At 44.7% G+C, this 554,665-nt stretch overlaps 12 protein-coding genes and 1 pseudogene across 21 annotated transcripts in view; 4 read left to right on the top strand and 9 right to left on the bottom strand.

Annotated features, from left to right (window-relative positions):
- The first annotated feature begins 14,655 nt into the window (after positions 1–14,655).
- SERINC3 (serine incorporator 3) lies at positions 14,656–31,623 on the top strand. The gene is made up of 10 exons (XM_066623577.1): positions 14,656–14,796; positions 18,823–18,984; positions 20,299–20,459; positions 21,720–21,799; positions 23,663–23,800; positions 25,539–25,708; positions 26,415–26,505; positions 26,920–27,103; positions 28,187–28,414; positions 30,800–31,623. The coding sequence occupies exons 1-10, from the start codon at positions 14,758–14,760 to the stop codon at positions 30,936–30,938; spliced, it is 1,392 nt and encodes a 463-aa protein (XP_066479674.1). The 5' UTR covers positions 14,656–14,757; the 3' UTR covers positions 30,939–31,623.
- Positions 31,624–32,351: 728 nt separating this feature from the next.
- Positions 32,352–42,206, bottom strand: TTPAL (alpha tocopherol transfer protein like). Of its 2 annotated transcripts, XM_066624268.1 has the most exons (6): positions 42,162–42,206; positions 39,531–39,989; positions 38,427–38,620; positions 38,033–38,143; positions 36,270–36,412; positions 32,352–32,989 (listed from the first exon to the last, which is right to left on the bottom strand). In XM_066624268.1, the coding sequence occupies exons 2-6, from the start codon at positions 39,967–39,969 to the stop codon at positions 32,932–32,934; spliced, it is 945 nt and encodes a 314-aa protein (XP_066480365.1). In that variant the 5' UTR covers positions 39,970–39,989; positions 42,162–42,206; the 3' UTR covers positions 32,352–32,931. The 2 variants fall into 2 exon arrangements, with proteins under 2 accessions (XP_066480365.1, XP_066480364.1); XM_066624267.1 differs by having other exon boundaries at positions 32,906–36,412.
- A 24,601-nt stretch (positions 42,207–66,807) lies between these two features.
- On the bottom strand, positions 66,808–99,346 carry HNF4A (hepatocyte nuclear factor 4 alpha). 3 transcript variants are annotated; one of them, XM_066623656.1, is made up of 11 exons: positions 99,226–99,340; positions 96,393–96,395; positions 90,425–90,599; positions 83,126–83,220; positions 78,396–78,502; positions 77,668–77,823; positions 74,762–74,849; positions 72,338–72,493; positions 70,372–70,608; positions 68,775–68,900; positions 66,808–66,950 (listed from the first exon to the last, which is right to left on the bottom strand). In XM_066623656.1, exons 1-11 carry the CDS (start codon positions 99,338–99,340, stop codon positions 66,808–66,810), a joined length of 1,401 nt encoding a protein of 466 aa, XP_066479753.1. The 3 variants fall into 3 exon arrangements, with proteins under 3 accessions (XP_066479753.1, XP_066479752.1, XP_066479751.1); XM_066623655.1 differs by lacking the exon at positions 96,393–96,395 and having other exon boundaries at positions 99,226–99,346; XM_066623654.1 differs by lacking the exon at positions 96,393–96,395 and having other exon boundaries at positions 66,808–66,953; positions 68,748–68,900.
- A 23,176-nt stretch (positions 99,347–122,522) lies between these two features.
- On the bottom strand, positions 122,523–122,642 carry LOC136650472 (5S ribosomal RNA; annotated as a pseudogene).
- Positions 122,643–144,582: 21,940 nt separating this feature from the next.
- R3HDML (R3H domain containing like) lies at positions 144,583–156,280 on the bottom strand. The gene is made up of 5 exons (XM_066626356.1): positions 156,020–156,280; positions 151,262–151,380; positions 150,233–150,365; positions 145,723–145,838; positions 144,583–144,715 (listed from the first exon to the last, which is right to left on the bottom strand). The coding sequence occupies exons 1-5, from the start codon at positions 156,278–156,280 to the stop codon at positions 144,583–144,585; spliced, it is 762 nt and encodes a 253-aa protein (XP_066482453.1).
- A 36,932-nt stretch (positions 156,281–193,212) lies between these two features.
- Positions 193,213–199,547, top strand: FITM2 (fat storage inducing transmembrane protein 2). Its single transcript, XM_066626389.1, has 2 exons — positions 193,213–193,469; positions 196,663–199,547. The coding sequence occupies exons 1-2, from the start codon at positions 193,297–193,299 to the stop codon at positions 197,276–197,278; spliced, it is 789 nt and encodes a 262-aa protein (XP_066482486.1). The 5' UTR covers positions 193,213–193,296; the 3' UTR covers positions 197,279–199,547.
- An 11,917-nt stretch (positions 199,548–211,464) lies between these two features.
- Positions 211,465–264,947, bottom strand: GDAP1L1 (ganglioside induced differentiation associated protein 1 like 1). 4 transcript variants are annotated; one of them, XM_066625533.1, is made up of 7 exons: positions 264,768–264,947; positions 248,754–248,762; positions 235,319–235,511; positions 226,199–226,372; positions 216,307–216,404; positions 214,256–214,370; positions 211,465–211,808 (listed from the first exon to the last, which is right to left on the bottom strand). In XM_066625533.1, exons 1-7 carry the CDS (start codon positions 264,945–264,947, stop codon positions 211,465–211,467), a joined length of 1,113 nt encoding a protein of 370 aa, XP_066481630.1. The 4 variants fall into 4 exon arrangements, with proteins under 4 accessions (XP_066481630.1, XP_066481631.1, XP_066481632.1 ...); XM_066625534.1 differs by lacking the exon at positions 248,754–248,762; XM_066625535.1 differs by lacking the exons at positions 226,199–226,372; positions 248,754–248,762.
- A 6,036-nt stretch (positions 264,948–270,983) lies between these two features.
- LOC136648197 (oxidative stress-responsive serine-rich protein 1-like) lies at positions 270,984–281,720 on the bottom strand. 2 transcript variants are annotated; one of them, XM_066624256.1, is made up of 4 exons: positions 281,676–281,720; positions 276,107–276,227; positions 273,362–273,466; positions 270,984–272,917 (listed from the first exon to the last, which is right to left on the bottom strand). In XM_066624256.1, the coding sequence occupies exons 2-4, from the start codon at positions 276,181–276,183 to the stop codon at positions 272,215–272,217; spliced, it is 885 nt and encodes a 294-aa protein (XP_066480353.1). In that variant the 5' UTR covers positions 276,184–276,227; positions 281,676–281,720; the 3' UTR covers positions 270,984–272,214. The 2 variants fall into 2 exon arrangements, with proteins under 2 accessions (XP_066480353.1, XP_066480354.1); XM_066624257.1 differs by lacking the exon at positions 281,676–281,720 and adding an exon at positions 281,603–281,666.
- A 145-nt stretch (positions 281,721–281,865) lies between these two features.
- Positions 281,866–297,385, top strand: LOC136648965 (oxidative stress-responsive serine-rich protein 1-like). Its single transcript, XM_066625311.1, has 4 exons — positions 281,866–281,975; positions 288,194–288,292; positions 292,894–293,004; positions 296,178–297,385. Exons 2-4 carry the CDS (start codon positions 288,231–288,233, stop codon positions 296,863–296,865), a joined length of 861 nt encoding a protein of 286 aa, XP_066481408.1. The 5' UTR covers positions 281,866–281,975; positions 288,194–288,230; the 3' UTR covers positions 296,866–297,385.
- An 8,539-nt stretch (positions 297,386–305,924) lies between these two features.
- Positions 305,925–418,978, top strand: JPH2 (junctophilin 2). 3 transcript variants are annotated; one of them, XM_066623741.1, is made up of 6 exons: positions 305,925–306,928; positions 319,450–320,233; positions 346,371–346,489; positions 363,353–364,215; positions 366,433–366,530; positions 418,640–418,978. In XM_066623741.1, the coding sequence occupies exons 1-5, from the start codon at positions 306,550–306,552 to the stop codon at positions 366,511–366,513; spliced, it is 2,226 nt and encodes a 741-aa protein (XP_066479838.1). In that variant the 5' UTR covers positions 305,925–306,549; the 3' UTR covers positions 366,514–366,530; positions 418,640–418,978. The 3 variants fall into 3 exon arrangements, with proteins under 3 accessions (XP_066479838.1, XP_066479839.1, XP_066479836.1); XM_066623742.1 differs by lacking the exon at positions 418,640–418,978 and adding an exon at positions 398,038–398,206; XM_066623739.1 differs by lacking the exon at positions 418,640–418,978 and adding an exon at positions 368,128–369,923.
- A 2,668-nt stretch (positions 418,979–421,646) lies between these two features.
- On the bottom strand, positions 421,647–458,341 carry LOC136649172 (thyrotropin-releasing hormone receptor-like). Its single transcript, XM_066625619.1, is given in 3 exon segments — positions 421,647–421,937; positions 421,939–422,028; positions 457,532–458,341. Coding segments are annotated over 3 exon segments (1,191 nt in total).
- A 61,419-nt stretch (positions 458,342–519,760) lies between these two features.
- OCSTAMP (osteoclast stimulatory transmembrane protein) lies at positions 519,761–524,764 on the bottom strand. Its single transcript, XM_066624702.1, has 3 exons — positions 524,703–524,764; positions 522,746–523,796; positions 519,761–520,126 (listed from the first exon to the last, which is right to left on the bottom strand). Exons 1-3 carry the CDS (start codon positions 524,762–524,764, stop codon positions 519,761–519,763), a joined length of 1,479 nt encoding a protein of 492 aa, XP_066480799.1.
- Positions 524,765–541,325: 16,561 nt separating this feature from the next.
- SLC13A3 (solute carrier family 13 member 3) overlaps positions 541,326–554,665 on the bottom strand; it is a 64,768-nt gene continuing 51,428 nt past the window's right edge. The window contains exons 8-13 of the mRNA XM_066624703.1: positions 551,515–551,619; positions 549,928–550,025; positions 547,437–547,549; positions 546,498–546,659; positions 543,808–543,945; positions 541,326–541,511 (exon numbers count right to left, since the gene is read on the bottom strand). Of these exons, the coding sequence (XP_066480800.1) occupies positions 541,326–541,511; positions 543,808–543,945; positions 546,498–546,659; positions 547,437–547,549; positions 549,928–550,025; positions 551,515–551,619 (802 nt within the window). The remainder of the gene's footprint in view (positions 541,512–543,807; positions 543,946–546,497; positions 546,660–547,436; positions 547,550–549,927; positions 550,026–551,514; positions 551,620–554,665) is intronic.

The following is a 554,665-nucleotide window of genomic DNA, read 5'->3' on the forward strand; positions in this document are numbered from 1 at the left end:
CTGTGTGATGCAGTGTAGCTTGTGCCTATGCATTGCCATGCGCAGGGCCTATGAGAGGAATTTTGTCAGAGGGTACAAAGTTTCTTCTGGGCCCCTTCCCAAAGGGGGAGGGGCAATGGGGGCAGGTAGAATGGGGGGGTAAAAATAAGGCAGGGGGAAGGCACTGACAGCCACAGTAATCTTTGGAGCCTAGGTCTACTAAGCTTCTTGATGCAGAGCCCAGGTCTACCTGATCATGCAGCATTCGCAGCTAGATAAAGTAGTATGGAAAACCAAACACACTCCTAAGTCTCTCTAAAATCTTTGAAATGTAGAAAGTTGATTGCAGAAAATTAGCATCATTGTGTTTAGGCTCACACTAGAATGGATCAAAATGCTGCAGCAGCTGTAGCCTTGCACCTGGGTTCCTGAGCTTTTATACACTCCTTCATGGTTATGGAATCCACAAGCCAAAGAGCTACTATAGCAAGCCAGTTTCCTCCCAGATTTGACACTGTGTTCAGGAGGGTCGTGGATGCATTCCTAAGCCCAGTGTGTATGGCTTGTAGCAGTTGTTAACACTGCATGCACATAGTTGTGTCCGAGCATCATGTGCAGGCAGTGAGTTCAGATAAGCAGGAAAATTTCAAATCCCAGGAACTTTCTGGGCCCTCGCCTTTGGCTCCTGGGCCCCCTTTCTGACCCTGGGCCCCTGGTACCCCTTTACCCCCCTCTCCTAAGCCCTCGCCATGCGGGGATTTGCATAGGATTAGGCTGCAAGTTGCACAGCTTCCAAACGTCTTTACTGAGGCCATATCACAACATCTGCAGCCATGTGGTTACCAGGACAACCTTAATTTGCAGCAGCTTAAAAAAAAAAAAAAAAAGCCATAGCCTCTCAATGATATCCTGGCCCTCTTGTAAAGCTCAGCTCATCAGAATTGGATCAAGTGTGTCTATCAACCCCAAGATGCTGAACTGATCAGTACATTATAATGGGCAGGGCTTGTGAACAACCCCTTACAGCAGGCCAAAGTCTGAATGATATTAGGCATTCCACGTGGGCAAAATGCTTCACAGTTTGGGAATTTCAGGAGAGCAGGGCCTTGGTTGCCTTGATGACAAATGCAATGTCCACTCTACTGATGACTGTCTCCTAAATGGATCTAGGCCTTTTAAAAATGAAAGCCACTCATATCACACCGGCAACCCTTACCCATCATGGCAAATATAGGTCTAATTCATCATTCAGAGCACTGGCATAACCCTGAAATGCATTTTTTCCCAGTGTAGGTAATATTTGGAGCAAGTACCTCAGGCATGTAAGATATAGAGTCTATCAGCCCAATCCTATGCATGTCTACTCAGAAGTAAGTTCCATTAGAGTCAATGGGGCTTACTCCCAGGAAAGTGTGCATAGGATTGTGCTGTAAATCCTTGCATAAATTTCTGTAGTTCAAGAAGACCCTGCATTAGTGCTGCTGTTCACAGAGGTTCACTGCCTATTTATAGGCAGTGACTCATTACAATCAATTATTCATCCATTTTCTAATTAGATGAATATTTTATTTCATCTTAACGTGTTATACAAATGAAAGTTATGGGTGTATAGAGTTATGGATGTGCCATGGACCATGAGATTGTGCCCATTTTTGGTGGCTGGGTGAGTTGAGAGGGTCACTGAGAATTCGCTAGGCAGGACAGTGAGATCAAGAGACCAGGTCAGCCCAACAGGTTTGAGGTTCATTAGCAACCTGCTTGTAAGGTGTACTAAGACTGTGAAGCTACCAAGGAGTCCAGTAGGGGTCTGACAGATAGGTGCTGCAGAAGGATGACCAGTGGCCATTTTGGAAAATGGCACCTTCAGACACAAGCCAACCTTCTCATGATGTCTGCTCAAGTCTTTCCTATTAGAAACCATGGTCTTCCTTCTACAGGAGAAAATTGCCATCAAGGTTGAATTTGCTCTGCAACTCTATTACAAGGGCACTAATAAAAATCATGTAGAATAATTTTGCATAAACTGCCATGAATGTCATACAATAATCCCTCAAAGGAATCCATCCAGGTGTGGAATCCTTCTTTGGCTGCCACAGAGGAGCCCTGCAGTGTTTCCAGATGCACGGCGACGACGTCATATACCATTGCTAGTCTTCTGGGAATGCCAAGCTCTGAGCTGCTTGGCTTCCCAGGGCTTTGAGCTGTGTGGCTATGCAGCTGACAGCTTCATGCTGTCATAACATTTGCCTACCAAACACTGATTTAAGGTGATTTTTTCATACCGAAAAACCTCTGTTTTTCCCTATCATAAAGCCTCAGGAATTGTACTCTGTGAATGAAACAAACTGCGACAAACATTTTAAAGCCTGCCTGTTTAAGCAGCAAGGGACAAGATTTTTTAGGGAAGTAGCTGGATGCATTTGTAGAAAGAAATCCCCTGGAGACATGGACAAAAGAACAGCCTCTTCCCTCAGCCCCCAAGACCTTTATCATTGCAGTACAGATATTAGGGCTATAAATAGCTCTTCCAGAGTAAACATTTGGGGAAAGCTCTTTGCCTTGTTCTTCAGAAGCTTCCAAAGTGACCCACTTTCTCTTTGCACGTCAACAGCTCCCCAGTGACAAGGAGTTTCAGTACCAATGACAGACGTCCTGGGCCTCCCAAAGCACTTTGATCTTATGCAGGACTCTTGTGAGGCATCTGGGAATTCCAAGGACATATATGAACTAACCAACCAACCAATCCAGAAAGGCTCTCTCTGTGTGAAGCAATAACAGAAAATAATAAACACAATAAAGCAAAAAGCAAGTCATTCAAATGTCCAGAATAAAACAGCAGATAGTTTTAGCAGGTCAGATGCTCAGGGGTCCTGAAGGACAGGAATGACTAACTAGGACCCTAAGGTGCCCAGCAACCATATCTAGGGAGGGAACTCCATAATTTGGGCACCACCACAAGAAAAAGCCCTTTCTGATAGCTACCTGCCAAACTTCTGGACAAAGCGCTTCTAGTGAAGATTTTTGGGACTAATTGCCAGAGAAGCAAGGGATAAGGCCATTGTTTCCTCCACTATAGTATTATGGACTTATTTTGCAAATGTTTATATTCTTTCCATTTTTACAAATGCCCAAGATGGCTTACAGTTGTGAACCTTTGCAGCCCTTCTTTGAGAAAGCAGATTTGGTCATGGTCACCTATGCTCTTGGTTGGTTTATTGCAATACCCTCTACATAGGTCTGCCCTGGAGAAACATTAGGCAACTCTATGAACAAAACCAACTGTGACAATCATTTTAAATCCTGCCTGTTTAAGCAGCAAGTGGAGGGAGACAAGATTTTCTTGGGAAGTAACTGGATGCACTTGTGGAAAGAAATCCCTTGAAGACATAGACAAAAGAACAGCCTCTTCCCTCAGCCCCCAAGACCTTGATCATTGCAGTACAGATGATTAGGGCTATAAATAAACTGGTTCAGAGTGTTGCAGCCATATTGCTGATGAGGACCACATGGGGATGGGGTGGAGCACATATTACTCTCATCCTGCAAGATTGGCTTCCCATCTGTTTCTGGGTCTAGTTAGTGGTACTGGTCGCTACCTTTACAACTGAGTATGGTTAGGCCCTCAGTACCATATGAACCACTTTCTGCCATAGGAATCTACCTGTCCATTAAGAGCTTTAGGGGAGGCTCTATCCTCATCCATCTGTGCAGCGCTGCTATTGAAATAGAAAAATGCTGGCTAAACTACGGAAGCTTCTCAACTAGCACTCCTGAGTGCTTTCTATGTGAAAGGAAGGAGTGTTCCACTTGCCTGATTTTCCACTTGCCTAGTTGAATAATGCAACTAGTCTTGGAAAGTTTCACAGTGATCTCAGGTGTTTCCTATCACTGTATTCCTACAAGTGCAATGAACTGGTGACAATAATTTAATGATGCTCCCATAAGGGTCATGGGCCACCCAGCAGACAGCTTTACATGATAAAGAGAAGCGAATGCCCAATGATACATGAGCTGTTCCACAGCTGTGTTCCTTCCCTGCTTAGCTTAAAATTTGGAAGCAGCAAGCTAGGAAGGATGCTGCTAAACACAAACAAATACTGGACGAAGAAGTGCTCTGCTATGATGCTGTTGCACTAAGGAAAACATGTGACACTCCTAGGCCAGGCATAGTAAGTGAAAGCTTTGTGTGGGCTTTTGTGCAGTAATCTGTGTAGGGTGAGAGTATAGGGTCAACGTCCTTGTGAGAAGGGCATAGTGGAAGTCTATGGCATTTTCACAATATCTCTTTACAAATATTGCATCTAAGCCTGGGGGAAAAGGCAGGCACCCAGGTAGACAGTGTGCAATCTGTGTAAACAACGGCCTTGGTTCTCTCAAAGGTGTTGAGAGCCTCACAAAGTTTCTTCTTGCTGGCTTTTACATTTCTGCTTCCTTCACTGACTACCTTCCAAAGTGTTTTCCTCCAGCTCCTACTCAGGGCCCAGTCCTATCCAAATTTCCAGTGCCAGTGCAGCTGTGCCCATGGGGCATGCGCTGCATCCTATGATGGGGAGGCAGTCACAGAGGCCTCCTCAATGTATGGGAACTCTTGTTCCCTTACCTCATGGCTGTATTGTGATTGTACCAGAGCTGGAAAGTTGATTAGGATTGGGCCCTCAAGCAGGTAGGATGAGATCTGTAGTTAACAGGCATCAGCCATCAACCTTTATTTAAGCAAGCAACTCCTACCAACCAATGGTCTGTAAAGGTACTGCTTTAGATGTTTAGCTATACAAAATCCTAGAGACTATTCTCTCTTCACTTGATTAATGCATTCTGCCACTTACAGTCTGGGGAAAATCTGTGCTGTAGAATCCCCTTTCCCTTGTGCGTAAGGATGGGCAGTTTTGCTTAACATTGCACATGGTATGGATATTGAATTCAACACATTTGAATGTTATGCTAAGGCTTTCTGATGGCGTTTGGCTATGTTATCCAAGATAGCGTCCATGCATCAAGAATCGTTTAAGTGGTTCTCTGAGAAATCTAGAGCATTTCAGTTCTCATATATGATCACTGTGATCTAACAGTGAAACCATCGACATTAAAATATACTGATCCAAAGTAGCAAAGTAATAAAATAGCCATACATATAAAGCCTCTCATCTGCTAGCTTCATTGCTGTCATATTTAGGTTCCTTCCTCTGTCAAACAAGAGGTTCATGGGCTCTAGGGACAAGGAAAGCTATTTCAAGACCTGGATATGGGTTTGTTTGTTTGTGTCCCTCCAGCGTATGAGCAGGTCTATTGCACAGTTACATGCTCAGATAATACTTATAAGCTCTGATAAGGGATATTTGTGACATGACTGGAAACTTTTAAAGCAAAATGTTGAAGCAACCGCTGGGTGTTACTTTTATGATTTATTGATTTAAACAAGTGTATGTTGCTTTGCAACACAAGTTTTCAAAGCAGCATACAGTTTTTTCAATAAAGATGCTTTAAAACCATAATATCAACAAAGGTAGCAGCCAGGGATAGAAGCTTGAGTCAGTTGACTTGAGTTTGAGCCACATGAACACGTGGTTTTTGGCCAACTCATTTACAAAGTCACCTGTTTTCAATGACTGGCACTAACTAAAGTCTGAGGTCACTGACTTGGTTCCCATGTATGCACTCAAGTCTGTCTGTGTCTGGATGTGCTGGCTTCCATTTTTTGTGGTGTGACTGCACAGTACTATGCACACTTACCTGAGAGTAAGTTTCATGGAACAAAACTGGACTTACTTCTGAGTAAACTTGCATAGGCTTGCACTCTGAAAGATCTTGTGGGGCCGTCATTCAGACCGGGTGAGCAGTAGGGAAGTTCCAGTCAGGAGGCAGGGAAGGGTTAATGTTTTGCTTTTGCATTGAGCAGGGAGAGAGATGGGAGTGGACGCTCTTGTCCATCTCTGAAGGAACCAATGATCATTGGATGAAGGATGGGCAGTCTGATCTTTTTCTTTGAATGAGGTAGGGCGGAAGGAGGAGCCCAAGGGAGTTCTTGCCTTAGAATTGGATGGAGAGGTCTATCTCCATGGCGGGGGAAAAAGGAGGTGATCACACTTTCCAACCTCATGGCTGTTGTTACGTGGGAGGAGGAAGCCTCACTGAATGACCAGCACAAATGGGACTACTAAGTAGAGCTGCAAAGGACTGGGTCAAACTGATAATCCTCCCAGCTGTTACACATGACCCTCCTCCCTCTTGCTGCTACTGTCTCTGCTCTCATGCAGTCTGTTCCACCTCCTCCCACCTTGTTTACAGATGGGATGGGGACAGCAGGGGAGTGTTTAAAGAGAACACCAACACACACAGAAGCTCTGTTATTTCATGGAGCTGTAGCTGGCTTTTCAAAGAGAAAGACTCGAGTCATCAAAATGCTTTGGACGACTTGGAAAGTCGGCTTGTTAGGATTCATTTGTGAGTCGAGTTGTGGGGAGCGGAGACTCGTGACTTGACTCAAGTCAAGTTGCGCTGGACATGCCCATCCCTGGAAGCAGCACAAAAATAACAGTTGCTGATACCACAGCTTTGACACCACCCCTTTCTGCCCAGTCTCTGCTCAGTTGTGCATACATACAACCATGTATGATTCATTTACTATGGATTAGTGCCAGATATCCAATTTGCAAAAATGTACCTTTCCTTATATTATGAAAAACTAGGAGCTTTGGATGATACCAAACCTTTGCAAAGACAAAATGGCACCCACAATGAGCTAAAGATCCAACTGAGCCACTTCTCTGAAACTTTCTGCTGTGTCTTGGGACCAAGCCAACTTTGGATAAATATACAAGCCCCAGGGGGAATAGCTCATGTTGATATTGTTGTCAGGAATGTTTGGCTGTTCAATTTGGTAAAGATTTTTAACAGTTTAAATTTGAATGTACTGTTTAATCTACTGTTGCTAAACAAAAGAAAGGAGCGATTAGGAAAAGCCAAGCAGTACAGTTGATTTAATTGAGCTGTTCTGTGACAAATACCATCTGATCTAGTAAATGGAAAGAGGGGAAGGAAATTGGTCACATAGAGGAGATCATGTGAAGGATTACTTAACTAGGGGGAAAAAATCCTTTCTTACAGCTGAAGACAGGCACTCCTTTGCAAAACTTCAGAAACTACATAAAGAACTTTGTGTGCATCATTTCCTGGCATTCCTACCAAAATCTAAAATGTCAGCTGCAATGACAAGGAGAACGTTCATGAGTAAATGGTTTAGGGAAAAACCAAGATTAGCTCTTTAACTGGGCAGATTAATGAGCTGAAAACTGCAGTGCACCTCTATTAAAGAGAGACTGTAGTGGTAGGGAAACAGCAAGAGTTTAGGGGCATTTTAAAGACTGACTATGTAGGGTTAGATTTCATGGATTACAAACAACATCCTCAGTGTGGATTACAATCCACATGTATTGTGTATAGAAGTGCATCTTGTACCTGAAGGACACCTTCAGGTCAGGGGTTGGACTAGGAAACAAGAATGAAGGCCCTCTGGAGATGCTGGAGTCCATAGCATACCTTCCACTGGCATGAGCAACTTCCAAGCAAACAATTCAATGGCTGCTCATCTTTTCAGTCATTCCCCAGAAGAATGTTTCAAGCAGCCATGCACAATATAGCAGATGCTTTTGTGTTACTCACACATTGCTTATAATACTTGGCTTCTGCCAACACTGAGATATGCCTTCCCTTGAACAACATCACCCAGTGCTCATGGACTGGAAGAGCTGGTCTTAGCAGGAGGAGCACTTTGTTAAAGTGGGAAGAGATGCATCAAACAGTTTGTGAACTGGTCACATCATTCGCTGTCAGCAAGGTGTACCCAACCTGTTGTATGGCCTGGTGAGATGAGATGGGAGAGGCTCATTATGAACAGTGGACTTCTCTCCCCATCCCCAGTTACAGAACTTCCCAGCCAGGCAAGGTCCACCAGGCAATCCTATCCTTTCCCCCTCCATAACATGCAGCTATACTAAAACAGGCAGGTTGGGGGGGGGGGCAGATGAAGAGGATTGGGGGGGGAAAGGGAAAATATTTTTATAAGCTTCCTACTCACCAATTACTCCTCAGACCTGTGTCAAGTCCAAGGAGAAAAAGGAGGTGTGCTGGCTGCTATTGGAGGGTTGAGCATTAGACACAAGTCTCTCATGCTGAGTGCCACCCCCCCTCCCACCTCCCTCATACCCCCAGCCCTCTCCCCACCCACTATGCCCCCTTCCCCATGGCCTTCATGAATCAGTGGGTGTTCCTGTCCCCACTGTCATCCAGTGGGCTTATATGGCCCCTTTGGTGGTGCGACAAGAGTGTTACTCTGTGTGCTGCTGGCAGGCTATTTACAACAGCTGTAAAGGAATCTCACAGCCAGAAGACTAGTTCTGGTGGTGGCCACAGAGGATAGAACTTAGCCATGGATGGCATGCAACAAGCTTTGTGACAGCTGATGAAATTTGATGTGAGTGTATAGACACGTGCAGAGAGAGGGAGAGGGAGAGAGAATTTGGACTTTCATGACAATGCTTTTGAATCTATTTTTTTGCAAAAATGGAAAACAGGTATATATATATTCATTTTTAGGACTGACACCCAATAGGATGAATCTTATGTGATAAATTATATGAGTTTTGATCATACCACCTGGTATGCATGTTAGTAAAAATGATCACTCTGAATCAAAAACCCTTCTCATGACTCAAAAGCGAATCTCCTATTCAAATGATCCCTTACCTCAAGGAGGCCAATCCTTTGGGTCTGCTGCATGGTCAGTGATGCTGCATGCGTTACAGCCTGGCCACTGCTGCAAACTGTGAGTGGCCAGGCGACAGTGGCCTATGTGGAAGCCGCAGTGTTGGTACACTGGCGTGGGGCCTGGATGTGAGTGGAACAGGAGGGGGAAGAATGGAGTGGGATGTGTCAAGGCCAGGAAGGGGGTGCTATTGGCGGAAAGAGCACTGCCCATATTCTATCCCTCTTCCTGGACTCGATCCACCTATCCAGGTCCACTCAGACTTGCGCCACCAAAATAACTGGTGTAAGTCTAAGTAGATTCACTGGGGCAATGGAGGCTTGCCTTGGGGCAAGGGAACAAATGTTCTCTTCTCTCAAGGTCTCTGGGGCTTAAAACTCCTTCAGAGGAGGCAACATACACTCCATTGGTGCAGCTGCATCAGTGCTGGTGAAGATATATTGAATTAGGCTGCTAGTCAATTTGTATAACTGTTAAATTGGTTATGAACATTACAGCCCTATTCAATTTTCTTTTCTGTGCAGAGATATATTAGCTTTAATATAGCATAGATTAAGAGTATTAATATAATAGATACAGACATTTTTAAGGGTTTATTTTATGCATCTTCCCTTAATGAGTCTACAGATAACTCTGGACTGCATATTTTGTTCATTCTGTCAAAGGGGAATTCACATCTGACAGGCTATTTTTTGCAAGCTCAGCTGATTAGGATAACCTTCTGTTTCTTTTCCCACAACAGTCTGAAAACTGATTTCATTCTTATCTCTTCCTAAACACATGTGGTTTGAGATGATGTTGAACAGATGTGCTGGGAAAGAGCCACTAGCAGTCTTCTGTAACGGTATCACATGCAGATAAAAGGAATAGAAAAAGAAACGCTAGAAAAGAGACACTTGAGGGGGGATATGATTGAGACATACAAAATTATTCAGGGAATGGACAGAGTGGATAGGGAGATGCTCTTTACACTCTCACATAATACCAGAACCAGGGGACATCCACTAAAATTGAGTGTTGGGCGAGTTAGGACAGACAAAAGAAAATATTTCTTTACTTAGCGTGTGGTCGGTCTGTGGAACTCCTTGCCACAGGATGTGGTGCTGGAGTCTAGATGCCTTTAAAAGGGGATTGGACGAGTTTCTGGAGGAAAAATCCATTATGGGGTACAAGCCATGATGTGTATGCGCAACCTCCTGATTTTAGAAATGGGCTATGTCAGAATGCCAGATACAAGGGAGGGCACCAGGATGAGGTCTCTTGTTATCTGGTGTGCTCCCTGGGGCATTTGGTGGGCCGCTGTGAGATACAGGAAGCTGGACTAGATGGGCCTATGGCCTGATCCAGTGGGGCTGTTCTTATGTTCTTATGAATATGCAGTCTGTGCAAGCAATTTTTTCTAAGTCATTCTATTTAAGCAGATATAGAATATAGCTTATAGAATAGTGCAACAATGCCTATCAATTGTCCAAGCACACTGGGAGTCTGTGAGTGACTAACATCCCAATCCTATCCAACCTTCCCCCCTCCCACACTGACACAGCAGGGACAGCAATGGATCTACTTGGACCTGCGTGAGCTAAATAGCTGGCACTAGTCCAAGTGGAACTGTGTTGGTGGATCAGGCCCAGGAAGGGGGATAGGATAGTGTGCATAGTTGCTGCTGATCCTACTTCCAGGCTTGATCTGCGCACCTCCTCACTCCTATCATCACCCTCTCCCCACCTTAAGCAGCCAGCAGATGTGATGGTACCTTTTAAAGGCAGCAACTTATCAATTATTTAAATTTTTAACAGCATGGGGGTGGAACACCAGATGTTTTGTCTCAGGCAAGTAGATATGAATCAGATGAAAATCTCTTTGGTCTTCTCTGAAAAGAAGTGTTTTTATCCTATTCTAAATCACAGCCTATTTTACTGAATATTTGAATAATGAATATTTCATGAAAAAATTTGGCCTGCAAGTACTGTGTTCAGAACCCCCAGCCATGCTGCTGAGTGTGCACAGGGGCTTGGGGAGGGTAGCAGGAGGGCCGAACCGGGGTGGAGGCATTTCTGGGCAGTAGAGGGTGGAACAGGGGCTGGATTGGGCCCTGAAGGAGGGTGCAATCAGCAAAGGCATCCTCTGCTGTATCCTAATCCCCATCTTGGCCCAGCCTGCATTACATCAGGTTGCTTGGACTTGCTTAGCTGGTGGAGTAGCCCCATAAAGCTGGCTGGGGCATTACTTGGGATAAGGGGAAAAATATCCCTTATCCCAAGGAGACCTCCATTTGGCCTGGTTGCGCCAGCACCGGTGAGGATTGGGCTGCCCCACATTCTATTTCGAGTATAGCATTTCATCTGCAAAAAGCAGTAACTACTTACCAAGATGTACCATGCCAGAGTTACATGTGGAACAAGAAAACACAGCACATAAAACACACTATAACCATCCACAATAAACTTAACTGGAGAACTTTGGACTTAGAATTTTGCCCCAGTGAATAGCTGCAATCTAGCACACTAAAGCAGACAGTCTTCCATTTAAGCCACTTTAGTACACGTAACTATGTTTTGTGCCACATGGTACTTCTAGTTTAACTGGTCAGTGAATCAGGTCAAGCGGTCAGAGTGCTTTTTGACACCACTGCTACCCAATCAAGTTGACATAATACAATAAACATGACATTGGAACATATTACAATTTTTCCAACATTTATATTGTGATATGAACACGGGGGCGGGGGGCGGGGAGATAGCTGCTGCTCTGTGCTCTGTTTTCTTCTACCAGTGTTGATATAAGATACATGTTATATCTCAAATAGTTTCTTGTATGGCTCAAATCTGCCTGTACATGTATATGTCATATTCTCACCATGTTCCACAATTCTCCCCTAGTTCAGAAGTTTATACTGGTAAACATGAAAAAGCACAAATTAAAAAAAATTTTTTTATAAATAAAACAAATATTTTATAATTAAAGCATTATAATTAAAGCATTTCAAGCTCATTTATCTAGACAAGACAAAATCCTATTATAGGACCCCTCAGGTGCTGATCTATTCCAATTGTTTATAGAGCCACTCATATGGCATCATCTCAGACCCTGGGAGTAAGCCTTACATGGAACACAGAAGGACTTACTTTGGAGTAAATAAATTTAGGGTGCAATCCTAACCCCTTATGTCAGTGCTTTCCAGCACTGCAAAAAGCGCAATGCAGCACTGAGGTAAGGGAACAAACATTCCCTTAATTTGAGGAGGCCTCTGTGAGTGACACCCAACTGCAGGATGCAGCACACGTCCCATTGGCACAGCTATGCCAGTGCTAGAAAGCGCTGACATAAGGCGTTAGGATTGCGCCCTTAGTATTGCAATACATGGACCATAATAGGAGGTTACACTACAATGTGTCACTAGGCTGAGGCACCTTTTAAGTCATAGCCCTTCTATTTAGTAAGTAGAGAGATAGTAACAGCCACTCTTATTCATTCCAGCAAAGCCTCCCTCCCAGGGATGTCTCCTTTGTGTTTCTTTTTAGATGTGAGTCTCTTTGGGACAGGGAACCATCCTTCTATTCCTTCTTGCTATGTACATCTCTTGAAAAGTGTTTTTTTTTTAATTTTATTTTTATTCCACTTAGGGTGCAATCCTAACCCACTTTCCAGCATCAACATAAGGGCAGTGCAGCTCCTAGGGAAGGAAACAAACATTTCCTTACTTTGAGAAGGCCTCTGTGAGTGCCCCCCAACTGCTGGATGCAGTACATGTCCCATTGGCACAGCTATGCTGGTGCTGGAAAGTGGGTTAGGATTTGGGCCTCAAGATCTCAAGGTGGCTTACAAATATCAAACCACATGACATAAATTCACTGTCTAATTTTTCCTTCTGCTGCAGGCAAGTAGAATGGTTCCAGATGCCATTCTAGAAAGAGGAGAACCAGATGGCAGTTGGTTTCACTAGTTCAGTGTTTCTCAAACTGTGGGGCGGGACCCACTAGGTGGGTTGCAAGCCCATTTCAGGTGGGTTAGTGTGTATTTTATTTTTATTGTATTAGACTTTATGCTACCATGATATGTGACTGCATTTGGGGAAATGCTACAGATATGTACTTTTAACAGTCTTCTATGTATGTCACCTGTTCAAACTTTTTCAACTCATGGCACACTGACAAGGCGCTAAAATGGTCAAGGCACACCATCAGTTCATCGTCAATTGACAAGGCATACCATGCTGCTGGGGGGAGGGCTCACATCCCTCAATGGGCCTAATAATAAATGACATCCCCCAAACTCCCACTGCACACCTGCAGACCATTTGGGGCACACCAATGTGCTATGGCATAATGGTTGAAAATCACTGATGTATGTACTTTGTAACAATGATAGTCAATGGGGATTACTCCTGGGTAAGTATGGATAGAATTGCAGCCTTTGGAATGCTGGGGGAATTTTTTAAAATGGATCAGCAACTGCTTGGGAGGGTTAGAAGGGTTCTTCTTTATTTTAAATACATTTTAAAGCTTATACTTACAATAAGTAAGCTTACAATAAATTTACAATAAGGAAAACTTAAAAACTTTTTGACTTAATTTAATTAAATTTATTTATTTTTTCACATTCTTATACCGCCCTTCCTCCACAAAGCTCATGGCGATGTACACAGCGCTCCCCTCCTCTTGTCCTCACAACAACCCTGTGAGGTAGGTGAGGCTGAGAGAAAGTGACTGGCAGAGCCCAATCCTATGCACATCTACTCACATTTTTCGATGGCTACAAAGCATGCAGCATTGCTGACCATACTGCAATCCTATCCACACTTTCCTGGGAGTAAGCCCCACTGAACACAATAGGAGTTACTTCTGAGTAGACATGCAGAGGCTTGTGCCCTAAATTAATTTGATTTTGTCACACAGGGGAGGTGTTAAAAAAATGTTTCTACTTGGTGATGTCACAACTGGCCATGACATCACTTCCAGTGGCCAGACAGGCTGTCATTCTAAAAAGTGGGTCCCGGTGCAAGAACATTTGAGAGAACCATTGCACTAGGTTGATGGAGAGGCCTTGATGGCTCTCTGTCCTCTCCCTTTGTCCTGGGACTGTGGTATATACTCTAAATGAAATACAAACAATGACTAACAAGGGTTCAGTGAAATTAGTTGTATGAAGGACCAGCAGTCTGGAGGCATTTTACAGTGTTTCTCCTTTTTTAGATTGTAAGCTCCTTGGGGCAGGCAACTCTCTCTCACACACACACACCCTCTTTCTCCAGCTGTGTTGATTGTAAGCTCCTTGGGGCAGGCACCTCTCAATTTTTCATAGGCACGCATAGAGGCAGAGAGAGGTGCCTGCTCCAAGGAGCTTCCAATCAACACAGCTGGAGAAAGTGTGTGCGTGTGTGTGAGAGAGAGAGAGGGGGGCCTGCCCCAAGGAGCTTACAATCAAGAAAGCTGGCGAGAACACTGAGGGGCAAAGGAGCGGCCGGCGCAGTGATGCTCTGAGGATGACGCAGCAGCCTGAGGCAGGGATGCGGTCAACTGTCTCGCTCGTGCCAGGCAACGACACGCGCCAGGGTAGCCGCAGCAGCCGCTGACAAGGCTGTTACTATGGCAACGGCGAGGCTGCTCCTGGCAGTTGGATGGGCAGAAAAGCCCACCCAGGCCTGGCCTCTTTGTTCCCGCCCTCCTGCCCGCTGAGCGCCTCCTACTGGGCATCTCCGACAATAAAGGCGAATCTGTCCAATCAACGCCTCGCAGCGTCGTTTCGTCACTACACTCCAGGCCCCCGCAGCGTTCCCTTCTTTTCCGGTCTTTCTCTCCCGGGCTGGCGACGGACATGGAGGCGGGCGCTGATTGGTCGTCTGTGTGCAGGCCCCGCCCCTCGCCGTGAGCGGACCGAAGCGGGGGGCCAATCGGCGCGGCGCGGAAGGGTGGCGACACCAGGCGAGCAGACGACCACAGCAGTCGCTGTTGACAGGCGCGAGCCGGAGGGGAGGGGCGGCGAGTGAGGCAGGCGGAAGAAGCGGCGGTGCTCCCACCATGGGGGCCGTGCTGGGCATCTGCTCGCTGGCCAGCTGGGTGAGTACGGGGGGCTCTGGACGATGGCCTGAGGGGCGCCGCCCTCCTCCTAGGAGGCCCCGCAGCTGCTCCGCTGGGCGGGTGCAGAGCGAGGGGCAGCTTCTGGGCGCCCCGAAGTGTGGCTTTCTGTCAGCTCCCCAGGGGAGCATCATCTCCTCCGGGCCGGTCCCTGGGCGCCTGCCTAGTGGCTTCTGGGTTACAAGCCATGATGGGTGAGTCACCTGTGGAACTCCCTACCGCAGGATGTGGCGATAAACACAGGGAGAGCCCTGCTGGGTCAGGCCAAAGGCCCATGTGGCCCAGCCTCCTGCATCTTTCAGTGGCACACCAGATGCCTCAGGGAGCACACCGGTTGGCATCTCCACATCCTGTGGCAAGGAGTTCCACAGGCTAATTAACGTATAGTATGAGCCCTGCTGGATCAGGGCAAAGGGGGCCCATCTGGCCCAGCCTCCTGTATCTCACAGTGGCCCACCAGATGCCCCAGGGAGCACACAAGAGACCTGCATCGTAGTGCCCTCCCCTATACCTGACATTCTGAGGTAGCCTACCTCTAAAACCAGGAGGTTGCACACACCCATCCCGGCTTGTCACCTGTGATGGACTTTTCCTCCAGAAATGTATCCTATCCCCTCCTAAAGGCATCTAAGAGAGATGTCATCACCACTTCCTGTGGCAAAAAATGATGGCGTACACACCTTGGGATGGGGAGAGTGGGTGGAGGGGTGTTCTCCTCCCTCTCGCACTACACCAGAACCAGGGGACATCCTCTAAAATTGTTGAGAGTGAGAGCGGAGAAAAGAAAATAATTCTCTGTAACCAGTGTGTAACTTGTCTGTGGAGCTCCCTACAGGATGTGGTGATGGTGCCTGGCCTGGGTGCCTTTAAAAGGGGACTGAACAGGTTTCTGGAGGAAAAGTCCATCCCAGGTTACAAGCTGTGATGGGTATGTGCAACCTCCTGATTCTAGGCTGCCTCAAAAGGCCAGATGCAAGGGAGGGCACCAGGATGCAGGGCCCTTGTTGTCTTGTGTGCTCCCTGGTGGTGGGCCACTGTGCGATACAGGAAGCTGGACTAGATGGGCCTTCAGCCTGATCTTGCGCCACTCTTCTATACAGATCCAGCAGGACAGTGAGGAGAGATTCCAATGCAGTTTCAGTGCATTAGTCATTTTTATAGTAAAGACACTCACAATATGACATGTTGTTTGTGCATGTGTCTGTTGGTCTACAGAAGTGATTTCCAGCCACTGTGCAGTGGCACATTGGTGTGCCACGAATGGTCCACAGGTGTGCTGTGGGAGTTTGGGGGAAGGTCATTTATTAGTAGGTAGACTTGTTTCCCCCACCTGCAGCATAGTGTGCCTTGTCAATTGTCAAAAAACCGATGGTGTGCCATCAGTTTTTTACCTCCTTGTCAGTATGCTGTGAGATGGAAAACGGTTGAAAATCACTGGTCCACAGTATAGACCAGAGGTCTTCAAATGTGCCACACCCTAATAAATGAATAAAAAAATTAATAAGAGGCTGGGGATCCACCATTGAACCCCTCCAAGGACCCTGTGTTCTCACTCCCTGACCCTGTTACACCCTTCTAGCATTGTTCACTGTAACCAAATATTCTTTTTTATATAAGAGAGAGCAGAAAAAAGTTACCATGAATCCTGGCACTAGTGAAAGCTATTTTAGCACATTTGCTAAGAACCTGAGCAGGTCTGGGATACAATCTCCTGGTACCTGAAGGGGTATACCAGATGCCTCCCCCTTTACCTCTTGGCACTCTAGTCCAGAAGTCTTCAATCTATTTCATTCGCAAACCCATTGGACATAGGGTATAGTGTCCCATTGACACTGGTATATATTGCATTCAGTAAGATCAGGTCAGTGTCAGATTCGGGACAGATGGACAAACAGGACTTCACTTCAGGGGCATTGCCTAATTTTCATTCCTGCCATCTACAACATTCCTGTCCACAAAGAGCATTCTCTACATAGCTTTAACCTTGCTTGTCTGTTGCTCTTTGGATTTTTGTTGCTGTCTGATTTCTTTGTCCTTCTCTCCCCCCCCCCTGTTCTTTTTTGCCCAGTTTTGTTTATGGTAAGGGAGGAGGGTTCTTTTAGACTGTGAGATTCTCTTTCCTCCTCCCTCCCCTTTTCTAAGGATTGTGATTTTATCTTTAGGAATGATGATCATCCATTGTCCAGGAAGTGGCAGCTGAGTCATAACCTTCTTAGCACATGAGCTGTTTGGGTTTTCTCAGGATCTCTTCCTATATAAACAGTCCTTTTATCTTGCCCCTTTTGATCTATCTTCATTGGTTTATTTGAATGCCTTTCAAATAAAATGCTTTTCACTGCCTTTAAAAATGACTTTTGAGATCTCTGGTGTGTATAAACACTGCAGAGCAGTGGCATATTCTGAAATAAGGTACTTGTAAAAACTGATTCTGAGACTAGCTTAATTTGGTTAAGAGTGAGGGAGAGGCAGTGTCTCTTCAGATAAGAGAGAACTGCCATTTTGAGCGGGTAACAAAGAATGCTTTCATATTTCTGCTTCAGAATGAGTTTGCCATGTCATACAGTATATTGAGTGCACCAGGAGAAAAGTAGAATAAAATTGCATTAAATAAATAACACTTGAAACCTAATAAGTGTCAGGGGCTTGTCAACATCTGTCAAAAGCCTGCAACTTGCTTTTAGGCAAAACTTAGAATCCCTTCCAAATAATGCTTTTGAGGATTATTTATTTGAATATTTATGTACCACCTGTTTCTGTTTTTACACAGGCTCAAGGCGGTTTCCATAGGCAGGCTCATCATAAACTACCATTTATTTTTTTCAAATTGACTTTTTAACAATAAATTAAGAGTTTTTATTGTCAGTTGCAAAAGTTTAATAAACAGAAACTGTGGTATAGATAAAGTATTCTGTGCTTTAAACAGCAAGCATAAGAAGACCCTCAAGAATTTCAGGACACAGTATTGTATTGATAGTGAATCATGTTTTAAATGCATTTTCTCTTATATCTTTTTAAAATTGTGTGACCCTTTTTCTTTAAACAGATGCTACATCTTTTTTTGATGGTAGTTTGTAGTTAGTTGCTATCTAGGGCAGGAGTGTCAAACTTGTTACATACAGGGGTCAAACAGCATTAATGGCCCCTGCTGAGGGCTGGAAGTGGCATCATTAAGCAGGAAGTTTCATCTTTAAGCAGATAATGGCCAGAAATAAGCACTTTGTTCTCATGTAGGAACTCATTAGCTGCAAAAATATGCAGGTCTTGATCATATTTTCAAGATATGGGACAGTCTAGCTGCTTCTCTAACCTTGTTTTCATGCCCTGCGTGAAACTTGTTCAAAATGGGCCTGGGAATTTCTTTGATCATGTTGTTTGTAATGGGTTCCATGCAAAAGGGGCCTGTATCTGGCTACAGGAAATCAGTGGTGGTTGAAATTTATTCTATACATTCTATGCATTTCTGTCTTGTAACTTCAAGCACTGTTCAGATATATTGTATTGGCAACCTTCAGTCTCGAAAGACTATGGTATCGCGCTCTGAAAGGTGGTTCTGGCACAGCGTCTAGTGTGGCTGAAAACACTGTTCAGATAACGTGCAAAAATTCTATAAGAAAGGCAAACTGTCATCAGGGAACAGAAAATAATTCCTCTTTGCACCTGGTTATGTGGTGGTTTCAGTTTTATAGACCTGTGGTCCATATAATCTTGCCGCAGTTCTTAATCTCAGATGGTAGGTCTTCAGTTTAGAGAAATGTTATAAAAGTAGAGAATGATTGACACAGATTATACTATTTGTTTGCCAATCAGTAAAGGATTACGTGTTCACATAACTTGTATGCATAAGTTGGAGCTATTGCACAACTGTAAGTCTGATTCCTTTGTTTTTAAAATAAACGTACCTTTTTTTGAGAAAGTGACTGTGGGTAGGCTGAGTTCCATATGCAAGTTCTGTTTAAATGTAAGAGCTAAAACAAGTAAAATATGTTCATTTGCATGTCTGTTTTGCAGATTCCATGTTTATGCAGCGGTGCATCATGTCTGCTGTGTCGCTGTTGTCCCAACAGCAAGAACTCAACAGTGACTCGCCTTATTTATGCCTTCCTGCTTCTCCTCAGTACTTTTGTTGCATGTATCATGCTGGCTCCAGGAATGGAAAAGCAGTTGAAAAAGGTACTGAGTTTTGTGACTTGCTTGTAATATAAGTCTGTTGTGCTCATTCACCTATTTCATGTGTGGCATTCAAGAGAGACCAAGTGACAAGAGATTGTAATTCTGTTTGACTCTAAACTGCTGAGAGGAAAGGGGTGAACTATCTCTTTACTGGGTTCATACTCCAGTACTTTTAAGTCTAGTCTAAATAGCCAAGGGCAACATTCCAAGAATAAGCTAGAACAGGGGTGTCCAAACTTTTTGGCAGGAGGGTCACTTCATCTTTCTGATAATGTGTCAGGGGTCTGGAAAAAAAAGAATTAATTTACATTTCAAATTTGAATAAATTTACATTAATGAATATATTAGAGATGGAACTTATATGAATGAAGGCCTTGCAATAGCTTAAGACCTATAAAAGACCTTTCCTTTGCTGCCGTTGCTGCATCACAGACATGAAACAGCAAGCAGTGGAGGGAGCCCTCGTCCCACAGCTCACACAAGAGGTCGAACAGTTGGCTGTCATGCTGAGAGCAGTTGCATCAGGCCAGCTTGGACTCCAGCAAGTCTCCAGAGGACCAGAGGCTCATTGGAGACTGGGGGCTCCCTGAGGGCCGGATTGGGAGTCCTTGAGGGCCACAAGTGGCCGGGGTTTGGGTACCTCTCAGCTAGAACAGTGTTTATCAAGGTCTGTCCTCCACCATACCACTTCACATGGTTCACCTATTTGAAGTACCACTGGAAGTAACTGGCGATGACATTATTGCCAGTTACTTCTGGGTTGGGAGGCCAGATGCAATGTGGCAAACACCAGTAAGAGGTGAATGAGAGGGCTTTTTTGAGCACAAAAAAGCATGCCTTGGGGCTTTGCCTGCCAAGCCTCCTACCACTGTCCTACCAGGTCTCACTGCTGGGTGGCAGGTGCCCAGGAGTCCTGCAACTACCACCAGACACCACCTCAAGTACCACTGGTGGTACCTGTACTGAAATTGAGAACTACTTGAACTGGAACTCTTGCTGGTTTTAAGAGAGAACAGTGCAGAGTCTGTGAGTTGTAGCCTCATTGAACTTCTTTTAGTTTGCTGCAAGGGTAATACTTAGTAATACCTGCTTGGGTGACACGACTACAGTTCTAAATCTTTTCTTTTCCTTTGTAGTCTATACTGGCATTTTTAGTGTTCTGTCACCCATAACTGCTATGAAGAGAAAAGGGATTGTAGTTTGTGTGTTGTCACCCTTGTTTGCAACAACAGAAGTGGAAGAACTACTAATCCTATAAGACATCTACATCTGACGAGATCCTCTGTACAGTATTTCTTAAACTTGTCTTCTCAGGTGCCTGGATTTTGCGATGAGTTTGTTGACTGTGAAGCTTTGGTTGGATACAGAGCCGTTTACCGAATCAGTTTTGCTATGGCTGTGTTTTTTGCCCTCTTCTCCCTGCTTATGATAAAAGTGAAATCTAGTAACGATCCAAGAGCTCCTGTGCACAATGGGTATGTTGGAATTGGGGCTGGCTTTCTGGTATCTTCTTTGCACACTGTGCTCCCAGGATAAAATACTTGGGTGTAGAAAATGAATGGCACTGACACTGAATAGCATTGAACTACTAGTGAACTTACACATTCATTTTGCCACTGAAATGTCTTATTGAAGAGATTAGAAATACTTTTATTGTTTCAGGGTTAATGGCTGTATAAATGTGCCCTTGTGAGGTGAAATGGGGATATAACTACAAATTTCAGCCACACCAGAAAACAAATGCCCATCTCTTACCATGTTGGTTTGCTTTTAATCTTTAATCATGGAAGATGTCATTTTTAAGCTCTTGGGTAGAGACATTTGTGAAAAATGAAAGACTATTTATGACTCTAATTCTTAATGGTGCAAATTATGATGTTCGCTGCAGACTATAAATGGAGTGACTTAACTAATATTGTATTTTTTCAGTAAAGGATTAAATATTCTTGCTTCCAGGAAAGTCCTTAAAATGGGCATTTCCCCATGCCTTTCACTGGGATGATGCCTGAAATATAAGGAATCCAGTCAAAATCCTTCCTTAAAAATAACTAATTCAAATAGAAATGCTGTTTTGCCCATATTTGAGTGTCTGTTTTCTAAGAGCTAGGGTATTAGGAATTGCCTTTTACATACTACTGCACCCCTTCTCCCATTACAGTATGAATTATTTTAGACTTGCTGTAGTAGGTACTAACCTCCTCAAGCATTTTTTTCTAATTTTCCTTCTTGATGATGCACTCTTAAGAAATCTTAAGTTCATGTTTCTGGGAAGGGCTCATGAAGAGTGTCTGCTAACAGACATGAGCTAGAGAACTGGGTCTCATTTAGGGATTATTTATACCAGGGGTGACAACCTTTCTGGGCAAAGGGGACAGGTGTTTGGCACTGGTGTCATTGCCAAACTTCTAATTAGTCAAGCTGTCCAAAGCAGCTGCACTCAGAGATGAAGCCTCTTGCCACGAGCCTGGACAGGTAGCTCTACCATTCCCTGTCTGGTGTATGGCAGATTGGGTGGGAGGCTTTGCTTCCTGAGCCAAGCTCCTCACAGGCTGGATGGCTTTGGGTGACAGGCTAGACCCAGCCCGCAGGCCATAGTTTGCTGACCCCTTATCTATACCTACAATCTATTGTTGTTGGACATCTTAAACACTTAAATTGGTTAGCTTAGGTAGGAGGATTCTAGCTAAAGGCAAAAATATACCTTCAGTGTTCTTTCTTATTAAATTAAAAAACAGGTTTTGGTTCTTCAAAATAGCTGCAATTGTTGGCATCATGGTTGGAGCATTCTACATTCCAGAAGGGCCTTTCACAACAGGTAAGGTGCACGTGGTGAAGGAAATCCAAACGTTTCTTGAATTGTAGCAGAGCTGAGGGGTTTTTGTCTGTTATTTGAAGGCATTTAGCTGATCTTCAGGTTTGTTTGTGAGGAAGATGTTAGTGATGTTGAGTATTTGCTGATGGTGAAGTCAGATGACCATTTGCCATGTGGCTGTGGCAGTAGCTTGTAAGCTCTCCATAGAGTAGTCACAAATGTGGTGAGAGCCAGTCAGCTGTAGCATCCAACTGTCTGATGAGGCCAATTTTGCAAGACCGCCATTTTGTACTTTTAATAAGTTTGTGGAGATATTTGGAAAGAGACCTATAAACTTATGAATATGTTTGTGGGCTGAGGGGTGATGGAAATTGGCATTATTGTGTGTCTGGACATTAACGCAGCTGGTCTGTCCTGCTAGGTTTATAAGCTGCTTAGAAGCAGCTGCCTACCCTATCGCTTAAGTCATAATCACGTAAACAATGCAGGGAGTAATTTCCTAGAGTATGTGTGACAAGGGGTAGGAGCAGAGAGGTGTTCTGACCCCTTATTACCAAATGATTAGTTTTAAGCTGTTGCATATGAATCTTGTGCTAAAAGAAACATGTTCCTGTTGTGTAGCCTGTATGACTTAGTTAAATCAGTTCCTTGAGTGTTTCTCCATGAAAAGACAGCATATTTTGTAGTCACTTGCACTGAGCAGTTGCATTGCAAGGCTACCTGTAAACTCTAACGTTCTGTGATACATTTAACACTGGCCTAAGTAAAAATTGCGCTTTACTGATCCTGAATAGGGGTCTAATGTACCCCAATGTCAAACAGCAACCTGGGTAGATTACCTAGAGCTAGACACCAACTGCAAAGAAAAAAATATCCACACTTCAGCACATATTTCTGTTTGGCAGTGTAGAAATCAAAAGCAGTAATAGTAATGGGGTGAAGTGATATTTTTTGTACATACAAAACGAAACCAGCATGTTAATTCAAGTTTCGTATTCAGTGCAATTGGGGTATTCTGCAATTCCAGAGTATTCTGCAATTCCAGTTCACACAAAAAATTACAAGATGGTGCAGACAAGAAACACTACAGGACAGTTGGCCTCATCAAGGTTAAGGACAAAATCTGAAGTGAAAGGAGCATTTATTTTTTCCACTTCTCTGGTCAGTTTGACCCTACCATTTGGGTGATGATTAAACAAATAAAATAGAGAAAGCCCTTTATGCTCACTCATGACCTTTTGTGAGTTAGAGCTGAAGATGGCTGCTGCTCTAAAAATGATTCCCTATAGATTTGTGTCCTGCAAGATACCTTTTTTATTAGTGTGATAACTGGAGGTATTTACAGGCTAAAGCGGAAGTGGAGCACGATCGCTCCGCATTTACTTTCACTGCTGCGGGGAGTCCTGCTGCAGGTCGCGTCGGCTGCAGGAGGCTTGGGTAAGTGCACCCAAGCTCCTGCAGCCCACCCTGGGCGGCATGATCCTGGGGATCGTGCCGCTGCCGCCTCCCTTCCTCCAGGCTGCCCCTTAAGGGGACAGAGGTCAGGGCTCACAGGCTGGGGTGTCACAGTGCCCCAATTTGAAAAGCCCTGATTTAAGCACTTAACCTGGGAACTTGAAATAGGTATCTCTAGTGTTCATAGTTTGCAAACTAAGGTTGTGATTCAAAGCAGACATACTCAGTGTGTAGGAGTGCTCTTATGCTAAATCCCTGGACAGTTTCTCTAAGTCTTCAAAAATATTGTAAAAATCTTAGGTATTCACATCGTGCTGCCTCCCCCCATGTTCTGCAGATCAAGGCAGGAAATGGGTGGCTATCTGATGTCTGCCAAAGACTGATCAATAACTCACTGTGCTTTTTCCCCAGCATTGTTTGCAATTGGCACTGCTGGTGCTTTCTGCTTCATTCTCATCCAGCTGGTACTGCTTGTAGATTTTGCTCATTCCTGGAACGAATCCTGGGTTGATCGAATGGAAGAGGGAAATGCCAGATGCTGGTATGCTGGTAAGTAGCATTTAGCTGATGAATAGCCAAAATTGAACAAAGGGCTGTTTATATGCTGCTCAATATGAAACCTTTTTTCTTTTTAATTGGACATCTGTAGCAGTAGAATTGACAGTATACAGAACCAGTTCATACCTAATAAAGTAAACTTTGATCATGATCAAATGAATTCTGAGAAACACTGTTGCTGACATGCCACAACCAAAACACAAAGTGTTTTTAAGTATGGCATAGGAAGTTGGGACAATCTTTATGAAGGACTTCTCTCATTTGAATCCTGGCTTTGTTAAAGTTTTTTCTGTGTTTGAACAGGTCAAACAGTTGCTCTTCTTCAGACTCCCTGTCTCATATTTTACACAATGGGAATAGTACTTAAGATGTTGATGTGATTATAAAGCACTCCAAAGATTATACAGGCTTCATAGTGAGAAGCAGAGGCAGCCATCTGAATTAAGAATTTGCATCTATGACATAACCCGCAACTCACCCACAGCACATACTCGCCTATAGGTCGAAAAATGTATGCCTAAAAATGGAGCCTGAGATTCTGGGTCGACTTATACCCAGGTCAATGCAGTAAATGAAGCAGGATCCTCTGGGAGCTTCTGGGAAGCTTATGGAAGCTCAGCAGCTGTCTGGTGAAGTTGGGGAGGGGGCCTGGAAATGGGCTGAGAAGCAGGAAGCAGGTGGAGAAAAAAGAGAATTTTTACCAGTAATTACGGTATTCAGAGGCAGCCATTTTAGCCTCTTCTCCAGACAGGAAGGGAAGTGAAGGCGCTTCTGGGAACTGTAGTCTGTATGGGCTGCTGCTATGGAATGCAGCACATACTCCCACAAAGCCTCCCCACAATTCCCAGAAGCCCCTTTGTCTCCCTTCCAGTTTGGAGAAGAGAAATGCCTCCTTTTGCTGCTGCCTCTGAACATTCCTGGCAAGTCATTTGCAAAGAATTTCACCCCCAAGTTTAGGGGTCTGGTTTTTAAAACCCCAGGATGTGATCCTCATTTCCATCTGAAACAAGGTCCCAGGCTGCAATGCACCATTGCTTAAGAATAACACCCATGGAAAGCAGTGGGTCTACTTCTGAGTAAAGAGGATTGCAACTGTGTGCAGCTCAGTCCTTGTTGTTTGTCTTCCTGCTGTGAACTGAACTGCACACTCCCAATTGCATGTTTTATGTTGCATGTTATATGTAGAGCCTCTGGCTTAACACACCAGGCACCTTAAAGAAGGATTGACTAATGGTTCTACTGGTATGTTGTTTACAGGCACAACACTTACTCTGACAGTGTTTACACAAATGTTGTGAAGACCACGATTTTAAAAGTTAATGAACAAAAATGCATCTTATGATCTTTTATTGTATTTTTAATAAATTAGAAACTGTACAGTTTTTAGGTAACAATTACTGGAAGGTTATTTTTCAGGATCTGGCCTCGGGTAAAATCAGACAAAATTATAGTCAGACCCCCCTTAAGTTTAACCCTCAACTTATCCACGGGTCATAGAAAATTCCATGGTTTGGGGCTCAAAACCTGCCCTTGATTATCTGTGAGATCGACTTATAGGTGAGTATCTGTGGTAATTGTGAACTTTGCAGAGGGAAATGACAAAGGAGTCCTCATGTCTTCCAGCTTTGAACAACTAGAGCCCTAGTAAATGTATTGAAAATTTTACCATATGCTGTGTTTTGTATAACTTAGCATTGCATGTCATAATTGGTGTATGTGTTCTCTTCAGCTCTGCTGACGTGTACTAGCTTGCACTACATCCTGTCCATCATTGCTGTGGTGCTCTTTTATGTCTTCTACACAAAACCTGATGGCTGTCCTGAGAACAAGTTTTTCATCAGCTTTAATATGATCCTGTGCATTGCTGTCTCAATCATATCAATCCTTCCCAAAGTCCAGGTATGATGCATTCTCTGAAGGGCTCTTGTCTGAAGCATGCTGATTTATGTGTTAGTCTGTTTAATCTCTCTAGAGAGAGTTGTAGCTTTAAAACAACCTACAAACACTTGTAAGATTATATTGGAGTGTGTGTGTTTGGGGGGGGGGGATGGAAACCAAAAAACATTTTGTTAGGTAGTCTTATATAAATTGCAAAACACTTGCTGATAGTACTGTAGGATTTAATGTTCATTTTTCTATGCTTTTGAATTAAAATAGCTGAGATATAGTATACTTCTTTAAGGGCTTGATCTTGAACAGTGTGTGCCGGCTTACTGCTGGTATACACTGTTGCACATGTGCCATAAAGCACATAAAGGGTTTGCGAACCCTTACTGCAGGCCCAGAGCGAGTCAAAGTTTGAAGTCAAAGTTGTATGGAGGCTGTACAAAAAAGTACTGTATATTCACACAATGTACAAATGAGTCAGGAAGCATGGATGGAACAACTATTTGTGGAGTCTGAAATGTGGTTCCTAAATGCTCCAAGTACTGTGATTCTGACCATGCTTGCAATTATATTGTATGCACGTTCCAAAACTGGTAGCAGAATCTGAAATATATTCGTCAAGGCTTTTTAACTTAAAACTAACAAGCAATCCACCATTGTTGTGTTTCTCAAATTTGCTTGTGCCTTATCAGTATTCTTGTTTTGGATTTTTTAACAGGAACACCAGCCTCAGTCTGGACTTCTTCAATCATCTGTCATTACTCTGTACACCATGTATCTCACTTGGTCAGCCATGTCTAATGAGCCTGGTAAGCTTTCATGAGTGCAAGTGGTCATTTCTTCAAAGTGATGATGGGAGTCGTGGAAGCTGCTTCAGGAAAAAAACATTCTACTGAATCTTTGGGGGGGGGAGTTCAGAGTACACTGGGGACTGGAGCAATGCAGGCTTCCTAAATTACTTAAACTGCCAGTACACAATTACTGGCAAGGCAAGATACTGGGAAAACATAATCCATTGCATTGTTAAAGCTACAAATTCCCTGGGAGTTTAGATTTAGCGAGTTTTGAATTAGTATAATGGCAGGACTTCTTTGTGAAGACTCTCCAAAATTACTTGACAAATACAGATATCTCAATATGTTACCAGACAGTAAATGCTTCCTAAACATTATCTTAAAAATGGCTATTAAGCTGCTGTGTATGTTGTGAAACATTTCTTCCAGATCGCACCTGTAATCCAAGTCTTCTGAACATCATCAGCCAGATAGCTGCACCAACTTCTGTCCCAGCAAATGCTACCACTGTTCCTGTTGTTCCTACTCCTTCACCACAAAAATCCCCACAGTGGTGGGATGCACAGAGCATTGTTGGGCTTGTTATATTTGTAGTTTGTCTCTTGTACTCTAGGTAAGATCTGAACTTTAAGCTTTACTAAGCTGCAGGCAAGCAAGACGTGTGTGTATAGTGCCTGTGTGAAAGTTGTCTGAACCCACAGGACTCAGTCTAGCTTCACGTGGCTTGAAAAATGGCATCATGGGTATACCTGTAGGGGTAGAGAGATGCATTATCTCTACCTCACTAAACGTAAAGGAAATTTTGAGTAAGTGACCATAAGACTACTTATATTCAAATGGGAGAATTGCTAGTTACAAGGTGCTTCTGCCACCAATGAAATGGTATATGAACTAGTCTTCAGATTTCTGGCAGTTCTCTTATGGTAAATACTGGTTTTTGCAGACACAACTGACTTTTGGGTGGCGAGATCTTGGGTTTGTATTTGCTTTTCAGTTTCAGTGTAAAAAAAAAAAGAAAAAGAAATCCTCTTTTTGGATGTTTGTTACACTTAACCTTGCCTGGTTTAAGCCTCTGTAGCACCTAAGCCCAACTTGTGGGACCACCCCAATTTTGGGGGGCTCAGTTTGTAATCTATGTTTACCCTGTGATCTCCACTGACTTGGGGAAGTAGGCAGCATGCTTGCTTGCCTCCCTGCCACCTTTGTAGTGGCAGTGGGCTTATCTCTGTCACCTCCTGCCCCAGTCAACTGTTTGTACCCTTTGAAGAAGGTGACAGGGTCAGGAACCTTCCCCTGCCTTGCTCTGCTGTCCTCTTCAAAGGACCGAAGTAGCCAGTTGTGGTAGCATTAATGCTGTTTCTCACACATGTTGCTGCTATCCGTTGGTGTATTGCCCACTTCCCAAAATGACTCTTAACTCTTGGGTCCAGTTGGAGGGCTGGCTCTGTACACATTAGTCCTGGAGTGACTTGTGCCTGATTCCCAACCCAGGTGATCTCCCTTCCAGGCAGCTTACATGACCAGACCTGTTTAGTTTCAGCAGTAGGCTAACATCATGTACGTCAGTCCATCACTCTGAAATGATGAGGATCCAAAGAATTCTTAAACATTTGTTGCCAATCTGTTCTATAATTTAGCAGCAGCTTTCCTATTCATGAATCAAAATGTCCCCCCACCCCCCGGGTCTGTTTTACAGCATCCGATCTTCTAACAACAGCCAAGTGAACAAGCTGACCATGTCTGCAAGTGATGCTGTCATACTGGATGATGCTACAGGTAGTCCTGGTGGTGATGTAGAAGATGGAGAACCCCGGCGGGTCTTCGACAATGAAAAGGATGCTGTCCAGTACAGCTATGCCTTCTTTCACTTCATGCTGTTTCTGGCTTCCCTGTATATCATGATGACTCTTACCAATTGGTACAGGTAAGAATTGCACCATAGGATTTTAAGTCTTGTATTTACATTTTTTTTAGCTAAAGTGGTGGAAGAGTCTGTACCAGGAATGTGTGGTCAGGAAAGGCAGTGCCTGCCCTGCCCTGTTCCAGTGCAAACAGCATCGCATACAGGGAGAGACTAGAGCTTGTAGGGGCAGCTCAGTTTCTCCTGTGATTGTTCACACACTCCACCTGGTTTCTAAGTGACTGCATGATCACAGAGGAGGCCGGGGATTACAGAAGAGACCCCTGGTGTAGATGATGGAGCGGCCCCCCAAATACCTTGTGGGGTGATCACATGACAGCACCATTATACTTCTGGGTCTGCCCCCCCCCCAGCCTTGGACCTCACCACGTGTCACTGGTCTGTACACAGGAAGTACAACTATTATCAGTTGACTAGTCAGAATACCCAAAGCACTTCCTATGCAGAAGCTACTGAAACAGCCTAGTTATTTATTTTTTTTTAAAAACAGTATTATCCCCCTATTCTTGGTGAGTGTGGCTTCTGTGGCAGAATGGCTTGTCCAAGATCACCCAGTGACTTCATGACTGAATTGATAACTTGAGTTGGAAGCTTGTAGTTCATACCTCTCTTCTACTTCTGCTTGAGTTGTAATTCTTACTTCTGTAGAGCAGGAAATAGTATATACTTTGAGACTTTTTAACAGTGGAGTACCTAGATCAGCCTAACCTTTGCTCAAATTTGAGGCTTGTGTTATCATAGTATCATTAGTTCATATCTGATTCATGATGCATGTGGATGATCCAAGTTCTCCCAGGCTTGCTGGGTTTTTATGGGTAAGACTTGTAAAGCACTCTGATGAATATTGTAGGAAGCAGTCAGGGGGGAGTTATGTTTGCTGTTTGATTATGGAATAGACCATGAATAGACCAACAACAGTCAAACTTGTTTCATACAGAAGGCTGAAGTTAGCATTCAAGGTACCTGCTGAGGGCCAGAAGTGACATCATTAAGCTGGAAGTGCTGTTTTTTGAGCAGATCATGGCCAGAAATAAACCCAACATCATTCTCACATAGAAACTCATTAGCTGCAAATGACAGAAGAGAAAATGTGCAAATATTGTTCATGTTTTCAGGATACGAGAGAGCCCAATTATGAAAGGAAGCTGTGTTTGGCTTGTGGGCCTTATGCTTGAAACCTATGGGAAAGACTAACACATGGGCAAAGCACCTCTGAAAACCAATGACATAGTAGCTATTTGAATAGTAATGGCCACTTTTCGCTGGTAAAGATGCTAAGCTTTAGCCCAGCACCTGACACAACCCAATGCAGTGCATTCTGCTATTTACTGGCCATCAGCTTATATAGTCAGCCTCATGTTCCTTCAGTTCATTTTAATAAACTAAAGGCGCAATCCTAACAATGACTTGGGCTGGCCTGGGAGGGTTGCAAAGGTGCTGTAAAGCACGTTTGCGCATCCGTGGGAGGAAGCCAGGCTGTCACTCTGAGAAGTGCTGGCCTGTGGAGGCTGACAGAGGCCTCTGCATCGGCCTGCTTCGAGCTGGTTGCATCTGCTCTTGAGCTGATGCAATGGAAAAGGTTGTGGGGGGGGGAGTAGGGAGGAGGGACAGAGGCGTTCCTGGGAGGGTGGGCTTGTGGGGAGCCGGGGGCAGGGCTGGGACCTGGCAGTTATCCAGATCCCAACCCCTGTCCCCGGGGTGAATGGAGCGCCTTCAAGCCTCTCCACTCTCCTCGGACTTGCGCTACCTCCAGAAGTGGTGCAGGTCTGAGGAGACCCATTGGGGCCAGCAGCCCTTACCCAGGGGTAAGGGGAAGAGTTTCCCCTTGGATCTGGCTGAGCTGCTGCTGGCCACAAACCTGCCTTGGATGCAGCGCAAGCCTCCTGGCTTGCCTGTTCCAGCGCAGGTTTAGATTGCTCTCTAAATCATAACTGCCCTTTTAAACCAATTTGTGCTATATCACAGCTTTCATGCATATTTTTTTCTCCAAAGCACTGAGGGGAGGAAATTTGTTACTTTAGCCTTTGTTCAGAACTTTCCTAAGACACAGTAGTGATTTCACTAGGACTACTGTCCCCATTTTGGGTGCATCAGCTCCACTGAATACAGGAGACTCCACAAGTATCTTGCCAGTTCTCAATGCCTCTGTTTGAGCTTCTTTATCTGTTGGGACTGGATCTGTGTATGCATACCTCTTTGGCTTGCATGCATTCTGCTAAGCATAGCAACCTGTGGATGAAAGTTTTATTGGGAAAGGATATCTAGCAACACTGGTAACTGCATCTTTTAATTTCTCACCTACTGCTTTTCTGATTGAGTTGTGCACTAGGAATAAGAACTATGTTCTGTAGTCTTGAGACTTTCCATCTATGGCTTTATTTTGCACAGCCCTGATGCAGAATCGAAAACTCTGACAAGCAAATGGCCAGCAGTCTGGGTGAAGATAGCCTCAAGTTGGGTGTGTCTCCTTCTTTACATCTGGACCTTAGTGGCACCTCTTATCCTTACCAATCGTGACTTCAATTAAATGACGACTTCCCTGAAAGGATGGAAATATAAAGTTCTTCTCTGCTAACAGCCAAATATTCTGTATTGGTTCTAGCCTAAAGCTCCAGCCATCTTTCCTGCAACATACAGGTGGCGAGAAAGCTGCTGTTTTTCATAATGCTTGATGTAAAAATCTAACTATACATTTTGATTAATTCAAGCTAGCTTTATTAGGCTACAGCTGTGCTGTTTTGGAAAAATGCCTATAGTGTTGCACCACATACCATGTTGGAGGAAAGTCTGAACTGAAAGTAATATATTTTAAAAGATGTCCTAATGCTTCAGTGTATGGAAGTGAAAGCCATACTGCAAGTCTGTACATTCCAGTTCTTGAAAATCTATCAAGTGCATCCTCTTTTTAATAGGTAGTCACTCCTGTTCTTAACAGAGAACAGTGGGCTTGTGCTGTGTAGCAAGTTTAAAATTAGCGACTTTTAAAATCAGTGTAGAAATCTTAATTTTATAGAAAACACATTCAATTTCTGCTAGAGTTCAGTGTTTGCTGGTGTTTTTCAATTAATATGGTATCCAGTGAGCTTTAACCATTATATTAAAATGGAAAAAATTGCCTAAAGCACTGTTTTTCTACTATTGGCAATGCTTGCAAAAGCCAGTGTATTAATCTTGGCATTTAATATTTGCACTATAAAGAAATTTGATTAAAATGAAGTATTCAGTGTCTTGTTTTCTAGTGACTTCAGCTTGTTTGGGCTGTTTGTGGCTTCATTCTAAATAGTAGGTTCACACATAGAAACAAGTTTTTGCACTCTGTCAGACTTCAGAAGGAAGGAGCATTACTTAAGAGATCTTTGCTTTAAGGCAGTGGTTCTCACACTTTTAGCACTGGGACCTACTTTTTAGAACGAGAATCTGTTGGGACTCACCAGAATTGATGTCATCTAGCAGGAAAACTTTAACAATTCTATGCTCACCCAGGAGTAAATCTCATTTACTATCATTGTTAAAAGCATATACATAGCTTGTTATAAGTACAGATCTGTAACATTTCCCCAAATGCAGTCACACAGTGGTAGCATCAAGTCTAATAAAATAAAAAATTGAAATGAAGGGGGACCCACCTAGTGGGTCCTGACGTTAAGGCTTTAGCCAGTTTTTCTCTAACTGTGCATAGGACTGCACAGTTATTCCCTACTCTATAGTAAGTACAGTATTACAGCCTAAATCTGTAGTCGTGTGTATGCAATTAAGAGCTTGTTTCATTTGGTAATGGTGGTAGTATAAAGTAGTCACACAACTACAATCCAAGACAAAGGGTAGGTTGAACAGCTCTCCATCACATTTGGGCTGTATACTTTTTTTTAAAGAGGAAGGCACATCAAATATTCAAACAGGGATGATTTCAAGGTAGGATTGTTTAATATTCACTCATGCAAATAGTTACACTTTAACTATTTTAGAAAATGCAATATAAAAATAAATTCTCACGGTGTATACTATATCCAAACACCTGAATTCCATACAGCAAAAGAAATAATTCTGAAACAATTATGAGCAAAACGTCAAGTGACTGAACTGTAGGAACCAAGCATTTCAACCACCTTATGGGAAAACTGTAAGCTGCTTTGATGCCTGTTCAGCCACTGTATAAATTCAAGTAATGTTTTCCTATGTTAGTAGACTTAAAGGCAATTTGACATCTATGGTAAGTACCACTGTCTCTTGCATAAGGCCTTTTCACACCGATACAATTTGCTCCACTTGGAAATTGATATTTTAAAAAGAGCTTCAATACTGCAATAGCACTTTTCTTAAAGCAAGACAATTGCTTTCTTCCCCCCTTTTTAAAACAAGCCTGTGTCTCAATGTGTACATCTGCATTCCAATGATTTGTAACACTATTCCAAGTGATAATTCAGGTATTCCAATTCCTGTAGGCTACTGACTGTTCCTTGCAAAAACCTCCAAGGTAGACATTACAGGTGTAGAGCCAAGTCAAGACTACACAGAGAATATTACCATAATGTAAGAGGCATGAATGGAGGCCAGCTCAGATTAGACTCCTGCAGACACCTAAAAAAAAAATAGCCAGATACAGGTAAATACCATTTCTAAGAGTTCTACTGTTCAGGTATTGGGAGGAGGGACAAAAGGTGATACAGTATCTGAAGCAAAAAATGCAACAAGACAAGCCTCAAAAATAAGTAGTGTTCCAGAAAGCTTATTCTTGTGAAACAGAAATAAATGATGGGAACCAAGAATGTGAAGAAAGCATTAAAGCTTTGGAAGGGGACTAGATAATTCCTTGAGTATCAAAACTGTCAGAGGAAGATTTTAAAATTAGACTCAGCCTATATTCCTGCAGAAGAATAAACTTCAGTATCAATTTGAGGTTTGCTTCACATGCTAAGGTAGCATAACCTGAGGTGAAAAATCTGTTTACAATACCTCACACATTCCTCAAACCTCAGGCCATTCTCATTTCTACAGCATTTAAGTCATGAAGCTACTTAGCAGAATCAGAAGTAAGATTCAATTCTGAATGTGAGAGAGCCCTCAGTGTTGCTAGCGCCAATTCAGGGGGTTAATTGAGCTACCACAACAACAGCTAGGGTTCGCATCAACTACAGGGGAGCACTGCTTTGTGATCAGCAACGGGCCACATATGACATCACCACTTGTTACTGCACACATACACTCGGAAGCCTCAGAAACCAAGGGGACCTCTGCTTCCCCTGTCTCCAGAGGCTCAGACTTCTGGTTTCCTCAGGAAACCTTAGGGGCTCAGAAAAGCCTCCAGAGGTGAGGGGAGCGCAGACTGCCCTAGTCTTCAGAAACTTTGTTTAGTGTCAAATCTTGTTTGGCCACAGGGGTGCCAGTCTGCATCCCTGTTGCTAAGCACCGCATGATGGTATTTTTCACATGGATATATTCCATGGAAGGATGTTGTACACCAGTGGTTCTCAAACTGGTGGGTCACGACCCACCCATTCGTATAATGCTTCCCCTGTCCCTTTAAGGGGAAAGGGAGGAAGGCAGCGATCCCCAGGATCATGTTGCTAAGGGGGCGAGGGGGCATGCTTTGCACTTACTTCAAGAAGGCAGGGTTGTAGCAGGCTGCAGGAGGTGCGGGAAGTCCTGCACAGGGCTCCCTGCAGCCCTGCCTACATAACATGAGTGCAAAGCACCCCCCCTTACCGATGTGATCCTGGGGATTGCATCACTGCCCTAGCCCCTCCCCTGCAAGAACTTACTGAGGGAGTAAAGCTCCCTCAAAGTTTGAGAACATCTGTTGTACACTATTACATATACATGACAACAGCTTCTTGTGAGGACATGGGTCAAGAAACCAATTGCTACATGACTAATGTAGGAAAAAGGAAAATACATACTAAGCAATATGTGTACATATACATATTGTGTGTATACACACACACACACACACACACACACACACACACACACACAAAATGTATCCCTCATAAAACAGATAAAATCTGTGCCCACTTAGAAAAAGTAAGGGAGACTTACAAGAGGCATTAGAAATGGATTGGTCCTGTTTCAATGGCTAACACATCTATTGTAGTCTCAGGGGAACACCAACCCAAACAGCAGCAGGAGACAAATTAATTGCTTAATGTTTTGGCAATTCAGAGGCAGGTGGTCTTACAATTTAGACAAAATAAAACACATGCAAGTTTTGGCACTCAAGTGGTCTGGGTTCTGAAGACCTTATTTCATATTTACAGTCAGCACCAGTTTCTGGTCTCTAGTTGGCACCAAGGAAAAGCTCCACAAACAGTTCCATTATTCCAAAAAGTGCTACTCTAAGAAGTGTGTGTAATATTGACCAGCTGCTCTGTAAGTAGAAACAGCAGGTAGTGCGTTCAAAGTTCTATCCTGCAGCTTTTAAACATATGTGAAGAATGTGCTCAACGTTTATAATTCTAGTTTATGACAGAAGAGATTAGTTGTATACTATGTAACTCAAAAGGCCAGACACATTTCATGTAAGTTAGCTTCAGCACTATCACAGGTCTAAACCAATGATGTACATTAAACCAGGGTGGCCCAAGAGACAAGACTCAAAACAGCCTTCACAAAAGGCCAATACAGCACGGAGGGCCAAGGGACAAACACTACAAATAGAATGGAAAAAGATTCATGTACAAATCAGATATTGTGCTTGTAAAATACCCTGTCTACATTTGGTTCACAGAGACTATTTCAAAAAGTCTATCTCCCAAAAATAAAGACGTCTAAACAAGCATCTATTTCCCTTTCTAGACAACTACAACTATCAGTGACTTGTGTTTTGACCTACCTTAGCTAAGGCAGGACAGCAAAGTGGCAGCTGAACAAGTGTGCAAAGTTAACTCTGTCTCAAGTAGTCCTGGCTATTGCACAAGTTATGGGCACTAAATAAATTCACAGGATAGCTTTAAACAATTTGCAAGCCTCTCTGTGTAACAGAATAACATGTGCTTTCAGATAATCTTAACCATGGCATTTGCTACCCTTTTCTGCAAGATTCAAGTGAAAGGCTCCCATCAGTGGTAATAATTCTCTGAGAGAGAGAAAAAATTCTATTATGTTTCATGTGGACAGAACTGTATCATAAAGATAAGAATAAGCAGAGTAACAAAGTATAAAGATGACAGCCAGAAAGTCTTTCTGCCAGAGAAATAGTAAGTTATTGTGACTTACATCCACCTGAACAAATTTGTTAACACCAATTAGGAGAGGCTAGAACACTATACCATTTGTTCCCTTATCCACAGAAAACGTCTGTGACCCAGTATGATATTTCAGACTTGTAGGTCATTTCTGCCTGAGAGAGTCTAGCACTTTGATCCTAAACTCACTTAATTTGGAAACAAGTCCCATTCATTTCAATGCAACGTACTTCCAAGTAATTGTGCTTAGCTCTCAAGTAAGTTTCCTAACTTCCTTTCATATGTCATATTTAATCTCAGAAGAATTTTGTTTAGCAAAGAGCAGTAAACCACCTCCAGTCAAGCTGGTTCAAACCACACCCTACTTGTCAATTGCCACAGAACTTCACCTTGCTCCAAGGTCTCTACTTTTTAAATTTGCTTTGGTTCCAATGTAAAGTGCCTCAGCTGTCTCTACATATAGCTTATGGCCTCAGGAACAAGGTAGAGTTCAGAATCCCTTTGAGAACTAGAAAGGGACATTTCGGAAGCTTTAAGTGCTACGTTAATAGCAGTAATAGAGTTGGGTTTTCAAGCTTCGCAAAGAGTCATCACACTGCTTCTCATCAACCTCTCCGCTCATCAGTGGGTCACAAGGTGATGAATCACTGGAAGGAGCCAAGTGAGAGACATCATACAGGAAGTCATCCTCTGAGGCCAGCAGCAGCTCATTCCAGGCAGAGATGTCCAGCTTTCCTGCAGTGCCCCCATATTCTTCTGAGAGAATCCTCGGTGGAAGATTGTGATGAAGAGAGCTCAAGTCTGAACCATGGAGAAAAAACTGAAGGAGAAGAAGTAGATAGTTCAGCAACTCTCAACTCAAAAATGTACAATTGTGGTGGATGTTTTAGAGCAGCGGTCTCCAAACCACAGCCTGTGGTGTGCCTGACAATTGTGTCCAGGTGCGGCTGTGCCAAAGCCTTACCATTCCGGTGAGAAGCGCCCTGTTTACACACTGAATTTGCAGAGTCTCATGCTGAGTTGTTGATTCAGCTTCTGATTGACCCTGATTTCCCGGCAGAATTGTCTCCCCAGCACAAGGCTCTGCAAATTTACTGTGTGAAAATGGGTCACATTGTGCCGGAACAGTAAGTCTTTGGCACCGCCACATTGTGCCCACATATGGTCGTCACTGTCGGGCCAGAGTTTGGAGGCCCTGCTTTAGAGTGTTGGACCAGCAAAACCCAGACTCAAATCCCAGATCTCATTGGGTGACAACTGATTCTCAGCTAAGCCTGTCTCACAGTGTTGTTCTGAGGAATGCCACATAAACCAATCTGAACTACTCGGAAGTAAGGGCAGTATATAAATGTAGTGGCACCACAATTATGGAATTTCCTACCAGGGGAACTAAGAACTACCCCCTTCCTCGTGGTGTTTAGGCAAGGGCTCAAAACAATTTTGTTCTGTCTTGCATTTGGATGATGTCTCGTTGTCTGCCCTTGTGCCTCTGTAGCAGTGCTTTGGTTATAAATAGTTGCCCTCCTCCAATGGTTGTGTTCCTTTATTATGATTTTACTTATTGTATATTTCAGTCTCGAATTATGTCACCTTGACCATTTGCTCTGGCATAAGAAAGGTGGGATAAATAAATAAAACGTGAAAAATTAAATATCACCATATGAGATTTCAGTTTCAAAGTCAGGCTGTTATTCACACTATTTGTTCATGTGTCCAGATGGTAGTGGAAATATTTGAGGCCAGGCTGGTATTCCTTCCCTTGGGACTTAAGGGACTGATCTTAATCAGTCATGACAATTTCCAGATGTGCAGTCCTTCTATGCATACAAGCCTACTTTAAATATGCAAAGATTAAAAGAGTTCTTTCCTTCAAATCGGCTTAAAGAGCCCTGTACTATCTATATATCCTACTTCTGAACATGCCAGTGAACTGTGTAGAGAAGCAGATAGATTACTTCTAATGGAGGAACGTGGCCTGTTCAGGACTTGAGGAAACCAGGAACATCCCCACTCCATGCAGGGTTGAACCAACTTCCCAACCCCTCCCCCCCCGATGTGTCATCACTATATCAGTAGCATTAGGCTTCAGACACAGGAGCAAAATAAAAGTGTGAGGGAAACAAGACTGAAAGGTATATGGCTTCCTTCCCCAGGCTATGGCACAACAGACTGAGGAAGAACGAAGGGAGCTATATGGTGCAGGTGTGAACAGGTGCAAAGAAACAAGAAATTCATGTGTACCAGCTGCTTCCTCATTCTCAAGCAACGGCTAAGAACCCCTCAGTAAGATTCCTGGGCTAGACCTTAGTCACTTCTGGGCTAGTCACAGTAAATTTAGCAAGACCAATCATCCCCTGCTGTTGCCACCTAGCAACCAGTACTCAGTGGCACACTGCCTCTAAACTGGGGCACACTGTATACAACCAAAACCTTCACTTACCCGCTTTGCAATTTTCTCTTTGAGAAAAGGTTTGATGATCGCAAAAATGCCTTTGAATATGCGAGGTTCATTGATGATATTTACAGCTTTTATTCTAATAGGAAAGCCATCCTAGAGAGGAAAAAAAATGCCAGTTATCAAAACTGGACAGTTTATGAGTAATTAATATGAGTTTCAGAACAAACTCATTTAGTGTTAAGTAAATGCTACACCATCTCTCTACAAACTTGTGCCAAGTCCCATTCATCTAAGTATCAGCTTCCTAGCCCAACAGCTCCTTCAAATCTGTTCCAGAAAATCTGGAATTACTGGACCACTGGGATTTGACAGACAGGGAAAAGGAATAAGTACAATGCACACATTTCCCCACTTTTCCCAACAATTCAGTTCTTACCTGAAGAATTCCAATCACTTTTTTGGCTATAAAGGGACCAAAATGAGATGCTTTAGATAAGCTGACTCCTTTGTAGTCTGCAAGTATTACTATTCCATTCACCTGGGTCTCTTCGGACTGAATGAGCTTTTCTAATGTTAAATAAATGGCACGAATGTTCTCAGTAATTGGGTAGTTACTTGGTGTCCATCTATCTACGGTTATAAGAAAAAGATGGTAAGTGGCTAAGCTGAATTAGAAAATCAATAGTTAATACATTCCAAAACTGAATATTCTATTTGCCTTAAAGTTTTAAGTCAGCCTTTCACAGTTTCAGTCCTAACTCATATCTGTCCTTACTTAAAATTAAGAAAAATGCTCCTTCTTCAGGGAAAGGAATATCAGTTCCACAGATACTTTCAACCCTCATGTGAAGGGACCTCTGAAGCCAAAACAAAGGGTGTTTCTTTGAGGAGCAAAGACAGAGGTCTATAACCAGCTCTGCCCCTCAGGTAAAAAACAAGTCCCTTGGTAGCAACAGAGCTGCAACCATTGCAGCGCCATCTCTTCCCCCTCCCCGCCCTCCTTCCTGCCCACGCGAACACTTACCTGTTCCCAACTCCCCTGAAGGGGTTTAGGAACCACCATTCAATAATTCAAATTAGCAATACTGTTTTCAAGTCACTGACAACATTTTGCTGGGGTCATTTAACAGGACTCCAGAACTTCCCTCCCTCAAGGCCCAGAGAGTGGCTTCTGCTGCCACAACCTCCTGTGACTGATTGTTTTATTGTTGCTTCTTTCCCTAATGTTTGCTTTCCCAGTGTTCATCTGTTTATCTCTTGGAACAACAGATTTTGTTCCTGTTTTTTATTTTAATTTTTGTTTGTTACAATGTGTTTTTACATTTTTCAGCGATGAGTCTATTTGGAGACACGGATATAGGTTTTTTTTTTTTCCTTAAATCAATCCACTTCTATTACCATACAGAGAAAGAAAAGCAAAAAGCATTAGCACCAAAATAAGCAACACAACTGCAAGAAAAACAGACTTTTGCACAAGCTGACACACTCATATTGACAACCAATTCTATTCTAAATCATTAGGCAATGCCACAAAAGATACCTGGGCGAATGCAGACAACATGACGTCCCTCAGGATCTAAGTGAGGAAGCACAGTGACAAAACCAGATTCTAGAACAGGCTTTATAGCAGAGGGTCTCAGGTTAGTAAAGACCTCAGGCCAGCTCCTCCTACAGCAGTGGTAGTTCACAAGAAGCTGAAGTGCCCGGTCATAATCAAATTTCCTAGCCCTAAGGAACCTGAGCAAAAAAGCATCGTCTAGACATGTTCCCAGGTTAGGAAAGTCTTTGCACACCATGTCTCTGAGGGCTTGAACATCTCGAAGCCGCCATTCAGGCTTCTCCTGCAACTCTTCACGTGCCTTGGCAACAAGTTCGGCAGACAGCATGCACACATAGCTTGGCTGGTCTGCCAAGACCTCAATTGCTGACAGAGATCCCTCGGAGGGACTTGTGACGATGCTGTCATCATTTCCTGACATTGATTGGTTAGTGGGAAAATCTGTAAAGACACACAAAACAGAATGCCATGTAGAAATATTGCATCAAGAACTGCAACACTATCCGAAGCATCTGCTCAGTATTACAGCAACATCTCAAAAAAAAAAGCTCACTGATAAATTCAGTTGCATATTATTATTATTTATTAATTTATATCCCACCTTTATGCCCAAAGGGCACACAAGGCAGCTTACAGCAATTAAAAATACAACATTAAAAACAATAATTAAAACAATCTACAAATAATTAAAAATCTAAAGAACAAACCCCGTGAATCCTCATATAAAAAAGCAAGAAAGCCAGCCAGCCTGTCAACAATTAAAAGCTTTTTGAAATAAAAAGGTCTTCAGTCCACGCTGAAATGTTAGCAGAGGGAGCAGTTCTCAGTTCTAAGGGGAGGATATTTCAAAGTTCGGGGGCCACCAGTGAGAAGGCCTGGCTGCCGCCCCTCTCACATCTCTTGGTGGCGGCACAGTCAGAAGGGCCCCCCCCAGATGATCTAAGAGCCGAGGCAGGATTGTAAGGAAGGAGGCGGTTCCTCAAATACCCCGGACCTGAGCCATAAAGGGTTTTAAAAGTCAAAACTAGTACCTTGAATTGGGCCCGGAACAGAACCGGCAGCCAGTGTAGCCGCCGAAGCAACGGTTTGACAGAGTCAAACCGACATGCCCCAGCAACCACACGAGCAGCCGCGTTCTGTACTAGTTGTAATTTCCGGACCGTCTTCAAAGGCAGCCCCACGTAGAGCGCATTGCAATAATCTACAATGACCTCTTCATCTGGAGTCAGCTATGAATCAGAACAATGACTTGTGTTTTGCTCTTGAATGGTTCCACTTTATCCAAATCTATGACTGCGCCGCTTGTAGCATTTTACTATTGACCTAAAATCATTTACAATTTAAGCTGTGTATACCAAGGAGTGCCGTCTTAGACCCCCTCCAGGGGAGAAAGCCGAGAGTCTATATAAATTCCAACTTTGGGGGCTGCATCTCTTTTCTTATGGAACTGTGATTACTCTGAAATTCATGCCCTCTGTGTAAACTTTGCAGAAGTTTTTTTTTTTTTTTTTAAAGGAGTTTTCTACTACTGAGGTTTTAGCTCATCTTTTGGAATACTTAAAAAAGGTAATTTAAAATCTCCAAACTGTAAAAACAGTTCTGGGCAGGAAAGAGATAGGAAATGCAAGTTTGCAGCCAATAGCTGCCTACAAAAATCATCCCCAGGCATATGCTAGTGCTGCTGTACTGGGTGTTGGTTTGGGCTATTCCCAGGTACTGCAAAGTATACGACCCAAAAACTTACGACAGGACAGAAAAGTATGTATGCTACTGTGAGCAGTGACAGCCCTGCAACACTGCCCCATTAGAACACCAGAGGCTGGTGCAGCTCAGCACTGTTCCTACATATACCTCCATTTTGCTCCCCCTCCCCAACTGGCATGACTCCAGAGGGAAGGGGCCTCTTGCCTGCTGTAGCGAGACTCCCTGTAAAACGGAGTGCTTTGCCCTCCTAGCTACGCCACTTGAGGGCTCTAGCCCCACAGACAGCCACAAGCTTCATCCTCCCCAGCACATCCAAGCAGGGCAGCAGCCAAATGCCCCTCCTCCTGAAACCCTGAAGAGCTGCTGCCAGCCTGTCCTGAGTTGGACAGATGGAGGGTGGACCCTACAGGAGGCAGCAGCTGCCCGGGTCCCACTATGGGGAGGGAAGGGTGCCTCTCTCCCGTTCAAGGACTGGCAAGCCTCCATCACCCTGGAGCACCTCCGTGTGTACAGAACACACAACGCCTGGCCAGGGAAGGCTAAAGTCCACAGCAGCAGCAGCCATGAACCTGGACCTGACCCATGGGTGCATGCCCCCCAAACTGTGGGATCAAAGTGGGGAGCCAGGGAAACATCCACTGGATGGAGTGTTGGTGGTTGATGGAGATGAATTGGAATGGGAGCCCAGGTCTACCCAGCAGGTGCACCTGGGCTCCATGTCCAGCTGGGAGCCCAGGTCTACCCGCCCAGCAAACAGCCACAGAGGCCGTAAACCGGGAGCCGAGCCCAGGTCTACCCGGCAGGTAGACCTGGACTCCAAGTGCAGCTGGAGCCCAGGACTACCCAACAGGTAGACCTGGGCTCTGGAGTGAAGGGAGCGCTCGTGGCCCCCGCACCCCTCACACTCACCTCAGCCCCGGCGAAGCAGACGGCGCCAGGAAGGAAACCCACCGTGACCCGGAAACGCGCAGGTGCGCGGAAGCTTCCCGCAGCCCTATGGAGAGCGCGAGGAGGGGGTCGGCGCTGAGCCGGAGAGAGGGAAGAGGCGGCACTGCGCATGCGTGGCACTCCCGAGTGAGGGTGCCGGCGCTCCCCCAAAGAGGCACGTGCTGCACCGCACAGAGCTGGCGCCGCCACTGAGGCGACGCGCGCTGCGGGTGCAGAAGGACGCGCGGGAGAGTCCGCGCAAGGGGGGCAGAGGCTCCTTCTTTGGAGCGGGGGGGATCAGGCCTTAGCTTGGCCCCCCGAAGCAGAAGGAGAAGCTGACCACGTTCAGGCTGCAGTGCACTTACCTGGGACACACTTTTCTGGGAGTAAGTCCATTGAGTATAATGGGACTTACTTCTGAGTAGACAGGCATAGGCTTGGGCTCTCAGGCTGCCATCCTCCCCACACTTACCTGGGAGGAAGCCCCATTGACTGTAATGGGACTTCTGAGTAGACAGGCATAGGTAGTACATTTCTCTCTCTTATTTACACTTTATTATTTATAGAGGTTGCCCATGTCTATCATCATATTTAAAAACTGTGTTTTCACCTCCCCCCAATGTTCACTCAGTGATTTACACAGCAAAATATAGGATCCCAAAGGGGCTCAGTTCTAACTCTCTGCTCCTGATGGCAGTGTTTATTGTGTTGCCTGATTAGGGGCTTAAGCCTTGCTCTGAATTCTGTCTGTCGGGTCACCTCATTTTGGATTATTGGTCTCTGTAATAATTCTTTGTAAACCAACCCAAGCAACTCACCTGCTACAACTGCCTTTTGTTCTCCTGGCTGCCTTCCAGTCCTCACCAACTGTTCAACTACCTTTTCATTTAAAAAAAAAAACAACTTCAGAGTTCTATTACCAATGATCTCGGAAGCTAAGCAGGGTCAGGCCTGGCTAGTACTTGGATGGGAGACTGCCGGGGAATACCGGGTGCTGTAGGCTTATACCATAGTCTTTCAAGACCGAAGGTTGCCAACCAACCATGAGTGAGCAGGTTCTTCCCTTGAGCAGCAGAAGTTCTTGAATGTAAAGAGTGTGTGATGATGATTGAGCCATCTTGGGGACCTTTTCTTGGGGGTTATAAATTGCCAGATAGATAGATAAATAATTACTTCAAAACACTGAAACACCCACCCTTGTTTCAACAGGTATTTTGCAAAGTCTCTTCACATTCCTCATCTCTTTCATCCCTATTTACATTCTCAAGGGATGGAATAAAACTTTAAAAATAGTTACACAACATTTTCTGCCTTGGAAAATAGTAAGAAAGAAAAATGGTTTGGGAAAGTGCTGGTTTAGGCATGGCAATAAGGGTGCATCAGGGCTGAAAGAGGCCAATTCCATGCTAGGGTCATTAGGACATGGATCAAGAATAAGACTGCTAAGATTGTAGTGCCCCTATGCAAATCTATTGTGTGGCTACAGTTGGAATACTCTGTACAGTTTTGGTTGCCCCACTTCAAGAAGGATATTGCCGTGTTGGAAAAGTTGCAAAGGACGGCAACCAGAATGATCAGGAGGCTGGAATACTTGTTTGTTGGCAACCTTCAGTCTCGAAAGACTCTGGTATCTGAATGGTGCTTGAATGGTGCTCTGAATGGTGGTTCTGGCACAGCGTCTAGTGTGGCTGAAAAGGCCGATTCGGGAGTAACAATCCCTTCCACACTGGGAGCAAGTGTAGTGTGTGTCCCTGGTCTGTCTCCCTGGCTATGGGCCTTCCTTCTTTGCCTCTTTGCCTCAGTCTGTTGGCCAAGTGTCTCTTCAAACTGGGAAAGGCCATGCTGCACAGCCTGCCTCCAAGCGGGCCGCTCAGAGGCCAAGTTTTCCCATCTGCTGAGGTTAATTCCTAAGGCTTTCAGATCTCTCTTGCAGATATCCTTGTAGCGCAGCTGTGGTCTACCCGTAGGGCACTTTCCCTGCACAAGTTCTCCATATATGAGATCCTTTGGGATCTGACCATCGCCCATTCTCACAACATGACCAAGCCAACGCAGGCACCTCTGTTTCAGCAGTGTATACGCGCTGGGGATTCCAGCTCGTTCCAGGACTGTGTTGTTTGGAACTTTGTCCTGCCAGGTGATACCGAGGATGCATCAGAGGCAGCACATGTGGAATGCATTCAGCTTCTTCTCCTGTTGTGAGCGAAGAGTCCATGACTTGCTGCAGTACAGAAGTGTACTCAAGATGCAAGCTCTATAGACCTGGATCTTGGTATGTTCCATCAGCTTCTTGTTGGACGTCACACTGTACAAGAACAAAGGTGACAGGGGTGACTGCAATAACTACCGCGGCATCTCTCTCCTTAGTGTTGTAGGAAAGCTGTTTGTCCAAGTTGTACTGAAGAGGCTCCAGGTACTTGCAGAGAGCGTCTATCCAGAGTCGCAGTGCGGATTCCGAGCCAACAGGTCCACCACCGATATGGTATTCTCCCTTAGACAGCTGCAGGAGAAATGCAGAGAATGACAGCCACTCTTTATAGCCTTCATAGATCTCACGAAGGCTTTCGACCTGGTCAGCAGGGACGACCTCTTCAAGATCCTCCCCAAGATCGGATGTCCACCCAGGCTCCTCACTATCATCAGGTCTTTCCACGAGGACATGAAAGGCACTGTTGTCTTTGATGGCTCCACATCAGACCCCTTTGACATCCGAAGCGGTGTGAAGCAGGGCTGTGTTTTCGTGCCGACCTTGTTTGGGATTTTCTTCGCTGTCCTGCTGAAGCAGGCCTTTGGAATTGCAACAGAAGGCATCTAACTATCTTTATGAAAAACACTGGTTGGGGTTTCTTAGATTGGACAAAAGGTGATTAATAAGGATATGACAGACTGATAAAATTAAGCATGACGTGGAGAGGGAGAAAGTCTCTCTGTCTCACTGTACAGTACTAGGACCAGGGTCAGCCAATGAAACTGCTTGGTGAGATATTTATTTAACTAAAATGGAGTGATCAAGGTGGCTGGGGGTAGTTCTTCACACATTGTGGTGATGGCCCTGTGCGTGGCTTTAAAAGGGGATTGGATAAGGTCATTGAAGACAGATCTAACCATGGCTACTAGTCACAATGGTCAGTCTCCAGATCCAGTGACAGTGTGCCTGAATACCATTTGTACGGGGAATAAATGCAGGAGAGGATTGTCTCTCCTGCTTTTGGGTTTCCCAGAGGCAGACACTGAGCTACTGTGGGAAATAACATGCTGGACTAGATGGGCATTTGGCCTGATCCTGCAGAGCTTATGTTGTTGAATTTTGCAAAATAGTAATGAAAGCTATATTGCAAACATCAAGCATATATTTGCCACTAGGTCATTAATATACCTGTTGAGCTGCTTTGTAAAGCATTCACTACCTGAATGATTACAATGTTTTCAGCATATTTGTAGCCCTGAGGCTGACCTTTACTGGGTGATAGAAAGCTAAAATAGTTCGATTCGAATTAGTGTGGTGATTCCAGAAGAGATATGTGGGAACATCCTTAAATTAACAATTTATCAAAGGTGTTCAGCCAAATTCACACCATCAAGAGAACTTTAGAGACTGCTTGCATTGTATATAATGCAATCAGTGTGCAATTACTGATAGCAGCTTTGAATTCCTCAAATATGGAATAATTGAGTTGCAGTCCTGCAATATCCTTTCTGAAAGGTACTGTGTACAAGAATGAAGTTTCCCTTTGCTGATAAGTTTTGACTGCTTTTATAACTGAGATGATCAAATAAATGCTGCTTTAAAATCATTTTTTTTAAACAAATAACTAATACTACTGGGGATGAATCTGGACTTGGTTAACTGGTTGAGGTGTGGACTTGTTTGCATTCCAAAAAGCAATTTATTCTTTCTGTGCACTTGGAGGACTTTGTCAGCAGAGGGAGCCAAATGTATTTGGATAAACTGAAGCAAGGTCCAAAATGCCCCAATGCAGTGTTTCCCAAACTTTGGGTCGGGACCCACCAATGGGTTGCGAGTCAGTTTTTGGTGGGTTGCAAAAAGTTGAAACATTTTTTTTAAACTTATGCAAGTACCCTTGACCAGTTTTCAGATGAAAATTGTTAGCTGGCATGAGATAATCTTCAAACGCCTAAATTAAAATGTCATATTTTCCAATTTTCTCCAGTAATTAGAATGCGATAGATCATGTGTGAGCCCAGTTTCAGACTTTGGTCTGGAAGTTCCTAGCTGAACATTGTGCACTCCAGCTTAGCCTTCTGAGTATCCTGGAATGACTGGAAAGGTTTGGGGGAACAGTCCTTGTACTCCATTTCTAGGGAGGGTCTAGCAAATGTCTGCATACACATACTATAAGGTCTCTAACAGCCTCAGGTGCACAGGACCCTGATTATTATTGATGCTTAATTATTATTATTAGCAAATAAAAATATTTATTTTTAGGCCTCTTTTATTTGACTAGCGGGTTGCAACAGATTGTTGTTTTAAAGAGTGCGTCCCAGTACTCAAACATTTGGGAAGCACTACCCTCATGAAAACTACTCCCTCCTAGTCTTCATTTTCCTATTGGATAGATGTAAATTCAGTCTTAGGTTTAAGAATTTGTTCACCCAAGTTAGTGGGTGTATCAAATCATAAGGTCAGATCTGGAAGGAACCAAAGGCCATATATAAGAAGAGCATGACTGGATCTAGGGCATGAAGCAGTGCACAACTCCACTGCCCCCTTTACCTGGCTCCTTCTTCCACATGGGCTCTTGAGTCAAATCAAGAATTGTGATGCACTCAGGTATAGCTCCCAGAGTTCTCTACATTTCCTTTTTTACGTAGCCCATGCCAAGGAAAAAGCGGTCTTACTCCTTCCCTCTCCAGGCTCTTTTACAGCACCCAGTGGAGAAACATGTGGGAGCCACATCAATGCATTCTGAGGATCAGAATGCAGCAATCTCACTCCTTTCTCTGTGCAGGGTCTTTACGCAAAGCAAGAACTTCAGGACATGCTGGAAACTGCCTTGCATTCCTTGCTTTGAGTAAAGAACTTGCGCACAGGAAGGAGCAGCAGGAAGGCAATTCCATCCACAGCGGCGGAGTAGAGGGAAGGTGGTGGGCATCTGGTCAATCCCCAATCCTCCACCTGCTGCAAATGGTTTTATTCACATCATGGATGAGCTGGCTGCAGATCCAAGCAAGGCAGTGGCGTCACTTGGGGGTTGCGGGCCGCACCGGGTGATGCGCACAGGGGGTGACATGCTAAAATTGCGGGGGCTAGGAGTAACCCTAGCATATTATATACTGTTGGATGCAGAATTTCGAGCGGAATGCAGTGCAAAAACCCAGAGTGAAATATCTCCTTTCTATCAAACGTTATGGCCAAAAAACAGGACAACAAAAAATGCATGGATCCCTATGGAAAGTGAAAGTGAGCTGTATCACGCATTTACTAGTGAGTAGGCAAACTTGCCTTAGTCCATCGGAAAGCGCAGGCTGGGAGGAATCCAATGATACCAGAATGGTCCTGATCCAATGAATGCAGGAAGTCCCTCCCTCCAAGCACATGAATGTATTGAGCCCTATGGAAAGTCAAACGCACAGTCATGTTTACTCGCGAGTAAGCAAACGAGCTTTGGCTGGTGTGGAAGATCAGGTGAAGGAGAGTGCAAAGCTACCAAAATGGTCCTGATCCTATGCACCTAGAGCTAAAAACGTGCTCCAGAAGGCAGCCTCCCCCCCCCCACTAAGAAAGATCAAAACAGAGGCTTTAACTGATAAAGTGAACCTTTTTGAGACTTGCAAAGCCAGGTGGATCCTGACAGTGATCTGGTTTAAACAGAAGTTCTTAAATTGAACTGGGCACTGGGTAGGGCTGAAATCCTTACTGGTTTTGGAGGGGGTGTAACTGCAGGCAGCCTACAGAGGAAATTCACTTGGTGGAACAGGGCTGGCTTCTGCTTATTTAATTATTTGTTTTACTCTAATTATTTATACTTATTTATTTTAATTTGCCTGATGTCACTTCCACCATGACATCACTTCTGGTGAGTCTTGGACAGATTGTTATTCTAAAAAGTGAGTCCCAGTGCTAAAAGTTTGAGAACTGCTGCATGGTGTTAGTAAGTTGACACCCTGAGGGGTGTGTGACACCACTGGTGACCAAAATCACTAAAATAACAGTTTGGAGGAATAATACCAGCATGTTATATATCAATCAATGTGTAATTTCATCTAGAATGTGTTCTATCTTTGTTCCATCAAAAGGTACAGCCAAAAAACCAGTGGGGGCAGAGTGATGGTACATCACCACACCCACCACCTGGGATGTTGCCCCACCCACTGCATGGGAGGTGACGCACTGGCATCCCGTACCGGGTGACGTGAACCCTAGTGACGCCACTGAAGCAAGGTCAGCCTAATCCATTATCTGCAGCCAACCAGATGCCTCTGAGCTCTTACAAGCAGATCACAGTGGAGATGGTCTTTCCCTTTTGTTTGTTCCCAACATTTCGTCTGTAGAAATATTTTCCTTTCTGCATGCAGAGGTTCCTTTCACCTACTATAACTTATAGCTCTTGGTAGACCTGTTCTCCTTTATGTTGTTTCATTCCCCCTCTGCTTTGTCTCTGTAGCTTGGGATGGTGGCAGCAATTAAAAATTACCAAGGTTCTCCCTGTTTAGTTGTTGATCCAGTAAGGGGAAGACAGGGAGCAGGAAGGGTTATGTGCATGCTCACCACTAGGCACAACTCCCTTCAGTCAGTCTGCTTCTCCCAGTACCTTTCCTGACAGTCCCTGTTTTCATCTTTGGCCATAGCTCAGTGGTAGAGCCCATGCTTGCATGCTGAAGGGCCCTGGTTCAAGCCCCAACATCTCCAAATAGAACTGGGAAAGGTTCCTATCTGGAAACCTGGAGTATTGCCAGTCTATGACTGGAATCAGAAGAAGGCAGTTTTCTATGAGTTTCTAGTAGGGTGAGAGGTGAGGAAGAAAAATGCTGCTGCCTTCCATGATGGAGAAACGATGCAAAGAGGAGCTGCCTACACCCCAAAAGACCAGACAGTGACCAACTGATTGGGATCACAAGGGTGGCTCCCTTTCCATGGCTGAGTAAGGAATGTGGAGGACAGAATGGGATTTTGGTGGGTCCAAACTTTGTAATTCACTGTGACGGGAGGATAGCAGCACTGACGGTGAAGGAGAAATGATAGTTTTTGGAAGTTGGCCCCATGCCCCCCAAGGGAGCAATGGAAATGATGGCCTTTTGCTAGTCGCATATTGATTTGTTAACCTTCTGAGTCAGCAGTGCGGCTTCATTTGGTGTGGGACGCAGTGTCCTTCTGCTCGGGTGACGTTGCCCTGGAAACCAGACAGGACTCCAAACTTTTCCAAAACCTGACCGCAGCGGCCAGCAGTTTGAGTCTCATTTACCGACCACAAAAACTAAGAAGCAGCTCCAGGGTACAACCAAGGCCTGACTCTGAAACAGCCGTGCCTCCTCCTTTTAAATAAACAGGCGGTTTAATGGGCTTTGGCTGAGCTGCCTTGAACAGATGCTTTGGACTTTCTCACATGGTGAAATGTTGAAAGCCAAGCACAGCTTTAAATCATTTTCCCACATATCTTTATAAATATATTCAAATGCTCTTCTGCTGCTCATGCAGCCATCACATTTCTATCTCACCAATAAAGGCATTCTTTCAAAACTTGTACCATGAAGAGGATTTTAAAACTTGGTTTTCTGTTCTTTCTCTCACAAAGATAAATTCAAGCTCCAGGATCCAACCCCCCTAGTTTGTCAGATTTCACAGAAATGAGTGGGTCTGTGTGCTGATGTTTGTAGGGTGAATGCCTAGCATAGCAATTTGCAAAGCTGATATCTACCCAGCTACATAGGGCAGAGGTTCCACAAACTGTGAGCTGTGGTTCTCTGGGGAGCTGTGGAAAGCAGCCAGGGGAGCCATGAAATCTTCATGAAAAAACCACTGCTCTATACAATATATAGGATTGCAGCCCTAATGGGGAGCCATGGCTAATGGCCTAGTAGGTACAAGAAGCTGGCAATCAAAAAAGTATGGGAAATGTAGGGAAAGTGCTGATTCTTCTTTCTAAATTATTATTATACCATCTGTGTGCATTACATTTTACAAGTAATGAAAGAACTGTCCGTGCTGCAATGGAGTCAGAATTTTAAAACAGACACAAGGGAGGAAGTGAAGGGAATGCAGAGACAGGGTTAGGAAGAATATACATTTTCATATGGCTTTGTTTCAGTGTAGTACAGGGACTAACAGCACAATCCTAGGCACGTGTACTCAGAAGTAAGTTCCAGTGACTACAGTGGCCCTTACTCCCATGTAAGTGTGCATAGGATGGCAGCCTAAGGGATTGGATCAACTCTTGTTTTCCCAGCATCAGCTCTCTTAAGGGCAATTCACTTGCCCTTGATGGTGTTTGCCCTCCTCACTTGCTGGTGTCAATGGTGACTGAGGCTGTTCCAGCCACACAATTCTTCCTAGCCACTGTTGGTTCAGTGGCAGAACCTTTCCAGGTGATGGCTTGATGGAGTTGCCCTCTTCCCTCACCAATGTCAGTTTCCCCTGCCAATCACTACTAATCCAATCAAAGTTGGCTGCACAGTCCAAATCAGAGACTGTCATGCTAAACTCCCAAGTGACTATTTGCCTCTTCTTAAATCTAAAGAGAATCTTGTTGGATTAGGGTAAAGGATTATTGGTCTTCTGCCGAGGCTGCTTGCAAACCAACCCACAAAAAATCTCAGGCCAAAGATTAAGATTGAAAAAGAGTTTACTTACAATCTGATGTGAGTTCACACAGACACTTTATTCACATCAGGATTCTTAACACTGAAAGACCAGGAGCCCAAATAGTCTTTTTTAATGGCAAAGCCAGCCATTAAAGCTGATGACCTTCTAAAACCCTGTGGAAGTAGAGCTCCACAGCTCTACCTATAGAGCTTCCAATGAGACAATTTCCTTGCAGGAAATTGAGTGCTGTTACATAAATTTCTCTCATCTAATAGAAGTTTTGATCATCATCAGCTGTGGTCTTCTTGATGTATTTCAATGTCATCTGAAAAGACTTGCTGATCTACTCAGTTGAGGTGCTGGATCTGGTACATGATTTCAAGATGGACAGGTTTTGGTGTCTTCAGCCATGCTTTAGATGTGAAAGTATTTGGAGCCAGCAGTTGAAATTCATTGTCTAGATTTTGGCAAATTGCTGCTGGAAAATGTCATCTTGAAATAGCAACTGTTGTTAATGCTTAAAATATGCCCCAAATACACATTCATTTGGTTCAGCTTCTTCAAATCTAAAAATTTTAAGCAAGCTATAGCCATTCTAGGAAACTGTAATCATGTATACTCTCATTCTGCAAACAACTGTAGGAACACTCATCAATTCAGTAGTAAATTCCCTCACCAGACGTGTTTCATAGTTCTAGCAGAGGGCAAAAGAATGTGCTGCATTTTTTGAGAAGCCAGACAGTACTGTGATTGCAAGACAACCCTGTAAAAACAGAGGTTGGCAGCAACATCTGCAGAAGTTTAGGTTCATGTTTAAAGGCTAGGGCTCCACAATTGTCAGAGCTGTCTATAACTTTACTAGGTGGTTTCTTCACCTTCTGCCTTTTGGTCTCTGATGCTACAGAAGTATGCCATAAAATGTCAGATAAATAAAACAGATCTTTCCTGCCAAGTAGCTTATGGACAGGATTTGTTTAAGGTTACCAGCCAAAACCATCAGGTCTGCAAGGGATGAGCTATCACTGGATCTGTAAATCGGCTTCAATGCTACAACATTAATGTTGTAGTGCCTTGGTCAGCGCATGCAGCAGACCAAGGGGGCAGAATCTTGAAGTGATAGAGCAGACTGTACTGTTTCAGACTGCTGTTGAGAGGTGCTGTTTCTGAATGCTCCACCACATTAAAAAAAAAACTGTCCCTGCAAGAATAAAACTAGGAAACCAGGAAGAAAGATCTAGCAGTGCTTTTTTTCTACTTGCAAAGAGTTTTTTAGTGCAATCCTAAGCATGTCTACTCAGAAGTAAGCTTATTTATGTGCAATGGGGCTTACTTCCAGGAAAGTGTGAATAAAATTGCAACCTCAGTCTACTTGTTCAAAATTCAATTACCCCCAGTTCAGTCTGAAGCGATAGTCCATTATACCATGGCTAGACTCTTCCATTTCAACCTCAGTTTCTGTGGGCAACTACTATACATGGCAAGACTCCAGAAGGATCTCTCCAGACTGGCAGAATGAGCAACAAAATGGCAGATGCGCTTCAATGTCAGTAAGTGTAAAGTCATGCACGTTGGGGCAAAAAATCAAAACTTCACATATAGGCTAATGGGTTCTGAGCTGTCTGTGACAGATCAGGAGAGAGATCTTGGGGTGGTGGTGGACAGGTCGATGAAAGTGTCGACCCAATGTGCGGCGGCAGTGAAGAAGGCCAATTCTATGCTTGGGATCATTAGGAAGGGTATTGAGAACAAAACAGCTAGTATTATAATGCCGTTGTACAAATCTATGGTAAGGCCACACCTGGAGTATTGTGTCCAGTTCTGGTCGCCGCATCTCAAAAAAGACATAGTGGAAATGGAAAAGGTGCAAAAGAGAGCGACTAAGATGATTACTGGGCTGGGGCACCTTCCTTATGAGGAAAGGCTACGGCGTTTGGGCCTCTTCAGCCTAGAAAAGAGACGCTTGAGGGGGGAGATGATTGAGACATACAAAATTATGCAGGGGATGGACAGAGTGGATAGGGAGATGCTCTTTACACTCTCACATAATACCAGAACCAGGGGACATCCACTAAAATTGAGTGTTGGGCGGGTTAGGACAGACAAAAGAAAATATTTCTTTACTCAGTGTGTGGTCGGTCTGTGGAACTCCTTGCCACAGGATGTGGTGATGGCGTCTAGCCTAGACGCCTTTAAAAGGGGATTGGACAAGTTTCTGGAGGAAAAATCCATTATGGGGTACAAGCCATGATGTGTATGCGCAACCTCCTGATTTCAGAAATGGGACATGCCAGATGCAAGGGAGGGCACCAGGATGCAGGTCTCTTGCTGTTTTGTGTGCTTCCTGCGGCATTTGGTGGGCCACTGTGAGATACAGGAAGCTGGACTAGATGGGCCTATGGCCTGATTCAGTGGGGTTCTTATGTTCTTATGTTATATTAACCATTTGCCATGTAAGGCAATAACTAAAGACTGCAGCTAACAGATTGCTGCTAACACTTCTTATACGTTCAACAGGGCAAAATTCATTTGCTAGGTGTGAAGAAATTATTTGTGCTTGGTGATGGATGTAATGCTGGACAATGGACATTCTAAATCTTCTCTCCCTGTTCAGTTGTCTGACCTATTTAAAGCACAGCTCACCATCCAGGGCTATGCATCAGCCCTGGGACATATGGACAAAATTATGTTGTAAATGAATGGCAGTTGGAGCTGGTTTATATTTAATGGGTTTCATTTAATAATCCTCTTTACTTGTGTCAGATTCTCAGGCTGGGAAAATTATCTTTTTTTTTTTTTTTAAAGCTTCTACATCATTAGCAATAAACCTTTTACAGTCCTAGGGAGGTGGTTGATTTGATTAGTGCTGAAAATGGGGCACAACTTCAAACAGTTCTGGGGTGGAGAAAGAGAGCAGCAGGTACTTAATCACTAAGCTGAACAAACATAACAGTCATAACAATAAAGATAATGGACATGTGATGCACAGGCCCAGCTAAGGCTGCAGTCCTGTACACACTTACCTAGGAGTAAATCCCACTAAATTCAGTGGGACCTACTTCTGTGCAGACATGCAAAAGATTATGCTGTAAGATGCTGATTTCCCTAGATGAGACTCATAATTGTCCTAGCAATGCTTCAGGTTGAGTAGAAGCTCATCCACCTGGCGTTGAAGAACATAAGAAGAGCCCTGCTGGATCAGGCCAAGGGCCCATCTCATCCAGCTTTTTCTATCTCACACAGCCCAATCCTACTTAAATCCCCACATGGCAATGCAGGGGCACTAGTGCAGCTTTTGCCAGATGCAGGGGAGGGCACCAGGACACAGGTTGTGTCTGTTGTCTTGTGTGTTCCCTGAAGCACTTGGTGGGCCACTGTGAGATACAGGAAACTGGACTAGATGGGCCTTTGGCCTGATCCAGCGGGGCTCTTCTTATGTTCCACTGCAGCCCACGAAGGATTTTTGTCTACTGGAGGTCTCAGGATAAAGGGACATTTGTCCCCTTACCTGTGGAGTAAACCCTAGCAACTGCTATGGAGCAACTTGGATCTGCGCTAGCTCAATCACTGGTGCAATTCTGCATTGCTTTGTACAGGCAGATCAACCCCCCATCAATTCAACCCCCCTCCTGGGCCTTTCACCCTCCTCCTCACCTGTCACCACCCTATTCTCCTCCCCCTCCCCTGCATCTCCAACTGTCAGATAATTCAGTTTGGATGCTTCATTGCTGTCTCAATACATCCAAAACTGAGCTTCTTATCTTTTTCCCCAAACCCTTCCCCCCTCACATCCTCTCCTTATCATTGACAATGGGGATTCACCCTGTAGATCAGAGATATAATGTTGGCTTTAACTTTGATGCCTCTCTGTCCTTTGCTCCCCATATGCAGTCTGCCAACAAATCACACCACTCCACAATACTGCAAGAATTCAGCCCTTCATCTCTGCCCCCTGATGAAAACTGTAGTTCCTTCCCTAGTAGTCTCTTGCTTTGAGTACCGCAATAGCATTTTTGCTGGTTTCCCAGTAGCTCATTTTACAGTGCAATCCCATGCAGATGCATGTGCATTCACAAGTAAGCTCCAATGGGTTGAGTGAGACTTACTCTTAGGTAAGTGTATGTAGGATTGCAGCCTGCACCTCCATCCAATACTCTGCTGCAAAGACTATTCATCTTGCTGCACTGATCACATCACACCCCTCCTTAAACCCTTTCACTGGCTTCCTGTCTACTACTGAATCCAGCAAAAGGCCTTACCTTCAAAGCCCTCATAGTCACACCCCCTTGTAGCCTCTCCGCTCTCCTATAGGACTGCACTTGTGCCCGTGTCCTTTACTTTTCCAGACCACAACCCTCAGCCACCTGCAGGTCTTCCTCATATAGCTCTGCCTTGCTGCTCCTTACATCTGGAAATGCCTCTTGGAATATCTGCCTGATGCTCCCTCAATCACACCTTGAAATCCTTTCAGAAAATCCAACTTTTCTGTGGAGCCCTTGACAGCACACCTTGGTTCTTATTATAACCAAAGTACATATAATTGAAACAATTATATGTGTGTCCCTTGTTGCACAGAACCATAGAGTTGGGAGGTGCCCACAAGGTCATTTAGTCCAACCCCTTGCCTGTAGCAGGAAATCCTCCTAGAGTATTTCCAGCAGGTACCTGTCAAGCATCTGCTTGAAGATCTCCAGTGAGGAAAAATCCACCACTTCACTCGACAATCTGTTCCAGTGCTGAACTACATTTACTGTCAAAAATTTCTTCTCATTTAGTCTTTGCTCCTATCTCATTTAGGGCGCAATCCTAACCCCTAATCCTAACCCCTTCCCAGCACTGACATAAGGGCAATGCAGCTCCAAGGTAAGGGAATAAACATTCCCTTACTTTGAGGAGGCCTCCATGAGTGACACCCAACTGCAGGATGCAGCACACGTCCCATTGGCACAGCTATGCCAGTGCTGGAAAGCACTGACATAAGAGGTTAGGATTGTGCCCTTAGTCTGTCTTATCTGCCATGGGTCAGTTTCTAGCTTGAAAGCCCCTTGGGACAGGGGCCTTCTCCCTCTGTAAAGTGCCAGCTACACTATCGGTGTTACATCAGTAATGATGAAGTTGCCTTACAATGAATCAGATTCTTAGTCTGACTAGTCCAATGGCCCCAATTCTGGCTGGTACCAGTTCTCTGGGGTCTTCCCTGTTGCCTCATCCTTCTAGCTAGGGAAGGGAAGGTTTGAACCTGGAACATTTTGCATGCAAGGCAGATGCTCTACTGCAGCCCCTGCCTCCATCGATATTATCTGAATAGGACTCCAATTCAACCCTTTATGAAAAGGAAGTTAAACTGAGCAGGGCTCTTTTTTCTTTTGGGAAAGATGTGGGCATGTTGGTTTCAGTCTTGATGGCCTTCTTTACAAACAACACAAAACTCTTAGAATCCACTATGTGTTTTAAGTTTATGAAGTCATTTTGCTTATTGTATGTATAATATTTACATCCTGATTTTCTAAGTCTCGGAGCAATTTATATTAAAATGCAATAAAATAATTCAGGACCATAGTTATACATGAAACATAAGAATCAAATTCAACTAGGTGATAAGAAATGTAGCTATCAGCAAAACGATGCAGAGAGTCCCCAGTTCAATCCTTGGTGTCTCCAAGTGGGGCTGGAAAATTCCTCCCACTGAAACCCTGGAGAGCTGCTGTCTATCAGTGTTGATAGTATAAACGTGATCTAAGGCTCTGACTCAGTATGGTAGCTTCAGTGAATGTATCCCCAAGACAGGAAAAGTCACGCTTTAACCACTGGGGGGCGCTGGGCCAAAAGAGGAACAGGTTATGTTTGCAGTGCTAGAGGAATGGTAGATTTTTATTTGTTTTGTTCTTATACACCCTGAGATGCAGTCGATGGGTGGAAAAAGAAATGGCTTTGTTATCTGTTTGGAGTGATTCATAAGATAAGAGGGGGGGGGGGGAGAAACAGAGAAAAACCATTTCATGTTTAGTTGCTTTGTTTTTGGTCTACATCTTTGTAGCGAAACTTACTTATTTTAGTCCATTTCTGTAATTGATTTCAGTTATTTATTGCTTTCCATGCAGCCCAATAAAGAGTTCTGGGAAACTTGAATCCTTCGTTGTTTACAGTTGTATATCTATTAGGTTCTAATACAGCCTTTACTAGATTGTGACTTCTTATTGTCTTTCAAAGGGACCAGTGAAATGATCTATACTTTTGATACATCCTTTGAAATGATCTATGTATGATTTTGGGTGAGTTTCTGAATTTGTGCTTAACTACTGGTTACTTTTGCAGGGGTTCTCAGTTTTTCTTGTTTTTGATTGGTATTTGATTGGTTTATTTTTTCATGATATGCCTTTATTTTTTTGTTAGCTGCTTCAGAGTGGGACAATAATATCTTAAATAACCAGCATGTACATGTGAGATGAACCTGACCATTCTGAGAGCCTGTTTGTACCTGCCTAGAAGAGCAAACACTGTTCCTCTTCGTCTGGCAAGCAAGAAGCTCTTAAATGAATGTAATATCTGAAAATTTTTTGCAAAGGAATCTGGAAAAAGGCTTGTTAATAAACAGAACTCTCTTCCCCTATCCTTTTCCACGCAACCTGATGTTCATATTGGCATCCTGTCACTGCGGTGTTTAGTTCATGTCACAAACTGAAAAATTGCAATAGGATAGCGTATTCTGACAGCTCATGTAATATAGTGGCTAACAGCACAATCCTAGCCATGCCTAATCAGAAGTAAGTCCCATTGTGTCCAATGGAGCTTACTCCCAGAAAGGGTCTGCTATAGGATTGTTGTACCCCAAGTGTGTGAACTCCAAATCAGAACTTTCCTGGTTTGAATCGCACCTCTGCCATGAACTCACTACTTTCCTCATGCATTATCTTGTCCACTAAGCCCTATTGTCCTCCCATTGTAGCTGGGGTTGAGAGGGAGCAGTTTGTGTAGGTGGCCTTATGCTAACTGCTCCCTCAGCCCCAGCTGCAATAGGAGGATAAGGCTTAGTGGACAGGGTTGTTGTAAGAATCATATCAAGATAATGCATGTGGAAAGCACTTGGAAAATATTTGGTGCTATTACTAGGACAGCTGAGACTCCTTGGGAAGAGCATGCCACAAATAGGACACCAGTCCCAAGACGACTTGTGTGAACCAACCCTTAGGCTGTATCTACCTTGCAAATCTACTGCACAATTATATAAAGGAGAAATTCCACCCCCAAGAATGGTGGGAATTGTAGTTTGGTGAGGCACTGTAAATTCTCTTCCTGAGATCTCTAGTCCCTTCCCAAACCGAACTACATTCTCAGGGTACCTTGTGAAGAGGGAATGACAGTAGAACCAGTTTGAACGTGGACATGCCCTTAGAGTACCTTTTTGTGAGTTAACACAGGCAGGCTTGGATGTGACAGAATTGTGCAGTGTATAGTACACACACAGCCCTCAGAACTGAGAATCCTGCACTGTTGCAAATCACAACTCAGGCCAGTAAATCACAGTGGAGGATTCTGAGGGCTGTGTGTGTACTATACGCTGTTGGAAGATTCCATAAAGCTGAATTAGCAGGAATCGGACATGTGATGCACACGACTCCTCCTAACCAGTGTTCCTTGAGAGGGGAAGTCGCCTTTCTTTTACATAAGGAAGCAGCCCGATGTCACAAAGTGAATGGAGCAATGATGAACTGCACTCAGCCTTGAAGGACCTGGAACAAGCTGGCCCGCAAAAGTGCCTGCCTCAGCATTGCCACGTCTCCAGGCTGTCCCTAAAGCCTCTCGGTTTTTATGGCTATCAGGCCTTGGAATAGGTGTGGGTTTTTATAGCAGTAATAGCTGCTTTTGTCAAGCATAATATATGGGGCTATAAAACTTGCTCACCAGTGCTGTTTTCCATTGAGATATGAACACTCTTGAGGGAGAAAGTCTTTTTGGCTAACTCAGATGAATGTTACATAAGAAAAAAACCTAGAGTATTCATTTTATAGTGGTGTGTCATGTGTCTTGCTTGCTGCTCCAGTCCCATGGATGCAATCCAGTCAAATTTAAGCACGTTTGAAGCATGTTGATTTCAGGGGGAATGAGCTAAGCATGGGTTTAACTCTCCCACTGAAATTGACGGTGTTTTAAAGTGATTATCTCTGACTGCCTCCCTACATGGAGATCTGTTAAGAGCGCTATATTTCATGAGTTGGTCTAACACTTTTCAAAGACCAAGCTCATGGCCATTGCCACCACATTTTGCAAGAGTAAATTCTGTAAGGCTGCAATCCTATACACACTTACCTGGGAATAGGTGCCATTGAAATCAATGGGCCTTACTTCTGAGTAGACATGCCTAGGGTTTTGTTGTAAGTCAATTTCATCTTGTGTATCATAGGGCATTCTCTTTACCAGTTCAGAACCTACTGCTAACGAGGCTAATGTGTTGACCTTGACTGTTAGTATTCTGACATATAGGGCTTGGTTGCAAAGCCTATAACATAATGGGACTTATGTGTGAACAGACAGGCATAGGGTTGTGCTGTGAGAGGGAGAATTCTCTGTTGTTCATAATTTTGTAAATCAAAATCATCTGATGTGCCACTTTTAAAATGCTACTTCATTGAAGGTTTCCTCATTCTTTAAAGCAGGGGTCTCCAAACCCTGGCCCAGGGGGCCAGATGTGGCCCCTATTCTCCCTGTGGAGAGCCTCTATCAGCCCTGTGGCAAGCCTCTGGTGCCCTGTGGGTCTTTGGCCCGCTCGACTGAATGCAGCTGGGGGGGGGGTGTTCTGACAGCCAGGGAGGGTGAGCACAGCCTCCTCGGCCCTTGGAATGCCTAAAAACATCACTTCCTGGTTTTTCTGAAAAACTAGAAGTGACTTTTTGGGCCCTCTGAAGGCCTTAGAAGGCTTTCTGAGGGTCGGGCAGGCGGCCCTCAGAACATGCTCCAGGTGTTTCCTGTGATATGCTGTTCTGAGGTATTTATTCCCGTTAGCTGCTTGTGGGGTGGGGGAATGGGAGTCTATTTGAGTGTGTGGCTTGTTTCTATAGTGTGGGTTGGTGCTTGGAGAAATCCTGTAACTTTAAACCCATTTATTTATTCATCTAAGTTCTGTCTCAAATATATTTCTTTAAATTTTATATTTAAAATTTATTTTTCTGCCCCTTGACACTGTGCCAGATATTTGATGTGGCCCTCTGCTGAAAGGTTTGGAGACCCCTGCTTTAAAGCTTTTCCTCCATACTGAGAATAAAAGAGTAGGTTATCCCACTACTTTAAAAGTTGCTCTGCCCAACAGTTCATGCCCCGCAATGCATCTAACTCCAGAAGTGTGATCACACTATTTTTCTCCAGCACACAGGGCAGCAAAGTATTGTTGGGTCTTTCAGAAGTAATCTAGTACCAATGATTGCTAGTCAAGCATGTGTGAACTCTACTCTTGCAGGATCAGGACCAGTAAGGCAGTGATAATGAAACATTGCAAGACCACTCCTCACCCTGTCACACACCTCCATCCCTCTTCTCTAGTCATTGAACATGTTTTGACATGTCCATGCAAGAGGCTCGGGATCAGAGAGGAAAAGCTGTTTACAGTTCTTCCTAATCTTCAGTACATTTCTTCACTTTTACAGCTGGTAACAAATTAACTTTCACTTTATCTTTCTTTTGTGCTTCAGTGGCTCTGTCCCACCTCGTGTCCCTCAGCTAACTCAGCAACTATTCGTAAGTTTAGGGTAGGCAAAAAACCTATTTGGTTTATTCTCTTGTTATTTTGTCTGCTGCAATAAGCATAAATGCCTTTGTAAAGGAATGTTTTCAATTATATTTACATATATTTCACCTTTCCCCTTGGGAGCTTAAAATGGCCATCTCCCGCCTAGCCCCTGAAGAGATCCAAACCAAGCAATGCCTGCTGAAGACCATTCTCTGAGACAAAGCGTGTGGGATACAGTAGAACCTGACAGTGCTTTTCAGGACGCTGGCTGGCTTTCATTTGAGAAACAGTACTGTATATAAAACTATATTTTGTAAATAAATCCGTGTACGGCACACAATTCATGTCAGAACTGTTTGAGTGGCGTGGCTACCAGACTGAGCTATGGATCAGGAAGACCTCAGTTCAAATGTCATGCCCTTCCTGGATGGCCTAGTCATGCCACTCCTTCCCAGCCTTTCTCCATCATAAGGCAGCCATTTTCAACCACTCTACCATGGCACACTGGTGTACCGCGAATGGTCCCCAGGTATGCTGCGGGAGTTTGGTGGAGGGTTATTTATTAATAGGACCATTGGGGATATGAGCTCCCCACAAACAGCAAGGTGTGCCTTGTCAATTGTCCAAAAACTGATGGTGTGCCTTGACAATTTTATTAGCTTGTCAGTTTGCCATGAGATGAAAAAGGTTGAAAATCAGTGCCATAAGGAAATAATATTGCCCTAGCTTACAGGGATGTTGTAATGACAACAAGATACACGAAACATTTTGCACACTTATTAAAGAAACTTTAGTTGATGCATATGTGTGTTTTAATTGAGGTTACAATCCTGCACACACTTACCTGGGAGTAAGCCTACTCTGGACACATCATTTGGAGAGAACAAAGGACATCATGGTTGGAAGAACAGAAGGAACCAGACCAAGAGGAAGATTTTCTCCAGCACCTCCAAAAGGGCAGCAAAGTATTGTTGGGTCTTTCAGAAGTAATATAGTAGCAATGATTGCTGGTCATGCATGTGTGAACTCTACTCTTGCATGATCAGGACCAGTAGTAAGGCAGTGATAATGAAACATTGCAAGACTACCCCACACTCTGTCATACACCTCCATCCTTCTTCTCCATTATATATATATAATCCAGGAATTACCTTATTGCTGCTATGACATTTCATGGCCTTTTGACCCAAAGCGCCCACAGGTGCACGCACAGAGAGAGAGAGAGAGAGAGAGAGAGAGAGAGAGATCTGACTTCACGGCTTTTACTCTAGAAATGACACCCATCCAGGAAAGGATAGAAAATATTTTTGTCTTTATTTTTGTTTAAAACAACTAATAAAGAAATTCAGCTGTTTCCATTGGAAGGCACTAGTCAACAAAAATGAGTGTACCATTTAGTCAATGCCTTCCTCCAACTATCCCTATATACAGAAAATGCTGTGTAGTTGGAGAAGCACTCTTGTAATTTACATTATTCACATTAAATTTTGTGATCATAAACAATCAATATGATTTACATAATAATTTAGGAGGAAATGATTTGGCCCTTCATTGCAATAAATTACATCGCGTAACAAAGTCATGCTTGGCAAACATCACAATACTTTTGACACTTACCATCTGCAGGCAGTGCATATTTTTACATTTGACATACAGGGACTAGACCCTAAGCAGGTATAAAGGAGACAAGCTTCATTCATTTCAATAGGTTGATTTTACCCCAATTGAGAGTCTGGCTTGACATCTTTGGGGCTATTATTTCAGTTCTCCTTTGCCTTCTTACAAGGAGTCAATCCACAGAATTTATGTTTGTGGTCAACATGAGCTAACATTTCCCCAAAACTTAATTATAGTTCTTAAATACAAAGAGACGTCACAAGGTTATTTTCTATAGCAGTGGCTTTCCTACAGGTCCAGGGGTCCCTGAAGTTTTTCAATGAAGAGATCAGAAATGGGAGACAAATTTCCCTGCCGCTGGGAGAAAAAGGTTGTACATAAGAACATAAGAACAGCCCCACTGGATCAGGCCATAGGCCCATCTAGTCCAGCTTCCTGTATCTCACAGCGGCCCACCAAATGCCCCAGGGAGCACACCAGATAACAAGAGACCTCATCCTGGTGCCCTCCCTTGCATCTGGCTTCTGACATAGCCCATTTCTCAAATCAGGAGGTTGCGCATACACATCATGGCTTGTAACCCATAATGGATTTTTCCTCCAGAAACTTGTCCAATCCCCTTTTAAAGGCGTCCAAGCCAGATGCCGTCACCACATCCTGTGGCAAGGAGTTCCACAGACCAACCACGCACTGAGTAACTCTGAGTTGTAGCTGAGTTGTAGCTCTGTGTGAAGGCATTTGTCTTGCATACAGAAGACCCAGGTTCAAACCCTAGGCAGGAAGGTGCCCCAGACATAGGAGAGCTCCTACTGGTCAGAGTAGGCAATACTGGGTTAGATGAATCATTGGGCTACACTTGGCTTAAGGGAACTGTATATGTTCCCTGAAAACTGCTTGCCCACTTAATCATCTTCCCCCAATAGACTCTGTTCACCCAGGCTGACAGTAAGGCACAATGAGGCCTGCACAGCATCCAGTACATTCTTCCCTCCTGCAATTCTCTGCAATGGACAGGCAGGTTGATGTGGAAACTCAGAACAAAGTGTTTGAAAACCATCATTCTAGTGGTTCCTGGGCAGAGATGCAGTGTACATAACAGGTCCAACCATTTATTTTTCCTAGTCATAGCACTTTCAGCACAGTCACTGTTGCTTACTCTCCCCCTCCTACAGCTATTCTCATCTTGTGACCAAAAACAGGGCAGAAGGAGCTATGCATCTCCAATTTGAGGGCAAAATCAGCCCAAGAACTGGGCAATCCTTGCTAACTCTGCTCTGCTTAGGAGAAGGTAGGGGTCCTGTCTTGGTGGAAGAGCACATGCTGGCATGGATGGACCCTGGCAACAGCTCCAGGTAAAGCATCCTGCCTGAAACCCTGGACAGCCAGTACCAGGCAGTATAGACAACACTGAGGTAGATGGACTAATGCAGTGCTTTTAAACCAGTGATACTAGTATCGCTGGGGACACTTCACAGTAGGGCAGTGGTACTTGGCTGTGGTGATGATCACATGGCAGTGTCCTGCCTAAACCAACCCTAGATGGTGGATGGCTGGCAGAGGGCCAGTTGTGGCTATGCAGCAGGATGACCCTTCAAAACAGGCACATTTTGCAGAAGGCAAAGCCCCGACTATGAGAAAAAGAGTCCATCTCTCTTTTGGCAGTGGTGGTGCTTGGAAAAGGATAACAGCAAAACAAAAACAACCCAGAGTCTTAGACAGATGTATGAGGTACTGTTGCATATTCTCTCCAAAGGTAAGAACATAAGAACATAAGAACAGCCCCACTGGATCAGGCCATAGGCCCATCTAGTCCAGCTTCCTGTATCTCACAGCGGCCCACCAAATGCTCCAGGGAGCACACCAGATAACAAGAGACCTCATCTTGGTGCCCTCCCTTGCATCTGGCCTTCTGACATAACCCATCTCTAAAATCAGGAGGTTGCGCAGTTTTGCAATCTAGACAAAGCAAATTGCTCTTATTTTTTCCCATGTAATCACATGCAATGCCCCCCCCAACCAAACTGAGACCCTGCTCAGTAGCTACAGATAAGTATGAGTCTGTAACTACCCCTTGACACATCACATGTCATTTGGCCCCAGATTTCCATGAGAAAAAGCAAAATGGAACAGGGCAGCATGTATGTTGAATGTAGCCCTGTGTTTTTCAGAAGGTTCCACGAGTCTAAATGACTGCTGTCATTTCCTCAACATATTTCTATACATTCAAAATTCTATACATTCAGAATTCACAGGTTCCTATCCCAAGACGACATCCTCTATCTACACGAACAAGAAGTTCCAGGGTGTTCCAGCCAGGCACCGTTATTGGTTGCCCTGGGACATTTACAGGCCACTGTGGGCTGATTCACACAATCATTTCTGTGATGGGAGAGTCACCACAAAGCAAATTTTCGCCTCAGCAGTTACAAAATAAAGCTGCCTGGTAAATGACTGCATACTGAAAAGTGACAGGAAATTAGCTTCTTTCAGGTTTTGGAAGCTTGCAATCTCACTCTACGTGTTCTCACAATACAACGTTGTCATATCAAGACTGAAAGAAATAACTCTGGTGTCTCATCTGACAACAATTATATTATTGCTATGCAGTTGCTTCTCCTGTAATACTAGAAAACCCCAGACTGAGAACTCGTCTTGCAAATGTCTTGATTCTCCTTCAACTTTAATTGATTTATCTCTTGAATGTATTAAATCAGAAAGAAGTTTGAAGTGAGATCATCTTGCCAACATGTCCAATTGTGACATCTCTCAGCCATGTTATACATCTCAATTTAATCCCACAACAATCAGCATATATCCCTGGCATCCTTTGTGGTACCCAGGCCACTTCTGTCCTTAGGATTTGTGAACCTCTTTTTTTCTCCAAGTTTCTAGCCCTCATGGTGACCCCTAATTTAACAGGCTTTTCAAAACTCATGGTTTCTAGGGCGTTTTAACGCTGCCAGCTTCTACTTTCAAGGGCAGAATATACGTTTTGCGTGCAGGGGGTCCTAAATTCAATCCCTGGCATCTCTAGTTGAAAAGATCTCAGGTAGCAGGGAAAAATCTCTGCCTAATGTCTTAGAGAACTGTTGCCATAGTACACAGTTCTGGGCTAGATAGGCCAATGGTCTTAGTATCTTGTTAAGTGAGCTTTGATAACTGCCTCTCATGGTACTTGGAATGATGCCTGAGTGGCAGGGCAGGACTGCAATAGCTCAATATCAAGTAGCAACTTACAGGAGTCTGCTTGCATTAATCCTGGCAAATGGTGCAGTTGTTCCATACAGCAAGAAGCTTATGAACCTTTCTGGAAATGGTGTTGGGGCCTGGGGTATGTGGTTGTGCCAGCCTTGTACCTATACCCTCCTATCACATTATTTTCCTCTCATTTGTCCTCCATAATCCCCCAATTAGTAGCACCTGGGATTGTTACAAACAGTGAAAAAACTGGCTGGAGCTGGCACAGGTTCACCTGATAAGCACATTCCCTGAAGCACAAACAACCCTGAAGCACAATTAAATTCCAGAGAACTAGGCAATTCCACTTCAGATGAAGGAAGAGCGCAAGAGCCCAGCAACTCAGCACAGAGGCATCCCCTTCCCCTGGTTCTATCAATGGCTATTTCTGACATTGTCCTGTAATTGAATGTGGTAGGGACAAATAAGAGAGGAAGCCATCACCCGTGTACCCCATCACCATCGTGTCCTATTTGTAAGCCACCAGAGGCACCTGGAGGGCCACTGTTGGGGAGAAAGCCAAACAAGATGGACTGCAGACTAATCCAGCAGTTCTTTGTTCAAGCAACCTACCACTTCCTCACAGAAGTCACCAACCATCAGATGGTCAAAGTGTCATCACATGATAACTCTGCTTTTCTTAAACACAATCACACTTTTGCCACTGCATTCTGTTTATTGCTGATTATCGCCGAAAGCATCTAGGCTGGGTGCTCACTGATGGTTCTGCCCATGGCAGTGTTGCTGTGGAGGAGGCAGTAAGGAGACTGTGGGGCAGCAGCTGCCAGTGCAACCTTTGGGGGAACTATACCCCATTTGGAATTGTGTAGCTCCACAATATCGCTGGAGGGTTTGGGGCTATTCAGAGATGTTCCAATAAAGACATTCCCCCTTTTTAAATTCAGATTCCAAGTTTTGAAAAATCAGGTTTGTTGAGAAATGAAGATTAAAAAAAAATACAAAAACAAAAGCTGAACTCGGTGGCAGTGAAGAAACAGGCAGGTCAGTGCAATTTTTGGAATAGCCACCAGCAGGGATGACATTTGGGATCCGGCTCTACAGGAGGACAAAGCTTCCATCAAGGCTGATCCGTCAGTTTAGGGCTCAGTAGCAGGTGCTCTCTAGAACAGAATAGGGAGATGGCTTCTGTCATGCCATTTCCAAATGATAAATTGATGCATTTGGGCCCTGGGAGTTCTCCATTAAAATTCCAGCTGCAGAGCCATCAAGATGAGGTTCTCCCACCCTCTCTTGCATGGTCTTTGTGACATCAGGTATGTTCGTTCACCTGAACACTAGATGACCTCTTGCTTTGTGATGGTGGGTTGAGGGATCGAGCTGGGCTGTTTGGCTACAGTTGCAATGGCCCCAGGAAGCAGTTTGTATTGTTCAGCTCCTGAGCCAGCAGGTGGAGAAGGCTGCGGAGTTTCAGGAGTAGCTGTGGGGAGAAAGGCCAGGTTACAAAATGAATGGTTGGGCAGACTCGGTCAAATCAAGGGCAATTCCACACAGCAGACTTCAGTTGGTCTGGGTTTTCATATTGGTCAGCTAAGCTTTGCCAGCCAGAATGCACACAGGACAGGACTCAATGGTTGTTGCTGGCAAAACCCAATCTTTATCTCTTGAGCACTTTTGTAAAAGAGGTAAATAATTTGATGTAGCACTTGTCAGCGGTATAGTGCCTCTGACTCACTACCAACACCAGACATGTCACGTGTCTCATACTGGTACAGTACTTGTAATTTGGGAAAAAAGTTCTCTTCTTTTTTTTTTTGGGGGGGGGGGGTTATTCAAAGGGAATTACATATTGCAACACATAAGCATTCATCTCTAGCCCTTTTGAAAGGGAAGAAAGGCCACACTTTTTCCTCTGTGGTACTTTCCCACCGATCTTTGAGCCCTTCTCTTGCGCAGTGTGTGTTCACCTTCCCTAGTAAAATACCCAGAGTACATTACAACAACAGTAATGCATGATCAGGCTTCCCCTTGCCTCCACTCTATTTCTACAGGTAAATGCCATTGCTCCTAAGAAAAGCAGAGCAATATTGACTGGGAGATGTATCTACACCTCCAGCAAAAGGATCATCTGTACACTGCCTTATTCACTCTGGGTCAGACTAGATGCAACATTAAATATCTTTTCATCTTTGTTTTCTTTAACAGAAGGCTCCAACTGGGACTACAGCACACAATGTTTCCCTGGTAAAAATCAGCCCCACCTCACTCCAAAACTGTTATTGACACCTACAGCTCTTTCCTTCCTGGGGCAGACAGGAAAGTTTCAGGGAAAGGGGTAGTTTTCATCAGGACCATGGGTCAAATTAAGAGTTAAGACCTGTAATGGAAGATCAGAAGATCATCAGGTGGATGATGTGGTGTTGACAGCGATTCCATGTTTTGACAGCTGTTTGACAGCTCTGGGAAGAACAGTGCTGGCTCCACAGCTGTAATCAATCAAGGCCAATGGAGACTCTGGTGAACACCTGAGCTTCATTTGACCTTGATGGGACTTTGAATGGACATGGACTGAAGAGATGGCTCACCTGATCTTAATTTGAACTTAATAGGACATACAAGGATAAAAGGCAGCTTCAGAAGGAGCAAAGCTACCTGACCCAGAGAGAACCTGACCAGACCAAAGGCTACCCTGACCCAGAGGGAGACACGACCTGACCCAGAGGGAACCAGACCAAGAGGGCTACCTGATCCAGACCTATGGGAGATGAGGACTGCCAGGACTCTGCTGGAGGACACAGAAGAGAGGACTGCCAGGACCCTGCTGGAGGAGGGATTCTGCTGCAGAAGATTGAATTGGGAAGACTGGACTGTGCTTTGGAGATTAGACTGTGGACTTGGACTGGAGGCTTTGGACCTTTACCCACTGAGTTAAGTGGAGTTTTGGGGAGGGAAAGCCTCTGGACAAGAGGACTTGCAGGGAGTGTCTGTGTTGGTAGCAATAAATTCTTGTTAATTGCTCAACTGATAAGGAGTTCTGCATTTCTTTGCACACCACAGCTGTTGTTTCTAGAGAAAAGGAGGGTGTTAATTAGCCAAAAAGTGGGCATTAGAAGGGAGTTGGAATATTTGGAAGGGGCAAGACTCCTTTTCCGTCTAGCCAGCTAAGACACCCACTCCAGCTGTTTTAAAAAAATGGTCTGGAAAGATGGTGACATGCTGGTGACATGTTGACATCATGTCTAGTTTGCCATCAGTTAGCTGTGATTCACAACAAAGACAGCATTTCTTGAGAAGGGATACTCACACAGCTGCCCATTGTGGATCGGAGCAGGCATTGTGTTAGCAACTATGACGTTTGTCCCCAGATTCTCCTGGATAAGGTGAGGATGTAGAGCATGGTGGTGAGCGTGAGGTGCATCGTTTGATGATCCTAAAAGTATTAGATATTAGGTAAAAGTCTAAGTACTGCACAGTACTCAGTGCACAAAAGTGGGGCACAGCTGAACCTTGAAGGCTGAGGAGAAAACACACATGTATATAGATTCTAATGGGCCATAGTCTCATCACCTAGGCGCCACATCCACACACGGCATTGCACAACACATTCAAAACAAACCTGACATTAGTTTAAATGCAATACCATGCTGGAGAGTCCTCCTGTTTGGTTTTTTTTTCTTTTACCTAAAGCAGTTGCTTGAGACCCTGATCCATCTTGGGTTTAACCTACTTCCTTTACACCATTTCCCTACTGAAAATTACCCACTCATCACTTGCTATTCACAACTAGCACTTTGAAAAGCAAACAGCAGCTGGGATGGGGGTGATTTCCAGCAGAAAACATGTAGGAAGAACAGTTTAACCCCTTAACACCTTCTTTCTCATGCATCCAGGGCCATAGCCTGCGGGTAAAGTGGGGTGGGGGAAGGACTACAGGGGACAGGATTAAAGGAAACAAGGGGCAGGAAGTGGATAACTTAAGTGCATGTGTGCACAGACTCAAGTCTGCTGCTACTACTTCCCTGCTTAAAACTGCAGCATTTCCCAACTGCTTTGCAGTTGTTTGGCAAAGGTTAGGATTACCAGACCCAGTTTTCCAGTAAGCATTTAGTTTTCACCCCAACTGCATTAAGCTATTTCTGCCCAACGTTGCATATATGCAACAGGGATCAAACGTGTACACCTGTGGGTTGGGCAGAAATCGGTTAAATGTACATTCCATCCTGAATGGAATTAGAAAATCTAACTTCACTTTCTCAAAGAGAAAGTGATTTTTAAGCTTCTTAAGTAGATCAATCAGGTTTTCTCAGTCTCCTGTGATGTATCACCTCTCTCTGCAGGCCAGTGATAAAATAATGTAAATAGTGGTTGGCAACCTTCAGTCTCAAAAGACTATGGTATAAGCCTACAGTATTCCCAGGCAGTCTCCCATCCAAGTACTAACCAGGCCCAACCCTGCTTAGCTTTTAAGATCAGACAAGATTGGGCAAGAGCAGGATAACAGTTGCTGCCTCATATTAGATAAGAACCTATCTACTGTATAATGATCAGAAACCTTAGCCTACGTCAGAGGACTGGCTCAAATATAGTATCACTCTGAATCCAAAGCCAGGGTCTTCTCAATCTCTCCAGCTGTTTTGTCCATAGTAAAACTCAAGCCAGTGCACATGGATTCCCAGGTGGTCTCTCATCTAGTCACAGAACCCAAACCTACTTAGCTACAGCAAGGAGGCTGCATGATGCACCTTCAGCCAATAGCTGCACATAGCCCTAGGAACAGTTATTTCCTCCTCCTCTGTCTGAAACAAAGTTGCTGTATCCTGCATTTGCCTCTCAAGCCACCATCTAGTCTTACAGTCCAATAGCAGTCAAGCCTTTTGAAGAGCTGCAGCGTCAATGCTTACCTCCCAACAGCATCTCCTGCAGAAGGTTGTCAATCTTGGCCATCCCAAAGAGCTTGACGAACTGGATCTGCTCAATCATCTGCCAGGTTATACTCTGGAGGGTGGGCAGGAGGAGGAGCAGCTCCCCAAAACGTCCCCGTGAATCATACTGCCGGTCATTGATGTAGTCCTCCAGGCTGACCTGTACTTGGTACCGCATCCTTTTGATCTTGGTGGGATCACTCAGGCCTTTAGCATCTGAAGTAAACAGCAAGAATATGGACATTTCTCAAGGGGGGGATGGGTGAGAGAGAGAGAGAGAGACTGGTTCTAGAGACCATCCAAATTAGTCTGTTCCATCCAGTAATCAAGCTCCCCTTGGCACAATGCAATGAGCCCTGGACTCATTCTCCTCTTTCTACATTAGCACAGGCTTGATATGAGCTTTGGGCTATGTTGGAACTAGTAGAGGACCCCTGCACCAAACTGAATGGAGGGGTCTTAGCTTGGTGGCAAAGTACATTCTTTGCCTGCGGAAAGTCCTGGGTTCAGGCATTGACATAGGCGGGTAGATCTGGGAAAGACCCCTGTCTCACTCTGGGGAGTCAGTATCAACAGTTTTATGGCCCAAGGGTCTAAACAGCTTTATATGAAACCGGATGACAGAATACAACAAAAAAGGGACAAGCTACACATTACAATACAATGGCAGCTGACCCTTTAAGAGCTTTGTTTCCAGGGGAAAAAAAAATAGCACAGGAAGGCAATCTGAAACAGAACTATGGCAGGTGGGTCAGGAGTCTTTAGTTGAAGCCCCCTGCCATGATTCTGTGTTGCACACACCCCTGGACACTATTTATTGCAATAAAAAACTGAAGCCTTTTTACTACTATTAATAGTGCATGGAAGGAATGCATGATCCAGGTTGGAACCACAGTAGAGGGTTAGTATTAAATCCCTAGTCTCCTGCCATGGTTTCTTTCCACATTGCTATTCCCAATGTGTTTATTTTTTTTTAAAAAAACAAAAAGACCAGTTCACATATTTATCATTATTTATCATTAGCTTGCCATAGTAGATGTGCTGAAGAAAAAATGTTGTCAACTGTAGCCTTACCACAAGTTGTGGTGCAGTAAAAGAGCATCTAGCCTCCTCAGTCATCTTTCTCTTTCATCTTGTTTGTTAGAATGGAGCTAAGGCGCTATAATGGCTAGAAGACTGAGCTATGAACCAAGATATTCTTGGTCCAAATTCTTCCTCTGCCATGAAGTCACATAGACAAGTAATAAGTTTCAGCATCCCAACAGGCAGAAAATATTGCCATATAATAAGGAAAATAAGGTAAAGATTACTGAAAGAAAGGCTACAATCCTATACACACTTACATGGGAGTACATTCCATTGAACTCAATGGGGCTTACTTCTGAGCAGATATGCATAGGAGCGTTCTCTAAGTAATGCACCCCATAGTGCATACAAATGCTAAGAATGTTATCATCATCATTACTAGGGAAATTTGGATGACAAGGAATGAAAAGTGCCCCATAACTGCCTAACCAGGAGACCTTGCTTCACTGCTGCTGCCAGTTTCACAGCAGCAAACCACTGTTAGCCAACTGGTGGCAATCACCACGCCCCCCTCCCCAAACCCCTAGGAACATCACTATTGGATGACACAGGGAACTTCTGGGAAATTAAAATGTTAGCTATCAGCTGCCCAGAGGGGGTACCACAGGTATATACTACCCCCAGAAAATCTCCAAAATCCTCCACACATGTTGTACATTCACTGCCTTCATAAAGGGCAGTGAAAGGGGGCGGGAATTTGGATTCAGTGTTAAATTGTCTTGAGGTGCAATGGGCCTTTTGAGCTTTGTCTTTGCTTGCTCACAGCAGTACCAATGAATCAGTGAGGAGATTTAATCTTCCATAAAAGCTGGTTTTAGTTTTGGACTCCCTTTTCCAGTTACTGAAAACCTGTGTCTACCTGGATCAAAGAAGACGATGGCTTTCAAGCAAGCGTACTCATTATCGTCAATCTGTAGCTCCTGGAAAGTCAACACCAGCTCATCCAAGATTCGTACAGCCACCCGGCTGATCTCCAGCAACTCTGGGCAGTTACGGGGAATTATGTGGTCATTTCCTACAGGAAAATGGTTTTATTGAAAACAAAATTGGACACCATCACTATCTGCTTGAAGTATTGCAAGATGTTACCCATCACTATAATTCAACATAAAAATAAGTGGCAATGGAAACTCACTGAGTTACAGTTGAAGGATTTTCTTTTTCTTATTGTATAATTATTTTATTGTTCTTTAAAGAACAATCAGAAATAGCGTATGATTATTCCTATTCCTCCCCAGCTGAAACACGGCAGCAGATTAAAATGTACAGTTTTAAATGGCTTCAGCTTTTTACAAAAGCACTTTCTATAGAACTGCTTCACTGTTATCTCCCAGGAATACTCAAGAGTAAACTTTTTATAGCTTGGCTCTTAAGCATCTTCATAGAGTCATGTCATTTATTTGACTTTCAAAATATTTCCCATCAGCTTTTCTGGCCTATAAATGGCCCTTGAGCCAGCCACCTTGAGCAAATGTTTGACTTCCAAAACCAACCACAAAGCATGTTAAAAGGCTGGACTTCAAGACAAAAATTTGTCTTGGTTTTCAGCAAACAGGATGAAGGCTTGCCAGTCCTACTATCTTAAAAACCCCACTGCTAGCGTTCTGTGTAGCGTGGTAGGTATTAAAAAATACTTTTAAAAATTTGTAGCTCAAACTGGAGACAAATGATAGGCCTGGCTAATCTACACATGCAGCAGAGTGGAAATGAGGTGGGAGAATCAGCTGTACGATTTCAGACTGCCATCCCTTTGAGTTCAAGAAAAACCAATACACTTCTTTGCACATAGAAAATCAGCAAAGTGGGGAGCAGGCTAGGCTATAAAGCTGGGGTAGTCAAACCACAGCTTATGAGCACATGTGGCTCTTTGACATATAATGTGCAGCTTTCCAAATGATATGATGGCTGAACTCCTTTTTGCAACACAATATAAAAGGTAAATAAAAAACGTTCAAGGTTCTTAATTATTTACTGGGTAGAAACTGAAATTAAAATTAACTGAAATTACTGTGTGTGTGTTTCTTTCAGAGAGTCAAAGGCAGTTTGAAAAAGAAATCATTGCTCGTGTAATGCACATATCTCCCATTTTTAACACAGGCAACAAGATTTCCTGGGGTATTTTATTGTTTTCAAACTCTATTTAAGCAGAGCTGATAATGAGACAAATGGGAAGCAATGCCTTTCTCAGCCTGCATTCAGCTCCCTAAAAACTCTTGTTTATGTCCAACCTCATAAGAACATAAGAACAGCCCCACTGGATCAGGCCATAGGCCCATCTAGTCCAGCTTCCTGTATCTCACAGCGGCCCACCAAATGCCCCAGGGAGCACACCAGATAACAAGAGACCTGCAACCTGGTGCCCTCCCTTGCATCTGGCATTCTGACATAGCCCATTTCTAAAATCAGGAGGTTGCACATACACATCATGGCTTGTACCCCATAATGGATTTTTCCTCCAGAAACGTGTCCAATCCCCTTTTAAAGGCATCCAGGCCAGACACCATCACCACCTCCTGTGGCAAGGAGTTCCACAGACCAACCATTTTTGAATGCTTGCTCAAAAAACTGTAGAGACGGGTAGTGCAATGGTCAATCTTAAAATGTATAAGTTCTTCCTGGTTCCCCCCAAATCACATCTCTATTGCCATGCCCCATTGCTCCTCACTGTCTTTTGCCCTCCCTTCTCCCTCCGCATTCTCTTTCACCCCCTCTTCCTTCATGCTCTCCCCTTTTGCACCTGGTGGCCTGCCTTGATTTCTCCCTAAGCCCATTGCCCTTGCTGCTGACCACCAACCTGACCTCAGGTCTGCCAATCTCCCCTGCCAAAATACCCAAAGCCTTTTTTACTTCTTTGTTCACCTGTTGCCACTGCTTTTGTCCTCCTCCTTAGTTTTATTCCTTTCTTCCATTTCAAAAGGCAGAGAGGGTGGGGAAAGGAAGTTGGAAGAAGAACTGCTGTAGCCCATCCGTCTCCACTTCCTCTCTACATTTTGAAACGATAGGATAGTGTAGGAGGACGCAATGCAGAGTAACAATACTCTGCCTGATCCCACTCTGATCCCAATGATACTCTGCATCACCCCACTTGTATTGGACATGGTAGAGTGGTGTTCTTCCCCTCCCCCCACTAAACCCCTGGAGGGATAAACTCACAAAGTGACTAGACAAATTACAATGTCTCTTTGCTTTCAAATCCCTGCACGCAAAACTTTGCAAACTCTGTTTTTGTCGGTTTATGAGAGAAGGCAGAATCACCCTCGTGTAGCAGCAAGATGCAACTTACCTAGCAGCAAGATGTCTTTGAAAACCATAGACCGTTTAGCTGCTCCCAATAAGAGGTGCTCCCCTGCATGGGCCCGTAGCAAAGCCACCTGGAAGTTAAAGGTTTAGCATTACTTGGAATCCGGCCATCATCCATTCTCACGACATGACCGGATGGATGGATGATCCATGAATGGATGATGGCCGGATCCCAAAGGATCTCCTCTATGGAGAACTCGTGCAGGTAAAGCGCCCTACAGGTAGAACACAGCTGCGATACAAGGACATCTGCAAGAGGGATCTGAAGGCCTTAGGAGTGGACCTCAACAAGTGGGAAACCCTGGCCTCTGAGCGGCCCGCTTGGTGGCAAGCTGTGCAGCATGGCCTCTTCCAGTTTGAAGAGACACTTGGCCAACAGACTGAGGCAAAGAGGCAAAGAAGGAAGGCCCGTAGCCAGGGAGACAGACCAGGGACAGACTGCACTTGCTCCCAGTGTGGAAGGGATTGTCACTCCCGAATCGGCCTTTTCAGCCACACTAGACGCTGTTCCAGAACCACCATCCAGAGCGTGATACCATAGTCTTTCGAGACTGAAGGTTGCCAACTAGTATTACTTGACTAACAACAGAAGCAGGTAAGCCAGAGATATATGCTGAACTCAAGGAAGAAGTGTTCAGAGAGAGCACTTTGCCCTACTACCTCCTGTGAAAATCACAGCATTGGAAGTACTATGATAGCACTTTGAAGCCTAACCTAGCTCATGGAAAACTTTACACTTAGATTAGGAGAGGAGCCGTAGCTCAGTAGTACATACTTTACATGCAGAGGGTCCCAGTTTCAGTTCCTGACATAGAGCTAAGAAAGATCTCTGTCTTAAGAGCTGATGGAGGCAATGCAGACAATGCTAAACTCGATGGACCAGTAGTATAAGGAAACATCACGTGGTCTTGATTATTTCTTATGGCACCCTCCATCCCTTTACATGCACAGCTGTGCCCACAGAAGGGGATTAGCAGATATCTCATTGAAGCCTCCTTCCCCTCCCCAGCTGGCCTGTGGATATGATTTGCCACTGCTTGCAACAAAAACAGGTCAGCACCTTTTGTCAGCGGGCATATGGGAGGTGCTCACTCTCCTTGTGCTGGTAACTAACATAATACACCAGATTTTAAGGATAGGAGAAAAGTCAATGCCAATGTTACTCAATGTCATTGCCTGATGTTTCACCAAACATCTGTGAAAGCTAATACAATAACAACATGACTGTTTCCCTCAGTGCCAGGATATACTGGGACTAGAGTTTCAAGGATAGGAGGATGGGAATTTGGATAGCAAAGGAACAACTGGATGTGTATACCAGAGGTGTATGCATACGCCAATTGGGAAGAGGGAAGGAGAGAAGAAGGTTCCACCAAACATAGTGCAGATTCCCTCCAGTAGACCCCAGTAGTATACATCCATGGGGATGTTTGAACAAGCAAGAAAAAAAGACACTGACCCTCCTACTAGGCTACTGTGGAACAGCAACATCAGGTCTCTTTGGGGAGTCATATGGTCACACAGAAAGGCTACATGGTGTTCTACCTGTCACATCCTTGCCCTATGGTAATCAATTTATCTGGTGATGTGGAATCTGAGGTGTTTAAAAAACAAAAACTCTGCTTGCCCTGCTGTTAATTATTGCATTGTGTCACTTTATACCCTTCAGTGACTCTCAAGAATGTTCTGAATCTCCTGTCCCACTCTGTTTTAAAAATGCTGTAGAAACAAAGGTTAACATGGAGACACAGTGTGATATGGATGCTTCTTAATGTCCGACCAGGACGTCAGCTGTGGCAAACAACCTCTAAACATTAACTGAAGGATTTGGGAAAGGGTGTCTTTATAGGGATGGGCCAATTTGTATGTCCTGAACAAACAACCAGAAGGAGATATATCTCATGAGCAAAGCACTGAACAGAAGGAAGACATCTGAACCAGAGTTTCAGAGCTCTGATTCAAGGCAAAGAGAGAAAAATTTGATAGAGCAAAGTTCTAATTTAAATATATTATGATTCTAAAAACCCAGATTTTTCAATGAAGGGGCCACATAAAAACCATTCTGTAAAACTGAACCATATAAATATAAATGCAGGCACTTCCTATAGCAGGGATGTAACTGCAAAGAGGCATTGTTTAAAACAGGGGTATCAAACATAAGACAAGTGGGCCAAATGCAGCCCCCACAAGCAATTTATTTGCCTCCCGTAATAATTGGGCTCTCTCATATCTTGAAGATATGAACAAGATTTGCACATTTTCTCTTCTGTCATTTGCAGCTAATAAGTTCCTAGGTGAGAAAAAGCGGATTATTTTTGGCTATCATCTGCTTAATTATATCACTTCTGGCCCTCAGCAGGCACCATGAATGCTAACTTCGGCCCTCTTAATTTGACAAACCTGGATTAAAAACAGCTCTTATTAGCAGAAGAAGAGCAACTGTTTCTAACCACCCAAGCATAGCACCTTTTCCAGCAGCTGTTTCTTGGTACAGGTATGCCCTGGTATCCATGGGGGAAAGCCCATGGTTAACTGAAACTGCAGATACCAAGGAATTCCCCCCCATCCTTCAGAAGTGAGGGAACTCCTGAGGGGTTTTCCCCGGGCCTCCTAATGCCTTATGAGGCATTAAAAACATCACTTTCGGTTTTACGAAAAAAATGGAAGTTACTTTTTTTTACTGTAAGGCTCAATCTGAGCCCAATAGAGGCCACGGATGGACATTTTAATTTATGGCAAGGAGATCATAATGCACATTAACAGTGCCACAATGGGCTGGCACAACTCTTAGAAACGGAAAAAGGAATGCACATTTTTCTGAAAATCAAGGGTTAATTTTAGCTGAAAGCAATAAATAAATCAACAAAATAAAAAGGAAAAAGATCTTACTTGATCATCCAAAGGAAGCTCACAGAAGGCTGGGATGTACTTGGCCCACTCAACCAGCACCAACAACTGCTGTTTCATGGATTCGCACACATCCACAATATTTGCAATTTTTTTCCCTGTGATATCTCCACTGATCACAGAAATCGGAGATGATATCTATAAGAGTGGGAGAAAAGTTTCACATGCTATTGCTTAAAGAGGAGCATTTGGTTTTTGTTATAACTATTTGGGTTATACTATTTGAGTTTTTTCCTCAAACAATATGTTGTTGGAATTCCAGAGTGAAACTCATTTTACCCTAGAACAGCACTTTCCAATCAGTGGTATGGGAGATGGTGTCTCCTTTAACTGGCAGACACTCTCTTCCAACAGGGGGCAGACAAGGGTTTTTCTTCAGCCCTACATGGAGATGGCAGGGAATGAACCCAGGATCTTCTACAAGATCTGCAACTAAGCTATAACCCCATTCCCACATGGTCGCACAACCCTCATAAGGATCCACACAACATACTTATGAATCACAAACTAGAAATCCAGTCAAAAGGGAAGACACTGTTCTAAAGAGATATTTTAGAGAATGGTGTGTGAAAATGGCTTTCAATTAACAGATATGTTGAGAAAAAAGGAGGTGGAAAGAAATGAAAGTGATGCAGAATCGCTGGGCTCAGGTATTCTCACCAATAATGGGTACAGATTCTTTCACTAAGTTCCAGACAAGAAAGAAATACCTGCTGTGAAAGGACTTCTGCTTGAAGTAAAACATTAATAGAAGGCAAGCTGCTGTCTTCATAGCTGGATCTTCGGGTACTGATTCGATCACGTTCATTCTGTACAGCTGCAAGGGGGAAAAGCCCAAAAACAAAACCTCAGAAACCCTAATGAAACAAAAAACTTTCATAGGTTCACACAGTGCATTCTAAATTTACAGATCATAAAAGAGCAGTAGAAGCATTATGAAGATGATGTTTTGACTACCCAATTCCAGAGAAGAATAAGAGTAAACAAAATATATGTATGAAACATTAAAATAAAATCATATTTTATGCTCCTAGTCAAAGGACATTTTTGTGGAAGTATGTTCAGTTAAAATTAATGGGAATGGAAGACCAATGAGAATCAACATCAACTGAGCTACTTTGAAGAGAACTGGTAACAGCTTGGTTTCTTTTCCAACTCAATCCAATTTTTAGGAATTACCCAACCTCAACCCATCCACTCATTCTAGATTCCTCAGGCCTCTTCTCATCCTTTCAAACAAATGAATTCATCTGGAGAAGCAGCAGTGACTGAGTTTTGACAATGATAAGACAGGAGAGCTGATATATATCCGAGCCTGTTTCTAGGGTTTCCTGGCAAGCTTTGCAGACATCTCTAGAATCAGCCCAAATTAAATACAGCTAGGATTAGAGTGCAAAACTCATATGTGCACACCTGAAATTCAGTGACCATAGATCAGGTGATAGCCAGCATGTGCAAATGAGGCATTACTACAAATAACACTGTAATAGCCCCTGATTTCAACTTAATCACACTGAGCATGCTTCAGCAAAAATTAATTATATTTAAGTTTGTCTATAAATGATGCTGAATTGTAGTCATTATTACCTTAATCCCCACTGATTTCAATGGGACATACAGCTCAATCCTATTTATTCAGGAGATTCCAACAATTTCAATTTCTGGATTCCACACTCCTTTTCAACAGAGATGCTCTCTTATTTGGTGGGAAGCACAATCCTAAGCCTGTCTACTCAAAAGTAAGTCCCATTATAATCAATGGAACTTATGTCCAGGACAGTGTGGATAGGATTGCAGCCTAAGTGTTCTGAGAGATGAAGTGATGTACATGCAGGCTCAAGTTCAGGCTTCAACAGGTTTCTTCTCTACTTGCATTTTCTATGCAGGTTTCTAGATTGACTTTCAGGCGTGCCACTTAAAAGGCTTTTGAGCCTCACTGTTATGACTGGTATGCATGTGTGAAAGACAGAAGTGCAATTCTAAATGTGCTTGCATGGTGTTCTTAATTGATGGACAGCCTGAAAGCTGGACCTGAATCACATTATAACCTTTTGTTCACATTATAACCTTTTGATGTTTTTTGTGCCACCTGGTGAACAGTTGTGTTCTAGCTAAAGCACATTTTTAGTCCTCCAGCCACCATTTGTTCCATCCAATTATACACATTTGGGAATGGTTTTTATATACATTTGGGAAACAGATAGAACTGTGAAACTGACAAGGCTTTCTCCCTGACCATGTCAGTTTCACTGCTGAGCAGAGGGATGGGGGAATAGTGAAGGAAACAGTGATAGACACATTTTTTAAAGATTAATTTATTCTACATTGACTAAAATTGTACTTTCTTTTGTTTGTCCTGAATTAACTGTCCATCAAGTTAATTGAGTGGCCCCAAGTCTCCCTAAACGGGAGAGGGGAAACTTATCTATTTCTTCAACATACATAATTTTATAAACTATATCAGGCCCCTACATAGTTGTAGTTTTCTGAAACTCCATAGTCCCAAGCATTTTAACTTTTCCATGTAGGGAAAATACGCCAATCTCTTGAACATGTTGGTTACCCTTTTCTCCACTTCCAGTATTTCCCGCTAGGACACGTAATTCATGTGACCACTTCTAACTACCTGGGAGGTGATTCAGGTTGTTAAGTCATACATGTTCCTGAACTATCAGCTATAACTGGAAGCATATCAATCCTTTCTACGGCTAATCATAAGAATATCTCTGTAAAACAATATTTGATTGTTACTCATATAGCTGTGGCTCTCCAGATTTATTTTCTAATCGTATCATTCAGTTTAGATAACAGAGTTATAATGATCTGAACCGAAATCAAACTCTGCAGTCAGCGTCTGTTAATAGGAACACTCAAGGTTACACCATTTGTTATCAGGATCCCCTGAGCACAGTCACAAATGATGTATCTAAATGTTTACTCAGTATTTAGCTGGTCATGCACATAATGTAACTTCTATTGAATATTAACAGACAAATATAAGATGATCAGGCCTGGGAGAGGATTCCTCTATCCTTCAGGCCACCGGGCAGCTCAGGATTGGGCTGTAAGGACCCAATCCTATCCAACTTTCCAGCACCAGTGCAACTGCAATGCAGCCCCAAGGTGAGGAAACGAATGTTCCCATACCTTGAGGAGGTCTCTGTGACTGCCTCCCCACCAAAGGATGTAATGCACGCCACATTGGCACCAGCACTGGAAAACTGGATAGGATTAGGCCATTAGGCTGCAATCCTATGTGCATTTTCCTGGGAGTAAGCCCCACTGAATTCAATGCAACTTACTTCTCAGTAGACATGCACAGAATTGTGCTGCCAGGCCTGCCCAAGTGAAATATGGCATTCTATTCTATACTAGAATATACAAAGATATTAACATGCAGACTGCCCTTTAAAGACCAGGTTAATTCTGATTGGCAGCACAATTAATTGGAGGTGGCAAGGGCTGAACTTAGGACTTTCTGTACATAAAGTATGTGCTGTAGCATGGGGCTCTCATTCCTCCCATAATGCTCTCTTTCAGGAAAAGAAGAAATAAACTCCCCCTTCCTCCATGGAAGAACAGCAGCAGCAATAACAACAGAAGTTTACACAGGGAAAGGGAGGACAAGAGGGAAGATCAGAAGATGTGCAACAGGACTAATGTCAGGAGTAGGAGGTTTTGATGGACAATGGATAAACTTACAATTCTACTTAAAGACAAGTCACTAAAAACTTTTATGGACAATTGCAACCCATTCATGGACTTCCTGCGCATCGAGGGGAAAATGGGCCAAATAACCTATAGATTTGATGAGTAGATAGGGGAGTTAACTTTTATATTTTTCTTCTTTTTCTTTTTGTGTGGAAAATGTACTCTTTAATAAGTGTAGTCTGTTTAAGATTTGATAATTATTTTTTTGTATGATTTCGTAGTAGAACAAAGAAATGTAGTTTGAGACCTCCACACTTGCCACACAACTTGCAATGCTAATTTTTTTGTATTTGTTTTTAATAAAACAAAAAAGTATATAAAAAAACAAGTTTTTACAGGGAAAGGAAGGGTAAGTGAAGTTCCCAGCAGCCACAACTAGTAGGAAATCTAATTAAAGGAAGAAGGACTTTTTCTTTAGAATTTAGAAGGATTATGCAGGCAGTGCACTAATATTGGTATGCACACACTGGACAAAAGAAAAACGGATGAGTTCCTCCTGAACTCATTGCTGCTCCTGGATTGCCAGGTGGCAGTGATAGCCAGGGGGGGGTCTCTGCCTAGTTTAGGCTGGTGCAACAGATGCAGCTGTACATGAGTCAAATAAACCTAACCACAGTGTTCCATGACTTGGTGACATCAAGGGTTGACTATTATAACACAGCCTGCTTGAGGTTGCCTGCCCCTGAAGACTATCCAGAAACTTCAGTTACTGCAGAAATCAGTGTGGCTCACGTGGTCTTGGGAGCTGATGGTTTGACTCAGATCACTGCTCCAACAACACTGGATACTGGTTCATTTTTGAGCACAATTCAAGGTGCTGGTTTAGATCTTTAACACCCTACATGACTCAGGACCAGGCATTTGAGAAACCATCTCCTCTCACATGAACTGGCCCAGTCTCTGAAGGATGGGGAGCTCTTCTACATGTGCCAACCCTGGCAGAAGCCAGGCAGGTGGTGATGAGGAGGAACAGGGCCTTCACTGTAATGGTATTATTGTTATGGAATTCCCTCCTGGTAGAATAAAGAACTATGCCCTGCTAGTCTTCCAGCAAGCCCTCAAAATGTTTCATTTTCATTCAGTTTTTTAGCAGTAAACTAGATATTCATGGAAACATACTTTTAAGAGGTGTGCTTCCAACTGGAAGCTTATCCTTATTGGGACTGTAATGCACAAGGAAGGGAAGTTAAACTCTTGCCCGTGTGCTGCTTTTCTGCTGAAAATCATGCTCCCCAGATGCTTCTGCTACCAAATGGTAGTCTGATCTCCCTTGTGTCAATATCTAAATTGTATGTCCAGTGTCCTCTCACTCTTTGTAAAGTGTCAAGTGTATGAATTATTCTCCCTCTCTCTCCCACCCTCCCCTTTTATAGATATATAAATAAAAACATTGAACTTCCTCAAACCATCTGAGCACAACTCTGTGAATTTGTGTGCTTGTTTGCAGAAAGACAGATGTTTTATGGCTACATATAGATGTCTGCTTATTCTCCTGCAAAATAGGCTGTATGCAGACACAGTGTTTGCTTAACCCAGAGTCTGCAACAGCACAAACTCATTATTTTTGCACATGTTCTATGTTCACAGGAGCACAGAGGAAAAGATGAATATGTATCTGCTATACAGCTGAATTCATATTAACACGCCTGGCTTTAAAACTGCCGTACAGCATGGCTGATGAGTCAAAGGGACTCAAGTTTTACTCAGTGGTGTGCCCAAGTGACCTCACCTTCTTTCTTCATCCCTGCTCGAAAACATTTCTTTAACCTGCAGTATCGACATTGGTTTCTTTTGTCTTTGTCTATGACACATTGCCTGTTAAACCTGGGAAGAGAGAAATGAACTCGTAAATCAAAAAGGCAGCAGAGACTGGAGTATGTTCTGCCAGATTCCCAGTCCAAGCTCCACCTGGAGAATTATATTGTCTCCCCTTCTCTCCTCAAAAATGACCCTGGTTCTGCCCTGCAGTGCTGCTGGACCCCACCACCAGGGTAGTTTGCCTGTTTAACCTACAGAGGTCCTCCTTCCTGCCAGCAGCCTTCTGCCACTACAGCAGCCCCTTGGTCCTCAGCAGGTCTTGGGCACAGCAGCCAAACACCAGTCTTAGTGTCTCCAGTAGTTTCTGCTCCAGCAGCTTCTAAAATCCATTAACCATCAATTCCTCAGTCCATTAATCCAGTCTGTCCTCAAGATTTCCTCCTTCTGCTACCCACACCAAACTCTTCCTTCATCAGGTGCTTTTATGCCTGAGGGCCCTATTGCCTTCAAGTGCAAGGGATACCGCAATCCCGGGCTATAAACTCTACAGGAGGGACAGGCAGGGGCGTGTTGGAGGTGGGGTGGCCCTTTATGTTAAGGAAGGGATAGAATCCAGCAAAGTAGAGATTGAAGGTGGGTCCGACTCCACCGTAGAATCTCTGTGGGTTAAATTACCAGGCTTGAGCAGCGATGTAATACTGGGGGCGTGCTATCGTCCTCCAGACCAGAAATCTGATGGGGACCTTGAAATGAGGAAACAGATCAGGGAGGTGACAAGGAAGGACAGGGTTGTAATCATGGGGGACTTCAATTATCCTCATATTGACTGGGTCAATTTGTGTTCTGGTCACAATAAGGAAACCGGATTTCTTGACGTGCTAAATGACTGTGGCTTAGATCAGCTAGTCACGGAGCCCACCAGAGGACAGGTGACTCTGGATTTAATTTTGTGCGGTACGCAGGACCTGGTTAGAGATGTAAACGTTACTGAGCCATTGGGGAACAGTGATCATGCTGCGATCCGTTTTGACGTGCACGTTGGGGGAAGAATACCAGGCAAATCTCTAACAAAAACCCTTGACTTCCGACGGGCGAACTTCCCTCAAATGAGGAGGCTGGTTAGGAGGAGGTTGAAAGGGAGGGTAAAAAGAGTCCAGTCTCTCCAGAGTGCATGGAGGCTGCTTAAAACAACAGTAATAGAGGCCCAGCAGAGGTGTATACCGCAAAGAAAGAAGGGTTCCACTAAATCCAGGAGAGTGCCCGCATGGCTAACCAGCCAAGTTAGAGAGGCTGTGAAGGGCAAGGAAGCTTCCTTCCGTAAATGGAAGTCTTGCCCTAATGAAGAGAATAAAAAGGAACATAAACTGTGGCAAAAGAAATGTAAGAAGGTGATAGGGGAGGCCAAGCGAGACTATGAGGAACGCATGGCCAGCAACATTAAGGGGAATAATAAAAGCTTCTTCAAATATGTTAGAAGCAGGAAACCCGCCAGAGAAGCGGTTGGCCCTCTGGATGGTGAGGGAGGGAAAGGGGAGATAAAAGGAGACTTAGAGATGGCAGAGAAATTAAATGAGTTCTTTGCATCTGTCTTCACGGCAGAAGACCTCGGGCTGATACCGCTGCCCGAACGGCCCCTCCTAACCGAGGAGTTAAGTCAGATAGAGGTTAAAAGAGAAGATGTTTCAGACCTCATTGATAAATTAAAGATCAATAAGTCACCGGGCCCTGATGGCATACACCCAAGGGTTATTAAGGAATTGAAGAATGAAGTTGCAGATCTCTTGACTAAGGTATGCAACTTGTCCCTCAAAACGGCCACGGTGCCAAAAGATTGGAGGATAGCAAATGTCACGCCTATTTTTAAAAAGGGAAAGAGGGGGGACCCGGGAAACTATAGGCCGGTCAGCCTAACATCCGTACCGGGTAAGATGGTGGAATGCCTCATCAAAGATAGGATCTCAAAACACATAGACGAACAGGCCTTGCTGAGGGAGAGTCAGCATGGCTTCTGTAAGGGTAAGTCTTGCCTCACGAACCTTATAGAATTCTTTGAAAAGGTCAACAGGCATGTGGATGCGGGAGAACCCGTGGACATTATATATCTGGACTTTCAGAAGGCGTTTGACACGGTCCCTCACCAAAGGCTACTGAAAAAACTCCACAGTCAGGGAATTAGAGGACAGGTCCTCTCGTGGATTGAGAACTGGTTGGAGGCCAGGAAGCAGAGAGTGGGTGTCAATGGGCAATTTTCACAATGGAGAGAGGTGAAAAGCGGTGTGCCCCAAGGATCTGTCCTGGGACCGGTGCTTTTCAACCTCTTCATAAATGACCTGGAGACAGGGTTGAGCAGTGAAGTGGCTAAGTTTGCAGATGACACCAAACTTTTCCGAGTGGTAAAGACCAGAAGTGATAGTGAGGAGCTCCAGAAAGATCTCTCCAGACTGGCAGAATGGGCAGCAAAATGGCAGATGCGCTTCAATGTCAGTAAGTGTAAAGTCATGTACATTGGGGCAAAAAATCAAAACTTTAGATATAGGCTGATGGGTTCTGAGCTGTCTGTGACAGATCAGGAGAGAGATCTTGGGGTGGTGGTGGACAGGTCGATGAAAGTGTCGACCCAATGTGCGGTGGCAGTGAAGAAGGCCAATTCTATGCTTGGGATCATTAGGAAGGGTATTGAGAACAAAACGGCTAGTATTATAATGCCGTTGTACAAATCGATGGTAAGGCCACACCTGGAGTATTGTGTCCAGTTCTGGTCGCCGCATCTCAAAAAAGACATAGTGGAAATGGAAAAGGTGCAAAAGAGAGCGACTAAGATGATTACGGGGCTGGGGCACCTTCCTTATGAGGAAAGGCTACGGCGTTTGGGCCTCTTCAGCCTAGAAAAGAGACGCTTGAGGGGGGACATGATTGAGACATACAAAATTATGCAGGGGATGGACAGAGTGGATAGGGAGATGCTCTTTACACTCTCACATAATACCAGAACCAGGGGACATCCACTAAAATTGAGTGTTGGGCGGGTTAGGACAGACAAAAGAAAATATTTCTTTACTCAGCGCGTGGTCGGTCTGTGGAACTCCTTGCCACAGGATGTGGTGCTGGCGTCTAGCCTAGACGCCTTTAAAAGGGGATTGGACGAGTTTCTGGAGGAAAAATCCATTATGGGGTACAAGCCATGATGTGTATGCGCAACCTCCTGATTTTAGGAATGGGTTAAGTCAGAATGCCAGATGCAAGGGAGAGCACCAGGATGAGGTCTCTTGTTATCTGGTGTGCTCCCTGGGGCATTTGGTGGGCCGCTGTGAGATACAGGAAGCTGGACTAGATGGGCCTATGGCCTGATCCAGTGGGGCTGTTCTTATGTTCTTATGTTCTTATGTTAAGTGGCTGCATCGGTGCAGCACACTCTGCTGGATGCCCAGGCCTTACCCTTAAAGGGGCCACTGCTGACACCACATCCTATCTCCTCGCCAGATCTTCTGCGATTCCAATACAGAGTACTATCAAGAAATCTGGAAAGCCTATTCAGACACTGATGCCCAAGCTACAACATTTTTGCCACTCAAAATTTATCTACAAACTCTTCCCTTTTAACTAAAAGCTTATGGTATTGTCCATCCCCCTTTTCCTTTCCATCCAATTCCCACAATTGACTAGCAGCCAAATTCTGAACTGCCTGGAGCTGAGGAAACCGGTGGCTCCTTGGTGGGCTCCTGCCAGATCCAGAGCCTCCTGCGCTATCGCGGGAGGCTCCTTGGGAGAAGGGGACGTTCGTCCCCTTCCCCCAGGTAAGGGAAGCAGCCCTGCAATGGGGCTACTCACTTTAGCGGCGACTGTTTGGTCGCTGCTAAAGTGAAGGCGCTCATGTAGGGTGCACAGCTCTCCATGAGCGCCTAGGATCCTGCAGGGCTCGGCTCTGAGGCTCTGCCTCTCCCTGCCCGCCGGAACGCCCCCGACCACGCTTCCCCCCTCCCTGGAACACCTCCCCCACGCCCCCAACCACGCCCCCATTCCTCAGCCCAGCAGTTGCAGGCACCGCCGAGCCACGGAATGCAGGTGCCCACTGGGCGGTGGCTCAGCGGTAAGCCCCGCAAATGTGTCTTACGGCATGTTTGCGACTGTGGTCCGCACCACAGAGGCGCGGCGCGGACCACAGGATTGGGCTCTAGGGTAGTGGTTCCAAACATTTTACCATTGAGATCCACTTTTTAATATGACATTCTGTTAGGACCCACCTAGGTTTACCAAACTTTTAAAAAAAGGTGATCTAAAAAGAAATAATGTTTATTTATTTATAAGCAATGATAACCAGAACAAAGACCCTCAACATTTATCTCCCTATGTTTAGACGTGCTTGCAAACTGCAGGAGCTGAACTCTTTGCAGGGTCATTAGCAGCTCCAGTATCTGATTTTTATCTTTTGCCATCGCCTTTGGGTGACTCACCAAAAATCAAGTTGCAACCCACCAGTGGGTCCCAACCTACAGTTCAGGAACCATTGATCTAGGGAAACTTAAGGAAAGTTGTCCTCTGCACAAATTAAATTTGAAGCAGAGGTAGCCTAGAGGAGGAGTGTCAAATATAAGGTTTGGGAGTCAAATATGGCCTGCAGAAGCTCTTTATCTGGCCCCAGGATAACTGGACTCTCTTAAGAACATAAGAACAGCCCCACTGGATCAGGCCGTAGGCCCATCTAGTTCAGCTTCCTGTATCTCACAGCGGCCCACCAAATGCCCCAGGGAGCACACCAGATAACAAGAGACCTGCATCCTGGTGCCCTCCCTTGCATTGGCATTCTGACATAGCCCATTTCTAAAATCAGGAGGTTGCACATCTTAGCATCACCATCAGCTGCTCAGCTGCAAACTGATACATCAGCTGAAGTGGCACTGCTAAAACGGTCACACTGGGAGAGCCCAATTATTACGCATTACACATTCAGCGGCACTGCTTCTGCCAAGGAGCTGGGAGGGAGAGACAGAATGTGACCTCCAAAGGTGAGAAATGGTACAGGGAAAGGAACTAACAAAAAGGGGTGAGAGAGAGACACTGCCATAGTGCTGGGAGAACCCAATTATCACATGAGCCACCCTTTTAGCAGCACCACTTCTGCTGAGGTATTACTTTGCAGAGCACCTCTCAGTGGCTGAGCTTGGCAGAAGCAGCTCTACTGAGAGGGCAGCCGATGTGATAATTGGACTTTCCCATATCTTGAAAATATGATCAAGATTTGTATACTGTATTTTTTCTTCTGTCATTTGTAGCTAATGAGTTCCTAAGTGAGAACACAGTGCTCCTTTCTGGTCATCACCTGCTTCATGACATCATGTCTGGCCCTCCGCAGGCACCATGAATGCTAATTGACATGCTGTATGAAATGAGTTTGTCACCCCTGGCCTAGAGGCTACTGTGCTCTAGCTCAGTGGAGGGACAAATGCTTTTCATGCAGAAAGTCCCAAGTTCAATCCTGGCATCTCCAGGTAGAGCTGACCAAGGTGGGAAAGGTCCCTCAACGAGATCCTGGAGAGCTACTGCCTGTTGGTAAATGTAAACAATACTAAACTAAGGCTGCAATTCTGTACATACTTGTCTTGGAGTATATCCCATTGCATTCAATGTAATTTACTGCTGAGTAAACATGCATAAGATTGCGTTGCAAATCAAACTAGATCAACAAACAGTATTGGTAGCATCAGAGAGTGGATCTACTCAGGCATGCACCAGAAGCCCACAACCTCCCAAGGGCTCCACCTATCTGCCTCATGGCTGCCATGAATTCAGTGGCAGCCAACAGGAACTTTGCAGGAACTCTCCAGGGCCACTAGGAAGAACCTCTGTTATGGGCCACTGAGGAAGAGAGGAAAGAGGAAGTGAAGCTAATTGCCCTTAGGTGGCAATCTTGCTGCCTTGAAGTGCTATAAGGCAAGAAGGCAGATGGAGAAGAAACTACCTCTGCCCACTTATGGAAAATTCACTGTCCAGCCAGAAGCTGGGTGAGGGGAAGGGGGGTGTTAAGAAGCAGCAAATGAGACAAGGCAATTGAGGGAGGAGAAAATGGGAAGAGAAGGGCAAACAGAGTGGTAACTATAGTACACATACACAAGTAAGAGCACCCAGGACTGGGCTATGTCCCAGGGTCCAATGGATCCTGGTGCTGACCCTGACTCAGGCATTAACTCAATATAAGACAACTTTATACAGCTTTCCAAATAAATAAATAAATAAATAAATAAATAAATAAATCTATAGCTTTGTAAAAAGTTTAAATGAATATTCAGATGAGGTATTCCTGGGCAGGGGGAGGGTAGGCGGAGGGTGGCTGGTGGTGGGTGGCAGGCAGGCAGGTGGGGAGTGGGGAGTGGGGCTGGGATCCAGCACTTATGCTGGATTCCAACCCCCATTCCTGGGGAGTTAGGAGCGGCTTCAAGGCTTCTCTTAGGAGGTGGGCAAGTCCAAGGAGACCCATAGGGGTAAAGGCGCCTTACCCGGAGGTAAGGCAAAAAGTTTTCCCTTGCTTCTGGCTGAGCCGCTTTGGGCCCCTATCCTGCGCTGGATACAGCACAAGTCTCTAGGCTTGCCTGTTCCAGCGCAGGGTAGAATTACACCCTTAGTCTGAGAACCTGGGAGTCACTACCAATCGGAGCAGACAATATTGTGGTAGACAGACCAGTCAGCACAAGGCAACTTTACAGTGCAAAATAATTACCCATCCTGCTAGACAATGAGGCTTTCCCATAATTTTCTTCCCCTTTGCAGAACCAGTAGGAGACGGGAGTATTACAGAAGCCACAGCACACAACAAATTTATGCCAGAATAGATCTGTTGACTTCAGTGGTTTTGTTGTCATGAAAGGGTTGTGCAATTCTAACTATGAAATGGTCTAAAAGACCCTTTCCCCTAAATTTCTTCTTATTGCTTCTTTCCAAAGGGATCTTTCTTAGTCAATATAAAAATGCAGCTGGAAACCTTTGCTGGGATGTTCTTGCAGGCCATCTCTGCTGGTGGGAAGGATAAGTCTATAAATAAGAGGAAGAGATGCTGAGTGACTCCACATCCCCAGACAGGTTTCAAGGGGCCCTTGGCGCACTGTCCTCCACAGGCCCTGTCCTACTGGGAGGGAGGGTAGATGAGTTTGCCATCCCCACATGAAGACTACGGGGTCAGAGGCAGGTGCCCAAAGATGCTGGCCTTGAATCCAGTTTTGATTTTTTTTTTAAATCTGTTAACATGAAGGACCTGCCTGAGACCCTCCATCTGCTTTACCTGCAAGAATACATGTGGTTCTTTCGGACGCTTCGCCTGAAAAATCCTTTGCAGCCATCACAACTGGATGCACCATAATGCTTTCCTGTAGCACGATCACCACAGATGGCACACAAAACACTGGCCCCGAGGCTGTGGGAAGCATTGAGGTTTGCTGCTTCAGAGGGGGAGGTGTCTGTTTGGGAAGGGAAACACGGAGGACAAGAGTGAAATTTCACACTTATTTCACAAAATGAAATAACTGAGTTACAAAACAAAGCAAGAAATTGCTAGGAACATACAAGCTCACACAAGCAAAAATAATCACATGCAACCATCATATATAATACTGGTGCATTTGTGTGTAACATTTTTTAGACAATATCAAATACCGTTTAAGCCATTGAGCTTATGCATTGGATCTTATTGTTGCTGATGCTTTAAATTGCTAGATACTTTATAGATGTATTGATTGACTGTTGGCTTGGTGCAGGGAAAGCACCCTAGCACAGCTGCGATACAAGGATATCTGCAAGAGGGAGCTGAAGGCCTTAGGAATGGACCTCAACAGATGGGAAACCTTGGCTTCTGAGTGTCCTGCTCGGAGGCAGGTTGTGCAGCATGGCCTCTCCCAGTTGGAAGAGACACTTGGCCAACAGACTGAGGCAAAGAGGCAAAGAAGGAAGGCCCATAGCCAAGGACACAGACCAGGGACAGATGACATTTGCTCTCAGTGTGGAAGGGATTGTCACTTCCGAATCGGCCATTTCAGCCACACTAGAAGCTGTTCCAGAACCACCATTGAGAACGCGATACTATAGTCTTTCAAGACTGAAGGATGCCAACATACGATTTATTGTATAATGTAAATTGACAAAAAGGCTTGGTATAAATTGGGTGTGAATTGGGTAATTTATACTCTGCTTTTAGAGAGTTCAAAGCACTTCCTACACATTCTCAAAACATGCCTCCCAAACTAAAAGTCACTTCAGCAGCTCACTTTAGCAGCATGTTAACTCAGAAGTCAGTCCAATTTTGTTAACTGGAGTTTATACCCAGGTGCCACCTGGGCCCATTCCTGGTGGCATCTGTCTCCACAGGAGCTGGGGTCTCCTCAGGAGTAGGGGTCTCCACAAGAGTAAGCATCAAGTACTGCCCAAACCAGGATTCTGGGTAGATCATCTCCCAGAGAAGCCCAGGACGCTTTGCACTTCCTTCCTTGTTTGATGGGGAGGATGCCTGGAAGCCCAGTACTCGCTGCTTACTCTTGAGGAGACCTCTGCTTTTGAGGAGACCCCTGCCACCGGGGCTAGGCCCAGATGACACCAGGTAAATGTGCATATGAATCCTGCGCCTGCACCACATTTGGCCACACAAAAGCCAAGGCCAGCCAATTTCTCCTAACATCTTTTCTCAGACCTTATCTTCAGCCCTGCGCTTTTCCATGATATCCTTTGTGTCATCCTTCTACAGGCAAAACACTGTTCTTGTATACTCTTTGCTCCGTATCAACTCAAATCTAAATGGTATATTATCGAATGATCTGTTAAAGATAGTTTAAAAGCAGAAGGTGGGGAGAGGGTGTAAAAAATAGTCATCATCCCATGCCTGTTGCCTCTGTCCTTCTAACTTCCTTCCTCTCAGAAGCTTTGACTGTAAGCTGGTTGGGACAAAGGCCTGTCTGTTCTGGCTTATCTGTCTATCGTAGAGCATCATGTATGTTGATGGCACCATAACAACACTTTCTTTGAATTAGTCAATTCTCTGAGCAATTCAGTTCATTTGCTTTCCCACCAGCTTTGCATCAGAAGTCATTGTGATACGTGCAACCCAGTACTTCTTTCCCATACAATGACTGTCCTCCTGATAAACTCTTTGGGTGTTTCCAGAGGATTAAATCCCCATCTTCTTTGATGACCAAGGCCAGCCCACTAATTGGTGAGCCTTGCGGTTCAGGGCAGTACTTTGGCAGGGGTGGCCACCATCTCCACCCCAGTTCACTGGGGCTGTTTAGCAAATGAGCCTGTGGGCCCCCTGCAACACCAGTGCTGCCCTCCTTCTCCTCTTGGCTGTTGCATGACTTTTAGAAAGGCAGAAACGGTGAAGGAGGGAAAGAGAAAATGGGAACCCCTATACCCAGCAGTCTCACCTTCCTTCTCCTCTCCATCTCTTTCTCCCCCAGTCTGCCTTTTCAAAAGCAGAGGTTGGGAACAGAAAGAGTAAGGAGGAGGAGAGCAGTGGTGGGGTGGAAGTGAAGAGGTAAGCATGGCAGAGGGGGCTGGGGATAGGTGGTGGAAGGGGAAATTTGGGGGGGTATAAAAATCTGTGTGGTCTGTTTTCCATGCAATGGGGAGCAACAACAAACCTGAAGCTCCCAGGTGGCACACAGATATGGGTTGAGCCTGCTGAGAGCAGTTACTGTTCTTGGGCTTCTGCCATTCCAGCACTGATAAAGTGATAGCCTGTTCGCATGACAAGGAAAATGGAGGTAGTGCAGCCAGTGCAGATACTAGAGATACGTGCTTGTATACGTGATGGAGAAGCTATACTTCTCTTCAGTGTATAAAATAAATATATGTCTCTACCCACCCTCCGGCAAACTTTGCATCTATGCCCCAACAAACATCCACAACAGAAAAAGAATGTTGCCATTGAAAGTGGCAGAAGCTTGCTGGCCAGCTATTACAGCAGGACTGTATTTTAAGCCTGTGATCATGCAATTAAGCAATTTATTGCAGCAATTAATCAAGCAATACTGGTACAAGGAAAGAGTTTGTATCATAAATCACAAGGTTTATGATTTTGCAGCAGAATCTACCAGGCCCTTCCCTGATGAGATCAGTGCTTTGCTCTGCTCTGTTTTATGAGAGTGTTTGCCTTGTTTGTCCCAAAAACAGTTAGACAGGCTAAAATTATTCAGCATAAATTTTCTCATGCTTATGCCAAAACAAATTGATTAGTCTTTGGGAAACCAAAATAGTTCAGTTCATCTTCAAACTACATTTATTTAAGTGGTACTGTACATGATGCTTTTAATTTTTTTTCCTGTGCTCAACAATTGTGGGTATGCACCAGATTTTAATACACAATTGTAGGACATATCCTCTAAACGTGTCATTGTGACAGGTGCAATATCAGTGTGGCTGGCACTTCAAAGTTTTTGCTCACTTTTCATCTGAAATTGTGAGGACTACAAAGATGCACGGAACAACATAAGCACATAGGATAAGTAAATATTGAATCAACATGTGTACTAGAGAAATACATATGTCGAAATCACAGTTGCTGACGGTCCCATGATTTATTCCCCTAACACACAATGGAAGGCTATGCTTTCATGCCAGGTAGAGCAAAGTTATTCATTTTCATCTGAGAAATGTGGAGGGTGAGAGGCCTAATGTGATGCATCGTATGAATCATTTTGCACACGTAGTACTGTGAGAATTAATAGAAAATGCAATTCTTTCTCCAAAAAATTGGCAACCTGATTTTTTTATCCTTAAAGAAATTATGAGCTGTTTGCTGATGGGCAATTTTCAGGTTTCTCATAGCAACTGGTTCATAACATTACATTATATGCAATAGGTTACTTGGGTCTTCTATTTAAGGTGCTCCTCAATGGCTATTGCTGAAGGCAATGGTATTGCTAGATGTGGTGTGTGGGGGAAGGAGAGGAGAGGGTTGCAAATAGGTGCTTAGGAAGCTTGTGAAAGTATGCAAATAAGTATGTAAAAACATGCAAATAATAAAATAACAAGCTTCCTATTAGGATAAGGGGTGAACATTCAAAATGTTCTGATTTACAGTAAGTTGACCCATTCTCTACTGTGTTGTGATGTGCAACATTTGTAAGAGGTAAGGTTTAAAACAAACTGCCTCTACCAAGTCTTCAGAATTTTTTCTGTGTAAAGTGGAGAGATGAAAGTATTTTTCAGCATTTTTTTTTGCAGTGTTAGGATCATCCACTTTTAGGCACCAGGAGGGCAAAGATAACTGTTTTAGGGAAACTGGGGAGCAACTATGGCACATAATTAATGTAAGTACAATAAGTACAATGCAGTAACAGCCCAATCCTATGGGCAATTTACAAAAGTGCCTGATCCACTGATCCACTGTCATAAATGACACTGCAATGGCACAAACGGTCAGTGCCTTTGCCAGACTAGGTAAGGTGTAGGAGGGGCAGTTCATGAGCAGTTCCGGGGAGGTTCAGAGCAAGAAGGGGGTGAGAAGTAAGTTGGAGTGGGTGTATCCTGTCCTATCCTATCCCCAGTCTTCCAACCCACCCTGCTTCCTTCCTCTCCTTGGACATGCGCCAGCAAAATAGCAAAATAGGAGACCCATCGGTGAAAAAGTGGCCTACTAGGAGGCGAGTAAATGTTTTTTACTTATCTCTTACTGGCCTTCTGATTCTCCCCCCCCTCCGCCCCTCCCCAGAATGCAGCATAGACTCTGTTGGGGTGCTGCATCCTGTGGAGTGACAGGGTTAGGATTAGACTATAAGTTAAACCGTTGGAAAACATCAGTTCATTTACAAATGAAGGAAAGTGATGGAACCTGAACAGGCTTTTTTTTCTTCTTCCTTCACTAGCCTTCTTTCCTTTTTCCTGACAATCTATAGAGTGAAAGCATGTAGGAAGAGCCTTTTCAAATCCTTTTTAAAACTATGCACAGCGCCTAGAAAATTTTAGGCAAAATAATATAGCATGACAAATTTCTGAGGAAGCTTTTTGACCGCCCAGGATCTGAAAACTCCTGTTATTGATCTTCTCCGTTAGAATGTATGGCAGTGGTATTCAAACTGGGGCATCGCGATGCCCCAGCCTGAGGGCCCTGGCCTCTGCCCCTTTAAGTGGCAGGGCTCCCCAGGCTGTCAAAAGTGCAAGTGGAGGGATTGCGCCTCGCCTCCGCAAAACTGGAAGTGGAGTGTGATCACTCAGCTTTCACTTGTGGAAGGCTGGGGAGCCCTGAAGACACTCGCGCAGGGCTCCCTGCACCCCGGGAAGGCTGCTGCAGGGACTGGTGAGTGCATCTCAGTACCTGCACACCCCTGAGCGAGGCAATTCTGGGGACCGCATCGCTGCCTTCCCCCTGCCCCCGTTGCATCTCTCCCCTCCCCTGTAATGACTTACTGCGGTGTTCAAACTCCGGAGAGTTTGGAAACCACAGATGTATGGGTTTGAAATGGTTCATAACAATCACATTTCATTTCACGGAGTGAGAGAGGGAATTATGCTCCCATGTAACTGGTAAGTATGGCACTGCTACTCCATTTGGTGTGCCTAGGAGTTGCTATCCCAATTAGAGAGAGAGAGAGAGAGAGAGAGAGAGAGAGAGAGAGAGAGAGAGAGAGAGCTTGATTAAGGGCATAGTCATGAGGAGGAGATTGGTTGGCACAAGTTCCTTGCACCGGCCCATCACTGTCGTGAAAGTGCCATTTCACATTGTCAGGAGCAGGGAGGCCAGCGCCAGCCGCTGAAGGCTGACGCGGGACCTGCTTGGCAGAAGCAACAGGTAAGCCTGTGCCAGCCAAGATAGGCCAGTGCAGAGGTCTGGGGGGGCAGGGGAGGGCAGGAGGGAGGCGTTTCAGTGTGGGAGGAGGGTGGGCAGTGGGCATGGAAGCAATTGGTGGGGAAGCAGGTGGTGGGGCCAGCATCCGGCACTTATGCTGGATCCTATCCCCATTCCAGAGCAGCCCAAAACAGCCCCAGGGTGCTTGGATCTGTGCTACCTCTTTAGGTGGCGCAAATCCGAGAAGCCCCATTGGGGCTGCTGCTGCTTTACCCCAGGGTAAGGGGATTCCTCTTGTCCCGGGTTGTGCTGCTTTCAGCCCCAACCCTATCTTGGATGTGGGGCAGGCTCATTACTATTTGCAACTGTATTAACTTCTTAAAATATTGGTATCCCACCTTTTGAATGAGAAGGGATTTCCAGGATAGCACAAGTGCATGGCTAATTTTTGGCTGGCTGGTGGCTGGGCTGAAACAACCAGCTGAAACCCTCCCTTTTCAATGCTGAAACACTCTTATTATTAGGCTCTATATATTTTCAATGGCTTATTCTTAATGGTCGACTGGTATTTTAAAAAACAAAAACAAAAAAGGTTATCACATAGTATGCTCCAAACCCTAATATTGATCATTGACTCATAAATTGTTATAACAGGAAAAATCTCATCTCTTTTTCTAAACTCCAGAGAAAACACCAGACTCTTATCGAAGAAAATAAGTTTACTGATGGTAACCACGGGTTTGAGAGGACATAACTACAAAGTAAAAACAGATTTATGTCAGCTAAACCTACAAGAGCTCTCCTCCAAACCCTTAGAATTGCAGTTCTGTGAGTGTGCTGAGGATTCCTGTGTATTTCCACAGAACTACAATTCCCAGCGTTCCACATTTGGCAGGTATGATAGACATGAAACAGTTTCACAGTGGGGTTCTAGTCATACCCATAGTATGATAATAGGGCAAGCCAGATACCATTTCCAAAACATCTGGTGACATGCCCTAACCAAACATGTTTTGGAATACACATTTTCCTAGAAACCCAGAATTTTAATTGTCATAAGTGAGAGTTCATCTGCCTTGCCTTATAGCGAGCCATGCTCTGATTGCTAGCAATGCTCCAAACATATATACACTTTGACAAAGTGTCAGATCCAGTCCCAAAGTAAGGTGGATGGTGTTGTACCCAACACAGCAACTACAGATAGCAAGTTAACACTGTAACCAAATGCAAATTCAATACACTTAAACCTGTACCCAGTCAGAAAATAAGCTGGGTACTTACTGAATAACCACAGGTAGTGACCGGAAGCCCCAGTGATATTTCTGTTTGAAAAACCCTCCCTGAATAGGTGTTTGTATTAAGAGAGTTTGACTTTCCCTTCAGATTTTCTAAGTCTGATTTACATGAAAATTAGTCACTGGCCTGCTATTTAGGGGACTTAACGTAAATCTGGCAAAGAATATTCTTCCATCTTGTGAACATCTACCAAAAAAAAGAAAAAATTGAATCCCCAGAAGTTTCAGATTAAACGATGGACTGTAATCATCGCAGCTTCTGAAGGAAAAAGAAGGCCAGACAGGAAGAGGCCTGCCTTCTCTTCCATTTCTGGCTATAAAATATGCTGAAGCTATTTGCACTGTTGAAAAATGAGCTGCCTTTTGGCCTCTTTCTTCATGCGCAGCTTGAATCAGCCTCTCATATAGTGCAAGCCTATGTTTGACTACTCAGCCCACTGAGTTTAATGGTAAATGTACATAGGATTGCAGTATTATTATTATCATCTGGAGGATTCATTCAAATGTGACCACCAAAATGCTTCACCACTAGGCTGTCCACGAGCTGGGCAAGACGATCTGAGAACTGCTATGGCAGCCATTTTCAACCATCGTGCTGCAGATCATTGGTGTGCTGTGAATGGTCTGCAGGTGTGCTGTGGGAATTTGGGGGGAAGGTCATTTATTAGTAAGTCATTGGAGGACTGGAGCCCCTCACCAGCAGCATGGTGTGCCATGTCAGTTGTCAAAACACTGATGGTGTGCCTTGACCATTTCAGCACCCTGTCAGTGTGCTGAAAAAGTTTGGAAATCACTGTTCTGTGGTACACTATGTAAGTGTAGGAACTGTGAAGCAGGAAATACTGGCTCGGATCTTCCCTCTGCCACAAACTTCCCTCTGCCACAGGCGGGCATGTGCAAGCCACTGTCTCCTATTTACAAACTAGGATTAATTCTGACATCTTTCCCATTCTGGGGTACCCCTTACAGCTTGCCTCACCTTCGCATTCCCCCTCTTTTTTCTCTGTGACGCTTTTCTCTCTCTCTCGATTTCTTTCTCTTTCTTTGAATGTGCTAAAACTGAGTCATGGGAGTGGGGTGGGAGATCCAGTGTGGTTAGGTACTGCTGTAGGTTTTATATTCCAATCGTAAGAAAAATGCTGAAACATTGTCTAAAAGAACTTTGACTAGATTTAAAAAAAAGAAAAACCAATATGGGGACAATACATTTGGGTGTACCGTATTAGGTTGTTCTAATATAAGGATTGCTAACATAAAGCACGTGAACAGTTCCAGACAGTCAAAAAGTACTTTGTCAAAATGCTAAGTACTATCATCTGAAATAACGACTCAGTGGTGGTACATCTTATAAAATATCTTCCAAAGCTCCCAGATCCTGAGCTCACTTTATTCAAATAACGACACACCAGATCATCAGAGGCTTCTGCAGAACTTCGGCATAAGTCCCTAGCCATTTCAGTCCCCAGCATTTCAGCCCCTAGCAAATCCCTAGCATTTCAGTCCCTAGCCACTCCTTATACTGTAGCTGTCTCTCTAACCAGGAGCAACTCAGTTTCTCTTTTCATCCATTTGAAACTCTCTCAGCAGAGATAAATCATTACCCAACCCCACATATGTTTCCTTTCCCTTTAGCACTTACCATCCATGCCCGTCCCCAGGTTTCTCACTGTGCCTTGCACTTCCAGAGATGTAGTGTGGGATGAAAAACTACAATACTCCTTAGATTTTTATACTGCACCCATCCCTGAAGTGTCATCCGGTCAATGCCAAGTGGAGCATTGGTCAAACAAAAACTTGTCATATGCGGGTAAAAGGAATCAGTCTGGAGAATCTCCATTGACATGGACTTGAAAGATTTTCCTTGCGTCAAGGAAACAGTAAGAGGAAAAAAAAACACGAAGCCCTCACACAACTTGGTATAAATGTATGTAAATGCACCTCTGAATTCCAGCTGCCTCCCTTGCTCCCGCCCTCAACTTTAATAAAGAAGCGCAAAAAGCTCCGAGTTGGACTTACCATTGCCTATGGCCAGGACTTGCATGTTCTCAAACTCCAGAGTCGTGTAAGCTGGGTCTAAAGCTGCACTGTAATCTGCCATCTCCATGTCTATCAGGGCTTTGGAAAGGCGCATTATCATCAACAAACACGGGCCAGATTGCAGTGATTCTGCAGGCAGAGGTTATTGGCCCCTCAACCTCTCCAACTGATTTTGCCGGCGTCCCCTATCTGTTGGCCTTTATTTCAAATAGTTCTCTAAAAGGATCTGCTGAGCTTCAAGGCCTATACTACCTAGAGGGGTGGAGGCAGGAGGCAAGGGGGGTTAATCTTTAATCGTCTCACCCACTAGTGCACACTGCTCTGTTCAGCTGTTTCTTTCTCTCTCTTTTTTTCCCTTCCCAACTCTTTTGGTGGAACGGTGGCAACTGGGTCGATGGTTTATGATTGGATTAGCCAGCTGCACATTGCTGACTTTAGCTGCGGGACAGGTGTAGAAGGTGTATAGCAGGGCAAGTGTTTTACGCGAACCCCTCCCTAGGCTTGCTATACCTACGGCCACAATTGCCTTTTTTTCATTAAAACAGCAAAAAATCCATCAAATGGATCTAGGATGCACTAAAAAACATTCCTCCCCGATTCCCTCCTTGTCTCCATTTGACTAATCTTACTATATCTATACCTTTCTCACTCTCTTTCTTCTCCCACACCCTGTTGTCTCTGTCTTTGGTGAAGGTCAGTGTAGCTCGAAATATGATTTACACGCTGTCATACGCTGGAACAATGTGGGACTTTCATTTTACTTCCCTATAAAACTGTGCTTTACAGGCTCTGACTTCACTATAAACAACTCCCATTCTGCAGCAATTACCTACAACTGATCTTTCAGGGCCAGGCAAGCCAATGCAAAGCGTACATTCGCTGTATTCCTACACTGACACCTTTCAAGAGGTGTTTGTTACTCTGTTGGCAACCTTTACCTTGTGACTCCCCCTGCACTGGTACCACGGCATACAGCATTTGCACCAAATTACATGTAATGAAAAAGTTCTGACAGAATCTTCTGCTGGTTATTTAAAATGTAAAAGTAGACATGATCCTTCAAATTCACTTGAGGCAGCTATAGTGAGGAAAGGAATGTCGAACCCTTTCCATCCTCAATAATGCATTTCTAAATAAAACTGCCTTTCCCGCTTCCCCCATTGCTGCTAATATCCATGTTGGAGAAAAAGGCAAGTATAATACAGGAGGATGTGCTCCAGTGGCACGCCAGGCCTTCACACTGTCACAAAAGTGCCGTAAAGCACTTTGCGATGGCATGAAGGATGGACGAGAGCCTTCCCACTGGTGGAAAGCATGGACACCTGTCAAACAGGTAAGTCTGGTGCAGGGAGGATGGGAAGGAAGTGTAATGGGGTGGAGGTGGGCAGTGACAGAGGTGGGGGCAGGCAGATCGCCTGGGCAATCTTGCCCAGGAGAAGGGCAGGATTGGCAACACCTGCACACACTATATCTTATTTCCCTTTCCAGACCTGATCCGCTGACATGGGTCAACTTGGACTTGCACTAGCAATATCACTGGTGCAGGTCCAAGCTGACCCATTGCAGCTGCTGCGGATTACCCCGGGACAAGGGGACAAATGTCTCCTTATCTGGTGAAGACCTCCTGCAGCCAGAATTCCCCCATGGGATGCAGCACAGCCTGTCCCGGCGCCGCTGCATCTGCATGTGGGAATTTAGGTAGGATTGGGCTGCCCATGTTTTTGGTCCTTCCACTATGCCCTGATGACTTTGCTTTGTGTGCCCTCCACTCAGATGAATCTTGATCTAGGCCATTCCCTTCACTTATATGCATTTCATAGGCACTATGCCATTTTATCACTAACTGCTGTTAATTATTATTGGATTTTCATTGTAATTCAGCTGATGCTGCTGAATGATAAATTGAACATAATTTGTGCATCATACATGATAACAGGTTTGGCAACACATCATATTCTGATGGATGTATTAAACCCATACTCTAAAACAGGGGTGCCCAAACCCCGGCCCGGGGGCCACTTGCAGCCCTCAAGGCCTCTCAGTGCGGCCCTCAGGGAGTTCCCAGTCTTCAATGAGCCTCTGGCCCTCTGGAGATTTGTTGGAGCCCACACTGGCCCGATGCAACTGCTCTCAGTGTGAGGGTGACTGTTCGACCTCTCGCATGAGCTGTGGGATGAGGGCTCCCTCCACTGCTTGCTATTTCACATCTGTGATGCAGTAGCAGCAGCAAAAGAAAGGCCAGCCTTGCTTTGTGCAAGGCCTTTTATAGGCCTTGAGCTATTGCAAGACCTTCATTCATTCATATAAGTTCATCTTTAATATATTTATTTATGTAAACTTATGTAAATTTACTCAAATTTTAAATGTAAATTAATTATTTTCTTCCCAGGCCCCTGACACAGTGTCAGAGAGACGATGTGGCCCTCCTGCCAAAAACTTTGGACACCCCTGCTCTAAAATAACCTCCCTTGAAGTGTTTTGGCAGGGATTATAAACTTTTGTGTGCGTGTTAGTATTTCCTATTTTGTTCAGGTTATGTGGGGAGGTTGGGCATGCTTTTTGTGTACTGGTTTTCAAGCTTTTTTTTTTTTTTACTCCTACTTGCTACTATTTTATTGACAGTTTGTATTTTACAACATTGTTTGATTGTCTGCTTTCATGCCTTTATGGGGTTTTGCTGCTCCTGGTGGTTTTTTAATTGGAAGATATCTGCTCCCCCTTGACTAAACTACTGGAGAGACCTGGATTTAAATCTCTGCTCAGTTATGAAGTGCACTGGGCAGCCTTGGGCAAGCCACGACCTCCTAGCCTAGCTCACAGGGCTTGTTATGAAGATATAAAATGGGATAACCCCATGCATTTTAGCTCAAGCTCCTTTGGTCAAGAGTGGGATAAAAAAGTTACATTATAGTCATGTTTGTCTGTTCCGCTAAACACATAACAAGAAGAGTCTCATGGTACCTTGAAAGCTAGCAAATGTCTTATGGCATCAGCTTTGATCTAGAGCTCATTTCATCACATGCAAAAGCCAGTGTTATAAAATGCAATAGGGATCCAAATAAAAGCCTTGACCATCTCACTCTCATTCCATGAATCTCGCGTGCGTGCGTGCGTGCGTGTGTGTGTGTGTGTGCGTGCACATATATATACAGATGATCACACACATATATCTATATGATCTCTTACACACTGTAGCACAAAAGCAAAACAAGCCCCAGTCTCGACAAAGTAAGAGCAGTTCCAAGTTCCACTGAACTCACTGGGAGTCCACAAAGCTAACCGGCCTTTGAATCAAATCCATGCACAGCAAATATACACGATATTCCAAACTGGATAGTGTTTCTCCTGACACTGGTTTGGTATTGTAAGACACAATTTATGGAGAGATTTGGGTACAGCAACTTGAACTTGGTAAAGGTTTTATAATCCACTCTCATTTGTGCTGCGTAACAACTGATGATTGGTAAATCAATACATCATTTAACAGCATCAGCAAAATTGCACTGAAAAGCCAGTAATAATTACTGATTATAACCTCTTCCTTGCATAATGAAAATATCCTAGTTGTGTTTTGTTTTTTTTTTTGCAACCCATATGATTTAATCTGCAGATAGTAAATTTATGACTCTGCACCAGTTTCAATCACTCAGCATTAGGGATCAGTAACTGGAGGCCCCAAGGCTAAATGTAGACTCGGCAAGGGTACTCTTTCTGTCCCCCTAATTGCCAACCTAGGAGCAAAAGAAGCAAAAGTGGAGGGAGGAGGGGCTGTGACATAGGACATGCAAGCTGTCCACTCTTGATAGTGATGGTGGAGGACTATGAGAGTAAGGTCCATTTCAGAAGGTGTGCACTTGGAAGGTCACTTGGAACCATCATAGGGGAAAAGAGAATTCCTGTTCTTACCTCCAAAGGCCAGCAGGTGAAGATGGAAGCAGGGTGCCCTTCCTACAGCTTTGTGCAAGGACCTGATTGCTGACTAAATAGGCACCCTCATGGATGTCAGCAGCCTGGACCAGGCACACATATCTAGTTAAAAACAGCCTGGAAACTTCCATTCCTCCCTCAAAATGGCCCTTCAGAGAGAGAGAACGCTAATCTCTCTCTTTAGAGAGAACGCTAAACAGAGAATAAAACTGTTCATGTGTCAGGTTCTGTCAGTGTATTTATGGCTATATGGTCAGGCTGCATCTTGTCAGACCATAATGTGTAAAGTTCTGATCATACACATTATGGTCTGACAAGATGCAGCCTGACCATACAGCCACAAATACACTGACAGAACCTGATACATGAACAGGTCTGAGATTAGTGTTCTCTTTCTCTTTCTGCTATAGTATGAGTATAGTATAGTATAGTATAGTATAAAGTATGAGTGAGGGCTTTTACCCAAGACTGTCTGGGGACTGTCTGTCTGTATAGTATAGTATAGTATAGTATAGTATAGTATAAAGTATGAGTGAGGGCTTTTACCCAAGACTGTCTGGGGGCAATGGAGTAATGGAATTTTATGGTGCTAATAATAATAATAATACTACAGGTATTTATATACCACCTTTCTTGGTCGTCAGATTTCTCCTCAGACTTTATTCAAGGTGGTTTACAAAGGCAGGCCGTTCTAAATCCCCGTAGGGATTTTTACAATTGAAGAAAGGTTCTGTCTTTCAAGAACCACAACATTTCAGATGGATCTTTCTGATCTGGTATCACATTCTGGCCTCTGGTCTCCTCCCACGCAAGCTGACAAGCAGCTCCTTCATCTCTCACATGGAGGGCAACCAAGACACTTTTTCGCTCACACCAAAGAGCAGGTGGAATAACTCAGCTCGGCTTGTCAGCTGCTTCAAGGTCTCACCATTCACGGTGCCAGTGGCCTCGAACTGGCAACCTGCAGATGTTCTCTTCAGGTAAACGGAGGCTCTACCCTCTGGACCAGACCTTACTGCCCTGCCAGTAATATGATCACTGTGCAAACTGCAATGTACATGTCATGGCTACAGCCTTGAAGATGAGGATGGGTTGGAAGAAGCATGTGTTCTTCCAAGAAAATAAAGGCTGCAAGCCTCTTTGGGTGTAAATTCTGTTGAATTCAAGAAGACCTAGGGCTGAGAAAACATATTTAGGCTCTGGCTGCACAAATAAGAAAGTTTCTTGAAATGGTGTTGTCTCACTGTGGTGGAAAGGGAAGCCTGGTAAATGCTAACACTTGATCAAACTAAATGTCCAGTCCTATGGGGCCCTAGAATTCTGACAAGGTCCTTTAAGGCTGTCACAAAAGGCGGCACTCTGTTTTGCACAGCCTGACGGTTGTTGCAAGCAACAAGCAGCTCTGCACCAGCATCCTGTCCACTACCCCAGCACCTGGCCCTCAGTCAGTGTGGGAGGCAAGAGGGACAAGAGGGAGCTAGGGGTGGGCAGAACAGGGTGGAAGGGGGCTGGGAAGTGGAGGAACAGGGCAGAGACTGGGGCAGGGAAGAGGGCAGATCAAAGCTGGGAAGGGGTGGTATCGACAGCAGTGGCACTGCCAATATTCTATCCCACTTCCCAGCCTCAATCCACCTTCCTGAGTCCACTTGCAGCAATCACTGCTCCAGTGGCACAGCTGTATTGGTGGTGGTGATGGGGGGGTTGATAGGATTGGGCTGTAAATGTTTAGCAAGGGATTTAAAAAAAAAAATCCTTTAATAGCAGTTCCACAATGTGGAAGAGGGCAGAATTTGACACTCACACAAAGACATCTTCACACACATACAGTACATGCCATGATGACCACATCCTGTGTTATATTCCCTACTATGTAGTCTCTCAGCGGCCCAGTTAAGAATTACCAGCACCCCCATATGGATATACTAAAAAACAGGACCAGCCCAAGACCTCCAGGCACCTGAGGCACTGTGCCAAATGTTGCCTGATGATACACCTCTTTCTGACCTCTTGTAGTAAAAGAGGAAGAGTAGGTTCAAGCAGGAGAGGAAGTATGGAGGAGAAAGAGTGCCCACTAACAGCCCAATCCTATGCATGTCTACTCAGACGCAAGTCCAATTAGTGTCAGTGATGCCTACTCCCAGGAAAGTGTGGATAGGATTGGGCTGCTACTCTCCTCTCCTTCACACTTCCTTTCTGCTCCATTCCCCTGTTCCTTTTCCATTCCATAGAGCAGAGGGAAGAGCAGGGAATGTGAGTGAGCAGATGCAGATGGGTGTTCCCCTTCAATCTGCTGCTTGAGGCAACCACCCTGTTCTGGATTTTTAACCTGGTATGATATGGATTTTTACAACAATGGTACAAAAATGATTTAAAATTTTGGTTGGCAACCTTCAGTCTCGAAAGACTACGATATAAGCCTACAGCACCTGGTATTCCCAGGCGGTCTCCCATCCAAGTACTAACCAGGCCTGACCCTGCTTAGCTTCTGAGATCAGACAAGATCAAGCATGATTTAAAATTACATAGCCTGCATGACCACAGCAACGTGTGCAATTGGGTGGTCTTGACAAAAGTTCACTGCAATTACAAAAATCACAGCTGTTGCGCTTCTGTGAAGATTTTGCAGGCATCTGGCATGTGATTTAGGGCGCAATCCTAACCAACTTCCCAGCACTGACTTAGCCGCAATGCACCCCCCCCCCAAGGTAAGGTGACAAACAAGCCCTTCGCTTGAGAAGGCCCTCTTGATTACCTCCCCACTGCAGGATGCAATGCACATCACATTGGCACAGCTATGTCAGTGCTGGAAAGTCGGTTAGGATTGCACCCTTAAAGACATAGGATTCCTCCTTGAAATAAGAGGACTGGTATTTCTCCATCCAGAAGCTTGCTGAGTCAATAATTCATTTGTATGATGGAACAAAACAATAGAGTGTAACGGGGTCAGGGAAGTGGAGAAAGAGCCTTAACAGCTCCATCGAGGGATATTCCGTCCCAATTCAGGCTTGGATAGAGAGATCCTTCTGATTAGATAAATGCTTACAGACATCAAGTTAAATATGTGCAGGATTTGCCATAGTGTCTAGTACAATATCGTAAATCGCTAGCCTGTTTTGCTCTGCTCAGCACAACGAGGCTTTGCTCAAATAAACACCTAAGAAAGGGCCAAATTAGCTTCTTTCCTCCTTACAAGGTCTGAGAGCTCCGGAAGGATTAAGTATGCTGCAAATAGCAAACGAAAGAAGTGTATGCACAAGGGTAGTGGGATGGGGAGTTTCTTAAGGGAAACAGAAAGATTACATGTCTGGAAATTGTCAATGGATCATGGAGCCTTTCACCTCTAGTGGCGATGACTCAATTGTACCACTGCCAGTATTTGCACTTCAGCTGCAAATTCAGAGGTGCCTTTCCAGTCAGCATTTCTTAGCACTGCATGGCAGTGCATGTCATAGCTGGTAACAGGGCAATGTGCTGTCATAAGAACATAAGAACATAAGAACAGCCCCACTGGATCAGGCCGTAGGCCCATCTGGTCCAGCTTCCTGTATCCCACAGCGGTCCACCAAATGCCCCAGGGAGCACACCAGATAACAAGAAACCTGCATCCTGGTGCCCTCCCTTGCATCTGACATAGCCCATTTCTAAAATCAGGAGGTTGCACATACACATCATGGCTTGTAACCCGTAATGGATTTTTCCTCCAGAAACTTGTCCAATCCCCTTTTAAAGCCATCTAGGCCAGATGCCGTCACCACATCCTGTGGCAAGGAGTTCCACAGACCAATCACACGCTGAGTAAAGAAATATTTTCTATTGTTTGTCTTAACTCTCCCAACACTCAATTTTAGTGGATGTCCCCTGGTTCTGTCACTGTGTTATGGATGATAACGGGGCATCTTTTTATTGCCACAGAGAAATAGCTGTACTTCTCCTCAGGGGGATGTACATTACTGGAAAGGAAACTAGACAAAATGGTCTAAAAGCAAAATGTCCATGTCTTGTCAGCCAGTAACCGTCAGCATATATTCACCAAAACATGGAGATGATCACTAATTTAACAGGGTTTGCAGGCTGGTGTAGCGCAGAGACTGAGAGTGCAATCCTCTCTTTGACTTTGGTTGGTGCAAGTCCCATGTGCCATCCCAGAAGTGTCATAAAGCACGCTTGTGCCTCCTTGTGAGCAGTCTAGGATGCACCAGCTTCCCGGTGCAAGACCCCACCTGGGAAATGCTAAGAACTGGATTATTATTTAAAGGTGAACTGGACAAATTCATGGAGCATAAGCTGACGCATGGCAAAGAGCTGTAACAGTTATGTGGAATCTCCATGTCCAGTTATAATGTGCCGCGGAAGGCTAAAGGCGGGGCAACAGTGGGGGCTTTTACCTTCATTCTCTGATTGAGGAATTCCTAGAAGAATCAAGAGCAGCCAGAGGTTGCTGGATGAGGAGCTCAGGTCTCCCCTAGCCTTAGTCCACACTTCCAAAGGAGGCCTTTCTTTCTCTTCATTGTATTTGATCTTTGCTTTAGGGAGGTGAACATGAGCACTGCTGCAGCTCCGTAGTCAGTACTATGCAGAAAATCAGTCTACCTGAGGCCATTTGATCTTTCATTCATCAGGCTGTGAGGTACGCCTGTTCAGTCACAGCCCTGAGTTACAAGATTAAGAACTAAAGTCCTAGGGGAATCATGCCAGCACAATCATCTCTCAAACCGTCCCTTCTGCTTTTCCCCCCCTTTGAAATTTCAAATTCCAGTTTGTGGACAAAGTCCTACCTATCTGAGAATATAGATCTCCGACCACTGACCAAACTCCATTCTAAGCGACAATCTAGTTATGCTTTTCCCCAGGCTCTGACATTCAATGCCTGGGGAGCTGCTGGGAAGAATGGGAACCCATTTTTTCTTGCTGGAATAGCGTCGTACCTGGAAATAACAGATTTTCATCATGTTTGTGACTTCCAAGTCAGGAACTGAGGAAAGGATACAAACTGATCATCAGTAACAAACCAGGTAGGAAGATCCCTGTCGCCTGTCGTTCCTACAAAGCTTCTATTTCAAAGGAGAGAGATGGAAAACTTCTATTGTGGTTGAATTAGTCATTTTGGGCCTTTCCTTAAGATTAAAAAAGGAAAACAATGTAAAGTGGGTAGGGTACAGAAAGGCTAAGAGATAGGAAGAATGAACTCTTCCAGCTGGAGGCACTTGATGTGGTTAACAGATAACTCTCCATCCCAGGTTTCTCACTCTCATCCGTTCTGATTCCATCCAGATTAGCTTGCACTTACTTTTACGCTAATCATTTCTTGGCTTGTTTATCTGGCATTAAAAAATTAACAGAGAATAGTTTACTGCATGACTTACTCACAACTGCAAGAAGTGGCCCAAGCAGCTGTCAGATACACTGTCAGCCCTTGTGCAAGATCCTGCGCTGACTCTAGGGCCAGGCGTCTAGGTTAAAAAAGTTTATTTAAAAAAGAGAGAGAGAGAGAGAGATGATGATGATGATGATGATGATTTCCCCTCCCCACTAAAGTCAATATTTTGTTCCTGCCCCCTTTCCATGACCTGAGTATGTATTTGCTCTCTGGCTGTTTCAAAACGGAGAAGATAAAGCCCCCAAAGGCTTGCATTTTGTTAGACTTTAGTAAACAGGGATCTTCTTTCCACGCCATCAAATCCCATTTGCCTTTTGCCTGAATTCATGTCTTAAACAATTACAGAGCAGTCCGTCCGTCCCCATGTGTTAATAAGCACCCCTGAGGAATTCAGCTGAATCAGAGGGAAGGGTGTGGAAAATTTATGGATCACCAGCCATTAGAAAAAAGCAGCAGGCATGGGTGTCAGGAGGTACATCCATTCTGCAGCTTGGAAAGGGGTGAGGCCTGCAAAGTGAACACTCAACCATGAACAATCCAGACACAAGGGGGCTTCAACCTGCCCTGGTCTCTACCCTTGCATATGGCAGGCAGGAGTGCTTTCAAGGCTAGCACACGCTGTGCAATCTACATGACTGGTTTTAAGCCAGGGCAGGATGTATGCTAAAAAGACAGATCTGCCTTTCACTAGGATATTTCCTGTACTTCTTGTATGGGTGGGGTTAGCACCACACCCGTCAGCACACAAAAAATACAATTAAATTTGTAATAATTCAAGATCTATTAGAGATTAATTAGATTTATTCTTTATAGAGAAGATCTGTGGGTGGCTGCTTTTGTTGCCAACTGCAGGTGGCTCATTCTTTGCCCTCTCTGGTGGTCCATGGGGAAATGTCTCCCAAGCAAGCACTCCCCCCATGGACTACCAGAGTGTGCAGAGAATGAATCACCCACAGTTGCAGCTGATACTTCAGGTGGAAGTGATAGAAGACAATCTTTTCTCCTCCCAGACCTCTTCTCAGGTTCTTGCAGACCACATGAGGTTCATGGATCACAGGTTGGAAACCAGTGCAATACACAGTGTGCACTGGACAATAGTGCTGTATGTTGTCTTAACACTAAGAACTGCATAACTTAAAACAACAAACAGCAATGTGGCAAAAAAAAAACCTTTGGCTGAGCGAATTTAAGAGTCACCAAGCTCCTTCCTGAAAATGGGGTTGTGGTAAGGAGGGACGGGCCAGTTTTTTTTGACTAGGTTAGCACATTAGAAAAAGGAACAGATTCCTTTGATAACAACAATTATGTTTCCTTATGTCATATGACTGGTCACTATGACATAGTTGTTTATTCCAGCACTAAGTTCCTGTGAATTATCTGCTGATCTAGCCTTGGCTGTCTAGGCCAATTCTTTCTAGGAGGTTCCTGTTTACTTCAAAAGAAGAAGAAGTGTATATCCCTGTAAAGGGATATGAAGTGTCATGGCTACCACATCCACCTAAGCACTGATTAGTACCGAGGTCAGAATTACATTACAGACTTTAAACTAAGTTTTCTACTGTCCTTTCGACAAGGAGCTCAGGGTGGTGCATGTAATTCCCCCACTCCCTTTCACACTTTTAACAACCCTGTGAGATAGGTGAGGCTGGGAGAAGGTGGCTAGGGTCTAGGGTCACCCAGTATACTTGCATCATAGCTGAACAGCTGATTTGAATACAGGTCTTTCCAGTCCTACTGTGAACTCTAACTACTTCACAACACTGGTTCTTTCCCTGATTAGAGCTAGAGTATAGAATCAGAACCTGGACAGAACCAGGACATAACCTGGTACAGGAATAGAAGCTGGTATTTCAAGGCAGAACTTGGTAGAATCTGTAAGCTAAAGGTAGGCTAGGATCTTACAGATCAAGGAGAATGGCATGGGCAGAATTTGGTTAATAGCCACCTGTCTTGAGGAAATACAGGAAAAGCCCAAGAATCATTTTGAATGTCAGCTCAGAGTTCCATGTGGAGAACCCCATCATCACCCCATGCACTCTGGTCCTTCAGTTTTTCTTCATATGATCAAATGTCTAGATCTTTTAACATTCTCGTATCTCTCTGAATCCTTTTTTAGATTGTCAACAAACATCTTGGACTGTGGTATTCAGAACTAAACAGACAGAACATATCCTCATTGGCTCTTCAACTCTATTCTAACATCATGGCATGAGAAGAAAATGTCTAGTTGCAGTTAACAGAAAGAAGAAATCCATGAACTGGAACTAAAATCTCATTTTCAGAGACAACTGGAGCTAATTGAAGGCTCAATAATAAGCAAATGCTACCCAGAATAGAGGGAGAAAGGAAAATGTCAACAATGAGCGATAGAGACAATAGGATGAACAAGTAATGGATAACACTTGGATTGCTTTTTGATACTATATCTCAAAGGGCTGATTAATACTTAGCTTCTAACTGCTCAATGCTGACAAGTAAGTAAGAATATTCCTGATTTGTTCTTCCATTGAAAAGTAGAACCATGTAATACACTGACTGCAGCTCATCTATAAAAATGTTTCTGCTTTTGTACATCTGATATGTAAACATAGTTAATCTGATTCCTCTATTTACATAGTAATTACATAAAGGTCTCTTGTTATCTGTTGTGCTCCCTGGGGCATTTGGTGGGCCGCTGTGAGATACAGGAAGCTGGACTAGATGGGCCTATGGCCTGATCCAGTGGGGCTGTTCTTATGTTCACAGAATTGCATAGCCATGGAAGGGGGCAAGCTGTGTAACTTTGACTGTAATGTCTAATAGATGCCCATGACACTCAACTACTACAATCTATGAAGGTTACAGGCAGCCCAGTTTAACGGGTGCTGGAACAGGAAGGCCAGCAGTGCAGATTAGGAGGTAGAAAAAGCACAACTCAGAGTAAGAGGACTTCTTTCCCTTTACCCCAAGTAATGCCCAGCCACTGCAAAGGGGCTACAAATTGCTGGCACAGATCTGAGCACCCCAGAGTAAAACCAGGTTCCTCAGCAAGGAGATTAAGATCTGGCCTAAGTGCAGTTGGCTGGTCCCACCCTCCTCCCAGGCCTGGACAGCCCATGGCTGTTCCTCCCCCCACTTCAAAATGCCCCCAAAACACCCTTCCCCCATCCTCCCCAACCCTCCATGCCAGCCACCTTGGTTGGTGCAACCTTACAGGGTCAGGGCAGCATGAAACCTGGATGTAGCCTCTGTGGGGCAGTGTGCGTCCTTGTGCTGGTCCAGCTGACTGTCCCGGAGGTGCAAATGTGGCTTATGATTATGACACTCCTGGGCCAGCGCAAGGGACTTGCCAAAGAAAGTGTTGGAATTGCACTCAAAATGTCCTAAGTGGGGAAGAATCACATTTCCTCAGCATTTAAACACTGTGGTTTATGTGTTGAGAAAAATACAATGTTATTGCAATGCAACCGCTAGTCTATGAGAAATCACCTGGATCCCCTGCCACAAGTTGGTAGTTTCTTGGGTCAGAATACAAACTTTGGCATCCTGTAAAGCCAAAGTCACTGTAGCAGTGACCTCTGTTTTTATCCTTCTCCAGGACTTATTATCTGGTGGTTTCTGGGCAAACATCCTAGGAAGAAAACATATTTTCTCTCCATGGTGCCTCTAATGCTGAAAGTTATGGTATGTTACAAGATCCAGGAGCCCTGGGACATAAAATTTTCCCAGGGTGCCTAATGTCAGGTGCTCTGGGAAAATTACATGTCTCATAGCCCAGTCCAATGCAACTCCCCATGCAGAGATGCAGCAGTGTCAATATGGCACCTGCTAAATCCTGCAGGGGAATTTTGGCAACTGGAGGCCTCCTCAGGATAAGGGAACATTTGTTTCCTTGACTTGGGGTAAGCCCGTGCTAGCTCACTAGGACTACTCAGACTGGCACCAGCTCTACAGGTGGCAAGAGTTCACGTGGACATGGGTCAGGTGATTGAGGCCAAGAAGGGGATTTGGATATCATAAGGTACTACTGCTGCCATTACCACCCTCTTCCCAGTCCCAATCCTCCCTGCCTCATCTCCTCCCCAATCCCACTCCCCACCCTGTTTCACCTTCTCCTTGCCACCCTCCAATCCTCTGCATGAACTTATTGGTGCTGGCAGGTGTCCTCCAGCCACTGTTGCATGGAGCTGGCCACTTGCTACTTGCAGCAGCAGCTAGGCCTTGCAAACTGGTGTGTCGTATTTTGGGACAGCCAGAAAGCACCTTACACCGCTGGAATGCTTGTTCCGATGGCGTAAGGCTCAAATAGGATCAGGTCATCAGAGTTTTGATAATCTCTGTAGAAGCATTCCAGGTGCCAGCAAGGGGGCAGGAGAGAAATTTTCCTCTTTCCTTTCCCACTGCTGACACAAAAGAGGAGAAAGAACCACTTATTTAGCAGCAGAAGCTACGGCAGCCACCAAGTATGCAAACTGGGTGGGATCATGGATTAGTATTCATTGCCAATACCAATTCAAACTGAACCTGGGAGGAGCTTGCCCAACTTTAGCCACAAATGAATAAGAATTGACAACGTGTGTTTATACTGCTAGAAATTGCTCCCCCCCCCCCACTTTGCCTTTAAAAAATTTTTCTCAGAGGTCTAAATTCAGGATGTTTTACACTTCATATTAAGCACTAAGTTGAGAAAGAGCTAGTTGGACAGCTTGCAAGAAACTCAGGTGTAATTGTCAGGGCCCTCCTTAGTAATGACCATGTTAGGAGAATGACATTATCATTTCTTACTATCTGAATCTCCCAGCAAGCCCCTTCAGCTAACGCCCTATTCTGCCATAAAATAATCAAATTATATTATAACTATAAACGGTATAATTTAAGCCAACCAAGTATTTCAACAAATTGAATCATGGTGGCAAAGTGAAGTCATGAACCTTTATAAATCAATCATCAACTGATAAACAATGCAATGATTAACTCCCAGAACTGGTGTCCCCAAGCAGGTTTCATGGAAACATGCTGAGAGTGGATGATATTGGGTAACTTAATTGGCAGAGGGGGGAATGACTGGAAGGGCATGAACCTTAACTGCTATTTAAAGAGATCTGGCAATTAAGCGCATATTTTGAAAGATGGAGACAAAAAATGCCCTGAGATCTCCAGTATAACTTTTCCCCTTGTGTGAGTATACAGTATTAGTATAATTCCGTTCACAAGTTAGCTCAACTGTTGTTGAGAATTGTTATTGGAATTCTCTGGGGTTTCAGACCTCATTGATAAATTAAAGATCAATAAGTCACCGGGCCCTGATGACATCCACCCAAGAGTTATTAAGGAATTGAAGAATGAAGTTGCTGATCTCTTGACTAAGATATGCAACTTGTCCCTCAAAATGACCATGGTGCCAGAAGATTGGAGGATAGCAAATGTCATGCCGATCTTTAAAAAGGGAAAGAGGGGGGACCTGGGAAACTATAGGCCGGTCAGCCTAACATATATACCAGGTAAGATGGTGGAATGCCTCATCAAAGATAGAATCTCAAAACACATAGATGAACAAGCCTTGCTGAGGGAGAATCAGCATGGCTTCTGTAAGGGTAAGTCTTGCCTCACAAACCTTTTAGAGTTCTTTGAAAAGGTCAACAGGCATGTGGATGCAGGAGAACCCATGGACATTATATATCTGGACTTTCAGAAGGCGTTTGACACGGTCCCTCACCAAAGGCTACTGAAAAAACTGAATTAGAGGACAGGTCCTCTCCTGGATTGAGACCTGATTGAAAACCAGGAAACAGAGAGTGGGTGTCAATGGGCAATTTTCACAATGGAGAGAGGTGAAAAGCGGTGTGCCCCAAGGATCTGTCCTAGGACCGGTGCTCTTCAACCTCTTCATAAATGACCTGGAGACAGAGTTGAGCAGTGAGGTGGCAAAGTTTGCAGACGACACCAAACTTTTCCGAGTGGTGAAGACCAGAAGTGATTGTGAGGAGCTCCAGAAGGATCTCTCCAAACTGGCAGAATGGGCAGCAAAATGGCAGATGCGTTTCAATGTAAGTAAGTGTAAAGTCATGCACATTGGGGCAAAAAATCAAAACTTCACATATAGGCTAATGGGTTCTGAGCTGTCTGTGACAGATTAGGAGAGAGATCTTGGGGTGGTGGTGGACAAGTCGATGAAAGTGTCAGTAAAGAAGGCAACGGCAGTAAAGAAGGCCAGTTCTATGCTTGGGATCATTAGAAAAGGTATTGAGAACAAAATGGCTAATATTATAATGCCATTGTACAAATCGATGGAAATGCCACACCTGGAGTATTGTGTCCAGTTCTGGTCGCCGCATCTCAAAAAGGATATAGTGGAAATGGAAAAGGTGCAAAAGAGGGCAACTAAGATGATTACTGGGCTGGGGCACCTTCCTTATGAGGAAAGGCTATGGCATTTGGGCCTCTTCAGCCTAGAAAAGAGACGCCTGAGGGGGGACATGATTGAGACATACAAAATTATGCATGGAAAGGATAAAGTGGATAGAGAGATGCTCTTTACACTCTCACATAACACCAGAACCAGGGGACATCCACTAAAATTGAGTGTTGGGAGAGTTAGGACAGACAAAAGAAAATATTTCTTTACTCAGCGTGTGGTTGGTCTGTGGAACTCCTTACCGCAGGATGTGGTGACAGCATCTGGCCTGGATGCCTTTAAAAGGGGATTGGACAAGTTTCTGGAGGAAAAATCCATTACGGGTTACAAGCCATGATGCGTATGTGCAACCTCCTGATTTTAGAAATGGGCTGTGTCAGATGCAAGGGAGGGCACCAGGATGCAGGACTCTTGTTATCAGGTGTGCTCCTTGGGGCATTTGGTGGGGCCGCTGTGAGATACAGGAAGCTGGACCAGATGGGCCTGTGGCCTGATCCAGTGGGGCTGTTCTTATGTTCTTATGGGGCACATGGTAAGAATCCTCTACAGCAGTGGTTTTAGCACTGGGACCCTTTTTAGAATGAGAATTTGTCAGGACCCACCAGAGGTGGTGTCATGATCAGAAGTGACATTTTCAAGCAGGAAAATTTTTAACAGTCCTAGACTGCAAACCTACCCACACTTACCCATGAGTAAGTCCCATTTACTATCATTATTGAAAGCATATACATCATAGCCTGTTAAAAGTACAGATGTGTAATATTTCCCCAAATGTAGTCACATATCATAGTAGCATCAAGTCTAATATATTAAAAAATAAAATATTGAAATGAATGGGGACCCACCTGAAATTGGTTCATGACCCACCTAGTGGGTCCTGACCCATAGTTTGAGAAACACTGTTCTACAGTATTAAACACATGGAGAGAGTGGGATTGCACACTCTACCCTCAGTGCTCTTGCCTTCTGTGTTAGTATGAAAGGTGCCTAGGTGTATATCGCAGAGAGCTCCTTCATGTGATTAGGAAGCCTAATTGTCCAATTGAATGATGAAAGAGAAAATGAAAGAAATTTGGGAGGTTCTCACCTTGTCAGATGTGAACTATACAGAATAATAATCATGTGGAACTGCCCTCCTGGGTTTGCTCCACTTCGGACTGCAGCCAGGAAGCTGCATAATTGTAAATGCATGTAAAAACTCCCTGCCCATAGAATACTACTCCATTAAAAACTAGAATCTTTTTATGCAGTGTGCCAGTTTTTCAAGTCCAGGTAGTTTTGGGATTTTAAAAAATGAATTTGGTGAGCATTATAAACTGAACTCCCTCATATGTCATTTCAAGAGAGGCAGAGTAGGCAGATCTATACGCCATAATGATTCTTCATAGGTAGATCTGCAAGTCAGAGCATGACTTATTTTTTAAGCATGATGTGCTCAGAGAGCACATAAGATCTTAGCAGTTCAAGGGAGCAGGGTAATCAATGAATGATCATGGGTTGTGCAGTCTCCTTCGGTAGCTTCCAGGCATCAATATGTGGCAAATGGATCCTGAGACCCATGAGAAAATTATAACCTGACTTTTCCAGGGATATTTCCTTCATTTGGAGTTATGTACAGTGCTGTGAACCATGGAAGAGCAGGAAGGGTGTTGTGACAAGGAATAGGACCTTGGACAAATGGGCACAACACATTTTTTTTTTCAACCTAGAGGTCACTGAGTGAGTGTGCTGGAGGCTCATAAATCCTCCCAGCAGTCCTGCACAAACCGTCCAATCCTATGCATGTCTCTACTCAGAAGTAAGTCCCATTGTGTTCAATGAAATTTACTCCCAGGAAAGTATGGATAGGATTGCAGCCTAAAGCACCTATCCTAAGCATGGCTGGCTACCATGGGAATATGCCCCGATAGTAGAGGGTGTCAGTTTGGTTTATTCACATATATCTCTAGCTCTCGTCACCACAAATAGAAACGTTTGAACATAAGAAAATGACTTACATAAATCACACAATTGGTCTATTTAGGTCATTACTGTTGGCACTGACAGGCAGTTGCTCCCCAGGGTTCCAGGTGAAGGGGGGAGGGAGTGTTCTCCCAATTCTACCTAGAGATGCCAAGAATTTAACCTGTGACTTTCTACATACAAAACATGTGCTCCACCTTTGAGCTACAGTCCTTATCCTTTGACAGCTGAGAAAGCAGCAGCACACATTAAAGGCACTGGTGGCTTAATGACTTGGGACAAGAAGTACAGGATGCTACTCTTGGGGCATTCTAATGGACAGACAGAAAACGGAGAGTTGCTTCTTTCCAGTTCCAGGAAACTTAAATGTCTGACAGAATCTGAAGGCCAAACATGGGATTATTGTGATATGTTGGCTTCAGAGAATGTTTGCCCAGAAATTACCCGACAATAAACTAGCACAGAAAACTTCCTGCTAATCAGATTGAAAACACCCAAAGTGCTTATCCTCACAAAAAAACAGCATCAGGTTTGGCTCTTCTTCAAGGAACTTAAAGCTGTTAATATGTTTCCAAAACTACTTAAACTGCTGCTGTCCTATTCTTTCACTTGGGCTGGGGAGGGTGGGGGGCTTTTATAGGAATCCTGCAGGGCATTTTCACACATGCCATTCAAAGTGCCTTGAAGCCTTGCTACTTGGGAACATGTGTGAATACAACACAGGACAGAAAGTGGAGGAGAACCATTTTGAAACTAAATGTATATACTAGCCATTTCACATTACAGATGCAGGGAGGCTTTTTTTTTAATGGTATGTGCAAAAATGCCCACATTCTCAGTTTAGGTGCAGAGTAGTTAGTCGTGGGCACAATTTTCCTGATTCAATTTCAGCAGTACTCTTTCCTCCCCAGATAGCATGATGGTCAAAACTAAAGTCCTTGTACCCAGTACCTGGTGTTTCCTGAAGCAACTCATAGCCATTCATGTTCCAGGTGGACCTGCTGGTTCTCTAATACAGAGCTAGAAGAGCCTCACACCCAGACAGGGACTTCTCTGCCCAGCAAGCAGCACAGGGACTGTAAGCAGGGAGCCATGTTCTGTCTGACTAAGCAAAAGGGAGTGCGGGCTGCAGGGATAAGCTAATCTCCTTAATGCCAGTCACAATGAGATTTGATTGGAAGCAGGAGTTTATACAGTGGACTGCAGGCTTAAAGGAGCTCTGCTAGGATAGGTTTCATAAGGCACCCCCCAGTGCTGGACTTGGATGGCCATGTCCCATGACCATCCTGTGCCGCTTGGGCGATGTGTCCCAAGCGGTCACTGAGCAAGCACTCAGTTCTTGAGATGCACCTGCTTCTTTTGTGGGGCTTGATTAAAACTAATTAAACCCCTGTGGATGGAAGATTTATGGTGATGCTACTGAAAAGGGCATTCTCTTGTTTGTAGTGTACTGGCTATTCAGCAGATTGCTCTGTAAATCCTTGGTTTGAATCTCACCTAAGCCATAAATTCCCTAGGGGGTTGTAAAAATGCCTCTCTCTCTCTCTCATCTATAATATGAAGATATAATGATACTATACCATCTTGCAGGGTTGTTGTAAGAATTACTGAAAATGGGGCACATATGAACATGAATCATCCTCTATTTTTTACGCCATTATTATTCCTTTGGCCACAACATTTACAAACTTCTATCATGGGTTGCAGCATTAGTACTGTATGAAGACCCCCACTCCATGCTAATTGTGGCTGTGAGTGGAGCCTGGATTTTCCCAAGTATTTCAAGAGGTCACACAGGGGTCTTTTTCCAGCCTTACCTAAGATGCTAAGAAGGGCTGGGACCTTTTACGTGAAAAGCATGTATTATACCACTAAACTAAAGCCGCAATCCATGCTGATGCTGTATCACATAGCAAGAGCTTGTACATGTTACAATTTAGGGTGTGTATGGAGAACACACCATGGGAATGCCGTTTTCGACAGCATCCCTGTGCAACTTTAACAGGTAGATCAGCTCAAAGGCTAACACTGTATGGTCACCACTATCTTAAACTTGAGCCACCATATTGGAAAAATCCAGTATTTGTGATGCTTTTCTGGTCACTCCTTTGTGGACCAGATGGCTCTGGCTGAACTTTGCTGGTAAGAACATACAAGCCTGGCTTTACCCTTAGTGGCTTTCTTGGGCAGCAGCAAAAAGTAAAACCTAAAGGAATAATTGCCAGTCACACTTTGGGCAACTGGGGATCTATGTCCTTGGTTGATTTTTCTGTTCATTTCTGGAATCAAAATATTGTTGTGATTTCCAGCCTGGCAGATTCTCTTGACTGGCCTGAACCCAAGTGGAGAGAGTAAAAAGGCTGATGAAAATGAAAATAAATAAATAAATAATCTGTCAAGTAATGTATGTTGATGGGCAAAGATGGGCAAACATCTTCCCATCTCCTTAATACAAGGACTAGATTATATGGGTAAAATAGTGGACAGCAGCATAGCAGGCTTGACTCGAGTCGGGGGCCTCTTGCCCTCCCTCATCCAGTGTGGCTTGACTCGAGTCGAGTCACAAGTCTCCACCCCCTGCAACTCAAGTCAAAATGAGTCCTAACGCCTGGAGTGTTTTTATGATTCAAAAAGACTTGAATCACAAGTCTTTGATACACATGTTAGGTGTGCGGGGAAAAAACAGGGCTGACTGGTATAAATGCCATCCTATCCAATGTATATCTGTTGGTGAATATTATGATTGCAGATAAAAGAGCTTGGAAATATATACTGGTCAAACATCATCATCATCATCATCATTATGATATCAGTGTGCACAGTACTTTTCAGAGTAATAAGCTGTATTTACTGGTTGCTGTGTTATTTTACTGTTGCTGTTTTATTCACTGGTTGCTGAAGTGATGTTTTATCTGTGGCTTTTCCTTAATTGGTTTTCATGTGCTTTGGACATCAACTGATTTTACTGAATTTTTTGTTTCTTCTCAATAGCCACTTGATCATTGTTCTGTAAAGTGTAAAGGAGGATACATCATAATTAGCAGAAGACAGATCCCTGACCCAAGGAGCTTACAATTTAAGTTAGCAGAGGGAAGTAAAAAGAGTGAGGAGAGGACGATGGAAGGGTAAACAGAGAAATATTATGTGTTGAGTAAAGTTACACATACTTATGCTTTATTTCTGTAAGGGACAGGGAGGACCAGTGCAGTTATTCTTTACCTTTTTTGGGTCATGGACCTGTCTGAGAATCAGATGAAAGCTATGGACTCCTCCCCAGAAAAATGCACATAAACACAAACAGACAACAAAAAAATTGTGTCCAGTTCATGGACCTCCTAAAGCACATCCTAAGGATCCATGGAATCGTGTAAACAAGCCAGGGAATAGAGGGATGTGCCAAAGATGTCACTGGTGGATTTTGAAGGGATATTGCAGGAAGAGAGAGAGGTAGCATCACAAATGTGTTCTGGGAAGCATAGTTTACACACTAGTGTACTTGAGTTTAGCAGATGAGGTACATAAAGAAAGAGAAACTGGGAGAGGGCATGCACTGCATCCTGTGGTGGTGGGGCAGGCACAGAAGCCTCCTCAAGGTATGGGAACATTTGTTCCCTTACCTCAAGGCTGCACTGTGGCTGCATTGGCACTGGAAAGTTGAATAGGATTGGGCCCTAAACCCCCACACAGTGATGCAGTGGCACTGGTGTAGCCACCACTGTATCCTATGGGGGGTTTCAGCTTCTGGAGTTTCTATAGGGTAAAGGGACATTTGTCCCCTGAACCTGGAGTAGTTCCTAGCAGACACTATGGGTCAACTTGGACCTAAGCCAGCTCAATTGCTGGCGCTACTCCGTGTTGACCCAGAAAGGGAGATCAGGCCCTGAAAGGGAGTCGGGATTTGGTATGCATTAATATTGCCAATTCCACCCCTCTCCTGGGCCTGATCTGCCCTCCTCCCTGCCCTGATTAACCCCTTCCCCACCTCCCTCCAATCCAATGCACAGGCCTACTTGCTGCTATGGGTCTCCATGGGTCCACCAGTGCGTTGGAGGCCACTCTGGCCCGTGCACCAGCTGGGTTTTGGTATCCACGGAGGTGGTTGGGAATGGATACCCCACAGATACTGTATTGAACTGTATTGAAACAATTCAATACAACTGTACAGATCCCCCCCAACTGTTTTGAAACAATCTCATTAAATAGCAGTTGCTTTCTAATGACATCTGATGAAGGGGACAGCTGAATCCTAACTAAATTCCTGTGCAGCGATATTGGTGGTGGGCCCAAGTCTCATTGTGAAAATGCACTGAATATTGCGGGAAAGAAGACAGGAGCGCTACTAGCTGCTGATCTCAATGTAGGGGTAGATTCATATGGGAGAAGGTGATCCCTGGTTTCAGGCCAAGGTAGTTTTACACATGAATTTCAAATGTGGGAAATGCACAAAGTAACGGTGATTTTGTCACTTCTGAAAATGGCCTATTTGTATTTTTTTTTTTAAAGACCTCAGCTTGTTTAAAACCGGACAGAATGAAAAATGAGACTTTTTGTTGACAGAGGGTAGAAGTCCCTGAGTTTCCCAGGGCTCACTAGCTGCAGCATACATTGTTGTTTCTGCTTTCCCAAATCCTTTCTGACAAGAGGAAGAGTTTTGACTGCAGAAACACTTCCCATTTTTGATGATATACAGTAACACCAAGAGGTGATAAGACACTTCTCACTTACTGAAAAGATTTTCACTGGTGTGAGAGATGGACACATAAACCAGCTGTTTCTTTGCAGGTGTGTCTGCACGTGTGGTGTACCCTGTTGACTGCACACAGAAAAATGCTCAATTTTGCTCATGTGAGCCTAGTCTACTTCAGAAAGAGGAAAGAGAAAGTGACCACTATTGGGGTACAGGTGATTTGACCATGGGTAGAATGTGTGTTCTGGATAGTAATCTGTAGTTTAGAAAGTAAAGAAACAGGAATTGATAATTAAAACACACACATGCACCCTTACCAGAAGGAAATAGCTTCTGCTGCTTCCCATCTGAACAGAGGAATCTTTCAGAATACTGTATACACTTAATTTCTAATGATAACATAAGCAATCATCGTTCCAAGGTCCATGAGTTTTATTATGCATGGTGCCTGTCGAAGATACACTCAGGCAAACATACCTTCAATATGTCTACTGACTACTGTAATACAGTATGTTTAAAGTAAAATGTCACTAAAAAGCCACTGTCGCTGGGCATCCTCTCTTTTGCAGACTTCTTATTGCCCCCTAGTGGCATGTGGCAGAATTCAGATAATCTTTCTTTCTGAACAATGACCAGAATGAATTCCAAAGTTCCCATAGCTACCTAGTGCACTGTTTCTCAAACTGTGAGTCAGGACCCACTAAGTGGGTCGTGAGCCAATTTCAGGTGAGCCCCTATTCAATATTTTATTTTTAGTATATTAGACTTGATGCCAAAATGGTATGTTACTGTATTTGAGGAGATCTGTACTTTTAACAATGTATATGCTTTTAACAGTGATAGTTAGTGGGGCTAACTCCTGGGAAAGTGTGGATGGGATTGCAGCCTGGTTTGGTTGGCAACCTTCAGTCTCGAAAGACTATGGTATAAGCCTACAGCACCCAGTATTCCCAGGCGGTCTCCCAACCAAGTACTAACCAGGCCTGACCCTGCTTAGCTTCCAAGATCAGACGAGATTGGGCATGTGCAGGGTAACAGTTGCTGCCAGCTTTGTTAAAAAAAATTTCCTGCTTGATGATGTCACTTCTGACCATGATATCACTTCCAGTTTAATGACATCACTTCCCATGGGTTCCCACAGATTACCATTCTAGAAAGTAGGTCCTGGGCTAAAACGTTTGAGAATCACTGAGGTCCTCGTGTATTTTGTACTCAGGAATGTACAAAACAGGAAGGGTGTAAATATGTAAAAATTAGCATGCTTCTTAAAATAAAGAAGATTGGGCCTCTCGTTCTTTCTTGCTCACCACTCAGATGTGTATTTATGGGGCAGAGCAATGCAGTGACATCACTCCCTGCGTCACCACGCTGCCCCCTCTGCCGCCTTGCCACACGCCCAGCATCCGGAATGTATCCATTTCAGACCCAGACAGACACAGAAGAGAGTGAGAGAGCCCAACCTTCTTCCACTTTCAATGGCTTTTTTTCCTCCATTGTCTTTGTTGCCACCACCACTCCGTCTATAAGTCGCGCCTGGTCCCCTCCTCAACTGGTGCCTGGAGCACCTGCCCCTCTTGTGCTATCCAAGATATGCCTCTGAAAATGCTAATTGTTATGCATGCAAGGGCGCAATCCAAACCTGCGCGGGAGCAGGCAAGCAATGCAGGTTTGTTGGCTGCAGCGGCTCAGCCAGGGGCAAGGGAAAGCTCTTCCCCTTACCCCTGGGTAAGGGCTGCGTGCCCCAATGGGTCTCCTTGGACCTGCACTACCTCTGGAGGTGGCGCAAGTCCAAGGAGAGCAGAGTGGCTTGAAGCCACTCCGTTCTCCCCGGGGACGGGGGTTGGGATCCGGCATAACTGCCGGTCCCAGCCATGCCCCCAGGTCCCCTCGCACGCCCCCAGGGTCAGCCGTAGCCTACCCTCCCCCCGCCCCCCACGCCTACCTTTGCTGCTTGTGTCGGTGCAGATGTGCTGGCACAAGCGGTGGGGAGGAAGCCGCCATGGAGGCTTCTGCCAGCCTCCGTGCATCGGTGCATCGGTGCATCTGGATGCGCCAATGCAGCTTCCTCCCACGGAGGCGCAAACGTGCTTTATGGCACGTTTGTGACCCTCCAGGGGCTCCTATGCCGGCATAACTGCCGGTTAGGATTGTACCCCAAGTTATGCAGGATTGAAATCCTTCAAAACCGATTGGCCCAGTCTTATGGCTGACCAATTGGGTGGTGGATGGAAATCTTACAGTCCGATTGGCCCTCTAGTTTAGAATTTTAACAGCACCAATCCTGGGAAATCTGGGCAGAGCTAAGGGGTATAAAGCCAGGGGTGTTTGCCTTGTATTTTCATTGCCAGGTTCTGTTCTGAAGATGAAATAAATGTGCTGTTATCTCTATGCCTTCCTTTATTCACATGGACCCACTATTTAACACTAACACTTTCAGTGCTGATGACCAGTATGTTTGAAGTTCTCTGTGACACTGTCATATTGTTAAAACCATTGTTGTACCTAACCCAGAACTGCCCTTCCCTGGCCGGCAGTGGCACACCACAAGTCCCAGGTGTTTTTTGTTTTGTTTTGATTTTTTAACCCTGCTTTGCTGCTTCAGGTCCTTGTAATGAGAGGTGCAATGAATTTTTGAATTGGGTCAGAGCAGAACTATGGTTTAAACTTAAATATACTGGTCATTAATAACTGGGAAAACAAGCAGACAAAACTGCATTTGTTTAACTGTATGAACTACATTCCTTGCCAAAGAGCATGTCTTGGAATGAGCATGTATTAGGAATAAATGATATTGCCTTTTCTTACACAGATGTTTGAGTGTTTTTCGTCTTGTTTTTTACACTAGTATGATCCTCCTTGTTTCTACACTGATGTTCTAAGTACCACTATCACTTAGGACAGGGGTCTCCAAACTTTTTGGCCAGAGGGCTGTATCAAATATCTGGTGTGGTGTTGGGGGCCAAAAAAAAAATTTAAGTATAAAATTTAAATAAATAAATTAGAGATAGAACCTAGATGAGCTTATAAATGAATGAATAGGCTCATTCATGCAACCTTTCTGGCTCTCAGAACACCCTCCAGACACAATCAGAGCACAGTTCTGGTTGTGTTCAGTTGAGTGGGCCAGAGGCTTTCAGGGGCAAGAGGTTGGCCGCAGGCCGGATAGAGGCTTGCCGGGGGCCGCATCTGGCCCCTGGGCCGGGGTTTGGAGACCCCTGACTTAGGAGAATCGCTATATTTCATACTCGCAAAACAGAGTGGCTCAGGTTAAATCTGAATTTAAAGCTTGTGAAATTATCTTTACACATCAAGTTCTGTACTAATCTTGTGGGCCTTTACAAAAAAAAGAAAAGAAGAAACCACACCAAGATCAACCAGAGAAATCTTCCAAATGGGGTCAAGCACAATAACGGGCACTTCCATCAAGGAGGGTGACTCCATAGCACAGCATAAAAAGCAGGTGATTCCGAATTCTGGAGCTGTGACTTCCTTCAAAGTTTACACTGGCAAAAGGCACTGCAGCATCCTGACCCCTTTGCTCAACCCAGGAGTCCAAACAACATTGTTCATCCTCTGCAACATCCCTACTTCTACTCCCAGTCTAAAGATGCCTTTCTTTCCCTGGCTTGGTCTCTGTCTGCATTTTTTTAAATTGTCAACATTATTTCTTTGCTCTCGTTTTGCAGAAGTTGATTGGTTTGAGAAAGTGAAGCTGAATATTGGCCAAGTGAAGCATGGCCTTGGTTTAATACGTACATTGGAATTTTCTGCCTGTTCTGAAATGCACTATTGAGGTCCCAATCCTATCCCGTCGGCAGCGCCAATGCAGCTGCACAAAAAAGTCAATCTGAAGGCAAATGGGAGGTAAGTATAAGACATTTCTACTTACCCCCACCTACGTCCTGGGACCACCTATGGGTCTCCTCTGTTGGTGGCATATATCCAAGAAGAGAAAAGTGGCAGGGAGGTTTGAAATGGTGGGGACAGGGTCCCCTTCAGATTTTTGGTCCACAGCATGCCCTCACTATTACATCGCTCCTTGGGCCTGGTAGTTTAACCCACAGTGATTCTATGGTGGAGGCAGTCCCTCCTTCAATCTTTACTCTGTTAGATTCTACACTATCTTTGACACAGATGGCCACCCCACCTCCAACATGCTCCTCCCTGTCCCTCCTATAGAGTTGTGGCCTGGGATTGCAGTATTCCACTGGTTCTCTTCATTCCACCAGGTTTCCATCATGCCCACTATATCAATGTTTTCCCTAGCCACCAAACATTCCAGTTCTCCCATCTTTGCTCAGAGACTTTGGGCATTTGCATAAAAGCACCTGTATATGAGAAGGGCTGCTTATTTGTGCCTTTATCCCCACACAGCCTCTCGTTTTGCTGGACCGGCTGTCACGTCCCATTGTGCTTCCACTCTTAATTCCTACTCTGTCATTTTCTTGTTGTTCTCTAACTTCTCCACTCTCATCCCATAGGGATGATGAGTCCCAAACCGGACGCCACTCGGCTCCTGTTGGTTTTCCCTCAGAGTTCAATTTAAAAGCTGATCTGCCACCTTTTGAAACGTTACGTACCAGCAGTCTGGTTCTGTTTTGGTTCAAGTGAAGCCTGTCCCTCTTGTTCAGACTCAGCTTGTCCCAGAACGTTCCTCAGCACCTAACTAATCTAAACCCCTCCTCCCAACTCTATCATCTCATTCACACATTGCAGCCTCTGAGCTTCACCTGCCTAGCTGGCCCTGTGCGTGGAACTGGTAGCATTTCTGAGAACGCTACCTTTGGGATCCTGGCTTTAAGCTTCTTACCCAATAGTCTAAATTTGGCCTCCAGGACCTCTCAGCTACATTTCCTCATGTTGTTGGTGCTGACATGCACCACAAATGCTACCTCCTCCCCAGCACTTTTCCAAAAGCTACCCCAAGTGCCAAACTAAGCTTGAGGATATACTTGCTGTGGGTAAAGATTATTGGTACATGTAAGATACTCATACATTACATGTGGGCTCCAGGATGCTTGCAAAATTTCAGCCATGTAACTAATGTTTAAAACTTTTTTTTTAAAAACAGTTTACTGACTGATCAGTGAGTGCATATATGGCAAGATTTGAGAGGAAGCCAGCCAAGCCCCTGCCGAATCTCTCAATTAGAAGTTCCAGGCTTCTTTGAATCATAAATCCAGTGAGCCAATTTGTGGTGTGTGTCATTTATGTGTCTGCAAACACTCTTAGCAAGATTTAGTTATTGATTCGGACAGTATAAAAAGGCTGTTCTGCCACTTGTTCAGGTTTGCGCAGGTTTTATGACTCTTGTTCTGAGGAGTGTCGATGTGTTTGGTTTTGCCTTATTCCTTCAGGTCTCCTGTTGACATTGGCTGTGTTAAGTGGTGTGTGTCAACGCCACTCCAGGAAGCAGAAAGTCTGGCTGCCTTATACCCTGCCTCTGCTTCTCCATCCTCCTAAGTCATAGGAGGTTACAACCTCTGACACACCCATTCCCCAGCCTCAGACTTCCGTACAAAAGGTGGATGGAAAGTACCTTTGTCCTCAAAGTGTGGAAGGATGACTGATCTCCTTGTATGCATTAATGGAGGCCAATCAATGAAAACACAAAGGGATCATTGCTCAGTGGTAGGGCACACCACACCACACGCAGAAGATTACTGTTTCAGTCCCTAGCAACTCCAGGTTTGGTTGGGAAAGACCTCTTTCTGAGGCCCAGGAGAACTGCTGCTAGCACTGAACCAGAGGAACCAATCTGATTAGTAGGCAGCTTCAAAAGTTGAAAGGCAAGTTAAAGGGGGAGGGAGAAGGCAAAATTCCAGGACTGATGCAAAGCTGGGGGCAGTGAGGCTAAGGTGAGAAAGAAGCATGACAAGATGGTTTATCTGAAAGTTTGGGTGGGGATAGGTGGGTGCTTCATTTGTGAAAAAGTTTGTAACCTTTGACTAGTATACCACTTTTTGGTTATTTTTAGGGGAGGGAGGCTGTGAACAAGAACGAAAGTGAGGGCATTCACTCTGAATACTCTCATGTAGCCAGATCTATTGTGATGCTCAGAATAGGACTGAACCCTTTTAAAAAATTACACCAATCAGAGGAAAAATGATTTTTAAAAATTTACAGATGTGTCTGCTTTGTGTTGAAAATACCCAGCTGATGGCCATCACCAACATTACATAGCCCTGAAAAAGTGCAATCCTATGCATGTCTACTTGGAAGTAAGTCCCATAGTTTTCAATGGGACTTACTCCCAGGGGAATGTGTATAGGACTACAGCCTGAATGATGTTTCGTTAATGAATTAAGTTTAAAGAGCAGCAAGACAGCCTGATGCGAAAGGGAAGCAGGGTGTGGAAGGTGGGTGGTCACAATAGCAGTGGGTATGGGAGGGTGAGAAGTCTAGTAAACGCAGATGTATGTGACGTGAGTAGCACGGGACAAGTTTCACTGGAGGGGAGGAGATAAATGCTAAAACTAGCATCCTTGAATGGATTGCAGCCTTAGCTGCTCCTGGTTGGTTCAATCATGTCTTGTGTAGGTCACTGAAACATTATTCCTTCTGTAGGTAGCACCACCATGAGAAAAAGATTTTCAGTGTTGTACGCAGGTGGAAGTTAAGTGACTGATCCTCAGAGCCAAATCAGTCTAACAGCTGTGCATTGTCTTCTCAAGGAACTCCACTACTTCAAGATGTACACATGTTTGAAAAGCACCCCCACCTCCATACAAGTTTCCATACAGGAATTTGACATAGGGCCTCTGAAAAAAACTGTCTACCTCCCACCAGAGGACTATCATGTGCACCTCCAGACATTTATAGCAGCTCTAACAGATTATTCTAGACATCTAGTCTGAATTCAAAACATAAATTATTTTTGCAATAGAACACAGATCCACTGACATGTGCCTCTCGCAATCACTGTATTTCAACAACTTGAAATTGCAGCAGCCTTAGTAAGCTCTTTGAGATATACAACCCATGCACATGTGGTTGCTGCCCCAACAGTGTGCTCAGGCTTCTATGTGTATGGTACTCATTCATTACTGTTGCACTGATGAACATGTGCAATTAAGAAACAACTGTGTCTCACACTATTTGTTTTCGATGCATCCTCCCCAATGGGGACATAATTTGCTTTGAAGTTCTCTAGATTACCAAGTGCTATAAAGCATCCATCCTTCCTGTGCCATTTATGTATGTACCTGTGGATTAGCCTTCAACAGGCACTATATAAGTACATTATTGACAGTTGTTGCAGGATTAACTGTATTTACATAGTGCTCAACTGAAACAGGCGAGAAGGGCATATCTAATCCTCATTCCCTTGTGCTGCAGGCAGAAGACATTTGCCCATTTATTGTTGAGAACCACAGTTCTCAAATACTGGGGAGCAAAAGTGGGAAAGAGCGATTGTCTCTTTGCTGTGGTTGGGGGCTTATCAGAAGAATCTGGTTGCTCACAGAGGGAAGCAGGATGCTGGACTAGGTAGACCTTTGGTCTGATCCAGCAAGTCTCTTTATATTGTATACTGATATACTCTATCAAAGTATTTGTTGGAATACCTTACAAATTCTAGGTTAACCTTGCAAATCTGCAGGACCACAACAAATAGCAAGGCAGTCATGCAATCTGATTCTGACTGTTTGGAAGAGCCCCAATTAAGGCACAGGGATTATTCTGTATGCTGTGTGAATGGGAATCCAGGTGATTTTGTCTGCGACATTCACATTCCTTGGCCAACCAAAAAGCACTTATAATAGTCATTTGACAGGAGTGATAAAGTCAATTCCCAATCCATGATGGCATGGCTGATTTAGACCTCTCTCCACGTGGAAATAAAGTCTCATAGTCCCATAAGGACTAAGACCATAAGATCGATGAGATCTGCGGTGGGATCCTCCTGCATTAGCAGGAGGACATTCTAACTTAAGATGAAGCTAGCAAGCAACAACTCCTACTTCATTTTTCCCAATCCAATAAACACTCATCCTTTCAGGATGTGCTACTGAAAAATATGATTCCTTCAATGCTCTTCTTAAAATGTTTCCTCTTCTGGCAAAAGGATCACATGTTTCAATTTTGAAAGGGCTGCACTATTATTGTTATATCATCACCAACATTCATATACAGGCATCCTTCCATATCTGCAGGGCTTGTATTTGTGGTTTCAACTAACCACAGATCAAAATATTCTAAATAAGTGGGGGGGGGGAAAGGAGGGGGCATGGCAGGCAGGAAAACTAGGGGTGTGTGCTGCTGTGGAAAAGGCTGCATCCGCCACTATGGCACTCCTTTCTTGTTTGTTTCTCTGCTCCAGCTGGAGGAGGTCGTGTGGGCGGGTGGTGCCATTCCATGATGGGGCTGCTGGAACTCTTGCTATGGGACCTTCAGCACCAGCAACGTGTACCAGATGTTGGGAGTGAGGCACGAGGCTTCATCTGATGAGATCTGCCATGGCTACCACAAGGTCTCCCTGCAGGTGCATCTGGACCACCCCAGCAGAGAAGGATGAGCTCTGAGACTTTCAGGCAAGACTTCAAGAAATTCATGGAGAGTCTGGATATAGTGGAGGGCTATAGGGTTCTCTGCTATGCATGGTTTCAGGCATCCGTGATAGATCTTGGAACATAATCCCCACAGATACAGTGGGACAGCTGTACTTGTATTACATTATATCTAACAGCAAAGTTGGTGGTTCCATGTCTATCAGTAGGGCCGTGGAAACAGGGCCACCCATGGAAAAGGAAGCAGCTTCTGCAGTCAGAGAACTTCCTAGGTATGCAGAAGAAATACTATCTGTAAGTTTAAAATAACTGATATGGAAAAATAAACTACTCACTGGACCAACCTGATGAGAACTGAGCATGTGCAATAACTTTCAGAAACCATGGCAAGTTGAGATCAATTAAAAAATAAATAAAAAGGATTCGCCTTCTGAAGCCTCTGAGAATCCTCAAGGTATCCCTGAAGTATCCTAAACTACACCTCATGATCCTAATTCCCATTCTCTCTGAGCAGGATACTTGGGACCCTCTGCACACAAAGTGTGTGCTCAGTACATACTTCTACTTCCTCTGGATGGTGCACCTGCCAAAACCTTTCCTTGCCATGTAACTATTAAGGGCACGGTAATGCAGCCCCATATCAGGTTTGGGTGTTAAGTCAGGATAGTAGCAATTTTAAACGTTATGGTCTATTGCTCTGCTTCCTCACAGCCTGAGCCAATTACTGTGCTGGAGCTGTTCAGAAATCTCTCTCTCTCTCTCTCTCTCTCTCTCTCTCTCTCTCTCTCTCTCTCTCTCTCTCATTTGAATAAACACTCATCTAAAGAGTTCAGTCTGACATTAGCTTTCATAGAACAGAAATTCCTTAATCCTTTTCCAAACTCTCTTTGGCATAAAACTTCATAGACTCCCGGAATCTATGCTCTGTTTTCCTCTATCCAATATTTGGATAACTTTCTAACCTAACTATTTAGAAAAACTTGCCCGCCTTGTGCCAACATTTGACTGCTCTTCTGCAGTTCTTTCTGGAGCACAATCCCATCCCTTTCTCTGGTTCTTTTTTCTCCTCAAGGCGACTTGGAAGGAAGATTTCATCATGACAAACTTTCAGACAAAGAGTCTGGGAAGAGTACTAACTTTAAACAATTAGGGACAACTTGGCTGACTGGATTCTGAAGTGATCCAATAGCGATGGCAAGAGCCCCCAGAACAGAATACTGTATGTTCCCATTTCGGCTTGATAGATTCAAAATACTGTATAAGCCCAAGAGATGTACGGCATGCACATGTGGGAAAGCACTTCTAGAAAAGAGGCGCCTGAGGGGGGACATGATTGTGACATACAAAATTATGCATAGGATGGAGAGAGTGAATAGAGGGATGCTGTTTTCCCTCTCACATAACACCAGAACCAGGGGACATCAACTAAAATAGAGTGTTGGGAGAATTAGGACAGACAAAAGAAAATATTTCTTTACCCAGAGTGTAATTAGTCTGTGGAATTCCTTGTCACAGGAAGTAGTGATGGCATCTGTCCTGGATGCCTTTAAGAGGGGTTTGGACAAATTTCTGGAGGAAAAGTCCATCACGGGTTACAAGCCATGAAAGGTATTTGCAAGCTTCTGGTTTTAGAGGTAGGCTACCTCAGAGTGCCAGATGCAAGGGAGGGCACCAGGACACAGGTTGTGTCTTGCTGTCTTGTGTGCTCCCTGAAGCATTTGGTGGGGCACTGTGAGATACAGGAAGCTGGACTAGATGGGCCTATGGCCTGAGCCAGCGGGGCTCTTCTTATGTGGAACTTCCCTCACTACTATAGTGCTATAGTGCTAAAGATGCACCTGCCAAACCTTTACCTTTCTACACCACTAATAAAAGCAAAGAAACTCAGATGCCTTGAACACATCCATTATTCAGAGGGAAAGACGAGATACGAATCACTTAACTGAAAGAATATTGAGCTTGAAAACTCATTTCTTTATTTACTCATTTGCTACTCAGCTGATCAGCACTCACCCACACCCCATTTGTTTCCTGTGAACCAAGTTTAGATCTAGCAATGATACTACTTTGCAGGCAGCCCAATCCTACTCTCTACCCCGCAGAGTGGGGGCACCAAAACAGCCTCCATTGCATCCTGTGTGGGAAAGAAGGTTGCTGAAGGTCTGCATGGGGGAAAGGGACATTTCCCCCCTTTGTCGGGGTAAGCCCCAGCATCCGCAATGGAACTACTCAAGTCTGCACCTGCAAAATAGCTGGTGCAAATCCGAGCAGCCCCGTGTTGCGAATTCAGGCTCAGGAAGGGGGATAGGATATGGTGGAAGCCTCTGCCACCATTCCCGCCCCCCTCCTGGAACTGATCTACCCCTCCCTGCTCTCCCCCTGCCCAGTTACACTCTGCCCCACACTGTTCCAAACTCCCCCTGGTCCCTGCCAGCCTGCAGAGACCTTACCGTCTCTAGCAAGCACACGCTTTGAATGGAGCTGGCAGGCTGGCATGGACCTTTCCGCAGGTACCACGACTGTCCATGTTGTCACAACATGCTTTATGGCACATTTGCGACAGTGCGTGCACTTGTTCTGCCAGCAGAGGCTAGCATAGGATTGTGGCATAAATGTGTTGCTGAAGTCAAGCTGGTCTAGATATGGTCAGTGCCCACTGGATGGATAACCTCCCGGGAACCCTGTAGAAGCTGCCTTGAGTTCCATATAAATATAATCAAGATATTAGTAAAACATTTGATAGAAGAGGGCCACCCAAAGGTTTTACAACCTGCCTGTTTATATATACCTATATTCATTTGTTGCCAAAAATTAGATTAAATTAAAGGTTGAAAGCTTGGTGGTGGAGCACCTACTTTGCATGCAGAATGTCCCAGTTTTGATAGATTAACTCACTAGCATCTTTAGATTTGGCTGGGAAAGACTCCTGTCTGAAGCCCTGGGGAGCTGCTGCTAACCAATGTAGAAAATACTGGCCCAGGTGGACTGACTCAGCAGATAGCAGCGTCACAAAATGATAAATGTATGTAAAAATGCTCTGTTCACCCCCCCCCCCACAACAGAGGGCTGGTCTGCTCAAGCATTTTAGCATAGCATCTGAATCATGATGATCAGCGGATGCAAAAAAATGATAAAAAGCATAAAATTGTATATTGACAAATATAACCCCTGCTAATTGGGTAAGAGGCACTTTTTCAAGTGGGTGCTCCTTTTTTTTATCAGGGGGAGAGTAACTGGCCCATCTCACCCCAGCAGTGTCTGTTCTGGTGGCTGTCTGCTGGTATTCTTTTGCATCTTTTTAGATTGTGAGCCCTTTTGGGACAGGGAGCCATTTAGTTATTTGATTTTTCTCTGTAAACCGCTTTGTGAACTTTTAGTTGAAAAGCGGTATATAAATACTGTTAATAATATAAATACTGTTAATAATCCTGGGGTGTAGGCTTCCCAACTTGAACAATACAGAGGGGAAGTTAACCCCTCCTCCTCGTGCTGTATCGCCAATCCAAGCTCTGAGCACTATCCTGTAGTGCTATAGTTCTAAAGAAGCAGAGAGGTTTGGGAGCCAGGAGCAAGTTCAGCAATGGATCCCAAAAAGCTTCCATGTGTAGACACTCTCCGACAGCGAGCATAAGGCTTGGTTTTGGTCCCATTTGGCAGCTGCTACTGCAGTACAAACAGCTGAATGATCTGTGAAAGGATCTATGATAAGGTCATCATGTCCTCTTGGGTTTTCTTTTGAAGGAAGCAGCTGTCCAGCCACCAGCTTCCAACAAAGAAATGATTTACTGTACTGAGGTTGCACTCTCCCATAAACTGTGCAGATGACCCCAGATCTGAACATTACAGTGCTGTAGGTTAAGAGAAAATGTTAGGAAGACCAGGCCTGTGATGGGGCAGGAACATTGGCAGAGGCTCCCATCAGATTCTATCCCTTTCCTGGGCCCAATCTACTGACATGGAGCTGCATGTGCCTATGCCAGAGATTTTGCTGATGCAGGCCTGAGTAGCACCATAGTGACTGCTGGGGCTTTCCCCAGGGCAAGGGGACAAATGTCCCCTTGCCTGGGGGAAATCTCCAGCTGCCTCATTTCCTGCACTGGATACAGAGGTGGCCGTTTTGGCGCTACTGCATCACTGTATGGGCAGGATTGGGTTGCTCCTACGGGTAAACAAAGCTCTTTCAGAGAGAGAGAGCTTCCAGTGCTTCCTGATTTATAAGCATTTTTCCGCACTCTGAATTAGCTTTTGTTTGCCATTGGCGATGTTGTCATCTAGCCAAATGTAATTAGCAATGTGACGATATTGCTATTTTAAAACAGAAAATTGCTTCTGTTCCAATTGTTTCTTTTCAATCAGGACAGCAAAGGAACAGGTGTGAAAGTATACAGGAGGGGGGGTGCACTTGAGAAACTTTCTGCCTCATTCCAAAAGTCCCATTTTGTGCCAAAACACAAAACAAAACACCCCAGAGAACAAACTGAAGAACATTCAGCAGCCTCCCCAGCTTGAACAGAACAGCAAGGGACAACACACTGAAATGAAAACTAAATATAATAAACATGTTGATCTGAAAACATCCTTATGCTCCTTGTTTAGTGTGCAGGAAAATAAAACATCATAAAAGTTCTGAAGTGAAGGTTTAGGATTTCCTGCATTTTCCCTTAAACTAGAAATAACATTTTTAAAGAGTATTTATATTATATTTACATACTGCTTTTTAACTAAAGTTCGCAAAGTGCTTTACAGAGCAAAATAAAGAAATAAATGGTCCCCTGTTCCCAAAGCAGTATATAAATATAGAGTATACTTAAAATATTCTTAATAAACATATTAATACTGTATATCAGCTTCCTTTGAGAAAAATAATGAGAATATCGCTATTCTGTAGGAAACCAAATCCATCCTCAAATATGGACTATGACTTTGGATGATACTATGTTATGATGCACATAAAAGAACTTGTGTTAATATCACCAATATTTTATAATTGATCATTCTATATAGAGCGTTATCACTGTATATAGCACATTGCAGAGAGATATAAACCCAAACCAGGTTGCCATCCCACAAGGCTTGCTGTCATATCATTTTGATAGCATTCCAACTGATAAAGGGGGCATCTATGTATATTTTAGGGTGTAATCCTAACTCATTTTCCCGCACTGACAGAAGGGCAATGCAACTTCAAGGTAAGGGAACAAACAATGCCATACCTTGAGGAGGCCTCCGTAACTGCCCCCCAACTGCAGGATGCAGTACATGCCCCACTGGCACAGCTATACCAGCGCTGAAAAGTTGGTTAGGACTGCACCCTTAGTTTGTTAAGTTCTGCAAACACTGGACATTACTTGCATTTAAATGAAAAACATATTGTGAGACTGCATTAGATGTGTATGATGAGTTCACAACAAGTCTGGGAGCACCACAATTTTAGAAGAAGAGCATTTATCATTACATCATCACAACAAAATTGTCCATACATAGAGATATGGAAAAAGCCAATCTAAGTAAGTAAACTAAACATAACTAAAAATGTGACACAAACCAAGGCCCTAAGAACACTTTTTACTCCAGCTGCCTGAACAGGAAGTTCCCTTAACAGGACATATCCATCAAAGGGTTCCTGTGTTGATAATATGATGGATTGTCCAAAGGGGTGTTATTCACATTAGATTCCTATAAAACATCTAGATTTGCCTCCTATAGGATGAACCAAACACATGTTAGCTAAAATCTCTCTACACTATATGCAGGCACTTTGGAAAGCTTTATGTCTCAAACCAAATCTCTCCGTTTGATACTTATTTGAATGTCTTTTTTTGAAGAGCTTATTTCAATCTCAGATCTGACCACACAAAAACATTCAAAGAATTATCCTTTCTGATTTCCGTGTTGAAGAATCATAAGCAGTCCCAGGCCAACTTCCTGGATTGTTACATCTCATTCCCAAAATCTTTGCTCACACAGGATTCAAAAGAGATAGGTTCAGTTTTTATTTTAGGAACTCTAATTTTTAGCTGAAGTCACCAAAAGTAGTGCCTACCTAACACACTGGGTGGAGGCAAATTACATTAAAATCCATGGAACATACAGTCCAGTGGCTGCATTTTGGACCAGGGTGTCCAGGGTCTCAAGATCAAAAGTTTGGTTGGGATGCCGTTATTGTACACAGTCTTACTCAAAATCTCTTAGCTTTTCTTACGCTCTTTCTTATCGGCAGCAAGAAGAGAAAGGAGGATGGTAACTGGTGTACTCACCATACGGAGTCTCCATTTTAGCACTGAGCTGTGCGGTTACATTGACCATTTCTCATCAGTATAATTCTAGAGAAAACTGAGAAAGTATAAAATAACTAGAAAAGAAGCTAGATGAAGGAAGGAGGGAGGGAGGGAGGGTGAGGAAACCTGCTTCGCCTGTTATCTTATTGATTTGCTTAATCAGGCCTAATGTGGGTGGAGATGTTAAATAGTAACCAAGCTCGTATGGAAACCAATCTGCAAGGTGCCGTCTGCCACGGTAGCTATAGTAACTGCTCCCAAGCTAGAAACTCAAACATGACTTTATGGCACACTTTTGGGGCTGCCACTGACACCTTGATTCAGACCCTGGATGATTCCAGTGCCAGGAGATTGCTTTCCTTCTTAATTCTTCCTGAAGCAGAAGCTATAAGGCTGCAGAGCTTGGCAGACAGAGAACTCCCCAAGGGGAGTTTCACAGCTGCATAGCCAAGAGACATTTTATTGCCCTCACCAAACAAACATAGAGAACAAAGGCTTTGTGTCTGTGCAAGAGGTCCCAGACACCATGCTCACTGATGTACTATGTACATCAAATATATCCAAGGTGTATATTAGATTATAAGTGAAAGTACAGACAGTTGGGTATGAATTCGTTCCAAGGTGGGAGGATAAATAAACCTGAGCATGTTCAAGCATGTTCAGAACTGGACAGGCATGTCTGAGGGCTGGTGCCTTTGTATATGTACATGTGTCTGTACAAAAACCAATCTCCTTCTAAATAGTGAGGGCCGTTCCATGATGGTGCCTTTTTAAACTGATCTATGCCCTCCCTTCTCACAGAGGAAACCCCAACTGTCCTGTGAAGAGGAACAGAAGTCACAAAGGCATACTACTTCACCTTTGTAATGATTTCCCATTGAATGATTTTTTGTAAGCCTCTCCGGGAGCCTGCTGACTGATGCCTTGAATGAATGAATAAATAAATAAATAAATAAATAAAATGAATATATACACAGTGCATAATTATGGGTTAGAGACCCATGATTTTGGAGTGGTAGTTTGCAATTGGTTGACTGCTGAAATAAATGGTTAAATGCTTTCACAATTGGCTACTCGCTTTGCCAGCCAACTTGCTGTTAATTTATTCCTGCCACAGAATTCCATAGCTGTTTTCCCTGAAATTTTCGAGAAGGTGCTGTGTATTCCTGAGAATGAGAGTGTCGGGTAGCATTTCCTTCAGAAAGAAATAATTACCTGCCTTCCCTTATTTGTTCATGTAGTGATATTGAAGGCTCCTGCCCAGACTCCACGATGCCAAATGCCAAATGCTGACCCATCCAGTCTCTCTTCTGCTGGTACCAGTCCCTAGCTTGCCAGGCCATCATTTTCCACAAGACCTGGCAGGATTGGGACAGTCTGTTTCAGATTCTCAACCTCTGATAACTTGGCACTCCACCAGAACTTAGGGCCAATGAGCCATCCTACCTTGCTCTGCAATCTGTGCAGTTTGGTTGCCACTGTTCAGGTCATGTGAGGGGTTCTAGTCATCATCAGGTGTCTTGGAGGCCACAGAGGCCCAGCAGGGATGCCTGGAACAGGAGGTTGGAATGCAGTGGAGCTTGGAGGAGGAGGAGGAGGAGGAGGGTTTAAAAGGGGGAAAGACAGAGGCAGAAAGACAGGAAGAGCCAAGAGCAAGAAAGGTGGCAAAAGCAGCAATGACTGAAAAGGGTGACAGAGACCATATGGGAAGAAAGTGGTATGAAGAAATGGGGCATTCGAAGGAGAGGAACAGTGAAGGCCGAAGGGTAGAGGGGAAGGAGGAAAGAAGATGCAAGCCAAGTGGGGAGAAGAGGGGGCTGAGTCAAGGAAAGAATGGTGGGGGGAGAGGGGTAAGGGGGCTGACCCAAGACAGAGCTTAGAGGTTTCCAACACCTTCCCTGACAGCCCCCTCCCACACTGAGACCCAGGGGTCAAAGCCCCAAGCCTGTGGGCATTGCAAGCCTGATAAGTCTTCCAATGTCCATACCCCGTATTGGCACCTCTTGCTGAGCACAACTATTGCTACTGGGCACCCCCTCTACCATAAAAATTAGCTCCTTCTGAACCCCCAAGGGTAAGATTCCCTGGTACCCAGAACTAAAGGAATAAGAAAAGGAAGTTAGTTTTGATAACCCTGATGTAAGGATCCTTCACTTTCTGTATTGGTGGACCTTAAAAAAGCCCTATCCCTGCAGCAAGCTCCACATCTTGGGCTGGTCTATGGCCCACCAACAAATGTCCTCATGTCCTACTACTCTTCCCTGCTCAATGTAGATCTACCCCCTTCAAAGGAGGTGGAAGGCGCAGGGGCCATCACAGCAGGATTGTAGGAGACAATTCGATTTGTTTACAAAGAATTCTTTGGTGGCAGTCTTCCTCTCAAATATTTCGGCAATGTAATTCAGCAGTGATCTAGCTCAATGATTTTATTGAAGCTTTCCACACTGAAAGGCTAGGAGCTGTCCTTATGGACACTTTGGGGCCACTTAGTTCCTCCCTCTTTCAGTTAGCCATTTAGGAGAGAATTGCAAACCAAACTGCCGTTCCTGCCCTTTTTAAAGCCATTTCTGCCCAACGTTGCATATATGCAACAGGGACCAAATGTGTCCACCTCTGGGCCGGGCAAAAATGGGTTAATTTAAGTGGTTTTGGAGGAAAACCTGTGCTTTGAATTCTGACTGGCTTCACACAAACACAAAAGGACACAGTTTTAAATCTCTGCTCATGACAGTTACATGGGGCAAACCAGAAAGAAACCAGAGCAGTAGCTACTTCCCACTGAATCAGCTGTGTAATCAGTCCAGAAGGGAAGTAATTTACTGCTGAGGTGAACTACTGTGGCTGGAAAAGGCAATTGGACAGAGACATCAACACTGCTGAATGATGAAGGTGGCAGCACCACCCAGCATCTCATGCTACAAACCTCCACACCATAGTATGCCGCAAACAGGAAAAAAGCAGATCCCTTCATTGCAAACAGCTCCAAAAAAAATACACCAAAAAAAACCAATCCCCCCCCCCCCAATTCTCTCTCTCAGACTAAATAAAAAGCTGAATTGATACCTGGCATGAGGAACTTGCTAGACCTCACAAGCATAAAACAAAGCATCAGTTTAGTTCAGTGGTTCCCAAACTGTGAGCCGTGGCTCCCTAGGGAGCCGCGGAAACCAGCCGCGGAGCCACAGAATCCTTGTGGAAATCCCACTGCCCTATACAATGCATAGGATTGTTTCCCGAATGGGGAGCCATGGCCAATGGTCCAGTAGGTCAAGGAAGCCACCAGTCAAAAAGTTTGGGTACCAATGGTTTAGTTCTATTTTCTTAGTGTAGGAAGGGCCTATGTCAGGACTGGCATTGTTGGCCAGCTGCCAAAGGCCCAAGGCCCTTAGAAGGCCCCACAGGTGATCTCAGAGATCACCTCTGTGCTCGTGACCTTTGTGTGATGGTAGTGGAGCACCCTTCAGAGACCACTCTGGCAGAAGGGGCTCATGAAGGGCAACTGGCTGAGGGCCCCCACGAGCAGGAGCTGGCCCTCATTGCAGACTGCTCTCATTTCCCTTGTACTTGAGGGTTTGCTGCTGATTTTGGTTCATCCACTGAACTGCTCCTGGCCTGCCATACAGGCTGTTCTAATCAAGACTCAGAAATCACAGATGCCTTTGCTAAAGACATTATTTTGCGGGGCCTCCTCTCACAGACATTGCTACAATTTTTCATCTCTGAAGTCTTTCTGGCCCACTGCAGTAATTGCAAGATGTTACTCTGTTTAAGCCTAGGGAGACTTTTCCATGCTCTTAAATCTGGTGATTTTAATTTTTTTTTTTTTTTTGGGGGGGGGGGGGAATAAAATAAAATGTCTGATGCTACCTCTCCCCCCAAATGTTTTAATTTAGTAGTTGATGTGGCTCTCAAACTGGTTGCCATTTGAAAAACATGACGACTGCTGTGTTATTGCCTAGTGAGATTCATGATTGGGTAAGGATTTGAGCCTGGGATTCCCATCTCCAAACCCCACAGTATATATGTACATGGGGTGTGTGGCTGGGCAGGTTAGCATACAAGTGCCATCTGTACACATGGGTTTGTTAAAAGTCACATGGCATCTTCTTGGTGAAGTACACAACACACACACACACACAGAGAGAGAGAGAGAGAGAGAGAGAGAGAGAGAGAGAGAGAGAGAGAGAGAGAGTGTACTGTATTTTGTATTCTGTATTCTGTACTTCAGCATCAAAGTTCAAGGTGAAGATGTCATGTAAGAAGCCATGTATATCGAAGACACTTGTATGCTTTATCAGTATTCACCTTCTTGGGTCCCCACCTGTGCTCAGCCCCAACTGAGCCTCTCTGGGTAGACTCAGCATTGAAATCACAAAGCTATCCTGAGCCATACAGAAACACTGGAATCCCTGACAGTCGAATCTCTGAGTACGTAAATTCAGTACTTGGAGCCCTCTGTCATTTGCTCTGTCTCTCCCTGAGTGTCTGCATGGACTAGACCAAGGCATGTCTTGGTCATCAAACCTCCCTGGAAACTTGACTTCCTGGAGCTCAAGTTTTCCCACTCCTTTACCTGGAAACTCTAGCCTCGTTTCCTCAGAACCTATTTAGTGGACAAGGACAGGTATACTTTGCTCCCTTTATCTTCTGTTTTTCACATGTGGCCAATATGCAGTATGATCTTTACTCTCTCTTCCCCACCCCCATGTGCGTTTGCATCCCCTATCTTTCCCCTAAGCCTCACTGACTGCAATTCTAGTTTTAACAGTGAAAAGTTGGGACTCTCTACAGAGATCACCTTGTTTTAGTCCAGTCTCCTTGATTGATCTAACAAAGCCCTGGAACTCCTGAGTCTATATTTGGATATACTTTCGTGTTGAGCACCCTCCCCCCATTCCGGAACATTGGCGTATTGGTCAAGAACACCAAATGTTTGGGAGTCCATTCCTCAACTTGAGAAGCCAGTACAGCTAGCCTTGTTTCAGCAGGCCTGGTTCCCCTCTTTTTGGCTCTTTCAAGCTCATAGTCACCCAGTCACTCCATTTTTTCCTCTGCTCCCACCCTTGGATTTCTGCCTCCTTCCTCTTGCTTGCCCTTGGACCTTGCCTCGCACAGAAACCTGATGTGTCCTCAGCAGATTTGGCACTATCCATATATGCCACATCACCACACCAAACATCTCCTCACTACTTTCCCAAAGATGCTATTAGCCTCTGTTGTGGCTGTGCCCCCTCCATCTCCTCCCACAGGGATAGATGCATGTCAGGGGGTGAGGAGTATGACATAGTGGATGCTTTCTCAGGGAGGAGAAATAGACACAACCAAGGTGATTGTTTGCAGGGATAAGGGATTTACTACACAAATACTCCATTACAGGGGGCCTTGTTCTCAGTCCTTCACTGTAGTCCTCTTGTTTCCTTCACTGGGGCTCCTCCAAAGTGGCTGATCAGGAGCTCCTCCTGGTCAGTGGGGAAAGGTTGCCTGGCAGGAAAGGTCTCACCCAGCAGGGAGTCCCTGCCAAGCAAGATGGGGCCAACCCTTTTCCCTTGATGGGACCCTGGGAGATCTGGGTGGCTAGGATGGCTCTTGCCCTTCCACCACCTCACCTCTGCTCTTTCGACTTCTCCCTTCTATGCCCATCTCTTCTTGAGCTTCCACAACCCTGGCTTTTTCGCCATCATGGTCTGGAGTCCACTCTCTCTCCTCCACCTAACTCACCCATCCCTTGTTGGCCCCTGTAGTCCTGCAGTGTTCAGCAATGACGTCATCTCCAGTGGTGTTGGGAACTCATGAGTAGCCCAGCCAGTGATGCACACTCTGATAAGGGCTGTGGCATGGGGGTTGCCTCCACCACACCCCCTTCCCTCTTGTACTTCCCAAATGGCACCAATTCCCTGATCAGACTATGTTGTTTTGTATGCTATTCTTCCACATTTCCTGCTTATAATAACTAATTCCTTCAATACACTTGCTATTATTGTTTTGCACCAATAATTATTGTTTTGGGCTCATAGTTTCTTTGTTTCCTCTAGCCCTTTTACACTACCAATCTGTCAGGGGTCCCTAGACAGTGTGTTTTTGGTATATGTATATAGGCCTGTACATGTGTCCCCTAGAGCATAGCAACACTTGCCCTATTTTCAAGAGGAAAAAGCACACACACAGGCCAAACTATGCATTGAACATAACATTGTTTGGGGAGTGTAAGGTGGATTCATATGGAATACAAATGATGTCATCCACTTTAAAATTTATATGATAATGTGAGCAATTAAAAAAATAAAAACACACAAGGACTTTTGGATGTCAGGTATTTATTGAAATCTTGTGATTGCAAATGAGAATTTTGCATCAGAGACTGTTTGTTTTTCCTGTGATCTCCAAAACCCTGTCTTCTTCAGGTGATTTGTTCGTCTGCTAGTTCAGAGTTTCATTTATTAGTATTATTATTAATATAGCATAACTGGTGTACATGGTAACAGAGTTACACAAGCAAAAATAAACAAAACCCTGCCTGCAAGGAGCTTACAATTTAAGTATGTGTAGACATGTCTCTAGGTCTCTAGGCTACAATTTACAGTCCAAAGAAATAAAATGTCAAAGAAAAAAAATGCACAGTATGACCTCACATTAATTCAAAACTTAATCTGGGCGGCTATAAACAAAATCCAGTAGGACTCCTGTGTATCTCCCATCCTTCTCAATGGGACTTGTGCAGGAGTTTATATGCCCAGACTCTCTGAATGGAGCATACATATGTAATATAATTAAAAGGACATTTTTTCCTTGCTCTGGGAGATTTTAATGGTGCACATGGAAATTTGATTTACACAGATTTAGACTTGAAAGTGGGTATTTGTTGACAGACTTGAATAGAAAATAATTTCAGAAGAGTGACAACCAGGATTTGTGACTTTAAACAAACTCAGGAATCAAGTTTGATTACGTTCATTCACTCAGGGCCAAACTAAACATACTAGCAGTAGACCCATGATCAGATGTCCTGCAGATTTATAAAGGGCTAAATGCTATCTATGTGTTTTGCCCCATGATGTCAACAACAATATGGGTGAGGGGCAATTCAGATCAGGAAAACAGCATGGGGAAAAAAGTTAACCCCCTACTCCTTGAGCCACAGGTCTAATCAAAACTGGGGGAGGGGAGGCAGTGTCTGAATTAAGCCTATTTAAAAAAGGGGGGAGTCAATCATGGATCTTCTGCCATCCTGTCTAATTTGATCCTCAGTTGTTTAATAAAGTAATAAAAACAATTGGCTTTGTACAGTAGAAGAAGCTTTTACTATCATAATAACTAAGACAGCCAAACATTGTAGCAAGCTTGGTTGTTTCATGAAAAGTTTCAGATGACTCAATCAAATGTGATGCTAATGAAAGCATGAATTCTGTTAATACGAACATCAGATTTGCTTTAAAATTGTTCTGGAAAATGCATGAAGGGCATTAACCTTGAGCAGCAATTTTCACCTGTTCCATCTCATGGCATACTGAGAAGGCATAAAATTGTCAAGGCACACCATCTGTTTTTTGACAATTGACAAGGCACACCATGCTGCTGGTAGGGGTAATCACATCCCCCCCCCCCCATGGCCATAATAATAAATGACCTTTCCCCAAACTTTCATAGCACACCAGCAGACCATACACAGCACATCAGTGTGTCACAGCAGAGTGGTTGAAAATAGCTAATCTAGGACCTAATGGTATATTTGGGTCAGCAAATATGCTTCCCCCCCCATTAAAAATGCGTGGACTTTTTTTCTCCCTTCAAGGAATATCTAGAAATACGGTATCAGAGGAGATAGTTATTTGGACAGAATGCAGTAGACTCAGGGAGCTTTCCAAATGGACTCCGATAAAGTGAGTATGCTGAAAGAAAATGTAGTTGCCCACAAAGAATACACAAACCATAGTGGTGGCCTGCAAAATAGCAACAGTTAAAAATCTCCTCCCCATATAAAATGATAGGAAAGTAGGCTTTTGGGTGCATACAGTAATTGCATAGGATACATGAAACTATATCAATACAGCATATGACAGAGTAGCCAAACATTAGGGCAAGGGGAAGCAGTTTAGGATTTCCCAAGAATAAATAATCCAACTATTTTACAATTTGCTGCACACCTCATTTCCAGCTGCAAGTCCTACATTTCATCTGTTGTGGAGTTTGGAATATATATGCCAAGTTCAGAACCAGTTCACTTTGTTGGATTTGAGACCAGAGTAACACAAGTTATTGCTGCAGGTACCTCCATAACTAGGTGGACAGGCTGAGCAAGGTCTCCCCATTTTGTAAGGTGCTTCTCCTATCCAGTTTCCCCTGGAGATAGAAAAGGCATGTTGGACACCTGTATGGTATACATCACCTTCACAACTCCCCCTCCTCTACTTACTTTACTTTCACATTGTTTACTTTAAAAACATAAGAACATAAGAAAAGTAAGAGATACCCATTCAAAAAGTTAAGAGCTATCCACTCTAGAAAGGATTGCCTACCCATCTCTATGTTCTCTATAAGTCACTGAAGTGAGGATGCTGTCTGTCTCAAACTGGACAGGAAGTCAGTGAAACCTCTGACAATTGTTATATTAAGAAAAGAAAAGCACTTGATGATTAAAAGCACTAGACTGAAGTGTTTTGATCACAAATTTGATGTATTCTATCTCTTTTGTTTTACTAGAATCTGCGTGGGCCACCAATGTGTTTTAAATTTACAAACAAACCAAGAAAGCAAACTCAGTATTTCTTAACATTTAAGATATATCTGTGTTTAGAGAATTTGAGTATGCACTCTTACTTAAGAATGTAAGGGCACAATCCCAACTAGTAGTTAGGCCGGCCCTTGGGAGGGTCGCAAACGTGCCGTAAAGCATGGTTGTGCCTCCTCGAGGGGAAGCTGGGCCGGCACTCCGAGAAGCTTGGATTTTCCCCTTGCCTCTGGCTAAGCTGCTTATAGCCACTATCCTGTGCTATACAGCGCAAGCCTCCTGGCTTGCCTATTCCAGCGCAGGATAGGATTGCGCCCTTAGTGCCTTCATGGGTCAGACTGATGGTCACCTAGCATTTTTAGACAGTATACAACAAGCAATGGTTCAGCTGCTTAGATGACTAATCTGGAATTAATTGCTCTTTCTTTCCAGTCCAAGAAGTGGGAAGAGCGAAATCTAGTACATGACCAGGGAAGGGAAGCATAATTTGGCATGCTACCTTAGATACCAAGAGGTGTGGGCCAAGCCCTGATCCCTGTTCTGCTCTCTCCAGAACTAACTTTCCTATCCTCCTACTGTGCCATAAAGCTGTGCCATAATTCTCCTAAAAGTTACTTACTTGATGGAGTAATTGCATACTAAGTAGACTGCTCGCCGCCATGTGCTGCCCCACACGTTCATGTTGGTGCAAGTGTGAATAGCACAGCCAATTCGGTTGGAAGAAGCCCACACTATCTGTTTGGGAGACAGAAAAGCAGTCAATATAGGGAATAGGAAATCTTGAAAGAATCCAGCCTTTAATGGGAACACTAAATGGTCATAGTAATTTATTGTATAAATAAGTTTGTGAAGTATAGGTGTATTAATGGTTATTATTAGGGGTGCAACCTTTTATTAATTAATTGGTTAAGATCAATTGAAAAAGTATTGTATACATCAATTAAAATACCTCTAATCATGGAACACTTTAAAAAAAAAATCTAAATTACACTCTTCCTTCTTTAAAGGTTTTCACTTATCCATACAGTGCATATTAAGACCATCCCTCTTTCCATACCAAGATTTTCAGTATAAGGTCCAGTATGGAGGTCTAGAGAGGACACTCATGGAGGTAAGGTCTACTTCCCATTTTGCCCAATGGGCAGACCTTCCTTCTGCTCTGAGCTCCAGTAAGAGAGAAGGGAATGAATTTGTCTTGCATGCCCAGGAAGGAGTTCTAGGAGGTCAAATCAAAGTTTGGATTTCTTCTCCTGGTAGGACAGTAGTCAGAAGGGACCCCTTTCTCAGGTGTGTGCCAGCAAGCTTTAGAGGAAGCACTCTTTAGACCCTTGGAGGACAGAGCGCGCCTTGGGAAGAGGCACCCTCCTTCATGTGAGATGCATTGTCTGATAAGTAGTGCATTCCCATGCCCTTAAAGCAGGGGTGTCCAAAGTTATTGGCAGGAGGGCCACATCATCTCCCTGACACTGTGTCGGGGGCCAGGGGAAAAAAGAATTAATTTACATTTAAAATTTGAATAAATTTACATAAATGAATATATTAAAGTTGAACATATAAATGAATGAAGGTCTTGCAATAGCTCAAGGCCTATAAAAGGCCTTGGACAAAGCAAGACCGGCCTTTCCTTTGCTGCCGCTGCTGCATCACAAATGTGAAACAGCAAGCAGTGGAGGGAGCTCTCATCCCACAGCTCACGCGAGAGGTCATACAGTAGCCCTCAAGCTGAGAGCAGTTGCGCTGGGCCAGTGTGGGCTCCAACAAATCTCTGGAGGGCCAGAGGCTCATTGGAGACTGGGGGCTCCCCGAGGGCCGCATTGAGAAGCCTCAAGGGCCACAAGTGGCCCCAGGGCCGGGGTTTGGGCACCCCTGTCTTAAAGCATGTGCATTAACTGCCCCCTTTTACAGGTATATCTGTTTTCATGCTGTGTTTCTTTATGTTACTTTACTTCTATAGACCAGAAGATGAAAAAACTAAAATGTAAGCTGCTAAACCTCATTATGTGATGCCAGAACTTCTGAAATATTTTCCTTGTCGACTTTAACATTTTATTGATGCTGTATAAAGTTGTTATTAATTGTGTATTCTATTGTGCCACACAACTTTTTCCCTTATGCTATAAGGCATTTAGGGTGCAATCCTAACCCCTTATGTCAATGCTTCCCAGCAGTGACATAAGGGCAACACAGCTCTGAGGTAAGGGAACAAACATTCCCTTCTTTGAGGAGGCCTCCGTGAGTGACACCCAACTGCAGGATGCAGCACACGTCCCATTGGCACCGCTATGCCAGTGCTGGAAAGCACTGACATAAGGGGTTAGAATTGCGCCCTTAGGGTGATTTTTGGTTGAACTTGGAATGGCTTTGGAATAAGTTAGAATTTTTCCCATTAAACCTAAAGTAATGATAGTACTCATCTGGATTTTCACTGTAAGTTCTGTTTTCAGGAACAAATTAGGTACAGATAATGTGGGAAGAGTGTATTTTAAATACATAAACATAAAAGCTGTAGTTGCCAGGCACCATTTTAGAAGAAGCACTCTCATTCTCACACAGAACAGAATGCCTCTTTTTCTCCTTTTCCTTTTCTTTACTGTATTCTAAGCTATTGCTTCTCCCCTAATATCATCTGATTTTTGCTGCCACTGGGTCACCCCGGATGGCAAAACCTGATGCCTTCCTTGATGTCAAAAAAGGAAGCCACAGGCATTTTTTACAGAGAATAAATTCTCAGCAAGCTGGCCAATGTGCCGAGAGTTACACAATGCAAAATGCAAGCCAAACCAAAGGGCAGCTTCTTCATTTGAGGGTATTTCATTGTCCAAAAAAACTGACAACCAGAACTGTCTGTGCAGCTGAATGCAATTCTTAATAAAAAGTGGATGGGTTGTTTTTTTTCCTGGTTTGCATTCCATCTCTCTACTGCCTTTTCTCCAGACACAACACGGAAAACGAGACAATTTAGGTCTCAGATGCCTTTGGAGGAAAGTTGAGAAGAAGTATCTATAAACACTCGACGCCCAAGCAAATATGGGGCTGGGTATTTCCAGGGACTGAACTGGCAGAACAGAAATGGCCCCATTCTGGGGCTCTGTAGCACTGTATTCATTATGGGGTGGAAATGCTTAGCCACAGCCCAGGTGGGACAAGAAGGTTTCCCACCTTGGGCTGGCTGCACACAGAGAGAGGAGCAAATAAAGGGGTTGCATTTACTGAGCTGCCAGACATTTTGGCAAAGTTGTGTCACCACGGAGATGATTCATGATGAGTGAGGATGGAAAAATGTTACCTTTCCTTGCAGATCTGAGGTGCTGTCAATAAAACAGAGGCAACTGTCTTTCTTTTTAAAAAAGCATTCCAGACACTTGGCCAAAACATTCCATTTGTGTTCCAGAATTACCCCTGCTCCTGTGCCTTCAACAGTAGTTTCATTTGAAGATTTTTGCAGGTGATAATGCTTTTATCTCTATGCCATGAAGAGTTTCACCTGCTGATTTCTGCAGATAAAACTGGCTAAAACTAAAGACACAAAGGCAAGCCAGGCTGGGCTCTTCCTGGTCAGTTGGCAACCCCATAACTCTTTGTAAACAATTATATGGTTGGCAACCTTCAGTCTCGAAAGACTATGGTATTAGCCTACAGCACCCGGTATTCCCAGGCGGTCTCCCCCCCAAGTACTAACCAGGCCTGACCCTGCTTAGCTTCCGAGATCGGGTATGTGCAGGGTAATATGTGGCAACAGTAACCCAGGGGTTTGCTAGCCAATAGCAGACAATGTCTGAGTCCATGGAATGCTTAAAATGTCTTCCAGAGCCTTGAAGCTGCTTGTATAAGTGTCAAATCCTGTGTTCCTTTGCCCTCATCTTTGTGATTTAAAGCACACCATCTCTCTGCAAGGTTTTTTGTTTTTTTTCTCTGCTTGCTTCAGTCCAGCTGAAACAGAAGGCCAGCCCAATGCTGGATGCAGCAATGGAAAAGTGAGAAGTGCGTCTAGAAAAGAAACTGAGAAGTGGACAGGACAGTCTGTTTTGTTTGCAGGGGAACTGGACAGACAGTGATGAGTGGCAAATTAATGGGGTGAGACTAGCCATAAATAATAGAGGTGGTGATGCTTCTCTCTGACTCAGGGACTTAAGCATGACAAAAGATGACCCATCCTGTTAATTGTAGAGAGAGTTGGTGTAGCATAGTGGCTAAGGGCCCAGTACTATACTTGCCAGCCCATAGCATGCAGTGCTGTTGATGAAGTGTGTGCTGCATGCTATGGAGAGGGGTGGACACACAACCAGAGAAATCAGGAGAGGTAAGTAAAAGTCTTTGTTACCTCCCCATCGGCTGGATGTTGCTGCTGCCAAGATCCCCATCCTGCCCCCTGTCCTGCCAAAATCCCAATCCTGATTCACCTCCACCATCTTACCTGGTTTGGCAGCCGATCTATGGGCTATTGTTGCCCACCTGTGGCCTTCTGGACCTTGCACTGGCAGTACCCTGCACATGCCTAATCTTGTCTGATCTCAGAAGCTAAGCAAGGTCAGGCCTGGTTAGTACTTGGATGGGAGACCGCCTTGGAATAACGGGTGCTGTAGGCTTATACGATAGTCTTTCGAGACTGAACGTTGCCAACCAACCAACTCTCTGCGGAAAGGTGGAGTGCTGCCACAACAGTGGCCTGCAGGATGTGCTGCTAGTGCATCCTGCAGATAGGACTGGGCCCTAAATGACTTCTCCTTCTGAAAGTGTATCACCTCAAGGAGAAGTCCCAGAAAGGGATTTATTTTCATCTCTTTTGGAAGCTTGCAAAAAAACTACCTGGATTGCTTGCTTCAATAAATAATATTGTGTGCAAAGAGCCTGTGATGGTTTTGGTCTTACTTACAAACAGAAACAAACAGCACCTACTAATATGCACCTAATGTGCATATTGAACAAGGAAGAGACAGACAGCAAAAACACTGAAGCATTAGAATTTATAAACTGATATTAATCCAGATTTAATTAAGCTGTATTACAATCAGATATTGAAAGCTGATTCATTATACATACCATTGCAGAGGTCCATACATCACTCAATTTTAGATTTTAAGTTCTAACGAGAAACTAAAATATTGTAATGTCCAGCCAATGGTCTGTACCTGAGTATAATGGCTGCAGACAGAGCCACTGCATTTCAAAGGGCAACTGGGCTTGCATTCATGGGGATAAGGGAATGAGTAGTGTTGCTTCTCATAATACCAAGATTTCACAAGGTCCACAATTGAACGATACCTGGAGAAGGCCACAGAAAATACACAATTAATTTCTCTAACTCAAAAGTGCTCTGGGTAATGCAAATAATGCTGCCTGACCAAACACAGAAGCCTATGGTCTCAATCAGAGGTCTCCAAACTTTTTGGCCAGAGGGCCACAACAAATATCTGGCGTGGTGTGGAGGGCCGGAAAAAAAATTTAAATATAAAATTTAAATAAATAAATTAGAGATGGAACTTAGATGAGTGAATAAATGAATGGATGGGCTCATTCATTCAACCTCTCTGGCCCTCAGAACACCCTCCAGACACAATCAGAGCACTGTTCTGGTCGTGTTCAGTTGAGCGGGCCAGAGGCTTTCAGGGGACAAGAGGTTGGCCGCGGGCTGGAAAGAGGCTTGCTGCGGGCTGCATCTGGCCCCAGGGCTGGGGTTTGGAGACCCCTGGTCTAAACTCTAAACTATAAAATTTGGAAAGATGAGGGTGAAGCTCCTAACTTGCATCCATTCCCACTGCTCCCTACATGCGCCTGAAGAATATTCATGACATGACGTCATCATATTTGCACTTACATAATCTGAAGCCATTCCAATAAAAGTCACTTCTGACTTATTTCCAATTATTGAAAACTATACAGAACTGCAAGGAGGTGGGGGCACACTGTTCAACCGAAGTTGAAGTGTGGGGGGGTTAGGCACCTTTGACTGGATTGCAGGGCATGGCCTGAGGACACATGGTGCAGATATGTTGTCATCTGAAGATCATGGTCTTCATTAGATCAGTGCTGGATGGGTAATTGGCTGGGAGCCCGCATAAGCTGTCTTGAGAGTGATGGTGATAGAAGGGTAGGATATAGTATTTTTAAAAATTACATGCAACATTAAGTATTGCCAGCAGACACTAATAGTTGCTTACCTTCCAGAATGAATGGCAAGGTTTTGACCAATGAATTTCATTAGCTGTGGAGGCCCATGTTCCCATACACACTGTTTTGCCCATGCTTCTGCAGATCTGGCTAGCCTCTCGTCCCATACCTAGTCAAAAAGGGGGGGGGGGGAAACAAGAACGAAACAATGCAACACAGTGGGATTGGTCATTGTTCAAAGTAGCCCAGCCCCTTCACACTTAACCTACTGCATGTCACAGAACAAGGGAAGTGCTAGAAGTGTTCATGCGTTGTGTTGGAGGAAATAGAATGTTAGAGTTGGAAGGACCTAATAGGTCATCCAGCCCAACCCCCACCTTAGGCAGGAAACCTTATGCAGGAAATTCACCATAAGCGAAGGGTAGAATGAGTGTACATACAGTGGCGTCGCTAGGGGGTGCGGGTCGCACCGCGAGACGCACACATGGGGGTGACGCGCACTGGGGAGGTGACATGCTAAAATTGTGGTGGTTAGGAGTAACCCCATCATGTTATATACTGTTGGATGTGGAATTTCGAGTGGAATGCAATGCAAAAAACCAGAGTGAAATATCTCCTTTCTATCAAAAGTTATGGCCAAAAAACTGGAGAACAAAAAATGCATGGATCCCTATGGAAAGTGAAAGTGCGGCGTATCGGGCGTTTACTCACGAGTAGGCAAACTTGCCAGTCCGTTGGAAAGGGCAGGCTGAGAGGAATCCAACAACACCAGAGTGGTCCTGATCCAATGAATGCAGCCCCCAAAAACACCTGAGAAGAAAGTCCCTCCCTCCAAGCAGATGAATGTATTGAGCCTTATGGAAAGTGAAACTAAGCCTCGTGGTCGCATTTACTTGCGAGTAAGCCAATGTGCCTTGGCTGGTGTGGAAGATCAGGTGAAGGAGAATGCAAGGCTACCAAAATGGTCCTGATCCTATGCACTTGGAGCTAAACAAGTGCTTCAGAAGGCAGCCTCCCCCCTTCCCCCACTAAAAAGGATCAAAACAGAGATTTCAGCTGATAAGGTGAACTTTGAGACTTGCAAAGCCAGGTAGATCCTGACAGTGATCTGGTTAAATTGAACTGGGCACTGGGTAGGCTGAAAACCTTACTGATTTTGGAGGGGGGGTTATTGCAGGCAGGCTACAGAGGAAATTCATTTGGTGGACCAGGGCTGGCTGCTGCTTATTTAATTATTTGTTTTACTTAATAAATAAAATTATTTATACTTATTTATTTTAATTTGCCTGATGATGTCACTTCCACCATGACATCACTTCTGGTGGGTCTTAGACAGATTGTCATTCTAAAAGTGGGTCCCAGTGCTAAAAGTTTGAGAACTGCTGCAATAAGGTGTTAGTAAGTTGACACCCTTGGGGGTGTGTGACACCACTAGTGACCAAAATCACTAAAATCAGTTTGGAGGAATAATACCATCATGTTATATATCCATCAATGCGTAATTTCATGCAGAATGTGTTCTGCAAAAGGTACAGCCAAAAAACCAGTGGGGGCGGAGTGATGGTACATCAGCACACCCACCATCTGGGGTGTTGCCCCACCCACTGCATGGGGGTGACGCGCTGGCATCCAGCACCAGGTGATGCGAACCCTAGTGATGCCACTGTGTACACACCATGAGCAGTGATTCTCCTTTCAAATTGACATCTATTTGATGAAAAAAGACTGTCTCCAGTCCATGTTAAAGCAACACATGGTTTTAACAAATGCTACATATCTAGAGGGAAGTCAACAAGAAATCAGAACTCTTAGAGTTTTTAGTTCAGTAGCTATTAAGCACTGAACATATTGAAAATACAGCCAAATAATATGATTTAAGGCTATCCTGAATGTTTGCTTTGGGGTTGCAAAGTAATGATGTGTATGTTATGTGACATATTTCCTGAAATATCCTTAACTGTCAAAACATTCACCTTTCAAAAAAACTTGCTCCCTCCCATTGTTGTTTCACCTATTTGCTGCATCTACTTTGGCGTAATTTTTCTTCTTCTAATTATTGCATCTTCATCCCTCTATGGGGATTATCATGTATGACAGTACCCTGTAGTCCAGGAGTGTTAAACATAAGGCCTGGGGGCCGGATATGGCCCGCAGAAGCTTTTTATCTAGCCTTCAGGCTCTCAGCTGCTGAGCAATGCTGAGGTGACACTGCTGAAAGAGTGGCCCGCGTGATAATTGGGCTCTCCCACATCTTGAAATATGATCAAGTTTTGTGTATTTTCTCTCCTGTCATTAGCAGCTAATGAGTTCTTACATGAGAATAGTGCTTATTTCTGGTTTTGACCTGTTTAATGACATCACTTCCTGTGTAATGACATCACCTCTGGCCCTCAGCAGGCATCATGAATGCTAATCGGCCCTTTGTATGAAATGAGTTTGACACCCCTGCTGTAGTCAGTCATACGCAATGTCCAATATCATGAACTCACTGGGGACAAAGGAAGCCAATTGGAAGTGAAGGAAGTGCTTCTTGGAGAAATAACATAGGTGATCTCAGCCAATGGGAAATCACAAAATGATTGGGTTGATTTCACACTGCTACATGGCCAATCAGATTGGTTACAGGCTGAAATCACTCAGGGCAAATAACATCAGTTCAGAGTGAAAGCAATGCTTCCTGGGCAAGTGAAGACTTTGCAAGTGTCTGCAAGTATCCACAAAAAGAAAAAAGAAAAAAAAACTACCAATCAAAGAGCATCTTTTGACCCTGCTGAAGCTGTTTATGAGAAGCAGAATCAACCCTAATTGTGAGTTGAGGAAGGATCCCAGTTGAATGAGAAACAGTTCACTTGCTATTTTGCTCCAGATATTAATCTCCCCTAGCAGTGGAGCCTACAGACAAGAAAAAAGGTGGTAACTCTAACTGCAAGCTAGCACACAACTTTTCCTTCAAACACCTTGGGGTGGGTGTAGGAAACCAGGTACGCAAATCACACAGTCCATGCAAGCCTGCAGTAGTCCCCATCAGCAGCCCCATACCAGCACACCAGCAAACTGTGATGTACTCTCTTTGTGAGCAGGCCGCGGGGGGGGGGGGGGGAGCGTGGGATTGATGGAGCCCTGCTCCCTCTGATCCTGTCCTCCATGTCGGGTTGCAAAGCCCAATATGGAGGTTCTCCAGTCTCCTGGCTGTTTCTCCAGACCAGGCAAAACAGCCGGTGCAGACCCAAGTAGCCTCATTGCAGGGCTTGTGCCCTTACTCAGAAGAGGGAGAATGTCCCCATCACCCAAGGAGACCTCCAGCAGCTTCTGCAGGGCTACAGGATACAGTGGTTGCCATTTTGGCACCACTGTTCCCAGTGACCCCACCAGGGATAGAACTGGGCTGTTAATCAGTTATCAATTTTCTCCGTAACAGCTTCTCTGGACTCTACTCCAGGGATGTGTGATGCGGGAGCGGCAGGTGAAGCAGAACCACCCAACTGTAGTCCATGGAAAGCACCACAGCTACCCACCCACTTACACCCAAGGAGGCTCTCCTTACACCTGAGAAAGTGGATGTAAGGGAGCCTTCTCGGGTGTAAGCAGGTGGGGCAGCTGCGGTGCTTTTCCATGGACAACAACAGGGCAGTTCTGCCTCACCTGCAGTCCCCGCACCGCACGTCCCTGCTCTAGTTCATGAAAGCCGCTTTGGAAATGGCTCCACTGTAGGAAATTGGGGTGCAAATGTATAGAATAAACATTTCCCTACTTCCCCTCTTCCCAATTATGATGGTTCTTCTCCCTCCACCACTCCAATAACAAGTATCAAATAAACAGTAGCAGCCCCTGCACCCTTGTTCTCTTCCCAGGTAGGGACCTCCATGTCATACAGAGAAGGGAAAGACAGGATGATTACTCCCTTGGGTCCCTTGTACAGACGGGGGTGGGGGTGGGGGTGGGAGAGGCTGCTGTCAATCTGTCAGTTATTTATTTGCGCTCTTACATCAGCAAGGAGCATGGGAGAAATTTCTCTGGACTCACTCCACACTGTCCTGCTGCCTTTCTGCTCCCTGTCAGCAGGAGTTCCTTTGCCCTGAAAACCCTTGCTGCCAAGTGTAGTCCCCCTTAATCTCCCCCTGTTTATCCTGCACTGGGGCTCAGAGGGTGGGCAATGGCTTAGTGGCCCTGGCCCACTGACTGATCACCCATAGCTGAGGAAAAAGGGCCTTGTCTCTTGTTCCCGCTCGCCTGGCTTAGGGAGTTCCACCCTTTTCCTCGCCATGCCTTTGGTTTCTCCTCTCCACCTCCTTCTTCACGCCCTCTCCTCTGACCCCCTTGTTGACCTGACCCTTCAACTGCCCTCCTCTTTCCTTTCTCCCCCTCTTTTGTCACACTGTCCTTCTCCTCTTTGTCCATCTCCTCCTTCCTTTGGCTCTCCTTGTTGCTCCTTCTAGCCTCACTGCTTCTCCATTCATTCTCTTTCACTCCCCTCTCGTTCGTCACTCCCCCCTTCATCCTTCTTCCAGCACACGCATCTTTCTCTCTTAAAGTCCCCTGCACCTTCAAGACTCCACCCCCTCCAACTATCAAGGCCAACAGGGATGTCCTCCTTCCGCAGCACCCAGCAACGACATCTCTGCCAGGTGCCTTGGACTGCCATGGCACATTCCCTGGCCTGTGAAGATGCCCCAGGCCAACTAGCAAGGCCAACAAGGATGTCCTCCTTCTGCAGCACGCAGCAGCAACATTACCGCCAGGTGCCTTGGACTGCAGTGACTGCCACGTTCCCTGGCCTGTGGAGATGACCCAGGACTACAGACACTTACCATATACTCCATGTTGGCAGCTGGTGGAGACACATGTGCCCGGACTTGATTGTGGTAGTCCAAAAGCACACTCATATCCCTGGGAGGAATATAGCGCTTCCTGCGAGTCCTTGGTACTCCAAGGATGGATGTGAGGCCTTCCTCAGGGTTGCTGGATGGGTAAAGGAGTTCAGTACTATTGGGTAGCACTAAAGAGCTGGATTTCTGTATAATCCAGAAGAGCAGGCCAGTAAAATATAAATCCACATGCAAGAGAGTCATTTTTGGATTGGCTGACTTTTTCTCCTAAGTAACTGATGGCCTGGTTCTTAAAAATGTCTCTTGCAATCAATAAGGCAAATCTTCTCTTTTCTTCTGGCTTGTGTATCTAAAAAAGATAACAACAGACATACCTTTTCATTTTTTGTATTTCACATACAAATGCCATTGGAACTTGAAAAGCATTTTGAAGTATACGGAGGAGGATCTTGCTATGAGCCGGAGAAGGAGACTGGCTAAGTTGTATTTATAAAGAGCAAAATTCCTAAGACCAACTGTGAAATCTCCAGAGGCATTTTATTTAACACTCCTGTCCAGTTTGAGAGAGGGAAAGTCCCTCTCCCCGCCAAATAATTCCAAATGTTTGCATGTGCCTGCCAAAGGGATGCTAATTAATAACCTGCTGCTATGGTCACTTTACCTCCTTCCCCTACTGCTTTCACAGATATTTGGTCCATCAAGCAAATCTGTTGGATAAACTGAAATCTTACTGCAATAAGGAAGTAGAAAAGATAGCAGCACCCCCTCCCAATAAAAAGAAATTTTTTTCTGAGAGAAAAAAAGCAAAAGAATCAGGATTCTTTCTTTTACAGTGCTAGAGAGGTCTTCTAAGATATTATTCCCTAAAGAAGCTGAGAGGACATTGCCCAGACTACTTACCTTGAAGACTGAGCCAAGAATAGCTGAGAAATGTTAGTTACTGCAGCAGCAGCAGCAGCACAAATTCAGGGACTGACCTTTGCAAAGAACCTGCTGGAGCACATGTAGCAGAGAGGTTTAACGTAGCCAAGTCCAGGCGTCTTTAATCTGACACAAAAATCTGCATCTGAACTCTTCCCTTGGGGAATGTCCTGAAGTTTGGAAAGTGCTCAGCTGGGCAATTTATGGCCTTTTCCCTGTGTACACATGGCTATGACTCTACTGAGTGTCTTTGCTTGTTCTGAGCCATGAGGTAGGGGAGGCTACAAAGACTATAGACTTAATATACTGAAGCCTTTTTCTCTTCAGCTATAGCAGCGGTCGCCAAACTCGTGACTGCTGTCCTTCAAAAAAGCGGTCCCCATTTGGACCAGAGCTCGCCATTCTGCCTCCATCCATTCCAAGTATATCTGGTACCAGAACTCTCTGGGCAGTCGTGTCTGTTACTTGGCACCCTAGAAGGCTATGCATACGATGTCTAGGCAGATGCGACTGCCCAGAGTGTACCAGCGACCATAACTACCTGAACTGAATGTGATTCAGAGGTGAATGGTAATCTCCACTCACAGAGTGGAGAGCTTTCCCCAAACCCCAGGTCCAGCCCCCAGGCTGGGGTTTGGAAAGCCTTAAGCTATAGCATGTATATGCATCAATTTCAATTTTTCTCAGACTGTGGGGTGGGACCCACTAGGTGGGTCGTGAGCCAATTTCAGGTGGGTCCCCATTCATTTCAATGCGTATTTTGTTTTTAATATACTAGACCTGATGCATGGCATGTGACTGAATTAGAGGAAATGTTACAAATCTGTACTTTTAAGAGATACAGATTTCAATGTTAAAAGCTTTCAATATTAAAAGCATTGATAGTCAATGATAGATAGATGGGGAATTACTCTTGGATAAGTGTGGATAGGATTGCATTCTTCGGGATGTCTGGGGAATTTTTTTTTAAACAGTTCAGTCTGTTTAAACAGTCACCTGAGGGGTTTAGGAAGGTTCTTTATTTCAAATAAATTTTTAAACTTAGTGTAAACTTTTCATTTACTTACTTGATTTGATTTAGTCATATGGAGGGTACTAAAAATTGTCCTGCTTGATGATGTCACTTCCGGCCATGACATCACTTCTAGGTTAAAGACATCACTTCCGGTGGGTCCCGACAGATTGTCATTCTAAAAAGTGGGTCCCAGTGCTAAAAAATTTGAGAACTTCTGATCTATTTCATTAAGAAGATTCTTTCCACGTTGTTCAGAAAACCTTACTGTGAAAACTGTCTCTGCCTGTAGATGTTTCTGATGGGGAAAAAAATGGCACACAGTATATGGACTAGAATACAAATCATGAAACTTGTGCAGGTTGGATCAGGCTGGTCATTGAGGAACTTACAAGTGGCAGGGGGAGGCTGTTTAAGGCTCAAATGCCCCAGGCATGTGACCAACCTGACTTGAGAGATAAAACTGATCCTGCATGCATACAATCATTCTTATGGGGAAACATGTAGCCATTGCCCTGATAGACTCCAATAACAACGCAGGCTGCTATCACTAGGTTGTCAGGGATCCAAACTGGTCTTGAGGAAAAGGGTTTTCTCAGCTGCAGTGGGTAGTGTATAGGTTCTCTGCCTGGATCTTCAGGTCTGTCTGTAATTATTATCTGTCTGTAATTTTTTATAAATACAAGAATGTATAGATATGCTCCAGTACCCACAGGGGTTCCATTCTGGAACCCCCCATGGTTAGCTGAAACCATTGATACTGATGGATATCCCACTAGAATACTACTTCTGGATTCTCCATAGACCCTCTTCGGGTGCGGGGTTGTGTATGGGGGATTCCATGGTCCTGAGTCACTGAGGAAAAGAGGAGAGCTCAAGCAGCATACAAGGCCTTTCCCAGTGAGCGCAACCTGCAGGTCCTCCGAGCTGCTCGCAGCAAAGTCCAGCAGGCTGCCAGAAGATGTGCTAATGACTACTGACTCCAGCTCTGTTCCCAGATACAGATAGCAGCTGACAAGTGGAGGAGAAAAGTGGAGGAATTTGCACGAGCGCTTGAGGAATCTCTTCCAGGCCCGGTCGATGCAAACGCATCCAACAGATGGGAACATTTCAAGAATGCCGTTTACAACACCGCCTTGTCCATATTTGGCAAGAAGACCAACAAGACAGCAGACTGGTTTGAAGCCCACTCTGAGGAGTTGACACCAGTCATTGAGGAAAAGAGGAGAGCTCAAGCAGCATACAAGGCCTGTCCCAGTGAGCGCAACCTGCAGGTCCTCCGAGCTGCTCGCAGCAAAGTCCAGCAGACTGCCAGGAGATGTGCTAACGACTACTGGCTCCAGCTCTGTTCCGAGATACAGATAGCAGCTGACACGGGCAACATCAAGGGGATGTATGATGGTATCAAGCAGGCCCTAGGACCAACACAGAAGAAAATTGCCCCTCTGAAGTCTGCAGCAGGCGAGGTCATCCAGGATCAGGCGCAGCAGATGGAATGCTGGGTGCAGCACTACTCTGAGCTATATTCCAGAGAAAATGTAGTCACCGAAGAAGCGCTGAACAACATTGAGTGCCTGCCTGTGTTGGAGGAGCTTGACAGTGAACCAACCCTAGAAGAACTTCACGTGGCCCTGGACTCCCTTGCCTTTGGCAAGGCACCAGGAAAAGACAGCATCCCTGCTGAAGTCCTAAAGTGCTGCAAAGAGATCATCGTCACTGAGCTGCATGAAATCCTCTGTCTTTGCTGGAGAGAAGGTGGAGTACCTCAAGACATGAGGGATGCAAACATCATCACGCTGTACAAGAACAAAGGCGACAGGGGTGACTGCAACAACTACCGCGGCATCTCTCTCCTTAGCGTAGTAGGAAAGCTGTTTGCCCGAGTTGCACTAAAGAGGCTCCAGGTACTTGCAGAGAGCATCTATCCAGAATCGCAGTGCAGATTCCGAGCCAACAGGTCCACCACTGATATGGTATTCTCCCTTAGACAACTGCAGGAGAAATGCAGGGAACAGCGACAGCCACTCTTTATAGCCTTCATAGATCTCATGAAGGCTTTCGACCTGATCAGCAGGGATGGCCTCTTCAAGATTATCCCCAAGATTGGATGTCCACCCAGGCTCCTCAGCATCATCAGATCTTTCCACAAGGACATGAAAGGCACTGTTGTCTTCGATGGCTCCACATCAGACCCCTTTGACATCCGAAGCGGCGTGAAGCAGGGCTGTGTTCTTGCGCCAACCTTGTTTGGGATTTTCTTCACTGTCCTGCTGAAGCAGGCCTTTGGAACTGCAACAGAAGGCATCTATCTCCGGATCAGATCAGATGGAAAGCTCTTCAACCTCTCCAGACTGAGAGCAAAGTCCAAAGTTCAGCTGAAATGTCTGCGTGACTTCCTCTTTGCCGACGATGCAGCTGTCACTACCCACTCTGCCAAAGATCTCCAGCAGCTCATGGATCGTTTTAGCAAGGCCTGCCAAGATTTTGGACTGACGATCAGCCTGAAGAAAACACAGGTCATGGTTCAGGATGTGGACTCACCTCCCTGCATTACAATCTCTGCGCATGAACTGGAGGTTGTCCATGACTTTGTGTACCTTGGCTCAACGATCTCCGACACTCTTTCTCTCGATACCAAGCTAAACAAACGCATTGGTAAAGCAGCTACCATGTTTTCCAGACTCACAAAGAGAGTCTGGTCCAACAAGAAGCTGACGGAACATACCAAGATCCAGGTCTACAGAGCTTGCATCCTGAGTACACTTCTGTACTGCAGCGAGTCATGGACTCTTCGCTCACAACAGGAGAGGAAACTGAACGCATTCCACATGTGCTGCCTCCGATGCATCCTTGGCATCACCTGGCAGGACAAAGTTCCAAACAACACAGTCCTGAAACAAGCTGAAATCCCTAGCATGTATGCACTGCTGAAACAGAGATGCCTGCGTTGGCTCGGTCATGTTGTGAGAATGGATGATGGCCGGATCCCAAAGGATCTCCTCTATGGAGAACTCGTGCAAGGAAAGCGCCCTACAGGTAGACCACAGCTACGATACAAGGACATCTGCAAGAGGGATCTGAAGGCCTTAGGAGTGGACCTCAACAGGTGGGAAACCCTGGCCTCTGAGCGGCCCGCTTGGAGGCAGGCTGTGCAGCATGGCCTTTCCCAGTTTGAAGAGACACTTGGCCAACAGTCTGAGGCAAAGAGGCAAAGAAGGAAGGCCCATAGCCAGGGAGACAGACCAGGGACAGACTGCACTTGCTCCCAGTGTGGAAGGGATTGTCACTCCCGGATTGGCCTTTTCAGCCACACTAGACGCTGTGCCAGAACCACCATCCAGAGCGTGATACCATAGTCTTCCGAGACTGAAGGTTGCCAACAATGATCCGTGGATAAGTGAATCTGTGGATATGGGTTTTGTGAATATGCCCCCCCCCCCCGTATTTCTCCTTGTTCTTTTCCTACAAGGTGTGGTTGAGAAAGTGACAGCTGGGGAGTTTGGGATTAGTGGTTTGCCTCCCAGTTCATTTCTGGAGTCAGAGGAAAAAAATTGTCCCATTCTCCAGCAGAAAATTATATTTGTGAACACGTTCAGGAGCATCTAATGAACAGCCTTCTCTTCTCAAAGGTATTTTTTTTCCTGAAAAAGTGGGGGAAATTGACAGAAAGTACTGGTGAGAGGGCAGACTCATTTTGAGACTGACCCAAATTCAGTTTCATCACTATTATTCATCACTATTATTCACTCTGACTCCAGATGTATATGCAAATTTTAAATAGAACTACTTACAATATTGATCTTTGACAGAGAGCCCCCCCCCCATTTACTTTTCTGCTTTCTAAAAACTGTCCATCAGCCAATTTGTTCTTCCCTTACTTCTGAAGCATGATACTTACTTCTGAGGTAAGGTACAGTTGGAATAGTTATTTTTGGCAGTCTGGTCTTCCCCTTGCCATGGTGTTCTTCCTTCAAAACAAAGGATAAAACCTGCCAGTGGCCCTCAGTCTTCTGTCCAATGGAAAGGCCAAAGTGTACTTCCTTTCATTCTGCAGTCTCAGAAATCTTCATTCCACTCTTTATAGGCAATCTTGAATTATGCTATTTAACTATACTGCCATCTTTTTGCTCTTATTTGTTTGCCTTTTATTTTATACATTTTGAACCTCGATTATAATTGTTTTAGATAAGGTCTACACTTCCTGGACTAGCCCAGGGGTGTCAAACAGAAGGACCGCTGGGCAAATGCGGCCTCAAGAAGCAATTTATCCAGCCCCCACTATAATTGAGCTTTCCCAGCTTGATAATTGGGCTCTCTCACATCTTGAAAATATGAACAAGATCCGCACATTTTCTCTTCTGTCATTTGCAGCTAATGAGTTTCTATGTGAGAACAAAGTGGTTATTTCTGGCCATCATCTGCTTCATTATGTCACTTTCGGCTTAATGATGTCACTTCCAGCCCTCAGCAGGTACCATGCGTGCTAACCTGCCCTCTATATGAAACAAGTTTGACATCCCTGGACTAGGCCTTCCCAATTGTACATAGGGCCCAATACTAAGGAGTGGGTGCTGGCTCACCACTGGTGTGCACTGTTGCAAACATGCCACTGACCTCTGTCACTTGGCGGTCATGTGGACTGCCGGGCAATGGCGAGGTAGGTAGTGGCGTAAGGAGAGAGTGGGGAGAGGGCGAGGTGGAAGCATGCTGGGGGAGGGAGCAGGGTGGGAGGGAGGTGGGACCAGTGCACCTTTGCTCCACTGGATCCTGAGCCTCCACATCGGGCTGGCCGCCCGACACAGAAGCTCTTCATTCTACGCCAACCTTTGGGTCGTCGTAGAATTGAGTAGCCCTATTGCGGGGCTATTCGCTTTACCCAGGGGAAAGGGGTGAAAGTCCTTTTCTCCCAAGGAGGCTGCGGCGGCGGCTGCCGGGGGTGCGCTGGATGCAGCGGCAGCCATTTTTGGCACCGCTGCAACCCCTCGCACCAAGCAGCTCAGAATTGGGCTGATAATGTTTTATGCAGTCTCTGCTGGAAGGAGGCAGCACAAACCCAGTCACATGTCCTCACAAAAGCCTAGAATCCTTGTCCTGAAACATCCAGTTAACCTTCTAAACCCATTAGGTTGGAGAGTAGACTTTTGGTTTCTGTTTGACAGACAGACAGACACTGAATCGCCTGGCTGGAGAGAGGGCCCAGCTGTGGTGGTTGTCACAGCTCCAAAGCAAGCTAACTTGAAAGACTCTTCAAATGGGAGCTTTGTCTTGGGTGCAAATTGAAAGAGCTGCTCAATCAGCCCTCTTGCAGACAATCTAAATTCCAGGAACTGGTAGGTTTTGCCTTTCTGCCAGGTGTAATATCCTGCAGCCCAGACTGTCCTGCCTGCCAAAGCACACGACATCTGCAGAGAGGGCCTTGCAGAGAGCCAAGAAGCACACACGGTTTGACTGGATTCAGCAATATTCCTAGCAAATTTTCTTTTTAATGAGTGGATAGAGAATGGAAGGAAGAAAGAGCAGATAAATCTTCAGTGCAACTATGTTCTGGGCTGTCACAGGGGCTGTCCACCAGTGCTTGAAAGGCTGACAGTGACACACAGGCAAGGCAATTTGCTTCTAATACACAGTGCTGCTGACCACAGGGCTGTTAAGAACACAAGACAAAGCAAGCTCAACAAAACTGAAAGTTCTAGTCCAGCAGTCTGCTTCCAAATACAGCTCCTCAGTTGCTTCTGGGCAACTCATAAACTCCCTGTACTGTCCGTTCTCAGCATCTGGTACTTCAAATCTACCCATTGATACAATTTAATTTTAAACCATGTGCCAGAATGCCCTGCCCGCTGCTTGGGGTTGCTTCCTTGCTCACTTCCTTTATCTGTAGTAGGCAACCTTCAGTCTCGAAAGACTATGGTATCGCGCTCTGGATGGTGGTTCTGGAACAGCGTCTAGTGTGGCTGAAAAGGCCGATTCGGGAGTGACAATCCCTCCCACACTGGGAGCAAGTGCAGTCTGTCCCTGGTCTGTCTCCCTGGCTATGGGCCTTCCTTCTTTGCCTCTTTGCCTCAGTCTGTTGGCCAAGTGTCTCTTCAAACTGGGAAAGGCCATGCTGCACAGCCTGCCTCCAAGCGGGCCGCTCAGAGGCCAGGGTTTCCCACCTGTTGAGGTCCACTCCTAAGGCCTTCAGATCCCTCTTGCAGATGTCCTTGTATCACAGCTGTGGTCTACCTGTAGGGCGCTTTCCTTGCACGAGTTCTCCATAGAGGAGATCCTTTGGGATCTGGCCATCATCCATTCTCACGACATGACCGAGCCAACGCAGGCGTCTCTGTTTCAGCAGTGCATACATGCTAGGGATTCCAGCACGTTCAACTTCCTTTAAGTTGCTTCTTAAAAGCCAGTTGTCCTGGGAAACCTTTGGCACAATGCCTGAGCCCTCTTTCCCTACTGTAACTAAGCTGAAACACATGTAACTGAAACAATTGCATATGCTTCCCCTGCATTGATATCCATAGACACAACCAGCGACATATCATCATCATTAAGAATGATGATATGAAGCTTTATCTCAAGGATCCCTACAAGATGAAGAGTCCGTGGATTGGGATGCCTTATTTTTTTCATTTCCAAATCATTGTTTGACCCTGCACTTACCTATACCAAAATATTTTGAGACTTCAAGGTTTTCTTTATTTGCTTCATGCTCTTGATTGAAACATGATTATGGTGCAATCCACAAAAGGGCAAGTTCCTTGCGCTGGCCCAGTGGTATTGTGAAAGTACCATAAAGCACTTTTGCACCACCAAGAGAGGAGGGAGGCCAGCCCAAGCCCCGTGGACCAGCACATAGGGAAGCCTGTGCCAGCCAAGTCAGGCTGGTGTGGGGTTCTGGGAGGGCTTGGGAAGGGCGGGAAGGAGGTGTTTCAGGGCAGGGGTAATGGGTGAGCCTGTGGGTGGGCCATGGGTGAGCAGGGGGTGAGTCCAGTGCCAGATCCTATCCTGGATCCTATCTCTGGTCCCGGGCAACCCAGAGCAGCTCTTGGCTTCTTGGATCTGTGGCACCTCCTGAGGTGGCACAGATCTGAGAAGCCCCAATGGGGCTGCTGAAGCATTACCTGGGGTAAGGGGAAGGAATTCCCCTTGCCCTGGGCTGAGCCACAACCAGTCCAAATCCTGTGTTGGATAGGGGGCAGGCGAGCTAGACTCCCTGTTCCAGCGTGGGTTAGGATTGGGCTGCCCGGTAAGCAATTGAAGAGAACTGTGGAACCATTACAGCACACACATTGGTGGATAGCTGCAAGCAGTGGCGTCGCAAGAGGGGTGAGGGGGGTGCAGGCCACACCAGGTGACACACACAGGAAGGTGACACGCAAAAATTGTGGTGGTTAGGAGTAACCCCATCATATTGTATACCGTTGAATGTGGAATTTCGAGCAGAATGCAATGCAAAAAACCTGAGTGAAATATCTCCTTTCTATCAAACGTTATGGCCAAAAAAAAGAGAACAAAAAATACATGGATCCCTATGGAAAGTGAAAGTGAGCTGTATTGTGTGTTTACTTGTGAGTAGGTGAACTTGCCTTAGTCCATCAGAAAGGGCAGACTGAGAGGAATCCAATGACAATGGAATGGTCCTGATCCAATGAATGCAGCCCCAAAAAACACCTGAGAAGGAAGTCTCTCCCGCCAAGCAGACGAATGTATTGAGCCCTATGGAAAGAGAAACTAAGCCTCACAATCACATTTACTCATGAGTAAGCAAACGTGCCTTGGCTTGTGGTCAGGCCAGGCAAAGGGGAAGGTGAAGCCACCAGCATGGTCCTGATCTGATGGAACTGGAGCTCAACAATTGCTCCAGAAAGCAGCCTCTCCCCCCCCCCCACTAAAAAGGATCAAAACAGAGGCTTCAGCTGATAAGGTGAACCTTTTTGAGACTTGCAAAGCCAGGTGGATCCTGACAGTGATCTGGTTTAAACAGATGTTCTTAAATTGAACTGGGCACTGGGTAGGGCTGAAAACCTCACTGATTTTGGAGGGGGAGATGTTATTGCAGGCAGGCTACAGAGGAAATTCATTTGGTGGACCAGGGCTGGCTTCTGCTTATTTAATTATTTGTTTTACTTTAATTATTTATACTTATTTATTTTAATTTGCCTGATGACATCACTTCTGGTGGGTCTTGGACAGATTGTTAGTCTAAAAAGTGGGTCCCAGTGCTAAAAGCTTGAGAACTGCTACAATAAGGTATTAGTAAGTTAACACCTGTTGGGGGGGGGGTGACACCACTAGTGACCAAAATCACTAAAATCACAGTTTGGAGGAATAATACCATCATGTTATATATCCATCAATGCGTAATTTCATGCAGAATGTGTTCTATCAAAAGGTACAGCCAAAAAACCAGTGTGGGCGGAATGATGGTACATCACCACAACCACCATCTGGGGCCCCGCCCACTGCATGGGGTGTGACGCGCTGGCATCCCGCACCGGGTGACGTGAACCCTAGTGCGAGTCCCTGGCTGCGAGTCCCACTGGCTGGCAACCCACTGGCTGCGAGTCCCTAAGACTACAATCCTTTACACACTTTCTTGGGAGCTGTCCAGTGGAGCTTTTTTTATGAGCTGCTCTCCTCAGTTTCTTCAGAGAGCTGCTTAACTGACTGCTGCCACGTGTCGCTTCTTGGACTCTGGTCCAACAGTTCCAGCAGCTGTCCCTATAGCATCTGCCAACTCCACCATTATGGACTCTTTTCTACTTTTATGGCTTGAGGATGTGGATAGGGTCCTCTGGAGTTTGAGACCCTCTTCCTGCCTGTTTGACCCCTATTGAGCACAATGGGACTTACTTCTGAGAAGACAGGCATAAGATTGTGGTGTTGGTCAACGATGTCAGTGGTGTATAGATGCCAACAGGGAGAAAAGCACTTAGTATAACTAATTGACTAATTAATTAACTGGGTCAAGCAACTGCTTCTGTGTTCTGTTCGCCACATACAATATATGTGAGAATTGTAGTATTATAGTATACAGTATGTGTGAACTATAGCATAACTGTGTTTCTCAGACTGTGAGTCCAGGATCCACTAGTGGAGCATTACCCATTTTTTGTTGGGTAGATTAGGTTATGTGTATCAAGGGTTAAATAAGAAGCTACTTGGGGAGGGCACTGCCGCCCAATCATCATTATAGCCATACCCCTTGGCTTTTATGAATCAGACAGTAGCCACTAGGGCCTCTAAAAAGTTTGAGAACTACTGGCATACTAAATTTGTGTGTATATTTTCTTGTGACACCCTGTATCTATTAAGGCTGCAATCCTATACACGCTTACCTGAGAGTATGGCTCATTGAATACAGTGGGACATACCGCTGAATAAGCATGTATAGGATTGCACTCATGTCTGTTCAGAAGTAAGTCTCACTGAGTTCAAAGGGACATATTCTCAGGTAAATGTGTATAGGATTGCGGCCCTAGGCTGCGAAGTCTAATGAGCAAGTACTTACTATTCAGCTTTTTACAGTTAGAGCCTTTGGTTGGGGAGCCAAAATTTCTCAGCATTTCACAGCCTGTGTCCTCTTCCTTTTCTGTGGATTTTCAGGTAAACACATTTCCTTCAATGATTCTGTATGGATTAGCTTTGAGAAAACATTAACTTTTCAGTATTTACACAATGTAAATAAAAGTGTTCAGGGAGAAGAGGTTGTTGGAATTCAGGCAGCACAGTAGGCAAACTGTTAACCTAAAAAATGAAACCCTCACAGAATGAAGGTTGACGTTTCCCAGAATAATCAGGGACTGTGTTGAAAATGGTGATGTTTCGTCTTTTTTTCTAAGGACTTTTGCAGTGAAGATGAGCCAAGATGTCCCCAGCTTATTTGCTGGATCTTGCAAGATTATTTGGGAGACATTCATTTATTGATTCTGTGTGGCTTTTTTCTTTGATCCTGCACCCCATTTTGAATCTTAATCATGTTAGTGGTTAGTTGTCTTCCAAACCATCAAGTCAGGAAAATGATGTCTCCTGGCCAAAATTCCTATTATTCAGAGCCAGTTGGCATCTTGTGATGTGGTGCAAGGAGAGGCCAGGCAAGTGAACATTTCACCTCTGCTGTAGCTACAACAAAGAGTGGAGAATGTCAGAAGTTGGGCTGTGCTAAAAGGAAGGTGAGTGGGGTGCAGCAAAAGCAGCTAAGAGAATCCAAATCTGGGACATCGTGTTCTAAGTACTGAGAATATCACTTCATACCAAACACCATGAGGTTGACCAAGGCAATCTCCGCCCACCTGCTTGCCTCCTTGCATATAATGTGATCCTCAAGAACCGGCCTGCAAAAATTAATATATTATTTGAAGAATCACCATCTGAATCACCATCTTTCATGGAACTGGCATGCAGCAAGAAGTTGGCATTTGCCAACGTGTTCCGGAGTCTGCCATCACAGCCACCTCATTGATGGTCTGCAGAGCACAGCCACCAGTGCAAAGGCCAGGAGGCTACATGTTGTCAGCTGCATCCCTCAGACTGGCCATCAATCCAAGTAAGTTGACAGTGGGGTGAATCCGAGTGAGGATCAGGCCAGGATAGGGGTGGATTGGGGCATGGATGGATCTCAGTGACAGCAAATGAGCATCTGGCAAATTTGATGCTCCCATTGTGGGCCCAACACATCCCCTTGGCACTAACGCAGCAATTCTCAAACTGTGGGTTCAGGACCCACCAGTGGGACGGGACCCAACTTTTTGGTGGTTCATGAAACTGACAGGGCAGATTAGGCTATGTGCATCAAGGGTTAAACAAGCTGCTACTTGGGAGGGGAAGCACTGCTGCCCAATCATCATTATAGCCTCACCCCTTGGCATTTATAAATCTGATAGCAGACTTTAGGGCCTCTAAAAAGTTTGAGAACCACTGCCCTAACAGATCTATACCAACAGAATAGCTGGTATAATGTGAGTAAACTGAAAAGTGCTCAGCAGCTTTGGTTGCTTTGTGCTCTATGTCTTGTGGCTAAATACCTTCCCAATTCAACTCTAGTTACTCCTCCAAATCCATCTGCGGTACCTGATGCCCAAGGCCTCAAGGTAGCCAATCACACTCAGCGAGGGCACATTTTTGACCTTGCTGTCAAAGTGTATTCACTCACGGTTACATTGCGTACTGCAGGTGTCCTGGCACACAGTAAACACATCTAATGCTAAAAGTCTATTTGATGCTGTTTGGGTTTGGTACAATGGGCTTTTACAGGTAGATTTTCAGAAAATGAGAGAGGCAAAGTGTCACTTTTCATTTTGCATCCTGAGTTTCATGTATTTAAAAAAGACATTTGTACCTTGTACCTGGTTTAAATTATCTGTTTTTAACACTCATAAATTGCTGTTGAAGATAAGTGGCCACATCATCCCCACCATTTACACACCATTTAAAGTGTTCAAAGTGCAAAAAATAATGTTTAGCAGAAAAATATATTTAGCAAAATAACTAAACGGGCATTCGTGCAAACAAAACAGGCTGATGGCCCAATTCTATGCCGTGCAACCACTTCAGGAAGCAGTATTTCGGCACCAGAACATGCTTCACAGAGCCTCATGGCCAACTACAAGGAATATGGAAGTTCTGCAACTGGATTGCCCAGCTTCTTCTTCTTATTCATTTCTTAAAACATGGCTGTGGAGTCCCCTGGTTTGGATCAGGGCCATGGCATGGGAGAGGAGATCTAATTCTGAGTTCTTGTGCTGTGGCCCCAATCCAATATGTGCTTCCCCCCCTCCCCAAGATGCTATTAGTCACAGAGAGAGCAAAATACTTCTCGTCATATATTTCCCCTCCACTGCTAATAATGGCTTCAGGGACACCATTTAGTAGAGGAATATGTGCAGGGCAAAGGGTTAACTTCTTCCCCCTATCATGACTCCATTTCAAATTAGTATCCCCACCCCCGTGGCTGATTTTTGAAATAGAAAAGGACATCATGTCTAATTGGCCCTAAAAAGAAGTACAAAGAAATCTGTGGGAGACTTTATAGCAACCAAGCTACCAAAATATACTTTGAAGGGTGAGGATTTTTCCCCCCTGTGTCCTGAAGAAATAAATTCTTGTGGGGAATTGGACACACAGTGCATTCTGCCAACTGGAGAAGAATCTAACAGGTACATAAAAATAAGAAACCACCAGATCATGAGTCATTCCAAAAAATTATTTTTAGAACTGAGCGAGTTAGAGAAATGGCAACTATACCTGAATCTCTTACATCGTTAATGAAAGAGTTGAAACTGATATTATATACAGGTGGGGTCTCGGGATCCATGAGGGATCTATTCTTGAGGGCTTTCCTAGGCCTCAGAATGCCTAATTTGGTGAAAAAACTTCATTTCCTGTTTCCCTCGAGAAACCAGAAGTGGTTTTTTGTGTTTTTTTGCCTCTCCAGGACATTCTGAAGCGCTGCCTCTGCTGGCTTCAGAAAGCCATCCAGCTAGGTTCAAAAAGGGACCAGACAGATTCTAGCAGACCGTATACCACCCAAACTAGAAAGAAGACTCAGTGTTGGTGTCAAGTGTACACATCAAGCTGATTCCTAGACAATGAGACCATTGGTTCATGTGTGTCAATATCACCTACACTGATTGGTGCCAACATGTCGGGAGCTGGGAGAGGTTCTCCCCCCACCCCTACATGGAGTGGAAAAGATTGAACTCGCAATTCTCTCCATGAAAACATGCACTGCTACCACTGTGCTGTGCCCCTCCCCCTTGCAAGGGGTAGTTAGAGGTGTCAAAGAAAGATAGGAAATATGTGCGAGATCACCAGAAGTATGAAACCTGCCTTTTATATGCAGTGGCTCTGTAATAAAGCTCAGCAACAAGTTTTGGAAGTTATGGCTCGCATGCAGTGTAGGATTAGCTATTGTTTTGTACCTCCCCTGATCAGTCTGGTGTCCTGAGACAGACCCAAAGAAGTGAAACCGGGACACCCTGGCAGTGTTCAACGTGCTATTTTCATGCTTCAAAGAAAGTGCCTCAGCTGTGCTGTAACTTCTGTGTGTTTGGTTTGCTTACTTTCTTTCCAAACCCAAAATTAAGATGGAGAGTGAGCAGCTGGCCCTTGTTCACAGATATTTGTTGCTTCACCATATACTTTTGCTATCGTGGTTTCTCTTCTGGTTTTCCTCAGCCCCCCACAACTGCTCTCCTGTTTTCCACAGGTGCTACAGGGGCATCCAGGCAGTCAGCTCCTAGTACTACCCAGTCATCATTTCTCTGCTGTCAGATACATGAGGAATTGCAATGACTATCCACACCTGGGGGGGGGGGGTGATAAGAACATAAGAACAGCTCCACTGGATCAGGCCATAGGCCCATCTAGTCCAGCTTCCTGTATCTCACAGCGACCCACCAAATGCCCCAGGGAGCACACCAGATAACAAGAAGACCTGCAAGGCTTCCTGGGAATTGTAGTTAAGAGCATAAGAACAGCTCCACTGGATCAGGCCATAGGCCCATCTAGTTCAGCTTCCTGTATCTCACAGCGGCCCACCAAATGCCCCAGGGAGCACAACAGATAACAACAGACCTCATCCTGGTGCCCTCCCCTGCATCTGGCCTTCTGACAGAGCCCATTTCTAAAATCAGGAGGTTGCACATGTACATCATGGCTTGTAACCCGTAATGGATTTTTCCTCCAGAAACTTGTCCAATCCCTTTTTAAAGGCGTCCAGGTCAGATGCCGTCACCACATCCTGTGGCAAGGAGTTCCACAGACCAACCACACGCTGTGTAAAGAAATACTTTCTCTTGTCTGTTCTAAGTTTTTCCAAGCCTGTGATATAGTTCTGCAGGTGTGAAAGAGGCAATTCAGCTATGCCCACAATGATGTAAAATCAATTTTTCATCAATATTACACTTGTGCTGCAAGATTTTCTTTAGGTGATATTTCACAATTACTTTAAATGACTGTCTTAAAAAACACACACACACAAACAAAGGCTAAAAAACATTTTAGATCTAATTAAAACTACCATCTGCCTTTGTGAGGGGGGAAAAAAGAATAGGTAAAGAGAAGCTAGCAAGGCAGAGACGTTTCAAAAGCACAACTGTATTTAAAAGTGAACATGAGCTGCCTCGAGGTGGAAAAGAGGCACCTAAGTACACTGATTGGATAAAGTACATAAGTAGGAAAGGGAACAAAATCAGCAGTGATAACTTGTGCTGGCCAAAATGCTTGTAAAATTAGCGCTAAAACCATGTTTTAAGCACTGCTTATGAATATTTTAGCATATTCTCACTCTACATAAGTGACATTTTGATGCAAAGTAAAAGAGTGATGTAAAAAGGTGATAAAGTGACAATAAAGGGAAAGATAACAGTGAAACTGGGTTAAAGTGATGTACACATTGTAATTCACATGGGGGGGAATCAAAACTTCATATGCAAGCTAATGGGTTCTGAGCTGTCTGTGACAGATCAGGAGGGAGATCTTGGGGTGCTGGTGGATGGCTCGATGCAAGTGTCGACCCAATGTGCAGCAGCTGTGAAGAAAGTTAATTCATTATGGCACATCTGCAACAGACCTGGGCTGGTGCAAGGGACTTGCACCAACCCAACCAGAGGTTGGGATTACGATCTTAGTTTAGCTTATTTGGGAATCCCATTGGACTGAGTGGGAATGAAAGGCAATGTGACTGTTTCAGTCACACCTACTTATGCATAGGGAAATTCACTCAGATGACATCCTTTTTATTCTAAAATATGACTTCATATTTGTTTCTTTCTCACAGAGGACATAGGAACAAACTGGATGGAAATGCTAAATTGGCCTGCAAGAGTTCCTTTACTTTTTTATAACCACAGTTTACAGCCTAAGCTCCATCCGTTGACAGAACTTCCAAAGAGCACCAAATCTTTTAACAGTGGTCTTTTGCAAAATACTGAAACAGAGGGGAAGTTTTTAAACACTCATGCAAATAACATTCAAACAAATGTTCCGGGATTTCTCTTGCAATTGCACTGTTTGTCCCTCTTTGTCAATATATCGGTGCAGAATCATCAGCACATGATATATGGGATCTGTTACACAATTCCAGGAGCAAACAACTTGAAATTGACAGCTCATGAAGCAAGACACATGCTTGCCTCAAGTGCCCCTAAGTAGTAAACATGGTCATAAACAAAGATCTAGGGGCGTCCGTCCCACCACATGGGAGGCCACTGGGGCATCACACCTGGCTGTGTGGCCTATAGCAGTCACCTCCATTGGCAGGTAAACAGTGGGGGTGAGGGGAGGGCAGAGAGAGGGTGGGGAGAAGTGAAATTGGAGGGGGAGGAACGGGGTAGGGAGGCGGCAAGGGGGATAGATTGTTTGACAATGGCATGCACTGGATCCCATTCCCTTCTTTTTGAGGCTGCCTACCTGTTTCTTCTCCTTGGACATGCCCCAGGATCAGTGTATAAAGCTAGTTGAATTCGGTTCCTTCATTGAATGACCAAAAGGGTTAAGTGATGCTTGTAAATATTTACATATTCCTCTCTGTTTAAATAAAAACCTAAATCTAGTCCCCAGCTTTGAAGTTGCATTCAAAGACTCCTCTCTGGAAAAGCAATCAACTCTCACAAGCCTGCAAAAATGCCACCTTGCTACACAACAAACCAGAGAGATCACTTAATAACTCTGTGCATGCCTGAGAACATTTCAGCACACTGATCACTCCTCACTGGGGTAGAAGAAAAACAACTTCCCATGGTTTAGGGCCTGTATGAAAGAGGCACACAGCCGAAAGAGCTTCAACAGAGTAGCAGAACGTGTGTGTGTCTGTACATACCAACAGTGCCTATTTTGCACAGCCAGCTCCCCATGTCTAGAAACTGTACAACACTTACCTTTTGGGGAGACTTGGAGATGCTTCCCAAGAAAGGTGTTAGTATACGCAGGCATATGTTAAATTTCTTCAGAGTTCAGCCTTCTTATCCTGGTTTTTAGATGCTAAGAGTGCAAACTTGGGCATGTCTATTCAGAAATAAGTTCCATTGAATTTAATGGCACGTTCTCGCATTGTGAAAGGATGGTAGCCTAATAGCACAATCCTATGCATGTCTATTCCAATCCTATGCATTATCTATTCAGAAGAAATGTCCATTGAATTGAATGAACCTACTCCTAGGAAAGAATATAAAGGATGGCAGCCTGAGAGCCCAATCCTATACTTTGCTGCCAACCCCACCCCCCACCCCCACTGGTGCAGCCACGTCACTCAGGAAGCTTCAGAGGGGAGGGTAAGCCTCCCACTCTGCAATGGGTCTCCTTGGATATTTGTTCCCTTGCTCCTAGATAAGCCCCAGCAGCTGGAATGGGTCAACTTGAACCTGCACCAGCGATATTGCTGGGGCAAGTTTGAGTTGACCCGTGTCGGCAGATCAGACCTGGGAAGGGGGATGTTTTATGGCCCACACTATTCCCGCTAATCTCACCCCCTCCTGGACCCAATCTGCCCACAACGCCCTGTCTCCACCCTCCCCCACCCCTGCCCCTGCACTGGACTTACCCAGTCTGGCAGGCCTCCAGGTGCCCACTGGTGCCATGGGGTAGGCCTTCCCACTGGCGCTGTTGCAAAATACGCTGTTGCAACACCTTTGCGACAGTGTGCGCTGGTGGAGCACATGTTCTGCTTGTGCTACTACAGCATAGGATTGGGCCATGAGTGTCTGTTTTTTTGTTTGTTTGTGCAGAGGTGAAGAACCCAAGGCGGCAACAGGTGACGTTCCAGGTTGTGCTGTCACAGGACATGAGTAATATATAGTTCCACCCTGATCTTAAAGCTCGGAAAAAGAGATTAGCTAAGAACCTTTTTAATCTTAAAATAGGTCCATCCAAGTGAAAGGGATAGCAGCTTGGCCAGTCTCTTGAGGCATCAATAAATAGTTCGTGAAAACTGTTTGTGCATTGAGAAGTCCATTCATTAATTTATTCACTCAGGCTATTAAATGACAGACAATGCAAACATTGGATTATATCCAGCTATGGTAGCTACATAATAGCCTCTTGTATCAGGGAAGGCAAGGTGCTGTAGATTATTTTCCAGATATTGACTGCGCCACCACAAGCACCACTGACTGCAGTGCCCCCACTGCAGGCGCAACAATGGCAAGCAGGGTGTGTGTTGCTGCCAGAATATTGATGGAGTTTAGAAATGTGTTGACACACTAATTCCTTCCCACCCAACCTGCTGTTGCAACACACATGCACCATTCAACACCACACTGTGTGGCTCTTGATCAGCGAGGTGAAAGGACATAGCTTGGAAAAGGCAGAGGAGCCAGAAAGCACAGCATCACATTGCATTGTAATCTATTGACCTGAGCATGGACCTGAGCATTACAAACCACTAGGGACAATTTGCAGAAAGGCACCACTTTGGGGGGCATGTAGCTGCTTGGGAGGGAATTTTTAGCAGAAAAGTGGGATGAGGAGAAAAGGTTACCATGAGTGGCGTCACCAGTGCATCACCTCTATGATGGACCTCCTTCCATGCAGTGGGTGGGGCAACACCCCAGGCAGTGGGCAGGGTGACGTACCATTGCCCCACTCCTGCTGGTTTTTTGGCTATAACTTTTGATAGAATAGAGATATTTTAATGGGGTTTGTTTCATTGCATTCTGCATGAAATTACACATGGATTGATATATAACATGGTGATATTATTAGCAAAAACGACGATTTAAAAAATGTTGGTATGTAGTGGTGTCATCCCCCCCCCGTAAGTATCACCCAGTGAGACCTGCACCCCCTAGCAATGCCTCTGATTACCACCATTATTCTCCACAACACAATTCTGCTCAGCGTTGGGGTAGGTCTGCAGCTGGTTTTAATAAAATAAAAAGACACTTTCAGTTTGGAGCAGATCTATAGCAAGTGTTTGCACAACTAGTCTGATATTGAATCCTCTTGATTTCAAAGAGAGTTCAGCTTCAGTCTCCACTGAAATCAATGGGACTCAAATGTGTTTTACCTTGGCTGGGTTGTGCTCTCAGTCTGTGTTTGCCAAGTCTTTGACACTCTACATCATGTCTACGCCCTGAAAATAATCAAGCAGGAAGAGTTTTCAGCATCACACAACTGATCTAAATGAAACCATTTCAAAAGAAATTCAAAACCCCTGGAAGCCATGAATTTCAGTTTTAGCCACAACCTTGGTTGTGCTAATTCTGGATGGTGATTGCGATCTTTTTCACTAAACAGTGAACACAAAATGTTGGAAGTCAAGACTAAAATACTCTGTACCAGCACTTAGAGGATGGCAGCTGCCTGTCAAATGGATTAAGGAAGCCCACATTTAAAAAAAAAAAGTGAACTGCCTCTTAAATCATATGTTGCAAGTTTATTTTTGCAAAGAGAGAGAGAGGAAAAAAAAAAAAAACCCATCATCAAGACAAGAAAAGGGTTGTGTCCTCAAAGACATTGTCTGTGTGCCTCTCATCATGGTATGTGTATTTATCACAACAAAAACCAGACAAGCCAGACACTTATAAAAGGTGGCTTACTTTAGTGACAAAAACCACTCCTTTCCCAATAAATCAGCTGAGTTCTGTACCAGAACAGACTGCATTTCAGTGATAGAAAAATAATCTCAGTAAGTCAGATATAAAAGTACTATGAAAACTTACAGGTTGGAAAGAATAGGGAAGTGCAAAAGTACAAGTCGAAATTTAAAAAAAAGAATGTGGAGAGCATGGGGGGAGGAGAGAAGGGTGTAATCTGTTGATCCTATGTAGCCCCTGTTGAAGTTGACAGAACTTGCCCACCCCTTCCAAAAGCTTTGGGAAAGGTAATGGCGTGCCCATAGGGTTATGGGTGCCCATGAAGTTGCTGTATAAATTTGACAACTGGATGAAAAGTGCCTCCTATTGTGTTTTAAGGCACTTTTTAAACAATAAACAGGACAATACTACATGTGTCTACTCAGAAGTTACATTGTGTTCAATGGACTGCAACCTTGAGTACATTCTGCTTTGACTTCTGAGCTGGAATGTTTGAATTCCAAGTTATGCAAAATAATACAAGTACTGTGGAATGGATGGCTGATTGCAACTTAGATTTGAAGCCTAAACTGATGATAGCACTTCCAGCCATGACACGTGTACATGACCTCCAAGTTAATGACATCACAGTCCGCTGGGTCCCAACAGATTGTCATGCTACAAAGTGGGCCTTAGACCAGTTTGAGAACCACTGGTCTAATGATTAGACAGAAGTGTTATTGCATACTTGCATATGGAAGAAACATCTTAATTTCTTGAAGTGATGTGAAGGTAATTTAAACTGTATATCTCGTGTGTTGATTAGCTTGTCAGATTTCCTCATAATTTCAAAGCATAGCATAAGAGAAAACATAAGGCAACAATCAACATTACATTTACATCAGACCATTTCTATAAAGTCAGAGAGACTGCTCAAAAGACAGAGATTGTGCATCTCATGCTTTCAAGATTTGGATCCTTCAAACACAATTTGTTTGTGTCCTCCCCCATTTCCAGTGCACCATCTTACCACCTCTCACCCACCCAGAGCCTGCTCTGTGCCTCATATATTCAGCTCTGTCTTTTCAATGGCAGCTGAGCTAGGTGCTACGCAACCCAGCTGAAATTGGTTCGTGACCCACCTAGTGGATCCCGACCCACACTTTGTGAAATGCTGCATTAGACAGAATCTGAGGACTCGGATTCATGTGTTGCTGTTATAGTTGCCCATATCCTAATATATATTACAAGATATTTCACCAAACTGAACAAGCTGAATTTGACTCTCACATAAAATTCATCATACTGAACATGGGATGTGAGTTTTTTGGAAAATTATAAATCAGAACATTTTCCAAAGCCTTAAATAATTTGTGATTTGGCAGGCTTATTTGATATGTATTTACTAAACAAAACTTGAACTGACATATTTGACCTGAATGGATTAGGCCAAAAAAAAAACAAAACCAAAATTCCAAAAAGCACATTTAATGTATTTGCAATGCTATATTCAAACAAATTAAAAGCTTTATGTGAAATTGCTTTTATTGAAATCAGTGTAAATGTTTAAAAGACAGTGGGTGGCATCCTGAGTAATGGTCACAGAAAGGCTAGGGCAAGGTATCTTCTCCATGCCTTCCACTCCACAAAAGCTCTTTGGGCCTCTCCTGAAAAGTGGCTGATGAATGTTGGATTTCCTTCAACAATGGCGTAGGTTAGGCTGAGGGAGGGACCAGCCAGCAGTGAGCAGACGTGCCTTTCTCGAGCTCTTGAAGGGCACTCTGTTTTCCCCCAAAAACTGCGGATCTGAGAAGATCCAAGGATTGTTTGTCAGGAGAGACAACTCCTCCTCCATGATTCCTGAGGAGATAAAGCCTGGCCAGGGGGCTCTCCCAGGAGATTCCGCCATCTTGGCAGCAATGGTGAAGAATTCATGTTGAATCAAGCTGAAGGCCCCAGCAGGGAAAGATTTTGAAAGACTTAAGTAAGTGTTATTCCGTTTGTGTATGCCTGGCGTGGATTGAGCAATTGACTGCCTGATTTGGGTTTTTTTGCCATGAGAAGAAGAGGGGGGGAGGTTTCCCCCCTCAGCTGTTTATTGGTGTGAGGAGAAATTGTAGAAGAGATTTGCCAAGCTTGTTAGAGTTATCTGAAAATATAATTACAACTTTATAACTTTGAATTTCGGTGGATTACAAATTAATGGTCCTTGGATAAAGTTTGTGTATTGGAGTGTTTATTGCCTTGATTTGATACCTACATTCGGGATTGCCTGAAAACGGCTGGATGTTTTGACATTCTTGCAGACTGAGGAATGTCGGTTGCCAAGGCTACAAGTATAAATAAGAGATAAGAGAACAGAAACAAAACAAGAACAGTGCACCAGTGATGTCTAGTGGATTTAAAAAGACATTGCAAGAATTGGATTTGTGTTTATAAGTGGAGCAAGGAAGATAATACGCTGAGGTCATCTAGTGATCTTAAAGAGCATTGCGAGCAAAAGATATTTGAGTTTCACAGGAAGGAAGAATGAAGATGGAGGGTAAGAAAGTCCGAAGTTTGCCAGCATCGGAGATGGGATTTGGAAAATTAGTACAAGAGGAAGCGAAAGGGAAAGACTGGAAACAGACTATGCAAGACAACATGGAAAAACTGTTGGTAATGGTACAGCAACAAACAAATCAATCTGCACAGATTCAAGCCAGTGTGGATGTTTTAACTAAACAATTAGATGAACTTAGTGGACACCTGATGGATGTGAAAATTACACCAGAAGAAAATAAACAAGAGATTGAGAGATCGGGACAAAAGATAAGAAAAGACAAGTTAAAATATCAGAGATAGAAGAAAATCAGTACAATGCAGGGACAACTTTAATGGAAATTCAGATGGATAGTGCAGCTCGAGTGGTGAGGATACAAAATATACCAGAAGAGGAAGAAGAAGATACATCACAACGGATTATTAGATTAATATCAGAATGGATTGATACACCGAAGAAGGAGATACCTAAAGAATTGGATTCAGTGAGAAGAGTGAGCCCTTTTTATTTGAGAAAACACAAATTACCAAGAGAAATTCATGTGCAATTCATTAGAACCTTTTACAGAGATAAATTACTGAAGGATTCACAGGAAAAGAAATGGACAGTGGATGACAATAAAGCTAGAATTCTCAGACATGTTCCATGGAGAGTGAGGAAGAAGAGAAAAAAGAAGAATTGTCAAGGCAAGGTGTGGAGACCGGCTGGTGGACGTGCTTATAATTAGGTTCAAGGTTTGGGAGAGACAAATAAGAAGGTTTCTTTATGGAATAGACACCATTTGATAGACTATTGTTAGAAACAAAAGAAAAATATATTTAAAAAATGTATGTTTTTATTGGATTTTGAGATGTAAGAAAAAATAATGTATGATAAAATGGGCATAAAATATAGACCATAATATCACAATAGATCAATGGGAACAGATCTAGAAGCATGATATAAAACTTATTAGAGCAACTAATTTTAAAGAAAATATATGTAAAATGTTTTATAGATGGTACATGACACCAAAAAAACTGTAAAAATGAAACAGAATATATCAAGTAGTTGTTGGAAGTGTAAATGTGTCGAAGGAACATGTGGTGGATATGTAAAAAATGCAAATCTGTTGGAGAATGGTAAGAAATGTAATACAAGAGATTGTTGAATTTATGACATGGCTGAAACCTGAATTATTTTTGTTTAATATTATTTTAGATGTTATAGATAAAGAAAACGATGTGTATTTAGTTATTATGATTTTAATTGTATGAGGATTATATATGTTAGATATTGAAAGGATTTTAAAATATTAATGAAAGATTAATTAATAGAGAAAATAACGAGGCAATGGACAGACTTTCAGAAATTTTTGATTAATAATGAAAACCGACACAAATTATGTAATGGAAATCTTTGTATGCTTGGTTGAAAATGAAGTTTTAGAAATATATGATAGGGCATTTAGGTAATATATATATATATATATATATATATATATATATAGAGAGAGAGAGAGAGAGAGAGAGAGAGAGAGAGAGAGAGAGAGAGCATCTATCCAGAATCGCAGTGTGGATTCCGAGCCAACAGGTCCACCACTGATATGGTATTCTCCCTTAGACAACTGCAGGAGAAATGCAGGGAACAACGACAGCCACTCTTTATAGCCTTCATAGATCTCACAAAGGCTTTCGACCTGGTCAGCAGAGACGGCCTCTTCAAGATTCTCCCCAAGATCGGATGTCCACCCAGGCTCCTCAGCATCATCAGATCTTTCCACAAGGACATGAAGGGCACTGTTGTCTTCGATGGCTCCACATCAGACCCTTTTGACATCTGAAGCGGAGTGAAGCAGGGCTGTGTTCTTGCACCAACCTTGTTTGGGATTTTCTTCGTTGTCCTGCTGAAGCAGGCCTTTGGAACTGCAACAGAAGGCATCTATCTCCGGACCAGATCAGACGGAAAGCTCTTCAACCTCTCCAGACTGAGAGCAAAATCCAAAGTCCAGCTGAAATGTCTGCGTGACTTCCTCTTTGCCGACGATGCAGCTGTCACTACCCACTCTGCCAAAGATCTCCAGCAGCTCATGGATCATTTTAGCAAGGCCTGCCAAGATTTTGGACTGACAATCAGCTTAAAGAAAACACAGGTCATGGTTCAGGATGTGGACTCACCTCCCAGCATTACAATCTCTGAGCATGAACTGGAGGTTGTCCATGACTTTGTGTACCTTGGCTCAACGATCTCCGACACTCTTTCTCTCGATACCGAGCTAAACAAGTGCATCGGTAAAGCAGCTACCACGTTTTCCAGACTCACAAAGAGAGTCTGGTCCAACAAGAAGCTGATGGAACATACCAAGACAGAGCTTGCGTCCTGAGTACACTTCTGTACTGCAGCGAGTCATGGACTCTTCGCTCACAACAGGAGAGGAAACTGAGCGCTTTCCACATGCGCTGCCTCTGACGCATCCTCGGCATCACCTGGCAGGACAAAGTTCCAAACAACACAATCCTGGAACGTGCTGGAATCCCTAGCATGTATTCACTGCTGAAACAGAGACGCCTGCGTTGGCTTGGTCATGTCGTGAGAATGGATGATGGCCGGATCCCAAAGGATCTCCTCTATGGAGAACTCATGCAAGGAAAGCGCCCTACAGGTAGACCACAGCTGCGATACAAGGACATCTGCAAGAGGGATCTGAAAGCCTTAGGGATGGACCTCAACAAGTGGGAAACCCTGGCCTCTGAGCGGCCCGCTTGGAGGCAGGCTGTGCAGCATGGCCTTTCCCAGTTTGAAGAGACACTTTGCCAACAGTCTGAGGCTAAGAGGCAAAGAGGGAAGGCCCATAGCCAGGGAGACAGACCAGGGACAGACTGCACTTGCTCCCAGTGTGGAAGGGATTGTCACTCCCGGATTGGCCTTTTCAGCCACACTAGACGCTGTGCCAGAACCACCTTTCAGAGCGCGATACCATAGTCTTTCGAGACTGAAGGTTGCCAATACAATATATATATATATATATATATATATATATATATATATAAAATATTTGATATGATATAATAGACGAAGGATAAATGAAAAATGATATTAATTATATTAATTAATGATTAAAATGATATTAAGAGGTAAACTTAGAAGAGGAAATTGATTAAGATTTGTAATGACTGTAATGATTTATTAGTTGTAGCAATATATGATAATGATATATTATTTCCTGCACCCCTTTTTTGTGTGTATAGTGGTGTTATTTTTTGTGTGTGTGTTATGTGTGTTTGTTTATATTTCTTTTTGGAAAATAAAAAGGGGGGGGGAAATGGCATAGGTTAGCATGTAGTGTGGGGCATCTGAAGGTGAAAGGGGAAATACCCCGAAACCACAAAAACCATGAATTGAGTTGATCCCCCACTTGAGGTTTTCATAGTTTCTGGTTTCTTTTCCCTGCAGTCCCTCTTCACATTGCATCCCATAGCAATTGCCAAGGTCCCTGAGCATCAGCATTTGGGGACGGGGGCAGAGGAAAGGCAGATAACCCCTGCTAACTGGGTAAGAGGCACTTTTTAAGTGGGTTCTTTTATTTAGTAGGGGGAGAGTAACTGGCCCTCCTCACCCCAGCACTGTCTTTTCTAGTGGCTGTCTACTGGTGTTCTTTTGCAACCTTTTAGATTGTGAGCCCTTTTGGGACAGGGAGCCATTAGTTGTTTGTTTGATTTTCTCTGTAAACCGTGTTGTGAACTTTCTGTTGAAAAGCGGTATATAAATACTGTTAAGAAGAAGCGGCAGCAGCAGCAGCAGCAGCAGCCTTGAACTACCACTCATTGGTCAAACATGATCCCAGTGCCAGTCAGTACACAATAGCATGTCCTTCCCTTACCTATGATTTGAGAAAAGCATAAGTAACTGAAGTAACTTAAGTAACTGAAGACTGTCACTGACATACTAATTCTGGCACACCCAAGTCACTGTGCATGATATGCTGCTGTTGTCTGTTTACTTCCTTCTTTCTCTCTCACACACAGAGAGAGAGAGGAGTGGGGCTGGGAGGCAGTTTCACTGTCTATGTCAGGCACTACTTGTTAGTTCTAGTGCAGATGGAGTCATATCTCATGCCAAATCACAACTTGCTTTGAACCACTTTCTCTTTTGCTAAAAGATGGTTCTACCAATGAGTCTGGGCCAGGGCAACTGATCACATGTTCTCTTTGCTAGTTGTGCTTGGACCAATGTTCCAGTGATAAGAAATTTTGTGAAAATCTTAGCAATGTGTTCATTGATGACTCTGTTTCTCCTTTTAGCTGTTATGGAGCAGAAAGTCTTCCAGTTCTGTTCACAGAAAATTGCTGTTGAATATGGAGTCTTATAAAAACACTAGACCAGGGATGTCCAAACTATTTGGCAGGTGGGCCACATCATCTCTCTGATATTGTGTTGGGGACTGGGGAAAAAAAGAATTAATTTATATCTCAAATTTGAATAAATTTACATAAATGAATATATTAGAAATGGAACTTATACGAATGAATGAAGGTCTTGCAATAGTTCAAGGCCTATAAAAGGCCTTGCACAAAGCAAGGCTGGCCTTTCTGTCACTGCTGCTGCTGCATCACAGAAGTGAAATAGCAAGTAGTGGAGGGAGCCTTCATCCCACAGTCCACACGAGACAGTCGCCTTCATGCTGAGAGCAGTTGCTTTGGGCCAGCAAGGCTCTAGCAAGTCTTTGGAAGGCCAGAGGGTCATTGGAGACTGGGGACTCCCTGAGGGCCGAATTGGGAGTCCCAAAGGGCTGCAAGTGGCCCCTGGGCCAAGGTTTGGACACCCCTGCACTAGACAATTGTCACTGTTACAATATCCCTTCCACTGCATGAGAGTAGCACATAGTACTTTTATAGATGGAAAATGTTCTACCCCACATCTCTCTAAATACCTTTATTGGGACCAACTAAAATGTCACACACACTGAGCAAATTTTGACTTCTTCAGAATTCTTACAGCACAAGCCTATACAAGTTTACTCAGAAGTAAATCCTGCTGTGTGCAATGGGTTTACTCTCAAGAAGTGTTCATAGGACTGCAGCCTTTGTCAGCTTGGACATTAAGTAAAACAAATTTGGACCTGATGTAAAAGTCTGAAGGTCACTGAGATGGCCAGAGAGCAGGAAATATTCAGATGTATTGATTCTAAAGTTTAAAGGAGAGCCAGAGACATCCACAAGTTTGGTGCTTCAAATTTAAATGGTTGTTAATGCAACAACTGTACAATTCTCACAACATTGTTTCTGCCTGATAAATGTTGCCAGTGTTATCAAAATTATTTGATCTTGGAACTTTTTCAGTGTTCCCTTCAGTGAGGAAGAGTCCTACAAATTTGCTTCTTTTTGGAGGAAATTATGCTGGCAGCAGCACTAGTTTAAAAAAAAATTATAAAATAGCACCACCTACTGTCTCCTTTTTTTGTATTGATGTAACTCTAGACACACACAAGAAAGCAGAACGTCTTTCTCCATTAATTTCATCAAGCTGCTCAATTACATTCAGTGCCACTTCCAGATAGGCGGCTTAGGGAAAGGGGTCCTCAATGGACCCCCTTCCCAAATTATGCCCACCTCTTCCTCATCATTATCCATTCATTTGCCTTGTCCCTTTGGGCCACTAAGAAGTGAAGAAGGCAGAAGCTCCTTCTCTTTCTTCATTTGCAACCATTACTCTTTGCCCACTGAGAAAGGTGGGTCAGGGGCATCTGAGAGGGTACAAAGTTTCTTTTTGGCCCCTTCCCTTCTCAGTTGGATCATAATTTCATACAATCATTGGCACTGGTGTACCTGAGGAGAACGGGGAGAGGGTGTAAATGTCCTGGGGTGCCACCCGGCAGAGGGTGCTGCTGTGACCCCCCCACCACTGTGGCCCCCCCCATCGCTTGTGGGTTAAAGGGTCTTAGAAGGCCATATGAGGCCTTTTTAGACATTCCAGAGTCCTCAGAAGGCCTAAAAGGTCACTTCTCTGAAAACAAGAAGTTATGTGTTTTTGGCCAGGGGAGGGTGCATTTTGCAGTCCTGGCCCCCCCGGTACAGGGGCTAGGATCACAATTGATCACTGGATCATAATTTCTACAAATTACAATATATAAAACAAGGTAGACTTACACAAAATGTCAATGCTAGTCTTCACACAATATACACAAATATTTTCTGAGATCCCAGGAAATTTCCAGCTTCTCTCCTCTGGCTCTCCTCTGGCTCCTGGGCCTTCTTTTTGACCATGGGCCCAGTACCATATACCCTCTGCAACCCCCTCTCATGGCCCTGAAGCAGATGTACAAGCAGCTACAGTAAGGAGGAAGAGCAAAAGAGTAAAATTGCCACAGGATCAAGTCAGGGAAGGGAGTTGGGATTTGGCGGCTGCCGCAGCTGCCAAACCCACCTCCTTCTCACACCAGATTCGCCCTCCTACCTGCCCCATCATCGCTTTGTGAGCTTTGAGCTATGGCTCCAGCTCTGTTGTGTGTACTTGGGGGGGGGGAAACCTGGCAAAATACAATGGATCTTTCTGAGAGCAAGAATTTAGGAATCAGTCTCTTCCTTATCGCATAGTGTGCAAGGTATAATTTGCTACCAGACTGGAAAGACTCCAAGGCTTTCTTTATTCACATTGTTAATAATACTGAATGAGAGACCCCCTGCAAAGATTTATCTTACTGCTGGGAACTTTAAGTCAGAACCTCCTTTGGTAAACAAATCAATTGTTACCACTGAATAGACCCTACCTCAGCTCACGAAACTGAACTCAACTTAGTGCAATACTAAATACAATAGCGTCGTGTAGCTGTCAAATCCTACTGTGGAGAGACCACCTCCTGTGTCAACCAAGAGTTGTTTAGACCAGTGGTTCTCAACCGTTGGTACATGTACAACCAGTGGTACGCTGAGCAGTGTTGGGTGGTATGTGCAGCACCCACTACCCAGCAGTGAGACCGCAATGGGAGCTTCTAATGGCAATAGGAAGCTCAAGCTGGCAGGTTGAACTCTAGTGCGCAGTTTTTGAGTGCAAGAAAAAGCTTGCCCACCCACCCTAAGCCTCTAGCTGACCTTGGAAGTTCCTGTCATGCTCTCCAAATCTGGAAGTAACTGGTGATGACATCATGGCCAGTTACTTCCGGTGGTACCTCCAAGGACAGTGTGGTGGTAAGTGATACATTGGGAGAGCAATGCTGAGAAACATTGATTTAGATGGGTGACTCTCCCTACATCTCCATGGAGAAAAGGTGAATATAGGCAAAGAGTTAGTGTGAAGAACTAATAAAGAACCCTCTAAGGTACATGTTTGTCTTTATCTCATCTGTCAAGAGTGGTTGTTTTAGAGAGGACCAGGAGAAATGATGTGGCCTTGTGAAGTTCAAGACTAAATAATTAAGGTTGACATATGATTAAAGAAATCATAGTCAATTAAATAATGAGTTTTACTTACGTGATTACTTAGCATTAACTGTGCAAGGATTTGCATATAGTTCAAATAAGTTTTGAAGCAAAAGGCATACTTTGTGTATAGATGGTATGTATACACAAGGCAGTCCACGCATGTGTGTGTGTGAGTTCCTGCAGGGGCTGTTTTAGAAGAGGCATTCCTCCCTGTGTGTGTGGGAATGCCTCTTCTAAGACAGTGTTTGCCACCTGCAATTTTTTTAAGAACTTACAGTATCTATAATTACTTTTTTATAAAGGATGTTTGCCTGACTAATCCAGGTTACCTTTTTTATTCAATTAAAAGATCTTACATAAATTAATTAAACAGATTTACAGAGATGAATCTAATTAATTATACATGTGAGGATGGTTTAGAACAGGGGTGCTCACACTTTTTTGGCTTGAGAGCTACTTTGAAACCCAGCAAGGCCCGGAGATCTACCAGAGTTTTTTTTACAATGTTCGCGCCATCATAACATATAACATTTATGTGTACAATGTATGTTGGTGTACCTTGAGCCCCACTGAGTATAACAGGACTTACTCCTGAGTAGACATGCCTAGGATTAGGCTGTGAGGCTGCAATCCTAGCCACACTTACCTGGGAGTAAGCCCCATTGAGTACAATGGGCCGTACTCCCGGCGTTTCCTCCCAGAGGCACCTAAGGGGGGGGTCAGCACTCCGCGATCTACTCATTTTGCCTCGCGATCTACCGGTAGATCGCGATCCACCTATTGAGCACCCCTGGTTTAGAAGAACCCAACATCTGAACAGCATGCAGAGGAAGTCTTCTTGTTCTGCTGAGCAGAAATTATGAGAAGCAAACCCGCCAACATTTGGCACTCCTCAAACCAAGAACTGTGAGGCCTGCTGGTAGTGTGTGTTGCCAAAGGCTTTTCTCCACTTGCAGTGCACAGAATTTATTAGTCTGCAACAGCTTGTCCAGCACTAACTTCTAAAGCAGGCAGGCTAGTAACAGGCCTGAAGAATTGCTTTAACTTCTGAATGAACACCCCTCTTTCTAGGATTTTCAGACCTTTCCAAGGCAAGGACAGTTAGAGCCCAGTCCTATCCCCACTGCTGCCAGGTGGGGATGCACATTCCACTGGTGAAAGGAGGAGGATGCCAGAGGAACATCACCTCTGTTGGCAAGTGCACATGGCTGCCAGCACAATTGCTGGTAGCCAGGTTCACTGACTGGTGGAGAAAGTCCACTGGTGCAAGGTAAGTGGCAATAGGGGTGGGCAGTGGGAGGCTGAGGAAGAGAATGGGGGCATTTCTGGGTACAGGAAGGGGGACAGGGAGAGAGATGGCACAGGGGAGGAAGAGTGTAGGATCAATGGTGCTTGCACACTGCCAGATTCTGTCCCTCTAATCAACAAACAGTGCAATTCTATGCATGATAACTCAGAAGTACCAGCCCAATCCTAATGAACTTTCCAGTGCTGAGGTAGCCACAATGCAGCCCCAAGGTAATGGAACAAACATTTCTTTACCTGAAAGAGGTCCCCATAACTGCTCCCCCCCACACACACACTGCAGGATGCAGCACAGACCCCATTAGCATGGTTGCATTGTCCCTGGAAAGTTAATTAGGATTGGGCTGTGAGTCCCACTGTGCTCAGTGAGGATCACTCCCAGATAAGTGTGTATAGGATACCATTCGGGCAGCCTAATCCTGAGCTGCCTGGAGTGTGGAACTGCCGTGTCACCAAAAATAGCTGCCATGGCATCCAGCGCACCCTGGGCAGCTGCTGCCATCTCCTCGGGATAAGGGGACTTTTGTCCACTTCCCCCAAGTAAGGGAATTAGCCCTGCAATGGGGCTACTCAATTCTATGGTGGCTCTTTAGCTGGCACAGAATTGAAGGGCCCCTCTGTTAGGCCACGTGGCCCGACACAGGCCTTAGGATCCAGTGGGGCTGAGCTCCACCGGTTCCACTCCCCTCCCACCCTGCTCCTTCCTTCGCCACGCCTTCCTCCCACCTCCCCGCCCCAGAATGCTTCCCCCTGCCTCCCCCCACGCCCCCACTCACCTCTCTAGTGCCCAGCAGTCCAGGTAACCACCGGGCAGCAGAACATGGGTGCAGTGCTGGAGCTTGCCCAGTGCGGGCTTGCACTGGGCTAGCTCTGGCACCAGGCCTGCGGTAAGGGCATACAAGCGTGCCTTACGGCACATTTGCGACAGTGTGTGCTGGCAGTGAGCTGATGCGCAGATTCAAGATTGGGCCCTGAATCTTTAGTTTTAGGCTAAAACTGTCACTGTCAAGAGGAGTGTAGCATTAATTTACTGGGCAACATGTTTATGCTGGTCTACATTTTGGACAAAATCAACATTGTTTTATATTGTGTATTTTTTTTGGGGGGGGGTCAATTCAATAAAAAAATTTGAAGTCAAAAACAAAGCTGGCGATAAGGAATGATGCTTGTGGTGCTGCAGCAGTAATGCAACTGCCCTTGTTATTTCCATGGCATCCATTTTAAAAAGTGTTCTCTATCTACTGTAATTTGCTTTCAGTGAGTCACAGCAAAGTTGTTGAAAGCTTGTAAACCATGTAGTGAGGACCTTCCACTTCTCTGGAAACATAATGCAATGTCCCACATACACACCAGCTCTCCGTAGAAAAGGAAGGAGACTATTATGTGCACAAAAGCAAAGTTATTCTTTATTCATAGCATTTATATCCCTGCTTTAGCCAGGAAAGCTTCAGAGTGGCTTACAAAACACTGTTGTAAATAAAATGTGACAAAATACCATAGAAGCAATATAAAATAGAAATTAAAAGCAGCAGACAAATAATAATAATAATGCAATATAGATAATGCAATAGGGTCAGCACCTATAACCTAGTGTTACAGTAGCAGGTACAGGCAACTAAAAGGCTCTTATTCATTAAATATAAGAACAGCCCCAATGGATCAGGCCATAGGCCCATCTAGTCCAGCTTAAAAGGCGTAGGAAAGCAGAACTTTGCCTGCAACCTGAAATGGGTCAAAGGGGCATTGGGTCAACATGTCTGGGGAGCAGTAGTGGACCTGCTGTTAACTCAGTGGGGCAAATGCCCTGGGCGTGGGACTGGGGAAGTCCACCACTGCCGGGGAGAGAGTTCCCTCATTTGGATGCCACCACAAAAAAGGCCCTTGCTCTGGTACTAATCAGCCTCACCTCTGAAGATCTTTATACGCAGCTTATTTGCTGTGTTTCTATCCTGTCCTAAAATGCTTCCTCAGGCCTACGCAATTAATGTTGCAATCCTGTCCATAATTACCTGGGAGTAAGCCTTGTTGACAATAATGGGACTTACTTCTGAGTAGACATGCATAGACTTGGTGTCTAAGAGAAGTTCATAATCGAGCAGTAGCATAGCTAGATGGGGGAAAGGTAAGTACTTGCAGGAGCCACAACTTGCCATGTAAGTGCCCCTTCCCACTCACCATTGGAGCCATTCTGAGCAGTGATGGCAACACGCAGGACACACCATTTGCTACCCCTGCTCTTCTTCTGTTTAGCAGGGGGAGAGTCACTGGGCCTGCTCACCCAGCAGTGTCTTTTCTAGTGGCTGTCTGCTGGTGTTCTTTTGCATCTTTTAGATTGTGAGCCCTTTTTGGCACAGGGAGCCATTAGTTGTTTGTTTTCTCTGTCAACCGCTTTGTGACCTTTCTGTTGAAAAGCGGTATATAAATACTGTTAATAATAATTAATAATAATTTGTGAGCGCCTGCACATCTCTGTTGCTGCCTGGAATGGCTCCGACAGTGAATGGGAGGGGGCACTTCCATTGTGCACTGCTGCACCTGCAGAACTTACCCCAGCCCAGCTATGCTACGGTAATCAAGACAGTCTATTGGCATTGCTCTCTAGGATACAAAGTTCTACTAATAAAGGAATAAGCAGTTAGCACCACTGCCATCTGTCTGAATATTAAGGTAGTGGTCAAAAACGGAAGCAGCCGGTGTATACTGTACTTGTGCCTATAAAGCTCACTGCTGCAGTCTACACAAAAAAGATCTGATTTCTTCAATCAAGTGCTGCCACTCTGTGGAAATCAGCATTCAGGCGTTCCATGCCCTGATACCTTCTGTCATTCCTCTCAATGCATTTTCAAGTTGAACCTTATCATTTATTTACACAGGAATGAAATGTGGATGCATCATTGATTCACTTAGGGATATATCTATTCCATTCCTAATTCTCTTAGCTTATATTGTAATTGCCTTTTCAGTATCTCATCAAGTTACTGTTTTGAGGAAACTATCCACAAGGACTTTACAAACCATGATCAATGCCCAGAACTGTCATGTCTTCGAACTGCACCTTTATATTTAGTAGGGACAGTTCCTGCTTTTGCTCTAAAAGCCCAATCTCATGCAATTTGGGGCAATCAATTAACTTACTTCCAGTCACCTTTGTGTAGAATTGCAACCCATCCACCATTTCTGATCAAATGGGGCTGCAGGACAATATAAATTTACAATGCAATCCTATGCATGTCTACCTGGAACAAAGGCTACAATCCTATGCCCACTTTCCTGGGAGTAAGCCCCATTGAACACAGTGAAACTTACTTCTGAGTAGACATGCATAGGATTGTGCTGTAGGTCCCACTGAGTTTAAATGGGACTTACTTCCAGGTAAATGTGTATAGGATTTCAGTCTTAATTTTGAAAAATGCAGATTAAAAGAATAACATACAGGACAACAAAAGAACAGTAAAAGGGCAGTCAAAATTCAAGCTAGCAGTTCCTTCAAACAATCAGCGAGCTGCAAAGGCTTTCTGAAAGAGAACCATCATTGCCAACTGCCTACAACAACAATGATGAAATGGAACAGATATCCCTGCCCTGGGAGAGAATTCCCAATGCCACTGCTTTAAAGCACCTGTCCAGTGTCATTGCTTCCTATATTTTGTACACCCCCTTGGTGAAGGAATCTGGAATAGGGCTTAAATGTAGGTAAAATCTATCAGAACTACAGAAGAAGAGGGAAAAGGTGGCCCTTAAAAGATATTATATTGAGAGCTCAATTCAGAGCACTTGTTAAACTGGCACAAGCCCCTTTGAGCTGGCCCAGGAGTGTCATAAACATGTTGTAAGTCACGTTTGTACCTCCTTAAGAGTTGAGGAGGCTGGGTGTGTGCACACACACAAGGGTGTGTGCTGGCCTCCCCATACCAGATCCATGTTAGGCAGGGGTGAGTTTGCTCTGGCTTGGGGAGGCCAGCACCGGAGGGTTGGAGGAGAGGGAAGAACAGGGGTGGTTGGGGGAGAGGGAAAAGTGGGCAACAGGCAGGGTGGTGGGCGGACTGGGCCTAGGAGGGGGTGGGTCTGGCCTCCAGCACTTAACCCCCCCCAAGCAGCCTGGCGTTACACCTGGCTGCTCAGATCTGTGCCAGTGATTTCACAGGCGCAGATCTGAGTAGCCCCACTGAGGTGGCTGCTGTGCAACACGAGGTAAGGGGAAATAAATCCCCTTACTCCGAGTTGCGTGGTATCCACCTCCTACCCAGCACTGGATACAGCTGGCCTGCCTTTTCCAGCACTGGATAGGATTTGGTTGTAATATTTATATATACCACTTTTTGACAGAGTAGTTCACAAAGTGGTTTAAATGGAAATAAATTAACTAATGACTCCCTGTCCCCCAAAGCCCGCCCCCAAAAATACAGAAGCAACACCATAATAAGGAACTCTACTGCAACTGTATGCACAATTTATCTTAGAAACTCTATCCGCTTGTTAAGTGGGAAGGCTGCTGAGTTCAATGGGTCCCAAAGCAGCCACACCATTATGCTCAAGATTAATGCCCAAACAATTCATTCCCTTGCAGTATCTGACTAGGATAGTAGGTCATCATGTCACATGCAGAGGAAGCCTATGTAACTCTGGGGGGTTAGAGCCCAGTGTATGGGGCTCAAAGATTAGCCTGTGTAATTAGCCTGTAGAACTCCTTGCCACAGGATATGGTGATGACATCTAGTGTAAATGCCTTTAAAAGAGAATTGGACAGATTTCTGGAGGAAGAGTCCACTACAGGTTACAAGCCGTGATGGGTAAGTGCAACCTCTTGGTTTTAGGAGTAGGCTGCCTCAGAATCGTAGATGCAAGGGAGGGCACCAGGATGCAGGTCTGTTGTTGTCTTGTGTGCTCCCGGAGGCATCTGGTGGGCCAGTGTGAGATGCAGGAAACTAATTTGGCCCCTTTGGCCTGATCCCTGAGGCATCTGGTGGGCCACTGTGAAATACAGGAGGCTGGTCCAGACGGGCCCCCTTTGCCCTGATCCAGCAGGGCTCTTTTTATACGTTAAGTAGCCTGTGGAACTCCTTGCCACAGGATGTGGGGGTACCAAACGGTGTGCTCCCTGAGGCATCTGGTGGGCCACTGTGACATGCAGGAATTGGCCTGATCCAGCGGGGCTCGTCTTATTTTCTTATGTTAATTAGCCTGTGGAACTCCTTGCCACGGGATGTGGGTGTGCCATCTTGCGAGCTCCCTGAGGCATCTGGTGGGCCACTGTGAGACGCAGAAAGCTGGACTGGATGGGCCCCCTTTGCCCTGACCCAATGGGGATCTTCCTGCGTTCGAAGGAGCTTACTGACAGATACACATGCACAGGCTTGCAACCTGCGCAGAACGAACGTGACAGTGAATGAGTCAGGACAGCCCCAGACCGGCGCGAGCATCCCCAGCGCGATCCTCCCCCTCCCACTTTTGACGCATGCGCAGAAGCACAGACAGGGAGGGCGGGGCGTCGTGACGTCACGCGGTGACGCATCACAACGGCCGGGAGTTGGGCGCCACCGGCTTGTCCGCCCTTGTCCTGTGTGGAGAGAGGCGGCGGGATGGAGCACGTCGATCGCTCCGCTCGCTTCTTGCGCGCCTGGCTGGTGCGGAGCTCCGTGCGGCGGACGATGCCGTGGGGGATCCTGGGCCTCATGCTGGGCGGCTCCCTGGTCAAGGAGTGGGCGCCGCTGCCGCAGACCTACCTGAGCGACAAGCGCAACGTGCTCAACGTGTGAGGGACTCCGCGAGGGGCGGGGCGGGGTCGCTGTGACTGGCGGGGGCGGGGCTTTGGGAGACGTTGGCACCAACTGTCAAGCGCGTGAGGGAGGAGGGAGGCTAACTGTCAAGTGCGTGAGGGGAGGGGGAGCTCTGCTCTGCAGAAAGGGGCGTGGCTTGCTTTCTTTGGGGGCGGGGTTGCTGGGGAGCAGCAGTTTCAGCAAGGAGAGTGTTCTCATGCAGTGAGGGGCCATGAGGGGTGGTGTGCACAGCTCTTCCCCCTCCTTTGGTCCTCACAACAACCCTGTGAGGTAGGCAAGGCCCAGAGCTTGTGACTGGCCTGAGATTGCCCAAGGAAGGTTCATGGCTGAGTGGGGATTTGAACCTGGATCTTCTAGGTCAGGGGTGCCCGAACCCCAGCCCTGGGGCCACTTGCAGCCCTCGAGGCCTCTCAATGTAGCCCTCAGGGAGCCCCCAGTCTCCAATGAGCCTCTGGCCCTCCAGAGGTTTGTTGGAGCCCGCACTGGCCCGACGCAGCTGCTTTTAGCATGAGGGCAACTGTGTGATCTCTCGCGTGAGCTGTGGGACGAGGGCTCCCTCCACTGCTTGCAGTTTCACATCTGTGATGCAGCAGCAGCAGCAAAGGAAAGACCGGCCTTGCTTTGTGCAAGGCCTTTTATAGGCCTTGAGCTATTGCAAGATCTTCATTCATTCATATAAGTTCATCTGTAATATATTCATGTAGGTAAATTTATGTAAACGTATTCAAATTTTAAATGTAAATTAATTCTTTTTTCCCTGACACAGTGTCAGAGAGATGATGTGGCCCTCCTGCCAAAAACTTTGAACACCCCTGTTCTGGGTCAAAGTCCCCGATTCCCAAACCACTACTCCATTGGTGCTCAAACTAGTGGGCCCCGACCCACCATGGAAACTTAAAAGGGCCACTTTCCCCTTAAGGGCAGTGACCCAGAAATGGGTGTCCCGTCAGCGCCGCAGCAGTCATGGCACCACAGGCACTTGGAAGCATTTCAATGTACCTGGGGGGACTGTGCAGCCTCCTGGAGGCTTCCAGCCCCCTCCACGAGCCTCCCCTCTGCAGCAGTGGTGTCCAATCTGCAGTTGGAGCCCACTTCTGATTTCAGAAACTCCAAGCTCTGGAGCTCCAACTGCAAACCAGAAGTAGGTTAAGCTCAGAGCCCACTGCTGCAAAGGGGAGGCTCGCAGAGTGGGCTGTGAGCCTCCAGGACGTTCCAGGAGGCTGCACAGTCCCATCTCGTTCCCACATTAAAATACTTTTGGGTGTTTGCTGAGGTGCTGACAGGACACCCATTTCTGGGTCACTCTGCTTAAGGGAAAAGTGACCCTTTAAAGTTTCAATGGTGGGTCACGACTCACCAGTTTGAGCACCACTGATGTAGTGGTTTGGGAATTTGGACTTGACCCTGCAAGATCCAGGTTCAAATGCCCACTCAACCACAAACCTTCCTTGGGTGATCTTGGTCCAGTCATGAGCTCTCGGCCTCGCCTACCTCACAAGGTTGTTGTGAGGATGAAAGGAAGGGGAGGAACTATGTACACCACCCTGAGCTCTTCAGAGGAAAGGAATCCGGGATCCTCTGGAAGGCTGCACAGCCCCCCCCCCCCGGTACGTTAAAATGCTTCAGTGTGCTCATGGCACCGCAATTACTGTCCCAGTCCCCACCTCATCCCAGTCCCCACCCCTGCAATCACTTACCAGTGCTTCTCAGGTTCCCAGAGAGTTTGAGAACCACTGTACTACACCATCCTGGCTCTCTTGTTTTAAATTAAAAACAATTTAATTGTTTTTTTAACATATCCCTAAAGGAAAAAAAAAGATGAAAAACATAATGCTCTTGGAAGCAGAGTACAGGTAGATTACCCCTTATCGGAACTATTCTGGAATCCAGACTATTCTGAAATCCAGACATTTTTGTCCAAGACTTGTTTTCTGTAATGTGAACACTAGGTCTTGTATTCATTCCCACATAAAATGCAGGTACCAGCTGCATGTTCTGTTCTGTGCCCTGTGGCATGTACCTGTACAGACACGGTTGAAAAACATAAAAAGAGGCCAGTAGACACCCATATGGGTAACAGTGAAAAGAGCAAGAGGAAGCATTTCTCATTAAATTTATGCAGTTATTTCGAAATCCAGACACCTTCCTGTCCCAGGCAGTTTGGTTAAGGCAGTGTTTTTTCAACATTGTCCTCCACATGGTCCACTTATTTGAAGTACCACTGGAAGTAACTGGTGATGACGTCATTGCCAGTTACTTCTGGGTTAAGATGCCAGATGCAACGTAAAACACAGGTGAGGCTCAGGGTGGATGGGAGAGCTTTTTTGAGTATAGAAAAGCATGCTTTGGAGCTTTGCCTGCCAAGTCTAGCCTCCTACCACTGTTTATTGTGTCCCAAATCCTGTCCAACTTTCCAGCACTGGTGCAGCCATGCCATTGGGGCATGCACTGCATCCTGTAGTTGAGGAGCAGTCACAGAGGCCTCCTCTAGGTAAGGGAATGTTTGTTCCATTTCCTTGGGGCTATCCAAATTTTCAGTGCTGGTGCAGCCACAATGCAGCGCCAAGGAAATGGAAGGTGTCTGGATTTTGGACTTGTCTGGATTTTGGAATAATTGCATAAATTTAATGAGAAATGCTTCCTCTTGTAGTGATAGTGGATTCTCTCCTGGATATGTGCACTGAATTGAGAAGCATTTAATATTAAGTAGGATGCTCACGGAGCAGCCAGCCTCATTATATATGTTGTTTAAAGAACTAAATATGTTGTTTAAAGTGCTAAATCTGGACAGGAGCCTATGCTCTGAATGACACTTCTTCTTACCTTTGTTTCTTTTAACTAGTCTCATTTTGAAAATTTTATTGTACTTTCTGGACCATTCTGATGGCATGCATAAGTTACTTTGGAAAGCTTTGTGGCCACTGTTTTCAAACAATTCAGTAGCACATAAGGCTATTCTAAATATTGGGTGCTTCGTTTGATTAAATCCAGTGTTTACTATCCCGTGGTAGGTTCTATAATAACTTGGCACAAGATTCTTCCCAAAAGTTTGGAAACCTGAAAATATATGGTTGTGAATAGTCTAATTTTGTAACTTGTCTGATCGTATCTCCAATACTGGATTACACTGGAGCTGAATCTGTTTCTTTTTTTATTTCTCTCTGGCAGCTATTTTGTAAAATTTGCCTGGGGCTGGACGCTGTGCCTGCTATTGCCTTTCATCAGTGTCACCAATTATTGTGTCACCAAAAATGTTCTTGTAGTGTTGAGAAGACTTAGCAGTCTGCTGGTAGCCACTGCCATCTGGTATGTGTGCACAGGGATATTCCTGCACATCGAGGACATCACAGGCAGCTGCTACAAATCATCATCCCTTGATATTTTGCTCCAAGGACATTCTAGCAAACTACAGTGCCAACAAGGTGGCGGCTTCTGGCATGGTTTTGACATCTCTGGGCACGCTTTTCTTCTCTCGTACTGTGCTCTAATGATCTTGGAAGAGATGGCTGTGATGCACAATGCGAATGCTTCCCGGAACCCCAGACTACACAAAGTGATCGATGGTTTATTCTTGGCCTTGAGTTTCTTGACTGTGATCTGGTTGTTGATGTTCTTAAGCACTGCCATATATTTTCATGACTTCTCCCAAAAATTCTTTGGCACCTTGGTGGGCCTCTTGGCTTGGTATGGAACATACAGGTTTTGGTACTTGACTCCTTTGTCTCCTGGACTTCCTCCCCAAAGTACGAATTTGAGCTCCCAGAAATTTAATCGTAGACTGTAGAAACATTTTCTGTTTTCAGGTTTTGTTTTAAACTTATTAATTATATGATAACTGATTTTTAAGATCATTGTATTAACAAGCATATTTAAAGAGTGGGGCAAAATATCAAATATTTTTGCACGGTACTTGAGGTGTATTCTAGTTCCAGATAGGAGGATGCTGCTATTGGAATACAGTACTACAAATCTTGAGTCTGATGGTTCACTTTCTTGGATAACTCAGCAGAAACACTAATTGTGGTGGCAGTGGAAACTTGTGAAAAATCTGAAGGTCAGCCATGGGTTCATTGACTCTGCAAAAAATAAAACTTGCCACAAAAATGTAAGAACCATTATTGTTTAAGTCAATTAATGGGCTTGTTCATCAAGTTCTCATTTGTTCTGACCTTAGATGCTCCAGCATTTTGTATCAGGCCATCTTCATACTGCACTAAGATGTCTTGAAACCATGCGTGAAGCTTGATGCAACAAGAGGTTGTCTAAGTAATGCTTTGGGTCAATATGTTTGGATAGGGGAAGGCCACAAGCTGGGCTAATGGTAGTTAGTGCCATATGTATTAACAGAACAGAAATTTGAAGAGTTATCCATTCTGTGTATAGTTTTTCCACATTGTTAGATGTTTTTAGGCCAGTGGTTTCCAAATTTTTTAGCACCAGGACCCACTTTTTAAAACAACACTATCTTGAGACCCACCTAAGTTTACCTGACTTTAAAAAGAGGCCTAGAAAGAGGTAATAATTTATTTATAAGTAATAATAGCAACGAGAAAGAAAGATCCTCAAACATTTATCTCCCTATATTTACACATGCTTGCAAACTGCAGGAGCTCAGCTTTTTGCAAGGCAGTTTAGCAGCTGCAGTATCTGATTTTTGAATAGCTTCAGGCAATTAATCTTCTAATCTTTCCATCGTCCTTTTGTGACCCACCAAAAATCAGGTTGCAACCCACCAATGGGTCCCAAACTTCAGTTTGGGAACCACTGTTTTAAGCTCTTCCTGCCTAATCTTCCCATCGGACTGGCACAAATTACAGATTCTTTTAATTAGGCATATTGTCTTACCTCATCCAACTGCTGTGTTGGAATGTATTTTTCCAAGTGATAAGAATCCTCTGAGTGTCTTCACATCCACCTGTGCAATGTAACACTCCTGACAGTTACAACACGTCTTATATTGGCAGTTGGAAACTTCTTGTTCAAACAGGCGTCGGTTGCATAATTGCAGCATTCACAATTTTGGCTTTTGCTTTCATCTGCTAATTACGAATAGAATGCCAGTCAGGATTGGTAATCAACAGCAGGAATGGCAGTTTTTCTTTATGGGAACCTGTTATAAAATGTATTATAGTCATATTAATCTCCACTGCCATCCTTAGTCACTGGGGGGAAAAAAAATCCAGAAATGGTATTTCATCAAATTTTACATTGAAGCATAGGTCTCCTTGTCTTTTTTCTTTCTTTCATATCATAACACTAATTTCTTTTTTAATACACATTTTTATGTATTATTGTTTGTTCCATCTCTGTCACTTGACTGACATTAAAAAATGTGGTGTTTAACATGATGTATAATTTTAAATATTTCCAGGAAGTTGCAACTTTAATTTTACTTTTTTGCATATTTCAGCCACAGACCAAGTTCATTTATGGGTCCTAATGAGCTATTTGTAATTCTTCAGTTACAGAGTAGTCCTAGAGACATAACTAAATTTGCTTCACTGTTTGGAACTTTGTCCAAAGGCTGCTATCCTCAACTAAAAAAATAATGCAGATGCTTAAAATAAGTGGTTTAAATACTTCATGCTGAGTGTGTGATCCTTCAGTCACAGGAAGTGGAATACTTTTGCTCACTAATAAATGCATTTACTTGCAAGTTAGTACCTTAAAGTAGTGGTCAAACTGGTGGGTTGCGACTCACCACTGAAATATAAAAGGGGCACTTTCCCCTTAAGAGGGTGATTCAGAAATGGGTGCCCTGACAGAATTAGAATTACTAATTCTAATAGAATTAGTAGGCGGTTATAGAATTACTGATGGGACTATAACCTTAAAAATCCAATTACATGTATGACTATGGCATTCATCCATTACTGGGCTGCTTTGAAACTTTCAAAGTGTTTAGGCAGCGCTAAAATTAACAGCACAATTCTCCATCACAATATTTAGGATTATGCTGCTTGTCTCATTGACTTCTGTGGTGCTAAGACAACTTGTGCAAATATGGCAAATTTAAGTGACTTGTAAGCTGTAAATAAACGGTTCACACAGCACTATTTTGTTACGTGCAAATAATTTGGAGTTGTCTTCCACTGCATGCATTATCTGTAGACTGCAAGTAAAGAGCACACAACCAAACAGCTGACACTCCTTCACTCAGTAGTCGGAGGAGTGAGATGAGTTGTCAGGGGATGGCCGTGGTGGCTTAATGAAACTAGGGATTTATTGGGATGGTCAGTGCAGAGCTATGTTATGTGTCAGAGGGGATTGAAGCAACCCCAGTTTTATTGTATATTTGAAAAATGTAAGCTACCTTGGGGAACATTGTAGAATAGCCAGGTAGAAGCCAGGTAGAAATAAATTGGGCTATACACAAGAAGTGGCCATTTCAACAGCTGTGGCAGCCCTTCTTCCAGACACCCTGATCAGAGAAATTACTGTAGCTATAGCGATGCACAGCCCAGTTCACACTGACTTTTCTCCTTGCAGTTGAGTGCCTGAAGATGCCTCTGTGCAACTTTCGGGTAACAAAAAAGCTGAGTGAAAATTGATCCAAAGTAGTATATCTTTCCATTTGCTGACATCTTGCTGACTACAAGCAGTAAGCTACTTTTATTTTTGTTTTAGTATTAATAAGGTATACATTGGATATTTACACATCCGTATTTCAAGGAGTTCTGTTGACCTTGTTTATTAAATAACAAGAACAGCCCCACTGGATCAGGCCGTAGGCCCATCTAGTCCAGATTCCTGTATCTCACAGCAGCCCACCAAATGCCCCAGGGAGCACACCAGATAACAAGAGACCTCATCCTAGTGCCCTCCCTCGCATCTGGCATTCTGACATAGCCCTAAAATATTTTAGAAACAATTGCAGAGTTTAGCTATATAGCAAAACTCTTCTATGTATCTGAGAAGAATGGTTCTCTTCTTATCCTCTGTGTGACTGAATTCCTTTTATATCAGCTACCTTCATTTTGTTCTCCACAGTGGAACAAGTTGGGCTCAGCTTTAATAACCAAAAGAGTGAATCCTACAACTGCCCAGCAGCTCTGTTTGTTTATCACTGTATTTTGCTAAACGGTTTATATTTCCACTAGTATTATGGTAAAACCCTGTTTCTAAATACTTTTTAGTGTCATTCCCAAGTCATTTCCTTTGATTTAAGCATGATTTCCTTTCCAACAGAGAATTGGAGGCATGTGGACTTGACTTCTGCTCTCTTCGAAATGACCACTTTGATAATAGCCTGATGCACAGTTTATGTGACATGATGCTTCCTCTCCTCTTCTTTGCTCTCTTTAGTGGAAATCAGGTTACTGATCTCTTTTGGGCCAGATTTTGTGTGATGGTCCTATTTAAAGTGGCAATCTCCATTACATTCTGAGAATCTCATGTTTAAAGACATAGTGCAGGAGTTTACAGTAAATATGAAGAAACTCTTTGTGTTATTCAGTATTGTGTCAACCTTCCTTTAATCTGTCTTTTCTGAATAGGCAGCATTAATGAAACTGTACACTTGTTGCACAAATTGACGCTGATCAATGTTGAGTGCCTAAGTATAGGTTATACTACTTTTTTTAGTTTTACATTTTAGCAGCTTGGGGTGTGGCTGTGCTCAAAATATGAATGTAAGCTTGTGCAATACAATTTTACAAATAATATATAGGCCTTGGTAGGGATGGTATAAGATAACCTTGTGACTTGGACCCATCACACTTGTATGTGAGTAATCATGAATATGAACTGCAGTTTAATCTTAAAGATATACGGTATACTTGGAGGTAAATCTTAGTGATTTTACTGAGAGTTGCATCCTAGTAAGAATGCTTAGGGTCCTGACATTCAGAGACTAATGCAATTGGGTGAGAAGAATCACAGGGCTACTGTTTGGTGGTGGTTTACAGGGGTCCAAATAGTTATAAATATTAACTATAATGAAATGGAGGAAAGTATCACATTCAATTTAAAGCCTATTAATGCCTATTAAATGCCTTTTAATGAAAAGTTGTGGATTTAAAGTCTACAGGAGTACTGTACTGTATACAGCTTGTTTTGGTGTGAGTTGGATCCTTGGGATAATTCCTTAGGTGCTATCATTAATTTGGTCAAAATGCAACCACTCTTCTAAAGTATAGCCATTGAGAAATCTGTTACTGTCTTACGTTATCCTCTACACCAGGGCTTTTCAAACTGGGGCGTTGTGATGCCCCAGCCTGTGGGCCCTGGACACTTTCACCATAAGCGGCAGGGGCAGCCTGGAGGCAGGGAGGAGGCAGTGGCGCGATCCCCAGGATCGTGCCGCTCAGGGGGCTACAGGGTCTTGGCTGCACATACCTGAGTCTCCTGCAGCCTCCCAGGTGTGTGGGGAGCCCTGCATGACCTTCTGCAGGGCTCCCCGCAGCTTTGAAAGCGAAAGCGGAGCGATCGCGCCTCGCCTCCGCTAAGCAGAAGTGGAGCGCAATCACTCCACTTTCACTTCTGAAGCTGTGGGGAGCCCTGCAGAAGGTTGTGCAGGGCGCCCCACACCCCCGGGAGGCTGCAGGAGGCTCAGGTTCATGCAGCCAAGCCTCTGCAGCCCCCTGGGGATCGCGCCGCTGCCTTCCCCCTGCCCCTGCTGCCTTGCCCCTGCAAAAACTTTTAGAGTGGCTCAGACTCCAAAAGAGTTTGAAAACTGCTGCTCTACACATATGTTGCATGGGTAGAGTTGTTTGAATAAATGATTTCATAAGCTCCAGGAGCTACCATTTGGATGAGATTGATGGTAGTATCCTCCCGTTTTCTATCCCAAAGCATGGGACTGCATGATGGGGAAGGTCTTGCCCCACCCACTGCATCTAGTTTTGATACCTTGACCTTGAGATGCTGTAATTGGCTGTTCTTTGGGAAAAAGCTCTGTAGGTGTTTATATATTTGCAGCAGAGCTGATATGAATAAAGCAGAGACATATACTGTATTGTGGGGGAACTATATGATCCAGTACAAGGTGCTTCCTGCTTAAAGAGACCACTTGGTTTGGGGACAACAACTTGTTGTGTGAGTGCACTTACATTCTAGTCTCGATGCATGGAAGCTGTGCTTTCTCCTGTGCCTTACACTGAGTCAAATAATATCCACTGGCTTCTATTTTACATATGACAATTGTATTCGTCACCCCTTTTGTCTGGCAAGTAATACTTTACTACCACTGTAGAAGGCATTATTTTATCTCAAGAGTGGAGGAATTTTACATAATGGGAAAGACAAAAATGATGTTTTATTATAGATATATTTTTTTTTAGAATTTAAGGCATTTGTGCTCTTATCTGAATTTTGTTGTATTATCTGAATTGTTGTCTTACATTTATATCCCCCTCTTTAAAAAGTGTCACAGTAGCTGCTGAATTGTACTCATTACAATATTGGGTATAATAATATTGCCCTTTCCATTAAAGGTTGTTTACTCCAGCTTTCTCTCATTTGCATTTGTACAGAATTACGAGTTCTGCTTTTGTGAAGTGGGGAAGTTTGAAGACAGACAAGCCAAATAAATTTGCTTCTAATGTAGGGTCTTGAGTCTGTGGCACTTTTAAAGGTGTACTGTCTTTAACAGCTCAATGCTATGGGTGGCTTCCACTGCCTTCACTGCAGCTGCAGCACTGACAGAGTGGACCTTCAGCTTAAGGTCTACTCTGTTGGTACTGCAGCCACAGTGATAATGGGTATAGCAGGGCCACCAGAATAAAAGGTTGGTGACTGTGCCTTTGTGCCACTAAGTCAAGTTGGTGCATGGGGTGGGCTGTGGGTGAGGAAGGGGAGGATCAGGGCTTCCAGGAAATATGCTGGGGGAGAGCAAGGGGTGGTTATCGGCAGCAATGGTGCCACCGATATCCCATTTCCCCGTCCCAGCCTTGGCATGCCTTCTGGGGTCCACTTGGGCTTTGACAGCCAAAGATCCAAGTAGGTCAACTGGGGACCATGGCATAGCAGAGTAGATAAGTAAGAATTTTGTTTACCTACCTCTCTGTAGTGCCATGATGCCTAGCCAGCTGTTTTGCCCCAGGGTTCAAATAATTTTGAAAATTGGGAGAAATGGGGGGGGGGGTATTTTTCAGGAGTCGAAGTCATGGTTTGCTTGCAGAAGGTGCCAGGTTCAATCCGCAGCCCCTGTGGTTTAAAAGATCTTTGAATGGGACACACCTTGGAGAGCCGCTGCCACTTGCATTAGACATTGCAGTACTAGAATAAATTAGTCATAACAAGTAAATAAGGCAGCTTCTCATGACATGACATAACAAGTGACTGCCATGTTTTGCATAGCCACCTTTACTAGATTGCACTGTAATTCCTTTCCATTACTTTTCTTAGTTCTCCTGACTTAATGGAAATGTCAATGTCATGTGAAGCAGATTGGTGCTCTGGTTGCAGAGCTGAATATTCTGGGAGCTGAAATCTGTATCTCTGCTCTTTGGGGAACTTGCTAGTGCTGTGGGATAACTGTCCTCATTTTGGAGTGTGGGTATCGTCTGCCTTTGTATTGTGTCCTTCCAGAATAAAGAGTTAGCATTGCTCATGCTGGCAGTGGAACATTTACCTAATTGTTCCTTTGGAAATCAGAAGGCTGCTAGAAACTAGATCAGAATGTGTGTCGAATGCATAATGGGAGAGAAAGTGGAGTGGCTGCTTCAACTTGAAAATGCTTAAGAGAAATGTGCAGTTTTAGTTCCCCCAGTAATGCGCATTAAGGCACGGGACAAAGTTCCAAACAACACAGTCCTGGAACGAGCTGGAATCCCTAGCATGTATGCACTGCTGAAACAGAGACGCCTGCGTTGGCTCAGTCATGTTGTGAGAATGGATGATGGCCGGATCTCAAAGGATCTCCTCTATGGAGAACTTGTGCAAGGAAAGCGCTCTACAGGTAGACCACAGCTGCGATACAAGGACATCTGCAAGAGAGATCTGAAGGCCTTAGGAGTGGACCTCAACAAGTGGGAAATCCTGGCCTCTGAGCGGCCCGCTTGGAGGCAGGCTGTGCAGCATGGCCTTTCCCAGTTTGAAGAGACACTTGGCTAACAGACTGAGGCAAAGAAGGAAGGCCCATAGCCAGGGAGACAGACCAGGGACAGACTGCACTTGCTCCCAGTGTGAAAGGGATTGTCACTCCCGAATCGGCCTTTTCAGCCACACTAGACGCTGTTCCAGAACCACCATTCAGAGCGTGATACCATAGTCTCTCAAGACTGAAGGTTGCCAACAAGTCAAGTCAGAAAGGAAAGATGTGTGACTGCAGATCTTCCAAGTGGTCAGCATGCTGAAATGATCAACAACCTTGTAAGAGAAAGAAAACAAAATTATAATACAATTCCCTGTGTTGGGAGGGGGAATTATCTGGGGAGAAGTTCCAGCACTTATTTCGTTGATAACGTGTTAATGGAAGACCTGTCAATAAAAGCAGAAGACTGCTTGAGAACAATGTTAGGGGTAACAGAGAGGGGCAACAGTTATGCTTGCCTAACCTTCAGGTAATGGGAGTCTTTCTATAGGCATGAAAGCATAGAAATGGGTTAAGATAGCTTTCACTCACCCACTCTTCATTGGAGAAAATTTATCTTGCCACATAAAGCGGCTTTAGACCAACTTCAGTCTTGTCTGCCTAGAGTGGCAAGCAGTGGCTTTCCAGGGTCTGTCAATGAGGGGCCTTTCCCATTCCTGCCTCTGGATACCAGGAATTAAACCTAACACTTTCTCTGTGGAAAGTAGAAGCTCTACCATTGAGCCTATTATGGCTCCCTGTTTGCATCACAGGCTGACTTTCAGACATGGTTATATTTGTGGTGTTGGGCAGCTTAATGGACTCATGCAGGGGTTGGAAAAAAATGAATTGCCAAAGACATTAACATTGGGTAACGGACATGTTCAACATAGTATATTCTAACATTTTCCCATTGATATAGACCTCTCTTTAGGTTGGCGGTGACTGATAGGATAGGTGACGATTCACTCCCAAATCGGCCTTTTCAGCCACACTAGACGCTGTGCCAGAACCACCATTCAGAGCGCGATACCATAGTCTTTCAAGACTGAAGGTTGCCAACTAACTAACTGACTAATAGGAAGCTGTTCCTGGAGATTTTTGGCTCCCAGTTTGTTGTAACCTAGGCTATAGATGCCCTATTAAAATATTCAAGATTGTTTTCCATCTTCACCAGGAGCTTGATGCTGATTGCTGGAAACTCCAGGCCAATCCTGGAGAGTTAGTAGCTTTAGTAACTATGTAGCATATGCAACATTGAATGTCTGTGTCTGAATGTTAGGAAGCCCAATGTTGGTAAGTGTATCAGGAAGAGGGTTAAATGCCCTTGGTTTTGGCAACACATCTCAAAATACCACCATGTAATTCCTCTGTATATGCACCTGTCTGTATGGTGTTCCCCATCACACAGAAGCTTTACACATATAAGCTTAATACACATATAAAACTTTGGAACATGTTTTTCCAATTCATAAACATTTCTGGGAACATGTATCCTGAATGTCCTGAACTTTGGGCATTGCTGGGAATATGTGCCCTGAACCTTTAAAACTCTTAAACTGAGCTTTAAAAGCTAGACTTTTTTCTTGCATCTACCTTTAATACTTATCTATGCCAGGTTTAGAGGTGGCAGAGCAGTGCTTTTTACTCGCTAGATTTTCACAGTATAAGATTTGTTAAATTATGTGTGATATCCATCCATATCTTTTTGTTTATAGCTTCTGTTTTTAGATCATTGAAAAGAGGCACCTGTTTTTCTTTCATAGTTTGAATCTGTTTACAGTAGTTTATTTTTATAGTGGCTCTTAAGTCTCTCTTACATTCGTCATCACTTCATGATGTGATTAGGCTCTCATTAGACCAAGTCAAGTGCATTTATTTAAAGAAACAGTATCCATATGCACATTTTGATTTAAAATTAATTTTACTATGCATTCCTAAGCATGTTTACTCAGAAGTAAGTCCCATTTTGTTCAATGGGGCTTTGGTCCCTACTACGCATCCCATTGCTGAACTTTACTTCTGAGTAAACATGCATAGGATTTCAGTGTTAGGCAAAGCTTGAAATTGCAACAAATGGCTGTTTTGTAACATTGATTAATGGCACCATTTGTTTAAAGTACCAGAGAAATCTGGCTATAATTTCCAGCTACCTGATCCTCATATGGCCTTACTAACTCCTAACAGTCCAATCCACAAACCAGTTAAACTAGTTTTATAGTATAATTCCTATTTAATGAAGCAAAGTTATCGGGATTATCAACTTGAATTTAGTCATGTTTTCTTAAGCAATAATAATAATAATAATAATTAATTAATTAATTAAATGGATCTGCAGCCTAAACACTGGTGGCTGTGGTAGTGTCCAGTGCACCATTGGGGGTGCGTGGGGAGTTCCATGGGGGGCTCAGTGCAGGACGTTTCCCTAGTTTCCTAGCAACCTGATACTGGCACTGCCTACAGCCACATCCCACTTTCAGATAATAGATGATGGGGCAAGAAGAGTTGCTTAAGGTAGGAGGGACTTTAATCTACATTTTAATATGTGTAAGAAATAGTGACCATTGACATTTGCATGGGAGTGTTGATAATTTAGAGCTGATCTGTCAATGCCCTTTCTTACACATTGAACTGATTGCACAGGTTCTTGGGCTGTGTGCACTTGAGGAACTACTATTGGTTGGCCAGAGGCAACACCCTGACAGCATCCAGAGCCAAAGGAAAACCAGGGAACTAATCAGCATTCCCCATCTCAGTTGTAAAATCAGGCAATTCTTCAGGAAGTGAAAGTAAAATGCAATAGTTCCTTCAAGTAGGCATTCTGTGGGATTCTGAGGACAATGAACTTACAGCTGGAAGTTGATAGAACAGGGGTGCTCAATAGGTGGATCGCGATCTACCGGTAGATTGCGAGGCAAAATGAGTGGATCGCGGAGTGCCGACTCCCCCCCCTTCAGGTGCCTCTGGGAGGAAATGCCGGGAGTAAGGCCCATTGTACTCAATGGGGCTTACTCCCAGGTAAGTGTGGCTAGGATTGCAGCCTCACAGCCTAATCCTAGGCATGTCTACTCAGGAGTAAGTCCTGCTATACTCAGTGGGGCTCAAGGTACACCAACATACATTGTACACATAAATGTTATGTTATGATGGCGCGAACATTGTAAAAAAAAGTCTGGTAGATCTCCGGGCCTTGCTGGGTTTCAAAGTAGCTCTCAAGCCAAAAAAAGTGTGAGCACCCCTGTGATAAAAGTTAGAAGGGCAAAAAAAAAAAAAAAAAAAAAAGCAAGATCCTCCTTCAGGGAAAACCTGGAAGTGACTACCTTGCACCTCTTCTGTTTAGGGTTCTCCTGGAAGAGGAGATGTATGCTGTAGCAGCTTTGCACCTCCATTCTTTCTCCAATGTAGGCTCGCCTCTTGAATGGGCACTAGTTGAAGTGAGCACCACTGAGCAGTAGGAATGGGGGAGTGCAAAGCCACGGCAGCAAGTGCCCCCACCTCCAGGAGAACTGTAAGCAGCACAAGGCAGCCATTCTCCCCCCTTGGCGTAGCACCAGGGACAGCTGCCCCTCAGGCTCTGCCCTTGTTATGCCTCCGACAAGGACCAACTCCTTATACTAGGGGCAAGGTGAGCCCTGAAGACAAAAAAGTGCCCTTTAGCAATACTGCAATATGGCTGATGGCTTGGGACTTAAGTTCCCCCAAGCAATATGTGAAACAGTGCTATTGGACACATTGTTGATCCAATAGGAAATAAACAGGCATTGATTGGCCCACAGTGCACTGCTCCCATTGGATTGAATGGTTGCCAATCACAATGAGCACTATAACAAATCAACAGTAGAGGAAGCTGCATAATCCAAAGGATAACAGTAGATTGTGAGACCGTAAGCTGCAGGTGGGAAAGAGTACAGCAACACCACTTGCTCTTTAAATCAGGCCCCATCCCCAGTCTGATATATGCAAAGAGGGGGACAAATTCACATTAAAAAACTAAATTTATCATCCTGTTGCCTGTGCACATAATGTTTACAGCACTCCTACAAAGCCCAAGGTTTGGAAGGAATGCTGTTTCCTATTGGTAGTAACACAAATGATGTTTTAGGCCAGTGTTTCCACAAACTGTGGGTTGGGACCCTGGAGGTGGGTCACAAGCCAATTTCAGGTGGGTTCCCATTCATTTCAATGTGTATGTTATTTTAAATTGATATTAGACTTGATGGTACCATGGTATGTGACTGCATTTGGGGAAATGTTGCAGATCTGTACTTTAAGCGGCTACTATATAACTGTTTTTAGCAATGATAGCCAATGGGGCTTACTCCCTGGCAAGTGTGGATAGAATTGCAGTCTTTGGGATGTTTGGGGAATTTTTTTAAAACACACCAGCAACTACTTGGGAGGGTGTTCTAAAGTGTTCTCTATTTTAAATGAATTTTTAAACTTATTGCAAAATTTTAATTAATTGATTTCATTTTGTCATATGGGGGGTTTCTGGTTGATGTCACTTTTGGTCATGACATCACTTCCAGTGGGTCCTGACAGATTGTCATTCTAAAAAGTGGGTCCCGGTGCTAGAAGGTTTGAAAACCACTACTTTAGACTGTCTCTGATGGAGATGATGTGGTCTAGTGTCTTTTGTGCAGTATCCTTAAAGTACCTTGAGGCCTGAGGAGGCAGTTCTTGTCCCACAGAGGGAGCCTTGGGCAGGGGAACGGATTATAAGGTAGCAGCTGTTGGCCTTTTCCTCTTCTCTGAAGTCTTAAAATAGAAGAGAGGGGAAACACATTTCTGCAAAAGAATACCTACTTACACCAAGGCTGATTTAGGTCCATATGTAGCTCTGGGACTGCCAAAATTATGTCTAGTCCATGTAAAAAATGAAAACTACCTTATCTGCTCTCCAAGACCAAGATTTTAGTTTGGAATCCAAACTAAGTGCTACAGATTTCCCCTACAAATACCACACTGAGAATCCTTCAAAGTGCAACATAGGCAGTGGTTAATGTCTAGACTCTAGAATGCATGAATTCAAGCCTGCCTTGAAATCTCAACCCTGATGGGGAAGTACCTTTCTCTACTATCAGACATATGATATGGTTAGCTGGTTATAGTTAAACTTGGAGGCAAGTGAAAGGCACTTGGTGCATACTCAGAAATACTCCAGTCTGGAATAATTTCACATTTCAAGATTTATACTGGATGGTAAAATGGAATGTAGGCATCAATTTAGATGCCAAACCTCCTTGTGCTTCTGGTCTTCTCCTTGAAGCAATTCTTTATTAGAAGATCATTAAATAAAATCCAACCTTCCTCCAAGTGGAAGGGAGCAGGCCTGTACCAAGCCTTTGACTTAGATGTGATAGATCTCTTCTTGTGCAGATTTTTCACTTGAATGTTGGAATCATTTAAAAAGTATATCCCCCACCTACATACTAAAGTGGTACAGTCCATTCAGCTATCTTAGGATTCTACCACCTTCACTTAATTCAAACTCCACTGTCTGCTGACTTTGCCCACCACACAATTAAAAATGGGGGTGAAATGGCCAAACAGCTGCTGGTCATGTGGTTTATATTTTAATGTATTATTGAAACCACGTCACGTTCTGCCTGCTACATGAGTATATAGGAGTAGAAAGGTGTGTGTCCAGGTGGTGGACAGGGTAGAATGTGCACACCCTTGTTTTCATGAGTGGTGGGCAGGGCTGGTTTTGTTCAAACTGGTCATTTATTTCGCTGCATGTGTAGATCAGACTCTGTCACAGCACTGAAAACAGGTTCTGGGACAAGGCTCACCTAACTGTGTTAATGTGAAAAACGGTTTGTAAACACATACACACATACACATTTGCTTTTGGAAATGAGTCAAGTGATGCTTAACGCATTTAGGAATGTAAAGCCGTTACTCCTCCCGTATGATTTATTTAGGTTCTCAGAGTTGTTGTTTTTTTAAGCATAAGTAGCAGTGATGCTCATTATTCTTTCCAACATGCAAAAGGCACAAGAAAGTGAGAAATGTGATTTTCTGTGCAAAGTGTTTCTAAGAAAATACACAGCGGGCAAGTGACTGGAAAAAACTCCCAAAGGAAAAGGGGAAAAAAACCCAAATTAAAAAAAACCAACATAAAATCCTCAGGAAATGGCTTGAAATGGATGAAAACAATCATGTCGCTAGAGTCAAGAAAGGCTCCATTGGTGAACAATGCTTGGCAAATTCATGAGAAGAACCTTGAGGCAAATGTCTCAGTAAGACAGAATCCATCTTTGAAATTAAGATTACAATCAGAAAAAGTCACTGGCTGTTAGCTATACATACAATTAAAAAATTAAAAAATAGAAGTGGATGCATTCTAAGCGCAGGTCAATAAAAATACTTGATTCAATGGAAATGATGATACAGAGAGAGACAATTCATTTTCCACCTTAAGTCAAAACTTCACTAACTACTGTGGCCTCTGACTGTGTTCAATCTATTTCTGCTGAGAGAAAAAAAGGCTCAATCTCATCACAACACCACAAGAGGAGAGAAAAGTTCTGGCAACTTGCACCTGTGGAAAAAAAAAAGTGCTACGTGGCCACCACATATTTGGAGGGGGGGGGGAAATAAATTTATGGAAGAAAACCCCATTTTTAAAGTTTTGTGTTGCTGGGGTTGCCATCTCTCTTCTGATGGTGTTTTCCTGTGCTAGAGGGCAGTTTTGTTCCACGGTGGTTGTGTAAGCGTTCTATACAACCCCCGTTTATGGTTTTGTAATACTGAAACCTAAAAAAAAAAGGCATTTTTACAAGTTGCCTATTTTTGTTGATTCGCTCTCTTGCAGTAATACGTTTCTACTTCTAGACTATGGAATGTTACATTAACAGTATAGTTATTCATATTGGTTTCAAATTTCATTACAGTTACTGAAGATTTCACACGGCACAGAGACACCAAACTAAACACCAGAACAGCCAGCATTAGATGTATTTTTTCTTTAGATACCAATAAGCAAAATACCCCATCCCCCCTAGAGAGCCCATGAGGAAGGAGGCTCCAAAAAAGGAGGGAGGTTTCCGTTTGACCAGCCTGAAGGCGTTGGGTACCACAGCCGAGAGGAGAGTGGTGTGTATGTCTCCCAAAACTTTCTTGAAGGCAAAGCGTCTCTGTATCCTTTCAAAGAAGTTCTGTAGATTCGGCCTGCTGCCATCTTCCCAGTATTTCTTAGAAAGTCCTAGAAACTTGAGGCGGTGCAGAGTGGCTCCCAGCAAGATGTCGGCCAAAGTGAATATGCATCCACAGAGCCAGAGTTCACACTTCTGTCCTGGAAAAGAAAGCAACCATTTATTCATTATAAATATTTTTTTCCCTTTCCATTCTGAAAATGATACTCAAGGTGGCTTACAAAAATTAAAACACAAGAATCATTCAGTAAAATCACAGTCCAAACCGTCTACAAGATGGATTAACAGCAGCTATAAGTATAAACTATCAACCATCGGGCAAGTTAAATGAATTGTTTACATAGAGACCAAAAGTTAATAGACAAAGGGCAATATGAGCCTCCCAAGGGAGGGTGTTCCAGAGTGGGGACAGAAATACCCTCTCAGGCAGCCTAACCAGATAAGTCTTGGATCCTCAGATCCAATAAAGGACCACCCCAGGAGCTCGTAACATTTAGGGAAAAGATGGTTCTCTTCACATATTCCAGTTCCAATAAAACAACACAGATGACATTACCTCTCTCACGTGAAAAAGAAGGGATTGAAACAAAGCCCAAGAAAAACCTGGATGTTATGTTCTGTATAGAATATGCAATATCAGCAAATTTTCTTCATTTAATTTTGCATAATTTAACCTGCAGTTGTTTGTATGCTTATTCTGCTTTTAGGAACCCTGAGACTGTGCCAGGAGCTACACAAGACTCTGAAATTCCACTCCATTGGAAATTTGCAGCAACCAACTCATTTATCTTCTGAAATTTCTCCAAATATTGCCCATACAATTGTTAGCATACATTAAGAACCGTAAGGGCTAGACACTTGCCATTTTTATAAATGAAAGTCAGGCTTTCTCAGGAATAGAACACATTCTGCAGCTTTTCTGTACTTCCATAGAATTGCAACAAGCACACTACCTGCCTATAATCATAGGAAGAGTTCACAAGTATTTCATTCATCCATTCAAGTTATATCCTACTTTCAACTACATGGGCACCCAAAGAGGCTTACAAAATACAAAACAGTATCACAAATAATTAAAACATAGTGTAAACTACATCTATATCAAATACCAAGTTAAAAATACATAACAATTATGATATTGTAAACCCAAGATTTTCATGCACTGTGTGTACTTAATGCAGATGTCCAAGCATGTTATCCCTTCTCATACACATCCAGTACTTTTTCTGCATAAAATCTGGTATCCAAAAATAGCCTTTGAAGCTATTAAGCTCTCTCACTCTCTCTCTACCTCCTCCACCTCTTCCTTTGCAGCACGTTGCTCTCATAATCACTGGTTGCGTCTCACTGTGATGTCTGTCACCTTGGTACTTTTGCATATAGTTCACCCAAATCTTTTAAGATTTTTTTTTCAAGCATTCCACAGTGAGTTAATAGAAGTGGCCTGAGCTATATTAACCCTGATGATTTTTGACGCCATCAGTCAGCCACTTAGGTCAACCTAAGACATTGATAGATGCAGAGTTATTAGAAATGTCATATTTTTGCAGAGAGCGATAATTTCTCTGTCTCTTGACCTCCACTGGGAATGCTATTAAAGACTTCTCTCTTGTGAAGCGCTCCATGCTGGGTGAGCAGTGATTTATTTAGTTCATCATGATAATATAGTATACATTTCTATATGTTCTAAAGGTAGAACTATCCGTTTCTTCTCCCCAGTAGCTGAGCAGCAGTTTTCAAGAAAAGGATTGAGCACTGAGCCCCTCTTTCCCACACTCCAATCCAGTCTCTCACTTCAAATTGCAGCTTCAATTATTAAAATGCATGAAAAAAAGAAGCACCCCCCAGCCTTAATACTGTAGGGTGGCATTTGAGGAAGTGGTGGGAAAGTTTATTCTAGTAATTTTCAGGCACTTTCTTTCACCTGATTCTGGAATAATTTTCTTATTCTCTCAGGTCACTGTGAGATCCATATGAACTTCCATGCCAAATAGTCCCCCCTCCCCAGCTTCTTGCTTTCTTCTCTTAGCATCACTGTAGAGGAGTTCCTCTCCCACTGCCAGCCAGATGGGAGCCAATCAGCTGGGAGAGGTGGCAATAAACATTTATTGTTTAGTACTTTCTTCACTGCAATAAAAATCAGTGATCAGTCAGACCCTGAACATGAGGCTCAGCCTATCTGTGAATTTGTCTGTGAGTCAGACACACATCAAGCAGATATCTTGCAAATCTATCCCAAACAGAGTTATGGAAAAGCTGAGCCTCTCAAGAGTAGCAGTCACAAAGATGTCTCAGTACAAGGTTGTTTGCAGACAGTTCAAATGCATTACTAAAAGATCAAGAAGTTGACCCTGCTTATGATCCTACATAAGCAGGGTCAACCAACACGCAAGTGAGCAAGCATTAGGAACAATCAAAAGCATATTCAATACATCATTTTCAGGTCAATCAATTCAAAAAGGCAGATGGAGGTGGGCATCCCCTATCAATCTGTGCCCTGAAGCTATAGCCTCAGTTGGCCTCATGGATGGGCCAGCCCTGTCCAGACCTAGAAAAATAAATTCTGTATCCGTATGATTATTCATACCTTGATATTCAATTTTTCTCTTCTCCAGCTCAGCCTCAATTTGATCTAGCACCATTGCCAGCTCACCCAGGATTTTCTTCAAGTAGTTCACATTGTCATGTTCCAGGATTTTGGCCTACATGAAAACAAACACAAGCTTTATATCAAATCAATCAAATGAGAAGAATGTGTGTTTCTGCAAATTGTTTCTGCAAACAATTAGAACATACAAAAATCTGTGGTGTCACTAGAGTTGGTGTATCCAGTATGGTAACTGGCTGCACCCCACTGTGCACAGATGCCCTTTATGGTACTTCTCCTGAAGTCATCTACCAAAAGGGGGGTGAGAGGAGGCATACCATCACTTTTCAGTTGTGCCCTTGACAAGGCTGCAGGAAGCATTTGCAAACGGCATCAAACCCATTTATGCTGCTGCTGATGCCCTCCACTGCAGTCACAGTGGGTAGGAGGAGAGCTGGGTGGCTCTATCAACTCTCAGAGATGCACGGGGCTCTAATTTGTTTGGATCAGCCAAATGGATGACTTGAAACTAATTTCACATCTGTTCAGGAAGTGCACACCACCTGCATATAAGTGGCAATGGGGAACCTGGGTGGAATAGAGAAGAGGTGTTCAACAGGTGGGCTGCTGAAGGAGGGTTCTGGCAAAGTTGCTATCACCATTTTGTTCTGAAGTTCAGGCCCACAATAGCCAGGACTGGGATTCTAGATGAGAAATATGGTTGGCAACCTTCAGTCTCGAAAGACTATGGTATAAGCCTACAGCACCCAGTATTCCCAAGTGGTCTCCCATCCAAGTACTAAGTAGGCCTGACTCTGCTTAGCTTCCAAGATTGGGCACATGCAGGGTAACAGTTGCTACTAGTACCCTACCAGAGAGTTTGGAATGCTTGCTTTGGTCAAGCCCATCAATTACTAGTGGATCTCCTAGTCTTGCACCCATCCACCTGCTGTCCCCTGCCATGGCACTCCCTCTGCTATCTGCCTTGTCTTGCATCCCCTTTCCTTTCATCTGCTTTTCAAAACTGAGTACAGCAGACACTATTCCCAGGCCATTCTCTGCCCATCTTTCTTTCTAATTTACTTGGAAGGAAAGAAGGGGCAGAACAACACAGTATCAGCACACACTGGCTGGCCACCACTGGGTGGGAAAAGAAGAGAACCCATGGCTACTCTTTTGCCCACCTGGCTTCAGAAGGTGGTCCCATGTTGCAAGCTGGGGTGAGGTGGTTCCCAGCTCTTGACAACAGGCTGAGGACAAATGGAATAGAGGACACTAGGACATAACCTGTACAGAATGAGGAATTCTGTCAGGTGCAATATGGTCAGAACATAGTGCTTCAGGGTTGAAGAAATGAGAAAAGCATCTTCTGTGCAAGCATTGTGATTAAGAAGGAACTTGGGGTAAGTAGGAGAACAGAATGCCCTGTATTCAGTAAGGCTGCTCCTGGGACAATGATTCATGTTTGGATGTAGGGAGCTCAGTGGTGTAACTAGAGGGGGTGCAAAGCACTAAGTTTTGCAGGGAGTTTCACCGCAGCATGCAAATGGCCTCTTCCCCTCCCCTTCAGAGCCATTGCGGGCAGGGGAGCAAAACAGAAGTGAATGCCTGGAATGGCTCTTAAGGGGAGGGGCTGCTTGCATGCTGCGGTGAGGCTACCTGTAAAACTTAGTTCTTTGCACCCCCTCTACCTATGCCACTGAGGGAGCTTAGCAGCTGGAGTAGGGAAGACTCAGTGCACTCCAGGGCTGCAATGTGGCAGTGCCAGGCAGTAACAATGACTGCAGTCACAAGAGGCAGCAGACAGAAGCAGCAGGTGGAAATTGGTGGAGCTGAACGGCCTGCATGTAAAAACCTTGGTCAGCTGTAGCTCAATTCAGCTCAAGCACAAGCAGTTGTTCAAGCACAACTGAAGGCCACCCTCTCTGATATTAATAGCCACCTATGTGCTCTGGGACCTTGTGGTTCTGGTAAAGGCACTCCATGGGAAGCTAAGCACATTCTCCTCCTCTGCCATAATAACGTCACTCATGCTGCTATGAATGTCTCACCATGAGTTTCTTCTGTTTAGACAGGTAGGGCTCTGATAGCTGTGGCTCCTCTTCATGGTCTAATTTCATCAGGTCTGTGGTGGCGTTTACCAAATGTCCTGCAAAAAATGGAAAGGGAGTGGGATCATGGCAGGATACTTGACACATTCTCTCTCTCTCTCAGGAGATTTTTTACCAGAGATGACACTTCATCTAAAAATGCCTCACTCTTCCTTCCTGCTATGAACTTGTAATACCTCAAATAAACCAAGAAAGGAATATAGGACTGGCCCATACACAAGACCAACGGAGATGTTTGCCTTCAGTAGCAGATTACCTGGGAGGGGGGGCTACCTTTGGCCATCCATATGCCTCTACAACTCCTTCTCCTGTGATTGGTTTGAAGAAAGAAGAAAGAGATGGAGTGGATGGGGAAGTGTGAAGAGGAGAGTGAGCTCTAGTCTCCCAACACTGTAGTCTACTATTCTTCTTTCCTCCATGCTTCCTCTACTGCTCCACCCCATAGCTTCATAAAAATCCATATATTTTATTTATTTGATTATATGCATATATTTGAGAGAGGGGTTTTTTAGCCTAGCGGAAAGGCATATGTTTTGCATACAGAATATCCCTAGTTCAATTCCTGGCATTGCCTGCTGAGAGGAGGCAGCAGTTCAAATCTCAGGCAGTAGATATGGGGAAAACCTCCACCTATGATCTTGGAGAACTGCTACCAGGATCACAAAGGACATCATAACCAATCTGGGGCCAACCAAAGTGGTACATTGGATGCTATTAATGCACCTCAGCCAAAGCCTGCAGCCCTTCAGAAAACAATGTAACAATTTTTCCCACCAGGAAGGCATTAGGATAGTCTTCATGAACAATAGTTTTATTAGTGTTTTAAGACAGGAGTCTTAAAACACTTTCTAGGGAGTGAGTTCCAGAGGACAGGCACCATAACTAAGATGGCTGTGGACTCACCTGTGTCCCACTAATTTCACCTCCAGAGAAAGAGCTCACAATGCCCACCCTCCTCTGTAGGTCAGAATGAACATTCATATAGTTGAAGGTTCATCTTTAGGGTGGTAAGATACTGGACAGGGCCTTGGAAATCTCAAGTTGAAATGGGAGAACAGCATCCTCTGCAGTGGTTTCTTTTACCCAGTTCCTCCAGTCATTCATGCCTCTTCCTCAACAGGTGTGCTTAGCAGGTCTCTAGGTGTGCAGTGCAGCAGGTGAAGGAGCTGGGTATACAATAGGACCCAGAAGGAAATGGTCAGGATATGCTGCTACAGCTGCTTTTTCTCACATCTCCTGGGGTTTTAAAGGATTTACATCAACTGTCTGGGGTAAGAAGTGGAAACCCTGCACTCCTGGAAATATGCTGTGTCAAGTCCATTAAGCAATTGCAGAGTCATAACCAGCACCTTGAACGTGCCTGGAATCCCAAAGAAAACCAGGCAAAGATGCTAAGAACTGGTGCCAAGTAATCTTGACTGCCAGCTCCAGCTCAGAGACCGGTGTGTGCATTTTGTGCTTTTTCTGATAGCAGTCAAGAGGAGCCCCATGTACAGTGCAACTGCAGTAACCAAGCCAAGAAGTCACCCACACGTATGTCACCCAGCCCAGTTCTAAATTAATAAGGAACCGACTCAGTGCTGGGCAGCTGCATTAGCAGGAGTTTCCTTTCCAGATGAAACAGTGAATAAATTAGGCCTGTTCACCCTTCTCATGTCCTGACATTGCATCTCCCTTAAGTAATCATTTCTAATTATCACAGCATCATTGGCTCAGCTATATCCAATGGCTCATCCAATTGATGAGCTATAAATCAGCATTAGTGGTGCCTTTTATTTCCCAGCACAGCCAAAGTGATAACAGTCTTTACTACAGCTCTGCTCTCTTTCTCTTCCTCTGTGGTGAACCTTCTTGGGTAAGGCCAGAGGACACAGCTATTCTCCAATCCAGCCTCTCCCGTGGATGAACACTGAGCCAGCCTTAGGAGCAGTGGGGCCAAATTGGAAATATGTTTTGTGTGGCTCTGCATGAAGAAGCAGCCCTCCCGTTTCTCTCCCCATCTTCAAGCTACAATCTTTTCCTGGGAGTAAGCCCCGTTGACAATAATGGAACTAACTTCTGAGTAGGCATGCACTGGCTTGGGCTCAAAGGCTGCCATCCTATGTGCACTTTCCTGGGAGTAAGCTCCATGGACAGTAATGGAATTTACTTCTGAGTAGGCATGCACAGGCTTGGGCTCAAAAGCTGCCATCCTATGCTCACTTTCCTGGGAGTAAGCCCCACTGACCACAGGCATGGGACGCACTCTAGGCTCCTGCTCCCCTTTCCTGTCCTTGCGAAGACGAGGAGGAGGAAGTCAGAGCCAAGGGGACCAGGCTCGGGGAGCCTGAGTGGGTGGGACTGCAATGCCCAGGAGAAGCTATGAGGGAGGCAGGTGAGGAGGGAGGGAGGTAGGGGAGGCAGGGGAGGGGAGCAGCTCCATCAGTCTCCCTACTCCAGGTGGGAAGGTGGGAAGGAGAGAGCGGCAGGCAAGCCGAGCAGCTCCATCAGGCTCCCCTAGCGCGGTGGGGGAGCAGCTGGACGTCACCCTCCCTAGCAGCACCACAGCTGCTCCACAGTGTGCCTGAAACAGCCCTGACCCCGAGTGGCCCCGCAGATAAGGCGAAGGGTAGATTCGGGCACTATCTGTTGGGACAAATTTATCACCCTATAGGCGAGTGTCTACGGTATTTTAGATTCTCGTATTTTGGTATAAATAGTTATCTGGAGATATGCAGTTGACCAGTTCAGGGTAGTGCTGATAAAAAAAAGACTCTCTAATAGCTGCTGGGGTGCGGATGGGTCTGAGAAGCAGGTGAGTTCTTGCCCCCACCTAATGGTACACCCGGAAACATTGGAGAAAGGCAGGGTATACATTTCTAAAATAAAAATTATAAAGGGACATCTCAACTGAACACGTTGGTACTAAGGTGTGAATACAGCCAGTAGTGTAGCTAGAGTGGGTGCAAAGCACTAAGTTTTGCAGTGACTTCATCACGGCGTGCGAACAGCCCCTTCCCCTCCCCTTCGGAACCATTCTGGGCCACTAGAGCAAAACGGAGCAGTCTCTAGCGGCCCAGAAAGGCTCTAAAAGGGAGGGGGAGGGGCAGCTTGCATGCCACGGTGAGGTCGCTGCAAAACTTAGTGCTTTGCACCCGTCTAGCTACACTACTAAATACACCTGTCTGAATATCCAAAGGGTAGATTGAGGCCCACCTGCTGTTTTTCACTCACCGTCCCTTTACCTATTCTGAAAGTAAAATCAAATAAACCCTGTTAAGATCTAACACATTGAAATTGTTCAACAACAACAACAGTCTGTAAGATTAACATAATTTTGCTGATTATACTCTCAGAAGGGGTCAAGGGATGGTGATTTAGCACTATCTACATGCATGGTGCTTTAGAAGGGACGTCCCCATCCTCTGGGCTTACCATCTCTGATTTAACACAGGAAGACAACAGAGAGAGAAGTGGGGAATCTGCATTTGTCCTTATGTGATTCTATAAAGCAGATGACAGACTGCCGCTATCTGGCAATGAACCAATGGCTAATTTCCAGTGGTGTATCTTTTGGTTGCTGGGCTTCTTGCAAAGAATACCGGACTTGGTGAACCTCGATCATCTCATCCAGCTAGACACTTCTTCAGTTCCTGAGCAAGAATGCAGGCTCAGAAGCTCCTCACATCTGAATAGTTATGTCCTTATTGTGAAAAGATCCTGCAAATGCATTCTTGCTTTGTACATTAAAATATCTCAGTGGATCCTGGGATTCTAGGTTTTGTTTTTAACACATGAGATTGAAGTCAGCCCAAACCACAGCAGCAGGTACAGTGATGGTGACAAAGAGAAGTCTCTATAGCCCTTTCTGTTGCAGAAAGCTGGTGTGTCCTGCAGAATGCCTGTCTAAGCATGACCTCCATTCACCTTGCCTCTTAAGGTTACAAATTATTTTCTATTCATTTCCTGTCCTAGATTGCTCGTAAGCATTATTTTTAAACCTTTCCTGAATGCTTCCCACTGCATATCCAGCTGGCTGGTTGAATCTTCTTAACTCACAGCAAATCAATAGTCTAAAGCTGGGCTCTGTTGACTAACCTCCCCCCCCCCCCCGATGCATTACAAAATCGATACATATTGTAGCACTACTGTTCGATTAATTGCAAATTCTACCTTGCAAATATCAACACCTACCAGCAAAGCAAATGGAAGAATGCAGCCAAGCCTACAACAGATGGGTCCATATTGTACCACATAGATATCCTTATGTGCCAGTTCAGAATCAGAGTTGGAAGTCATACATTGTTTTAATCAAAGGTTCTTTTATCTGTATCTTATTCCATCTGGCCCTCTCTGTCTCAACATTGGCTGTGGGTCTTGAACAAAAAGGGTTTCCTTGTGGCCAGGGCTGGCCTACTGATGAGGCCAGATGAGGTTTGCTTTGAGAAGTGAAGCAGCAAACTGACTAGGGGTGGGTGCTCCACAACACACTGTCTGGCACACCCCTCTGTCCTGTCATCCATGCACATGCTTAGATTGGTGCTCTGATCCTCTTCCTGATTGCTGAACCCAGTTCTTCCTCTAGCACCACTAGAGGAAAGGGGGAAGCGGCTGCTGGCATGGCCAGTGCCTTGCTTTCCTGCCCACCTGGTTGCTTAGGAAAAACAGCCAAGTGGGCCAGGAGAGGTCAAGCATGGGGATCTGGAGCCCACCCCTTTCCGTCTTCTCTTCCACTCCAGTTTGCTGTCTCCTTTCTCTGGCTAAAGCTTTGATGCTGCCTGAATCAGCCCAATTTTGCTGCACCCCCCCCCCCAAAAGCTATGGCTCACACTTGCACACACATACCCCACTGTCACGGCCACCACCACATGAACAAGGAGAGGAGATCTGGAACTCATTTCCTTAACATCGGCTCTGGATCGCTGCTTCCTTTCTCCATGTGGTCTCAGTTAAAGATGAGCAGAATGCTCCCAGCATGCTCTGCTCCTCCTGTTTATTTTTAAAAATGACCATGGAGAATCTGTGGAGTGAAGGGTAGCAGAGTGGGCTCCAGATCACTGCGTTTCATCTCTCCTTATCCACCTAGCAGTGGAGAAAGTGGTTTTTTTCAAGGCTCTCTCACCATTCTCCTGCAAGACCACAGTCCATGATACGAGTTCTAACTCAAGGAACACTTCCTCACTCCTGCCCCAAAGTACATATGTGTGTGTGGGTTGAAAGAAAGGCCATAGTTTGGTGGAAGAACACATGCTTTTCATGCAGAAAACTCATATGCTCTAACTGCCGCTGTTTAGCAAATACAATAAAATGAGACTGCTTTGACCCAAAGACTGGTCAGGACTTCACCTTTCCACTATCTGAGGGCCAGTTCTGTGAGAAAAAGGAGGACTGCCCTAAATATGGAGCCACTTTAAGCCTACATTAAGCTCTTAGCAGGGGCACTTCGAAACTCACACAGTCCATTCATTATGAGCACTGGACACACACACACAAGTGTCCTTCACAAGCTGGTGATCATCATGAGCAGACTGCATATAAACCTTCTAAATCAGGGTGTCAAACTCATTTTATACAGAGGGCCGAAGTCAGCATCCATGGTGCTGCTGAGGACTATAAGTGACATCATTAAGCAGATGATGACCAGAAATAAGCACTTTGTTCTCACATAGAAACTTATTAACTGCAAAAGGCAGAAGAGAAAATTGGCAAATTTTGCTCATATTTTCAATATATGAGAGCCCAATTATCATGCCCGGTGAGCCCAATTATAGCAGGAGCTGGATAAATTGCTTCCGGGGGTGCATTCGGCACATGGGCCTCATGTTTGACACCCCTGATCTAAATGATCAGCCTCTACCAACTTGGAGTGAAGGAGGGAGAAGGTGGGGCAAACATGATCAGGGGCTAAATTTAATCTGATGGGTACCAGGTTAGCATAACTGCTAAAGAGGACACTATTGTATATGCCGAGAGGTTCAAATTTCAGCCATTATGGGATCAAAGTGAGTCAACCATGTATGACTTTCCCAGCATATTATATTTTCAGGAATGAATAACCCTGATCAGAGGAAACTCAGGAATTACAAAATGCAATATATTCATTCATATATATCCAAAGCGGCTTACAACAGGCTATTCAAAACATAAAACAAACTAACAAATACAAAATTAATATCATATAGATCAGTGTTTTTAACCACATATTAAAAACAACCCTTAGTAATCAATTACCACATAATGGAAGAACAGAGCACATAAATAAAATAATCAATGAATAACAAAGCACAAATAAAACCAGCAAGTGTCAGGCACTAAATCCAAAATACTAAAATCTTAAGGCTTGTTGAATCAAAAAGGTTTTTAGACCTTGCTGAAAAGTTTCTAAAGAGGTAGCAGTTCTTAAATCTAAGGGGAGGAAATTCCATAGAGCAGGTGCCTCTATCAAGCAGGCCCTATTTTGAGCTGCCATCTTACCTCTGTAACTCGCAGCGTATCTAACAGGGACAGGATTCTCTCTGATGACTGATGAAGACAAGCCAGATTATCCAGAAAAAGGCAATCTCTTAAATACAAGCCCCAAACTGAAGAGGGCTTTAAAGGTCAAGACGAGCACCTTGTATTGGGCCTGGAAACAAACTAGCAACCAGTGACAAAGCAGTGGTCCAACAGAGTTGAACCACTGACCTCCAGCAACCACCCCAGTCGCCAAGTTCTGCACTAATTGCAACTTCTTAACTACCTTCAAGGGTAGCCCCACATAGAACATGTTACAATATTCTAATCTCTGTTTCATGGTGGCATGGACCACTGTGGCCAGATCCAACCAATGCAGTGACAACTGCAGCTGGTGCACCAGCCATACCAGGGTGAAGCCCCCACCTGGCCACAGTTGACACCTGCGCATCCAAGAGAGCCCCTAATTGGCTTAGAGCAGGTTCACAGAACTCATTTGCCATGGACACTCAATTGGAGAAGGAAAAAATAAACTCCCAAGTAGCTGCTTGAAATGGCTTTCGTTATCACCTATACCTACACTATGTCATAGAAGTCACCCTCACTCACTCATACTCATATCCAGGTATTAGAAAATAATGTTCCCATGTACACTTGATCAAACAGCCAGGCAGCCCAACAAAAGGGAGAGCTGTTTAACTGAGACTCTCAGTAACTAGGAGTGGAGAAGTAGCATAAGGAGGGTAATAAACTGAGGAATGAACATAAATTACCTGGATTTGGCTGAACTGATCATGCATGAACCATCTGTCTCCCTCTCTCGCCAGCTCTGCCCAACTGAGTTTGGCAGCCTTTAAGCCTCAGTGATCTTTGTGTATGCAGTGCCAGTGCTGACCTGGAATGGCATCCAGCCATAAGGATCATTAACCCCCAACCACAAAATGCCCTGGTTTTCATTTAGAGGTGCAAATGATTGTTTTACAAGAGTGTCCTATGCTAGCACAAAGTCATTAGCAAACCTCTGGTTACAAACACTCTATTGAATCTAACATCACGTTACAGTAACCAAATAATACTTATTGATATATTCATCTATGGTGGAGAAAAAGATTTTGCAAGGGTTACAAACAGCAATGCTGCCCAACATGTAAGTTTACATGAGTGCACGGTTCTGGTGCACACACAGACAATATTTTTGCTCCTCACATTGTCATTGGTCAGGCATTTGATTCAAGGGTAAACATTCATTCCTTGGACCATGCTGCAGGAATAGGAGATGTTTAGCTGTAGAGTGGCAGCCTCTTCCACTTCTCTCTGCAGGAGAAGATGACGTGGCAGAAGCATTAACATGTCACTGGAGATGGGAAGGGTTATGTGCAGGCTGGGCCTATTAGCAAGACAGGTGATGACTTGCCACCCTTGAAGAGGCAGGTGACTTTCTGTGGTCCCTCAGGTGAGGAGGGGGCTCAGGGCCAGTGCCTGCCTTAGGGTAATTTGACCAATTTGGCCACAAATTGGGGTCTGCACATGGAGAGGCCCTGCACTGAGGTGGCAAACAAAGCACCTGCAGCCACAGCTGGTCTCATGCTGCAGCTGATGCTCCAGCATGGAATCTTCCATGCTGAGGCATTGTGAGGGGAGCTTGGTGAACAGAGCATTACTGCAGAATGGCCCTCTCTTGCATATGCCCCTGGGTCTGATTGGTTTGAAATCCCCCCCCCCCCAAGTGGCAAAGTCACTATCCAGAACAAAACTGCATTCTAAGGAACATCCTTGTGGTAGAGTTATATTAGGCACAGTCAGTGTTTCATGAATGCTTGTAGGTCAAGGACAGAGTCTGATGCCAACTCATTCTGCCTCTGTAACCTAATCTGCATACATCAGGTCTGGTTCAAGGCATTTTGATGCCTGAGACAGAAAATCTAGCTGGAGCCCGCACACCTGCTCAGAAAAGAAAAACACGACCTGATGCAGGAAAAAATTGAACAATTTTAAGTCTCACTGATTTCTGTGAAAGAGTTAAGCACAGACTTACAATTACTTTGGACACTGGAACAGTGCTATGGAAATTATTATGAATTATTATTACTATTAGTAGTAATTCATCTGCAACAGAGGTGCTATATACGAGCACCTCGTATATTATTTTAGCACTCAGGTGCTCTCAGTCAGCTTGCAGTAAACCCCATCTTTGTTGTCAGGGATTGTATTTTGTTTTCTGCTACTCCTGACAGCTCTGTACCAAATTTGCGAACACTGTTTTTGCGGCTTTCTTTTGATCCGCGACTTGTGGTTTCTGATCATTTCCATCCTTTCCCATTTCATTTATTTGCCTTATTTATCCAGGCTTTAAATAAATGCCTTTTTATTGTCCATTAGATCTCAGTTTCCCAACTGTGGGTTATCATGCTTGCCCAGACTGTTCAGCCTGAGAAACAAACTACTGTTTGTTTTGGCTTTTGTGCAAATGGGGATCCCCCAGGTTTCAGAAACCTCTTCACAGATTTGGGACAGTATTTTCTAAGGTGGCCACCCTCTGCCTGGCAAAAAGCCTCACCTTACTGATGATGGCAGTGACTTACTAAAATGCTTAAATACTGCCCCACCCTGATCAACCAGTTGGGAGAGGCAAGAGGGCAGGAGACAACTAAACACTAAGCATAACATCTGTTTTGCCCTCTACACTTCCAAGATTACATCCTAGTTTCAACCAGGCTTGTTTTCAAACTCTGGTTAAAACAAGCCTGGATTTTTTGGGTTCAGACCTCAAGGTGGTTTGTCTTAATAATACAGCTTCCAAGCCTCCAAATGCCTTATAAGACATTAAAAATGTCAATTACAATTTAAGAAAAAAAAAACTGAAAATGACAGGTTTTTTCACCTCTAAGGCTCAGTCTGACCCAGCCGAGGCTGCATATGGATGTTTGGGGCCTCTGCTGGGCTCACCCTCTGGTGGTGAGAGGACCTCTGCTCCCCTCATCTCCAGAGGGTGGGGGTAGGCATCCCCTTGTATCCAGGGATTCAGGTATCCATGGGGGGGTACCAGAATGGAACCCCTGCAGATACAGGAGCACACCTGTAAAATTTACATTTGTACAGCACTTTCTGAGTGTACAAAGCACTTCATATGAATTAAGTTGATGCTGTGATTTCAACAGCCCTGTAAGGTGAGTATGAGTATGCTGCAGAAGGAAAGGTGGAAGCTGAGAAGGAATGGCTTGTCTAAGGCCACCTATTGAGTTCATGGCCAAAGCAACAGTCAAACCAGGGAAGTCAGAGCCACTTTCCATGTTAACATTTCCGTTGTGCTGTGGCATGTCGATTGTGCAAAACGGAAACCAATCGATAAAGAAATTTTAGTTGGACAGTCTTAGGCAGCCCAGCTTAAGTGGCCACTTACTGCGGATCTCAGCTGTGGCATACTTTGGAATCATGGAGTCCGTAGTGAGTTCTGGGTGGAGGATGCATCCATGCGTATAGGCGTCCATGGGCAAGGAATCCAGGAGCTCCCTGTATTGAATCACTCTGGAGTGAAGAAGGCTCCCTGCTTCAGGAATTAGCTGGGTAACATTTTCTGAAATGTAGCAGGAAAAACAGGAAAATTGTTTTTGTCACACCTTTCGTTATATGCAGACTTCTTAATGTCATTTACCCACACAATATTGTACAATTAATTACTGTTAAGAATATTTATATACTGCTCTTTGCAAAAAACACAAATGAGCCCAATCCTGTGCTCAGCGGCACAGCTCCATGCCGCTGAGCACTGTTGCAAATGTGACGTAAGGCACGTTTGCAACACTGGGCTCCTGCCCGTGCTAGCTCAGCGCCAGCCGGTCACCCAGCCGGTCACCCAGTTTCTGCAGCTCAGCGGTCTCCCAGACCGCCAAGCCGCAGCATTGTAGGCGGGGGCGGGGAGGAGGCATTCTGGGGAGGGGGAGGTTGGCGGGGGGTGGAGGGGGGGGAGGCGTGCTGGTGGGAGGGAGGGAGGCAGGTCCATGAAGCTCCGCTTCGCAGGATCCAAGGCGCTCATGTAGGGCTCCACACCCTACACGAGTGCCTTTTCCTTTACCTTTACAAGTGCCTTTACCTTGGCGAGGCTGCTTACTTTACCTGGGAGAAGGGGATGAAAGTCCCCTTCTCTGAGGCACCTCCCATGGTAGCCCTGGAGACGCAAGATCCGGCGGCAGCCCTTCTCAATGCCGCCGAGCCAGGGTGCCCCAGGCAGCTCAGGATTGGGCTGCCCATGGTTCCTGTCCCCAAAGGGCTCACAACACACACATTAAAAAAAATCAGAAGGAATTCCAGCAAACAGCCACTAGAAAAGACACTTTGCTGACTGAAGAGGGACTTCCCCTGCTAAATATAAGAGGAGCACCACTTGAAACAATGTCTCTTTGCCCAGTTTGCAGGGGTAATGAAGCTATGGGATCGTAGCAACGTAAGGATTCAACTTTGTGCTGAGAAAAAAAGTCAAGAATCAGAAATATAAGACACGCATTTGTGTATTTTTAAAAATCAGTTTCGAGTGATTACAAATAACTATGTATATTTTTTTATATCCAGGTCTGGACTGTAAAACTGATTCTCATCACAAAACCTGGAAAAGAAATCTGATTTTTTTTGGTGGAAGCATTCAAATTTTGTTACTAAATTTGTATTTCATGGGCACCACCCCAAACTTCAGTTCTTTGAAGTGTCTGCATTAATAATAGGATCCATGATTGCTCATCTGAATGATATTTTTAAAGACTTATTCTAACATCAGTTAATTTGAGTCCAGTTCTCCCATATTCAGATTTAACTCTCCATTCCCTGGCTCTCATCCCAAACCTCCGGAGTTTTACTCCTGCTGCTCATCACTTACAAGAGGTCATATGTGGACATACATGGTTTCTGGTCTCATTTATTCATGTTTCAAAACAGAAGCTTCCTCACTACTGCTAGCTTTATTTCTCTTAAGCCATTCCACTCCTGGTGATGGCACACATTTATCTTATAATTATAGTTATTTCTAAAAACTCAGAGAAGGTGTTGCTGGAATAAGGAAAACTGTGTTCTTTAGGGTCAAAGGAAGTGAGGCACCTTTTATAGAGGCATCCTTCTCTACTTATATACTTATATGAGTATGTTATACTCATACCTATTTATATGAGCAAAATGTTCAAAAATTCCTTAATTTTAGCAGTACAGGTGGGACTTCAGTATCCACTGATTTGACTCACAACTGATATTGGGGTCCACCTTTAAATGCCTTGTAACAAGGAAAAAAGCAAGGAAATGTTATCCAGTTGCGCTGTTAAAACTTGGGTCCTTTATCCTTTTCAAAAGATCTGGTAAATTATCTATGATTTATTCGGAGGAAACAAGAAATAGGGTGAAATTATAGTGGAAAACCATGTGGGTATTAAAATAGAACCAAAAATTGATATATCACTTCAGTGCCATTTACCGCAGCATGAAAGGAAGTGAGCCACCAATAGTAGTGGCTCAATAGGTATATTGCGGCGTGTACAATATATTTTGTTTTTTGTTGATTTTATTTGAAGGATTTCTATCCTGCCTTCCTATTTGTAACAAACAAAACCACAAGATAGAAATAAAAAAATAAAAAAATGATAAAAATAAGTACACAGACTGAACAAGAGTATAATTGCCACACACACACAAGCCAACAAATCATAAAAGGATAAAAAAAAGCCCTATTCTTTATTAAAAGCTTGTGAAAATAAAGCCTTAACTTGATATCTAAATGACAGCTACAATGGGGCCAGGCAAACCTCCCTAGGGAGGGAGTCTCAGAGATAGGGTGTCACATCTTCTAGTAATCACTTGCTGAACTTCTAATAGTGTGGAAACCCAGAGAAGGGCCTCACCCTGTACTCTCACACCAGTTGTAGCTTTTCCCAGGTAGGGAGAGCCTGGCCATGGTTGTCCACACTCTGGTAACTTCCAGGACTGATTATAGCAATACATCATACATTGGATTGAATTTTGTCTGGAAATTAGAATTAGCCCAAAATACAGTGTCAAATGAACTCTGTTGCCTTCTGGTCAGTTTCCAAGCACAATTCAAAATGTTGGAGGTGCCATCATTTTGTGGCTTGGGACCTGGGTATCTGAAGGAACACCTGTGCCAACTCCTGCATGAACTTCACAAAACACTTAGTAAGATCACCTTGGGAAGATAACTTCCAAGTGCTCCATCCAGGGCCTCTGAGATAAATTTTATCAGGGGGTACAAAGTTTCTTTTGGGCCCCTTCCCAAAGAGGGAGGGGGTGAAACAGAGTGGGGGGTGGCGGCAATGGAGTGGGCAGAATGGGGCAAAACAGACAGGGGGAAAGTAGCAATGGCCGGAATAGTCTTTGGAGCCCAGATCTACCAGTCTTCCCAATGCAGAGCTCAGGCCTACCATTGGCAGCTAGATACAGTAATATGGAAAACGCACTCCTACGTCTCTCTAAAATCTTTCAAATATAGAAAATCATTGCAGGATATTATATTATTATATTATTATTATTATTATTATTTAGGCTCACACTAGAATAGAAAGTGTCCTGCTTACACCAAAACTGACTTCTGCAGCAGCAGTAGCCCCACACCTGGGTCACTGAGCCCCTATACACTCCTTCATGGTAAGCGGATCCACAAGCCAAAGAGCTACTGTAGCAGGTCAGTTTCCTCCCACTGTTAAGGAATGTATGCATTCCTGGGTCTGGTGTGCATAGCTTGTGACAGTAGTCGCCACCACGTGCCCACGGTATTTGTCCGCAGCATCCCATGTGGGCAACGAGTATGGGTGATATTGGGAAATGTAAGATCCCAGGAAATTTCTGGGCCCCCTCCTTGGGCTCCTGGGTCCCCTTTCTGAGCCTGGGCCCGGGTGCAAATTACCCCCTTTACCCCCCTCTCCTAGGCCCTGGCTCCATCATCTGAGATGAAGCTGTTGCTGACCAGAGAGAGGATCTTCTTGGCAGTGGTGCCCTACTTAGGTCATCTCTTCCCAGGGAGACTCATCTGCTGCTCACACTGTTATATTTCTAGCACCAGGCAAACCTTTCTTTATACTTCCAGGTCTTTGAAGGTTATCTGCATTGTAGCTGCTGGATCCTGCAGTTTTAGTGATTCATTGTGCATATGTTTTTATGACAGTTTTGTAAAGTGCTCTGGGAACATATTGGCAGGTACTGTATATAAATATTAACAAATAAAATCTAAGTGAATAAGTAAAACTGAACAGATGGGCAAATTCATGTGGAAGAAGGCAATCCTTTAGGACACAATAATAAAAGGCCTGCATCTCCAAAGAGTATGATGGGCTGCCCAACAGTAGAGTAGAGGGAGAGGCTACATGATAAGTATTGCAGGTGCCAAAATGTGCTGTGTAAGCAGCCCCTTCCACTCACTGTCAGAGCCACTGGGGCAGTAACGGCAATGCACAGGTGCCTGCCACCCCCATATAGCTATGCTACTGTAACTAACGTATTTCCAGAACTTTTGTTACAGGATGAACTGTGCTTTTAAGAACTGCTTGCCAAGCTAAGATTCAGAAGATGATGTTCTTCCATTACCAGTGTGAGTCTGCTGGTGCTGGAAAAAGCTTCACCTCATGGAGTGTTGCTTCTTTTAGTGCATCAGTTAAAGGGACAGAAGCAGGGCCAGTAAGCCAACTGGCAAACCTGCTAATATAGGAAAAAAGGAAACACTTTTTTTTTTTTCTTCAAATGACTTTTTCAATATCTTTCCTTCTTGCCTACCAATGTAAATGCCAGCTTGATCCAAGTCCTCAGTGCCCCACACTGTTCCTGGCTAATTCGTATGACTCAGGGGGTACATAATCCCTCAGTTCTTTAACCACAGTTATCCTTGCCGCTGTTAATAAATCACTGACGTCTGATCTTGGAAGCTAAGCAGGGTCAGGCCTGGTTTGTACTTGGATGGGAGACTGCTTGGGAATACTGGGTGCTGTAGGCTTATACCATAGTCTTTCGAGACTGAAGGTTGCCAACCAACAGCACAGTCCTATATGTGTTCACTCAGAAGTAAATCTCGCTATATTTAAAATGGGGTTTACTCCCAGGTAAGTGTGTATAGGATTGCAATCTGATTCCCTGTCTTGTGGTTTCACTATGTCTTTATAAGGTCTTACAATTGTATTCTTTTTTAAAAAACAGATTAGTGGACCGTGAACTTCTTGATTGAATTCACCTAAGTAAAACTTATTCAGTGCCAAATTCCTTAATGGACAGTTTCCAAGAATTTTTTAAGACAAAGAAAGTGTCTTATTTGTAACCAATACCAACAACTTTTCACCTCTAATCTTGTTCATTATCTAATTAAAAAGTACTCATTTTCTAAAATAAGCTCACAAACTACCCAATCCCATTGGGCCTCTGCACTGCCAGAAAACTTTCTGGCAGTTCGGTGTGTTTTATGGTGGTTGCAAAGCTACCAACACAAGTGGCAAGTGGCAAGTGGCCAGGGCTGTGCGCCAGCAGTCTCCAGAGAAGTCCCAGTGCTGTTAAGTCAGCATGAGGGAGTTGGGAGGAACAGGGAAGGGAGAGGGAAGACAGGGCAAAGACCAGGGTAGGAGTGGGGGCTGTCAAGGAACACTGGCAGGAAAGTCTGCACTCTCCTACCAGCACTGGTAAGTATAGCATTGAGTGGCGCAGAGGTCAGGGAGGGGGTGTTTTGGGGTGGGGGCGATTCAGATCTAGGAGGCCTCCACTATATCCAAACCTTCTTCCCAGGCCTCAAAGCCCTGCACTGGGCTTCTCAGACTTGAAACAGTGATTTTGCTGGTGCAGATCCGAGCAGCCCTATTGGGCAGGCTGGAGCTTAACATAGGGTAAGGGAACAAATGTTTCCATACCCTGAGGAGACCTCTGGCCTGCCCAATTTTAGCAGTGCAGCCCCACTGTGCCAGTGCTGGATAGGACTGGATTGTCCCAATGCATAGGGGACCAGTTCCTAGGTGAAGCAGCAGTTCCCAGGGTCCTGGGTCAGGGATCTCCTCACAGACACACCCACCCTGAATATTGGGGCCTAGTGTTCCAATTACACTGGTGTTGCTGACCTTCCTGGCCAGCATTAGCTCCTCTGTGCCTGAGGCTTTGCTGCCCCCTGAGGCCAGAATCATAAGGCTGCCTCCATCCCATGCCATGTCATTTAACCTGACCTCCTGGTGAGAAAGTCCCGACAGACTGAGCTCTTCTCCACATCCTGTCTCTCCAACCGGATCTTTGACCTGCCTTCAGCCGTGCTGCTTGCTTCTGGTCTCTCTGCTCATGAACTGCTGTCTTTGGAGCCTAACCTTTTTGCAGTCCCCCTCCTTCGGCTAGGGATGTCCCATCCATTAGGCAAAGTTATGCGGGTTGCATCAATGACAGTGGGAGGCAAGAGGGCAGTGGATTTGGGGTGCCCGTAACCCTGAGTCTGTGGCTGCCCCCAGCTCCCTTCAGCCTATCATAGGTACCAATTGCACTGAAAGGCTTTCCTTCCACTAAAAGTGAGCGGAAAGCGGGTTATCCTCCTCCTTGCCTTGTTCATGGCACAGTTTCTTCAAACACCGAAGTGCATAGTGAGCACCTATACCGGCTCATTTTGTACAGTCCAACAAACACTAAAATGGGAAGCTTCAGTAGGTAGTGCTTCCTGTTTTCATGTTTCTTCTCAAACTTTAGAACAGAGGTTTCCAAACTACGGCCCAGGGGCCACATCTGGCCTGCCACAAGATTTTATCCAGCCCACAGCAACTTAAAATATTTTTTTCCTAACCACCCGGTTGGACATTTAACATGTGCAGTTTTATCTGTCACATTCCTTTCCGTGTGGCCAGAGTGGTATCAGGCTAGCTAATGCTCATTTTGTCACATTTCTCTTTTATTCTGAATCACATCAAACTGATTACAAAAAAGATCCAAGTAAAACTTATTTATTCATTTATATGCCATTCATTCATTTATAAAACAGTTTTTTTTTCAGCCTGCGAAACTGTGTAAAATATATAAGAACATAAGAACAGCCCCACTGGATCAGGCCATAGGCCCATCTAGTCCAGCTTCCTGTATCTCACAGTTGCCCACAAAATGCCCCAGGGAGCACACCAGATAACAAGAGACCTGCATCCTGGTGCCCTCCCTTGCATCTGACATAACCCATTTCTAAAATCAGGAGGTTGCACATACACATCATGGCTTGTAACCCATAATGGATTTTTCCTCCAGAAACTTGTCCAATCCCCTTTTAAAGGCATCCAGGCCAGATACCGTCACCACATCCTGTGGCAAGGAATTCCACAGACCAACCACACGCTGAGTAAAGAAATATTTTCTTTTGTCTGTTCTAACTCTCCCAACACTCAATTTTAGTGGATGTCCCCTGGTTCTGGTGTTGTGTGAGAGGGTAAATATGATGTGGTCCTCATACTGAAAAGTTTGGAGACCCCTGCTTTAGAACATCAGACTTGTACATCCCCTCTGGAAGAAGAACAACAACTGGCACCCATGCTCACCCGGTTAATGTATTATCATGTACATTGGAAAAAGAACATAAGCCATCAAAACAGCTTTGCTTGGAAATAAGTCCCATTGAACTCAGTGAGACTATGGGTGAAGGCATAAGAAGGAATTAAAAAGGAGCTCACAGCAGGTAGTTCAACTGTGGGATGAGCCCAGCTTCCTCCTGGTTTCACAACTGGAATGACAGGTGTCCACAGCAGTGAAACAAAGACCGCCTCAGCTGCCAGTCTTGCCCTCCCTCCCATTTCAGATAGACTACTGCCTTTAAAAAAAAAAAAAGATTCACGATTTTACCTTGTTCACTTGCTCTGCAGCCATGTTAATAAAACAGGAAACTTTTTTGAAAGTGCAAGACTGCCTGGGGATAGGAGGGTAGAAGCTTTCTTGATGATGACACAGGCACCAGCCAGTCAGTGCCAATTTCAGCCAGCTTCTGCTGAAAGTGTATACCTCTGGAGGCTTTTTTTTCTTCCTCAGAGTTCAACTCTAAAAATGAAGATAAGTTTGGACTAAACCTAGTGAACTGCTTTCACATTGCTACACTGCTCTGAAAAGGTTGTGTCTGTCTTCACTTTGCTTTCCGGGTAAGCATGCCTTACCATCCAGTGGGGCTGTTCTTATGTTCTTATGTACCAGGTAAGACTTAGAGCCTAAGCGCCCAATCCTGAGCTCTTTAGAGGCGGTGGTACGAGCGTACAATCAGCACTGGGTGTTAAAAACATGCCATAAGGCACGTCTATGACACCCTGCGCTGAATCAGTGCCAGTGCCAGCCTAGTGCCACTTGGTGCTAAGCCTAGAGTTGGCCAGGCGCCACCTGGAGCTAAGTAAGAGCTCCAGGTAGTACTGAGAGCTGGGGGTGGGGGGGGGAGAAACTGTAGTGGGAGGGGGTAGGACAGGCAGAGCTCTGCCCTGCCAGATCCTGAACTCCGTCTCGGGCTGCAAAGTAAAATAGCCAGCGCAGACTTAAGAAGCCCCATTGCGGGGCTTGGGGTTTTCCCCAGGGGAAGGGGACATAAGTTCCCTTACCCAGAGGTGATCTCTGGCAACTACTGCGGGGCTGTAGGATGCAGCGGTAGCTGCTTTTGCACTGCTGCACCCAGGACCACGGCTGCCTTTAGAATTGGGCTGCCCATCACATCTTTTGGAGAATCAGGTAAGACCAGCACAGTCAAGTAATCCAAGGTCTGATATTCTGCTGGCAACACTTCCTTGTCCTGCTAAAAATGTGCTGAAAGCAGTAAAGGGTGGAAGGGGGGTAGAAGCTCATTTGGATGCCAGGCGCTTGAGTAAATGTGAATGCAGCACAGCTGCCAAGCCGCCCCTTTGTTTGGATTTATTTTAAGGCCATTCTTAGAACCCTGTTCCTGCTTGTATGGATGACAGGATCTGTGACATCAGCTGCAAAGGCCTCACTCAAAGAAACATTCATCCTAAACCTTTGAGCCTGACAGGACGAGCAAGAAAAGGAAAGGGGACCAAAATGACTAATAATGTAGGAAAGATAGTACAACTTCAAATGAAAAAAGATCAGCTCTTGTACTGCTGCTATGAGACTGTGGGAGCAATCCTAACCAACTTTTCAGTACTGGCATAGCTGTGCCAGTGGGGCATGTGCTGCATCCTGCAGTTGGGGAACAGTCATGGAGGCCCCCTCAAGGTAAGGTAATGTTTGTTCCCTTATGTCAGAGTTACATTGCCCTTATGTAAGTGCTGGAAAGTTGGTTAGGATTGAGGCCTGTGATAGTCATATTCCATGCAGGATAAGTAGCCAATGCCTTTGATAATTTTGGGTACTGCAACCCACCATTCCAGCAGTATGAGAAGCAAAACTGCATGTGAAAAACTTCCCTTTGGAAAGCAGTTACCAATGTTATCACAAACTATTGCACATATAACCTGGATGTCACCCTCTTTCACATAAATAGGTGAAACTAGACTCTAGCTTGAAGCCCCCATCTAATAACCCGTGTGTTTTGGTTCAGAATATCCAAGATTACCTCCTGTGAAGTTCTTCTCCATATAATCGATGATCTGGTTGTAGTCACTGATAATGTTATCTCCGTGGATGATCACAGGCACCTCTTCCCCAAGGTTGAGTCTCATGAACCAAGGTTCTTTGTGCTCAGTCAATGGCATGCTGACATCCCGTTCCTCACATGGTATGCCCTTCTCTGCAATAACCAGGCGAACCTAGGACAAGAAAGGAAAGAGGAGATGATCTGGTGTTGCCCACCACCTCTGGGGAAGCAGGTTCTTATAAAGAAGGAACTTTCAACACTCGTCTCAGTGACTGTTTTGCATGGTACTATTACCTTTCAGGCATTCACAAGTAAGTTGAAAGCAGCAACAGGAGTGGTTGGCCCATACCTAACAAACACCTCCTACAGTCCCAATACAGCCCTTAGTGTCCTCAAAGCTGTGTTCTCTTTATAAAGATCCTGTTATGCATCTCGATGTGTCACATGAAAATCCCCTTTTTTCTTAGTTGTGATTTTATATCTGGTTATGTTACTAAAACATCATGCAGGCCAAACTTCTCACACAGGCCAAACTTCCAAAACTCTGGTCAAGCCACAAGCTCATGGATTACACAACCTCCACTTCCCTGTGGTCACTGTAGTCATTGTATTGTTTTAAGAACTACATGCAAAAGTGTCTCCTAATCCAATCACTGTTTATGCAAACACATTATAGGAAGAAGTCTGGCATAGTAAATCATTGTTTGAGTGTCTCCTATTCATTGTATTAACTCACACTGTATAAGTACTCTATGCAAATTTGAACTGCCTTCCTGGGTTACTGTATTTACTGTATTGTGTAAGTTCCCCCAGCTAGGAAGACAGTCATTTGACCCTATTGAATTTTGCTGATAATCCTTTCAATGTTTTACATATTCCAAGTACCCCACTGTGTGGTAGTAAGCAAGCACATCCAGGTCAGCTCTATCACAAAAACCCTTTTTAAGAGACGGCTGCCCCACATGCTCTCTCTCTGGCTCCCCCTCCAAGGACACAACACATCTGTGTTGTGTCATAAGGCCCTCCACACAGGACTCTCCCCCCCCCCATCCAACTACTCTACAAGACAGGTAACTATCCTGCGTCTGGAACTTCTCCCCCCCCTTTTCCTCCCCTTCTCTCCCCATCTTTAGTTAGCAACTGGGTTTGGCAGACCAGGGACCCCTAAAATCCTTCCCTACAACCTTTCCTTTTTCTAATTTCCTTGGATGCACCAAATACTTTTTACATGCAACCACCATGAAAGCTAGGTACACTGGATTCAAGCATTAGGACCAAGAAACATACACTTATCCATGTGCATTATGTTTACCTTTGTGCTTTTGAAATAAAACTATAATCTTTCATTAAAAGTTATCTTTCTGTCTCCTCTTTAAGCAAAAGGGAATTTCTCTGCATTACGCCATCTTGTTATCCAGCCTGCGATCCTGAGGTTCCAATAAGGGTAGTGTAATAATTCCCCCCTAAACAAAACAGCCCTTTTGGTAACAGATGATCATATCTGATGTGTATAAAATGCTTATCTCCTTTGTAGCCCAGTCATCTTATGAATAGTTGGTATAATTAGTATTTTAGTTGTCATTTAGAATTGTATATGATGCTTCTAACTTTACCAGAGCTTTGTAATCTTTATTGGAAACTGTGCGAGACAGGCCATTATTGTTCCATTTTACAGATGGGGACTGAGGCTTAGAAATCACTTGCCCAAAGTCATTCAGTAGGAATTGATGATTTGCCTCTTTCTGACATCTTGGTTTCTCCAAACCAGTCGTAATCTTTGTGTATAGAAATACCTTTATTTTATTTTATAGATTTATATCCCACCTTTCCCATACCAAGCAAATACCCAAGGCAGCTAAAAAATACCACATTAAAATGTACAATATATAGGACAATAAATAAAGTCATAATAAGAACAATTGGGGGGAGCAAATACAAGTGTGCCCCCATATCCATGGAGGTTCCATTCCAGAAACCCCTGTGGTTAAGTGAAACCATGAATACAGGCAAATGCCTCTCCCCCACCCTCCAGAGCCAAGAGGAGCTCTACTCCCCTCGTTTCCGGAGGGTCCTCTGAGCCTAGCAGAGGCCACAGACGGATGTTCGTGACCTCTGCTGGGCTCAGACTGAGCTCGGCAGTGTAAGAAAACAGCCTTATAAGGCATTAAAAAGTCACTTCTGGTTTCACGGAGAAATCAGACATAGCATTTTTTACACTGTCAGTCTGAGCCTGACAGAGGCCATGGATGGAAAATGGAAATTCCAAGACTTTCCAAACCTAAGTCCCACAAGGCTTCTGGGCAGGATGGAGCCCCAGTAACTCTCGTACAGCACAATCCTATGCCTGACTAATAAGTAACTTCCATTGTGCTCGTTGGGGCTTTCTCCCCTATGAAGCATGTTTAAGGCTGCAGTCTTAATCTTGCCAGATATTGACCTAATGCCTTTTTACTTTGTCATGTGAAATGCAGAGCAAATATGTCACACTGTGATAGCCATTTAATTTCTCTTTAGATTTGGATTGGTGTTCTTAAACAGATACTCAGGAACAGATCTTAATAAACTTTGCTGAATTACATATGCTAGAACAGTGCTTCCCAAACTCCTACAAGGGGGTTGGGAGCATTGTAAGTTGTTATGGAGGGAAGGCAGCAATGCAATCCCCAGGATCGCACAAATGCAGGAGACGGGAGGGGGGTTTTCTATTCGTTTAGAATCCACTTTTAAAATTGTCTAAGCCATGACCAACAACACTCAAATTTCCCACCAGTTTCATCACTAGGTTTGGTGTCATCCAGTACAGAAACTCATGAAGTTATCCCATTAACTATATTTATTTTACTATATAACTGTACAGGTCAGCTAACAAATCAGTAACCAACATAAAAATCAGTGGCTAACTTGATGACATTCACATAACTGAATAGGAATTCTAGTATTAGCTCTGGTACATGGAAATGAGAACAGACTCATACAAACACCTTATTGGTTCCATGCTGTGTCATAATATCACCTCATTGGCTCTCAGAAAAATTAGTCTCATTGGTCTTTTCCAAGTGGTGAAGACCAGAAATGATTGTGAGGAGCTCCAGAAGGATCTCTCCAAACTGGCAGAATGGGCAGCAAAATGGCAGATACGTTTCAATGTCAGTAAGTGTAAAGTCATGCATATTGGGGCAAAGAATCAAAACTTCACATATAGGCTAATGGGTTCTGAGCTGTCTGTGACAGATCAGGAGAGAGATCTTGGGGTGGTGGTGGACAGATCGATGAAAGTGTTGACCCAATGTGCGGCAGCAGTAAAGAAGGCCAATTCTATGCTTGGGATCATTAGAAAAGGTATTGAGAACAAAACGGCTAATATTATAATGCCATTGTACAAATCTATGGTAAGGCCACACCTGGAGTATTGCGTCCAGTTCTGGTCGCCGCATCTCAAAAAGGACATCGTGGAAATGGAAAAGGTGCAAAAGAGAGCGACTAAGATGATTGCTGGGCTGGGGCACCTTCCTTATGAGGAAACGCTACGGCATTTGGGCCTCTTCAGCCTCGAAAAGAGGCGCCTGAGGAGGGACATGATTGAGACATACAAAATGCATGGGAAGGATAAAGTGGATAGAGGGATGCTCTTTACACTCTCACATAACACCAGAACCAGGGGACATTCACTAAAATTGAGTGTTGGGAGAGTTAGGACAGACAAAAGAAAATATTTCTTTACTCAGCATGTGGTTGGCTTGTGGAATTCCTAGCCACAGGTTGTGGTGATGGCATCTGGCCTGGATGCCTTTAAAAGGGGATTGGACAAGTTTCTGGAGGAAAAATCCATTACGGGTTACAGCCATGATGTGCTACCTCCTGATTTTAGAAATGGGCTACGTCAGATGCAAGGGAGGGCATCAGGAAGCAGGTCTCTTGTTATCTGGTGTGCTCCCTGGGGCATTTTGTGGGCAACTGTGAGATACAGGAAGCTGGACTAGATGGGCCTATGGCCTGATCCAGTGGGGCTGTTCTTATGTTCTTATGGTCAGTTTTGAGTTAACTCATTTCTACCCAGCCCACAGGTATACACAATTGATCCCTGTTTTGCATATGCAACTTTGGGCAGAAATGGCTTAAGGCAGTCATTCTCAATGCCTACAAATGATCTACACCTTCATTTAAAATCTCTCTCTCTCTCTCTCTCTCTCTCTCTGGGAATAATTTCAAATAATAACTTGCCTCTTGTTTCCCCTAATCAGAGGTAGGGGGAGCAAGGATCAGCAACACACACTCTCTCTCTCTCTCTCTCTCTCTTTAACTTGGTGGGTCCTTGTTTGTACTGCAGGTGAGGCTCTGCCTCCCCTGTCCACATGTCCCTGACAAAGTTGGAAGGGACCTACAATATCACTGAGTCCAACCTCCTGCCAATACAAGCAACACACAGTTACAACAAATTTAAAAAAAATATCATGTAGCGTAGTCTTTCTGGGATAGTAGCATTTTAGAATGCAAGTGGAGAACTGTAAATCCGAACACACTCCCAGTCCAAACATCTTATGTGAAGAAAGGACAGAACATTACTTCATCCAACGAGAGACAGTTTTTCATGCCCAGGATTTGTTACTTTGCTGTGGAGGAGCAGTCAGACATTTGACCAGCCCACTCCAGAATTTTGAAGTGGTACAATTTCAGCAGGGCTAGAGCACTTGTGTTTTTTTTTCTGAATGTGTAGATTGGCTCTGAGAATATGAAGTGTGTGTTACTGAAGTGTGTATTCTCATATTCCCTATGAGAATTGGATTTTCTGCAGATGAGACATGCAGTGAATTGTATCACTGGACCCTATTGAACAAGGACCCTATTGAGACCCAGACGCATTCTCTTTAAAATGCTTTCATCAAAGCAAAGTGATTGCCCCTGTCCATTTTCTGTGCTGTTTTCATCTAGTCATGTCATGATTTGCTACTTTTAGCAGGCAAAAAGTAATCAATGTGGATCAAGCCTATAAATTTCTGTCAGAATAGATTGACAGATTATATAGCACCCGGATTGCAAGAGGGGCATTTTGCTTGGTTTAGCCAGACCACACAATTCAACAAATGCTGGGATCTGCTGAGCAGGAAAGATGTCATGTGCATTCCCTCACCACCCACGCTGCTCAGTAGCTTGGCAAGCCTACCCCCTCCTGCTACCATATGTAAGATTCAGAGAGTCACCTCATGACAACTAATAAGCTCAGGACAAACCCAGCTCAGGGTTTCAAACTCGCATATAGTCTGCAATCTTATTGCCCCATCGGGATCATACAGTGCCTGGCTCACTGCTGGCTGGAAGTTCTTCACACATAATCACACAGAGGTCCCTCCTGTATAGGGATCATTAGCACGACAGCCACATTTGGATCATAACATACAGCAGTGATTTTCAGTCTTTTTCATCTCACAGCACACTGATGAGGCACTGAAATTGTCAAGGCAAACCATCAGTGTTTTGATAATTGACAAGGCAAACTGCACTGACAGTTGGGGCTTGCATTCCCCAGTGGCCCTACTGATAAATGATCGTCCCCCAAACTCCTGCAGCACATCTGCAGGCCACCCAAGGCGCATCAGTGTGCCATGACACAGTGATTGAAAATGACTGATATACTGTATATCCATATCCTACATACATGTTGCATGCAGACATAGCATGGATGCTGTGGTAGTTAGACAGATGATTATCTAGTAGCTGGCGCTCATTTTCAACCTGACTCATTCTGAACCTGGGTTTAAACTGGGATGGTAGTTCTTGTTGCTACCACTTAAGGTCCCAGAAAATGAGACAGCTGCTATTTTGCTAACCTCCCTTTCCAAACTTGGTCTAGATAACTTATGACCACTTTAAGCTAGTTAGTCCTCCTGGCTCAAACAAGGCTCGCTCGAGCAGTATACAAAACTACTGCTGACCCCCAGTACCAATGGGAAAGTAATAAGTAGGTAGCTTGCCTGTAGAGCCGCAGGGTGCCTTCTCCCAGTTCTCCAAACAGCAGAGGTACAGCAGTGCACTATCAGCTCTCCACCACTCAGCGGTTTCCAGCCAGCCAGCCTGCCTACCTGCTTTCACAACCCACACACTTTCCTTCCTTGCCGTGCAGGCTGGTGATCTAAGTTGAGACAACCAACACCCTCCTGGGCGAACTGAGACCAGGTAGGTCAAAATAGTAGCAGGAAATAGTTTATTTTATTAAAAGGATGGAAAACATCCAAACAAAAGGCATGAAGTAAAAGGCAAAAAGTAATGTAGCTAAGGAATTGTAGACTAGCAAAGAAGGGTTCAGGCAGATGATTTGGGGGGCAAAGGAAGGCATGGAGGATAAAAGACATGCTGAGAATAAAAGAAAGCACTACTGCATTGCGCTGGGTACTTTCCTTACACTAAGTAGTCACACTAGGCCAGGATCTTGGAGCTTCTACCCACACCTAACTGTGCAGGTGGATGATCCCCATCATTGCATCCAACACACTGGATAAGAGACTACAAAAATGTATTAAAAGGGGTACACAACCCCACTATTTATTCCTGGTCAGTGTTAATCAGATTTTGCTTGTTAGATTGATGACTCCCTTGAAATGGGCAATCAGATGGGCTTCACAGTCCAATTAACTGGCTCAAAGCCAAATTCATTATGTAAAGGTCAGTTGAGGAAGACCAATAAGGGTGAAAAATAAAGAACAATAGAGCAAACATAGCCTTGTATGGTTGATTAGCAAATCCCACAGTTGTGAGAAGTCAAAACACCTGAAATGCTTGGATTACTTGCATATGACTAAGGTAGTATTTGGACAAAAGGAAAGCAGGCGTCAAATGTACATCAGGCCCATAGCCAGGATTCTAGAGGTGGGGGGGCAACCATTTTTTCAGGGGGGGCAATTATGTCAGGTATCTATACTGGTGTGCAAAATGGATAAGTATGGAAAAACATCAAAGACCCATAACTAACCCAAATTTCATTAGGAGGAAATATTTTGGGTTGTGTTTTTTTTTTTTTTTGAAAGATGCATTCATTATCTGTAAAGCAATCTAACAACGATCTGCATAGAATAAATGCATCTCTGTATGCAATGTAAAATCTATTTGTCTACATAGAAATAACATGCAACTTGTCCTTTCATTTTGGACACCAGTGCAATACACAGACTTGCAACACTGCAAAAGTACAACATATCACTATGATACAGGTAGTATTTGGGATGGCATCCTTCAGTCTCGGAAGACTATGGTATCGCGCTCTGAATAGTGGTTCTGGAACAGTGCCTTCTCCAGTGCGCGAAGCCTGGGTAAAGTAGATATGGAGGATAGACTGTTACCCATGCAGCAAATCCCCCCTCTCCACGTCGCTGAAATGGTCCAACGGAAAGGCAGAAGCCAATACGGTTGGTTCCAGCGGCGTCACAGGAGTTGCCAGAACGTGACTGTGTTCAGCCATGAACTGCCTCAGGGACTCCGGCTCCGGATTTTGCCTTGAGGTTGATTCAAGCCTTTTCCATAACTGGATGTAGCCGCAAGGCAGTGGAGGTTTGGTATCAGAGTTTTCCTTCTCTCAGATGAGCTGCCTTCCCAGGCTGACGAGTCCCATCTACCCGGTGGCTGTTTAGTCGCCTCTTACGACAAGTACAGCCAAACTGAGGGCCTATTCTTATCCCCCAGCCCCCAGGGGATTTACTTGTATTAACAACCTTTCATTTGCTGATGACAAAAGTAAATTTACTTTACCTAAAAGCAAGAGGAAAGATATTGAAGTAAAATATAGCAACGCCATGGAACATTAGTTTTTTACATTATTCATTACTTTTAAAAAGCAAGGTACAGAAGATTTGAAACTAGCTAGTAGAGCTGAATTATCCTATCTTTCTGAGAATTGAGTCTTCTTAGAACCTTTTCCACACTTAAATTCTTGGTTCTCTTTAGCTCAAAAGCTAGGTATACTAAATTAGCCGTTCTTGAGTGAGACATAGTCTTTGAGGTTTGTTAATTTGTGTAAGCGCTGAGAAGGTCGATTCACAAACTGCTGTGCTACATGCAAAAGTTCTTACTGCCGCTAACATACTGTAACAATCTTCAAAGGCACTCCGGTGTTTGTATATTTCACTGAAGAAATTTCGCTTTTCAATTTTGTTCTTCTCAAGGAAATGTTTTACTACTTTCATTTCTTCTTTACTTGGAATGATAATATTGAAATTTTTTAGATAATTAAGGGCGCAATCCTAACCAACTTTCCAGCATTGGCATAGCTGTGCCAGTAGGGCATGTGCTGCATTCTGCAGTTGGGGGCAGTCATGGAGGCCTCCTCAAGGTATGGCAGTGTTTGTTCCCTTACCTCAAAGTTGCATTACCCTTATGTCCATGCTGGAAATTGGGTTAGGATTGGGCCCTAAGCCTACCATTTTCATCATCTAAATTTTCTGCTGCAATTATTGCCTGAAGAATCTCTTCATTGTCATGGAATCTTCTTTTCATTTCAGCTAGCACTACATCCAGAATTTCAAAAAAGTCAGAAGCATGCTTACTGTGGGTGTCACTACATGATGCTCTGTTACCCGTTGTTTCAGACACCACATAATCACCAAGTAAGGAATTAAATTTCCTTTTCCTTGGCATTTTTACTTCTTCCTCTTTAGCCAGTTTTGATGTTTCCTGCAGAATTGATGTCAAAGTCTCACTGTTTCTTAAGTCTTCTAGTGAACCTTCTGTAGCTTGAATTAAGTTATAGGCCTGCTCCAAGGAAATGTCATGACTTTGGAGTCCCTTATCTACCGGAGAAAGAATTTCCAAAATATTTTTCATTACAAGTAGACAAAATCTAAACTCTTGCTTCAGCATTATAAGATGGAGACCAGTGCTAAGAACCACATCTTCCCCAGCAAATCTGTTTCCATTATTGATTGATATTAGTTCAAGAGTTTCTGATATATGTTTGTAATCTTCAAAAATTGTCCTACACACCTGAAGATGTCCTGACCATCTCTGTTCCAGCAGACGAGAAAGAGCTTTGCCTTCATACTCAGCAGCTACTACCCCACGGGACAAAAAGTTGTATAATTCCACACGTTGTCCAAAAAATTCCCTCACCATTGGCACAACTTCAGCTGCTTTAACTACAAATAAATGCAGCCTATGGTTAAAACAATGGACGTATGGAATTTCTTCAGTTTTTTTTAAATTAATGCCTGGACACCACCTTTCTTGCCACTCATAACTGATGCTCCATCATAACATTGGCTCAACAGATTGTTAGGATTTAAACCACACCTTCGGAATGTATCGCAAGTTGTGTTTGTAAAAGTCTCAGCATCCAAAGCAGTTGTTGTCTCTTTGGATAGCATGGATTTGTAAATTTCACCATCTTTAACATATCTAGTAGCAATTGCTATATTTTCTCTTCAATTTTTGTCTTTTGTTCCATCCTCCAAGACAGAAAAAAATGGGACATCTGCATTCTTTATGTCATTGGAAACTTCCTCTTGAATGAGATCAGTCATTCCTTTAACTATTTCATTTTGAATTTCTGGGGATTGGTAAGTGGCATTCTTTGGAATAATTTTGTAAGATTCAGCTAGTTTTGGGTTCTTGTTGAGGGTATATTTGAAAAGGTTTCTAAATAATCTTCCTCCACATGTTCTTCAATGTATATTCCCCTCATTGGGAGCTCATTAACTACAAGAAATGGAATGATTTCAACAATACTTGAAATGTAATACCTATGTTTTTCAAGCACATTGTCATTAATTAGAGTTGAAATAGATGTGTTTGAATCAGTTCTTTGGTTTCTTTCAGACCACATTAACATAGCCTGCACGTGGGTCTCAGATGAAGCATGTTTGAAAAATCCTGATTTAGTTTTATCCAATGCAGCCCTCCAATTGCTAAAATCCCTTTTTTATGTAAGCTTGCTCTTTAGTAAATGGAACAAATTGGCGACATGGATAGCAAAATGCAGCATCTAGTTTTGAAGAATATTCCAACCACTTAAAATGTTGAACCCACTCTGATCTGAATGATCTGCCATCTTTGTTCTTTGGATATTTACCAAGTTTAATTTGTTTAATAGGTTCTCCTACTCGTGCTAAATCATCAGGAGTCTTCTCATTAATTGCCTTACTGGTGCTAGCAGAAGCAATGATATCTCTATCTGCACCCGTTGTTTCCAAAGTTTCTTGATTACATGAGTTTGAAGCTCGGTTTGTTCTGACAAAATGGTCCATGTTGGAAGATTTCAGCACTAATTCTTTTGCACTCAGGTTCTTCAGAGTAAATGTCTGTTTATTTGGTGGTGTATATATCCAATAGCCATGGAAAAAAAACTCTGAGATCTCTCAGAAAGATTCAAAATCTTAGAGGTCAGACCCTTGCTTTCCTCTCCCCCCTCCCAAAGAGAAAGGCCATACCAGACCCAAACAGCAGAAATGGTCCATCCAAAATCTCAGGTGCCAGAGCCCTGCTTTTCTCTTCCCCCCCCCCCCCAAAGAGAAAGGCCCTACCAGACCCAAATAGCAGAAATGGTCCATTCAAAATCTCAGAGGCAAGAGCCATGCTTTTCTCTTCCCCCCCCCCAAAGAGAAAGGCCCTACCAGACCCACACTGCAGAAATGGCCCATGCAAAATCTCCTGCCTGCTCACCCCCAAATGATGCCAGAGTCACTCAGCAGCATAAGAACATAAGAACAGCCCCACTGGATCAGGCCATAGGCCCATCTAGTCCAGCTTCCTGTATCTCACAGCGGCCCACCAAATGCCCCAGGGAGCACACCAGATAACAAGAGACCTCATCCTGGTGCCCTCCCCTACATCTGGCATGCTGACTTAACCCATTTCTAAAATCAGGAGGTTGCGCATACACATCATGGCTTGTACCCCATAATGGATTTTTCCTCCAGAAACTCGTCCAATCCCCTTTTAAAGGCGTCTAGGCTAGACGCCAGCACCACATCCTGTGGCAAGGAGTTCCACAGACTGACCACACGCTGAGTAAAGAAATATTTTCTTTTGTCTGTCCTAACTCTCCCAACACTCAGTTTTAGTGGATGTCCCCTGGTTCTGGTATTATGTGAGAGTGTAAAGAGCATCTCCCTATCCACTCTGTCCATCCCCTGCATAATTTTGTATGTCTCAATCATGTCCCCCCTCAAGCGTCTCTTTTCTAGGCTGAAGAGGCCCAAACGCCGTAGCCTTTCCTCATAAGGAAGGTGCCCCAGCCCCGTAATCATCTTAGTCGCTCTCTTTTGCACCTTTTCCATTTCCACTATGTCTTTTTTGAGATGCGGCGACCAGAACTGGACACAATACTCCAGGTGTGGCCTTACCATAGATTTGTACAACGGCATTATAATACTAGCCGTTTTGTTCTCAATACCCTTCCTAATGATCCCAAGCATAGAATTGGCCTTCTTCACTGCCGCCGCACATTGGGTCGACACTTTCATCGACCTGTCCACCACCACCCCAAGATCTCTCTCCTGATCTGTCACAGACAGCTCAGAACCCATCAGCCTATATCTAAAGTTTTGATTTTTTGCCCCAATGTGCATGACTTTACACTTACTGACATTGAAGCGCATCTGCCATTTTGCTGCCCATTCTGCCAGTCTGGAGAGATCCTTCTGGAGCTCCTCACAATCACTTCTGGTCTTTACCACTCGGAAAAGTTTGGTGTCGTCTGCAAACTTAGCCACTTCACTGCTCAACCCTGTCTCCAGGTCATTTATGAAGAGGTTGAAAAGCACCGGTCCCAGGACAGATCCTTGGGGCACACCGCTTTTCACCTCTCTCCATTGTGAAAATTGCCCATTGACACCCACTCTCTGCTTCCTGGCCTCCAACCAGTTCTCAATCCATGAGAGGACCTGTCCTCTAATTCCCTGACTGTGGAGTTTTTTCAGTAGCCTTTGGTGAGGGACCGTGTCAAACGCCTTCTGAAAGTCCAGATATATAATGTCCACGGGTTCTCCCGCATCCACATGCCTGTTGACCTTTTCAAAGAATTCTATAAGGTTTGTGAGGCAAGACTTACCCTTACAGAAGCCATGCTGACTCTCCCTCAGCAAGGCCTGTTCGTCTATGTGTTTTGAGATCCTATCTTTGATGAGGCATTCCACCATCTTACCCGGTATGGATGTTAGGCTGACCGGCCTATAGTTTCCCAGGTCCCCCCTCTTTCCCTTTTTAAAAATAGGTGTGACATTTGCTATCCTCCAATCTTCTGGCACCGTGGCAGTTTTGAGGGACAAGTTGCATACCTTAGTCAAGAGATCTGCAACTTCATTCTTCAATTCCTTAATAACCCTTGGGTGGATGCCATCAGGGCCCGGTGACTTATTGATCTTTAATTTATCAATGAGGTCTGAAACATCTTCTCTTTTAACCTCTATCTGACTTAACTCCTCGATTAGGAGGGGCCGTTCGGGCAGCGGTATCTGCCCGAGGTCTTCTGCCGTGAAGACAGATGCAAAGAACTCATTTAATTTCTCTGCCATCTCTAAGTCTCCTTTTATCTCCCCTTTCCCTCCCTCACCATCCAGAGGGCCAACCGCTTCTCTGGCGGGTTTCCTGCTTCTAACATATTTGAAGAAGCTTTTATTATTCCCCTTAATGTTGCTGGCCATGCGTTCCTCATAGTCTCGCTTGGCCTCCCATATCACCTTCTTACATTTCTTTTGCCACAGTTTATGTTCCTTTTTATTCTCCTCATTAGGGCAAGACTTCCATTTATGGAAGGAAGCTTCCTTGCCCTTCACAGCCTCTCTAACTTGGCTGGTTAGCCATGCGGGCACCCTCCTGGATTTAGTGGAACCCTTCTTTCTTTGCGGTATACACCTCTGCTGGGCCTCTATTACTGTTGTTTTAAGCAGCCTCCATGCACTCTGGAGAGATTGGACTCTTTTTACCCTCCCTTTCAACCTCCTTCTAACCAGCCTCCTCATTTGAGGGAAGTCCGCCCGTCGGAAGTCAAGGGTTTTTGTTAGAGATTTGCCTGGTATTCTTCCCCCAGCATGCACGTCAAAACGGATCGCAGCATGATCACTGTTCCGCAATGGCTCAGTAACGTTTACATCTCTAACCAGGTCCTGCGTACCGCACAAAATTAAATCCAGAGTCACCTGTCCTCTGGTGGGCTCCGTGACTAGCTGATCTAAGCCACAGTCATTTAGCACGTCAAGAAATCCGGTTTCCTTATCGTGACCAGAACACAAATTGACCCAGTCAATATGAGGATAATTGAAGTCCCCCATGATTACAACCCTGTCCCTCCTTGTCACCTCCCTGATCTGTTTCCTCATTTCAAGGTCCCCATCCGATTTCTGGTCTGGAGGACGATAGCACGCCCCCAGTATTACATCGCTGCACAAGCCTGGTAATTTAACCCACAGAGATTCTACGGTGGAGTCGGACCCACCTTCAATCTCTACTTTGCTGGATTCTATCCCTTCCTTAACATAAAGGGCCACCCCACCTCCAACACGCCCCTGCCTGTCCCTCCTGTAGAGTTTATAACCCGGGATTGCGGTATCCCACTGATTCTCCGCATTCCACCAGGTTTCCGTTATGCCCACTATATCAATATTTTCCCTTGTCACCAGACATTCCAGTTCTCCCACCTTTGCTCGTAGACTTCGGGCATTCACATAAAAGCATTTATACACGGAATGCCCCAGGATGGGCTGCTTATTTGCTCCTTTGTCCCCGCATCCTCTCATTGTGCCAAACCGTCTATCACATCCCATCACCCTACCTTTCCCAATTTCTTCTCCTACCCTGCCTTTGTCTTGTTGTTCTCTAACCTCCCCATCCTCATCCCATAGGGATGAGGAGTCCCGAACCGGATGCCCCTCGGCTCCTGTCGGCCTTCCCCCAGGGATCAGTTTAAAAGCTGCTCTGCCACCTTTTTAATGTTATGCGCCAGCAGTCTGGTTCCATTCTGGTTCAAATGGAGCCCGTCCCTCTTGTACAGGCCCCGCTTGTCCCAAAACGTTCCCCAGTGCCTAACGAATCTAAACCCCTCCTCCCTACACCACCGTCTCATCCACGCATTGAGACCCCTGATCTCCGCCTGCCTAGCTGGCCCTGCGCGTGGAACAGGTAGCACTTCAGAGAACGCTACCTTTGAGCGTTCCAGGGTCCTGCAAAGTGCCTGCACAGCCACTCAGCTCCTAGGAAGGTGATTGAAGGCACTGAGCACATTCCCTCCAGGCTTTTTCATGCCTGCCTCTCTGGTGTCCTGTGACTATCAGTAGGTCGCTATGACTGGCCCCTAAGGTGAGTCACTAAGCATCAGCAGCCTGAGCTGATTGGAAGAGGCTGCCTGCAGGGAGGGGCTGAGCTCTCAAGGAACAGGAGCTAAATTGGAGGACATTCAACCACATTTACATGACAAGTGTGGAAAAATTGCCTGGGGGGGGCAAACTGCTGGCTCAGGGGGGGCAAACCCCCCACCCCATAAGAACATAAGAACAGCCCCACTGGATCAGGCCATAGGCCCATCTAGTCCAGCTTCCTGTATCTCACAACGGCCCACCAAATGCCCCAGGGAGCACACCAGATAACAAGAGACCTCATCCTGGTGCCCTCCCTTGCATCTGGCATTCTGACATAGCCCATTTCTAAAATCAGGAGGTTGCGCATACACATCATGGCTTGTACCTCGTGATGGATTTTTCCTCCAGAAACTAGTCCAATCCCCTTTTAAAGGCGTCTAGGCTAGACGCCAGCACCACATCCTGTGGCAAGGAGTTCAACAGACCAACCACACGCTGAGTAAAGAAATATTTTCTTTTATCTGTCCTAACCCGCCCAACACTCAATTTTAGTGGATGTCCCCTGGTTCTGGTATTATGTGAGAGTGTAAAGAGCATCTCCCTATCCACTCTGTCCATCCCCTGCATAATTTTGTATGTCTCAATCATGTCCCCCCTCAGGCGTCTCTTTTCTAGGCTGAAGAGGCCCAAACGCCATTGCCTTTCCTCATAAGGAAAGTGCCCCAGCCCCGTAATCATCTTAGTCGCTCTCTTTTGCACCTTTTCCATTTCCACTATGTCTTTTTTGAGATGCGGCGACCAGAACCGGACACAATACTCCAGGTGTGGCCTTACCATAGATTTGTACAACGGCATTATAATATTAGCTGCTTTGTTCTCAATACCCTTCCTAATGTTCCCAAGCATAGAATTGGCCTTCTTCACTGCCGCCGTACATTGGGTTGACACATTCATCGACCTGTCCACCACCACCCCAAGATCTCTCTCCTGATCTGTCACAGACAGCTCAGAACCCATCAGCCTATATCTAAAGTTTTGATTTTTTGCCCCAATGTGCATGACTTTACACTTACTGACATTGAAGCGCATCTGCCATTTTGCTGCCCATTCTGCCAGTCTGGAGAGATCCTTCTGGAGCTCCTCACAATCACTTCTGGTCTTCACCACTCAGAAAAGTTTGGTGAAGTCTGCAAACTTAGCCACCTCACTGCTCAACCCTGTCTCCAGGTCATTTATGAAGAGGTTGAAAAGCACCGGTCCCAGGACAGATCCTTGGGGCACACAGCTTTTCACCTCTCTCCATTGTGAAAATTGCCCATTGACACCCACTCTCTGCTTCCTGGCCTCCAACCAGTTCTCAATCCATGAGAGGACCTGTCCTCTAATTCCCTGACTGTGGAGTTTTTTCAGTAGCCTTTGGTGAGGGACCATGTCAAACACCTTCTGAAAGCCCCCCCCCGCTACGTAGCCCCCCCTGCTACGGCCCTGATGTACATCAAGTGTAATTTATTTGGTCCAATGTGTTTCAAGTTATGTGAATCTTCTCTGAAGTAACTGGCTTGGTAGTCACTGAAAGAAAAACTAAAATGTACAGGGCCAAACTAGATGACATGCCCATTGTGCAAAATGTAAATAGTAGTTACACAGGACCAGGTCTGGCCTGAGGCCTCCTGAGGCCTAAGTGGCATACCAAATGCTACCCCCTTTACCTGATGATGCACCAGTGTTCTAGCTCAGCACTCTCCTTCCCTTCACACTTTCTCTTCCACTCCGCCCCCTCTTCCTTTTCCAATCCAGGGAGTGGGGGGGAGGAAGAGGAACAGCAGTGGAAGCAGCAGAAGCAAGTGGTAGAAGTGACATGGATGCCATTGACCAATGTGCTGCCTGACCTGACTTCATAGATGGGCTGGCCCTGCACAGGACCATGATCCCCCCCCCCTCTGCCAGCTCTTCGATTGCAGTCCTGATTCAGATGTCTGCCATTTACATTTAAAATCCCCCAGACCTTCAGACACCAAACATGTACACAACACATCATTTTGGCCCTCTCATGGTATGCAAGTCTGCTTTAAATGGACCCATTCAGTGGCCCCTAAAGAAGAGTTGCATGAAGTGAATGGCAGGGGTCCAAACATGTTGCTTGCAGTACAATTTTAAGGCCTTCTCTCTCTTTATTTTTGCATCGGTGCCTTTCCATCTTTCTTTCCTGAGCCAATACTTGAACTGGACACTTCCTGTTTCACATTCCCAGCCACTGTGTTAGAACAGCTATCATGTATAATGCAACTGGAATATTCCTGAATTCAGGGATGGGAACTCGAGTCAGGTGACTCAAGTCCGAGTTGCAAAAACACGTGTTTTTTCTGACTTGTACAGAAGAGTCACCTGCTTCGATGACTCTGGCACTGACTTGAGTCTGAGGCCACTGACCTAGCACTTGGTCCCCATGCATGCAGACTGGAGTCTTTCTGTGTCTGGGTGTGCTTGCTTACTTTTTTGTGGTGTGAAAGACCTCATGGGACCATCATTCAGACCAGGCGAACAGCAGGGAAATTCCAGCCAGGAGGAAGGGAAGGGTTAATGTTTTGGTTTTGTATTGAGCAGGAGGCAGGGGGAGAGGCAGGAGCAGGCTCTCTTGCCCATCTCTGAAGGAACCGAAGATCATTGGACAAAGGTTTTTCCCTGGATAAGTGATTCGAGAATCCGGGGGGGGGGGAGGCAGTTCCTAGCCATCCAGGAGGAACTCATAGCATGCCTGCAGCAGGCGCATTGAATGACCAATCACAATGGGACTACTTCTGAGTAGAGCTGCAAAGGATTGGGTCATACTGGTAAGCTTCCCAGATTCTGCACCTGACCCTCCTCCCTCTTGTTGCTTCTGCCCCCACACTCAGGCAGTTCATACCATCCCCTCCCACCTTGTTTACAGAAGGGATGGAGACATCAGGGGAGTATTAAATGAGAACTCTGACAAACACACACCCCGGCAGCAGCTCTGTTTTTTTCTGGGAGCCACAGCTAACTTTTTTTACAGAAAAGACTCAGGACCCGAATCTGTTAGAGTACCCAAAATGCTCTGGGTGACTTGGATTTTTGAGTCGAGTTAAAGGGGGTGGAGACTTGTGACTCTATCTGAGACAAGCCACGCTGGTTTTGCCCATCTCTACCTGATTTATTGGTGCAATTGGGGTGTTATTGGTGATATTTTGGATCCCAGCTTGGGAGACTCACAAATTCAGAACTTCTGATCCTGAAATGCACAGAATTATGGCTGTATGGACAGAGCACTATAGTGCTGACATAAACTGAGTTTTCCCCAGAGAAAAACTGAAGTCCTTCAAGGACACCTGGTCATCTTGCATGGAGAATTCTGAGCACACTCATCAAACTTTAGTTGCCAGGATTCTTTGAGGGAAGCCTTGAAAGACTACACATATGAAATGGCCTTCAACTGAGTCAGGACCCAATCTATCCAACTTTTCAGTACTGCTGCTGCAGCAATGCAGCTCCCTCCAAAAGGGAACAAACATTTCCTTATATGTAGCAGGCCTCTGTGATTGCCCCCCTACCACAGGATGCAGTGCATGCCCCAATGGCACGGATGCACCAACGCTGGAAAGTTGGTTAAGATTTGGCCCTCAGTCCATTGGTCTATTTAGCCTAGTATTCTGACCAGCAGAGTTGGTTCTCCAAAACCTTGGGTAGGCTTTTCCCCAACCCTGCTATCTGAAATAATTAAACCTGAAATTTCAAGGAAGCATTTCCTGGGATCTTTTTCATGCAAAGCATGTGCTCTGCTCCTGAGCTGTATAGCCTGCCTTAAAACCGATCTAGGTTTTGAGTGTGAATAGGCCAACGGATTCAGAACAGACACCAATAGTCTATTCTGTACAACAGTCTTGTACAGACAGCATCCTGGGCAGAAGATTACTTTGAATTTTGTGGTGGTGGTTTAAAATCTCCAGGGGTGGAGATCCTACAATCGCTCAATGCTGCAGGTTGCCAACCAATCTAATCGGTGGAGTGGCTTTAAAAAAAACAAACACGCTCAAAGAAAGACTCATTTCATTCCACCCCCTCAGTTCCAGTGCTGCAGCAAACACCGCATTCCATGCTGCTTGTTTCTCAGTACTCTCTCGGCACACAGAATACGCGCCAGTTATGAGAGGTCAAACTAAAGGTAATGAGTCAAAAGATACGAGGCTGCAAAGAATTTTGCCATTGCGTTTTTTATATAGCCCAGCACCAGTAGACCACCTGCCATGGCGTCAAAGTACTTGGAAATAGCCCAATGCAAGTTAAGCTATCCTACTTATGCTAAACTAATATAAACTAGTAAAAAGGCGATCAAAATTGCGTAATTAGCCTGTGAAATTTTTTGCCACCAGATGTGTATGGCAACCTGCTTGGATGGATTTAAAATTCATGCAGGGCTGGTCTAACGGCTACTAGCCATGATGACTACATGCTGTGTTCTGTGGGATACCAGCTGCAGGGTTACCAATTGCCTGAGGATACCAGTTGCAGGAAAGCAACAGTGGGAGAGATGTATGCCTTTCTCCCTGCTTATGGGCTTCCCAGAGGCAGCTGGTTGGCCACAATGGGAAACAGAATGCTGAACTAGGTGGGCCTTTGGTATAATTCAGCCTGACTTCCTTATGTAAAAGATATAAGACATATGGGATTTGTTCTCCCTGATATAATAGAGAGTACATTCCAGAATACAAGTTGTAAACAGTACTTAAGGTGTATACAGTGGGCACAGTTTTAGCACTGTGGAAGCATACTCACTACAGTGTGAGTGTATGGACAATATTCAAGTTCACATTCCTCTAAAATTAAAATCAGAGCAACTGCAAGTCCCTCATGCTTCCATTGATTTCATGTTTGAAGCTAGCTGGAACCATGTGCAGAAAAATTTCTCAAGGGTCACCGGAATCCATGCATTGCACTAGACATTGCCAGTGGTCACTATTGGCAGGAGCAAGGCCAAACTAATTACAGTACAAGTCTGAACTTTGGCATGGTATGCACCTAATTAACCCAGAATTCCATACCAGGGAATTTCTTATGCTGAAGTCCTCAGTTTCAAACTTTAGATGCATCACTACTATGGAACTGAAGTTCATTCTGTTCTGGATTGGGCTGCACTTTAAGGGATCCGTTTCCCAGTGTGGTTATGCTCCTGGCTCCAGCTGTAGTTGTGGATGCCCAGGTGGTATCTATGACCAGGAATGTTTTTTACCACCTTTGGTTGGTAACTTGGTATACCAACTGTGTCCTCTTCTGGGGAAAATGATTCCTTGCCATTATCATTCATGCCTGGATAAATGCCAGATTCAAATGCATTCTACATATGGCTGACTGGATGCAAATAAGCTACATGTGGTTCAGGTTAGTATCTGCCACTCTGAGCACATGTTTATCATGATCAGATATCCTCACTGGCTTCCAAAGAGTTGGGGAGACAATTCAGGTTGCTTGTCCTTACCTACAAAACCCCAAATGATCTGGGATCTGGGCACCTAAGGGCCCAATCCTATGCATGTCTCCTCAGAGAAGTAAGCTCTATTATAGACAATGGAGCTTACTCCCAGGTAAATGATTGAAGATAGGATTGCAGCCAGGCAGCCCAATCCTGAGCTGCCTGGGGCACAGGGCTGTGGCGGTGCCAAAAATGGCTGCTGCCACACCCTGCATGTTTTCAGCAGCCGCCGGCGGCTCCTCGGAAGGGGATTTTTGTCCCCTTCCCCCAGGTAAAGAGAGTAGCCCTACAATGGGGCTACTCAATTCACCCCCAATGAAGAGGTTGGTGGTGAATCAAAAGCCTCTGTGTCAGGTGGTGAGCCCAACACCTTTGGGCTTTGCATCTGGTGGAGCATCGCCCTACTGGTCCCACCTCCCTCCCGCTCCGCTCCCTCACCTTGGCACGCCTCTCCCACCATCTCCCCACCTCCCCATAATGCCTCCTCCCCACCCTCTCCCCGCCCTCCGCCTGCCTCCCCCCTACCCAGAACACCTCCTCCCCGCCTCCCCCACGCCCCCACTTACCTCTCCACTGCAGCATATGTTGGGTGCCTGCCCAGCAGTAGCCCGCCAGGCAGTGCTGGGCTACCACTGGCGCTTGCCTGGTGCTAGGGCCCACAAATGTGCCTTATGGCACGTTTGCAACAGTGCGCGCCAGAGTTGAGCCGGTGCACTGAGCTCAGGATTGGGCTCTCAGTACCCACATGATGGTCCTGGTCTGAATCAGGTCCCCCATGGCCTCTATTTTAAGAACCCCCCACCCACCCTAAGAGATACTGATGATGAATTTAATGCAATGACTAGTTTGGCCCTAAATTTCTAAATATGGATGCCAGTCTAAGGGAATGTCAGTCTAAGAAATTCATATTACCTTGAATATGTAGCAGGTGCCTAAGAAACAACTCCTGAGTTGAAAAAGTTATAATCACATAGTGTTCTGGAAATTAGAACCTACCATAACTGGAAATTAACAAGGTGTTTACTAAAGAGTCCCTGAACATAATTAGCCATATGAAATTAGCAGTTAATTTATATCGGGATTTCAATTTAGATTACGTGTGAACATAAGGCAAGTACACTAATTAAACAAAGGCTTTTTACCCTGTTGTATATTTATTTACCTCAATTACAGAAAGGCAGTAATAATAGCTGTGAAGTAGTGATACTGAGTTAACATGTATCCAATGGGGATGCTTGTCTTACCCATGTCTAATCAATGAGCTGTGAATTATGCACTCAGAAATGGAAGGCAATGGCAATTCATTAAAGGTTTATTCTAATTCGTTTATTTTAGAATTCAGCCTGTCTGTACACTCGTCCCCACCAACAATTCTTATGAAGATGTTGAGATGCTGTTCTAGTCAAAACTCTCTTCAAGTTATTTTTAACAATATCAATCAGCAGATGCAGGACAGGCAAATCAAAGTACTTCTAAATGTAAAATATATGGAATTAATCGCCCCAAGATGTGTGGGGGATGGTGGTGGCTACTGGTTTAAGATGGCCTTAAAAGAGGATTAGACTACACCTGGGGGGGAAAAAAGAGGCAGGGAAGGGAACCTCCCATGAGAAAAAAAGGCTGGCCCAGGGTAGAGTTTAGTGCTTAGTGCAGTGTTCTTCAACCTTAAGAACATAAGGACATAAGAACAGCCCCACTGGATCAGGCCAAGGGCCCATCTAGTCCAGCTTCCTGTATCTCACAGCGGCCCACCAAATGCCCCAAGGAGCACACCAGATACAAGAGACCTCATCCTGGTGCCCTCCCCTACATCTGGCATTCTGACTTAACCCATTCCTAAAATCAGGAGGTTGCGCATACACATCATGGCTTGTACCCCATAATGGATTTTTCCTTCAGAAACTTGTCCAATCCCCTTTTAAAGGCGTCTAGGCTAGACGCCAGCACCACATCCTGTGGCAAGGAGTTCCACAGACCGACCACACGCTGAGTAAAGAAATATTTTCTTTTGTCTGTCCTAACCCGCCCAACACTCAATTTTAGTGGATGTCCCCTGGTTCTGGTATTATGTGAGAGTGTAAAGAGCATCTCCCTATCCACTCTGTCCATTCCCTGCATAATTTTGTATGTCTCAATCATGTCCCCCCTCAAGCGTCTCTTTTCTAGGCTGAAGAGGCCCAAACGCCGTAGCTTTTCCTCATAAGGAAGGTGCCCCAGCCCCGTAATCATCTTAGTCGCTCTCTTTTGCACCTTTTCCATTTCCACTATGTCTTTTTTGAGATGCGGCGACCAGAACTGGACACAGTACCCCAGGTGTGGCCTTACCATCGATTTGTACAACGGCATTATAATACTAGCCGTTTTGTTCTCAATACCCTTCCTAATGATCCCAAGCATAGAATTGGCCTTCTTCACTGCCGCCGCACATTGGGTCGACACTTTCATCGACCTGTCCACCACCACCCCAAGATCTCTCTCCTGATCTGTCACAGACAGCTCAGAACCCATCAGCCTATATCTAAAGTTTTGATTTTTTGCCCCAAAGTGCATGACTTTACACTTACTGACATTGAAGCGCATCTGCCATTTTGCTGCCCATTCTGCCAGTCTGGAGAGATCCTTCTGGAGCTCCTCACAGTCACTTCTGGTCTTTACCACTCGGAAAAGTTTGGTGTCGTCTGCAAACTTAGCCACTTCACTGCTCAACCCTGTCTCCAGGTCATTTATGAAGAGGTTGAAGAGCACCCGTATCCTTGGGGCACACCGCTTTTCACCTCTCTCCATTGTGAAAATGGGACCCCAGTCGGGACCCCAGTGGGGTCGCAATGCCTCAGTTGTGTGCTTATGGCAACTTACAGGAGTGAAAAAGATTGAAGACCACTGGACTAGAGCACCAACAGGTAAAGGAAGAGGCATCTGGTCTACCTCTTCAGGTACCAGGAGATTGTGTCCCAGTTCTGCTCAGGTTCTTAGCAATTGTGCTAAAATAGCTTTCCCTAGTGCCAGGCTTCATGGCAGATTTTTCTGCTGTCTCCAATAAGAATATTCGGTTACAGTGAATAGTGCTGGGGCAGGGAGTGGGCAGTGATGGGGGCAGAGGAAGGGCAGACAGGGTCCCAGGTAGGGTGGGAACAATGGTAGGCCCCAGTTTCGTTAGGTGTTTATTTATTTATTGGGGTCATAGCACGAAAAAGGTTGAAGACTACTGGCCTAGTCATTAGTGTGTCCATACCCCTTCCTGTTTCCCTCTTTCCCTTCATTGGACTAGCAGCTGAATGGGTAAAATACTTCCTGAAAGCATCTGGTTGGAGCTGGAAACAGGATGCTAGACTAGATGGACCTGTGGCATGATCCAGTAGGGCTGTCCTTAAAATGATGAAAACAATCACTCTAGTATCACAGCAAATTCAGTCAAAGTCTGGAGAAACAGATGGTGGGGTGGGAAGAGGCTTGGCTGATGGGCCACCTATTTCCACCTATTCAGAGGACTGTTTTTCAACCTTTTTTCTGTGTCTCACCTGCCTGATATTATTACATATTTTTAAATTTTGTAGATCACCGACCTTATCTTTGTCAAGGACAAACCCAAGGCAGCTAGCAAATTACAACCATCAATGCAATCATCAAGACAATAGCCAACAGCAATGAAAACAGCAAGAAACCTGGTGGTCTTGCATATAATCAGCAAAACAGATGCCAATTAAAAAAAAATAGTGTAATAGTATTTGGCCCCAAATGCCAAACACTTTCTGAAAAAGCTAGGCTTTATCTTGGTTCCTTAAGGAGCATAGTGTCAGGCTGGCTCTGGAAAGCACATTTCACAGAGTTTGTACCACTTAAGCTCTAGTCCTAGTGGACTTCTGCCAAATCTCATTCAGCAGGCACAACCAGAGGAGGATATGGAATAGAACATACAGGGTGGCCTTTATGGGAGAAAATGCCTAAAGATCCCCAGGTTATAAGGGTTTTAACAGTTCAAGTCAGCAAGTCAAGCCAAGTCTGGAAACACACAGGCAACCAGTGTAGCTCAAATGAAACCAGAATAATATACTTCAATTGGCCAATTCCAGCCCACAGCCTAGTGGTTGGCTTCTGTGCCACTTGAAGTTACTGGACACCAAGGACAGCTCCATATAGAAAGTATTACAGATGATACTAGAGTGTGAATGACGGTGTGAATTACCAATGTCCTGGTAATGGAGGGGCAGATCATGACTCAGCAGAATTAAAGGCTTGGACTTTGGACTGGTCCAAAAAAGGCTTGGACTGTTTGGACTGGTCCCAAAAAGGGAAGAGCTATATAACAATGCAATTCAGACTTACTCCTGAGCTGGCGTAAGTCCCTTGCACTGGCTCCCAAGTGTCATGAACGTAATGCATGTTTGCCGCTACTTGGGAGTAGCTAGGCCAGCACCTTGGGGGTGGAGAGGTGCAGGAAGGGTGGAGGTGGGGGGAGCACTCAGCAGTTTGCCGGAGCAGATGATGTTGAAAGAAGCTGGGGTTCGGGCTTCTATGTTGGGGACTGAGGAAATTGCATTCCCCATTGCCCACAGAGACCCTTGGGGCAACAATGTGACACCACTGGTTCTGAAGGCAGCATATAGACAGCATAACTAGTAGCCATTGAGAGACCTGTCCTCCATCCAAGCTAGTGACAATGATATGTAGGCCCCAGTACATCCTTTCAGACTTTCCTCCCAGTTTCCACTCTCCTCTCCATGATTCTACATAACAAGGCAGGAGCTCCACCAATGGCTAGGAGGTTGCTCACAGCATGATAGGTAACAGCCAGATTCTGTGTAGGACATTAACCTCACATTAAATGGAATATATCTCCTGGTTAGACATAGTATAGTATTGGCAACCTTCAGTCTCGAAAGACTAAAAGGAGAAATAAAACTGTAACTGAAATCGTAGTGAGAGAAGAGCTTCATTTTAAAAGTTGATACTGGGAACTGGATGCTGGAGCTGAACTTTGACTTGTCAAGTTAAGACACATCCCAATTAAGCAGGGTCATTTTCTGACATTTCATCACAGAGTTAAAACAACTGCTGTGATTTCATTCTCTGCACCTTGGAGTCTTAATTGTTGGATTGCAGCATTTTTATTGGGATGGGAATTATTTAATGAATGTGGACCCAAGTTAAACTTTCAAACAACACTGGGCACAAGTGTTCTCCAGTTTGGTATATGGCTTAACATACCACATGACATCAACACATTTTTGGGTTTTTTGTTGGTATTGTGACATAACTAGATAGAACAGTAGAATGAGAAGTTACCCCTGAACATGCTCTAAGGCAAGATCACTCAAGTATTCCTCAGAGATTGGCTCTTTAAGGGATAGCTAGAAAGCATCATGTGCACCACAGAGAAGACCCAATTACTATACACCATGCTGAAATCTCCACAGTAGGGCGAGAAACTGATGGAGGAAGTGCATTTGGTAGCATGCACTGTGGTTGTACTTCCCTGCAAGCACAGCCTGCTTTCAGTTAGAAGGTTTAAACCCTGGAACAGATTAAATGGTAATGCTACATGTTACTGAGAGACAAGCTGGAACCATGGATAGCTATGCGAAAATCTATACCTGGAAGGTGTGTCTTCCAAGTCAGGGTTCCTGAGGTCAGTGACTGGAGCTGAAACCAAAAGCCGGAAGTGCAGCAGGCAGACAGGGGTGGTTTGCCTACCAGGCAGAGGCAGGAGGCCTCTACTAATCAATGCTTGGCCAGAGGCTTCATGCAGCTTCCCAATTGCAGGCAGTGATGTGCTAATCCCCTGTTCCTTTTCATACATGAACAAGGTGCTGCAGTTTGAACACACAGTCCACAGTAGGCTCGGTTAGATACCAGACTCTGATTAAAGGTTCCTGATCCAAGCCTTACAGCCCCTGACTAAAGGAATGTTCTTGACCACATGCAAAATAAATGCTTTTCATTCACCACTGAGTAACCACAACAATCATATACTGGAAACGGGGTGGGGGTGGTTTCCAGGCCAAAAAGGTATCATTAGTCTGAGCCTCAAAATCTGTCCAAGAAATTAGACATTGTTTATAAGGGAAGCCCTTGTATAAGGGAAGTCAGTTTGCAGCTGTGGACAAATAAACGGGCTTTGGACAAGTTCCTGCAATGAGTAAATGAGATAGTCAACAGTAAAGTTAGTATAATTAATTTCTATTGTACTGTCCAGCATCAAAGGGCTTTATAGTCAACTTGGTCTCTCAGCTTCCTGACTGACTATCTCTCAGCTTCTTGAAACGAAACTGAAGTTTCAGCCAAGGTTGTTGTCAGGTGGTTAGAACTCCAAATCAAAGAGCTACCCGAAAGTAACAAATGTTAGGTTCAAACTACATATTACTTTAATTGCAAGCTATGTAGCTGTGTGTTTGGTTTCCATTGTTGAATAACATGTATTGGGAGCTGATCTGAATCAGGACCAGTGGGAAGTCCTTTAAACCTTTCCCTCCGATATGGTCCTTATTTGAATCCCCCCCACACACACAGCTGCTAGTTGACCCAAGGACAGACGTCCTCATTGGTGGCAACTGGGACTCCCACCTTATCAAATAGCATCCATGGGGTAGGGGGCTGATCTAAATCAAGACCATCATGGGGCAAAAGGTTAAATCTACCTCTCACATGGTGGTCCTCATTTGGACCCCCCAACACAGTCCTAGAACGAGCTGGAATCCCTAGCATGTATGCACTGCTAAAACAGAGATGCCTGCATTGGCTTGGTCATGTCATGAGAATGGATGATGGCCAGATCCCAAAGGATCTCCTCTATGGAGAACTTGTGCAGGGAAAGTGCCCTACAGGTAGACCACAGCTGCGATACAAGGACATCTGCAAGAGGGATCTGAAGCCCTTAGGAATGGACCTCAACAGGTGGGAAACCTTGGCCTCTGAGCATCCTGCTTGGAGGCAGTCTGTGCAGCATGGCCTCTCCCAGTTTGAAGAGGCACTTGCCCAACAGACTGAGGCAAAGAGGCAAAGAAGGAAGGCCCACAGCCCGGGAGACACACCAGTGAAAGACTATATTTGCTCCCAGTGTGGAAGGGATTGTCACTCCTAAATTGGCCTCTTCAGCCACACTAGACACTGTTCCAGAACCACTTTTTCAGAGCACGATATCATAGTTGCCCGAGACTGAAGGATGCCAATGGTTACACTGCCTGTGTAATTTAACAAAGTGAAAAAAACACACAGGCACTGCACATCACATGTTTAAAAGTAATGTCTAGTTTAGTATATGATGTATCTGAATTGGTTAACTGCTTATTTAATTCATTGTAATTCTGGTAATTTGAATAATCAGATCTCAACTGAATCTCAATAATCAAGGACAATTTGAGATTAAAAATGCCTCATAAAATGCCTCTAGATAAAAAGAAATGCCTTCTCAAGGACTTTATTCTCACATCTATTTGCTCAACCTAGCTAGAATGTGAAAACACAATAGGGAATGGAAATCAGGTATGGCCATGTTTTAGCATGGATCAAAGATACACACATCCATCAGTATAATGTGGCATGTGGCATGATGGGTTTAATGTTAAAATTAGTCATTTTGCAGAATCCTGCAAAAAAAATCAAGTGTCTAGTTCTTTTTCTTGTGGCTATCTTTATGAAGATCATATCAAACAACCAAATTCAGTTTATTTATGGAAATAAATTATAGTTTGAAGATTTTATTCCTATCCCTGAAAGTAGGTTTCATGCTAGCAGAAGCTGGCCCTTTGCAGTGCAATTGTAAGAACCTGTTCAGTTCTTTGTTCTATCTAGAGTCCATAAGACCATTAAACTCTGGTGTGATCAGTTACACAAGGGAAAAATTGACTCCTCGATTTGCAAGAGATGTTCCCTACCCTATTTATAAGGGCAAATGGCTTTAGGAGAATATCTGTGGCACTTTCATTGTGTGCTCTGGCCATGGTACTGAACAAAAGGAAACAAGCCACTAGTCATCGCTGCTAGTCACCGATGCTCCATAGTGAGCAGCTGGATATCATTTTCTGGGCAGGTCTTTGCTCAGCCTTGCACCTGCTCTGCTTGTGCATGCACCAAACAACATGTGTGACAAAGGAGGTGCATGCATAATCAACAACTGACTCTTCTATCTGCAAGGGGAACCAAATCTCAGAACGGTCTGAGCATGTCAGGATTTAACCTTTGGACCCTACATTGAGATTCAGCAGAAAAAGGTGCACGCACAAGGAATCTGGGTGGCCACTAGAAGAAAAAACATGTTAGAATAAAGGAGCCCTAATCAGAAACACACCCCTTGTCTTTTTCTCTCAGTGCTACACTGAGCACTTCCTGTGCTGCATTTATGCACTTTAGCCTAGGAATTCATCAGAAAGTCAACACATTTCAGGGCACTGAGATCCTTTTTTTCCTTTGCAAGCCATTAAAACAAAGAGAACCTGATCAAAGTGGAGACTCAACAAGGGTACATTGGTGTGCTGTCACTTTAACTGTTCAATCTGCTGCCTATGGAGTCCTATTAATTCTGGCAGAGGTGGGGCTTGCTCTGGACTAGTTGTAGAAAAGCATGTATGAGTAGCTGGTTAACTGCTTCCTTCCCAGGCAGAGACAGAGATAAAGGCAGAAAGAAAGCCCTTGAAAGATCTTTGTTGTGCAAAGGAAAAGAAAAAGGAGGATGCAGGGAGTGAGAGAAGATGCTGAGTTTTGCAGACAGCGCAACTGCAGAACCAGTTCTTTATCACGATTTCAAAAGGAGCAACTGAACATTGGCCTACATTCTGCTCCATGGATTAGTGTGGGATTTCTCCCTATATGCATGAGGATGGGGCCCTCCCTCCACAGAGTGTTCCTGGGAAGAGGATTCTACCCCCAGAGCAAACCAGAGGCCCTCACCCCTCGAGGGATCCTGCCCATTCAGCCCCTTCCTGTGCACAGTACATAATTAATAGATATGGACCATAAAGGGACATAGCTGGTGCTGTGCGTTCCTGGCGAGGAATCATCACGCCAGGTGCTTTTCGCCCTGTGCAAACTCCGACCCTGATGGAGCAATTCTGAAAGAGGCCGAGAAATGCCATTTCCTTGGGGTTTAAAACAAAAACCGAAACATACATGGCCTGCCAATAGGTTTAAGAGTATTAGAAACAGGATTTCAGCCCTATTGCTGCAGTGTCAGAAGTCCATGCATTGCTTAGTACAGTTTGGAGCCCCCTGTCCAACCCGGCTTGCTACAGATATACAAGAACTAAGCTCCATTGTATGTGGACATGCCTGCCTTCCCCCACCATTATCAGCCAAGTATTGCAGGATTTGTTTTTGCAATGCTTCTTTTTTCCCAGTCACTTGAGATTCTTGATTGGAGGGGGGTGGGGGGAGGAGAGAAGCTATATATCAGAAACCTCTCCAAGCACAACATGAAAATCTGACCCCCAAACCAGACAGACAGCACTCCCCTCCCCCTGCCTTAGGCAAAGACAATTGAATTGCAGAAATGCAGCTACAAAACACACCTCTGTTTAAACTCCCTGCCTCCCAGCTGCTCCCTTGTGAATCCCCAAGGAAAAGCCACCTGCTTTCTCCACCCCCCCCCCCACCAGCCTCACATTGTCAATATCCAGGAATGTGCATGGAATCATATTGGCTGACAATTGCTCCCTTCTTCCCCCTGTGAAGCATTTACCTTCTGTGAGCTGAACGACTGGGTCCAGTGGTACAAAACCAGCCTGTCCTTGGATCGGAACGCAGGGTGTGTCGAGTCCGGGTTGTCTTCAGCCTCCATGGATTTGCCCGCATCATTCTCCAGAGCTGAAATGGGCCACCAGCTGCAGTTGGTGGGAGTAACATTGTTGGGAGTCGCCATGACAGCCTGAGATTATGGGAGAGCAGGAGAAAGAGAGAGCTGCGGCGGCTCCACTCTCGGAGCATCACATGGGCTCATGGAAACAGCATCATTCCCAGAGGCAAGGGGGCTCAATTTCATTACTCACTCCAGATTGGCATGGAAAGCCCGGGGCAGCAGGATCAGAAGCAGCATCTGGTTTAAGGAGAGCAGCAGGGCTGTGCTAAATCACCACTCCTTTGCAAGCATGGCAAGGTTGCAATGAGGCACAGTACTGCACTGCTCATGCATTGTTCCAATCACAGACACAACAGACGATCTGGGCCACCTGACAACAAACCTGGGAGTCCACATGCAGCGGGACATCCTGCATCTTATTAGCAATACAGCACAGCCTCCTTCGTCAGAATGGCTTGAGAGAGAGATAAATCAAAAGGGCCAGGCCCTAGGGTGCCTGGAGAAATGAGCCTGAGGATTGACTGCTAGGGGCAGGGAGACCCAGACTTTGGGGGCAGAAGGGCATGTCTATAGATATAAGGTACTGACTCAAGCACTTGATTATGCAAATTGTCGATACTATTTCATGTTTTATGGTGCGAAAGAAGACTGGGACTTCGGAAAACCAATTTCATGGCGGATATATCTTTCACTGGCTATTTGATGCACGAACAAATGGAACCTCCATGTTCAGATGCAGTATATCCCCAAGGTACAAAAAAATAAATAAATCAGGGGATGATCCTAACATCCTTGCCATACCATGCTTGAAAGCTTCCAGAGGCATCTAACATGTTGGGGTCAAAAACCATGTTCCCCCTCAAGGGCCAGACTTGAGCTGAGGTAGCCGTAGCTGAATTCATTTAATGTGCAGATGAACAAGAGAGCTACTAAACAGCCTGGCTCAGGGAAGGAAAGAACTGAAAAAGAGTGAAGCAACAGAATGCTGGTCAAAACAGAGCACACAGGGCAAGGTTGGGACATGATGGAGTAGGTTTGCTGGCTAATCAGAAAAACTACTGGCCTGGCCTGTTAAGAAAAAATATCTTCCCAGTCAGTTAGAAGATTAGGAGTTTCCTTTCTCCCTTCAGCTGAGTGGTGGTGGTTTTTCCAGCTGTGTGTCCATATAGTTTTTGGGCTAGATGCAGCGCCCCAGACCACTAGAGTCTTATTCCAGGGCTCTGCCCAGGTATCAGAAAATGCCCATCACAAGAGTTGGCAACTCCGTTGCAGGGTCAGGAACTTTTGGGGGCAAAGGAAGTAGCCAGCAAACTGGGAAGACACAAGGTAGCTCAGGGCTTACAGCTCTGAGCAGAAGAGCCAGAGAATCAAGAGCTTGAGATCAACCATAGCAATACCTCCAGCACAGGACCAGGTGGTAGTACTGTGTTCATAACTGGCTTGGCCAAGCTCTCTTTCCAGCAAGGATGCTGTCAGGGAGGCTCATGGTCAGGGAGGCTGCTTGGGCCCATGCATTGCCCCAGGACTCACTGCCAAGGCATTGCTGCTCTCAAAGGGACTGGTTTAGAATCCTTGTTTTCTTTTGGCCATGAGGAAGATCCTGAGCCCTGAGCACAAATGATCCCAGACAGCTTCTAGAACCAAACTGAGTTAAAAACACAAACGGCCACTTGGGTGGGGTTGCATGAAGCTGACTGATTTTCATGAGAAAATGAAGGGCAAAGAGTCAACTTCTCCCTCCTCACACACCATGCAGAACTGGCCTGTCCATGAGGCTGGCTGCAATTGCAATATCCATAACAAGGGTAGCATTTAAAATAGCTCCCAGCATGGGATGCCAAAGCAATGGCTAAGCCAGCATCTCCATTTGGCTTCATTTTCTCAGCCCTTTGACCACTTAGTTGGCTTATAAGTTTCTCATGTGAAGGAAACTCCTGGAGACCTATAAAGGCAGAAAGAAGTCCAGCAGGTTGAGCTTCTGTTATCTCGCAGAACTGAATGATTCCCAATTGTGGCAGTTCTGACTGGAGAGGGAAATAGTTGCTCGTAGCCTTCATTTATACAGTTAATCACCACCATCAATTCACACTTCCTCTGATTTCCAAGTATTTGTGGGAGACGACAGCAATGGCAGGAATGCTTGGCTCCCAGAGCAATCAGAGGTAGCACACAACCCAAGTTTGAAAAGGTTAAAGGCAGAGGAGTTGGTTGGGCCCATGCTGAACACAAAGGGCTTACTTCTGAGTAAAATAAATAACACCATTTTCAAACAAATCTAGTTGGGGTAACACTTTTTAGTCCTTTCTGGCTAAAAGTATTGATTTGATGTCCCTCACTGTGCCTCATCTGTTAAATCCTTTTCTGCTACACACCTAATGGGGCCCCTCTTCAGGTCCAGGGTTGGCCAGCTTGTTTAGTGGAAGGAACATTAGACTTGAGGTAGGGAGACCTGGAAGCTTACTGAGAGGGTTTCAGGCTAGTCCAGGGGTCTCTAAATTTTTTGACTGAAGAGCTGCATCAAATAGCAGGTACAGTGTCAAAGGCCAGAAAAACAAATTAAATAATAAAATTTAAATACTTTAGAGATGGAACTTAGATGAATTAATAAAGGAATGGGCTCAAATGCCCAGGATTTCTCCAAGCACCAACACAGCCTGAGATAAAGCACTGGCTCCCATTCCCCCTCCCCAGAAGCACAACTCCAGTTGTGTTTGATCAACTGGGCCAGGGGATCAGAGGCTGGCCATGGGCCGCATCTGGCCCCCAGGCCAGAGTTTGAAGACCCCTGGGCTAGTCACTCTCACGCTAATCTACCTGGTCACCTAGACCAGGGTTTAATCTACATGGTCACCTAGAGAATGTAGTGACAGGTGTAGTATATTCGAGAATGAAGCACCTAGTTACTCAATGCAATATCAGAAGTCCAAGAAGCCTGCTAAAGAACACTGAAAAAAACATTTTAAGTGCCAGAATTCATAGTAGTTCTATCCTCAGTTCTTATTATGGCTCCACCTCTCCACAACTGAACTAGCTCAAAGAGCCTTGAACATCTAATACTGCTGAATGTACCAGCTTGTTTTAAATGAAACAAATCTATTTGCCTGATCTGCACTTGCCTTTGTCTATAAAATAACCTATATAGTACTTAGCAGTCATTGTGGCTGTTTCCACAGCCAACTTTTCTACTCATGCGACTCAATGTCTTTACCAGACAGCTCTTTAAAAAAACACGCTATTCTATTGTGCCTTATGAGCAGAAATGTAGCAGATGTTTTTCCTAACATGGAACTCAACTAATGGCAAAAACGTACCCTTCTTAATTTCTGGATGTCATACTGTGGTTAAACAAATAGGAGCTCAGCCAGTTTTAAAAGTTGGCATCCCCCCTCCCAAAGTGGTTGATTGACCCTGCCTCCAGATAGCCCAGGCACTCAGGCATGAAAACCAATATTACATTATGTGAATGGAGTAGAAAAAAAAGAACATTTCCACAAGATAAAGATATAATGCAGCTGAGCTACACCGGACAGTGTACAACCACAAAAACTGTATATTGGCCAGCGTGATACAGTGGCATCAGGTAGATCTTGGTTCAAATTCTGGCTGGGCTGAGCTGAGCACATAAGTTAGAGGACTTATGTGAGAACAGTCACCATCTACACTATCCTGAACTCCTTGAAAGAAAGGTAGGATACAAATGTGGTAAATTAAATAATACAAACATAGGGTTCAGGCTAAACCTGATGTAGCCTCTGGGTTGTGAGCAAAGTATTGTGCTTCTAGGGAGTTTAGAAGTAATTGCATCCTTGGGCTGCAACCTGGCACACTCTTAACTATGTTACATTATATAAATTGGAACACTCTGGATAAGTTCTAGGCCTGCTGCATAAACACAAATGTGACATTTACCAAGTATCTTGACAAAACAAACTGCGGTCTTGAAAATTTTTAATGCCAAACCTCATTTTAAACATTGATACTTATGTTATCTAGAGCTTGACCCATGCCATACAATTTTAAATCATCCCCTCTTTATATCACGTGGGACACAGGGAGCATTCTTGTTTGCTGATTCAGCCTTGTCCATCCGCTTTTTGCTCAAGATGTGTTTTTCCCAGACATGCATCAGAAAGCTCAAACTGGGATCAGTTTTCATTGCTTGCCCAAGTTCTTCCATTAGGGATTTCTAATGAGATAAGAATACATCTCTTACTTCAACACTACTAATTAAAGTGAGCAGCTCTGGCTTTAGACTAAATGGGGGGAGACAGAGAGGAGGTAAGGCCTATATGTTTGAGTAAATTCTGCTGCTAGGTCTAGAAAGCAGTATCTGGAGCCATGTCCCAAAAGCTCCACCTAGTGTCCTATTTATTACTCATTTGAACAGGCATAAACCACAATTCCAAATGAGTTTCATTGACCCCTCTAGATATTGCAGCTAACCTTGACTGCTGCTTTCTGGTGATTTAGTAGGTTATTTAGAAGAAGAATTTGCCTAATTAAATTTCAGAAGTTTGCTGAAATCTATTCCTGGCTTTGGGCCTTCACTACTTTTACTTTTTCTATGCCACCATATAGTGGGAAATAAGAAAATGAATCCAAGGCATATTATGCCCTGAAAAAATCCCATAAAGTAACAGGTTACCTTTTTACCAAGCAATAGTAGGCAGATTGTCTCTAGGGAAATTGAACAATTACATGCTTGTGCTAGGGCAGCTGTTTTGTTTGATTTCAATGTGCTTTATACTCTATTAAAGTGAGATCGGTTGCCATAGTTTCAAAGTGAAATTGCTCTTAAAGCAGTGATTCAGCTATTCCAACAGTCTGTGCAATGTATATCTCTCCCCTTCCCCCAAACTCACACAGTATAGGAGATGCTTGAGTACCAGGTGAGAATGTGCTAGTTAAAAATAGGTCCAGGCAGTGAATAAATCTTTTATGAAGTTAAATCAGACAAAATGCAAGCACTAATTTCTACTGAATATAAGGGAGCGTGCACAAAGGCATGTTCATGTTGTTTGATGAATGATGAACTTCATCAGTGGCAAGTACCATGCCTAACAGGCCAATCCTATGCCAGACTGGGATGCTGGCCATAGTACTTTGTAACAGCAAAACTGAATTCCGCTGTCACAAGAGACGGTAGCACTCCCTGGACTTTGCCAGACCTCATTGCGCCCGCCAGAGCAGACAAGGCAGGGGCGGGGGGGGGGGGAGAATTGAGGTAGGGATGCTGTGGGAGGGGCTGAGCCAGACAGTGATGGCACACCCCAGATCCTATCCTCTTATTTTGCAGCTCCCCTGCTCCCTTTCTCTCCCTGGAATCACGCCAGCAACAGAGCAGGTCTGAAGAAACCCATTGCAGAATGGGAAACTCAAGGAGGCATACAGAGGGGTAAGGAAATTTAATCTCTCTCCCTCCCCCCCCCCCACTGGATACAGCATGCTCTTTTTTGATGTGGCTGCACCAGCTTGGGGGGGGGGGAGGAAAGGACTGGGTTGTAAGTGACTGACCAGAGATTCAACATTTGCATGTACGATGCTTTGCCATAGCCAACTGCAAGACATCATGCGACGAATCTACTGGAGGTTCTCCTATATGAGCCTCACGGGAACAAAATTATTTATCATACACTTTGGACATGCACTTCAATAGTGGTTGCACAGCACAGCTATCTGGGGGAAACCGAGTCTAAAGTATTAAGAAAGCAAATCATCCACTTGCCTGTGCCAAGGAGCCCTTGTTGTACAATATTTCCTTACAAACCACTCTACTGTTGTAGCATTCAACCATCACAGCTTCTTACACAATTGGTTACTTTCTGTTTTTCACCTGGTCTTAATCACAGAACACTGGAAAACTTTGCTATGAGTTCCTTTCAGATAGCCTTCTCCAAGCGCCTACCAAAGTAGTATCGATTTCTCTCCAGGCAGAACACTGTTCCCTACTGTGGAATCTGTGCTTATTTCCAAGTGTGGAAGCACTCAGCTGTGAACATTCTTCTTAGATCAGCCTTGTAAGGTGCCCAACTACCCATTTTTAATACATTTTTCCAGACTCAAATGTTAAGTGGTACTGAGAAAAAAAAATTGAAAAAATCCATAGCAAGCATACAGTTTATTTTAATTAGAAAAGTATTATGCCTCCACCAAATATGGCACAAGAACAGAATCAAGAGCCTTGGCTGTTAACCACATTTCTTCTTTTCGGCCTAATTTATAAGCTTGTGCAAGGTTTTTAAGCTGAATTCCTTAACAATGCCACCTCCTTTCTCAGATGTTAAAGGAAAGGGGCAGCAATCGGGAGCTGCTCTCAAGTACCCAATAAGGCAGGCTAAGTTTGCGTAGCATGTGCAGTTGGCCTTATGATGTGGTACCAATCATTTAGAAAGCGTCTATGCATCTGAATGAACACTAGAGTGAAACTAGGAGAAAGTTACTTCATAAGTAACATCTCCATAAGATGTCTGCTTATGCATGAAATCTTAGTGCATCCACACCCAGATTCAGCAGAGCATAAAAGACTCTCCTAATGCAGAAGGAGTGGGAAAATGCTAGAAAAAGAAATGGTACAAGGTTTCAGCATTTTACCCTCTTTGGAGAAAAGTGGAATGCTAATCGGAATCATAGGATGAGAGACATTAGGACACTTGAATAAGAACTCTATGCCTAGAGTTGCCACCACGGACATTTTGACCAAAGCAACATGCAAAATTTGAGGGAGGGGCTGGGGTGCCCCTCAGACAGAACCAGCTGAGGAGTTAAGAGGGAAGCCATAAAAGTTTCAAGATGGCCAACAATATATCTCAGAATCAAGTCTCAAATCCCAGTTTATGTGGGATTATTATCTTATTATCCCAAACAATTTCTTAGATTCCTGATTTCTAAATGGCAGTGAATCATGGTCCAAGTTTAAAAAGAACAGTGGTGAAAAGGCTTAGTGTTTCAGTCCTTTGAGGCAGGTTGGCTAATGTGTGACTTAACCCAGAAAAAACCACTTCAAATCAAGAGAATTTTCAGGGGATTAAGTAACTTCTAGTTAATACAGAACAATACTGCAAAAGATGGCTAAGAGATATGATGCAATAAGAATATTAGAATGGAGCAAGGGGGAAGCTTTACTGAGGTACATTCTTGAACTTTGAAGGCAATCTAATGCATCTTTAAGACAAAGATTATTGTCTCTTTTTCACTTTATTAAAAAACTACACTGTATGGTGCAATAAACATTTGATCAAACACGCAGCAATGACAATGGATACATTTCCAACTATGGCACTGAGGGAACATCTCACTACCACCACTGAATTTTCAACCCATGATTCTCATGTCAAGTGTACATCATCTCTGCCATGTGGGACATCTTTTTGGGAATATACAAGTAATACTCCATGTATCCTGAAAGATCTTCAATAGTCACATCATCCACAAAGACTCGAGCTTGCTCAGAACAAGACCGGGCAGAGCCGGAAGAACTCGTACCAGAGGGCGATCTGTTGGGCAGTGACTGTGAGCGCACTTCCAAGACAGCCTTTTCACATTCTGACAGGACACTCCGCAAGCCAGAGAAGGAGTATGCTTCTATTGCTTGCCATGGTTTGCACTGGCATTCCTTGTCCACACAAGAGCACTGCTTCCCAAAACTCAGCTTTGATAATGACTGGAAATCTGAAGGTTGGCTGAGATCGTGGGTGATTTCAAAGGCCAAAGAAAAAGCAGGACAACTCTTTCCCAAATTCTCTGAAGGCTGCTCACTTGTGCAAGTGTTCTGGTGTTCCGCTCTGGCTCTCCTGCAGTTACTGCTATCAAAGAGGGGGCATCTCTTTCCTCCCACGTATGGCTCTTCTGTAACTACAGGGTCTGGGCTGACTTTATTCTTGGAAGCATCCATCTGGTTTTTGTGTTTCAGCTGGCTACTTGAAGAAGAGGCCTTCATGCTGCAGTATGTAAACTTGGGGGGGTGCAGGACTGGAGATTTGGAACGCCTGCGGCGCTGTGGCCTCATTGCCCCCCTCAAGGGTTTTCTTGCACACCTGTATAAAGAGTAGCAACATTTGAGCAGAAACAGATTCTGGAACAAATTACGTTTCAGAACACGGTAGTGATGACTGTCCTAAAATGATTTGCTATAATTCTGGGGATGCAATGACTGCACTACATGCCTTTCAGGGAAAAAAAAAAATAGAAAAGACAGCACCCACAAGCAGTACTTTATGTGATGCAATTGTAACCTTGCCAGAAAGACCTATTATAATTAGCCATAAACTGAAATTAATACAAGCCACGGAGTTTCTCCAACAAATGCATGCCAAGACAAGATGTGAGAAGACAGAACAAGGTACAAGAGGGGAAAAAAGAACAAGAGCATTCATTTTTACTGATACAACATATTGGTTAAGAATCCATAGTACTGATGATCAAGGATCAATTTAACTCAAATAAGAGGTAGTGAACATACAATGACTAATGAGTCTTACCCATGCCAGGTCTCTCTTGAACAGACAGTTTGGTGCCTGCCTCCATCAACAGCTGCTCTGACTGGAGCTCTTAGTCCTGTTCCTTCACATACAGATGTTGCAGATCTGAATTAAGGGTCAAATAACATCTTAAGATTCTACTCCAAAACAAAGTTTCCACAGGCAAATTTACATGTGCACACTTGCAAATATCCTTTAAGTGTCTAAATTCCAAGGAAATTGGAAATGAATTTCTATTATATTGGCCAGGGCTTGAGAATCCAGGTTGCCATGACAACTAAAGATTCTGTCACAGCACCTAAGAAATGACAAGGTCCCCCCCCCCAAAATCAGGAGAAAAGCTGTAACTGGGCAGGAAGACTAGCAGAAGAGCAAGAAGGTGGGCCACCAACTGAGAAGCAGTACTGGGTGGGCTCTCTTCAAATGGAATGGGAGGGAACTGGGATTGAACAGGAGGAATCCAGTTTCAAATATGTCCTCAGTCATGAAGTATACAGGATGTACAGTTTGGCAAGAGAGCCAAACTCAGTTCAGAACAGTGAAATAAGCGAACAAACATTTTGGAGAAGAGAAAAAATAACAGAAAACAGATCTGTATCTTAACTTTCTTGTCTGTGAATGGAAGGAACTTGCAAGTGTGTGGAGAGGGGGGCAATTCCTCATAAACCCAGAGCCCTCTGTACCCCATAGAACTCCCCTCTGAAGAGTCCCCCAGCCCAGAGAACTACTGAGTCAAGAAAGGGATGGGGAAGTTTGCTTTTAGCTCTGGGTTATATCCTAAGGGAAACATATAGAAGCTGTGGCCACAGAACTCATGTTCTAGAAGCCTGGAGTAAGTTAAAGCAATTAGGTTATTTATTTTTCACATTTTTATACCACAGTTCTGCTAAGGAGCTCAGGGTGGTGTACATGGTTCCTTCCCTCTTTTTGTTCTCACAACAACCCTGTGAGGTAGGTGAGGCTAAGAGACAGTGACTGAGCCAAGGTTACCCAGGAAGCTTCGTGGCTGAGCAGGGATCTGAAGCTGACTCTTTCAGGTTGAAGTCCAACTTCCAAACTATGGGATGGTACTATGGAATGGTACTGATAACAGGTTAAGGACACTTGGTATGATTTGAATCACTGCTAATTTTATGGGTTTAGTTTAAAATTCATGGTTTTCTAGATATAGAATAATGTTTGCAAAGTCCCTTGAGCATTTTAAAAAAGTGAAATACAGTGAAAATTGATGAAAGGATGTCATTGTTTTGTGCATTCCTCTCTTAACTTTTTGGTTTCATCTCATCATTTCTCCCCCCCCCCCCACACTGTACATTATACACAATTCTTCCGATTTTAAATATTAAATACTGACCCACAAAAAAAGTCATGGAGTAAAAACACGTCATTTAAAGCAAAGAGGCATTTTCTTCATGCTTCTGCACCCAGATCCAAGAAGTTCTACGCATGGAAACATATTTTCACACAAACATCACTTGTTGCAACAAAAATCTGGGGTAAATCAGGTGCACATCTAGATGTGAGCTATCTAAACTTCACTCTTTTCAAAGGGATGTGCATCCATGTTCTGGGTGCCCATCTTACAAAAGGCAGTGCAGTATGGATACACAGGTGGGGCCTCGGTATCCACAGGGCATTAGTTCTCGGACACCCCCCCCCATGAAAACCAAAAATTGGGGATAATCAAATCTGAGTTTTTCAGCCCCATGAGCCCACCGAAGGGAACCAGAGCTGTGCTCTGGTCCCCTCAGAGAGCTTCCCGAAGCCTGCAGAGGCAGCGCATGTATGCCCACTACCTCTGCAGGGTCCAGGATGGCCGTTTCGTGGTGGGTGGGGAGGGCAAGCTACTTATGGTTTCCCAAAAAGCCCAAATTCTCCAAGCCCAAATTCCACACTGATGCAGCTTTTTAAACTGCAAGCGATTGGTGGGCTTGGGAGTACACACTCTCTAGTTTGTCCCATTATAACTGTCTACATCCAGTAGGGTGTATCTGACAACCAGTGTTTCCTGTCACATATAATTGGCAAACTTTGGGGTAGCAGAGCTCTGAGCAGCACAGAGTACAGCTGCAAGGTGTGCAGCTGAGTATCTGGGGGGGAACACTGCCTATGACCCTATGTTAGGACATAGCAAGCACGCATGCACGCACGCAGCTATTGGTCTTGGTGGTTTGGTTTTTGTGGAGAGGGAGTGGAGCTGAAGGGTTTTTCTTTTTAAATATATAAAAAACAGCCACTAATTAACAAAAATGTTCCCACAAAAGACTTCAAGGGAATGCACATACCTGCTGCATGGGCCACTTCTGGCACCCTGCTCAACCAACAATGCACACACCCCCTACTTTACTAAAAGGAAAGATACATTAAGACAGGGCCTCCTCATGACTTCACAGCTAGAGGTATTTGTTTCTGGTGAATGAGATAGAATTACAGCCTAAGTCTTACTAAACACAATGGGTTACTTCAGAGTAAAAGAAATAACACCGTTTTCAAGCATCTCTAGCATGTCATTAAAATCAAGGAAACAGAAAACAGATAATAAAAACTGTGCCACCAGGACACCTGCTCAAGTCAACAGTAAAGAGATCAGAACTGTGTGTTTGCATTCAAAGGTACATAAAAATAAACAGCGAATGCCTTTCTTCATAGCTAGTCCCAAGTTAACAGAAAGGAAGAAATGTTAAAAAGCACCATCTTAAAGGTCAATAAACAATCCAAAATTTAATACGGCCACTGACACCTTACCTAGCTGGATCCACTCTCAACTTTTTGAAAGCTGTTTGCAGACTTTCTTCATCTCCTTCTTTAGCTTCTGATTCCATTGATGGACTATTAAAATATTACTGGGCCTGCCATATAATAAATACTAGGGAAAGAGAACAAATTGCATTGAGATTCTGAATGGAAAATATACAGTATTGTCTTCAGTGAAATTCTACACAACTGCAATGGAATTTATTGTTTCATTCATCTTGCATCAAAAACATCCCATTGTTATTGTTTATATTACGCACAGCTCAGACATACTGACTCATGTTGACACTGCAAGTGGAAAAATGTCCGTTCAAGACTGGATTCTAGCTTAACTGGCAAAGGGGACCCAGGTTCAATGTCTACCCGTGTCACCCTGGACATAAATTATCTACATTACTTCAAAAGCTTTTGCCAAATAGGTTAGTTTCCATATGAAAGTGGTGAGTTCCAAAAAACATGAGTGTACGGTATGTGGATATTAAGTAGTTTGCCCCTTCACTTAAAGCCAAAGATGCTTTATTTTGTAAATGCAGCACTACATGAGCTAAAAGCAACGGACAATATGGCACTTACTGGCAGCATACCTCTCTCTTTTTTCCAAGCCAATCCCAAGCCACAAAATTAATTGCAGTAGCAAAGAGAGCTATGTGATAATAAAATATTGATCACAAAGCCAATAGATGATGTCAGCTACTAAATACTGGAACTGAAAAAACTGCAGATATGCCAAGATTTGGTGGTGGGATCCAGCAATTGAACATTGTTTCCTAGTATTGAGTGTTTATGGTCTTTTCCTCCTTATGTAGAAAGGGTTCTACTTAGACCTGGGGGAAAAAAATCACTGGAATGTGCTAATCAAAACACAAAACTCTTTCTTAAATTGTGTTGATACTGACATTTAGGACACCATGGTCCAACTCTGATGTTTCAGACTCATTCACAGGCACAACAACATGTGCTTGCATGGGTGTTTCCCTGTATTAACTGTGCAGATGCCATCCCCAGCTAAGTCCAAAATACAGGCACAAAATGTACTTTGGGTGTGATTGTTTCAATTTGGAATGGCTCCATATGACTGTCATACACGACAACAATGGAGACATCACAGGATTCAGAGCCTGCTTATGTCATATTAAAGACGTGGACTTGGTAGAGAACAAAGCTCACTTGATCAGGAGGCTCTGGCAAAGTACTCTGAAATACAACTATGCAAGAGACACCCACAGAATGCTCTTGCAACCAGTTTGCACAGTGAAGACCCACACACCACTACATCAAAATTCGTGCTTAGTTTTTGAAGTGATTGAAAAGCATACAGACATTTATGACTAAATTAGGGAGCACTTTCATCTACAAAATTAAGCTATACCTGTATTTTAAAGTTAAACGAAATTGCTGAAGATAAATTAGACAACGTTTATCATCTTAACGTTTGCCTTCTCCACCTTATTTTTATTCCAAGTTCTCTAGGTAGGGATCATACTATATATTGGTTAGCTATACAGTACCCAGCAACCAACTGGTCCTAAATATATATATTAACACAAAGCAGAAGCAGATAACACACCTACTATAAAGCCAGGAATATGACATTCCCCAAAACAAGTTTAATTATTTTATATCTCAGCCTTCCGTCTGAGCATCAGGGAGTCCAGGAGAGCTTGCAGCCATACATTAAAATACAATTCCATAAAAAACAAATCACAATAAAATACAATACAATATAAAAGCAGCATAAATAAAGCATTAAAGTCTGCAACACACACCAGGAAAGCATATTACTAACCAAACAAAAAAGTGCTCCCCACTCCCATGTGCCACTGAAACTGCTCTCACAAAAATTACCAATGATCTTCTCACTGCCAGATACTGTCCTCAGGCTTCTTGATCTCTCTGCTGGGTTGCATACAGATGATCACAATCTCTTAGGCTGCAACCCTAATAAAATTTCCAGCACTGACATAAGGGCAATGCAACTCCGAGGTAAGGGAACAAACATTACCTTACCTTGAGGAGGCCTCCATGACTGCCCCCCAACTGCAGGATGCAGCACATGCCCCACTGGCACAGCTATGCCAGTACTAGAAAGTTGGTTAGGATTGTGCCCTTACTTACTGTAATTCCGTTTATGCCATCATCAAACATTCTGTTGCCAAATTTACTTACCTCTCTTCCTGCTATGATCACATCATTCCCCTCCTTAAATACCTGGCACTGACTTCCTGTGCCAGGAAGATTCAGCTCCATGTACTTGCCTGTAACACTCCTCATAGCCTCGTCCTTCCTTATTTCTCTGCTCTTCTATCCCATGGCACTCTTGCCTGTGACCTTTTCTCCTCCAGCTCCTCTATCTTCAGGTCTCCTACTCCCTTAAACAGCTCCACCCCTTCTTCCTTACTGTCCCTTATGCCTGAACTCTCTCTCTGATCACCTAAGAAATGTCTATTTTCTTCAAATGCCTCCTCAAAATACACTTCTTCTGTAAGATCTTTGGAACTACCCCCGACTCCCTCCTATCTCACTCTATCCCTCTATCTAGTTCAAGCATAACATATATGCTTGAAATAGTTCACACATAAATATACATGGCTCAAGACATCTCTTACAAGAGCCCCCTAGTGTTCCAACCAACCTTAGAGACGAGTGGACAAACTGGACTCTCTCTTACCTTGCCCTCAATCTCACAGAAGGATGGATCATTACAAAAATTCACTCTCACTGACTACTTCTTCAACAGCCTCCAAGGACAATGGTGTTTTCTTATATTTAGCAGGAGAGCAACTGTCCCTCTTCAACCCAGCACAGAGTTTTTTTTCCCAATAGCTGTCTTTTCTACACTTTCTAGACCAGCAGGAAACACAATTTTCTTCCTTAAGGAGAGTGGTGGTGATGGCACTTTCAGATTTGTGCCGCTGCCACTGACTATGTAAAAAGGGGGGGGAGTTTAAAAAAGGGGGTTTGGGAGTTTAACTTGTCTGTGGGGGCAGCCAGAGACACTGCAGAACCTGGATTCTTGCTGCTACTGCTGATAAGTAAGGCCCAAAACTTCTTTTTTTACTTAGTTGGTAGAAGCAACACAAACCCAGAAGTGCCATCGTCACCAACACTGCAGAGTTCCCCCCCCCCCCGGCCAAATAATGGCCCCACAAAAAAACTCAGTGGTTCTCTTAGCTTCAGAAAACAGTTGGGAATCACAGTTTTAGACTGTGAGCCCTTTGGGGACAGGGAACAATTTGTTGATTTGTTTTGCTGTGTAAACCACTTTATTGAACAGCAGTATATATTTTTAATAATAATGAACAATTGTTAGCATTGTCCTTTACTGTATGCGTATGCTTGGAGGCATCGCCTTTTTAGCTGCCTTTTCTAGATGCCCCAGTGAAACAGTCTTCTGGTTTCTCCAGTTCTTTTGGTGAATAAAATTTATACCTGTAGCAGTTCTGTCCAGCAGGATCATGATGGACTTCATAAGTGACAATAGCGTTTCCTTCCTACCTCTGTGCAAGCCTAGGCTTCTATATGGAACTACTGCAAAATCTGTATCTGTGAACTTCAGCACAACATTTGAGCTATGCGGTGACGTTGGGACGACAGTTGTACCCCATCTTAAACAGTTACACTGATCTGTACATGCGATTGGTTTCTGAATTGGGTTGTACTGCAGTAAGACCATCACTTGTGGATTAGCCCCACTGCATCCTCCACAATTCTCCACCACATGTTTTTCTTTACACCATCTCCTGGACCAAGAAATACAACTTTTGACAATATATCTCCTCAAAGAGAACAGTGCTGAGCAAACTGCGCTTATGCATTAAAAACAAACACCTATTTCACCTAAGAAACGTTACTTCCCTCCATCACTTCAGAGCCACCTAGAAGAGGTTTTTACCTACAGACACCCATAAATCTAACGGTAGCAAAAACCTTGTGGTAGTATAAATACTTTTGTTTAAAGTATTAAGTGGAAGTCTAACTTTGCAATCCTAACATATGCATGCACAGGTAGAAGGGAGTAAACACATAGGAAGAGTCCCAATGAATCAGGTCAAAGGCCCATCTAGTATAAAGTATCAGGCTGTAGATAAGAACCTAGAAAGAGAGTTCTTTCTTTACTAGGTACAACAGAATAGAAGACCATGGCAACATTTGGCCAGAATACTGAGAGACCTAAGGGTTCAACAGTTAAACACAAACAGGTTATGCAGAGCATTCCCCTACAATAAGGGGGGGGGGAGAACAACCCATGCCACCTTCAATTCAGTTTTTATGCCTTGATGGAAAAAAAATTGTTCCTCATTCCAAATCTGGAATTCTGTTGATGTCTGAACGCGAAAGAAGAACATAAGAAGAGCCAGGCTGGATCAGGCCAAAGAGGGCCCATCTAGTCCAGCTTCCTGCATCTCACAGTGGCCCACCAGGTGCCTCAGGGAGCTCATAAGACAACAAGAGACCTGCATCCTGAAGCCCTCTCCTGTACCTGGCATTCTGAGGTAGTCCACCTCTAAAATCAGGAGGCTGCACATACCCATCATGGGTTGTACCCTGTGATGAACTTTTCCTCCAGAAATCTGTCCCATTCCCTTTTAAAGGTATCTAGGCCAGACACCATCCTCACATCCAGTGGCAAGGAGTTCCACAGACCATGACACTCTGGGTAAAGGAATGTTTTGTCTGTTCCAAGTCCCTGATTGTTCCATCATCGCATCCTGTGACAGGGAGTTCCAAAGACCATGACACTCTGGGTAAAGAAATGTTTCATCTGTTCCAAGTCCCTGACTGTTCCATCATCGCATCCTGTGGCAGGGAGTTCCACTGACCATGACACTCTAGGTAAAGAAATGTTTTGTGTGATCCAAGTCCCCAATAGAGCCACTGCCCCATCCTCTAAATGGGGCCATCTCCACCTTAATCTGTCCACCTGGGAGTGAAACCCCCCATCAGAGTTCCCACTCAGGCAAGGCACTATCCCCACATCCAGTGGCAAGGAGTTCCAGAGACCATGACACTCTGGCTAAAGAAATATTTTCTTTTGTCTGTTCCACAGCCCCTCCTCTAAATGGGGACCTCTCCACCTTAATCTAGAAATCTGTCCACCTAGGAGTGAACCCCCCCATCAGAGCTCCCACTCAGGCCAGATGCCATCACCGCATCCTGTGGCAGGGAGTTCCACAGACCATGACACTCTGGCTAAAGAAATGTTTTGCCTGGTCCAAGTCCCTGATGGAGCCACAGCCCCTCCCTCTAAATGGGGCCCTCCCCCCTTAACCTGTCCACCTGGGAGGGAACCCCCATCAGAGCTCCACAGAGACCAGAAGTCACCCCCACGTCCAGTGGCAGGGCGTTCCACAGGCTCCGGGATCAAGCGGGGGGCATCACCATCTCTTCCTCCCTGCCTGCCCCCTGCTCACCCAGGGGCCCCCCTGCCTGGAGACGACGCCCGCAAAGCGGCCCGCGCTCCCTGGAAGGGCCGCAGCCCCGCCTCACCCGCAGACCGCGGCTCCGCCCGAGAGACCAGCCAGCGAACCCTCCGCCGCCCTCACAAAAATACACAACTCACCGCCGAAGTCGGAGACAGCGAGAGCAACCACCGGAAGTGAGAGGCCACCGGAAGTGACGACTTCACCAGCGCACGCCTGCGCTCGAGGAGGAGGTCGGGCTTTCCCGCGCGTAGGGGCCAGCTGCGCTGAGGTGGTAGTGCGCACGCGCATCGGTGAGGTCGCAGCGCCCCCTCTGGCCACTTAAAAAGTTGTTTTTTCTTCATCCGCCTCACTCGCCGCGCAAGTGGTGGATGACGGTCCTTCTGCTCAGTGGCGATACTGGTGCCTGCGGTGGATTTTCGCGAGTGCTGCCGAGCTGAGTAAGTGTGGGCCTCCCGGGCACCCGTAGCCAATGGTTTTCCTGCCCCGCGAGCAAGAGGAGGGCTGTTTCTGCTGAGTCATCGCGGCGCCTCTGAGCTCTGCCAGCTCTTCAGTGCTGAGTCATCCCCGGCACTTGGGCTGCCGTCCTGTTCACACTTTCCTGGGAGTAAGCCCCATTGACTCTAATGGGACTTGCTTCTGAGTAGACCTGCTTACGGTTGGGCTCTCGGGCTCCCGTCCTGTCCGCACTTTCCTGGGAGTAAGCCCCATTGATTCCAATGGGACTTGCTTCTGAGTAGACCTGCTTACGTTTGGGCTCTCAGGCTGCCATCCTATCCGCACTTTCCTGGGAGTAAGCCCCATTGACTCTAATGGGACTTGCTTCTGAGTAGACAAGCATAGGATTCGGCTCAGGCTGCCATCCTATCCACCCTTACCTAGGAGTAAACCTTAATCACTTTAATGGAACTTACTTCTGTGCAGGCATGTCTCTGTCTGTGTATGCATGTCTACTCAGAGGTAAGTCCTATTGTGTTCAATGGGGCTTGCTCCCAGGAACTTGTGTGTATAGGATTGCAGTCCCTTGAGTGTCTCCAGTTCACTCCACCTTTTTGTCCTCCTTGCAGGAGGGCACTTGGCTAACACGGTGTGATTCTGGTGGAAATTCAGCTGGTGAAGTGCACCTGGTCACGTGGAAAAGCTTCACTTGTTGAGTTCTTACAGACCACTTAGTACTTCTGAGGGCACAGAGGGGGGCAAGTGTCTCAGTAGCATAGATATGACCTTTAAATATTTCTTTATCCAGCGTGTATTTACTCTGTGGAACTCCTTGCCACAGGATGTGGTGATGGCAGCTGACCTGGATGCCTTTAAAAAGGGATTGGGCTACAGCAGGGGTGTCCAAAGTTTTTGGCAGGAGGGCCACATCATCTTTCTGACACTGTGTTGGGGGGAAAAATGAACTAATTTACATTTAAAATTTGAATAAATTTACATAAGTTTACATAAATGATTATATTAAAGATGGAACATATGAATGAATGAATGAATGAAGGTCTTGCAATAGCCCAAGGCCTATATAAGGCCTTGTACAAAGCAAGGCTGGCCTTTCCTTTGCTGCCGCTACTGCATCATGATGTGAAACAGCAAGCAGTGGAGGGAACCCTCATCCACAGCTCACGTGAGATGTCAAACAGTTGTCCTCACGCTGAGAGCAGTTGCGTTGGGCCAGTGTGGGCTCCAACAAATCTCCAGAGGGCCAGAGGCTCATTGGAGACTGGGGGCTCCCTGAGGGCTGCATTGAGAGGCCTTGAGGGCTGCAAGTGACCCCAGGGCCGGGGTTTGGGCACCCCTGGGCTACAGTGTTCTCTCCAAAGCAAACGTGTGACAACTTTGATGTTCCTGTGAGCCAAAGCTTGGCTCCTCTTGAACTTGTACAATGTAGTCTGGCGTAGATGTTGTTGCAGACTGTCCTGAGCCTGTTTTTTTCTGCAGGACAGTGAGGTACATAAGAACAGCCCCACTGGATCAGGCCATAGGCCCATCTAGTCCAGCTTCCTGTATCTCACAGCAGCCCACCAAATGCCCCAGGGAGCACACCAGATAACAAGAGACCTGCATCCTGGTGCCCTCCCTTGCATCTGGCATTCTGACATAGCCTATTTCTAAAGTCAGGAGGTTGCACATACACATCATGGCTTGTAACCCATAATGGATTTTTCTTCCAGAAACTTGTCCAATTCCGTTTTAAAGGCATCCAGGCCAGATGCCGTCACCGCATCCTGCGGCAAGGAGTTCCACAGACCGACCACAGACCGACCACATAGGCCCATCTAGTCCAGCTTCCTGTATCTCACAGCAGCCCACCAAATGCCCCAGGGAGCACACCAGATAACAAGAGACCTGCATCCTGGTGCCCTCCCTTGCATCTGGCATTCTGACATAGCCTATTTCTAAAGTCAGGAGGTTGCACATACACATCATGGCTTGTAACCCATAATGGATTTTTCCTCCAGAAACTTGTCCAATTCCGTTTTAAAGGCATCCAGGCCAGATGCCGTCACCGCATCCTGCGGCAAGGAGTTCCACAGACCGACCACATGCTGAGTAAAGAAATATTTTCTTTTGTCTGTCCTAACCCTCCCAACGCTGAATTTTAGCCTATATGTGAAGTTTTGATTTTTTGCCCCAATGTGCATGACTTTACACTTACTTACATTGAAACGCATCTGCCATTTTGCTGCCCATTCTGCCAGTTTGGAGAGATCCTTCTGGAGCTCCTCACAATCTGTCTGGTCTTCACCACTTGGAAAAGTTCGGTGTCGTCTGCAAACTTTGCCACTTCACTGCTCACCCCTGTTTCCAGGTCATTTATGAAGAGGTTGAAGAGCACTGGTCCCAGGACAGATCCTTGGGGCACACAGCTTTTCACCCCTCTCCATTGTTTTTACATGTTTTACATGTTTTTATTAAGGTAGGACACACAATCGGAGTGAGGTGAGACCTTCTGTTGGACTACTCACTTTAAAACTTCTCACTGCTATAGAGACCCACATGTTCATTGCAGTATATGTTTTATTGGTTCTGACCAGAGTCTACATCAAGCTTATACTCCAACAAATGTGTCAGCTAGAAAAGTCTGACCCAACTACATTTACTAAAACTTTAAAATGGTTGCATGCAGGTTTTTTTTTAAGTCTCCATGTTCTTTATTTGGCACAGACACTCATATGTGCCATTAAAAGCAGAGGGATGTTATAGACTGGATCTGATCTGTAGATGGATTGTAGGCCCACTTGCAGGTGGGGGTTTCACTTTGTCTTTGTGATTTACTGAGGCCCCTGACCTCTGTAGGTATGATCCTGGGTAGTGGGGCCAAACATTGTAGCATGACTTTCAGAATGCTTCAGGCTGCTTAATGTATTGTTAGTGGTAATGTAGAAGTAAGGGGTGCTCCACCAGTTGTCTTAAATGGATCAGGGACTATGGAATTACTAGCCATGTGCATACTTGGCAGTTCTGCTTGTTATTAGAGCCAGAGATAGGGAGAGCACTCTTTACTCCCAAGTTTTCTGTATTTGGCATGAAGTGAGCTTGCATTTAATGTACAGTAATCCCTAAAGTTCAAGCAACCATTGTCTGGAGTTGATGACTTAGAACCTTAAGCCCTTCTGCTGCTTCTCGAATTATGTCCGGCTTCTGATTTTCTGATGAATACAGAAAATGGACCTTTTACTTAACAGCTGAAACATTCATCTCTGGCAAGAAGTTATTACAGTTCATGTAGGAATATCACCAAATAATTCTAGTTGATAACTGTACAATGTCTAGTTCCCCAGGCACTGTATAAATATTTCAATTAAAGTTAATGTATACAGACTGATTTGTAGATCTCAATGTCATCCAACCACTTGTAGATGAACATCACAAGATACAATCTTGTTAACCACTTCCTCTTGTTTTCCTTGTTACCTGATTCAACATCCAATGTGTACTTCAAATGCATTGTGACATATCCTATCCTTTCAGAAGTGTCATAATGACATCCATCCAGCAAGCAGATAAAAAACATGTCTGAATTAAATAACTTCAGAGCAAACAAACATCAGCTGAGTGAAGCAGGGAGGGAAATTTGTCCAAGTGAGCATCTTTCTGGCAATGTATCTTTCTGCTGCTTTCATTTTATCATTGTTAATTTGAAGTTTACAGACATTTTAAAACTTCAGAGTTAACTTTTGGGGTATATACAGCTCAGGCACATCAACATAATCATTTTCAAAAAAGCTTCAGTTGCTTTTGTTTGTAGTGATTCTACATACATTTAGCTATAGTTAAGCCCAGAATTGCTTCATATAACTTAAATTTTCCTATGTTGAGGCCTATGCATGGTTACTCTGCAGTAAGTTCCACTGAGTTCATTGGAACTTACTCCCTGATACCTGGGAGTAAGCCCCATTGACATTGACTTGAAGCACAATCCTACTTTTATTCTGAAGTTGGGCTGAAATTGAATTTGTTGGGCTTTCAGTTGAATTGAAGTTGAATTTGTGCTGTCAGGCAATTTGGAGATGTCCCTTGTGGTCTGGATGACTGGGCCTGTGGAAGAGTCTTAAGTTTTCTGCACCTGCTGGAAACCTGCCTGAGAACAGCAAAGAGACAAATAGGGTAGCAAGAAATAGAGAGCAGAAGCAATGAATGGTCTCTGGATCAGGATGCATAATCAGCATTTGTAATTCAGAGTAGTGCCACCCAAGTGTGCATGCAATATCCTGTGCTACTTGGAATAATTTTTTTTTAACATTAGGATTGTGCCCCAAGTCTGCAAAAGTTCAGACATATATGTCAAAGCAATCTGAGCTCAGCAGAACCCACATGGGATATTACAATAGATAGGTAACTTAGATGATGTATATTGTGCAGTCTGTGTTTTTTACAAAAGTGGTAAAACCAAACATTGCTGGAGTGATGGCATGCTCAGGTTTCAACAGAAGATCACCAAATGAATAGCTATCCTGGCAGTGATGGGCTTAGGAGGCATGGCATTTTGCTGTTACTTGACAGGTAGGTTACAGGTGGTACTACAGCTTGACTCTTTGGAGTTCTGCCAAGTTCCATTTTTGTCTCTTCCCCCCCCCCCCCTTTTTAAAACATCTATATGAAGCTGCTAGGACAGGTTTTGGGGATTTGGAGTTTGGTGCCATCAGCATATGAATATTGCCTGGCTTTTGTTTCACCTTTCCATTAGGGACTAGGGTGGTTGGGGATGTTCTGAACTGACACCTGGCTGCAGTGAAGGACTGGGTGTGGGTTAATAAACTGACAGCCCAATCCTATCCACACTTTCCTGGGAGTAAGCCCATTGACTCTAATAGGAGTTACTTCTAAGTAGACTTGCCTGGGATTGGGCTCTGAATCTAGTCTAGGCAGAGGTGCTCTTGTCAGTAGGAATGCTGAGTCAGATCTGGGAGGACATCCTGGATGGAGCTGCACTTCACTTGAAGAACCCTGCCTGCAGTTTGGGAGGCCTCTAGACTAGCCTTGATCCTAGTCACACTAGACGCTGTTTCAGTCACACTAGACGCTGTTCCAGAACCACCTTTCAGAGCGCAATACCATAGTCTTTCGAGACTGAAGGTTGCCAACAGGTCTGTATTATCTGCAAGTCTGTTTCAGGACCCAGTTCAAGGTGTTGATTATTACCTTTAAAGTTATATGTGGCTTAAGGCTTTGATACTGAAGGACAAGCATACTTGTTAACATCACTCTCCATCAGAGGTTCTGCTTCTCAGATGGAAATGGGGGGAGGGGGGCTTTTTGTTGCAATACCCAGACTGTGGAACTCCCTTTTTCAGGAGGCTTGAATGACTCTGTGATTAGACACTTTTAAATTTATTTTGTCTGGCCTTTGCTTTTTAATCTCTTTGCTTACCAGCAAAGTGTTTCTCTCTCTTTTTGATGTGTTTAATCCTGGTTAATAGTTTTGATCTATTTCTTTACAACTGTAAACTGCCCAGGTGGCCCCCATGGGGGTGGAAGGGCATGGTAGGCATCTTTAAAATAAATGATGCCAAATATATAAAACCTTTACCTTACTGAAGTGCCCAAAGGCAGGGGAGAACTTTTAACATTAACAAACTTGTTTTCAAAATAAGTTATATTTGGCAATCTGATAAGGGCAGTGGAAGTTGTTGGTGTCATTAAAATGAACCTCTGTGTAAAAAGTTGTTCAGAAGTTGGATTTACTCCGAAGTGTGCATAACATTATAGCCAAAAGAACTTTTTCTGGTTATGTGTGGTCTGCAGTCTGTAAAGGCTTCGTGTCTTCTAAAGTTTGTTTCATACTTCACACAATTATAAAACACAATACATGTTTGGGCAGGAATTAATGAGTTAAATGTGTGTAAAATTGTTGTATCGTGTATGTTCCATTGGTTGCCTCTTCTACAAGAATTTAGTGAAGCAACCCTACAATGTAATTTTTTTTCCTTCTGAAAACTGTGGTCTATTTTAGCACATCAATTAAAATTACCTAGGTTGTTTAATGATGCTTGTTCTCAACTTCCTTGGCTCATAATCAACTTTGCACTGAATTTCTATTTTCCATATAGTTTTTTGCCACATGTCACTTTCATCACTTTCATTAGTGTAATATGGTATGACTTATGATTTTCTGTACAGCATTGGTTTCCTCCACTTTAGTCTTCTTTTCTTTTTTAAGCCTGCAGAGAAAAAGAGCAGTGGATTGTTCTCCAACAATGCTGGAGATCGAGGAGAATCTCCAGGCCGCTTTCAAAAAGCTAAGAGTTGATGCAGAAGGGTAAGCGACAGTGTAAATATTAATAGAACTGTACATGTTGTGTCATTTGCACACTGGAAAATTGTGAAAACAATTTGATTTGGAGTTCTTTAAAAAAAAAAAATTCCTGCCATCTTGATGGGGGGGGGGGGAGGCGTGATTGGTGTCTAATAGCTGGGAAGATCCTGCCTTTAAAAAAATATTTTAAGTGTAAAGAATTAAAGAATTAAAAAAAGTTTACACTTTAAGTGTAAAAGAATCACACTTTATAATAATCCCTGATAAGTTAGGTTTGAGCTATAACCCGTCTTTTTCTTTTTACAAGTTTTCTTTAATTTACAAAACGCAATTTCACAAAAAAAGTATTAAAAAGACACTTTTTAAAAAGCATAGATTTCTATCCTCCCTCAGGACTTGTACATCTCACTAACAGCCCAAGCCCACACTTTCTTGGGAGTAAGCCCCATTGACCATAATTGGGCTTACTTCTGAGTAGACAGGCATAGTTTGGGCTCTAAGTGTCTTATTCATCTTATATAAGGTCTTATACATCTCACTCACCCCAGCAGTGTCTTTTCTAGTGGCTGCCTGCTGTTGTTGCATCTTTTTAGATTGTGAGCCCTTTTGGGACAGGGAGCCATTAATTATTTGATTTTTCTCTGTAAACCGCTTTGTGAACTTTTTGTTGAAAAGCGGTATATAAATATGTTTATATAAATATGTTTATGTAAACATATAAATATGTTTATATTAAATATAAACAGTATACAGTGATGCCTCGCAAGACAAAATTAATTCGTTCCGCGAGTTGTTTCATATTGCGAAAATTTCGTCTTGCGAAGCGCGGTTTCCCATAGGAATGCATTGAAATTTAATTAATGCGTTCCTATGGGCAATAAAAGTCAGAACAAAGTCAAATTTGGTTGACAAAGTGTTTATTAAGTGCTCTTTAAAGGCATACATACTGTACAGAGGATTTCAAAAATTTCAAGCACAAAACCTCAATGCATCCTGGGTATTAACGGTTGTGCGATTTAAAACAAACCAAAACAAAAAAAAATGCAAAAAAATTTGTCTTGCGAAGCACGGCCATAGAAAAATTTGTCTTGCGAGTCACCAAAAAAATCGCGAAACGCTTTCGTCTTGCGAGTTTTTTGTTGCGCGAGGCATTCGTCTTGCGAGGCATCACTGTATTAATAACAATAATAACAACTTATAGGAAAATGTACTATATCAAAGGGAAAAGAGACTGTTGAATAAAGGCTGCACTGACAAGGCAACGTGTTTCATTTATTTTAAAGATGCTATTCTGTCTTTCTGTAGATGCTCAAGGTGGCTAACAATTCAGATAAAATAAATTTAATACAAACATATCAACAAAAGTTTCACAGTCAAATACAGCAATAAAATCACTCCAATAAAACTCCAGCACACTTATTCTAAAGTATGACAGTAATACTTCCCTCAGAAATTTCATTGTTTTAAGTTGTTGTTGGCAACCTTCAGTCTTGGAAGACTATGGTATCGTGCTCTGGATGGTCGTTCTGGAACAGCGTCTAGTGTGACTGAAAAGGCCAATTCGGGAGTGACAATCCCTTCCACACTGGGAGCAAGTGTAGTGTGTCCCTGGTCTGTCTCCCTGGCTATGGGCCTTCCTTCTTTGCCTCTTAGCCTCAGACTGTTGGCCAAGTGTCTCTTCAAACTGGGAAAGGCCATGCTGCACAGCCTGCCTCCAAGCGGGCGGCTCAGAGGCCAGGGTTTCCCACTTATTGAGGTCCACTCCTAAGGCCTTCAGATCCCTCTTGCAGATGTCCTTGTATCGCAGCTGTGGTCTACCTGTAGGGCGCTTTCCTTGCACGAGTTCTCCATAGAGGAGATCCTTTGGGATCCGCCCATCATCCATTCTCACGACATGACCAAGCCAACGCAGGCGTCTCTGTTTCAGCAGTGCATACATGCTAGGGATTCCAGCTCGTTCCAGGACTGTGTTGTTTGGAACTTTGTCCTGCCAGGTGATGCCGAGGATGCGTCGGAGGCAGCGCATGTGGAATGCGTTCAGTTTCCTCTCCTGTTGTGAGCGAAGAGTCCATGACTCGCTGCAGTACAGAAGTGTACTCAGGACGCAAGCTCTGTAGACCTGGATCTTGGTATGTTCCGTCAGCTTCTTGTTGGACCAGACTCTCTTCGTGAGTCTGGAAAATGTGGTAGCTGCTTTACCGATGCGCTTGTTTAGCTCGGTATCAAGAGAAAAAGTGTCGGAGATCGTTGAGCCAAGGTACACAAAGTCATGGACAACCTCCAGTTCATGTGCAGAGATTGTAATGCAGGGAGCTGAGTCCACATCCTGAACCATGACCTGTGTTTTCTTCAGGCTGATTGTCAGTCCAAAATCTTGGCAGGCCTTGCTAAAATGATCCATGAGCTGCTGGAGATCTTTGGCAGAGTGGGTAGTGACAGCTGTTTTAACTATTCTCTCACATTTTCAAATTTGTAAGTCTCTGCGGGGGCCCTTATACAGCCAAATAGCAAGATAAATGATAAAAAGTAACAGAAGCAAGATGGATCTGTATATTTAAGAAACATGTCAGATCTTTAAGGGGAAATTTAAACATCAGATTTAATTCTAATTGCCCTGTTAGGGGTTTTCTCAACATGTGACACATTTTCCACCCACGGTTTCTTAATGAATGACTATGAGAAATGGAATATAATGAGTCCAAAGGGTGGCACTCTATTGAGGAAGCATGCTGGAGAGGGAAGTCTTAAGTCATTGTGACTGAGAGGGAGTCTTGACGGAAGTTATGATGCACTGTAGCAGAGGTCTCCAAACTTTTTGGCCAGAGGGCTGCATGAAATATCTGGCGAAGTGCTGAGGGCCGGAAAAAATTTAAATATAAAATTTAAATAAATAAATAAGAGATGGAACTTAGATGAATGAATGAGTGGGCTCATTCACTCAGCCTTTCTGACCCTCAGAACACCCTCCAGATACAATTGGAGCACAGCTCTGGTCATATTCAGTCAAGTGGGCCAGAGGCTTTTAGGGGACAAGAGGCTGGCCGCGGACCAGACAGAGGCTCCCTGCGGGCTGCATCTGGCCCCCGGACCAGGGTTTGGAGACCCCTGCACTATAGAGTTGCAGTTTGTCAAGCAACTGGAATGTTGCTTTGGCTCTGCTATGTGCAGGCATGCCCCCATACCTGCAATGGAATGGCATCCCCTGCGGATAGCCAAAACTATTCATTGGCATCCCTCAGTCTCGAAAGACTATGGTATTGCGCTCTGAAAAGTGGTTCTGGGACAGTGTCTGATGTGGCTGAAAAGGCCAATTCAGGAGTGACAATCCCTTCCACACTGGGAGCAAATGTAGTCTGTCCCTGGTGTGTCTCCCTAGCTACGGGCCTTCCTTCTTTGCCTTGGGCAAGTATCTCTTCAAATTGGGAGAGTCCATACTGCACAGCCTGCCTCCAAGCGGGATGCTCGGAGGCCAAGGCTTCCCACCTGTTGAGGTCCATTTCTAAGGCCTTCAGATCCCTCTTGCAGATGTCCTTGTATTGCAGCTGTGGTCTGGAGGATAGGCTGTTACCTATGCAGCAAATCCCCCCTCTCCACGTTGCTGAAATGGTGCAATTGAAAGGCAGAAGCCAATACGGTTGCTTCCAGCGGCGTCGCAGGAGTTGCCAGAGCATGACTGTATACAGCCGTGAACTGCCTCAGGGACTCCAGCTCCTGATTTTGCCTTGAGGTTGACTCCTGAAGCCTTTTCCATAACTGGATGTAGCCACAAGGCAGTGGAGGTTTGGGATCAGTTTTCTTTCTCTCAGAGGAGCTGCCTTCCCAGGCTGACAAGTCCCATCTACCTGGTGGCTGTTTAGTCGCCTCTTAAGACAAGTACAGTCGAACTGAGGGCCTATTCTTATCCCCAGCCCCCAGGGGACAGCCAAAACTAGTGGGCTAGTTAATGGGCAATTGACAGCATTTGAAAGCATTTGAAAGTTGTGTTAAAGAAACTCATTCCAAATATGTAAGTGGATCTGTTCTTATTGTGGACAGTTGTTTATGAATGTTCTGCAATTTGGAATTAGAAAATGGATGATAAATCTGTTGCATAGCTGTAAGCAAGGGCCATACATGGGAGACTTGTGAATGACTTTCCATCTATTCTCACAGAAAAGTCCTTGCAGGCCGCTCTTTTGATTGGAGCAGTAGTATTAGATTCCTCCACACACAGCTGTTTGCCCAGCTGGATAAAATATATAGATTGCTAGGCTTTTCACCCTCCTCTCTTAGCTGGCCCAATAGGAACTTGGGGAATGATTGCAACCAAAGAGTTGGTGCAGAAACACCAACCTTAAACACCCCCTTCTCCTCCATTCAAATTTGGAGCAACCCATATTTACTTCTAAATTAAAGTGAAAATGTTGTGACATTCAACTACAGATCATCCATTCGTTAGCTGACTCCCTTCAAGAAAAATATATGCAATATGGAAAAATCACCTTTGCTAGTTGTTCATGCTAAAGGTTCTGGGGAGCAGAATTTATAATTCTGCCTCAATCAGCCTTGGTGTTGCTTTTCTTATTCTTTCAAATGATGACAATGTACTTTTTTTCATGCTTTAGATCCATTGCTTCTCTTTCTATGAATGAAGGGATCTCTCCACGGGCACTTGTTAGAAATACAGAGGAAGCCAAAGTGAAACATATGTATGCAAATAAAGAGAGCTGGCATTGGTAAGTTGAGTTGGATCTTGTTGATTGACCTAATTCAAATGTGGAGCTATTCAAATATGCCAAATCCCAGTTCCCAGGACCTGCTTAAGCTACAATGGGGCACTTGTGCCACTGCAACAATGGCCAGGTGCCTGAGAAGCAGGGCAGAACCAATAGCCACGGTCTTGCTTATCTTTTTAACTATTATTTATATCCAACTCTTCTACTATAGAATTGTCCCCCAGGTGGCTGTGACAATTCAAGCAATATAACTGAAATTACTGAGATACAAATTAAAACATGGCACAAGAATTACTGTCATGAAAACATAAAACAGCAGTTCCAAGAAATTAGCATACTGAGATAGATCCAAGTACACAACAAAGTAGGTTGGAATAGGATATTTTTCACTACTTGCCAGAAGGTAGGCAGTAATGGAGACTGGCATGCCTCCTTATGTTTCTCAAATCATCTGTAGCCCTTGTCTTATTAAATAAATTGCTGGTCTTCATTCAAGGAGGTGGAAGGAGATTTTTCCTGCAGCAGAACAGGTCATGTGCAACACATGAATACTTCAGAGGAGTTGAGGTGGGAGCTGTAGGCTCATTCTATGGTGTTAACTGGCTAGCACTTGGGGAGGGACCAGAGGCAGCTGTTGCATTGCACTAATGCAAATTTAAGCAGTATTGACATGGTCCCTCACCAAAGACTGCTGAGGAAACTTCACAGTCAGGGGATTAGAGGGTAGGTCCTCTCATGGATTAGGAACCAGTTGAGGACCAGGAAGCAGAGAGTGGATGTCAATAGGCAATTTTCACAATGGAGAGAGGCGAAAAGTGGAGTGCCCCAAGGATCTGTCCTGGGACCGATGGTTTTTCAACCTGTTCATAAATGACCTGGAGACAGCTAAGCAGTAAGGTAGCCAAGTATGTGAATGACACGAAACTTCCAAGCAACCAGAAGAGATTGTGAGGAGCTCCAGAAGGATATCTCCAAAACTGGGAGACTGGACAGCAAAATGGCAGATGCATTTCAATGCAAGTAAATGTAAAGTTATGCACATTGGGGCAAAGAATCAAAACTTTACATATAGGCTAATGGATTCTGAGTTGTCTGTGACAGATCAGGAGAGAGATCGTGGGGTGCTGGTGGACAGCTCAATGAAAGTGTTAACCCAATGTGCAGCAGCGGTGAAGAAGGTTAATTCCATGCTTGGGATCATTTGAAAAGAAATTGAGACTAAAACTGCTAATATTATAATGCTGTTGTACAAATCAATGGTAAGGTCACACCTGGAGTATTGTGTCCAGTTCTGGTCGCCACATCTCAAAAACGATATAGCGGATATGGAAAAGATGCAGAAGAGTAAGCAAAATTATTATTGTGCTGAGGCACCTTCCTTAGGAGGAAAAGGCTACAGTGTTTGGGGCTCTACAGCCTAGAAAAGAGTGCCTGAGGGGGAAACATGATTGAGACATACAAAATTATGCAGGAGATGGATAGGGAGATGCTCTTTCCTCTCACATAACACCAGAACCAGGGGACATCCACCAAAATTGAGTGTTGGGTGAGTTAGGACAGACAAAAGAAAATGTTTCTTTACCCAGCATGTAATTAGTCTTTGGAACTCCTTGCCACAGGAAGTAATGATGGCATCTGGCCTAGATGCCTTTAAGAAGGGATTGGACAAATTTCTGGCAGAAAAGTCAATCACAGGTTACAAGCCACGATAGGTAATGTGGAAGCTCCTGGTTTTAGAGGAGTGCCTCTACCTCAGAGTGCCAGATATGGGCGGGGGGGGGGGGCACCAGGACGCAGATTGTGTCTGTCTTGTGTGCTCCCTGAAGCATTTGGTGGGCCACTGTGAGATGCAGGAAGCTGGACTAGTTGGGCCTTTGGCCTCATCCAACGGGGCTCTTCTTATGAAAATTGTTTCACTTTACTTAATGCCAAATAAGATGTATACTGTATTAGATGTGGAAGAGTATATAAGAATGTATGTAGATATACAAACTATCTGCAGAATTAAGAACATTTCAGTCTGCCTTATACCTTCTTCCCCACTCTCCCTTTTTACAAACCTGATGCTTGTGTAGAGCCAACGCATTTCAGCTTGTCTCTCAGGTTTGTATATCGCTATTTTTGTCGTATATATGATGTGCCGACAGGACTTCTGCAGACAGGACAGACAATAAAGCATTGTTCAGACATTAAATCAAATGGATGTACAGGAGGAGGTGAGCCATGGGAACTAAGCTAATGCCTGTACAACACCAAATGTCGTAGGTACTTACTATAGACTGCCAACTGCAGAATTTGATATCTGTCTACAGCAATTGTTTATTTAAAAAGGGGTTTCTACTTTCTTTGTCTCTCAAACATGTTGCTTTGTTTTATTCTCAGGAAAGTATTTTGGGGTATTAGAAATTCATAAACCTAGTCCTAATTATAACAAGGAGCTCCATCTATACTTTTTAACATTAAAGGACCTCTAAAAATTCTTAGACTGTTTGTGTGAATGAAGAGAATTTCTAGGCACTAGAATTCTTTCTTACTAATTCCTACATGGGTTATGCTGTGCATGCTCCTATAGTACAGTATATTCTCTTGAGTAGTCAGAGTGGAGGTGTGGATTAACCAGTTCCTCAGCATTGTGTTCTAGTAGACAATGCCAGTGGAAAGAATGGCTTTTATGTCCAATAGAAGTGCATGCAACTAGCACCTTGTCAGAATATTAAAAAGCTGTGGCTTAAATACATGGCCTACTTAGGATTCATGGCATAGACTAGGTAATAGGAATGTGTATTAGCACCAAAATCCAGATTTAAAATCCAGGTCCAGAATTATGACTCTTTGGATTAGGGGTTTTAAATATCTAGTGCTCCACTGAAGTTGATAGGAATAGCTATTTTCCACTTGCTTGCTCTAGAATGCCTGCAGTTTAGTACAGTACTGCTGCTGGACTCTCCCCCAAAAACAACTATATCAGAGTCTGCTATAGCAGAGCATGCACCAAAAGAAAATATCACACAGACACAATCTAAATTTAACTAACAAACCTTATCCTTATGCCTGATAACCTCAAAAGGGACCTAAAAGGAATATAAAATTTCCTTACTAATCTACAAACTAAATCCCTTGTAATAAAGGCTATGTAATTCTGTGCAGACTTAACTAAATGTTTTTCCTTCCAGGTGTTTGAGGAAACCTGTGAGAGGCATGATAAGAATTCAGCGACAGGGAAGATCCAAGTCTCCAGTCCTCCATCCTCCTAAATTCATCCACTGCAGCCCCAAAATGCCTTCTTGCACCCAGCCAGTGCATAAGAGCCCAGATAACTCTTCTGAAAGTGGCCCTGGATTGAATATGCTAATCCCCATGCAGTTGTCCAAGAATGGACAGGTCAGTCATCCCTTCAATGGTGCTGATCAGAAGCAAACTTGTGCCGAGCATTCTGGGACATTAACTATTGAAATTCCCAAAAACCAACCTGAAAATGACCCTGCAGTGATTTCTCTTCCCATAGCAATTCCCATAGCTACAGATTTTTCTGACTTTCAATCTGTGTCTGAAAAAAATAAAGGGAATCTGCATACATGTGCAGAGAAGACCTGTCAATGTAAGCAATGGCAGGATATGAAAGTGTATGTGTTCTCTGGCCTACAAAACTCTCCCCAGTCAGCACCTGAAAGAAGAACACATGTGCAGGACAACTTCCAATCTTTTCCATCAGGAATTCCCTCCAGTTCTCTCAAGTCTTGCTCTGAGCAAGCCCGGGCTTCTGTGGATGATGTGACTATTGAAGATCTTTCAGGGTACGTGGAAGATTTCTTGCATATCCCTAAGGAGATGTCCCACATGGCAGAAATGATGTACAATTGACAATGGTGGACTCTGGTGAGAAAAAGGCTTTGGTATCTGCCCTTGGTCACACTCCACCTTGGAAGCAATGGCTCTCTGTATTTGTAAATAAAAACCCTTGGCATCACAACTGCTCTTTTTATTTTTCACAGTCATTGGTTTTGGCAGCAATTTCTTTCCAGCGGTGCATATACGCAACAGGGACCAAATGTGTACACCTGTGGTCTGGGCAAAAATGGGTTAATCACTGCTCCAAAACCAGATAACTTGCAAAGGCAGCTGGAAAGGTCACAGAATGTAATGGGTGGTTTGGATAACTGGCAAATGTTAAGAATTGGAAGTTGTAATACAGGCCAAACTCAAGGGAATCCAGACCTACATTTGGAGCCTAACATAGCATCTTGTCCATTTGTAATAAATTTAATGATTTAGACCAGGGGTGTCAAACTTGTTTCATAAACTGGGCTGAATAGGATTCATTATGCCTGCAGAGGCCTGAAAGTGACATCATTAAGCAGGTGATGACCAGAAGTAAGCACTTTTCCCCTTCACTCATTAGCTGCAAGTAACAGATGAGAACATATGCAAATCTTGATGACAATCCCAAGATATAGGAGAGCCCATACGGGTAGTACAGTGGTCCAGCAACTAAAGTTAAAAGTTTGAATTGACTTCCTTTTAACTATTTTTCTCTTCCCCACTTAGCATTGTTTTTTTTAAGTTCAACATGAAATTGTGCTTGCTCAACAATTTATTTTAGAAGAGATTATCCTCAAGATTGAGTTGGTTACTCATGGGAAATTCACTGATATGAATTATGGACTGATGTATGAATTATTTGAAATTGTAACCTAGCCACTAGATGGCAGTCATGCTCCATTTCAGTGATACAATGCAACTTTGGCCAGTGCACATAAACCAAGTTGAACTGTGTGACTGCTTCATACAGTATTTTCCTTATAATTTTCTAAATGACTTTTGCACAATATTGACAAGTCTGTCCTTTTATGTACAGCCCTCTGTTTACAGCTTAATATGTGTGAAATGTTTATATCTTCTGGGATATCCCTGGAGACACGTGGCATATATAAATCTCCATGAGATGTGTTCTGTTTTTAACAACAATAAATATCTGAGTAAAAAAAAAAAATAGTCCATGCTGCTTCAAGGTAGGATAAAATATTTATTTGCAGTATATACTTATATCCTGCTTTTCTTAACCCTAACTCAAAGAAGCTTATAGAATAGTAAGCACATACATATAAAAATACATAGTATATCTAAAATACCCCCAAAAAACACCCTCTGTCTTTGTTGCTTTTGCTTTCTGCTAAGCCAACACTTGAATTTGGTTCACAAACAATCATTCTCAAAAGTACTGTCCCATGCAGGTAGCCTCATCCAAGGCATGAGATACTGGATGCAATGGCCAAAGACCTTGTGCTGAATTCTCATTGCTTGTACTCGGAGGACTCTTTATCTCATGCCAGCAGAAAAACCTCTAGTATAGAAGCCTGCAGTACAGCTACCTGAGCCCCAAAGAAGACACTATAGTAAAATCTACTTGTATTTGCCAGGGCACCTTAGATCTACCTGGTTTCCCCGATCAAAAGATGAGGAACAACAATTAATAACCTCTGCAAGAAGAATGGTGTAAGCTGCTGCATTGTTTGTGTGCACTAGCTTCTGCTGTGAATCTGAGGAATATCATCTGTAGGAACTAGCTTTCTAGTAACAATCTGGAATGTAGTTTAAAGTGAAGAAAACACCAGTGTGATAGATTCAGTGTCATTGTGAAAGTTATGGATTATTGTGATTTGTAGTTGCCAAGTGTATAACTAGGTAATAGATTTAGGATAGTCATGCCTTCAGTAGAGTTTTTAAAAAAAATTTTCCTGGACTTCACATTGCTAAAGATTTGTCATTACGATGGAGGAATGAAGACACACTAACCCTGGGGAGAGGGTAGGTTTGGAAATTCATGGCACTTAAACTATTGTAATGGCTGTATGTGTCAGAAGTAACACATTATCTCCATATTTGCCTTTCAGTTTGCATCGTGAGCACCTGTTGCCTCTAATGTGGTGCTCAGGAAATAGCACATATTTTTGTCTTCAGTGTTAGTCTTCTGCATAATAAGAGACAGGTGTGACTGAAGAGGCTGAAAGATTAGATGGATGTGCTGTACTCATCCCTGCCTCTCCTCCCTCTGCACATAGTCATTTCTTGGAATATGGGTTGTGTTTAGATCAATGAGAGATGCTGTAGCATTGCCTGGTGTGTAGCACAATCCTATTTTCCAGGTGCATATAAAAGTGCTTCTCATAGCGGTACATCTCTTTTGTAATAAGCAGTAAACAATATTTTGATGGGTGCAAAAAGGAAGAAAGAAGAACAAGAGCTGAGCTGTGGAGTGATGTGTAGAGACATTTTAGAGAGGGAGCAGTCAGCACCACTTGGGTGCCCTAATCTACTCTCAGGCCACATCCTTAACAGGGTTGCTTGTGATTAAGTGCTATTAATTTAAACGAGTTGTAGCTCTCTGCCTAGTGAATGAGACACTTGGGCATAGCTTGGATGGTGGTGAGAACTACTCAGAACTGAAATATTTTGAGAATTCATAACATTCAAGCTACATAAGTAACCCGAATGTACCCAGAAGAATTTGGAGAGGGAGATGCTTTTCTTACCTGCTGTTCAAGTGGATTGTATGTTCCACAAAGCTTTTTGCCTGTCCCTGGAATCACTGGTGGGGGTTCTTGAGTGCTAGAGAAAACAAAAATGGTTCAAAAAGCAGTGCAAAGCATAAAGACACAGATGCCTGCTGGAGATATTCTAAAAACAATCTTATGAACTCTTACCTGAAAATCTCATTGGAAATAGTCTTTTATTTCTGAATAAAATATAGAATTGGCCTGCAGGTTGGTTTAGAGTTTAGACATAAGAACATAAGAACATAAGAACAGCCCCACTGGATCAGGCCATAGGCCCATCTAGTCCAGCTTCCTGTATCTCACAGCGGCCCACCAAATGCCCCAGGGAGCACACCAGATAACAAGAGACCTCGTCCTGGTGCTCTCCCCTACATCTGGCATTCTGACTTAACCCATTCCTAAAATCAGGAGGTTGCGCATACACATCATGGCTTGTACCCCATAATGGATTTTTCCTCCAGAAACTCGTCCAATCCCCTTTTAAAGGCGTCTAGGCTAGACGCCAGCACCACATCCTGTGGCAAGGAGTTCCACAGACCGACCACACGCTGAGTAAAGAAATATTTTCTTTTGTCTGTCCTAACCCGCCCAACACTCAATTTTAGTGGATGTCCCCTGGTTCTGGTATTATGTGAGAGTGTAAAGAGCATCTCCCTATCCACTCTGTCCATCCCCTGCATAATTTTGTATGTCTCAATCATGTCCCCCCTCAAGCGTCTCTTTTCTAGGCTGAAGAGGCCCAAACGCCGTAGCCTTTCCTCATAAGGAAGGTGCCCCAGCCCCGTAATCATCTTAGTTGCTCTCTTTTGCACCTTTTCCATTTCCACTATGTCTTTTTTGAGATGCGGCGACCAGAACTGGACACAATACTCCAGGTGTGGCCTTACCATCGATTTGTACAACGGCATTATAATATTAGCCGTTTTGTTCTCAATACCCTTCCTAATGATCCCAAGCATTTCCCAAGCATAGAATTGGCCTTCTTCACTGCCGCCGCACATTGGGTCGACACTTTCATCGACCTGTCCACCACCACCCCAAGATCTCTCTCCTGATCTGTCACAGACAGCTCAGAACCCATCAGCCTATATCGAAAGTTTTGATTTTTTGCCCCAATGTGCATGACTTTACACTTACTGACATTGAAGCGCATCTGCCATTTTGCTGCCCATTCTGCCAGTCTGGAGAGATCCTTCTGGAGCTCCTCACAATCACTTCTGGTCTTTACCACTCGGAAAAGTTTGGTGTCGTCTGCAAACTTAGCCACTTCACTGCTCAACCCTGTCTCCAGGTCATTTATGAAGAGGTTGAAAAGCACCGGTCCCAGGACAGATCCTTGGGGCACACCGCTTTTCACCTCTCTCCATTGTGAAAATTGCCCATTGACACCCACTCTCTGCTTCCTGGCCTCCAACCAGTTCTCAATCCACGAGAGGACCTGTCCTCTAATTCCCTGACTGTGGAGTTTTTTCAGTAGCCTTTGGTGAGGGACCGTGTCAAACGCCTTCTGAAAGTCCAGATATATAATGTCCACGGGTTCTCCCGCATCCACATGCCTGTTGACCTTTTCAAAGAATTCTATAAGGTTTGTGAGGCAAGACTTACCCTTACAGAAGCCATGCTGACTCTCCCTCAGCAAGGCCTGTTCGTCTATGTGTTTTGAGATCCTATCTTTGATGAGGCATTCCACCATCTTACCCGGTATGGATGTTAGGCTGACCGGCCTATAGTTTCCCGGGTCCCCCCTCTTTCCCTTTTTAAAAATAGGCGTGACATTTGCTATCCTCCAATCTTCTGGTACCATGGCTGTTTTGAGGGACAAGTTGCATACCTTAGTCAAGAGATCTGCAACTTCATTCTTCAATTCCTTAATAACCCTTGGGTGTATGCCATCAGGGCCCGGTGACTTATTGATCTTTAATTTATCAATGAGGTCTGAAACATCTTCTCTTTTAACCTCTATCTGACTTAACTCCTCGGTTAGGAGGGGCCGTTCGGGCAGCGGTATCTGCCCGAGGTCTTCTGCCGTGAAGACAGATGCAAAGAACTCATTTAATTTCTCTGCCATCTCTAAGTCTCCTTTTATCTCCCCTTTCCCTCCCTCACCATCCAGAGGGCCAACCGCTTCTCTGGCGGGTTTCCTGCTTCTAACATATTTGAAGAAGCTTTTATTATTCCCCTTAATGTTGCTGGCCATGCGTTCCTCATAGTCTCGCTTGGCCTCCCCTATCACCTTCTTACATTTCTTTTGCCACAGTTTATGTTCCTTTTTATTCTCTTCATTAGGGCAAGACTTCCATTTACGGAAGGAAGCTTCCTTGCCCTTCACAGCCTCTCTAACTTGGCTGGTTAGCCATGCGGGCACTCTCCTGGATTTAGTGGAACCCTTCTTTCTTTGCGGTATACACCTCTGCTGGGCCTCTATTACTGTTGTTTTAAGCAGCCTCCATGCACTCTGGAGAGACTGGACTCTTTTTACCCTCCCTTTCAACCTCCTTCTAACCAGCCTCCTCATTTGAGGGAAGTCCGCCCGTCGGAAGTCAAGGGTTTTTGTTAGAGATTTGCCTGGTATTCTTCCCCCAACGTGCACATCAAAACGGATCGCAGCATGATCACTGTTCCCCAATGGCTCAGTAACGTTTACATCTCTAACCAGGTCCTGCGTACCACACAAAATTAAATCCAGAGTCACCTGTCCTCTGGTGGGCTCCTTGACTAGCTGAGCTAAGCCACAGTCATTTAGCACGTCAAGAAATCCGGTTTCCTTATCGTGACCAGAACACAAATTGACCCAGTCAATATGAGGATAATTGAAGTCCCCCATGATTACAACCCTGTCCTTCCTTGAATTCTAATGTCATTAGCAAAGGTGGGTAGGGAATATATCTGGAGTTATGAGTGGGTTTTTTATATCCCACCCACCAATGTAAAAGTACCTCTTGAGCAGCTTAATAACCATTATAATCTAAGCAATCATCACAACAGATGCATAACAAACTTTCACAAGTTAATTCACCTAGGGAAATTAAAAGAACTCTGCCTAGCACTGAAAAGAGAGAGTAGGTACCAAGGAAGCTTTCCTGAAAAGAACATTTCAAAGGTGGGGTGCCACAGCCATGAAAAAGACTCTTAGATGACAAACTTCTTTTAACTGGTGGGTGGAGGCAGCTGGAGAAGCGGCTCCAAAGGTGACCCACCATATACCAGTATGCTCATGCTGTGATAGGCAATTCTTCAGATGCCTAGGTCTTGAGTTCTTTAGGGCTTTAAAGGTAAGTACCAGCATTCTGAATTTATTGATACCAGATAATTTATTGCAATATAGATATAGGCAGGGTTGCAGTTGCTCCTTGCTAGGTCAATGTAATATATCAGTGAGAATAAGGTACTGTAATTGTACATTTGACTAAAACTGATAGTCACAGTATGGGAAATAGGTAACCAGTGGTTTGCTTTCCTTAACAGAAAAATGATAAATATATTTTCAGCATGTGGTAGACTCTCCATTGGGGGCGTTGTTGTAGACAGCCTGCACTGACAGGGGGTTGGACTTGATCTTGTAGATTCCTTCCGACTCTATGATTCTATGTGTGATTTCATATTTTTGTGGCAAGTCTCTGCTGTCTAAATGCAGGTAACTTATTTTTTTAAAGAATGCTGAATACTAAAATAGTGCATGCATAATGCAAGATTTTCCTAAAATTGCTTATGACAGCAACACTATCCCCTGAAAGTCAAGAAAATTTGAATTATATTGAAATCTGAAGGGGCTGAAGTGCATCATAGTGTACTTTATTTTCATTGAAATAATGCAAGTTGGCCTTGGGGGTCACAACATGTAATATTTTCATATATTGTGTTTATGTAGCACAATGCTAAAACACAAAGGAAACCAAATGTTTTTTGCAAAGGCATACAGGAGGATGCCTTTCATTATATATACCCAAACTTACAAAGGCATGGCGAAGCTGTCCATGTGTGCGCATTGGTTTCAAAGCCAATACATGAATGGTGCAACTGTGTTATGTTGCTCCTGCTGGATGTATTCTGGTGGAACCTGTCTGTTCTTAAAGGACCCTTCAGAATTTGTATATTTATTTGGGTGAGAAGACCATGGTTGTGTCAAAGAATGAGAATCTATGTTTTAACAATATGGAGTCTACTTATTTGACACAACCATAGTCTTCTCACCTGAATAAATATCTGTTAAATTTTTGACTTATTGCTGGCCGTGAAAACCTACAAATATATATAATGGACCCTTCTGAATATTCATGGTGTACATATAGTGCTAAGAAAATTATAAACTCATCTCATTGGCAGGAGAGAGGGAATGTGTATTTCTGCCTAATAGCTGTGAAGCTAAAATAATGGGTTTCTCCAATTTTTTAAAGACAGCTCTCTTTGGGAAAGGAAGTCTTAAAAAAAAACAAACCTTAACTTTAGGCAGCATCTGTGAATCTTACTGAAGCCCATAGACAGGTGAAAGTAGCTGAAGAAAACAGTTAAAACTTCAATGTGCAAGTGGCAGAAAATGAGGATGGAGGAGCCTGCACCCAAGAGATAAGGTCTCACTCTCTACCCCTCCCCCTTTTCACTTTCTCTTCCAAATTAGGAATCCATGCAACATTTTGGAGTAGGACCCCCTTGTCCAAAACTAAAAGCAAACTTGGAAGTTTGAATGCTTGTCAGTTTCTGCACTGAATGGGACCACACCCAAATAAGGAGATATAACGGAATACTGCACACCAATCTGCAGGTGAAAATGAAGGGCAGTTCAGAGCAGTCTCAACACCCCTGTAATGCTGAGGTGGTAGCTGTTAGGGAATCAGCTGCAGAGGCTGGGGCGAGGAGGCCACCGGCCTGCTGGAGCCTGAGTGATGGTGACACCAATGTTAGAAGGCCTCTCATTTCATAGAAATACCAAATACTCAGGGCTGTATTAACCCAGAGCCGGGCCCCTAGGCTTTCAGGTGTTTCAGGCCCCCTCTGGCATTTCAATCTTTCACCCCACTACAGCTGACAGTCTGACTGTGGTACGGCAGGTACTAGACCACAGTATGTAGCCCTATATCCATTTTGAGGGTTGCCTGAGATATGGACAAAGGGGTGAGCGTGCGCACGTGCACACCGTACTTTTCATTCTTTATTTACGGTCACAGACCCAACATCACACTAAACTAATGAGAGTATATAAGGATAAATATATATGTACATGTATTGCTACAGTGCAGAATGCCTTTAACCACTGGAGCCCTAGGGCACAGGTAACTGCATCAGCCAAAAAAAAAAAAAAAAAAAGATGGGCTGGTTTCAGCCTGAACATAACCCTCTCTGGATCAGGCCACAGGCCCATCTAGTTCAGCTTCCTGTATCTCCCAGTGGACCACCAGATGCCTCAGTGAGCACACAAGACAGCAAGAGACCTGCATCCTAATGCCCTCCTTTGCATCTGGCATTCTGAGGTAGCCTACCTCTAAAGTCAGGAGGTTGCACATACCCACTGAAGCTTGTAACCTGTGATGAACTTTTCCTCCAGAAATTTGTCCAATCCCCTTTTAAAGGCATCCATGCCAGATGCCGTCACCACATCCTGCGGCAAGGAGTTCCACAGACCAACGACACGCTGGGTAAAGAAATACCCAGCCCTGCAAATACTGTTGGCTAAGGGGGCTTAGGGCCCAATCCGATGCTTGTCTACTCAGAAGCAAGTCCCATTGTCTTCAGTGGGGCTTACTCTCAGGAAAGTGTGCACAGGATTCATGGCAGCCTTAATGTCTTTCAAAGAGGCAAGGCAGCATCCTGCTCCACAAGTCCCTCCTGCCTGCGCGATGCCTTGGTTGCTGCGTCCCTCTTCCTTCCTCTCCCCCCTTTCCCGCAGCGTGGCTCTGCTCAGGGTCCGGGCTCGCTCCATTCATTCTCTCCCGGCCCCGTTTACAGCAGGAGAGGACTCTTTTTCTGCTATGGGGAAACTTCAGTGCAAGGGATCGGGCAGCCCTTCCCAGGCTGCTATTTTTAAAACCCACTTGCTGGCTTGCCCGGGCTCTCTCTCTCCCCCCTCCAACCCCCTCCTCTTCTCTGATCCCAGCCCAGAAGGGGTGGGTGGGTGTCTCTGTCCTCCATAAAAGGGTCCTGGAAAAGGGGCCGGGCTCTGGGGTTTATTTTAGGAACAGCTCTGGGGATCCGATGGCCTTGTTAGGGCAGCGCTGACCTTTCTGCCGGAGGAGGAGGAAAGAAGGAAGGGGCTGCAGGGAAGAGCCGTAGGCGCGCAGAGCCTATGGGGCTGTTAGGGGGTTGGCACCGCCTGGAGGATCAGCTGGGGTCCCGTCTGTAGAGGCGGGAGGGGGGGAGAGGAGGCGTGGGGACGAGATGTGGGGCAGGTGGGGGTGGCTTTAGAGGGAACCCTGCCCTCACCTCCTTGCCTAGTCCAGGCTCCCAAAGGGCATTTTGAACAAGCTGCAGGGATGTAGCAGGGACTGGGGTTTTGCCTTTGAGACAGAGTTGCAACGTCCACCCAGGGCACGATCAGAGGCTGCTTGGAGGAAAGAGGCAGGGGGATGTGGAGCCTCCAGGCTCTTGCAGCAGAGAAACATTTTTTTTGCCCTCTCCCTCCAAGGCCAGTTTAGAGGCTTTTTTGGTTCTTCCCCCGTGTTCCTTTATTGGGCAGGTTAAGAGTGCCAAGCAGGATCAGTGGCATCCCAAGGGTGTTCATTCATTCTGAGCATTCAGGGTGGCCTGGCACTGCTTCCCCTCCAAACTGATTCTCTCCTACCTGCAGCCTCCTGGCCGTTCTTCTCTTTTTGCCTCCACTTGGCAGGTCACTGCCCCTTGCACAGAAGGTGGCGGACTGGCTTGGCTCTGCAGGAACATGTTGAAAATCTGGGAATGGAGAAACAATCTGGCTGAATAGGAAGGAGAGGAAGGCAGGAGAGAAGGAAGGAAAAAAGAGAGAAGAGCAGGACAACCTGGCGCACTGGTCTTAGCTGGCACCATGAGCGGTGGAAGGTTTGATTTTGATGATGGAGGAGCCTATTGTGGGGGCTGGGAAGGGGGCAAAGCCCACGGGCATGGCATCTGCACCGGCCCAAAGGGGCAAGGCGAGTACTGTGGCTCCTGGAACTATGGCTTTGAAGTGGTAGGGGTCTATACCTGGCCTAGTGGCAACACCTACGAAGGCTACTGGTCTCAAGGCAAAAGGCACGGCTTAGGGATCGAGACCAAAGGACGGTGGTTTTACAAAGGCGAATGGACACACGGTTTTAAGGGAAGGTATGGGATAAGGCAGAACGTGAGCAGCGGAGCAAAGTACGAAGGCACCTGGAATAATGGGCTGCAGGATGGTTACGGCACCGAGACCTATGCTGATGGAGGTAAGGCTGATGAGGAAGTGGCTGGCTGCCAGATTCTGCCTGGGTGGGGAAGAGAGCACCAGGGAATTTGTTATGGGCGTGAGAGGCTGAGGATTGTCTGGTGGAAAAAGACTCCATTCTGGTCTTGGAACAGTTGATGCTGAACAGGTGAAATGAAGACCCTGGACTGGAATGTTTTGGTCTTTCTAGACATACACTTTTTATATAAAATTTCAACCCAGTGCATACATGTGTGGTATGTGCCCAGGCACAAAGCTGAGTGTATTATCCTGGTGTTTTGGTTTTGTGTCCACTTTGAAATTGTGCTGGTGTTTCCTGCAGAAAGAACTGTTGTGTGTCAGCATGCATGCATTCAGAAACAGCATGGTGTTGGACAGCCCAGCACCAATGCTGGGAGGAGGAGGGAGATGCTGGCACCCCATTAGCTCCTGTGATAGTATCCTTCTGCTCTGCAGGTTGGATGAGCCAATTTCACACTGGATGCACAGTTATCTCATAGCATGCTGCAGCTTTTGCTGGTTGGTTAACTGTACAATGAATAGTCCTTAAGATGAGCAGGTGGAGAGCAGGCAGCACTTGTTGAGGGCGTAGCTAGTCGAAAGTGCTGTTGAGGTGGATCTGGCATACTGCCTGCCGCTCGACAAACAAAAATGTGGAAGGGCAATCTCTGGAGTCATCATACTGTGATGCTTCTGTATGTAGCCTCACACAGTTTCCATTAGTCTAGGGGCAGCTGATCTCCTCTTTTGGTCATTTTATAGCTGGTTGGCTCAGAAGTCCTAGCATTTTGTAATTTGCCGTTTCCTGTTTGGAAGGCCTGACGAAGCAAACTTCTCAAGTGCTAAAACACCTTTGCTAACCCTGTGCAAAGTTCTTGATATGAAATTGGTAATGGAAAGGATTGGTTACTAACTAAAATATTTTTGGCCACTCTACAGTAGACTGTGGCTTGATTACATAATTATTAGCAGTTGAGGGCATTTGTCACAACCCTATAAGGATTTATGGAATGTTATAATGACCAGGTTAGTCCTTTGTGATCATAGGCACATCTTTTTAAAGTGTTAAACAATTTTCAGGAGAATCTGAAATGTCAGAGGGGGGTGGCCCCGTTCAGTAAACACTCGGTTTCTGATGACAAATGGGGAGAAATGTTCACCAAGAGGTTCTAGGGTGTTGTTGCTTGTAAAGTTGTTTCCAGGCAAGTCCATCTGGGATCTGAGTCCCTGTTTGATTTCATGTATGTAGACTCCATTTGGATATCTTATCCACTGCATTAGAAGCAACATATGCTGTGGCAATCACTGGTTGAGTGTGTGAGTGAAGGATTGGTTTATGTTTTGCAAGGACTCCTGGGAAGTTCAGCTTGTTGCTGAGGGGCTCTGGAGAGACATGTTGTATCCCCTTGCACAATCTCTGTTGGTGAGTGCTGGGCTATCCAGGGCCAGGTTTGAAAGACAGGTTTCGTCTTCATTGCAGCGTTGTCCCAGCTGTAGTGCTTTACATTTATCCGCAGAGAATGAATGGCAGTCATGCAGTTAGCAAGATAATAAACAATGGCATTTGGAGACACCATTGGGGATACCAGCTGTTTCCTGCCATTGGTGTCTCCAAGGTTGAGACTCAAGCCTACTCCATAATCTGCCTAACCATTAGATTGTGAAAGATTGTTAGGAACTGGCAGAGAGAAAGATGTTATCAAGATCCTTGGTAATGATGGAAAAATGCTCTGCATTTTCTAGGCCATATTCATTTAAGGATTAAATGCAGTTCAGATCTGAATTTAGGGGAGGAGTTTTATAGGGTAATGAGTTCTTAGCCTGAATGTTAAGAGAACCATGCTAATTTGAGAGAGAGGAGTCCCAAACCTGACTGAAGCCACACCTAGATTGAAGAATCTACATGTTGTTCCTAGTCCCATATGTGTGGAGTGGCGAGGGTAACATGCAGTGCAATCCTCTGGATGTGTACTCAGAAGTAAGTTTCATTTAATACAATGGGGTTTATTCCCAAGTAAATGTGCATAGGATTGCAGCCGGGCAGCCCAGTCCTAAGCCGCAGTGGCGCCCAGAGGAGCATCCTGTGGTGCAGAATTTGCATTTGGGGTAAGGGAACACTTGCTCCCTTATCCCGGGTAGCAGGCGGCAATGGATCTCCTTGGAGCTGTACCAGCAATTTAGCTGACACAGCATTTTAAAAAAGGCCTGTGTTGGGCTTTCTGGTCAGGGAGGGGGGCATAGGATTTGGCGGCAGACTCTGCTGCCATCCTCACCCCCCCTCCCGGGCCCGATCCTTCATCCAACTCGCTCTCCCCCTGTCAAGTTCTGCCCCCTCCCCTTGCCCCAAGAAGCCTCACTGCTGGTTGGCAGGAGGACTTACTGCAGAAGCCACTCCAGCATCATCTTATTGGCGCTGACACCCAGCACTTGGCCCAGTGGGCTTACCACCACCTCAGGAGTGCCTTATGCCTCTTTTGCGGTGGTGGTTGCTGGGGCAGCATGGCGGCCACCAGTGCTGCCCCAGTGTAGGATCAGGCCTTAGGTTCCAGGGATTATCTTTAGCAAGTATTCCTGGCATCAATTAAACACCTTCAAGGGCTATGTGTATTTATTGTTGAAACTGCAATACAGGTTGAATATTACTTATCCAAAATGCTTGGGACCAGAAGTGTTTTGGATTTTGGATTTTGCTGGATTTTGGAGTATTTGCATATACAATGAGATATCTTGGGGATGGGACCCAAGTCTAAACATGTGGGTGAGTGGTGAGTAAGCAGGGGGCAGGGCCAGGATCTGGCACTTATACCAGATCCTATCCATGTTCCCGGGCAGCCTGGGGCAGCTCCAGGCTTCTTGGATCTGCACCATCTCTTGAGGTTACCCAGGGTAAGGGGAAATGATTCCCCTTGCCCTGGGCTGAGCCGCAACTGGTCTCAACGCTGCCTTGGATGTGGAGCAGACCCACCAGCCTGCCTGCTCCAGGGCAGGTTAGGATTGGACTGTCAAACTTAAAGTCATGAAGCTTGCATAAAATAACCTAATTAGACAATTTACTGTGTAAGAAATTTGTGAATGCATTTTTTATAAGTACAGTATATTCTGCCAGTTACATAGTTTTGAAATGTTTGCCATCTTCATACTTAACAATTGAAGTATCTTCCTTTTATGTGAAGTCACTTATTCCAAAGGTCTTTGAAATGCTTTATAAAGCAGCTATTACAGTGATTGATTGCTCCAACCAGCATTAAAACTAGTGGGGGTAGACTCTATAATGAGACTTTGCAGGTGCTTATAGCTCATGCCAACTCATCAGTAAGAGAATCCATGGGGGAAGCATGGGAATGTGATAACAAGGCTATTTTTTTTTCCAAATAGTAATAAATCTTTAATGTTTGTGGGGGGTCTTGTTTATTTTATTTTTATTTTTTTACTAACAGGCAGCATTTTGACAGATATATATCCTTCAAGGACAGCTTGCTTTCTCAGAGCTAGTCAATTGTATTGGCCTAGAGACTGAAGTACGAATCGTAAAGTCCCTGATTTAAATCTCGCCTTGGCCACAAACCCACTAGATGGCCTTGAACAAGCCAGCCTCTTGGCCTCACCCCACCTTAAGGTAAAGCATACGTATAATAATACTGAATTGCTGTTCAGAGTTGTCACCAGTAGAATAATAATAATAATAATAATAAAAATAAAAATAAAAATAAAAATAAAAATAAAAATAAAAATAAAAATAAAAATAAAAATAAATAAATAAATAAATAAATACGGGTATTTATATACCGCCTTTCTTGGTCTTTATTCAAGACTTTATTCAAGGTGGTTTACATAGGCAGGCTTATTTAAATCCCCGTAGGGATTTTTACAATTGAAAGAAGGCTCTATCTTTCAAGAGCCACAACAATTCAGAAGTTTGGTTCTGATATGGCCTCCATCCTGGCCTCCATCCTCCCACGCTCAGAGCAGATGGAATAACTCGGCTCAGCTTGTCAGCTGCTTCAAGGTCGCACGGTGCCGGTGGCCTCGAACTGGCAACCTTGTGGTTGTTATCTTCAGGCAAATGGAGGCAAATGGAGGCTCTACAGAAGCTGGTGAGGGAACTCACTAGGGAGAACTGTTGGTCACCACTGTGGGGTTGGAGGGGGAGGAGACTCTACTTTTGCTTATAAGCACCAAGAGTGACTGAGGAGGCCAGCACTTCTGGGGAGAAAGGCAGGACTACGGCTCTTGACAGAGGCAGCTGCAGTCCTTTGAGTGGTGTGGGTGCCATTTTGTTATCTCCTAATGCCCCTCCCCAGCATCTCATCATCTCAGGGTGAGACTTTACCGGCATTGTAGGGGGAAGCAAATGGTAGCTGTGCTTTTCCCCGCAGCTGCTGAAAGAAGCCTTGGTGCTGGTAGACCTGTTCAACCCAGGGGGACCCATAACGGATCAGCAGCGTAGCCTTGCTAGGGCACTGATGCCAAGGCTGCTGTCCAAGGATGCCACCCATCAACATTTTATTTATTTATTTCTGTATTTATACACCTCTTTTTCATCCTCAGACTTTTCTTCAGATATTACTCAAAGTGGTTTACATAGGCAGGCTGTCCTAGACCCGGTAAGGGTCTTTACAATATATATAGAACCCCTCTCTCTACAGATGTTTTCCTTTAGGTGTAGTCATCTTTCTTGGTTGCCAACACATGCCATGAAGCCTGGCTTCTTCATATACAATGTTGGGCTGAACACTTTGCTGCTCCCCTGGTCAGGATATCAGTCTTGTGCAGAGCGCAAAGAATAAATTGATTCTGAACTGGAAATTACAGTGGGAGTCTCTGACTGGGGATCCTAACTCCCAGTTAGCCCCTGCCCTGTTCGTGTAGTGCATTGCGTAATGCCAAGCATGTGTGGTTGGATCCCAAGGCCCAGAATACCCTCCTTGTCTGGGCCTGCGTGTCTTGCCTTCCAACTAGAGAGCTTCTCTGGCGTCTCATGTTTTCTTCCCCTAATCACCCCCATCCTCCAGCCTTCAAGTGTTGTGTTGACTTCTGGGATGATTCCTTAGGATAATTAATACCCTTGGGAATTTCCTAATGATGAAATGATTCATTAAGTTGACAGTTAAATATTTCACCCTCTGAGATCTCTGTTGCTCTTTTGACTCGGTTCTCGTGGGAATGTGATTTTTAGAGGAAAGAGATCTTAATGCGTATAGAACTATCCATCTCTCAAATGACACCTGCATTTTTGACAGAAATGTTATCTCTCTGATTGGAGAAACAACTATTACTGCAGATCATGGGTGAGTTTCTTCACCTAGCAGGAATTCCAGCGTGACACGCTTCATATCACTTTATAATGCTGTATCATATCATATCATTTCATACCACTTTATAAGGCACTTTATAATGCCGTTGTACAAATCAATGGTAAGGCCACACCTGGAGTATTGCGTCCAGTTCTGGTCGCCACACCTCAAAAAGGACATAGTGGAAATGGAAAAGGTGCAAAAGAGAGCGACTAAGATGATTACGGGGCTGGGGCACCTTCCTTATGAGGAAAGGCTATGGCGTTTGGACCTCTTCAGCTAGAAAAGAAACGCCTGAGGGGGGACATGATTGAGACATACAAAATTATGCATGGGAAGGATAAAGTGGATAGAGAGATGCTCTTTACACTCTCATATAACAACAGAACCAGGGACATTCACTAAAATTGAGTGTTGGGAGAGTTTGTATTGGCAACCTTCAGTCTCGAAAGACTATGGTATCGCGCTCTGAAAGGTGGTTCTGGCACAGCGTCTAGTGTGGCTGAAAAGGCCAATCCGGGAGTGACAATCCCTTCCACACCGGGAGCAAGTGCAGTCTGTCCCTGGTCTGTCTCCCTGGCTATGGGCCTTCCTTCTTTGCCTCTTAGCCTCAGACTGTTGGCAAAGTGTCTCTTCAAACTGGGAAAGGCCATGCTGCACAGCCTGCCTCCAAGCGGGCCGCTCAGAGGCCAGGGTTTCCCACTTGTTGAGGTCCATCCCTAAGGCCTTCAGATCCCTCTTGCAGATGTCCTTGTATCGCAGCTGTGGTCTACCTGTAGGGCGCTTTCCTTGCACGAGTTCTCCATAGAGGAGATCCTTTGGGATCCGGCCATCATCCATTCTCACGACATGACCAAGCCAACGCAGGCGTCTCTGTTTCAGCAGTGAATACATGCTAGGGATTCCAGCACGTTCCAGGACTGTGTTGTTTGGAACTTTGTCCTGCCAGGTGATGCCGAGGATGCGTCGGAGGCAGCGCATGTGGAAAGCGCTCAGTTTCCTCTCCTGTTGCGGGCGAAGAGTCCATGACTCGCTGCAGTACAGAAGTGTACTCAGGACGCAAGCTCTGTAGACCTGGATCTTGGTATGTTCCGTCAGCTTCTTGTTGGACCAGACTCTCTTTGTGAGTCTGGAAAACGTGGTAGCTGCTTTACCGATGCGCCTGTTTAGCTCGGCATCGAGAGAATGAGTGTTCTCATAACTTGGGAGAGTTAGGACAGACAAAAGAAAATATTTCTTTTCTTAGCGTGTGGTTGGTCTGTGGAACTCCTTGCCACAGGATGTGGTGTCGGCATCTGGCCTGGATGCCTTTAAAAGGGGATTGGACAAGTTTCTGGAGGAAAAATCCATTACGGGTTACTAGCCATGATGTGTATGTGCAACCTCCTGATTCTAGAAATGGGCTATATCAGATTGCCAGATGCAAGGGAGGGCACCAGGATGCAGGTCTCTTGTTATCTGGTGTGCTTCCTGGGGCATTTGGTGGGCTGCTGTGAGATACAGGAAGCTGGACTAGATGGGCCTATGGCCTGATCCAGTGGGGCTGTTCTTATGTTCTTATATCAAGTTTAGGTATGTGTGCATATTTTTAATGTACCAGTCTTTTTAAATCCAAATAATTATTTGCTCTAAAGTTTGTTGACAGCAAAGCTATCAAGTATAACACCTACACAACCTATAAACACCTATACCTATAAAACCTACACCTGTGTTTATAAACACCTATATACACACATGCATATAAATACCTATAATTTCATGCGCACGCGCGCGCACACACACACACACTTAAAAGCTCTATTGATGTTATTTGCTTAATTTCTGTCTTGTTCTACCCACGTTGTACATAATTTTAACTCTGCTAACTGAGTAAGAGGCACTTTTTCAAGTGAATGCTCCTCTTTTTTTTAGCAGGGGGAGAGTAACTGGCCCTCCTCACCCCAGCAGTGTTTTTTCTTGTGGCTGCCTGCTAGTGTTCTTTTGCATCTTTTTAGATTGTGAGCCCTATTGGGACAGGGAGCCATTAGTTATTTGATTTTTCTCTGTAAACCACTTTGTGAACTTTTTGTTGAAAAGCGGTATATAAATACTGATGATAATGATGATTAGTAGTTGGCAACCTTCAGTCTCGAAAGACTATGGTATCGCGCTCTGAAAGGTGGTTCTGGCACAGCGTCTAGTGTGGCTGAAAAGGCCGATTCGGGAGTGACAATCCCTTCCACACTGGGAGCAAGTGCAGTCTGTCCCTGGCCTGTCTCCCTGGCTATGGGCCTTCCTTCTTTGCCTCTTAGCCTCAGACTGTTGGCCAAGTGTCTCTTCAAACTGGGAAAGGCCATGTTGCACAGCCTGCCTCCAAGCAGGCCGCTCAGAGGCCATGGTTTCCCACTTGTTGAGGTCCACTCCTAAGGCCTTCAGATCCCTCTTGCAGATGTCCTTGTATCGCAGCTGTGGTCTACCTGTAGGGCGCTTTCCTTGCACGAGTTCTCCATAGAGGAGATCCTTTGGGATCCGGCCATCATCCATTCTCACGACATGACCGAGCCAACGCAGGTGTCTCTCCTTCAGTAGTGCATACATGCTAGGGATTCCAGCACGTTCCAGGACTGTGTTGTTTGGAACTTTGTCCTGCCAGGTGATGCCGAGAATACGTCGGAGGCAGCGCATGTGGAAAGCATTCAGTTTCCTCTCCTGTTGTGAGTGAAGAGTCCATGACTCGCTGCAGTACAGAAGTGTACTCAGGACGCAAGCTCTGTAGACCTGGATCTTGGTATGTTCTGTCAGCTTCTTGTTGGACCAGACTCTCTTTGTGAGTCTGGAAAATGTGGTAGCTGCTTTACCGATGAATAATAATAATAATAATAATAATAATAATAATAATAATAATAGTGTTCTAGTTCAAATTTAATCCAAACTCTGATTCTAAAATGTGAAGTGAAAAATCCTACAGAATCCCTCCCTATAGATCAGTGGTTCTCACACATTTAGCACCAGGACCCACTGGGACAGAATGAGAATCTGTTGGAACCCACTGAAAGCAATGTCATGACCTGAAGTGACATCATCAAGCAGGAAGATTTTTAACTATCCTAGGCTGTAATCCTACCCACGCTTACCCAGGAGTAAGTTTCCTTTACTATCATTGTTAAAAGAATATACATAGTAGTTTGTTAAAAGTACAAGTCTATAATTTCCCCAAATGCAGTCACATATCATGGTAGCATCAAGTCTAATATATTAAAAATAAAATATTGATGTTAAAAGTACAAGTCTATAACATTTCCCCAAATGCAGTCACATATCATGGTAGCATCAAGTATAATATATTAAAAATAAAATATTGATGTTAAAAGTACAAGTCTATAACATTTCCCCAAATGCAGTCACATATCATGGTAGCATCAAGTCTAATATATTAAAAATAAAATATTGAAATGAATGGGGACCCACCTGAAATTGTCTTGCGACCCACCTAGTGGGTCCCGACCCCACAGTTTGAGAAACACTGCTATAGATTAAAAATCCACTCACTCCTATCCAGGTTTATACCTGACTGCTGGAAGACAAGTCAAAAGAGAGATCCAAACTGAACAGCATTTCCAAAGGCTTGGTCTTTGGAGAATGCAAAATTTTGTTTAGCAGGAAAGTCTGTGTACTTACTATATGAACAAAAATCAGTGTAAGGACAACGTGCACCTTTATCTCTTTTGTTTCTCAGATAATATTAGCTCACCATTTTCATTAGTTTCTCTGCACTCCCCTGGGGTATAAGGTTGCCAACTGTTTTATCTGGCAGCACTCCGGGGCCTTTCCAGGGTTGTTATAAGGATTTGAGATACAGTCTAAAGTGCTTTGAATAGTGAAAATGTATAAATGCTAAAAAGTATGTGACCATGTTACAAGGGAATCAGTTCTGTTGGTGTAGCTTTACCCAGCATGAAGATGCAATTTTTGGAAAAGCTAGAGCTCAACGCTGGCGCTGGGTAATACAAACGTGTCCGTGGTACCTAAGGAGGAGTGTCACTGATGCTGGGTCAGCATCAGTTTGCACTGGGCCTCAATGCCAAGTAGGGCATGCCAGGGGCTAAGTCACACCACTGGGCGGCAGTGCGGAATTTGGGGGCATGGGGAGATGTTCTGGGGTGGAGGTAGGGCAGGGGGAGGGGGAGGGAGGGGAGGGGGTTCGGGAGGCAGGTGGGACTGGCAGAGCCCTGCTCCACCAGATCCTATCTTCTGTGTCAAGCAGCAGAGCTAGGGATGGGATTGGGCTACCCCATAGCTGTTAAATGTACAGGGATTCTGCCACAAAATGTTGGCAGTTCTATCCGTGGTGTCAAAGCAGAATGAAGATAACTGCTTTCATGAGGAGTCCAGTGCCTCACCCTGGCTCCTTTTACACAGCTGGGGCTATTGTGCAACCCATAGTTGAGGTTTTTTTTTACATCTACAGTTCAAGCTGCTTGAAATTGACTGCTTTTCTTCTGCTAGCACCAGGTGCTGCCAGGAGTGGGATAACTTGGGAGAAGACATCCCTGCTTCCCAATAATAGTAATAGTAATAATAAATAGCATATATATATAGCAAAGAAGTTTTTCTTTTGAGTTCAAAAATGTGAAAACATTGGCTGCTTTAAGACCCACAGAGTTGATGAGAGGCCAAATGGAAGGTGGTTGTTTTGGAAATGGTTATTCACATAAGCAGATCTCAAATATTTTTAGGGTTTCGGATGAACAGGTATCTCAATGTGTACCTCTATGAGGTACATACATTATCTCAATGATCTTTATAACAGCTACATAAATTAAGTCAGTATTACTATCCCCTCCTACACTTGCTATTAGCTGGTATTCCTGCAATTTATAACCTGAACGAGTGCAATTTCATGGATGTTTCCAGTTGGTCAATGCATGGATGTGATCACCAATTAATCTTGGGACCAGGTCTCAAAATTTTTTATCCTGGAATACCTCAAGGGTGCCTTGGCAAACTACCCTCCTTGGACCCGAATCTACCAGGTTGTACCCTGAGAGGTTCAGTCCACCAGCAGCACCAGAGGACTGTGGGCACCCAGAGGTGCTCTCAGGAAGCAGCACCTTCTTATCACCCTGGGTAGCTGCCCAAGATGAGTATGCTCCTGGGTAAGGATGACTGCAGACCAAGAGAATTAGCTTTGTGGCATGGTCCCTTTAACCAGCCCCACCAGCTGCACTCTGGAAGAACTTGGGAGGAAATTTGCTCTCCTGGCCTTACTCCTTTTGGGGATTGTTTGAAGTGCTATTAAAAATCAGTGGGGAATTAAGGTATAAGATGCTGACTTAGACCAGTGTTTCCATTCTGCCCAGTTCTGCCTACCAGCAGTTCTCTAGGATCACAGGAAAACGTCTCACTCTGACCTTCTGCCAGAGAGAGATGCTTTAGCTGGAGTTGCCTTAGAGATGCATTAGTTGGATTAAGCCCAAGTTACCCTATGTACAAACCATGCGCTTTGCTGCTGAGCTATGGCCTTTCCCAGTGCATGCTGCAGCCCAGCCACAACTATTTCGCCTAAGATGACCATTATGTTTTCCATGTCCCTTGCTGGGCTTCACGTGTCCTATGGCCTTCTAGCATCCCTAAGGATTACTGTCCTTCGCTAGCATGGTGGAAATCACTGGCAAGCCGTTGCAGATGGAGGCTATAAAAATACCCCCTTGTACAACTGGCCGGTTGCCTATGAGAAAGCAAATCCTTGGGGGAGAGTTAATGCTCTTAAAACTCCTAATAAATATTTGTATTTAGCATATTTCCTCCCAGGATACCCTCACTGAATGGAAGTTTGTGGGTGGTGGTGGTGGTGGTTTGCTAATTTTGAGATAGGATGTTGTAGTACGGAGTGATGGATAGAAGCAGAGCTGAGTTCTGCTTCTTTGGTGGTTTGCTTGTTACTGAGGTAACCATATCAACAGAAGGAGGACAATCAAGTGAGACAAAAACTCTTGTGTGAGAAAAAGTTCATGTTATGAGGTAATTGGTGGGTAGGAACCAGGTTCCTTCTGCGGAAGAGTTCAAGTTGGCTGTAGTAAAGAAGCTTTGGAGAGACTTTGTCTCCAGCCACCTCCCTCATAGAAAACATCATTTTTGCTTTCTAGTGCTCAAAGTAATACAGCAAATTTGGCTTTTGTTCCTGTTGGAAAACAGCCAAACGTATTATCCCCCCCCTTTTTATAGGTGTGGAAATGGCCTCAATTACTTTTACACTTCAAAGTCCATGTCAGTTCATTTCATTCATTCATTTTTAATGTTTGTAGCTCCCTTTTCTTTCCTAAAGGAAGCCCAAAGTCACTAAGGTCCCAATCCAATTTTTCAGCACCGATGAAGTTGCAATGGAGCCCCAGGGTGTAAGGAAGCATAGAATCAGAGAGTTGGAAGGGACCTGATAGGTCATCTAGTCCAACCCCCAAGCGTTCTCCTACCTTGAGGAGGCCTCCGTGACTGTCCCCCACCACAGGATGCAGCGCATGCCTTGTGGTAATGGAAAGCGCTGGAGAGTTGGATGGAATTGGGCCCTAAGGCCCCAATCCTATACCCCACTATCCTATATGATGCAGCCGTGTTAGAATTGCAGTTTTGTTAATAAACTAGGAGGTGCATATGTGAACATCGCAGACGTCGAAATTGCAGGAGGTCAGCGTAGCTGGTGGTTTCTACTAGCAGTAAAAACCCCTACTCTTGAAGAAAAATAGGTGAGGGGGGCGGGAGTTTGGAATAACTGCTGCATGCTGCTCTCCCAAACTGCAGAAACTTCTCCAGCAAGAAATGGAAAAATACATCTCCCTCATACCGCCAGGAAATACCGTTAGTAACAGAGGTTAGCACAGAAGTGCAACTGTGGGCCCGCAGAATATAGAGAGTTATGTTGGCTGAGCAGGAAGAGAGCGCAACACAACCAGGTGATGAGAAGCTTATTAAATACATTCTTCTTTGAGCTGGGTAATTCAGGGCAACTTGGTGGAGCATACATTCCTTGGGCTGGAGGACCCTCGGGGGAGATGTTCATAGAATTATGGCCAATAATTCTAACCTAATGGTTAAAACTGGCCAGTAGACAGGGAGCAGCAAACCTTAGGCAAAAGTCTAAAACTGTGAGTATTTAATGCCTGAACAAGTATGATTTCCCATAGGTTATTGGACACACATGGTTGGAAACATGTAGTTTGTGTATCTAACTCTCCCTTACTTTTGCATCTTCCAGGTACTTACCAAGGCCAGTTCACCAATGGTATGCGCCATGGTTATGGTGTCCGGCAAAGTGTCCCATATGGCATGGCTGCTGTAGTCCGCAACCCTCTAAGGACCTCACTTACCTCTCTCCGTAGTGAGCACAGCAATGGAACCCTGCTGCAACACGATTCCCCGTCTGCTAACCAGGAGACCGTTCCCATGACGCCTACTATCACACGGGGTGGCTTTGCTCTCAGCTTGTATGCAGATGCTGAAGCTGGCAAGCTGAAGAAGGGTGGACTCTTCAGACGTAGTTCCTTGTTTGGGAAGTTGAAGAAATCTGACTCCAAGACTTCCTTGGCCAGCCAAAGGAGCCGACTCAGCTTCCTCAAGAGTGAGAGTGGTGTCAGCTCCACTGGGAGTGATGCGGCTTCCACAGCTAGCTTGGGAGAAGGAGCAGAGGGAGAGGACTTCCCACCCTTTGATGCTGATATTGATGCCACCACTACAGAGTCCTACATGGGCGAGTGGAAGAATGACAAGCGCTCAGGGTTTGGTGTGAGCGAGAGATCAAGCGGCCTGAAGTATGAGGGTGAATGGCTGGATAATGTACGGCATGGATACGGTTGCACCACCTTGCCTGATGGTAAGAAAGAAGAAGGGAAATACCGAATGAATGTCCTGATCAGAGGCATGAAGAAGCGGGTGATACCTCTGAAAAGTGCCAAGATAAGGCAGAAAGTGGACCGGAGTGTGGAAGGAGCTCAGAGGGCAGCCGCTATTGCCAGGCAGAAATCTGAGATTGCAGCTTCTAGGTAAGAGCTTGAGGTCTTTCAGTTGCTATGTGATTGTTAAGCATAAGGCACTGAAGTTTTGTTTTTATTTATGAATGGATATTTGTAACGGATAAAACTCAAAAAGTGTACAGATTAGATGCAGATCACAATTTGGGGCACAGAAACATTGAAAAAATTTCTGGGAATTGCACTATTAAACTTTTGCATTCACAAAGTCCCATCTTTGTGGACCAATTTATGTCCTGCTATGCTCTAACATGCCCACTAGACTTGGTGTTGGATGGAGAACTTCAGTGATCAGTCCTAACCATCTGGGTGGAAGTACAGGCATTGTGGAGAACAGACATCTGCTGCAGATAAGCTATAGAGTGGAGGAGCCATAGCTTAATAGTACAGTGTGTGCTTTCTAGGCAGAAGGCCTCCCCCCAATTTAATACCTAGGATCTCCAGTAAACAGGTGGATTGGGAAAGATCTCTGTTTGAAATCCTGGATTGCTTCTTACGGTCAGAGTAGATCAGGGGTCCCAGGGGTTTGGATGCTAGCGAACTGCTGAGAGTAGGAAAGGTTACACTCAGAGAAGGCATGGCCAGATTTACATCCTGTGCTGCCACAGACCTCTCTCAAGCCAACCTTGCCTCCTCTGCTGCCCTTTTCACTCCCTCGGCCTCTCCTTGCTTAGGAGAGCAAGGGAGTGGAAAAGGAAGTGTGGAAGAGAGAGGAGAGGGAGATGCTCAGCTCTTCCCACTTTCTGCACTTTACTGAGCAGGGCCGGCATGGGATGGGAGCAGAAAGGGCGGTGGAGGAGAGGTGGCAGCATGTGGACAGGTGGGCCCTGACTGGTATCTTTGCTGATGCTTATGCACTCAGGGTAGGGACAGCCCATGCATGAGACCAACTGAAGTTGTCGACTCCGGTAGCAGGTTAGTGGGGGGTACCCACCTCTGTCTGTCTACTTAGGCTCCACCCCTCTGCCTTCTTTTTCCACTCTATAGATTGGAAGGAAAGAGCAGGACAGAGAGGAGGAGGAAATGTGGAGGGGAGGAGAGTGCTGAGTGAGAACCTTGGAGAGTAGGAAGAGCAAAGGTTGACGCAGCATTGAGTAAGCAGGGATAGCATTTTGCATGCTGCCTCAGGCGTAAGTCTTGAATTGGCCCTGGCCTGGGGAAACCCTGGAGCCTTGGAGTAGACAATACTGAGCTAAGGATACTTATGGTCTGACTAAGTGTACGGCAAAATCATGTGCTCTTTCACTTGCTATTTGGAGCACACACTGATTCAGCCTTTTCAATCTGCAATTTTTTTCAAAAGCAAGTATAATTTTCAGGGTATTTTGTCTTCTTCGATGAAAACATAAAACCGTTCTTTGGGAAAGGGCTGCTAAGAGAAGATAGACTTGAAGAAGCCATTTAGAAAGCCTACAATAAATAAGATTTTCACTTGGCTCCTTCCGCTGCTATTCCAAGTGTTAGCAAATGTGTTATTTAATCTCTGTGTCTTGAACTGCAGGCTGCTGAAGGGATTTTGAAGAAATGTTTACTTCTCCTGAATAATTTGCTGTAATGAAATCATGATTATTGAGCCCTGAGATGACACTCAGGTGTGCTTTTATACCAATAGCTTTAGTCATTCAGGAACGCCTGTTCCTTCACTCAGTCTTATTTACATCATTTGCCTTGCCTGGTTCAGTCTTTATCTGCACTTCATTTCTTTCCTGAAACCGCTAATTGCTGAAAATTGTATAAATGATGTGCCACCACTAATGTTTGTATAAAGCGTGCCAGGCTGTATTCTATTCTACAAATAAAAAAGAGAAAGTTCTATTCAAAAAGGTTCAGATAGAATAGAGACATTTTCACTTATTTCTTTTAAATATAGTTGTTTAGTCTGCAGTTCTAAATGTGGTTAGTAGGAAGTCAGCCCTACTGAATCTAGTGAGACTTGCTTCTGAGTAAGTATGCATAGGATACTTACCAGTTATTAATTTTTTTCCAGCCCTAGTTACAACTTTGGCAATTGTCTACATCAGTGTTTCTCAAACTGTGGGTCGGGACCCTATTTGGGTGTTCACTTTCCCATGGAGAGCAAATGCATGAGAGCTTCTCCAAAGCATTGGTTAAGGTTCATCCCTAACAAGTGATGAACATTCTGGTGCACATTTTACTTACAGAGTTCCCTCCCCACCCACCCAGATTTTATTCTCACAATGAACCCTGTGAGGTAGTTTAGACCGAAAAACGGTGGCTGACTCAAAGACACCCGTGGAACTTGCTGGATGAGTGGGGTCTCCCCAGTCCTAGACCATGTTTTAGGCCCAATCCTATCCAGTTTTCCAGTACTGGTGCAGTTGTGCCAATGGGGTGTGCATTGAATCCTATGGTGGAGGGGCAGTCACTGGGGCATTCTCAAGGTGTGGAAACATGTGTTCCCTTACCATGGGGCTGCATTGTGGCTACATTGGAACTGGAAAGTTGGATAGGATTGGGCCCTTAATCATTTAACTTTACTGGCTGCCTATGGGATGTGTTCAATCACATCTACATTAGCATAGGAGCTTGATTTTTGCTGGTGCTTTCTACTCCAGCGTGCTGGAGAAGAGTTGTATAGAGAGTACTGCAAGGCTATAAATTAATGACATTGAAGCTGTTGAACTGCTCCACGAACACTGGGCAGTTTATACAAGGTTCTTTTTATTATACACTATTTACACTTCAAATCAAAGGGGGAATTCTGTGGAAGTTTACATCAGGGATTGGAATGCACTTCTGGGGGGGACTGCATCTCTCCCTTAGCACTGCCTGAACATAATTTCCTATTAAGGAAACATCGGAGTAAGAGGAAATAGACACGTAGAACCATTTTCCTCCTCTAGCATGTTGTACAAATGCAGCTGCTTGAAACATTGAAAGGAGGGTGTACAATTTCTGCACTATTAAGCTTGCATCTACTCCCCCCCCCCCCGCCTCTCTCTCTGCTTACTTCTGAGATCTAGGTCCTGGCATCTTTCCTTCTAAATGTAGGCTAATGCTATATTGATTGGTTTTAAAAATTCAATCTTTCAACCACCTCCCCCTTGCAAAAAAAGCTCATGCCTGAGGCATTGTACAAATAAATAGAATCAAATCAGTACAGTAAAATAAAAACGACATCCTATAAAAGGCCAAGATATAAAAACAGAATGTGAATGTTAGCTGCCTACAACCCAAAAGATAGACTCAAAGGAAAATTTTCATGTGCTTCTTGAGAGCAGGGTCAGGGGAACTTGAATTGGGAAGGAGTTCCAGAGAGCAGTCTTTGTTAAGAAGTTGGCTTCCCCATCAAAGCAGCCCCTTCACTCAGCCTCACAGGTGGGCCAGCTGTACTTGGAAGATGAAGTGAGGAAAATTTCACATGTGTTGCCCAGAGTGCCTTGAGCAAAGGGTGGAGTAAAACTGTGATGGCTAAATATGTGTTCAGTTTCCTTCCTGGAGTAAGAATAATGAAAAAGTCAAGCTGCAATCTTGAACCAGTCTTTTGGTTGACCAGAAAGCATCCATGATTAATAGAAAAGAATACTTTTCAAAATAGTTAATTTTTTAATATAAATGTGGAGAAAGTGGTTTCATGCCCACCTACAAGACTGTTGGCTCAGGTGACCTTTTTTGATTAGCTAACCCCACAGGCAATGGGCTGTTGTTCAGTGGCAGAGAATCTGTATAGCACACAGATGATCTTGTGTTCAAATCCTTGGCATTTCCAGGTATAAGTGGAGATCTCCGGGTACAAGGCATCTCCAGGTACACAGTATAAACTTAGCATAGACAATAGTGAGCTGGATAGACTAGTGGACTGACTCAGTAGAAGGCGGCTTAATATGTGCTCCCACAGCACACCTTTTTTCTCCAGGGCACATGCTCCTTGGTTTCCTGTGCACAGTAGGAGTGCTGCTGCAAAACACACGGCTGTCATCTGTGAAGGGAGTAGCACAAGGAGCCTTCTGATACAGGGTCTTCCCACATTCCCACATAGCATCTTTCCATTTCTTCATGTATAAACCATCATGCAGCCTGTCTTCTGGTCATGTCCTTCCCTCTGGAAAAAGCAGTTCTCTGCAGGCTTGACTGCTACATAATTTGTGTGTGAGCTTGCTTTTTCTCTCCCTTAAATAGCCAGCTTCCAAAGGAATTGTTTTTGTTTTGTTTTTTTAAATTCAAACAGGCTTTTCTGTCTGCCCCTTTTCCATGTGTTTGTTGGAGCACATCTGAGCTCTCCCTTAAAATAACAGAGGCACTTGTCTGCTGAGATTGGAATTGCGGCCGGCCGTCATATCACTTTCCTGGATTCCTATGGCCAATCCTGCTCTCAAGCAATGTTAACTTATATCTCCAGTGTGCTGAGCATTTCAAATCTACATTACACAGGCAGGAATAAGTGTCTCCTTGGGGGACACTGATGGAGTATGGTGTAAATGACGTATTGAAAGCACTGGAGTCAGCAGAGAAGTCCCTGACTAAATTAGGGAATGCATAGCAATGGTTTATCGGAGCAGCAGAAGAATGCAATGGTGGAAAGCCAAACCTCTTACCCAGTAAGTCATGAACCTGTTCAGGTGATCCTTTGCCATGTGATTCCAGTAGTAAAATTACAGCATTTGTACAGATTCTGGTGCTGTATTGTAGAGTTATAGTCTATCACATTTGGCTTCCTGAGAAACCTGACTTTTTACTTTTTTTTTTGTTCTGAAGTTTCTAGCCCTCACCATGGAAAACAGGTTGGAAGTTGACATTACTTACAATAGTTGTGTGTTTGCTTACAAATTATATACGGACCCTTGCCCAGATTCCCAATGAACAGGAGGTGGCATTTTTACACCCTATACTTCCTAACCCTTCCTCTTCCTCTCTTTCCCCAGCTTCTCCATTCTTGCTATTTTCCCTTGAATTGAATATTATACTCAGAATAAGTGACTTGAATAAAATATATCTGTATGCCTTCTTCTGAATGCAGGAACTGGATCTCTCTACAAGATTTTATTTATGGTGCAGACAATAACATACCTTAAATAGTCACCCAAATCTTTCATTGGAGATTGGCATGCAGAAATAGTCTTCTGCATGCACTGCTGATAAGGATATACACTGACATCCATGTTGTGATGCTCACAATTGGGACCAATTCAATGTATTTTGGTTCAGAGGAAGGTATGTAACCACATCCAAGGCCTCATGTATCATGATACAACTTGAGCTGGATTGAGGCCAGAGTTTCTAATCATTCGGGTTCTTACGAACCCACTTTGTCAATCCAACAATTTCTTTCATCTCTAGCATGCAGCTTTTGAAATGGTTATTTTAGTTGGGAGAGAAATTGGGAACCAAAAGGAATGCCTTTTAGGCTTTGACTTCACCAGCTTTTTATTCTGGGCTAGTCGTGATATGAGACACATGGAATGTGCCTTTGACTTTTGATGTCTTCACTGGGCTCAACCATAGGGCTTTCAGTGTAGGCAGATGTGCCGAATGCTTCAGCCCACATTGATCCCCAATGATGCATGTGGCTGACAGTGACAGGTGGAATATGCATGAACCAAGTGTGGGCAGAAGTATCTGCATGACTGCTGTGTTCCTGTGTTCCTGCTGTGTGCCATGAAGTTGGTTGAGGGATAAACAGATTTCCCCCCATTTGGTTCCTTCATTGTTTCAGAATTTTACCCTGCACAGCATTCCTCTCATCCTTAATTCTGTTTTAACCTGGAGAATTTGTAAAATTACAGTACAGGTTGAGTCTCATTATTTGCGTGTTCCCAGAACTCCTGGACTAAAGCAAATCAATTTAAAAAACAAAGTCCCTTTGCTCAGGTAATTTAAAAACAGCCTTGCTGACCTTTGTGATGTTAAGACAGAGTCATTAGGCAGACAGTCCATCAATCAGTCTCTCTCCAGGCCAGCCAGGGACCCCTCCCTTCAGTGGCATCACTAGGGGGGTGCGGAGGGTGCAGGACACACCAGGTGACGCGCACGGGGGATGACATGCTATAATTGCAGTGGTTAGGAGTAACCCCATCATATTATATACCGTTCGATGTGGAATTTCGAGCGGAATGCAATGCAGAAAAGCAGAGTGAAATATTTCCTTTCTATCAAAAGTTATGGCCAAAAAACTGGAGAACAAAAAATGCATGGATCCCTATGGAAAGTGAAAGTGAACCATATTGCGCATTTACTCATGAGTAGGTGAACTTGCCTTAGTCCATCGGAAAGTGCAGGCTGAGAGGAATCCAACGACACCACAATGGTCCTGATGCAATGAATGCAGCCCCCAAAAGCACCTGAGAAGAAAGGCCCTCCCTCCAAGCAGACAAATGTATTGAGCCCTATGGAAAGTGAAACTAGGCCTCATGGTCGTGTTTACTCGTGAGGAAGCAAACGTGCCTTGGCTGGTGTGGAAGATCAGGTGAAGGAGAGTGCAAGGCTACCAGAATGGTCCTGATCCTATGCACCTGCAGCTAAACAAGTGCTCCAGAAGGCAGCCTCCTCCCCCCCACCACTAAAAAGGATCAAAACAGAGGCTTCAGCTGATAAGGTGAACCTTTTTGAGACTTGAAAAGCCAGGTGGATCCTGACAGTGATCTGGTTTAAACAGAAGTTCTTAAATTGAACTGGGCACTGGGTAGGGCTGAAAACCTTACTGGTTTTGGAGGGGGGAGGTGTTATTGCAGGCAGGCTGCAGAGGAAATTCACTTGGTGGAACAGGGCTGGCTTCTGCTTATTTAATTATTTGTTTTACTTTAATTATAATTCATATTTATTTATTTTAATTTGCCTGATGATGTCACTTCCACCACAACATCACTTCTGGTGGGTCTTGGACAGATTGTCATTCTAAAAAGTGGGTCCTAAACATGCTAAATGTTTGAGAACTGCTGCAATAAGGTGTTAGTAAAGTTGATACCCTGGGGGTGTGTGACATCACTAGTGACCAAAATCACAGTTTGGAGGAATAATACCATCATGTTATCGATCAATCAATGTGTAATTTCATGCAGAATGTGTTCTATCTTTGTTCTATCAAAAGGTACAGCCAAAAAACCAGTGGGGGCAGAGTGATGGTACATCACCACGCACACCACCTGGGGTGTTGCCCTGCCCACTGCATGAGGGGGTGACACGCTGCCATCCCGCACCGGGTGACATGAACCCTAGTAATGCCACTGCCTCCCTTCACCCAGCAAGGCTATTGTTAAACTGACTGTTTTCTTTTAATTTAAAGGGCCCTTCTTATCAAGCTGAGATAGAAAACTCTGTGGAAATCTGTGGATAATTAGGTTATACCTGCAACCCCTTGCATGACTCTTTCTACTATAGTAAGAAAAGCAACTGTTATTTTAAAGGGATGCATTTTTTCCCTTCTCCAAGGATCAGCACATTCCTTCTCATTTGCAGTGGCCAAATCCTTGTATTAAAAAATCAGTATATAACAAGGTTGCACCTGTATTTCCAGAATGAGCAGTTTGCTGTAGCTTTCATTTCCGTCAATCCACTGGCCCGATTTTCCATTCTCTAACTAGTGTGCAGTTACACCTATGCACATGTGTCTAAAACACCTCAAAAATGTTGATACACTCATGGGTAATGGAGCCAGCATATCCATTCAGATTAGGTGGGTGGCAAGTACAGATAAGGCCTTGGTTATAGCACTTTGATTATGGCACCCATCCTGAAATGTGTTCACCTCGCGCTATCTTTGTTATGTTTTCAGACCAAGCAAAGTCTGTCATGTTTACCCATGCTTTTGGAAGTTGGTGGTGGTTCTTATTCTCACTCAGTGGTGTGAATTAACAAAAAATATGGGGGAACCATAAGTTTAGGGCTATTCCAAAGCAGTTGGGACCCTGTGCAAGTTGCCTGGGCCTGTAACTCTACCTTGAATTCTCTCTCCCTTTGCATTCTAGGAGCTACAAGTTAGATGTTTCCCTTCCCTCTTCTCTTTCTCCCTGCCCATTAGTCCCTGCCCTTCTCTCCTAGCAGCCTGCAACTTCCTACCTACCCTCTCCATAGTCCAGCAACCAGGACAAGTAGACCAGCTGCCCACTAGCTGGGCCAGCCTTGTGCTGCTCATTCTTTGGAATCTAATATAGCTGTTCTGAGCCTGAGGTGTCTGTACAGGTTGAGTCTCCTTATTCTTGTGGGTTCCGTTCCCAGAACTCACATGGATAGCAAAAATCGCACTATAGCAAATCAATTTAAAGAAACAGTCTCTTTACTTAGGTGATTTAAAAACAGCCTTTCTGACCTTTGTGATGTTAAGATAGAGCAGGGGTGTCCAAACTTTTTGGCAGGAGGGCCACATCATCTCTCTGACACTATGTCAGGGGCCTGGAAAAAAAAGAATTAATTTACATTTGAATAAATTTACATAAATGAATATATTAGAGATGGAACTTATATGAATGAATGAAGGTCTTGCAGTAGCTCAAGGCCTATAAATGGCCTTGCACAAAGCAAAACTGGCCTTTCCTTTGCTGCCACTGCTGCATCACAGATGAGAAGCAGCAAGTAGTGGAGCGAGCCCCTGGCCTGCAGCTCATGCGAGAGGTCGAACAGTTGCCCTCACTCTGAGGGCAGTTGCGTTGGTCCAGCATGAGCTCTAGCAAGTCTCTGGAGGACTTGAGGCTCATTGGAAACAGGGGACTCCCTGCGGGCCAGAACAAACTTGGAGAGAGAATGATTGATGGATTGTCAGCTGGCTGCCCTCTCTCTAACTGTTGTAAAGGACCATTTTCCTTTAATTTAAAGGGCCCTTATCATGTTGAGATAAAAATCTCTACAACAGTAAAAAAGCATTTTATTTTATTTTATTTTTCACATTTTTATACCGCCCTTCCTCCAAAGAGCTCAGGGTGGTGTACACAGCTGTTCCCCTCCTTTTGTCCTCACAACAACCCTGTGAGATAGGTGAGTCTGAGAGAAAGTGACTGGCCCAAGGTCAACCAGAAAGCTTCATGGCTGAGGGGGGATTTTAAAGGGGTGCATTTTTCCCCTTCTCCAGGGATCAGCACCTTCCTTCTGATTTGCAGTGACACCATTCGTGTTGAGTCAAATCCATGTATAAAAAATCCATGTATAACAAGGTTGGACCTGTATATGTCTCTCAGCCTATATTTCTAATATGAAGTTGTTGGTTTTTAGTTTTTTTTGTTTTGTTTTGTTTTTTACAAACACCAGACCAGTGGTTTTCAATCTTTTTCATCTCATGGCACACTGACAAGGCACTAAAATTATCAAGGTACACCATCCGTTTTTTGACAAGGCACACCACACTGACAGCAGGTGCTTGCATCCCCTAGTGGCCCTACTACCAAATGATCCTTCCCCAAATTTCCGTGGCACACCAGTGTGCCATGGCACAGTGGTTGAAAATGGCTGCACCAGACCATATCTCTGAATCTATCTTTGCCACTGTCAAAGATAGCAGGAGGTGAAAGGAAGAAGGGGTTGTGAGGCCTCTAGTGCTGTGTATCTCTTAAAGCAATGTGATTATGGAGCACAGTGACATTCCCAGAGAGTGGGCAAAATGCTAAGTTTTGCAAGATGCCTCAACATGTCCTGTAAGCTGCCCCTCCCCTTCGCCATCGGAGCAGTGAGAGCAACACAAAAGAGACACTTGGAATGGCTCTGATGGTGGGAGAGCAGCTTATAGGGTACACTGAGGTGCCTTGTAAAACTTAGTGCTTTGCCCCCCCCCTTTGGGAACATCAATGATGGAGTGACCTGCTCCTTGTGCTGTTGGACACAAAGAGATCATTGCATAGAGATCACATTTGTCTGCAGATTGTAGCCTGCTTCTTGGCTCCTTGCTATTCAGATGATACCACTAGCCTTGCTGTGGTTTCTTCTGCAGTAGGGCCCTTTAATTTTACAATCAGATGGAAGAACTAGACTTGCAATTTCCCACTGCTCTTCATATACTGTCATATGACTTGGCAAAACTGATTCCCCAGCAGGTAGGCTTCTGTGAGAAACAGAATGCTGGTCTAGGGTGCCTTTGGCTTGATCCAGCAGGGCTCTCCTTATGAAGAAGACTCATGCATGGGCTGTGGGAGGGAGGGAGGCACTTGCTGATTGTCCCTAGAATTTGATTGTCTGTCAGGGTTATGTAAGTCATGTATGTGAAGAGCATGTGTATATTGTGTGCAAGTTGGTGAATGAGGAAGAGGGAGTATGAAGGGAAAATGGCCACAGGTATTGCTCACAACAACAATCCCCAAATCTTGAATCTCTCACAACAGGAGAGTGTGATTTGATTTCTTTTTCCTACAAGCCAGGAATACAGTGTGTGTTCATGGAGCCAACTCAGGGGAACCTTGCTGGAACAAAGGGCTGACAGTTTGGTGGCTCACACAGTATCTCAGGAAGTTATTTGGAGAAAGAGCTTTCTAGTGCCACAGGGACCATTGGCTTTCTTCTTGGATTCAGCATATCCTTTAGTTTTCCCAAGTGACCTTTCCTGGAGGAAGTGTGCAGATGCTAACCTCTTGATCCCATTTTTCCCAGCCTGTTGTATTTCTGTATGGATGTGAATGTCACTTTCTCAGCTAAGGTCAGCCTTGCTAGCTGTGGAAGTATTCTGCCTAGGATATGTAGCTTGTTTTTCTCTGCTTCTGTACTGATGAGTCCCTCTTTTTTGCTTATTTTCCTGCCTCCATGAAATCATTTTGCATGCAATAAGAATGCAGCACAAAACAATAAATGCTTAGAAGAGATGAAATACTTTCAGTGCTTAAAACACTTCATATACACTAGCCCAGTGATCCATACTACAGCCCTGTAAAATCGATCAGTGTTGTCATTTAGTAAGTTTTTATTTTATTACTTCTTTATATATCACTTTTAAAAATACTCATGTTCACATAACACTGAAAATAAAACATATGTCTAAAAACCAGAATTACAAAATAAATTTAAAAGAAGGGCAAGAAGCACAATAAAACATTGGAATAGCACAGTAAAAACTAGCACTAAAACCAATGGTAGTCTGGCAAAGTCTGTTAAAAGCAGTGCTTTAACTTCTTCGGATGTCCTTAAAAATACCCAGTACGGGGGCCTGATGCTTATAGTGGAGAAGATAATTTTAGGATAGTGCCACTACTGTAAAGGCCCTGCCCACAGTACTCACCAAATGAATCTGTGTTAAGATACAGGCCAGAGGACAGGTCCTGAGACTGCAGGTGTTTGTGCCCAAGTAGTTTCATATGGTGGAGCTCAGGCTGAAGACCTTTTATATTCTGCTTATTCAAAATCCCAAATGCTGTATACCAAACTATCTATGCATAACCTAGGCTGCATATTCCTGTGCACACTTGCTTGGAAGTAAACCTGACTGAACACAGTAGAGCTTACTTTTGAGTAAACATGCATAGGATTGCACTGTCATTTACTCAGCAAGATGTGTGGTTTGCTTATTGGCAAATGCCTATGGAACATAGGGGAATTCATTTTGTAGTGTATGTTCAACATCTGAACCTACCTACCTGTAGTGTGCATCTGAACCTACCCCATTCTGGGAAGGTAGTAATATCTCTGAACCAGAAGCAGGGCTTCTTTGAGTTGCATGTGTATGTGTTAACAGTGATCTTTCTTTAGCTGTTTCACCAGACAGTTATGAGAAGCTGCCTTTTGGTCATGGAGGGTGAACATCATATGCAGGGATTTAGATGAGAAGGAGGATTTTGTTTCTTTACAGCTGCCTGCTGGATGATGTTTCACCACCTGTGCAGCTAAAACTTTTCACTCTGTACTGCTTGTTCCCCTGATTCCTTCCAGGCTCCTGCAGCCTAACTTTAGGTGACTCTAAGGGTGAATCTCCACCATATGTTCCAACAGTCCCTGTTTTATCAAGGAAAGTCTCTTTTTTCTGGAACCTGCTCCTGGAAAATGACTGTAATTTTCTTTTTCTTAGATATGTTATAACATTGATATCAATGTTATCGATATGAAACAATATTAGTGTCTAAACACCTGTCCTGAAGTTCTTCAAGCTTCAGTCTCTTCACACATGTTAAATCTCGGAATTGTTGAATGTGATTTGATATGCATGCATTTTAAGCACACATAAGGATGCCAAGGTACACAAAGTCATGGACAACCTCCAGTTCATGTGCAGAGATTGTAATAATAATAATAATAATAATAATAATAATAATAATAATAATAATAATAATAGTAATAAAACTTTATTTTTATCCCGCCCTTCTCCCTAACGGGACCCAGGGCGGCTAACAACATATTAAAAAAACAGATTTTAAAAACATTAATACATAGCAGATAAAAAACATTTAAAAACACATTACAGAGGTCATAAAAACAGTAGTCAGATTAAAAGACAGAATAAAAGAGCAAGTCACCGAGGAATCAAGCCTGTAAAACTAAAAGATGTATAAAAATGTTAAGAAGGCCAGAAATCAGAAGGCTTGTTTAAACAACAGTGTTTTCAGGCCTCGCCGAAAACTCTCAAGAGAGGGAGCTATTCTCAAATCAAGGGGAAGGGAGTTCCATAATGTTGGTGCCACTACCGAGAAGGCCCTATTTCTTGCAGCCGCCCCCCGGACCTCCTTGGGTGGCGGCACTTGCAAAAATGCAGGGAGGTGAGAGTCTGGTCCAACAAGAAGCTGACGGAACATACCAAGATCCAGGTCTACAGAGCTTGCGTCCTGAGTACACTTCTGTACTGCAGCGAGTCATGGACTCTTCACTCACAACAGGAGAGGAAACTGAACGCTTTCCACATGTGCTGCCTCCGACGCATTCTCGGCATCACCTGGCAGGACAAAGTTCCAAACAACACAGTCCTGGAACGTGCTGGAATCCCTAGCATGTATGCACTGCTAAAACAGAGACGCCTGCGTTGGCTCGGTCATGTCGTGAGAATGGATGATGGCTGGATCCCAAAGGATCTGTATGGAGAACTCGTGCAAGGAAAGCGCCCTACAGGTAGACCACAGCTGCGATACAAGGACATCTGCAAGAGGGATCTGAAGGCCTTAGGAGTGGACCTCAACAAGTGGGAAACCCTGGCCTCTGAGCGGCCCGCTTGGAAGCAGGCTGTGCAGCATGGCCTTTCCCAGTTTGAAGAGACACTTGGCCAACAGTCTGAGGCAAAGCGGCAAAGAAGGAAGGCCCATAGCCAGGGAGACAGACCAGGGACAGACTGCACTTGCTCCCAGTGTGGCAGGGATTGTCACTCCCGAATTGACCTTTTCAGCCACACTAGATGCTGTTCCAGAACCACCTTTCAGAGCGCGATACCATAGTCTTTCAAGACTGAAGGTTGCCAACAGTCAGTCATAAGGATGCAAAAGGCCAATGTGCTTTACACCATCCTCCCCATACCCTCCTACCCAGATAGTGAACATTATGTTGAATGCATTTAAGTTGCAACTGTTCTATTAGTACAACCAGACCCATTTTGAGGTTAAATGTTCTATTAAATAGTGTTCAGTCATTACAAAAAGACAAAGCTTATGGTCATTTGTTAAATGCATAGTTTGTCCCATGCATGTCAGTATTTTGCCTTTAGCTTCAGAGGGAATAGGAATTGGGATCTGTGGGATGAAGGCGCTTAACCTTTTCCCTCACATTGTGGTCTGACAAAAATTGCCCTGTGCAGTTGTCATCCGCACGTGGGAGAAAACCTCTAGCAGTGGAGACAGGTAGATGAGAGGCTCCAGTATTGATCATTATGGGAATCGGGGTGTGTTACAACAGTGTCCCTAGCAGGTTTGATTGCAGTGGCTTCCCCCAAAGGATCATGGGAATTATACTTTTGAGAGGGCGCTGAAACTTACTTAGCTACTTGAAAAAACCTCCAAGGATTCTTGGCTTGTCATAGTTTCACAGCACAAGCGAAGGGGAACTTGGGCTTGAGACTAATTTAAATTTGCATTGAAGATGTACCAGAGGTTAGAGGCATGAAGTTGGATTTATGCTGCTCTCTTATTAGTTGCTTATAGACTGTTGTCATCCATCAAGCTATCAGGGTAATGGTCATTGCTCTTCCAGCAGAGGGAGCAGTACAGGAGGAGAAGCAACCATAGTGATGGTCCCCATCCCAGGGAACTGATCATCTGTATGTTCATTGTGGGATCAACAGCAGAAGGAGGGCAGGAAAGAAAAGGGCTTAAGCAACACACCTGTTGTTTCCAACATGCATTCTTCCAGGTCAACTGTTGCACCCTTCTGCTTTATAACTCCCTTCCTCTGTAGTTGTTTGCTGTCTGTCTGGGCTGGCCAGTCTTGATAATTTAGCACATTTATTAAACAAGGTGAAATACAGCTCCCTGGTAGGGCTCTAAACACAGACTTACAGCTGGGTTTCTAGTAGTACATAGGAAGAGGGAACAGTTAATTCATGTGTCACTGGGCAGAAACATTCAAGGCTTTCAGGTTTTATGTGTGCAATACATCAGCAAGCCATTCTCCTAACCATGAATAGATTCTGCACAAGGGATTTTATCACTGCAGTTTAGAATTTAGTTCTGCAGCAATTAGCTGCTCACCACAATTATTACCTCCATGCTGCTTGCTGATCCTGACCTAGCCAATGTTGAGGGATTTTTTTTTTTCAATATTACCATCACTATTGAAATTTAATCTTGCACATTTATATACATTTTAAGCAAAAGGCTTGCTGCAGCCTTCATTAAAATGTAGAATGGTCCTCACAGAAGTTTGAGAAATGCATTTATTTTATACTATGGATCTTGTCCTCCTCAAGTGTCTCTGGGTCCCCCAGCTGGCTCTCCAGACCTTCAGGCACCTTAAATGATGCTTTCCAAGGAGCACAAAATTGAATGGCAGAGATTATTTCAAGTTCTGTTCTTCAGTTCCACAAAGCCCCAAGGAATAGAGATGTTCTAGCTTTTACAGTTTCCCATTTCTTCTGTTGATGCCCATATTTCACCAAAACTTTGACACTTGGTGACCTTCTTAATAGGGAATTTAGTGTTCCTTATTATGCATTTCTTTCCAAGATCTGTTTAGGTTTCAACTGTGCATTATGTTTAACATGTAGTTTATCCTTGTAAGTTCGTTGTTTTTTTTAAGTTAAGTAATTTGGGATGTTTGAGATTGGGACATTGTTGTGTAGATTGGGGGGGTATTTAACCCTTTCCCATCATTCTGTAGTCCTGATGAAAATTATGTTCCTGAAACTGCGACTCGTCCCAGAAGAAAAGCTTCCACTGGTGCTGTTAATGTTGTTCACTGTGCTCCCCTGGATAGCTCACCTCCTTGGAACCATGACATTTTCTCTTCTTGCTTCCCATAGCATGGACCTTAAAGTATACTAACTGGTTCATTGCCAGGATCCAGGTTTGATCGCTGTGTCTTGCTATGGCAACACTTTAAGCAGCAGCTCTCCAGTCATCATGAGTTGTGCCAAGCCATGGTTTTGCCAAGTTGCATCCTTTCTGATCAAGCAGTGGGCGTGACTGTCTGAGGAAAAGGGGGGTGGAGGATTGTCACTGTGATGCTGGAAGTTGCCTGATGGCAGCCAAAAGCTCTTGACACAGCCATAGTGAGGGAGAAAGTGCATCAGGAATAAATAAAACATTTTATGAGTTCTGTGGCTGACCTTAGAGTCACTGAACTTCAGCAAAAAGAGTTCACAGAGTATGGCTCGAATGTGAAGTGGCTGGTTTACAATTCACTAGTCTGATAGTGTTTTCCTTCAGTTGAATAGGGATTATGAATGGTTCGCTCTCTACAGAACATCATTGTCACTACCACTGCACCAGCTGAGTGGTAGTCTGTCTCTTGGCAACTGTTGAGAATTTTAGAAAGTTGCCACCTTTTTAACGAGGAAGATTGTAGCCAGTCACGCTAGTTATAGGATGAAATGTGACCTTTCTGGATCCTTCAAGGACCTTTCTGGATCCAAATTCTAATTCTGATGTTTAGAGTTATATCTAGTCAAATAGTTTTATTTTAATTAAGTTCTAAATTGGAAAACAAGTTACTGATGCCTAATGGCAATTATAGAGTGATTGCAATCCTACACAGCGATTATAGTTTTCAGAATGGATCAGGCTTATAAAACAACAGCCCTATGCAGTACATTTCTACAGAATAACTAATCCTTGTTTATCTTCAGAGCAGTGGTTCTCAAACTTTTTAGAGGCCTTAGAGGCTATTGCCTGATTTATAAATGCCAAGGAGTGTGGCTATAATGATTATTGGACAGCAGTGCTTCCCCCTCCCCCAAAGTGCAGCTTGTTTAACCCTTGATGCACATAGCCTAATCTACCTTGTCAGTTTCACAAACCACCCAAAAATGGGTCCTGCCCCACTGGTGGGTCCCAGACCCACAGTTTGAGAATTGCTGCTTTAGAGCATTTTTGTTGATAGTTGTTACTGTGAGAAGCCCTGTTTTCCTGGGACGGTATATAAGATGATGGTTCCATCTTCAGCGTCTACAAGTATTTATTTCAAAAATAGTATAGATTTGTAGTCTGGGAGTTCCTTTGGGACAGAGAATCATGTTGTCATTTCTTTGCTTTGTAAACTTTGATAACTTTTGCTGTGGGTTAAAAGCAGTATATAAATAAATTAAAATGATTGATATTTAAAAAAACGGTATTGCTTGGTTTTAAAATAGGTTAATCTAGACTAGTTTTTGTTTCCTCCTCAGGCTTTTTATAGGTGCTGGTTGCATTATAAAGAGAAGTTCTTGGTTTTGGGAGAGACTTCCTGTGGTATTTGGGAAAGCTCTAAGAAGTTGTTTGTGAGTGATGCACAACAGGAACACAGCAAGGGCACTTCCACCTCTTAAAAATGTTTAGTTTGTGCAGCTTGTAAAAACTGAACTTATTTTTCTTTTAATCACTTTTCCTGATGCTTTAGGATTACAAAAGCAAAAATGGCTGGGGACCCTTCTGTTCTTAGAAGGTCTTGGCTGCCTCAAAATCCCACAAAACTCTAACAAGTCCTCTTACCACCTAAAAATGCCACCTTGCTATTTCTCATAAAGAAAAAGATGCCAACATGCTTCTTGAGACCAGCAGAATTCTAAGTGGAGCCAGGTTTTCATCCTCTAAGGCTGCTCTGAAGGATTCAGTTAAGAAGTTGCGCTGATCCAGAAGCCTGTCACTGTGGGCAGCTGCTTGTGCATGGTTTTTCTCACTAATATGTGCTGCGCATCAATATTAGAAGATCGCTCTACCTCTTAAGCTGCTTTTCTGTGTGTCGAAGAGCCAGCATTGTTTGGTCAGGGACTTCTTGGTTCTACTACCTTTAGTGTCTATCAGATATGGCCAGGCCAAGTGTGCATTCATTGAGAAACTGGCAGGTACATAAACAGCAATGAAAAAGGGAGAATCCACCAGGGTGGAAAAATTGACTGATTGCCACAGAGATTTGGAGTCAACATGGGAATTTCTTATCAAAATGTTAATTTTCGTAGTGAAAGTAAATAGGCAGTAGAAGGAAGAAGGAGAAAATAAAAAAGCAGAAATACATAGTAAGAGTAAGGCTCAATCCTACACATATGGGAGTATGCAGTGTTGCAAGGTTCAAGAAAGCAAGACTCAGTACTCAAGGGTGATCGTTTGCAGGCTTTATTTCGTTGCTAGCAACGGGCATCTCATGGGACTAATGTCCAAAGCATTGAGACCAATTGTCAATGTTAACAGGACCCTTTATAGCATTCTGGGTTCTTTGTTTGAAAATCTGAACTTCTCATTGGCTAAACTTTGACATCATAGATGGGGCTAACTCTTAATAGGCTGTAGATAACCTTAGAGACACCTGATAGGTGAGCTTCAAGTTACAGGTTTCCAAAAAAGGTGAAGTTAAACAATTAAACATATTGAATTACAAAGTTTTCAATAACCAGCAGGGGTTGCTATAATATTTTATCCAGTACTGACCCAGTACTGACCCTTACTCACATCCATCAATCCAATTAGGGACTTCCTTGACAGGTCTCCGTACCATCCTCATTAAGGAGATGACACAATGTACTTCGACTGGTACTGTTATCTCTTCCCTGCATGCCTTTCTCCTATGCTAATGTCAACATAGAAACACCTGTGAAGCCTTCCTGCAATGTTAAAGCTTTTGTCTGTTTTTATGACTTTTTTAAAATCAAGCAAACCTTTGGTTCCATAAGAAGTACTTTTATGCCTAATATGTTCCCATATGTGAATTACTATTAGGGCAAAGACTATTTTGCCCTAGCTTTTGCCTTATATATATATATATATATATATATATATATATATATATATATATATATATATATATATATATATGCCTTTTGCTCTGAGAGCCTGAAAGAATAAAATGAGCACTGGCAAGCAAGCATAGTGATGACCTTGGCAAGACGTGTACTTTTACCAAGATGAAGCCTATCTCTTTGTTGCCTTAATTGCACTATCTTTTCCACATTCCAAAGTGTATTAACACAGCCTTTGAGGCCCCAAAGCCCCAACTTCTGTGAAACTAACAAACAGCTTCCAAAATGATTCTTTCAAGCAGCTTTTACTATTCTGCGTGCCTTTCATGCTTTAGTAGTGTGGCTTTTAAGCTTTTGCCCTAATAGCATATTACCCTGATTATTCTGTCACCTTCCATCATGCAGGGCCTCTGAGCGGAATTTTATCAGGGGGTACAAAGTTTCTTTTGGGCCCTTTTGCAAAGGAAGAGATGAAACAGGAAGGGGAAAGGGAAGGGGAAAGGAAGGGAAGAGTGGGGGAAGGTGGTGATGGGCAGGCAGAATGGAGCAGCGAGGGATAGAACAGGATGGGGGGAGGGTGGAGACAACTGGAAAAGTCTTCTGAGCCCTGGTCTACCCACCTATGTGGCATCAGCAGCTAGGTACAGTAATACGGAAAACCAAACACACTCCTAAGCATATATGGCTTGCCAGTAGCTGCAGCTGTGTGTTGTGGTAGTGTCCCCAGCATCCCATGCCGGCAACAAGTATGAGTAAATAGGAAAATGTAAGGTCCCATGAAATTTCTGGGCCCCCTCCTTTGGTTCCTGGGTACAAATTACCCCCTTTATCCCCCTGTCTTAGGCCCTGGGAGTATGCCTCACTTACTATATTGGGACTTACATCTGAGTAGACAGGCATAGGATTGGGCTCTACGCCAAAATACAAAAAGACAAAATATTTGATTTTTTAAAAAATGAAATGTAATTGAGAGAGCCTCCTCTATTGGAGGACCTTGTTTTTTGATTAGTTGCTTTGGTTTGCGTTTTGGATTAGTACATTTGCTGCTTGACGATCTCACTTACAAGATGTACATTTCTTTATAACTGAAAGATGACACATACAAAGAATCCATCTATGGGGAGGCTGCACTCATATTAACCTCCTCATGCTTACAAATATCAAATGGGCTCCTTGTTAAGTGCCTTGAGCCTCAGAAGGTAGCTACATAAAGCTAGATTTTTGCCCCTTCTCTGTGGCACTCCTTGCCTTAGGTTTTGTGTTTCTTTGGTGGTTACCGTTGTGTGTCTTTAGCTGGATTGTTTTAAGTGAACGATTTGGATAGTTTAATTATATGTTGTTATTAGCACACCACTTTGAGGCTGGTAATGAGTCAAAAGAAATGGCAAGTGCAATCAGTAGAGGACATTGCTACCCAAGCAGCCATAAGCGCTGTTTCATCATTGGAGTTAATTTGATTGGCACAGGCAGTGTTGTTTTGGTAAACTTTTATTTTTACTACCATTAAGTTTTTACTAACAATATATATTTTATGACAATTTTTAATAGTTTCTGTAAAATACAGAAATATAGCATCGCTGTCCTTGCTATCTGTGTGCTCCACTGATGATATACAGTATGACTGCATTGGAGTGTGCATCTAGAATGGTTATTTATCTGCAGCAAGATTGTGGGGACAAGATACTGTGCAGCTGGTTACTAGATCAAGGGCAAAATCCTAAGCAACTTTCCAGCACTGAGATAGCTGTGCCAATCGTGCAGTGGGGAGGTAGTTAAGGGGGCCTTCTCAAGCTAAGGACATGTTTGTTACCTTACCTTGGGGGCTGCATTGTGGCTAAGTCAGTTGTGGAAAGTTGGTTAGGATTGCGCCCCAAGATTCTCATAATTATAACTATGATGAAGCAGCAGTCATAAGAAAGTATCTGCAGGCACAGGAAGAAAGAGTTTGGTTCCTTGAAGTGTCTGTTGCTCCTGACATAGCTGATCAGGCTGTTTAAAATCATTTTGGTTGTTCTCTGGTTACCTGCACAGTTCCCTCTCACATACATGTATATCATTCTAGGATTTGTTGCTAAAACAAAATTATTTGGTCAACTGGAAAAGCCCTGAAACTGCAATCTTATACACATTTACCTGGGAGTAAGTCTCATTGAATTGGCTGGGGCTGCATTCTGAGCAGATATGCATAGAATTGCACAGTCAGTTTCTTACCCTACGGAAGCTGGCTCTGTAAAAGCCATTATCTGAACTACTTTGGGTGCTTGTTTTCTTAACTCACAAGCTACCCTCTAGGCTCTACATCTGTGGATTCTGCTTCTAGAGCATAAAAAAGTGACAGCTGGATTCCAGGTCAATCAGTTTTGCAAAATGGTGGTCATGGAGAAAGCTTTACTATGTTGCTAATTACACCAGCAGGTAGATGCACCAAATGGAAGCACACAAGATTACCTGCATTTTGCAAAGAAACAATTCAGTTATCCTTTCACACTGTATTTTTTGGCTTTCTTTGAGGATTAATTGGAAAAAGCCAGGGCTGTGATAATATGATGAGTTAAGACAGACCAGGGAGGCGCATTTCTTAAATTCTTTATGTTCATACCTTGTATATCTTTAGTTCTGTTATGGCACTTCAGAGTAGCAACAACAAAGCCACACTGCAGGCCATCTGAACTACAGCAAGCTTCCTAAGACATCCTTCAGATTGCCTTCCAAGGCACCCTGAATCGCGGTCATATTTGCCATCATATCTTCTGACTTATACTGCTTTAAAGCATTTTCCGTAAGAAGATTTCTCCTTCCCAGAATGAGATCCTTCTTTACTGAGTCCGATGTCTTAGTAAAGAAGGCAGCTGCAGACTGTCCCTGCCCTATGATTGTTCCTTGGGGAAGTATCCTTCAGGGAGGGATGAAAGTGGCCTTGAGCTATTTAGGGCTGAGGATAATGTTTCAGTATTTTAAAAATTCACCAAGTAATCATGAAGGCTAAAGCTTGCTGACCTCTTTAGAGATCAGTGAACCTACCCTAACTCCTTCAACGTTCTGTGACAACAAACCTCCCAGACTGGGTGCTTCCTCCATAGTTTTCAGACTCCCATCTCTTAGGGGGCACTTTCTGTGACAATTTGCTGAGAAACCCTTGCATATTGTAGAAGATTCTAGGATAGACTTTCAGTTAACACAGAGTAACAGCCAGTCCTGATAGGGGAAGCTGAATACATCCAGATTTTCAGAAGGCGTTAGACCAAGGGCTCCTGGGACAAATCAACAATAAGGGAATAAGAGGGCATGTCCTCTTATGGATTTGGAACTGGTTGATGAACAAGAAACAGAGCTTGGGTGTAAACAGGCAATTTTCACAATGGAGAGAGGACTCCTTGCTCCAGGATATTGTGATGCTATCTGGCCTCAGAGGCCTAAAAGGAGATTAGGCAGATTTATGGATTTGTGATGACTGTATGCAGTCTCTGGGTCTTAGAAGTTGCCTATCTCTGAATGCCAGAATTCCAGGTGCAAGGGAATGGCAAAAGGATATAGATATCTTGTTGTCTGTAACAACAAGACAGACTGCACTTGCTCCCAGTGTGGAAGGGATTGTCACTCCCGAATTGGCCTTTTCAGCCACACTAGACGCTGTTCCAGAACCACCTTTCAGAGCGCGATGCCATAGTCTTTCGAGACTGAAGGTTGCCAACATGGTGTCTGTAAGCTCCCAGAGGCATCTCTTGGACCACTGTGATATACAGAAAGCTGGACTAGATGGATCCTTGGCCTGATCCAGCAAGGTTCTTCTTATGTCCTCTTCCCTCCTCTCCCACAAAGTGGCACAACAGAACACGTGAATCCCCAACCACCAAGGGTGTGGGTAAAACAATCAGAATTATAGATTTTTACACAGCATTCCATGGTGTGTTTCTGTAGGGCATTCTGGGAAACCATTCAGGCATTCAAGCAAGTGTAGAAATGTCCTTGGACTAGAGCTGTGACCATGTTAGCACCAGAAGAAAAGAATGTCCAAACAAGTGCCAGGAATAAATGTGTGACATCATATGGACACGATGGGCTAGTTTATTGCCAGTGCACCATGTGGTAAAAGTGATATCTGAAAGCGCCCCAGGTTGTCATAGCATCATAGTTTAGGTGTGTTTGGTTCCAGGAAATAAGAAGAGAGAATAATAAGCAGTCACCATGATGTGAGGAATTTACAGTCTAAATTGGATAAAGCCCAAACTATGCTGACTAAACAGAGGCATGTGTAATGAGTGTTGGAAGGTTTTATATTGTGTTAGCCATGGATTTGAGACTGATTTTTCAGCTGATGAGCTCCATGCATTTCCGAAGTGAGTTTAATATGCAGAAGCTTTCCTTGGGGGCCACTGAAGCAGGAATTAATGCTGTCTTATTAAAATTTATATACTCAAGATCAAATTTCCCTGCTAAATTGCAATAGCAATTGCATCATACAAATATTGCCCTAATACAGTCAGCATTTGACTTTAATTATATTTTTAAAATTGCTAGGGAGGGTTCATATGCTATTTTATACCTGCGCATAAACAATCCTGCAGTCCAATTCAAACAAAATCCCCCCCTGCCAAGGAGGCCACGCTGCACCCTATGATGAGGGGGCAACTGGAAATAAATACCTCACACTCCCAGGGAAAAAGGTTCTAGCCTATTCCTTTTCTAAAAGAGGAGGACATTCAAAAGGTGTAATTGTTCCACTTGCTATCTGAAGTGGTGGGGTCCATTCTACTGCCTCATTGTACTTTATGTGTAACCCAAGCCTCTGGTCCACACATGCATCAGAATGAGTTGATAGAATGTTGAAAGGCCGAATAGTCCGTACCAGGGCTGGCCCAACCTCCTGAAGCCAGATCATGCCAGATGCTGACCCTTCCTTACCCAATGATGTGCCAACCTCTGCTCCTCACACTCACCAATGTTCTAGCTCAGCCCTCTCTTCCTCTTCACATTTCCTCTTCCTCTCTGTCCCCATCTTATTTTTTTCCATTCCAAGGAGTGGGAGGAGAAGGAGAAGTGGTGAAAACAAATAGGCACCCCCAGCAATCTGCTGCCTGAAGCTACTGCTTCAGTTGGCCTCATGGACGGGCCAGCCCTGGTCTGTACCATTTCAGGGTGTAGGTGGGGAAATCAAATTTTTTCAATGTTTATTAAAACTCCCTCTGAATAGGACACTAGAACATCTGGCAAAAGTCTGTGATAGATCCTTTCTCCCATCTGCTAGTTTTAGGATGCAATTCCAACTGCACCCTGGGTTGACGCAAGTTCCTTGCGCTGGCCCGGGCATGTCACAAAGGTGATGTCAAGCACTTCTGGAGCACTCTGGGTGAAGAAAGGCCAGTGCACAGATGTGCACTGGCCTCCCCATGATGACACAAGCTCCAGGAATGGTGAGTTTGCATCAGCCAAGCTCGGCCAGTGCAGGGGTCTGGGGGAGCTTGGGGAGGAGGTGGGAGGGAGATGTTTCAAGGCAGGGGAAGAGCAGGCAGCGGGTGTTCCTGGGGGTGGGCAGGCAGAGAGTGGGAAGCTGGGCCATGATCTGGCAGTTATGCTGGATCCTAACCCCATTCAAGGGTAGTCCCGGGCTGCTCGAATTTGTGCTACCTCCTGAGGTGGCGTAGATCCGAGTAGCCCCATTGGGACTGCAGTGGCTTTCCCTGGGATAAGGGGAAAAGTTTTCCCTTGCCCCTGGCTGAGCCTCTGGCCACCTGAAACTTGCACTGGATGTAGCTCAGGCCCACTGACCTGCCTGTTCCAGCGCAAGTTAGGATTGGGCTGTCAATTTTCAACTTAAAAAAAAACAAACATTCTAAAGCATCCCAAACTGGATTTTTCTACTTACAATCTGAAATGATGCAATTTATTCTACCACTACATGACCTGCTTGTATTTTTCTGTGTGTAGACTAAGCCCCTGTGAGTTCCTTTAGAAAGCTAAAATCTTCACAAGCTTCAAGGTGAAGCCTATTTTCCACCATGTATTGCATATCCTAAATAGTTTGAATCCAACACCAGTTCTTCAGGCACGAATAAAACACAAATATGCCACCATCCCTCCCTCAGATTACAGTGGAATAAATCACACTGATTATACACTACCAAAAAAGGAGATGCTCTGTCTGTTTACAGCTTCTTGGGGGCCTTCTGCGAACTGTCAGGGCTTAAAATTGTAGATTTCTACCTCCTCAGCCAAGTGGCTTCAAATGGTTGAGGAGTTGGAACGTTTTTCCAACAGGACGCAGGGTGTTGAAAACATTTGCCTATAGGATTGTCCTCAAAAGATAGTGATAACTCTATTTGTTAATAAAGTGAATTCTGCTTTTAATACAAAGGAAATTAAAGCTGTAGTGAGATTTGTATGTCAAGAAACAGAATGTTCTCCCAGTTATCTCATAGCATTGCTGGAACAAGAGACTGCTATGTACATGCTAAGTGCCTACTGTGAGATTCTTAAAATGTTTCATTGGGATGTAGGTATTTGACAGCCCTTGAGAGTTCAACTGAAAACTGCACTGTTCATTTTCCTTGATGTGCCTGATGGCTGAAAGCTGATGAAGATTCTCTTTCTTGCTTTCTGAAGGGCTTTTCAGATTATCAGTGTATCTGTTTCAGGTTGTTATCCGTTTGTTTTAAGGGACCCAAATGTGTCCCCAAAAAGTAGCACTTGCATTGTGGATATATTACATTTTCCTGAGACTCAAGACACATACAAGAATGCTTAAGTGTTTTGCCCTGGTCAGTTGCTGAAAGTTGCCTTCTGAAAGGTTTGCCTACTCACTGTGGGGAATAGAATTCTGGAACCAGCAGCATAGCTAATGATTGTGTAGTCCAGTTCTGAGCTCAAAATGATGCCCTGGAAGTGACGTCACACCCAGGCTTTTAAAAAAGTGAAAATGGGGGAAAATTCGCCTCTTCCCCCCAGCAACTTGGTGCCCACTTGCTCTACCGCCTCCCTCCAGCCCCCCCCCCATATTAATACCTTGTTGGTTCCCTGCTGTATCATAACAACACCTAATTGGCTCTTGGAACTATCAGTCTCATTGGTCGGTTTTGAGTTAAAGAAATCCAGTTTTTGTAACACAATGCAGTTGTGTTTTTGCTTTCTACTTATTTGGCTATAACTTTTGGTAGAATAGAGATATTTTGATGCAGTTTATTTCATTGCATTCTGCATTAAATTACTAATCGAATGGTACATAACATGATGGTATTATTTGAAAATACCAAGGTTTTCACAATTTTGGCCACTAGTGTCAAGCTCAGGTTGTTGCCCTCTTAAAGCTTGTTGCCCAGTGAAATTGCTACCCCCTGCACCGCCTTAGCTATGCCACTGTCTAGAACCATGTGAATAACTAGAGTAAGAAAGTACTCAGCTGTTAGCAATAGATTTCATTTGAGTTTAGCCTTTAACCTCCATGCAATCTTTGCCAACCCCCTACCTTTTCTCATTTACTGTTTGATCTGCGCCTTGTTTTTATTCTTTGTGTCCCCTATCCATTGTTTTGATTGCTCTGCCTTTTAATACACTTCTTGTATTTATAATGCTCTAAACAGTGAAAACATAGGGAGTCTACTAAATGTTTACTTGGGAGGGAGCAGGTTTGCCATACCTCTGAGACAGTCACATTCTTCTGCTTTTTAGTTTCTAAGAGTGGACTTTCCCTGGATTTTGGGGTTCTCTTAAGCAGGGAGGCTTCTCCTTATCTGAGCTGCCTAAACTTGGTGCTGGTATCAGAGCAAGGTGCCATTTGCTAACTGATGGGCACTGCACTCATTTTGCCCTCCATCCCTTTCCGTCACAGCCATTTATTAGAAACTGGTCTTACTCAAGGCTACTTTGGAATAAATAGCTTAGGTGTATTCATTCAAAGGAAGTCTCTGTAGCATAAGAAAATATTGTGATGTTGTGATGATGTTCTTTCCACAGAACTGCCCATGCCAAAGCCAAGTCAGAAGGTGCTGAGCAAGCAGCACTGGCAGCTAACAGTGAATCCACTTTGGCCAGGTCGATGGCCAGGGAACTATCTCCGGACTTCTACCAGCCAGGTAGGAAATTGGGAGCGCCTTTAAACCGATTCTCAGTTACTAGCTCTCATCAACTGCCAGATACTCAACATAGTGGCAGAAACATAGGGTCAAACTCAACATTAGTGTGGGGCTCCTAATATCCTCCACCAGGAGAAAAATGGCTGGAGAGAAGCATTTTCAAGAGGGAAAATGCAGGCAAGGGAAGGGTTCAGCTTCCCCCTTCTGCACATGTTGCTTTTAAACCTAATTTATATGCCGTCAGCATGACCATATTTTAACATAAGGATTGCACCACTGTAATATCCAGCTTGGTCTTGAAGATCAATTAATAGATCAAAGGTGTATAATGTACAGTATTTGAGGTCAATCGCTAAAGAGAATTCCAGTGTCTTAGTGTTTAGTTTTAGATTGAAGTGCCTATAGTGTTTTCTTGCAGCAGAATAATATTATCTAATCCCCCCATCACAATTAATTGCTATCTATATTGCCGCAACTCTTTGCTATCCACTATATTATGTTGTCTGATTTATCTTTCTCCGGAGCACCACACATCAATAATGGTGATCTTCAAATAAGCAGGCTTCATTGAACAGAAAGCAAATGAATTTCTCAAGTGCACAAATGCACACCTGCTCACAGATATGCTGTGATTTGGGGAGATAGGAGATGCCCATTCAGGTTTTTTTTACCCCCTGTCTGAGAGTTTGCTACTGTAGCAGAGCAGGCATCCCTTTGTAAAAGGCTTCTTGGATAGTCTGAATGGGTGTGTGCTCTGTCACTGCTGCCTTTAAAACTGGACAGCGTCATACCATGACTAGCATGTTGGGAAGCCAATGGGTGACACTTAACAGTTAACAATAGCTGAAAGTCATGTGATTTTGGCATGAGAGTATCAGCTGTCATTCCTGCCTTCCCAATTGCCCAATAAATGCCAGGCTATTTTTAGCATACAGGAGACAGGAAATTGGAATTCCCAGTGTAAGTTTTTTGTTTTTTTTTTTAACTTATGTACTTAGATTATTTCATTTTCTTCTATATTAATTTTGAATGATAATTTGAACCACCTAAGCAAAATGGGTATGTGGTCAAGTGACATGAATTTGTGGCTTCTTGTGAGAACGATATGTGGGAACTGAAACATATTTGAGATGGATCTGTAAACCAGTTCTTAGATTCATTTCACATTGTATTCATTAATGCTTTGTCCAGATAACTTGTCCATATGTAGGCACCTGCACAAACCCTTTTCAAAGATTATATGTGAAAGCAAAATGTTTCACCAGAAATAGCCTGTGTGATGATAGAAATAGAATTGCCCTTCAGGAACAATGAGAAATTGTTGCTTCTGAAGGCAATTGTGAACGCTTCACCCTAATAGCAAGCCCCTCTGTGTGGTCATGCACACACACACCTTGTTGGCTTGACTGAGTCAGCTTGGGAAATGTCTCTATTTTGACTATAGTAACCTGTACAACTACCAGAAAGGCTTAAGCTAGAATATGTATTGGGCATGCCAAATAGTCTAACACCAGGGCTGGCCCAAGACCTTTTGACTCCTGTGGTGTCTTGCCAAATGCTGCACCCATAGTCAGTGGTGTGCCAGTCTCTGCTCCTCTCAGTCTCCAATGTTCTAGCTCAGCACTCTCCTCCTCTCCACTTTTCTACTTCCTTTGTGTCCCCCTTTTTTCTAACCCAGGTAGTGGAAGGAGGAACAGGGGACGCAAGCAGGCAGACAAAGATGGCACCACACCTATCTGTTGCCTGAAGTGATTGCTTCAGTAGACCTCATAGATGGGCCAGTTCTGCCTCACACTATTCTAGGTGAAATAATGGGCCAGGCAGAAACTACCAGCATTCTTCTGGATTTTGTTCACACCTGGATATTCATCAAGTCTGTCCTCTTGACCATGACTAAGGGAAGGTGCGAGGGGCTGGTCTTGGGTTTCCCTTCTTGGAATATCCAGTCAGACTCATGGAATCTTGAACCTATAAGCTCATATAAGAAGTTGGGTAGTTTGCAGCGTTGGCATCAGCCAGCCCTGACAGATGCAACCTGTATATTGTTGACGAACAAACATTCCCTTACCATGAGGAGGCCTCCATGATAGCTCCCTCACCACAGGATGTCACACAAGCCACATTGACATGGCTGCATTGGCGCTGGAAAGTTTGATAGGTTTGGGCCCTGCAACCGGTAGCCCAGTCCAATGGCCATCCTTGTGGTTTTCATGCCAAGGGCCACTATGCACATACACCTTGATCGCCACATCCCCAACCTAGAAGTAATTGCGGTGACGTCACTGTCACCGCAGTTACCTCTCCTCTGGCGCACCACCTCCTCCATTCCCCCTTTGAAAAAAGGGGGAGGGGGAGGCAGCTCAGGCTCCAATGGAGCCTTCTGTGCCACTTCTAGTGGCTTTTTCATGCTGCTGGAAGAAGCCCAGAAGGTGAGCTTCTCCCGCCTCCTGGGCACCTTCCAGCGGTGCAAAAAAAAAAAAAAAAAAAAAACAACTCCAAAGGAGCCATTGTGAAGCAGCATGAATGGCTCCTTGAGGGCTTGAAGCAACATGCACCTCCTCCAAACTTGGAGGAGATGCACGCCGCTTCAACTTGGGGGCTCCTCAGCCATTCTGGGGGCTACTCTCCTCCCCTTTGCTTTTTTTAAAGGGGAGGAGCGGGGGCAGCCCTCAAGACATGATAGGGAACCTTGCCTAGAGTGGCTGCAGGAGCACAGCCACTCTAGGTTCGGTTCATCGCTGATCAGAGGGCTGCCCCCTCCTCCCCTTTTAAGAAAAGGAAGGGGGGCAGCCCTCAGATCAGCGCAGAACCGTGCTGACAGTGGCTGCAAGAGTGACAGTGGCTGCTTCGAAAGCCAGTAGTGGGGGGGGAGTGGGGGGTCGCAGTGCCGCTCTCCCTGGTGCCTAAATTCCTGGCACCCAGGGCATTTGCACCCCCTGCCCAGCCAGGTCTGCCAGTGGTCCAATCCAATGTAACTTCCCCAGCATCAATACAGCTGCACCAAGAGGGTACACACTGCATCCTGCAGGGGAGTTTCAAGTCCCAGAGCCCCCCTTGAGGTAGTACAACATTTGTTCCCTTGTCCTTGAGCAAGGCTTCACTGCCTCAATAGGTCTATGTAGGCCCACACCAGCAAGCTTTGTGATGCAAATCTGAGTGGTCAGGTAGGTAGATTAAGGCTGGGGATAGGATATTGGTAGTGCTGCTGCCACCAGTAACCGCCCCTTCCTGCCCACGATATACTCAATCCCCACCACATTCCTTCTCCTTTCTTCCCCATTCCACTCCCTGCTTACCCCATGACAGCTTACTAGATCTAGGACCTCTGTGGTGTGGCCACTGTTGTCCAGGCATGGTCGCTTGCATTTGTGGCGGTGGCTTGACTGTGCTCAGTGGTGTGTCATATTTTACAGCGGCCATAAAGCATGTTGTGCAGCTGGAATGCTGCTGCACGGCAGCCAGGTATGATTGGGCTGTAAGCAAGTGCAAGGAAGGCCAGTATCTAGGTATTTTGCATTAGGTTTTTATCATTTTCATTTTGCCTTTAAATGCAGTTGTATTTATTCGTCTATTTGGCCCTTAGTCATTTTCCCTTTTTGTTTTTTATCCATCTTAATGGATAAAAGTTTTACAAGTTATTTGCCCGTTTCTCTCTATCTACTAGATCTATTGCCCTTGCTCCCTGATAGATCACTCTGGATTAGCACTATCCAAGACAAGTATGGCTGCTTAGGAGTTGAAGTTGGCCAGATCACTGGCTCTGTGGATCACTCTTACATCCACCGGTTCCCATGCTCCATTCTTCCTCCCAAAAAACAAAACAAGGGTGAGGAAGGGGGTTCAGTTTCCTTTCCCTTCCTATTGGCAGCACTGCCCCTTCTGTTTTGTTTGAAGATATTCAAAGGTATGCAAGAAGATCAGGTGCACAGATTGCATGCATTGCTTCTTCCCTGCATCACTGCATGGTGGGGGGTGGGGGTGGGGGGTTCCTCGGCTGCCACATCCAAATCACCACAGAGACCTGTCATCTTATTCCATTGCATCAAAGCTGACAGGAACCTTGTCGGGTCCTGCTCCCTGCCAAAAGAAGTCATTTCACCTTGGGCTATCATCACCATTCATGGTTGTGATAAATGACTTTAGAAATGGGTTATGTCAGCATGCCAGATGCAAGGGAGGGCACCAGGATGAGGTCTCTTGTTATCTGGTGTGCTCCCTGGGGCATTTGGTGGGCCGCTGTGAGATACAGGAAGCTGGACTAAATGGGCCTATGGCCTGATCCAGCGGGGCTGTTCTTATGTTCTTAACTACAATTCCCAGAATGCCTTGCAGGTCTCTTGTTATCTGGCGTGCTCCCTGGGGCATTTGGTGGGCCGCTGTGAGATACAGGAAGCTGGACTAGATGGGCCTATGGCCTGATCCAGTGGGGCTGTTCTTATGTTCTTATGACTTTAGTCAGTCAAGGATTTTATCCACCTATAAATCAATCCAACCAGATGCTTGTTCAACTTATTGTTAGGGAGCTCCTGTGACTGAAGATCCAACAGATCCCTAGGCAACATAGTCCTCTGCTCCATCAAGTACAAAGTGCTTCTGAATGTCCAGTCTAAATATTTTGGCTGTACTTTGAGTCCATTATACCTTGTTCTGTACATAACAGACAAAAAGAACAATGGGTCTGTCTCTGCCTCAAGGCAGCTCTTCATGTATTTAAAAACTGCTGTCAAGCTGCTTCTCAAAGCCCATTTTTGCAACCGTCTCTGGGTGCGGTTGCTGCTGTCTGCACTGACAGCAGATCACCTGGTGCAATTTCAAGGAGACCCATTGTGGGGAAGGAGGCTTCTGAAGTCTCCCGTTCCACACACACACACCCCCCACCCACTGGATACAGTGTACACTTTTCCAGTCCAGCTGCATTGGTGGAGGGGGGTCGGGGAAGGACAGGATTGTGCCAACAATTTCATTTAGTTTTCCTTCATACATCTTTTTTGGGGAGTAGATTTCAAATTAATTTTTGCTTTTATGTACAGGTCGGGCCTCATTATCCACTTAGGTTCTGTTCTGAAACCCCAGTGAATTAAAAAAAAAATCAGTGAGTAGCAAATCAGTAGAAAAATAGCTTTAAAGACCTGCTTCTGGGTTTCTTGCTCCATCACTGTCTTCCCAGAGTGCATTGGTATAGATGCTATCCCACAGTCGGCAACTACATGGGGGTCAGTAATGGAATCTAATGGGATGAAATTATTCCTTTAGATGTCATTATTCACCCCATCCAGTGGCTGAATGTGGTATAGAGTCTATACTGATGCATTCTGGGGTGACCACGGAGGAGCAAGAAACGCAAAAGTAGGTCTTTAAAGCTATCTTTAACCCTGAGGCCCACACCAGCAACCAGGCTGAGAAGCTTGCAGCCAGTGCAGTTTAACAGAGTGAAGGTAGGAAATCGGATTTTTGTGCACTTTTTTTCCTTATTACAAGGCATTTAAAGGCTGACCTCGATATCAGTGGTGAGTCAGTGCCAAATTAATAGATACCGATATCCCATCTGTATATTTCAATATAGGCAAAATTTCATGATAATAATTCCATTTTTCAAAGCCAAAATTAATATTTAAATTACAAAATTCAACATTTTTATAAGTTAAGATGAACATAGATTTTTGCAGAGAAAACCCACTCTGTATGTGATGATGAGGATGATAATAAAATACAACCCTCTACAAATAGTTTTTATGATTTACATTAACATGTGTACACACAACTGCCATCTGTAACTCATTTAATTAGTAGATTAATTAGTAAAGAGAAGATGGTAATTGGGAGTAAGGGAAGTTTTAATTGGCAAGACTGAGACTGAAGGGCACACTTTAAAAAAAAATACTATTATACAGGAACACGTTCCTCTTGTAATTTGCTTTTATTGTAATAGAGTTTGAAAAAGAAAACTTAGTTTATCTGTCAAGCAGTGAAGAGTAGCTTTGCCTATTACACTGCAAACTTCTTTCAGTATCTTCCAAAAGTCTATTGGTGTTCTGGTAATATTCAGATGTATTTACTCAATTACTATAATTGGTTAGAAGACATGTGATTAATCAGTGTTGTCTTCTGCCTGTCTGCCTCATTCATATTGTCATATTTCTGGGTTGGCCAATCTTTCAACTATAGGGCTCCTGGATCTTTTAACAATTGTGTGGAAGGAATTTCAGCAGGTGCAGCTTGTCATCTCACAGATGACAGGCTGCCCCTGTTGAAATGCTCTCCTCTACACAATTGTTAAAGACCCAGGATCCCTAAACTTGAAAGGTTGGCTGCTCCTGTCTTATTAACAGTGGAATCCTATTCATGTCTTCCCAGAAGCCCCATTGAGTTTAATGGAACCTAAATCCCAATCCTATCCATGTCTATTCAGTAATAAGTACCATTATTGTGAATGGGGCTTACTTCTGGGTAAGAGTGGATAGGATTGTAGCCTTCCTCCTTGGTGTGTATAGGATTACAATCTAAAGCTGTTTTCAAATTTTAAAGACTTAAAAAGTATTAGTTCTCCTAGACTAGTTCTTCAAGGTACAATAATAATGATGGAAGCAAATATTGTATAAATCTTGCTGAACACTTTCAGTACTTTTAAGGCCCTGAGACATGGCTATGCTCTTGTCTCTCTTTGTATAGCAGGTCTGCCTCTCTCTGCTGAAATTTTTTCAGCTCTTCATCCTCCTGTAAATAGATGAGATGATATAGGAGCAAGAATTTCATCTCACCCTGGATAATTCTGAAATCTCTGCTTCATCATGGGAACTATATGAAATGACCATTTGATAAGTAGTACCTTCCTATGAAATGCATATAACTACTAGGCAAGCTGGTTGTCTGCATTGTCCTGCAAAATGGTGAGAAGAACACCTCCCCCCATTCTGTTTCCCCACATTTCTTATCAGGTGTAGAACTGTAGTAAAATGTTCATAATCATTTGGTGGGGTGATTTATTGAGAGGAAAAAAAAGTGTCACAAGCTTAGAGAGGCAAGAGGCTGTGGATGGTCAGTCTGCTCAATGCTATTTTGAGAAGACTGAGCAACTGATGAAATAGCTTCCAAATAGACTACTTGCAGACAGAAATAAATGGCCCTGAATGGGTCTTTTAGTGATTGACAGGAGCCTGCAGGCTAGGCAAGCTGGCAAAAATAAATATCTTATAGGTCTCCTCTTCCTGGGCCCCTTTGGTATAGAACTGTGTATAGAACAGGTCAGTGCATTGATTTCTCAACTGCAAAAATAGACTTACAGCCAGATCCTATAGTTGTTCACTCTGGAGTAAGTTCCACCGAGTTCGAAGTACATTAACATTATTTATTTATTTTATTAATATATGAAAGAGAGAGTATATCTTGCACCTCAGGTATACATGACAAACATATCTGCTTAGGAAAGCTTTGTAACAGGCATTTGATCCTAAAGGAAGACTGAAAGCTAGCTAAGACAGGGTTAGTTTGAACAAAACTTGACCACCTGAACTGGCTCCATAGCATTATTGACACCTCCTTATTATTATTATTATTATTATTATTATTATTATTATTATTATTATTATTATTAACAACAGTATTTATACTGCTTTTCAACAAAATGTTCACAAAGCGGTTCACAGAGAAAAATCAAATAACTAATGGCTCCCTGTCCCAATAGGGCTCACAATCTAAAAAGATGCAAAAGAAGGCAGCAGCAAAAAAAGGCAGCAGCAGGCAGCCACTAGAAAAGACACTGCTGGAGTGAGGAGGGCCAGTTACTCTTTTACATCTGTTAATCTCTTATGTTGCTTCCATGTCAGTTTCCCTGGGTGGGGCATTGTCTGAACTACTAACCTGAAAGCAGTTCACAGATGATGCAACCTAAAGCCCTTGCATCGTGGAAAGAAGAGGGACCTTGGACCACATGTTTTCCTGCTGCTAATGGGCGGCCCAATCCTGAGCTGCCCGGGGTGCCCAGGCTCGGCGGCAGCAAGAACGGCTGCCGCTGAATCCTGCACGCCCTGGGCTACCGCGGGAGGCACCTTGGGAGAAGGGGATTTCCATCTCCTTCCCGCAGGTAAGGTAAGTGGAGCCCTCCACAAACACCTGGATCCTAAGGAGCAGAGCTCCGCAGACCCGCCTCCCTCCCTTCCCCAGGCACACCTCCAGCCCACCCCCCTCCCTGTGTCATGCCTCTCCCTGCCCTCTCTCCGCCTCCTGCCAGCCTCCCCCCTCCCTGGAACGCCTCCTCTCCATCCCCGTTCCCACTTACCGTGCCGCAGCTTGGCAGTCCAGGAGACCACCAAGCCGTGGAGACTGGGCAACCACCCCGCGCTAGCCCAGCTCCGGATGGCACTGGGCTAGCACAGGCGGGAGCCCGGCGGTGAGGCTCGCAAACGTACCTTACAGCACATTTGTGACTGTGCTCAGCGGCACGGAGCCGTGTCACCGAGCACAGGATTGGGCTCTCAGGGGCTCCAGTACATGCTCTGATCAGAATGCTTGCTCAAAGTGAGCAGAAAGAGGATCCAGGCAAAGGCAGCCTCTTCCTCCTCTAGGAAGAAAGGGGGGAGGTTCGATTGCAGCCTCTCCATTTCCCTGCCTCCTGGCTGCGCAATTTCTGCATATGCACAACAGGGACCACATGCGTACACCTGTGGGCCAGGCAAAAATGGATTAAGAAAGCAACCAATTGGCCAGGAGATGAGGAGGTGGAGCTCCCACCCCTTTCTTTTTACCTCCTGCTTTGGCTGTCCCAGACACAGCTTCCTCACTCTGTCCAGGCCCTCTTAAGCAAGTTCTGCCCAACACTGCATGTATGCAACAGGAATCAAATGTGTACACCTGTGAGCTGGGTAGAATGGGTTAAAATGATCCAGAAGAGCAGGGCAAGCAAGAGAAAAGGGTAGGAGACTGCTTAGCTCCCTTCCTCGCCCCCCTCCAGCCACTGGTAGGTGGGTGTGTGGGAGGAGACAAGTTTTTTGGGGGGGCGGAAGCAAAGGAGGTGACATTTTGTGTGGCTGGCTTGGGTGGCATGGAAGCAGAAGTCGGACCTGCCAGGAAGGAAGGGGAAGGGTCAGAAAGTGTGCATGCCATATGTTTGCACACCTTTAAGCACAGGGGCCTGGTCTTGAAGAATCATCTGAACCTGCCCACAATCAACAGAATCAAGTGGTAAAGCGTTTTCTGGATTTTATCACATCAGATATAGCATTACATGGTTGAATTCTCCCCTTAGGAAAAAAGATCTCTTTGCATAGAAAACTAAGGGCCAAACTAAATATAAAGGCACTAAATGCAGGTGTACCTCAATTATGTGCTTGCTTAAGAGCAAAAGGGGGCAATTAGGTAAGAGGTGTTGACTCATCCTCCAGCAGGCTGCTTATCTCCCCACAGTCCTCCTAGATCAGTTTTTTTCAACCAGTGGTACAGGTACCACTAAGTTGTACTTGATGTGGTGTCTGGTGGTACTTTGGGACCCCTGGAAACTTGCCAGCGAGACCAGGAACGTGACACAAGAAACTGTGGTAGGAAGCTCAGCTCGGCGGGCAGAGCTCCAAAGCAAGCTTTCCCACACTCGAAAAAGCCCTCCCATCCATCCTGAGCTTCTTACTGGTATTTGTTTTGTTGCATCTGGCCTCCCAACCCAGAAGTAACTGGCAATGATGTCATTACCAGTTACTTCCAGTGGTACTTCTAATAAGTGGACCGTGTGAAGTAGTATGGCAGAGGACAAACACTGAGAAACACTGCCTTAGATGCTTGTTCAGTCAGCCTAATTTCTGCTATTAGAGCCTAACTGAGGAAAAAAAAGTAGTGCAGGGGGACAGACTTTGGGGAGGTGAGCTGTATGTAGGTGGAGGGTTGACCACTTTTTATGCACTTCCCCTTTCCTCTGAAAATTATACACACACCATTCCAGGTCCTGCTTTTCACCAGACTGGAACAGCAGACCAACATTTTAAGGGAAAGGTGTGCCACGTCTAGTTTGACTATAACACAGGGAAATCTAGATTGAGTTGTTCTTCCTGTCATGCTAGTTTTCTGTATATAGTGTTTTCCCCCTCACAAGTGAAAGTTCATGCACCCCACTGTCTGTACAATTCAGGTACAACTGTATATGCTACAATTCAGGAAAAGTATTCACACTGAATTCTTGAATCTGCTGATTGCATCAACTAGTGGCCATCAGCGGCCTCTCCTCTAACAGCACAGACTGTCCCAGATATATCTGTCTGCCAGAAAAATTCTTCTGTGGTTCAGCAGAATCTTTCGGGATTATATGCAGTGGTAGATATTGCAGGGCCCAAATGCTCAGCACATACTTGATGGGCCCTGCCCTTTTACATTTTGGGAACATCTTGTGGACAGCTTACTAATTTTCTAGAACTTATTCACTAGTTAAAATTTGATCAGATAACTTAATCTTTCAGTTGAGATAATGAAAGGGATTTAAATGTGTATAAAGCTATATTTTGAAATTGCTATTTTTCCAGTGAAGTCACTCAGAGACTTCTGTAAGCTTTTCCTAACAGTATAATAGACTCCACATTCATGACCATGCCATTGTACTGCACTGTAGGACCTGGTTTCCTAGATAATAGAAGAAGCAAAATGAGCTGTGAGCACTAAGGATAAAATTGGCCTCATAGAGATATGGGGCACAGTACGATTGTACCCACAGTCTATGTAACTGTGTGGCAGGACTAATAACAGCCATGTGGTGAGGTCACCTGCAGCACAATCCTATACATGTCTACTTGGACACTAGCCAGAAATCGTCCAGGACTATTGGGTCTAGGGGGTTTCTTTTCACGAGAGGGTGGATCACTGCCACTTTTAAGGCTTCTGGCAGTACTCCCTCCCTGAGAGATGAATTTACTATCCTCCCCACCAGTTCAACCAGTTCCCCCAGGCAGATCAAAATAACCACCAAGGGCAAGGATCAAAGGGACAAGCAGCTGGTCTCACATTGCAGAAAATCCTGTCCACAGCCTCAGGCCATATAAACTAAATATATATAAATACATATAAATACGCATGATTGTGAGGAGCTCCAGAAGGATCTCTCCAGACTGGCAGAATGGGCAGCAAAATGGCAGATGCGTTTCATTGCAAGTAGGTAAGTGTAAAGTCATGCACATTGGGGCAAAAAATCAAAACTTCACATATAGGCTAATGGGTTCTGAACTGTCTGTGACAGATCAGGAGAGAGATCGTGGGGTGGTGGTGGACAGGTCAATGAAAGTGTCGACCCAGTGTGTAACGGCAGTAAAGAAGGCCAATTCTATGCTTGGGATCATTAGAAAAGGTATTGAGAACAAAACGGCTAATATTATAATGCTGTATCATAATATTATAATGATATAATGATATATATGATATAATGATATAATATAATATTATAATGCTGTATCATATCATTTCATATCGTATCATTTAATATCACTTTATAAGGCACTTTATAATGCCGTTGTAGAAATCAATGGTAAGGCCACACCTGGAGTATTGCGTCCAGTTCTGGTCGCCACACCTCAAAAAGGACATAGTGGAAATGGAAAAGGTGCAAAAGAGAGCGACTGAGATGATTACTGGGCTGGGGCACCTTTCTTATGAGGAAAGGCTATGGCGTTGGGCCTCTTCAGTCTGGAAAAGAGATGCCTGAGGGGGGACATGACTGAGACATACAAAATTATGCATGGGATGGACAGAGTGGATAGAGAGATGCTCTTTACACTCTCACATAACACCAGAACCAGGGCACATCCACTAAACGGAGTGTTGGGAGGGTTAGGACAGACAAAAGAAAATATTTCTTTACTCAGCGTGCGGTCGGTCTGTGGAACTCCTTGCCGCAGGATGTGGTGACGGCATCTGACCTGGATGCCTTTAAAAGGGGATTGGACAAGTTTCTGGAGGAAAAATCCATTAGACTAGATGGGCCTATGGCCTGATCCAGTGGGGCTGTTCTTATGTTCTTAAACTGAAAAGAATTTCAAATAACTGGATGACAGTTGTTCAAGAGACATCTAGAAACATCAATGTGGAGTCGAATCTGAGTGACTTTATTCACAAAGAACCTTGCAGACATCACCATGGGAGTTAGGAGATTCTCCTGACTCTTCTGTAGTATTACATGTAACAAGCTCCACTCAGTGTGAAATAGCTCCAATGGTTGAGATTCTGTAGCAGCAGTGGCAGACAAGAAGGAAACTTTCTTAGCTCCTGTCACTGCCATTGAGAAGATATTAAGAGATGCTCTAGCCTGAGTTTAGTCAGATTCATCCCATGTCTTACTCCAACACTGTTCTAGATGTCTGCTGAGTCATTCATTACCCAAAGTTCCTCAGGAAACCAGGGAGCCAAGCAGACTGTACAACTCTGCTGAGGTCACATGGGGCGATTTCATCCACTGGTCTGACTATTTCCAGAGCTCAACCAAAGCAGTGAGTGAGGCACCAGCCCTTGTAGCAGGGAATTACAATGAACATGCAGTTCTAGGGAGAGTTTTCCTTCCAAGTTCTGCATTCTGTAGTTCCATGCTTTTCATAATTCACTGGTTCTCAAACTGCCTTTGAGTTTGAACCCGAGGGGAAGTCTCCGTGGGGGTGGGGAGAATGGCAGAACAGGGCAGGAGGAGGCATTCCAGGGTAGGACAGGAAGAGTGACTGGCCTGGGAGGATGGTGGAACAAAGCAGGGCTCCACCAGATCCTATTCTCTATATTGGGCTTTGTAGCCTGACACAGAGGTTTGTTCATTTGTGGCAAAATAGCTGGTGCAGATGTGAGAAGCCCCATTGTGGTGCTTGGATACCTCTGGCTGCTTCCCGGTGCCCATGGGATACAGCCATCAACATTTTGACACCACTGTTTCACCAGGCTCTGGGAAGCTCAGGATTGGGCTGTTACTCTGCATAGGATCACAAACTGTACACACAAGGGAAATTTGTGCTTGAAAGGTAGCTTTGAGCTTCTGTCAAGTTTTGTGCCTGGAACAGAAATCAAATGAACCTTCTAGCCAGTGTGAGTTTTGCAGCTGCATTGTAGACCAGTTTAAATGCAAACAAATTGTAGACCAGTTTAAATACAAACTGGTCCAATTTAAATGTCATGTGTGAATAAAAATGCTGTAACTTTAAGGTAGACTGGTACTTCCTGCCTCCTCAGCTCTATTCACAAATCTTTGGCAGCTGGTGAAGGCCAGTGACTGTATTTCAGTTCATAAGCAGGTTGTTTGAGAAGGGGGGGGGATGAAGATGACAGGGAATTTGCTGAGTGGTTTAGCACCAGGCTAAAGCTTACCAACACGTAAACAATAATGTCACCCATGGCAGTGCTGCTAGGAGACCATGACACAACCCAGTCAGATAAGGACAGAGTGAAATCTGAATCCCGAATTCACCTTGCTGAATGGAGATAGGTCAACTTCTCCTGTATTTTCAACAGGATCCCAGTGTCACAGGTGAATGACATTATTACTGGGCAATGTGTAGATCTGACAGCTCTCATTACACCATGGCCCAAATTCTGCATAGGTTCAGATGTCCAAAGATTCAGTCAGTCAACAATTTCTTGCTATCATCTGGAGCCCTGTGATCTCGGTATTCTCTTAACTGTTGGGAGACGGAGTTAAAGGACTGATTCTAATGTGGGAAATTCCCTGGGCTACACAGCTGCATTACAATCAATTGATCAAGTAGCCTGTTCCAAATACTCTTTGTCACACACTGGCGTCAGATTGAAAACTAGGACCCAGTGTGGGGCTAGATAAAGATGGTCTGTCCCAGTTCTTATGGATCTCTTATGGCTCACATTGAGTTCCACGGGGCTGTACTCTGGGGCATGATCAGCAGAGGCAAAACTTCCCATATAAGTGAATTCACTCACGTGGGAGAAAATAATACATTACATAAGACTAATTGTACAGTGTAGATAAAATATATCCCTCCCCACAAGATACAGGGTGGCCATGTTATGCTCTCCTAAAACTCACACACATTCACCCTTTCTACTATATGTTGTTCACTGTGAGGCAGAGCTGTAGCTAGAGGGGCCCACCCTGAGTCAGCAGTTTGCCCACCCTTGCATTTTGAACACCATTTTGCAACACAATTGCCCACCATAAAAAAATAGTTGCCCACCCAACTTTAGAATCCTGACTATGGGCCTGCTGTGAGGACAGTACATATACAGTGTGCCCTCCTTACCCACATGGATTTGAGCATCCAAGGATGCCAAGCCTTCACTTCAGACGGCCTCCCTAGGAGGCCAGTGCAACCTCCAGAGGGCCTGGTGCAGCCTCCAGATAAATTATAGCAGCACCATGACTCTGGTCTCCTGTGGATTACAGCATCCACAGTTTTCCATATCTGTAGGGCATCATGGAACTGATCACCCATGGATACCAAGGGCCCACAGTACATCACTGCTACAGGGCAGAAGAGGCCCAGGTTACCTCCACATACACTCCAGCTGTGTTAGTGAGATAAATTTGTATAGTCTACAAAAAAGAAGGTATCTATTCATAATGTTTTCCTGTTGCAACAGCTAATTATATAGGGCTTGCTCAGGGAAAGGGAAAGAGCATAAGTTTGGGAAACACATTTCCAGTGAAATAATGACTGAAGGCCAAACACTCCCCTTTGTGTAGAAGATCTATAACTGGAGGCTCTGATGTTTTGATGCTTAATAAAGTGCATGTAGGGCGAGGCACTGCCAAATTGCTCACAGCAGTGGTGTAGGATTTTGAGCCTTTGCCCTTCTCCTCTGCCACTTTCTCAATCTAAATTACACACACTGCTGTAAACTTTGCAGGAAAAATATGTATTTTCTCTGCAGGACTAAGAGCAGCTGGGAGCACATTTTCAATCAAGCCCCTCCCCACTTCACACTATATAGCAACTGTTACCCTGCATGTGCTCAATCTTGTCTGATCTTGGAAGCTAAGCAGGGTCAGGCCTGGTTAGTACTTGGATGGGAGACTGCCTGGGAATACTGGGTGCTGTAGGCTTATACCATAGTCTTTCGAGACTGAAGGTTGCCAACCACTTCACACTGCTGCAAGCAAATTGACTGTGTTAGAAAATATATATTGGCAGAGCCAATCATAGATTTTCCCTGTAATGGGTAGTTTGTCCATCAGCCCCCCAAAATATATAAGGCTGTATTCCAGTGCACACTTAACCTGAGAGTAAGTATGTACAATGAGGCTTATTTCTGAGTAAACAGGTGTGGGATTGTGCTGAAAGAGACTGAAGGAAAGAGAAATGGGGATGACATTTGAAGGAAAGGAAGAGAAATGGAGATGACATTTGAAATAATGGCAGTGCTTGCAATATGATGAGAATTAATATCATGAGCAAAAATAACAGTCAGACCATGATTCTTCAGTTAAGAGACTGTACAGTTGCTTCCACAATTTAGATGATCTCCATGTTGAAATTGGGAGATAGAGCTGCTGTTTTTATTTTCTTATTTATATATTGTATATGTTTTCATTTTTAAGGTAGAAATGATCATTTCCTTATATGAATCAGAATCGCAATAACTCTATGAAGTAGGTTACCACCATTGCTGCCAGCCATGCTAGAAGAGGCATGTGTGCTTAGCCAGAGGGATCAGGAAATAGAAAATGGGAGTTTTTGGAGTATTGGGAGAGAAGGAGTGGACAGTTAAGAGACAGTATGAGGAAAGAAATGGGGCAGAAGAACCAAGTGTTTCATCTGCAGCACAAAACTGTGCTTGGGTGTGTAACCTGAAAGAAAAGCTACAGGCAAGGAACAAGCCCCTAGGCATGTAACTTGCTTGCAATGGGAAAGTTTGTCTCTCTTACCACCCAATTACTCCAACTCATTACCCCAGAACTCCCAGGAGGAGATCAAGTGAAAGAAGTGATTTTCCTTGTTCCTTGGAGTCCTTGCTGAGTTCAAAGGTACCTTGTGCTGGAAGTCTGAGCATAATTTCTGCTTCTTAAACAGTTAGAGATGGAATAAGAGCCCAATCCCAACTGACTTTCCAGCACCGCTGCAGCCATGCCAATGGAGTCTGTGCTGTATCCTGCTGTGGAGGGCAGAGATGGGGGGGCAGTCATGGACATTCCCAAAATAAGGGCGTGTTTGTTCTCTTACCTAGGACTGCATTGTGACTGCATTGGTGCTGGAAAGTTAGATAAGATTAGGCCCTTAGGGTGCAATCCTAAGGGGGAGCTGGGCCGTAAAGCACTTTTGTGTCACTCTGAAGGGCGTTAGGCTGTGCAGAGACATGTGCCAGCAACCCCACATTGCCGCAGGCCCCAGAGGACTGGTGAGTTAAGCTGGCCAAACTCGATCTGGAGAGGGTAGGAAAGAGGTGGAAGGGAGGTGTGGGGCAGGGGGAGGAAGGGCAGTGGGCGTTTCCAGAGGTGGGTGGGGAGCAGGAGGCAGGGCCACGACCTGGTGGTTATGCCAGATCCTGACCCCATTCCTGGGCAGCATGGAGCAGCCTCTGGCTGCTCCGTTCTCCATGGATCTGCACCACCTCCTGAGGTGACTCAAATCCCAGTAGACCCTTTGGGGCTGCTGCAGCACGTCACGGAGTATGGGGAAGCAATTTCCCTTGCCTAGAGCTTGCTCTGCTTTTTGCCCCAAACTTGTGCTGGATACAGCCAGGCACAGCAACCTGCCTGTTTCCAGCGCAAGTTAAGATTGGGCTGTTAGTCTCACACAACACATTCACACAAAACAAAAGAGAGAACAGTCTGTAAAGCAAATCCATAGGCCCTCAGTCTTTCCCCTACAACTTTGTGCTTTTCCATGTTTTATGACTTCAAACACCACCAAAACTCCGCTCTTGTTCCTGCATGCCTCTTTTTGTTCCCTCTAGGTCCTGAATATTTGAAGAGGAGGCTACTCCAGGAGTTCATGGAGAATGAGGAGAATACAGTAGAAGAGGCACCACCTGTGAAAGAGCCACCTCCACCAACACCTCCAGAAAGCCCTCAGGTTGATGAGCAGGATTCCACTGAACCGAAAGAAAGTTCAGCTCGAACTCCATCACCAGCTGGAACGCCACCAGAGGCGAAGCGCGCTAAGCAGAGTTCTCAGAAAGATGGTTTTCTCAGCCCTGGGAGTTGGAATGGAGATGACAGCAAAGAGGGGAGCCATACAGGAAACAGGCCCAACACACCTTCTAATGCATTGGTGGCACCAGCAGAGAAGTCAGCAGGTAACAGCCGACCAGGGTCCCGGAGCCCAAGCCGGCATACTCATGTGAGGACTGGAGCCGAACAGATGGAGATCAAACCCCTTCAGAGGATAAACCAGGAAGGGGATGTGGCATTATTTCAAGGCTATCACAGTTATGCTGTGAGGACCTCCCCAGTTACTCCCCCACTGAACCTCGAGGAAGAATCATTCCCTGACTCAAAATCACCTGCCAAACCAAGTTCCCCAGAGTCAAAAGCCGACGTGAAGACTGTTGAACACAAACCCGAGCACCAAAAGCGGGGAGGTACACCTGTCTCTTTGCATGAGCCAGTTCCTGAAGAGAAAAAAATGCTCAAACCAGAACCCAAGCTGGAGCCCAAGCAGCATCCTCCACCAGAACACAAGATGGAAGAGAAAACAGAAGCCCCAGTGGAGAAGAAGGCTGAGACGAAGGTGGTGGCCAAAATTGAGCCCAAGGCTGTGGTGAAAAAAGCTCCTCCAGCTGAAGCAGCAGCACAAGAGGTGGAAGAGCATGAAGAGGTGATGTTGCATGGTGGAGGGGGGGGGTGAGGAAATAATAATTAAGCAGCTGCCCCCAAAGTTTTTCATTTTCCTGATGAAGCATCACATCATTGCATGTGCAAATATATATGAGGCAATGCATGCATGCACAGCATTTGCACACCTGATCTGGGAAACTACACCGGAACTCTGTTGTGATAGAAGGCATCTTTTCCAAACAGCTGGGTTTCATTGTGGATTGAATTTTACATTTGTTGCATGCACCACCAAATACTTTTGTAGTGTACTGAGCAATTGTAGTGTACTTTCACCTTAAACCAGTGAATTACAGACAGGCAAAAACTAATACTAAATAAGTGTTAATAGCAATCCCAACCCTCGGCTGGGCAGGCGCAAGTCCCTTGTGCCAGCCCAGAGGTGTCATGAAAGTGCCGTAGAGCACTTTTGTGCCACTGTTCGAGGAGGGAGGATGACGTGAGGCCCCACACACTGGCAGAAGGGTAAGGCCGCGCTGGCCAAGGCAGACCAGCTTGAGGAGGGAGGGTGGAGGGTGGAAGGCATTCCGGGGCATGGAGAGGGCTGGCAACATGCAGGCCTGTGGTTGGGCTGTTGCTGAGATAGGGGTGGGACCAGGATCCAGCCCTTGTGCTGGATCCTAACCCCAGTCCTGGGTAGCCTGAAGCATCTCTGGGCTGTTCAGATCTGCATCTTTTTTTTTTTTTTAGGCAGAGATGAGGGGGCAGTCATAGACATTCCCATTATAAGGGAATTTTGTTCTCTTACTTTGGGACTGCATTGTGCCTGCATGTTGGAAAGTTAGATAAGACCGGGCCCTTAGTCTCACACAGCACAGTCACAAAAAACAAAAGGGCAAACAATCTATAAGGCAAACCAATTGGCCCTCAGCCTTTCTCCCACAACTCTGTGCTTTTCTGTTCTGATTCCATTAAAAGCTCATGTTTTGTTTTATGACTTCGAATGCCACCAAAATTCCTCTATTGTTAGTAGACGATAGAGGTGTACTGGTGTACAAAATAGACACTAAAGATGGCGCAGATCTGAGTAGTCCCATTGGGCCTGCTGCAGTGTTACCCAGGGTAAGTGGAATGAATTCCCCTTGCCCAGGCTGAACCGCAACCAGCCCCAACCATGTGTTGGATACGGGGCAGGCCAGCTGGCCTCCTCATTCCAGCAGAGTTTAGGATTGGGCTGTTAGTGAGTTTTGAGTATCTCTCTCTCCCCACCAAACAAACAAAGTTAGCTGGGTACAGTGTTAGGGCAGGCTTTTAGCTATAAATTCTGCTGTATGGTGAGAACTTGGTGTTTTAAGATAAGTGTTTTTTTATAGCTTTACAACCCATTTATACTTCTAGTAAACAGCACATTAAAAGGCATGTAGTCTTTTGTTTTAAGCTGCTAACTTTATTGGTGAACAGTACTTCGAATCTGAGTGTTCCTGGATGTTTGTTGAACGTTGCCATGAGCATTTTTGGGAACTTTGGTTTAAAAAAAAAATCAAATTGCTGTATAAAACTCTTGTCAGTAAGAAAGAATCCAGTTACTTCTGAACTTGTACATGAATGTGAAACCAGTTTAGTGGCTGTTCTTAAGGTGAAAAATATGTGATTTTTAAAAGAGCATTCACAGTGGGTCATTCCTGGGCTGGTCCTGGCTTTGCAATTAAAATAACACATGTGCATATCTATGAATTGAATGCCACTCTGCTATCCTTATTGCCCATCTCTTTATGCCTGAGGTGGGCTGTTCAACCTTTTACAATATATCTTCTTCATTGTGAAATAGGTGGTGTTCTTTTACAAGTGGAAAACTGCTCTGTGGATTGGTCAGTGGGGAATGGATGTTTTTGGGAACAGTTTTTGGTAACATCACAGACCCCTGCCAGTTGGCACTGTTCACAATTGGCTCTTGTGGCACCCTTCAGAATTATTTGTTTTCTCAGCTTGATCCTTGAAGGGATTGGAGTGAAAGCAGTGAGGGTTCTTTCAAAGTCATATTATGAGAACCATGCCAAAGAATTGTTTGTTTCACAGGGAATTCTTGGACTCACCCTTGATGCATCCTTGTTAAGGACAGGGGAAATCACTGAGTGTCCCTTGCCTAAGGGTTCCCCAGCCAACATTTTGAGGAATTTTTAATCTGTGTATAAGCTTTGTTTTAAATCACAGTGGGTTTTATAATAATAGTGGTTAATTATACTCTTGGTTTCTTCCATAGGGACCGAACACAATACTAATCTGTATGGTCATCTTTTTGAATGTTGGCCTGTCCATCTTATTTGTGCATTTTCTCACATGATGAGATGCTAAGACAAGGTAAGAGAGTGACTAAGAGTTCTCTATTGTTTTGACACGTTTGTGAATGAAGATTTTACTGTAGAACCTTTTATAAATGGACATATGAATAATAAAAGCTTCAAATATGTTAGAAAGGAATAATTGATTCCGATGCAAGCTCTGTCAGTGTGGCTGCATGGTGGAAGATGTTGGGTTTGAGACCTTCAGCACCAGTGAGAGAGAGAGGATGAAAGAAAGACAGAGGAGAGGAGATGAACAAGAGAAAAGATTAACTATGTCATTCACGGAGGGATGTCAGAATGCCAGATGCAAGGGGAGGGCACCAGAATGAGGTCTCTTGTTATCTGGTGTGCTCCCTGGGGCATTTGGTGGGCCGCTGTGAGATACAGGAAGCTGGACTAGATGGGCCTATGGCCTGATCCAGTGGGGCTGTTCTTATGTTCTTATGAGGTGTGGTGGAGAGAGAGGGAACATGCATGGCTAAAGAAAGAGAAAGAAGAAAGGGGAATGGACAAGAGAAACAGTGAGTGGAGAGAGTAAACTCCAGTTGATATTTTGGCAGTAGAAGCTGCTGCCCTCCATCCCCTGCATTCACCTTCCAGAGCATGTTAGTTGAGATCACTTCCTCAACAACTCTTTGGGAAGGTAATAAATCCCATGAACAAAACCTTTGCATAGTGTGACATTGTCATTTACATGTTCTTCAAGGTACATGAAGGAGAAGAAGAATGCCTACCTGTTCCTTCACATGCAGTGCAATCCTATCTTGTGCTGGAACAGGCAGGCCAGGATGTCTGTGCTGTATCCAGCGCAAGATTGGGGCCCAAAGTGGCTCAGCCAGAAGTAAGGGGAAACTCTTCCCCTTACCCCTGGGTAAACCATTGCAGCCCCAATGGTTTCCTCAGACTTGTGTCACCTCTGGAGGTGGCATAAGTCTGAGGAGAATGAAGCGGCTTACAATCGCTCCGTGCTGCTCAGGAACAGGGGCCTGGATCTGGTATATCTGTCAGGTCCCAGCGCCACCTCCCGCTCCCCACCCTCCCTCCCCGAGGACTGCCCTCTCCAGGAATGCCTCCTCCCCGCCCACCCAAGAGCCTTGCGTTGGCCAAGCTCGACCAACACAAGGCTTTCTGTCAGAGTCTGCGTGGAGGCTGGATTCAGCCTCTGTGGGCCAGTGTACGTCCCTGCGCTGGCCCAGCTGACTCTTGAGGAGGCTCAAACATGCTTTATGGCACGTTTGCAACCCTCCTGAGCTGGTGCAAGAGACATGCACCGGCCCAAGGGCAACCTCGGATTGCACCCTTGGTGGCTGCTGTCACTCCTATTAAATTGTAAACTGGGACTGAGGGGGTCAAAAATGTGAAGACAAAGGAGGATGGGTGAGAGAGACAATGGGAGAAGGGAGATTCTCCCCTAGTTTAGTAGTGGGGTATGTGCACGCATGAGTAGGTATGTACAAGCCCCAAGATTGACTTTCAACTCTTTTTAGGGAAATGTAGACATCAAACCTTTTCTTAAAGTGTTTAAAGTGTGGCAAACATTAACTGAAGTGATGACTTCTGTTTCCATTGCTTCTCACTGATGTTTTTTTTCTATTGACTTTTATCCACAACAGTCATTTCTGCTGATGTAGACCTTATCAGGGATATAACTCCACCAATTCAGAAACAAGTAAAGAGGGAGGAGCTTAGAACCCTGTGGTTGCATTGTGGTTATGAACTTTCAGAGAGTTCTTTTGATGAACCATTTAGCTCCCACAATGGGTGATCTCTTCTGTCCAACAAGAAGAAGCCTTGAATTTTGCAACCCTTTCTTATTCTTTCTTTGGTGTGAACTTGAAATGCCTTAAACAGTTCATAACTTTGATGAACGACTGTGCTGCTCTTTGAAGAAACAAGGATTCATCTGTAATTGTGGAAGCACAGATGAAACAGGCTCTCCCATGAATTCCACTACGCAAACTCCAGGCTTTACTGGAAGACTTACTATCATCGATTTCCCAGAGAACACCAGAACTGTAAATCATGCAAGAGCCAAGCATAATGATTACAGCTGTGGATATAACTTCTCCACCCAAACCAAGATCATTATGAACCCAGTCTTAGGAAAAATTAGGCCATTTTCCCCGCTGCTACATCATGCTAAATCATTCTGTTTTAGTTCAAACTCCAAAGTGAGCAAAAACCTTCTCTGCCATTCTAGAAAACAAGAGAATCCAGCATCAAGAAATGAAAAACTATCTTCTCTTGTCTTGGGTCTCAGTGCAAGGGTGCATAAAAGTGGTCTAAATCCTAAGCAATCTCCAGAAGAGACTCCCCTGCAGCACCGCTTAGTAGCAATTTCAGTGCTGTTTTTTTGGTAGAATTTTACAGATTTGCTAACCAGAGACTGCATTCTTGACATGGCCTATTGCAACCACTGTGAATGAGGTCCACGCTGATTAGTGCCTTAGCGTATTCTCTTGCTTCTGGCAGTTGCCTGTGACCCGGAAATTAGACCCACAGTGAAATCCATGTGCTGCAATTTGCACAATTTGCTTTACTCTGAGTATTCATATTCTAATGTGACTACCATCCCCATACCCTAAAAAAAATGTAATGTATAAGTCAATCCCTAAGTGTGCTTGGATGTTTTTTTCCCTTTCTTTGTTGAGCACACCATAGATTTTTGAGTCCATTTTAAAAGCTTTAAAACGTACCTTATTTCAAACCAACTGTGAATTTCTGTGCATACTAACACTCCTTAGTACATAAGCTGCAGGTTAAAAATGAGAAAGTGACAGACTGGAAAACGAGTGGTTAAAAAAATAAGAGAGAGAATCTGTAGTTGTTGATACCAAATTATGAGAGGCTTATAATAATACAGTACTGTAGACATACAGCAGGTAGACACAGGGATTGTGTTTTTTGATCAGATGACTTACAGTTCATGAATTGCTGAAGATAAAATTGGAAAGCAGGAGTGATAAATATTGTTTGCCTTTTGCTCTTTTTTATATTTTAATCAAACTGTTGTAAATTGGAGGGAGAGAGATAAATTATCTCTGCTTAGAACTCACATTAGTTGTAACAGTCTTCAGAAAAAAATGTGCAAGTGTGTTTTTAAGAATATCCACATAACTTGGGTCTATAACAGTTTAGTAAATCTTGGATTACACGATTACTTTTCCTTCTTCTAAACATGTTTGTAACAACCAGGTTGCATTGTTTTTGAAATCTGACAGCCTGATTTCTGGCACTCTAGCTGCCAGGTGTACTGTTTCGGTTGCTTTTATATCTCTTCATGTAATTTTCTTTGAGTCACCCAAGTGGCCTTTATTTATCATGAAGCATAAAATCTGATCCTTTTAAAAAGTGCTGAGCTTGTTTCCCCCACCCTCACCTCACTTTGTATAAATATGATGTGTTCTCATTGTTGTGCTTTCTTTCTTGCAGTCTGATGAGAAAAGTAAGTAGATTTGCTCAATGTAGCATATATCAATATGTAGGCTGGGATCCAGAGTGTTCTTTGGGAGTTCCCCAAGAGCTTGAGTGTTCTCCAGGGGAATATTTTGGCACTTCCCCCTTTTTAACAGTGGCTACTCCATGCCAAATGAGGAAATGATTTTTTTGGCAATGCTTCACTTTCAAATGCAGTTCTCCATGTAATAAAACAGATGAGTCAGACAGCCCAATTCAATGGAAATTCCTGTGTGGGTTACACTGCATCCCACAAGGTAATTTTAGCTATTTGAGGTCACTTTGGGGTAAGAGGATATCTGTCCACTTGTCCTGCGGTAAGTCCCAGAAGCTGCAACTGGTCAACTTGGACCTGTGTCTGCAATATCAGCGGTGCAAGTCTGTGTTGATCCATGCAGGTGAATCAGGCCAAGGAAAGGGGTTTGGTTATGGTGCACCCTCCCGCCAGTGTGCCTGGGCTTTGTACTGTCACAAAGTGCTTTATGGTGCTTTTGCAACATCATGCACTGATGGGATGCATGTTGTTAGGATTGAACCGCAAATCTCCCAGTGGTATGCAGTATTGATTTGACTGTTCTTTGGATCCTAGCCATATATGTAGTATGTATAATATATATTTATATATATAACTCTCTCAAAAAAGAGAGAGAATTGGAAATCCTTAGGGTTGTCTCTTGGTCACTCCAAGCTATATAACTATGGTGTTTACATGCAGGTAGCCACAAGCCTACCTCCAAGAAGTAGCTATGAGTAATTCAGTAGTCAGGAATGGGCCCCCTGTGACTTATAGCTCTGAAGCACTTTTGTGTCTTTTGCCATCTCTTTCTGGAGAACCTCAGCCTTTAGTATTCCTTAAAAGGTATTTTTTCTAACCTCCTTGCCCCAGTTCCTAGGATGAATTTTTGCACACAGCAGTAAAAATAAATAATTGACAAGCATAACATTTGAATCACAAGGCCTGTGTGGGCATCAATGCACATGGAGTTTCTATACTTGTGAGCTGCAATGGAGGAGTCATCATTTATTGTAAGTCTGTAAAAGTCCATTCCTTTAAAGTAAATGGGAAAGATTTGGCAGTGGGACAGCTGCATGTGGGCAGCACCTGTCTGTGACCCCAAGGAACTGCTGGATCAGAGCAAATGTGTGCACAAGCCTTGAGGGTTTTTATTTCCAAGGGCAAGCAGGAACAGGTTTACCTCAATTTTGCGCACCTTCAGCAATAGGAATCTGTTACATTTTTCAGGTCTTACAAAACTACTAATGCATTTTATCTCAACCAGCGACATACCTTAATCAAAAATTTGAACAAAAAAATGGTAACACAGGCCAACACACATTTTGCTTCCCTAAACATTACACCAATTCCTGGGTATATTTGGAGTGCCAATTCCAAAAATGGCATCTGTTTTGCCCTATCACGTCTAGTTTTGGAGACACGGCATAGCCTCTTTAGTGAATGGTTCAAGCAGCTTCCTCATGAGCAAGCCTACACCATGGCTTCCTCATGAGGAAGCTGCTTGAACCATTCACTAATGAGGCTATGCCATGTCTCCAAAACTAGACTTGATAGGGCAAAATGGATGCCATTTTTGGAATCGGCATCCCAAATTCATATCAAACCACCATAAAGTTTGGGAAAAACTCTTCTGACCCTCAGTTTTGTAGGCCTGTGTAATTTGTGTAATATTGTTCAGAAATTTCCATCAGTTCTGCTGGATTATGTGCAATAATAAAAGTTATTTTGCTCATGTTACCACCTGTGAATGTTTAAATAAAATGGAGGGAGGCGGTGGATTCATCTGTGACATTCTGCTTTTGAAGTTTCATTTTACTAGCCTTGATGTTGCTGAAACTGACAGGGTGACAATTACAAACCAGGGTACAATCCAGTCAAGTACTCTGAAATCCCATAGATTTTAATGGAACAATTTAGGATAAAATCTCTCCTACTGAAATCAACAGGACATAAAAGTGCTTCTCTTTGGTAGGTTCATGCCCCAAGAGATTTGGATTTTAACCATTTTGTGAGTAAGCTTGTTCTGCATTTGCTGATTATGGCAACAAGTGAGAAGGTGGGAATGTTTGAAATTGGCAGGATGACCTAGCTTAAACCTTGGAATTTTCATCCATGCAGTTTGAGGAGGCTCAATCTGTTGACTGCAGATGTCACAAAAGTGCTTTGCTCTGCATTGAGAGAGCCATTTCCTTAGTGCTATTCTGTTGAGAAGGGAAATTTAGGGAGGGTGACCCACAGATGAATGATGACAAATAATGATGACATCACTGCCTAACACCCAGGGCATGCGCTCAAAACCATAGGGGGACCTGGCTTCTGCTTCAAGATCTGTTGGTGGAAGCGAGTGCTACAAGCCATTCAAAGTGAAAAATCCCTGGGTGGTGGTCATGTCTACCAGTCTCTCAAAGCTAAGAGTAGACCTGGCCTTTGAGAACCCTTGGGAAATCCAGGTCTAGCGGCTGCTCAATGACACATTTGACACCCCAGACTGATTGACACTTGGGGTGGTCCATCCCCCACCCTACCCTTGATACACTACTGGTGACAGTTTACCCAAGCATTATCTATTCACCCTTCCTCTCAACTTTCTAAGGGATCCTATCCTACCAATGCTGATGAAGCCATTCAAGAACCTGAGCAGACCCACACACTTCCAGACATCTGAAATACTATTATAAAAATGGTTTGTAGTTTCATTCTGATGTTAACAGTTGCCTGGGTCCAATACAATGGAAGTGTGTTAAGCAACCTTTCTGAAACAGCTTTAATTTATTTTTTTTAATGGTGCCAGTAGCAGCCCAGTATACTAGGTCAACCTTCATTTGTCTAATTACTTGCCATTTAGGAAAATCAGAGTAACACATCAAAATGAGAAGCTTTCAACCAGGTACCCATAAGCTAACACACTGTGTGCCAGACCTCACATCAAGGATCATTGTGCAGTTGCCAAGGACCACTGCCCAGGTGAAGGGCCCACTGCTTGTCCCTTTATGTGGGGGCAGCAGAATGACTCTTTCAGGACTAACCCAGTTAAGAAAAAATTTGCTGAGGGCCCCTGGAAGCACCCCTCCATGTGGCAATGGAAAGTTCTGTTCCCTTATACGAATCCAGCATTAATGTCAATAAATCCAGGATTCCTGTCACCTTTTGTGCATGGAAAGAAAATCATCCTGCAAATCTGTATGTGTCTTGTCTGATTTTCCCTATCTTGCCACCTATGCCAATTTGTCCCATCCAAATATTCCAACTCCCTTCTAGTACCCACTTTTTGGCTAATTTCTTTGCCAAAGAATTTCTTTGGTGTGCATTTCTTTTGTATGAATTTCTTTGCACACCACAGCTGTTCTTGGAAAAGGAGGATGTTAATCCTCCTTTTCCAAGAACAGCTGTGGTGTGCAAAGAAATGAACAGAACTCCTTATCAGTTGAGCAACTAACAAGAATTTATTGCTACAAACACACACACTCCCTGCAAGTCCTCTTGTCCAGAGGCTTTCCCTCCCCAAAACTCCACTTAACTCAGTGGGTAAAGGTCCAAAGCCTCCAGTTCAAGTCCACAGTCTAATCTCCAAAGCACAGTCCAGTCTTCTGAAGCAAAGTCCCTCCTCTCCAGCAGTGTCTCCTCCAGCAGGATCCTGGCAATCCTTTCTTCTGTGTCCTCCAGCCAAGTCCTGGCAGTCCCCTTCTCCTGTAGGTCTGGGTCAGGTAGCTCTGTTTGGTCAGGTAACATCTCCCTCTGGGTCACGATAGCTCTTGGTCAGGGTAGCTTTGCTCCTTCTGAACCTGTGTTTTATCCTTGTATGTCCCATTATGTCCAAATGCAGCTCAGCTGTGAGCTACCTCCTTAGCTCATTCAAAGTCCCATCAAGGTCAAATGAAGCTCAGGTGTCCATCCAGGTCTCCATTGGCCTTGATTGATTACAGCTGTGGAGCCAGCCCTGCCCTTCCCAGAGCTGTCAAACAGCTGTTAAAACGTGGAATCGCTGTCAACGCCACATCATCCACCTGATGATCTTCTGATCTTCCATTACAGTATGCATGTGTGGCCTGAAGGCACATGATGCAGTCTTAATGCTGAAGCTCAGAGCCAGTCCAACAATGAGGCTGACTGAAGCAGCCACTTTGAGCAACAGGCTGGAGAGGATCAGCAAACCAACAAGGGGTACCCTGCCCCCTGCAAATGCATATCCCCACCTTCTGGCTGGCCTGGTGCCCATGCAGCTGTCTCAGTCAGAACTCCAATCCTCTTCTCACTCACTAAGAGTAAGCAAAAGGAGAGCCAGGACAGTGGCAGCTCACCTCTTTCACCAGCAGCACTGTGATGAGCAATTGTGGTGGCAGCACTGCAGGAAGAATCAGCACACAATCCTGGTTTGATCACCTGCTTCCACAAGCTTTCAGCACAGGATCATTCCTCCTCCTTCTTGCCCAACCAGTGAAAAGTTCAGGCAGGCAAGCAGGAGATGAAGCAGAGACCCACCACTCCTTCTTCTTACCTTGGCTCTAGGTCCTCCATCCCCCACTACCACTCTTCTTCAGATTCACTGGGAATGCCCCTGCGGAAGCTAATGAGATCAGATCCTCAAAGCGATCTGGGAAGGAAATAAATGCATATGGGATAAATGCATATTGCATATGGGAACGATATGAATGGTGGTCTAAGCTCCTCCAAATAAAAATGGGGTATGGGGATTCTTATGGTGCAAAGTCAAAGTCTACGCTGCAGCTTTTTCGTTCTCTGCAGATGGTCTCCCTGACAAAACAGAATGGATGCAACTCACATTCCATGTGCCTGGAAGACCCAACTGCTGGTCATAGCCCATTTTCTGATTCCCCCCCTCCCATCAATGATCAAAGCCTCAGAGGAAGAGGGGGGCTAAGATGTACAGGCATGTGAGTTTTAAATTGTGTGTGGTCATTCATTAAAATGAATGCTAAATAAACAGAAAACATCAGTCTTGCCCAGCTGGTCATTACTTTGAGCCATCTTCCAAGCAGAGAGAAGCACTTGAATAGAGATAGCATGCATGGTCTGGTGGTTGAGTGGAAGGCTGCTGGAAGAAAGCAGGAAAGGTCCTGGTTGAATTTTGAATGGGAGACTGAAAGCTGATATCAGAAGACAACAGAGCCAGTAGGAGTCACTGTTTACAGCTTGGCCGACCTGAAACTGCTCCTGTGGGAAGCTCGGGAGGCATACCCAGATGCTAGATGGCTAAGTTTGCAGACACCAAGCTTTTCTGGGTGGTGAAGACCAGAAGCGATGGTGAGGAGCTCCAGAAGGATCTCTCCAAACAGACAGAATGGGCAGCAAAATGGCAGATGCGTTTCAATGTAAGTAAGTGTAAAGTCAAGCACATTGGGGCAAAAAATCAAAACTTCACATGGGTTCTGAGCTGTCTGTGACAGATCAGGAGAGGGATCTTGGGGTGGTAGTGGACAGCTCAATGAAAGTGTCAACCCAATGTGCGGCAGCAGTAAAGAAGGCCAATTCTATGCTTGGGATCATTAGAAAAGGTATTGAGAACAGAACGGCTAATATTATAATGCCATTGTACTTCAATGGTAAGGCCACACCTGGAGTATTGTGTCCAGTTCTGGTCACCACATCTCAAAAAGGACATAGTGGAAATGGAAAAGGTGCAAAAGAGAGCGACTAAGATGATTACTGGGCTGGGGCACCTTCCTTATGAGAAAAGTCTATGGCGTTCGGGCCTCTTCAGTCTAGAAAAGAGGCGCCTGAGGAGGGACATGATTGAGACATACAAAATTATACAGGGGATGGACAGAGTGGATAGAGAGATGCTCTTTACCCTCTCACACAACACCAGAACCAGGGGACATCCACTAAAATTGAGTGTTGGGAGAGTTAGGACAGACAAAAGAAAATATTTCTTTTCTCAGCGTGTGGTTGGTCTGTGGATCTCCTTGCCACAGGATGTGGTGACGGCATCTGGCCTGGATGCCTTTAAAAGGGGATTGGACAAGTTTCTGGAGGAAAACTCCATTATGGGTTACAAGCCATGATGGGTATGTGCAACCTCCTGATTTTAGAAATGGGCTATGTCAGAATGCCAGATGCAAGGGAGGGCACCAGGATGCAGGTCTCTTGTTGTCTTGTGTGCTCTCTGGGGCATTTGGTGGGCCACTGTGAGATTCAGGAAGCTAGACTAGATGGGCCTATGACCTCATCCAGCAGGGCTCTTCTTATGTTTTTATGACCACGCTGTAAAAGATTCCATCTGGAAGAAAAGGTTTCTATGAGCTGCCCATAGATTGTAGTAAACTGTACTCTACTGTAGAGCTTTGTAATTTGCTTGAGCATTTGCTTGGGCATTTGTTTAGGCATAGGAAAGGTGGGGATTTAAACCTCTCAAATAAATAAATAAAATTGCAGAATAGTAATTTCCATAGAAGACTTTGAGTAGGAGGTATCTAGGAGGTGAAGGGATGGCAGAGACATGCAGCTGCCTCGGACAAGCAGGAGGTGTCCATATTTGCAGCCTTTCCTGGTTGAACAGTAGACTTCAGACATTTGGACTGAGATGGCGGATGAAGGAACATGGCACTCTCAACCCTCCCACTCCCTGACCCAGCTGATCACTGTGAGATGATATGAGAAGGATAAGATTCCATGGTTAATACGCAAGAGAGATTCCAGTCCAGAAATACCAGCTGCTGCAAGGGAGTGCAGAGAGGCTGTAAAATAACTCCTGGCTAGAAGACAGTGGATCTTGCCAATGTTGGCAGCAGTTATACAGTCTGGGTGGTGGAGCCCTCTGCTGGAAATACGGTCCTTAGGCAGCAGGTAACACTAGTCCAGGCTGAGTGCCAGCCAGCTTCAGCCAGTCCTATGATGCAACAGCAATTATATGCTACTGTTCTTCTGCTCTTTCTGCATGCATCCCGTCAGACAAAAATGGGCATCAGCCTTCAATATCAGGAGAGTTTGACTTGCACTGCAGGTGCCTGGAACAGTCAGTTGCTCATCATATCCCATTATCCGACTTCCATCAACAATCCGAGCCTAATGCAGTCATTTTCAACCACTGTGCTATGGCACAGTGGTGTGCCGCGAATGGTCTACGGGTGTGCCACGAGAGTTTAGGGGAGGGCCATTTATTAGTAGGGCTATTGGGGGATGTGAGCCCCCCCACCAACAGCATGGTGTGCCTTGTCAGTTGTCAAAAACTGATGGTGTGCCTTGACAATTTCAGTACCTTGTCAGTGTGCCATGAGATGGAAAAGGATGAAAATGGCCTAATGGAAAGGCTGTTTTGCATAAGGGGATGCCAAAACTCCTGACATAATTCTGAAATATTATCCAATTCCGTGACCAGGAAGCATGATGATGATGGTGGTGGTGGTGGTGATGATGAATGTTTATATATTACTTTCCTCCACCACCACCCCAAAGTTCACAGAATAGTTTACATAGCAAAATAAATAAGTGAAAAGATGTTTGCTCATCCCTGAAGGGCTTACATCCAAAAGAGATACAGGAGAAACACCCACATATAGCCACTGGCAAAGACCTCTCTTAGCTGAGGTGCTGAAGTACCACCTCTTTGCTGAGGTAAAGAGGGACAGTTGCTCTCTCTCTCTCTCTCTCCGCTAAATATAACAGACGCACCACTTTTAAAAGTGTGTCTTTGCCCAGTTAGCAGAAATGCCTATCATTCCTATGGAATTCACCATTATGTCAAAAAATGACACTGCTTGGCATTTTTCTATAGGCCTCTCAGCAAGCAGAGCACTTCAGAACCGTTACACCCTGTGATATTTAACATTTAAAAACCTGTGGGGAAGGGAAGTCTATATTACTGCAGTATTTGTAGTCTGGAGACAGCAAATGGAACTGAGCTCTAATGACAAACATCCTGTAACAAAGCACATCTGACTGGCTGGAAGGGTGCAGACTGCAGAAGGCTCTTTGGCTTGTTTCTGCCATGAAATGCAAACACATCTGAGACTTGCAAAGCAAGACTGCAAAGCACCCTGCTCTCTTTAGCGTCACTCTCCACTAAGGCAGTGGTTCTCACACATTTAGCACTGGGACCCACTTTTTAGAGTGAGAATCTGTCAGGACCCACTGGAAGTGATGTCATGACCGGAAGTGACATCATCAAGCAGGAATTTTTTTAACAATCCTAGGCTGCAATCCTATCCAGGATTAAGTCCCATTTACTATCGTTGTTAAAAGAATATACATAGTAGCCTCTTAGAAGTACAGGTCTGTAACATTTCCCCAAATGCAGTCACATACCATGGCAGCAACAAGTCTAATATATTAAAAATAAAATATTAAAATGAATGGGGACCCACCTGAAATTGGCTCACGACCCATCCGGTGGGTCCCGACCCACAGTTTGAGAAACACTGCACTAAGGTATAAAGTGTTTCAAACCAGGGATCTCAGCAATATATGATAGTGACAGGTCTGACGCAGTTATAGGTCAGCTTCATATGTATTTTAAAATTGATTTCTGTGTTATGTTCTTCAACTGTTGTGCGTTCTTTGTGTAGCAAATTGTGACTGCCCGAGGAGAGAACCTGCTAGCCCATTCCTTGCTGTGCTCAGGGCCAGCGTAAGTTCCATCTCTGCCTAAGGCACTGCAATAAGTTGCCATCCCCATCGCCGTGTGCGTGCACCCCTTCCCCTACCTTAGCTCCTTCTCCTCCACCACCACCAGCACCACTCCCATCAGTTTAAAAAGACTGAGGAAAGTGGAAGGGAAAGTGTGTGGAGCAAAATAGACTGGTGGTGTAAAGTGTCTCCTGGCAGACAGTCTAGGCCACCACTCTCTTCAACCCTCCACACACTTCCTCTGCCTTCATAAAATGGTGGGACTGGAGGGAAGAGGAGGAAAAGCAGTGTCAGTGCTTTCAGCTGGTGTACAGTTAGACCAAGTAAGGAAAAAGAGTAGGCAGATGGATAGGACAGAGGCTTGGAAAGGTTGGCTGTGGTGCCTCCCCCCCCCCCAAATGTGGAACTTCCTTTCAAAGAAGATTCAGGAGGACCGCTATGGTGAAAATCCATGATCTCCCCCTACATTTTGCCCATTTTCCCACCTATTTTGAACCTTCCTCTCACATTAGAGGCTTCTGTGGTGCCTCAGCATCCTGAGCACAATCCTAATCAACTTTCCAGTACCAAAGTAAAGGCAATGCAGCTCCAAGGTAAGGGAACAAACATTCCCTTACCTTGAGGTGGCTTCCGTGACTACCACCCAACTGCAGGATGCAGCACATGCTCCATTGGCACAACTGTGTCAGTGCGGGAGAGTTGGTTAGGATTTGGGCCAGAGTTGTTGCCCATCTTCATCTTCCCCATGTGACTGGAAGACCATGAACCTGGTTTTCACCAGCTTTTTGGACTTTGAAGCTCACCAGTCTCCCAAGATTGGGAAAAATTTGTCGGGCTGGCGGAGGAGGGTGGAATGTGCCTCCTTGTCAGCAGCAGAGCAACAGAGTAGAAGGGCACCACAGGAAGCAACCGGTCCCAAACAGAGTCACAGACACAGGCTTGTTGAGTAGAGAAGCATATATTGGTAAAAGGAGCAGGCAGAAGAGTAGTCAGTCAAACGGGCCAGAAGTCAGGGATACAGCAAGGCACAGTCATGATAAGCAGTTTGAGTCAGAAAACAAACCAGCAGCACTTCACCTAGAACATCCACCACAATCAGCCCACACTTGGTGTCTGTACCAGTCACCTTATATACTAGAGCCAGCCAATCGGAACATGGCGACCTCATCATCCCGTGACAGTCTTGTGACCTGCCCTGATTGGCTGCCACTGCAGTGCACCACTCCTCCATGGGCTACATGCCTCAGCACGCATCTCCCTGAGTCACATGGCTCCCACCTTACACAGGTGCATTTAATTACTGATCAGTGCTGCAGTTACATTTGTTTACATTCACTGGGCCTGGACATCAAGGCCCCCAGCCACATCCTGGCTGAAAACAATTCAAGGCCTGAGAGATGCCAAAGTCCTGACAAAATTAACTGGACTCTGGGTCAGTAATCAATCCAAAAGGAAACTGGGGTAAAAGTCCAAAAGGCATTAAAAAAAGTGGTGTCATGCCCCCTGGATGCAATATGTGGAGTATCAGACGTTTCAATGAAAAAGGCAACATACAGTATCGATGCATTAAATAAATAATTATATATCATCTGCATACATTCACGTGGATCATCTGTTCAACCCTGACAAGCTGTTCCCACCCACTGCTGCCCTCAATGCGACACTGCAGCACAGCTGTTGCTAGAAAGGGAAATGGAAAATAGCTGCCTTGATTGCCACGATAAACAAGACTTATGGAGAGCAGAATGTAATTATCCATCTGGAATTCAGTTTTTCATACACTCGTTTGTAGTCAAGAGCTTCTTCAGCAATCTCAGTTGGGCACAAGTGAACCTTGGCTGCCATCGCTGTTGACCTTTTCCAAATCTCATTTAGAAGACCAAGGACTGCTTGAGGCATTCACCATTTCCCCATGCAATGTGCTCTGACTGTCTCCAGAGTGGCTTTAATGCGGAAAATGTAATGGGTGCTCTAGGGGACCCAAGGCTACAGTCATCCTGCAATGGCGCATATGGTATGGCTGCTGAAGCCTGAGAGATCAAACCTTGTAAGCTTTTTGCATGAGAAACCATTTGGGTGCTTGTAATCCTCTCTGAGGTGCTTGGAGGAAAAACTCAGGGGTAAATGCAATAAAGAAGAAAGACTTTCATGGTCACAGCAAGACATTTTTTCACCTTCTAGTCATCGTGTAGTCTCTTCCAGGGACTTGTCTGTGGAAATCCCGGGTCATTTGTTACAGTTGCATCCCTGGGACTTACTAAGGTGCATTGTAATGAAAAAGATTTTGAATCTCTTACTTTAACAGACAAGCAAGTAGACAGACAGAGTGAATGTTAACAGGAAGCAGGAAACAGGAAATTAATAGTGTAGTGGTTTGGGAGGTGGGCTTAGACCTGGAAAATCCAGGTTCAAATCCCCCCCTCAGCCATGAAGCTTCCTGGGTGACCTTGGGCCAGTCACTTTCTCTCAGCCTCACCTACCTCACAGGGTTGTTGGAAGGACAAAAGGAAGGGAACACTGGAGGAAGGGTGGTATAAAAATGTAAATAAATAAATTCTTAGTCTCCCTTCTAGCCTGCCTGCTTGCTTATCTGTTAAAGAACCTCCTCCACCATGGTGCACACAGCCCAAGCAGCAGGGGATGGCAGCAGGAGATTGTGGGTGGTTGGTTCTCCCCCTTATGGCTCTGTTGTATTGGGCCCCCAAATGGCATACCCCTCCAGGGCCACAAGGGAGCTGGACGAGGTAGCCCCTCATGGCCCACATGCCCTTGGCTATCCTGTACATCTTGGGCAACATGTAGAGAAACAAAACATGTGACAAGATATCACTATGCGCCAGGTTTCCCTGATCACCATTAGCTTCACTTGCTGGGGTGTAAAATCTTGAAGCAAAATGAAGTCATACCACACACATTTTCTGCCTCTATTTAGCGGGATGTGGGGAATAAGTATGGGGAATTCCATGCTTCATCTTGTCCTGCCCAGAGAGAAGACCAGCCTACACAGTGAAAAATGAAAAATGAACCCTGCCTGCATATTAGTCTGGTAACTCTTTGAGAAAATGCTCATGAATCTTTCAGAGTGCAAGAATGAAGTGCACCTCCAACATTAACCCAGGAAAAACAACGTTGCCAAAGACAATGGAATACACACCATCTTTTCAAGGCAATTGGGCTATTTCTTTACAAGGTGACTTCTGTTGTGCCTCTTTTATCTTGTGGCTTTTACAAAGGAATAATACTGTTGCTCCTTCCCCATTTCCCAGAGTGGGAAGTGTCAGGAGCAGCGCTACCTGGAGGAGAATGGCCACTGGAGGCTTCTGGTGCTTTTCTATTTATTGACAAATGTACATGGGGAGCATCAATGGCAGCATCTCTACATCGGCAGCAGATCCACTATCTTTCTTCAGATCTCCAGAGAGAGGCTGCCGTGCACTCTTTGGGGCTTTCTGCTCTGCATCTCTCCTTGCTTTTTACCTCCAGACTGCCTTCTCATCTTAGCTGGCTCTTTTCTTCCTTCACAGGCTCATCAGCCCTTCCCCTTTGCTTTTGGAGGGGCACCTCCTCCAATTTCAATCAGCTATTCTCATGCCAAACTTTCAAGAGAGACCATCGTCTAGCCATTAATGCCCATAAACACTTACTCACTATTAAAGAACATGAACAAGCAAATCTCCTTAACCCCAGGACAGCCAGCCAGCCACATTTCCAAGCTTACATTTGCACCCTGGAAGGCTGGAAATGGAATGTTTCATTTTTTGTTATTTTGAAATGGAAGCTTGACATCTTGGCCCACAATGTGAACTGTGCTATAGACTCCACAGGCAAGACCATTTCCTTTGAAATCCATATCACTGACTAGAGGAGCGTCACGTTGTCCTTCCTGGATCGAAATGACCTTTCTTAAACCTTATTCTTATTTGCCATACTGAAATGGCAGAGCACAAAAGAATGCAATCCTTCTCAATCATCCTTTACTATCTTGAACTTTCTGGAGGGAAAGGTGGTTTGTTTTTTTTCAGATACAGGAAAAACTGTACTTTTCAAGTTGGAGCCTTGGACTGATACAAGCCAGGCATAGACTCTGCTCCACAGAGCAGGCCAGATATTAAGGACAGCATGTGTTACTTGACACTGCTGGCGAACAGCAGAGCCTCTACAGGTACAGGAAGGGAATCCTCTACTTCTGTTTTCAATTCAATAAAAGAACCAGAGTAGTCTTTTGTTTCCTTCATAACACCCTTTTCTAAGTTTATTGCTGAGAACTCCAGAGGGTCTGAGGCTGACGCACAACACCACAGAAATTCAAATCAGTTTTCTTTTCCTCAGTCAGTAGGAGCTGCACAGCCCATCTCCAATGGACTACATAAGTGATTTACTTGCTCAAGTTACCTCACTTGACGTGAGGATTAAAGAGCATGCATATGGCACCATAAAGCTTGCACACTGACCGACACAACCCATTCCAGAGACACAGATGTCTCCGTGCTTCTCAACAATTTTAACTATTGTGCCAAGTCACTAGCCATACACTTGTCCAATTGCATGTTACTTTTTGTTCCCAAGACCAAATTAAATGCTAACTTTCTTTAAACAGCCAAATATATGAAGCTGCCTCATACTGAGCCAAATCATTGGTCCATCTAGGTCAGGTGTGTCAAACATAACCCCGCAGACTGAATGTGGCTCCTGGAAGCTCTTTATCTGGCCCTGTGATAATTAGGCTATCCCAGTATAGCGCCCTTCAACAGCGCCGCTTCTGCTGAGGCTGTCAGAGGGCATGATGAAAGGAGGCCTCAGAGGACACTGCACAGGCAGGGGCAGACCAGTGAGAGAGGGAGACACTGTCGCAGTGCTGGGAGACCCCAGTTATCACACAGGCTGCCCTTTCATCAGTGCTGCTTCTGCTGAGGCATCACTTTGTAGACCACCTCGCAGCTGCTGAACTGCCAAGTGACGCTGCAGCAGAAGCAACACTGCTGAAAGGGCAGCCCGTGTGATCATTTGCTCTCCCATATCTTTGAAAATATTATCAAGATTTGCACATTTTTGCTTCTATCATTTGCAGCTAATGAGTTTCTATCTGAGAACAAAGTGCTTTTTCTGGCCATCATCTGCTTAATGACATCACTTCCTGCTTAATGACGTCACTTTTGGCCCTCAGCAGGCGCCATGAATGCTATTCAGCCCACTATATGAAGTGAATTTGACACCCCTGATCAAAGTCATGGCTGTCTGCACTGACTGGCAACAGCTCTCAGGATCTCAAACAGGACAGGAGTCTTTCCTAGTCCTGCCTCAAAATGCAGGGTCTGAGCCTAGGACCTTCCGCATCCAACACATGTTGCTCTGCTGCTATGCTTCAGCCCTATCCCATGTTTATAACTAAAAGACAAAACCCACATCATGAAGTGAGACTTTGCTCTAAGCATACATGCACAGGATGTACAGGTCACTTTGTACAGCATTAATATAAAACCTATGATGCACTGTGTTTGCAAACTGAAATTGCAGGGGTAATAATATCCAGGCACAGGAGTTTAATGTGAACAATTTATTTGCTTCTGTAGGGTTGCCAGCTTTTGTGCATGCCTTGCTCCTATTCATCTGACAGTTTGCTGACACAGATATTAAGCAGGTGGAGTTTTTCTTGGGACAGATTAAAATATCGTATTGGGAAAAGCTTTTCCTTCTTCAGATCACTGTTTAGAGCAGGGGATCCCAAACCCCAGCCAGGGGCCATTTGCGGCCTTCAGGGACCCGCAATCCAGCCTGCAGGGAGCCCCCAATCTCCAATTAGCCTTTGGTCCACCAGAGACTTGCTGGAGCCCATGCTGGTCTGATGCAACTGCACTCAACATGAGGGCCAACTACTCAATCTCTCATGTGAGCTGCAGGCCAGGGCTCTCCCTGTTGCTTGCTGTTTCATGTCTGTGAAGCTGCAGTGGCAGCAAAGGAAAGGCTGGTCCTGCTTTGCGCAAAGCTTTTTACTGGTCTTGAGTTATTCATTCATTCATATAAGTTCCATCTCCAACATATTTGTTTATGTAAACTTATTCAAATTCATTCAAATTTTAAATATAAATTAATTCTCCCCCCCCCCCCGACACACTGTCAAAGAGATGATGCGGCCCTCCTGTCAAAAAGTTTGGACACTTCTGGTTTAGAGGCGCTGTTCAGATGTAAAGGGCAAAAAAACAGTTGGTAATCCTTAAAGAAGAAATGTTTAATGTTATCAGCACAGACGCCTCTGCTTGTTATCAGAGCAGAAAAGCAGAAAAGAGCAGGATGAGAACACCCAAACATGTTCATGTTAAGTGCAAAGATGTAGAAATTCAGGAGAAGCTTTTCAACAAAAATAAAGCATTTTAATGTATGTTTTCACCATGGGAAATTAATCAAACCCATTAAATGAAGAGCCTTGTCAATAACCAACAAATCCTCCTAAATGAAATCCCAGCACTCAGTGCTTAAAAGCCCCTGAAAATGATGTCTCATGCCAGCTGTGACTCAGCCAGAAATAACTCTTTCTCTTTTGGAGATCTCATCTTCTCCAGGTTCCTGTAACCATATTGTGACAAAACCATCAATAACTGGGAAAAGTTATCTGTCAGGCAGATCATGCAACTTCTTCAAGAAAGCCTTTAAGGGAAGGGAATGAAGGGGGAGAACAGTCCTCAAAAATCACAACAGCAAGTCTTTCCTCTTCCTAAAATGATCCCTGGTTCCTTCCTTATCTATTTGGAGCTGCAAACTTTTTGGTTGCTAAACATGTGCCTTTCTTTCCTGTCAGTTGGTACCCATGAAATAAAAATATGTCCATCCAAGTGGGTCTCTGCAGGGAAAAGTAGGTTGAGGCTCCAGACAAGAAAACTCAAACTGATGTGAGACTTTCCCTCAGCATGAAGGTTGTAAGCCAAGCACAGGCTGGGCCAGTGACTCAATGCACAATGTGTCTGACTACACACCAGGACTGGAGGTTTGACTCCTACCTGGTTTGCTCCTTCTGCATTTTGGACTGAAGAAAGCTGGCCCTGCACTCTTCCCATTCCTCAGAACCAGGGGTCGCCAGCCTTTTCAGCACAAGGGCCGCATCGTATATCTGACATGGTGCTGAGTGCTGGAAAATACATAAATACATAAAACATGCATGGAGAAATGATGTACTAAGAATTTGATTGAATATAAAAAGTGGGCGGGGTGGAAGGAGTAAAGGAGCAACGGGCAAATTGACTTGCACAGGAAGGGGGGAAATGGATTTTGAAAAGGGATTGGAAAAGCATGGGATACAGGTCCAGCCTTGTTATACACTGATTTTTTTATACACGGATTTGACTCAACACAAATGGCCCCTGCAAATGAGAAGGAATGTGCTGATCCCTGGAGAAGGGAAAAATGCACCCCTTCAAAATCAGTTTAAAAAACAGCTTTTTACTGTTGCAGAGAGACTGTCATACAAGTGATTACAGGCATAACCTAAGTATCCACAGATTTTTCTGTCTCAAAGCTGATGAGAAAGGTCCTTTAAATTAAAGGAAAACAGTCCTTTAATAATACCAGAGAGGGCAGCCGGCTGACAACCCATTAATCATTCTCTCTGCGGACTTCACTCCTCCCTTCCCCCTGAGCACGTGAAAGAAGGTTAAATGGCAGCGATTATTACCTTCTCCATTCTTTTCCCCTTGCTGGGGCTCCTGGTAAGGGAGGGATTGCTGCCTCCTAGTGAAGCCTAAGCTCCTGGAGAGAAACAGATTGACTCTGTATGCATTTCAAAAGGTCAGCAAAGCTGTTTTTAAATCACCGGAGGAAAGAGACTTTGTTTTTTAAATTGATTTGCTATAGTGCGTTTTTTGCCATCCATGTGAGTTTTTGGAATGAAACCCTTGCGAATAATGATTCTCAACATTCTACATTCTGCCACTAGAGGTGCTGAATGGAATTATTCCATTGCATTACATTCAGCACTTCTAGTGGCTGAATGAGGTATATACCAATGCTAGGAGACCCAGAAGTATGTCTTTTCAGCTATTTTTAGCTCCGAGGGGCTGGGGAACAGTGCGGGCCAGATAGAATCCTCCGAAGGGCCAGATTTGGACCCCAGGCCGGAGTTTGGAGACCCCTGCTCTGATGCCAAGGGAGCTGTGAGTGCCAAAGGGGTCTCCTTGGAGAAGACAACAGAAGCTGTACTGTGAGCTGTACCATGAGCACTGGACTTCTACATTGTTCTCTTCTGATGTCCAAAGACTTTGAGTTGAGTCCCACCAAAGATATTTTTACCTGGTGCAACCTTCTTCATGCCATCTTCGACTTCACGATTGAGAGTAGTATTGGGAGAAAAAGGAAGAAAATCTTAGCCTTATCAGTCCCCCACGTTCTCATACAGCATGAAGACAGCCCTCAACCAACTGCAAACAAGACATCTCCTGCCACGCTGAACAGCACAAGAGAAAAGGATGCTGAGGCGAAGGACAAATGTCACATGACCTCTTGCTGTGCTCCACCTACCTCCTCCACCATCTGCTTCTGGGCCATCCTTTGTCATTCTTGGGTCTCTTTTCCATTGCAGGCAGGTTGTTGGTTGAGCAGAAGTTGGGCCAGTGGTGCAATAAATAATGCATTTGACTATGGATCAGAAGATTGCAGACTCCTACCTGGCTTGTACCGCTTGTCTTTTTTGGACAGTAGAGAGCCTCTGGAGAAAGATGGCAACCCCCCATCCTACTCTTCTGAATAATTGCCAAGGTAACTGTGTGCACCAAAAGGATGTCTGTGGAGCAATGGAGAGTGTATTGCAAGGTTCCCCTTTAGGGACCTTGCAATGGGGTGAGGTGTGTGCCAGATCTTATCCCAATTTTCCTAGGCCGCCCCACCTATTTTCTCTCCTCAAACATACTCCAGAAAAATGGATAGCATATGTCTTTGGAAAACCGTGGGCAATCAGGTAGCTTACTAGGGTGTAAGCAAATAATTACTTGCCTCCTGCTAGCTGTCCAATAACTGCTCCTATTGGATGCACCATTTGCTTGACTTATCTTTCTAATAAACTGTAGAATAGGATACTGATAAATTCTTACTTAAATGGTCAATTCTTAAACTGAGTTTGTTGTTTCACAGTCTTTTAAAAAAGAGTTTCTAATCAGACACCACAAATTCCAGTGCTGTGGAAATATTTCTCCACAAGTGGGGATTAGCACAGCACTGGCAAAACTCATTGTTCTCATATTGCTGCCCTGGTGCTTTGAAAAGCAACACTCCCAGTCTCCTGGTGAGAAGCTGGCACAATCATATATTTGCACAGCTCGTAAGCCTCTTCAAATATTAATGAGCCCCTGGAAAGGTGAAAAGGCAAAAACGTAAACAGTAAAATGTTATTAAAATTGAGGCATGCAACAAGCAGCTTTAGAATACAGGAGGAGGAACATTCGTTTAAAGAAGCATCAGCATTATAAAACATTCAGGGCGGAAAGTTTAGGTTCAAACTAGATGTTGGGTGAAATGTGTAACAGGCTTTGGTATTTTTATTTTGGTTTTTTAAAAGTGCATTGGGAGCATGACATGGGGTGAAACTGCAGCAGTGGTGTAGGGGGTAAGTGCAACCTCCTGATTTTAAAGGTAGGATACCTCAGAATGCCAAATGCGAGGGAGGGCACCAGAATGCAGAACTCCTGTTGTCTTGTGTGCTCCCTGAGGCATTAGGTGGGCCACTGTGTGATACAGGAGGCTAGACTAGTTGGGCTTTTGACTTGATCCAGCCAGGCTTTTCTTATGTTAGATTCTCTCACCCCTTCAACAGCTGTTTCTCTGTTGTGCCCTATGATTGCCAGGTAATCCATATTTTAAGGACCACTTGTAATTTCAAAGATTGTCCTTCTTCCCAAAGAGGACAAGAGAAGACCAGGAACATAATTTGTGTAAGAAGAATTAAGATGTCTTGGCTAAACGGAGAAGACATCCAAAATCTCACTGTATCCTATAAAAAAAATTATTCTGGCACAAGTACCCAAATCGACATGCCTTGGTGAACAAGTTGTGCTCTTTTTGTGGCTCATTTGTAATGCTAGGAAAGACACACAGATATCTGCCTGCAAGAAGCGAGACTGAGCATGTCTCACAGTAGTATTGATTTGTTTCCGTTGTATTAATCAGTTGTATTCATTTTATTTTTCTGGGAGGGTCAAAGCTTAGTGACACCTTATTGCACCCACAGGACATGTTTTTCAATCAAGGCTCTGCAATAACTTCAGAGCTGTGAAGCTGAGAATCCACAGAGGGTGACAAGACATTTAATTGAAATTAATGGCCCAAACTATCACAAAGTTTGCCCTGAACAGTCGCAGTTAAAGGAGCCACCAGTTGCAAAGTGCTTTGATATCTCATTGAACATAGCAAGTGGCGGGTCAAGTGTGACTCTGCCTCACGCCCCAAAATACAACTTCTGGTGGCTGCAGCAAGAGTGAGGATGGGGACCATCTCAGTGGGAAGCATGGTTTCCCAGAAGGCCTCCCCTTGCCTGGTTCTCTGTAGCCTGGGATGGTGGCAACAGATAGACACTGCCAAGGTTCTCCCCCATTCCGCTGCTGATCCAGTAACAAGGGAAAGTGAGAGCAGGAAAGGGTGCATGCATGCTAAACAGGACTACTCTCTTCAATCTGCCTGACTTTCTGGATAATAGGCTATAAATCTTGGGTAACATTATTTCCTGAAATTTTAATTGTAAATTTACTTCTGAAGCTTAGGAGCAGTGGAGCTGCTGTTGCTATTTCTCAGTGTGTGGTGTTGGGTTGGGGCTGGGGGCTGGCGGCTGGGGATAAGAATAGGCCCTCAGTTTGGCTGTACTTGTCGTAAGAGGCGACTAAACAGCCACCGGGTAGATGGGACTCGTCAGCCTGGGAAGGCAGCTCATCTGAGAGAAGGAAAACTCTGATCCCAAACCTCCACTGCCTTGTGGCTACATCCAGTTAAGGAAAAGGCTTCAGGAGTCAACCTCGAGGCAAAATCCGGAGCCGGAGTCCCTGAGGCAGTTCGTGGCTGAACACAGTCACGTTCTGGCAACTCCTGCGACGCCGCTGGAACCAACCGTATTGGCCTCTGCCTTTCCATTGGACCATTTCAGCGACGTGGAGAGGGGGGATTTGCTGCATGGGTAACAGCCTATCCTCCATACCTGCTTTACCCAGGCTTCACGCACTGGAGAGGACACTCTGTTCCAGAACCACCATTCAGAGCGTGACACCATAGTCTTCCAAGACTGAAGGATGCCAACATTGGTGTTGGGTATAAACTGTAATATTAAAAAATAATTAGTTTCCCCCCACAAAGAGCAACACTCTCTGAAATAAAGAGAAATTGTGTAACCGCTGCATATGATGGATTGGGCTCAGCCACCGATCCCAAGGTCCAGACGTGCATTCAGGTTTTCTCCTCAGATTTACAGCTACTGTTGACAAATGAAAAACCGATCTCTATTCCAGAGAGTGTGCAGTGCTCATGCATAAATGTTAACAAAAGGCGTTAGCATTTTGCACAAAGGCCCTCTGGGAGTTGCTGGGGGGAAAAAATCCCAACAATAGGATTATGCCATAAGGCTGCAGACCTATGCACGCTCATCTAGAAGGCTCATTGGACTTTATTGGACTTATTTCTAGGACGCTTGTACGATTGTACCGCAATGGACATTGTCATTGTACCGTAAAGTTGTCCCCCCCCCCCTTTTTGGATAAACAACAGTTGTGGGGGGGGGGGAGAATCTGATTGAGGAACATGGAGCACGGGCAGAGAGATTAACACTTTCCTTCAGCTCCATTTTCCAGCTGAAAATCCCCTCTCTCAGTAGCTATTTACCTCTAAAGGAGATATTTACTGGTAACAGCCATGTTGGAGATGAGGGAGTCATGGGGAGGGTGGCAGGAAAATGACACAGAAGGTGTTAAGTACTCCACAGCCCACGTGCTACTGCCTCAACCCAGTTTGGTTCCCATACAGCTGCTAGTTATCAACAAAGGGACACTTCCAATCCATCTTAAGTCCCTACAGCACAGGTTTAAGATGGTTTCTTCATCAAACTCCCTCCCCCCCAAACCCCCCCCCCCGGAAATACAGTTCTGTTTTGGCACCTAGATACTTTTAATAAAGAATTCTTAGCATCTTCACAAGACTTCAGCTCCCATGATGCTCTGGGGAAGCAATGACAATTATTTGGAATAATACCAAAATAAATGTGTACTGTACTGTAGATCTGCCCTTAAGAATAGCACACTCTACCACAGAATCTGACAGTTAGGGTACCTGCTTCCTTTCTTGGTATTCTCTCCACTGCAGCCAGAGACTGGAATGTCCTCCTGCTATTCTCTGGCAACCATCCCATATATATCCACGTAGTGTACTACAGAATGCTGCTCCTTCCAATTTTCCAACTCTGGTCTCTTCACGCAATCATTTTTTAATGTAGAAAACTCGCCACAGGTTGGTTTCTTTTCTTTCTTGCAAGGTTTTAGGATGAGGCATCAAACATGTGAATGCGGAAAAGTTGGCTCACCATCCTAGACTGATGCAACCTTTGAAATATTCATTGAAGCAAGAAACTGATGCAATGATTCATGAATTGTAAGAGATTTCCTGAAATATTTCTCAAACTGGATTGCCATTATTGATGCCACCAACTTGTGGTCGTTACCCTGCACATGCCCGATCTTGTCTGATCTTGGAAGCTAAGCAGGGTCAGGCCTGGTTAGTACTTGGATGGGAGACCCCCTGGGAATACTGGGTGCTTCCCAGTATTTTGGCTTATACCATAGTCTTTCGAGACTGAAGGTTGCCAACCAACTTGTGGTCGTACTAATTCATTAATAATAGGAGTTGATTTATGCACTGCTCTTCCTCCATGGACTCAGCACAGTGAATGGTTTCTCCTTCAGACAGCTTACGGAGTCCAGCCTCCATAGTTTGAAAAGCTGAACCTCAGCATGTTCCTTTAGACAATTCTCTAGTAGTGTGAATCAGTCTTCAGTGTATTTCCGTCACAAGGAATTTTCTTTCCCTTGTTTCGGGTGTGAAAAACATGAGATGATTCCATTCCCCGACTGGTGGCTCTTAAATTACCACCCCCCTGGGGAGACCATTCTAAGGTTTCAGGCTGGCAAAGTCAGGCACCAGTGGACGTGATTGGCTTGAACACCAGAACCCATGCTGTGAGAAGTGGAACTTGGCTGGCATCATATCACAAAACTTACTGGGCAAGAATATGAATTAGATTCTTGCAAATCTCACAAGAGGACCAAATGAGAAGAAATTGCTTAGAGCAGGGGTCTCCAAACCCTGGCCCAGGGGCCAGATGCGGCCTGTAGCAAGCCTCTATCCGGCCTGTGGCCAGCCTCTTGTCCCCTGAAAGCCTCTGGCCCACTTGGCCAAACATGACTAGAACTATGCTCTGGTTGCATCTGGAGGGTGTTCAAGGGCCAGAGAGGTTGAATGAATGAGCCCATTAATTCATTTATTCACTCATCTAAGTTCCATCTCGAATTTATTTAAATACGCCCTCAACACTGTGCCAGATATTTGATGTGGCCCTCTGGCCAAAAAGTTTAGAGATCCCTGGCTTAGAGCACTGAGAAGAAAAAAAGAACACTGGGCATTGGCTTCTCAGGTCCTTGGCAAGGGAGACTGGGTCAAGGAGACAGATGATACTGTAGAGTTTCTCTCGGTAAGATGATTAGTCACCAAGAAAGGCCTAGCTTTACAGCTACTTTACCCAGGAGGTGACAACCCTCCAACAGTTATGGCATGCTGACCATCAGCCTGCCTGTGACAGTCTCAGTCTGCCACAAGCTATGAACAAGTAAGATCAAATTCTAACCAACTTTCCTGCACTGACATAGCTGTGCCAGTGGGACATGTGCTGCATCCTGCAGTTGGGTGGCAGAGGCCACCCAGAGGCCTCCTCAAAGTAAGAGAGTGTTTGTTCCATTACCTTGGAACTGCACTGCCCTTATGTCGGTGTTGGAAAGTGGGTTAGGATTGCGCCCTAAGATCAGGGCTTTTTTTGTAATGGAACGCACCAGAACGGCATTCTGGCACCTTTTTTCCCCCCTCCTCTCTGCCCCCACCTTTTTTCCCCCCTGCCTGCACCACCCCCGCCACCCCCTTTTTTTCCCTCCTCCTTGCCCCCACCTTTTTTCCCCTGCCTGCACCACCCCGCTCTGCACTGCTGGCTAGGGAGGGATTCGAACCTCCAACCTTGTGCTCCATAGCCCAGCACTCTCTCCATTGGGCTATAGGAAAGCCTATTGTCAAAGTGTTCAGAACTAATATATAAGGTCTTCAGCCCAGCTGGTGGCTATCAGTGCCACAAGTATTTGTTCCAAACACTTTAAGCCTAAGAGCTCTGGTGGCTCAGTGGTAAAACTGTAGGTCTGGGGAGGGGTTCAAATCCCACTGAGGAATAATTTTTTTTTTTTTAAGGTGGGAAGGGTGCTCCATGGCTGCAAAATATAAAGGTTGGTTGCTAGTTGCCAAAAGGGGGGCCAGTTGAGGCTGCAAAACTCCTCAAAGTTCAGTCCCAGGCAGGCTCTTTTTTGAACTTCTTTTTTTAAAGTCCCAGGTAGGACTTAACCCACAGCCTCCATCAGGGGGCTCACTCCAGGAGCTTAACTGTGGGTTAAGTCCTAACTGGAACTTAAAAAAAAAAAAAAAAGGTCAAAAAAGAGCCTGCCTGGGACTGAACTTTGAGGAGTTTTGCAGCCTCAACTGGCCCCCCTTTTGGCAACTAGCAACCAACCTTTATATTTTGCAGCCATGGAGCACCTTCCCACCTTAAAAAAAAAAAAAATTATTCCTCAGTGGGATTTGAACCCCAAGATCTACAGTTTAACCACAGAGCCACCAGAGCTCTTAGGCTCAAATTGTTTGGAACTAACACTTGAGGCACTGATGGCCACCAGCTGGGCTCAAGACCTTATATATTTGTTCTGAACACTTTAACTACTGTATAGGCTTTCCTATAGCCCAATGGAGAGAGTTTCCTATAGCCCAATGGAGCACCTCCCCACCTAAAAAAAATGGGGTGTTTCACTCCAGCTGTGGCAGGAGTGCTTTTGCTATCAGGGAGCTCACATGGGATGGACGTGTGTGTGTGTGTGTGTGTGTGTGTGTGTGCGTGCGTGCACGCGCATGTATAGAAAATGGTTTATAAATAAATAAATAAATAAATAAATAAATAAAAAGTTGTGAGTTCCTGCACCTATTTTTTTTTTTTTTTTACAAAAAAAAGCACTGCCTAAGATTATGTACTACTTAGAAGTCTATCCCATTTAAATCTTCAAGTGATCATAGTTAGGATGGGGTCTGTACATATGTAGGAATGAATTTTAAAAGGTTGCATTGTATGCAGGCGATTCCCTAATGCAACAGTTGAACATGCAACAGACCAGGCTATTACTGTACTGCAACTCAGGTGCCTGCCACAACTCCTCATTGCTTGCCCTCCATTAAAGGGATCGTATCCATGTTGTATGGAGAGGGTTTTATTCAGTGGCTAACATGACAGCTCTTTTGCAGAAGCAAGTCTATTACAGGGTAGTCGCAACTACCACAGTTTGGAAGGTACATAGGATTAGATATGCAAATAATAAAGAAAAGAAATAGTTGGAGATCAGGTGATTTGTCTCTCTAGCACTCACCAAAGCAGCTTTTAGCACATGAGATGGATATGTGCAATTGAAAGGAATGCATATTACCCCTGCTAAGTGGGCAAAGAGACACTTTTTAAAGTGGTGCCTTCTTATATTGAGCAGGGCAGAGGGCAACTGTCCCTCTTCACCCCAGCATGGCATCTTTCCAGTGGTTTTTGCTGGTATCTCTTCTGTATTTTTTTTAAGAGCGCGAGCCATTAGGGGATAGGGAACCATTTATTTATTTATCTATGTAAACCACTTTGTGAACTACTCTGTTGAAAAGTGGTATATAAATATTCTTAATATATTAATAAAATACGTATTCTTCCCCTGTCTACCCTGCCTCTATTTCCTTTCCCTTCTTTTTGTGACTCCCCTGTGTGAATTTCTAGACTGTAAGTTCCTTGAGCCAGGATCTGCCCTCTTATACTTTGCACACTGATGGCACTCAATAATTTCATCCAGAGGTAGGCACTGTAGGCAAATGCTGCTACAATTTGAGACTCAGTTGCTGGTGACGAGGGAAGGTCTTCTCCAATGTGGCACCATAGCTGTGAAATTTCCAACCCCAAATTGTGGTTGACCCCTTCTTTTCAGCAGTGCCTAAAGATTCTTCTATTCTGCTTTGCTCCCTCCAATTTTTTCTGATTTCTTCTTTGTTAAATTTGGATAGTTGCTGCTGGTTAGTTGTTTTTTTTTTAATGTGACATTGATTCTGGTTTTATGTTGTTTTATCATTAGGTACCTTAAACATCTCTTTGACAGACAGACACAAGTGGCAAGAATTCTTGGTAGCTTTAGATGCTAGACACAAAAAGAACAGAGGAAATACAAGTGATTTGTGCTTCCCAGAGTTAACATCCCTGTATAATGTGCAAAGTGGAAACTTGCACATCTCGCCCATTGGGGGGGTAAGAACATAAGAAGAGCCCTCTCTGGATCAGGCCATAGGCCCATCTAGTCCAGCTTCCTGTATCTCACAGCAGCCCAGCAAATGCCCCAGAGAGCACACAAGACAACAGACACAACCTGAGTCCTGGTGCCCTCCTCGTCCTGGATAGCATTGGGCCCTCAGGGAGCACACAAGACAGCAAGAGACCTGCATCCCTTGCACAAGCCATCCTTTGCACGAGTATCATATGCAATCTGGAATATACATCTCACTAGAAGACCACAAAGAGCCTCTCGAGATTTGCTCATACTTCTCCCTTTTGCTGTGGGTATGTATTGTCTGACATCACTCTCAGACCTGAGACCAGGATTCCACTACAGCTCTATTCAGACTCCCCACTTATAGCCTTGTACAAGTTACATCTCCCTTACCTCCTCAGGACCCTATCCTTAGAACAATACTATGAGTGACCTGCCACACAGGCCTATTAAAGGAGAGAAGGAAAGGAATAGTGAGTGAACTCGTAATTGACTAAAATTAGTTTATGGCCTTTGTACCCCTTGGAGGGCAGAAAGAAACTCAAGAAAGTTGAACTTTCACCGGGTGAGAGTGAGAGATATGCATAGATGAGATGCATCCCATGCGGCTTGTTTGAAGGGACATGCTCAGTATCTTTGCAAAGTCTTGTATCTTTCCTCAGTATCTTTGCAAAGTCTGAATCTCTTGTCATTTTCCCAGCCTCTCCAAACTTGAAGAGGCTTCCTTGATAATGTTCCAGTGCTCCTTAACGGTGATGGGACTGATTTACACACAAAAAAGAGAGGTAAATGACATCAGTGGGAACTGATAGTAACAGGATCAGGTGCATAACGGGAGCACAGGGCTAAAGTCATTCTCCTCCCTTGCTGTGGTTCTGATTCAATCAGCAATTTCCCCACCACCACCATGGGCAGCTGTTTATAAAAATGAAGAACTTCACCCTTCAGTCCCAGGCTTAACATAACATGTAGTTCAGCCCCCCCCCCCCCCGAAGGAAGCACATATATATATGCTTGAGACATAAAGTAATCCCCTCCCAAATGCCTAGAGCTGACAAATCATTTCCTATAAAAGGGCCCTGAACTGGCTGCAGGCTGGAATGCAGGAGGAGGCATTTGGAAAGGGGAGTGCAGCCATGCTAAGACCAGCTGTCCTAATAATCTGATCTATTTCTGCATCGGAGAAGTGGCGCAAATCCCGAGTGCTGTCTACTTGAGACAAGCATTTCATTTAAAGAACTGGTGGTATCACTTTCCTTGCTGCTTATCCCACATCCTCAGGCTCACTGAACGTGGAGCTGGGTCGAGTTTGGAGCCCTGCCAGTTCCTGTCCCTCGTGTGTCCCATTTGTTGTCTATCATTTTTAATACAGTCTTCTATAGTCCTTCATAGAAGCCTGCGTATTGTATCAATGGCAACTTTGTAGAAAGCAACCCCTCCATCTCCAGATGGAGACCTGAGTCAAGGCTATTTAAATTCCATGCTTGATCCTCACTCCAGTACATTCAATTCAGAAATGTGGAGTTTTTTTTGGGGGGGAGGGTCAAGAAGTGATGGCAGGCAGATAAGTATAGCTGAGACTTTGATGACAGAACTTGGATGGTAGATATACAGTATTCCTCTGAATGTGGCTAGAAGCCATAACTTATGGCCCATAAGGCTCTGTGGCCATATAGGGCACTGAAGCTCTAAGCCCTGGGAACACTGTGGCCTTTTTCAGTGCTTGCAATGGCCTTCGGTTTTCTCCTCAGCCATGGCTCTAGACATTTTATTTATATAAATACCATGTAAGGTCATGGCTGCAAGCTTAGAAGAAACTAATCAGAGCATCGCATTAGCTCTTTGGTATATACAGTTGTGGCTATGTATATATGATATGTGTATACGCCAATATGTACACTGAATTTTCTTCTTCTTTTCAGCACAGCAATTTTCATTGTGACCAAGAAGTCAAACTATTTAAAATCTAGGTAAAATTTCAATTCAAGTTCACCAGTACTTTGTAAACATTCTGCTACAAATGCTTATTTGAATAAGGGCACAATCTAAACTGCACCTTGGGCTGGCGCAAATCCCTTGCACCAGCCCAGGAGGGTCGCAAACATACTGTAAGGCACATTTGCACCTCCTCAGTATTCAGCAGGACTGGTGCAGGGACGTACACCAGCCTGTGTAGGCTGAATCCAGCCTCCGCACAGACTTGAAAGGGAATGCTTGCGTCAGCCAAGCTCGGCCGATGCAAGAGTCTGGGGAGGGTGGGGAGGGAGAGAGGCATTCTGGGGCAGGGGGAGAGTGGGCGGAGGGCAGTCCCGGGGGTGGGCAGGTGGGCGGGGAATGGCAGGCGGGGCTGGGACCAGGCAGATAGGCCAGATCCTAGCCCCCATTCCTGAGCAGTGCGGAATGGCTGCAAGCCGTTTCACTCTCCTCAGACTTATGCCACCTCCTGAGGTAGCACAGGTTCAAGGAGACCCATTTGGACTGCGGTGGCTTACCCAGGGGTAAGGAGAAGAGTTTCCCTTTACCTCCAACTGAGCCACTTTGGGCCCCTATCTTGTGCTGGATACAGTGCAGGCCTCCTGGCTTGCCTGTTCCAGCGCAAGATAGGATTGCGCTGTAAATGGTTTAGCCACTGGTTCAGATCCTTTGGACCAGTTTTGAACCCATTTAGATACATTTTATACAGAATACATGTAGCTTGTAGTGCTAGAAAATGAATACATTGATAATAGTTTAATGAGAATAAGTTTGATTATTTTTACACAGCTGTTTAGTTTTGAACTTCTAAAGGCTTTTACAGGCAAAATATGTACAACAGGATGAAAAGCAGGAAAATAAAATATTAATTGAGAGTTGTGATTCTTTTAATGCAGGACCAGGGTGACATCTTTGGGGGAAAAATGGATCCGAGTTGAAAAATGACTTCCTGATTGGTACCTTAATGAACAGGCTCTGTTGGCATCCTTCAGTCTCAGAAGACTATGGTATCGCGCTCTGAATGGTGGTTCTGGAACAGAGTGTCCTCTCCAGTGTGCGAAGCCTGGGTAAAGTAGGTATGGAGGATAGACTGTTTTCCATGCAGCAAATCCCCCCTCTCCATGTCGCTGAAATGGTCCAATGGAAAGGCAGAAGCCAATATGGTTGGTTCCAGCGGCGTTGCAGGAGTTGCCAGAACGCGACTGTGTTCAGCCATGAACTGCCTCAGGGACTCCGGCTCTGGATTTTGCCTCGAGGTTGACTCCTGAAGCCTTTTCCATAACTGGATGTAGCCACAAGGCAGTGGAGGTTTGGGATCAGAGTTTTCCTTCTCTCAGATGAGCTGCCTTCCCAGGCTGATGAGTCCCATCTACCCGGTGGCTGTTTAGTCGCCTCTTACGACGAGTACAGCCAAACCGAGGGCCTATTCTTATCACCAGCCCCCAGGGAAGAACAGGCTCTAGTAGCCATAAAATAAAGTTGCAGCCAAGAAACACTCTCAGGGTGATAATTAGGGTTGCTTCACATGTAACAAGGGACATTGGGAAAGCTTATGTATCATGTTAAAAAGTAATTCAAATATTCTGAGATTTATCTGGAGGCTCAAGTCAGTAGCATAGGTAGAGGGGGTGCAAAGCACTAAGTTTTTCAGGGAGCCTCACCATGCTGTGCAAGCGTCCCCACCCCCTCTCAATCAGAGCCATTCTGGGCTGCTAGAGCAAAACGGAGGTGTACACCCAGCATGGCTCCGAGGCCACCCAGAATGGCTTACACAGCGTGGTGAGGCTCCCTGCAAAACTTAGTGCTTTGCACCCCCTCTGGCTGCACTACTTGCCCAAGTCTGTTTCGTATATGCTTTTTCAGTTTCTTAACAGTTGGATATTGATGTAACTTTGGTAACTTGTGCCGTCGTCGTTGTCCCCCCAAAAGGCAATTAGAGCAAAATATTTTGAAGATTTTTGTTGGGTGAATCAGAATCAATCAGGCTGATTACTGCAGTAGGAAGCAGAAGCATGGACGTTCATTCTGCTACATGAAAGAACTGTGGATTTCCTTTCAACAAAGGAGTCGCAGCATGGAGGGAGGCTCTGCCAACCTATTACACTGTCTGAAGTGCTTCTATGCTAATGGCAGATAGGAAGGTAGAGCTTCTTCTTTTGAACGAAATAACGAGCAGCCATCTGCACGACGACCTGGGTGTGCATGCATTTCCTTGGTCTCTGAAAAAGACTATGGGCCCAATCCTGTTGAGCCACTGTGCTGCCAGAACATGCATTCTAGAGGCACAGTGTGCTTTACGACAATCGCAAAATGCAACTTACCGTTGTGCATAGCTTGGCCGCTGGCGAAACAGTGAGCTAAGGCAGCCAAGCAAGAGTGGTCTCCCTGGAGCCTCTGGGACAAGTAAGACAGCAGCAGAGGCAGACCATGGACAAAGAGGGGAGGGAGTGTGAAGACTGGGGGTTTCTGGGTGAGGAGGAACCAGGGTGGGGAAGAGGTGGGAGGGGGTAGATCTGGTGGCAGTGGCACATCCTGGATCATTACATTTTTTCATCCCCCACCCCACCCCTTTCCTTCTTCGGACATATGCCACCAAAATAGATGGCATATGTCTGAGGAGACCTATTCACAATCAGGCAGCCTACGAGGAGGTAAGAACATGAATACATAAGAAGAGACCCACTGGATCAGGCCAAAGGCCCGTCAGCTTCCTGTATCTCACAGTGGTGCACCAGATGCTTCAGGGAGCACACAAGTGAAAAATGTTTCTCATCAGGCACAGGAGGGGGGTGGGATCAATGGCAACTGCACATGCCGAATCCTTACCCCCTTTCAGGGGTTTTCTGGATTGAAGGATCTGCACTATTTTGCAAAATGTTCCATTTCTTTTTTCCTTTTAACGATGCTTATAATAAATCTTTCCCACCAGCATTCCACACCTGCTGAAGATACCTCTGTATTCAATCCATCTCCTCGCTGTTGAAATTACAGCAGGGGCTCTCACATCTGAATCATTTTCTTTTGCTGTATGATGCATTGTCAGTATTGTCAGATATATTCAATTGTGTCTGCTACCTTGCAGAGCTGAAGTGTTAACCTTTTGCAGTTTATGCCCCTTTGTGAAGCATCCTGTCTTGCTGTAGTGTAAAGAATTTTCAGCCCAATCCTATGCACATCTACTCAGAAGTAAGTCCCATTAGATTCAATGGGGTTTACTCCCAGGAAAGTGTGAATAGGGTTGGGCTGTTTGTCAGGAGTCGGAAAGGGCTGGATCATATATTGGTCTCAGATGGTCCCAGAGATCTGGACATCACCTTGGTGGGGTAGCCACCCATAGGAGGAATAGGTGGTTGGTGGTTGGCAACCTTCAGTCGCGAAAGACTATGGTATAAGCCTACAGCACCCGGTATTCCCAGGCAGTCTCCCATCCAAGTACTAACCAGGCCTGACCCTGCTTAGCTTCCAAGATCAGACAAGATCAAGAATGTGCAGGGTAACAGTTGCTGTGTAGGAGGAATAGCTGTGCCACATTGTCTTGATCCGGTTTTGGCTTTAATAATAATAATAATAATAATAATAATAATAATAATAATAATAATAATAATAATAATTCATTTTTTTGTATTGCTTTCTATTGCCTCAACTGAAGGACAAGCCGTTTTATCCATTATTATGTTATTGTTATCTTACCCAGTTATCATCATACCTTTCTGGTCTATCATCATACTAATCAGCCAATTGAGCTGTATGCAGGAGAGGCTGTATGAATATTCTCGTAGGGATTGTTGAGATTGCTTTGCTAACCTGATCTCGTTTTAGATTGCAAGAGCAAAAAGAAATAGACTTAAGTGCTTCATCTCATCCTTATTGCTGCACAATTTTTAATGAAACAATTAACTGCTCCAAAGTGTGGTTTCTATGCTCACCCCTTTAACTATTGCTTTGTTGAACCCCTGAAAACATTGGCATGCCTCTGCTCTCTTCTGCCTGGAGGTGACAGGCAGCACTATTGTGACAGGCAGCCAGATGCAAGGGAGGGCACCAGGATGAGGTCTCTTGTTATCTGGTGTGCTCCCTGGGGCATTTGGTGGGCCGCTGTGAGATACAGGAAGCTGGACTAGATGGGCCTATGGCTTGATCCAATGGGGCTGTTCTTATGTTCTTATGTTCTTATTAGGTGGGGTAATTAGGTGGGCCCATTGGTGCTGCCCTGCTGCTTGTGGGGAGTGTGTCACCCCAAGGAATTGCCGCGAGAGGTCCACACCATTGAGGGAGTGCGCCCTCTTCAGGACTGAGCAATTGTGGGGAAGTAAACTGCTGCAAAGCAGGCAAAACCCTTAGTGCTGCCTCAGAGTTCAGGGTGGGAAGTGGCTTGAGGCACTTCTCTAAGGAGTGGTCTCTCCTTCTCCACCTTGGGGATTCAAGAGGTCTCCCAGGGAGTTTGTGGCTGGAGCCCAGAAGCCGGGCTTCCATATCTGCTCCTTCCCCCAAAGGTTCCTTATCACAGGCAAGCAAGCCCTTTTATGGACCCCCGCCAGCTGGTTTTCCCCCTTCCCTTCCTGTCACCTCCCAGATATCCCCCCCCCATGGCTCATTTGTGACAGGTGAGGCAAGCCCAGACGAAGGCCTGCTCAGCTTGCCTTCAAGCTTCCCAGCTGCTGGCTTTGCCGTGTGTCCTTTAGGCAAGTCCACAGCCAGACAGGTGGATTGAAGTGCAGTGCAACGCAGCAGGAGTCTATACTTGAGCATAGTTTAGATGTGAAGAAGAGGAAGAGGAGGATAATCCCCTCTTCCAAGAAATGTGCTGTATCTGTTTACATCTTGCACATCACTTCCTTCTATTCAGTCTCCTGCTTTCCTGTTCTGACCTAGCCAGCAATACATGTTTTGAATTTCAGTAAGAATTTAAATAGCAGGTGTTTTTATTCTATTTGATTTTAAAATAGCTGGTTTTTTAAAGGGATGGGGAACCTGTGCATCTTATACTTTGCTTGCTATCACCTAGTCTTTGTCTTGATTGGCCAAAAATTGCCACCAGTAGCAGTGGTCAGGGATTGGGGAAATAGCCCACCCCCGCTCCCTTGTATTTAGAGAGAGGTGCGTTTTGTGCTTGCGTAGGACAGGGACAGAGTGAGAAGGGGAGAGAGGTGTGCTTGAAGAGCAACTCCATGCAGGGATGGAAAAGGCACCCGGAAATCTTACAGAGCCACTGCTACTCAGAGTAGATAGTACTGGGCTGGATGGACCAATGGTCTGACTCTGGTGGAGACAGCTTTCTGTCATTGATTGATAGAAAGCACTGATTGACATGGCCTGCTGCAAAACTAAATAAGATAACATTTTTAAAAAGAAAGAAAATGAATTACCCACCCTAGCACCACTATACCTTCAAGATTCCCTGGGAGTAGTCATTCTGTTCATCAATTGTTATTTTTAAATTTAAATGTCAGACTATGCAACAGGTGGGTGGGTTGGGCCACACACTGGCCACCAGCTCAGTTGGTATGAGAGAGGTAGACGTGATCAAAGCCAGCTAGCAATACTTCCCTCTGTCTGAATCAGCCAACGGGCTGAAGGACCTGTCACCGGCCTTGTGCAAGGGAGGAACCTGGCAAAGAGCACTCCTCCCGCCCACATATGTGGGAAGGGGGAGCGCATTCTTCTCCTAAGGAAGCTGAACCTGAAAAACTCTCTTTGAATGTTCTACTAGTTTTAGAAGTAAAACAATGTTTGTCTCTTTTGCAGGAGGAAAACTTGGAAAACCCTTGTTCAAAATAGTCTCTATGAAACCAAAGTTCTTGGTTGAAAAATATTCCAAAAAGCCATTTCTAAATACGCTGAACCTTAAGCTGAAAATGCCAAGACATATGTGCCGATCAGGGGCCCTTGCAGGAGTACTTTTGAAAGAGGAACTGCAAAATAAACAAATAACTTCTGATTAATTTGATGGGGGGGGGGGCTCTTCATAGCAGAATTCCACCATTTCCACTTTGCTTCATGTCCCTGATTCTGAAGCAATTTGCTTTGCCCCTTGATTGCCACTACAAACTAATTAGTTGAGAGGTGCCATGGAGCAGCAGGCAGAATCTGAAAAGGAGCTGTTTTCCGTCAACACCTCCCATCTGAAACCCTTCAATTTATTAAGAATTTCACTATAATGGTATGCAACCAGATGTTATAAATTGGAACATCTCTTTATCTTTTTTTTAATGAGGCCTTGTTTTCTCTTGGCTGTGCAGCATGGCCTTTCCCAGTTTGAAGAGACACTTGGCCAACAGTCTGAGGCAAAGGGGCAAAGAAGGAAGGCCCATAGCCAGGGAGACAGACCAGGGACAGACTGCACTTGCTCCCGGTGTGGAAGGGATTGTCACTCCCGAATCGGCCTTTTCAGCCACATTAGATGCTGTTCCAGAACCACCATTCAGAGCGCGACACCATAGTCTTTCGAGACTGAAGGTTGCCAACAATAGTATTCTCTTGATGAAGGTATCTTCTTTTCCTCCCCATCTTATTCATAGTCATTTCAAATGGCAAAGAGTTATTACATCTCCTTCATTCAGCTGAGGGTAGGACATGGAAAAAAATCTTATTATGAAGGTCTAATGTGCTAGGGAAGAGAACTTACTGTTCTTATAGTGATGAAACACTAGTTCCACCAGTGGGGCAGCCCAATGGGATTGGACTGCTTGTCCCCTATGTACATGCAGGTTAGGTTCCAGGGGGTCTGTATGTAAGTTGAAATGCATGTAGGTTGAAATATCTGCTTCTTGCTGGCCTGGCGGTATCTTTCCTGTGCAAACAGCCACCTGTAAAGCTGTAACACGGACATCCATAACCTGGGGAACCAGTGTACAGTACATGTTTCAGTGAGCTATGAGAATTGGTTTCAAAATGGATTTCAAAGCATCAGATTTTTAAACAAATTTCTTAACAATGTGTTCTAATAGTGAAAAGAATAAGTTTTGAAATTTGTGGAGAGTTTTGCTTGGTACTTAATATTTAACCACAAGAAACCTAGGAAACCGTGTGGCTGTGAGTACCCTGCACTGAGACCTGGGGCACTTGAGGTCTCCATGGCTTGCCTGCATACAGAGAGCCCTTGGGAACAAACCCAGCTGCTGTACAAGTCTCAGAGCCCAGTCTTATGCATGCCTACTCAGAAGTAAGCCCCATTGTAGTCAAAGCTGCTTACTCCAAGGTAAGTGTGGATAGGATTGCAGCCTCAGCAGCTTACAGAAAACCAAAAAAACATGCTGTGATGCTAGATTTCTGTAATTCTATGGGTGCAATCCTAACCAACTTTCCAGCACTGGCATAACTGTGCCAGTGGGGCACGTGCTGCATCCTGCAGTTAGTGGGCAGTCACAGAGGCCTCCTCATGGTAAGGCAATGTTTGTTCCCTTACCTTGGGGCTGCATTGCCCTTACCTCAGTGATGGAAAGTTGGATAGGCTTGCACCCTTAGTGTGACTTGCATGTAGAGTTTAAACAAATCTAAAATCACCATGTGACTCTTATCTAACTCAATTTGTAGGTTATTGTGAGTACCCTACACGTGCCCAATCTCGTCTGATCTCAGAAGCTAAGCATGGTCAGGCCTGGTTAGTACTTGGATGGGAGACCGCCTGGGAATACCGGGTGCTGTAGGTTTATACCATGATCTTGGAAGCTAAGCAGGGTCAGGCCTGGTTAGTACTTGGATGGGAGACCGCCTGGGAATACCGGGTGCTGTAGGCTTATACCATGATCTCGGATGCTAAGCAGGGTCAGGCCTGATTAGTACTTGGATGGGAGACCGCCTGGGAATACCGGGTGCTGTAGGCTTATACCATAGTCTTTTCAGACTGAAGGTTGCCAACCATTTTGTACTAACTAATGGTGGGGTAGATTGTCTCTGTCGGGTTTTTTTTGGAGTTCATAGGTTCCCCCCCCCCCGACAATGCTGCAGTCAGCTTGCCCAGTGGCACCACCCTTTTACAGTTCATGGGATATAATCTTTCAAGCTGCAAATAAGGTGAAGGCATATACACGTTCCTAATGAACATTCTTAAACATTTCTCAGGTTTCCAGCCCTTAAGATTAATAAGAAAAGCTTGAAGTGGTTGAGTATTTTTACTTGCATAACTTGGCAACCCATCCCCTTTCCTTTCCCAAAATCAGAAAACTGATTTCTCTTCATCCTTTATGCAAGACTTCATAATATCTTAATGCATTTGTGCATCTTGATGCATTCTAGTATTACCCAACGGCCCAATCTGTGCCAAAGTTTCTAAGTCTGAAAAAAGCTGCATGAGGAGTAATTCTAGAAATTGAAGAAGCTGCCTTATTCAGAATCAAACTCTGGTCCATCTAGTATTGTTGTTGGCAACCTTCAGTCCTGAAAGACTCTGGTATCGCACTCTGAATGGTGGTTCTGGCACAGCGTCTAGTGTGGCTGAAAAGGCCGATTCGGGAGTGACAATCCCTTCCACACTGGGAGCAAGTGTAGTGTGTCCCTGGTCTGTTTCCCTGGCTATGGGCCTTCCTTCTTTGCCTCTTTGCCTCAGTCTGTTGGCAAAGTGTGTCTTCAAACTGGGAAAGGCCATGCTGCATAGCCTGCCTCCAAACAGAATGCTCAGAGGCCAAGGTTTCCCATCTGCTGAGGTTCATTCCTAAGGCTTTCAGATCCCTCTTGCAGATATCCTTGTAGTGCAGCTGTGGTCTACCATAGGTGCTTTCTCTGCAAAAGTTCTCCATAGATGAGATCCTTTGGGATCCGACCATCGCCCATTCTCACAGCATGACCAAGCCAACGCAGGTGTCTCTGTTTCAGCACTGTATACACACTGGGAATTCCAGCTCGTTCCAGGACTGTGTTGTTTGGAACTTTATCCTGCCAGGTGATATGAGGATGCATCGGAAGCAGCGCACGTGGAAAGCGTTCAGCTTCTTCTCCTGTTGTGTGCGAAGAGTCCATGACTTGCAGTACAGAAGTGAACTCAAGACGCAAGCTCTGTAGACCTGAATCTTGGTATGTTCCGTCAGCTTCTTGTTGGACCAGACTCTCTTTGCGAGTCTGGAAAACATGGTAGCTGCTTTACTGATGCGTCTGTTCAGCTTCGTATTGAGAGAAAGAGTGTCGGAGATCGTTGAGCCAAGGTACACAAAGTCATGGACAACCTCCTGTTCATGCACAGAGATTGTAGTGCAGGGAGGTGAGTCCACATCCTGAACCATGACCTGTGTTTTCTTCAGGCTGATTGTCAGTTCAAAGTCTTGGCAAGCCTTGCTAAAACAGTTCATGAGCTGCTGGAGATCTTTGACAGAGTGGGCGGTGACAGCTGCATCGTCGGCAAAGAGGAAGTCACGCAGACATTTCAGCTGGACTTTGGACTTTGCTCACAGTCTGGAGAGGTTGAAGAGCTTTCCGTCTGATCTGGTCCGGAGATAGATGCCTTCTGTTACAGTTCCAAAGGCCTGCTTCAGCAGGACAGCGAAGAAAATCCCAAACAAGGTTGGTGCAAGAACACAGCCCTGCTTCACTCTGCTTCGGATGTCAAAGGGGTCTGATGTTAAGCCATCAAAGACTACAGTGCCCTTTGTGTCCTCGTGGAAAGACCTGATGATGCTGAGGAGCCTGGGTGGACATCCGATCCTGGGGAGAATCTTGAAGAGGGCGTCCCTGCTGACCAGGTCAAAAGCCTTCGTGAGATCTATGAAGGCTATAAAGAGTGGCTGTCGTTGTTCCCTGCATTTCTCCTGCAGCTGTCAGAGGGAGAATATCATATCGGTGGTGGACCTGTTGGCTCGGAATCCACACTGCGACTCTGGATAGACGCTCTCTGCAAGTACCTGGAGCCTCATCAGTGTAACTTGGGCAAACAGCTTTCCTACAACGCTAAGGAGAGAGCTGCCACAGTAGTTATTGCAGTCACCCCTGTCGCCTTTGTTCTTGTACAGTGTGATGATGTTTGCATCCCTCATGTCCTGAGGTACTCCACCTTCTCTCCAGCAGAGGCAGAGGATTTCATGCAGCTCAGTGGCGATGATCACTTTGCAGCACTTTAGGACTTCAGCAGGGATGCTGTCTTTCCCAGGTGCCTTGCCAGAGGCAAGAGAGTCCAGGGCCATGTGAAGTTCTGCTAGGGTTGGTTCACTGTCAACCTCCTCCAACACAGGCAGGCGCTTGATGTTGTTCAGTGCTTCCTCGGCTACTGCATTTTCTCAGGAATACAGCTCAGAGTAGTACTGCACCCAGCGTCCCATCTGCTGCGCCTGGTCCTGGATTACCTCACCTGTGGCAGACTTCAGAGGGGCCGTTTTCTTCTGTGTTGGACCTAGGGCCAGCTTGATACCATCATACATCCCCTTGATGTTGCCCGTGTCAGCTGCTATCTGTATCTGGGAACAGAGTTGGAGCCAGTAGTCATTAGCACATCTCCTGGCAGTCTGCAGGACTTGCTGCAAGCAGCTCAGAAGACCTGCAGGTTGCACTCACTGGGACAGGCTTCATATGCTGCCAGCGCTCTCCTCTTCTCCTCAATGACTGGTGTCAACTCATCAGAGTGGGCTTCAAACCAGTCTGCCGTCTTGCTGGTCTTCTTGCAGAATATGGACAAGGCAGTGTTGTAAATGGCATTCTTGAAATGTTCCCATCTGTTGGAGGCATCTGCCTGGAAGAGATTCCTCAAGCACTCGTGCAAATTCCTCCACTTTTCCCTGATCCCGGGTCTTGCTGGTGTCATTGCAAGGTCTGCCTTCCTTTTTCGTACGATACAGTTGCTTTGTTCGCAGTTTCACTCTGCTGCACACCAGGGAATGGTCAGTGTCGCAGGCAGCACCCTGATAACTGCATGTGATCTTGATGTTGGGAAGGCTGGAGCGTCTGGTGAGAATCAGGACGAGCTGGTGCCAGTGCTTTGATCTTGAGTGTCTCCAAGAGACTCTAAGTTGGGGCTTTGTATTGAAGAACGTGTTGCTGACACAGAGACGGTGATGACAGCAAAACTCTAGTAGGCAGCCATTTTTGTTCATCTTCCCAGTGCCAAACTGACCTAAGCAAGTGGGCCACGAATTGTGATCAGCACCAACTCTAGCATTGAAATTGCTTGACACTCTAGCACTGAAATTGCCAAGGATGAACAATGGCTCTTTTATAGGGATTTTCTTGATAGTGGTGGCCAGGTCGTTGTAGAATTTGTCTTTAGCTTCTGCTGAAGATGACAGAGTCGGTGCATATGCACTGATGAGAGTGACAAGTCCTGCTGATGACTGGAGCTGCAGGGACAAAATTCTTTCACTTCCCGCAGTAGGTGGGATGATGGATTCCAGCAGGGTATTTCTGACCGCAAAGCCAATGCCATGTTCCCTGGTCTCATTTGGTAGTTTTCCCTGCCAGAAAAATGAGAAATTCCTTGACAGATCCTGAATCCGGCAGCCTCGTCTCTTGAAGGGTGATGATGTCCATCTGCAGTCTGCTCAGCTCCATGTCGTTGACAGCTGTTTTGCGTGTGTCATCTATTTCTTGTAGGTCGTCAGAAAAGCCAGGTGTCATTGTCCTAACCTTCCAGGTGCCCAGCTTTAGGGCAGGAGTTTTCTGTTTTCTGTTGCCTGGTGCAGAGTTGTCGATCCATTTGTCAGTTTTCACCCTAAACTCCACACACCCCATGAGGTTAGCAAACTGTGGCGAGGCAGCACCTAACTGGCTGGGGACTGCCCAGCTTAAGGTGGGCAGTAGCTGCCCAATGAGGTGCAGTCATCTCTCCCACCGTTGGAAGCAGCCCCTGGCATCATGCTCTACGCCAATCGAGCAAAGACTTATAACCGGTAAACTGCTGCTTCCCGTATTGTGCCGACACCATATGGCAAAGTTGGAGTGTCCTCTCCAGTGCGCGAGGCCTGGGTAAAGTGGGTATGGAGGATAGACTGTTACCCATGCAGCAAATCCCCTCTCTCGATGTCACTGAAATGGTCCAGTGGAAAGGCAGAAGCCAATACGGTTGGTTCCACCGGCATCGCAAGAGTTGCCAGAGCGTGACTATGTTTAGCTGCGAACTGCCTCAGGGACTCCAGCTCCTGATTTTGCCTCAAGGTTGACTCCTGAAGCCTTTTCCACAACTGGATATAGCCACAAGGCAGTGGAGGTTTGAGGTCAGAGTTTCCTTCTCTTAGATGAGCTGCCTTCCCAGACTGACGAGCTTCATCTACCTGGTGGCTGTTTAGTTACCTCTTATGACAAGTACAGCCAAACTGGGATTGTGGAGGGAGAAGATTGCAGAGGGAGGAGCAAATTGTGGGATATGGAGGAGTGAGGGTATATGGAGGAGTGAGGGTATCTAGTATTAGTACTGTGGATATTTTACTAGCTACTAGCAAGTCTCAAAGGATTCAGATACAAATTTTTCTCTGCCCTACCTAGAGATCAAATCTCGGATCTTGTGCATGTAAAAGAGACGATCTTCTATTGAGTCACAGCCCCCCCTTTTTGGTTGTTATTCAATTCTTCTAATGCAAACTTATTGTAGATTTGTAGTTTCCTAGTTTCTAAAACTGAATGTTTATTATAGAAATGAGGAAATCATATTCAAACCATAGGTGGAATCAGCACGTTCAATATTTTGTGGGATTTGGGGGAGGGGGGGCCTCTGGAAATAATGTAGCACCTAACCTCAAATCTTTCTCTTAACTTTAATGGATGCTATATGGAGCCTTTAGTTCTTATATGTCAGATCTCCAATTGACTTGCACAGCGGCTTGATTGGAACAAACGTGTGTACAGTTCTTCTGGCATGAATAAAATATAGATGAGAACTGAATGCATATATGAGTTTTATATATATATGAAAAGGGAGAAGGGATTATTATATATAAGGAAGAACCATTATTGTTCACCAGTTTAACTACAGATGAAAAATATATAGCTAAATATATAGCTATAGTCAAACATAGCTATGATGATCAGTAATCAAAGAATTTTCTCCTCTGTTCCGTAGTTTGTAGCAGTATCAGCCCACAATGATGCGTCTCCCACTGCTGGGTAATGGGTAGGCACCAGCAACTCATTGGAACATAAGAACAGCCGCACTGGATCAGGCCATAGGCCCATCTAGTCCAGCTTCCTGGATCTCACAGCGGCTCACCAAATGCCCCAGGGAGCACACCAGATAACAAGAGACCTCATCCTAGTGCCCTCCCTTGCATCTGGCATTCTGACATAACCCATTTCTAAAAACAGGAGGTTGTGCACACACATCATGGCTTGTACCCCGTAATGGATTTTTCCTCCAGAAACTTGTCCAATCCCCTTTTAAAGGCGTCCAGGCCAGTCGCCATCACCACATCCTGTGGCAAAGAGTTCCACAGACCAACCACACGCTGAGTAAAGAAATATTTTCTTTTGTCTGTTCTAACTCTCCCAACACTCAATTTTAGTGGATGTCCCCTGGTTCTGGTGTTATGTGAGAGTGTAAAGAACATCTCCCTATCCACTTTATCCTTCCCATGCATAATTTTGTATGTCTCAATCATGTCCCCCCTCAGGCGTCTCTTTTCTAGGCCGAAGAGGCCCAAACGCCGTAGCCTTTCCTCATAAGGAAGGTGCCCCAGCCCAGTAATCATCTTAGTCGCTCTCTTTTGCACCTTTTCCATTTCCACTGTCTTTTTTGAGATGCTGCGACCAGAACTGGACACAATACTCCAGGTGTGGCCTTACCATAGATTTGTACAACGGCATTATAATACTAGCCGTTTTGTTCTTAATACCCTTCCTAATGATCCCAAGCATAGAATTGGCCTTCTTCACTGCCGCTGCACATTGGGTCGACACTTTCATCGACCTGTCCACCACCACCCCAAGATCTCTCTCCTGATCTGTCACAGACAGCTCAGAACCCATCAGCCTATATCTAAAGTTTTGATTTTTTGCCCCAATGTGCATGACTTTACACTTACTGACATTGAAGCGCATCTGCCATTTTGTTGATGGGGAAGATGGGGGTAGGAGGGTGGAACGGGGTGGGGAGTGGTGGGGGAGGGACATATTGGGTTGCAGAAGGGGATGGAATCATCAGTGCTGGCACTGCCGATATCCTAAGCCATTTCCTGGGCATGACTCTGTGGCGCGAGTCAACACAGACTTGCAACAGAGAAAACTTATAATACTGGCTGCTGTGGACTCCAGCACTGGCCTGAAAGTGTTGTGGTTGTGTTGAATTTTGTGAACACTTTGTAAGCTGTCTTGGGCATTTGCTTTGGCAAGGGAAAGGTGGGGCACAACTCCAGAGATAGATAGATAGATAGATAGATAGATAGATAGATAGATAGATAGATAGATAGATAGATAGATAGATAGATAGATAGATAGATAGATAGATAGATAGATAGATCAGAGTTGAACAAAAATTGGCAACTTTGTCGCTCTACATTTGCAAAGTCTTCAAGGGCTGAATCAGGAGCTCCCTCTTGGTTGTGATTCTTTTTATACCTTAGAACCAGAGAGATTGGTGCACTTGAAGCATCATTTCATGTGCTCTGAATCGTAGGTGGTCCTATCTTGCTGTTTGCCTTAAATAGCACATCTGGCTTTCATCTGAACCTCTTACTTTAGCAAAATGTGAGAAGCAGAGTTACAAGGGGATAAGATCAGATCTAATTGCTGGGGGCAGACGAAAAACGAGCAATGGTAGAAAGGAAGTATGCCTTTTTTCTTGCTCTTGGTGGGCGACAGTGTTGAATGGGATGGGCCTTTGGCATGATCCAGCAGGGCTTTTCTTGTTCTTGAAAAGAAGTGCAGGATAATGCATTAGCTTTGAAGAAATTTGTAGCTTCCAAACATAACTTTCTTCTATGCACTGGAGATGACACTGGGATAATATGTCAGCCTAAGCTATAATAGCCCATTAAGGCACAAAGCCTATTCTCATTGTATGAAAATAGATTCTGTGGAAATCAAAGGGCCTTAGTCTCATTTCCCAAGCGTTTATTTCAACAATGTTCCTGAGAATCAAAAGAAAGTGGAAGCGGAGCCTTGAGCTATGAGAACTCCTAGCACACTTTTAACAGCTTCTCCAGGCTGTTTCCTAGGAAATAGATGCGTAAGGCTCTGTGCTCAACAGGAAACTAATAGGCCTCCTGCACTTTGGTTATTTATCAGGAAGTTGAGAGGTAGCAACCATTTTGCACTGTGATTAGTTCCATCTGCCACCTGCATCTCCTGCGCTGATCTTGCTTTATAAAGCTCCCAAAAGAGAAGCTGACCTGGGGGGAACTGTTGATGGTTGTGCCTTACAACTTACTCTTACCCCACAGACAAGCTAATCTGTTTTAGAGACACAAAACTGTTTGGAGACATTGGCTGCAATCCTAACCACTTTCTTGAGAGTAAGCCCCATTGAACAAAATAGGACTTTCTTCTTGTTGCAAACTTAGGGGGGGTTTGGGGTGCTCAGAATTCTTGGTTCTTGAACCCTAAAGCTCTCAAGGACCCCCTGTCCAGTAGTACTGCCACCACCCTGTATGTGCCAGTGCCTCAGTCCAGGGACACTGAGACCCTCTAGGCTTAATTCTATCCCTTGCAGGAACTGAGAGCTTTCTCCAATTAAAGCTTCAGTCCTCAAGTTACTAGTCCTCAATGAGCACTTGGTAGCTTGCTGAACGGCTAGGCAGGATTCTGAACCTTTGTCCTCAACAGGCAATGAAACAACTTAGTAAAAGAGATTTTAGTTTATTAAATACATAAGGTTACATAAGGTTACATAAGGTAGCAAATGCTAGAGGCATAATCATCTAGGCACAAACATCTAGGAAACATATCAGCAATAAAATAATAAAGCTAGCTGGCTATCTAGCCAGTGTTGAGTGTTGGGAGAGTTAGAACAGACAAAAGAAAATTTTGCTGGCAACTGGTCTGGATGCCTTTAAAAGGGGATTGGACAAGTTTCTGGAGGAAAAATCCATTACAGGGTACAAGCCATGATGTGTATGCGCAACCTCCTGATTTTTGAAATGGGCTATGTCAGAATGCCAGATGCAAGGGAGGGCACCAGGATGAGGTCTCTTGTTATCTGGTGTGCTCCCTGGGGCATTTGGTGGGCCGCTGTGAGATACAGGAAGCTGGACTAGATGGGCCTATGGCCTGATCCAGTGGGGCTTTTCTTATGTTCTTATCTCTATCACTCCCTAACTCTCACCTGGGTCAGTTACTCTTGTAGATCTTTTAGCTCCAGGCTACCTGTGAGGCCAGATGCCCATGGTGGACAATGGAGCTCCCAGCGTGCAGGATGTTGCACCCAAAACCTCTGTCCAAGAAGGGACCCGGACACACCCCTTGCGCCCTCATTATTATACTTCTTATGCTAATAGTACTGAGGTGACTTCATACTTATTTAGACTGTCCAATCAGAAACTTTTGAGGACAGAACCTTCTTGAAGTGGGCCTGGTTGCTAACCCTCTTAGTTCTTACCCCTCCCAAATGGAGATCCCCAGCTGCATTTCATCAGCTTGATAAGGTGCCTTTTTGTCTGCAAAGATGCTACATTCCAATGGGTTGTAATTCTTGTTGTCTGTCCTTTCTGGCCAGCAGAGGAGAGACAACAATCTTTGTGTTTGTTTACTCACATTCTTGCAGCTAGGAACCGCTAGCAACTTCTCCGTTACTGACTTAGTTTGGTTCAGGCTCCACATGCTAACCAAGGCCTAACATGTACATATTCACGACACTTCTGAGTAGACCTGGCTAGGCTTATGCCCATTGTCTTCTAATCGATGCGATCGATCCTATATAAGAGTGTCCCTTTCATCCAGTTTCCTTTCACTTGCTGCTCCTGAGCATCAATTAGGAGAGCAACAGTGGGAGAGAGGAATGGTTTTCATCTGTTTGCTTGTGGACTTCTCAGTCAACTGGTGGGCCCCTGTAAAAAAAACAGATGAGCTTTGGCCCTATCCAGCACGGTTCTTTTGTAGCTGTGGAAAGATCGAAAAGCTCTCCACATGTCATCATTGCTGCCACTGAAACAGATGACAACCACTAAAAGCAGCAGAGGGAGTGTCCCCCAAATTACACATCACATCAGTTCTTTTTAAAGGACTGAACAGAAGCAGAGCTGTCGGTGTCCTCCAGTTGTTTGCTTTTCACAAACTGTTGGGACCCCTGTCCACTAAATCTCCACTGTGGCATTCTTGCCATGTTAGATGCACAACAAAAATACATTTGACCTTCAAAGAGGAAGGCTTATTTGCAAAGAAAAGCTACAGCATTTGGGGCTCTTCAGTCTAGAAAGAAGTTGCCTGAGGGCGGACATGACTGAGACATATAAAATTATGCAAGGGGTGGACAGATGGAAGTTCTGGTGGGAGAGTTAAAGCAGACAGAAGGAAAAAAGTTCTCTACCAGCCTGTAACTATTCTATGGAACTCCCTGCCACATGATGTTGTGATGGCAGCACCTGCCTTAGATGCCTTTAAAAGGGGATTGGATGGATTTATGGAGAAAAAGTCTGTCACAAGTTACAAGCCATAATGGGCATGTGCAACCTAAAACCAGGAGGTTGCACATGCCCGTTATGGCTTGTAACCTGTGACAGACTGTGACAGACCAATAGGCTGCTTCTGAATGCCAGGTGCAAGGGTGTGGCAATGCAGGTGCCTTGTTATCTTGCGTGCTTTCCGAAGTGAGCCACTGTGAGATACAGGAAGCTGGACTAGATGGGCCCTTGGCCTGATCCAGCATTCAGCTTCTGAATCAGCACCTTGGGCCTCCAGTATATCCAGTGCCAGATACCCACCCCCAACTAGGATGCCAGCTCAGGCTCCTCTTCCTAGCTTATCACCCATAGTGCTTCCCACACAGCTAGTTGCCCCACATTCAGCAGGCCACAATGGTGCTCCAAAGTTTGGAAACCTTTATCCATATATTTGCATTTTGTTTACCTTATGGTATAAAGTCCACAGGAACAGAAATAAAAACAATACAATTACCACGGAGAACATTACACTGCATACAAATTTGTACAATTATTAGGCAATGGTCCACCCTACATCTCTGTGGTCAGCACTGTGCAAGAACAAGCCATCAATGGGTGCAGAAATACGTAAAAATGATTCAGTGAAGGTAAATCAGCTCAAGCCCAATCCATTTCAAGCCACAAATGACCCTTCGTACTGAGAATTGTGTGTCTTTTTTTAACTTTCTGAAAGTTTGTATTTTTTCAAAACATGTACTTCATAGTCCTTGAAGAGAAAAAAAAAATGTTCCTGTATATTCAAATTTATTTATTTTGTTTTTTAATACACTGTCAGCCCAATCCTAACTAAATTCCCACTGGGCAATGCTGTGGCACTAGTACAGGCTATGCTGCATCCCGCAGGGGGATTTTGGCTACTGGAAGTCTCCTCAGAGTAAGGAGAGGTCTCCTCCCCTGGCCCCAAAGTAAGCCCCAGCAGCTGCAGTGGATCAACTCAGACCTTCAGTAGTTGTTGGCAACCTTCAGTCTCGAAAGACTCTGGTATCGCGCTCTGAAAGGTGGTTCTGGAACAGCGTCTAGTGTGGCTGAAAAGGCCGATTTGGGAGTGACAATCCCTTCCACACTGGGAGCAAGTGCAGTCTGTCCCTGGTCTGTCTCCCTGGCTATGGGCCTTCCTTCTTTGCCTCTTAGCCTCAGACTGTTGGCAAAGTGTCTCTTCAAACTAGGAAAGGCCATGCTGCACAGCCTGCCTCCAAGCGGACCGCTCAGAGGCCAGGGTTTCCCACTTGTTGAGGTCCACTCCTAAGGCCTTCAGATCCCTCTTGCAGATGTCCTTGTATCGCAGCTGTGGTCTACCTGTAGGGCGCTTTCCTTGCACGAGTTCTCCATAGAGGAGATCCTTTGGGATCCGGCCTACATCAGCAATATTGCTGGTGCAAGTCCAAGTTGATTGAGAACTGGAAAGTCATGGATTGAGAACTGGTTGGAGGCCAGGAAGCAGAGAGTGGGTGTCAATGGGCAATTTTCACAATGGAGAGAGGTGAAAAGCGGTGTGCCCCAAGGATCTGTCCTGGGACCGGTGCTTTTCAACCTCTTCATAAATGACCTGGAGACAGGGTTGAGCAGTGAAGTGGCTAAGTTTGCAGACGACACCAAACTTTTCCGAGTGGTAAAGACCAGAAGTATTTGTGAGGAGCTCCAGAAGGATCTCTCCAGACTGGCAGAATGGGCAGCAAAATGGCAGATGCGCTTCAATGTCAGTAAGTGTAAAGTCATGCACATTGGGGCAAAAAATCAAAACTTTAGATATAGGCTGATGGGTTCTGAGCTATCTGTGACAGATCAGGAGAGAGATCTTGGGGTGGTGGTGGACAGGTCGATGAAAGTGTCGACCCAATGTGCGGCGGCAGTGAAGAAGGCCAATTCTATGCTTGGGATCATTAGGAAGGGTATTGAGAACAAAACGGCTAGTATTATGCTGTTCTAGTGGCAGTCTGCTGGTATTCATTTGCATCTTTTTAGATTGTGAGCCCTTTTGGGACAGGGAGCCATTTACGTTATTTGATTTTTCTCTGTAAACCGCTTTGTGAACTTTTAGTTGAAAAGCGGTATATAAATACTGTTGATTGATTGATTGATTGATTGATTGATTGATATTATAATGCCGTTGTACAAATCTATGGTAAGGCCACACCTGGAGTATTGTGTCCAGTTCTGGTCGCCGCATCTCAAAAAAGACATAGTGGAAATGGAAAAGGTGCAAAAGAGAGCGACTAAGATGATTTCGGGGCTGGGGCACCTTCCTTATGAGGAAAGGCTACAGCGTTTGGGCCTCTTCAGCCTAGAAAAGAGACGCTTGAGGGGGGACATGATTGAGACATACAAAATTATGCAGGGGATGGACAGAGTGGATAGGGAGATGCTCTTTACACTCTCACATAATACCAGAACCAGGGGACATCCACTAAAATTGAGTGTTGGGCGGGTTAGGACAGACAAAAGAAAATATTTCTTTACTCAGCGTGCTGGCGTCTAGCCTAGACGCCTTTAAAAGGGGATTGGACAAGTTTCTGGAGGAAAAATCCATTATGGGGTACAAGCCATGATGCGTGTGCGCAACCTCCTGATTTTAGAGATGGGTTATGTCAGAATGCCAGATGCAAGGGAGGGCACCAGGATGAGGTCTCTTGTTATCTGGTGTGCTCCCTGCGGTATTTGGTGGGCTGCTGTGAGATCCAGGAAGCTGGACTAGATGGGCCTATGGCCTGATCCAGTGGGGCTGTTCTTATGTTCTTATGTGTCTTATGATCTGTATTGGTGGATCAGGCCCAGGAAAGGGAATAGGACTGCAGCATGCACCGGGCTGCCAATCTTGCCCTCCTTGTGGCCTGAACTGCCCCACCCCCACTCCCTATCATGCCCTCCCCCCCGCCCCCTTACTCCCCCTTCACTGCTCTCCCTTTCCCTCTCCATGCCCCTGCACCTGACTTACCTGCACTGGTAAGTGACCTATGGGGGAGCAAGCAGGAGTGGCCACAAGCAACAGGAGCACCAGCACTGACACATAGCCAGTGTACCGACTAAAACCACAGTTGCAAAGCACTTTACGGTGCTTTTACAACAGCACAGTCCAGGGACGCCGGTGGAACATGCCTTCTGCGGGTGTGCCACTTGGTTAGAATTGGACCAACAGTTGCTATTCTAAAAAGACAATGTGATGCCTGTGATGCATTGTGAGCCTATCTGTTTGCTTGGAATCTGATCATTTCTGCACCCACTTCTAGGCTTTTGCTGTCATCCTGGAAGCCTTCTTCATGCTGGCTCCGTGTATTGTCACAGTTGGAAGAAAGAAAATCCCAGTCATCTTTGATATTTATAGCTAGTTTACTGTGGACAAGCTCAGTATTTTCCACATGGAAGTTGCAATCATTACAACTGCTTGGCCAGTCCTTTTGGGGCGACTTCTGGCAGCGCCTTTCAAACAAGAGGACACACTTCACCTTGGCAGCTGGAACGCAAATGGGTCTGGCTGATTTCACTGCTATAACTGAAATAAGAAGCAGTAATTGCGCAGCCCTGGCCCCTCCTCATAGCACAGCAAGCCACTTTGATCACAAATATGTTACAAGCTATTTACAGGGGCATATGCCCTTGGAGACACTCTGTCCACCACTGGTGTCAAAAAGTTGTGGCAGTCAACAAATCATATATACAGCAACACTGTGCAACACACAGAAGGGCAGGAGCAACATGGTGCTTCTCCTTTTTTTCTGTCCCAAGAAAATGGAACTGAAAGGAGACTTAAAATGATCCTATTTGCAATTCAGCTACACACTGAGGATAGCCGTCACGCTGACCTTTAAAGCTTTAGAGGAATGCTGTTACAGCTACTGAGTCATCGGAGTCTTAAGTTTGATGCCATCTTATGAAAAAGGAGATTTCACCATGCCTTGTCATCTGGCTTCCCCTGTAATTTGGAATGTGGTCTTAGTATTATCACATGTTAAAGTAGATGTTATACTGATATAGATATCCCAATCTCTCTCTCTCTCTCTCTCAGAGATCTTTCTCCATGATCAACAACAAGGGAACAGCAAAGAGGGTGCAATTCCATCCATGCTGGTTGTGTTACCTGCCCAGTCAAGTCTGGGTGTTACACCATGCCCAAAAACATCATCAGTATGTAGCGGCTTCTGGAGGCTCTTGGATTCCCCCTGATTAAAGTAAATCACAACTTTTAAGAGGAATTCAGTTCAGTGGGCATACACTACATGGAAATCTGGAACCTGGGTTTGGGACAGCGTGCACTTTTTGGTGGAACTGGCTTTCAGGTTTGGTCCATCTCTTCTGTAAGAGTGTCTGTGTAGTTCAACCAATCAGTTATTTACCTTGATTCCTATTTCAAAACCTTGATTCCTATTCAACATACAGAAGCAAGAGATACCGCTAGAGACCATTTCCCATTTGTATCTGTGCGAAGGAGATATAATCTATATTCTTCAGTTGAATCTATGTGTGTTTGTTGTTTAGTTTTGATGTTTAAGTAACACCTATACCCTTTTGATGCTTTCAAGAGATAGACTGTCCATTTGAATTCTTTACATTGCCTTGAAGGCTTCAGTTGCATCCTAGTGACAGGATCCTGTCTTGCTGGGAGGGGCCATGCTTTTTGCCTGGAAGCAGTAGCGGACCTGCCATTAACTCAGTGGGGCAAATGTCCTGAGCATGGAGTTCCATGTCCCTCTAGGACCACATGGAAGCCTTTCTGAGGCTACCAACACTGTCGAAACTGTGATTCCGGTTTTCTGGAAGCACAGTTTAAGTTGTCAGGGAAACTTCGGAACACTTCTTCAACACGTCCCAGAGTCACGCAAGGGCTCTGTAACATTTTGGGGGGGGGCAGATTCGCACGCGGGGGGATGGTGGCATCTAGGGAGGGTAGTGCCATTGTAGACCTGTTGTAGTTCCACTGTTAGGAACGTAGTTATGAAAAGACACCTCCCAAATTCTTTAGGCATCAGGATTGAGGGGGGAGTTGGCGATTTGTGTTCCCATATCTAACATCAAGGACTTGATGTTGAACCTTCATTAGTGAAATAGACTCTGAGATGTGGGGGAGATTAAAGGGAATACTGTAATATCTCAGCATGAGTTTGCAGATTTATTGCATCATACAGTCAGTTCTCGTTATCCACTAAGGTTAGGTTCCTGGAAAACCCAAGTGCGTACCAAATTAGCAGATACTGACTCACTAAGCCAATGGGGAAAACGGAGTTAGGTTAGAGGGGACCCTCTTCACCATCCACTCTGTGAACTTTATGAATCTGAATCCTATCTTGAAGTCTATGGGGCTGGGTGATAGTGAGGTCTCATCAACATCTGATGCTTCCTCTTCTATGCTGGCTGTCCCTCAACTCACTGAAGGTTGTTGGCCCAACAATAAAACCTCAATTTTTCTAACTCTTCTGAAGCTTGATTGGCTGAGATTCTGGGATCAGTTCTGGGATCTTTTGCAAATGGCCCTTTTCATTAGCCAGAGATGCTGCTAAACTGCCCTTTTGTCTCCTGGTTCTCTGTTCATGCTCTAAAGCAGCCATTTTCAACCACTGTACTGTGGCACACTGGTGTGCTGTAGATGGTCTGCAAGAGTGTTGCAGGAGTTTGGGGGAGAATCATTTATTAGTAGGGCTACTGGGGGATGCGAGTCCCTGCTGTCAGTGCAGTGTGCTTTGTCAATTGTCCAAAAACCAATGGGGTGTCTTGACAATTTTAGTGTCTTGTCAGTGTGCCGTGAGATAAAAAAGGTTGAAAATCACTTCTCTAGAGAAAGGCTTTGTGTAAGAAGACATGTAGTGCAATCCTATCTTGTTCAGAAACAGGCAGACCAGGAGGCCCGTACTGTATCCAGCGCAAGACTGGGGCCAGAAATGGCTCAACCGGAGGCAAGGGGAAACTTTTATCCTTATCCCTAGGTAAGCCACCCTGGCCTCGGACTTGCCTCCCCATGCTCCGGAATACCTCCCTCCTGCCTCCTCTCCTCTTCCTCCCTGCCCAACCCAGACACCTGTATCGGCCGAGCTCAGCCGACGCAACCCTCCCTTCCCCAGTCGGCGCGGAGGATGGATGCTGCCTCTGCAGGCCAGCGTGCGTCCCTGCGCCGGTCCAGCACAAGGAGGTACAAACCTGCTTTATGGCACGTTTGTGACCCTCCTGGGCTAGTGCAAGGGACTTGTGCCAGACGAACGGGGAGTCAGGATTGTGCCCTTAAGAACTTAGCCAGATTTTGCTATTCTAACACCTCTTTTCTTAAATAAATTATCATAACCAGTTGCAGAGTGTTTGCTGAATGAGGGGGAAAGCTGCTCAACTAGCACCCCAGTCCTTAGGCTACGTATTTTGGTCATTCTACCAGTCTTGGAAAACATGGAGAAAGAGAAGGGGCACAAGGAGGTTGTGTGATCTCCCTCACCCTCTCAGCTATTAGTATAAAGCTAAATTCTGCTTCCTTATTTGGAATCCTAACCAGTTTGAGAAAGTGGTAATGGCTACTGGGCGCTTGGCAGCCATACAAGTCAACTTTGGGAATTTTTGGAATTCTCCAACATGCTGCAGAGGGGAGAGGGGGGAGGCTGGCATGGGTGGAGGGGAGCCTTTGAGGCTCAGGGATATGTGAGTGTTTCAGCTTTATATGTGGGGGCTCCAATTGCCCCATGCAGACATTCCAGAAGGAGTAATTGAAAGAAGTCATGGTTTTTAGGTCTTGCTGAAGCATTTGTGCCTTGCTGACCCACTCTGACAATGGCCTCTGCAGGAGACAACCAAGCAGTTTATGTGAATATTGGCATATACCTAATAGAAAACTCCACTGCACAACAAACTTCTTTACAAACACTCTAAGGATGCAATATGCCAACCACGTAACACTAAGTAATGCAAAAAATGTTACCCTTCCATAAGCACAGTGTTCAAATGACAAGGGGCTATGTTAGACCTGAGGCATGCTATTCACACATCCAGAAACTACTTCAATACTAGGTGACTACCAGAGTCTGTCTCATGTGACATGTTCACTTGGAAAGTTTACTTTTCCTTGAGGTTGGTGGGTATCCATTGAGATCTTCCTGTTCTGTCAAATCATGGTCAGAGCTATCATGGGAATAGTCCTTCATGGTGCTGTAAAAGACTGGGGCATTGTACCGGGAGGCCGTTTCAGTCCTCTTCTGCTCACATTTGCATAGCTTTTTGAAGGCAGCTCTAAACTTTTGAGACATCACATTATAGATGATGGGGTTGATGGCGCTGTTCAGGTAGATGCACAGCCTACAGAAGAGGACAAACCAGATGTTCAGGTAAGGAGGGATCCATGAAGGAGTTGACTACTACCAAGGTGCGGTACGGCATCCACAGAAGGGCAAAGAGGATCACAACCACAGCCAGCATCTTTGTTACCTTTGGGGTTACAAACAGAGACAAACAAAACAGATAAATTGATATCCTCTTCAGTAAAGTCACTTAACAAAATTTTAAAGAGAAAACAGGAGGAAATTCACCACTGAAGCTGGACTAATCATAAGACCCTAGTATATACCATAGCAGGGGTTCCCAAACCATTGCAGTTTGGGTCACCAAGGTAAGATGAATCACTGTATTGTCCATGATGACACCAGGGTCCATCAAGGCCAGGACTTCTAGTTTGTGCACCATTTTGTTCTGCAGCTTCCTGACTCACCAAAAATCAGGTCGTGACCCATTGGTGAATTACAATCTACAGATTGGGGAACTCTGAACTTAGCACTGAGCTACAGAAAATAATATACAGTGGTGCCTCGCATAACGAAATTAATCCGTTCCGCAAGTCCTTTCGTTATGCGAGTTTTTCGTTTTGCGAAGCGCGTTTTCCCATAGGAATGCATTGAAATTTAATTAATGCGTTCCTATGGGCAAGAAAAGTCAGAACAAAGTCAAATTTGGTTTACAAAGTGTTTATTAAGTGCTCTTTAAAGGCATACATACTGTACAGAGGATTTCAAAAACAGGGGGATGCTGAGTGGGGAGCTTGAAGGATGTAATCCTGTGCACATTTTCCTGGGAGTAAGCACAATGGGACTTACTTCTGAGGAGACACGCACAGGATTGTGCTCTAAGCTGGGGAGGACACAGCAGCTGCACTCAATTGCTTGCTTTTGCCGTGATCATGGCGGGAAAAATGAAGGAAATGGGGCAGTGAGAGGGTGAATGAGCGATGGGGGGATACTGAGTGGGGAGTCTGAAGGCTGTAATCCTGTGCACACTTTCCTGGGAGCAAGCTGACATGAAGATCCTCCCCTTACTAGGGTGGACGGGATCATAAAGTGACTTGAAGATCCGCCCCTTACTAGGGTGGACGGGATCATAAAATGACATGAAGATCCACCCCTTACTAGGGTGGACGGGATCATAAAGGGACATGAAGATCCACCCCTTACTAGGGTGGACGGGATCATAAAGGGACATGAAGATCCGCCCCTTACTAGGGTGGACGGGATCATAAAGGGACATGAAGATCCGCCCCTTACTAGGGTGAACGGGATCATAAAGGGACATGAAGATCCCCCCCTTAAGACAAACCAGGACAATAATAAAAAAAATTCGTTATGCGAAGCATAAGTCATAAAAATTTGTTATGCGAGTTACCAAACTTTGCACACCGCTTTTGTTCTGCGGGTTTTTCGCTGCGCGGGGCATTAGTTATGCGAGGTACCACTGTACAAGTATATGAGAAACATGTCATGACTTGAGAATAGGTTTCAATAAATGATTTCCATGTCCCTTAGGTCAACTCTGTTCACTCCTAGTTCTACGGTTTGACAGGTAGTTCTGTTTCATGACCTACTGGCCCTAATTGTGTCTTTTCCAGATCATCTCAATAAAAGCCTGCCAGCTCTATTTCTTTGAATGGCAAAACACCACTGATAGCTTATAGACTTCCAATTAATTTTGCAGCTTACCCCACCTTGTCATTTGCATTGACTTTTGTCACTTGCTTCTGCTGTTAAAAACTGTTTCCTAAACACCATAGTAGCAACAACTGGGAGAAGAAACACACGTTTCACCCATTTGTTTCAAGAAAATAAAAAAATAACTACTCCTCCTATGCTGTGAAAGAGCAAAGACTCCTGTGCAAATGGGGAACAACATGTAGAGTCATTTGACTATTGGGCTGGTCAAGCCATTTCAATAGGCTTAGGTATGCCCAGCTTTGCACAGGGTTAGATACAGACTGCCCATTGAATAGGATAGGATTGGGCTGTGAAGGAGGGGCAATTAGAAATGAACAATACACATTTTCCAATAAATATTAGTTACAGCTATCTGGAGAGACTGATGAAGAAACAGGTACAGCAGAGTATCATGAACTCTTGTTCTTCCCAGACTCCAGTATGGATTCCACAAATCAGACCGAACAAAAGAATCTCTTTTTTCCCTTTTAAATATCCAGGGTGGAAAACGACTACACACATCATGAGAGGGTCATAGTAATATGATGAGAACAATGAAGAGAACAAAGAAATGAGCTTCTTTTCATCTCAGCTATGCATTTTCTCTTTTTCATGCCTTCCCCTATTATTGAAAAATCCCTAATCATTGTAATCATTGCAAAGAGCTGTTCGTGTGATGTGTGATTATCCTCCCCCCCCCTTGGCCTGTTGTTCTTGAATTTAAAAGTATGTTCTCTTTCTGCGCTTGAAGAAAAACTGTATCGAAGGGAGATTTAGGGTCCAATCCTATCCAACTTTCCAATGCTGATAGACAGTGGCGTCACTAGGATTTGCATCACCCAGTGCGGGAGGCCAGTGCGTCGTCCCCATGATGGACCTCCATCCATGCAGTGGGCAGGGCAATGCCCCAGGCAGTGGGCATGGTGATGCCCGTCCTGCTGGTCTTTTGGCTATAACTTCTGATGGAATAGAGACATTCCAACACAGTTTGTTTCATTGCATTCTGCATGCAGTTATGCAATGAAAGATATATAGCATGATATTATTTGAAAACACCAAGATTTTTAACATTTTGGTCAGTAATGGTGTCACCCTCCCTGTGCATGTCACCATGTACAGCACGCATTCCCCCCCCACACACACACTCCCCTAGTGACACCGCCGCTGATGCAGTGCAACCCCATAGTAAGGGAACAAATGTTCCCTTATGTGGAGGAGGCTTTCATATTGTCCCCACACCACAGTATACAGTGCATGCCCTTTTGGTACGGCTGCATAAACACTGGAAAATTGGACAGGACTGGGCCCTTAGAGGTCAGAAGGGGGCGGTCCATTTGGCAGGAAAAAAGCAACAGCAACATACTTTTGTGTTGCAATCTTAAGCACACTTAGTAGGGGTAAATCCTCCTTGAACTAGGTGAGATATACTTCTAAGTCAATATGCATAGGAGGATTGAACTGTGTCTTTGCTTCAGTTTATGTTTCCTTTTCCATCTCACTTGATCTACAGTTTAAGGCTTGATTCAAGTTGACAGGTGCATAGAGACCCTCAGGGAAGTACATGAATGCTCAAGATATAAAGATGCTGCAGAGAGCCTGAGAGCCTGGAGCAACGATCATAATTTTCGCGGATCTGCATGCCAGACTACCAAAGCTTTGTGGCATGTGCTATAATGCAGACACAAACCCATTTAATTCCTATTATGAAGATTTGTGATTACACTATGTGAGTCGTAGTTAAATCATGGCTAAGAACTTAATGGACCAGTCAGTTGGAAAATGCATGTTAAAACTGCAGTTATATGAACATGCAAAAATGGAGCAGAAAGCAGAGAGTCAAAGATCTTCACATAAACTCTAGTTCAGTCCCAGATCCAATCAATACTCTCTCTGAAAATGTTGGAAAGTTGAGACACCTGTTAGGAAGCTGCAAAGCAAAGCTGGATAGTATACTTGATCTAGCACAAAGCTCACCTAAAATCAATTGGAGTACTTTAACCCATTTCTGCCCAGCCTACAGGTGTACAGATTCGATCCCTATTGCGTATATTCAATGTTGGGCAGAAATGGCTTAAGCAAAAAGAGTCATAGGCAGCACATATGCTGTAAGTACCCAATGTTATGTGATTGCATTATAAACGCATTTACAATTCTATCCAGCAACTGTATGACTGGAACACACATTCTGGAGGTGCAGTGTGCTTTACACCCACCGCAAAACAACACACTATAGAGCGCTGCCACAGACAGTGAGTGGAGGCAGCCAGGTGACAGCAGCCTCTGTGGGAATCCTGGCACTGGAAAGTTGGCACAGGGGCTGAGGGTGGGCAGAAAAGCTGACGATCAGGGTGGGTGGGAGGGCGTGTCATGAAGGGGACAGTTATTGGTGACAGCAGCTCAGCTTATATCCTATCCCCTTTCCCAGCATTGATCCATCTACCCAGGTCCAGCCTTACACCAGCAAATTCACTGGTGCAGGTCTAAAAAGACCCATCTGGGTAGCACAGGCTTACCCCAGGGCAAGAGAACACATGTTCCCTTACCTTAAGGGGACATTCGGGACTCTGTGCTGCATTAGCATGGCTGCATCGAGGGAGGGAGAGATTTCGTTGGGATTGGGCTGTAACTCAACATGACATTAACTCTGTTTTTAAATATCTAATTGTAGAAAGTTATCAAAAATATTTGTGATTACCACTGTTGGAGACTGGGAGGCATTCACATGATGACTTGTTGGTGAAGATGGTTTCTTGGTTACCAGAAAGATGAAGATGACTGTCTGGCTATTGTTGCTACTAATAATGGCAATGATGATGGAACCTGAATGGCAAAGACATTTGATGGTCAAAGAGAAAAGGAGAAATCATGAGTATGTGCATACATGAACACAATGACCACACATGAAAGGTGAGATGAAAGCCTGCTATACAAAATGAGCAGTTAGTTGGAGAGGCTCTTGGTTGATCTTCTGCTCATCGGACATCATTTGACTCTGCTTTGCATGGAATGAACTTCCAAAATACCTAAGGAGACTGTGCTCCAAATGCAATACAATGCCAGACTGAACACAGGAGTCATTTGGTCTATTTAGTTTACAAAATTATATCCCACCCTTCAGTACTTTGACTCCCCAGGTGACTTGCAGATGATTATTAAAACAAGCAAAACAATAAAACCAGACCATTAAGCAAAAAGTAAAAGCGGTTGGAGCACCAGAAGCAAACCAAGGACAACAGCTCCAAGTTAAAAGCAAATTAAATCACATTTTAAAAGAATGAGAAAATTTGCTTGGCACTGAAAAGATAAGCAAATCTCCCTGGACAGAGCACTCCGAAGTGGGAAGAAGGAAGGGGTGGCAACAAGTGAAAAGACTCTCCCATGTCCAACTACCCACCAAGTCTTTGCAGGTGGGACACCTGGAGGAGGGCCTTTGACAATGATCTTGGTGCCTGGGCATATTCATGGTGGTCAAAAAGCTACCCGGGTCCCAAACTGTATTGGGCTTTCAAGGTAAGCACCATCACTTTGAAATGTGCTCAGAAAGAAACCAGCAGCAATGCACGGCACAATCCTAACCCCTTATGTTAGTTCTTTCCAGCACTGACATAAGGACAATGCAGCTCTGAGGTAAGGGAACAAACATTCCCTTACTTTGAGGAGGCCTCTGTGAGTGACACCCAACTGCAGGATGCAGCACACGTCCCATTGGCACTGCTATGCCAGTGCTAGAAAGCACTGACATAAGGGGTTAGGATTGTGCCCGCAGTTGCTTAAAGACTGACACAAAAGGCTCCCACATAAGTACAGGCTTCAGTTGTGGTCCAAGCCCACCTCCCCACTCCCACTTTGCAAATTGAATGACAGACATACATACCACCAAATCAAATGCTGGCTCAGCTACCCCACCCCTTAAACCATCGGTTTTCAAACTCTCTAGGAGAGTTTGCACCACTGTAAGTCCTTGTGGGGGTGGGGGAGCCGCAGCGGGGGCAGGGGGAAGGCAGCGACACGATCCCCAGGATTGCATCACTCAGGAGGGCTGCAGGGACTGGGATGCACTCACCAGTCCCTGCAGCAGCCATCCTGGGGTGTGGGGAGCCCTGCACGAGCACCTGCAGGGCTCCCCAGCTCGTTCAGAGTGGAGCAATCGCGCTCCACTTCCACAAACTGGAATTGGAGTGTGATTGCTCCGTTTTCACTTCTAACGAGCCGAGAGCCCTGCAGATACTGGCGCAGGGCTCCCCGCACTCCAGGACGGCTGCTGTAGGGACTGGTGAGTACATCCCAGTCCCTGCAGCACTCCTGAGCGGCGCAATCCTGGGGATCGCATCGTTGCCTCCTCCCTGCCTCCCCCCTGCCTCCACTCCTTAAGGGGAAAGAGGCCAGGGCCTTCAGGCTGGGAAGTCATGATGCCCCAGTTTGAAAACCACTGCCTTTGACTATAAATGAACCCTTTTTTTTTTTAAAAAGGATGTGTATTATCAATAAGAATAAAGTATCCCTATACCATTTTTTCAACAAAGCAAAGTCACAAGGTGATTTATATTTAAATAAGTTGCCCCAAAATTGCTCTGAGGCAATTGGGGTCTCTTCCTTGTCTCCCTAGGCAGGTAGCTCCAACTCGAAGGGGTTGTGGGTGACATTGTGGGGGGTGGTGGAAAGGGAGGACTAAGCAAGTCTGGCTCCTGGATGCTCAAGGGTTATTTATTGAGGTCCTTTGAGAGGACCGGTTTGTACAACAGAAAAGACAGTGGTGTCTTCACAGTTCCGGCAGATCTTACCCAAGTGAGGGCTCAGCGTCCACATAGGACTAGGAGCCTTTGAAGATAACACCAAACTCAGGCCACTTGCAGCTACAGGAGCTGGAAGGGATCTCTAATGACTGGGGGTCCAAGCCTATCCAATTTTCCAGTGTTGGTGCAGCTGTGTCAATGGGGCATGCACTGCATCCTGTGGTGGGAAGGCAGTCACAGAGGCCTCCTCAAGGTAAGGGAACATTTGTTTCCTTACCTCTGGGATGCATTGCAGCTGCACCGAAGCTGGAAAGTTGAATAGGATTGGGCCCTGGGTCCTTTCAGCTTTAGGGCAGAGGGTGGAGGCTTCCATGGCCCTGAGCCTTGGAGAGGATCCTGGAGTCTCTACCTGCTCTTTGCCTGTCTTCCGCTCTTCCTTTTCAGTTCTGGTTCCTTCCCCTTCTTCTACTACCTGGGCTTGCTCTCATTCCTGCTTGTCCCCTGCTTGCCCCACCCGTCCTTTGCCCATATTGGTACCCTCCCCCCCCCCCTCTGGGCTCCAATTCTCTGCTTCTTCCCTTCCCATCTTGTGTCCCTGCTGTGGCAGAGCTGCACGGGGCAGTGCAGTAAATAATGCAGGTGCCACAATGCACTGTGTAAATGGCCCCCCCACTCTCCGACGGAGCCATTCTTGGCAGCGACGGCACGCACAACATTGCCATAGCTGCTTGGAACGGCTCTAATGTCAAGTGGGAGGGGCCGCTTACATGGGCATGCTGCGGTGCCTGCAGTACTTACCATGCAGCAGTGGCATAGCTAAGGGGGTGCAGGGGGTAGCAGTCGCACCAGGCAACAAGCTTTAGGGGGGCAACAAGCTGAGCTTGACACCAGTGGCCAAAATTGTGAAAAAAATTTGATATGTACAAATAATACCATCATGTTATATGTCGTTGGAAAGCTAATTTAAAGCAGAACGCAATGAAACAAACCCTATTTGAATATCTGTATTCTATCAAACGTTATGGCCAATTAACCAGAAAACAAAAATGCAACTGCCTTATGGAACTAAAAATGAATTTTCTTAACTGAAAACTGACCCATGAGACTGATTGTTCTGAGAGCCAATGAGATGTTGTTATGATACAGCATGGAACCACTAAGGTATTAATATGAGTCAGCTCTCATTTCCATGTATCATAACACAGCCACTCCTTCTAACTGGTAAAGAGGCACTTTTTCAAATGGTGCTCCTCTTATATTTAGTAGGGAGAGAATAACTGTCCCTCTTCACCCCAGCACAGTGTCTCTAACCAATAAGGGGCAAGTTTTTTATTTATTTACTTAATTAAATTTGATATTGTCTTGGAGGGGGGCTATAAAATCTTCTTTGATCCCAGGTAGCATATAGATATTTTAGCTGTGGCCCTGGCTGGGGAGAGGGGGCAGATCAAGTGTGTGGCGAACTGCTGGGGGGGGGGGAGGCAGGTTTCCCCCCAATTTGCACTTTTAAAAATGCCCGAGTGTGACGTCACTTCCGGTTGTGACATCACTTCTGGGGCATCATTTTGAGATCTGCACCGGCCTACATGTTCATTAGCTACACCATTGCCACACAGCCCCTTGTAGCCCTGCCTGCCACTGTGTCTCTGCTTACTCCTGTATTGCCTCATTCCATGCTCCTACCTTGCTCTGGCTTTCCTCAGTCTTTTCACCTACCACCTTCTATCTTTCCTGTGCCATCTTTATAGGCAGGTACCCTCAGCCTCCCCTTCTGGCCAAATACCTGAAGCTGCTGCCTCACTGCTTCCCTCAGCCCTGCTTGCTGTAGTGACCCGATCAGTGCCTGGTGGTGATATCGCAGCCCAGTATCACTGCATTTGGGCAGCAGCTGAACCGTCTTGCTCCCTCCTCGAGTTGCCAGTACGCTCCTTGGGGCTCAAAGTCTCTTAATAATAAGGTTGGTCTTGTGACATCATATTTTGTAGTTATTCCTACAGTTATTCTGGAAAATGTGCCATTGTTGTTCAAACAGGCTGATAAGTTAGCACCAGGCTACAGTAGACACAAGCAGGTGATTCAATATCATTCCGAAGGAATCCTTTATTTATGGGTGTGTGTTGGTTTTGTGCTATCTGAAAGTCCTTAAAAACCCTGACAAGGCTTAGAATAAATCCAAATTGCTACCAATTGTGAAGAGTGTAGGTGTTCTCCTCCAGCTTCAGCCCTAAGTACAAGAGGAGTGCTTTTTAAGCCTGTTTTAAAAGAGAGCAAAATTATTTCCTGTGGTCATCATTTGGAGCTGGTTGGCAACCTTCAGTCTTGAAAGACTATGGTATATATAAGCCTACAGCACCTGGTATTCCCAAGCGGTCTCCCATCCAAGTACTTACCAGGCCTGACCCTGCTTAGCTTCTGAGATCAGACAAGATTGGGCATCTGCAGGGTAACAGTTGAGGAGCCTCAGGGAGATAATAAGTAGTACTCCTCCGGACATTTATCAGTCTTCTTTGTGAGGATCCGCAAGTTCTACATATTTGCTCACTCTGCTGCACAACAATTTGCCACTCTGATCATTTGCAAAATGAACCATGGAATATTTTCAAAATGATAAGTGCATTTATACATGATGGCACTAGATGGCATGGGGTATTTGGGGAATGCTTACATACAGCTTTACCGGTGGCTGCCATCTCATCTGTCTCAGTCCTAATTCTCCCACTTAAAAAACACACACATAACAGTCTTGATCTGGATGAGATTTGGACTACATAAACATCTTACAGTATCGGTTTTGACAGACACAGACAGGCTGGGCAGCCCAAGCCTATATAAGGTTTGGCTGCCTGCTGGAGTGCATTGTGACAGTAGAAGGCACTTTCGCTGTTGCAAAATGGTCACCAACAGCACACAGAGCCCTCTGGTAGAGACCATTTTGGGAGCACTGCCACAAGAAGCAGCCGCACTCTGTGTCTGGTTTCTGCTGCTCCCACCAAAGCAGCTGGGGGTGAAATGGGTAGAAAGGAGGGAGGAATGGGTGTTGGGGAGGTTGTGGAGGTTGTGGAAAGGAGTGGATCCATCAGCAATGGTGCAGATCAGATCAGATCCCTCTTTTAGCAGAGCAGCTACAGAGCTGGCGAAGGTCTGAGGAGATCCACTGTGGAGCAGGAGGAAATAATTCCCCTTTTCCCTCTGAAGCCACCTGATTTGCTACCACCACCCCCACACTAGATACAGTTGCACACATTTTTAATGTATGGGGGAAGAGAGGATTGCACTCATAGTCATGTAACATCTTCCAATGAAACCTATCCTATAATGCAACAAGTGACATAGCGTGAAATCATACTCCCTTTCTGCCAAAAAGAGATGGTCATTCTGTAAGATCTCCATTTAATTCCTTCTGATAAAGCAATTGGATTTTGAATCACAGCCCAATGATGACAATGGTTGCTCTTCCAACTGATCTCAGTGTCTTTTGGGTTATTCACTTAAATTCAGCAGTATTTCAATTAGTAAGACAAAGGAGAGCAACCTTGCCAAAGTGCATAAAAGAACTAATCTTCTAATTGCTTTAAATATTGGTTTTGTGAAGATGGCTTCATCTACTTAAGGTGAACTTGGGGTGAACTACTTCATGCTTAAGGTGAACTTGGGGTCTTCACTTGGATCAGCCAATCCTGGCCCTCCAAGCAGTGTAGCTGAATGATTTACAAATTGACTTGTTGCTTTTACTCTTGATAGGTTAGGTGCATACTTATCTTTGGTGTATAGTTAAAAGCATAAATATGTGAAGAGGTTTGAATTAGCTGACAACCTCTGAAAAGCCTCTTAGGCCCAAATCCTAACCAACTTTCAAGTACTGGCCTAGCGGTGTCATTGGGACGTGTGCTGCATCCTGCAGTTGGGTGGCACTCACGGAGGTCTCCTCAAAGTAAGGGAATGTTCGTTCCCTTACCTCGGAGCTGCAGGTAGTGGAAGATCAGAAGATCATCAGGTGGATGATGTGGTGTTGACAGTGATCCCATGTATTGACAGCTGTTTGATAGCTCTGGGAAGGGAAGGGCTGGCTCCACAGCTGTAATCAATCAAGGCCAATGGAGACCTGGTTGGACACCTGAACTTCATTTGACCTTGATGGGGCTTTGAATGAGCTAAGGAGGTAGCTCACAGCTGAGCTGCATTTGCACTTAATGGGACACAAAGGATAAAAGGCAGCTTTAGAAGGACCAAAGGAGCAGGACACTGACCCAGCGGGAAACCCGGACCCTGACCCAGAGGGAGACACTACCTGACCCAGAGGGAACCAGACCAAGAGGGCTACCTGACCCAGACCTACAGGAGAAGGGGACTGCCAGGACTCTGCTGGAGGACACAGAAGACTGGGAATACTGGACTGTGCTTTAGAGACTGGATTGGACTTGAATTGGAGGCTTCAGACCTTTACCCACTAAGTTAAGTGGAGTTTTGGGGAGGGAAAGCCTCTGGACAAGAGGACTTGCAGGGAGTGTCTGTGTTCATAGCAATAAATTTGGGTAGTTGCTATAGATAAGGAGTTCTGTGTTCATTCCTGTGCACACCACAGCGGTTGTTCTAGAGCAGGGGTGCTCACACTTTTTTGGCTCGAGAGCTACTTTGAAACCCAGCAAGGCCCGGAGATCTACCAGAGTTTTTTTACAATGTTCGCGCCATCATAACATATAACATTTATGTGTACAATGTATGTTGGTGTACCTTGCATAACCGCATGAGCCAATATTGCACAACACAACATAATTAACTATAAACATTTTTTGTAATTACTTGAGTTTACTTTGATGACTTGCACTGAAGTGAATCAGTCAAGGATGCATAGCCCGGACAGTAGCTGCTGACAGCCAGCTTCAAGCACACTTCCAAATGTTCATCAGTCATGGTGGAACTGATGAACTTGGACTTAAAAGTCTTCATGTAGGAAAAGGCTGACTCACATAAATAAGTGGAGCCCTTCCTGCCTCAGGTGCTTATATCCCTGAGGGCCCTATTGCCTTCAAGTGGCTGCAGCTGTGCAGCACACTCTGCTGGATGCCCAGGCCTTACCCTTAAAGGGGCCACTGCTGACACCACATCTACCTCCCCACCAGATCTTCCTCGATTCCAATACAAGTGGGGGGGGGCAGATCTCTATACAGACCAGTGCAAAAACAAGGGAAAGGTGTGAGGGAGGGAAGATCTCTATATAGGTATCACAGCAAGACCAGTGCAAAACCCCTTGCACACAGAACCAACAGATGGAAGTGGGGGGGGGGGGGAGATCTCCATACATACCAGTGCAAAAACAGGGGAAAGGTAAGTCATCCCCAGGAGAGTCAACGGGGCTCACTCCCAGGGATGCGTGGACGGGAGAGAAGCCTGCCAGCGGCTCCTCTCCAGGACTACTCACGAGTCAGCCCCAGTAGACTACTCACTCCAGGACTACTCACTCCCAGGGCAGGTCTCACTCCCAGGGATGCTTCACTCCCAGGGTGGGGCTCACTCCCAAGAATGCGTTTTGCCTGGCGATCGACTGGTAGATCGGGATCGACTTATTGGGCACCCCTGTTCTAGAGATAAAGACGGTGTTAATTAGCCAAAAAGCAGGCATTAGAAGGGAGTTGAGATATTTGGATGGGACAAATTGGTGTAGTCGGCAGGATTCAAAAATTAGGATAGGACACTGCATTGCCCTTATGTCTGTACTGGAAAGTGGATTAGGATTGCGCCCTTAACCAGTCAAATTCCTTGATCTATTAGCATTACGACTATTACAGACTATTAGTCTGTTCATGGCCCTCTCTCTTCCTATCACAGCAGAACTCCTAAAGTGGATTAGTTTGCAGTGAGGGTTTTCTGAAATCTGGGTTAGGATCAAGAAATGGATCATTTATATTAGCCACTGAACTCACTTCCATGCATAGAACTAGACTACAAGGCCCGAAGCCCCTTTCTGGACTATATTTAATATTTAGATGAAAAGTTAAACTCAAACAATACTGCCCCCAGACTTTTCTACTGAGGCTACTACAAAGCTGCTTGCCGTGGAGTAAATGTCACTTTTGAAGACTGAGTTGAGTTTGATTCCCATAAATTCCTTTGCCTACTGAGCAAGTTCAGCTTTGACTTTGAAATCACATTGCTTTTTTGGATGACAGTAAGGATTGGCATTTCAAGAGTGGGTGAAACAGGGAGCTTCAAAGGTCTTACAACGAAATTGTTTATGTGGCAGATTTCCAAAGAAGTATAGCGAGGCAGTCAAGATGGGAATGGAAGTGGGGAGAGTCATGAGAGGAATTCAATATATTGATTTGGGTTATTTCAAATTCAACCAGGCCTATTTTGTTCCAAACTTTCAATGGTGAAATAGACTACAGAGCCTTCCTTTAGTACACCCTTTTGTTAAGAAATGTGCTGCCGAAGTCTCTCTCTCTCCACCCCCCCCCCCCCCAAGTCTCATCAATGTCTGGATAGGTGACTGTCTGGAAACCACATGTAAGCTGCCTTGAGTCCCATGATGGAAGAAAGATGGGGTACAAATGAATTAATAAATTCAATAAATAAATGTGTGCAGTAATAAAGTACAAATAAGAAAAAATAATCAATTGCTTATTGTGGACATATCACAGTGACAAAATAACTTTCCCAAGTGATGGGAAGTTCCAGGAATACCACTACCCAGGTTTGGTGTACAGTGGTCCCTCGCCATCCATGGTCTCAGCATCCATAGATTTGATGGCAGGGGACAGTCTCTGGCACGCCTGGAAGCCACTTCCAGGTCATGGCAGATGCTTAAAAAAAAATTGGGAAACAGTTCTGCAATTCATTCTGAGGTGTACTGGGGCCAAGGTAGGGGGTTGCAGGCCTCGGCGCAACCCAGAAGTGGCCAGAGCCTGCCCTGCTGCTGACATGGTTTGTGGCACTAACATAAGGTAGTGCTTTTTAAAAAAAAAATTTTTATTACTTTAAAAATGTTTTAAACACAGAGCACAGTATTCCGCAGATATTGGTATCTGTGGTGGGTTCGGGAAAATATTCCTCACAGATGCCAAGGGCCTACTGTTGAGTTGAGAGAGAGAGAGAGAGCGCGTGCACTGGAGATTTATGGCATATTTGTAATGTTTCATTTCTTTATAACTGGCAAGTACGGCACTAGCAAAGGCAAACAGTGGACACACAGAGCAGCAGATTCACCACTCAGGTTTTTTGCTGGGCTGATAAAGACTTCATATTCATGCACTCCACACTAGGGAAAGCATTAAGTACTTTTTTTTTTTTGCCCATGCTGAGGATGGAAAAAGGAACATCAGAACAGAAAATGCTTAGTCTGAGTGACATGATTCTAAGCAATTGTGCACAGTAGGCAAAAGTCTTTCTTTCCTAAATCATCTACCAACAAAGATCTTCCTCCTCTCTGCCTACACTCTGTCAAGTCCTCATATTCCTAACAAGACATTTCATGGTTTGATGTGACAATGGTTTCCTTACATGACCCCACAATGAAAACCCAACTTTGTCACCCTGTCTTGAAACTACTTCATAAGCTTCACAGCAGAGCAAAAACCCAACAAAGGAAAAGGCCCCTAAAAGTAGTTCTGGTGAGTGATGCAGCAGTTCTGTGGAAAGACAGGTGCCATGATAAACATGTTGCAGTCTACTACAGATAATTGGCTTCCTCAATTTAAGCCTATGCCATAAAACTACAATGCTATAATGCAAAAAGATCCCAGAGTAATTGCTCTTTTGCTTTGTTCCCTATCAGCTAAGGCAACTTCCAGTACATGCTTGACCTTCGCTGATTTGATTTCAGCCTCTGACCCATTGTCCTCTGTTGTTCAACAGGAACTGAGCCTATAGACCTGCCTAAGACAGAGGCTTTATGTTGAGTACTCCGGATTTACCTGATCCTCACAGCTACAGTGGCATAGCTAATGATCATGTAGCCCAGTGCCAAGCTCAAAATGTTGCCCCGGAAGTGATGTCACAACCAGAAGTGACATCATGCCCGGGCTTTTTAAAAAGTGAAAATTGGGGGGGAGCCCACCTCCTCCCCCCAGTAGCTCACCACCCTCTTGCTCTGCTGCCTCCCCCCAGTCAGTGGCATAGCTAAGGCAACTATCTGCTACCCAGGGTCAAATAAGATTTTGTAGCCCCCCCCTCCCCGCATAATAAAATCAAATTTAATTAAGTAAATAAATAAAAAGTTATTGGTTCCATGCTGTATCACAATAACATCTCATTGGCACTCAGAACAATCAGTCTTGTAGGTCATTTTGGAGTGAGGCGAATCCACTTTTTGTTCCACAAGACAGTTGTGTTTTCATTTTCTGGTTAATTGGCTATAACTTTTGATAGAATGCAGATATTCCAGTGCAGTTTATTTCATTGCGCTCTGCATTAAATTACCTTTCCAATGATGTATAACAAGATGGTATTATTCATATATACCAAGATTTTCATAATTTTGGTCAGCTTGTTGACCCCCCCCCCCCAAAAGCTTGATGCCCGGTGCAACTGCTAACCCCTGCACCCCCTTAGCTACACCACTGCACAGCTATGAACCTTTCCCTATTTTGTTCCTAACATAAAGGCATGGCCATGAAAGTATCTTACAGCCCAATTCTATTCTCTTCCTCCCCCCCCCCCCACTGATGCAGCAACACCAAAATGGCTATCACTGTATCATATGGGCAGGGCCAGCCTTAGGCACTGCGGGGCCCAATCCAAAACATTTTTGCAGCATCCGCCTGCCCCCACAGTCCCTACTCACTAGGATGAGTGGCAGTAGTGAGGAATCTAGCAGTGGTATTACCACCAACTGCTTCTGGGGGACTGATTTCAAACCATCCAGTGGCAATGCACCGAGTCCCCCCTGCGATGCCTCAACAAGTCTCTGCAGCAAGGGGGGAGGGTCTACTCAGACCTGTGCTAGTGAATTCACTGATACAAGTCTGAGTGGACCCACGCCATGGAATTGGGTCTGGGAGGGGCGCTAGGATTCAGAGGCTGCTTCTGCCATCAAACCCACCCCTTCCAGGGCCTGATTCATCCTCCTCCAGCACCCATCACCACCCCATTTGTGACCTGCTACCCTGGGTGATCCAGGACCCAGAAGTGTAGTCGAGCATAAAACATGACCTTCTCATTGATGACAGACTCCATGATAAAGTTAACACTACTCAACTGTAACAGTTTTTCAGTTACAGAGCATGTACACTTACATGTACCATTATTGACAAATATATACATTTACCAGGAATAGGCAGAAAAAGAATCAGCTACTTTTCATGGTAACATAATGGTAATCATAACTACTTCATGAAAAATAGCTCAAATGTGATTGTGAAACTACGTTTGTTGGTTGTTAACTACTCACAATAACCATTACTTCCATCCAAGCAGAACCTCAGCCTGAAATAGTGACATCAGCATGGTTCCACGTCATTCTGAGGGCGGCCTTCAGAAGCGCTTGGGAACTGCTGCCAACCTCTCCTTCCCTTAAAGAAAGGCACAGAAGCACACTGACAATGGCTGCGTTCCTGCAGCCGCTGTTGGTGCAGTTCCCAACTACACAACAAAAACAGTGGCGGGGGGATCTGGTCGCAGTGTTGCCTGTCGCCCTAAGCATTTGCCCCCCATGGTATGCCACTGCAAGCATCAATTAAAATTTGGCAGGGATTTCATTCAAAGTCGCAGCAGGTTGGACAGTTGGCTATCCTTACTGTATAGGAACAGTAGAAAGACCATCTCTCCCTATTGATGAAATATTGAGTTGTTTCCTATACAGAGCTTCTAAATACTCGGCAGCTCAATCCTAATCTGTGCTGGTGCAGCCTGGCTACGTGAGCCTGTGCTGTATCCAGCACAAGCTAGGAGGTGGCTGGAGGTCCCCTCAGGGTAAGGAGATTCCCCTTACTCCAAGCCTGCCTTATGGGGTTACTCAGATCTCCGCCAGCTGGCAAAAGTTACTATAGCTGGCAAAAGTCTATGCAGCCTGGTGTAACACTGGATGGCCTGGGAAGGGGGTTAGGATACAGCAAAGGATGCCTCCACCATCCTGCCCTGTCCCGGACCTGTCCCACCCTCATTCTGCCCTTCCCCTGCCCAAAAAATCCCCCTTGCCTCCGGAACACCCAACCCCTACCCTCTCACAGCCCCTGCACTGCTTGGCGTAAGACTCACCTCCACTGGCAACCCTGGGACAGTATATAGCAGTGGCAGGTCAGTGCAGGTTGTACATCCAGCACTGTCAGCATTTAAGTAGCTACAAACGTGCCTTACATCATGTCTGTGACACTCTAGGCCAGAGGAATGGCAAGTTAGGATTGCGCTTACCGTAAGATAGCACTTACCTATGCATTAATGGAACTTGGTTTACAGCTGCCCTCCTTTCAGCCTTATAGATAAGATCATCTTCAATCAGTGACTGAGAGTTTGCACTATAATCAGATAAATATTTCAAAAGTGCAAAACCGCCCCTACTCCATCGAAAGCTCTGAGTACGTGCATTCAAGGAACTTGAAATGTTTCAGTAGTGGATTAATGAACTGTGTGTACATTTTTAAATGCAAGTGAAATTTTGGTTGTCAAAATCTAAAGAAGGTATATAGACATTTCAGAATAGAACACCTACATTTTTGTGCAGAAGAGGATGAAAAAGTACTGTATATATTTTTAAATGCTGTAAGAGGAGTACCATATTGAAGTATAGCACATTTAAAAAATGTATGGAATCATCAAAAACCGTTGCAAGCATGTGATGGAGATAAGGGTGTTTTTCTCTTCCCCCAAAGGGAATAACCCAAAGGGATTTTTATCTCATATTTTCATATGCTTTGGAATTGCCCTGTTATTTTTTTTTTAAAGCCTGAAAGAGATTTGGAAGTGGATTTCAATCATCATGGACTGTGAAAAAACACTATTTTGATTTAAAAAAAAAAGAAAAAAAGAAAAAAGGATTTGGTTCCTGGGAGGCATGGATTATTAGTAATACAGTAATTCTTGTCATTGCTGCAAACTAAACAGTGAAAGCCCCAAAGTCAACTTTTAATACATGAACGGTTGAAGAAGTCTGGAATATATATTAGCAATAACTAAAATGACGGCAGCCCAATCCTACTTAAATCTCAGTGTGGTGATCCAGTGGCGACAGGGCAGCTTCCACTGTATCCCGTGGGGATTTTCGACTGCTGGAGATCTCCTCCGGTATGGGGACATTGTCTCCTTGTCCCTGGTTAAGCTCCAGCAGTCTCTATGAGGCAACTTGGACTTGCGCCAGCTCAATCGCTGGTGTAAGTCTGCTTTGCTTTAGGCCCGGTAAGGGGCTCAGGATTTGGCATTCACCACCATAGTCAACCTTGCCCCTCACTGGCCTGATCCAGTCTCCTCCTTGCCCCATCACCACCCCATTCTGCCTATTCCCTCTACGTTCTGCCCACCGCACCCTGTTCAACCCCCACCTCCCTCAAACCCCATGTGTGGGCTTATCTGCTCCTGCAGGTGTTCACGGGTCCACTGGCACATAGGAAGCTGCTGCAGCCTCCTCACCAGTGGTGCCTCCAATTTACTCATATCTCCTGGAATGGTTCCGAAGAGGAGGGGCCGCTGGCACGCCGCGGTGAGGCTCCCTGCAAAACTTAGTGCTTTGCACCCTCTCCCGCTACACCACTGGTTCTGAGTACTTTCACCTTTCCTCTGACACCTTTCCTCTGATGGTGGAGCCATTTTCATTGCTCTTTTCTGCATTATCCCCATGTCCTTTTTGAGATCCTCTCTCCTTTTTTTTTTTAACATAGGCATGACCCTGCACATGCCCAATCTCATCTGATCTCAGCAGCTAAGCAGGGTCAGGCCTGGTTAGTACTTGGATGGGAGACCGCCTGGGAATACCGGGTGCTGTAGGCTTATACCATAGTCTTTCGAGACTGAAGGTTGCCAACCAGGAGTGACCCAATCTGTGTACAGTATTTTAAAACATGGATGCATTAGAAGCATTGGATGTGCCTTCGCGGCACTGTAGAAACAGTCATGGCAAAGTTGATATGGCACGTTATATGAAGGGTTTGAAGTCACCGGCTTTGTGGTTCTTCTACTCTATGATGCTTGCCTGATGCTAACATACCATTGAGTACCACAGCAAAGTGATGCTTGCATTGGCGCCCACTGTGAAGCCATACAGTTTGCCCTTCCATAATTGCTCTTTTGTGTTTGTATGCCTCCTGGTTGTTACACTGTGAAAAAAAAGCTCTAGCTGACATTTTCGAGAGATGGTTTTCCTCTTCCTTGTCATTCATGCCTTCAATTACTTACTTACCCTCTCACATCTAAAGCCACCCACATATTGATCTTCTGGCTTCACAGGGCAACTGCACAAGGCAAGAGTGAAAAGTCATCCTGCTACAGGGGAGAAAGTTTTCTGTGGCATTTTCACAAGATTTTCAGCAGAGTGCTTGGTTGGCTTAAATACAAAAGTAGCTAACCTTGCAGACTGGCCTTTTCTTTCTGCCCTAATGACTGCTTCTAGCTATCTCCTTGGAGAACCTTGGAAGATAAGGGAAGGTTGCTGAGGCTGGGGTGGAGGGCAGTTATGGTGTATACCTTCAGTAGAAGAACAATGGGGTGATTCACCTCAAAAGTAAGAAATAAGTAGAGAGAACTTCTGAAAAAGTCATTTAAAACAACAACAAAAGTTTGCTGTTATCACTGGTGATTTCCTAGACATTATCCAATAGGTGCCAATGTGATTACATTTGAACAACCCCATTCCATCCAGTACTTATAATAGCTACAGAGAAAGAATCCCATGATCCTACTGATAAAATGGTAGAATCTGAGTGCTAATAAAATTCATTATTGTAAGGCCCCAGGGTTCACTAATAGAGGAGCGAACCTAGTGAAAAGGATGCCCTTGAATTGCAGCTCCACCAGTCATGCTAATTCATCAACCAAACGTTAGCAGAGTAATCTACCAATTAAATGGATTAAAGTCTACAGAACTGTGTGTAATGTCCCATAGGAAAGACATGTCCTCTGCAGCAAATGAGTAACAAGGGTACATTTACTGGCTGGAAGTAAAGAGCATTTGGAATGGTTTCCAGCTCTTCAAGTTATGTATAACTGAGCACAGAGTGCATCTAAGTTCCGCAGGGTCTTCTACATATGAAGGTTTCTTGATGTCAGTCAACATTAGGAGGATCATAATCCCTTGTTGCCAATGGATTTATGGCCCAGTCCTAATTTACTGGCCATCCTCTCTTTTGCGCCTCTTCTGCTGGTGCTGACTGCTGTAAAGCAGCCAAAGACTATTGTAAAAGATGCTCCGGCAGCAAACTACTCAGCATCATGCCAGGGATGTTTGTGGAAAGGCAGGTGCCTTCCTGCCAGGGCTAGCGGATCCCACTGATCCAGGTAAAATGGCAGAGAAGCAGTGTCATCACTAGGGCGTGCAGGGAGTGTGGGCTGTACCAGGTGACATGAACAGAGGGGTGATATCACTACTGGCCAAAAATTTTTAAATCATGGTATTTTTGAATAATGCTAGCATAAATAATCGATGCGTAATTTCCACATTGAAGTTTCTCTACTCCATCAAAAGTTATAGCCAAAAAACCAGCAGGGGGCGGGACAATCCTACATCACCACCCCTACCACCTGGGGCATTGCCCTGCCCATGCATGGGAGGAGGTCCATCATAGGGGTGACATGCTCGCCTCCCGTACTGGGTGAGGCAAACCCTAGTGATGCCACTGCAGAGGTGGGAGGGGGATGGTAGGAAGACGGAATGGGGGCAGAGGCAAAACGAGGTGGTAATGGGGCAGGGGGTGGATGGAATGGGGCAGTGACAGGGCAGAGGACCGGCAGATTGGGTCCAGGAAAGGAGTGGGTTTGATGGCAGTGGTGGCCACTGAATCCTAATCTCCTTCCCTGACCTGATCCTGTGATGAGGGTCTACACAGCCTGCAGCAGCTCTTTAGCTAATGTGGGTCTGAGTGGACCCCTCCCCACCCCGTGCTGCAAAGCTTTACACCTGGGTAATGGAACAATTGTTCCTTAACCTGAGGAGACCTCCTGGACTGCCCCCCCCCCCAATGCAGGATGCAGTGATAGCCATTTTGGCACCATTGCATGGGGGGGGGAACAATAGGATTGGGCTCTGAAGCAATTGCAATACACAGTGTCTGGAAAACCTTTTCCTAAATATTATTTTCTTGTTATCTACATTGATCCATGTTGTCCTTTATGTAATGAGCAGATCATGCATTATGTCACTAATGCATGATCTCCTGATCCCAGACAGACCTAGACTTTGAAGAGCATCTGGTTTCCAAAGGCCATACTGTCTGAGCCATAATTATGCTATTAACTTTCATGACTCAAACCTTACAAAAATCTTTGCCTCCTAGTTTGAAATGGTTGCTAATGACCACACTGAAAGGTATTTCTTGCCTCCCCCTTTTGAATGAGAGATGTAAAACCGGAACTCTAATCACTGTCATTTTAACAAGCCGCTCTCATTTACAGCAGGTTAACCTTTTGATTAGGGCTGCATTTTTCTCTACTTATGCAATTAGATACAGTTGCAAGAGTAGCTGCTGTTGATTGAGACAGGCACAATGTCCCTGTCACCTCTTCTGGACACTTGAAAACCTTCGGGGCACACTCTTCAAAAAGGCTGCAGAGCTCCATTCCATTGCTCTTTTGGAAGATCTTATGATCCAAGGTTCATTATTTGCACAACTTCTCATTTTTAGAACCAAATGTAAACCAGCCTATTACAGTTTTGAAGGGGTAGAGGAATTTGGGGGACTTTGGGAATTCCCAGTGGCGTCGCTAGTGGGGTGCGGGCTGTAGCATGTTACGCGCACAGGGGATTTGACATGCACTAGTGACCAAAACTGCTAAAATTGTGGTTTGAAGGGATAATACCATTATGCTATATACCATTCGATGTGTAATTTACAGCAGAATGCAATGAAAAAAAACCGGAGTGAAATATCTCCATTCTATCAAAAGTTATGGCCCAAAAACCAGAAAACAAAAATGCAAGTGTCTTATTTAACAAAAAAGTACATTTCCTTAATTCAAAACGGACCAATAAGACTGATGGTTCAAAGAGCCAATGAGATGTTATTATGACACAGCATGAAACCAATAAAGCATTAGTAAGCTTTAAACCCCTGCTAATTGGGTAAGAGGCACTTTTTCAAGTGGGTGCTCCTTTTTTTAGCAGGGGGAGAGTAACTGGCCCACCTCCCCCCAGCAGTGTCTGTTCGAGTGGCTGTCTGCTGGTATTCATTTGCATCTTTTTAGTTTGTGAGCCCTTTTGGGACAGGGAGCCATTTAGTTATTTGATTTTTTTCTGTAAACCGCTTTGTGAACTTTTAGTTGAAAAGCGGTATATAAATACTGTTAATAATAATAATAATAATAATAATAATAATAATAATAATGTAATATCCGAGGGGGGGTGACATCAGTAGTGACCAAAATAGCTATAATCGTGATTTGTACGAATAATACCATCATGTTACATACCATTGGATGCATAATTTACAGCAGAATGCAATGGAATAAACCGTGTTGAAATATTTGTGTTCTATCAAAAGGAACAGCCAAAAAACCAGTGGGGTAGCGCAATAGTACATCACTACACCCACTACTTGGGTCATTGCCTTGCCCACTGCATGGGAGGAGGTCCATCTTAGAGGTAATGCACTGGCCTCCCACACCGGATGACACAAATCCAAGTGATGCCACTGGGGATCCCTACTAATCCAAGATCTGAAAGTGATTGAATAGCAAGCACACATTTAGTTGCAAATGCCCTTAACTCTCATGACAGCCCCTTTTTCTGTAAGAATGTCATTGGTCATTTTTATTTCTTCAGTAAGATTAGCAGAGGTGCAGAGAACAGACTGCAGAGATGCTGTAATCCAGTGATTTTCAACCTTTTTCATATCACGGCACACTGATAAGGTGCTAAAATTGTCAAGGCACACTGTCAGTATTTTACATTTGACAAGGCACACTATGCTGCGTTGACGGTTTTCACATGGCCCTACTAATAAATGAACTTCCCACAAACTCCTGCAGCACCCCTGTGGACCACTCATGGCACACCAATGTACCACATCGCAGTGGTTGAAAATTGCTGCTGTAATCTGTTTAACAGAATGGTATATTTTTGACCAACCAGAACGGCAATTGGCCCTTTTTCTTTAAAAAAAAATAAAAATTTTTTTTACACAATCCAAGAGGGTGGCACCCAAATCTCACAAGATCTTGCATGATCCAAGATGGCGGTGCCCAAATCTCATAAGAGCTGGATGCCACCAACTTGGATCACATAAAATTTTGCATGATTCAAGATGGGGGCACTCGGGAAAGCTGGTAGGAGGGGCCACTGGGGACATCCTGTGATGCCCCTGCAAGTGCACTGTGGCAGTTTGGGAATCTCTGCATTAATGGTTTAAGAATTGTGTGCATTTTATACGCTTTTAGTTATTTACACTCCTGCTCTGTACTTAGAGCAGTTACAAGATTGCATGAGAGTTGCTCCCTGTGTTCTGGCCACTCAAGTAACATCTGATAAATTGTCCCATCCCACACCAGCATCATCCTTCTGTGGGATTCAGATGATACTAACATTTCCTGTTATGCTAAAATAATGCACGGAGAAGAGGAAACTAGTTTACTTTTTATGGCATCCATATCTTAACTCTGGAACAGGTTCTTCATTGCTTAGAGCTGGACCTCTATACTCAGTTCAGCCCCCCGATTAAGAGAGAGGCTAGTTCCTCTCTAGAAAACAACAGCACCCTTGAACAGAATGTGCTCCTGTACAACATCTATGGAAATAGTAGCTATTTCAGTAGTTTTCAAACCATTTACGACCAGGACTCACTTTTTAGAATGACAATCTGTCAGGACTCAACAGAAGTGATGTCATTAACCTGGAAGTGATGTCATGGCCAGAAGTGACATCATCAATTTAGGCTTCACACCTAAGCCACAATAGCCAAAGGTCCCATTACACAGCATGCTCATGCTGTTATTTTGTATAGCTCAGAATTCAAATATTCCAGCTCAGAAGTTAAAGCAGAACACGGACTTGGATCCTTCTACAACCGTACAGCCCTCCCCCCTTTCCAGTGTCTCATCTTCCCACCTTTTCAGGGCAAAGCACCATGCCTATCTCCAACCATGAGCCTACCCTGCCTACCGGCTCCGTACCCTGTATTTTCAGTTCTGTGTTTTCAATGGCAACTGAGCTAGGTCCTACGTGACCCACCTGAAATTGGCTCAAGACCCACCTAGTGGGTTCCATACCATGGTTTGAGAAATGATGAGCTATTTGCATTTGTTCGTGTAACTGCGGCCTACACTTTTGTTAAGTCAAGCTGGTGGAAAATATTTGCCAATGTGCAACACCCAAGAGTATGTGTGACAATTGCATTGACTCATGCACCCTCTGGTGGTACAGATCAAAGTCTTAATTTTTAATACTAATGGGGAAAAAATCCCAAAAGCTACATTTAGCTCCTTAGTTCTAACAAAGGCAGCCGTCTCTTGTTTTCCTTCATGGGCTACTCTCCAATAAACGTATATTGATCTAACCAATTTGTCTTTTGTGACAAATGCTGCCTGATTAAAGGCAAAAGTTTTATGTAGAGGCCCAGGGGATGGCAGTCTAATGAGGGAAGTATTGGAAACAAAGATCATAGTCCTGTTTAAAACAAACACCGGCATATTCTACTAATGAAACAAAATTAAGCTTTCTGGTTCCCTTGCATGTGATGGGCCAGTGGCATGACTAGCCAGTGTGGGGAGTGCAGACCTCACCAGGTGACACCACCAGAAGGGGTGACACCAGACACATCCATGATGAGCTGGCTGGTCCATAGGTGTCACAGCAGGTGGCTGGTCTGGAAAACCATCCCCATTCTCATGAGAGGCTAGGCTTGGAACAATACTGGAAGGGGCAAGGCCATAGGGTAACACCACTGATGCACTGGGTGACACCAAACTCAGTGATGCCACTGTGATGGACTATGTTGTGCTGTGCACCTCACTGGCTCGTTTTCTGTATAGTTCCTCTTGATTTGGACTAGTTTATACCAGAGAATAGTAGAGCTGTTCCCTTACTGGCCAAGTCTGGAATTCATAAACGACCAACAAATGAAGCTGAAGTATATTGAGTCTTACCATTTGATTTATCCAGGTCAGTACTGTCTACACCAGAGGTTCAAAGTCTTTGTGGGGAAGGGGAAAGGGCAGGGAAGTGATCCGCAGGATTGCATCCCTAAGAGGGGCAAAGGGGGGGTGCTTTCACTTCCTTGGACTCAGTAAGGGCTGCTGGAGGCTGCAGGAGGCGTGGGAAGCCCGGTGTAGCCCTCTGCAGGGCTCCCCAAGGCTTGGAATCTTGAAACGGAGCAATTGCAAAGCACCTCCTGCAAACAGGAAGTGCTTTGTGATAGCTCCTTTTGAACATTCTAAACCTTCGGGAGCCCTGCGGAGGGTTAAACTGGGTTTCCCACACCTCCTGCAGCTTCCAGCACCCTCACTGAGTCCAAGTAAATGAAAGCACCCCTCCCTTCCCCCCCTTAGAGAACACAATCCTGGGGATCTCTTCCCTGCATCTCCCCCCACCACTTAAAGGGAGGGGGAAGCATTTCACAAACTGGTAGGCTGCGATTCACCAGTTTGATAAACACTGATCTACACTGTCCTTCCCAGCCCTAACCCTGGGATGGGGCTGTAGCTCCATTGGAGAACAGACGCTGCATGCAAATGGCTGCAAGTGGACCAATGATTTGAGTCAGTATAAGGCAACACCCTAGTTCCATAAAAGAACATACATATATCAGACTCTGCCTGGCTTGCTGGAGTTGGTCAGTCACCATTGACTAAAATGTCAGGGATTGAATCTGGGACTGCCTGCATACAAAGAACATGCTGTATCGCTGAGCTACAGCCCCTCCAGAGATAAGAGGCTCATTTACCCACCCCACCGACTCATCTCTTTCAGTGGGCCTTTGTCATCCTGCTTCCAGGTATGAGGCCCCCACAGCCTCTCTGTGATGGTCCAGAAGCACACAGCTATGCACACTTCCAGATCACCTTTCCCAACTGCCAAAAAGTGCATTCTGCCCACAAAAGACTCGTTATGGTGGCAGTAGCAGCCCATAGGATAGGGTAGTTAAGCTACCTAAGAGCCCAATGCTACCCACCTTTCCAGAGTTGATGCAGCTATGCTAATGGGGCATGTGTGCTGCATCCTGCAATGGGAGGTCAGACATGCAAGCCTCCTCAAGGTAAAGGAGCATTTGTTCCCTTCCGTTGGGGCTGCATTGTGGATGCATCAGTGCTGGAAAGTTGGATAGGATTGGGCCATGCACTTCATTCTGCAGCCTTCAGCATGTTGCCTTACGAATTTGTCTCTCTGGGGAGGTAACAGTGATGGGGCATTTTCTTTATTTGACACAATACTGAAACAGATAGTTCTGGCCATCAAGACTTGTGCACTGAAGCTTAGCCTGTATCTGAAAGGTATTTTCTCCCTGCTCATTGTCTCCAGGATGACAGCTCCCTTTTCCACTCTGGCATCAACATGAGATAAATTTTGCCCAGCGGTTGCTTCTAAGCTGATTTCTCTCAGTATAAACAACCTAACCCATTTGCTTTCATCCTTCTCATGTCAAGTATGAGTACTGTCCAAGTTCTTGCTTCCGATGCACTTGTGTGCACTAATTGTCATTTCTCTGCCTCAGTTTCTCTATTGCTATAATAAAGATTATGAAACTGGGGGGGAATGTTTTGCAAGCGTAAATATGGAAAGCTCTGTGAAGACGCTAAGAGAGTGATTCGAAGCAAAGGAAACAAGCTGGTGGATTTGTCTTTAAGAGAACTTACAGTGCAATCCTATACATATCCATTTAAAAGTAAATCCCATGTTCAGTGACCCAAATAAATGCGTATAGGATTGTAATCATTCAGGATTGTATCATATAGGATTGTAATCATAACTAAATTCCTCCACCCTGATGCAGCCACACCAACAGAGCACATGCTGTCAGCAGTGTAGCTAGAGGGGGTACAAAGTACTCAGTTTTGCAGATGCCTGAATGAGCCATGCAAAGGTCCCCCTCCCCTTTGGAGCCATTCCAGGTAGTGAGAGCACAACAGAGGTGTTCACCTGGCTCTGAAGGAGACGGGGGAGGGTCTGTTTGCACAGAACATTCAGGCGCCTGCAAAACTTAGTGCTTTGCACCCCCTCTAGCTATGCTACTGCATGCTGTGTCTTATTGGGGAAGAGTCATGGAGTGTTCTCATGGTAAGGGAACTTTCAGTCCTTAATGCATAAAAGTAAGGCTGCCCAATTGGTCTCTTTGGATCTGTACCAACCATTTTGCTGGCACAGGTCTGCAGAGAGTAGTAGGCAACCTTCAGTCTCAAAAGACTATGGTATCGCGATCTGAATGGTGGTTCTGGAACAGCGTCTAGTGTGGCTGAAAAGGCCAATTCGGGAGTGACAATCCCTTCCACACCGGGAGCAAGTGCAGTCTGTCCCTGGTCTGTCTCCCTGGCTATGGGCCTTCCTTCTTTGCCTCTTAGCCTCAGACTGTTGGCCAAGTGTCTCTTCAAACTGGGAAAGGCCATGCTGCACAGCCTGCCTCCAAGTGGGCCGCTCAGAGGCCAGGGTTTCCCACTTGTTGAGGTCCACTCCTAAGGCCTTCAGATCCCTCTTGCAGATGTCCTTGTATCGCAGCTGTGGTCTACCTGTAGGGCGCTTTCCTTGCACGAGTTCTCCATAGAGGAGATCCTTTGGGATCCGGCCATCATCCATTCTCACGACATGACCGAGCCAATGCAGGCATCTCTGTTTCAGCAGTGCATACATGCTAGGGATTCCAGCATGTTCCAGGACTGTGTTGTTTGGAACTTTGTCCTGCCTGGTGATGCCGAGAATGCGTCGGAGGCAGCGCATGTGGAAAGCGTTCAGTTTCCTCTCCTGTTGTGAGCGAAGAGTCTGCTCTGTAGACCTGCATCTTGGTATGTTCCGTCAGCTTCTTGTTGGACCAGACTCTCTTTGTGAGTCTGGAAAACATGGTAGCTGCTTTACCGATACATTTGTTTAGCTCGGTATCGAGAGAAAGAGTGTCGGAGATCGTTGAGCCAAGGTACACAAAGTCATGGACAACCTCCAGTTCATGCGCAGAGATTGTAATGCAGGGAGGTGAGTCCACATCCTGAACCATGACCTGTGTTTTCTTAAGGCTGATCGTCAGTCCAAAATCTTGGCAGGCCTTGCTAAAACGATCCATGAGCTGCTGGAGATCTTTGGCAGAGTGGGTAGTGACAGCTGCATCGTCGGCAAAGGGAAGTCACACAGACATTTCAGCTGGACTTTGGACTTTGCTCTCAGTCTGGAGAGGTTGAAGAGCTTTCCGTCTGATCTGGTCCGGAGATAGATGCCTTCTGTTGCAGTTCCAAATGCATGCTTCAGCAGGACAGCGAAGAAAATCCCAAACAAGGTTGGTGCAAGAACACAGCCCTGCTTCACTCCGCTTCAGATGTCAAAGGGGTCTGATGTGGAGCCATCGAAGACAACAGTGCCCTTCATGTCCTTGTGGAAGGATCTGATGATACTGAGGAGCCTGGGTGGACATCCGATCTTGGGGAGGATCTTGAAGAGGCCGTCCCTGCTGACCAAGTCGAAAGCCTTTGTGAGATCTATGAAGGCTATAAAGAGTGGCTGTCGTTGTTCCCTGCGTTTCTCCTGCAGTTGTCTAAGGGAGAATACCGTACCAGTGGTGAACCTGTTGGCTCGGAATCCGCACTGTGATTCTGGATAAACACTCTCTGCAAGTACCTGGAGCCTCTTTAGTGCAACTTGGGCAAACAACTTTCCTACAACACTAAGGAGAGAGATGCCACAGTAGTTGTTGCAGTCACCCCTGTCGCCTTTGTTCTTGTACAGCGTGATGATGTTTGCATCCCTCATGTCTTGAGGTACTCCACCTTCTCTCCAGCAGAGACAGAGGATTTCATGCAGCTCAGTGGCGATGATCTCTTTGCAGCACTTTAGGACTTCAGCAGGGATGCTGTCTTTTCCAGGTGCCTTGCCAAAGGCAAGGGCCACATGAAGTTCTTCTAGGGTTGGTTCACTGTCAAGCTCCTCCAGCTGGCACTTTGCTGGCACAGGTCTGCAGAGAGTAAGGGAGAGGGAAGAGGAGAGGAAACAGGAGAAGGATCCTGGCGCATGCTGATGCTGCTATGATCCATCCCCTCAGTCCTCTGAGGCTACTACTGTGGTGGTTGTAGTAGTGATGGTGGAGTCATGAATGCCCAGCAACACAGATTATATGCATTTGGCATCACACACATTTGAAAGTGTATTCCCCTGTTTTATTCACTAAGTTCAATGAAGCTACCTTTATTCTCCCTGATGAGCATTTGTTTGGTAGTGGGAAATGTTGGAATGTGGTTGCAATCCACCTGCAGGTCTCTGGGGGGCAGTGTACTGCCCAATTGCCTGAGACCCCTTATCTGTGGTACCCATAGGAGGTTTGTCCCTTGAGTAATTTCCTTCCTCCCACATGTTCTTCCCTTCTTTTCCTGGCCACTGAAGGAGCAGAGTCTAGGGCAGCCATTTTCAATCACTGTGCCATGGCACACTGGTGTGCCATGGATTGTCTGCAGGTGTGTCGTGGGAGTTTGGGGATCATTTGTTAACAGGGCCACTGGGGGATGCAAATCTCTGCTGTCAGTGCAGTGTGCCTTGTCAACTGTCAAAAAAACCACTGGTGTGCCTTGATAATTTTAGTGCCTTGTCAGTGTGCCGTGAGTGGAAAAAGAGTGAAAATCACTGGTCTAGGGGCTCCTGAACTCTGTCCCTGAATGGTGGGCAGCCACTGCTAAAGAGCACCAACCCCCTTACTTCCACATAAAGAGAACAACTGTTGCATTCTCTGTTCCCTGAGAAGTAGAAGCCTCTGATACCTTAGAAGATGTATATGATTGTAAATGCTAAGTAACATATTTCCTTTTTAGAAAACTTAACAGCCTCTGCTCCTATGTATGTTTATTAATAGCAGTAAATGGTTGGGTGGTAGAATTTACCAGGAAAAGGGTTCTTCTGCTGATTTATCTACTTGCTATAACCCCAGAACCCCCTTTTCCAACAGAAAACAGGGTTCCATGAGCACCGCTGATCCATGAATATATAGGGGACCAGACAGTCATATTAATTTTTTATAGAAATTTATGTGAAATAATTTACTTGATATTAGCAAAAGATGATTGGTTCATTTTCAATTTTTGAATGATTTGCTTCTTTCTTTCAAATGTATATGGGGTAAGTGATGATAAAACATACCCCTTCTCCCCCCCCCACCCAAAAAGTATAACCATTTTTGTGTGTGTGTGTTATGTGGAGTTTTATCTCTCTTTGTTTCTTTTTCTCAATACAGTTTTCATTTTGCAATGATCTAATCCACTCATGGCACAAAAACATTATTTTTCATTATTTCATTATTTTTTTTTCCCTTGTGCCTGTTCCATAGAAAATCCTTCCCTTCATCAAGCTATCCTATACAGCTGGCAGTTTGCAAAATCAAGACACTTGGAATCAGGAGCAAGAGAAAGGGGACGTTCTCCCCCTGCTGGGAAAATCCTGGTATTGCCATTCCTAAATACACAGGCATACATTCCACGCCATGAGATATACAGTATTTTAGTATGTAGGTTTTATCAAAATATGCCCAGATCATATATTAGTCTTTTCAGGATACTCACATAAGATTCACTGCAATAGGAACAAAATATGCCCAGGTCATTTATTAATCTTTTCAGGATATTCTCATAAGATTCTTTACAATAGGAGCCACACTGTGTTCCATCCCTACACAATCAAAGAGAAATGGTCTTGTGGTAGGGGGAAGGAGACGAGACAAGCTATTGTCTCTCCATTTTTAAAAATATCTGGATATAAACAGGTAGCGCAGAGGAGAAAAACACACACAAGTTTCATTGCCTCAGTTCAAGGGGAATAACATGGAGCTGGAAAAGGTATCGAAAAGAGCAACTGAGATGGACAACTTTTCTCTGAAAAAAGGACTGAAGCATTTATGACTTTAGTTGGGGGGGGGAGAAGGACAGTTAATCTGCAACCTCATCAACAGAACAGAGAAACTGCAGAGAGAAAAATTTGTTTCCCTCCAGCCCTGTTCTAAAGACATATTCAGGGTCAGCGAACATACACACAAGAGAGTGCGGCTGAATGTTTGCATGGTGTCAATGCAACTAGAAGTACAGTATACAAATGTAGATCTCTCTCCTTAGGACTGGGAAAATCACCTTTGCCATGCAGACATTCAAGTGTTGCGCATAGATCAGCTGTGATCCTGCCTCCCCCTTTACATGCGTTCATTCATTCAGAATATGTTGCAATAGTAGGTCTTTTGTGTCCTAATCATAAAATCTCAGGTTACTCCAAACTGTGACATACTCCAAATTTAAAAAAAAAAAAATTGCCAGTATGTTCAGGCAGACAGAAGACTGTCTTGCTTCATATAATGGCAGACTTGTGACATCCACTGCCACAAGATATGATGATGGCAATAAGGAGAGGCATTTTGCAACACTTCCCTATTTGTGAGCTTCCATAGGCTTCTGACTGGTCATTCTTGGAGGCAGAGTTCCATAGCGGAAGGATCTTTACTCGATTCAGCAAAGCAATGTTCGTATTTTCTCAGATATGGTTGCGTCATGGGCAATGAGAAAACAACATAGCTTTGAGGCAGAGACATGAAGACATCACATCAACAAGCCAAATGTACTTATTGCACAGTTCACTAAGAGGGTGAAAGGGCCCTTTGAATGGGATTGGAAGCTGCCTGTCTCTGTTGTTTCCCTGCTTTTTTTCCCCCTTCCTCCCTCAAAGTTAAGCAATTATCTTAAATTAGAGAAGTTAATTAAACCTGATCTCAGTTTGGAGAGAGCCACTCTGGTTAGGCATTGTGCAATCTCACACTCTTCTAATCAGGCAGTTAATTTGCAATTAGATGGCAACAATCATGGCCTTGCCTCTCACAGTTCACTCTCTCTCTCTTTTTTTTTTTTTTTTTTTTAAAGGAAAGCACTTTTCTGCTGTGATTATATCAATGCCCCTTTTCGAGGACAGTGAGGTGCTGGTGAGGCATTCAACCACTGCAGCTGAAAATAGCAAGTGGGAGTGAGGAAAAATGCCCTCAAAAACTGTTCTCAGTTCTCTTCCTCTTCCTGGTACTTCCACCAATCACAGAGTTGAACACCTAGCTCTGCTCCCTGTACTAAGGAGGACACCCCCAGGACATCCCCAACAGGGGGCAGAGATTCTGTTTTAACTCCGCAGAATGGTATCAATAAAACCAGGAAAACAAACAGAAGGTGGCACCTCTGTTCACACTTAAATCTCTTCTTGTGCCTCTTTCCCAGGTGCTAATTCCTCCTGAGAAATCCCTGCTTTCATGCCTTTAGAAAGCACCAGTGTCTGTTCTCCAGGTGCTTGTAAAAGATCCAGTGTGGTTTTTTTTGTAGCATATTATTTCATTTTCCCTGCAATTGTTTTTTTTAAGTGTTATAAAATGATTGATCAGCTTCTTTAATACAGCAGCTGTGAATCAGGAAACCTACAATTAAAAATCTCACTTCTGCTTCAGGTTGTCTTTCTCTTTATATCAAAGTCATGTGCCTGGCAGAAAGAATGAGTTAAACATTCTTATACAAGTTGGAAAGGACTGAAGGCCCAATCCTATCCAACTTTCCAGCACAGGTACAGCCACAATACAGCCCAGAGGTAAGGGAACAATGTTTCCTTATCTTGATGAGGCCTTTGTGACTGTGTCCCCACCACAGGATTCAGCGCATGCCCCATTGGCACGGCTGCACCAGCACTGGAAAATTGGATAGGATTGGACTCTCAGGATCCCTCTTTACATTGCTCTTGGTACTTTGACATTACTGCCTAAGAGCCCAATCCTGGGCTTGCATCACCAGCACTCCACTGGCGGCAAGTGTTGCAAACATGCAGTAAAGCATGTTTGCGGCCCTCAGTGCAGGTCCAACACCAGTGCTAGCTCAGCATCAGCCGGTGCTGGGCTAGTGCCGGTGGATCAACGGTGCTCTGCAGTTGCCCGAACTGCTGGGCAGCTGAGAGGGAAGTGGAGGTACGGGGGGAGGTGGGGAGGATGTGTTCCAGGGTGGGAAGAGGGTAGGGAGCAGGCATGGGGGGAGAGGGAGTGGGGCAGGGTTAGGCTCTTGATTCTTCAGCAGCCTAAGGGTTGCTGCAGAATCAAGTGGCCCCATTGCAGGGCTACCTGCCTTACCTGGGGGAAGGGGACAAAAGTTGCCTTCTCCCAAGGTGCTGTCACTGCTTCCCAGTTATCACTTCCCAGGGCAGTCATTTTCAGAACTGCAGCAGCTCTGTGCTCCAGGCAGCATATGATTGCGCTGTAAGCCAGTGGTTCCCAAACTGTGGGTCCTCAGGCTAACTAATTGCCTCAAGCCTTGAGGCTATTCAAATATCAGATACTGTAGCTGCTAATAACCTGCAAACTGCTCAGCTGCTGCAGTTTGCAAGCATGTGTAAATATAGAGAGATAAATGTTAATCCATTTCTGCTTAGCCCACAAGTGTACTCATTTGATCCCTGTCACATATATGCACCGTTGGGAAGAGATTGCTTAAGGGTCCTTTTTCTGGTTGTAATTACAAACAAACAAACTTTTATTTCTAGATCTCCTTTTTTAAAAGTCTGGTAAACTTAGGTGGGTCCCAATAGAGTGTTGTTTAAAAAAAATGGGTCCTGTTGCAAAAAGGTTTGGGAACCACTGACCTAAGTGGTCAGAGAGTACTGTCTGCATCCTAGGCAGGTCTACTCAGAAGTAAGCTCTATGGTGCTCAATGGAACTTTGTCCTCCAGGTAAGTGCAGCCAGAGGGTTCAGGCCAAAGGATCAGAGGAATACATTGAGAATATCATCATGATCACCAAATTGGATACAGTGCACAATGACTTGTTTGATCAGCAGTTCCTACTGAAAAATATTGTGTCAGGCCAGACCAGCATTCTTCCTTACTACATGGTGCAGTTTTTTGTCCTTCATTGTTCCTGGACAAAGAATCTCATTGTCCCTACATATGTGTTTTTGTTTTCTCCTGATTTTGCATAATGCATAGAAATGACCTACTTTTCAATAACTTGATTGGGGGGGGAAGGTGTAGGGGGGGGAAGACCTTTTGATGGAACCATGATATAGCAAGAAGCTTTCAGCAGACTTGTATAAATGCCCCTCTCTGATATTATCCATATTATAGATGGGTTCTGAAACTGGAAGTTAACAGCTTACTAAAGAGCCACCTAGTGAGCTCATGGCTGAGGAAGCACATTTAGATTCCATTAGAAATAGAAGTAGCATCTGCTGTGTAAAACCAACCAGCAGATAAAATGAATGTGCCCAAGGCAGAGGTGGAGTAAATGCCATGGAGTACAAAGTGTTCAGTCCAAACCAGAATTTAATGAGGTATAAGAGATCCTGTTTTCCAAATGTAGGAAGCAGAGTGCACCTGGTAACCTGTGATGGGATGAGTTGTGGACCTCATCTTTTGCAACCCTCAGGCACAGATCACATGAAAGTCTTCCTGTCAAGATGCATGACTTTCTCTCCCATCAGCAAATGCATTCACCTGTAGCAATTCCAAGTGACACCAAGCTCTACCACTTCATCTTTTCCCAGCATTAAACTAGAGGAAGCCCTGGTGAGAGCACCAGGAAGGCAAGGGGAAATGATATCTCAGAGGCCCTTGCATCAAGGTCCATTTTGACAGGCAATATCAATCACCCTCAGATAATGTCACTGCTCGGGAGTAAATGATTTGAAGGCATGCCCACCGCCTGAGAGAAAGGAGACTGAAAATGTCAACACAAGTCACTACAACAAAAGACCAGTCAGGAATAGGAAGTAAAACCCGTTTTTCTTTAATATACCTCTAGCTGCTGAAAACAGAATTGTATCCATGGGCTCAGTCTGGGCATATAACCAGCTGGACACAAACCAGGATCACCGAGCACAGTTTTTTTTAAGCACTTGTCCTATGCTCACCATGCACCTAGGTGAGCATGTGAACAGGATCACTCAGTTTTCCCCTTTTTCACCAGTGACACAACATGTGGAGACAAGATACGTTCAACTCTTTGAGTCTCGTTTACTCCTCCCCATTCTTTTTTCCTATATCCATGATCCTTTAGCAGCTCAATGTCATGTCCCCAGTGCTATACGCAACTCCTACGGCTTTCCTATGGCCGTTCCTATTTCTCCCTCTGCTCTTTTAATCTCCCATAGTGGCGCAACCCAGAGTCCCTCTTGTCTTCCATTCCAACCTAGACCCTCCTAATGTCCCAGAGTTGCTTTCAATCCTCAGACTGGTATCTCAGCACTGTGAGACTCAAATGCCTCCTCATTCAAGCTTAAGGCTTTCAAATTCCAGATACTTTATTTGGTCTTTCCTATTAGATTAGCTCCCCTAAACTAAACTACATGGGGAGATTAGCTCCCCATCTAAATCCAATGCCCCATATTCAATCTTACCCTCCCTGCCTTGATTAGAAACCTGTGCACATTCTGTGTCTATATATTTAAAGATGTGCACTCCCAAGATCCCATTTGTGTCCAAAGACTGGCCAGAAACCACAGGAGGTGTTTTGCTGATAAAGTACCTCTAAGAAAAGAGGCCACCTGGGAATCACATGTGGTTTACGCTAAACTCTTTTGGAGGAAAAAAGAGAGAAATGAAAATGTCATCTAACTCTTCCCTGTATTGTTGCTCTGCATTGTTGCTCCTTTGCTGCGTGACATGACGTACTTAGAATCATACAGCATTTGAGCTGAAGGGTACCTTAGAGGCCATCTAATCCAACCCTCTTCTCAGCATAGGCAACCATTATGCCAAGTGACCTGGATCAGCCCTGGTATGCAGATAATGCTGCTATTACCAGCACTGGGGTAGGGACACCATTTGGATTCTCTGCTCCAGACACCAAAATGTCTCAAGCTGAATATTGGGTGATCCTCACACAAGTACAATCCATGCTGAAGGTCAGTGTGCCCATAGGATGCTATGTAGCCCACCCCACATGCCCTGCCCACACATGCATCTCCTATCTGCAACAACCCTTGAAAAGTAGCAAGAAGAACCTGTTTCCTGGAGCTCAGGGCCCCCTTGTTCCCCCGGCAGGAGAGCTTCATGGAGCTGGAGGTGCTGATGGAGCTCTCGTGTTTGCTCAGCCTGCTTGCATGCTGTGGGGTGGCAGGCAGCGGGTTCATGAAGAGGATGCGGGCAATGAGGCCATAGAGGACAGTAGCCAAGCCCAGGGGGATGACATAGAAGATGGTGAAATCCAAGAAGTAGATGGGCATGTAGAGGTTTCTGGAGACACGATAGCCACAGTTGACTTGTGTGCCATCAGCAAACATGACTTGAGATGTGTCCACCAGGAAGAACCACATGAGGCAGTAGAGTGAGGTGAAGAGCCACACACAAGCTATGATGCGCTTGGCCCGGGCCACAGTGCAAAGTAGCTGGGCCTTGATGGAGTGGCAGATGGCAATGTAGCGCTCCACTGTGAAGGCTGTTATGGAGCATGCTGAGATGTTGATGCCCAGATACTGCAGGTAGGTAATGCACAGGCAGCCTGCATAGCCATACACCCAAGAGGCCACCACTTCGGAGATGTTGGGCAGCCCTGCTGCCAGCAGCACAATCAGGTCAGCCACAGCCAGGCTTACTAGGTAGCAGTTGGTGGGGGTCACCATGTGTTTGGTGCGAAGGACCACCATGACCACCATGACATTGCCTGCAATGCCCACCCCACAGATCAGCAGCACCAGCAAGATGGTGACCACCTGCACCTCCAAAGACAACTGGGGCATCTTGCCCAAGAGAGTCTGGTTTGCACTGGCATTGCTCACTGGGGTTCCAAAGAAGTCCCAAGACTGGTTCTCCATCAGCAGATCCCAGGACCGTCCTCCTTGACAGCGATGGTAACAAAGCCTGATCGGGGCTCCCAAAGGAATTTCAATAAATCTCCTAGACCAGCAGAAGGAGAGAGAAAAATGAGCTGATTAGACCTGAGTCGGTGGGTCTAATGGTTAAGAGCATGACCTGTGAGCCAGATAGTCACAACTCAAATCACAGCTCAGCCATGAACTCACTGGGTGCCTTAGGTGAACCTGTTATATCTCAACCCCCCTTTCCCCCATATATGGGAACAACAACACAGGCTACCTTACATGATGGTTGTAAGGATTATTGAAATCTTTGAATCCCTGCTTCTTGTTAGCCATCTTGAACCTTAGAAAGGGGTTGTATTAATTTTTTTAAAAAAAAAAATAATAGTGCTTAGAGAAAAATTATTTCTATTTTCCATTTGAAAAATGTCTTCTAAGCCCAAGAAGCTTAGAAGTTACCACAAACACAGCTGAATTTGACCAGGAAGAGAAGTGGTGTTACTAGGGGATGTGGGCTGCACCGGAGGGGGGGGTTGTGATACCACTACAGGCCAAAGTTTTTAAAATCCTGGTATTTTTGAAAAATCATATTATATATCATTCAATGCATAATTTCATGCAAAATGCAATGAAACAAACTGCGTTGTAATATATTCTATCAAAAGGCAGGGCAATGGTGCATAATCACGCCCACAGCCTGGGGCGTTGCTTAGCCCACTGCATGGGAGGAGGTCCATCATGGATGTGATGTGCTGGCCTCCCGTAACAGGTGACACAAACTCATGCGAGACCACTGAGGAAGAGTGCTTCTGAGCATGTTCCAAGTGCATTTACCTTCCTACACAAAGTAACCACAGATTATCCACCCACAACTGGACACCCAGGTCAGAGGGCGTGACTGCTTGAGCCCAGGTAACACTTTTTTTCTCTAGAAACTGCCTACACTACAGCATTCTCTAGCAACCTGCTATTGCTCTTAGAGACTTTAGCACAGCCTTATTTGTTGGAATGGTACCCAGAGTAGTTCTCATTGCTATTATAATAAGAACTTGTTTCTCACCACCAGCATGACCCTGTTCCAAAACCACTGTTCTGTCCTGTTATAGTCCTATAATGCATTTAAAATAGTCTCTCTGAGCCAGTTTTGACTCAGTCCTTGAAAATCTGCTCGGCTCTACCAAACACAAATAAAGAATTTTGTGGCACAGTAAAGATTCAGGAAGATCTTGCAGCATGACCTGGGGGGGGGCGGGGTGCAGCGGAACAATCCTGCACCAGGTATACAAAATGTGGCAATAGTAGCCATTCTTAGTTGGCATTAAAAGGGACTGGGCAAATTCTTGGAGAATGCTTTGTCGATGGCTCCAGTCTAAGCTATGACAGTCGCATCTTTACATATTTGACAGTGCAATCCTATGCATGTTTATTTGGAAGTAAGTCCCACTGAACTAAATGAGGCTTACTCCCGGGTAAAGGCACATAAGATGGCAGCCATATAAGAAGTTTATATAAGCTTTCTGAATTGTGATTAAAATGCTTTACAGTTAAGACACACACAAAACACACAACACAGAGAATCAGAAACCAAAACCAAACCAAAAAGCCTCCATAAACAGAGGCAGTGTACCACTGAACGCCCAATTGCTACGAAGGGTTACTCCTTTCATGCCCTGCTGGGGGAGTCTGTCCCCGGTTGGGCACAGGGGATGCTGGATAACCCCAGTCTGCTCCCCCACCTTGCTGGCCTCTGGATGCTCATGCCACAAGCCCTGAAGGTGACACGGGACTTTTGCCCGCGGGCTGCCCGGCCCGAGACGGCCAGGACTCTCTTCTGGAACCTGAACGAGTGCGAACTGACACGCAGGTGGCCATTCACACGTGCACGCAGTCCAGCCGCACCATCTAGCGGGCATCCTGCAGCAGCCTTGCGGGCAACATTCTAAGTGCCCACCCCAAGCCCTCCACCCAACGCTGCTGGACCCCTGCCCCTCTCCATCGCCCGCTGGGGGTCTAACTGGTAGACCCAAGTGTGGGAAAGAAAGAAAGAAAGGTCCAATCCTATGCATGTCTACTCAGAAGTAAGTCCCATTAGAGTCAATGGGGCTTACTCCCAGGAAAGTGTGGACAGGCTTGCTGCGCTAGAGAGGGATGGAGGAGAGGTGGAAAAGAAGAGTGGAAAGAAAGAGAAACTTTACCATGACCCGCGGAGCGAGCAGGAGCGCGGCAGGCGAGGCTCCAGCGGCCCGGCAGGACTCCCTCTGCGCTTCTTCGGGCGCTCTTTGGGAGGAAGGAGCAGGCGCTGCCGCAGTCTCTCCAGCCTCCGCCTAGGTGGGCTGGCAGCACCCCGGCTCCATCCCCGGCAGCGGGGTCCTAGCGCCCCTTCAGGGTGTCTCGGGAAGGGTCGCAAGGCAGGAGAGAGGGGGCAGCTCCAGAGGAAGGCGATCCCCGGCCTCGGCCAGTGGTTCCTTCGGACAGTGCGGGATAAATCCGCTTCCCAGCCCCTTCACAGGCAACCGAATGGGGGAGAGGCGAACAAGACCCCCCCCCAAGTAATCTGCTCCCTCCACCACCCATTGCAGGCTCCCTGTGGTTATTTGCACTTTGCACATGTTCAGAGGGCTTACAGTGCAAGCCTAGGCACGCGTCTATTCAGAAGTAAGTCCCTACTCAGCACTAAGCCCCTGAGTTTAATTAATCGAAGGTATTCCGGGGTGAAGGTTATTGCAGCCTAACAGGCCAATCCTAGCCACACTTTCCTGGGAGTAAGCCTCATTGACTTTCTTCTGAGTAGACAGACATAGGCTTGGACTGTAAGACTTTCGCAACACTTGCCCAGGGTGACAAGATGCAATGCAGGACAGGGTGCCTATTAACCATATAGAAAAGGGAAATTTGGGCAGGTGCAGCTTGGCATGCAGGGTTTAAAAAGCTGCTGCTGCCCAAATGCCCTCTTCTATACAATGGTTAAAGGCATATGTACCCTGTCCTCCATTATATCTGGTCACTCTGCACTTGCCCCCAGTACACTTTGTCCAGTACCAGCGAAAGTGTCCCCCGGTGAATTCTGCCAGTTCTGATCCAGTGAGTAAAGAGACAGGTATCCTACTAGGGGTGGAAAGGTTGGCCTCCCGTTTGTTTTGGGGGTTTAAGCGAAGCTTGCTGATAGATGGAGGAAATAAGGACTGGGTGGTTCTCCCATAGTGGTTCCTTCCCATGATCCTACAGTAAAGTATTTGCCAAGGGCTCTCCAGGCTGGATCCCAGACCAGCTTGCTGACCCTATCCCAGATCTGGTTTAAAGAACATCAGCAGGATTGTGCAGGATATTCCTGCCTCTTCTATTCTCTGCAATGAGGAAGCACAATTAGGTCACCAACCTGGTTTATGGTGTTATAGGTACTTGCTGACTATTCTCAAGATCCTAGAGTATGACCTTACTGTGAAGCCAAGGAGGCCTAGGTCTCCTCAGCCCTAGACCAGTGATTGCCTGAGTACCCCATACACAATGCCTGGAGTACTGTATTGGATGGAAAACTTGGGGTATGATCTTGTACACACTTCAGAATATAGGAAAAGCCCTACTGAATCAGGCCAGAGGTCATCTATTCTGCTTCTCAAAGAGACTCACCAGCTGCCTCTGAGAAATCCACAAGCAGTTGCTCCCCTGCACCTACAGACGTACTGCCACTGAACTCAGAGGCCTCCAAGAATTTGTCCACTTATACTTTAATGCTATGCAAACTAGTAGCCCTAGCCATATCTTGTGGCAATGTTCCACAAAGTAATTATTATCTGCTCTGAGAAGTATCTCATTTCATTCATCCTGAATCTCCTCCCAATCAGTATCAATGAATGAATCCTGGACTTTACTGTTGTAAGAGAGGGAGAAAAAACTCAGTATCCATTGTCTCTCTACAGCAGTGGTATTCAAACTGGGGTGTCGTGACGCCCCAGCCTGTGGGTCCTGGCCTCTGCTCCCTTAAGGGGTGGGGGCAGCCAGGAGACGGGGAAGGCAGCTGCGTGATCCACAGGATCGCACCGCTCAGGAGGGCTGCAGGGGCTTGGGTGCACTTGCCCAAACCTCCTGCAGCCTCCGGGGGGTGCGGGGAACCCTGCGCAACCTTCGGCAGGGCTCCCCAGGTCAGGAAAATGAAAGCGGAGCAATCGCGCCCTGCTCCGCAAAACCAGAAGCGGAGCACGATCGCTCCGCTTTCCCTTCTGACAGGGCTGCAGGGAGTGTCTCAAGAACAACTCCTCCGGCAGTCCAATCCTAACCTGCCCTGGAGCAGGCAGGCCAGTGGGCCTGCACTGCATCCAAGGCAGGATTGGGACTGAAAGTAGCTCAGCCTGGGGCAAGGGGAATCGCTTCCCCTTACCCAGGGTAAAGCAGCAGCAGCCCCAATGGGACTGCCTGAATCTGTACCACCTCAAGAGGTAGTGCAAATCTGAGCAGCCTGGGACTGCCCCAGGCAGCCCGGGAATGGGGTTAGGATCTGGCATAATTGCTGTATCCTAGCCCCGCCTCCCACACCCTGCCTGTCCTCCCCCTGCCCCAAACGCCTCCCTCCTGTCTCATCCCCGCCCTCCCGACACTCCCCTCAGACCCCTGCATTGGCCAAGTTCGGCCGACACAACCCTACTGTGCTGGGCCTCGATCTGGCGCAGGTCGGCCAGCACAACTCCTTGCGCAAGGAGTTACGCTGGCCTTCCCAACTCTGAAGTCAACGCAAACGCGTCTTACGGCACGTTTGCGACACCCTCAGGTTGGTGCAGTGACTTGCGCCGGCCTAACCCGGGGGTTAGGATTGTGCCCTGAGTCTCAGATTCAGCAGACACTGCCCGCACTTGAACATGAGCACTTGAAACTTGCTTCCAAAAAGAGCTAATTTCTATAGCTTATGCCAGCAATTCTCAACACTTGTCCCCCACCATACCACTTCTCATGGTCCACCTATTGGAAGTACCACTGGAAGTAATTGGCGATGATGTCATCACCAGTTACTTCCAGATTGAGAAACCAGATGCAAACATGGGCAAGATGCTCAGGGTAGACAAGAGGGCTTTTCTGAGCACATGAAAAGAGCACGCTGGAGCTCTGCCCACTGATCCGAGCGTTTTACTGCTGCTTGTCATGTTGCGTTCCTGGTCTTGCTGCCAGGCGGCTGGGGTCTGGGGGTCCCATGTAAACCATTGGACACCCCTGCAAGCAATATGGAGCCCAGGCTTGCAAAGCAATGACTGAAAAACAAATTTAAAATCCTTTTGGGGATTGTGACCAGAGCTGTGTGTATCCCACAATAACACAGCATCACACTGTCCACGTTGGGCTTCCTTGACAACTTTCTAATCACATTTGTGTTATGCCAGGTTATACTAGAGACTGTTGGTTAATGGTTCATCAACATCTTATCTATCAGATTTTTATACCACCCTTCCTCCAAGGAGCTCAAGATGGTGTACATAGTTTCTCCCCACCCTTTGTCCTCATGACAACCCTGATAGTGACTGGCCCAAAGCAAGCTTCATTACTGAATGGGTTCCATCCTACACCATCCTGGCTCATGTTTGTCTTGCACTTAGCTCCTAGCATTAATTCTACGGGTGCCTTCCCTCTGGTTAATTCCAAGACCAGCTGTTCTAGGGCACCGTCATTTAAGCCAGAACTTCCAAGCCCAAGCTTTAGGAGCCTGTAGACCACTGAGGAAAAATTGGAATCATCATGGACCACATGCAACACCTCAAGTCTCCCTGTACACAAAAAATAAAATTAAATTTGGTAGTCAATGGGAGAGTGTTCTGCCAGATTCCCAATCCAAGCTAAGTGAGAATTTATGCCCACTCTCAGCTAATTAGCTCCCCAACAATGGCCCCAGTTCTCTATGGCAGTACTGCTAGACTCCACCACCACGGCAGCTTGCCTGTTTAAACTGCAGGGACCCCTCCTCCTAGTTCCTAAGGCAGCAGTCCTTCCAGGTATAGCAGCACACCTCAGTTCTCCAGCACTCTGTAGCCTGTTGGAGTGGACCGTTAGTCAGTCCATTAGTCAGTGAGCCAGATAATTAGTCCAAAAAGTCCAGCAAGTCATTAGCCAGTCCATTGATTGGTCAGCAGAGTCATGGGTCAGTCCATGAGTCAATAGCCAGTCAATCAATTAGCCAGAAGATCAGTCCACAAGGCAGAGCCTTGTAAGTCAACAGTCCAATAGGTTCTTTAACCACAGTCAGTCCATTTCGTTAGTAAGCAAGCCTCCTCTCCCTCTACCACTCTCTCTCCACTACAACCCACAAACCTTTCCTGCCTCAGGTGCTCCTTATATCATTAAGGACCCTATTGCCTCTAGTGGCTGTAGCTGGGCAGCATACCCTTTGCTGAGAGCCAAGGCCTTAACTCTTAAAGGGGCCACTGCTGACACCACATCTACCTCCTCGCCAGATCTTCCTCGATTTCAATACAGAGAGCATTTGGCAAGACACTAGAAGTGCCAGCAGTGGTTGTGGGCGGTCCATTCTCTGTCATCTCTGGTGATCCCTGGAAGAGTGTCTTGCTAAGTGAGTGCTCTTGCACAGACCACTGGAGAGGGTGGACCACCACAGTTGCAGCTGACACTTCAGTGGTCCGTAGGGGAGTGCTCACTTGGCGAGATGCTAGAAGTGATAAATGGCAATTATGTTTGTTTCCTTAGACCTCATGAACCACTTCTCAGGGTCTTGCAGACTACCTGTGGTCCGAGAACCACTGATTTAAGTGAATCTACGAAAAACTGAAATTTATTTGAGATCCAGGCTGGTTGCAATAATTCCTCCAATGATGCCAAGCTGAGATGTTGTTATATTTAATAGGCACCTGGTATTAGGCAGCAAAGTCTTAATAATTTTATTTAGGATTACAGCCTCTGCTTCAGTGACTCGAAAGAAACAACAAAATGCCTTTAAGATCTCTGGTTGTGCAACAACAGTGATGGGCACTGTGAAGAAGGTTTCACTTCACAATAATGTTGATGGAATCAATTTTTCTACATACATTGAACGAAACGTGATTAAAATGTTGTGTGTGTTCCCCAGCAGAGCATGCCAAGCTCAGAGTTCAGGGTCAGAAGGGAGAAATAACCTCCATTGTATATGCAAAAGGATAATTAAAAAGTGATCAAAAGTCTTTAGTGAGGGACATTATCAGAAGCTTTTTGGACATCCAGGTATAATCATGTGAAACTGCCTTGTACTCACAGCCCGGTCCTATGGTTTTGCCACGCTGCCAGAATTCATGCCCTAGTGCAGGGGTGTCCAAAGTTTTTGGCTGGAGGGCCACATAATCTCTCTGACACTGTGTCAGGGGCCGGGGGGGGGGGAAGAATTAATTTACATTTAAAATTTGAATAAATTTGCATAAGTTTACATAAATGAATATATTAAAGATGAACTTATATGAATGAGCGAAGGTCTTTCAATAGCTCAAGGCCTATAAAAGGCCTTGCACAAAGCAAGGCTGGCCTTTCCTTTGCTGCCGCTACTGCATCACGGATGTGAAACAGTAAGCAGTGGAGGGAGCCCTCATCCCACAGCTCATGCGAGAGGTCAAACAGTTGCCCTCACGCTGAGAGCAGTTGCGTTGGGCCAGTGCAGGCTCCAGCAAATCTCCGAAGGGCCAGGGGCTCACTGGAGACTGGGGGCTCCCTGAGGGCCGCATTGAGAAGCCTCGAGGGCCGCATGTGGCCCCCGGGGTTTGGGCACCCCTGCCCTAGTGGCACAGCACACTTTATGGCAAACGTAAAAGGCAATGCGCCGTAGAGCACAGCCTGGCCGCCACCACGAACATGCATGAAAAGTAAATGATGAACTCTGAACTGTTTGGGACAGAATGTAGACAAACGCATCTTTAATTTCCTGGCCCTGTATAAAAATTGGTGACATTATTTCGCTTAGAATTCTCCAGGAAGTAGCCCAATTTTAATAGCAAGCTGCTTTTGCTGTTGTTGTTAGTCAACAATACCACATTTGAACTCTTTATGAAGTCAGTGTATGCTGTCCACTCTTGGTGACAGGTTAATTTGTAATGTATCAGTTAGAGCTAGAACAGAATATATCTTGTCTCCTCTATTCATTGTTCTGATGTTTTTCCTAGGGGGGGAAACTGACTAAAAACAGTGACTCGTCATTTTTCACAATATAAAGTGATGCAAAGAAGTAAGTATAGAATTAACTGCCATATCTTATTGGGCTGCCCCACTGGTGTTCCACCAGTGCTGACTGCCTTATGGTAGTCGAACCAATCACTACAGCAGCATAAGTACAATCTCTTGGCCAACATCATCCTCACAAAGACCTAGGATGACTGTAAGAAGTTGCTCTTTGAGATGAATTTTGTTGTCAATATTCCTAAACCCAGCTTCTAAGCTATGACCAGGATTGATAACCTAAAAGCAGGAGCTGCAACAGCTGTCCATGTCCTACTTATGGACAACCAGCTCACTGAGAACTGAGCTCAGTGAGGTTTGAGATCCGCCATTCCCTTTGATTCACATACTTCGATGTTTGCTACATAACAGTTATGAATTTCACTTGAAAGCTCTTCTTTGTAGAGCTCTATGAGCTAGGGTTTTTGTTTTGTTTTTGTCCCATATGAAGGGAGCCAATATATAATGAACCCTCAATATACTAGTCTAATGGGAGGAAGGGGTGTCTGTTAATGCAAACAATCCATTTAATCCAAATGCTTCTATGACAACAGCCACACAAAACATATATGACCAGATTTCAAAAAAGTAGACAATGTCCATAATTTCTGAAACATTTTCTTTAAATTGAAGTACATTAAAATCAAAGGTTCACTGTATTTCACAATGATATTTCCCAATTTTCAAAACATGGGTTTCAGAAGCAGTTCAGATCTGTCTACAATTAGTTTCACTATGGTTGTTATCAAAATACAGCCACTTCTTTGTGCACCATCCATGAAAGCCGCATTGATATATCAAGAATCATCACAGCTAGCTGAATGAAAATGCAGCAGATTCAATATGCTTTGTTTTATTCTTCTTGCAATTAAACTATAAAGTGTTCTCAAAGAGGGTCTCCTTTCTCTTAAACAAAAGCATGTACAATGTGTATTTTATTCCCATCTGAATATGTTCACTGCTTTTGACCCTGTAAAACTTGCACTCGTAAAATTCAGCATTGAAGTACTCTGAGCACTAAGTTTGTTGCTAAGAGTGTGTCAGTGCTCTCTGTTCCTCTATGCTTTTCTTTCAAGAGCCCATGGAAACTTTGCCACTCAGTTGATGAGGAGATGATCAGACACCTGGCCTGCAGCACTGTTGAGAAGCACAAAAGCAAAATCTGTGAATGTTCTGTGCACAAAATAGCTACAGATTTAATAAAATGTGGTCTTAGTGCCCACATTTTCAAAGGTACCATACATCGTTGTCTGTTTGAGCGGTTCCTTGTTCCCACATGTGGAGCTGGTATATTTCCAAATAGCCAATAGTACAGAAATGGAACTGAAGTCTCCAGTATCCTCTCTGCTCAAAAAACATACCCTCCAGCATTTCACAGACGAAAACAGAGATGCTTACTTGGGGAGCTTGTAACACTTCTATTTTCATACCAAAGATGATTGCCTGAAGGCCCCAACCTCACAATGCACTTCTAAAGACTCTTGTCAGCCTAACCTAACTGATTCTCCAGGAGCGAGTCCTATATCACAGAATCCTATAACATAGAGGTCAGCGTGGTGTAGTGGTCAGAGTGTCAGACTAAGACCAGAGACACTTGGGTCCAAAGCCCCACTCACCCATCAACAAACTGCTCATTGTGTGAACTTCAGCTGGTCGCTCTCAGCCTCACAACCTCAAAGGGTGGTTATGAGGATGAAATGGGAGAGGTGGCAAAACCGTCTGTGTTGCCATTATCTTCTCAGAGGAACAGCGGGATGCAACATAATTAAAAACCATATCCTATTAAGTCATTCCCAATAGGTATGACCAGCTGCAGCACTTGAAATGGCAAACTTACCGCATGGCACCCTAGTGTTCATGAGTGCGCACTTGCAGGTGTGCATGTTTGTCATAATGCCTCCAGTTTCATTCTAGGGAGCCAGCGGCAGTGCTGGTGCAAGTTTCTGAGAGGGCCCGTGGGCTACACTCCATGCCAGCCATTTTCAACCACTGTGCCATGGCACATTGGTGTACCGTGAGTGGTTCACAAGTGTGCCACAGGAATCTTGGGGAAGATCATTTATTAGTAGGGCCAAAGGAGGATGTGAGTCCCCCACTGGCAGCATGGTGTGCCTTTGTCAAAAACCTAATGGTGTGCCTTGACAATTTCAGTGTCTTCTCAGTGTGCCCTGAGATGAAAAAGGTTGAAAATGGCTGCTCTATGCCATGACACCCATGGCACCTGTGTATGCATACTTTCCCCCCCCCCCCAAGAGTGTGGATGCTCTTCCCTCTTCTGCCAGGACACTAAGAAAGGAGGACTGCTCAGCAACTAGCTTCTCCTGTATCTAGCTGAAACTGGGCCTCCCTCCTCAGAGAGTCTGGCCTCCCAACTGAGGATGGGGAGGGCAGGGCCTGGTTAAATGAGTTGCACTGCTACTGCTGCTGGCTGTCACATTGGGGGGCTTCAGGGGGCAACCCTCAACCAGTGCCCAACCTGGCCTACTCCTGACATTGCCTCCATGAGGAGTTTTCCATTCATTTGTTTCAGGCCCATTCAAGTCCATCACTTTTCATGTCATTCCCCCCATTAATTGGTGGGATGGACGGGGTGGCGGTAGAGGGGTTAATGTAAAAACAAAAAACACATAGACTTCTCAACAGGTCCATTGTGCTGCTGGAGTTCCTGGTCATTTCTTTTTTTAAACTCATGGCATACAGGTACAAAACACAACCACTGCCTGAAGATGACTGTACCTTGTCAGCCCGACACTGACACAGGCAGCAGCAAAGAAGCAGTTAAAAGCAAGACTGCTTTTTTTTTTTTAGTGTAAATGGGGGTTCCAAAAACAGATCCTCCCCCATCTCACTTATTCATTTCAGGCCCATTTAATATGCAGTGGTGGTTCTATTCATGCCAGGGACACTTGGAGTGTATGAGGAAGCCTTCCCTGGAAAAGGCCTACCTCCCAGGAAAGTGAAGAGTTCATGCTGGCTCTACCCCCAGTCCTAAATTCATACTTTTGTCTTCAAATGTGAGGCAACCCTTAGAAAATCAATTCCAGATAGACCTTTGGCTGAGAGATCAGAATCCAGCCACTGCATCTATTTGAGAGGAACATCCAGGAATAATTGGACGGCATATCTTACCTCTTGCTTTTCAGTCTCTGGGTGTTTTTAGCAGCTCTTTGCTTCAGAATGAGAGTCAGGAGGCGACACCTTTCAGAGGTGCTCTTCCATTTTTCAGCTCAGTTTTCTCAGTTGCATAATGTGTTTACAAAGAGGACTTGTTATCAGGCCCTATCAAAAACTGAGCCAGAGTGAAGAGGGCAAAGGGGGCCAGAGACTGGCTTCAATTATACGTTTGAACAAGCGCTTAGAAATACATTATTAAACAGAGAGGCTATCTAGCCCTCCAAACACAAACATAATACTTCTCGCTGATGCTTGCAGATGAGTGTCAACATTATTCAACTACTAGGCAGAAGAAAAGAGTTGTTGACTTAGGGCCCAATTCTATCCAATTTTCCAGGGCCGGTACAGCCATGCCAATGGGGTGTGCACTGCATCCTGTGGTAGGGAGGCAGTCTTGGAGGCCTCATCAAGGTATGGGAACATTTGCTCCCTTACCTTGGGGTTGCATTGTGGTTGCACCAGTGCTGGAAAATTGGATTGGACTGGGCCCTTAGGCATTACTACCCAATTATATGTCTCATAGTGCAATCCTATTCTTTCCTAGTGCTGGTTTGCTCTAGCTGTTGCAAATAATGCTGTAAAGCATGTTTGTGATGACTTGCATGAAGCAGCGCCAGTGGGAAGGCCTGCCCCATCCCATCAATGCTGTATCCTGACCTGTGGCTGCCAGTGGAGGTGAGTGCTGTGTCAAGTGGTGCAGAGATTTGGGGAGGGGTGTTTCTGGTTGGGGGAGGGCAGGTTAGCATAGGATAAGCTTCTGCTGTATCCTATCCTCCCTCCCAGGCCTGGAAACCCAACATGAGGTTTCTCAGAGTTGTAGCTGGCACAGATCCGAGTAGCCCCATTGAGCAGGATGGAGCTTGACACAGAGTAAGGGGAAATACCCCAAGGAGACCTGCAGCCTGCTCCTAACCTGCATTGGATATGGCCACTCAGCCCAGCTGTGCCAGCACAGGTTAGGATCAAGCTGTCAAACTCTGTGTGTGCCTTTCTACCTGGGAGTCACCACACAGAACTCACTGGGATTTACTTCTGAGTAAACATGAACAAAGCTGAGCTGTATGGAGGTTGATTTGGGAAGAATTACAAAGTACAAGAGGAAAGGTCCCTGCCTGGAGGAAGTGACAATCTAAAATTTGAAACCAGGGAAACGACTGAGGAATGGAAGGAAAACGGAAGCGCTATTCCAGTGAAAGGAAGAGAAGGGTTATTTCATTTTCTCTGTAAACTGCTTTGTAAACTTTTTTGTTTAAAAGCAGTATATATTCTTAATACTAATTAAGAATAATAAATGGAGGCAGAGTAGACCATGGGAGAATATGCAGTTTTTTTTACAGTTACTCATACTTTGACTTACTAACAGTGAGGCAGAATGACAGGCAACCCAATCTTATTCAGGGTTTATGATGACCAATCTCATGATCCGCTACTGTAAGTCCTGGACTGATGGCACCTCACTGCTCTACACAGCACAGATAGCCAAAGGTAGTAAATAGTTAAAGGGCAGGAGGAGGTAGGAACCAGGGCAGGAGTGGGTGGGGCCAGCAGAGCTCTGCTCTGCCGATTCTGAACTCCATGCTGGGCTGGAAGGCCTGACATGGAATCTCTCAAGTCTATGTTGGCAAAATAGCTGGCACAAGCTTGAGAAATCCCATTGCAGGACTTGGGGATTTTCCTCAAGGAGACTCCCAGCAGCTTCCTAGCACTCACTAGATTTGGCGCCACTGTTCCAGTGGGTGCTGGGAAGCTCAGGAGTGGGTTGCCCAGGAGTGAATGGAAGGAGCCCTGTAAAGTTTTTCTACTATCATACAAACAACTAGAACTAGAACAATGAGTAGGAAGCCATTTCACACAGTGCACAGTATCAAACCCATGTTTGCCATCAAGTGTACATTTAGCAGGGAGGTACAGGCAATCACACCTCACTGGTACATGCTGTATGACACACATTTTGTCATATTCACACTTTGCATTTTTAGGCATATTGTGCACTTAAACTACCCTGTAATATGCTTGTCAAACCTGTATTGTGTACAGTGTTCCTTTAAGGTCTCCTGTGGATGAATTCTCCTGGGGGCTGGGGATAAGAATAGGCCCTCAGTTTGGCTGTACTTGTCATAAGAGGCGACTAAACAGCCACCAGGTAGATGGGACTCGTTAGCCTGGGAAGGCAGCTCATCTGAGAGAAGGAAAACTCTGATCCCAAAGCTCCACTGCCTTGTGGCTACATCCAGTTATGGAAAAGGCTTCAGGAGTCAACCTCGAGGCAAAATCCAGAGCCGGAATCCCTGAGGCAGTTCATGGCTGAACACAGTCACGTTCTGGCAACTCCTGCGACACCGCTGGAACCAACCATATTGGCCTCTGCCTTTCCATTGGACCATTTCAGCGACGTGGAGAGGGGGGATTTGCTGCATGGGAAACAGTCTATCCTCCATATCTACTTTACCCAGGCTTCACGCACTGGAGAGGACACTCTGTTCCAGAACCACCATTCAGAGCGCGATACCATAGTCTTCCGAGACTGAAGGATGCCTACATGGATGAATTCATATTGCAGACAGCTAGCTGCTGCCTATGACAGCCAATATATCTCCTTTGCTAATTTCTTTGAACAGTTTGAGTGCTTAACATTAATTTGCTGCATTGGGGCAGTCAAAATACCAGAGCAAACATGATTCTTTCTTTCCCCTTTAATGACTGTAATTCAGCAGGGAAAGCAATGTGAATAAAAACTAATTTCAGGTTGTGTCCTCTTCACTAAACAATTTCTGCCTCATTATTCTTAATAGTCTGTCATTGGCCTTCCCTCTGGGAGACCAGTGAGTGGCACATGAATGAAGAGCATGATGCACTCACCGCCATTTCAGCTGCCTCGCTGTGATGACTGCATGTGCATCTGATCAACATAAATCTTCTCACATAGGTAGAGAGACAGTACCCAACAGTTCTATCCATGACTGGAAGTTATCTGATCCTGGAAAACGCAGAGCTGAGGCTGTCTACCAAGAAGGAAACAACGGGAAACAGGCAAGAATAGTGCTGCATCCTTAATTGAAACCCATTTATTGAGCCCATAAATGTATTCTTTGCTTGGTCAAACTTGCTTGCTACTTTGAAAATATACAAGTAGAACAGTTGAGGCAAAAGTCCTCCTAAAAGGTAGCAGATCTGCTATCCCACATCAGGTTTCCAGAAACTCAGCACTTCCAAAGGCTTCCAGTCACCAGCTAAGGGTGCAATCCTAATCCCTTATAACAGTGCTTTCCAGCACTGGCATAGCAGTACCAATGGGACATGTGCTGCATCCTCAGTTGGGTGTCTCTCACAGAGGCCTCCTCAAAGTAAGGGAATGTTTGTTCCCTTATCTCAGAGCTTCATTGTCCTTATGTCAGCGCTGGAAAGCAGTGAAATAAGGGTTTAGGATTACGCCCTCTCTCTCTCTCTCTCTCTCTCTCTCTCTCTCTCTCTCTCTCTCTCTGGTTGTTGATTTTCCAAAACTACTGTATCTTTCAATTGTTAACTTTCATCAAGGAGACATCAATTGACCATCTGTCTTTTCCAAAAGTCCCCACAACTATGCAGTTAGGACTGTAGCCAAAACAGAACCATCCACCAAAAACATGGAGGCTTGGGACTATTCCCTATGCCACCTTAGCCTTAGGGCCTTCTCCAGCCTTACAGAACTCTGGCACCTCCCATCCAGCTGGTCTCCAATCCTTTCTTAGTCCTGACCCCTGTCCTTATGGTCTCCTGGCCTTGGTTGGTCCATCCCCCGTCATGGTTCTACCCACCCAGCCTAACCAGCCTTCTGAGTCCTAAGCCCCCAATTCTAGGAGACTGGAAGGCTGCCTGGCTCTGATTGATCTGTGGAACTCCTTGCCACAGGAGGTGGTGGTGTTGGCACCTGATGGCCTAGATTTTTTTTAGATTGTGAGCCCTTTAGGGCTGGAGCTGTGCAGCAGTGACGTCAGGGCCGGGAGTCCCGTGACGCCACAGCGAAGCTGCTCAGAGCAGCCCGTCTCGGCGGCGCCGCGTTGGCGCAGCGGGTATGTCCGCGGCAGGGACACGGACCGTGGGGTGCGGCCCGGTAGGCGCACAGACGGAGCGCGCGGGCGCTCCCGGGGACCGGCCGGGGCTCGCTGCCGGCGCCGCCCGGGGAGGCTGCCGGCGTTTCCAGCGGCCTCCCGGGCAAGGGCCGCCGAGCTCCGGGGCCCCGAGGCGCCCGCGCTGCCCCCTTTGCCCCCCAGTGTCGGGGCTGGAAGGGCCAGCAGACCCCGCAGAAGCAGAAGCAGCAGCGCTCTCGGGTAGAGACCAGACTGTCCCGGGGGGCTCAGCCAGCCCCCCCCCCTGGGCTTTCCTCGCATCTCCCAGCACAGCAGGCACCACGCACCGCTCTTCCGGGGAGGTGTTTGGGCTGGGATGCCGTTCAACCACTGGCATGACTCTGTCATCTCCCCCCCGTGCCCCCCTTATCATCCACCCATCCTCCCTCACTTCGGAGTCCTCTGCAGCACTCTGATGCTCTGCTGGGGATCTCGCTTCCTGTTCCTTATTAACACCTTGCCGCAGGTGCTCACTAACTGCAAGTGTTCCATATCCCCAGCCGTGTGTTTTTTCCAGACACCTGCCACTGTGGTCAAAGTCAGTGAATCTGTTTAGGCTGTTAGCACCTCAGATTTCAAAAGAGGCCCAGAGATTCCCTGGGATCTTTCATTTTCTGATCTCACCAGGACTCACTACCCACGTGCGATGCTGGGGGCACGACTGTGGGCATGGTGGCAACTGGTGCTGTAAGCCATATGCACCAGGCCGAGGAATACACCACACTCCTTAACACGGCGTCAAATCTGAGAGGAAGCTGGCCTGCTAAAGTAGCCCTTTGCTTGTGGATCCGCTTACCAGAAGGAGTGTATAGGCGCTCAGGGGCACGTCTGCGGAACCACAGCTGTTGCAGAAGCAAGTTTTGGGATGCACAGGGCACTTTCCTTTCTAGTGTGAGCCTAAAACCAATGATGCTAATTTTTTCCCCAATGATTTTCTATATTTAAAAGATTTTAGAGAGACTTTGGTTTTCTGTATTACTGTATCAAGTTGCTGATGCCATGTGGGCAATTAGACCTGGGCTCTGCATCAGGAAGTCCAGTAGACTTGGACTCCAAAGACTATTCCAGCTGTCATTATCCCCCCCTGTTTTGCCCTCCCCCACCTTTGGGAAGGTCCCAAAAGAAACTTTGTACCCCTGATAAAATTCCTTTCACAGGCCCTGCACTGATCTCCAGAGTTATGCTGCTTAAAAAACCCAAAGGGTGCAAAAAAGCTCCCCAAAGCCATCCCTGGGGATGGCTGAGGGTTAAAGGGAGAGTGTAAAGGAAGGAGTCTAAGAGAAGCATCATTGTTCAGTTGGTGAAGGGGCCAGCCAAGGAAGGAAATTACTTTCAGTACTTTAAAGAAATTCGGCTCAAGGATGAGAGACAGGGGAAGGGGGGGGAGAGAGAGCAGATTGGAAACACAGAATGGAGAGGAGCAAATAAGGAAGATTTGAAACAGAGATGCCCTATTCAGAAATTACAATCATATGGGCATTGTTGACGATGGGAGGCCTTGAGCCCAATCCTATCCACACTTCCCTGGGAGTGAGCCCCATTGAATCTAATGGGACTTCTGAGTAGATGTGCATAGGATTGGGTTGTACGCCAGCAAATCTCATTGATGCACTTGCAAAGCTCCACCTATGCTTTTGTGCTATTTATACATTAAAATTAAAGCAAATATGACAAAGATGCCATAAGTCTATGCCTGGTGGTACTTCTGGAAAATCACACAGTCAGTTTGGTCTTCTTTGTTGTAATCTGTTAAGTGGTACCAAAGCAGTCTCAGTTCTCCTCTATGCAATGAGCACACACCTGTTGACACCACCTGCAAACACTGAGGGCAAAACTACAGATTTGCTTCATTGCCTCTTAAAGAGGTACTCTTAAATGAAGAAGCCACTCTTGTTTAGGCCATTTCTGCCCAACGTTGCATATAGGCAACAGGGTCCAAATTTGTGCACCTGTGGGCTGGGCAGAAATGGGTTTAGTAACAGCACTGTAGCTGCAGGAGCTTGATCCAGATTGGGACCGTAGCTTGCAGGGAAGGTTAAACAAACATATACGTAGTTTCACTTTCATACCCATCTCTGCTGGATACATTCCAGCCCCACAATCATTCTTTATATTTTATCAGTTTATATGCTATTTTCCAGTGTACACATATTTTCAGTGTGACTTACAAAATAAAATCTGAAACAACCCAACCCAACAAATAGCAGGATAAAAAGGAACATTTTTTTAAAATGACATAAAACAGTCTTCACCTGGCATCCAGGAGACATCAAGAGGCACACAAAACAAGCCTCTTGACCCTGAGGAGAGCATTCCTTAGGCAACAAATCACAACCAAAGAAGTCCGGTCTCCAATTGTCACCTGCCTCATCCCAGATGGCAGGGATACTCAGGAGAGGGGCCCAAAATGCACAGTGAAATTCTGTAATTATTGTGACTGCTTATTTCACCATGTAATAAGGAGGCACTAGAGACCAAGGAGCCTTGTGAGTGAGGGAATGATGATAAAAGAGGTGGAAGGCTTGGGGTGGGAAGTGAGATAGATGGAGGAGAGTTGAGGGATTTGGAAAATACTCTTTTGAAATAGCCAGCTACAACAATGCCAAAAACAATAAAGGAATGGTCTTTTGAAACACAGTAATATACAGCAAAATGGAATTTTCTTGCACAAAGGACCACTGAACATTTGCTCTGAATATGAATTTTATGCACATTGCTTTGGAGCTTAGAACAGTGTTACACATATATGTTCCAGCAGTAATGGTAATGTCACTGTAATGAAAGAGGCAAGAATCCTTAATTCAATAGAGAGAAAACACGTTTTTACTGATTTTTCTGCCTGGTCCAAATTCACTCAGGAGGGATTGGATGTGCCACTTTGTGGATTGTAATGTTCCTGTTTACTGTTGAGTGTGTTTTTCAGAGAAATCCTGAAAATTTGGGGCTATCTGGTAATCTAGGACAGACTTTTCTAAGACAGCCTCTTTCTACTGTTGTTAGGGGATGCCACTTGGCAGTGCCTGGTGGGTCTATAGGCTATTAATAATTGGGCAACTGGCCCCATAATGGCTGTTGTAGGGGCAACTCAGGGAAGTGCAAAGTCATGAAACCAATATTTCCAGAGAGGCAAGAGAAATGTGCCTATCCTAAGGGCAGAAATATGTTTACTGCTAACACAAAGGAGCTGGCATTCTTGTTATTTGAAACCCACCCATTGGTACTAAATAAAACCATTTTTAAAGGTATAAATTGTAGGCTGTACTGGCAGTTCGAGTAATGAGAAATGCCTGTGACTCAGTATGGTTTGTCTCCAATATCCAGCTTTGTTAAGGCTTAGCCAGGTGATCATGATTGATCATGGGCTTAGACAGGGGACATGATTGAGACATACAAAATCATGCAGGGGTTGGACAGAGTAGATAGAGAGATGCTCTTTTCCCCCTCACATAACACTAGAACCAGGGGACATCCACGAAAGTTGGGAGAGTTAGGACAGACAGAAGAAAATATTTCTTTACCCAGCGTGTAATTAGTTTGTGGAACTCTTTGCCACAGGAAGTAGTGATGGCATCTTGCCTGGATGCCTTTAAGAGGGGATTGGACAAATTTCTGGAGGAAATGTTCGTAATGGGTTACAAGTCATAGTAGGTATGTGCAAGCTCTTGGTTTTAGAGGCAGGCTGCCTCTGATTGCCAGATGCAGGGGAGGGCACCAGGACGCAGATTGTGTCTGTTGTCTTGTGTGCTCCCTGGGGCATTTGGTGGGCCACTGAGATACAGGAAACTGGACTAGATAGGCCTTTGGCCTAATCCAACAGGGCTCTTCTTATGTTCTTATCAGTCACAGTATGACCCAGGACTTTATTTAAAAAAAGCAAAACAACCATACAGGGAAACTCATCACAAGTTGTCATTCTGAAACTTCTGGGTTTTTGAAGACTTGCAGAAGACACATTTGGTCTATGGTCAGAATACTGGTTATTTTCTTCCCTTTTAACATGCTATCTCACTAGTACAGCATTTCTAGCCATCAGTTTGCTCAATTAGCCTTACAATGTTCAATTGCATTAGGAGTGACATTTCATTGCTACATGTATGGACTCACATACTCTTTCTCTCTTCCTACACATGCTATTCAGGTGCAGCCAGATGTTGAATGCTATTCAACATGCTGTTCAGGTGCAGCCAGATGTTGAATAGATTTTTGCAGAAAGCTCGGTGCTATGGATGAACACGTCTGAGGAATAGCAATCACAAGTACGGAAGGCAATCAAATCAAGTAGATTTTTGTTGCTTGGATTGATGAGCACAATGTGGCAAGTGTTGTGTGAAGAGCAGGGAATACACACATGCGCGCATGTACAGGAGAAACTAGTGGTTTCTGCCAGATGCAAGAGAGGGCACCAGGATGCAGGTCTTGGGTTGTCTTGGGTGCTCCCTGAGGCATCAGGTGGACCACTGTGAGATACAGGAAGCTGGATTAGATGAGCCTTTGGCCTGATCCAGTGGGACTCTTCTTATGTTCTTACATTCTTATGGTTTGAACCCAACATTTCACAAAGCAGGAGAAGGGGGTCATAGAGGAAACCTTACTAAGCACTGCCATTTCTGTATTCAGAAGGGTTGTGTTGAATGTCTTCAAGCACAGAAAAAATATCAAATGAAGCATATGTACAGAAACCATAACAACTGATTCTATTTGAGGCTGCCATCCGCTTCCATTAAAATCAATTTTGTCTCTAACTTCAGTGAAAGTGACTGTCTGCAAACATACCTAGAAGTGCACTGCACTGAAGGTGATGGAAATTGCTTCCAAAGAAACCTGTCTGAGACAGGCAGTCCAATTTATGCACTGAAATGGCTGCTGCTGTATCCTGCAAGGTCTGGGTAGCCACTGGAGGTTTCCTTGAAGGAAGGGCACATTTGTCCCCTTATCCTGAGTAAAGCTCCAACCCCTGCAATGGGGCTTCCCGAGTCTGCACCAGCGAAATCACTTGACTTGAGAAGCCCTGTGTTGGGCTTTCAAGAACATAAGAACAGCCCCACTGGATCAGGCCATAGGCCCATCTAGTCCAGCTTCCTGTATCTCACAGTGGCCCACCAAATGCCCCAGGGAGCACACCAGATAACAAGAGACCTGCATCCTGGTACCCTCCCTTGCATTGGCATTCTGACATAGCCCATTTCTAAAATCAGGAGGTTGCACGTACACATCATGGCTTGTAACCTGTGATGGACTTTTCCTCCAGAAATTTGTCGAATCTCCTTTTAAAGGCGCCCAGGCCAGATGCTATCACCACATCCTGTGGCAAGGAGTTCCACAGACCAACCACACACTGAGTAAGCCTGACATGGGGGATAGGATCAAGCAGAGAAGGCCTCCACCAGTTCCATCCCCTTCCAGCCTGGTCTCATGACCATGCCCAGATGAGAGAGAAAGCTCAGGCATAGCCTTCTCCCTGACATGCTAGTTTCAGCAATCCAGCTGTCAGTAGTTTTATTTTTTACTTCCCCCTGCTTCTCCACAAAAGAAATCTCTCAACTGAACTCGCTTTAATGATTTAAATAAAATGTCACATAGTGTATTTCTTCATTACCTCTTCCCCACCTCTTTCTCTCAACCTGAAAAGTTCTCCATAAGTGAAACTTTTGCCACCAGGATTAAACTGTGAACGCAGATGTGTTAAATTACAATCACCATTTCTGAGCCTCTTGGTGATGCCAAGGATCTGACACAGTTCAGGACTCCATTAATGGAAGGGCAGCCTTGAGGTCAGTTCAGACCATGAATCATTTCCCCTTCTTGCTTCAGTACCGATTTGGCCATTAGAGGATGGAAAGTCAATGCTTAGAGCATATTGTGCTGTGTGTAAGTGAGTGAGCTAGTGAGTGTGTGAAATCAGTTGGCATGAAATCAATGGCCTTCAAATAGGCTTAACTCTTTGTTCAATTCAAGGAGTCGAACTGAGCCCAACCTTGAACTCAAAAACTGGTACAGAGAGGGTTTTTTTTTTCAATCAACTGGAACCTGGAATTAAAATCCTGTGGTTGCCTTGAACCAGAACCGGAACTGAAATGCTACACACAAAAGCTGGTATTGGGTTCAATAAGGAATAAATGAATAAGGCCTCAATCGTATCCAACCCCCTTCCCCCCCAAATGCACATGCACTGTGGAGGTGCTCACTAGTAGTGCCAGCAAGTGCAACATTGGGCAACGTGCTCCAGATCCAGAGACTTCTGCCTGGAATGGATCACGACACTTCCGCTAATAGAACACAGGTTCTGTCAGCAGGCCCTTCTGGATAGGTTTTGGGCTGTAAGTGTATTAGGATGCTATTACTGGCAGCTTAGTCCTAACTAAATTCCTGCACAATGATGTAGCGGTGCCAGTACAAGCCACACTGCAGCCCATGGGGGAATTTTGGCTGCTGGAGGTCTCCTTGGGGTCAGGGGACATTTTTTCCCCTTTCGTCAGGGTAAGCCCTTCTAGACACTATGGGTCAACTTGGACCTGCACCAGCTATATTGGTAGTGCAAGTCTGAGTTGATCCGTGCAGGCTTGGAAAGGAGCATAGGCCCAGGATTTGGCCTGTGATAGGATACAGCGTGCACTGGTGCCACCAATCCCAGTTCCCTCCCAGGCCTGACCTACCCACCTATCCCTTGCCCCATTGCTGCATGGACTCCATGGGGAAAGCCAAGGGGTTAAACCCCTACTCCCCACAATCATGGCCCTGCATATCTGATTTAACAAATAAAAAATAAGGAAACAATTGCATGGCATATGCTTGAAGTACCAATTCATTTGAAGTCTATTTGGTGTGCTCTCAACCAATTCATTTGAAGTCTATTTGGTGTGCTCTCATTTACAATTGTTAAAAGGCACCCCAGAGAGATGCTGAGAAGTGTTGAGAAGTGACAAGCATATGGGGTCATCCAGCACCATCTCTTGGTTCATATCAGAGACAAAAAATGAGTCATTGTCACTTTATTTTCTCTACAGCTTGAAATTACTCTTTTCGATTGCCATCCATTTTCTCACTCTCAGCTCTTTCCAGTTCTCCATTATGCAAAATTAGGGCATCCCTTCTAATGCATCAACACAACTGCTCCTTTTGATAACTTTGATGGCTTTCAGGGATTCAATTGTTCTTCTTTGCTTTCTCACATACCCCTGTTTTTCAGTCTGTTTGATGTTTCAAATTCCACTCAGTTTTGATTTCCCACAGATGTAGCTCCCTTCCATTTAAGTATCATATATAACGTTCTTTTTCAGTAGACACAATGGCACTGTCATACATGCCGGTTCTAGTCTTGTCTTTTCCTAAATCAGTGTAAGTCGCTATTATGGAGGACTGTAGTGATAGGAACTTCTTCTCTTTGCAAGCTGTAATTTCTATAGCCTTTATAACTGGGAAAAGCAAAACGGGAAGTGGATCTTGGGAGCATATTTATGCACAGTGTTAACAAAAAGCAAGACAACCCCTAAAGAATTCAGCTATAGAATGAGCAATGCATATTTGCATAATATAATTGATCTGCATAATTCTCTCAGGGAAGTGGGGTCATCAGGGAGAAGTGCTGAAGCACCTAGAAGTGCATTCCATTGAAAGCTATGGAAATTGCTTCCCAGGAAATCCAAATGGGAATGAGCAGCTTTGCTTTCTTCTCTAATTAGGGCTATCCAACTTTCAAGCACCAGTGTAGCCTCAATGCAGTCCAGAGGTCAGGGAACAAACATTACCTTGAGGAGACTTCTGTGACTCCCCCCACCCCAACTGCAAGATGCAGTGCATGCCCCGTCAGCATGACTGCATCAACCCCTGGAAAGTTGTATAGGATTAGTCCAGTGTATTGGAATTGCGGAAGATCTGGCAAGGAGGTAGATGTGGTGTCAGCAGTGGCCCCTTTAAGGGTAAGGCCTGGGCATCCAGCAGAGTGTGCTGCACAGCTGCAGCCACTTGAAGGCAATAGGGCCCTCAGGGATATAAGGAGCACTTGAGGCAGGAAGAGGTTGGTGGGTTGTAGAAGGAGTGCAGGTTGGAGAGGAGGCTGACTTGGCTTAGTGACTTTGGACTTTGACTTGGATGCCCTGACTGACTTACCTGGACCCTGGACTTATTGGCTCTGGACTCTGATTTGGCAACTCTCATTGATTGGATTGGTTTACTTGGAATATGTGGACTGGAACTGGACTCTGGCTTTTGCTTGCTGTACTGGTGAGTTTCACAAGGGAAACTAATCAGCCTTAAGTGGGCAGGAGGCCCAGTAGGGAGAAGCTGTGGCAAGACAACCAGTGGTACTCAAACCTTTCCAGCCAGTGGCTCCCTTGACCCCCCTGGCTGTTGGCCATGACTCCCTATCATGTTCCTGAGGGCTGGAAGTCACATCATTAAACAGGAAGTGGCCAGAAATATTAACTATATTGAATATAATATTATAATAATTATATTAATCATATCATTAATTAAATGCAGATCTTAAATATATATTATTAATACACAGCAATATATATGCTTTATAAATGATCAGCTGCTGATCACTGTTGGAGACAGGATGCTGGAGTAGGTAGATTTTGTCTGGTCCAGGAGGACTCATTTTTTAAACTTTGTAAGCATACCAATAGAATTACTTTATCAAATGAACTTTGTGAACAACCAGTCTGACCAACATTACACATACACACCCCTGTGGACCCCAATCCAACTAGTCATTTCTCCCATTCTCCTTGGATAGGATTGAACCCTTTATTAATTTAATGAAATTAAATTTTTCCAGCAGTTGGTGGGGAAAACAAAAATAGACCATGAAAATATATCAGAACTGATAAGGGTTTGGTTAGGAAGCTGATTTGTCTCCTGTACCAGGAGATGCACAGCTCAAGCCTATGCATGTCTACCCAGAAGGGATCTGGGATCTATGCATGTCTACCCAGAAGGGATCTGGGTAGAGTCAATGGGGCTTACTCCCAGGAAAGTGTGGATAGGATTGGGCTGGCAGTCCCTTCATCAATGGCTGATAAGTATTCCCTTCAAATAGCAAGATTCATCACTTTAAAAATACAGCCTCTCCTCTTCAGTCAAACAACAAGAATAATAAACCACTTTAAAAAACAGTACCCTTTTTCTGCTCCTGGCCAAGTATAGTGTGTGCTTATCTCCCCCCTCCCCTTTTGCCAACTGCATGGAAGCAACTTTAAGAGCCCTGATGACTGGCAAAATAGGAAGCGTTTTATTTGGGGAGGGGGAGGAAAGCAGGAAGGTTTGGAGATCAGAAGGGGGGAGTGGAAGAGGGAGGGGGCTGAAAAGAGAGATTTCACTTTGATGAGAAGTTCCCCAGGCTGGGAACTAGGAACCAACCAGACAAAGATTAGCAAGGGTTAAGGACTGCATGCTGAGCAAGCTCATACTTGCCAGATGGGGGTTGGAGTCAAAGAGCTTTGGAAGCAACATGCAGCAAACATAGAAGGCAGCAGCCTGGGGGGGGGGGGAAGAAGAGGGTGGGGCAAAAGCAGCCACTCCCCATTTCTTCTGCTTTAAAAAAAAAAGCAAAGATGAGGGGCAGAAGATGGGCTCATATTTTGCCCAGGGGTGTGACTGTATCTCTGCAAGAGGACATCCCCCTGCCTGCCCTTGAGTTCCTGTCGTTGCCCTAAAGAGCCACACCTCACAGTTTGAATAACACTGGACTAGACCCTCGTTCTCAGGCCAAATGCTTAGTCAATCAGGCTTCAGTTTCAACAGACTACGGGTGCAATCCTATCCTCACTTACCTGAGAGTAAGCCCCATTGACTATAATGGGGCTTACTTCTGAGTAGACATGCATAGGATTGGGCTCTACATCTATTTTCCTAGTCTTGCTTGCTAACTCTGTCATGACAAGGCAGGCCTGCAGAGATCTGTGAGTGAGGTAGATCAGTGCTTCTCAGACGGTGGGTCGTAACCCACCAGTGGGTCACTGAATTTAATGGAAAGGTTATGTAATGGCAGGGTGGAATGGCCACTTCTGGAAGAGGAAGATCCAAATGGGTGTTGGACCCAGCTGGGTCAGTGAAGGGGCCACACACCCCCACTTCTCCTTATGATGAAACTTATCAGGTGAAATGGCTGCTGAAAAAACAGCTCAGGGAAGCAAGGAGCCAAATGGGTTCCAGCAGAGTTGATGGAAGGGGGGTGGCTTTCTCTGTCTTTCTTCGTTTCCTACTTTGGAGTCGGCGGCAACTGTACTACAGTAATAACTCTTCCCGTTGCGTATACTCTTTAAAATGGGAGGCTTCCTTTGCCACAAGGAAGGGAGAGAACATGGTGTCTTCCCCTTCAGAAATCCTCTGCTTTCAGAGAGTGGTGCTATTACAGCCTCAGTACAAGGACAATGTTCCACCTAAGCAACCTCACAAACAGACACACTGTTTTGTGCTTGTTAGACATTTTCTTACTTACTTACACATTCCAAATACAAAATGAATTTGTTTTTGGTTCAAAAAGCACCAGAGACACTGAACCAGAAAGTTGGAAAAATTAGCAATTTCTCCCTGAGGTAAGACTTTCAATAATAGACATCTGCATCAGGAATGGATCTCTTTCTAGCCACCACAGCAAGAGAGCACTAATATTTCTTGAATATGGGGGTTGCGTGGGGGGAGGCAGCATGAAATGACAGAAGTAGGCTGGATTCATTTCCTCAAAGGAACATGAGGGATCAAATGCAGGGCCACCCTATGTGTCTTTATTGAAAAGAAAGGTTCAATGGGGCTTACTCTCAGGTAAATTTGCACAGAATTTTCATATGACTTAACCTTTAGGTTTTGTGAATAAGAACATAAGAACAGCCCCACTGGATCAGGCCATAGGCTCATCTAGTCCAGCTTCCTGTATCTTACAGCAGTCTACCAAATGCCCCAGGGAGCACACCAGATAACAAGAGACATGCATCCTGGTGCCCTCCCCTGCTTTGCTGAGCTACAGCAGTGTTTCTCAAACTGTGGGTTAGGACCCACTAGGTGAGTCATGAGCCCATTTCAGGTGGGCCCCCATTCATTTCAATATTTTATTTTTAATTTATTAGACTTGATGCTCCCATGGTTTGTGATTGCATTTGGGGAAATGTTACAGACCTGTACTTTTAACAAGCTACTCTGTATAAGCTTTTAACAATGATAGTCAATGGAACTTACTCCTGGGTAAGCGTGGGTAGGACTGCAGCCTAGGATTGTTAACCATTTTCCTACTTGATGATGTCACCTCCGATGTGGTGATATCATTTCTGGTGGGTCCTGACAGATCCTCATTCTAAAAAGTGGGTTCTTGTGCTAAATGTGTGAGAAGCACTGAGCTACAATATTTTGTAGAGATGGAACAGCATAAAGCAAGAGTCATTCTCAGCTCCAGATGTCATGGGTCCTTTTTCTGAAGTGCACTTATTTTCACTGAAATATTTTTAGTATTTTAAAATAATTTGCAAAATAAAGATAAAAAATAGTCATTGTTGGGGACTTACTTTGCTTTGGCTGCAACTCTTTGTCCACTAAGCTTGGAGTAAATAACATTGAACATAGTGGGACTTTAATTCTGAAGCAAGATACATAGTCTTGTGTTGCTGGATGTCAGAAAAAAATACTGTAATCCTTCAGACTTTTGAGTGCCATGAAGTGAGGCCACTGAGTTAACATTTGGGTAAGGATTATTGCACTGTGTATATTACCTAACAGTTTTACTCTGAAAGGGAACACAGAGACACGATTGGGGTGTATCATAATATAGCGGCTAGAACAAAGTTGGCTCCTGAAAATAGTTCTCAGTATGGTTAAGCTATTACACCAAAAGGTTCCTGAAGAGATAATGATGGGGCTAAAGTCGAAGGGAGAGACAAGGATCAAATATATTATTAGGAGGGCAGAAATCTTGGGTGGAAAAATAGGATTGTAATTATGGTTGATTTCAGTGCCTACCATATCCAAGTGTCAACTTTTTAACGCTGCAATAATAAAACGATTCAGCTTACAAACCACCACATGGCAGCCCCCATTTGTTACAGCCTTTTGAGAAGGCTAAGCAGGAGGCATCATCCCTTTGCCATGGCTTCTGTTAGAATGAAGAGCGTTTTAAGTGCAGCTTTGTGGCTCTCACCTAATAGGAGTCAGCAATTGCATTCCAATGGCAACAGCACAGCACTGTTGCTTCATAAAGAGGCAAGTGACAGCCTGATAATTTACTACATATGCATCCTGTCTTTCATTCATCAAGGAATCAAGGTAGCATACATAAGGTCTGATTCAGGCATTGCTAGTTCTAGGTTGCTGGGGACCCTAGGACTCTCCCCAACCACCCCCTAATTGGCACATTGAATCTACCACTACCATGGATACTGAAGCTTCAAGGCCTCCTCCTGCCACCAATTTTAGATTTATAATTGACTAATGTGGTTCTATTAAAAATAACATCTTAGCTGGAAGGCAGCTTGGCCTCTCTAAGGCTCAGGTCTTTGGTGTTGTAGCCCTGGACCTTTGTAATGTCTTGTCACAGGAGTCTTTACCTCTGCATCATGCTTATCTCTGTGTCATTCTTCCAGAAACCTGTTAAATTTCTCTTGTGTCATACTTTCAGAAAACTGAGCGTCAACATAAATTTAGTGTTAATTACATTGTTTGACCTTCTGCTTTGATGTTTTCTTAAATGGATTGGGAAGACGCCATCTGGACCGTGGCAGGGTTTTTAATCCTTTTCTGTCACACAATGGTCTCAGTGAAAATAACAGCCTCTCTGAAGCTGCAATTTGCCCTGGGATTATCTTTGGTGCCAATAGAAGTTTCTCTCCTGGGGCAAGCAGCAACTTTCAGTAAGTACTTTTTTCATCAGGATCATGACATGGGGGGAGAGGCTTAAACCTTTCTCCATTTGTTGCAGTCCTGATTATTCCCAATGTTACCAAAAAGGCTGTTTTATTTAGGGGAATTAGTACATTAGCCTTTTGGAAACTCTTAGGATCGCAGGCTGGATAACAAGACAGCGTAAAGCAAAGAGATCCCTTGTCTAGCTTAAAGAGGAGTCTGGGAGAAAGGTAACTTTCAATCAAAGGATTATATTTTTATTGCAAAAACACACAAAGGTAAACATAATACACATGGAGAACTGATAAGTATAGATTTCTAGTACTTGTGTCTAGTGTACCTAGTTTATGGTGGCTGCATGTGCTATGTATTTGGGTGCATCCGAAAAGGAATCAGAAACGGATAGGTTGTAGGGAAGTATTTTTGGGGTTCCTTAATCTGCTAAACCCAGTTTGCTAACTAAAGATGGGGAAGAAGGGAGGAATAGATAGGGAAGAAGGGAAAGTTTTAGACGCAAGATCTATTTACCTGTCCGGGGAGCAGTTGGATGGGAAAGAGTCCTAGGAAGGACCACTCCCGTGGGAGAGCAGTCAGAGAGGGGGGGGGCATGTGCTCTGAGCTTACTCTTAAGGGGTTGTCTGACCTGGAAGCTGACCTAAACTGACCGGAAGTATCCCAGAGCTGTGCACATGCTCAGTATACACACAGGTACATGTGGAGTATGTACAACAAAGGGTAGAAGGGTCCAGAAATCAGCTATCAGCAAAGCCTGACTCTGGGGGAGGGGGGAGTAGCTTGCTTCTTGTTGCTACTGGATTTTGGAGTCTGGAAGTAGCTTAATGGCTGTGATTTAGTTAACAATAGGTGATAGACTTTGCTGCCGAAGTCCTCCTCCTTTAAGGTGTTTGCATATTCAGTGATTGACTTAAACAATAAAGACATTTCCAGGGTCTCTAGAGAAAATGAGTCTTCCCAGACTGAAGGTGGTCAACAACATGAGAAATGAGTGAGCTTATGATTTGACTCCTTTTGTGGCCTGTAAGAGAAGTTTTAGGCCTGCATTTTAGTCCAAAATACATAACCAGATATAAAAACACAACTTGGAAGGGAAAAGGGGATTTTCACGTAACACCTCTGCCCACTGCTATTTAAGAAGAACACCCTACAAACAGAATGGGAAATTATGCATTTAATGTAATGTGTAGTTATGTACTGAGATTACTAACACTGTTTTGTCTCTTCTGCTGTTGACTTATTGGTTTGGCTTTTATTATATTTGTGGGTCTGAGTTGTTTTATCATGTGTGTGATCTGATTTTTGCGGCTTTCGATTGTATATTGCCTTGGACACTTATATTAAAAGGGCAGGATGACTTCTCATGAATAAAGGAATTAAATCAAATAGCCCCACACTAAGATTTCAAGCAGGGAACTTGCTGTCTGAAAATCACCTGCCCAAGGAAATCTGAAGAGACAGTGCCACAGCTGGCACTCCCCCCCCCCCCCCCAGTAAAGCATTCTCCGTGGCCAGTCAGATGCCTCTGAGAAGCCCACAACTGGAGCACAAAATCTGTAGTCTTCCCCAATGTCTTCAAAAGATAATTTAGGTATCCTTTAGGGATAATCTAAATGATTTCACCCAGCGGTTCCCAAACTGTAAGTCGTGGCTCCCTGGGGAACCATGGAAACCAGCCAGGGGAGTAGTGGGATCCCTGCAAAAAATCCACAGCCCTACACAATGTCTATACATTGTATAGGGTGGCAGGTTTTTGTTTTTTTTTTTGCAAGGCTTCCGCTGCTTGCCTGGCTGGTTGTAGCCCTAATGTTGAGCCACAGCCAATGGCCCAGTAGGTCAAGGGAGCCACCAGTCAAAAAAAGTTTGGAAGCCACTGGACATCACCCATTAAAATATATTTCTGCAGTTTACAATTTCAGTGCTTTTAAAAATACCTAACCCGTACACTACGTATAATTTGAACCAATATGGCACCATTCAGTGGGCATAGGAACAATCCCAGAAACCAGATTAAAAACAAACTCAGTCTGTGGCAGTTTTAGGAGTTGGGTATATAGAAGTTCCCAGGGTCCTGCCTTACTCTTAACATCACCAAAAACGGAACCCAGGATAGGTAGCTATGCAGAAAAAGAAGTGGGGCCTATATACACATGAGCTGGTTTAGCTACCACTGGCCTGCACACACTACTCCTCCTCCCAGACACCGGGGTCACCAGTGAATGAACCTTTTATTTTCTCTCATAGATGTGATACAGTGGCATTGTTAAGGGGTGCGAGGGGTGCGGGCTGCACCAGGTGACGCGCCGTGGGGGGACGCGCACTGGGGGGTGACATGCTAAAATCGCAGTGTTTAGGAGTAACCCCATCATATTATATACTGTTGGATGCAGAATTTCAAGCAGAATGCAAGGCAGAAAACCAGAGTGAAATATCTCCTTTCTATCAAAAGTTATGGCCAAAAAACCAGAGAACAAAAAATGCATGGAGCCCTATAAAAAGTGAAAGTGAGCCGTATTGCGTGTTTGTTCATGAGTAGGTGAACTTGCCTTAGTCCGTTGGAAAGGGCAGGCTGAGCGGAATCCAACAACACCAGAATGGTCCTGATCCAATGAATGCAGCCCCAAAAAACACCTGAGAAGGAAGTCCTTCCCTCCAAGCAGATGAATGTATTGAGCCCTATGGAAAGCAAAATGAAGCCTCAGTTGCATTTACTCATGAGTAAGCAAACATGCCTTGGAAGATGAGGGGAAGGAGAGTACAAGGCTACCAGAATGGTCCTGATTCTATGCACCTGGAGCTAAACAAGTGCTCCAGAAGGCAGCCCCCCCCCCCCACTAAAAAGGATCAAAACAGAGGCTTCAGCTGATAAGGTGAACCTTTTTGAGACTTGAAAAGCCAGGTGGATCCTGACAGTGATCAGGTTTAAACAGAAGTTCTTAAATTGAACTGGGCACTGGGTAGGGCTGAAAACCTTACTGGTTTTGGAGGGGGGGTGTTGTTGCAGGCAGGCTGCAGAGGAAATTCACTTGGTGGAACAGGGCTGGCTTCTGCTTATTTAATTATTTATACTTATTTTAATTTGCCTGATGATGTCACTTCCACCATGACATCACTTCTGGTGGGTCATGGACAGATTGTCATTCTAAAAAGTGGCCCCAGTGCTAAAGGTTTGAGAACTGCTGCAATAAGGTGTTAGTAAGTTGACACCCTGGGGGTGTGTGTGACACCACTAGTGACTAAAATCACAGTTTGGAGGAATAATTTCATGTTATATATCAATCAATGCATAATTTAATGCAGAATGTGTTCTATCTTTGTTCTATCAAAAGGTACACCCAAAAAACTAGTGGGGGCGGAGTGATGGTACATCACCACACCCACCACCTGGGGTGTTGCCCCGTCCACTGAATGGGGGGTGACGCGCTGGCATCCTGCACCCGGTGATGCGAACCCTAGTGGACGTGAATGGCTGCAGTTAGGGACAGTGCTGTGTTGGGGACAAAACTTGGCCATGCCCACCAACTCTGACATGGGCAGCCCAAACCTATGCGCTCCTAGAACTGGTGGAACTAGGTTTAGACTATTCTCCTGAAAGAGTGTAGGGAGAGAAAAATGAAATATCAATAAGGAGGGCATTTCATTATGACAGTGCCACCACTGAAAAGACCCTACTTGCCACCTCGTAAACAACATGGCTGAGCGGAGGAGCCTGGATTTTCTACATGCAAACCCAGTGCTTCGTCAGCTGCAACAGGTTAGCTTGTTGGCATGTTCCCTTATCTCATGGAGGCCTCCATGACTGCCCAACGGCTAATATTATAATGCCGTTGAACAAATCGATGGTAAGGCCACACCTGGAGTATTGTGTCCAGTTCTGGTTGCCACACCTCAAAAAGGACATAGTGGAAATGGAAAAGGTGCAAAAGAGAGCGACTAAGATGATTACGGGGCTGGGGCACGTTCCTTATGAGGAAAGGCTACGGCGTTTGGGCCTCTTCAGCCTAGAAAAGAGACGCCTGAGGGGACATGACTGAGACATACAAAATTATGCAGGGGATGGACAGAGTGGATAGAGAGATGCTCTTTACACTCTCACATAACACCAGAACCAGGGGACATCCGCTAAAATTGAGTGTTGGGAGAGTTAGGACAGAAAAGAAAATATTTATTTACCCGGCGTGTGGTTGGTCTGTGCAACTCCTTGCCACAGGATGTGGTGATGATGCCTGGCCTGGACGCCTTTAAAAGGGGATTGGACAAGTTTCTGGAGTAATAATCCATTACAGGTTACAAGCCATGATGTGCATGTACAACCTCCTGATTTTAGAAATGGGTTATGTCAGAATGCCAGATGCAAGGGAGGGCACCAGAATGAGGTCTCTTTTTATCTGGTGTGCTTCCTGGGGCATTTGGTGGGCTGCTGTGAGATACAGGAAGCTGGACTAGATGGGCCTATGGCCTGATCCAGTAAGGCTGTTCTTATGTTCAACTATCACAACGCACGCCTCATTGGCACAGCTGAATCAATGCTGGAAAGTTAGTTAGGGTTGGGCAGTTAATTTTATTTGGAAAGCTGCAACAGTCCCAACCACCCAAGATCACAGTTAAGCACAATCTCATGCTTTACAGACTGACAGCAACATAAAATATTATGTTCCCTTTTTCATTCTATTCTAACCCTTCTTGGAGCTGAATTGTCATCATTTGTCAAGTAGTGAACTTAAATGTCCAATTACTGAAGTTCTTGTTAAGGACATAAAATTATAATGATGTGCTGGTCTTTGTTTCAAATTGAGAGCTTCCTAATAAGTTCTAGAGACAACTTGGAGGTAGGATAGATTCATTTATTAGTGCAGTAGTTCCCAAACTGTGGTTTGGAACCCTCTGGTGGGTTGTGACCTGATTTTTGGTGGGTCCCCAAAGGGTGGTGGCAAGATCAGATAACAAATTGCCTTATGCCCCAAGGCTATTCAAAAATCAGATACTGTAGCTGCTAATTACCCTGCAAAGAGCTCAGCTCCTGTAGTTTGTGAAGCATCTGCATATACAGCAAGAGAAATGTTTGAAGCTTAATTTTTTTCTGGTTACTATATTGTTACTAGAGGGGGTGCAAAGCACTAAGTTTTGCAGGGAGCTTCACTGCAGCATGAAATAATAATACAGATATTTATATACCACCTTTCTTGGTTGTCAGATTTCTCCTTAGGCTTTAATTCAAGGTGGTTTACATAGGCAGGCTGTTCTAAATCCCCGTAGGGATTTTTACAATTGAAGAAAGGTTCTATTGTTCAAGAACCACAACATTTCAGATGGATCTTTTCTGATCTGGTATCACATTCTGGCCTCCAGTTTCCTTACACGCAGGCTGACAAGCAGCTCCTTCATCTCTCACTTGAAGGGCGGCCAAGACGCTTCTTCGCTCACACCAAAGAGCAGGTGGAATAACTCAGCTCGGCTTGTCAGCTGCTTCAAGGTCTCGCTATTCACCGTGCCAGTGGCTTCGAACTGGCGTCCTTCGGATGTTATCTTCAGGCAAATGGAGGCTCTACCCTCTAGATCAGACCTCCTGCCCCTTCTAGACCAGACCTCCTGCCCTGGTCTTTCCCCCTTCCCTTCAGAGCCATTCTGGCTGGTGGGTACAAAACTGAGGGGAAGGGGCCATTTGTATGCTGCGATGAGGCTCCCTGCAAAATTTAGTATTCTGCACCCCCCTAGCTATGCCACTGGACCCAATTGTGTTGAAAAAAAGGGATCTGTGGGTGTAAATTAAGCAGTCATATAGTGGAAGATTCTTTTTCCAACTACTTCTCACCAATCCTTGCTTGTTCGGCGCTAACAATAAAATAGGTGCAGAGGCTTCTTCAAGCAGTCAGATGGGAACCAAGAAGAAAACCCTTGGGAAGAGTGAGAAGGGTTAAGAGGGCTCAAGGTTAATGGTGTGAAGAACTCTCCTGAGAAATTTTATTAGACTTATTGAAGCACTTTAGGTTTCCCTTAAAATTGCTCTGCTGTTTTCCCTAAGGAAAAAAACTCCGGCATTGCCACAAAATTTCACTTTGGGCAAAACAATGTGGTAGATCTAGCTGAAATTATGCTTGAAGTTCTGCAAACAGCGTTCAGGAAAATTTTGCCAGTGCATTATTGCCTTTATGAGACAATGCAAGGAGAGATTGCATTGTCACACCAGAGATCACCAGTGTGTTGTGTGTGGCCAGGGCCTCTGAGAAGAATTTTATCAGACAGTACAAAGTTTCCTTTGGGCCCCTTCTCAAAAGGGGAGGGGAGAATGGGGGCAGGCAGAACAGGGGGCAAAATAGGGCAGGGGGAGGGTGCTGCCAGCCAGAATAGTCTTTGGAGTCCAGGTCTACCAGGTTTCTGGTTGCAGAGTCCAGGTCTACCAGACCTTGTGGCACTGACAGCTAGATAAAGCAATATGGAAAACCAAACACACTCCTTAAGTCTCTCTAAAATCTTTTAAATATAGAAAATCCGTTGCAGAAAATTTGCTTCTTCATATTTGAGTTCACACTAGAATGGACAATGTGCTGTGTGCACCAAAATGAACTTCTGCAGCAGCTGTAGCCCCACAGCTGGGTTCCTGAGATCCTATACACTCCTTCATGGCAAGCAGATCTACACACCAAAGAGCTACTGTAGCAGACCGGTTTCCTCCCAGATTTGACACTGCATTAAGGAGGGTCATGGATGCTTTCCTAGGCCCGGTGCGTATGGCTTGCAGCAGCAGTTGCCACTGCATGCCCTACATCTGCAGGCAGCAAGTTCAAGTGAAATAGGAGAATGTAGGATCCAGGCACTTCCTGGGCCCCCTTCTTTGACTCCTGGGCCCCCTTCTGACCCTGGGCCTGGGTACAAATTACCCCCTTTACCCCCCACTCCTAGACCCTGTGTGTGGCACTGAGATTCACTTCCAGTTACGTATATTGTAAGAACCCAGCTCTCCTTTACAAAGAACTTGCATCCAATCTCAAGTTCCATTATGGCCCCAAAGTTGACATCCAACTCTATAATTCACAGGAGACCAATAAGTACCTCTTTTTCTCTCCTTCTCCCTCACGAAGCAAGGTGATTAGAAGACTCAGTAGTGATTGGAGAACTTTGGCAATGTAATTATCCAATTAACTCTTCTTTGGCTTGTCAGTAAGCTTCTACTTCTTCTTCTTGTGGGATGAGATGGTAATTAGAACTTCCCAGGCAAGCTCCATTAGCCAAGCACACGGCTTATTCAGCTGTCATTAGTGCAGAAACAGTTGCTGTTCATTTTTTACAGCAAGGAAGTGTGGCCTTTGTGGAAATATTTTGCAGTGAACATGGTTGAGCACATTAAACATAACATTTTGGGAGATCCTGGAAAGAAATGTTATCAGAACTTATTAAATATTGACTAGCATTTTGTTCAATAATGCACCATTCACATAATGGGTACATGTATTTTTCATTGTGGTGGGTGGCAGGCTAATCCTAACAAAAGTTTTCCAATTCAGGATAGATCTGTTTAAAAAAAAAAAAATTCTTTCTTTTGGAAATGTTCATGGATGAACATTTTCCTTTTACATTGAGAAATGTGCAAGTGGGGACATAATGCATGTTTCAAATATATGTATCTATCTCTATGGTGCAGACTGGGTGCTTTACACAGTATTATGGAACAGGTGCCTACCCTGAGGTGCATATAATCTAGATCAGTGGTTCTCAAATGTTTAGCACCCAATTAGGACCCAATTTTTTGAATGAGAATCTGTCATCACCCACCGGAAGTGGTAGTATCAGGTCTAATATATTAAAAATAAAATATTGAAATGAATGGGAACCCACATGAAAATGGCTCGCAACTCACTTAGTTGTTCCTGACTCACAGTTTGAGAAGAACTGTGGGTCGGGACCCACTAGTGGGTCGCGAGCCATTTTCAGGTGGGTCCCCATTCATTTCAATATTTTATTTTTAATACACCTGATGCTACCATGCTACGTGACTGCTTTTGGGGAAATGTTACACATCAGTACTTTTAACAGGCTACCATGTATATGCTTTTAACAATGAGAGTAAATGGGACTTACTCCTGGGTAAGTGTGGGTAGGATTGCAGCCTAGGACTGTAAACAATTTTCCTGCTTGATGATGTCACTTCTAGATGTGACATCACTTCCGGTGGGTTCTGACAGATTCTCATTCTAAAAAGTGGGTCCTGGTGCTAAAAGTCTGAGAATCACTGATCTAGATAGACACAAGGGAAACAAAGAGAGAGAGAGAGGTAGGGGAGGAATGAGCAAATCAAAATGTTCTCATTATGCCCTCATCATTTCTGACTTCTCTGTTGCCTTCAGTATAGTGCAGTGGTTCCCAAATGTTTTAGTACCAGGACCCACTTTTTAAAACAACATAATATCAAGACCCACCCAGCTTTACAAGACTATGGTGGGGGAGGCACCTTCTGGAGCATTTATTGAGCTCCACATTCCACAGCTGAGCTCCACATTCATCAGATCGAGACCATTCTGGTGGCCTCGCATTCCCCTTCATCTGGCCTTCAGTAAGAGCTGAGACACACTGGCCTATGATGCTTCGTGCTTGCTTCTTTCAAATCTCTTGCTTCTTTCTAACCCCACTTTGCTGCTGAGCCTCTGGCACAATGCCTTAGTTCACTCTCTCCACTGTAACTAAGCTTAAGCCAAAACAACAGAAATGATTGCGTATGCCTCTGTTTTGCTCTTTGGAATGACTCCAAAGGGGAGTGGCCGCTTGTACTGTGCATTGAGGCGCCCTGCAAAATGTAGTGTTTTGCAGCCCCTCTAGCTATGCTACTGACTTTCTATTCTGCTTAATGAAGGGTTCTGCGGAACTCAGCTGTTTGCACCTCCTCTGCCAACTGCTGGTTTGATAAGGGGCTATGATGCCTGCTTTGTATTTCTTCTTCTCTTGGGACTGACAGGCCAAGCACTGTCTACACTGAGCTTCTCTTTTGGCAGAGTTCCTGGGCATCCTCTGCCAGTCACACTGCCTGCTCATGTTTCTAAATAACTTTTAATTACTCAAGAGTTTAAAAATGTAACACACACACAGGGCAAATCACAGGCCAACAAGCCAATTCATATAATGAAGCTATCAAGGAGAAACACGTCGGAGCTAAATGCCCTCTGAGCAAGCAAACATTTACGCTACAGCGATACGGTGGAATTGCCAAAGGTGCACACCATAAATCATCTACATAAAACCATTGATTAAAACTGGGGCCTGTTCCCAAAGAGAAACTAAGACAGTGGTTACAGTAGATATCCTTTGGATATGTCAGGGTCCTTGGGATGAAGTGGATTAATTGTGCACTGTTTTCTTAAGAAAGGGAATGGCTGAAACTAGAGCTGCAGCCCTCATCACACTTCGGTGTAAGTCCCAGTGGGCACAGTGGAACTTCTGAGTCAGCATTCTCTGAATTGTGCATTATGAATGCTACTGAGAATGGCACTATTGTTGTTACTGCATTTCCATCCTGCTCTTCATCCAAGGAGGACAGAGCAGTGTGCAAGTTTTTCCTCCTTCCAATTTTATTCTCATAAGAACCCTGTGAGGTCAGCAAGACTAAGAGACAGTGACTGGCCCAATGTTACCCAGGACCTTTCATGGCTGAGGGGAAAGTTGAACCCAAGTCACTCTGCTCACCGGCCAACACTCTAACCCCTACACACCAGGAGTTCCATATTTGCCTCATAATTGTAATGCAGGAGCAGAAGGCAGGACACACCAGAGTTTGGACAAGTCAGGCACAGACCTGCAAGCCCCTAACAGCCTACCTGATTGCCCCCTGAAGCTCCTCCAACTCACCTTTATGCAGAACAGAAGCAAAGCAACACACTTGGCAAAGCATTGCTCCTCCTGCCCTTCAAATCTGCAAATGTTTCCTCAAAGTCCCTGTGCTGATGCAGGAAACTCCAGAAAGCCCACTTGCAGATGCCAAGGGCAGGAGGAGGAGATGGCCACAGAGCCACTCACTTTACAGGGTGAGTTGATCTGATGATCCTCTAGAGATGCTCAGCTGTGCTAAAGGCAGATGGTACCCACCTCACTGAGGCAGAGAAAGGGGAACTGTGGATACTCTTTTCCTTTGGTGGCAGAAGGGAAGCATATTTGCACTTTGCTCCCTTTCTCAGGAACCAAGAAAATGAGAAAGGAGGTGAGGTAGATGTTGTCTTTCCTCCTTAAGGCTGAGGCAATCCCAGAGTGATGATGACTGGGCAACTCACTTCAACAATTTGAATTGTTATGTTCTCCACCTGCTGCTTTTCCCAACTGCAACTCCTTCTGCTCTTCCCAACAGTACTGAAGGAAGACAACATCCATCCATCCTGCCCCTTGTCTACCATGGGGGGACAGTTAGCATTGGGGGGGGGGCAGCGCAGGATTTTGCTCCAGGGCCTCCCAGAACCCAGCACTGACATGAAGGGGAGAATCAGCAAGTAAGAAAAGGTGCTTAAACTTTCTCCCATCCACTTACTCTCACTGACAAACTTTTGCCTGGCCTGTTTGCTCCCCAGGTTTTCCCCAGTTGGCTCAAAGGTCAAAACATGCTTGGGGGGGGGGTAGGGAGGAACCGCCTGTACAAGGGATTGCAGCTAAGAATGGGAAGGGCAGAAATGGTTATGCAACCTTCATCTGTGAGCCTCATCTACAAATGCTCCACCTTAAGCCTCTGCTTTACCATTAACCTGCACATGTGTTTTCCAAGGAAACTTCAAGCTTCTTTTTGTTGAAGTCCTTGGGGAACATACCCACTACATCACCATCACATAAGTTTTACAACATGACCGATTTAGAATCCCTTTTGTTTCATCTGTAGCAAGGAACAAGATTCTTCAGCTTCTTTTGAACTAGCCCTGGTCATATTACAGCCAATGTCTATATACAATTGTGTGCATGAGCTATCTTCTCACAAACCCTCCCTGCATTCAGTAAACATAGGAAGGGGGGGCTGTGTCCACTGGCCCCTCCTCCATGAATGTGATGCACCCACTGGTTATGCCCCCACTAACCACACGTTTTGTGTTCCTGAGAAAGGGGCAATGCCACCATAAGCCACAGAAATCGGAATGCCAGATTGATGATCCAGAGTTCCCACTGCCAGGTTAATGCCAGAGTTTCATGGTGCATGCTGGTGCTTCCCCTCTTGCAGGAATGCCAAGTACAGAGTCATCAGGAAACACAGCCAAAAACCTGCTGGCATCAGGAGGCACCAGCTGGAACAGTCGTCCCCCCCCCATGTGATCTTTAAACATGGAAAAGTCCACAACTAGGAGTCTGAACTCCATGAAAGTATCTCCCCTAGCTCTGATATCAACAAACATGACAATAACAATTTCACACAAATGAGTGACTTTATCCAAAGAAAACTCTCCTTGAAACAGTTAGCTGGTTTTATTTGATGATATGATCACAGAGGATGTAATGAGAATCCCAGATTTCACATGCAGTGGCATATCCATGACATATGTGTTCTCTGCACTAAGAAGCATAATGATGTTCACGGGGCTGGGGGAGAGAGGAGAAATGAAATTAAAAAGAAATAATTTGATGCTAATGCACACCCATAGAAGTATAATATGTTTCGTGAGCTTAGTCTAATTGTTCTCTTTTTAAATAAATTGCCTTTTAAAAAAAAAAAAGTGGCACATTTCAGTTTAAAGTGCAAGTCCCAGTTGGAGAGTTGAGCATGTGACTGACAGTGCAATCTTATGCATGCCTGCTCAAAAGCAAGCGCCATTGAGTTTAATGGAACTTATGCCCAGGTGAGTGCGTATAGGATTACAGCTTGAGTCTCTCCTGTTTGATATCAGTGTGGCTTACAGCCCAATCCTAACTTGCACTGGATCAGGCAGGCCAGCTGGCCTGCACTGCATTCAGTGCAAGTTTGGGGCCAAAAGCGGTTCAGCCCAAGGCAAGGGGAAATGTTTCCCTTACCCCGTGTCGTGCTGCAGCAGCCCCAATGGGTATACTCGGATCTGCACCACCTGATGAGGAGGCTCAAATCTGAGCAGCCCAGGTCTGCCCTGGGCTGTCCGGGAACAGGGTCAGGATCTAGCATAACTGCTGGGTCCTAGCCTCGCCTCCCGCTCCCCACATGCCCACTTGCCTCCCACCTTTCCCCCACCTTGAAACGTCTCCTTCCTGCTTACTTCTCACACTCTCCATGCCCCCCCAGACCCCTGCATCAGCCGAGCTCGGCCAACACAACTCACCCTCTCCCTGGGGCCCACGGGGAGGCCGACACACGTCTGTGCACTGGCCTAGCTCCCCGACAAGTGGTAAGTAAAAGGCGGCAAGTAAAAGGAGGCCTTCTCAAGTAAGGGAATGTTTGTTCCCTTACCTCAGAGTAGCATTGCCCTTACCTCAGTGCTGGAAAGTTGGTTAGGATTGCCCCCAAAGAGCTTAACTTTGACTGAGTCATGCCAATTATTTGTCTTAGCTGAACCACAGGGTGTAATCCAGCCAGAGCTAAGCATTATTGTGATAGCATGGAACTCATGCCCTGGGGATGTTTGCATTACCTTTTCTGAGTTCATTATTAGATGTTGGGTGAAGATAATTTTACACTTCAGAAAGTTTTGGGGTCCATTCAGTTTTTCCATTTGTGTTTAACTGCTGGCTGCCATTTTGTGATTGTTTCATTAAGATTTTTATTAAGAACGTAAGAACAGCCCTGCTGGATCAGGCCACATGCCCATCTAGTCCAGCTTCCTGTGTCTCACAGTGGCCCACCAAATGCCTCAGGGAGCACACAAGACAACAAGAGACCTGCATCCCGGCGCCATCCCTTGCTTCTGGCATTCTGCGGTAACACACTTCTAAAATCAGGAGGTTGCACCTACACATCATGGCTTGTAACCTGTGATGGACTTTTCCTCCAGAAATTTGTCGAATCTCCTTTTAAAGGCATCTTGGCCAGATGCCATCACCACATCCTGTGGCAAGGTGTTCCACAGACTAACTACATGCTGAGCAAAGAAACATTGTCTTTTGTCTGTCCTAACCCTCCCAACACTCAATTTTAGTGGATGTCCCCTGGTTCTGGTGCTATGTGAGAGGGAAAAGAGCATCTCTCTATCCACTTTATCCATCCCCTGTATAATTTTGTATGTCTCAATCATGTCCCCCCCCAGGCGCCTTTTTTCTGGACTGAAGAGCCCCAAATGCCATAGCCTTTCCTCCTAAGGGAGGTGCCCCAGCCCAATAATAATTTTAGTTGCTCTTTTTTGGCACCTTTCCATTTCCACAATATCCTTTTTGCTGCCCATTCTCCCAGTTTGGAGAGATCCTTCTGGAGCTCTTCATAATCTCTTCTGGTCTTCACCACTCAGAAAAGTTTGGTATCGTCTGCAAACTTGGCCACCTCACTGTTTAACCCTGTCTCCAGGTCATTTATACTTTTAATGTGCAGGTCATTTATTGCTTTTAATTTGTTTTATTTGCATGATCCAAGCTGAGATAGAAAGTAAGATTTTTTTTTTAATCACCGGATTGCATTCTCCTTTTTAAAGATGTTTTCACACACTTCCACTTTGAGGCCAAAGTACGAAGCTGAGAGCAACTGGTAAGGTGAGAAGTGAGAGGAGATTGCCAGTGAGCAGCAACTCAAGGGGCAGGGGGGAATGCCCATACTGGTGGGCTTCGTGAGATAGCAGAGGTATGGGGACTGCTAGGGCGGTATCAGGCAAATGAACAGCTGCTGACAAACCAGCAGCAACCAGGGCAGGCTGCTGACATATTGACATATACTGGGTGCTGATGATCAGTCAGATGCCAGGTACCTGCAAGGCTCTATCCTAGCAGTCTCCATGCCACTGTTACTGCTTTGCAATACCTGCCACCAGGGACAAGGGGTCTCTCTCTCCCTTGTTCATTATGGCAACAGCCTCCTATTTTCTGCTGCAATATCTCACCAGCTACTGCTGGATAATGTTCCCATGCAATTGTGCCCAAAGGATGTTTTCTGATATCAATAGCCGACCTGCAGAAAGCAACACTTCAGAGCAGCCCCACTGGGTGGGTGGGGGGCAAGTAGATCTCCAAGTAGACTGCCATGCCTCCATGAGATTTAAACTGATGGAATTTGACTGGCACAGTGAAGAACTTCAAACCATGTTTTTCAATGAAATTTAGGCTAACTTCCGTAGGGTCGTGCCTGTAATCTGTGTGAGGAGGCTTGTGCGGTGGGGGTGGGTTCTTTAAATGATTCTCCAAAAATATCAATGACTTTGGAAATCCTTAATACTCTTCAAGCAGCTTGCACCAAAATAACGCTATTGCAATGAGTAGGCCTAGTCTAGACGTAAGACACTTGGCTGTTGCAACCCAAGGGCATGAATTGCACAACTGAACTGCAACCACCACTACGAAGAAAGGGGAACTGTCCTCCACCACATCCCTCTCTAATGACCAGTTCTCCCATCTGGTCATCTTTGCAAATGTTGACTGCTTCTCTGTGTGTGGCTGTTTGTTGCCAGTGTTTTACATTTTTGCAAGGAACTATACATCAAGTTTGTGACCCTCTGCACTTCCCCAAGTAGTAGGACATTTCAGAGGCAGCCCCCCTGCAGGGACCTTTTTCTTTTGAAGCAAGAGTACCAGTGTCTAATTTCTTTAATATTTATCTGCATCACTATCCAACAGAAATTGGGGCCATGAATGAAATGGAAGGCAAGAAATAAACAACTTGCTGACACCCAATCCTATCCTGAAGTAAGTCCCATTGCGTTCAGGTCAGTGAACACACTTACTCCCAGGTCAGTGGGCATAAGATTGCAGCCTGAGAGCCCAATCCTATGCATGCCTACTCAGAAGTAAGTCCCATTATAGTCAGTAGGGCTTACTCCCAGGAAAGTGTGGATAGGATTGTAGCCGTAGCCCTCTGCTTGCTTCTTTCCTCCTGTAGACTTTCTTGCTGCTATCAAGTGGAAGATCTTTAGATAGCTCCATCTTAAACTAACATTGAGTGAGCAAGCCCAGCTCAAGCCTCACTCCCCCTGGTGGCACAAGGAGTGTACTGCATGCAACTCATCCCTCCCTAGTCCCCACCCTCTCTTCCACCCCCATGCACCCCCACCCCTGGTGGTGAACTTCCTGACCCACTACCCAATAGAACATACCCCTTCCCTTGGCTGTTGCCACTGCTTCTCTTCCTCCTTCCACTTCTGCTCCCTGAGGCAGTTGCCTAAGCATACCTCATTAGTGAGCCAGCAATGAAGGTTCTTAATTCCATTTGGAAATTCCTAAATGTTCCTGTTACCATGCAACATATATATTTGCATGGAGAACATACTCATAGATTAATGATGATGATTAGCAAGTCTTTGTTTCAGCAAACAAAAGACAGCATTATGAGTTGCAGATGAAAAATTCTCTGAATAGTTTTCTTTAAAGGGCTATAGTTCTGTGGCTCTCTGTATCATGTTCTTTGCTTATCTTTAATTATTCTAAAGCTTATTTTTGCTCTAATGAATGCCTGTTATTAATACTAAGTTCCCTGTTTGCATATTTTTGCAACCTGCTTTTGTACTGATTTTCTAAACTAATTAAACAATGATATTCAAATAATGTGATTTTGTTTTTTATATTCTCTTGTCTATTAGGACATAATCTGTCAGATGCAGGTAATGTTCCAATTTTATAAATGCAAGAAATGGTCCGAGGAGTAGATAAAGAATAAAAGACTGTGCATCTTATTTAAATATTGAGAGCACATTTCTTTAACTTAAAGGCTGCAGTGTGAGATTTGCAAGGAAGTGAGGTAGTAAGGACGACCAGGCACAAAGTGGTGTCAGTCAGATGCAGCTCATTAGAGGCAATCCAAATACTGCATGCACCATTTTCTGAAATATTTACTATTTTTCATAATTCATTCTGCTTCCAGAGTTACTTTTAGTGATACAGCAAAAAGTTAGAATGGGGGGGGGGAGTACAAAACTTCCTCACTTTGAAACTTTGGTGCTAAACACAAACCAAGCCAACCTGTCCAAAGTTTAGGCTCAGCTCATGTTACTTTGCTCCAGCACCAGATTTTCAGGCTACCTTGTTTTTTGCCCTGCTGACAATTATCCTGGCAGCCAGCACCAGTGCAAAATTGCAGCACCCACAAAATTGTGGATGTAAAGATCTTTCAAAATTTCATATGAAGAATATTTATATACCGCTTTTCAACAAAAAAGTAGTTCACAAAGCAATTTACATACCAAAGTAAATGGCTCTCTGTTCCCAAAGGGCTCACAGTCTAAAAAATGCAGAAGTGTTACCAGCAACAGCCACTGGAAAAGACACTATGCTGGGGTGAAGAGGGACAATTGCTCCCACCTGATCAATATACGAGAATGTAGTTTCCCAGATCTTCAGGGTCTCTACTGATAATCCAGAAGCCATGGGAAATAACATTTTTTCAAGTATCCTAGTGCCTAGGTGTTTTTCTTTTCCTGCGGCATTGACTTCTAGGGCCTACTTAAGTTGACAGCCACAGCCTTCTTCTCATTACCACCAGGGCTGGCCCATCCACTAGGCCAGGGGTGCCCAAACCCTGGCCCGGGGCCCACTTGTGGCCCTCAGGGGCTCCCAATCCGGTCCGCGGGGAGTGCCCAGTCTCCAATGAGCCTCTTGCCCTCCAGAGACTTGCTAGAGCCCATGCTGGCCTGACGCAACTGCTCTCCATGTGAGGATGACTGTTCAACCTCTCACCTGAACTGTGGGATGAGGGCTCCCTTCACTACTTGCTGTTTCACAGTTGTGGTGCAGCAGTGGCAGTGAAGGAAAGGCTGGCCTTGCTTTATGCAAGATCTTTTATAGGCCTTGAGCTACTGCAAGACCTTCATTCATATAAGTTCCATCTCTAATAAATTCATTTATATAAATTTATTCAAATTTTATATGTAAATTAATTCTTTTTTCTTCCCTGGCCCCCACCCCCCGACACAATGTCAGAGAGATGATGTGGCCCTTCTGCCAATATGTTTGGACACCCCTGCACTAGGCCAACTAAAGCAACTGCTTCAGGGAGCAGATTGGGAAGGCACTGCCTCCACTGCTGTCCTTCCTCCTTCCACTCCCTGGATTGGGAAAGGAAAAGGGATATATAGAGGAAGAGGAAGTGTGGAGGGGAGGAGGTCGATGCCCTAGAACAGGGGTGTCCAAACTTTTTGGCAGGAGGGCCACATCATCTCTCTGACACCGTGTTGGGGGCTGGGGGAAAAAGAATTAATTTACATTTCAAATTTGAATAAATTTACATAAATTAATATATTAGAGATGAAACTTCTATGAATGAGTGAAGGTCCTGCAATAGCTCAAGGCCTACAAAAGGCCTTGCACAAAGCAAGGCCAGTCTTTCCTTTGCTGCCACTGTTGCATCACAAATGTGAAACAGCAAGTAGTGGTGGGAGCCCTCATCCCACAGCTCATGCAAGAGGTTGAACAGTCAACCTCATGCTAAGAACACTCGCGTCGGGCAAGCATGGGCTCCAGCAAGTCTCTGGAGGGCCAGAGTCTCATTGGAGTCTGGGTGCTCCCTGCGGGCCCCGAGGGCCGCGTGGCCTAAGGGCCGGGGTTTGGGCACCTCTGCCCTAGAACACCAGAAAGTGGGAGAAGCAGAGACTTGCACATCATTGGGTAAGGGAAGCAGCACTTAGCATGCCATCTCAGGCATCAGGAGGTCTTGGGCTGGCCCTAGTCACTCCCAGGTAAGGGGGAGAGAGAGAGAGAGGAATGAGAGGGCTCATTGGGAGGTTGGGTTCAGGAGGACTCAAGACCTTGTGTTCATGCTGATGTCACTGGAGCACAGCATGACATGGACCTCAAAATGAGCCCCAGCTTCAAATACTAGAGAACTAATCCAAATTTTCATCCAAATGTGTAAGTGGCTCACAAAGCATTTCAGAGCATTTCTGAGGCACGGGGAGGTCACATTCTCCCCCTCACCCTTACAGGAGGGCATTAGTGACCCCCTGTAAGTATCTAAAAAGCCCTTTTTTGTTCTGCGGTACGATTGCCAGAGTGCCATTGCTGCCCCTTCCCCTGCAAAGAATTACAGCAGCCCAAACTCTCCCAGTCTGGGAACTGCTGCTGTATACAGTTCTATTTGTTTATATCCTGTCTTTCCCATGCTGAAACAAATGCCCAAGGCAGCATATGTGCTTCTGATTTTTCCATACCCAAATCCAGAGTTTTACATTTATCCTTGTTAACATCCATTTGCCCAGTTCTCCATCCTGTCAAAATCACCTTGGATCCGGTTCCTGTCCTCTAAGCCTTACCTAGACTCTAAGGTATTAGCTACCCTAATATTGGTCTGCACCAATATATTTGTCGTCTAACTTTCTTCAAACAACACAGTTGTTTCTTCCAAACAACACAGTTCCAACAACACTTCCAAACAACACAGTTCCAACAACACAGTTCTTCCAAACAACACAGTTCCAACAACACTTCCAAACAACACAGTTCCAAACACAGTTCCAAACAACACTTCCAAACAACACAGTTGTTTCTTCCAAACAACACAGTCCTGGAACGTGCTGGAATCCCTAGCATGTATTCACTGCTGAAACAGAGACGCCTGCGTTGGCTTGGTCATGTCGTGAGAATGGATGATGGCCGGATCCCAAAGGATCTCCTCTATGGAGAACTCGTGCAAGGAAAGCACCCTACAGGTAGACCACAGCTGCGATACAAGGACATCTGCAAGAGGGATCTGAAGGCCTTAGGAGTGGACCTCAACAAGTGGGAAACCCTGGCCTCTGAGCGGCCCGCTTGGAGGCAAGCTGTGCAGCATGGCCTTTCCCAGTTTGAAGAGACACTTGGCCAACAGTCTGAGGCAAAGAGGCAAAGAAGGAAGGCCCATAGCCAGGGAGACAGACCAGGGACAGACTGCACTTGTTCCCGGTGTGGAAGGGATTGTCACTCCCGGATTGGCCTTTTCAGCCACACTAGACGCTGTGCCAGAACCACCTTTCAGAGCGCGATACCATAGTCTTTCGAGACTGAAGGTTGCCAATACACATAACTTTCTTCAATTCACCCTCCTTTTCAATGAATTGCTGCTCCTTTTGCAGAATGCCTTACAAATCTCTGGTGACACTGATAGCATTGTACCCTGAAATTGCATATCCTCTCTGCCTCTCTTTTCTATTCTCTAGCTGCAATGGGCACACAAAAAAATTAGATACTATAACATGCTGCAGACGTCTGAAAATACTCATTGACACGCCTACAGGGCTACTGGCTCTCCTCTGATACTGCTGAATTTTTGATTACTGGCCCTCCGTCCAGAGAAACCTCTATCCAGAGAAAAATGCAAAAAAGGACATATCATTACTTTTTTAAGTCATTAAATGCACAGTGGACTCCCTCATTTGTGCCTGGTAATTTGTGTTGCAGCATTATTCCTTATGCCTGGGACAATGGAAACAAAAAAAAAATGATTAATAAACAGCAGATGATTCAGACACCTAAAATACACCATTGTCTCTGCTTGCAATTTACATCTGAATAAGTACTTGGCTTTATTAAAGAATGTTCACTTCCCCTAAATGGAAGGGGAAGGCAATGGAGATAATAATAATAATAAAGAAATAGCACCATACTTCTCAGTGTTTTTAATTATACTGTGTTTGTTCCAAAATAGACTTTCTAAACTGTCACCCAGAGTGCTCTGTTATGACAGCCGTGGGTTGATGTGCAGTTAATAAAACATTATATGAGATCCTAGTGTGTGCGCGCAAGAGAGAATGCATTTGCTGCTGGTAGAATTTCCTCTGTTGATTGCGTGCCTATGAAGAGTATCTCTCAAGCTGTTGCTTTTCCTGGTAAATGTCAACATGTAAATTTTCAGCAGCCCTAAAATATATGATCCTGCCCTTAAACGTTGTCAGATCATTCCGAGGTGCAAACACGCAAGGCAGAAGTGAATGTAGCCTTTTCTTTCCAAATGCCATGTGGTCCAGGCAGCAAGCGTGACTCACACGTCTTGAAACTGTCTAGAGATTGTAAATATCCAGTGTAGAGTGATATGGAATACAGGCTCTGCTCTGAATATATTATTGAGCTCTTTTAGTATTTCAGCTTTTGTTGCTCAGTAAAAGTATTTCCAGCTGTCATACTTTTGCAAAAAAAAAAAAAAAACACACACGCACACACACAAAACACCTCCACCCTTTCCCCTTTCCCAATCCTATGGGCCACTGAGCCTAGCGTCAGTCAGTGCTGGGCCTCAGCCCCTGAAGATGGACGCCAAAGTGGTGGTGAGTATGGCTAGTGGCAGGACTTTTGGGGGCGGTGAGAGAACGGGAAGGGGCAGAACTGGGTAGGGGGCCCCAGAGGGTAGTAAAGATGGTGGCAGGCTCTGCCACCATATCCTAACCCCCCTCCCATGCTGGGAATTCTGACATGCATCTCCTCAGTATTGCGCCCACTCAATAGTGGGCACAGATCTGAAGGGATCCATTGGAGCTGCTTTGGTGTTACATGAAGACCCGGTGCTGCTTCCCTGGATATAGAGGTTGCCATTTTGGTGCCATTGTAGCACTGGGTGCTAGGGAAGCATAAGATTCAGCCATAAGTGGACTTAGTATAAACAGTATAGATATAACTATGAGAATCTGCAGAAAATCTACAGTGAAACAAGTGAAATATGAGCAAATATGTGATTCAGTTATATTGAGGAACACGAGTTGGTCAGAAATGGTTATGGCTGAGTAGTTCGGCACAAAGAAGCTGGCAAATGTGGTCATGAATTCAGCTGCCCAAGAATCTCGTATTTCTTTGTTGTTGAAGATGTTTTAAGGCACAGTCCATCTTGCCAAAACCAGGACAGTGCTCTGAAGGCATATGGTGGACCAGTATTAAGACATAAGATACAGCCCGCTTGCTGAAGCTAAGCAGGCGTGAAACTTGACAATGCCTAAATAGTTGACATCCTGAAAGCCCCATGTATGTCCTTGACATCCATGATTGAGAAAGGTGGGATGTAGATTTAAAAAACCAACACCACTTCAGCAGACAATCAGGTGTGTGCCTCACCACAGCATGTGGCCATTACCTGCTTCTGAAGACCAACAGACAATATCCACAATGGCACCCACCCATCTCACTCAGTGCACACGTGGGGATGCTCCTTGTCACCATGAAAGGTCAGGATAGGCCTTTCAAAGCAGGACATGGTTGGCGCAGGGTCTTGAGTGCATGTCTGATCAAGGGTTGGTAATGATAGGAGAATTAAAGAGCAACAAGAGGCAACTTTGACACTCTGTGGACCAAACTGGACTTGATGGCAGCAGATTCATTTGTTTAAAACCAAATAGTCCCTGCCACATATAGAGCAAGAGGTAGGGCCCTTTTCTTTCAAAGGGTGAGCAGGTGAGGTTCTGAGCCTACCTGTGCTTCTCAGTTACTTCCTTGTATCTTCTCCTCTCAAGGGCTTTTCTCCCAACCAAGTTCACTTTGATATCAGTTTGTCCAAGGAGAAAAACAGCACATTACAAGGAAGTAAGCTGTGTCTGGGGAGAGGATTTAGCAGCTCTCTACCCAAGCGAACCTCTGGATCTGGTTTGGAACTCACCCTACTTTAAATGCCATGGGATCAGACCCAGATTTAAACCAATGAATCTGCTGTCAATTCATTATGCTGGGCCGTAAACTGGGTCAACACAAAGTTGCTCTTATAGCTTCCAGTCACATGTTGAAGCAACCAGTAGTAATACACCACAACCACCTGCAAAACTTGGAAACTAGGGATGCAGTAAATTTTATCACACCACATCAATAAATAGTTTGGACTCTTTTGGTCACAGCCACTGTACAGTATTCCACCAGTGATGTGTGGAGTGAGGCAGAAGGTGAGGCAGTGATGCTGCACTGGGGTTCTTTGAGAAGTACCTGCTGAAGCTATGATCACACAAATACTCACAACCCATGTGCTCCAAGTGGCTGGAGTGCATGGGTTGTTTGCATGATCACAGCTGTGGTGGCGGTGGCACTATTCAAAGAAGTCCAGTGGGCCGGTTCTGCCTCACCTTCTGCCCCCACACTGCACATCGCTGTATTCTACAACCCATTTAGACGCACCCACTTTGGAAAGTACCCAGATCTAACACTATATCGGTTATGGACAGATTCTGCTTGTTGAGTCATTCCCACTCTTATGCAAAACTTTTGAATTGTGAAACATCAAGTGATGGGTGAAGTAGTGCAAGTTTCTCAATTTAAGCTGGAAAAAGGGTTAGAGACTTATTCTAACAGTGTACCCCTATGCATGTTCACTCAGAAGTAAGTCTTGTTGTATTCTAGGGGCTTACATCCAAGTAAGTGTGTGTATATAGGACTGCAGCCTGATGCAAAGAAATTTCACTCTCCGTGAGGAGGAGGTGAGAAACGTGTTTTAAGAAGGGCTTGCATAAGAAGGTGGCAGCAGCAAATAGGGGTGGCATTGAAAAAGTCCCATATAAGCAATAATTAGTATGAGAGAGAGAGAGAGAGAGAGAGGGAGAGAGAGAGAGTGCACTGAAGGCCACAAGTACCTGGTGAGGTTCTGGGTCTTTCTCTGGAGAAGCAATGTTGGGAAATGGATCTCTTCTGCCTAGTAGCAGTACAAACACCTCTCTTTTGATTTTGTGCACAATAGTGTACACCTGCGCCGCAGACCCCTCATTGCTACCACTTCTTCCACCTGTCTTATCTTCAAAAGAGAGCTCCCTGGATCATCCTTCTTGGGCCTGCTTTGAAAGTGTCAGCAGCTGAGATAGAGAACAGGCAAGGCATTGTCCCGCATGCTCTTCTCACTTGCTCCCCAGAAATTCTCCCACATTCCAATGGCTTTTCCATTCCAAACATTCCTGCAAGATCCTAGCCCTACAGGCATCATAGGACCGTGTTGTGTTGTTTATCACTGCAGACAAACTCTCCATCAGGTCAACAGAGGGTGTGACTCGCTGGCTGGCTCACAGCAATTGGGAAACCATAGGGACATTCCACACAAAATGCTGGTGGATCTATACAGACATAGGGTCTGTATAGGGCTTCTCTGTACCAAGAAACTATCTCTTTACAATTACCCAAGGAAACGTCAAGCAAACAGCCCAGGCCATTAAAAAGTGACCTGCCTGTCAAAGGAAGGCTGACCAAAAGTGCCGCACAATACAGTGCACCCTCAGTATCCGAAGGCTTGGCACCCACGGATTTCACCCTCCACAGATGCCAAACCTGTGCCTCAGAGGGCCTCCAGGGTGACAAGAAGCCACTTCCAGTAACATGTGGAAGGCGATTTAAGGCCATTGCATGGGCCATCCCTGGTCTCAAAACAGCTCCCTGACAGAACCAGAAGCCTCTTCCAGTTCATAAATGCAGCTTCTGGTTGCATCCAGGAGGTGTTCTAAAGCCAGATTTCCCCACGCCTCAGAATACCTTCTGGATGTGGCCAAAAGTCATGTCTGAAAACCAGAAGTGGCTTCCAGTTGCATCAGAGAGGAGTTCGGAGGAGCCGGGAAGGCCTGTGGAGTGGGTCACAGGCCCAGCACGGTCTCCAGATGGTCCGGTGAAGCCCTAAGGTGAATAATTATGGTGCTGCACCACTGCCCTCACAGATTCCAGCTTCCACAGATTTCAGTATCCATGGGGGGGGTCCTAAAACGACCCCCCACAGATACCGAGGGCCCACTGCATTTCACAGGCTGATCCCTGGCAGTGAAAATAAATATTTATAGGACTGCAGGCTCCTGGCTAAAATTCAGCCTGCAGCTGTTTTGCTTCTGGCTTAACTCCCTCTGATTTGTGGAATATGATTCTGTATATAGAGAGCAAGATTATAGAGTGTGTACGGGTATGTAGCTGCATGCCTACATATAATTACAATCATCCTTTTTTAGCCCTGTGAGATTAGTATGGAATTTTTTAGCAGGCCCTGAAAATGTAATTAATGTTTCTGCCACTTTGGAGGAGGCATTTAACATACAGAAAAATAAATAAAACCCAGAGGGGAACAGCGTCTAACCACATATTTTCAAACAAACAAAAAATGTGGGCTGTGTTTAAGGTTCATCCCTTCTTAAATTAATGCGAGAAGGGAAAAAAATGCACCCTGTTCCAGTAGACAGTGTGTACGTTGGCTTTTACTGATTCTACTGCACAGATTTAACCTCTTTCCATTTGTAGGTGGGATTGATTAACTTGAAGCAGGAGGACACAAGAAGAAAGGCCATCAAGATCTGCCTTAAAAGGGAATCTGAGCACAATTTAGAAAGCACCACTATAAGGCAGCACTTGTAGAAATGTTAAAAGATCAGTGACACTTCACACCTCTTTGCAGGGCAGATTCAAACATTCAATAGTCCCTCTCCCAAGTGATTGCAGTGGGGCATACAGCGCAGTCACTGGATGTTTTGCCAGATTCCCTTTCCTAGGGAACCTGACCTAGAGATCTTATGCCCACTTTAAGCTAATTTGTTTCCCCTCTTCACTCAAAATAGCCTGAATTCTGCAGAAAACACTGCGGGTAGTGTGCCACCATCAGGGTGCCTCACCTGTTCAATGTGCAGAGGTCATAAGAACATAAGAACAACCCCACTGGATCAGGCCATAGGCCCATCTAGTCCAGCTTCCTGTATCTCACAGCGGCCCCACCAAATGCCCCAGGGAGCACACCAGATAACAAGAGACCTGCATCCTGGTGCCCTCCCTTGCATCTGGCATTCTGACATAGCCCATTTCTAAAATCAGGAGGTTATACATACACATCATGGCTTGTAACCCCTTTCCTCCTTCCTTTCCTCTCCCACCAGCAGCTTCTCTAGCCACCACAGCAACACCTTGGTCCTCAGCGGCTCTTGGCATGGCAAGCACACACACCAGTCTCCCGCCATCCCTCGTTCCTCCAAGCTCCTTCCTTCTGCACCCACCAACTTTCCTTCCTTCAGGTGCTGCTTTTATCCTTAAGGGACACGTTGCCTCTAGTGGCTGCAGCTGAGCAGCACACCCACTGCTAAAAGCCTAGGTTTTAACCCCATTCTTCCCAGGCCTATCTGGTCAAGAAGCCATTGTTGACACCACACTCTTACCTCCTTGAGGGATTTTGCATGTTTCCATTACACTGGAGTTGGGGTCTGGCTTGAATAATTGCATAGCAAAGGTGCTGTTTGTATGAAGAGGCACTTTTGCACAGGGACTGTCACTTCAGGGACAGCCCAAGATTCTGCAGCACCTTAGGTGGGTGGCAAACACTTCTGGCCCCGGGGGGGGGCACCAGAAGGTGCAAAAAGGTTACCACCACCATATCACCTCCTCTTCCCATGCTTGCTGGAGGTGAAAAGGAGGAAGGGAATGGAGCCGAAGTGGGAATAGTAGGAGAGAAGAGTGGGCTGCTGGCTCACAGCTTAGCCTGGCCCACAGACAGAACAGGGAGCTGTCTCTATCCCAGATCCTGGATGACCAGCAGTCAGTAGCAGTTATATGGCGCAAGGCATGGTAAGTACTGCAGGTGCTGCAATGTACTATGTAAGCGACCTCTCCCATTCTGGGCAGTGATGGCGCTAGATGGCTCATACCATTCTGAGCTAGATGGACATTAATCTGTCTCAGTAGCAGGCAACTTCATCTATTGGTGGTATATTTGTGGCCAACCCAGTTGCTATGGCAACACTTTGAGCTGTTGTTTCCCAAGGAATTTGGGGGGGGGGGGAAACACCCACACAGAGGCACATATTCCCAGAAGCCATCTTGCTGCCACCCAATGCCAACCAAGCAATTGTCAGGCACTCAGGGGAAGAACTGTGAGAGCAGATGGACAGAAGGCAAGCTGTGGGCTGACAGGCTGGAGCAGCTGGCTCTGCTGAACTGATAGCTATAATCCAAACAGCAAATCCACACTGCTCCATTTTTTGCTGACCATTTCTCCAACTTTAAAATGTGAAAGAGAAGTGCTTTCCTGGTCCATCCTATGCTAATGGATTGGTTTCTGGTTTGAAGTTCATAAGAACATAAGAACATAAGAACAGCCCCACTGGATCAGGCCATAGGCCCATCTAGTCCAGCTTCCTGTATCTCACAGCAGCCCACCAAATGCCCCAGGGAGCACACCAGATAACAAGAGACCTCATCCTGGTGCCCTCCCCTACATCTGGCATTCTGACTTAACCCATTTCTAAAATCAGGAGGTTGCGCATACACATCATGGCTTGTACCCCATAATGGATTTTTCCTCCAGAAACTAGTCCAATCCCCTTTTAAAGGCGTCTAGGCTAGACGCCAGCACCACATCCTGTGGCAAGGAGTTCCACAGACCGACCACACGCTGAGTAAAGAAATATTTTCTTTTGTCTGTCCTAACCCGCCCAACACTCAATTTTAGTGGATGTCCCCTGGTTCTGGTATTATGTGAGAGTGTAAAGAGCATCTCCCTATCCACTCTGTCCATTCCCTGCATAATTTTGTATGTCTCAATCATGTCCCCCCTCAAGCGTCTCTTTTCTAGGCTGAAGAGGCCCAAACGCTGTAGCCTTTCCTCATAAGGAAGGTGCCCCAGCCCCGTAATCATCTTAGTCGCTCTCTTTTGCACCTTTTCCATTTCAACTATGTCTTTTTTGAGATGCGGCGACCAGAACTGGACACAGTACTCCAGGTGTGGCCTTACCATCGATTTGTACATTACTGACATTGAAGCGCATCTGCCATTTTGCTGCCCATTCTGCCAGTCTGGAGAGATCCTTCTGGAGCTCCTCACAATCACTTCTGGTCTTTACCACACGGAAAAGTTTGGTGTCGTCTGCAAACTTAGCCACTTCACTGCTCAACCCTGTCTCCAGGTCATTTATGAAGAGGTTGAAAAGCACCGGTCCCAGGACAGATCCTTGGGGCACACCGCTTTTCACCTCTCTCCATTGTGAAAATTGCCCATTGACACCCACTCTCTGCTTCCTGGCCTCCAACCAGTTCTCAATCCATGAGAGGACCTGTCCTCTAATTCCCTGACTGTGGAGTTTTTTCAGTAGCCTTTGGTGAGGGACCGTGTCAAACGCCTTCTGAAAGTCCAGATATATAATGTCCACGGGTTCTCCCACATCCACATGCCTGTTGACCTTTTCAAAGAATTCTATAAGGTTCGTGAGGCAAGACTTACCCTTCCAGAAGCCATGCTGACTCTCCCTCAGCAAGGCCTGTTCGTCTATGTGTTTTGAGATCCTATCTTTGATGAGGCATTCCACCATCTTACCCAGTATGAATGTTAGGCTGACTGGCCTATAGTTTCCCAGGTCCCCCCTCTTTCCCTTTTTAAAAATAGGCGTGACATTTGCTATCCTCCAATCTTCTGGTACCGTGGCCGTTTTGAGGGACAAGTTGCATACCTTAGTCAAGAGATCTGCAACTTCATTCTTCAATTCCTTAATAACCCTTGGGTGGATGCCATCAGGGCCCGGTGACTTATTGATCTTTAATTTATCAATGAGGTCTGAAACATCGTCTCTTTTAACCTCTATCTGACTTAACGGTTAGGAGGGGCCGTTCGGGCAGCGGTATCTGCCCGAGGTCTTCTGCCGTGAAGACAGATGCAAAGAACTCATTTAATTTCTCTGCCATCTCTAAGTCTCCTTTTATCTCCCCTTTCCCTCCCTCACCATCCAGAGGGCCAACCACTTCTCTGGCGGGTTTCCTGCTTCTAACATATTTGAAGAAGCTTTTATTATTCCCCTTAATGTTGCCGGCCATGCGTTCCTCATAGTCTCTCTTGGCCTCCCATATCACCTTCTTACATTTCTTTTGCCACAGTTTATGTTCCTTTTTATTCTCCTCATTAGGGCAAGACTTCCATTTATGGAAGGAAGCTTCCTTGCCCTTCACAGCCTCTCTAACTTGGCTGGTTAGCCATGCGGGCACCCTCCGGGATTTAGTGGAACCCTTCTTTCTTTGCGGTATACACCTCTGCTGGGCCTCTATTACTGTTGTTTTAAGCAGCCTCCGTGCACTCTGGAGAGATTGGACTCTTTTTACCCTCCCTTTCAACCTCCTTCTAACCAGCCTCCTCATTTGAGCGAAGTCCGCCCGTCGGAAGTCAAGGGTTTTTGTTAGAGATTTGCCTGGTATTCTTCCTCCAACGTGCACGTCAAAACAGATCGCAGCATGATCACTGTTCCCCAATGGTTCAGTAACGTTTACATCTCTAACCAGGTCCTGCGTACCGCACAATATTAAATCCAGAGTCACCTGTCCTTTGGTGGGCTCCGTGACTAGCTGATCTAAGCCACAGTCATTTAGCACGTCAAGAAATCTGGTTTCCTTATCGTGACCAGAACACAAATTGACCCAGTCAATATGAGGATAATTGAAGTCCCCCATGATTACAACCCTGTCCCTCCTTGTCACCTCCCTGATCTGTTTCCTCATTTCAAGGTCCCCATCCGATTTCTGGTCTGGAGGACGATAGCACGCCCCCAGTATTACATCGCTGCACAAGCCTGGTAATTTAACCCACAGAGATTCTACGGTGGAGTTGGACCCACCTTCAATCTCTACTTTGCTGGATTCTATCCCTTCCTTAACATAAAGGGCCACCCCACCTCCAACACGCCCGTGCCTGTCCCTCCTGTAGAGTTTATAGCCCGGGATTGCGGTATCCCACTGATTTTCCGCATTCCACCAGGTTTCCGTTATGCCCACTATGTCAGTATTTTCCCTTGTCACCTTAAGTTCCTTGCTAGACAAACTCAGGGAAAGCTCTTTGGGTCACAAATTGGGGGGTGGAGGTGGGGGATGGGTTATAGCACCATTAATCCATTTCTGTATAGCCTACAAATGTATACATTTGATGCTGCATATATGCAATGTTGAGCAGAAATGGCTTAAAGGTGATGCATCATTTACAGCTGACAAGGTAAAAAGGCTGTCAAATGAAGCAGGGTACATGCAGGATCATGAACATAGTTTTCTCGGCAATTTCCTCAGTAATGTACATTTCCTTTTACATCTTTGTATTGCTCAATTGCACCAAATTTCCCAGATGTACGTTAATGTGATCAGCCTGGAAAAGACTGACTGGCAAACAACTTCACAAGAAGCCATAAAGCTTTTCCTCTCTCTCTCTCTCTCTCTCTCTCTCTCGTTCTTTCTCACAGGGCTGGTGTTCTTATTTGGATGGCCAACATGGTAGAAGAAGGGACACTCCAGACTGGCTGCCCTATGAAAGAGAACCAGGAGAGGAAGAGAAACATCTACCTCTGGTTTAGCTGGACTGTCCCCTCCCTTCTCAACCACAATGGGTTTTGTTGCCACAATTTAAAGAAATAGACCTGGGACTTGTTAGTAAGGGACAGAAAGTCGGAGCCAAACCAAAGAGACAGAAAATAGTCCATTTGGTGAAAGCCTGGTGACCAAAGATCACTTATCTGAAACTTACACCTTTGAACTGGGACAAGCCAAATAAGCATAAAACCATTTATTTTCAGTAATTTATAAAAATTGGTGTTTCTGTTTCCTGTGACAGAGTCACTACTTCTGGTTTTGTAAATAAGAGCAACTGGGGATGGGGTGGGTGATTAATTAACATATTTTGCTTTTGTAATGTCCTGTTTGAAAGAAATAATAAATCTTTAAGTTAAAAAAAACTAGAATTGGAATAATTAGGCTGAACCTACTAGGAGTAAACCTTCCTTTGGGCACCTGATGAATGGCAGACTGGTTTTTAGTCCCGTTTCATGGTAGGGAGATGGAATGAAATCTACAGGTACTCATGGTTTCCCCCCCCCCCCAGCTATTTGTATTGGGACTTAGGAAACAACCTCGAATCATAAATTTGATTTTCAAAACAGCCAACCAATCTCAAATCTTCGGCTAATGGATATTTTGCCTGAAGCCTGTTTGTCCAGAAGTCCTTATCTCACCATGTTCTGCATGTCTCTGTTATCTGTCTAATAAACAGGCACCATTTCCCACTCACAATAGGCCTCAGCTGCACATCCAGCCATGGGAAATATCCAGTCAATAACTTTTGTGATAAAGATAAAAATACCACGTCCAGTCAAGGGAAATATCAAATGAATAACTTTTGTGATAAAGATGATGAGTCATTGCTTCACTCAAGGCATTGACTTCTCCCATACTCACAAGCCTGCAATCTTCATACCTGCTGAATTATACGCAAACACCTTATACGTATATAATTATATGTAACACCTTCTAAAAATATGTATCTAAGCAAGTCTTCTCCATTCATAATCTCCAGAGCTACCAAGACAGAGCCTCTGGAATTTACACTGAAAGGAATTACAGAGGCTGAAATCTTTTTAATCTTTCAAGAAGCTTAAGTTTAATCTGAATAGCACAGTTTGACATTTTGCTCCTACTAAATGAAGATAACTGCCACATTACAAAACTGCTAGCAAAGCTAGGAATTAAGCTCATTGCAGCCACTCCTTATTCTTTGAGTTTCTTCCACTTGGGCTAGTTAATAACTTCATTTTCATTTTCCCTTCACTTCTGTGCCCAAGAACAAATTGCGTAAAGTGGGAGCAGTTATTACTCTTCTAGAGGAAGTACAGCCATGAAATAAATAGCTTGCAATTCAGTTATTTTTATTTTTATTTAATTTCCTTAATACCAATATGTTCCCTGATGTACACAATACTTTACCAACCCATTCACAGTCTCATGCCTTCTACAGAGAATAATGAAACTCCACCTCTGCAGGCATCTCAGGAACTTTGGACATGCCTTATCCTGAAGCAGATCTAGCTCCACTACACTGTTTGGCAGAGCACTCTAAGGGCGCAATCCTAACCCCTTATGCCAGTGCTTTCCAACACTGGCATAGCTGTGCTAGTGGGATGTGTGCTGCATCCTGCAGCTGGGTGTCACTCACGGAGGCCTCCTCAGAGTAAAGGAATGTTTGTTCCCTTACCTCAGAGCTGCAATGCCCTTATGCCAGTGCTGGAAAGCACTGACATAAGGGGTTAGGATTGCACCCTAAGATTTCAGGCAAGGGTCCTTCCAGGTTCTACCTGGCAATGACAGAGGCAAGACATATGTTCAATCTACTGAGCAACACTGAGTTTACTCATTTAGAGATTTGGCAGAAAGGGTGAATATACTGTATATCCTTATTTACCATCTGTATATCCTTATTTCTCTCTGAGTGATTACCTGATTTACAGACATCTCCAGATATTGTGTTTAAATGTGCATTCTGTTTGAAATGGAACAGGAGTGTGATATGACTTTTGCTCTTGTTACTGTCTGACCCAGAGCTCAGAAAATTTCATTAACCCATAGCAAAAGGCACTAGGTAATAAAACGCAGTGTTGTTATAAGGCCCTGGAGAGTTCTCAAATCAGGGCTTCCAGCAACCAGGGGCCTTATCAACCTGATTTTCGCATCATTGCAGTGCCACCCAAATGATGGCCAGAAAAAGTTCTGCTCATGAGCCCAGCCAGGCCAGGTGATCTGGGAAACAAATGAGGACCTTGTTGGACCTCTCTAATTCTTATGGCACAATCCTAACCAGCTCTTGTGCCGGCAGTGCACATACTCTGCCAAGTGCAAGCCATCGCAAAAGTGCCATAAAGCACTTTGTGACAGTGTGCCTGTTTGCAGTGCTGACAGGAAGACCAGAGCCTTTCTGCTGGTGCTGGCAGATAGAGATGAGCCCACCAGACCAGATAAGTCTATTGGTATGCAGCACAGGAAGAGGGTGGGGAGAGTGGAACGGGGTGAGGGAAGGTGGCAACAGCGACGAGGGGTGGGCAGTTCAGACCCGAGAAGGAGAGGGATCAGTGGCATTGGCGTGCACTATATTCTGTCTCCTGTCCAAAGCCTGATCCACCGACACAGGTCAACATAGACTTGTGCCAGTGATATTGTTGGCACAGGTCCAAGTTGACTCACAGTGGTGGCTGGGGCTTTCCCCAAGGCAAGGGTGCAAATGTCCCTTACCCTAAGGAGACCTCTCACCTGCTAAATTGTAGTGAGCTCCGTAGTGAGCTCTGGGTGGAGGATGCATCCATGCGTATAGGCGTCCATGGGCAAGGAATCCAGGAGCTCCCTGTATTGAATCACTCTGGAGTGAAGAAGGCTCCCTGCTTCAGGAATTAGCTGGGTGACATTTTCTGAAATGTAGCAGAAAAAATAGGAAAATTGTTTTTGTCACACCTTTAGTTATATGCAGAGTTCTTAATGTCATTTACCCACACAATATTGTATAATTAATTACTGTTAAGAATATTTATATACTGCTTTTTGCAAAAAAAAGTTCACAAATGAGCCCAATCCTGTGCTCAGCGGCACAGCTCCATGCCACTGAGCACTGTCACAAATGTGACGTAAGGCACATTTGCGAGTCTCAACACCGGGCTCCTGCCCGTGCTAGCTCAGCGCCGGCCGGCGCTGGGCTAGCGCGGGGCGATCACCCAGCTTCGGCAGCTCAGCTCAGGTGCAGCTGCATCAGTGCTGGAAGAACTTAGGTAGAATTGGACTGTTAGTTCAAGTTTGATTCTTCCGTTTCAGCAACTCATCTCAATGACTGCCTTGGCTCACTTCCTTTCTTCCAGGACTGTCACCTTCCGGAATCAGTCTGCTTGCCTGATCTTACTACATATCTTCCTCTGCCCCCCCACCATCTCCAAACTCTGTTTGCTGCATTGTACTTCAACTGTTGCCTGACCTGTCTCTGCACCCACCTCTGCCCCTCCCTGTCCGTTTGCCTGCTGTGTATCCCATTGCTGGTCTCAGAAGGAGCCTGACAGTTGTATTATGCAGCTTATGGTTTCAAAGTACAAGCAGAAACCTCAAAATGTTTGGCCACGACACTTTTGTCAAAATCACTGAAGTCGGAGCTTTCAAATATGACAGAAACAAAATGTGTTACAACTTGATAAGTGCCTAAAACCGCATTTGTAAACCAGGATAGCTGATGTTACTTATATCCTGATGTGACTAAAGATGATTCACAGTCTGTTCACAAAACTTCAACCCCAGAATTTCACAACTGTGAACAATCTCAAACTGATTTAAGCTTGCAGTGTAGATGTGCACTTTAAAAACTGTCATCATTTCATCTTCCAAGTTGTCCTTCTGGAATAAAAGCTCATTTCTTCCCCCATTTTGAAGCAATTTAACACGATGCTTTTGATTCCTGCTGCTGTTGCCAATTCTCCTTTTTCTTGTGTTTTCTAACAAGCTTTCTATATAGATACCGGACTCTCTGGTCTTCTTGACTCTCAAAAAAGGAGGCTGAAATTTTTCGGCAGAATCGGTGTGAATAGGTCTCCAGAAATACCATGGCATAAATGATACAATAGAGGAGTCCGACAGCCAACACTACAGCTTTGTTTGGAGGACTCGGCCACTTCATGGAACACTCAGCAGAGACCAGGCTTATATTCCGATGATAACTCTTCTCAAAGAGAAACAGAGATCCTTCTATAGAAAAAGCATTATTAAAAATCTGTGGCAAAAACGTCAGAAACTTCAGTGTGGCCTGAAACAATAAAAGAACGGTTCAGAAGAAATGTTAAGTACTTCACAAATCAAAACTTATAGTTAGGAACTATGAAAGAGCAATGATCATTGTACATGATAAGGTCCTGATCCAGTGAAAGTTGCAGCCCAATTCTATCAATTTTCCCCACACACACCAATGAATCTGTGCCACCAGAGCATGCTCTGCATCCTGTAGGAGGGCAGTCCAGGAGGTTTCGTCCAGGGAAAAGAATTGTTCCTTTATCCAGAGGTAAGCCTCCTGCAACCAAGTAATTTAACTGGTGCAAGTCTGAGTGGACCAAAGAAAGCAGAACAAGGATACGGTATTGGCAGCAGTAAAGCTGATACTGACCCCTTCTAGGCCTCGTTTTTCCCCCATTCTACCCTGGTCTCCTCCCTCTCCCACCCATTCTCCACCTCCCTCCCACCCTCCACACTGACTCACTAGTGCTGGGGATGTGGAGAATTCATTAGTGTGCTGTTGCAGCTCTCGGAACTTCTGGCAGTAGCCTGGCTCAGTGAAACAGCATGTTGCCTTTTGCAACAGCCATAGAAGACCTTATGCTGCCAGAACACTAGTGTGTAAGCAGTGTAAGGCCCACATAGGATTGGGCCGCTAATCATGTTTAAATCCCATCAAGACCATTCTAATGAAACTAGCCTCGGTCCCATTGATTTCAGTGGAGATTGAATACTGCTGATTGTCCCTGGATCAAGTCCTTAGGGACTTTCCATGTCTTTCGATGGCCAGCCTAAGTTAATGGGTGTTGAACACTCCTTACTATTTCATAATCCAAAAATGACTGGCCTACAATATTGCAGTGTTAATGATGGACACTCATGTTTGGGGTTTCTTTCAACTCTTTCTCTATACTGAAAATGTATAGGGTTAAAAAAAAGTATTTGAATAACTGCTAAAAGTACAGATTATCATTGTGCACATCAACATTGTGCAAATCTATACAGCTCTTTGGCTGCTCAGCTGTCTGTTCCATGTTGATGGTAAACAATGCACACAACCGGTTCATGAAGTCAGATCATGAAGATTCCTCCTAAGAACGAAAGGGCTAATTTAGAAACACAGGCAAGAAAGAAACCAGCACATTTTAAAATAATGATTCCTTTTCACAGTGGCATCAGTAAGGGAGTGCAAGCCACTGGCCACTTGACACCACTGGCCAAAATTTTAAAAATCTTGGTACCTTCAAATACCATCAGGTTATATATCATTTGATGTGTAATTTCATGCAGAATGCAGTAAAACAAACTACATTGAAATATTTCTAGTCTATCAAAAGTTATAGCCAAAAAGCATTGCATGGGAGGAGGTCCATTGTGGGGGTGACATGCTGGCATCCAGCACCAGGTGACGCATACCCTACTACACCACTGTCTTTTCATAAATTCAACACAGGTGCCAGGTTGCTGCAGGTTGCTTTGTTCGAGCAAAGCCCTGCACTGAGCTCCCCATGATCCTTGCCAGCCCCCTCATGGCATATCGGGTCCTACTATTGGTATTGAGAATTCAAATGTGCTAACCTTGGGCAGGACTGTGTGGTGGAATGCCACAGATAACCCTTCCCACCAACACTTCAAATGCATTCTCTGGTCATGAGAATTCACATTATAATGTGAACAGAGAGGATTAGTTTTCCCCATGTTATGCCTGTTTTCTTTTTGACTCCTTGTATACATCTGATGACTGAAACATTCAAATAAAGTTGTGGTTGGCACAGCTGCGAAACTGTGATTAGATCTAATGGGGCAAAAGCCCAGGGCGCCAGCCACTAGAACCTCGTGGAAGCCTTTCTGAGGCTCCCAACGGGGGGCGGAAACTGTGCTTCCAGTTTTCCGGAAGCAAGTTTGTAGCATTGGGGAACCTCAGAGAGGCTTCCCCTATGTGGGGGGAGGTTGCACAAGGCTCTGTGAGCCTCATCTGATTGGGGGGGGTTTTCTGGGGGGCTGGCGGCAACAGCCCACCGGGGGTCCTCATCACAGACCTTTGCCCCAGGCGCAGGGCTGGGGAGGTCTGCTGCTGGGTAGGCACTAACATCTTGACTTCCCTTCACTTAGGCCCCAATCCTATCTGTGCTCAATCCTGCCTGACAGCGCAAGGCTCTTTACGGTGGTGTGAAAACCAGATTGCCATTGTGCACTTCCAGGTCATTCTACTAATTTGTAGTGGTACACTGTGTGCAGCACCGACTCCCAGAGGTTCTGCTGTTCCCAGTAGGTTAGCAGCCAGGGTGTGTTATGGGCACGGAAAGGGAGGGCAGGAGGGGAGTATTGGGGCAAGGAGGGGGAGAGCAGTGATGGTTTGAAGGAGGGAGGGGGTGGATCCTAGTGACAGCAACTTGCGCCAGGATCCCATCCCTTCTTTTTGAACGTGTCCCACCCCTTTTTTGCTCCTCAGACTTATACCAACTACATACCTGGTGTAGGTCCGAGGAAATTCATAGGCCACCAGGAAAATTTTTTTCCTTACCTCTCCCAGGCCTCCAGCTTGCTACCCCACCATTTGATGCAGTATGTTCCAAGCTGGCACAGCTGCATCATTGCCAATGGTGGGGATAGGAGTTGGTTGTTATAGACTCAAGTTAGAGGCTTTGATACTCACTTCGTATTTTATCAAGAGTATAATTGGTACTACAGGGAACTGACTGACTTCTGTCACAGCTGCTTGTGCCAAGTAGAAAACAATATAGTCTGTTGCTATAATCACCAGCATGAGTACCAGAACTAATGTCAGAAGAAAAATTTGTGTGAGACACGTCATGAGTTCCTCTCGGGAGAGTTTCAGACCAGTTGATTTAATCAACTTTTTAGGAGTGCAAACCAAGAGATGAGTTGCTTTTTTTTCCTGAGCCAAATCTTCTAGCTTTTTGGTGATGTAAATATTATCAAATCGGAGATCGGTAAGATAGCACTTCAGGTACCAAGCAGACTCAAAAATGATATAAAAGAGGAAAAAGCCTGCAATCACCCGATTGGCCAACAGCATGATTTTCTGGGCTAGGTCTTCAATATATAAGAAATCTTCCTTGATCCCTAGGCTAGCATTGATCATTTTTTGACCCAGAACGAAGTTGTTGCTGTGTGTGTCAAACTTAACATGGCCATCCCTCGGTTTCCCTATTTTGTCTGGCATTGTGTCAATCACATTCTTGAGGTTGTGACTGAAGTCCCATGTAGCGTTTCCCAGGAGAGCCGTGGAGGTCAGAAGGCTCTCAGAGGAAGTCTTGCAGATGCATTTAATGACTTGCAGGATGGCTTTGATGTTGCTCATGATGTTTGGAACTATGTTGACGGCCATGATCATGAAGCAAGCAGACAGGAGCAGCCTCCGCCCTTGCTTAGTTCCCAACGTCGGCACAATCATCGTGAACATGCAGCGGAGAGGGTGTACCAAGAAGAGGGTCAATAAGGCCAGAAAACTAATGACAGTAGCAGTTGTGACAGAGAATTGGAAAGAATACTGCAACGAGGAAAATAACCAGTGGTAGAAGAGGATTGCTATCAACACAGCAATACCACAGCATGTTAGAAAACAGGACAACAGTTGGCTGGTGTTTGATGGTGCTGGTGTGGAATAAGCAAGCCAAGCTTCCAGGGTGAATTCTTGCAACCTTGGAAATAGAATGTCCTGAGAGAAAGTGCAGATTCCCAACCTGTACCAATAATGAACACTGTTATTTCTAATTCCTAGGAATCATTTCTAGCTGCATCATTTGTGAGTATTTTTGGAAGGAATGGCCATCACCAGAAAAATGTGATGTACTAGTTACTAGTAGGTAACGCTACTAGTGGTTACCATTTTCCCCACAAGACCCCAGAATAAAGCAATGTCTGGTGCATTGTGGGAAAGAAATGGCCTCTGCCAGAAGCCTCTCAAAGTGACTCTTTGCTCCTTTTCTACTTTAAATGATATAGAAAGCAATAAGGTGTACAAGCTCAGCCATGCAAAAATAAAGTAACCTCCCCATTTCAAAACAAAGAGAGTAACAGAAACAGCCACCATTCATTTTGAAACAAATTATGGCCATAACAAAGCAATAGTTTCATGATTATATATATTTTTTTAATATAATGAAAACAAATGGGGCAATAAAACAAGAAGCATTTCTTGCGCATTTCTAGTTTAACTGAGACTATAGAAAACAAGGACCACGCTGCAGTGTGATTCTACACATCTGTTCAATACAAAACCAATCTTCCTTCTAATTTCTGTTCTTGTCTTCAGACAACTTTGAGCTGAAGGCTTAAAGCAGTCCCTCCTCTCCCTCCCAAATAGTATAAAATATAAATTCACATGGTGTTTTACTGAACCAATAAATTAAATTGAAACTCAGTTGCATTGTCTCAAAGGCAATGTAGAATGCAACCACAGAGTTGTAGGCTGCATTACAAAAATCAAATCTTACTTTAGTGAACACAATTCCCAAAGCAAGATATAATATAGCCAGTTGTTCTACTGGGGGGTGCCTATTCTCAAGAGGAGGTTGATCTTCCTTTGATTGTTCTAGGCACAGAGAGATAGCATGTGTGGCATTTAAGTGAAAATAGATTCTACATACCCAGCTTTATGAAGATGTCCCCAGTTCCTTCGCAAGTGCTGTGCGATCCTGCAATTTGCCATCTTGTTTTCATAAAGGAATTTTAGGTAAGACTCCCAACAGACAAAGACTGAACCCAGAAAAATAGCCAGTTCTGAATGGGGAGAGGAAATAGTTGTATCTGTGTATCTTAAGGAAGCTCTACTGGTCTGTATGAATATACTGATAATTGGTTCCTGTTTAACAAGATATTTCAAAAGTTCAAGAAAGCAGAAGCAATACATTTCCAGTAGAAATCTATTTTTACACTGCAGTAAAGCTGGTCATTATGAATAACCACTGAACCTTAGTGGTAAACTTAATCATCACCGGACCTCAACTGGCTTTGAGCTTTCATTCTATTTGATAATACTTTGACTATATTGCACATTCAATCACCCAATGTACAATGCACAGTTACAGGGCTGGCCCATCCAAGAGGCCAACTGAAGTGGTCGCCTCAGGAAAGAGATTGGTGGGGGTGCTCAACTCTGCCTACTTGCATCGACTGCTCCTCCTTCTCTGTCCACTCTCTGAATTGGAAAAGGAAGAAGGGAACAGAGTCCAAGAGGAAATGTGGAGAGAAGGAGCTAAAACAGTGGAAGGAACAGAGCCTGACACATCAGTGGGTCAGAGGGAGCTGCATTTGACATGCTACCTCAGGTATCAGGAGGTCTTGGGCTGGCTCCACACTGCTGTCTCATCAATTCTAGCCACACAGAAAACACAAATTCATTTAAATCATCAGGTCAGTAGCAATAAAAAGACCAAACTTGCTGTTGGAAGTGATTAGAAAGGGATTGAGAATAAACTGGCCAAGATCGTAACTCCATTATATATAAGCCCAGTGCTGGCTACGTTTATAATTCTGTTTGCAGTTCTGATGGCCCCATCTCAAAAAGAATATTGTAGCTTTGGAAAAGGTACAGAAGAAGGCAACTAACATGATCAAAGAGCAGATTCCCTATGAAGAACATCTAAAATATTTGAGGCTTTTTAATTCAGAAAAAAAGTGACAAACACTCACTTGAGAGAAGTTCAAGTCCCAGGGCATCCAGTTCGGGACTCTTCATCCCTAGGATGAGGATGGGGAGGTTAGAAAACAACAAGGTAAAGACAGAGTAGGAGAAGAAATTGGGAATGGTAGCATGATGGGATGTGATAGACGGTTTGGCACAATGAGAGGATGCAGGGATAAAGGAGCTAATAAGCAGCCCATCCTGGGGGATTCCATGTACAAATGCTTTTATGCAAATCCCTGAAGTCTCTGAGCGAAGATGGGAGAACTGGAATGCTTGGTGACTAGAGAAAACTTTGATATAGCAGGAATAATGGAAACCTGGTGGAGTGTGGAAAATCAGTGGGATACTGCAATCCTGGGCTATAAACTCTATAGGAGGGACAGAGAGGGGCGTGTTGGAGGTGAGGTGGCCATTTATGTTAAAGAAAGGGTAGAATCCAGCAAAGTAGTAATTGAAGGCAGGTCTGACTCCACCGTAGAATCTTTGTGGGTTAAATTACCAGGCCTGAGGAGCGATGTAATACTGGGGGCATACTATTGTCTTCCAGACCAGAAACCTGAAGGGGACCTTGAAATGAGGAAACATATCAGGGAGGTGACAAGGAGGGACAGGGTTGTAATCATGGGGGGCTTCAATTATCCTCATATCGACTGAGTCAATTTGTGTTCTGGTCACAAAAAAGAGACCAGATTTCTTGACATGCTAAATGACTGTGCCAGAGTAGCTAGTCATGGAGCCCACCAGAGGATAGGTGATTCTGGTTTTAATATTGTGCGGTACTCAGGACTTGGTTAGAGATGTCAATGTTACTGAGCCATTGGGGAACAGTGACCGTGCTGCAATCTGCTTTGACATGCATGTCGGAGGAAGAATACTAGGCAAATCTGTCATAAAAACCCTTGACTTCCAATTAGCAGACTTCCTTCAAATGAGGCGGTTGGTTAGAAGGAGGTTGAAAGGGAAAGTAAAAAGAGTCCAATCTCTCCAGAGTGCATGGAGGCTGCTTAAAACAACAGTAATAGAGGCCCAGCAGAAGTGTATACCACAAAGGCTCGACTAAGTCCAGGAGGGTGACATGGCAAACAAGGCAAGTTAGAGAGGCTGTAAAGGGCAAGGAAGCTTCCTTCCGTAAATGGAAGTCTTGCTGTAATGAGGAGAATTAAAAGGAACATAAACTGTGGCAAAAGAAATGTAAGAAGGTGATATGGGAGGCCAAGAGAGACTATGAGGAACGCATGGCCAGCAACATTAAGGGGAATAATAAAAGCTTCTTCAAATATGTTAGAAGCAAAAAACCTGCCAGAGAAACGGTTGACCCTCTTGATGGTGAGGGAGGGAAAGGGGAGATAGAAGGATACTTGGAGATGGCAGAGAAATTAAATGAGTTCTTTGCATCTGTCTTCACAGCAGAAGAGATACCGCTGTCTGAACAGCCCATCCTGATCAAGTCGAATAGAGATTAAAAGAAAAGATGTTTCAGACCTCATTGATAAATTAAAGATCAATGTCACCAGGCCCTGATGGTATCCACCCTAGAGTTATTAAGGAACTGAAGAATGAAGTTGCTGATCTCTTGACTAAAATATGCAACTTGTCCCTTGACATACAATCCCAACTTGACATAAGGGGTTAGGATTGCGCCCTAAGATGATTACTGGGCTGGGGCACCTTCCTTATGAGGAAAGGCTATGGCGTTTGGGCCTCTTCAGCCTAGAAAGAGGCGCCTGAGGGGGGCACATGATTGAGACATACAAAATTATGCTTGGGAAGGATAGAGTGGATAGAGAGTTTCTCTTTACACTCTCACATAATACCAGAACCAGGGGACATCCACTAAAATTGAGTGCTGGGAGAGTTAGGACAGACAAAAGAAAATATTTCTTTACTCAGCGTGCGGTTGGTCTGTGAAACTCCTTGCCACAGGATGTGGTGATGGCATCTGGCCTAGATGCCTTTAAAAGGGGATTAGACCAATTTATGGAGGAAAAATCCATTACGGGTTACAAGCCATGATGTGTATGTGCAACCTCCTGATTTTAGAAATGGACTATGTCAGAAGCAAGGGAGGGCACCAGGATGTAGGTCTCTTGTTATCTTATGTGCTCCCTGGGGCATTTGGTGGCCCACTGTGAGATACTGGAAGCTGGACTAGATGGGCCTATGGTCTGATCTAGTGGGGCTGTACTTATGTTCTTTATGTTGATAAAATTATGGGTGGTATAGAGACAGGGTGGATAGAAGGGAATGTTTCTGCATCTCTCACAATGCTAGGAAAAAGTTAGTTGATGTACTACAACCACATGAATCAAACTCTAAAACTTGTTCATTTTAACCGTCACCTAGACATTAGTTTGGTTTCAGGTAATTATGGCCCCATCCTGTCGTTTTTCCTTGTGTCTACATATAGTTGTATTATGTAGCTGATATATTCATTCCATCATTGAACTGAAAGCTTTTAGCTTAAGTTCTCCAAATGAATGACTCAGGAACACATGGAAGGAGTGCATACCGAGTGGGTAGGATTGTGCTTCAATATTGTGCTTGAATGACTCAGTGCAGTGCTAACACATTAGAAAATGCTTTTTCCAACACAGCTGATTATATGTCAGGCATCAAGTGATGCACCAGGGTATTGGCCGTCACTTTCACATACTCCTTTGAACAGAAAAAGAGTCATTGCTTTTTAATGGGTTCTGCAGTTGATAGTTAAGGAACCTTCCAGGACCCACTGAAGGAAGTACATGGAAGAAATTCTTGAAAAAAAAGAATTTTTGATTGGGTGTGCAGGTGTGGGCAAGATGTACATAATTTGGTAGTGGTTTAAAAAGCCTGTGGAGTAGAAAGCCTCAATTTCCATGTCTACTTACAACACACAGCTGCATGTCTTCATATTGCCTGAAAAATAAGCTACAGATGATCTCATCAAAAGTAATTCCTTTTCATGAAAAAAGATCAAAACATGTACTGTTTACTTCTCTACTTTCAAACTCATTTCTTTAATTTTGTTTTTGCGTCAGTTGGAAGAAGTTTGAGGGGTGTGAGTATGGGTCAACTCCTCTCCCAGTTTCTGGAAAACTAAAGAACTTCTATTGAAAAAATATCCCAGTGTGTCTTGGTGAAAAGTCAAGAAATATTTGCAAATTTAAAAGGCAATACCCTCTTTATTATTTTTAAAAGCTAAAATCTACTTCCCAATTTGTGCGCAAAGAAGATAGACCCACTCACCTCCCCGTGCCCTCAATGTGATGTTTAGTTAAAATTCTTAGAACAGTAGTGTTGTTAAAAAGTTTGGGGAAAATCCTCCCCATTTAGAGTGTTAGATCTTGCCCACTGCTCGATTGCTTCCCAGATTTTATGGAAATTGGTTAAAATTTTATTACTGAGCACCTTCCTGGAACATCAGATAATTAAGAAGCAGGTATTTGGGTATTGTTATGTACAAGTGGAAGTCCTGAACAATGCACAGAAAGTCTTATCCAGATTGGTTTATAGATTAACAGGCCAAACATATTACACAGGCCAACACACATTTTGCTTCCTTAAAACGTTACACCAATTCCTGGGTATATTTGGGGTGCCGATTCCAAAAATGGCATCCGTTTTGCCCTATCAAGTCTAGTTTTGGAGACCCGGCAGAGCCTCTTTAGTGAATGGTTCAAGCAGCTTCCTCATGAGGAAGCCTACACCATGGCTTCCTCATAAGGAAGCTGCTTGAAGCATTCACTAATGAGGCTATGCCATTTCTCTAAAACTAGACGGGATAGGGCAAAATGGATACCATTTTTTGAATCGGCACCCCAAATTCATATCAAACCACCATAAAGTTTGGGAAAAACTTTTCTGACCCTCAATTTTATAGGCCTGTGTTATTAATTTACAACAGTGGAACTCACACTGAGCCATCGTAAATAGCATGGTACCACCATAAATGGCATGCTGATGCAAATGGTCAGCAGCTCCACTCACCTGCCACTGATAGATCCAAGCTTTTCCAGACCAGGTAGGGTAGTGCAGAGGGCGGACTGCAGGCAGGGAAGAGGAAGTTCAAGGGAGATTTGAGGTGGAGACAGGGAGGCAGAGGGCAGTTTAGGAGCTGGAGGGAATGGATCCTGGCGGTAGCAATTTGCACTGGGATCTTTTCTTCAATTTTCCAGTCTGACCCATCCCTTTGTTCTCCTATGAGTTCAAGGAGACCCATAAGCAACCTATGTTAAAAGGTTTTTTCTTATCCCTCAATAGGCCTTCTGGTTGCCTATGGGTCTCCTTGAACCCATGTCAGCTATGGCCATCTTCTGGTTGTCTCCCCATAACATGCAGATCATGCTCCATTGTGTAACATGATAATCATGGCCCTTAAAGAGTGCAGTAAGCACCTTTAAATCACCTTTTAGCTTAGTTCTTTGGGAAACATCAACGTCTAAGGTCTTGGAATGTGTTACCCCCAAAGAAAACATGTTATTGGGTTCACAGTACAGTGGTGTCTCCGGAATAGATTACCATCGTAAAATGAGGGTCCTCTGTACATACACTCTTGGGAATCAGTTCCAACAAAAGCAGAGAGAGACTTACTTCTGAATTTAAGTTCTTGTAATCTCTTCATTAACTGTGTTTCCCAGAATCTGTGGAGTCTAGGATGCTTCTGTTGTAGTATTCCAGGTAACGGGGGAGGGGGGGCTGGCCAGACCAGTGCCAGCCTGTGACATTTTGCTGCCTGAAGCAGAGCGCCCCTCCCCTTTTCTCTTTTTTTTTCTACTGAAACCAGACCAGCAGTTCCTTCCTTCTTTCAGATCTTTCCCCCCCTCTTTCCTTTTCGCTTTCAGAGAGGAAGAGCACCTTGCTATGTCATCTCCCTTTTTCTGCAGGCTATCCATTAGAACAAGGAAAAGGGTTGCGGGCTGACTACTGGCCCACAATCCACTGCCAGGAGCCACCTGCTGCTTCATGCTACTCCACAGTAGGGTCAACCCTGAGCAAGATTTTCCCACTGCTGAGTGACTTGGGAGGGAAAGACAGACTTGCAGGTGAGTTGGAGTGGAGAGAGAGAAAAGAAGGCACAGGTGGAGTAGCTTGGACCGAATCCAAGCCCGGGAAGAATTTTTGAGTTGGATGCTGCTTGCCTCTTAATTACGAATAACCTGTTAATAGAGCTTAATAAGTGTGCTAGATTTCTTCTCTAAAGAGCCAGATTTGCTATCAAAGGTGTATCCTAGCTGTGTGGTTTCAAATTAAAATGTGGTGCTTCTTGCAGAGCTAATCAGGTATCACTCACCAAGCTATTTCTTGTTGGCATCCTTCAGTCTCGGAAGACTATGGTGTCACACTCTGAATGGTGGTTCTAGAACAGAGTGTCCTCTCCAGTGCGTGAAGCCTGGGTAAAGTAGGTATGGAGGATAGGCTGTTACCCATGCAGCAAATCCCCCCTCTCCACGTCACTGAAATGGTCCAATGGAAAGGCAGAGGCCAATACGGTTGGTTCCAGCGGCGTCGCAGGAGTTGCCAGAACGTGATTGTGTTCAGCCACGAACTGCCTCAGGGACTCCGGCTCCTGATTTTGCCTCGAGGTTGACTCCTGAAGCCTTTTCCTGGATAGCTGGATAGCTGGATGTAGCCACAAGGCAGTGGAGGTTTGGGATCAGAGTTTTCCTTCTCTCAGATGAGCTGCCTTCCCAGGCTAACGAGTCCCATCTACCCGGTGGCTGTTTGGTCGCCTCTTACGACAAGTAGAGCCAAACTGAGGGCCTATTCTAATCCCCAGCCCCCAGGGGATAAGCTATTACACCAAGCTATTACACTATTTTAAATATGTTTTTGTTAATTACTTGCTTGTTTATTTGCTCATAGGCTTTACCCTGCTGTGTCATTTTGTTGAAAGTGCTAATTCTTTTGTACTGTCTTTTTGGAGATAAATCCCCTTCTTACTTGCTTTCTTCCTGTAGCCCAGGCAAAGAAAAAACAGAGGAGCAAAAGTAACAGCGACTTTGGACATGTGCAGAGCACATCCGCATCATTACTAGGTAAAAGCCCCCCTCCAACACAGTCAAATGCATTTGGGCTTAGAGCAGGGCCAACGTTAGGAGCCATGAGGCCCAATGTGAACCTATTTTGTGGGGCCTCCACCACTACTACCACCCCTCCACAAGACTCCCCTACTTACCAGGATGTGTGGTAGCTATGGTCATGGGCCCATGGTGCCCGACATGAAGCATGTCCTCCCAAAAGTAGGTGGCAGTGACAAGTTGATGTCAGTGTGCCACCACCAACTCCTTCTGGATGGGCCAAATTTGGGCCAGTTGGGTGCAAGAGTGGGGCAGGAGGGCCAGCTCGAGCGCTGCTCACTGCACTGGCCTCTGCATAGAGGCTTACCACTATGCAGAGAACTGGCTGTGGGTGAACCACCCTTCACTGCAGTCCAGCCCCCCCCCCCGCCATGTGCGGGGCCCGATTCAGTGGAATCATCCAAATCAGGCTAAAGCTAGCCCCTTACTTAGAGAATTAGGTTTTCAAATCAAAAGTTCTGATGTCTGCATAGACTTGAATCTTAACCTCGGTGTTGTCAGAAACTAATCACTGGGGACAGAAGTCTCATGCAAAACCAGGCTGCTAAAATATCACCGTAGACAGAATCAAGATGGACTGGAAAATTTCAGAATGGGCAACTTCATTTTCCCATTTAAACAGAGAGAGAGAGAGAGAGAGAGAGAGAGACTACAGACCAATTTCAACAGATTCTACGACTTCTTGAAAATTCTAAAAGGGCTAATCTTTATTTTTGTTAAAGGTTTACATTTGCCTTTTGATTAAAATATTCCCCAATTTACAACAGATTGCAAGGTCAAGCAAATCAAACCAGCAGCTCCTGTTCCTCAGGCTGCTGGCAGAGGTCTTGCTTTACAGTCTTTCCGTCACTGACAATTGGAGCTGGATTCTTTCTGGCACGCGGGGGGGGGGGGGGAGCTGCTTGTTCTCTGGCTAAGGGCTGTGGCCAGGCTTCTTTCATCCTTGTCATGATTCACACAATATCACCTAGTTGGTCTACCCAATTGCACAATGAAGTATATGCACACCCATATCTCTCCCCTTCCATCCCGCCATTGCATAATCGCAAGGTGAGGGGGGGTGGAACAACTAGCTGTGATACTCAACTAAGATTGGGGGTTGATTATCTATGTATGGATGTAAAACAGGACCATCCAAGAACAATACTGTGATCTCTGTATATTCAGGGACAGCCCAACATGACCTGCCACCATAGCACATGTGGACAACCCAATGCAGGTAAATGATGGCAAGCCAACCCCTTCTTCCCAAGTCCTTCCCTTTTCAATAAAACAGGAAGTTCAGGACATGCTGGGAGCTGTCAGTATGTCCTGCATTTCCTATTTTGTTTAAAGGGTCTGTATGAGGAAGGAGTGGGAGGTAAGAGAAGCAGCTTGTCACCTTCCATGTGGTTTTTTTGAGGTCTAGGCAGAAGCAATCCACTTCCCTATCCCCTTAAAATGCTCTTACTTGCATTGTCTCTTTAAACATGTGAGCAATCACGTGGCAAAGGATGGTAAGCCAACCCTTCTTCCCAAGTCCTTCCCTTTTCAATAAAACAAGACATTCAGGACACGCTGGAAGCATGGTGAAGGATAGGGAAGGAGACTGATGCAGTTCCATTCGTAGTGGCCTGAAGGGAGGCAGGAGCAGACTCAGGGTGAAGAGCACCTCCAGTCTGCTGTTTCCCCCATCACTCAAAACAAGTTACATCATCTGCTTCATAGACGGGCTGGCCACATCTATAGTTGGGGGCTGTTTTGCCAGATTCCCAGTCCAAGCTCCACCTGGAGAATTATGCCCACTTTAAGCTAATTAGCTATCAAAAATGACCCAACTTTCCCTTCATTGGGTGCTTTTATGCCTGAAGGCCCTATTGCCTTCAAGTGGCTGCAGCTGTGCAGCACACTCTCTGCTGAATGTCCAGGCCTTAACCCTTAAAGGGGCCACTGCTGACACCACATTCTACCTCCTTGCCAGGTCTTCCACGATTCCAATACAGGGGCTCCTGAGTAATGCAGTCTGTGAGTACATAAGTCTATAAATTATAATAAAAAGGAAGTAAAAGGAAAATAAAATCAGCCTTATGACCTTACAGTGCCATATGGAATGTTGAGATCGTAGAGCAACTGAGATGAAATGTAAGCCCTCCCCCCCCCCCCAAAAAAAACCCATAACAGGAAAACAAAGAATGGAAGGAATTGCCTGCTTGATCCCCCAACAGTATCTGATAAGTATCCGGGAGAAAAGTTAGAGTGGTGGGAGGATGCACCCATGAGATTCAAGCACTTTCTTCCTGAAACTATAGAGTTATATGGAGTCTAGATGCTGAAAAAAAAGTTCCATTGGTTAGTATGAAATAAATAAACTAAGTGGGTTTGAGGAGGTAGGGCGAGATTGCAAACATTTACAACACTCTGTAGAATGCTCCTTCATGTTTTTATTTCTTTTTTCAGATCTTTAATAGTACTATAATCTGCTACTCAGAGGGATTCTTCCAACTTCAGCTGCCTATTTGCTCACCCCTTTTACCAAGAAGGCAAAACACAGTGGTCACCACATGACAGCTAAATATCACCACTTTAGCCAGAACTCTTCAGGTGTTGATTACAAGACAGTGTTTGCCTTCCATAGCCATTGAATCCAGCTTCCTGGATCAGGATTAGTGCTTTCCCCAGATGACTGTCTGACAAGGTGTCAAACTGTACATGATAAATGCCTCTCTGGAATAAAATTATTCATTATATGCAGCCCGTCTACAGTTGAACTCATTTATTCTGCAGATGACTAACACAAAAGTATTCACAGGGGGCTTTTTTTCTGGGAAAGCTGTAGGTATTAATCTCTGTTCCCTTGAGAATGCCATTACAGAGTTAGGGAAGACTTTGAAACTGTGGCCGGCCTTCCTTTGCAAAAACGATTGGTGACCCTGACTTCTGTGAATGCCTAATGTTTATGAATGAAAACATTTATTACCTGAAGAAGTATCATTTGTTTTTTTTATCTGTGTGATGCGACTCTGACTCCTTGTGGCCAGACTATGTAATTCCACTGTAACACTTGCTGTTGAATATGATCAAGTTAATCAAATCAAAGTTTAGAGACAAGATCTAGAAAGCTACATCTGAAGAACTTGCCTTGTGTCAAGGTGAGTGTGTTCAACATACATAGGAAGCTGCCTTATACAAGGTCAGATCGTACATTCGTCTAGTACTTCCTACAGGGTCTTTTTTTGCCTCACCTGGGGATACCAGGGATTGAACTTGGGACCTTCTGCATACAAAGCATGTGCTGTACCACCAGAAGGAACTAAGCAGTGAACTCTTACTAAGAGGTTTTGCAAAAGATAGACCAGCTTAAGAGATGGACATCCAGCTCCACACTCCTGCATTAACCAGTACTAATATTGGGCTCCTGCCCCATTCCTCCTCAGGTGTCTCCCACAGAGCCAGGGGTTGGCCAGAAGAACCTTCCAATCTGGCAAAGTTGGTATGTAGGTTGATCACAGGTATATCGTAGGTTGATATCTGGAACCATATCAAAGAGATCATGGAGTTTGCCCTGTTGTAGGGTGAGGCTCTGAGGAACAAATAAGGCTCCTAGAGAAAATGCAAAACTGGAGTCAGACTCACTGACAGTTTTAGGGCACAAACCAAACTGTGCCCACAGCCAGCCCAGGTCCCTTGTGCCGGCCTGGGAGGTTCGCAAACATGCCGTAAAGCATGTTTGTTCCTCTGTGGGAGTTGGCTGGGCTGGCTCAGGGACACACGCCAACCCACGGACGTCAGATCCCATCTCTGCACTATTGGGGATGGGTAAGTATGTGCTGGTCAAGCTCAGCTAGCGCAGGGGTCTGGGTGGGCATGGGGAGTGAGGGGAGGAGGCGGGAGGGGGCAGGTGGGTGAGGAGTGGGAAGTGGGGCCAAACCTAACACTTATGCCTGGGCCAGCCCTGGTTTGCTCAGATTTGCACCACCTCTATTGGTGGTGTGGATAGAGTAGCCCCATTGGGGCTGCTGCAGGGTAAGGGGAATTATTTCCCCTTGCCCCAGGCTGGGCTGCAGTCACCCCCAAAATTCTGCTGGGTACAGCTCAGGCCTTCAAGTTAGGATTGCACTGTTAGTGTTTTAAGTGTGTAGATTGGCCCTCTGTATTGCACCAGAGATTGACCCACTTAAGTGGTAAATGCATAATAGGTGCTGCATAAAGCCGGGAAATAATAGTTCTCTTAATGTGCAGGGTAAACATTGGTACTGCAGAAATAACTACTCTCCATTAACATTACAAATAAAAAATGTGATGCTGCTGTGAGCACCTCAGGCAATATTTAAAGATACATCTAGGATTTGAGTAGATATGGCAAATCCATTAAATACACAGTGTACACATTGAAGCATTCTGCTGAGTCATCCTTAAGACAATTACAAGATTTATTAACAGAAGGAGAACACTTGAGGAAATAATCATAGCAGCTCAAATGCGATCTGTCTCTCCATTCATGCATCATTATCAGAGGCTTTGATAATTGCAGGTTTTATATGACTAAAGAAGACCAGACTCTAAGGAACTGACAAATGGAACACTCCCAATCAGGAATGAAACAGAGCAGCCATAGCCACTCTGTGAGAATGCACTTATAGGATATATGTTCAAGGATGTGCACTTTGTGAGTGGTATGCACCAGGCTGACCTTGTCATAATACTCATTCTCTAATATCAGTCCATAACAGGAAGTGATCCATCTCCAAAGTAGCACCAATGGTAGAGAACTGTGTCAGTGTTTGCATTGCAGAAGTGGTGAGCGGGTACCAGTTTTGCCCTTTGTGCCAACACTGGGCTCCTTAAGCCCAGTCCTCTGACAGTGCTGAAAAGAGTAACATTCCTGAAACAACAGATGCAAAGTTTAGGGTGGTGGGCTAAGGAAGAACTTATTTATTCATTTATTTTTTAAAAAATTAATACCCCTGTTCCTGAGCTTTCAAGACATTTCTGCCCAACGTTGCATATACGCAACAGGGATCAAATGTGTACAGCTTAATCACAACCTAACGTACATCCTGAAACTTGTTCCTACTACCTACCTCCATGCTGGCAAAATCTGCCCATGCTTAAATTTTTGTGTGCTGTTGAAGGCACAAGAGTTGAGTTTGAAAAAAAAAAAAAAGCAGCAACCATAACGAGGCCAAAGACGATTGGCAAGTTGAGGTCCTGCTGTCATAATTGTGGATGATTGGTAAGTTGATGAGGATTGGTAAGGGCCTGTCATTCTGGATTTTGGTGCCAGCAATACTACTGTCTGCCCAACCCAGTCCATTTCTTCACCACCCATATACATTCCTTTCCCCCCTCCCCCGCAGCATTCTTCCCACCGTGTACTTGCACTGGCTTAATTTATTTTTCACATTTTGATACCATATTTTCCTCCAATAAGCTCAGGGTGCTGTACATGGTTCCTTCCCTCCTTTTTGTCCTCACAACAACCCTGTAAGGTAGGTTATGCTAAGAGATAGTGACTTGCCCAAGGTCACCCAAGAAGCTTCATGGCTGGGGATTTGAACCTGGATCTTCACGGTCTAATTCCTGAACCTCTACACCATCCTGGCTACATGGTTTCCATTGGAAGACATCTCCAACACTGCACACTGGGCCTCTACCATAAGGCCAATTATGACAGCAGAACCACTGTTCAGTTGTTGTAAAGTCCAGTTACGATCGGGCTGCACGTTTGCACAGGATTACTAAATTTAGGATTTCTATTCAACATTTCCATTACTTAGTATCCATGAACCTGACCATCCTGTGCATTATTGCAGGGAGACAGAAGACCAACTTCACAGGCTATGGCAAAACCTGATGCACAAGAAGAGATGTAAGCTCTGACTTTTCCTTGCAATTCACAGATGAAATATGTAACAGAGCAGTAGGCTAATGAATACTTTTTTTACTTTCAGCTGGCATAATTATGAGGATTTGGGCATGAAGAGTGATCTGGCTTTGGTGGTTTTAGTTTGACCTCTGGTAACACTGATATCCATGATGCCATCTTAACACAATTTGCATAGCAGCAGCCATTGTGGTTAAAGGAAAAGAGATGTGGATTGAATGGCTGTATTCACCAGATTTGCTCTAGGAACATACCCTCAGTTATCAGAATAAGGCAGGGTAACAGAGAACATCAAGCTACTTCTTTCATATGCAGGACTCTGTATTATAAGTTTCATAAGGGTTGATGATTTACATTGAATTCACCTTCTAAATTACAGCAAGAATTCACTCTCAAGCCTCCTCCCCATCCTTCAGCATAATTCTTGGTGCCACATTCTCCAAAACATGGATTTAGCATTGATCTTTCAGTTGAAATAAGTCCGTTCCTGACACAAAAACACACACACACTCATGTGACATAGAGTCCAGATTACAATTGTGATTAGAATCACTGTCCATTTACAAACACTTTCATTGAAAGTATCCAATCAATTTTATATCAAAAGAGATCAACGATCTAAAATATCCCACCCCTAAATCCCACCAACAATAATCCTACACAATGGTCTATTAATTCAGCACCCTTTCATGGGCCTATCAGTCTCAATAATCAACTTTTAAAGTTTGCATAGCTAGGACCAGCAGGGAGAGATCTTCCATGAGCATATATGATGTGGGGGTGTAATTTCACACATCTCCAGTCCATACCAGGAACAGAATGAAGTTATTTATCACTTCTGTAACTTTTAAATGTTTACAGTCATTATGTCACACTCATGGCATCCCTGTGAGGTAGCTCATCATTATTGGGTAGCTCATCATTATTATTATCATCAACAATTATTATTGGGGTGGTGATGGACAGGTCGATGAAAGTGTCGACCCAATGTGTGGTGGCAGTAAAGAAGGCCAATTCTATGCTTGAGATCATTAGAAAAGGTATTGAGAACAAAACAGCTAATATTATAATGCCATTGTACAAATCAATGGTAAGGCCACACCTGGAGTATTGTGTCCAGTTCTGGTCGCCACATCTCAAAAAGGACATAGTGAATATGGAAAAGGTGCAAAAGAGAGCGACTAAGATGATTACTGGGCTGGGGTACCTTCCTTATGAGGAAAGGCTACGGCGTTTGGGCCTCTTCAGCCTAGAAAAGAGGCGCCTGAGGGGGGACATGACTGAGACATACAAAATTATGCATGGGAAAATTATGCATGGGAAGGATAAAGTGGATAGAGAGATGCACTTTACACTCTCACATAACACCAGAACAAGGGGACATCCACTAAAATTGAGTGTTGGGAGGGTTAGGACAGACAAAAGAAAATATTTCTTTACTCAGCGTGTGGTTGGTCTGTGGAACTCCTTGCTGCAGGATGTGGTGACGGCATCTGGCCTGGATGCCTTTAAAAGGGGATTGGACAAGTTTCTGGAGGAAAAATCCATTATGAGTTATAAGCCATGTGTATGTGCAACCTCCTGATTTTAGAAATGGGCTATGTCAGAAGGCCAGATGCAAGGGAGGGCACCAGGATGGGGTCTCTTGTTATCTGGTGTGCTCCCTGGGGCATTTGGTGGGCCTCTGTGAGATACAGGAAGCTGGACTAGATGGGCCTATGGCCTGATCCAGTGGGGCTGTTCTTATGTTCTTATTCCCATTTTAATCTTAATTAAAAAGATAGTGGGAGATAGAGACTTTCCTTCAGGATGAAGACAGGTGTAACATTTTAAAAGCAGCAGGAGCAGTCCCTCTCTGTGTTTAATGCAAACTCACTTTTTTGGGTCTCATGGTAAGGGCCAAAAATATGTTTTTATGTTTCCTCCGTGGTATCATTTTGAACAGAATGTTCATACATTTTGAAGAATTAATTATTGAGTTCACCTATTGGCTAGCAACTGTGCTGTCATGAACAAACCTTTTCCTCCCCATCCCTAGGGCCGTTTTTCCATTGTTCTTGCAAAATGTTTATAAGATGAAAGGATAAAAGTATATATGTCTTAACATATATGCAGTACTTTAAAATAAAGCAGGTTGTAAATCACATTATGTATGAAGGACTCATTGTGCTAAAATATTATCACTGTCTTCAACCCTGCTGAGCAGGATGTGAACAGTTCCAACTCTAATAGGCTCTCCACTGGTTCTGAGATCAAGTCAAGGTCGGATTTGAAACATTCAAAGCTAGCAAAAATGATTGGAAACACCCATGCTTACTCCCATATGTCTAAACTCTTGTCCAATTCAAAAAGTATACCACATTTTTCTGTAAACTACCACGATCATTAGATAAAATCTTTCACAGCATCTGAAGTAATAACCATGCTATGTCATAATCACTTGCAAAGTTTTAAGAAAAATGTGACCCTGAGACACACATATTTCCAAATTCCAGCATCCTCCTGGTGAATTTAGTCCCAAAATTTGGCCAATATTGAGTACCAAGCATTTCAAGCCATAATTATCTCCTGGTGGGGCCAAGACCAATCTCTGGAGCTGGGAGTATTATGGATGAGTAGTCAGGCTAACTGTTGCTGGGAACATGGCAATGTATGAGCTAACAAGAAATGACATTGGGATCATGGATATGATGTAACTGGGAAACTGACTATAACATGGCATTTTTAATTCATGGGCAGCCCAACTCTAACCTATGCGGCATCCAGAGGAGTAGTGGTGCCGCAATGACTACTACTGCATCCTATTGGTGCTGTGACAGCCTCCGGAGTCTCCTCGGGGGAAGGGAACATTCATCCCCTGACCCTGGGTAAGGGTGCAGGCCCCACAATGGGTCTCCTCCAGTCTGCACCAGCAATTTTGTGCAAGGCCTTTTATAGGCCTTGAGCTATTTGTGCAAGACCTTTTTGTGCAAGGCCTTTTATAGGCCTTGAGCTATTGCAAGACCTTCATTCATTCACATAAGTTCATCTTCAATATATTCAATTATGTAAACTTATGTAAATTTATTCAAATTTTAAATGTGAATTAATTCTTTTTTTTCCCCTGACCCCCAACACAGTGTCAGAGAGACGATGTGGCCCTCCTGCCAAAAACTTTGGACACCCCTGTCTTAGAGTAATCAGATCATAAGAGCACTTTTAATATTTGCTGTGGATACCTGTGTCTGAGGAGGAACATGTAATCAGCAATGTTTTAGACAGTTTCCTAGTCCAAAAGAAGATACATTGTTTGCCTTGCTCCAAGCTCTTCTGTCAAATAGTGAGACCTCTTTAGCAGAAAACATTCTACAAGAAGAGTGCTAACAGGTGGGATAAGACCTTCCAGGTCTATTAGTTAATGCCCCAAACAGTGAAAGACTAAACCTACCTAGAATCGCTTGATGGGTTTTTGTGAAAAAGGTGAATGTCTTCTGAGACATAAAAAAAATTATCCCGTTAATATCAACCAATATTTATAAAAACAACCATAAACAATTTGACAGTCCTGTGCAGAGTGACCATTAGCAATGCCATCTCCTATGTGTACTTATGCTCGATGTTGATTTAATTCAGTGCCTAAATCTGAAGGGAGGAGACTTCCCCACAAACAACGTTGATCATTTGTTCATAATTTGCTCATTGAGTTCAAAGTGACGTTCTGTACATCCACCAGGAGGGTAGTTATATTTTCTGAATGAACGTTGGCCCAGTCAGGATAGGTGCCCAGCTGAAAGATGCTCTTGGCCCATGTATTGATCGCCAGGCTCAAAAGCAGGACTCCCATAAGATTCATAAGCAGACCTGTCCTTACCTGTGGAAGAAAACCAAATGGATGAAATAGGCTGGTGTACCAGCTGCAGCCTCCCCTAGAGAAAGAGGGAGCCTGGTCACAGTTATTCAGACTCTGGAAGGTGTTGCATGTGGGGTGGCTACTGAAGACTGCTCAGAAATTGCTGGTAGTTCAAAATGCACCTGCAAGGTTGCTAACTGGGATCAGGAATAAGGAACACATATGACCAGTGCCTAAAATTCTATGCAGGCTCCCAATTTGTTTCTAGGCACAGTACAAAGTGCTGGTGCTTTCCTTGAAAGCCCTACTGTACATGATTTGAGACCACAATATGTAAAGGAACACCTGGCCCAATATCAATTTGCCCATGCACTGAGGTTTTCACCAGAGGCCCTCCAGGTGTCCCAGCTGTGTGAGGTGAGGTGGGTGTGACTCAGGAGAGGGCTTTCATGGTTATGGCATCCCAGTTGTGAAACTGTGTCTCCAGGAAGGCTCTCCTGGTACCACTACTGTGATGTCCTGTTGACATGGAATGAAGACTTATTTATTCTCACAAGTTTTCATTGCTGCTTTAATCTTAGCTTTGAATTGTTTTATTTTGAAAAAAAAAAATTAATGTTTTAATACTACTTTGGCTACCTTAATTTGGAGCCTTTTAGTAGTTTCAACCTTGATTCCGCCATGATGTACAGTACCAATCCCTTTCCTATCCCAGCTTTCTCCATCCAATCAAAGCAACAAAGGCATCTGTGTGTCTCCATGACATATAGACTAAACGCAAATGAGATTATTTGAGCAGCAGAGGATGTTTGAGGATCCAAAGCAGAGCAGCTTTGGATGTTCACTCACCACCTTCTGAACAATTTTCTCTCTAGAATCAACCTCTGCAACAACTGATTTTGAGTCATAGAGAGGCTAACAATACATAACACGGATTGGTTGGCTTCAGTTACGTCACCACCCATCTCTTCTCCATCCCCAGAGCAATTCTACAACTTAGAAAAACAATAATGTGTTTTTCAGTTTTCCTAAGAAGGTATGTTCTAGTCTCCCATCCCTGTCTGACTGAAAACCATCTTTGCAATTGTTCCAAGTGAAGTAATTCAAATAATTTCTTAAGATCAAGGAAGCCAAGGATAGCATTCTTGCAGAAATTTTATGCTGTGTCAAAGTCCAATAACAGCACAGGAACTGAATCAATGAGTAGATAAGTATAGTGCATATTTAGGTAAGGCTGTGAGAGATAATTTATCTTCTTCTGCAATATTTGATGATGCAGGAATTAAGCTAGGTATATTTATGTTTTCCATCTATTTAGAGGAAAACCTGAGTGGTCCGCTCATATCCTCAGATCTTAGGAACCTGAAAGCTAATGAAATCTGACAGAAGGCAGAGGCAAGTCTGCAATTACTAGTTAGCTCACTGCTGGAATTCTGTTCTTTGAACAAAATAAACAAAGAGCCTTGTTAACAAGCAACAGAATCAACTTTTCTCTCATCAGTCTATGTATCCACAGCAAACAGGATTCTTACTGAACTTTAATCAGTTAAAATTTGATATCATTTACTTGTTGATAGTCCTATGAACTACCATATATTGGGTGCTCCACAGCCCATAAAGCACTTTACCATTGCATGAGCTCCAAAAAGTAGTAGTTTGGAGTTAAACTACTGCTAGTCTTATCACTGGGAATCCATAGGCCTCCATTTCCCCAAGTGCCAAAATTTTCATTATATCTGGTGAGCCAGCTGCAACTTCTGGAAAATGATACTCTGGCTCCAGGTACCCATGCTCTGGGGACTATCAGAACTGACCATAACAATGCATTGTACATTGAGCTGCTTTGGAAGACAGCTCAAACACTTCAACTACATAGATGATAATCCGCTAACTGGGACTCATTGATGGGAACATCTCTCACTGGTCTTTTGACAACTTCACTAGCATCTGGTCCATTTCTGAGCACAATTCAAAGTGCCAGTGCTTACCTTTAAAATACTACATTGCTTGAGGTCAGGCTTCCTGAAGAACAACCTTCTCCAAGGCAAGCCTCTAAGACTACAGTGCAGTCATCTTCCGTGGTCCTCCTCTGGATGTCACTGCCATCTGAAGTGAGGCAGAAGGCAACCTGGGAGAGGCCTTTTTCACCTGTGTTACCCTACCCATGGACTGCTGAGCCTAGGTAAGCTTGCCTGGAAGCGAGCCACATGCCATTGGGAGTGGTTTGGGAGACGGCAGATCGCAAAATCCACCATTCACAAAGTTTGTATTGGGCCATAAAGTATTTATACTATTACTATATAAACAACCTACTTACCATATCTTTGACCATTAAATGCCCAGAAGCAAAGGCAATAGAATTTGGAGGTGTAGAGACGGGAAGCATGAAAGCAAAGGAGCATCCTATAGTTCCTGGTATCATTAAGTAGAGAGGATTCACTTTCAAATGAATGGCCTTGAAAAAAGAAAGCAAGTTGATTAGTTCAACTGTAAATGGCTGAAAAGGTCTTAAAAACTAGCAAAAAACTATCTGTGCAACCTGGAATTAGGGATAAATAGTGTGGTTGCCAAATTTGCAGATGCACCAAACTATTCAGGGTGGTAAAAACCATAGCACATTGTGAAGTGTGCCACAAGGCTATCTTCTTTTGGGTGAATTGGCAACCAAAAGGATGGGCAAATGGACAACCAATCAAAATGTGGTTCACTGTAAATATGTGTAAAATGGTACACTTGGGATAAAAACTCCCAGCTTCCATATGTAGTGATGAGCTTTAAGCTCTTGGTGATGAACCACGAAAGAGATCTTGGGGTTGCAGCAGATAGCTCAGTGAAAATGCTGATCAGTGGAATGGTAAATTTCATGCTAGAGATAATTAGAGAGGATCTAAAATAAAACTACTACTATTATAATGTCTGCACACATAATACAGGTGGTGCCTCCATATCCACTTATTTAGTATCCACCGATTTGACTCACCACTGATACCAGAGTCCACATTTAAACGCCTCGTAACAAGGGGGAAAAGCACCAAAATTCACTTTCTTACCTTCGTGCTGTTAAACTGCACCAGTTGCAAGCTTCTCGGAGTTAAAGATAGCTTTAAAGACCCACTTTGGGGTTTCTTGCTCCTTCATTCTCCCCCCAGAATGCATCAATATAGACACTATACCACATTCAACCACTAGATGGAGTGAATAATGGAATATAATGGAATAATATCATTCCAGTTTCATTCCAATTTCATTCTAGTGGCTGAATGAGGTGTAGTGTTTATACCAGTGATTTTCAACCTTTTTCATGTCACAGCACACTGACAAGGCACTAAAATGCTCAAGGCACACCATCAATTTTTTGACAACTGACAAGGCACATTGTGCTGTCAGTTCCTTGTTGTTGGCATCCTTCAGTCTCGGAAGACTATGGTATCGTGCTCTGAATAGTGGTTCTGGAACAGAGTGTCCTCTCCAGTGCGCAAAGCCTAGGTAAAGTAGATATGGAGGATAGACTGTTACCCATGCAGCAAATCCCCCCTCTCCACGTCGCTGGGATGGTCCAATGGAAAGGCAGAAGCCAATACGGTTGGTTCCAGCGGCGTCGCAGGAGTTGCCAGAATGTGACTGTGTTCAGCCATGAACTGCCTCAGGGACTCCGGCTCCGGATTTTGCCTCGAGGTTGACTCCTGAAGCCTTTTCCATAACTGGATGTAGCCACAAGGCAGTGCAGGTTTGGGATCAGAGTCTTCCTTCTCTCAGATAAGCTGCCTTCCCAGGTTAACAAGTTCCATCTACCCAGTGACTGTTTAGTCACCTCTTACGACAAGTACAGCCAAACTGAGGGCCTATTCTTATACCCCAGCCCCCAGGGGTTGCAGTCAGTGGGGGGCTCATATCCCCCAATGGCCCTACTAATAAATGACACTCACTCCTGCAGCACACCTGAGGACCATTCGCGGCACACCAGTGTGCCATGGCACAGTGGTTGAAAAATGGTTGGTTTATACCAATGCATTCTGGGGTGACAATGGAGGAGCAAGAAACCTGGAAGTGGGTCTTTAAAACTATTTTTCCACAGATTTGGTATCCACTGATTTTTTTTTTATCCACTGGAGGTTCTGGAATGGAACCCTGGTGGATAACAAGGCACGACCTGTATAATATTGTAATATATAATAGTATAATGCCTGCAGCATAGAGTTGTATATATATTATACATATATTTGTATAGCATGTATTTGTACAGCATAGAGTTGTATATATATTATACAACTCTATGGTGCAGCCATACTTGGAATACTGTGTATAGTTCTGGTCACTACACCTCAATAAAGATATCGTAGAGATGGTAAAGGTATAAAAGGGGGCAAATATATGAGGATTGATGTTGAGAATGGGGTTAGGTTTCATCAAGAACCTTTCTTCTGATCACTGCATAAACTCATTATGAGGACTGGGTCCCAAATATTGAGCCTTAAGGAAGACAATGTTCATGCAGTCTTGCCAGGCTCCCTGCATCTGTTTAGGAGTATGCAGAAGATCCTGAGTCTCTCCTTGGCATTTCCTTATGTGGTGGCGATGGGAGCAGGGAGGAGGATGGATTGGGACCGGGGAGGGGCAATTTCAGGAGCAGCGGTTCTTTACTATTCAGCTGAAACTAGAAGTTTCCTCAGGCATAATAATGCTAAGCAGGATGGAAGAGAGTATAGAGCTCACTGAGGACAGTGCTTGTGGAGTCTGTGGAGACCAAATGCTGGTCAACTGCTTTCATAAATCAATAGTTCAGCTGTCAACTTAATAGTTCTGTATTTTCAGATGTAAAGATAAAAATCACCACTGAGCCTACTAGTTATGTAGTTGTTGCTAATGCTGGATGGAATGCAGAAGAGAAGGGGAATGTACACTGCAGGCAATGGAGGCTTTGTATTTAAGCCAATGTGTTCGAAAGGCTTAGGTTTGACACAGCTGAACCACTGAAATGCAACTGAAAGATATGCAAGCGTCTCTTACCAGTTCTGCAAGGACAGGCAGAAAAATTATGATTGTGGCTGTGTTACTAGCAAATTCTGTGAATAATGCAATCACTACAGTAATGAGAACAACAGCCACGGCAGGAGGGACGTTCTCCAGGGGATCAAGGCGGCCTCCGATCCAGATGGACAAGCCCGACTCCTATATCAGGAAAGAAAATATAGTGGCTAAATCTTGCCAGAGCTTGTTATGAGGTGATAATTTGGGGACAGGAAATTTTGCTAATTTCTCTACAACTGAAATTCACCCTCCCTCAAAGATGGCTGGGAATTCAATACAGATTACCATTTTATCACAGCCTGCAGTGTGGGAAAATGTTGTCAGGATAACACAGATGACCAAACTACTCCAAGGTGAGAAACCTCCCTCTGGGGTAATTTAGCCATCTTTTAAAGTTGTGTTTAAGGGATATGTGTTCTCTAAAATACTATTTCAAATAAAGGCCAATTTGCCTGGCCATTTCTGAACAGCAATCATGAAGTGACTTTCCCCTCAGTTTTCACATCGAAACTTTAATCTTGTGAAGATATCACGATTATTGTCACATCTTGGGATATGCTAGTTTTATTATGCTTCCTAGGATGTGAAAAACAACAAGCTCACCACATGGGTATCTCACCCCAGACTACTTCAGCATGTGAAAATGAGCAAAAAACAAACAAACAAAAAATCACCTCATGGTGGCTCTTCCACTTCAGAAATGACTCTGGCTGCAATCCTATCCACACTTTCCTGGCAGTAAGCCCCATTGACTATAATGGGACTGACTTCTGAGTAGACTTGCATAGGATTGGGTTCTCTGTGTGTTAGCCTTTCACTGCAATAATCAAACACCATCATGTCCAGGGCAAATCAGTGCCTTTAGAAAACCAGGGGCATGAAGCAACTGTTTCACAGGGAGCAGTGTGGCAGACATACCTCACATCCCTTTGCCATTGCAAAACCTCCTCCAAGCAAGATGATTATACTCCAAGGGACACTCTCTTGGGCTTTGCTCCAAGTCAGCAAGGGTATGGTCTCAGTGTTTGGTGCTAGACAAAGAGATTGTGCAACAGAGAGAAATTGGCATATTATTGTCAGAGCCAACAAGAGCCACATTTGCGAGCCCTTACCACAGGCCCAGCGCCAGAGCTAGCCCAGCATGAGCCCATGCTCGGCCAGTTCCAGCACTGGGCCCACGTTCCGCCACCCAGTGGTTGCCCAGACTGCCTGGCAGCAGAGATGAGTGGGGTTGTGGGGGCAGGTGTTCCAGAGTGGGGGGGGGAGTGGGGGGAGAGGGCGGGGAGCAGGCATGACTGGGGAGTGAGCAGGGGGAAACAGAACTGGTGGAGCTCCAATCCACCGGATCTTGAGCCCTGTGTGGGACCGTGTGGTCTGATACAGTACTCTCCAAATTCTGTGGCAGCTCCAAAGCTGCCGTAGAATTACCTCCATTGCGGAGCTGCTTACCTTAACCCAGGGAAGGGGACAAAAGTGCCTAGTTACGCACTGGATACCACGGCAGCCATTTTGGTGCCCCACACATTGGGCAGCTCAGGATTGGGCTGCCCAGCAGCACACAGTAGAAGTCCACCAATATAAAAAGTGTGCATGGAGAAAAGACACAGCTACTCTCTCTCTCTCTCTCTCTCTCTCTCTCTCTCTCTCTCTCTCTCTCGTAATACTAGAATCCAGAGTCAACGTATGAAGTTGTTTGGCAGCATGTTCAGGACAGGCAAAAGGAAGTAGGAATACACCACTACAAAATGTGGTGTATTCTTTTCAGCACATTCTGGACATTCTTTTCAGCACATGCTTTGAAAGTATATGCTAATTCTTAATGTCAAATAGTAGCCAAATTAGGTCCTTTAGGATTGGGACTGTGAAGCTTTAACCCCACTTCCTGCAGCAGCCCAAATCTGAATTGTTACCCTCTCCCCAATGGCTGCCAGCTGCCAAGGAAGAAAGGCACCAACAGGGCTCTTTTTCCTTGGAAAATAGCAACCATGAGGGGCAGATAGAGATAGAGTTGGTTAGGATTTCCGCCTACGTTATGGAGGATACATCTAACAATGGGTATTAAAATGAAAGCTCACTGGAAATTCTTGTGTACAGAGACAAGTACCAGGCAACAAATTGAGGGGGTTGGGCATCATTTTTCTACCCTTCTTCATGCAGGATTAGATGCACATTGGCCTGATCCAAGAAGGCAATTTTTATGTTCTTAGAACACTTTCAATTTAGATTTCTTATCTAATCTATTCCCTAAACTGAACCTTCCCACTGGAACAATTCTGAAGGATTAACTAATGTAATGCATTGCCAAAAGATCCACCATAACAGAGACTACAATAAACGAAGCAAAAACACAATGGCTCATAAAGTCACAATGGCTCATAACGATGCACTCAAAAATCTTTTCCTGACTTCAGTTCCAAGGGTCAGAGGCCTAGCTGGCTCTAGCAAATAAGCCATGCCACATGCTGAGAGGAAGAAAAACAAAGCCTCGTAATCAGCAATTAATTTCCTGACCCCAAACACAGAAATCTGTTAGACCAGTGAAGTCACATGGTCTACAGTACTAGCTAAAGATTAGATTTTAATGAATGAGTCAGGTATGTAAATCAGTCAGTGTCATAAAATCTCTTTTCAGTGCCATATGCACAAATATCCTTCATTTCAACACCTACCTGGCCACAAGTGAGCATTTTTTCTTTAGTTTGCACTTTGGATCCAAGTTAATGGCAGTGTTAATCTTCTACCCATCCATAAGTGGTAATATATGGATTGTTGGAGAGCAAGACAGCCTATTACACAAGGAGACTTTACTAGCAGAAAGGCCAAACAAGAGATTGAAGAGTTGAAGACATCCTGTCTCTCAATAAACAGAGCGGTTCATTGTTACAATCATTTTCATAAGTCACCCTTTTGTTGAGCAAGAAATTCAAGACAAGTAACAAAATCTTCCAGGGCTGTGTATCCCCACAAGATCAACTCTATACTAATGTCCCAGATATCTGTGAGCAAGTTAGTCCATTTCCTGGTCCCAGAATAGTTCACTGAACACAGACATTTCACTAACATAAGAAAGGGAAGGAGGAGAAGGTAATGGACTACATTGGGGGAACCTGTGACTTTTAATTAGAGAGAGTTCTCCCAAAATGGCCTGTGATCCTTGGAACAAAAGTCAGGAAAAGATTTTTGAGTGTATCATTATAAGCCTTTGTGACATTGTAGCCAGAAACTCAGCCCTCTCTCCTTGACTCTTCTCTGTTTGCTTCACTGAAAATTGTGAATTCCTTAGTGGCTCAGGTAGACATCACCTTAAGATCTTTACATACTGTTTGTTGAGGCCTAGCTTAAGAGTTGATTCTATGGAAAACACAGAAGAACAGAACTAGGTCCAAGGTTGAGGAGGGCAGCAACTTACCTTTCAAGTCAAACCACCACTTAAGAGATGGCCTTTTAGAAGGGAAGAAGAATAATATTGTCACTATAGTGACTCCAGTAACTGCATCAGTCACAAACCTAATAGGAAGGGAGGGAAAAACATGCTGAAAGCAGCCAAACAACTTGCAGAATCCTAAGTGGAGGAATTAAGGTTGCCGCATTGGCCAAAATGATCATGTTTCTTCAGTGTTTTGCTTTTTTTTACTTCAGGCAGATGATGGTAAAGGTTAATCTCGGGCTATTTTGGGGCAGTCCTGAGCGCCACCCCTTTCCTGCTGCGTAAACTCAGATTTTTCTGATTATCAGATTTTTTTCCCCCCCAAGAGTTGGGTATCTTGTGACATGACCAGGCCCCACCTCAGAAATGTTTGGTTTTGCAATGCATCTGATACGGCATCCATAGGTGGAGGGGATTTATGACTTGTCAAAGAGGACAAGGATTCTGCATCAGGCTTCCAGAACACTCTTTGTAACTCTGTTTTCCAATCTCCCCAGTAACTTACAATCCTAAAACAGTTACTCCACTAGAAAACTAACATTAGCCCTTGAAAATGTAAACTGGAGGGCACAGGAAAGGGAAATCCCTATTTCCTATGAGGACGAATCACCTACAGTTTGACTATTGCTAGTTTGATGATAGAGTCCTACTGCCACAATATCTTCCACAGTTATCAGGAACATTTAGAGGGCCAGCCTTTCCATGTCTATTCAGAAATAAGTCTCTTGAGTTTTATTGGACTTACTCCCAGGTAAGTGTGTATAGGACTGAAGCCTTTGTCTGCACAGAACCAAAGACTCTGAGCTGATTGAGTTCAACTTGGCATTCGTTAGCTGAAGATATCAAAATAAAGAACATTTTTAATGTCTGTTCTGGCAAAGCATTTGGAAGTTTTGTTAATTTTTATACCTTCCAGCCCATTTTTATAGGAGTTACAAGGATGAAAGGAGCTGCCTCATCCTAAGCTAAATGTCCAGGGCGGTGGATCCTGGCTACCAGTGGTTCCTGGGCAGAAGACCTTTAAACTTTTAGTGCCCAAGATCTCTTTTAACTGGACTTCAACCAGTGACTTTCTACATCTGATTGTGTGCTCTACAACAGAGCTTTGACTTTAGGTAGGTAGGTAGGTAGGTAGGAAGGAAGGAAGGAAGGATTATCCTGGTTCGCCACTCTTACATTTCTAGTTATCTCAGTTTTGAAAACTTCTGAACCACATTGCATGTAATGTCTGGCATTGACAGAGAAAAGTGAACGGACTGTGTGATTGAACTCTAAACCTGTTTATAAACAGTACCCCCAGAGTAGAGATTGTGTGGTGGCCATCAAACACATGTGAATTGAAAGGGCATTCTCATTACCGCTATTTCTTTGGACTTCAAATAGTCACACAACTGCCTTCCCCTTGACAGGTTAACAGTTAGAATGGCTCTTTTAAGAGATGCACGAGCATTTTCTATTTATCCATGAGCGTGTCTATTTATTGAATCCATGCTAGACAAACCTATGAAAAAGTCCAGGTGTCAAAACACAGAACTGGGAGCAATATATGGGGGGGGGGGGAATTCTTACCCTGGTGTGAATAAGCTTGCCCAACCTGGGATAAATTTAGGGTCCCTGGAGAATAGTAGGATGGCAAATAAGCAGAAGAGAACAAAGACAGCCTGTTCTGCAAACCTGTAATGGAAAGAAATACAATGAGCCACTTCAGTCTTGTTTGAGGATGAGTTCTACAAGGATAGGTAGATGGAAACATAAGTAAGGTTGAAGGTACTGTGCAATGCAACAGGGAACTGAACAGTGGTGTAGCTAGAGAGGGTGCAAAGCACTAAGTTTTGCAGGGAGCCTCACTGCAGTGTACAAGCAGCCCTCCTCCTCCTCTTTGGAGCCATTCCGGGTGGAGGGAGCAAAATGGAAGCTACCCATATCCTCAACATATCAATGGGCACTGGATGTACAAAGCGTATGTGTGAAACCTTTGTGCAATTAGGAAACCTGCATTTTTCATGTACATAAGCTATGTGTGCACAGCTTATATAAATACACACACACACACAATACACACACACACACACACACACACACACACACACACACAAATTATTTAAAATTCCAGTACTTAACATATATTAAGGACCTACAAAGCAAATCCTTATGCTATACGTACTTTGCTCTTCTTGGTTTTATGCCTCTATAGCCAACACTAGGAGCCAAATCACAGAAATATTAGATTTAAGGAAAGAGAGATGAATAAACCATTTAGAAGAAATCTGGAGTTGCTAATGCAATTGGAGTGCCTGGTTTAATGGACTTTGTGTGCTCTTAAGCATGAAAAAGAGCCTTTGATTCTTATGATGATATTCTGCAGACTGCTGGTGTGATCTGAATGAGTGAAGGAGGGGTGGGAGATTAATTTCTTTCATTTAGCAGTTGCTGCACCAGACGCTGTCTTTCAAGAAACATTTTACAGGAGTTTACATACAAAAGTAGCCCAATCATAAACCCAATCAAATATACTTGGAAATGAGCTAGAGATGTGGGTCTAGCATAATATTTGAATCTTATAGAATGTCCTAAACATCTTGGACCTTCCCAATAAGGTCTGCATTTGCCAGGCTGACATCTTCATGAGAGGATTTTCAGACGCGAGCAGTTTCTCTTGAATTAATCCCCTGAAATGTGAATTTTATCTCCTTCAGTCCCTTCCTTCCCATTCCTATATAAAAGCCTTAGGACATACTCTACAATAATTTGGAATTATCTTTTCTGCTCCAAAATAAATAATTAAAATGGGAATCACAAAAGTTTTCTGATCTATCTTAATCTCTCTTTCATATGTGCATATAGCTCCAGATATTCTGCTTCTTTAAACAGCTCTGTTTTCCCCCCCCTTTGGGTCTCTTGATTTTGAAACTGGCTTCAGAAGCACCTGTGTGTTGTCACCTCCCTATAAATCCTTTCTCAGAACCCTCCCCTCCTGCAAAACCTTTGGCTTAATCCAGTAATGCTTTCTCCTCCAGTCAAAATGAGTGCAAGTATCCATCACTGCGTTTGTGACTTTTCACAGCCTGCTCTTTCTTTCCCCACCCTCTCTGATTTTCCTTGCAGTCAAAACTGAAATGTTAAGCTGCTTGGGGCAGGGATCATCTGTACCTCTTTTTTGCATAAGTTACTCTGTAAAATGCAATGTACGCTGATGGCATAACAATAAAACCTCACCTTATGACTACTATGTATTTATTAACCTAGGCTGCAATCCTATACACACTTTCCTATGAGTATGCCCCATTAAACATAAAGGGACCTACTTCTAAGTAGATGTGCATAGGGTTGTGATCTTATATTTTTAAAACAAAGCAGGGTGGAAGGAAATGTCCTCTTATAATTCTACAAGCAGCCCACAAATGATATCATTGTCAAGCAAGTGAGAAAATAGCCTGACAGTAATGTTGAAATCTTTCTGTTAACCTTCCTTTCTGTAAGAACCTATTCTGTTTCAACCTATTTTCAGCAACCAAGACCTTATTTTTCGTTTGTTTTTGTACTGCAAGGCACTACTTCCCAATTCCCAGTGTTTTTGAATCTTCCTTTTGTCTGAGGACCTACATGACAGGGTACATGAGAAATTGAGTTGCTGCCCCTCCACGTCTCTTACCTTCACTTCCTCATAGGATTTGATATACATTATATTAACATAAAATGATGAATGCATGAGTTACCATGTTGTGTGTTGCCCAACCCCTGGCAGAAGGGGAGGGGTAACAGACAGTGTAACCAGATTGTGAAAATCTAACTGTTGTGAGGAAGAGGGGGGAAAGCGACATGAATCAGCAGCAATTCTGCCCTGAAATTTAGTTCACTCTTTTCTCCCTGTGTGACTTTCAAAAGCTGTCTCTTACCCATCATCATGGATCATATTGGTAATATAGTCTAGTTTTCATTAAACAGGTGAAAAGATCTAATATTTACCACGTCCAAGACACCCAAAAAGTTCAAGTACACTGACATCGTATAAGCAACAATTTTACCATACACTAGCAGTTGATATGTTTTAAAATTCTCCTTATATTGTGGCAAGATGAGACTTAAACAACCCCAGGATGAGAAGGCTTTTCCTGGGGTCATTTGCTTATCTCTTAGAGCTCTCTAGCTCCCTGCTAAATATAACTTGCAAACTGAGAAGCCACCTCTGGAACAGGTGGTTCCTTGCCATAGCCCCCTCTGCTTCTGGAGCAAATTCTTCTCTTCTCTTTAACTATGGTTTCAGATCCTGATTTAAGGGAAACTCTGGTTAGCTTAACCACAGGTAGTGGCTGGATTCAGACACAATGCAAAGCCATGGTTTGTGCTAACTATAGTTAAGAACCCACTCCATGGCTTAAACTTTCAAATGTGTAAACAGGTAATCCGCGGCACATAGCTTGTCTGCTGAATTCCCCATATGCTCAGGACTCACTTCACTTCACAGGACTCACATACATTAATAAATGCACTCTTGTTTCTACACTGCAGCAGTTTCTTGAGGAACAGTAAGGGCCCTAATCATGGTTTATTCAGGTGTAACACAAATCCATGGTTAACACAAACTGTGATTTGCAAACCAACTTCAAACCATGGTTTCAAATCTTGATTTGTTGACCTCAAACAAACCGGTTTGCAGACTGGTAGCTCAATCCTGAGCTGCCCGGAGCTGCGGGACCCTGCGGCTCCACAAAGGGCTCCC

This window comes from Tiliqua scincoides, chromosome 4 (genome assembly GCF_035046505.1).
Source record: "Tiliqua scincoides isolate rTilSci1 chromosome 4, rTilSci1.hap2, whole genome shotgun sequence".
Lineage (NCBI taxonomy): Eukaryota > Metazoa > Chordata > Lepidosauria > Squamata > Scincidae > Tiliqua > Tiliqua scincoides.

Excerpts from the sequence above, each read along its gene's own strand:
- SERINC3 (XM_066623577.1), top strand. The coding sequence starts at position 14,758 with ATGGGGGCCGTGCTGGGCATCTGCTCGCTGGCCAGCTGG. Across the intron at positions 23,801-25,538 it reads TGCCAGATGCTGGTATGCTG|CTCTGCTGACGTGTACTAGC; the intron begins GTAAGTAGCATT and ends TGTTCTCTTCAG. Across the intron at positions 28,415-30,799 it reads ACTCTTACCAATTGGTACAG|CCCTGATGCAGAATCGAAAA; the intron begins GTAAGAATTGCA and ends TATTTTGCACAG.
- TTPAL (XM_066624267.1), bottom strand. The coding sequence starts at position 39,969 with ATGTCAGGAAATGATGACAGCATCGTCACAAGTCCCTCCGAGGGATCT. Across the intron at positions 38,621-39,530 it reads TGTTGTCTGCATTCGCCCAG|ATAGATGGACACCAAGTAAC; the intron begins GTATCTTTTGTG and ends TTATAACCGTAG. Across the intron at positions 36,413-38,032 it reads AAGAGAAAATTGCAAAGCGG|TTTTTTCTCCATGGTTCAGA; the intron begins GTAAGTGAAGGT and ends CTTCTCCTTCAG.
- HNF4A (XM_066623654.1), bottom strand. The coding sequence starts at position 99,340 with ATGCGCCTTTCCAAAGCCCTGATAGACATGGAGATGGCAGATTACAGT. Across the intron at positions 70,609-72,337 it reads CATCGTCTTCTTTGATCCAG|ATGCTAAAGGCCTGAGTGAT; the intron begins GTAGACACAGGT and ends TGTTTACTTCAG. Across the intron at positions 66,954-68,747 it reads TCCCTTCTCAAGAAATGCTG|CAGCTACTCCTGAAACTCCG; the intron begins TCTTTGTTGTGA and ends CCTTTCTCCCCA.
- R3HDML (XM_066626356.1), bottom strand. The coding sequence starts at position 156,280 with ATGACTCTCTTGCATGTGGATTTATATTTTACTGGCCTGCTCTTCTGG. Across the intron at positions 151,381-156,019 it reads CTGCCAACATGGAGTATATG|GTATGGGACGAGAGGCTAGC; the intron begins GTAAGTGTCTGT and ends CTTTTTGACTAG. Across the intron at positions 144,716-145,722 it reads GTATGCAATTACTCCATCAA|GGGAAACTGGATAGGAGAAG; the intron begins GTAAGTAACTTT and ends TTCTATCTCCAG.
- FITM2 (XM_066626389.1), top strand. The coding sequence starts at position 193,297 with ATGGAGCACGTCGATCGCTCCGCTCGCTTCTTGCGCGCCTGGCTGGTG. Across the intron at positions 193,470-196,662 it reads AAGCGCAACGTGCTCAACGT|CTATTTTGTAAAATTTGCCT; the intron begins GTGAGGGACTCC and ends TCTCTCTGGCAG.
- GDAP1L1 (XM_066625533.1), bottom strand. The coding sequence starts at position 264,947 with ATGGCGACTCCCAACAATGTTACTCCCACCAACTGCAGCTGGTGGCCC. Across the intron at positions 226,373-235,318 it reads GGAGAAGAACTTCACAGGAG|AAAATGTTACCCAGCTAATT; the intron begins GTAATCTTGGAT and ends GCTACATTTCAG. Across the intron at positions 216,405-226,198 it reads TGCCACAGCTGAGATCCGCA|GACATTTGGTAAACGCCACC; the intron begins GTAAGTGGCCAC and ends CATTTTTTGCAG.
- LOC136648197 (XM_066624256.1), bottom strand. The coding sequence starts at position 276,183 with ATGGAATCAGAAGCTAAAGAAGGAGATGAAGAAAGTCTGCAAACAGCT. Across the intron at positions 273,467-276,106 it reads TTGAGAGTGGATCCAGCTAG|ATCTGCAACATCTGTATGTG; the intron begins GTAAGGTGTCAG and ends CCCTTAATTCAG. Across the intron at positions 272,918-273,361 it reads TCAAGAGAGACCTGGCATGG|GTGTGCAAGAAAACCCTTGA; the intron begins GTAAGACTCATT and ends CTCTTTATACAG.
- LOC136648965 (XM_066625311.1), top strand. The coding sequence starts at position 288,231 with ATGCTGGAGATCGAGGAGAATCTCCAGGCCGCTTTCAAAAAGCTAAGA. Across the intron at positions 288,293-292,893 it reads CTAAGAGTTGATGCAGAAGG|ATCCATTGCTTCTCTTTCTA; the intron begins GTAAGCGACAGT and ends TTCATGCTTTAG. Across the intron at positions 293,005-296,177 it reads AATAAAGAGAGCTGGCATTG|GTGTTTGAGGAAACCTGTGA; the intron begins GTAAGTTGAGTT and ends TTTTCCTTCCAG.
- JPH2 (XM_066623741.1), top strand. The coding sequence starts at position 306,550 with ATGAGCGGTGGAAGGTTTGATTTTGATGATGGAGGAGCCTATTGTGGG. Across the intron at positions 320,234-346,370 it reads TCTGAGATTGCAGCTTCTAG|AACTGCCCATGCCAAAGCCA; the intron begins GTAAGAGCTTGA and ends TTCTTTCCACAG. Across the intron at positions 364,216-366,432 it reads AGGTGGAAGAGCATGAAGAG|GGACCGAACACAATACTAAT; the intron begins GTGATGTTGCAT and ends TTTCTTCCATAG.
- OCSTAMP (XM_066624702.1), bottom strand. The coding sequence starts at position 524,764 with ATGGCAAATTGCAGGATCGCACAGCACTTGCGAAGGAACTGGGGACAT. Across the intron at positions 523,797-524,702 it reads GGACATCTTCATAAAGCTGG|GTTGGGAATCTGCACTTTCT; the intron begins GTATGTAGAATC and ends TTATTGGTACAG. Across the intron at positions 520,127-522,745 it reads TACTCTTGATAAAATACGAA|GCCACACTGAAGTTTCTGAC; the intron begins GTGAGTATCAAA and ends TTATTGTTTCAG.